Below are 576,716 nucleotides of genomic sequence, written 5' to 3'. Positions count from 1 at the left end.
GCATCGCTAGGAGCTTTCAAACACCCCTCTCCCCACTGTCCACACAAGACCCTTTATTTCAAAGTATCTAGCAGCAAATAATTCAGATAGATGTCAGAACTTAAAAGTAAACAACAAACCAATCTCTTCCCCTGCCCAACCCAACAACCCAGATTTCTCATCCCCCTAAATGGCAGATACAAAACACATTTCTTCTTTCCTTCTCCTAAAATTATTTATTTACTTATTTATTTGAGAGGGAGAAAGAAATAAAGAGTGAGTGTAGAGTATGCCAGGGCCTCCTACACTTTCAAAAAAAAAACTCCAGTCGCCTGTGCCACTTTGTGCACCTGGCTTTCCATGGGTAATGGGGAATCAGGCCATCAGCGCCTGTAACCACTGAACCATCTCCCCAGCTCCTTCTCTGTCCTTTAAAGAACGGGTTCCAGGCTATTCAGATCTGTCCCCTGGCTACTTTGTACGAGGGATCTCTCCTTTGTCCTTGAAACTTTCCCCTCCTGCAAGAGGACTTGAAAGATTGGAGGCCTCCCAAAGGGTGTCTGGGAGTGGAAATGAAGACAGCCAGAGAAGGAATAAGATCCAATCAATGAATGAGTTCCTTGCGCAGAGCACTTCACATTGTTTGATAAACCTGATGTTGGCTTTTGTTCTTGATAGCAAAGACACACCAGGAAGACACAGAAATGGTCTCACGCAGGCTCTACCTGTTCTCACAGGTCTGGTGACAATATAGTACCTGCGTTGCTCTCTGCTGCCGCCCACTGGCCATACTGAGAAAGGTCGGGTGAGAAGGTTGGTCAGAGGCTCTTTTCCCGGTGTCCAGACCAGAGTGGGAACCCAATTCCTCACTGTCCTGGGAGGTCTGAGTGTGAGGCCAGAGGGACGTCTTAATCCCTGACGGCTCTTTTGAGATGCATTCAGGTTTCAGAAGCACTGGCTGGACTAAGGCGTCTGTGTCCTGGGGTTGTCACTGCTCTTTCTCATCTGGGAAAAGCTAATCTCCTTACCAGTGATCAAGGGCCACATCTTTCAAAAGTGCTAAACTTGGGGCTGGAGAGATGGTTTAGCAATAAGGCCTATGCCTGCAAAGCCAAAGGATCCAGGTTCAACTCTCCAGGCCCCATGTAAACCAGATGCACAAGGGGGCACATGCATCTGGAGTTTGTTTGCACTGGCTGGAGGTCCTGACATGCCCATTCTCTCTCTCTCTCTCTCTCTCTCAAATAAATGAAATATATCTTTAAAAGTGCTAAATTTGGGGCTGGAGAGATTGGTTGGTGGTTAAGGCACTTGCCTACAAAGCCTAAGGACCCAGGTTTGATTCCCTAGTACCCACGTAAGCCAGATGCACAAGGTGGTACATGCATCTGGGATTTGTCTGCAATGGCTAGAGGCCCCGGCATGCCCACTTCCCACCCCCATTTCTGCCTCTCTCTCTCTCTCTCTCTCTCTCTCTCTCTCTCTCTCTCAAATAAATAAATAATAAAGAATAGACATTCTTCTATTTTTTTTAAAAAAAGTGCTAAACTTCGGTCATCTAAAAAAATTCATCTTCAGAGTTAGTGAGATGGCTCAGTGGGTAAAGGTGCTTGCTTGCAAAGCCTACCAGCCTGGGTTGAATTTCACAGCACCCACTTAAGGACTGTGGTGGTTTGATTCAGGTGTCTCCCATAAACTTAGATGTTCTGAATGCTAGGCTCCCTGATGATGGATATTTGGGAATTAACGCCTCCTGGGGGGATTGTATTGTTGGGGGCGGGCTTATGGGTGTTATAGCCAGTTTCCCCTTGCAAGTGTTTGGCACACTCTCCTGTTGCTGTTGTCCACCTTATGTTGGCCAGGGGGTGATGTCCACCCTCTGCTCATGCCATTATTTTCCCCTGCCATCATGGAGCTTCCCCTTGAGCCTGTAAGCCAAAATAAACCTCTTTTTCCCAGAAGCTGCTCTTGGTTGGGTGATTTCTACCAGCAATGCGAACCAGACTGCAACAAGGACTGATGCAAAGTGACCCATGCATCTGTTGTCCGAGCATGCCAACTCCAGTGGGAGATGGAGCTAGGAGAATCTGCAGCTCAAAGGTTATCTACTCGGACATTAGTTTTCAGCAGCAAGAAACCCTGTCTCTAGCATGTACACAAGGCACTTGCATCTGCACACACACATGCATACATCACATATACACATGTCAAAACATTACCGCTCTAAGTCTGCTAAGCTCATCTTCGATCATTTTTCTACTTCATTTTATCCTGGATGACAATGTGACTAATATTCTGAGTTCAACCTTCATCCCTGTGTTCACTTTGTTCTAAAAGTATGTCCATTGGTAAGAGGAAAATCTCAAAATAAAAAGCTCAGGTGCTGGGCAATGTAGCTCAGTGGGTAGAGTACTTGTCTGGCAAGCATGAGGCCCCTGAGTTCAGTCCCTAGCAACATACCAACTGGGCATGGTGGCACAGGCCTGTAATCATCACACTCAGGAGGATCACAAGTTCACGGTCATCCTTGGCTACATAGGGAGTCGGAGGCCAGTTTGAGATGTGTGAGGACCTGCCTCAAAAAGTCAAAGCATTCCAAACTATACCACCTATTCTCAGGTTCTCTCAAATACCATTTCTTCCAGGAAGCTTTTGCTAATTGCCTTAGCCAGTAATGACCATTCTTATCTCCTTTTTGCATGTGTATGTGTATTCATATGTGCACATATGTGTGGAGGCCAGAGATCAGTGTTGGGTGTTTCTTTTCCCCACTGACTTGGCTACATGAGCTGGCCAGTAAGCCTTAGGGATCACTTATCTTCACCTCCCCAGTGCTGAGACTATGAGATTACAGGCAAGTGCCACCCCACACAGTATTTTTTTGAAAATTTTTTCATTTTTTAATTTACTTATTTGAGAGCAACAGAGAGAGAGAGAGAGAGAGAGAGAGAGAGAGAGAGAGAGAGAGAGAGAATGGGCCCACCAGGGCCTCCAACCACTGCAAAGAAACTCCAGACGCATGTGCCCCCTTGTGCATCTGACTAACGTGGGTCCTGGGGAATCAAGCCTCGAACTGAAGTCCTTAGGCTTCACAGGCAAGTGCTTTAACTGCTAAGCCATCTCTCCAGCCCCCCACACAGTATTTTTTATGTGGGTACTGGGGATCTGAACTCAGGTCCTTGGGCTTGCATGACGAAGCGCGTTATCCACGGGGTCATCTCCCCACCCCTGCCATTCCCACCCAAACCTTACATCTCCCTTCATCTACACCTTGTTGTTGTTGTTGTTGTTGTTTGTTTGTTTGTTTCGAGATAGGGTCTCACTCTAGCCCAGGCTGACCTGCAGTTCACTGTGTAGTCTCAGGGTGGCCTCAAATTCATGGCAACCCTCCTACTTCTGCCTCCTGAGTGCTGGGATTAAAGGCGTGCGCCACCACACCTGGCTTACACCTATTTCTTGTGCTTAAATGTTGCTCCCTGTTGCAAGTTCTTCGTGGACATTTCCGATCCATTTGGGGCTAAGCCTGAGCCTTACTCATCTCAGCCCAGCCCAGTGCCAGATTGGTAGCCAGCAAATGCCTTGAAAGGGCTCTCAGAAAACAGAAGCTCACGACAAACACTGGAATTAAAATCGTTGCAACAGAGGGTCACGAGATGACCGCAATAAGACTGGAAAGCTGCCCCTTGGTGCTGCCCAAAGCCCTCTTTAGGATGCTGCCATGGATGGGCGGGTGGGTCCACTGTCAAACCCACTGTCTGCTGAGGCTCCATCTGACCATAAAAAGGGCAACACCGCCCCCTGCTGGTTACTGCCACTGCTACACCAGAGCTAGGTACAGTTAACCCTGAAAAGCGCCCATAGGGAACCCTATAGCCCTCAGAAAACTCCAGCCCTGGGGTTACCACCGGTACTTACGAATCATGCCTCCCACAGACCCTGGTACTTCCGATGTCACTGTAATCTCTCTCACCCCAAGGTGGTCACTTCAGTACTCACCCAGGCTTAAGGCCTTCCCAGGCTTGGTGTTTCGACCACTCATGGATGTGCTGGGGGAGAGACAGACAGCTGGGTTGGACGTGAGAGCCCCAACAGAGGGGTTTCTCAAGAGACCCCGAGAGGTGTGAGAAGTCGAGGATAAGTCAAGGATAAGGAGAAAAGGGAATGAGAAGCAGAAGAGCTCCTGGGAGGCAGTTGGGGAAGGACACCTCACCAGGTAGCTGGTAGCTGAGGCTGGGTCCTGGCACGGGTAGCCTGGGCTGCTTCAACCCTCCCCACCTCCAGGAGACTCCTTGTGCTGCTGGGACAGTCACTGGACAAAAACAAACCTGGTTGACAAGCTTCCTTCAGGGCAAGCGGGACAGCTGGAGAACCTTGTGAGGGACACCCAGGGGCAAAGCCAGCCTGAGATAGAGGGGTTCCAAGTTCTGGTAACCTTACTTTCTTCACCTGTGCCAATCTTCTCGAGTTGCTTTTTATTTTTATTTTTTTATTTTGAAAAAGGGTAACATACTGGCCCCGATTGGCCTCAGACTCATTACGTGGGCAGGATTAGCTTGAGCTCTTGGTCCTCCATACTCTATTTCCTGTGTGCTGAGGTTTCAGGTGGGCACCATCACAACTTGCCTCAAGTTATTATTCTTATGTCGTTTTCTATGACTGTCCAGTGGGCTGCCTATAAACTCTGGGGACTGGAAGAGATATTGAGAAGGTGGCTAGGAAGAAAGAGAAACTGAAAAATCTTTGGTGATGGGCAGAGGTCTTATCTCACTCTGTTTCACCTATTCGCACCTTAAAATAGTACATGCAACTTACAATCACATTAGGCGGGGCTGGGTTCTGTCCTCAGCACTGCATTGCATAAACCACGTGTGATGGTGCCTGCTGGACTCCCGACAGCCCAGAGGTGGAGTTCAAAGCCAGCCCGGACTGCAGAAAAGCCTAAAAACCTCCACCAGACTTACTTAATGTACAAAATCTATTTTATTTGAGAGAGAAAGAAAGGCAAAGAGAGAATGAGTGTGCCCCGCCTCCAGCTGCTGCAAACCAACTCCAGGTACCACCTTGTGCATCCGGTTTACCTGGGTCCTGGTGAATCAAACCTTGGTCCTTTGGCTTTGCAGGCAAGTGCCTTAACTGCTAAGCCATTGTTTCAGCCCTGCACAAAATTTAAAACAAGTCACAAAAGGTTGCTTTATGAAATATAGCTTAGTAACAATGTGGAAAGATGATCTCTACAAAAGAGCAGCTTGCCATTGAAACTGAGGGGTGGAGAGCAACAGAGAAATGTTGCCTTTATTTGTACATTGTTGGTATGCATATGGAGAGACTTTGGGTTTGGTTTTGTTTTGTTTTGTTTTGTTTTGTTTTGTTTTGTTTTGTTTTGTTTCTCTCAAGGTAGGATCTCTAGCCCAGGCTGACCTGGAATTCAATTCACTGTGTCGTCTCAGGATGGCCTTGAACTCATAGTGATTCCTCTACCTCTGCCTCCTGATTGCTGGGATTAAAGGCATGCACCAACACACCTGACTATGTAGACAGACTTTCTGGAGAGTAATTTGACAGTGTATACAAAGACACAAAGATTTTCTCTCTTCATGTGCTCACCCCCACCAAAGTCATTGCATAGTCCAATGTCCCTATGTTTTCTTCTGGTAGTTTCTGAGTTTAAGGTCTTGTTTGTAGGCCCTTGACCCATGTGAATTTTGTAAATGGTAAGTGTAGGAGTCTAGTTTCATTCTTCTGCATATGGACAACGAGTTGCCCCAGCACCATTCACCAAAGAGACTGCCTTTCCTTAGATTCAGTTTGCTAGTATTTCCTGGAGCATTTTTGTATTTATTGTACATATTAGTCTGTAGATCTTTTCTTTTGTGTTGTGCATATCTGGTTTTAAGATCAGAATAATCTTGGCTTCAAAGAATGGCAGAATTTGTTCCTTTTTAGTTTCTTGAATAGTTTGAGAAGAATTTGACATTTGGTCTTCAAGTATTTTATAGAATTCGTCAGTGAAGACATTGGGTCCCAGGATTTTGTTTGGTGGAAGACTTTTTCTTAGAAACTTTATTAAAGGGCTGGAGAGATGGCTTAGTGGTTAAAGTGCTTGCCTGAAAAACCTAAGGACTCATGTTCGACTCTCCAGATCCCACGAAAGCCAGACACACAAAGTGATGCAAGCATTCAAGGTCACACATGTGCACAAGGGGGTATAAGCTCTGGAGTTCAATTACAGTGAGGTCCTGGCATGCCAATTCTGTGTCTCACCCACTTTCGTTCTCTCCCTCTCTCACATTAAAAATAATGGTCAGTCTTTTAGGTTTGCCTCCCCCCCAAAAAGCTTGAATAAATAAGTTATGAGCCAGGCATGGTGACACACACCTTTAATTCCAGCACCTAGGAGGCAAAGGTAGGAGGATCACAATGAGTTTGAGGCCACCCTGAGACTACATAGTGAGTTGCAGGTCAGCCTGGGCTAGAGTGAGACCCTACCTTGAAAAAAAAAAAAAAATTTACATTAACCCCTTCTATCATTGTTTTTTGTCTCCTTTCTGCCACTCCACTGAACTTCCACATATTTCCTACTATTCCTTCCTCTATTTGGGGTTCCCCCCATAATTTGTGACATGTTAATGAGCCCAGTATATGCAGGTCTTGTGCAGGTAACAACAGCTGCTGTGAAGTCAGAAATAAAATGACCAGTTTGTGTTTGGAAGTTGGTGCTCCAAAGAACTTCTCTCCTTCCTTTGGCTCCTACATTCTTCCTCTTTAATAGTACATAATGGCCCCTGAGTCTTACAGAGTATTATAGAGATGAGTTAGCAGTTAAGGTGTTTGCCTGCAAAGCCTAGGGATGCAGGTTCGATTCCCCAGTACCCATGTAAGCCAGATGCACAGGGTGGTGCATGCATCTGAAGTTTGTTTGCAGTGGCTGGAAGCCCTGGCACACACACATTCATCCTCTCTCTTTCTTCTCTTTCTCTCTCTCTCTCTCTCAAATAAATAAATAAAAAGAATTACTGAGAGTATTACAGAGATTTCTCAGTGCAGAGCACTCCATTGTCACTTCTCAGCATTTGAAAGAGTTAAAAGGTCACCACCTCTGAAAAGAGAAGCTTCTCTCACCAAAAGCTTAAATATGTATAGGTCAACTGGTGGGCATAATATATCCATTCAGCAGAAAAACAGTAGTAGCTTCCCCGTAGGGCTTATGAGCTTCCCAGACACAGGCTTTAACTAGCTTTTCAGTGTCAGAGTGGTCCTCAAATCCAATCAAAGATCAGTTGGTCACCTTCGTAACAGACATGCCACTATTGAACTAGTGGGGACATCTTGTCGGGCTGGCCAGCTGTGCAGCTCGCAAGGGTCCACTGCTGCTGATGACATTTCTCCCCTCGCAGGCTACAGGTCGCTTCCTCACACTGTGACAGCTGGCCCACAGAAAGGAGGCTTCCACATCAGTTCTAGCTCGATTTCTCAGTGTCCTGAAACCAAAGCATGTATGGTCTTCAGCAATGGAATCTTAGGATCTAGGGTTGGAGAGATTTAGTGGTTAAGTGCTTGCTTGTGAAGTGTAAGGACCCCAGTTCGAGGCTCAATTCCCCAGTACCCACTTAAGCCAGATGCACAAGGTGGTGCATGCATTGGAGTTCATTTGCAGTGACTGGAGGCCCTGGTGCGCCCATTCTCTCTCCCTCTCTCTTTCTGTCTGTCCATCTCTCTCAAATAAATAAAAACAAAACAATTTTTTTTAAAAAAAGAATATTATAATCTAGTTCTGGTGGGGAACCAAGAGCCATGGCAATAGCCTGTATTGTTGGGGTGGGCGTTAAGGAGTCTTTTGGACCAGCAGCTCACTAGGAAACCTCCCACCTCTGGCACTGAGATTTCTCTGTAACAGCCCTTGGATTTGGGGTACAGCATTATTCACCTCTGTAGGGTGCTTCTGCCAAAAATTCCTTTGGAGGGAGGGAGGGAGGGAGGGAGGGAGGGAGGGAGGGAGGGAGGGAGGGAGGGCAGAAGGAAGGAAGGAAGGAAGGAAGGAAGGAAGGAAGGAAGGAAGGAAGGAAGGAAGGAAGGAAGGAAGGAGGGAGGGGCATGCATGTGACTGCAGTTCATTTGCAGTGGCAAGAGGTCCTGGTTCTTATTCTTCTCTCGCTCGCTCACTCGCTCTTGCTCTCTCTCAAAATAAGTATCCATCCTTTGTAAAACAGAGTAGCAGGGCTGGAGAGATGGCTGAGGGGTTGAAGGTGCTTGCTTGCAAGGCCTGACAGCCTGGGTTTGCTTCCCCAGCACCCATGTAAGCCAGATGTACAGAGTGGCACATGCATCTAAAGTTTGGTTGCAGTGGCAGGGAAGCCCTGGCTTACTCAGTTCTCTCTCTCTCTCTTCTCTTCCACTCTCTCTCTCTTACTCTGGTTGTAAATGATAAAAATTAAAGTAATAAAATAAAACGGAATGGTATGCAAGGCAAAATATATTTTAGAGGAATTGTTTAGCTGCTAAGCCATCTTTCCAGCCCACAAAAAAATTTAAATTCGACATTCCAGTACAATTTACTACAAGCAAAAATAAATAGCAAAGAACGAAATGAAATAAAACAGAGGAAATTAATAAACATCTGCATCAAATAGGCTTCTGGAAACATAATTTTAAATGTAAAAGGTCATATAAGATTTTCAAACAAAGCAATCCCCCACAGCGTTCATGAATGTGTGAGTGTAAATATGTTGAATGTCCATCGGATGGTCAATACAGGTTTCCTTGGCAAGGAGAGAAAGGAATGAGACCAAAAGTGAGCAAAAAAGGGAATCAACTTTAACTGTAGTAATAAAATAATAAAACAATTTCCTTTATTTTAAAATATGAAGTATGTATGAGAAACTAGGTTTTGTTTGCTTATTTTGTTTGTTGTTGTTTCTTTTCTTTGTGAGACAAGGTCTGAACTCATAGCCCAGGCTGCCCTGGAACTTACAATGTTCCTCCTGCTGGAGTCCTCCAAGTGCTGGGGTTACCAGTGTGCCCCATCACCCAGCTGACCAATTAAGCACCATTGTTTATTCTTGGTGGAGAGAACACAACAAAATAAGCAAAAAAAAAAAAAAATTTTTTTTTTAACTTGGAAACTCTCAAAGAGCAGCTCTAAGGCTGTTACCTTGCCTTTTTTGTTGCTATTTTTGTTTTGGTTTGAAGTAGGGTCTCACTAGCTCAGGCTGACCTGGAATTCACTATGGAGTCTCAGGGTGGCCTCGAACTCACGGCGATCTTCCTACCTCTGCCTCCCGAGCTCTGGGATGAAAGGCCTGCGCCACCACGCCCGGCCTACCTTGCCTATTTTTATCTTCCTCATATTTGCAGCTTCCTAAACGTCCTTGTTGCTGAGGTTGGAGCCAAGTCACAGGGACTCTTTCCCACGCGCAAAGCCAGCTCTGGATGCGGCTGGGCCCTCAGAACGCACTGCCGGGTGGGACAAGCGGGCGGAGGCACAAGGCTCCAGCCATCTCGGCTCTGAACCCCCCCCCCCCAAGTGGAGAACTACCCTGGCCCACTGGAAAGCCACTGGACCGCAGTGAGCCCCAAAGCACTCGGCACCCTTCGGAATTCAGCAGCCACAAGACACATAGCAAAAGAAAAGTAACTGGTAGGAGGTGGAGGGGACGGCGGAGTGAGCCCTTCCCCTAAAGCCCTGTTTGGGAGAATGAGGGGGGCTTAGAAAGTCATCAGGTATGATTTTGGGGGCTTTTATTTCTAAATCAGGAGCCAGGGCTTTGAGTACTAGAGTACCCCAGAGGAGGGCCCGCAGGCAATTGGAACGGAGAAGCACCGAGTTCCTCTCCAGGGAGAGCGCACGAGGACACAGGGGCCCCGAAGCCAGGAGGTCCAGAGGGAGCCTGGCTCCACGGATCCCTGGCCCAGCTCGTGCCTGTCTCCAAGGAGCTGCGGCTTGCACCCCACGATAGGCAGGGTCAGATGAAAGGCCAAGCCACACAAGCCAGACCCAGACTGGCAGGCTTATCACGGGCACTTTTAAACAGGAAAGCATTGGATCACTGCCCCTGCTTTACCCTTTACTTAAAAAAAAAACTTATTAACAAGTTCCATAATTACAGCCAAAAAGCCATGATAATTCCCTCCCCCTTCCTCTCCATAAAGCCACCCTCCATCATACTCCCTTCCCTCTCATCATTAGTCTCTCTCTCTCTTATTTTGATGTCGTCATCTTTTCCTCCTACAATGAGGGTCTTGTCGTGGATATCCAGGCCAATTCTGAAAGACTGCATTGTAAGCAGACCTATCCTTCCTTTGGCTCTTACATTCTTTCCACCACCTCTTCCTCAATGGACCCCGAGTCTTGGAAGATAGGATAGAGATATTTCAGTGCTGAATACGCCGCTGTCATTTCTTCTCAGCACCATCTTCTTTTTTTTTTTTTTTATTTGAGAGAGAGGGAAAAAATTGATGCACCAGGGCCCCCAGCCCTTGCAATCAAACTCCAGAGGCATGCAATCTTGCACGCTTGTGTCACTTTGTGTGTCTGGCTCACATCGGACCTGGAGAGTTGAACATGGGTCTTAGGCTTCACAGGCAAGTGCCGTAACTGCTAAGCCATCTCTCCAGGGGCCCCTATTTTATCTTAACCTCTAAGCACTTCTCTAGAAAACAAGTTAGTCCGAGAAGGGCCAGGCCACATCGAGCAAGGCAGCGTGCACACGACAGGGAGGCGGCTTGCTGAGAGGAGACATCCCCTCACAGGCTCCGCGAGCAAGCATGTGATTAGAGCCCAGGGCCCGGCATCTCAGGCGAACCACCCGGTCTCTGTGCCAGGTGCCTTCAGCTAGAGAAATCAGCAGTGTTTACTTTAGAGAGAGAGCAAAATGAGTACAGCCACAGTGCCGAGAAACTGTAGGCTGGTACGAGCCACAGACTTGGGACATTATTCCAGGTCCATGTTACTAATTGATGACCTTGGGCAAGTCATTTACCTTGTTTTAAATTTATTTTGTTTATTTGAGAAAGAGAGAGAGAGGCGGATAGAATGGGTGTGCCAGAGCCTTCAGCTGCTGCAAACAAACTCCAGAAGCAAGTGTCACCTTGTGCATCTGACTTACGTGGGTCCTGGAGAATCATACCTGGGCCCTTTGGCTTTACAGGCAAGTGCCTTAACTGCTAAGCCATCTCTCCAGTCCTAGCATTCTCTTCATGCTTCCACCAATGAAAGGAAGTAATACCACCCACAATTTCTGGATCTCTGAGTTATAAGGTTTGCCAATTGAAGATTCTGCCCTGTTAAGGGATTTTGGGTGTTTAATTAAAACAAAAAGGCCCTCATGGGCTTGGGGCATGTAGCACCTTTTAGTAAGGTACTTGCCTAGCATGCACGAGGCCTTCAGTTCAATAGCCAGCACTGCATGAAAACTGGACGTGGTGACACACACATCCATAAACCCCAGTACTTGAGAAGTGGAGGCAGGAGGACCAAGAGTTCTTGGCTTCATGGCAAGTTCAGAGGCAGCTTGGGAGGCATGAGACCCTGCATAAAACTTGGCTGGAGAGATTGCTCAGCGGTTAAGGTGCTTGCCTGCAATGCCTAATGACTAGAGTTCAATTCCCCAGTACTCTAGTAAAGCCAGATGTGTAAAGTGGTGCATGCATCTGGAGTTCTTTTTCAGTGGCTAGAGACCCTGACACACCCATCCTCATTCTCTCTGTCCTTGCAAATAAATAAATTATTGTGTTGTTTTAAAAATATTTTAAGAAGCCGGGCGTGGTGGCTCACACCTTTAATCCCAGCACTCGGGAGGCAGAGGTAGGAGGATTGCCGTGAATTCGAGGCCACCCTGAGACTACATAGTGAATTCCAGGTCAGCCTGGGCTAGAGTAAGACTCTACCTCGAAAAACCAAAATATATATATATATATATATTTAAGGGCTGGAGAGATGGCTTACTGGTTAAGGCCTTTGCCTACAAAGCCAAAGGACCCAGGTTCAATTCCTCAGGACCCACATAAGCCAGATGCACAAGGTGGCACATGCATCTAGAGTTCGTTTACAGTGAGTGAAGGCCCTGGTGCACCCATTCCCTGCCTGTTTCTCTTTCTCACTCAAATAAATAAAAAACAAAATATATATATATATTTTTTTTTAGTTTTCAAGGTAGGGTCTCACTCTCGCTCAGGCTGTCCTGGAATTCACTATGTAGTCTCAGGGTGGCCTCGAACTCCTGGCGATCCTCCTACCTCTGCCTCCCAAGTGCTGGGATTAAAGGCGTGCACCACCACACCTGGCTAACAAAATAATTTTTAAACTCTTTAAAAATAAATAATAAAAAAATACAATAAGTGCTGCAGAGAGGGCTTAGTGGTTCAGGCACTTGCCTGTTAAGCCTAAGGACCCAGGTTCAATTCCCCAGTACCCATGTAAGCCAGATGCACAAAGTGGCAGGTGCCTCTGAAGTTTATTTGCAGTGGCTGGAGTCCCTGCCACACCCATTCCATCTACCTCTCTCAAATAAACTGAGTAAATATATTTTTAAAACAATAAAATAATCGATATCCAAAACCTCACAGTGCCTAGCAATATCCACACAAGGTTCTCATAATAGGAGAAAAAGATTATGACATCAAATTAAAAGACAGACTAATGGAGAGAGGGAGGAGCTATGACGGAGAGCAGAGTTATGAAAGGGAAAATTGGGGAGGGGAGGGAAATATATGGTTTGTTGTCTGTTAAGTATAGAAGTTATATATATATGTATGTGTATATATATATGTACATGTATATATATGAATACATATACATATATAACTCACATTGCCCCAAAATGCCACTGGGGCAAAGTCTGTGTAGAGTTCAGAAGGTATGTCTTCCATTTTGTGGGTCAAGGGGGTGCTTATGACCTCCCCAGCCTGTGCACGTGACCCTCATTTCCCAGTGCGCAGCTTACCGCACTGAGGAGGCCAGAGTTGTTCCCATAGATGGAGACCCACTACCACTGGGAAAGGCGGGGGACAAAGATGTCTCTTTCAAAGATGGGGCGCCCCACCTAGTACTAAGGCCTTAAGTTTTCTGTGCTCTGTAAGGTTGGCCTTCCTGAGCACAAACCAGCCCCTGCCCACTCACAGAGAGCCAGAGCCCTCCCTATCCTGTCACTTGCTCATAGTTTAGAAGAGACGCTGCCACCACCTCCAGGAAGGCAACTTGGATTTCCACCTGTGCTACGTGGTGGAGGCAGTAGGTGGCCAAGTTGCATAAGCCCATAAGTAGGGCGAGGGGAGGCATGCTGGCGGAGCATGAGGCAGCCGGTCACATCACGCCCACAGCCAGGAAGCAGAGTGAAGGTGCCAAGCACACTGCTCCACAGTACCCTGGTGGGAGGAGAGGTCGGAGTCTGACCTCAGTCAAGAGTGACCTGATGGGGACAACATGATGGTTTCAGTGCACAAGTGAACGCGAGGCTGGGCGATAGATGCAGTATACAGCAAAGCTTACTAGTCCAACACGCTGGCGGATTTTCAGAAGCAATCCGGGGTTGGGGTTGGGAAGACAAGTTCTCCAAGAACCACCCAGACTCAGGGATTTGCTGCTGTTGTCCAAAGGCCACCACCAGTGACACAGTGAGGGATCCAGTGTCCACCACCCAGGGCAGCTGGACCAGGCCCAGAGAAGCCACGTTCCCTCTGCCACGGCGGGCATCAGGGATAGCGTGAGAGCTGCAAAGACCACAGCTGCCAGTGTCAGAAAGCAAAGTAAATAAAAAAGTAAAAACATCCATGAGGTCAGTGGCTTCGCTCTGGTTTCCATCCGTCTCTCACGATGGCCAGGTTGTACAAGTGCGCTGGTGCAGGGGCAATCTGAAATAGAGGTGGTTTGGAAGGTCCCAGGCGCCCCTCCTACAGGGATCAAATGAAAGGCACTGTTCCTTCCAGGTACGTAGACACGTGGGAGCAGCAGAGTGTGACTCCAGTCAGACCACCGGCATCAATCCCAGCTGTTCATGTCCTGTCCTGTGCCTTTGCCCAGGCTAGTGACTTCCCTCTGCCTGGGTCGCCTCTTTGTCCCAACAGGACACACTCTATAGACCGTCATAAGGATTGAGTCAGTACCCAACGCCTTGTATATGGAAAACACTTCACGCACTGGCCACTGGATGGCACACAGGCTTAGGGAAAACTGGACATTGTCCACTGAGCACTGGCAAAGCAAGAGGAAGGACAAATTGAGTGTGGCAAACCCACGAAGGCCTTCGCCGCCCTTCCTCACCGCCACCACCTCCACCTTTGGAACTATTCAGTGAGCTCCTCAAGGTTGAAGGCCGGCTCCTCAGTTTCAGCGCCTGTGTGAGTTGCTTTTCTCATTGCTGTGACAAAATGCCCAGCACAGGCAACTTAAGGAAGGAAGCATTGATTTCTGGGACACAGTCCATCGTGGTGGGGGGCATGGCAGCAGGCACTCGGGCAGCTGGCCACATGTGTCCACAGCCAGGCGGCAGGTGGAGGTGGATGCCGGCCCTCAGCTTGCCTTTGCTTTTCTATTTTTTAAAACTTTTATTTGGGCTGGAGAGATGGCTTGCTGGTTAAGCGCTTGCCTGTGAAGTCTAAGGACCCCGGTTCAAGGCTTGATTCCCCAGGACCCATGTTAGCCAGATGCACAAGGGGGTGCTCTCATCTGGAGTTCGTTTGCAGTGGCTGGAGGCCCTGGCTCACCCATTCTCCCTCTCTCTCTCTCTCTCTGTCACTCTCAAATAAATAAATAAAAATGCATTAAAAACTTTTATTTATTTTATTTGAGAAAGAGAGAGAATGAGTGGGCACGTCACTGCAAATGAACTCCAGACGCATGTACCACCTTGAGCGTCTGGCTTACGTGGTTCCTGGGGAATCAAACCTGGGTGCTTTGGCTTTGTAGGCAAACGCCTTAACTGCTGAGCCCCCTTTTTTTCAGTGTATGTGGGGTGGGGAGTATGAATGCATGTATGCAGATGCATGTGCCCCATGCACACCTGTGGAGAAGGATATAAGGTGTCTTCTCTAGCTCTTTTGCCTTACTGCCTTGAGGCAGTCTCTCAGCAGACCTGGAGCTTGCACCAGAATTTGGTTAGATTGGCTGCCAGGGAATCCCAGTGACATTCCTGTCTCTGCCCTCTGCAGCACTAGCATTCCAAGCATACTCGGACATACCCAACTTTTTATGTGGGTGCTAGGGCTTGAACTTAGGTCCTCATGCTTGCACAGAAAGTGCTCTTGTCCACCGAGCCCCTCTCCCCAGCCCCTTGTTCTTGCTCCTTTTTCTTCATTCCCGGACCCCATCCTATGGAGTGGTGTGGCCCACACTTAGGACATGTCTTTCCATCTCACTCACTTAACCTAACTAGAACCTAGATAACCTAGATTTCCCTCACACACAGGCCCAGAGATTTGTTTCCATGGTGATGCTAAATCCCATCAAGTTGACAATCAAGATTCATCATCACCATGCCTGACCCTTGCTGTCCGGTTCTACAAACATCACATGCACGCACACACACGCACACACACGCACACACCTTCCTCCATATGTGACCAGCAGCAAAACACACAACTTTCCCAAGACTTAGGTTTCTCTTGCACCAAAGTTTCTATCTTTCCCCCAAAAACTGTTGTTTCTTCAGCATGCCGCTGGAAGTTCTGGGGGTTGTTGACAATCTGTGGGGAGGCCACACGACAGAGACTCTGCCTGTGGGGACCGTGCTTCCTCCCACCACACAATAGCTTACTTAATAAAGTCAGCGGTGACACACGCCACTCTTTCTTCCTTGATGGAGACTTGGGTCAACACACTGTGTGCTTAGCAGGTTTTAGAACAGAACCAGGTGTGCAGACTGTTCTGGCAGGTCTGGCATTTCTGAAACTGGGGCTCCTTAAGTCCCTGATGCGGAAAACAACTCGATAGCAAGTTCCTATCACTTGGAAATTTAGAACAGAGAAATTCTGAAAGTCACTCTTAGTGTTAATGTCTATAAGGGCGGAATGTCAAGAATGTGGGGGAAGGGAAGGCAGCCCTGGGAGGACATTCTTTTAAAAAAAATATTTGAGAGAGTGTGTGGGAGAGAGAGAGAGAGGGAGGAAGGGAGAGAAGGAGGCAGTTAGAGAATGAATGTGCCAGGACTCTAGCCATTAAAAATGATCTTCAGATGCATGTGCCACCTTGTTCATCTGGCTTGTGTGGGTACTAAGGAATCGAACCTCAGTCCTTAGGCTTCATAGGCAAGCACCTTAACTGCTAAGCCATCTCTCTAGCCCCATTCTTTCTTTAAAAAAAAAAAATTGAAAAAGGGAGAATGGGTGTGCCAGGGTCTCTAGCTACTACAAACAAATTCCAGATGCAAGCACCACCTTGTGCACCTGGCTTACATGGGTACTGGGGAATCAAACCTGGGTCCTTAGGCTTTGCAGGCCTTAACCCAACATTTTCCTCGTGTTCCAGGCCTCCTGAGCACATTCCTTGTGGAAGCTCAGGTGTCACTCTGACCCTTTGTCCCATGGGTTCTCATTGAGGAGCTATTTACAGAGGCCTGCATGCAAACTGAGTGTAAAACACCACTGGAAAAGAGAGCTTTCTCTATAAATTGCTGTTATGCCTCAATAGATCTGACTTTAACCAAAGCAAATATAATTTCTGCAACGGCTTTGAGAACTTGCTGAGACGGGAAGACTTCGCCCACACTTGGGTCACTCCTGAGGATGAGGCTTATCAGGGGCTGCAGGAGAGCTGCAGCGGCAGCACGGGCTGGAACCGGCATCGGCCGCTCTTTCCGGGCTCACGGAAGGACAGTGTTGGGAAAGCCCACCAGAGATGCCAAGGGGCCCAGGCAGGAAAAACGGCAGCAAGTGTGGGTCCCTTTAGAACTGAAGGCAGGACAGGAGGTCACCCAAGTCCCAGGGGAACCCATCCCAACATGCTGCATAGAGCAGTAGAGGAAGGTCTGGGCGGATATGGAGCTGAGGAGCATCACCAGTATAGCTCCCTCCTGGGGAAGGGACACTCGGTGCTCCGTGAAATGGCAGCACGGACCCCATGGTGTGAGGCCCAGAGACCACACACACACACACTGCAGGACAGCCCACTCGAGTTCAGAAAAGGGGATAAATGGGGTGTCTGCTGATTCTATTTTCAACGTTTTGCATATGTGTGTGACATGCATGTGCATGATCTTGTGCATGTGCACATGGATGGATGTGCATGCTTGTGGAGTTGCCACCTTATCCTTTGAGATGCGGGTCTCTCGCTGAACTAGTTAGCCAGAAAGCCCCAGGGATCCTCCTGTCTCTGCCTCTAGCTCCCAAGCTCTGGGATTACAGGCATGCACTACTGAACCCATCTTTGATGTGAGTGAAGATCCAAATCAGGTCCTCATGCTTGCCTGGCAAGCAGTCCACCTGCTGACCCATCTTCTCAACCCCTCAGTTGTCAGCTCTGGACAACGCTTCCCCTTCACCATATTCTGGAAAGAGAAGCTCGGGTTTGTTAGAACATTACCCTAGTCCAGGGTGATCTGTCTCCTCAGCATTCACTGCTGAGCACTCCACACTCTTCTACTTGGAACTTGGTTGTGAGGCTGGAGAACCACCAGCACTTAACTTGGTAATTCATGTGTGTGTGTAAATTTATGGGCACCCAAGTGCCACAACATGCATGTGGAGGTCAGAGGACAACCTCTGGGTGTTTTCTTCTCCCTCCACCTTGTGTAAGACGAGTCTCTTGTCCCATGCTGCATGTGCCAGGCTAGCTGGCCCTCGAGCTCCTGGGATTCTCCTGGCTCCCACCTTGCCATAGGTGCCATAGGTGCCCTGTGATCATTGATGCCTGCACCACTGTGTCAGGCTTTTACATGGGTTCTGGGAATCCAAACTCTAGTTGACAGATTTGAACAGCAAGTGCTTTTAACCACTGAGCCGTCTTCTCGGCACCCCCTCCCCAACCTTGGTAGTTTCTTGGTGGGCATCAGAGGAATGAAAATAACAGAGGAGTCAAGATTCCTGTCAGGTGACAGTTTTATTGAAAGGAAATCTTGCTTTACATGGAGGTAGCCATAATAAGAATGTCTCTTCCCCATGGAGATGCATAGTAACCAAACCATGCCAGGCAGCAAAACTCAATAGAGTATGCCAGTGAGCATGGCAGGGTGGTGCCTGGAAGCAGGAAAATAATTATGAAAGATATATGGTGATTGTCTCCTCGGCACTGTATTTGGCCCCATATTTGTTTTAACATAAAATATTTTTGAAGCTAGCTAAAGAAAATACTCTTGAACAGGATTAAAGCAGTAAAGAGAAAAGAAACAGGCATATATAATAAACTCCAGCAATGACGGCATGGTTAAGTTGGGAAGGACCGGGGCCCTGGTCTTGACCTATCCCCAGACAGCAGCCATCAAGGTCCTGGGTAAAGTGACGAACCTGGCCTCGCAAACACCCCTCTCACGCGGGTGTCCCCCGCCCACTACGCCGCACTTCCGGCTCACCGCTGACCGTTAGGGCACAGGGGAGTGCCGTCCTCAGCCTGCCTACTGTTTCCAGTGATGGACTTTTCACAGGGACAACTGTTATTAACCAGCCTCATGGCTAATGGAAAGAACCAACTAGAATGATGGGCGACTGCTAACGTCTGTGGCTTGCAGACCTTTCTTGCCTAAATCTGGTTGTGAGTGGACTGAGGCACTTCTGGATGGGCTTATTGCAAATATTTCGTGATGGAATGGGAACATTCGAGGGGCCAGAGAATTCCTATGAGCTCCAGAGAGCCAACCTCAGGCTTGCTGTGTTCCCGAGGGGGCAGAGCGCTTCCTCTGAGGCTACTGACTTGTGGGACTGCTGCCTGCACTCCAATGGTAACAACAGCTCTTGCTACTTCTCACTGCTGGGTTTCTGGTGCCAAGGGCTGGTCTGGCACACTTTGGTACTCCATACGTATTTCCTAAATGGATGAGTGGCTAAAGGAGAAATCTCTCCACATCCAGCGAGGGAAGCAGAGGCAAGGGTGACAGTGACCCTGGGGATGTCGGAGGCAGACTTGGCCTTCAAAATCGGTCACTCTGGATCCATCTGGGGGGTGGGGGTGATCCATGAGGTAGGACCCCATGGCAATCGTCATGAATTCTCTGGGCCACTGCCTACCCAAGCCCTTGCTCTAAGACCTCACCCACGCCTAAGGCTGAGGCTGGAAACCCTATTTAGCTTGCAGACACCTCCAACTCTTTCCTTCCCCTCAACACCATTCTGAGCTCCAGCTTGCCCCCCCACCTTCTTCATCTTCCTCTGACCAGCCCCACACCTGCTTAGCCCCTCTCCCCACACCCCATTCCAGACACTACCAGTCTCCCCACTCCACCTATGTAAAAGAAATCAATTAAGTGGGAACTAGTCTTTGCATAGTTCAGAAATAATCCTAGGTAAAATAAGCAACCAAGGCGGCCGACGCAGCCTGTCCGTAAATGTGACTGCCAGCAAGCTGGTTCTCCAGCACTCATTTTATCATGGCGACCATTCCTTTGTCCCAAGTCTGATTTTTCCAGAGCGGTCTTTACTCTGCCTCTGCTTTTTAATACTTAAAATCTGGTATTTCTTAAAAGGAAGACTCAGTATAGATGTGCGAACTTTATGAAGATTCTGGAACATTCCAAAATGGAACAGCAGCAGTCTTGTGAGAAGGTCTGGTTTAAAATATGTACAGCCTATCTATATATATCGTGCCCTCCCTGCACAGTGGCTACTAGGTGAGAATTTGGGAGCCTTTCTCTTGTCTGGGGGAAGGAGGGGCAGCGATGCAAGAGGCGACCACAGACAGGCTTCATCCTACCAAATGGCATTTCCCAACATGCATCAGTAGGAGGTGATGTCCGTTGCTCATTTAACTGCAGCAGCTCTCTGGGCCATGCAACCCTGGAGAGGCCCACGAGGTGGTGGCCGTGGGTCTCGAGTCCACACATTCTTTGTCGCCTCTTGCTTTGGGTGATGGCGGAGTGCGAACGCAGACGCAGGAGTGGACTCAGACCTGGCTGGTGACGGTGCTGTCCTTTGCGAAGCTGTAGCTCAGCGGTGCCTCGTAGAGGCTGCCCCCGTCCGTGCTGAGGTCCGTGTCGTCATCCATGTCATCCAGCACTTTACTGGGGAACTTCTTAAGCCTGGGGAAGAAACAAGGGGCCCGTTTTTAGACCCTGGCTGGGGTGGGAGGAAGGGTCTCAGGCGCCAGGCTTCCATTTCCGGCGCATGCATAGAAAGCCCATCGACTCATCCACACCTATTGTTCCCTTTAGCACCACCCAGAAACGAGGGTTGAGAGCGCCGGCCAGCGTCAGTACTACCAACATTTCTCCTTTGGCCCAAACTCCTGTAGAGTTGGATGTGGTGTTGGCACTGATCGCATCTTGTCTTAGTCACCGTGGATTACATACAATATATATGTTTTTTTTAATGTGAGAGGGAGAATTGGCATACCAGGGCCTCTAGCCACTGAAATCAAACTCCAGATACGTGAGGCCTGGAGAGCCAAACATGAATAGTTAGTTAGGCTTTGCAGGCAAGTGCCTTAACCACTAAGCAATCTCTCCAGCCCCTACATACATATTTTTTAATGCTGGAATACATGTGCATGGAGGTCAGAGGACAACTTTGAATGTCTTTCCTCGAGACCTTCATCTACCTTTTTTAAAACAGGGTCTCTCATTGGCCTGGAACTTGTCAGCTGGGCTAGACTGTGGGGCCATCAAGCTCCAGGGATCTGCTTGTCCCCAGCCCTGGAATTACAAACATGCAGCGCACCATGCCCAGCATTTTTTTTCCTTTTTTTTTTTTTTTGTTTTTTTTTTTGTTTTTTTGAGGTAGGGTCTCACTCTGGCCCAGGCTGACCTAGAATTCACTATGTAGCCTCAGGGTGGCCTCGAACTCATGGTGGTCCTCCTAACTCTGCCTCCCGAGTACTGGGATTAAAGGTGTGCACCACCACACCCAACGCCAGCATTTAAAAAAAAAAAAACATGAGTCCTGGGGATTGAACTCAGGTCTTCATGCTTGCAAAGCAAGCACTTTACCAAATGAACCATTTTCCCAGCCATATATACAACAATTTAACAGTAGCAGACAGTAGATAACACTTTAGTGTGAGTCCTCCTTAAATGCTACACCCATCTTGAGGCCTGTGTGCAGGGTCTCAGTGAGCTGAAGCCTGCAGGAAAAGGCTGAGCACGGACTAGGCCCCACACGCAGCAGCCATCTAGCCTCCTCTACTGCCACATTTAGGCCTTCCACAGATGTGTGGGGCTCTCAGACTGGGACATCAGGGAGGCTCCCAAAGGAAACTTGAAGGAAACTTGACTTGAAGCAACAGGAGTAGGAACATTCTGAACGCATTTCAAGCACTTGGGGCCACCCCTCCCCCCGTTTCCCACCTCAGGTCCTTCTTCATCGAGTTGAGCTGTCCCTGCAGCTGCTCGTTCACATCCATCTGCTCCTCCAGCTCCCGCTGCAGCTTCTTCTTAGAACTTTCCAGTCTGTCGATTTCCTCCTCGGCCTCCTCCACCTGCCTCTTCATGGCTTTCAGACGTAAGCTCAGCTGCATTGGGAGGGAGGGAAGGGTGAGGGGGCAGCCGCAGCCTTTTTGAAAGTCAAGTTAGGGGGGTTGAAATGCCTCACTTCAGTAGTCTGGGAAGCCCTGGTGCACCCCACCTCCACTGGCTCCCTCACCTGGTCCTTCTGGTCAGTCAGTGACAGGTGCTCATCATCCACTTGCATCACCAGCTCCTTGACCTTCCGCTCCAGCCTGCGGTTGTTGAGCTGAAGGGTGGCTCGGTCCCTGAGGGGGGGTAGGGGGGGGAGCAGAATGAAGCATCCACTCAGCCCTGCAGGAGGCCGAGGCCGGGAGGAGGGGATAGGAGTGTCCCATCAGCTCATTCTACAGATGGAGAAGCAGGGCTCCAAGAAGGACATGTCCTGAGTTACATTTGGAAGGCCCAGGCTCCCAGCATTCGGGGTCTGATCCAGCCTGACTCTCTGGAAGTCCTTCTGAAGGCACGTGTGCATGACCAGTGTCATGCTGTTAGAAAAGGACCAGTCAGGTTTATCCTGGGACTGCAGTTAGCTCGGAGCATCATGACGTGGCGTGGGGAGGCAGTGTTGGGCCCTCTCTACTCCCACATCTTTCCTAGCCACCCTACCTCTGAGAGCCAGGTTCTGCTTGGAAGCGCCCAGCCCTCAGAGCGAGGTGGTATGCATGTTTAGGGGATGAAGAAAGCTGCAGCAAGCACAGCTTGGGAATCTACCAAGTTTCAGGCCACCACGGCCCCTGGCCCAGCAGGTCCTCTGCCCCACCCCAGCTGGACTCGCCTCTCCTCGTTCTCCAGCCGGTCCTCAAGCTCTGCGATCCTGGCCTCCATCTGCACCACCAGGCCCTCTTTGCTGGACCTGTAAGAACCTTCCAGGTGGATGATCCGACTCCTTAAGTCCTTGTTCTGAAATCAGACAGGGAGCTCGTGAGGGGCTGTGTCTCCCGGGCGCTTGAGGCCAAGCAGAATATGGGGTGGAACCAGAAATTTGGTTCATGCCTAGGCACCCAGGGAGCCCAGGTTATTGCAGAGAATGTTGAATGCAGGCCCTAGAGGGTCATAGGAAAAGATCTGAACATGTTCCCTATGGGCCTGAATGAAATGGTTACGGCAGTTCTTTTACACATGTGCAAGGGGAGGGGCAGCTTCTGTGCCTGCGCTCAAGGATTGACATGGATAGTATGTGACACAATTGAGTGATTCTCTCCTATTCCCTCCAGTGTCCCAGCCCAAAGCCGGCGCGCTTCACCTGTCTCTCCAGGGAGATCTTGTCACACTCCAGGTCTTGCTTCACAGCTCTCTCCTGAAGGAGCTCGCTCCTCATCTGCTCCATCTACAACAAGCAGAGCAAAGGCCTTTGACTGACTTGGTTCCCAGCTACTAAATTCTGGTCACTCTAGAGGGGACCTTCATGCTGCCTGCTCTTGGGCTTTGGATCAAGATGCATTCCTTTTTGATAATTCCAAAGACAGTCACTATTGCTAACCTTCACATATGTGTGTGTGTGTGTGTGTGTGTGTGAGAGAGAGAGAGGGGGGGGGGGAGTGTTTTGTATTTTTTTCGAGGTAGAGTCTCGCTTCTAGCCCAGGCTGACCTGGAATTCACTATGTAGTCTCAGGGTGGCCTCAAACTCACAGTGATCTTCTTACCTCTGCCACCCCAGTACTGGGATTAAAGACGTGCACTACCACACCTGGATTTACTATATTTTTAATTGCACCAAAAATAAATAAAATATTAAGAAGCCAGGCATGGCGGCACACATCTTTAATCCCAGCACTGGGGAGGCAGGGGTAGGAAGATCTGAATTCGAGGCTAGATGAGACCCTACCTCAAAAACTGTGTGTGTATGTGTGTGTGTGTGTGTGTGTGTGTGTGTGTGTGTGTGTATAATTTCTGCTGACATGACCTTGATTAGGAATAGGGTCCTTTAGAGAGACAATCAAGTTAAAAATAAAGCAATAATTAGGTGGGTTATAATCCAGTGACTGGTATCTTCATAAAAAAGGGGACAACCCACCATAAGACGACACCAGGAGGTTCTCTCAGGAGAGCCACATAGGAGAATGTATCTACAGCCAAGGAATGCTACAAAGTTTGCTGGCAAACCACCAGAGACTAGGAGATAGTAAGGATACCCCACCCCAAAAAATCTCAGCTGCTCTGCCCATCGGAACTGAGACAAGACAGCTTGTGAGCCAGTGCGTAGTTCAGCGACAGCAGCCCCAGGAAGCCGACACAGGATAGCATACTTAAGCTGAAGCAGATGTGGCATCCCTCCAGCCACCCTCAGAAATAGGTAATGTTATCTGCTGTGCCTGGGGACACGGGGATTTCAACGGTGAGCCTGGGAGAGTCTCAGGCAAAGCAGTGAGTCAGTCATCCTACTTGCCTGAGATGGACAGAATCGGGCCTGGGGGGACAATTGTTCACTTGAGCTCTTGCTGTTCTAGCACAGGTCCTGACAGAGAAAGCTCCCTTCCTCGTGCCACATGCAGAAGTCTGAACCCTGAGCAGCTCCAGGCTAAACGTTACTGATGGTGTCCTCTTTGTGGGTAGGAAAGGGCCTCTGAGCAGTATGGGAAGAAATCTGAGCATCATATGTTCTCACTTCCAGGGTCTGTCGTGAGAACATGGCTCCCACCTTATATCCAGCAGAGGGCAGCCTGGAGAATTCGGGTAGGCCAGAACATATGTCGGGGACCATGAGACATACACAGGGTCCTTGGACACCTGGACAAGGGAAGCACTTGGCACAGATTTGCCTGGCCTGAAGTTGAGTTTCTGTCACCTGTATCGGCACCTTAGTGAATAACAGATCAGCTCACTCCTGGAGCAAGAACTGTGTGTAACATGTAGCTTTTGTCAAGAGGCGCCCCCCCCCATTGGGTCAGGCTTGCGTCCCCCTTGACTCCAGCACGTCCACAGAGTAGCAGTAAGTGGGGGCTGGCTAAGCGCAGTGACACAGTGCAGTAAGGAATGCGACACGCCACAGGGCCTGAGACCCGAGAGACGGTAATAAAGCACACATGCACTTCTGGATTCCTAGCCGGTGTTCTGCGTCACAGGGGTTCAGAACTGGAGCCCAGGTCAAGCCGGTTCACTGCCCACTCCTCCCCTTGTTCTATCCCAGATAAGTGAAAAGGAGCCCAATAGGCCTAGAGTTCAAATGCAGCTACAACATAAAAACAGGAGGGGAGCCAAGAGAAAAGCACAAAGCCATTCACAACTGCTACCCCTGATCTTCAGCTGTGGGTGGGGAGTGCTACCAGCCAAAGGTAAAGTGTCGGAGGTCTAGGAAAAATCCATGGCACTTACTAGCGTTATGTCCTGTTTAGGGAGCTGGCCGGTCTAAATGTGCCTGCTCTGCTCCAGAGGAGGAACTCCCCCCAGGTCCTCCTCCAACCTCCCGAGCTCAGACTATTCCACCAGCTGGTGCTGACAGAAAACAATTGAGGGGGCTAGAAAGTTGACTTAGCAGTTAAGGCGCTTGCCTGCAAAGGACCCAAGTTCAATTCCCCAGAACCCACGTAAGCCAAGTGCACAAGGGGGCACATGCATCTGGAGTTCGTTTGCAGTGGCTAGAAGCCCTGTCACATCCTCTCTCTCTCTTGCAAATTAAGAAATAAAAACTATATTAAAAAGTTTCAGAAAACAATTTGACTAAAGCTTAACCACCAGAAGCTTTAGGTCAGGTGGTAGAAGATGTTCTTGGCATCTCACAGCTTCCATAGCCATCAGAACGAGACTCTCCTGCCTGTGGTAAGAAGGGAAGGTCTCCACTCTAGTCCACAACCTTGGTACTAGGGCCACTCTTGCAAAATCCCGATTTCACTCACACGTGTCCTTTAGCTCCAAGAATGTAACTGCCTTGACCCCATCAGAGTTGTCCCGGTGCGGCCTAGGGGCCTGGATGCCAGTGACCTAGATCTCGCCTGTGCAGGTCCTCCACAGGTCAGAACTGCTGGTGCCGCATGTTCCTTGGCTTGGACAAGGGAGCATCTGGGTCCCACACCTCCATCTCATGGGACCAAGGGAAGAGCCCTTCCGGCTTCCAGAACCTTGATTTCCTGGTTAGCAGTACCAACAGATCCTAGTATCACCTGTATTCATCCCAGGCTGTAGCTCCAGAAGTGTGGCTCCTGGTAACACAGGTCCAAGCAGGTCCCAGAGAGGGGAGACCTATGGCTCAAAACCATAATCTTTGGTGCTACTCCAGACCCCACAGGCTGTGGTAGCAGCTGTCACAAGCCCCAGTGCGCTAAGGGCTTACATCTGTGAGGCATGAACGCACGCACTTTTATAAGTCGACATCCACCACAGCCATACAACCACTTTCATGAGCTGCTGACGTCTACTGCAGCACTTGGAGGCCCTGTTGACAGTAAGCTTGGAGAAATCACACAGATTTTTTTTTTTGAGCTCCTCTAACCCTAACCAAAATTTTCCTAAGAAAACTTCTCCATAAACTTGGAAGAAATTAATGACACAAATGGAAACATGATCCCTCCAAAAGAAGAGGTGATGTCCAGGAATACATCCCAGGAAGGAAATTCCTGAGAAAGAATTTAAAGTGATTCTAAGGCACAATAGAAAATAATACAGGATGTGAATGAGGAATCCACAAGAGAGAGAGAGAGAGAGAAGGGGGGGGAGAGAGAAAATGAACCAATAAAAACTTCAGTGAATAGAAAATACAACATGAGGCCTCCACAAGAGACAAGAATGTGCAGAAGAAAAAAAAACTGAACTAAAAACCACCACCAGGCATATTATAATCTAAATGTCGAGTCACATATAAAGAAAGGCCCATTAGACTAATGCAACTTCTCAGCAGAAACCTTGTGGACCAGAAGAAAACACACATGTGCATCTGCTTTCAAAATTCTGAAAGGGAAAACTTGATAGCTGATACTCTATGTGCACAAGTAGCCCTTATATCTGAAGGAAGACCCTAACTCCCAGATAAGCAGAAACTGAGGCGAGCTATCCGGACCAAGCAAATCCTCGACTAGAAATGAAAGGAAGACAGCTTTCGTCGTGAACCTCCATGAATAAGCAGCCCCACGCAAATATGGCGCACTGCGTACGTGGCCTAAGTGACCACGACACTCAAAGGTACATTAAGACTCACTTAGCAGTCCAGTTCCCTTAGGGCGTCCTTGAACAGAGCGAGGGGGAAATGCCAGCGATGCAGAGGACCCCAGCCAGCACTCCACCCGGCAGCTCCCTTCCGCCTGCCTCAGAGCCCCGAGAGTCACATGCTGCGGCAAGGAGCCTGGGGTCATTCCGTGACCGTTGACAAGCACAAGATCCGTGGGTAACGAATGCAGGCTCACAGCCCGCTCTGAGCACGGGAGGGCAGGCATGCCTGCCGGGAGAAGCTGGCCCGTCCATGCCCTTGGGGCACAGGCCTTCCCTCCCGGGACACACTGTCTACATAGGCCTAGCTTCCCCTCCTACGTGTGTGATCTTGTTCATCTCGCAAGGAGCCCCCAAGGGTCCTTCCGGCTAGCTGGTCCAGGGTTGAATGCCTCTCCTACCATTCAGGATATTAGGGTGCCTATGTGGAAACCAGAGGACCCTGCCACCTGCACCCCAACCCTCATAAGCATGAGGACATGAGCTTCCTCAGAACTCATGTGAAAACGCCAGGCATGGTGGCTCACACTCGTGTTCTCAGTGCTGGGGAGGAAGAGACTGGGGGATCCCTGGGGCTCAGGGCCATCCAGACTAGCCCAGTTAGCAAGCTCAAGGCTAATGAGAGACCCTGTCTCAACACAGGTGGACAATGCGTCCTGAGGAACACCTGTGGTTGTCCTCTGGCCTCCGCATGCGCGCACACATATGTGCATAAAAATGGAATATGCAATTGTCTGAATACACACGTGGTGGTCTTAGAATGACTGCAGAGGAACCTTATTTACTCTATTGGACCTACCGCAGTTACTGACTGGAAGACCCACATTGTAGCAGCCCTCATGATTGGGACAACTGAATATGCCCTACGTCACAATTACTACACGGGCAAGAACAGCATGCGGGGTCGGGGTAGCAGCCTAAGTTGGAGGATCAGTAACAGCTTGAAAGAAAGGGATACTAGGCTTAGACCTCAGTGAGAGAACAGGGCTTGCCAGGGCAAGGGAGGCATGTTGGAGTGAGGGGACAGGTTGAGACATCAGTGTTAGAAGAGACAAGCCATAAGATCCTTGATAACACCAGGACAGTAGCGAAGACTTGCACTGTACTTACTGACATAAACATTAATTACTTTGTTTAACGTGCACCAGCGTGTGAGATGGGGGGGGTGCAGTTGGGTGGTGAGCTTACCAAGGAGAAACAGGAAATCAAGGGAGAGTCAGAATCATGTTCCGGGAGCCCGTTTCCACTGGAGAGGCAGGAGAGCACCGGAGGCTGACCAATCCCAAAGCTGGACAGGGCAGGGTGAAGGGTGGACTGCAGATAAGGTGACTGAGCTGGACCAACTCCAAGTTTGCTCTTACGCCTCAGCAGAGTGGACCCTGGCCATGGCTTGGAAGGAACTGGAGTGAGGAGATGGGTCAAAAGGCCACCTCTGTCCTCAAACACCAGCAGAATCAGAGGAGCAACTTTGGCCAGACCATAGAAGAACCTGTGAGAAGAGCTTGCCACAGAGATAACCCCTGCCTTTATCAGTTGTGAGAGCGATGTTGTGGAGAAGGGACCGTCAGAGAAGGGGATGCAAGGGCAGGGGTCAGCATGACCACAAAGAGAATCATTTTTCTGAGGCAGGGGAGGAAAAATACCAACCCAGGACACAGGCTGGAAAGGGAGAAAAGGGATGAGGAGACCCGGATGCTTGAAGAGGGATTAAATTTAGAAATCCAGGAGGTTGGGGCGATGGCTCAGCACGTAACAGTGCTTGCCGTGCAAGCAATGAGGGTCTGAGTTCAAAGTCCCAGCACCCATGTAGAACAGAAGAGCCTGGTCGTTCCTGCCTGTAACCCAAATCCTGTGGGAAGTGGACACGGGAGAATCTCTGGGGCTTGCTGGTTGGCCAGTCTGATGGAAAATGGCAGCTCCTGGTTCGGTGAGGGACTCCGATTCAAGGAAGCCAAGTGGAAGAGTGACAGAGGACACCCCAACGCTCTCCTCTGGCCTCTGCACGAGGGTGCCCAGGGCATGTGTTTGTGCACACACCTGTGCGTATACCACACCACACATACTCTCCCCCACCTCCAAAGGAAAAAGTCATTATGGGACGTGAAACAGAAGACAACAAAATCCGAGGAGGCGGAGGTGAGGCCCTCCATGCAGCTGTGTAGAGATCTAGATGGGAAATAAAGAGCCCCTTAATCCTCCCAGAAACATAGAGACAGACTCCTTGTCCTGCGCCTCCAGGAGGGTGGGTGGGTCAGAATATGCCTAAGGCACGGTTAGCTGGAAGAGGTTTGGGGCACTTAAACCCATGCGTTCTAACAAAACCTGTCTCCCTCCTCACTGTCTCTCAGCAGGACGCTGGTCTCCTGAGTGGAAACATCCTGGAGGAAGGAGAGTGCTGCAAGGGCCCCAAATAGGGGGTTCAGGATGGACTCTACAACCTACAGCCCTGGCCACAGTCTTGCTCCCCCATGTGGAGGAGCTCTCAAGAGGACAGCACACCCCTCCCACCCACACACACGCAGGGTCTCTGCAAGTTCATGTCTCCCAGGCAAACAGAGACTCAAAAGGAAAAGAGAAAACAAAACAGTAAGTATTCCTGCCATGCCCCCACAAAAGATGGCTATTAAAATAGGCGTGTACAATAAATCAGAGACGGGCAGAAAGGAATAAAAGTATGACTATAAAAACTTAACAACTGCCATGACCGGGCAGTTTCTCTTGGTTATTTGGCAAACATGATACGTTCCTCCCCTCAGTTCTTAAAAGGACAGCCTGACACTAAATTCTAAAATCAATTCACCATGAGGAGCCTCACACACAATTCTACATAGTGCTATGGATACAATGTCCCGAGAAGGATGGCTTCACTGTTTATACCCCGGAAGGGCTCCAAGAGCTGCTGATTTGGGGCTGGAACAATGGCTCAGTGGTTAAGACGTTTGCCTGCAAAGCCAAAGGACCCAGGTTTGATTCCCCAGGACCCACACAAGCCAGATGCACAAGGTGATGTATGCATCTGGAATTCATTTGTGGTGGCTGGAGGCCCTGGCACACCCATTCTTTCTATCTGCCTCTCTTTCTCTCAAATAAATAAACAACAAAAAAAAAAGAGTTGCTGATTTGGGCAGTATGACTATCACTGAAGTCAGTCGGCCCAGGGTCAAGGGCTGAGGTCAGGTTCCTACTATCTTCTTTCAGAGCATGGAGGTAAGTTCAAGGCTGGGGAACTATTTCTTCATATAAACTTAGTGTTTTACATGCTGTCTGCCCTTCGACTCCACTTAATAGACCAAACAGAAATGTTCCAGTCAGATGGAAACCACAACAGGAGCGGAAAGCAACAGCTTATCACAGCTGGATTGAAAGAATGCCAACGTCTGAGCATTCTGATTGGAAATTGTACTGGATTCCAGAGGGGGCTTTCCGACAGAGATGCACATGTCCTGAGCCAGCTCTGAGGAACAGAAGCAGCTGCCCATTGGGTTAATGAAAAAACAGAGATATTTATGATCACTAATAATAACATTTAACCTTTTCATCTGTGTTTATCAGTGGGCTATGAAGGTTGGCAAGCCTTCATGCCTGGGCTGGTATTAAAAATCCTATCATAAGAAAATATATAAACCAACATGTACATTGGAGTTTTGAGTAACTGATATACAATCAAAGGCAGTTCTGAGCCTGGGGTCAATCTAAGTAAAAGAAACCCACTTTGACCCGCTCTGCCTCCCGACAAAGAAGATACTTGAAATATCAGTGACTGGTGCTGACTGAGGAGCAGATGTGAGCCGGCCACTCAGCAGCACTTCCCAAAAGTGACTGTGGATGTCTACAACTCTGCACGGTGGGATTTGTCTTTCAGTTGCCCAGACAACCAGGCAGTCTTGCTCATCCTCTGCAGAGGTGAAGCTTCCCAAAGCTCTGAGTTGGTATTTTTCCCCTGCTTGCCAGCTGCCTGGGCCTGATGAGTCATCCTTCCATTGCCCTGGGTCATCCTGGCTTCTGTGGGCCAAGGGGAATGCCTCTGGGGTAGACCCAGCCCTGCCGTGTGCACTCAGAGTCCACTGAGCCAGGATGCCCGCCTGCCCAGTCACCAAACAGGCCCTCTCTTTGTCTATCTGAACCCAGTGCTCATACAAGTCAGAAGTGGGTCAGATGAACCCTCACCCATCTTAAAACACTGCAAGATTGTCATCATTATTTTGAGACAGGTTCTCATGTAGTGCAAATGGACTCTGAACTCACTACGTAGCCAAGGATGACAATGAATTTTCAATCCTCCTGCTTCTACCTCTCAAGGACTGGGACTATAGGCATGTCCTACAATGTTCAGTTTCTGTGGTTCTTGGGATAGAACCCAGGGCTTCCTGCATGTCAGGCAAGCACGGACCTACGCCCCCATTCCCGTGTGATAGAGCCGAGCAACTGGGGCTGGCCTGGGACTCCCACCAGTGCCCCTCTTTGCAGCCAGGGTCCTCAACCTCCTCCTGTATGCACTTCAAGTTCTTGGCTCAGTGGAAATATTTCAACCTTGGCCACATCCCTCATCGTGGAGAGCAGTCACAGTCCCATGACCTAATGCTCGATTAAGAGGAAAAGGAAGAGGCCATAGCCATTCTGTGATCAGATATCATGTGGCCCTGGGCCAAGGGAGGTTCAGTCTGTGTTTTGTTTCAGGTGTAAAGCAAAGAACCAAGAACCGAAAGCCTGGGTAATGATAAGATACAATCATTTGCACCACTCCTCCTGTCGTGCATAAATCACAAGAAAGGTTGGCAAAACAAACTCACGGTCACTTCGTCATGAATGGCTTAGCAGACCCTGGAACGCCCTGTGGTAATGCAGCTGCTTAGCCAAGCTGGCAAGAACTCAACAGAACAGCTTTGATTCCGGCAAGAACACAACAAGAGCCTTGGGGACCAAATGTCAAGGTTGAGCTGTCCAACTGAGCCTGGTTGTCAGGAAAGTCCTCTGCTGCTCAGGCTCCCAAACACTCCCAATCCAACAGCACAAGCTAGGAACCTGCCTCAGAAGGCCCTTCCCGGACAGAAGCACAGCAGCCTTGAGTGCCACATTCATGTGCAAAGAAACCAGTCAACGGGGGAGAAGGGTAGGTGGAAAAGCAGCCAGTCTCTCACCTCTGAGCAGGGGCTGCCAGCTCCCATACCTCAGTGTTGGTCACTGAATTGAACAGACAATTCTAAACACTTTGCCTATAGTAGGCTATAGCTAACAGATCGCTTTCTACAGACATTTTGGAAACTTCCCTTCATGGTAGGACTACCCTCCTCATTCCCAGTGGCACGATATGAAGACGAATGAGTCTTCCATCTCGTTCTCTAACTTGCTGCCCTGGCTCGAGCTGAATGCCCAGATACAAGTCCTCACACTCCCTTCCCTCCAGAGGCAACGCATTCGTGCGCCAGCTCCCACACACCTGCTCCCTGCTCCGAGCAATCCTCTCTGACAGCAAATCCGAGTTGTTCCTTTCTTCCTCCAGTTCGATCTCCAGTTGAGACACCTTGTCCTGAGGGAGGAAATGGACACACAAGCAGGTTACTTCATGGGCTCCTACCTGGATGGAGAGTGAGGGTTGTCCTGTGGAAGGAAAACTCAGTCAGCAAAGTAAAACTGAGAAGCATTGGGGCTTAGGAATGTGATAAAGCTATTCTCTTTCTTTTTTTTTTCTTTTTAATTATTTGTGTGTGTGTGTTTCTCTTGCCACTGCAAATAAATACCTGCCCAGCTTTATGTAGGTGGCTGCAGAACTGAACAGAGCCTGCATTGGCAGGCTTTGCATGCAAGTATCTTTCACCACTGAACCACCTCCCTATCCCTAGCATTTAGAGTTTTTCAATGTGAGTCTGCAGCATTTGTATGTAATGTGGTCTGTTCAAAGGCCGAAGTTGGTTGAGAAGCACAGATGTCTGTCAACATCAATAATTAAACCCTCAGAGCTCAGGTGAATGATGAGTTGTCTGTGAATGGACTTCTATGGTAGTGACCAAATCCTACAGCCATATGTACACATACTTTATATAAATGTCTTTAATGCTGTGCCTACAAATTACTACTTATTCCTTTATATCCTTTTTATTTTTTTGAAGCAGGGTCTCTAACCCAGGCTGGCTTCAGACTCCATAAGTAGCTGAGAATGACCTTGAACTCTAAGGTCAGAAAGTTCCAGAAACCAACTTGGGACAAAGTTGAGTCCTGTCCAAAGTTCCCTACTCCTCAAGTGCTCTCAAAAATCACAAAACTCCTGTGACCACAGAACTTGAAAGGTGGAAATAGGAGGCCCTGAAGTTCAAGGGAATCCTCGGTTGGTTACCTTGTGAAGTAAGTTTGAGGCCCGCCTGCACTACTCGGGACCCTTACTTAAAAAAAAAAAAAAAATCACAAAGCATCCTATAGAGTTGCAGCCTCCTAAGGCTGAGTTTACAGAAAATGCCTATGGTTGGAGAGCTCTTGAGTCCTGAGAGTTTAAGTCCCAGTGAAGAAACAGGCAAGGCATGAGTCAGTCACAGCAAGTGGCCGTGCCAGCCACCTCTTGGGGACAAGTTCCTCTCAAGTGCCTGTCATGGCGTCAGGACCTTGAGAGCCAGGCACGTGGTAGCTAGTGGACAAATACCTTCACTACTGCACAAGGGCTCACGAAGTGAGTCCGTGCTGTTGCTTCTAGTCAACCTGAGGAATATTTGCTCAGAATATTCTAGAAAGAGATCATCTGAAAAGCCAGTCCAATTTCAGCTAAATCACTTCTTAAGGGTGCTTCTTTTTCCCATCCCAAATCCCTACTGTCCAACTCCAACAGCAGCATTTGAGGTCCATGCAGGAATTACCAGGCTGCCACAGGGGGTTCCTCTTTCTGTAGCTAGATCATCTCACTGTCTTGGCCCTGGAACAATCAACCCAGTCAACTGGACTGACTTTAGCTCATCTGAATAATGACTTTTCTAAAGAGAGCTGCCCTAAGACATTAGCTAAGTACCACGAACAAAAAACAATAAAAGTGCAATCAGGTTATCGTGGCCCATGTAATAAAATCTTCATGGGGGAACTAGATATAAACTGCTAAGTCCCCTGGAGATTTTAAAAAGCTATTTCTGTTTCTTTGCAAAGCTGAATCAGGAATTCCACTGGATTTGAATTGATGCCCTCACTCCCTGGCCATGAGTGCGCCTGTGCCTGTCTTATATCAAAACGTTGACAATTTTAATTTCTCCCTCAAAGTCTGAAGGTCATTTTTCACTCTCTCTCTCCCCGCCTCTCTGAATTCCTCAGGGGAAGGGGAAAGTGTGTTTCTGGTTTAAGATCAGCTCCATTCTTGAGAACCATTCATTTTAAGAAGTCTAAGTTCCAACCAAAGTCTCGGGGGACTGTAGACACAGGGATTCTGTTACTTCACCTCTCTTTTCCTGGATTGTCCCTGTTTTGTTTGTGACTCCTCAGCCCCAGCTGGCAGCCAGCAAACAGACACAGGAATGGAGTGTTTTGGCCAGTGGGCCTCAATTCCTAGGGGATGGCTGTTTTGGGGTTCAAGGACCAGTGTTGCCCCTGACTGGACAGGCAACAATCTTGTAGCCTTTGTAGTTGGATGCATGGTCCAAAGGAACAGGCAGAGACTCCTGTCCCAAGGACTCAGTAACGCAGTCTCCCTGGGACTTGGTTCTATTTGCCCCTCAGGGCAGTGAGACATTAGACTCAATTATGCCCACTGCTGCCTCCAGTTGAGCCGTCCCAGCTTCTCCCCCAAACCACGAAATGACTTTCATCACACCGGGGTAGTGAGAATTCAAAACTCAAGCCTTCGCTGGTGGCTCACGCTGGCTTCTCTGCAGCCCCGCCTCGCAGTGCACCCACAGACCTCCATCTGCTTCACTAGTCGGCTGCGGTCATCTTTGAGGTGACTCTTGGCCTCGAGCTCATACTCCAGATCCTTCAGCGTCCGCTCCAGAAGCTGCCTTTTGGCGAGCGCCTCATCCTGCGCCCGCTGGTAGTCCCGCAGCTCTTCCTCCATCCGGCGCATCTGCAAGGAGAGGGAGGCAGATGTTTCCAAGGGTGCACCTCCAAGGGGCACCAGCAGGTGGCGCACCTGCGCGGCCCAGATCAAAGAGGATGGGGTGGACTCCCCACGCTGTGGGAGGTCAGAAGACCTCCTCCCTGGCGGCCTCAGCTTCCTCTTCTATAAAAAAAGAGGGCGCTTTTGGAGTAGTGGGACAATTAGACTATAGATTATCAATCTTAAATGGCAAGTGAGCCATTAGGTTACAAATTAACTCCATTAGATGTTAATTTTCTTTCCCCATGTGGGTGTGATTGTGCATGTGAATGGGGACATGTTGTTAAGTGTTGGTGCACCTGTGTGTGCATGCATGCACGGGCCAGACGTTAAGGTTAGCATCTTCCTCAATTGCTTTCCACCTTATTTACTGACATGGGGTCTCTCCTTTGAATCCAGAGTTCATCAATTTGGCTAGTCTATTTAGCTTGCCCCAGGACCCCCTGGTTCCATCTCCCATGTGCTGGGACTCAGGAGGGCGGCCACACATATCTGGCAATTGAGTGGGCACTCTGTATGCAAATTCAGCTATGCACACTTGTAGAATAAGTGCTCTCCACTGAGCCACCCACCCAGCACTTTGATCAGTATTTTAAACAATATATTATTTAGTTACAAGCAGAGAGAGAAAGACAGAGAGAGAAAACGAGAAGGAGAATGGGTATGGCAGAGTGCCCAGCCACTGCAAACGAACTTCAGATGCATGTGCTACTGTGCATCTGGCTTTACGTGGGTATTGGGGATCAAACCCGGGTAGTTTTGTAGGCAAGTGCCTTAAGTGCTGAACCATCTCACCAGGACTTAATCAGTATTTTTAATTAAAAAGCGCAGGGTAAAACAGTATAAGATAATATTGTGACTATTTTGTATTATATATTTATATGCACGCCTCTATTACCACATCATAACAAAAGATGTCATTCTGAATAAGGATCATGGTCAAAAACATGTGAAAGCTACTGAGTAAGTGAGTGCTTTCCAGAGGGTAATGTATTACCCACCTGCATCAGCATCACCTCAAAAAAGGTCAAGGTAAAATGAAAACCAAAGTAATGATCTCAAAGCAACCTGAGAACATAAAATGTATTAATAATCTACGTAAACCCGCCATCAAGCAACTTTGTAGATGATGATCAGCATCGTGACTGTGCCCTTTGCATCCACTAGGTGGCGCTAATCTAACAGCTTTGTACAATAGACGTTTGATTTGCAAGGTCCCGGTGAAGCTACACACCTCACAGGAGACTCCTTAACATCTGGGTGGGGCCTTGGGAGATTTCTCAGTGGGCAAGGGGCTTGCATGAGGACCTGAGTTCAGATCCCCGGAGCCCATGTAAGAATGCCCAGTATGGTATCAGGTGGCAGATGCCTGTAATCCCAGTACTGGGGAGACAGGAGACTCCCTGGGGTTCATTGGATAGCTAGTTCTGCCAAATCAGTAAGCTCTAGATTCAATGAGAGACCCTGTTTCAAAGAATAAAGTGGTGGGGCTGGAGGGATGCCTTAGTGGTTAAGGCACATGTCTGCAATGCCAAAGGACCCAGGTTCAATTCTCTAGGGCCCATGTAATCCACATGTACAAAAAAGTACACATGCCTGGAGGTCAGTTCCTGTGGCTGGAGGCCCTGGCACACCCATCCTCTCTCTCAATAAAAATGAAATATTAAAAAGAGAGAATAAAGTAGTAAGATAATAAGGACAAGCCCAATGTTGACCTCTGGCCTCCACATACGTGTGCGTAAATACACACACACAAAATATAGGTGGGCCAATCAAGTTAACGGCTGACTTAGTGAGGTTACCAATAACCTGTACTACTGAAGACGGGCAAGGGTACAGTCTTAGGAACAGGTTACCTCATGGCTTTATTCCTTCAGGAAATGGACGGAATTGAGTGCCAATTACCATTACAAAACGCTTCTCTTTGGGGGACATTGGTCACAGAAAAGCTGGGGGGGGGAGCTCCGATTACTGTAGGAAAAGCAGTGTGAAAACTTTAGGACCATGTTCTTCTCTAGGAAGGCTGAAAGAACAGCTGACATAGAATGGCCCCACACTGAAGAAAACATTCCCTGGCCTGCTGTGGGCAGTGATGGACAGAGAAACAGTGAAAGGTAGGTGATGATCAATCAGCCATGGACAAGGGCTGATGGGACATTCTCTGGACACACAGGATTTGACATACTCCAGAGCACTTCCTCTCACCATGGCTCAACTAATTCCTCATGTGGAAGATTGGAATGACGTTAAAACCTACTTTATGAAGCTGTTAGGAGAATTAAACGTGAAGACATCCAAAAGTAACAAAGGATGCCCAAATCTCCTGAGCGTCTCCCAATGCCCAGTGTGCCCCACCAGAGCACTGAATAAGGACTTGAGGGAGAGAAGAGAATAGCCAATTTAAAAATCCAAAAGGCTCTAAAACCTAAAACTAAAAAGAAGGTTAGGGTTTTGATTTCCCAGCACCCATATAAAACCAGATGTACAAAATGGTGCAAGCATCTGGAGTTTGTTGGCAGTATAGGAGGCTTTGGAGCACCCATTCTCATTCTCTCCTAGCAAATAAAAATATTTTTACAAGCCAGGTACACACCTTTAATCCTAGCACTAGGGAGGTAGAGGCAGAGGAGGATCACCATGAGTTTGAGACCACCCTGAGACTACATAGTGAATTCCAGATCAGCCTAAGCTAGAGTGAAACCATACCTTGAAATACCATATATATTTTTTTTTCACAGAAGATTGGTAGAGAGATGGCTCAACTGTTAAAAGAACTTGCTTGCAAAGCTTGACAACCCAGGTCTGATTCCCCAGGACCCATGTAAAGTTAGATGCACAAAGTGACACATGCATCTGGAGTTTGTTTGCAGTGACAGGAGGCCCTAGCACACCCATTCTGTTTGTTTGTCTAAAATAAATATTTTTTCTTTTTTTTTTTAATTTATTTGAGAGCGACAGACACAGAGAGAAAGACAGGTAGAGGGAGAGAGAGAGAATGGGCGCGCCAGGGCTTCCAGCCTCTGCAAACGAACTCCAGACACATGCGCCCCCTTGTGCATCTGGCTAACGTGGGACCTGGGGAACTGAGCCTCGAACCGGGGTCCTTAGGCTTCACAGGCAAGCGCTTAACCGCTAAGCCATCTCTCCAGCCCTAAAATAAATATTTAAAAAAAATTTTTTTTAAAAAAGAAAACTAGGGGCTGGCAAGATGGCTCAGTGATTAAGGTGCTTGCCTGCAAAGCCTAAGGACCTGGGTTTGATTCCCCAGTACTCAGATAAAGCCAGATGCACAAGGTGGCACATTCATCTAGAGTTCATTCATTGCGGTGACTCCAGACCCTAAGTGTGCCCATTCTCTCTCTCACTCAAATATTTTTAAAAAGAAAACTAAAAAGACCCTTTTCTGATTTCAGTTGTTCTTGGACTAGAAATGAGCTGGAAGAATTTATGCAACTATTCCAAAAACTAAAATGTGAAACACTTCTGGTCCCAAGCATTTCAGATAAGCAACACTCGCCCTGCTTAGTGTCGCAGAACAACTTGTCCTGAACCAAAGTAAGCAATTAACTTTGAACCACCAGTCCTACCTCTCTAAGCAAGCAGGATTTAGAAACTTGACTAAAGGTGGTGAACTCAGTCCATCTTAATCTCTAATGGCTGTATCCATCAGAACTTTCCGAACTCCCATCCCGGGCAGAAAGGCAATCTGCCTGCTTCTCTCAAGGCAAAGGCAGCCAGTTGTACACACCATGCAGCTGAAACTTTTGTCAACTACAAGCTCAGGGTGGAGAGCACTGAGCAGAGATGGGCAGAGATTTTCAAGGACCCAGGAAGACCTTGATGTATTAACTCTCTCCTGTTTTGAACACCTCCATGACTTCAGCATTGTAAAAGTAGCCATCTTCCTACTTTCCCTGCAGAGTGATGAGGTATCCTTCATGCCTGCTGTCCAAATGAAAATGGCATCTCTCAGGGCTTGGCCCCAAGAAAGTCAGGATCGGTCATCTTTTGGCTATAGTAATTGCTTTTGTGTGTGTGGGGAGAGGGAAGGGGGAGGGGGCGGTCCTCACTCTAGCCCAGGCTGGCCTCAAACCCACAATTATCCTCCTACCTCAGCCTCCCAAATTCTGGGATTAAAGGCATGTGCCACTATGTCTGGCTAGCAAATCCTCCTTTAAAAAAAAAACAAAAACAATCACTGCTCCTTTGTAAACAGCACTGGTCTCCATCTGGCTTTAGCTAATCTCTCTGAACCTCTGCTTCCCTATCTTTCTAGAGGATATGTAGGTTTCCCACCAAGCCAAGGAGTCTAGCCTACAACCTTTACATGGAAAACAAACAGCCAGGACCACTTGTTGTGGGGGGTCAGTGTGACACTGTAGTCTTTTGAACTCAAAACAGACTGGGTGTGTGTTCGTCTTCTGGCAAATATCTGAACCTCTCCACCCATTTGCTACAGAAATGGAAATGATTTTTTTTTTAAACTGGAAAAAAGAACTGTGATGTCAGCGGTGCTGATTTTGGTTTTCTTGGAGATGTATATTGTATGACCCTGAGGGAGACGGGGGTCAGTTATCAGGGTCCTTTCAGAAGTGCTCCAGAAATCCTTAATAAATATCATTGTTCTTTTGTAGTTTTAACACTGATTCATGGGTAGCTTCCCTTTGATCATCAAAGAAATAAAACTTGTTTCTTTTTTTTTAAGTTGTTTTCTTTGTGCTCTTGGCACTGTATGTGGAAAAAAAAAAAACTTTTGAATTAAAAGAGACATTTACTAACTGTCCAGATCTATAAACCCTCTGCTATATAGCATTACGTGTTATATCACTTAATTATTGAGTTATTAATGTTTTATTTATTTTAAAGAGGAAGAAATATGCTCAGAAAACAGGGTGATAGGCTCAAGGTTGTCCAACTGACAGAGATGCAGACAGAAATTGGCAATCACAGCTAGGTGTGGTGGCTCACACCTGCTGAGGCAGGAGGACTGCTAGGAGTTCTAGGTCAATCAGCATGGGCTACAGAGTAAGACCCTGTCTTAAAGAATGCGGGGCAGGAAGGAAAGAGAGGAGGAAGGAAGGAAGGACAAGGAAAAAAGGAAATAAACATTAAATAACTAGCCTTTCATGGTACTTTGGCACATGCATGGAAACAATTGAAAATACCCCCTTTTAAGTTTTATCTCAATTCCTTAGAAGTCAAGAATAAAGGGAGATAACATTTGAATCTTTGTTCTGTAATATTCTTAGGTATAAATCAAGTTTAATTTTAGTAGTCTTATAAACTCCTAAGACTCTTTTGGAAGGAGGAGAGCACTCTACCACTGAGCTGCATGCCTATCGCCTAACAACTTCCTCTATTCCTACTGCTCTGAATGATTTCTTTTATAATTTTTATTCATTTGCACATGTGTGCATGCATCTCTTGCTGCTGCAAGTGGATGCCCATCTGGTGGGGGAATGAACCTCAGCTGGCAGGCTATGCAAGTGCCTTTAAATGCTGAGCCATCTCCCCAGGCTCTGAAGTCTACCAGCCCAACCCAATAACACATCAGAACTGACTGTCAAGAAAACCAGACAGTAGCTTCAGGACAGGTGAAACATCTGGACTCAGCAGGCATGACATTCCTGCTCCATAAGTAGCAGCTCAACTTTTTAGGTAGAAATAGTTAGACTAATAAAGAAAATAGCCTAGTTAAAAGTGACTCCAAAAAAAATAAAAAAGAAAAAGAAATAAAAAAGTGAGTCCAGCTGGACGTGGTGGCACACGCCTTTAATCCCAGCACTCGAGAGGTAGAGGTAGGAGAATCACCATGAGTTCGAGGTCACCCTGACACTACATAGTGAATTCTAGGTCAGCCTGAGCTATAGTGAGACCCTACCTCCAAAAAAAAAAAAAAAAAAAAGTGTGTCCAGGGTGGCGAGATGGCTTAGCGGTTAAGGCACTTGCTTGCAAAGTCAAAGGACACAGGTTTGATTCCCCAGTACCCATGTAAAGCCAGATGCATAAGGTGGCATATGTGTCTGGAGTTCATTTGCAATGGCTATAGGCCATGGCATTCTCTTTTTCTGTTTGCCTATCTCAACTAAACAATTTTTTTTTAAAGTGAGTCCAAGGCTGGAGAGATGGCTTAGTGGTTGAGGCACTTGTCTGTGAAACCTAAGAACTCAGGTTCAGATCTCCAGGTCCCATGTAGCCAGACACATGACACAAGCATGCAATGTTGCACATGCTCCACTAGGGTGTGCATACATCTGGAGTTCGCAGCAGGCTAAAGGTCCTGGCATGGCCATTTTCTCTCTCTCAAAAATAAGTGGTGGGGGGGGGACAGGGATGAGGATAAGGATGGTACCAACTATTTACACACTGAGTATCTACATAACTAATAAATAACTAAATGTATGTTTGAGTCCAGGGATTAGAGAGATGACTTAGTGGTTAAGGTGCCTGCCTGCAAAGCCTAATGACCCCAGTTCAATTCCCCAGTACCCACATAAAGCCAGATGCACAATGGCACATGCATCTTGAGTTTGCAGCCTCTAGAGGCCCTGGCTCTCTCTCTGTGCTTGCAAATAAATGAAGGATTTTTTTTTTTTTAAACAACTGAGTCCATTTTGCTTCTGTGTCAGTGGGGGTTTGTGTTTTATGTGTAATAATGACCTGAGAGTGAGAATGAAGACTCTCAGAAGGTACCCAAGAATCTTCCCCCAAGCCCCTTAGGAGCCTTCCCAAGCGCTGGGAGGACATAGTGGTCAGGGACAAAGGCGACGGGGCCTGCCGCCACGCTGGGCATTACCTCATCCTGCATTTTCATGGCCGCCAGTCGCGACTCCTCTGCCTCCAGACTTTTCCCCTTCAGCTGCCTCTGCACCTCTGTGAGCTCCCTGCGGTTGTTTTCCTTGTACTCATCCAGCTGGTTCTGCAGCTCCAGGGTGGAGGTGCGGGAGGCCTCAACGATGTCGGCCATCTGGAAGAAGCGGCATGGCGTCAGCCCACCCTGCCACACTGCATCTGGGGCCAGGCAGCAGGGGGGGTCGCCTTTCAACACAGAAAGCCATCTCCTCTGCCCCCATCTTGGACATCCTTCTCCAAGCCTGCCAAGCACCTGGCCCTGGGCTGTCTGGGTTTTACCAGCACGGAGGAATGAATAAACACATCGTCTGGGGATGGACACGCCATCCCGGTTCACATCCTTGCTCTGTCCAGTAACCAGTATATAACATATGCACATTGCAGCCTCTCAGGGTCTCAGCAGTGTGCTCTTTGGAAATACGGAAACTGTAATGTCTACCTTCCAGAGTCATTGCCAGGGTTAAGGCAATACACAGACTTTAGATGAAGCAGCAGCTAGTGGGGCTTGGAAGGTGGCTCAAATGATAAAGTGGTTGTCACACAAGCATGAGGACCTGACTTCAATGCCCCAGAACCCAAGATATGGGGGGACTGGGGAGTTAAAGGTGGTGTTTGCTCAAAAAGCCTATTGGCTCAGGATCCAGTTCCCTAGCCACCCACAAAAAGCTTGCTGCAAAAAGTGGTGCAAGGGCCTCACATTTGTTCACAGTGGTAAGAGACTGGTGCGTGTGCATGCATGCACGCACATGCGCACACACACATAAATAAATTTAAAGACAAAAGTCCAACACCAGCCAGGCGTTGTGGTGCATCCCTTTAAGCCCAGCACTCTGGAGGCAGAGCTAGGAGGATTGCCATGAGTTTGAGGCCACCCTGAGATTACATAGTGAATTCCAGGACAGCCTGAGCTAGAGTGAGACCCTACCTCACAAAACCAAAATGTCCAACACAGTGGGATGAGCCTGTAATCCCAATTCTGAGAGGTGGAGACAGGAGGACACTTGGAACTGACTGGCCAGTCTAGCCTGACTGACAAGCTCTAGGCCAATAAGAGACCCTGTCTCCCCGCCCCTCCCCGCAAAAAAAGCCAGGCATGGTGGCACACACCTTTAATCCTGCACTCAGAAGGCAGAGGTAGGAGGATCACCATGACTTTGAGGCCACCCTGAGACTTCGTGAATTCCAGGTCAGCCTGGGCTAGAACAAAACACTACCTCGAAAAGCTAAAAAAGAAAAAAAGAAGGCTGGTACTCCTAAGTTAACATAGCTTCCTCACACACCCACATACACATTTGTGTGCACACAAATGCACATGAAAACCCAAAGAAGTAGCTAACAACATGACTGACGTGGAGAAGGTGCTGGAAAATATCAGCATCCTGCACTGCAAGGAGCCCATCAGACGTGTGCGCATTTGGGGCAGGTGATCAGGGAGTGCTATGTTGAATCAGAAAGCCGACTTTCGCACTACTGGACCTGTGAGAAAGAGGCGCCGTGCAGACTCAGCAGAGTTTTAAATTCCAGCTCAGAGAGCACAGGTAGTGTGTGTGCCACACCAGGCTGCCTCTGCTCTCTGGTGTCCAGATCCCAGTGGGGTTTGTCTTTTACTTTCTAGAGCAGTTTCCCTGCATCTGGGGTTCTCAACAAGTCCAAAGAATGGCATCAGACACCGCCCCGGGACAGATGTCTGGGCACCACCACAGACTTCCTGAGACTTACTCCACTGCAGGGGGCCCAGCACTCCGCTCCCCCCTTTCTGCTCCCTCCTCTCCTCCACTGCAGAGGGGCCCAGCGCTCCCCTCTCCCCTCCTGCTCCCTCCCAGCGCCCGCATGCCCCTCTGGCCTCGTCACCTCTTTCTGCAGCTTCTCAATGGTCTTGTCCAGGTGCCACCGCTCGTTCTCCATCTCGTTCTTCAGCTTTCTCAGCTGTTCCTTCTGCTCGCTCTCATCCCGCAGCTTCTCTGACAGCTGCTGCTGCTCCTGGGATGTCTGGCTGAGCTCTCTCTGCAGATGGCAGGGAAGGGACGGGTCACTCACCACAGCAGGTGGTGGCACAGGGCATTTTACGCCCACACCACCAAGCAGTAAAGCCTGTTACTTCGGTGAAAAGAGAAAAGATCAGAATAAAGCTACCACAGGTATGCTGTTGGTTCCGACACTCACGGACCGTAGCAGTCAGCTTCTTGTTGCTGTGACAAAACAACCAAACAGCACCTTATGGGAGGAGGGGTTTATCTCAGGCTTACTTTTGAGGGGAAGCTTCACCGCAGCAGAAGAAGCTGGCTCACAATAGCAGAGAAAGGGGGGGGGGCAGCAAGCCCAAGTTCTGAGCACACAACCCCCAGGTTCCACCCCCAGAAACACACCTCCTCCAGCAAGGCTCCACAGCCGGGGACTAGGTAAGAAGCTGAGCCACAGACACCTGAGACTGTGGGGCACCTTTCACACTTAGACCAGCACAAGGACCAAAAAGGCAAATTCGCTTAACCAACAACTTGCTCAGGAAGAAAAGCACGTGGCACGGACGACAGAAATGCATTGTATCAACTCTGCGCCCTGCTGCTGTGACAAAGTGCCTGACAAAAACAACCCATGGAAGGGAGGGCTTCCTTTGGCTCACTGTTTAAGGGGGCAGCCCAACATGGTGGGGAAGGCACGGTGGCATCAACTTGAGGCAGTAGGCCACAGTGTGTCCACAGTCCAGGAAGCACACTTGGGACCTTTGCAGATTTCAAAGTGGATAAAGTCTCTACAGCTTCAGTAGCTGTTTCCAAGACAAGTAATGCAAACGTACTGACGGTGTTCCTACTAATGGTGGAACAGACACGTGGGGGAAATTACCAGCTAGGAGATTCCAGGACACAGAGTGGAGGGATGGACAGTAAGTGCCTTTAAACTTGGGAACCACTGTCTGTCATTAGACGCAGAGCCTTTGACTGTGCGGCCAAGGTCCTGATTTGGACTTGTTAATCCTAGCAGAGGTACCCTGAGCTCCCGAGGCTAGAGGACCAAGTGGCTTCATCAGAAGGGCATTGACCTTCTCAGAGCCCTTGCCACACAGTAACTGTGGAGCACTGGGACAGTTCCCTTCCGATGTCTCCACACTCAAAAGCCCACGGGGGTGGTAGGTGAAGTCACACAGAATGGGTACGTAGCTCCCTGCTTGAAGGAAAGAGCCGTAGCCTGAAAACTCCGTGTCCACCTTAAACACTCTTCAAGGAGACAATAAACAGGATGAGGACCAGGGGTCAGGAGATGATGTCAAAAAAAATCATGACTCTGCATCCCTCTGCCACATCATGCCTGGGTCACAGTAACTCAGCCCCAAGTTCACCATGGTCTTCAGCTGCTATGAAATATATCGTCTACTGACCACATGCAAACATATGCAGTGGACAGCAGGAAGCACAAAGTCTTGAGATGTTCAGTGTTCAGGTGAGAAAACAGTTCATGACTTCTAAGTGTCTCTCCCTCTCTAGAAGTAAGCTTTCTTTGGTTTCAGTGTTCAAGATGAGAGGAGGCACAAACTCTCCCAGCACAAACTAAGCTATCTGGTTCTCAGTTGTGATCTGGGTACGGAGGGCCTCACCAAGGCCCCAACATGCTCCTGAGCCGGTGGCGCTATCCAGAAGTCACGGGATCGTGAGAATACTTACTTCACCAGTGGATTCTTGTAACGGATGAGTGCATAGGAAGATGCACTGCTTGCAAGTGGGCCTACTTAGAAGAAATTTGCCACAGGAACATGGCATATGGCTTTATCTTGTCCCCAGACTCCTCTCTCTCTGCTTCCTGGCAGCCAGGGGTGAGCAGCTCTTCTCTGCCACGTCCTGTCACTATGAGGCTCTGCTTCACCACGGGCCCAGAACCAATCGAGACAAATGACTGAGGACTGAAGCCTCTGGAACTGGGAGCCAGCATAAATCTTTCCTCTATGTTACCCCAGGTATTTTGTGACAATGATGTGACGTGACAAGCACACTCACTGTAGGAAAGCGAAGTATTTCAAGGGTAGCACACTGCCATGGCACACCAGGTAATTTAAGTGGAGATAGTGAAACCCACCAGGCCTGTTTTAAACTCTTGGCACATTATAACCCCCAGTGCCACCCACTTCATGAGGCATGCCACCATTACCAAGCTGGTGGGGAACGTGAGGCCCCAACAAAATGGCACGTCAGGGTGACCTTCCAAGGCCAGGCTCCTCGTCTAGAGGAGGAATGAGCAGCAATGACATGAGAAGTGGCAGACCCCGAGGCCATCCACGGAGCAACACAGGATGGACTCTGATCCCTGGCTGGTGATCGATTTCCACATGCAGGAAGCACTCTTGTTTTGTCAGAGGACGTCACCCTGAGAGGCTCTGAAAGGTGCACACTGGGCTGATGTGGGCATCACACAGCTGGGCAGACTTTTGTCCTTATCAAATGTAAATGTTTTTCCTCTCGTTTTGCTCCCAACTAGCTCATAAATTTTAGCAGCTCGTTGGATGACAGGAACCATCAGAATAACGGATGGCGCAGTGAAGTGGCCATCCTCTCGACATCAATCTAAGCATTTGTAACAAAAACAGACACAGAAGGAAAAGAAAAAGACAGAGAGAGAGATCCAAAGGAAACAGACACACAGTGGAGTCAGGCTGTCCTGTGGGTTCATGCTCTGCACCCAGGAGATAATGCTTAAGGGGAACATGCCAGGAGGCACACACATGTATATATACATATGGACGTATAAAGTCTGAATCATGACTCAGTGTTCAGCCAACCTTCCTGCTGGCTTCCCCTCCTCAGAATCTTGCCCAAAGGACACATGGTGGTATTTCGTTAAAAGGGAAGGGCAGGGAAGAGGAAGGGCATATCTGGACCGCACTGAGGTCCCTGTGCAAAATCGATCTGAAACGTTAACGCTGTCCTTTACTATGTACTTCAAATACTCCCTCAAATGGGAAAATCTTGTTTTCTCAGAACCCACTGGCTTTGGATAGAGATAGCTATCTGGTCTCAAGGAAGTGACTTCCTCCTGCTCCTTTTAATAGCCATCTTGAAGGGCGGCACCGTGTGGGATGCATTTGCCCAGAGGAGAAGGGGAGTTGGCTCCGTGCAGCGCTGACCACAAGCCACCGTGGGGGCCAATCCTGGCAGCCTTCTCACACTATGCCTATTTTATCTCCGGAAAGCCATGAAGCTCTTTCATGTCCACATCAAGGTTTTCAACCTTGGCATTCTTGACACTGGACTAGAAAAGTCATGGTTACTGGGCTGTCCTGGCCTTTCGAGTCTGCTGAGCAGCACCCCTGGCACCACCCACTAGATGCCAGCAGCATCTCCCAGTGTGGCAAACGACATGTCTCCTTGCATTGCCACGTGGCCCTGCCCCCCACCCCCAGCTAAGAATCACCAGGCTAGACGAGGCGTCCAAAGCTCAGGGTGACAATTATAGGTGTAAGGAGAGGTCAGTGACCTCTCCCCCATGTCCTGCCCCAAGCGACGAAGAAAAGACAAGGTGTTTACCTGGGCACGCTCCAGCTCTCTCTCCAGGGCCCTTCGGGCAGACGTGGCTTCTCTTTCTTCCTTTCTGGCACACGTGAGGGTTTCCTCTAGTTGCCGTACTTCACCCTGCAGGGAAACACTTGGTCAGGGTGTGCCCAGATGCTGCTGGGACAGTGGGCACAGGGTGGCTGTGGTGACAATGTGCCTGTCAAGGGCCCAAGATGGCATGGACCAGCTGGGTCCTCTCCACAGTTCCATTTCCAGCCACAGCTGAGCCTCCAGACTGCCCAGGTAATTTTTATTTATTTTTGTGAATGTATGGTGTGCACACATGCATGTTCACACATGTGGGCATGTGCACATGTATACGTAGAGGTTGATGTTAGGTCTCTTCCTCATTGCTTTTTCAAAAATATATATATTTAGCCAGGTATGGTGGTACACACCTTTAATCCCAGCACTCAGGAGGCAGAGGTAGAGGATCGCCATGAGTTCAAGGCCACCCTGAGACTACATAGTGAACTCCAGGTCAGCCTGGGCTAGAGTGAAACCCTACCTGGGGTCGGGGGGAGCCTATATATATAATTTGAGATAGAGAGAGAGAGAATATGAATGGGCACACCAGGGCCTCCAGCCATTGCAAATGAACTCCAGACACATGCGCCTCCTTGTGCATCTGGCTTATGTGGGTCCTGGGGAACCAAACCTGGGTCCTTGGGTCGTTTGTCTTTTCAGGCAAGTGCCTGGACCACTAAGCCACCTCCTCAGCCCCTCCCCCTTGTTTTTTGAGAAAGGGTCCCTCACTGAACCCACAGCTTGCCAGTTTGGCCAGACCAACTAGCCAACATGTCCAAGGGATCCTGCTGTCTGTGCCTGCCCGGCTGGGGGTCACAGGCATGCACCATCACACTTCACTTTTACACGGGTGCGGGGATCTGAACTCACATCCTCATGCTTACGTGGAAAGGACTTTAAACAACCTAGCCACCTGGGTGAATTACTTTTAGAACTCAAGCACCCAGCCTTATCCTTGGAGGCTCAGAGAACAGGCCCAGGCCCAGGCCCTTCTGTGACAGGTATACGAGCGCCCCAAGGGTGCCTACACGTGCCCCTCCATTACCGTCAGCTGCAATCTCTTACTGCCATCACGGTGAACACCTCTCACTAACAAGCTTCCCACTTCCAGGGCTCTAGCAAACTGGGAACCATTTTCAGTGAGAATCGATCTAATGGTGGTATGAAGATGGCCCCTGAGGGTGCTTGGAGGTCCCTGTGGAGCCTGGGAAGGGTGAGGGTGAGTGGGGAATCCCAGGCAGGCACCTGTGTTTCCATGCTGGCTTCACCCCTGTTCCCAGGCTCCTAGAGGAACTAAAGAAATAGCTTGCAGAGAGGAAACATGCCGATGAGACGGCCTTGACCTCGCCACTAAATCATGACAACACTCCCTTCCGCACCTCTGAAACCACTATTAGGAAAGACTGCAAGCTGTCAAAACAGGACCCCTGGGGCCCAGAGCGCCCACCTCGTACTTCCGGAGCGTCTCCTTTGTCTGAGCCTCATCTTCTCTCATGTCCTCGACCTGCCTGTGCAGCTGGGCGGCCCTGCGCTCCAGCTCGGCAAGCCTTTCTTGCAGCTTCTCGTTCTCCTCTTTCAGAACCTTCTCGCGCATGTCATCCTGTGCTTGGTTCTGCTCCGAGGCACTGTTCCGGCTGGCCAGGACCTCCACATTCTGTTCAAAACACAGAGCGGGGTTGGAGAGATGACGTAGCAGTTAAAGCACTTGCTGGCAAAGCCAAAGGACGGACCCAGGTTGAACTCCTCAGTACCCATGTAAAGCTGGATGCACAAGGTGGCTCATACATCTGGAGTTTGTTTGCAGGGCTAGGGATCCTGGCGCACCCATTCTTTCTCTCTCTTAAATAAATAGAGTATTTAAAAAGAGATGAAATATTGATATATAATACAATAGAGAAGAATCTTGAAAAAGGTGATACCCAGTAAAAGGCGCCAGTCACAAAAGATCCCATTCTGACATTGTAGAAAATGTCCAGATTAGCCAAACTAGAGAGCTGAAAAGCTTGGTGGTTGGACAGGCAAGAGGGAGGATATGCAGATGGTGGGTGGTGCATTTTCTTGGGGGAAGGGATGGATAATAAAAACATCCTGGCATTGACTGTGGTGATGGCTATCCAACACTGTAAACATGCTAAACCACTGAATTATACTTTATTTGTTAAATAGTCTGATTTATGAAGGAGGAGGGAGAGAGAGAGAAAAAATGAGTGCACCAGGGCCTCTTGCCACTGCAAATGAATTCCAGATGCATGCACCACTTTGTGCATTTGGCATTACATGGGTACTGGGGAATTGAACTCAGGCTGGCAGCCCTTCACAAACAAGCACCTTTGACCCCTGAGCCATCTATTCAGTCCTGAATTGTACATTTAAATTTTTTTCTGACTTATTTTTATTTATTTGAGATAGAGAGAGAGAGTGAGCATGCCAGAGCCTCTAGCCACTGCAAATGAACTTCAGACTCATGCTCCACCATGTACATCTGGCTTACATGGGACCTGGAGAATCAAACCTGGGTCCTTAGGCTTCACAGGCAAGCACCTTAACCGCTAAGCCATCTCTCCAGACCCTGAATTGTACTTTTAAATAGTTGAATATGTTATATGAATCATCATTTAATATAGTAGCTTTTTAATTTTTTAATTAATTTATTTGAGACAGAAGCAGAGAAAGAAAAAGAGAAAATGGATGCTCCAGGACTTCCAACCACTGCAAATGAACTCCAGATGCATATGCCACCCTGTGCATCTGGCTTACAAGGGTCCTGGTGAGTCAAACCTGAGGTCCTTTGGCTTTGCAAGCAAACGCCTTAATTGCTAAGCCATCTCTCCAGCCCTATAGCTGCTTTTTAAAAGGAGAAAGATGCTAGGGATGGTGAGAGAAATGAGGAGACTGGAGACCTGCCCAAACCTTTCAGCCAAGCAAGAAGCCTTCCACATGTGCCCAGTGTGCTTCGTTTCACCCAGAGGCCTCAGGAGGAGCATGGCTACTGAAAACCACATCTCTCTTAACCTGGGTTTGGGCCCAACTCACACCCTGGCATGGTGGATACAGGCACCTGCTTGTGTGCACGCTCCTGGCAGGCAGGGGTTGCCCCAGCCCCAGCTTCCACAGTGGCACATGCCGAGCTCAGCTCGTTAGTCCTGTTCTGATTCTTTGCAAAGTGATAATGTGCTTTTCTCCATGTCGTCACAGTACGGTTAGCCACAGTGTGTACAAATCACTTAACATAAGCCTCTTGTTGGCAAATCTTTCCAGAAACCCTCGCCTGTCCCCTGCCCTTCCCCAGTTCATTTTATTTTATATAAAAGCCCACAAAACAAACTTCCCTTTCCTGAAACCATGCCTAATTTGCCTGCAGAAGTCCTGACATCTAAACACAAAATGAAACAAAACCCAGATCCTTTTGTTTGAATCATGTACTATTTGCAAGTTTTTCTCCATGAAGTCCCAGCACGGAAAGACTGCTAAGGCCTCCCAACTCTGAAGTAGTCCAATTCATGCATCACCTTTCTAAATTATTCCTCTGTCTGTGCATGTGCGTGTGCATGCATGCACATGCATGTGGAAGCAGGAGGAGCATCTGTGGTGTCATGCCTCAGGAATGCACTCACCTTATTTTTCAGACAGAGTCTCTCATTGGCTTGGAGTTCGCAGCCTAGACTGGCTGGCCAGTGAGCCCCAGGGATTCGCCTGTCTCCACCTCCCCAGGGCTGAAATTACAAGGCACATCACACAACCAGAATTTTGACATGGGCTCTGGGGATCAAACTCGACCTCATGCTAGCAAGGTAAACATTCTCCCACTGAGCCATCTCCCCAGCCTCTTTTCCAAATTCTTTTATAAAAAATATTTTTATTTATTTTAGAGAAAGAGGCAGAGAGAAAGAGAATGGGTGTGCCAGGGCCTCTAGCCACTGCAAACGAACTCCAGACGCATGCACCACCTGTGCATCTGGCTTAAGTGGGTCCTGGGGAATCAAATCTGGGTTCTTAAGCTTTACCGGCCAGTGCCTTAACCTCTAAGCCACCTCTCCAGCCCCTCCAAATTCTTTTTTGTTGTTATTTTTTAAGAGGTAGGGTCTCACTCTAGCTCAAGCTGACCTGGAATTCCCTATGTAATCTCAGGGTGGCATCGAACTCATGGTGATCCTCCCACCTCTGCCTCTCCAAATTCTTAACAATTGAGTCTGGATGTCATGCATGTGGCAGAGGTGTCAAAGCCACATCCCCACCAGACCTACCACAGATCTGCTCTGACAGAAGGTCACCACACAGACTCTGTGGCCCCTCTTACAAGATGCTGTTTCTGTGAGTCTCTGATCTTAAGTCCTAGATGTCATAACAAGATCACAGAGGATGTTCCACCAGAAAGAAAACCAAAGAGCTCGCTTCTCCTTGGCTCAGCTATAGCTTGCCACTTACACAGAGCTGATTTTCACCAGGATTATATGGATCTGCTATTTAGTGCATTGCCTGTTGTCCCCCACGCAGGCAGTCCTAAACAGTTAATGAAAATCAACTCCAATTCCCCGCCACTCCAGCAGGCTGAAAACACCACACTAGACCATCACCACAAAGGCTCAAGCAAGTAGCAAATGTGATTTTTTTTCCTGTTTTTTTTTTAAGTTGTACTAACACTATTCCATTTATCAAGAACCAAGGTCAAAAGGTTTGGTAAGAGTTGGGCGTGGTGGCCAAGCCTTTAACCCCAGCACTCTGAGTTTGAGCCCAGCTTGAGACTTCAGGGTGAGTTCCAGGTAAGCCTGGGCTACAGTAAGACCCTATGCTGGGGATGGGGCAGGGAGGGGAGGTTTGGTAAGACAGTGCTTGAGTGGTGTGAGAAAACAGGCATTATCCTGTTTTCCGTCACTGGCTGGGCCAGAAGGAGAGTCTAAAAAGCTGTTTGGAAATATCTATTGAAGTTATATGGAAACTTCCCTTTGTTCCAGCAATTTCTCTTCTAGTGCTTTCACCTACATGTGTGCAAAAAGAAACAAAAATGAGACTTGACTATGGCACTGCATGCTAAAAGACTGTGTGGTGGCTTGAGAATAAAACGGCCCCTGTGGTCTCATGTGTTTGAATTGAGTACTTAATCTTCAGTGGTGTTGTTTGGGAAAGCTGTGGAACCTTCAGGAAGTGGAGCCTTGCCAGAGGAAGAGTGTCGCCAGGGGCGGGGCCTCGAGGTATCCACAGCATAGCCTCACTTCCGCTCTGTTCATCTCACTCTGCACTTCCCCCTGCTGTGGGACCCAGCTTCTTGGTCGGGTCATGCTTGCCCCCCACCAAGATGGCTCTACCCTCCGGAACTGAAAGCCCAAAATACATCCTTTTCCTCCTTAAGCTGCTGCTGATTGGGCATTTTGTGCCCACAATGAGAAAGTAAATGATATAGGTGGCAAACATATCAAATGCCAGTCCTTGGGCAGTAAACAAGTGGTGTCAGCTTCAGGGTACTTGATGCAGCTGGGGAATAAGAGCAACGAGGACGTGAAGAACAGGGCAGCGCAGTCCACGCTGGTCCTCCTGTGTAACAGCAGGGAACAGAGATGGGCAGGTGACTAGGTTTCTACTTGATTGGCTGTGTGGAAGGGAATTAGGGGATCTGGAGAGAAAAGGAGAGGGAAGTTGTCAATAGCAAACCATCTTATAATTTCCTTCCTTTGACATATGTGTATTATGTGGTATGCATCTGTGTTTGTATGTACATGGGCACACATGTATGTGAGGATGCAATGTACGCATGCATGTGGAAGCTACAAGTGGGTGTCAGAAATCCTCCTCAATCTCTCTCCACCTTATTGTGTTGAATTGAGGTCTGTCACTGAACCTACAGGTCACAAATTCAGCACAATTCAATAGCCAGCAAGTCCCAGGGTCCCTCCACCCCTTCACCCCCCACCCCCGGTTCTGGGATTGCAGGTGTGCACTGCCTCATGTGTGCTGGAGATCCAAACTTAGGTCCTTGTGCTTGAATGGCAAACACTTTTACCTCCAGAGCCATCTCCCCAGCCCACACGTTTTGAATGCTGACCTGGAAAAATTCAACATGTATTAAAATTTTTTAAGTAACTTCATTTTTTTTCCTTTAACTAAAAGATTGTCTCCCAGGTACCTGTGGCCATTAAAGGTCAATGTACTTCCTCAGTCAAGTTTCCCCTGCCCATTCACAGGCCCTCGTGGGCCATGAAGACAGCACAGCCCGAGCCCCACGGCAGCTGTACAAACACAGAGCAGCCAGCTCGCCCACGCTGGTCTACAGTTAAGCAATTCCTTTCTACCATGCTCAGTGGGAGAGGCCCAGCCGGCCCAGCACTTGAAATTACATGAGAGGCCCTCAAGCTTTCCCACCCACTTCACACTAAGGTGAAGTTCACAGTGGGATGATGAGAGGAAGTCTGGGGCTACAAGAAACAGCACGCGAGGTTCAGGTTTCCCACTACAAATGCACGTAGGTCTTCTTTCCCACCAGACATTTTTCATTCTGCACCGCGTCTCTTGCTTGGTATTCAGGGCAAGTGGAAGTAACCTGGTGATTTTTTTGCCAAGCACTCCTCTTCCCCAGCTACCAGCACCTATGCGGGCTTGAGTAACACAGACAGGAGACACCTGCAGGACGGAATTCCCACTCCTTGGAAGCAGGCCTGTGTGACAGGGCAGAGGAGAGAACAAGGACTCCGGAGCCTGCCACTTCCGGTCCAAGCCGCAACACTTCCTTGGGCTTCCACTCCTGCTGGCCCCTCAGAGCTGTCACCCCCTCATCTTATTTAAGGACAAGTCAGGTGTCACAGTTGACCCATTCATCAAAACTTGAGACCCTGGGACTGGAGGGATGGTTTAGCGGTTAAGGCGCTTGCCTATGAAGCCTAAGGACCCAGGTTCAATTCCCCAGTACCCACATAAGCCAGCTGTACATGGTGGCATATGTGTCTGGAGTTTGTTTGCAGTGGCTAGAGACCCTGGTGTGCCCATTCTCATATTCTCTTTCTCTCTCATACAATAAATAAAATAAAAAAATAACTTTAAAACCACAAAACTTTAGACTCTATTATTACATGTGTAAGACATTAACATTCTGTCCTGGAGGAAGGAGGGAGGGGCCCTCAAGATTAGAGATGGTTCAGGGCTTCTGGAGGGGGGGTAGAGAGACATTTTCTTTAGTGGTATAGTCAATGGCAAGCTGTTCATGCTGCCATCAATAACCCCTGGCCCTTGCTAATTAAACTTGTTGGGTCACCAAAAAAATAAAATAAAGAACATGAAAATGAAGGGGACTTGCAAAAAAGAAGGGGATCAGCAGAGTCAAGAAGAGGTAATGGGAGGGCTGGGGGATGGCTTAGCAGTTGAGACATTTGCCTGCAAAGCCAAAGGACCCAGGTTGCATTCCCCAGGACCCATGTTAGACAGATGCACAAGGGGGATGCATGCGTCTGTTGTTCATTTGCGGTGGCTGGAGGCCCTGGTGTGCCCATTCATATTCTCTCCCTCTCTCCCCTGCCCTTTCTCTGTCAAATAAAATATTTATTTATTTATTTGAGAGAGACAGACACAGAGAGAAAGAGACAGAGAGGATGGGTACATCAGGGCCTCCAGACACTGCAAACAAATTCCAGATGCGTGTGCCACCTTGTGCATCTGGCTAACGTAGGTCCTGGGGAATCGAGCCTCCAACCAGGCTCCTTAGGCTTCACAGGCAAGCGCTTAACCACTAAGCCATCTATCCAGCCCATAAAATATTTTAGAAAAATAGGTAATGAGGTGTGTGTGTGATCTTAGTATGTTATATACATGTAGTACAAAAATATAATGAAGCCTATTATGTATTGGTTAATATATGCTAATTTTAAAACTTAGGGGAAAAATGCAGGCTCCCTATCCAATTAGGATTGGTCTGGTAAACTGATAGCAACCGAGAATAAAATTCTCTGATGGGGAAACAGAATAGCTTAAGGTGCTGAATTGCTAAGCTTCGTTCTTGACTTTGAGGCTGGAGAGATGGCTCAGCAGTTAAGAGCACTTCCTAGGGAAGTGTGAGGGTCTGAGCGGGCCTGAGACCACTGGAGTTCAAATCTCCACATCGAGTAGCTGGGCGTGGCCACGTGTGCTGTAACCCCAGCTCCACAGGGGAGCAGAGACCTGAGAATCTCTGGAGCCACACAAGCTCCAGAAGAATGAGTAACGGGGGACTCAGGCTCAGAACAAGACCAGCCACTGCCATCGAGCATATGTGGTGCAGCAAAGGTATGTGCGTGCGTGCGGTGCGTGTACAAAATAAATAAGAAAATACTTGACTTCTAACCACATGTGCTCATATTGCTAATTTAAAAGGAGGGGGATAGGAATATGCAATTCCATGACACACAAAAAAAAACAACAAAAATTGGACTGGAAAGATGGCTCAGCAGCTAAAGGCACTTGCTTGCAAAGCCTGATAGTTTTAGTGCAATTCCTCAGTACCCATGTAAAGCCAGGTGCACAAAGTGGCACATGCATCTGAAGTTCATTTGCAATGGCAAGGGACCCTGGGGTGCCCATACATGCACATAAATAAATTTTTTTATTATTTATTTATTGCAAATAAATAATTTTTTTTTTTAAAGTAAAGTCGGGAAAGCCAGGCATGGTGGTGCAAACCTTTAATCCCAGCAATCAGGAGGCAGAGGTAGGAGGATTGCCATGAGTCTGAGGCCACCCTGAGACTACATAGTGAATTTCAGATCATCCTGGGCTAGAGTGAGACCCTACCTTAAAAAAACAACAATAAAAAAAAGTCAAAGCCAGAGAGATGCTTAAGGACCCAGGTTAGATTTCCCAAGACCCACATAAACCAGATGTGCAAGGTGGCACATGCATCTGGAGTTCTTTTGCAGTGGCTAGAAGCCCTGGAGTGCCAGTTCTCATTTTCTCTCTCGCCACTTACAAATAATTTATTTTTAACTTAAAACCAGATGTGGTGATATACACCTTTAATCCCAGCACTCAGGAGGCAGAGGTAGGAGGATTGCTGTGAGTTCGAGGCCAGCCTAGGACTACATAGTGCATTCCAAGTCAGCCTGGGCTAGAGTGAAACCGTACTTCAAAAAACGAAAACTATAAAAGAAATACAAAATCCCAGTTTTTGCCAATACCACAGAAATGAGTTGCTGGCAAGCTGACATACCTTCACAAGTTAATGCCCACATTTAGAAATGTCCCCTGAAACCAAAGAACATTTTTATCCCTGCCCACAGCCCTCAAATAGCAGTGCCAGGCTGAAGAGATGGCTTAGTGATTAAGCGCTTGTCTGTGAAGCCTAAGGGCCCCAGTTCAAGGCTCGATGCCCCAGGACCCATGTAAGCCAGATGCACAAGGTGGCACATGCATTTGCAGCTCATTTATGGTGGCTGGAGGCTCTGATGCCCCATTCTCATTCATTCTCTCTCTCTCTCTCTCTGCCTCTTTCTCTGTCTGTTGCTCTCAAATAAATAAAAATAAACAAAAAATTAAAAATAAATAGCAGTGCCGATGGCAGTTGTGGTGTCTTGCTTGGTCTAAGGGGCTGACCTCCCTTTCCTTGCAGGGCACAGGCCTGACACCTGCGACAACTCCCCAGCTCGCTGCAGCGCCAAACACACACACATCTCAGGCTCTCCTCACTAACCAGGCCTCTGCCACTGCTGGCCCGTCTCTCCTCCCTGTCTCCCGTTTCTGCTGAATGAGGGAAAACAGCTGAGGCATGGAGGCTGCGAGGCCAGGCCATGGAACAAGTGTTGGCTCATCTGTTCCACTCACTGGCCACTCCACGCTCCAGTGTGTTGTGGCCACAGGATCTCAGCTGAGGGGTACCCAAAAGTGTCCCCCACATTGGCTTAGCTGCTAGAAAGCTTTTTGGATCAAGGCTGCAGGTTCACTGTCTGGCCAGTGACAACCCAGATCACAAATAATAAGTGTCTCCCTCATTGTAAGGCACAGGAAACAGTATCCCTTATGTTGTCTTTGGAGCAACCCCCCACCCCACCCCAGTGACCCAATAAGCTCTCTGGTCTAGAAACAGCCTACACCATAGTCAGAAGGAGTCCCTCACCCCTTTTCCTAGATCTCGGTGGATTTCACTAGCATAGGGTCTCTGCTGTGGTTTTGTGAATTCTCATGAGCACAGGCGTCACCTGGGGAGCTCAGGAGGACGTTCACTCTCCACAAAAGCCCGGAGCAGGGCTGGAGGCTGCATTTCTAACAAGCCTCAGGTGACCCCATGAGAGTCCATCTCCCGTGCTCCAGCTGACCTGTGCACCCCACTTTGCAGTGTCCTGGGCAAATCCTTCATGCTTGTGGGTATGGTTTTTACATTGTTTTTGTTTCTTGCTCTCGCTCTAGGCCAAGCTGACTTCAAACTCACTGTGATCCTCCCACCCCAGCCTCTGGGGATGCTGGGATTAAAGGCATACACCACCACACCTGGCTGTGGGCATGGCTCTTAAGATGGTAATAAATACTGCAAAGGAAGCGGGGCCCACAAGCTACAGAATCAGTGAGGAGACTCCAGCACAAAGAGCAGTAGTGACAGAACCATCTGACATTCTGCTCTGGCCACCTTAGGGAGCAACTCCCCCAACACACAAATGAGGACATTAGGAATCACATGACCCAACGCATGCATGCATGCACACACACACACACACACACACACACAAACTGGTTTCCCTGACAGTGTCCTTGTGAAGTGAGTCGATGCACTTCACTTTAAGTGGTTAAGAAACCAGCCAGATTTGTTCTCTGAATGCTCCATTAAAAGCTATCTCAATAAGATCCCACGCTTGCTCACAGAATGCGTGGACACAGGTCTCATGTGAGCCACGTAATGAACCAACGGAGACACTCACCATAGAATGAAGCACCATGACACAAGCACTATGCACGGAGCTAGGGAAATGGTGATCTCCCAATGGCAACACGATCGGAAGCTCGCGCCTAGACATGCCATTCTGTTTATATCAAGCCTCCAGGGTCGGCCTATCCACAGACAGACAAAGTTGACTCATGACTGACAATGGCTAGCAAGCAGGTGGAACTTGGAAGAGAAGGGCTTCATTTTGGAACGATGGAAATGTTCTGGAATGAACCAGTGATATAGTTGCTTAAACTCTGAACAGATTAAAAACCTCTGAGCCATAGGCTTTAAATCTGTTAAAATGATGACTTTTGTGTTTTGTGAAGATTACCTCAATGAAAACAAAAGGGGTGTGGGGGGCGCTTGGAGCGAGCAGACATGAACTGGCCTTGCCCACTCCCCTGAACATGAACTGAGCCATTACTACCCAGAGCATATGGTACTGGCTCAGGCACACAGCAAGACCTCAGTTGATGACAGCTACATACTGAGGTCGGGGATCCCAGAGTCTCACAACTGGTACTGAACCAACTCTCAGCCAGAGGCCTCTGTAAGACCCTCTGCAAGAACAATAACCTTCAGGAGAAGTTTCCAGTCCACCAGAAGAGGGGGGAAGGGGATCCCCCCCCAGTCATCTGGGGCTTTAGCTCTCTCTCCAGATTATAAAACAAGGTTTCCCCCAAACACAGCCTTAAACGACACCCTGTCAAGTATACTGCAGATTTAGTGCTGTTTGAGGCTGGGCACTTCCTATGTGTACACATAACTAAGGAACTGCAGAGACCAAAGACAACTGTGGGTGGTGTTCCTCGGGTGCCACCCACCTGTTCTGGAGACAGGGTCTCTCACTAGCCTGGAGCTCATGGAGAAGGCTAGACTGAGTGGCCAGCGAGCCCCAGGAATGCTCCTGTTTCCGCCTCCCTACCCCTGAGATTACAGGCACATTCCACCATGCCCAGCTTTTTTTTTTTTTTTTCAATGTGGATTCTGGGGATTGAACTCAGGTCATTATGCTCATGAGGCAAGTGCATTACTGCCTGAGCGTTCTCCCCAGCTCTAGATTTGGGTTCATGATATCACTCCTTTTAAAATAAATTCTTACAGAATGTTCACAAGTTTCCCTGCATTCTCTCGCTGTTTCCAGGACATTAAAAGCCTCACATTGTATTTATTAGACACCATTGCCTCCACCACAAGGGCTGAGGTCTAAGCTAATCCTGTGACCAGCATGCGAGAGTTCTGTTTATAGAATCCACCATCCCCATGTGCCTGCAAGGAGCTGCGGAGAGCCTCCTCCCAGACAATGCCAGGCTCCTGAACTTGGCGTATTCAGGAAACAACCAGGGGTGGAGGCAGGAAAATCAAGCAAGGGCCAGCCTACCAGTTAAGATTAGCTTGGTCACAGACAGGCCACATGGCCGACTGCCCTCCAGGATGAGAGTGGATCTCTCACAAGATGTAGTCTTAGAATCCCCCCACGGCCTGCTTTAGCCCGAAGAAGCGAGACAGAGTTAAGGCCCATCTCCTAGATGATTTTAAGATCTTAACTCTTGATGGAGGGATGTTGTAGCCAGGTAGACAATTGGCTTAAAGGTCACTGGAGAAAAAACTTCCCTTCCTGTTTCCCTGGTAACATTAGGAAGGGAAGAGACACTTCCTTCCCACCAAAGGCACACAGTCCTGTGGTCCTGAGAACCTGATCATTCATCTGGTCAAGACCACCCGTCACCTACAGACAGGCTGAGGAGACCAGAGGAGTTATCCCATTAATGAGCTCATGTCTTAGACCACCAAGAAGCCCCTCACTTGGTACAGTTGCTCGCAGACCCTCACCTACCTGCTTTTCTTTCTTTTGGGGGGGACAGTTTTGAGGTAGGGTCTCATTTTAGCCCAGGCTGAAACTGGAATTCATTATGTAGTCTCAGGGTGGCCTTGAACTCATGGTGATCCTCCTACCTCTGCCTCCCGAGTGCTGGGATCAAAGGTGCGTACCACCACGCTCGGCTCCCTGCCTGCTTTTCTGAGTTCTAACTCCAAAAGGAAAACTTTTCCTTTATTTCTCTCTTTCTCTCCTTTAGTTGCTGTCAGGAATTCTAATCATGATTACCCTACATTTTGGTACTCCACCGCCTTTGTATTTTCAGCTCCTAGCCCCTGACCCAGCCCCCCTTTCCCCCTCTCGGGACTCTCTTTTTCCATACTTTCCTTAATAAAGCCACCTTTTGCCCTCCCCACCTACTTGTCTGCATTACTTAACTTTCCTTTGGCATGTGGCAAGAACTGTAGAACTTTAGCCACTTGAGTCCAGCCCAACTGGGCCAAGAAAGACCCCACCACTCTCAAAATCTGTAAGAAGATTAACCCCAAGTGGCAGAAATCATGCTACTTTTGGAGGCAAAGTCTCCCTCCAGCCCTGGCTGACCTGGATCTCACTCTGTAGTCCAGGCTAGCCTTGAACTCTCAGCAACCCTCCCATCTCAGCCTCCTGAGGGTTTGGTTCAGATTACAGGTGTGACCACCATGTCCAGCTTAAATCATGCTGCTTTCAATCCTGAGAACGCTTATGCCCAGAACCCTCAGTGCAATGGCCACCCCCACGAGTGCTTCTCTATACCTTCAAACTGGAACAAAGTACCACTTAAAAGTTACCAGCTTGTCCCTTTGTCCCTCTAGCTCTGTGACTACACAGGCAATGTGCTCTAGGACAGGGAAAGTAAAGGACTGGGCCACTGCTCTTGGCATGCTTGGAGACCAATTCCTGCAAACTCCCGGGTGAACACGCACGACAAGGCGGCCTTCATTTATGTCCTTCTTTAGAGGGGCTGTTCCCTGGGACTGACAGAGAGCAGCTCGGGCCACACCTACATTTGTTTCTTTGGGCCCCTCCTGACTGGATAGCCTTTGGGGGGGCAGGGGAGGGGGTACAGCAGCCAGCTCCCACTGGCCAGCTGGGAAAACAGGGCTGGCAACAAGACTGTCCTGATCCCAAGTGTGGTCACATGTCACTCTGAGGTTTTGTCCACATAACAATTCTCTGAACCACAATTTGGCTTTCTTAAAAACAGAAGTGACATTTACAGATCTAGTCACTGCACACATGAAGACAAATGAGAGGAAAGAGTGCTGAATGTCAGCTCACTGGTCACTATGTCAACAGCAAGCCATGACCAGGAAGGGATTAGGATGCACACCCAAAGCTACAAAGCATAAATCACAGACTTTCTTTTAAACAGGGGCCATGAAGGAGGCGTGGTGGCTCTCTGGATTCTGTCCATTTCAACAATTCATTCTCAGCCAGGCTGTGGCATGATTCCCACCCAGTCCCTCCTTTTCTGAATGGAAAACAAAATGTGGCCTTCTTCCTGCACCCCTCCACCCCCCAGAACTGGGAGAGAGGCAGAAGGGTGGTGCACGGAGTTCAGTTGCATCCAGGGTCACTCAAGAATGGATGTTGTAAGATTTTTCCAGGGAAAGTACACCAGGCTCACTCTCCAGGAAGGAGCCACCATGGGTGCTGGCCAGAGAGGTTCCTGGGGATGTGCCATTCCTCCAAGGAGTTGCAGTTCTTCTCCCTTCTGTCTTCCTGAAGGCAGGTGTGGCCATGTCACTAGCTTTGGCCCCATAGAATCTGAGAAGAGTCACCCAGGTCTAGACACTCGATGAGCCTGAAAAGTGTGTCCCTCTGCAGAGGAAATCAGACTCCTGAGTATCAGAACTCTGATGAGCAAAGGAGTCTGACCCATCCACCATGACCCACACTGGAATGTAGCATGAACAAGAAGGTTTGCTTTTTTGTTTAAACCACTGAGGCATGGGGCCATTGATCCCTACAATGATCCCTAAGCTCTACTTACCACGCGGAAAGACCTCCTTTTGCAGGTTCAGCTGGTCTACCTCAAGTCCACGAAGAACAAAACCCCAAGTACACTGTGAGCTTTGCCCCCAAGAGTCACTGGGATTGTAATAAGGAAAGAATGTCACCATCCTGGCAGGTTCCAGAGACGTTCGTGCCCTTGCCTTTGGAAACCACTGAAACAGTGGGGCTCAGGAAATGAGAGCGGCTCCAGGAACCCCCTGCTGGAAGGAGATGAAGCCTGTACCGGCCAGAGGAGGAACGTGCCCCCCAGGAAGAAGAGCCCTGACAATCCAACCACACTGCAGGAGAGACTGCAGCCGAGCAGTGAGGGGTCAGCGATGAGCAGGACTACTAAGAATGCATGTGTACCTCTCGCCCTCTATTTAAACCTCAATCTCATGAAGGACCCCAAAGATGGACTTGGAAGGTCACTAGACCTCTTTGTTCTTCTTCCCAAAGAGACCAAACTGAGTAATTCTCCTTTCCAACTTTGCACCGTTGCTTGCTTCTTTCTTTGGCTTAATGAAGAATTGCGGCTGAGCATAGCTTGTCAGGGCTGCCAGGGCCCAGGCTGTGACCCTAACAAGAGCAGGGACTCTGAGTCTGGCTCTGGTTCAAATCCTGGCTCCCAGCACACGTGGTACAATTTTTCAGTAAGCATGAATAACCCGCCTGCTCTACTGGAGCCCTCAGTAAGCGTGAATACCCCACCCCTTACTCAAGCCCTCGGGAAGTACCAATACCCCACCCTCTACTCAAGACCTTTGTTCAGCCTGGCCGGAGCAGACCTGGAACCCCCCAGGGGTGATGAGGCATGGAGGGCAAGTTGAGACTAACCTCTGCTTGCAGCTCCAGATGCCCTCCAGGCCCATCCGACAGGAGTCCTCTGCCCTGTGCCCCAAGCCACATCCCTGAACCATGTGTGCTATTTCTGCCGAGGAACTCTGACCTTGGGTGCTCTGTGCCCCAGCCTGACCTCAAAAATCCCCACAGCAGCCCAGGTGAGCCACTGTGTGAGAAGCCTTCTTGTTATTTAGAGGCCTGGCTTATCCCTGGAGCCAGTTCTGCAATACTTGGGGGAGGTCTTTGCCAAGCTTGTACTAACCCTTGGGGATCCAGGGAGCCTGCAGCCCCTCCTAGTCCTGGCTTTGACAATTATTACACTACAGTAGAGTCTGAGGAAAAAGAGACCAAACATCTAGAAAAATCTGTCCTTTGCTATAAAATCCCTGATCAAACAGTAAAAACATTATAAACTGCGTCCTGAGGTAGTGACGTAAGTGAGCGGTGGTCACTGTCATGAGGCCTCCCGAGTGTCCTCACTCCTCAAAGGAGGAACACTGCAGATGGAGTGGTAGTATTTGTCCTGGTCCCAAGGTGTGGGACGATTTGGAGGCAAGCACGGCCTCTCCAACCTCATTTCCACAACCATCAAAGGTCAGAGAAGGAGATCTAGACAAGGACTTAACTGCCGCCATTAAGCGCACTTGCTGAATACTGGAGCCAAACAAGCTACAGAGCGATGCTTGAGGACTGGCAAGCCCCACAAGCAAGTTAAACAGGCTCCCAAGGGAAACGGAAGGACTCACATCCCAAAGGGGCTCGTGAACACCAGTCTGATGGTCTCAAGGTCACGGCCATTTCTGTGACAAAGATGTCACTGGCATGGACGATAAAAAAATATCAAAATAAAAGAGACTGATTGAGAGGGGGAGGAAATATGATGGAGAATGGAGTTTCAAAAGGGAAAGAGGGGGGAGGGAGGGCATTACCATGGGATTTTTTTTTTTTATAATCATGGAAGTGTTAATAAAAAAAAAAAATTGAAAAGAAAATTATTTCCTCTCTCTGACCTGGACAAGCTAAACCGGCCATGAGATCCACTCATTCCTCTCACTCCAAGTCACAGAATGTCAGTGTTATTTGGGACACCAAATTTCTCAGCTTCAAAGCCCAGCTGGAATTTTTAGTGCACGCCTCCACTCTATCTCTGACAGATGAGCAATCAGCTGGTCTCTGCTTCTGGGGACTGGAGACACACACACCTTTCAGAAGCAGCTTTCTCAATTCCTGATTCCTTCAGCCACTGAAATCCTCCACACCGAGCCAACACTGCGTTTCTGCTATGCTGCTGGGAACCAGGAGGCACGCTGTAGACTGCCTTTCCTCCTCTCAAGCCCACGCTCAGACCCTCTCACACCACCCTACCTCATCTCCTTCAGGTTAAACTTCCCACAGACCTTTCTCCCTCTCTGCTCTGTGGCACCTAGGAAGGCTCAAGCCTGTGGATCTATAATCCCCAGCAATTTGGGAGGCTGAGGCAGGAGGATCACAAGTTCAAGGATAGTCTGAGCTACAGATATAGCTCAGTGGTTAGAATGCTTGCCTAGCATGCATAAGACCTGGGGTTCAATTCCCAGTACCAGTACCAAAAACAAAACAAACAACAGCACAGGACCCAAATCAAATCTCCCTGGAAGAACCTGACCTGCCCTGGATGACAACCCCCATCTTGCAGGACAACCTCCTGGTCCATGATCTGAATACTCCTCACAGGTGTGTGCAAGGCCAAAGGAAAACCTGGAGCTTAAACTGAAGTCCATGCAACGCCCTCCTTCCTTGGAGCAATGCTACAGGAGCCGTGGCGACAGCATCTGTGATGCACTTACCCATGCCCTTCCCCTTAATGCCAGGACTCGTCCTCTCCCAGCTCCCCAGCCCTCCAACATCTGTCCAGCTGTGTCTCCCCCACCCCACCTTATCCCAGGCACTTCTCAGTACCCGGACGTCATCTTTCATCCCAACACCAGCCTCTTTTCAGGTAAACTATGCTATACTCCCAGAGACTGCAAGATAACCTTCTTTCCTAAACTCTGATACACTTCTCCCCCTCCCCTTAATCTCTACCCCTGTCTCCTCATTATTAGTCTTGCCTCTTTTGTGTGTGTGTGTGTGTGTGTGTGTGTGTGTGTGTGTGTGTATATGCATACGTGTGTACATGTATTCATGTATGAAGGCACATGTGTATGTGTGTGCATGCGTGTGGAGGACAAAGGTTGACGTCAGTGTCTTCTTCAATTGCTTTCCACCTTAGTTTTTGAGACAGGGTCCCTCCCTGAAGCGAGAACTCACTGATTCAGCAAACCCCAGGGGCCCCTCTGGTCTCTTCCCCTCCAGTGCTGAATCACAAAGGACGTGCCACAATGCCTGGCTTTTATATGGACACTGGAGATTCAAACTCAGGTCTTCTTCCTTACAATGACAAGCACTTTATCAACTGAGCTATCTTTCCAGCCTTTGCTTTTAAGTAAAGATACAGATTCTGAGAGGTTAAGTCGCATGTTTAAACAGTCACTAAGCTGGTTAGCAAAGGTACCAAGAGGCAAACTCATGTGGCCTGACCAAAGAGCCAGCAGGATAGAAACCAGATAGCAAGTCCTTCTGAACAGGACTTGTACTTAACTCGCACCCAGCCTGGCACACTGCACACACAGCCCCGAAACCTAGCTCCCGGCACACTGTACACATAGCCCCGAAACCTAGCTCCTGGCACACTGCACACACAGCCCCGACACCTAGCTCCTGGCACACTGTACACATAGCCCCGAAACCTAGCTCCTGGCACACTGTACACACAATCCAGAGCCTACCTCCTGGAACACTGTACACAGTCCAGAATCAGTGAATTAATAGCTTAATAGAAATTTTAAGTGTGTGGGTCCCTGATCTTCACCAAGTACACATAGCCCCTTGACCATACTCCATTGGAAACTGAACCCTGATCATTAGGCTTTCCAGGCAAGTGCCTTAACAGCTAAGCCATTTCTCTAACCCTGCTGTTTATTTTTTGAGACAAGGTCTCATGGAGCCAAGGCTGGCTTTGAACCCCTGATCCTCCTTCCCCCACCTAAGTGCAAGTGGGCTTGAAATGTCTGTGTGTGTGTTTTCTCTATGAGAAAAGTCTTTCAACTTCCAAATGCCCTCCATAAAAGCAAATTTGGCTCTTCAATTAGCACATTCCCTCATCAGGGCTGTTTACCCTCACAGCTAAGCAGTCACCCCTAGCTGAAATGGGCCTCATTTTACCAGGCCTTCCCCTCAGAAAAGATGCCTGAATTCCAGAGGAATGTGTGAACTGAACACTCCATACATTTTCTTTTTTCCAAAGGCTTTATTTTCCATCCAACTTCTTCACACAATGTGTAGTTCTCTGGGAGGCACAAGGTCTTGCTTAACCTGAGACATGATTGCCCCAGTTAATGAATCTGTGGCTCTCTGTGATGGCCACAATTTCAGCTTGTGTGTGTGTTTGGGGTGGGAGGGGGGTGTTTGTTTTAGCCACATCTTTCAGATGAGCAAGCTGGGGCCTGGAACAAGGAAGCTTGTTCAATGTCACGTGGGGAGATTTCAACCACGGCAAGAACTTGGTGGCCTTACCTCCAAGCCAGTGGGGGCTCTCCTGCTCCGTGAGCCTGGCACCTACCTAAACATATATATCTTCTCTCCCATAGTCCTGGGGTCTGCTTACAAGAACCCCAAATCAGAGGGAAGAGCTTCTCTTTGCTTTCTGATGATGGTACAAAAAAGAACTGTTTCCTTCTCAACTTGAAAGAAGCTTTTCCCATTTTTCCCTGGGGCTTGGCTTCCCACATACTGGCTTCTGAAATGCTCGGTGACTAGACCCTAACAAGTACCTTACCACCCAACCCACTTATAGAATGTCTTCCAGAATGGTCTATCCAGGATGACATGTCCACCATGGCATGGATTAGCTCAAAGCACAGGACTGAGGCAAGATGGAAAGACAAGGAAAATTGGGGGCACATGAAAAGGGAGGGGAACCCCTCACCCTAGGATCAGGCTAGAGCCTTCCGCAGCAGAGAAGTGAGAGCTCAGCCAACTACAACTGCTTGCAGCCTTTCTCCCTTTCCCAGCTCTCATCAAAACTATCAGTCAAAAAGTCACATCATTAGGATGGCTCCAGAGGTGTCTTGGAAGGGTGTTGTGGTCCGGTTTGCATTGCTGGTAGAAGTCACCCAACCAAGAGAAGCTTCTAGGAAAAAGACATTTCTTTTGGCTTATAGACTCAAGGGGAAGCTCCATGATGGCAAGAGAAAATGATGGCATGAGCAGAGGGTGGACATCACCCCCTGGCCAACATCAGGTGGATGATAGTAACAGGAGAGTGTGCCAAACACTGGCATGGGGAAAGTAGCTATAACATCCTGCCCTCCAACAATATTCTCTCTCCAGGAGGCATAAATTCCCAAATCTCCATCTGCTGGGAACCTAGTATTCAGAACACTTAAGTTTATGGGGGACACCTGTATCAAACCACAATGGGGTTATTTTAAACGATAAGGTAAAACCAGCAGCCACTAGGGTTGCACAAGGGGTTGAGGGCATGTCCTTTCCCTGTAAATGGGGTTTCTGGTTTTAATTTTATGCATTTGTATGATTTTCCCCCCTTAGAGTCTTTCCCCAGTGGGCTGAAATCTTTCTGAGAACAGAGAGCACCTGTCCAGTTTTGCTCACTAGACAGTTAAAAAACATTTTATTTTTATTTGTTTATTTGACAGAGAAAGCAGGGAAGAGAGAGAGATTGGCAGGCCAGGGCCTTCAGCCACTGCAAATGAACTCCAGACACATGCATCCCCTTGTGCATCTGGCTAATGTGGGTCCTGGGGAATCGAACACGGGTCCTTTGGCTTTGTAGGCAAACACCTTATCTGCTAAGCCATCCCTCCAGCCCAAGACATGTTTTTTGTGTGTCTATGTTGAAGTATGTGTGTATGCGTGTGTGCGTGTGTATGTGTGTGTGTGTGTAGTCCAGTAATTGCTGCTGGGTGTCTGCCCTAGTTCTCCACTTTAATTTTAATTTTATTATTTTATTTTATTTTGATCTTTCACTGAACCCAGAGCTTATTGGTTTGGCTAGATTAGCAAGCCAGCAACTCCTGGGAACCCTGCTGTCGGTTCTCCTCCAGCGGTAGATTCACGTCTTTTACATGGGTGCTGGGGATCTGAAATCAGCTCCTCATGCTAACACAGCAAGGGCTTTACTGACTGAGCCATCTCCTTAGGCCCCTCTTCAGGCTTTAAATTCAGTGCATGGATACAGGTAAATATTCAAAGAACACTACCGCAACCATCAGTGTAAATAAAGCGTGTGCAACCAAGAGGGCATCCGCATTCTATCCACAGGGAGACAGCGCCCCCGCCCCCCCGCCCGCACTACGGGAATAGGTGAGTGCCACCTGTGCTGTTCTTTCAAGCACCCTGTACGCCTTTCTGTACAGCTATACTTCTTCATAACACAGACGCTGTAGGCCACCATGCCCCTGTGTGCCCAGACGCTCACTCTCACCTTCACCACCTGGCATGCATGCTCGGCCAGCTGTGTCCTGAAGCTTGAAAGCATCATGCAAGGGACTGTGGCCATAGCTCATTTGGTAGCATGCTCGCCAAGCATGCACGAAACCGAAGCCCTGGGTTTCGTCCCCCATGCCACATAAACCAGGTGTGGTGGTGCACGCCTTGCCTCCCAGGACTTGAGAGGGGGAGGCAGGAGGGCTGAAAGTTCAAGGTCAACTTTGAATATGTAGCTAGTGTGAGACCAGCTTGGATGACATGGGACCCTTTTGCAGAAAGAGAGAGACAACACAAGAAGATTCTGCAGGGCTGAGCCCTAACCCTAGCCCACCAGCGTGTCCACACCTGCAGAGCAGCCTCACTTCTGCAAACTGTAAGCCCTTCTCTAACCTCAACAGCTGTCCCTAATCATTTTCCCGCTCCTGACCAGCTGAGAGTTAAGAGGTCAGGTTGCTCGAGACACTTTTCTGTGGGCTTTTGTTTGCTGGATCAAAGTCTAAGCTCATGAGTGTGTCTTCTTTCTTTTTTCCCCCATCTCAAACAGGAAGACGCATGCCAGCGGCTTCTCTTGACAGTGCATTTTAACTGAGAAGCTCCATCGTGCCTCCCACCTCCACCCAGCCCAACTAGGCCTGTTCTTTGTTCCACTAAACAAACAGCTAGTTCCGCCTGCACACAGCAAACAAAGAGGCCTCCTGCCAAAGACATGCTTTCCTGTTGGGCCAAAGCGGTCACTAGTGCCCTTTGTTTGAAGTTGCCAGATTGATGCACTAGGCACCCATGGGGGCCTGCCAGGAGATCCCTGGGTCAGTACCCACCAGGAAAATCTCTCCCAGCCTTCTATTGCCATAACCACCCCATGCCAGCAAACAGTGGGACTCAAGGGGTAACAGAGGTCACGGGGTCTCTTCTGGGGGGTCTTCTGCTCTGTTTGCTGAATCCAGAGACACCCCCCCCCCCTTACTGTCTGGGCTGCACAGCATGGAGAACACAGAGCAGCCACTGTGCTGGGCCCTCCTGGCTTGCTCCCCCACTCCCTGACCTCAGGGCGTCTAGCTTTTGGCACCTTCAGGGTACCAGGCTCCATGTTGCCAACAATACTGAATGTGCCACCTCACCCCCACACAGCCCTGTTACTCTATTATTTTACGGATAAAGTACCTAAATGGCATAACATAAGTCATGATGCCAGGGTTTAAGCTGAGTCTATTGGGCCCCTGAGCCCTGCCTTTTATCCATCATGACAGGCTACGATGCCATAGTGTTCAGTTCCGAGCTGAGGAGTAGTCATGGGCCCACGGCTTCTTTCCTAAAGGCCTTCACCATTCCTTTCCAGAACAACTCGGATGTAGAAGACCACTCCGGCCCACAAACCAAACACAACTCTCCGTGTGTTCTGCATAGCAATCTGTCGATAATGACTTTCTTGGCAAGAGCCGCATTTGGGTTTCAAGACCCAACAAAGAGGAAGCTGTTTGGGTTTGTTTTTGGTTAACATGCTTGTTGCCTCTGTGATCCTATCCAGGGGCTCTAGAATCAGCCTGTGAACACTCTCCCAGCAGAGACGTGCGCGCCTCCTCTGCTCCCTCCCGCAGTTATCTTATCTCTGCTCGCAGAGTTCACAGAGCTATTCCACAGGTCCTGGTTATCGGCTTTGACTTCACAAGCAGCACTGCTGAGGCATTCTTGGCCTTCTGGAAGCACGCTTTCATTTTTTTTCTTGTCAATGAGTTGCTTCACATGCTCCCCAAATTACACTTTTGTGTGAAAATAGATGTCTTCCCTATTCCCTCACCCAGCTCCACTAATGATTTCTTTATTACAGGTCATTCACATTCCTGAAAACTGTGCTGGTCATAATCCGAATCACAGTAAATGCATCCCAAGACAAGTGGACACATCCAGTGTCCAGCGCCACTTCTTAGCAATTAGAAACACCTTCCTCATTCAGTGTTCAACATGTAAAACCTACCAAGGATAGGGTGGCTTTTAAATTTTCCCAGTGTCCCTGAGGTGACACCTCCTTCCTTTTTTTCCCTGCCTGGGTGAAAAGGGCAAAAGTGGGCTGTTTCTAAGAGTCATCACCGCTAAGAACCAGAAGTTCTGGTTTTACGAGAAGGTTGACTTTAATGAAGCAAGCAAGTATCAGACTTGAGGAATTCTCAACCCAGAGGGACAGGGAGGTCCTGAGCGGAGGTCTCCAGGTCTTGGTGGGGGGGAGGACAGTGATTTTGGAGTCACTGCAGCTCACAGGCAATGACACCAGCACCCACTGGCATGAAGGCCTGTGACAACACAGTAAGAGCAAGAAGTGTACTGAACCATATAATGCAAGCTGGCGCTGACTGCTGGCTCCTGGGTCACATGTGCACATGATTTCACCGATGCGCAGCAGAAAAAACTGCTTTTAGAAGCTACAGGACACAGCCCCACAGGGTACATGTAAGTTATAGGAAGCAAACAAAACAGGAGGAAGACCTGCCTTCAAGCAGTTGTTAGATGAGGCAATGACTACTGCATTCACGGTTCCTGTCGCACCAGAAATGGGCGAAAAGTCCAGAAGAAAGGAGCAAAGAAAAGTGCCACGGCATGCGGAGGAGGCAGAGCGCTACTTTCTGGCTTTACGTTTAGCATTTTACAAGAAGCACATGTAGCTATTCAAGGGGATGGCAAAGGCGCCAGGCTCTGAGCTCATGCCTAGACAACTCAAGTTTCCAGGGAACACCCTTGGACAAAATCTGTAGGGCACAGTGCCAGCCGAACACTGTGCACCATGGAGAGTGGCGGGCGGTCAGGAATCCAACACACCAGTTTGCAATTAGCTTAAAATGAAGACTCCCGGCCATTTAGCTCCAGAGAGGAAAGAACAGAAAGTTTGTAGGATTAGGTTCCCTCTCCCCCCCACCTCACCGATCAAATGCATCCTTCTCCCTGCCTTCACATGTTCTGTTCTAATCGTCGCCATAAGGAGGGGTTCATTACAAGGAAGATGGTGGTGAATGCCGGCCAAGTCCAGGTGCAGCGGAGAATAGAGAGGACTGAGAGAGGGGGAGGGTGGTGGCAGAGGTGGGCTCTCTCACACCCCGGACTCCAACAGAACCACAACAGGGACTAGAAGAAAGAGGATCCCACACCTCGGTGTTTCCATCCCACACCGGGCTGCTTGGCCTCCAGTGAGCGGCGCGGAGCCTCTGCAGCCCTCTTTTCGTGCTCACAGGTTACCAATGCTCAGTGGACAGCCAAGGCTCGAGAACAAGACGTCTCTAGATGAACCTGTAAGTGTGCAGTTTTGAAATGGCAAGAACACAGGCATGTGAAAATGATGGGCACTGGAGCCCCCATTCCTTGCCTTAGAGATTTATCTTAAAAGTGACTTGCAGTATTTCCCCATCTGTCAGAGACATTACAGTTCATTTCACCCTCTAAGCACTGTGGGCACATGACCCCATATCCTCCCACGCACACTGAGGAGAGAGAAGCCTGGGTCTCCTCTTCTTAGCTCTGGCGCCTGGATTGATGTCATGCATACAAGTGGAGTGCAATAAATAGTTGCTAGCTGTTTAATACCCCCGGAAAGTTTCCAAGCACTATTATAACCACAGTCGAAAGAAGGGCTAACACAGAGTTTAACAACATGTAATCTCACTAAAGCCACTAAATGGCATTTGAGAGGTTTCTAAAATCTGACGGCATGCTTGCTTGTGCATACAAGTATATCTATGTTTTGGTCAGAGAGTGAAGCTTACGATCAATCAAAAGTCCTGCAAGGCCATGGAATCTTAAGGCCTAAAAATGAGAAGAAAAAAAAAAGGGCGGGGGAGGAATAGTAGATGTCAGTGTGGCCTCAGTTCTGTTTAATTATGTAAATGTTTTTTAATCCTTCATTCTGCCCAGTGAGATCTTTCTGGGGTGTGTCACTTTGTACCTGAGCTCTCTCTGTCTACATTGGGTCATCTACAGCCTTGATGAGCACACTTTCTTGATATTTCTGTTGGGAAAAATGAGCCAATAAAACAGGAACAAGAGTCCTGTCACTCATCAATAGGAAACTACCTCCTCACATCTGTGCATGACCCCCAGATCTTCTTCCCCAGTAACCCTGTCAGGAAGGGAGGGAGCAAGAGACCATTGGTTCTGACAGTGACAGATCTACTGTTCTTTGGATCTTGACTTGTTAATATTTTCAGAAGGGATGGCATGATTGAACTTTATCACTGCCAACTACACTGCAAAATACCTGAGGCTGAGTACTTTGTAAAGGATTCAGGTCATTAGCTCATAGTTGTGTTGATCCAAGAGAGCCCTGCAAGTACTGGCTTCTGAAGAGGGTCTTGTGAACAGGATCACATGGAAAGAGAGAGAATAAAAAAGACTCCACTCACTCTGATAACCCACTCTCACAGGAAGGAATCCATGCCTATAAAACCTAACCCACCTCCCAGATCAGCATTAGGATCCAATCTCCTAGACCCCATTTATTAAGGCTCCCACCAACATCTTCCAATACAGTTAGACTGGGGTCATCCTCAGGCTACTTTAGGAGCTATGTGTTGATGGCAGAGAACCACAGAGACCCCAATCTCATGTGTCCTGGAGGCTCTTTACTCACCACTGCCTTCTGGTCAAGAGCAGCCACCTTGAACTATTACATGACACACAAAACAAACGGCATAAAATTAAAAAAAAAAAAAAAAACTTTTAAAAAGGTCTGGAAAGATGGCTTAGCAGTTAAGGCACTTGCCTGTGAAGCCTAAGGACCCAATTTTGATTCCCCAGGACCCATGTAAGGCAGATGCACAAGATGGCACATGCATCTGGAGTGTGTTTGCAGTGGTTGAAGGCCCTGGCATGCCAATTCTCTATCTTCTGTCTGCCTCTTTCTATCTGCCTCATTCTCTCTCTCAAATAATTTTAAAAAACAAGCTGCTATGTTTCATTCATTTAAAACATTAGATTGAGGGAGAGATAGTCTTGGGAACTGGCTTTGTGGGTAAAGTACTTGTGGTGTAAGCAGAAGGACCCAAGGTTGGATCCCCAGCACCCACAGAGGATACTGGCCACTGTGACCGGCACTTGTAATACCAGCCACCCCTGTGGGCAGATAGTGCAGGGGCCAGCTAGCCTATGGAAAGTTGCAATGAACAATGTGAGACCCTGCCTCAAAGGAGGTAGAAGATGAAGACCTCTGACTTCTGCATGCACTGGGAAACACACAGACACACACACACACACACACACACACACACACACACACAGAGAGAGAGAGAGAGAGAGAGAGAGAGAGAGAGAGAGAGAGAGAGAGAGACTGCAGACAAAGCTCCCAGCACAGGAACATCTGGGGAAACAAGCCACAGCACACCACTGTCCCATCTGCCTCTGAGCTACAATGGAAGCACTTGACCCCATGGGGACATAATAGCAAAAGGTGGTGCCTGTAGTGGTCATAAAACATGCCTTCTTATATGCACCCCTTCATTAACTCATTTAACAAATGTGAGCACCGCCCTGTGCCATAGGCTGTGCATAAAAACAATGTGGAACTCACATCATGCAAGGCAGGCAAGGGCATGAGGGGACAGAGGTAGAAATAGTGTCGTGGGGAAGTGAGTGGCACCACTGAAGGACAGTCACTCACAGATGGCCTCACAGAAGAGCTACCAAACTGGGTGTTTAAAAAAAAAAAAAGAGCTGGGCTAGAGAGATGGCTCTGTGGTTATGGCACTTGTTTGCAAAGCCTTTCAACCCGGGTTTGAGTCCCCAGTGCTCATGTAAATCCAGACATGCAAAGTGGCACATGCATCTGGAGTTCATCTACAGTGGCTAGAGGCCCTGGTGCACCCATTATCTGTACCTTTCTCTTTTCTGTCTCTGCTTGCAAACAAATTTTAAAAAATACTTTTTATAAACCACTTACCTAGCAGATTATTCTAACAAAAATTTATCTCTTGGAGTAATTTCAGATGATTTTTAAAAATTGGTAGAACACACAGTCCCCGTATAACCTATGCTGAGATTTCCTGATTACCACATCTTACATGAATATGGTACATTTGTCATAATTCATGACCAATACTGAAGTATGATTTTTAACTCAAACCCATATTTTATTCAGCTTTTGTTAGATTTTACCTTACATTAGTATTCTTTTGAGTATTTTGTCTCAGCAATAAGGACAGTTACAAACATACTTATTTTGTTTCTCAATTTCCAATGTAGGCCATGGAGAGCTCCTGGCCCTTTGCTGTGTTCCCAGAACTATGTGGGGTGGGATGCTTGCATCCCTTAGTGCACTTAGTTACATACTTGTACTCCTAGGAGGTCTTTTTTAAAATTTTTATTTATTTGCAAGCAGAGCGAGAGAGAGATAAGAGAAACAAGAGAATGGGCACACCAGGGCCTCCAGCTACTGCAAACAAACTCCAGACACATGTGCCCCCTGTGCTTCAGGCTTACATGGGTCCTGGGGAATTTAATCTGGGGCCTTTGTTTTTACAGGCAAATACCTTAACCACTAAACCATCTCTCCAGAATGGGCAAGCCAGGGCCTCCAGCTGCTGCAAACAAACTCTAGATGCATATGCCATTTTGTGCATCTGGCTTTACATGGGTACTGCAGAATCATTAGGCTTTGCAGGCAAGTGCCTTAATCACTGAGCCATCTCTCCAGCCCCTAAAAGGGATTTATAGCATGCTTCCAGAACATCAAGGCCTGACCACACTGATAATATCTTCAAACACACACACACACACACACACACACACACACACACACACCACTAGAGTCCTTCATTCTCTTTCATTCCCTATAATTAAACTATGACCAGGGCTGAAGAGATGGCTTAGCAGTTAAGGTGCTTGTCTGCAAAGCCAGAGGACCCACATTCAATTCCCCAGGACCCAAGTAAAGCCAGATGCACAAGGTGGCAAATGTGTCTGGAGTTTGTTTGCAGTGGCTAGAGTTCCTGGCATGCCACCTCCCATCCCACCCCACCCCACCCCCATGCCCTTTTCTCTCTCTCAAATAAATAATAAATAAAAAATGCTTAAATGATCATGTGCAGAGACTTCAGTTGAAATATTGCAGTGGTGGGGAATGAGACAGAGGAGTGTAGACGGGTATTCTGGAGAGGCAGAATTAACCAGGGTGCTCATAAGAGCTGTTTGTTTCTTGCAGAACCACCCAAGGTCTGTCTTATGTGTATAGTATCCATTCTCTCCCTCTCCCCTTCCTCCCACTCACCATCTATCTATTGTTCTCCCACTCTTTCCCCTTCACTACCTTCTCCCTAACTCTTTGCAGTGCTAGCATTCCCATTTTTTCAGAGATATGAAGTCACTGGGCCCCAAAATTGCTTTACATGTTTGTGTCAGGTAATCTCAACACAGTAGAGGTGGAGAACGTTAGCAAAGACCTGGGAATGTTCCTGCCCATGGCTCCAGCACAGCAGAGTCTGACCCTGTCTCAGAACAGCAGGAAGACTGCTCATTCCAGGTCACCTCAGTCCAGCTGAGTCAGCCAGGACCCTGGATCTGACGCAGCCTTACTTCCCATTCCAGTCCCCTGACTCAGCTGCTCAGGGGAGCCTGAGCGCCTGAACTCCTGGCCCTCCTCGCTCTGGCATGGTTGGCTGACTTACCTTGTCAGACCTTTGCTTTTTCTAGAGTGCGAAGCACAGACCACCAGGAGAGCTGTGTGTGACAGGGACGCAAGGAGCCGGCAGGCGGCTAAGCACCTTTTAGAATGATTGTCCAGTGGATGTGCTGCTCTTAGTGGCACAGGGATACTTTCCATGTTAATCTAGAAAAATCCTCTAGACACTGTAGGAGGGAGGGAAAATGTATTTTCCAGACATGTACTTATATTTTCCTGCCTTATGTGCTCATGCACAGTACAGTTTATTAAAGTAAGCTTTGGGGGCTGGAGAGGTGGCTCAGCAGATAATACTGCATGGTGTGTAAATATGGGGACTTAATCTTGACCCCTAGCACCCACGTAAAAAAGCCAGGTGTGGCCTGTAACCCTAGTGTTGAGGGAGGCAGAGACAGGAGAATTGCTGGAGCTTGCTGGTTGGCCAGTCTGACTTGAGAGAATGTCTCACGGAAACAAAGCAAGAGAGTGGCAGAGGACACACGGCGTCTATACGTGCACATGACACACACACGCATACACCATATATAAACATACACCAAAAATAAAACAAGCAAGCCTTTTCTATCTTTTTTAACTAAAGCAATTGTAAGACAAAAACTGCACAAAATTATAATCTGAATAGCAAGACTCAATGGTGAATGGAGACACCTCACATATCCTCAAACACTTTTTTAAAAATTTTATTTTCATTTGAGAGAGAGAGAATGGGTGCACCAGGGTCTCTAGCCACTGCAAATGAACTCCAGATGCAGGCACCACCATGTGCATCTGGATTACATGGGTTCTGGGGAATCAAACCTAGATCCTTAGGCTTCGTAGGCAAGTTCCTTAACCACTAAGTCTTTTCTCCAGCCCCACTTACTTTTTTGTATGTGTATGCATGTGATGTGTGTGCTTGTTCATATGTGTGCCTGCACACACGGAGGCCAGAAGCTGACAGAGTGTCTTCCTTGATCACTCTCTTCTACCTAAAGACAAGGTTTCTCACTTGAACTCAGAGCTCAGTGATTCAGCTAATCTAGCCAGCCAGCTTGCCCCAGGAATTCTCTGTCTCTGCCTTACAAGCCCTGGGGTGAGAGGCATGCTGTCTAAACTCAGGCCCTCATGCTTACACAGCACGCACGTTACTGACTGAGCCATCCCCCACCCCAGCCCTCAACCACCTAATTAAAAAAAAGAATTTATTTGAGAGACACAAAGAGAGAGAGTGAGAGAGAGAGAGAATGAATGCGCACTCCAGGGCCTCCAGCCATTGCAAATGAGCTCCAGATGCATGTATCACCTTGTGCATCTAGCTTACATGAGTCCTGGGGAATCGAACCTGGGTCCTTTGGCTTTGTAGGCAAGCGCCTTAAAATGCTAAGCCATCCCTTCAGCCCCCTCAACTACCTACTTTTAACATGAAGCTATAATTGAATTGTAAACCATCTATTCTTGTCTCATTTTTACACTGTGGCTGGGAATGGTTAAGGATGATGTGTGCAAGTAGTAACAATATTTCTACTGCCAAGGGAAGAAAGATACTTTTCTTCCTGGAGCAGACCGCATGCGCTACTTTTAAGTATTTCTAGAAAGCATGCAGTTTCTTCAAGATTCCAGGAAATATTCACCATGATAAACCAAATGCCAAGCCATAAGGGAAACGTCAACAAACGTATAAAATATTGACATCATGAGTGTATTCTCTGATTAAAATAGAAGCCAACTAGAAATCAACAAAATAAAGACAAAGGAGAGCCTGGGAGACATTCCATGGGTAAAATGCTGACCTTGAGGGCATGAGGAGCAAATTTGATTCTCAGACCACATAAAAAGGCAGGCATGGCTGCACACCCTGTAATTTTAAGACACGAGAGGGCAAAGACAGGAGGGTCCTTGGCACTCACTGGCCCACCTAGACTAATTGACAAGCTCCAGACCAATGTCACACAAAAAAATTTAATTTAAAAAAAAAGAGGGACTAGAGAGATGGCTCTGCAGTTAAAGGTGCTTACTTATAAAACCTGACAGCCTGGTTTCAATCTAGAGTCCCCACATAAAGGCAGATGCACAAGAGGTGCATGTATCTGGAGTTCATCTGCAGGAGCAGCAAGCCCTGGCATGCCCATACGAATTCTTGCTCTGTCTCTCTCCCAAGTTAACAAACTTGTTTTTTTAAAAAAGAATCCCAGCACTCTGGAGGCAGAGGTAAGAGGATCATCGTGAGTTCAAGGCCACACTGAAACTATATAGTGAATTCCAGGTCAGCCTGGACTAGAGTGAGACCCTACCTCAAAACAACAACAACAACAACAAAAAAAAAAGGTAGATCTAATTCCTGAGGAACAACACTCAAGGCTGTCCTCTGGCCTCTACATGGATGTGTGTGCTTACCCTTACACATGAACACACATAACATATATTTTAAGAAAATGGCAGAAGAACATCATAAACTAAGAAATTAAATAGCATACTTCTAAATAATCCATAGGTCACAGAGGTGCTTCAAGAAAAAAAAATGCATTTACGTGAGTGAAAATTAAGATGTATAGTACAATACACTTTCATCAGAAAAGAGGAAATGTCTGCATCTAGTCACCTCAGCTCTGACCTAATGAACCTGGGAAGGATGAGAAATAAGGACTGGGAGGAGTCAGGAGGAAGGAAATAATAAAGGCAGGGGCAGAAGCCAGTGAGATTGTACAGAACAGAAACAATAGGAGGAAAGCCAATGGGACAAAAAGGTGATTCTTTGAAGCATCAATATGACTGGCAGCCGCCTGGCAAGGGTAACAATGGGAAAATGATGGGATACAAATTATTAATATCAGGAGTGAAATTTATATCACCACAGTCAACTGGAGCACAGAGGAGGGCAGAGTGAAAACTCCACACATGAGCTTGATGACTCAGGGCATGTGGGTCCATCTCTACAACAGCAAAAACTACCATGATTCACATAATATAAAATAAACTGGATAATCCCATAAGTAGAAAGAACATTTAATTCATAATTTTAAATTTTAATTCGTAATTTTAAAATATGCCAAAAAGAAACTGTCAGGTCAAACAGTTTCACTAGGTATTTTAGTTTGTTATTTTAGTTTAGTTTAGTTCTTAGAGAGAGGCAGATAGAGAGGATGGGTGTGCCAGCGCCTCTAGCCACTGCAAAAGACTCCAGATGCATGCTCTACCTGTGCATCTGCTTTACGTGGGTACTGGGAAATCAAACCTGGGTCCTTAGGCTTCACACACAAGCACCTTAACTGCTAAGCATCTCTCCAGCCCTTAGTAAACGTTTAAGAAAAGAACAGACACTAACTCTACCCAGTCTCTTCTAGATTACAGAGTAAGTACTTCTCAGTTCACTTAATAAAGCCAATATTACCTGATATCAAAAACCAAATCAATAGCACCTCCCCAAAAGTAAAAAAGATGTATAGATGAATATGTCTCAGACAGAAACAAAAATCTTCATGATATTAGCAAATATAATTCAACAATCTATAAAAACAAATTATACAGTATGACCAAGTAAAGTTGATTTCAGGAATATTAGGCAGGCTTGGTATTTCAAAATCGGGGGGCGGGGAGGAAATCACATGATCATATAGATGCACAGAAAGCATTTGAAAAAATCTATGCTCATTTGTGTTTAAAAAAAAAAAAAAAGACTCCCAGAAAATTACAGAGGAAAATATCTTCATTTTGATAAGAATATCTACAAATGACCTATAATTAACATGATACTCATCAGAAGAGATTAAATGTTTTTCCTGGAGATTGAAACCAGACAAGGGCCTGCTCTGACCACTGTGATGTGTACAGTACTAGAAGCGCTAGCTTGTGTCATAAGGCAAGACAGAGAGACCACACAGAACAGGAAGGAAGAAACAAAGCGGTCCCCATCTGCAACACTAAGACTATGCAGAATACCCCAAGGAGACTACTGTCCTAATATGAAATAAAGATTAAGATATACAACTGTATTTCCTATATGTTGGCAAGGAACACATGGATACTGAAATTTTTAAATATCATTTATAGTCATCCAAAAATGAACATTTAGATATCAATGTAAGAAAACAAAACACAGACTTGTATGTTTAAAATACCAGATCTCGGCTAAAGGGATGGGTCATATAAATTATGCACATCTCAAGCCTGAATACCTAAGTTAGATCCTCAGACTCCATGTCACCAGGTGGAAGCCATTACAGGTTTCTGTAACTCCAGCATGGTGACAGTGAGGTGGGAGTCAGAGATGGGAGAATTTCCCAGAGCTCTATGGTGACCATTACAAATAGAACAGCAGCAGAGTGTGAGGTCCTGGGTTAAATCCTAATCCCTCAAGAATACTGAAGGAGAGGAGAGGAGAGGGGAGGGGAGGGGAGGGGAGGGGAGGGGAGGGGAGGGGAGGGAAAAGAGAAAAGAGAAAAGAGAAAAGAGAAAAGAGAAAAGAGAAAAGAGAAGAAAAGAAAAGAAAAGAAAAGAAAAGAAAAGAAAAGAAAAGAAAAGAAAAGAAAAGAAAAGAAAAGAAAAGAGGAAAGGAAGGAAGGAATAAGGGGAGGGGTAGGGAGAGAGGGAGGAAGAGAAGGAGGGAAGGGAGGAAGGGAAGAGAGGAGGGAGGGAAGAGAGAGAAAGAAAGGAGAAAAGAGAAAAAGAAGAAAGAAGAGAAAGAGAGAGGAAAAAGAAAGAAAATAGAAGAAAAGAAAAATAAAGAGGAGAGAAAGAAAGCAAGCAGAAAAGAGAAAGAAAGTATTTAAACTATCGTTCAACCCAGTAATTGTACTCCTAGATATTTATCACAGAAAAAAGTTAAAGCTTACAAAACCTAATAGCCCAGGTTCAATTCCCCAGTACCCACATAAAGGTAGATTCACCAAGTGGGGCATGCATCTGGTATGTGTTTGCAGTTTTCAGTGGCAGGAGGACCTGGCATATGCTCGCTTGCACGCTCTCTCTTTCTCTCTCTCTCTCTCTCTCAATATAAAATTTTAAGGCTGGAAAACATGTTTGTAGGTGGGATGAAGGGGAAACAAGGGACAGGAACAAAGGGGCATAGCTATAAAAAGGATGGCAATGAAAACTAGGCATGGTGGCTACACCTATAATCCCAGCACTTGGGCGTGATCCCTGGGAGTTCAAGGGCAGCCGAGACCACATAGTGAGTTCCAGGTCAGTCTGGGCTAGAGTAAGACCCTGCCTCAAAAGAACAAAGGATGCATAGGAGAGTCTTTGGGGAGATATAAGTGTTCTGTGTCGTTATTGTACTGATGTCACTACCATGAGCTGTTTCCTATCATTTTCAATGTGTTACATTTGGGAGGGACTGAAGAAGACATATCTATGTCATTTTGTAACAAGTGCATATGACTTTACAATTATCTTGTTAGAAACCGAGAGTATACCATCTCTTTACAAGAGTATAAATTTTTACCTAGAGCATGTGATCTAAAAAAAAATAATAAACATCGGACTGGGGAGATGGCTTAGTGGTTAAGGTGCTTGCCTACAAAGCCTAAGAACCCATGTTCGAGTCAGGTCTCATGTACGCCAGATGCACAAGGTGACACATGCGCATGGTCACACATGAGCACAAAGTGGCGCTCAACATCTGGAGCTCTATTACAGTGGCTGGAGGCTCTGGAGCGCCAATTCTCTCTCGCAGGAATGCACTCTCTCATAAAAAAAGTCCAGTCTGTTGGGCTTGCCATATTAATAATAATAATAAACATCAGTTTTGTTCTCAAGGGTGGGATCTGGCTCTCAGAAGCCTTTCTAGTGGCATCTCCTCAAACTCCTACCCAAAGGCCAGATGAGATACTTCAGTACATTGAAACAAGGTCCTTTTCTCCATAGACAAATAAAAACACCCAAAGTCCTCACACCCACCTTCAGTACTATGGATAGAGAGACCCCAGAAATATGAGGCACTGAGTTGACCCTCTCAGGTGACAGAGGGGTCATTTATTCAAGGTATGGTCTTGCTCTAGCTGAGGCAGACCTGGAATTCACTATGTAGTCTCAGGGTGGCCTCGAACTCATGGCAATCCCCCTACCTCTGCCTCCCAAGTGCTGGGATTAAAGGCGTGAGCCACCACGCCAGGCTCCTTCTACCAACTTCTGATAGTATTTCTGCGGCTCAGTCCCAAGCCTTCTCCCATCTAGTTCCAATCCTCCTTTTCCTCACTTCCCTCTTTCCAGCTTGCTTTCTTTTCCACTCCCTTCCTCAACACCCTCTCATCTTGGACCAACCACCTTCTCCAAAAATAGATGTGTGTTTACGGAATACACATATATGTTGGCTGGGTAAGCATGCCAGTCTCTTGGTGAAGGCATCCAGAAGGGCCCTTCTGGGAAAACTGGGGAAGGAGAGGGGCTGCTAGACTTCTACAGCGCTTGGCAGCCCCTGACAGAGAACTGAGTGTGCTCTGCTTCTGAGATAAGTAGGTAGAACTATGGCCTACCTAGCGCCCATTAGGAAAGATCATCAGGCGTCTCCTGGCAGTCTAAGGCTACCCAGCAGCAACCAGGATCTTAAGGCCAGCTTTTCACCCACACATGGGCAGTGTGGCCCTGGTGCTGACTGTGTGTTAGGAAAGGATGTCAGCACTATCTATGGTAACAAAAGAGGCAACGCACTATTAACTTGACAGCAGGAAGTGCTATCAATTCAACTCTTTCAAGGTTAAGATTCAGAACTGCTCAAGAAATAATGGATCGAGGGCTGGAGGGATGGCTTAACAGTTAAGGCACTTGCCTGCAAAGCCAAAAGACCCAGATCCGATTCCCCAGGACCCACGTTAGCCAGATGCACAAGGGAGCACACATATCTGGAGTTCATTTGCAGTGGCTGGAGGCCCTGGCATACCCATTCATTCTCTCTCTCTCTCTGTCAAATAAAAAAAATAAATATTTTAAAAAAATAAGTGGATTGAAGGCTGGTGAGATTGCTCAGTGGTTAAGACCACCTCCTGTATAAGCATGAGGATCTGAGAGACCCCTCCACCATGGATCCTCATACATATCTAAACAGTTGGGCAGAGCCACACACATTTGTAAACCTAGTCCCATAGGAGACCAGAGACCCAAGATTCACCAGGGTTTGTGGGGCAGGGAAGGCATACACAGCCAGCTCCAGGATCAGGAAGGGAATAGTTCAAAATAAGAACTGACCAGGCATGGTGGCACACTCCCAGCTCTCAGGAGGCAGAGGTTAGGAGGATCACTAGGTTAGAGGCCAGCCTGGGACTATAAAGTGAGTTCCAGGTCAGCCTGAGCTAGAGTGAGACCCTACCTCAAAAAAACAAACAGAAAGAAAGAGAGAAAAGGAAGGAAGGAAGGAAAGAAGGAAGAAAGGGAGGGAGGGAGGGAGAGAGGAAGGGAGGAAGGAAGGAAGGAAGGAAGGAAGGAAGGAAGGAAGGAAGGAAGGAAGGAAGGAAGGAAGGAAGGGACCAAATTAAATAAGAACAGGCTGAAGAGTCATGAAATTGTATACCCAATACTCCACTCCTGCCACAGCAGTGCATGGGCACATACATGCCCATACACCACACATATGGAGGGAAGGGAAATAAGAAAAGAGAGGGAGGGAGGGAGGGAGGGAGGGAGGGAGGGAAAGAAGAGAGAGAGAGACTTATGAGCAGAGGGTTTGGCTCAGTTGGTAGAGTCCTTGCCTAGCATGTACGACACCCTTGGTACAATCCCTAGGACCCTATAAACCATGTGAGGTTGTTCCGTACCTGGAATCCCAGCACTTGGGATATATGAGACTCGGCCTCCATCAAAAAAAAAAAAAGCAAGAAAGGAAGTAAGGAATATTTAAAGTAAAAGCATCATATCATGGGAGGAGAGGATGAGGAACCTTATTTCCTGGCACATCTTACCAACCCCAAATGCTATTCTGCCACCTCTCCTACAGGGCATCTTGATCATTGTGCCCTCTGTCCTGTCACCATGAGCAGTTCCGTGTCCTTGTGTGACATTGTCATCTCCGGGACACTGACACAGTTGAGCAAACCCTCCCGGCTTGCGGCCAAGGTGCAAACAAGACTGGATGTATATGAATGTCAGGCGTAAACTCAGAGACTGCGTTCACTTCAAAACAAAAAGTTCTTCCTGGGCTGTTATCCTGTTAGTTAAATGCCAGAACAGGTTGTCACCCATTTCTACCAGCGTTTGGTCAAGGTCATTACTGCTGGCTGCACACAAGCTGAGTCAATTATTAACCCTGAGTCTCTACCGCGTCTGAGTCAGCCACAGAGCTCTCTACCTGCCCTGCCCTGGCTTCTTCCAGATTTAGCTGCAGGAAGTGTGCGTACACAGCAGAGGCAGTCAATCCTGCCTTGAAAGTGACCGAGACAGATACAGGCAGTGGCATTGAGGAGGGCTTGTGAGGGGCACTTCGTGACAGTATGGGAGAACCGCAGACAGGGCAGGGGTTCAGAAACCAAGTATGGTAAGAGCTGTGAGAGTCCTCTCACACAAGGGCATGGGGTTAGAGAAACAAATAACCGTAAACCAATCAGAAAGCTCTCCGCAAACCAGGTAAAATCCAAACAGCATACTATTCTTTTGGGTTTGTCATATGCTGAACCCAAGTTTAAGGTCATGTTTATAAATTTAACTGCTTCAGAAGATTGCTCTGTATACACTATCCTGGACCATCTCACTGCCCATTTTCCAGAGCCTATTAATGTCTCCATTCTTGTTCGAAAGACATGAAGAGCTCAGTACTTCCCAATTAAATATCCCACTCTGCCTTCCCTATATCTCCCCAACAGGGCCTGGCCAAACAGACATCTTCAGATCCTTAGACAATTCAAGGATGGAAGAGGCAAGGCTTTTGTTTTCTTTTGTTTTGTTTTTATGAGAGAGAGAGAATTGGTAAGCCAGAGCCTGCAGCCACTGCAACTGAACTCCAGATGCGTGCGCCGCCTTGACCCACGTGCAACCTTATGTGCTTGCGTCACCTTGTGCATCTGACTTATGTGGGATCTGGAGAATCAAACATTGGTCCTTAGGCTTCACTGGCAAGAGCCATAAGTGCTAAGCCATCTCTCCAGCCCCAGACAAGATTTTCATCTCCTCCCACACATAATGTTCTCGGACCCTTCCCTAATGCCACCGTTTCTGGGCCCTGTCATTTATTTGCCCGATTTCTCAAGTCTTTGAAGCACACCCAGGCATCTCTCTCCCCACTCCCCTCCCAGCACACCAACTGTAAGTGGACTCAGAGTTTCCTTCCATCCAGACACTGCCAGTGTTTCTCCCCTCTGGACCACACACATGAGCAACATGTGCAGAAATTTAACCCATCAAACAAAAAGCAGGACAAAGGGGGAACGCTGAAAGGAGAAATCTGTGTGCTTGGCTCTCCTCTGCTGTTTTCATATCCCCAGGGGACAGGGCCATCCCACACCATTTCCTGAAGGGACACACCCCTCCCAAATGGACGCCTACTCACAACAGCATGCTCTTATTTTATTCCTGCCCAGGAAAACAGCTGCATTCTCCCTGGGAGACCCACACCTTGGCTTCCAGTTATCATTCATAAAACAACCTAACGACACTGGCCCAAACAAGTCCCCTTCTTCAGATGACAGCTACTGGGCAGAAGGACTTTTCCCATTGTGCCTGGCACTTACTTGTTCTTACATTTCCAAACTCCTGACATGTGGTCACCATGGACTCATGACTTACTCTCCGTTTCAAAACTCACTAAGCCACATCTAATTACCTCAGAGGCCACCTACTTACTACTGCAATGACTTCCATTGCAATCTGTCCACTACCAAATAATGCACCTAAATTCATGTCGGTCCAGTCCTCAGACTAGCCCTCAATGATACTTTGTGTGTGTGTATATCTATGTGTTTGTGTGTGCACGTGCATGCACGCACACATGTGCAGACAAGAGTTCAACACTGAGTGTCTTCCTCAGCTCTGCACCTCTCTCACTGAACCTGGCTGGAGCTCACAGACTTGGTAGGCAGCCCAGCCCTAAGAATCCTCCTGTCTGTCTATCCAGCACTGGGATTACAAGCATGTGTCCCCACACCCAGCTTTCACGTGGGTGCTGGAGATCTGAACTTGGGTCTTCATGCTTGTACAGCAAACTACTTTACTCACTGAGCCTTCTCCCAAGCCTTGCTCAAAGACACCTATTAAAACCGTCTAAGTCAAAATGTTGTGGGACTTACAAATTGCTTCAAAAATCAGCTGTCTGAAATAACATTTACTATCTCAGTTCCCGAGGATAAGGAGTCTAGATTCAACTCCAGCTGGAAGTTTCTAATGAGACCACAGCCAGAATGTTGGCCAATCTAGACCTACTGGCAGTAATGATCCCAGCTATTCAGGAGGCTGAGGCAGGAGGATCACAGGTTCAAGTCCTGCCTGGGCTATGGAGTAACTTCAAAGCTTGCCTATGTAATTTAGTGAGATGTGATCTCCTCTCCCCACCCCCACCCCACAAAAAAAAGTAAAAAGAGGGCTAGGAACATAGCTCAGAGGTAGAGGGTCTATCATGCATGAGGCTCTACATTAAATCCATAGTATCACCAAAAATAAAATAAAAAATTTTTTGACCAAAGCTGCAAGGTGGCTCAGTCACATGGCTACTGACAGGTGGCCTCAGTTTATCACAATATGTGCCTTCTTACAGGCTGAGTACCCCACTACACAGAATCTTGTTTTCCACACAGCAAGAGATTGGAGATAACACAAGGAAAAAAAGCACAATAACTTTCATGACCTAGCAATGGAAGACACAGGCTGTTGTGCCCATATTAACCCACTGGTGACATGAGCCAAGCCTATGCAATGTGGAAAGAGACTACAAAGACGCACCAAAGTGTGGCTCCCCAGGACCAGCTGAGGCTCCCGCCCCCCTCTGTGCTGTCTGCACACTGATCTCTTTGCCCCCATGAGCATTCCTGTGTCCACACTGCTTCTTACCTAATGGGTTTAGAGCTCATGACATTTTACATTTTCCACTCAAAATGATCAAAAAAAATGCCAGTTTTTTTTTTCCACCAAATAGAAATCTTTTAATGATATTGGCAAGTCTTTAGAAAAAAGACCAGGCAGAGCTGAGAGGGTCAGAGAGTGTATCACAGATGAAATAGGCTTTCTGATCATGAAGTCACTTCTTTTCAGATGTTAAGGATTCAACTGTCTGCAACATTATGGTAGCCATGGTCATGCCTGGATATTTAAATAGCTTCTCTCACTGCGTGGCCCAATTCCATGGTTTGACCATATCCACATGTGGGAGCACGTGGTCAGTGAGGGGCCAGAGCTCCTTCCTCACACAGCTGGGTGCCAAGCAGTGCCCATGACGAGATCTCAGAATATCCATCCCATTTAGGAAGGCTTTGAAGTGTTTAAAGGTATTTCCAATCCTGACTTAACTGGCAAGAAAAAGAAAATCTATCCTAAAACCAACATGCCCCGTCAACTCTCATCCACTTCTTAATCACAGTTTATTTTGTAAAGTCAGGGTGATGAATATTTAAAGAGCCAAGCCTCCCAAACCAAATGAGACCTTTCATGGTCCCCTTCCCCTTCTCCACTGGAACCACAAAGGGACAGGTATTAAAAACAAAATGGAATGGGCTGCAGAGATAGCTTAGTGGTTAAGGCACTTGCCTGTGAAGCCAAAGGACCCAGGTTCAATTCCCCAGTACCCACGTAAGCCAGATGGACAAGGGATCACATGCATCTGGAGTTCATTTGCAGTGGCTGGAGGCCCTGGCGTGCCCATTATCTCTCTGTCTTCTCCCTCTCTCCCTCTCCCCCCCCCCCACCGCTTGCAAATAAATAAATTAAATTAAAATTATTTTTAAAAACACAGAAGAGATCTCAGAGTGCAGGCTTCCCTCTTAAGGTGGGAATTTCATTTTATTTAGAGAAAGCAAAGCAGGATCCTATTCATGGAAGGAGTAAATACAAGTCAATCAGTGTTTGTCCCAGTCTCTAACTCTCTAACTCCCTTCCTTTACCTTTAAGAACAGAGCCCCTGAAGTGTTCCATGTGGCCTGCGTGAGCTGGTCTCCACTGGCTTCTACCTCATCTCATACTAGACTTCCCACTGCCCCGCACAGCCCAGCCTCTCTGGCTTTTCATGCTCTCTACCAAAGTGAGTCCTTTACACAGTTTCCTCTGCTTGCTTGCACAGGTGTGCATGTGTGTGTGTGTGTAGCCAGGAGCCAATCCCAACTGTTGTTCCTGGGGAACATCATCCCCCTTATTTTGAGACAGGGTCTCATTGGAGTTCACCTAATTAGTCTATACTGGCTGGCCAGAGCGCACCAGGGAGCCAGCTCTCCCTGCCTCCACCAGCCCTGAGATGACAAGCATGCGTCATCACACTGGGCATTTGATGTGGGTTCTGGAGACTCAACTCAGATTCTCATGTTTACAAGGCAAGTGTTCACCAGACTGAGCCCTCCCTCTCCCCTGCTTCTGTTTTTAATCCAGGTAATTCCTGTTAACCCTTAAAGATCTCCATCATTTTCCTTAAGAAACTTTCCCTCCTTCCTACCTCTCTTCCTTCTTTCTTCCCTTTCCCTCTCTCCCCCTCCCTCCTTTCCTTCCATCAACCACAAAGTACTTACTACAATGGAATTACATATACACACATGTAATTATCTGAATAGAGCTTGTCTTATCCCTTTGGTACCTTTGACCCTATAAACCAGTCAGTGACTGACACAAATGACTGCTCCACAGATGTTTGCTTATTAATTAATGACTATGAATGAACTATTTACTGAACAGGCTTCAAAAACTGTTTCATTGATCCTTTCCCAGTAATTAGAAATTGATATGGACTCCTTAGCACCAAGACTGGAGAGCTACTCAAATGTTCCCCTGGCCTCCCTCCATCACAGGCAAGAAGCAAGCAAGCCCTCTACCTCCCCCAACCTAGCCTGGCCAGTGTAAGGCTTGAGTGAAGAAAGGCACAGACCTCATGTCTTTGGGAACAGCTGGGGCTGCAGGTCTTCCCAAGGCCAGTGCATATGTCATACCTCCTTCTCCACCCAATTAAGTCTCAACACTTCCTCTTCACACTGCATGTGAATTTGCTGTGATTTTGTGACTTTCTGGGTCAACTGAGTGTTCTGGGTGTCCTGAAGCCCTGTCCCTAGGTACCCACTGGAACATGCCAGCCTGATAACTCATGGTCACTAAAACTCATCAAACATCTGTGCAAGGAGTCCTCCAGATGAAATTCCTCATCAGCTCTTCCCACATTGTAATATGAAAGCCAAAATCCTCCCAACACAATGGCATTAACTAAATCTCTGTACCCAAAGTCACAGCAGAACACCTACAAGGAGACCCCCCATTGTATCCTCCTAACCAGGTGTATTAGTGATTTTCCTTGTTTCTATGACCGGAAATAACTGAAGGGTTCATTCTGCCCGCAGTTTGAGAGTGCAGTCCACTGAGGCTGAGAAGGCACGGAGGCGGGAGGGCAAGGCATCTGCAGGTCAGGAAACCAAGAGAGATGAAGGCTGGCACTCAGCTTGCTCTGTTTTATTCAGTCCAGGACCCCAGCCCATGGAATGTTGCCACCCACAGTCAGGGCAGGTCTTCCCACCTGAACGAAAGCAAGCAAGAAACTCCCTCACAGACCTTCCCAAAAATGTGTTTCCTAAGTGATTCTAGGCCATGTCAGGGTGATGGTCAGCATACCCATCACGTCAGGAAAGTTAGAGGCCATCTTCATAAATATTGCATTGTATGAAGACCCACCCTCTGGAAATCTTAACAGGAAATGCAATCTAATTGATTTTTTTTTTTTTTTTTTTTTTTGCTTGTTTGCATTTTGAGATAAGGTCTCATGTGCCTCCGGCCCCTCACTATATAAGTGAGAATGGCCTTAAACTCCTAATCTCCGGCCTCTACCTCCTAAGTGCTAGGACACAGGCATGCCTCACCACCGCTGGTCCATGCTGTGCTAGGGTGGAGCCCCAGGCCTTGACATGAGAGGCACTCTATCAGCCCCTTAGTTGATTTTTTTTTTAATAAATGGATTTTAATTTCATTTCTATGGTCGATATTCTTTTTTAATCTTATTCTTAGAAAATTTAAACTTTGTAGCCACTTTCACTGTGAATCTGAGTTTTATAAAAAGCTGTTGAGAAGGTCAGATTCACAGTACATTAATGTCCAGGAGTTCTTAGAGAGATCAGAGAAAGGGAAATTTTGTTTTCATTTCTATTTTTTGAAGCATGTCAAGTCACAGAACCAATCAGCTATTTCTTCCCTCGATTTTGCCACCCAGAGCCATAAGCCTGGGTGATCACCCCCTCCCAGACCTCAGCCAGAGCACCTAGCACTTTACGATCATTTTATTTGCACATCCTTCTCGCCTCAAGACCACAGAGGACCCCCTAAATGCCACACCATAGCTTACCTGCCTTGAAGTCTCCGTGATTCACATGATGCCAACACACAAAACAACAGACACCTTCATGACACATCTCCCATCTGGGACTCCCTTACTGTCTTCTCAACCCACAGCAAGTGACCCTGAGCAGCTCAATTAAAGCACCTGAGAGGTTCCCAGGTATGATGTCTCCTATGATGCACCAGTGACCAGGCCCTGGGGCTTTCTCATGACAGGCATGTCCTTCAGGACGTATGGGATTGGAGCCACACAGCAGGGCGTTCAAACCCCATTCTAGACCTCTAATGTATGGGCTTTTAATCAACCAGGATATAGAAAAATGATGCAATTATTAAAAAAGCCATTGAGAGCCAGCTGTGGTGGTGGAAGCCTTTAATCCTAGCACTCGGGAGACAGAGGTAGGAGGACTGCCATGACTTTGAGGCTACCCTGAGACTACATAGTGAATTTTAGGTCAGCCTGGGCTAGAGTGAGACCCTACTTCAAAAAATGAAAAAAATTTTAAAAAGCCATTGAGAGGAGATAGAGCTAAGGAGAATGTTACAGGGTGAGAGACCTGTTTTTTATTCTTTTTTTTTTTTTGAGATAAGCCCAACAGAGTGGCCTTTTTTCAAAATATGTGTGTGTGTGTGTATGTGTGTGTGTGTGTGTGTGTGAGAGAGAGAGAGAGAGAGAGAGAATTGGTACACCAAGGCCTCCAACCACTGTAATCAAACTCCAGACACATGTGCCACCTTGTATGCATGTGCAACTTTGCACGCTTGCATCACCACTTGCAACTGGCTTATGTGGGATCTGAAGAGTCAAACATGGGCCCTTATGCTTCGCAGGCAAGTGCCTAAACTGCTAAGCCATCTCTCCAGCCCTGTCTTTTGCATGTATAGTTGTACGTGTATGTATGTGCTTATGTATGTATGTACATGTGCATGTGAAAGCCAGAAGCTGACATTGGGTATCTTCCTCAGCTGCTCTCCAACTTTCTTGTTGGCATGTGTGTATGCATATGGGTACACGTATGTGTACAGGTTTATGTGTGTGCACATGCATGTGGAGGCCAGATGTTAATGTCAGGTGTCTCCTCAGTTGCTCTCCACCTCATTTTTTGAGACAGGAGTTCACCAATTCAGATAGACTAGCCAACCAGCAAGCCCTAAAGACCCTCCTGTGTACGCCCTGCTAGGTCTAGGGTTACAGGCACTCAGCACCATACCAAGCATTTTATGCGAGTTCCGGGGATACCAGCCCAGGTTGTCATGCTCACACACACCTCAACTGAGCCTTCTCTCCAGCCCCCAAAAAATTTTTTGAGGTAGGGTCTCACTCTAGGCTCAGGCTGACCTAGAATTCACTGTGTAGCCTCAGGGTGTCCTCAAACTCAAGGCAGTCCTCCTATCTCTGCCTCCCAGACTGCTGGGATTAAAAGCGTGCATGACCACACCAGGCTTTAAATTTATATATATCATATATATATATATAGATTATAGATTATAGATATAGATATAGATATAGATAGATATTCTATTTATTTATTTCCAAGGAAAGAGAGAGAATGGGTATACCAGGACTTCCTGCCACTGCAAAAGAACTCCAGATGCATGCAACTCTTTGTGAATCTGACTTTACACAGCTCCTAGGGAATCAAATCCCAGTTGTTAGACTTTGCAGGCAAGTGCGTGAACCACTGAGTGATCACTCAAACCCCCAAAGCTCTTCTTTTAACCATGAATCTTACCCCTCTGCTTTTACCAATGAAAAGTCCTGTGTCCCTCTAGACAGCCTGAATCAACGAACACACATCTTCCTTTTCCTGGGCCCCTGACAGCAGACTCCATAGCTAGACCAGCTTTCAAGAGCTATCATTTGTGGTAAATGGATTATTTGAAGTTAAAATACTGAGAAAATGAATTTTTACAGTTTCCCTGGCTAACCTGGATCCCTTGGCAAGGACAGACATGAGATTTTTACACTGAATTAGCCATGTCAGGGAGGTGAGCCCACTGATCCTGAGATTAACACTGGTTTTCCCATGTAGCCCTTGGCTGACCTTACACTTGGAAAGAACCTGTTCAGAGACTGGTAAGAAAGTAGGAAGAGGGAAAAAAATATATCAAAGTCTTAAGGGAAATGGGTACCAAACTACAGGCTCATTTTTATAACAATGAGTGACATTTCTAAGTTGTAGAGTGAAAAACACCCTTATAGCTAACACTATGATGGGGATGGAGAGATGGCTCAGTGGTTAAAGGCACTTGCTTGCAAAGCCTACTGACCCATGTTTGATTTCCCAGCACCCACATAAATCAACATGCACAAAGTGGTATATGCATGCACCCAGATGTTTTTTTGTTTGTTTGTTTGTTTTAAGTAGCAAGAAACCCTGGTGTCCCATTCTCTCTCTGTGTAAATTTAAAAATATATTCAAAATTAAAAAATGATTTACAACATAAAGATCAGGCAATATAAAGTCATAGAGACTCAAAATATAAATACATAATGCAGGGGCTGGAGAGATGGTTCAGCGGTTAAAGCTGCTGATAAACTGTGACTGCTCAGGTTTGATTCCCCAGTCCCCATACAAAGTCAATTACACAGAGTGGCTCATACATCTGGAGTTTATTTGCAGTGGCAAGAGGCCCTGGTACACTCATGCATTCTTTCCCTCAACTCCATCATCAATTGTACCAAATAAAGCCCTCTTCCTATTCTACTCCATAAATGAATCTCATAACTCCTTTTCAGGTCTCTATGACGTTATTGTCTTACAGTGTCTTTCTGTTGGTGCATCATGGCCCCTAGGAGTGCCTTCCCGCCCTGGTCCACAGTTCTCCCAGTGAATGCCAGGTGGAAGTCCCGCCCTCACTAACTTTGGGCACATGCACACCTTCCCTACAGGACCTCAAAATGCTCACATCATCAGCTGCTCCATACCAAACAAGGCCCCATACAGGCAAGTAGAGTGGACAGACATTGTGGTGTTATCTGTTTTTTTTTTTTTGTTCCTCCCTTACCCCAAATAACACTACCCCTGGGATCTTTCCAGTCAGTCCAAGCTCTCCTCGGCCCCCATTTGCAGCTCACTCCTCTTCACTCATTCCTTCTGCCCATGGTCTAGCGTCCAGCCCCTCGTCTTCCAGCTCGCAGCAACATTATGACATCCCTATGAGGCCACTACTGACACTGCCCTGTCTGTGACATCTTGCCAGGCCACCAGACCACCTTCCGAGCACACACTCTGGTCCTTTCACAGTCTCCTTCAGCACTTTATCTCCACCTCATCCGGGCACTTAGTTTTCCTACAACCAGTGTTGAATATCTCACCATCCGCCTCCTGGGAGGGTAGACTGTCTGGTTTATCTTTGCAGCCCTCACCGAATTTAGCACCGACTCCCTCCCCTGGTGAGTGTGCAGCACATCAATGTGTGTATGCTATATTTAAAAATAATACATAGGGCCCACCGGCTCATGTCTGCAGTGCACAAATCATGTTTTGTGATGCAAAAATAAAAGTAACTAAAATACCTGAAGCTATTAGATGCTGGTGCAGTCAGGTTCGCATTGCTGGTAGAAATCACCCAACCAAGAGCAGCTTGTGGGAAAAGAGAGGTTTTGGTTGGCTTACTGGATCGAAGGGAAGCTCCATGAAGGCAGGGGAAAATGACAGCATGAGCACAGGGTGGACATCACCCCCTGGCCAATATAAAGTGGACCATAGCAACAGGAGAGTGTGCCACACACTGGCCAAGGACACTGGCTATAACACCCACAAGCCCACCCCCAACAATACACTCCCTCCAGAAGGTGTCAATTCCCAAATCTCTATCAGCTGGAAACCTAGCATTCAGAACACCTGAGTTTATGGGGGACACCTGAATCAAACCACCACAGATGCTAAATCTGCTTTTCTATGCTGAACATTAACATTATGATCTGGCTCCTAACGGACAAGATTTGCTCTTAGGAGAAACAATTTTACTCCATGAATGAGATCCCCAAAGTGGTCTGATGCTACCTTGGAATTGTCAGGGGCTCAGCTTTCCCTTGGTCTGTTTGCCCCCTCTAATCCACCACAATTAGCCCAACAAGGATGTCAGGTGAAAAATGAGAACAGGAAAGATAAAGCCAAGATCAACATTTCCAACAAATGCCAGGTTTCAGGAAGGTGTGAATATAGAAAAGCAACCCAGAAACTCTCTCTTAAGAGATGGGGAGATGGCTCAGTGGGTTAAGTGCTTCTTGTACAACTCTGAGTACCAAGTTCAAGTCCCCAGGCCCTACATTAAACAGTCAGACACTATGGTAGACATCTGTAATCCTAGTGCAACCACATCAAGAAGAGAGACAGAAGCCAGGCGTGGTGGCAAACGCCTTTAATCCCAGCCCTTGGGAGTTGGGAGGCAGAGGTGGGAGGATCACTGTGAGTTCGAGACCACCCTGAGACTCCATAGTGAATTCCAGGTGAGCCTGGGCTAGAGTGAGACCCTACCTCGAAAAACCAAAAAAAAAAAAAAGAAAAGAAAGGAGCATCGAACAAGAGAGAGGCTCTGCCTCAAAACAAGATGGAAAGCAAGTCTTCTGACCTCCATCCACATTCCATGGCGCACACATGCGTGCACACACACCAAATAAATAAAATCATACTCTTGTTGTTTACTTGAAGGAGAGTCTCACTGTAGCACAGGATGACCTAGAACTCACTCTGTAGCCCAGGCTGGCCTCACAATCATGCTGTTTCTTCTACCTCAGCTTCCCAAGTGCTGTGATTACAGGCACAGGCCACCACACCCAGCAAGAAATTAAATAAAAGAAACTTTCTCTTAAGGGTACTGGATTGGAGCCCAACATATGCTCCAAGAAATCAGAAGAGGATCTGGAGAGATGGCATAGCAGTTAAGGTGCTTGCCTGCAAAGCCAAAGGATCCAGGTTCCATTCCCCAGGACCCACGTAAGCCAGATGCACAAGGTGGTACATGCATCTGCAATTTGTTTGCAGCAGCCAGAGGTCCTGGGGCACCCATTCTTTCCCTCCCTCCCTCTCTCTCTCAAATAAATAAATATAAATAAAAAGAATCAGAAGGAACTACACTGACTACACTTCTGTTTTGCACAAAAGTTAGAGATGGGAAGGGCTAGGGCTGGGAAAGCAAAGCCAACACCTGCAGCAAGAGGACAACCTTCGTTTGCCTCCCAGGTGGTGATCATTCCCTGTCCCCACCCCCACCATCCAGTGACCCAACCACTGCCACAAAACCCAGGGAAAAAAAAGACATTTCTTCTCAAAACTGGAAAAAGCACAAAAAGCAGATATCAGTGCACAGGGAAGAAAAAAAAAAGCCTAGAGAAATGGGTTAAGATACTGGGCAGCTTTTTTTTTTAAAGGTTTAATAACAGAAAATCCTTTCTAACAGACAATGAAGGCCATTCCTCTATTCGAAGGGACATGGCACATCCACATACCAACCCAGCCCACCACATTCTGAGGGTGAGGTCGCATTCATTCTGCTGAAGCAGGAAGCCCCGCATTACTGAGGCCTGTGTGAATTCCTGTCGCTGACTCACCAGCCCTCTCTAAGAGGTGTGGGTCTATGAGAAACCAGCATGAAATATCTGTTTGGAATACCAGTAAAAGGTTCTTAATATAATTTGACAGTTTTCTCTGAATGTTTCAGTAATATAAGGCTTTTGTGCCCAAACTCGGGCTAGATGAGGTGCCTGTGACTTGACAATGACAAAATAGCATTTTTTAAAAGAGGGTTTTGGCTCCAGACTGAGGCAAAAGTTAGCAAAACTGATGAAAGGAGGTTGGACTGTCTCCTAAGACCTCGCAAGGAAATGAACTTCTTAACGTAATTCAATTCCTTATAGAAATGTCAGCTTTTAGTCAGTGTAGGATGAGTCCTTCCCCTGGGGCAGAGGAAAGGCTAAATGCTAGTGAACAAATTCAAGAAACAATTTATCAGATTTTTTCAAAAACTATTTAATACCTCTCCTCCAAAGGCTTAATGCCCTTAAAATCTATTCTGTAATACCATCCTATGAATAACATAGCAAAAAGACATCAACCAAGTTGACATTTTTCCCATTAAAAATTGGTTCTGTCACATTTGTTCAGCAGCCGCCTTCAGAAGCAAAAGTTTCCAAAGAATAAAAATACACTCATAATACTCTTTAAGAAACTGCACAGAGGGCTGGAGAGACAGCTCAACAGTTAAGGCACTCACCTATGAAGGCTAAGAATCCAGGTTTGATTCCCTAGGACCCACACAAGCCAGATGCACAAGGTGGTGCATGTGTCTGGAGTTCATTTGTAGTGCCTAGAGGCCCTGGCACACCCATTCTATCTACCCCTCTCTCCCTTCCCCCCCCCTCTTGTGTCTCTCTAATAAATAAAATTAAATTTAAAAAAATTTATATAAGGGCTGGAGACATGGCTTAGTGGTTAAAGCACTTGCCTGAAAAACATAAGAACTCATGTTCTACTCTCCAGGTCCCACGTGAGCCAGGCGCATGGTGACGTAAGCATGCAAAAGGTTGCACATGGGCATAAGGGGGCACACACACACACATCTGGATTTCGATTGTAGTGGCTAAGGTCCTGACCCGTCAGTTCCCCTCCCCCACATAAAAATTAAAAATTTTTAAGAACTGTATATAAACTCACTAGCAAGGCACAGAAATGAACAGAGGGATAGAATTCTCTAGAACTCCTGCACCACCATTGGAGAGCAGCAGAGACTCAAGCCCCAGCTGGGAAGGGGTTTGTCTCCCACTGCAAGACAATGCACTGGTGACTTGTGTGGGGCTAGGCTTGTGGGAAGAGTTTTAAAGGGAAGGATGCCAAGGTCAGTATTGAACAGGACCTGGGGCAGAGTGTGAGTACAGAGGGAAGGCCCATTGTGTTACCTTCCTACTGTTCCCTACATTCTCTGCCAGCGATAACATGTCCACTAACTTATCCATCCATCTTCCCTTTCCTTCCTCATTTCCTTCCTTCCCTCCATCTATCCAGATTGCTTTGAGTCTGCATGGCTACTCTCTTGAATTGGAATGGCAAAATTGTGAAACCACACACAACAGACTTCCCAAGGGGGTCTCGATGCGACAGCTTCAGTGCCCACTGGGGACCCCATTTCCACAATTCCTCTTCCGCCCACCATGCTTGTCTTCCCTGCTTACAAATCTTTGCCAGTGGAAGACCCAGAAGCTTACAATTAACTATCTTCCATTCTACATGTGGCACGGGTACGGTAATTCTTATAGTCCAATACAAACATAGGCCCAAACACCCCTAAGTGGGCCACCCAGAATATACCGTAACTCCCGCTTTGTTGCAGGTTCTAAGAGTGATGAAGAAATGATGAGTCCAAAGGTGAAGCCCTCTCCTGGGAGCCTACGGAGATGTACGCAGCCAAGCAACAGAAGGCCAACAGCAAGGGCACCGGGCAGTTCACAGAAAAGAAATGAGAGTCAAAAGCCAGACACTTCTGCAGGGTGTGGTGGTGCACGCCTTTAATCCCAGCACTGGGGAGGCAGAGGTAGGAGGATCACCATCAGTTTGAGGCCAGCCTGAGACTACATAGTGAATTCTAGGTCAGCCTGGGCTAGAGTGAGACCCTACCTCGGGGGGGGGGGGGGAGGCATTTCCTCTCAACACAATTGCAATTCAATGGTTCTGCTTGCCTCCCCTTCATTTAATCAAATCTCAAAATAAACAAAAAAGCAAAGATAAGTAAATCAACAAGAGGGAAGTCTTCTTTTTTTAAAGTGTCTCAAAGTGATAGTGACCCACACAGTCTTTCCCAGGCTTTCTGTTGTTATAACAAACAAACCTGTCTTTCACTTCTTGTCATTTGGAATTAGCGTGACATAATTGAAAAATCAGTGACTCGTTATGGGGCTTAGGGGAGAGGGCCAGGCTGCCCTGCAATCATTGCAGAATGAACAGTGTCAAGAATTCTTTCTGGGTGCAGGGGGAAGGGGGAAATGGCTCAGCAGTTCAAGGCACATGCTTGCAAAGCCTACCATCTCAGGTTCAATTCTCCAGTACCCACATAAAGCCAGAAGGAAAGTACTGTATGCATCTGGACTATGTCTACAGCCACAAGAAGCCCTGACCCTCCCTTCCTCTTTCTCTCTCTCTCTCTCTGCTTGCAAATTAATTAAAAAATAATTCTTAAGAATATAAGAGGGCTAGAGAGATGGCTTAGCAGTTAAGGCATTTGTCTGCAATGCCAATGGATCTCGGTTCAATTCCCCAGGACCCACATAAGCAAGATGCACAAGATGGTGCATGTATTTGGAGTTCATCTGAAGTGGCTGGAAGCCCTGGCATGCCCATATTCTCATTCTCTCTCCCTCCCTCCCTCCCTCTCTCTCTCTCTCTCTCTCTCTCTCTTTCTCTTTGCTTCTTTCTCTGACTCTCTCAAATAAATACATACATAAATAAAAGCTTTCTCTTTAAAAAGAATGGAAGAGCCAAAGGAAGGGTAGGACTCCTTACAATGTGCTCTTCCATACACAAAAGGGCCTGGATATTCATGACCTCATAGTGCCTGACACTGCCTACACAAGACCTTCATAGTAGGAGGAAAAGATGATACATCAAAGTAAAAGAGACTGAGACAGGGAAGAGATATTATGGAGAGTGGAGTTGTGAAGGGGAAAGTGAGGGGGGTGGGAATTACCATGGATTAATTGTCTATAATTATGAAAGTTGTCAAAAAGAAAGAAAAAAACTTTTTAAAAATAATTCTTCCTTCAGCATTTTTTCTGTGGATGTGTATATGGTATGTGCGTGTGTATATGTATGCATGTTCATATGTGACAACGTGTGTGTGTCGGCCAGCGGTTGAAATCAGGTGTCTTCCTCAATTGCTCTCCACCCTATTTCTTGAGACAGGGTCTCAACTGAACCCAGAACTCACTGATTCAGCTAATCTTGCTAGCCAGCTGGCCCCAGGGTTGGGGAAGAATCTTTGCCTTCTGAGCACTGGGATCATGGGCAGGCCACCACACTCACCCAGCATTTACCTGAGTGCTACAGATCCAAAGTGAGATCCTCACACTTGCCCGGAAGCACTGCACCCATTCAACCATCTCCGCAGCCCCTCCTTTACCTTTAATGTTTCAAAGACTGAAATCTTAGCTGAAGTGGTGGCACACACCTTTAATCCCAGCACTCAGGAGGCTGAGGTAAGAGGATCCCTGTGAGTTCAAGGCCACCCTGAGAATACAGAGTCAATTCCAAGTCAGCCTGAGCTAAAGTGAGACCCTACCTCAACCCCCCCAAAAAAGACTAAAATCTTTACACTCTAAGTCTTCTCTTTCCCTAAAAATGGCACAGTATTTTCAAAGTATTTTCTCATCTAAAATATTTTTCTCTTCTTTGACACCAACATGAGCCCTGCACCAAAGGATTTCAACATAATTTAGAATCTATTTGTAGGAGCCAAGAATTCAATTAAGTGGAAAAAAAAAATTATCTTGAAATGGTTCAGGCAATTGGCCCAATTAACCCCCTTGAGCCCTGCCAAGAAAAGAACCACACTGTCTAGCAGAAGGCCACAGAAAGACCAAAAGAATCAGATAGGATAGGGTGAAGGGCTCCCAGCTGTAATTCTGCCCGTGAGCAAAGCCGCCCAGTCGCACCCGGAGCCCTGGGCCTTGAAGACAGCTCTCAGCTCTCCACTCCCCAGAGGCTGCAAGACGCTAAAGCTTGCTCAAGGCCAGGAAATCTCATCACTTGCAAAAAAGCAATTTGTTGTTGTTTTTATTTTTTTTATTTATTTGAGGTAGGGTCTTGCTCTAGCCCAGGCTAACCTGGAATTCACTGTGGAGTCTCGGGGTGTCCTCAAACTCACGGCGATCCCCTACCTGTAGTCGGTACACTGGCTGACGTCCGAGTTAACGGACCCAAAAAGGCCGCGCGAGCAAATCCAGCCAGCAGCCCCGGCCCGCGCGCTCCGTCCGCGCGCGCCCGTGGCTCGGTGCGCAGCGGCGACTCACCCTGGTTGCTTCCTCCACGCTGTCCCGGAGGGCGCGCAGCTCGGCGTCGTACTGCTCCTTCAGCTTGTCCATCTCCCGGTCGTGGCCCGAGACCTCCTCCTTCAGGGCGCCCTTGAGCGCCGTCAGCTCGCGCTCGCGCTTCCGCAGCAGGTCCTCCAGCTCCTCCTTGGCGATCAGCAGCTCCTGCAGGTCCCGTTTCGCCTGGAGGAGCTCCTGCAGGGGCCACACGGGGAGCACGGACATGAAGAGCGCAAGTGCTCCCCTCTCCTCCCCACGCCACACGCCCACCCCTGCCCTTCTCACGCCCCCCCCCCCGCCCTTAGCCGCCCTCTTTGCCCTTTTACTTCGAGATGTGAGTGAATGGAAGAGTGATGTGCTTTGAGCTCATTCGGCACTGCGTTAAAAGAAAGGGTCCTCTTTTAATATTGTTTCCGTGAGAGAGAGAAAATGGGAGCACCTGGGCCTCTAGCCACGGCAAACAAATGCCCAGAGTGTGCCGATTTTTGAGTCTCATCTCCTCCTCTGCAGTCCTGGCTGGGGCCCTCGGGATGCTTTTGCTGCCGGGGAACCGTGCCAACTCGCCGGCCTCACAAAACTTCCTGCCCTCCAGGGTGCTCCACGTGGAAAACCCCTTCATCCCAGTTTAGCCCTCACGGTAATTTCATACTTTCTTACTTGCCCATCTAAACACAGCATAACATTCACTTTCTCCTCCTTCACTGCCAAGCCCTCATGAGCAAAGTCACAAAACTTGGGCCAAAAGTTCCACTTCAAATCACATTGCCCAACCCAAGCATGTCCAGCCAAACCCGAGCAGGGCCAGCCAAAGGCTTGGCCTTCCTTTTATTCCAATCTCTTGGTCTTGTGGGGAGCTGTACTCTGCACCCAGGCCTTACTCCACGCAAAACACTTCATGGAGAAGTTCTTTGTTTCCTTGGCCACCTACAACCCTTACCACCACCACCAGTTTCTGTTCACTGCCTCCACCTCATAATGCCTCATCACTCTTAATCTCTTGCTATGTGGCTTTTGTCCCTACCCTGCCAAGGCAAGGTCAGAGAGACCTAATCACCACAGCCAATGGCTTTCCCTGGTCCCATTTGCTAGTGTCTCTGCCTGTCTCATTAACAGTCTCTTCTTCCGTGTAGTGGAAGGATAGACACACCGCTGTGTCCTTCCCTCGGGGGAATATGGAGGGATGGCTCCGTGGTCAAAGGTGATTGCACGAAAAGTCTGATGGCTCGGCTTCTACTCTCCAGCATCCACTTAAGCCAAATGCATGCATCTGCAGTTTGTTTGCAGCAGAAGGAGGTCCTGGCATGCACATTGTCTCTTCTCTCATGCTTGAGGGCTTTCTCTCCTTCTCTCAAGTAACTTAAGAATTTGGGCAGGTATGGTAGTGCATGCCTTGAATCCTAGCCCTGGGAAAGCAGACCGCAGTAAGTTCGAGGCCAGCCTGGAGCTATAGAGTGAGACCCTGCCTCAAAAAAAAAAAATAATAGAAAATAATAATTGCATGTGTATTGGTGTGTAGTATGTGTTATGTAGTATGTGGGTGCATGTGGGGGGATATGGGGGGATGTGCACACACAGGTGAGGGTAGGGATCCATGTCTCCCTCAGTCACTCTCCATCTTATTTGTGACAAGGACTCTACCTGAACCTAGAGCTCATCAACTCAGCCAAACCAGCAAGCCCGCTAGACTGTCTGGGCGCTGCCTCCCCAGCGACACAGAACAGGCTAGCGCCACCAAACGTCAACCCGGGCCCTCACACTTGCACAGCAAATGTCTTATCCACTGAGCCATCTGCCCTGACCCTCTCTTGAGTCACTTTCACTGCGTAGATTTTCTGTCTCTCTTCCAAAAGTCGAGCAGTTACCAACGAATGCGACTTTGCATTCTCTTCTCTCCCTTGGCAAGTTCTTTGATTTTGTCTTCCAAATACTGATTCTACAGAAAGTGCCTCCTCATCTCTTACCAGCCCTCCTCTGAACTCACCTCGCCGCTAACATGTCCAGTGACCTGATGGCCACGTGCTTCAGATGGTGCGTGGGCACCTAGCTTACAAAGGGTTAGAGTTTTAGGTTAACTAGTCACATTCTTTTTCGCCTCTTCTCCTGTTATTTTGTGAATGGTACCAGGATAAGTTTCCTTAGCAACCAAGGGCATAAGATTGGTAGTACCTGTGACTTATCCTTGTCTTGTGGCCAAAACGTGAGTTCTGTAACAGCTCGGCTCCTTCTATGCTTCTCATGGGGGGTAATCCCAAATCTCCTGTGTACCGGTGGTTTTCAGAAGCCATCTGCCTGAGCCCATGTCCAATCTCTCCCTGCAGCAGCCTCTGGAGTACTCTCCTTCCCTCAGTTTCAACCTCTGCCTTTTGGAAAATTCTAGAAGACCCAGACCCAACATGACTTCCTCCACGAAGTCTTCCAGGAATATCATCCTGAACCTCTGTCACTTTTCCTCTGACACATTTGACATTCTACCTGAGAGTCTGAGTATTAAGATCTTTCCAATAACTCCTCTCAGCTTCTAGAAAGGAGGGTACATATAGACCTGCATTACAGTATTTTGACATGGAGATCAATAACACGGGGAGCACTCATCTGTTCTGGGTATACCTCATCAACCCTGGGGCACAGTGCGAGTCTAGAGAGGTCAGAACTCTAGGCAGGTCTCTTCCTTCACGTGCAGCTTCTGATGAACACACCCTATTCTGTTCTCACCAAGTTTCCAGGACTCACAGCGATGACTGCCACTGGGATCCAATGCCTCTAATGGGAGAGGCTCCTTCCCATTTAAGATGTTGAGGAGCAGAAACATTAATCAAGTTTAAAATACTATGTACATGGTGCACATGTATATGTGTGGTTGTGGTTGAGTGTAAACAGCCTCAGCGTGTTTGTGATTAAGCATCTGTGGTGGTTTGATTCAGGTGTCCCCCATAAACTCATGTGCTCTGACTGCTAGGTCCCCAGCTGGTGGCAATTTGGGAACTGGAGCCTCCTGAAGGCAGTGTATTGATGGGAGCAGGCTTATGTGTGTTACTGTCAGCTTCCCCCTGCCAGTGTTTGCCACCCTCTCCTGCTGCTGTTGTCCACCTGATGTTAGCCAAAAGGTGATGTCCAACCTTTTGTTCATGCCACATTTTTCCCTGCCATCATGGAGCTAACCCTGGAGTGTGTTAGCCAAAATAAATCCTTTCTTCCCACAAGCTGCTTTTGGTCGGGTCACATTCATAGTTATCCTGGGCTCTAGGCTGGACATGCCCAAAGGAACATGTCCTGTAGTATCCACTGGATTGAATCACTAAGGAAGGAGAGCACTGGACACACAAAGCAAGCCCCAGCCCATCCAGAATCAAACCAGCAGGCAGTGATCTGCTCCAAAGAAATTTAGAGAGGCAGCCAGGCTCAGACTCTCCCAAAGCACCAAACATCGAGCTTCTAAAAATTCACTGTGCTATGGCTGGGGAGATGGCTCAGTGGATAAAGTGCTCACGCCTAAAATCCCCACTGAGGAGGCAGAGACTGGTGGATTCCTAGTGGGTGCTGGCTAACTAGTCTAGCCTAGGTCTAGCTCTGGGTTCCGTGAGAAACCGTGTCTCAAAAATAAGATGGAGGGGGCTGGAGAGATGACAGCAGTTAGGGCGCTTGCCTGCAAAGCCAAAGGACCTCAGTTTGATTCCCCAGGACCCACGTAAGCCAGATGCACAAAGCGGCACATGCATCAGGAGTTCGTTTGCCGTGGCTGGGAGCCCTGGCATTCCCTATCTTTCTCTCTCTCTCTCCTTTCCCTCTCTCAAATAAATAAAAATAAAATATTTTTTAAAAATAAGATGGAAAGGTTGGAGAGCTGGCTCAGCAATGAAGGCACTTGCCTGCAAAGCCTAACAGCCCAGGTTCCATTCCCCAGTACCTGTGTATAGCCAGATGCACAAAGTGATGCACTCATCTGGAGTTTGTCTGCAGTGGCTAGAAGCCCTAAAGTGCCTATTTTCTCTCTAACTCTCTCTCCTTGCAAACAAATATATATATATAGGGCTGGAGAGATGGCTTAGCGGTTAAGCGCTTGCCTGTGAAGCCTAAGGACCCCGGTTCGAGGCTCGGTTTCCCAGGTCCCACATTAGCCAGATGCACAAGGGGGCGCACACGTCTGGAGTTCGTTTGCAGAGGCTGGAAGCCCTGGCATGCCCATTCTCTCTCTCTCCCTCTATCTGTCTTTCTCTCTGTGTCTGTCGCTCTCAAATAAATAAATAAATAAAATTTAAAATATATATATAAACATAAATATATATATATATTGTTAAAAATCATTATAAAAATAAGATGGGGATGGAGGGATTGCTTAGTGGTTAAGGCACTTGCCTGCAAAGCCAGAGGACCCAGGTTCGATTCCCCAGAACCCATGTAAGCCAGATGCACAAGGTGGCACATTTGTCTGTAGTTCATTTGCAGTGGCTAGAAGCCCTGGCATGCCCATTCATATTCTCATTCTCTCTCTCACTTTCTCACTCTCAAATAACTAAAAATAATTTTTAAAAATATGGAGGGTGGCTGAGGAAGACACCTAATGTGGACCTCCGGCCTACAAACATGCACACCACACACACATATACATACACATACATAGAAATTCACTGCCCCAACACTCTCCAAAGGATGCCTGGTTATTGCCACCCAGCCCCTTCTCAGGTAAAGTAGGGTATCCTCCTCATTGCTATTGGCAACTCTGCTAGGGCGTCCTAGAGGCCCCCGCCAGCTACTTCAGAGCAGCCCCACAGATGCTGACCGCTGCCTGCTTTTGCTCTCACACACTGCTCAATTGTTTGGACGATAAGGCAGTTCCTCTTCCCACACTTATCTCTTCCAGGATATATCTGTGTTTTTTGTGTTACCACTTGCACACTGTCGCCAAGGCATGTCAAGAACCTAGGTTTCATCGTCCATTCCACTCCGACAGGCTGTTATCTGCAGCTGGGGCTACTGCTTAAGTGGTCCATAGCGACCAAATCCAATCAGATTACACCTCGCCACGTCACTCACAAGCACTCACAGTGTTCCAGAGTGGAGTCCAAAAGATACCTAAGGTTTCAAAAACTTCAATGCAAGCCAGAGGGCTTACATGTACCAAGTCAAAGGAGTGAGAGGAAAAGAGAAAAACTTCAAAACCATAAGTAAGCATCCACAGGCATGAGCATGCCTCTCGGTAGAGGTCAAAGAAAAAAAGGGGAAATTGGCTATGGAGAATCAGTGCTTTCCTAACCCTGATGCATTCTCAACAGTTCCGTATGCATGAAGGAGCCTGCAGATTAAAACCCAGCATAGAGCAGGTCTTGGTATGCCCAGGCTTGAGACTCCTGGGGCTTTACCCAAAAGACTCCAAGGGAACATATTGCAGGATGCCCATGCCCATCCACCAGTGGTTCCAGTAGCACTATTTGCAACAGCCAAGCTATGGAGCCAGCCTAGCTGGCCATCAGAGGAATGGATAAGGAAAATGCGTTACATGCACAATGCAAAGCTTTTCAGCCATAAAGAACAAAGTCATGTCATTTGCTGGAAAATGAATGTGACTGGAGATAATCATATTAAGTGAATTAAGCCAGTCTCAGAACAACAAATACTTTTTTCTCTCGATTGTGGTTCCTAGATTTTGACACTATGTAAAATCACATGTGTATCCATATGTGACATGAAACATGTATAGGATATTAAAGGAGTAGTGAAATTGTCTAGGCAGCAAAGGGGAATAACAAAGGGAAGGAGGAAAGAGGGTAGGAGTGAGGAGGAGTGTGCTTAGTATACAACATACACATGTGCAAAAGCTTAAAGAAAAAAGCCTACAAAACTAGGTGGCTATAATTCTCTTTTAATACATTTATTTTATGTTGTCTACTCTTCAGCCAGTAAGATACTTAAAAGAACTAGTGCATATGTATGTGGAGAAGGGAAGGAAGTGAATACATTGAGTGTTTTTGGAACTTACTGTATAAGAATAGTGTTTGAGCTGGAGAGATGGCTTAGTAATTAAGGTGATTGCCTGAGAAGCCTAAGGATCCAGGTTCAATTCCTCAGTATCCATGTAAGCCAGATGCACGAGATGGCACATGCATATGGAGTTTGTTGGCCGTGGCTAGAGACTCTGGCATGACCTATTTCTCTCTATCTCTCAAATAAAATTAAGCTTTTTAAAAAAAAATGATGTTAAACATTTTCCAAGATTCAAAGTGGAGCAGTTATCTTCTCATTACTAGGACAAAAGATCCATCCAGGTTGGCCTCAAATTCACAGTGATCCTCCTACTTCAGTCTCCCAAGTGCTGGGATTAAAAGCTTGTCCTATCACACCTAACTGGAATCCTGTAACTTTTTTGCTCTAATGAAGGGCCTAGAAAATTTAACACAGCTGGTAAAAACTGTATCTCTCCGCTGCTCTTTCATTGACACCTACATAATGTCCAGTGACACAGGGTGTGGTTATTTCAGAGACTTCTGAGCAGAAACGATACCATATCAATGGAATTTTCATAAACAACTTTTTTCCTTATGTGTATGTATGCATGTGTGTGAGGGTGTGTGACCGTACACATGTGTACATGCATGTGGAGGTCAAAGGAAAACCTTGGGTATTATTCAAGAATGCTACCATCTCTCACTGGTCTGGTATTCGCCAATTAGGTTAGACTGGCTAATCAGCCAAGCCCTAGGGTCTCTGCCTCCCCAGCACCAGGATGATGAGCATATGCCACCTTGCCCAGGATTTGTATGGGGATTCTGGAGATGGAACCTAGGTCCTCATGCTATATAAGGCAAGCACTTTACCCACTGAAGAGTGCTTACCTAACATGCATGAGGGTCTGGGTTCCATCCCCAGTGCCACATAAACCAACTGTGGTAGTGCAGGACTATAATCCCAGCACTCAGGAGGTAGAGGCAGGAGGATCAGGAGTTCAAGGTCATTCTTGGCTCCTTAAACAGTAAGTTCAAGGCTAGCCTGAGATACATGAAACCCTGTCTCAAAAAAAAAAAAAAAAAGTCCCACACCCATCAATTCAACCAAGAATAACAGTTTTATGTTGTCAATTATATAGTTTACAAAAAGCTAAGTGTTTTCTACTGTGTCTTCCTTCTAACTAATTTTTTCCTAATGTTATTTTACAGATCCCACCACATAGAGGCCTGATGTCATTTAACAGAAAGTGACATGTTTCTTGGCTGAGTTCAGTAGCATACTTTGTGTTTAGCATAGGCAGAGCACTAGGTTCAATCCCCAATACCAGCGTGAAAAGGAAAAGCAGAGATTTCACGACAGATCTGGGATGTGATTCAACCTTAACCAAGTATAGAGCCATCAACACTTTTCAAACATTCAAAAGCTCAGGGCTTAAACATTCACTGTGTTGAAGTGTCTGTTCTGAGCCAAAAGTCATGGGAAACTTGGCCACAACTCTAATCTGTTATCAAATTCCCCCAGGCTACTTCTTATTAAGATATGAAGAATAAATTCAATGTAACCAGGAGATGGGATCTATTTTATGAGTGCTGTAGAAACCATAGATCATGCTTTAAATGTTGCCGAAAAGTCAAAGGACAACAATAAAAGTGGTGAGAGTGATTTTTCCAGAAAAGGAAAACTATCCCTTAGCCCAATGACGCTAACAGTACCTCCACACCTCTCTCTCCTGCTAATGACTTAAGCCATGTTGGGAACAGGGCCCACAGTGTGGACTCAGCAACTCCAGAGCCATGTTTAAGAAAAGATGTTACTCCACTGCCCATTCCAGACTCCGCCTGAACACAGTGTCATGATTGAGGCTCACATCCTCACCTTTTGTAAAGTTAATTTTAAAAGGGAATATGTTGTTTTGTCGAATTATGTTCAGTTCATAAGTACTCAGTAGGTTGTTTGAAGAGTTGAACATGGGTTGCAGAGGTGGCTTAACAGTCAGGGCGCTTGCTACAAAGCCAAAGGATGCAAGCTCAATTCTCCAGGACCCACGTAAGCCAGATGCATAAGGTGGCCTGTGCATCTGCAATTTGTTTGCAATAGCTGGAGGCCCTGATGCACCCATTCTCTTTCTCTCTCAAAAATAAAAATTAAGAGTTGAATACGTATGTAGTTCATCCTATAAGAGGTAGTTTTCAGAAGTAATTTAAATATGGGAATTTAAATTTCAGGCTACACATGAAATGAGGGAAGAAGCAAAGATTGGCATGCTCTCGAATGAGCTATAGAAGAGAGAGATGAACACAAAGAAGGATAAAGAAAGCGCAGCTAGTAACTGTAGACTTGAGAAATTAGGGAAGACCAGCAACTTTGGAGACTTTCCAAGAGCTAAGATAACATAGAATCAATGAAGTGTTGTCAGGAGGGATTAGAGAAAAAGCTTACCTCCTACTTGAATATTTGAATTTGTTGACAAAGCTTTACTTTCTAACAAAGCCAAAATCTCTTCCATGATATTTATGGGGATTTATCTTTAGGAATCTTTTTCTTTTGGCGGGGGCAGGGGTGGAGGGGGGTACTAGGGACTCATGTATGCCAGGCTGCTATGGAGCTTGCTAGGTAGGCAATAATAATCTTGAACTTCCTTTAAAAAAAAAAAAAGTTTTCTTTGGAGTTTTTTTTGTTTTTGTTTTTGTTTTTTGGTTTTTTTTGAGGCAGGGTCTTATTACTCCAGCCCAGACTGACCTGGAACTCACTCTGTAGCCTTGGGCTGGCCTTGAACTCAGAACAATTCTCCTACCCCAACCTGGGATCAAAGGCATATACCATCACACTTGCCTTTGAGCTTTTGTCATTGTTTTGTGTGTATGCGTATGAATGTATGTGCATGTGCGTGTGAATTAGGGTACATGAGTGGCAGGCACAGTGTGCATGTGGAGGTCAGAGGAAAATTTTTGGGTGTCAGACCTCAACTTCCATCTCTTTTAGGGCAGGGCCTCTCATTGTTCCCTCCTCTATTTGCCAGTTAGCTGGCCAGCAAGCTGTGAGTAAACCTCCTGTCTCCACCTCCTTTTCTTGCCTTGGGCTAGGATCAGAGAAGCCCTTGACAGCCTCAGATACTCTCACTTGTATGGTAAGCACTATATCCTCTGAGCCATCTCTGAGCCCCAAACTGAACTTCTGATCCTCAAGTCTCCTTATTGCTGGGATTACAGGCAGGCACCACCATTTGCTGTTTATGTGGCGCTGAGGACTGAACCCAGGGCTTCATGCATGCTACTACATAGGCAGTCTGATAACTGAGGTACATCCCCAGCGGTAAATTTAAAGTGGTAAATTCACACAATCTACAGACACAGATGGAGCAGAGGCACATGACTAGAAGGGGCCGTGGAGGCCAGCTTCCCCCCAAACTCCATCCTCCTCAGGTGGCCCCAGGCCACTCACCTCGATCAGAGCTGCCTTCTCCCTATCCTCGGATCGCTTGGCGCTGTCCAGCTCATCGTGCATCTCTGAGAGCTGGTCCTGCAGATCCCGGATCTCGGTCTGATGCTGCTCCCGCTCCATCTTCACCTGGAAGAGTCTGCAGGGGAGGAGGCCTGTCAGAGACACCCCAGGCCCCTTTCTCCATCCAATTTCACTGCAGGCCTTACCAAAGGGGCCTCCCGCTCTGTGCACATTTTCTTTAATTAATTTTTAATCCATTTTATCTTTATTTGAGAGAGAGAGAGAGAGAGGCCGATAAATAAAGGATGGGTGCGCCAGGGCCTCCAGCCACTGCAAATGAACTCCAGATGCATGTGCCACCGTGCGCATATGTTTTATATGGGTCATCTAGAATCAAACCTGGGTCCTTTGGCTTTACGGGCAAGTGCCTTAACCACTAAACCATCTCTCCAGCTCTTTTTATTTATTTATTTTTATTTTTTTGTTCATTTTTATTTATTTATTTGAGAGTGAAAGACGGACAAAGAGACAGATAGAATGGGCATACCAGGGCCTCCAGCCACTGCAAATGAACTCCAGACATATGCGCCCCCTTGTGCATCTGGCTAACATGGGTCCTGGGGAGTTGAGCCTCAAACCGGGGTCCTTAGGCTTCACAGGCAAGCGCTTAACCACTAAGCCATCTCTCCAGCCCCCCCCCCCTTTTTTTAAACTAAAGTCATCCTACCCAGCACTTCAGACCAGCAGACTCATGGACTCATCATGGGCCAATTCAGCCTGTGATTGTTAATCTTCAGTGTATCCCCTTGAGTGTATCCCCTTGATTTGATTGAGAAGCTCCCGGGAGATTAGTAAGGCATATTTCTGGTATGTCCATGAGGCTGTCTCCAGGGAGGATTAAACAAGCAGGGAAAGATCTACCCTAAAGGCAGACAGCGCTGTCCTACAGGCTAGGAGCTTGGACAGAATAGAGGAGAGTAAAGAAGAAAGTTTATAGTACATGCATTCTCTTGCTCCCTGCTTCCTGGTTTTCTTTTGGTTTTTCAAGGTGGGGGTCTCACTCTAGCCCAGGCTGACCTGGAATTCACTCTGTAGTCTCAGGGTGACCATGAACTCATGGTGATCCTCCTACCTCAGTGCTGGGATTAAAGGTGTGTGCCACCACACCTGACCTGCTCCCTGCATGTCATGATGTGAAGTGTTCCATCATACCCTCCCAGCCATAATGGTCTGAAGCTCTAAAACCATGAGCTAAGTGTCTTTCCTCCTTTGAGGTTCTCTGTTTTGTCACAGCAATGAGAAAGCTAACACACAACCCATGCTTGTTCTTTTAAAGAAAATATTTTATTATTTGAGACAGGGACAGAGAGAGAAAGAGGCAGACAGAATGAGTATGGGTGTGCCAGGGCCTCCTGTCACTGTAATGGAACTCCAAATGCATGTGCCACCTTGGGGCTTTACATAGCTACTGGGGAATTGAACCCAGGCTGTCAGGCTTTGCAAGGAAGCTCTTTTAACTGCTGAGCCATCTCCCCGGCCCACATGCTTCCTTTATAAATATAGTGTTAACTGCAACAGTCGTGCCCACTCACTGTGACACTGCCTGTGGCCATTCATGTTCAGAGCTGAGTGAATGCATGACTACATGGTCCAAAAATTTGAAATAATAACCAAGTGTCAAGAAAAACCTCCCATCCTCTACTTCTCTGAATGCATTTTTTCTTCTTTTTTCTTTTTTTGTTTTTGTATTTTTAAGGTAGGGTCTCCCTCTAGCCCAGGCTGACCTGGAACTCACTATGTAGTCTCAGGGTGGCCTTAAACTCAGTGATCCTCCTACCTCTGCCTCCCAAGTGTTGGGATCAAAGGAGTGTGCTACCACAACTGGCTATTTAGTTTGCGAGCACATTATACCCTCACCCAATTAACTACCTTTTTCCCCCCTGAAATTAACCTTTTATCAATTGTTTCATCAGACAGGCTCTCGTGTATCTCAGGCTGATAAGGATGACCTTGAATTCCTGATCCCTCTGCTTTCACCACTCAAGTACCAAAATTGGCATGTTCACCTACTCATGAGTTATACAATACTGGAGACCAAATCCAATTTCTGTCTATAATTGCACTCCAGCCTAACACTTACAGTTCTATCAGATCCACATAGCCCTGTGCATTTTCAAACCTTGATTTTCTGATATCTTGCCACGGACGTTAATAGGACACTATGGCAGACAGGACCGCCTTGAATTTGCGTTCCTTCTCTGCAGACTGAAGAGAGGTGAGAGCGCCCAGCACTGAGGCCAGCCCCCACTCAGGATACAGCTGGGGGAGTGTGAGCACCATGGGACATGGGCATTTTGGAGGCTGTGCCCAGGCTCCTGGAGACTGCCAGGGGATATCACCCCTCCGAGTTCTGATCCGCTACAAGCTCCACTTTCAGGCTAAAACTTGACTAGACACACTCAAGTGTACAAAGACTGTTAACAATCATTAACCTCCTTGCTTACTATCTCCCCATGTCACCATTTTATAAGCGGGAAGGGGGGAAGGAAAGGTGAAGACTGGGAGGCTGCGTGGAGTCCCAAGGACAGAGTTCTGCTGCCCAGGACGGGCGGAGGCCCGGGTACTCACTCCTCCAGGTTCTTCCGCAGCTCAGCTTCACTGTCCTCGAGCCGCCGCCGCAGGGCCGTGTTCTCGTCCGCTCTCCTGTCGTGCTGGCCCTGCAGCTCCTCTAAGGTCCCTCTCAGTCGGTCTCTCTCTTCTTTGATGTTCTGATGATTCTAGGAGTGACCAACGGGATTTTAAGGCACTGTACCATCCATCCACATAATCCTACTGGAGCCCACATTTTAAGGGAGTGAAGGGGGAAAACAAGGTCTCCTATAGCCCAAGCTGGCCATAGCTCCCCAGATAGCTCACTATGTCCTTGAACTCCAGATCCTCCCGCCTCCACCTCCTGAGTGCTGGGACTATAGATGCACACCACTACGCCTACTTGTGTGCTAGGGATTGAACCCAGGGATCCGTGCATGCCAGGCAAGCACTCTACCAACTGAGCTACAACCCCAGCCCGGAAACCTACTTCCAAACTCTATGAGCTCTATGTATTTGCTCTTATGTTATTCAACAATATAATCAAACCATATAATTAAAGCATAGGATTTCATAACTAGAAAGAATATTAAATATTTACATTGAATGGACTGTAATACTTCTGCAGTGAAAACCACCAAGCTGGCTACAGCTCCCATTGCTGCCCTCCTACTTAGCTCAAGTGTTTCACGTATCAACTCTACATTATGTATCCTGGTAGTCTGCCTGATCTCAGCAGCATTTCTTTAACTCTGTCAAAGCAAACAGTTTCTGCACGCTTTGGTTACTTTACAGAATTCTTTGGATAGCTCCCACCAAATACACAGGAATTTATTTAGTGACGAAAGGAATGTTTCTTTTTTTTGCGGGGGGGGGGGGGTTTGAGGTAGGGTCTCACTATGGTCCAGGCTGACCTGGAATTAACTCTGTCATCTCAGGGTGGCCTTGAACTCATGGCAATCCTCCTACCTCTGCCTCCCAAGTGCTGGGATTAAAGGCGTGCGCCACCACGCCCGGCATGAGGAATGTTTCTTGTATGGGAGAATAAAGTCGGCATTCACATCACCTGGACATCTCAATGTGTTTAAAATATTCTTCACCATCCAAGACAGAAATGGGAGAAATGAACCCCAGATACCTTTCCCTCAAGCTGCAGCTGCCTCTGAAGTTCCGCCACCTCCAAGGCCAGCTTGTCCTTCTGTTCCAACAGAGCCTTGACATCAGGCGAAGAGTTAGAAGCCTGCGGTTGATGACAAGCACGGGCCGATTTAAGTATGCGGGATGCTTTGTCCCCTAACACAACCATGACAGCCAAAGACGAGACACAACACTAACTTAGGACCCAATTCAGGTGTCATTCCTACAGAAACTCCCCTCTAAATCAATCATGGTGACCACCTTGAGCTGTAGTGATCTTTATTTTACATCATTCGTCCCAAAGCTATGGAAATTATTTAATCCATTTCTCAATATGGCCCAACATGACCAAAACATGCATAAGTGGTAGATATGTCCTTACAGTATCTGCATAGTGATTTGAAAGACTGAGATGCTATGTTTACAATGAGTGAAATTTAAAAAGCTTCTTCATAATATATTCAAGACTCTATGCAGATATCACTGGTTAAGGAAAAATTCATAACAAAATACAGTTTGGGGCCAGGCATGGTGGCACATGCCTTTAATACCATCACCTGGGGGGCAGAGGTAGGAGGATCATCATGAGTTCGAGACCATCCTAAGACTACATAGTAAATTCCAGGTCAGCCTGGGCTACAGCCAAGGCCCTACCCAAAAAAACAAAAAACAAACAACAACAACAAACAACCACTAAAACAAAAGTCTTCTGGGCTGGAAAGATGGCTTAGCAGTTAAGGTGCTTACTGGCAAAGCCAAAGGACCCAAGTTCAATTCCACAGGACCCACATAGAGCCAGATACACAAGGTGGCACATGAATCTAGAGTTCATTTACAGTGGTTAGAGGCCCTGGTGTGCCCATTCTCTCTCTGCCTCTTCTCAAATTAAGGACTGGAGAGATGGCTTAGCAGTTAAACGCTTGCCTGTGAAGCCTAAGGACCCCAGTTCAAGGCTCAATTCCCCAGGATCCACATTAGCCAGATGCACAAGGGGGCACACACATCTGGCATTCCTTTCCAGTGGCTGGAGGCCCTGGCGCGCCCATTCTCTCTGTCTCTCTGTCACTCTCAAATAAATAAATAAAAATAAACAAAAAAATAAAAATTAATTAATTAATTAAAATTAATGTATATTAATTCCATTTTCTACTTTTTTTGTAGTTTCAAGGTAGGGTCTCACTCTAACTCAGTAAATTCCGACCTGGAATTTACTATGTAGTCTCAGGGTGGCCTCAAACTCACAGCAATCCTCCCATCTCTACATCCGAAGTGCTGGGATTAAAGGCATGTGCTACCACGCTCAGCTTTTCCACTTTCTACTTTAATAAGCACTAGTCCACACCTATTAGGATGATCAAAATCCAAAAGATTGACAAGGGGGAGGAGTGGAAAGAACTCCCATTCACTCCTAGGAGAGATTCCAAATGGTACAGCCAGTCTGGAGGACAGGTTGGTGGCTGCTGTCAGAGCTATGCACATTCTTACTAGCTGAGGCAGCAGTGATAGCCCAGTCTTCCCCCAGATGACCTGAACACGACACCCACTAAGACCTGCACACAGATGCTTAAAACAGACATATGCATGCCTGGTGGGATTTGGAAGAAACCGTAGTGGCCTTGGCAGATGAAAAGATAAGCAGCAGCACAACAGGCAGTTGAGTGAGCTGTTTTTTGTTATTAAGACAAGGGGAGGGCTGGAGAGGTGGCTCAGAGGTTAAGGCGCTTGCCTGCAATGCCTAATGACCTGGGTTCGATTCCCCAGTACAGTCAAGTAAAGCCACATGCACAAAGTGGCACATGCACCTGGAGTTCATTTGCAGTGGCTAGAGGCCCTGGTGTGTCCATTCTCATTCTCATATTCTCTCCGCCCACCCCCTCATCTCAAATAAATAATAAATCTTAAAAAAAAAAAAAAAAGACAAGGGGGCCAGAGGGATAGCTTAGCTGACAAGGCACTCTCCTGCAAAACCAAAGGTTCGATTCCCCAAGGCCCACATAAGCCAGATGCACAAGGGGGCACATGCTTCTGGAGTTTGTTTGCAGCAACTCAAGGCCCTGGTGCACCCATTCTCTCCATCTGCCTCTCTGTCTCTCTCTCTCACTCTCTCAAATAAATAAATAAAGTTTAAAAATATATTTAAGAAAAAAAAGACAAGGGGAAAAACTAAGTTTGGGGGATGGAGAGATAGCTTATCAGTTAAGGCACTTTCTGGCAAAGCATAATGGCCCGAGTTCAATTTCCTAGTACCCAAGTACATGCACAAAGTGACATGCACCTGAAGTTCATTTGCAGTGACTAGAGGCCCTGGAACACCCATTCTTGTTCTCATTCTCTCTCTCTGCTTGAAAATAAACCAAAAATATTTTTTTCTTAAAATAAGTTCATATTATGAAGCGAAAAAAGCAAGTATGAGAAGCCTACATGCTACACAATTTAACTGTATGGCATTATAGGAAAGGCAAAGCTAAATAGTATAATGACTGCTGGTTGTTAGGGGAGAGAAAGAACACGTGGAACATGGAGGGGACTGACAGGACAACACTGTTGTGTGTACAACTGTGGACACGTCACTGTTCATTTGTTTCCGTGGTGCGGTGGTGACCACATTCACCTCACACAGCTGTCAAACCAATACAGTGGGCCGGGGGGACATGGCTCCATGGGCACAGAAGACCTGAGTTTAGGTCTCTGGACTCCACACAGGCACCAAGCAGTGCGCTCACACCTATCACCACAGTGCTTAGGAGACGGCAGAAGTACGGCGCCCACGGCAGACTGACGAGTTAGTGAGCGCAGGCTTCAGTAAGCGTCCCCGTGTCAACAAATAAGGTGTAGAGTGATTGAAGCAGACACCCACCATTGACTTCTGGCCTCTGCACACATGCATCTATGAACACACATACAAGTGTACAAAGACACACAGACAGAACAAAAGATATTACCATAAAGTCTAAAATACACAGAATTAGAATCTGAAGAGAGCTGAGAAAGAATGTGGACACACTATTCACCAACAAAAGAATTGTTCCAATCTGATCACCGCCAGCCACTTAAGTCAAGAACACAGAGAGCCCCGCGCAGGGCAGATCAAGAAAACCACAGCCAGGCAACTTAATCTCAGACTTCTAAAACTGGAAGGTAAGACCATCACAGCAGCAGGAGAGAAAAGATACCATCTGCAATAGAACAGTACTAAGAGTGATGCCTAGGGCTGGGGAGAGGGCTCAGCCATTCAAGGTGCTTATCTACAAACGCTGCCAGCCCGGATTCAATTCCCCAGTACCCACATGAAGCCAAATGAAAAAACAGTCACATCTGGGGCTGACGAGATGGCTCGGTGGTTAAGGCACTTGCCTGCAAAGCCTAAAGACCTGGGTTCAATTCCCCAGTACTCACATAAAGCCAGATGCACAAAATGGCACATGTGTCTGAAGTTCATTTGCAGTGGCTGGAGGCCCTAACAATTCTGTCTCTATCTAGCATCCACCTCTTATTCTCTTGCTCTCTCACAAATAAATATTTTATGTATTTATTTATTTGACAGAAAAAGAGAATGGGTGGACCAGAGCCTCCAGCTACTGCAAATGAACTCCAGATGTGTGCACCCCTTTGTGCATCTGGCTAATGGGGGTTCTGGTGAATTGAACCTGGGTACTTTGGCTTTACAGGCAAATGCCTTAACTGCTAAGCCATCCCTCCAGTCCACAAATAAATATTTTAAAAAGACTGACACATCTGCCTGACATTCATTTGCATTGGCAAGAAGCCCTGTATATCCACCCCCATGCCCCCAATACAAATAAATAATGTTTGTAATAAGAGAACAAAACCTGGCTTCCCAAGGGAGCCCAGGAAGTATCAAAAGGGAAGAATATCTTTGAAGTTATGAGATAAAACAGTAGGAGGTGGGGGCTGGAGAAATGGGTCAGTGGTTAAAAGTATTTGTTTGCAAAGTCTGAGTTCAGTTCCCCAGCTCCCATGTAAAGCCAGAAGCACAGAGTGCCACATGCGTCTGGAGTTATTTGCAATAGCAGGAGGCCTTGGCATGCCCATACTCCATCTGCCTCTCTCTAAAACACATTTTAAAAAAACCTATGGCTGGAGAGATGGCTTAGCAATTAAGCGCTTGCCTGAGAAGCCTAAGGACCCCAGTTCAAGGCTCAATTCCCTAGGACCCACGTTAGCCAGATGCACAAGGGGGCGCACGCATCCGGAGTTCGTTTAGAGGCTGGAAGCTCTGGCGCGCCCATTCTCTCTCTCTCTGTCTCCTTCTCTCTGTCACTCTCAAATAAATAAATAAACAAAAAAGTTAAAAAAAAAAAACAAAAACCTAGAGGTGGCTAAAGGACATTCTCAGACAAACAGCACTGAGGGCCCACGGCCAGCAGAAAAGTAAACAAGGTGGAGCGAGGCATTCCTCAAGCATGGAAGAAGAGTCCTAAACAGACACCCCGAAGTGCGGGGATGAAGGGTGCAGAAAAGTGGGTAGCACTAGAGAGCAAATAAACCAAACTGAAAGACCTACAAATCCGAGAGGAGCAAACACCTCTGGGAGAAGCTGACGGCATAGATGGGAAGAAAGATCACTTTTGTGAAGATCATCAATACATTAGGATGTCAATTTGAATTATACATCCCATGTGGTCCTAGTCAGAATTTCTACCTCTCTCCCCTTCCCCCAATTTCTCTCTCTCACTCCTGGCCTCTGAAAATTGGCAAGCTGATTCTAAAGTTTATAAGTAAAGGCAAAAGAGCAAAACAATCTTGAAGAAGAATGAAGTTGGGAGATAAACATGACTACATTTCAAGGCTCACTGTGAAGTGACAGTTCTTACATCTATCTGTCTGGGGTCACTGCAGAGATGCACAGGCCAGGATCAGAACAGAGTCTCCCTGCTGGGCCAGAACAAGTGGATCTAGTCAAGTGCTGCTGGTGGGATGCAAATTGTTTCAAACGCTTTCTGAAGTCACTTGGTATGTACAGTAAAACTTATGCCCACGTTATGACACAGCAATTTTATTCCTCCAGGAATGAGGATCTGATTACCAAACATGCTTGAACACTAATGTTCATAGTAGCTAGAGTCCCAATAGCCCCAAATGGAAATGTCCACCAAGAAATATGTGTGCATGTGTATGTGTGTGAGACACAGAACACTAAGTATAATTGAAAAGTTACTTATAAATGTAACACTAATGAATTTCACTGACTTAATGTTGAAGAAATGGAGCTTGACATACAAGTACATAAAACAAGTTTTTATTTATGTAAAATTTAAGAAAGGAAGAGCCAGGCATGGTGGCTCACGCCTTTAATCCCAGCACTCGGGAGACAGAGGTAGGAGGATCGCCACAAGTTTGAGGCCACCCTGAGACTCCATAGTGAATTCCAGGTCAGCTTGGGCTAGAATGAGACCCTACCTCAAAACAATTTTTAAGAAAGGAAAAAAATAATCTAAGCAATAGAAGTTTCAATGTGATGATCTGGAAAGGGAGGGGCATGTCTGAGTAGGAGGGCACACCCACAGGAAAACTTCTGGCTGGTGGGAACATCCCGTCGTTTGATCTAAGTAGAGCGTTCATGGACACAAACCCATGTTAAAAACTCAGTAAATGACAGTTAGGATTTGTGCACTGTGCTATAAGTTACCTTCCAGTAAACCAATACAAAACCTGAGTATTCATGGAAGAAACATCTGTTGTCTCGATGTTCCTGGACCCTCTGTCCCAGAGCTCTCCTCACCCCTCACTGTCTGCACACACCTGTAAGCAAGTATAAGTAAGTGTATTCCGTCCAGATTGGCTTACTTCTTTTAGACATTCTATTTCCGCCATGAAGACAGAGCAGATCAACTGGTCCATTAGAAAGCACCACCTCTGATCGAGTTTGACTATTAGGTCTCATTTCTCCCCTTCCGTGGAAGTAATAAGACGATGCTCTCAGAGGGACTTGGCTGAAATCCTACAGCTAAGTGGTTAGAGGATGACTCATAGGTGGAGGGAAGAGATAAAAGTGGGAACCAGAGCTACAAGAAGCAAGGGTTTGGCTCACGTGACACAGATGTAGGTGTGGGTCGTGTGTGATAAACCTGAAATGAGGTATGCCCCACTGATTTCAAGGAAGGGCCAAGAGCCCCACAGTAAAACCATGTGACTGCCAACTTCCTGAGATAAAATGACAGCAATCTATTTTAGTATCTAAATTCAACCTGGAGGGAGAAATCATATGCTGAGAGACAGAGAGAGAAACCAAAATAAAGCCCTATTTACTTTGCCATTTTCCATTTCAAGAAGAGCTTCAGCCTGTAACAGAAAGGGTTCTCTCTTGGGGAATCATTTAAGCTCAAGGATAAAACTCCAAAAGCTTTGGCCATGACACTCCAATTCAGAGCATGAGGGGGGAAGGGAGGAGAGCTGTGCATGCGGTGAGTCACCGTGGCTGGTGCCAGAAACCTCAGAGCCCCATTCATCTCCTCACCCACTCAGCCCAGCAGCAGCTCTGTAAGAGGTCTCTCTCTCTCTCTCTCTCATCTTGCCTCCCTCTAAAAGCTGCAAAAGGAACAAACTTTCAAAAATCCAGTGGTCTTCATGCCTGTGTCAAATCCATCGATGGTGTCCTGGGATAGAAACTTCCGTTCTGCTCTTCCGACATTCTGGCTCTATGTTGCATCCATGTCAAATGACTCAGAGTACCCTTCGCATTTGTTCCCATCATTCTCTCAGCCTTCCCTTCTCAGAGAATGCTTTGATCTCCTGAGACACACTGGTGTCACCATCTCTAGAAGGGCTGAAGTGACAGCCTCAATGTGAGCTGGCTACCCTGAGTCTATAGGTATGACAAGCCAAACATCAAGGCCACAGGCTGTGTTGTCCTTAAAATTGCAAGCAGATAAAAGAATTGTGGTTATAACTTGAATTTAAAAGCTTTATCAAAAAATTTGGGGGACTGAGGAGATGGTTCAGTGGGTAAGGGCACTTGCCATAGCATAAGGGCCTGAGATCACCTAAGTTCAATTCCCCAGCACCCATGTAAACACAGGGCATGGCCATACATGTACGTAATTCCTGGAACAGAGACTGGCGATTCACCAGGGCTCATGAAAACTGTGGCTGTGTTCAGAGACACTCCATCTTAAATAAATGTGGATAAGGGCTGGAGAGATAGCTTAGCGGTTAAGAGCTTGCCTGTGAAGCCTAAGGACCACAGTTCGAGGCTCAATTCCCCAGGACCCACGTTAGCCAGATGCACAAGGGGGTGCACGCGTCTGGAGTTCGTTTACAGTGGCTGGAAGCCCTGGCGCACCCATTCTCTGTCTCTCTACCTCCTTCTCTGTCTGTCACTCTCAAATAAATAAATAAACAAAAAAAATTAAAAAAAAAAAAAAGAAATGTGGATAAGCAATAGAGGAAGGATATGGGACCTTCCCCTCCGGCCTCCATGTGCCTCTGCGCACACCTGCTATGGACACTTACACACGTACATTGCACTAGAGGCAAGAATGATACATAACTCTTGAGAACTACATGTAAGGAAGGTTATCATTTTGTTAAATATTACTTGCAAGCAGAGAGAGGAGACAAAGAATGGGCACACCAGAGCCTCCAGCCACTGCAAACAAACCCCAGATGCATGTGCCACATTCTGCATCTGGCTTTACGTGGGTACTGAGGAATTGAACCCAGGTGGTTAGGCTTTGCAGGCGAGTGCCGTAATTGCTGAGCAATCTCTCCAGCCCCCAAGTTTATCATCTTGAAAATTATGGAGATGTGTGTGTGCACGCATGTGTGTATGTGTGTGTGTGTACACACACACACAGCCTCATCATGGGCTGACTGAGTGCTAGGGGAATACTTGAACAGAAGAGACTGGCAGCCGGCTGGTTTCCATAGTGTAATGGTTATCATGTTGGCCTCACAAAAGAGTAGCTGATACAGAAAAATATCATTTAAGCATGTTTCCAAAGCTAAAAAAAAAAAAAAAAATCAGCTACAAACATCTTCCTGTCATCTTCATATCTGCTCTCTCCCTTCCATGCAGAATTCTCCTGGGAGGGCAGAAGGTATACAGGCAAGAACTGTGCCCTAAATATAGGGCTGAGGAGCCGTTTCTGAATGGTCCTCTCTAAAGATCGCTTCCTGTCCAGGCAAAGGTGGTGTCTAACATATACTAGATGTTCACCAAATATGAGATGGTGACTCCCTTAACCAAAAGAGTCATAGTGATAATAAAAGAAAAACTTAGAAAAGTCCAACCTCAAATTCAGTGACATCAACTAAACAGGCTGCATTTTTAAAGAAGTCCACACTGCCAGGAGATAACCAGGGTCTCCAAGTGCAAGCTAGGAATTCTCTGATGGTTCTTTGACTCCCAGTAGCTCTTCTCTCCTGGTGTCTGAATTATCCAAGAAATCAGAGGGCAGATAAAAGCACAGGTTGTATCTATACCTCATCCAATGCGCTTGGCTCTGCAAGTATTCCAGATTGGGAATGTTGTTAGATTTTGGCTTATCTGTGCATACATAATAAGCAACTTTGTAGATCCAAGTAGTCATGCAAAATCCACTCACACTGGAATATATACCTGGTACACATAGCCCAAGGGTGATCTTACACAACGGCTTTAGTAACTTTGCACACGAACTAAGGTTTGCATTTGTGTTTGCATTTTGACTCTGACAAGCACACACACAGTCAGCCATAGAATCTCCCACATGTGTGAGAGCACCCAGAATGTTCCAGAGCTGGGCTTTCAGTCTTTTGGATCAGGGATGTTCAACCTATGTTTAAGACCCTCGCCTTAGGTACCGCTTCCTTCTGAGGGGACTTCCCACTTACTGCGGTGACAGCTGGACGGCTAAGACACTAGTCTTCTGGCACATTCCAAGATAAATACACTCGGCAAACTGCAAAAACATTGACTTACTTGACTGTTCCCTTGAGCGCTCCCTGCCGCGCGGGACTTCAAGGTCTGGATCTTCTCGAAGACCAGGTTAACTTTCCTCTTAGTGGTGTCCTCGTTGTCGGTGCTTCTGCAAAATGAATGGCGGAGAAAACACTGAGGGAGGGACCCCACCGCTGGTCTCTGGGTGACACTCACCTAACAAGCCCTTTCAGATAAAGCTGCAAGAGACCCAAGTTCAAGCAGTATCTGAAGAACGGATGGGTGGTGTGTCATTTTTCTCTAAGTAAATCGCTAGAAGTTACCATGCTATTTGCGACAAGGATTTTCATTTCAAATACATGGAAAGCACATGCACACATTCTAAGCCAAGGTTGGTGAAAAAGCATATGGAAAAATGTAACTGCAAATGCAAAATGTTCGTTTTCATTCCAAACTAATTCTTTCTTCTGGATATACATGCGTCTGTCTCTCCCTCTCTCACACTTCATTTCTAAATCTTTTTTTTAATAATTATTTATTTGAGAGAGAAAGAGGCAGATAGGGAGAACGGGCATGCCAGGGTCTCCTGCCACTACAAAGGAACTCCAGACACATGTACCACTTTGTACATCAGGCTTTACATGGGTATTGGGGAATCCAACTCGTATGGACAGGCTTTGCAAGCAAACACCTTTAAAAAATTTTTATTTTATTTATTTATTAATTCGAGAGCAACAGAGAGAAAGAGGCAGAGAGAGAGAGAGAGAGAATAAGTGCGGCAGGGCTTCCAGCCACTGCAAACGAATTCCAGACGTGTGCGCCCCCTTGTGCATCTGGCTAACATGGGTCCTGGGGAAATTGAACCTTGAAACCAGGGTCCTTAGACTTCACAGGCAAGCACTTAACCACTAAGCCATCTCTCCAGCTCGCAAACACCTTTAATAGCTAAGCCACCTCCCCAACCCAGGGCTCTGTTAAAATAAATAAATAATGATAACCTCTGAGATTCTTCTAGCCAGGAACTAGTTACTGGTACTTTCCTGCAAAGAGTTTTACCATGTTCAGATTAAGGTAGAATTTTTGGCTTTTAAAATTCTCTAAATTCCTTTTCCATTTTCTCCCCCTCTCTCACACTTGATTTATTGAGAGACTGGTGATACTAATTTTAATGGGAGGTACCTGCTTAAGAAACTATGTTTTAAATCATTTACTTGCCTAGGGTGTGGTGGAAGTTAGTAAAATGGTCTGATTAAACTATGGAAGTCAAGACAAAGGGCTGCTGTATAGACAGTCTGTAATGTAATCATTACAGACATATCTTAGTTTAAGATTTAGAAATGGGGCTGGAGAGATGGCTTAGTGGTTAAGGAACTTGCCTAGAAAGCCTAAGGATCCAGGTTTGATTCCCCAGTATCCACATGAAGCCAGATGCACAAAGCAGTACATGGTCTGAAGCTCTTTTGCAGTGGCAGAAGGCCCTGCTATTGTGCCCATCGCCGCCTCCCCCCTTCACAAATACAAATTTAAGTAATTTTTTTAAAGCCCCATGTTTTGTCTTGAACCTACTTTGTTAAGTCTATAACACTAATTAATAATCACACGGCAAAAATATTAAGTGCTTGATCACTGAGACTTAGGAGTCTGACTTAGGTTAGTTCAGAATACAAAGCCTCTCTCCTCTTCTTCCCAATCATCAGATGAGAGAATTGGAACAAACTCCTGGCCCAGACTCCCAGCAGTCAGTATGGAAGTAAGGAAAGCCGAGTACCAGACCTCCGTCTCCAAGGCAAGTAGGGAAAACAGTGCTTGCCAACAGCTCGAGTGTGCTGTAACGATCGTGGCAGCTGGGGCTCCTCTTGCACTGGGAGAAGAGGAGCTTCCTTTATCTATAGCTAAAGGGATGAATGTGGAAGACCTCAAGATGGGGGCAGACCCAGCTCAAAACTGCCCAGTAGATGGCCTCCACCCTTGAATTTTTTTGAATGTGTATGTGGTATGTGTGCACAGGTAAATGAATATTTACATGTCTATGGGCACACATGTGTTATCAAGAATGCCACCCACCTGTTTTGGAGACAGGGTCTCTCATTGACCTAGAGCTCACCAATTAAGTTAGACTAGCAGCTCCAGGGATCCTCCTGTCTCTGCCTCCCCAGTGCAGGGATTTCAGGCACATACTGCCACCCACAGCATTTTACATGGGTTCTGGGGATGAAACCCGAGAGCTCATGTTCACAAGGCAAGTGCTTTACCAACTCAGCTGTCTCCCTAACCCCTTGAATTGGCTTTTTAAAAATTTTTATTTATTTATGAAAGAGAAAGGATGGGCACACCAGGGCCTCCTGCCACTGCAAACATACTGTGGATGCATGCTCCACTCTGTGCATCTGGCTCTAAGTGGGTACTGAGGAATCAAACCTGGGTTGTTAGGCTTTGCAGATAAGTGCCTTAAACCATAGATCCATCTCTCCAGGCCCTGAATTGGTTTTTGAAGCAGTAAATACTTACTAAGCATGTCCTTTCTTGGCCCCTCCCAGCCAGGACCTAGATGCCAGTGTGAAAACCCCAGCCATTGAGCCTTAACCCTGGGATGGCTCCAACACAGCAGTAAAGGACACTATACAGCCTCCAGAAACAAATCAAGAGCCCCACAGGAAACGGCAACATCTGGCTCGTGAAGGACAATCACGCACCCTTCTTTGAGGTAATTATAAAGGATCTGCTTGGCCGTCTCCTCGTTGGTTTGTTGAGTAAGCTCCTGCTGACCCTTCAAGAGATCGGGTGTGGCCTGGAACACAGTAAGGTATGCTGTTAGATGTGGGGGTGACATTTCCAGGAGGGTAGCGACACCCTGAAGCGGAAGCTTCCGACACATTCCTCCCTTCCAAAAAGGGTTCCTCAGGTAAGCATCCCCCCTACAGCCAGTCTCAGCCCCAACGTGCTGTGTACTCTTGGGCAAGTGACTTCACTTCTCCCCTGGATTTTCTCACCTAGAAATTAAGACTACTACCACCTACCTGTATATAACTGGTATGATCCTATCACTTAATAATGCCTGGCATTTACTCACCCTGTTATCATTTTCTTTCTTACTGTTGCTATGCAAACACCACATGTGCCACTTAGACTCCATCACTTTGCAATTAACCTGAATTAGGATTGACCTAATTTCTCAGACTAGAAATTAGCCTTGTCATTCAATTTCATGAATAAAACCCTCACCACTGAACCTGCGCATACAAGCCACTTCTACACGCTTGAAGATCTCATGCTGTCACAGAGAAACTGGACCCTATATGGTTTGACAAGTATCAGAAAGACTACAGTGGGACTCTACCAATATTAAAAATAACCTGAAGGCTGGAGGGATGGTTTAGTGGTTAAGGCGTTTGCCTGCAAAGCCAAAGGACCTTGGTTCAATTCCCTAGGACCCACGTTAGCCAGATGCACAAGGGGGCACGTGCAACTGGAGTTCGTTTGCAGTGGCTGGAGGCCCTGGTGTGGCCATTCTCTTTCTTTCTCCCTCACTCTCTGTCAAATAAATATTTTCAAAAAATTAACCTGGGAAACTATATAATTGGCAGCTGGACATAACCTGATCCTTAAAAAGTCAAGCATGCAGTTACTGATTCAAGATTGGGAGAATGCATTCCTAGAGCATCCTGGAGACATGGCTCAGATGAGGAAAAAACAGAAATCAGACTAGTGTTACCTGGGTACTTGAGCTGGAAGGAAATGTCTTCACAGAAATTTTCTTGGCACCAGAATCAGGTGAGGTGGCCACAGCCCGGTTCTGTAACATCAGTGTGGCAGTGGCCGTTTTGATTTCTTCTTCCTTTCTGCCCTGTGCTGGAAGGGAGGAAGCACCAACCACTGTGCTTTCCTGTCCTGCTTTGTTTTCTGGAACTTTCCGATCTTTGTTCTGCTGGGGAGGCCTGGGGTGGGCTCCCTGAGTGGCACCCTGTAGTTTTGCAAACGTGCGGCCTGAATTCTGTTTGCTGCGGTGCTCCTGGGGCAGTGTCCTCTGTGGGCAGACCTGGGATGGCCGCAGAAGATGCTCGGTGGACTTGCCCAGGTTTCGGCTGAACTCCGTGAAGTACTCCGAGTTCCCCTGGAGGCCAAAAGGAAAGGCACTGTCCACGCTCCGAGACCTTTTCCTGTCATCTGGGTTGATTCTGTTTCTCTTCCCAGACCTCCCTCTTCTCTGAAGCCCAGGCTTCCGATCAAACTTTTCAATCAATTCATCCACACCAGGAATCGAACCTGTATCGATATCCCGTCCAGTTCCTGGCAAGAAAGGAATATACCTTCTGTTTTCATGACGATTGACACTGTCGGCCTGGATGGCCAACTCCTGGTCGTCCAGTAAGAATCTGTACAAGGAGTTGGCTGACGTGGGAGTGGTCGAGGATGAAGATGACCGCCGCGACCGAGCTCCATCCAAGACAGGGCCCGCTGAATCCTGTCTCCTGAAGGGAAGGACATCCGGCCTGGGTTTCTTGGTTTCAGGGTGGACATGTGGGCTGGGGACCACAGGAGATCTCTGTCTAGGGGAAGGGGCCTCCTCTCCTCCTCCCTCCTTGGTACAGCTCTGCACATTCACACATACTGAGGTCTGCTTTTTGGGGTCTTCTATGACCACGGAGCTGCAGAGACGAATAGCGGTCACGTTGGACTTGGACAGATCCTCTGAGGGAGGGCTGGTGGGCTGGGAAGAGCTGGGTTTGGCAAGGCAAGTCCAAGGCTTCTTAATGTCGGTCCCTTCTTCCCTGAAACTTTGGAGCCAGCTACTCTCAGGGGAGCGCTGCTTTTCCAGGTTCAGCTCATTCTTTTCAGGGTCGTAGGGCTGCAAGAGTTCTGGGTGCCTCTGAAAATTCAGCCCGTGGGGTGGTTTCACTGGCCCGTTGTCTCTACGCTCTAGAACTCCATTCTTGCCCTCATGGGCAGTGTGCTGTTTCAGGTTCCTCACGGAGCTGGGCTGAGCGTACGGGTTTTCTGGGAGGTGCAGTTCTTCTGGACTATTCACCTTCAACACAGACCCATTGCTGGAATACAAAGGTAGGTTATTGATCACTGGCGAGGGAAACGACGATCCATTTTCCGGAAAAGGTGTGCCGGCTAGACAGCGCTCCGTGTTATTCAGGACTATGTAGGGGTGGCCGTCAATGCCCTGGACCCTAATACTGACGCCATAGGAGCCTGCCTTCGAGTGCTGGGAATTCCTTGACTTCTTGGTGTCATCATTTGCTAGCCTCAGGTGGACGCCGTATTCCTGCTGCACATGCTGGTACTCACCAAAATACAGCTCCATGGTCACTCAGCCAGCTGGCAGGGAAAGGTGTGGAGGAGAGAGGACAGACATCACATTAGAATTCCACCCAGTTCAACGAGGACTTCAGTCCGGACGAGGAGAGCTTTCAAGTTCAAAGAAACACTTTAAACAGAACTGTACCTCAGAACCCAAGGCTGTGGCTGCCTGCCTTCACCCTGACCAGTCCAAACATGCCTTCCTGGATGCCCTTGAGCCCACGTGATGGCTAGTACTTGTCAACACTGGCTCCAGTCCTGGCCTGAGGGCAGTCACCAGTGTAATGACCTGGTGCCTTTGGCGTAACCTCCTCTTAGGTTTCTAGCTCACAGGCTATTCCAGCCACTCCCCCCCCCCCTTAGCTGGTTTCCTCACATTTTGAGCTATTTATTTTTAACCAATAGAGAGTTCCAGCTACCACCATTTGAGGACAAAGTACTTTTCCACGACAAGAATTAAGGCCTAAGAAGCCTTAATGCTCACCTTTTTTTTTTCTCTCCCTCCTGTTAATGTTCCTTTCAAAATGCCATCAGGCATTTTTATGCCCAACCTGACTTTGAAATCTCTAGCCCTGGGGGCTGGAGAGATGGTTCAGTGGTTAAAGGTGTTTGCTTGCAAAGCCTGATGGCCCAGGTTTGATTCCCCACTACCTACATGGGTCCAGATGCACTGAGTGGCACACACATCTGGAGTTTGAGATGGCAAGATGCCCTGGTATGCCTGTGGTCTGTTTGTCTCCCCCCTCTCTCCCTCCCTCCACACACCCCTCTCTCTCTCTCTCTCTCTCTCTCTCTCTCTCTCTCTCTCTCGGCAAAAAAAAATACTTAAAATAACTTTTTTTTAGTTGTGTGTGTACATGTATAAAATATAGGTGTGTCAGGGTCTCTTACCACTTTAAAAAAAAAAAAACACAGATGCTTGTGCCACTTCTTTCATCTGGCTTGACATGGGTGCTGGGAAGTTGAACCCAGGCCACACGCTATGCAAGCAAGCACCTTTAACACTGAGGAATCTCTCCAGCCCCTAAAACATTTTTCTTACCAAAAAGTTCAATTAGCATGTTTGCCTGGAAAAAAAAATGTGAATGGGAAAAATAAAAATGACTCCAACTCTTTACCTTGTTGTGGGTCTTGATGCCAACCCCCACTGCCTTCTCCTTCCCAGGTTGTACCCATGACCACCCTTGCCAGGTGCTTGCAGATCTGACACCAAGCAGGACTGGCATGCTGCCCCACACAGGATGCTAGCTCTCAGCAGAGCCCACCCCAAGGTGGCAGCAACACCGCACACCCCAGAAGAGCAACAACTGCCCCTCACAGGTCACAGCTGTCTTATCTGGCACTTTAAGGGTCTTCTAGAGTCCTCTTCTGTTCTGGATTCTAATCTGGTAGCATATTTACAGGGAGAGGGGGTGCAGGGAAGGAAGGCGAGAAAGCAATTTACAGCTGCTCTTTGGCGTGGCTTTCATATTCTGGGGTCACTCTGAACTGACTTGAGGGAACCTTGAACATAAGCCCTGGAAAACCAAAACAGACGCACAACTAGGTAACTAGTGGACGGTACTGCACACAATGTGGGTACACTAAACAGGAGGATGACACACATCCTGGGAACACCATGTAAAACTCTCATTTCTGGAATTTTCCAAGTAATTTTGTCAGGTCACAGTTGACTGCAGGTAACTGAAGTCGCAATTGCTCTCTAATTGATTTCACTGTCCTATTTATAAGTGCCAGACTTGTTTCATTTATTCTGTCTTCTAATTACTATAATATGTAATTAATTGTCACTCAGGAATTATGTCAGCTCCTCCCCATAACATAAATAAACCCACATCTTAGTCCAAGACTTAAATTGGTATTTCTTTGCTCCAGAGACAGGAATTCCAGGGTTAAAATAGACCCCAAGTGCTTATTAGGGCACTCTTTCATCTTTCCATTCCTCTGTCCCTAACAAGGGACACCTCATGACTGATGACAGGGCGATGACCCACCGCTCACAAGATGTAGGCTTAAGCCAGACAAGACAACCTTCTTTTAAACTTTCCTGGAAAACCCACCCATAATCCCTTAATCCCTTACTCTTCTTGGTGAGAGCCTAATCATGTGGCCACCCCAGCTATAAGGGAAGCTGAGAAATACAGTTTGTGGTTTTTGTTTTGTTTTGTTTTGAGCTGATCATTGACACTCTCAACAAAAATCAATGCTCTGTTAGTAAAAGAGAGGACGACAGGAAGACCGCCAGCTGTATGCCTCCCAGAAGCATTTCTATGACAGTCGTTGAATTGTAAATTCACTTTTTTTTTTTTTTTTTTTTTTTGAGGCGGGGTTCCACTCTGGTCCAGGATAACCTGGAATTTACTCAGTAGTCTCAGGGTGGCCTCGAACTCATGGTGATCCTCCTACCTCTGCCTCCTCAGTGCTGGGATTAAAGGCGTGAGCCACCATACCCGGCCTCAAATTCCTTAACCTGAGTTGTTTCTAAGAATTTTTTTTCTCTGTAGTATTGTTGCACTCTTCTGGCTTGGAATTATTTCTGAATGTTATTAACTTCTTGCACTGTGATCAGAAAACAGGGCTTCTGTGATTTCTTCCACTTTAAGTTACTGGGGCTACATTATAGATAATGTGTCACAGGTACCCAGGGGAGCTTCTTCCCAAGTATGGCATCCAAAAGATTCTGCCTTGATGCAACCTTAATTACTATTTGATCCAGCCATAGAACACCCGTATTGTGTGTCTCTGGCTTGTCATGGGGCCTTCTGGATATATCCAGTCTCCTATTATAGGCCAGCATGGCACTCCCTGGGTAGTTTGGTTGTTTTGTTTTGGCTGAAGCACTGGGGATTAAACCTAAGCCTTCACCAATGCTAGGCAAGCACTCAACCATTGAGCTGCATCTGCTGTCCAGTAATTTGTATTTGAAATGTAAAGCGCACCAGACATTATCACTTCCCATTTTACAGATGGGAATCACTCAGACACGTACATTCATCTGCAGTATTTATTTATCACCGTCATGCCAATTCTAATCATTTCACCATGTGTCCCTTCATGTTCAGTTATATTAAAGTTATTGACTCACTTTTTTTACTCTTTTTTTAATGAGAGAGAATTGACACACCAGAGCCTCCAGCCACTACAACTAAACTCAATATTTACATCACCTTTGTGTCTCTGGCTTACATAGGACCTGGGGAGTCAAACATGTGTTCTTAGGTTTTGCAAGCACCTTAACTGCTAAGCCATCTCTTCAGCCCTTGAATAATTTTCAATCAAAGTAACATAAAATATGAAAACCTTCATTGCCTAGCTTCCCTTCCTCAGTCTTGGACACATGATCCAGGGAAAACCAACAGAAAGTTTTAGCTATTCCTTCTAGAACTTACTCCATGTTGCTAAATAAAATTCCTAGCTACAAGTTCCTATCAGCCATATAAATTTCTCATTCTGCTAGCCTCCCAATTCCATCTGTTTTGCTTTGTTTTTTGGACAGGGTCTCATATATCCCAGGCTGGTCTTGAACTCAATATATAGCAGAGAATGACCTTTAACTTATAATCCTCTTGCCTCGGTCTCCCATGCTCTGGATTTAGCAGGGGGCACACCATGCCTGGTTTATGTGGAACTCAGGGATTTGTACCTGCTGGCCAACTAAGCCCCCACACTCCCAGCCTTGCTTTTCTTTTGATATAACCTCTCTACTATTTTCAAATTAAAGTATTTGTAATTCCCATAGCTTTACTTGTTCTCTAATTGTGTTTTTCCTAAGTGCTATCCTTGTCTTAGACATGAAATAGCTCCTCTCTCTCTCTCTCTCTCTCTCTCTCTCATGATAACTAACTTTTCTCAAAAAATAAATAAATAAATAAATAAATAAATAAAAATGTTTTGTCAGCTTCCTATAGCATCATCTTCCTCAAGGTTTCTCTATCTGGGATTGTTTTGGGACACGCCTGTCATCTTTTTCACATGAATGGCAATTCTGGGATACCAGATCCTCTGTAGGAGTGAAGAATCAAAGCAGATGGTGTTTGTAGGCAGAGGCCTTAGTGTCTGGTTCTCACTGATCAACACATACTTTTCAGGGCCTATGGCATTTCCTCCACCTCACCCCACCCCCACCTGGAACTGTTAAATTTCTCAGGGAAAAAAAAGAAAAAGGAAGCATCCTCCACTTCATTATCTGAGCCATGCAGACCTGTCTGCTAATGTCTGCAAGACAACCAGAGGGCCCACTGTCAGGGACTCCCACACCCAAGGCTTCACTACCCCCAGGCCTGTGTGTCCTTTGCACTACTGCTGGGGGGGAGGGAGAGGTAGGTACCCCCATATCAAGGGTATCCAGGACAATGTGGAGGTCTAATCCTTCCAGTCCTCCAAATTCATAGGTAGTTCCCTAGGTTTTAACCTTCTCCCCTGCCTCTTCCAGAAACTGATCCTCCACAGGCCAGTCACCTCAGAGGACCCTGTGAGCACACTAGGCAGGAGCTGCTCTCATTCTGAGATTCAGTTAACACCCCTCCACTGGCATCTGAGCCCTCCTCTCACACATTCTTTGGAGGTCTAAACAGGATTTATTCCTTAACTGTCACTTGAGGGGGAACTTGAAAAGGAGATAAATCTTTTAACTTCTCTAGCTTGACAAGGTTACTGATGGATGGAACCAAAATGGCCAGCTCTATCTTGACCCCTGTTCTGGCTAGCATTGGCCTATCATTCTGCATCTCTACAAGTGTTGCTATTTACATTTTAAAATTTCTTACAGCTGGGGAGATGGTTCAGCAGTTAAAAGGTGCTTGTTTGCAAAGTCTGGTGGCCTGGGTTCAGTTCCCCAGTACCCACTTAAAGCCAAACGGGCACTGGTTTGCAGTGGCAGGAGACCCTGGAGCATCCACACACACCCACACATATATATACATGGCAATAAAGTTTCTTACACATTATTGTGGGCAGCACAGAAATCAAAACCCAGGACCTCAGGCGTGGTAAGCAAGCATTCTGCCACTGACCTACACTCCAATCTCATGACTTTTTTTTTTAAGAGCTGATGTATGAATTAATTTATCCCCTGGGAAGCTTTTGGTGTGTGCTATTTACTAAGTGGGACTATTTTTATCCACCAATAATCTCTTCTTGCTGATGCTGAGTTTCCAGTGAACATATTTCTTTTAATGTTTATTAATAAAGGCTTGTCTAGGGTCTTAGGAGTTCTTTGGCATAGATGTCCGCACTACAGTCAATTACATGTCAGTCTCTGAATAAGCCCACCTTAGTTTATTACAATCCTGGCTCCCTGTTGGTAAATTAATCCACATATTTGAATTTCATGCAACTTCAGTCCACAATTTACAATCCCTTGACAACCAACCTCAATCTAATATTTTCACAAAATGACATTTCTCAGCTGGGCACTGTTGTCTTAAGCAAATTCAGATTTCATTCCCAAACAAAACATAAACACTGAATTAATTGATGAATTTAAGAGCAGCTGTCCTCCACTTCCAGGCACCAGGCCACAGTTAAGATCCCAACACACACCATAGACACACTTGCACTGTTGGGAACAGCCCAGCCAAGGGCTTACATAATTTGGCAGTGAACCCTGACCAGTTGCCAAGATGCAACATTGAGGCACTTGGCAAAGAAGAGTGGTGTTTTGGAGTGGAAATAATGAAAAGAACTGCTAAATGATGATAATTGCTTTAGTTAGTGAGATCCACGAGCGTGTTTGGAGGAACAAAAAGCTTCGCTCTTGGGAGAGCTGTGAACATAAGCCAAATGGAAACATTTCCTGTCTCTGGGCTGTCACACATGACCACAGAGCATGAGGATGGGTCACGTAAGGCCGGTGCCTGGGTCTCTGCCTCTCCCCTGTAACTCCAAGACCTGGAGATGCATCCATCCCCAGTCAGAGGCCCTCCTGGTTCCAGAGGACAGGCAGCCAGGCTATCTGAAACCTTCCCCACAAAGTGTGTCCATTCCGTCCCAAGGACAACAGTGCCCAAGCACGCAGCATGGTACCTGGTGTTGGGAGAGAAGGGATCCCCGTATGTCTGCCCTGAGTGGATACCACCATTTTGTCATCCATGTCATTCCAGACAGCACTTAACAGAGAGGTAGGAGGGTGACGAGCCTCGGCATCCTTGAACTTGATTCCAGGAAATGAGAAGTGAGCCACAAGCCTCAGGAGAGGGAGGCTGAGGCATATAGGGATGAACCCACAGCTCCAGGGGAGACATACGTAGGGCTGCTAAGACGACACTGGGGGAGACTTTCCATATGACAACCTTCACCAAGGGTGAGGGACGAAGGTCAGCTGGTAGAGTGCTCGCCTAGCATGCAGGAAATCCTGGGTTCAGGCGTCAGCACCGCATAAACAAGACATGGTGGTACATGTCTGTGATGCTCAGCACATGGAAGGCGGAGGCAGGAGAGCAGGAGTTCAAAGTCATTCTCAGCTATATAGGAAGTTGGAGACCTTGGATACATGAGACCCTGTCTATAAAAATTAAATTTAGGGCTGCAGAGATGACTTAGCTATTAAGGCATTTGCCTGCAAAGCCAAAGGACCCAGGTTTGATTTCCCAGGACCCACACTAGCCAGATGCATAAGGGGGGCACACACACCTGGAGTTCATTTACAGTGGCTAGAGGCCCTAGTAAACCCATATTCTCTCTCTCTCTCTCTAATAAATAAAAATAATTTTTTAAAATTAAGTTTAAATTAAAATATTCCACTAAAAGGGAAAATAAGAATGAAAGGCCAGAATGCAGAAGACCCAATAAAAGCAAATTGCAAAACCATGTCAATATATTCCCAAAGTGGGACAGAAAGAGGCAGCCTTACCTAATGTAAGTGCTAATTTCTATCTATGGTCTCCAATGGACCATATTTCCACAATTCAAAAGTAATTGTCACACCGTCAAGCTTTTAGAACTCCCTGGGGAAGCCATGTTAAAAATGAACTCAAAGCTGGGCGTGGTGGCGCACACCTTTAATCCCAGCACCCGGGAGGCAGAGGTAGGAGGATTGCTGAGTTCGAGGCCACCCTGAGACTACATAGTGAATATTAGATCAGCCTGGGTTACAGCGAGACCCTACCTCAAAAAAAAAAAAAAAATAGAACTAAGGCCATGGACTGTGATCTCTGTCTCAGAGAACCAACGGCAATGCTTCCGGTCTGTGTCCTCCTCACAGGAACAAGGGTCAGGGCATTGGCAGCAGGAACAAACTGGTCAAGTAACGACAAAATCTAGAGCTGCTGGAAGCATTCCTACAGTGCGGCCTCTCTGCCAGAGTCACAAATCCATCTAGTCTCCTGAATGTATGAATCCCAGACAGGCTCTGCTACAAATGACAAGTACCTGGATTTGTCCACAAAAACCTTCCAAATATCATGGATGTCTGTCAAAAACAAATAGGAGCTAGCTATGGTGGGCACTCGCCTTTCACCCAGAGCATGAGAAGAGGAGCAGGAATTCAGGGCCAGCCTGGGCCACATAGCAAGATACCGACTTCAAAGAAGGGGAAGGGGAAAAAGAGAAAAAAGGAAGAGAGGAGAAGGGGAAAGATGGAGAAGAGAAAGGAAAAGAGGGAGAGAGGAAGAGAAGGAGGAGGTGATATAACTAGAATACAGCAGTATGGAGTTGCCCTAAATATTTAAAATAAAAATCAACTTTCTAGGGCTGAAGAGATAGTCCAACATTGACAGCACTTGCCTGCAAAGCCTAATGACCCAGGTTGCATTCCACAGTACCCATTGTAAAGCCAGATGCATGTAGTGGTGCATGCTGGTGGAGTTCATTAGTGGCAGCTAGAGGCCCTGGCATACCCATTCATTTTCTTTCTCTCTCTCCTTGCAAATGAATAAAGTATTTTTAAAATTAATCTTCTAAAACATAAATTCAGGTTGCCTGTTATTCGGGATAATCATTACCTATATAGTTGATGAAGGTGGGGACCTCATTCCCTAGTAAAATCCCTAGGAGGATTAATAAGGGGTTAGCAAGATGAGATTACCCAAAGAGACCTAAGGTTGTCCCAAACATACTGTAACTTCTTTTCCATGGCTATTAAAGTCACTGAAGTACAGACCGTTCACTGAGCTGTTCTTAAGCCCTGCTGCCCAGCGCAGCCTCACGCTCTGCTCTTCTTCGGCTGCCCTAGGCTCCCTGGGTCTCAGTTTCATGTAACTAGGCCTCTATTAAATGATGCCTAGCAAATCAATGGGGGTAGAAATACGTGCTTATGTTGAAGTGAAGTGTATGAGACCACCCAAATCTTTCAAAGCCAGACCGTCTCCACTAGCCACAGAGTCCCTTTGTCTCTGGTCCTGCTCTGCAACCCTTCCTTACCGAGGCCCTGAAATTGCTTGAGATAAAGTCTTTAGCAAGGAAGGTCACAAGTTGGGATGGTTTCAAGAAGCAGAAATTTAATCAGTAATCCAAAATCAACGTTTCAATTCAGTAAAGAAACTTTCACGCGTGTGTGTGTGTGCGTGTGTGTGTGTGTGTGTATTTTTCTTCCCCAAGGTAGGGTCTCACTGTAGCTCAGGCTGATCTGGAACTCACTCTGCAATCCCAGTATGGTCTTGAACTCATAGGGATTCTCCTACCACTGCCTCCCAAGAGCTGGGATTAAAGGCCTATGCCACCATGCTCAGCTATTCTTTTGTGTTCATATGAATATGAATAGATTTAAATTTCATTTCTTTTTTTTTTTTTTTTTTTTTTTGGTGCCAAGGGTTGAGCCCACAGGTTCATGAATGCTAAGCATGTGTGCTCCCAGCAAGCTATGCATCCAAGGCTCAAAGGCATACTAAAATTTAAAAGCCTGTTCACTCTGTTGTATTTTTGTTGTTGTTAAAAATAGCTTTTCACAAACACCTTGGGAATTTAAGAACTTTCATTGAGTGTCCCTGTCCTCAGTCACACCTCTAATATTACTTAATTCCTATTTTAGATTTTCACAAGCTTGTATATACAGGTGCCTTAAAAAATTATTAGGGGCTTGAGAGATGGCTCAGCAGTTAAGACAATTGCCTGTGAAGCCTAAGGACCCAGGTTTGATTGCCCAGCACCCACATAAGCCAGATACACAAGGTGGCACATGCATTTGGAGTTCATTTGCAGGGGCTAGAGGCCCTGGCACACTCATTCTCTCAAAAAAAAAAAAATATTATTTTTAAACCTTGGGGCTGAAAAAAATGGCTCAGTGGTTTAAAGGCATTTGCTTGCAAATGCCTGCTGGCTTGGGTTCAGTTCACCAGCACTCAGGTAAAGCTAGATGGACAAAGTGGTACATGGGCCTTGAGTTCAAGCTAGTGCCTTTGACTATTGAGCCATTCCCCTAGCCTCATGCATCTGAGTTCATTTGAAAGAGACCCTGCCTACCCACTCTCTACTCTTTCTCTCTCAAAAAAATAACTATTATTAATAATCATCATCTCAGGGGCTAATTAGTTTAGCAGGTAAAGCATCTGCCACACATGAATGATGAGCCCTGTTCATATCCCTCACAGAAGCGGGCGTGCATATGTAAGCCCAGAGCTGAGAAGCAGAGATAGGAGGATCTCTGGCTTGTGGACTATCTTGTCTAGCTGATCAGTGAGCTCCAGTGGACAGCAACAGAGGACATCAGATGATTAACTTTGACCTCTGCACAAACACACACACAGCACATCTCAACACCTTTTAGTATCCACCTAATATTTCTCGTATATGAGCATAAAAAATTTTATGTTATTATAAAGCCAAAACTGTATTAAATGCAAATATAATTATAAAACCAACATAATTCAAATGCACACCATTCATATGGATAGCTCAGGCTGACATGGAATTCACTATGTAGTCTTAGGGTGGCCTTGAACTCACTGTGATCCTTCTACCTCTGCCTCCCAAGTGCTGGGATTAAAGGCATGTGCCACCACACTTGGCTGTAGCTGTGAGTATTTTCTTTTTCTTTCTTTTCTTTTCTTTTTTTTTCTTCTCTTCAAGGTAGGTCTCACTCTAGCTCAGGCTGACCTGAGATTCACTATATAGTTTCAGGTCAGCCTCAAACTCACAGCAATCCTCCTACCTCTGCCTCCCCAGTGCCGGGATTAAAGGCATGAGCCACCACACCTGACTCCAGCTGTGAGCATTTTGTTAGAACAGTCTCACTATCCAGGGTGTTATTAGGAATCACACATGCCAAGTCTTCATTATGTTTACACACATATTACTTTTCTACTCCATTTTTTATTTAATTTTATTTAATTTATTTAATTTAATTTATTTTATTTATTTGCATATGTTGAGTGAGGGCACACCACGGTCTCTCATTGCAGGCTTTAAGAGTGTGGCTGGGTAATTGAACCCAGCTGGCAGGCTTTGCAAGTAAGTGTCTTTTTACTGCTCAGCCATCTCCCAAGTCCCTTCCACTCCCTCTCATTTTAATTCTCAGTACTCCCCCCCCAAAAAAAAAAGCCAGTTTCTGGGCTGGAGAGATGGCTTAGTGGTCAAGCGCTTGCCTGTGAAGCCTAAGGACCCCAGTTTGAGGCTCAATTCCCCAGTAGCCACATTAGCCAGATGCACAAGGGGGCACATGCGTCTGGAGTTTGTTTGCAGTGGCTGGAAGCCCTGGCGTACCCACTCTCTCTCTCTCTCTTTCTCTGTCACTTTCAAATAAACAAACAAACATAAAAAAAAAAAATACAAAAACAAAGAAGCCAGTATCTTAGACCCAGCCCCGCTAAATTAGAATCTGCATGTCACGTGATCTGAGTAAGGACCTATGCTCTGTCCAGCACCTCAACACTGAGAATGGGAAAGAAAACTGAGAAGCAGCAGCCAGTGGGATGGAAGGAAGCCAGGAGAACCTAGTGTTTCTAGAAGGAAGCATAGGTATGCCAAATGCTCCTGATAAATACACGAAGAGTAGCAACAATCACCATCAGGAGATGAAGACCAAAGTGACGGGGGCAAGACCCCAGACTTGAACACTGGAGAGGAAGGCGTGAAGCCCAAGACGAAAGAGCTAACAAGCCAGGAGTGGTGGCATAGGTACCTTAATCCCGGCATTCGGAGGCAGAGGTAGGAGGATCCCTGTGAGTTCGAGGCCACCCTGAGACTACATAGTAATTCCAGGTCAGCCTGGACTAGAAAGCAAGACCCTACCTCAAAAAAAAAAAAAAAAAAAAAAAAAGACACCAAGAAGAGGAGAAGGGCTAAGACAGACAGAGAAGGGCTAAGAGAAGAATCAAGAGAGTCCTATGAAGGAATGGGAATTATCACAGGAATTCTAAGGCAAAAGTAAAACAATGCCCTATAAAGCAGCTGCCTTCCTTGCCCACTCTCTCTCTCCCCCACCCCTGATGAAATCTCCACTTCTGCTCCCCAGCCTGCAGGGTGCAAATACCAGACATGACCTGTTATTCATGCTCCAAGAATTCTGAGCGGGATGGCTACTTAATTTGATGGAATATTACTTATTTTCTCCCTCTGGTACATGCTTTTGTCCTGAATAGCTGCCAGATTTCTAGGGGTGTGGTAAGATCAGCAGAAGAGTATGTTCTAGGTTTAATAAAGACCCTTGTGATAGAGCCAGGCATGGTGGCACACACCTAGAATGCCAGCACAGGCGAGAAAGAGGTAGGAGAATCGTGAATTCAAGGCCAGCCTCAACTACATGGTGAGTTTAAGGCCAGCCTGGGATACAAAAAAAAAAAAAAAAAAAAAAAAACACGAAAAGAAAAGAAAAAACAAAGGCAGAAGCACAGGGAAATATTTTTCACCTTGAGAGTGCCAGAAAAGACACCAGCTAATCCAAACAAAACAAGGAAAGTCACTCTTTGTCCCACTCCCCCGCAGAACCCCTAAGCTATTACCCCCGCCCTCCGTTGCCTTCCTGCTCCCATGGGGGGAAATCCTACACTGTACAGGTAGAACTACATTCTACGGGTAGAAAGGTTTCAAGACGCTAACACACCTGAATTTTCCTTACATAAGCCCGTTTCGAGCTTCCATTTCCAAGTTTTTGGATCCAAACCTCTATTCTAAAACCCATTTTTCCCCCACCCCTGTCATGGTCTCTCATGTCCAAACCTACAGCAACTTCAATCCATCCACATGCCCCTACGCCCATCCTCAATGCGAGGCGCCCTCATTTCTGCCTGACAGCGCAACAGTCAACATGACAGCGAGTGAGTCTTTACTTCCACAGCAATAATGGATCTAACTTCAGTGTGCTCTCCAAGGAGCAAGTGCTCCCCTTAGGCCTTTGCAACAAGAACGTTAACATTAACGCACTCTGAACCATGACTCCAAAGCTGGCCTCGGCGCAGCACGTTAGCCCATCGCTGAACATTCATACACACTTCAGGGTGGGTGCCTGATCCACACAGGTCTGAAGGAAAGTCTTCCTTGGGACTAACTGACCAATGTCTTTGTGTCAGAAACCAGAGTGTCACCTCTTTCTCCAATCAGATTGATCCCCCAGCCTATCTTCTGGGAACCTTTGGCTCAAGGCAGGGGAAATTACAGTGTGGAGCCTTAGACAAGCGTTCCTATCCTGAGGGCGGCAGGAAGCAGGAATTCCTATCAAAACAGGTGTCAAATTGTGAAATAGAACAGGCAATAAAAGTTTTAAAAAAAAAATCACTGCAAAGAAAGTAGGAAAAAAAAACTGAAGAGGAAAAGGAAGAAACACAAAAGGGGGGCAAAGAAAGGAAAGACCAGCCTGAAGGCTGGTGAGAGGCAAGCCCAACAGACTGACCTTTTTTTATGAGCACAAGAGAGAGAATTGGCACACCAGGGCCTCTAGCCAGGCACGTGTGTCACCTTGTGCACATGTGCAACTTGTACATGCATCACCTTGTGAGTCTGGCTTACGTGGGATCTGGAGAGTGGAACATGGGTCTTCAGGCCTTGCAGGCAAGCACCTTAACTGCTAGACCATCTCCCCAGCCCTGTACATTTTTTTAGGTGAGCCATCTCCACAGTGGCAGGCCACAGTTTTCCCCAGAGCGCAGAGCTGTGGATTTCATCTGTCACCTATCCAGTTCTGCAGCTTCTCCCCGTGAGCAGAGAGCTGGAGGGAAGAGACATGGCCAGTCTACAGAAACTGAAGACACTGGACAGAAGGAGAAACATTTAAAATCCACAGTCGGGGCCGGGGAGATGGCTCAGTGGCAAAGCACTTGCCGCACAAGCACGAGGACCTGAGTTTGGCTCCCCAGCCCAGCAGGAAAGGCAGACATGGCGGCCTGCCTGCAGTCCCAGCACCTAGAGGTGGAGACAGGGACTCCCTTGGGGGAAGCTGGCTAGCTAGACTAGCTGAATGCTTGAGCCCTGGCTTCAAGGGCCAAATGCTGCCTTATTAATAAGGTGGAGAGTGATTGAGGAAGACACCCAAAGTCAACATCTTGCCTCCACACACGTACACCTGCACTTACCCGCACACTCACATCCATGTCAACCCACATACACAATCTGCCTCCAGGTAGGCCTTTGAACAACCCCTCACTCTGGGTTCTCTGCAGGCCCCTCCTGCACCCAGCCCTCACAGGAGCGGGCCATGCCGGGCAGCTGGACACACTGAAGGGCCAGCCTCAGTCCAGGTCCATGGCCATCCACATCTCTGCTCACAAGTGGGCCCCTCAGCAAGCCTCCTGCTTTGAAGCCAGGCCCTTCTGCTCCAAATCGGGCTCAGAGTACTTGGGGACTTGATCTTCAAGTGGGTGAGTATAATCTGTCCGCTGAGAGGCTTCAGCCTGCTGCTGGTGATTTCTTGAGCCCTAAGAGTCCCGTCAGACAGCTGCAGACACGCCCCCTGCAGCTCTCACCGCTAGATGTACCACCAGGGACTGGCCTTGGGCAGGTTTTCCATCCTAGAGCAGTGAAGGATAGCGATCTCTACATACAAGGTTTAAAGGTAGAAGGGGCATTGGAAATTTAAGGAAAAGCCTCAGACAGCCCAGGGCACCTGCCCTTTTCTATGTATAATGGCACCTGGCCCTGCCCAGCTGCCATCACAGTATCACAGACTGGGCAACTTAAAACAAATTTGTTCTGTGTTGTTCTGGAGGCTAGACGTCCAAGACTAAGGCGTTAGCTTAATCTGTCTGCTGGCTTGCAAGCAGCTACCTTCTCACTTGCATGGCCTTCTTGCCCTGTGTGGTGCCTCTTCCCTTCTTAGAAGTTCCCACCTTCATGATCCAAGCAACCCCGGTCTCTCAACACCACATCTCCATGCATGATGATTCTAGGAGAACCACAACCCCCAGTATGAAGTATGACATTATACAAAAACATTTATTTGGGGCTGGAGAGATGGCTTAGTGGTTAAGCACTTGCCTGTGAAGCCTAAGGACCTCGGTTTGAGGCTCGATTCTCCAGGACCCACGTTAGCCAAATGCACAAGGGGCACATGCATCTGGAGTCCATTTGCAGTGGCTGGAGGCCCTGGTGTGCCCATTCTCTCCCTCTCTCTCTTTCTCTATCTCTCTCCCTCTTTCTCTCTTTGTCACTCTCAAATAAATAAATGAAAATAAACAAAAAAAAAACATTTAGTTTGTAACACAAGGTGGGGGCACAGGTTTTTCTAGCTTAGTTCTTTAATGGTGCCTTTATGACCCCATTCATTTCTAGTTACTGCCCTACAGTCTCATGTAGCCCAGGATGGCCTCAAATTCCTGGTCCTCCTATCTCCACCTCCCAAGCTCTGGGTTTATAGGTATGAGCCACCATGCTTGGCTCCAGTTCATTTAAAGAGAGCCATCAGACCAAAAGAATGCATTACAAATACATGAAACATCCTCTCAGGAAGGTGGGTGGGGGGTACCCAGATAGATACATTAACTCTGGAATCTAAGAGGCCAGAGGCAAACAGCAATGCCTGAAAGTGGTACTGTCGCTGATAAGGTTGTTTCCCACAGAGGGATGGGTTGACAACTCTGAAACCACGTGTACTGCAGTTGAGAAAGAAATGAAGGGATGTCAGGTGACAGGAGCCTTGTTTGTCACCAGTGGAGTGGGAGGTAGCAGATGGGAAGGCAACAAGGCTGCACGTGGGGAAAAGTACCAAGCGGGGACATTAGCAGGAACGCGTGCTTTATCTGAAACACCGATGCGGTATGTGGAATAGTCATCGTGTCTGAATACGCAGGTTAGCACATGCATATGCTGCCTGGCTCCTTCAGCCAATGGTGCCAGCAAGCATCAACCTCCCAGGAACTACAAGCACCTTTAACCCAGGTATTGGTTAGGAAAGGAACCATGTGGGAATTCAATCTGGTCCAGCCATTGTGGAAATCCGTATGGAGGTTCCTGAGACCATATTACCCAGCTATAACACTCCTAGGTTTTTTTCCTAAGGACTCATCTCATTACCTTTGAGATACCTGCTCAACCATGTTTATTGTCACTCTATTCACAATAGCTAGGAAATGGAACCAGCCTAAATGTCCCTTAACTGATGAGTGGATAATGAAGATATGGCACATTAACACAATGGAGTTCTCCTCAGCGGTAAAGAAAAATGAAGTTATGAAATTTGTAAGAAAATGGATGGATCTGGAAAGGATTATACTAAGTGAGGTAACCCAGGCCCAGAAAGCCAAGTGTCATATGTTCTCTCTTATATGTGGATCCTATCTACTAATGATTGGACTTCTGTGTGAGTAGGAAGAAAACTCAGTAACAGAAGCCAGTAAGCTTGAAAGGAAGGGAGGGGACTTAATAGGATGGTATTGTATATATGTAAGTAGAAGAACAGATTAATGGGAGTGAAAAGGCCTAAATGAGGTTAGGGGAAGAGATTAAGTAAAGGAAAGATGGAGAGAGGGCTAATCAAAATCGAAGAGGATATAAATCAGTCATATAGAAATCTACTTTTTTGGACAATGGAACACTCAGGAGTCAGATTGTTACTAGAAAATCCAGGGATGGGATACCTTCCAGTGAGTTGTGGGCCAGGGAGGTCCCTGATGCCCCCAAAACATTACAGGCCATTGTCGAGGCCCTTGATTTCCCATCTAGAAATAGATGGTAAGACCCTATTGCTAAAGACTCCATATACTTAGACTTCAAGGTCACTGAGAAATCCTGCTGGAACTGAGCTGAAAACCTCCTCCATGTAGACTAGCTGACAGAAAGCTGGAAAAAGCCACACTGCATGCAGCTCAATGGGAAAGAGAGAAATCACCAGTGAAGATACTCCACAGTGGACACTGAAAGCCTTATATTAGGCCAGCCAAATGAGCCAACAGGTGCAATAGTGGCACATCTGTCAAGGTGAAAACCAACTGCCCTCTAATTGGACTGGAAGCCCACTCCCTGGGAGGGAATACATCCCTGATACTGAAAACCTACAAAAGGGGCAATTATGAACCCTAGGGTTCATAACGTCTGCTGCTATGTGGTTAAATGCATATACTATGCTCATCAAACTCATCAACTGCCCAGTAAGCACTTCTCTTAATGTTCATACCCATATATTAATGCTACTCTCACTTCTTTGTTAGAGAACTTTCTCTTTTCAAATGGCAGTGACCTTGGGATGACTCAGAAGGCACCATGGTGCTGAGAAGAAGTGACAGAGGAGTGCTTAGCACTGCAATATCTCTATCACACCTTCCAAGGCTCAAGGTCCATTTCAGAAGAGGTAGAAGAAAGAATGTAAGAGCCAAAGGAAGGGTAGGACTCCTTACAACGTGCTCCTCCAGATACAAAATGGCCTGGATATCCATGACCTCGTCCCTAACACTACCTACACAAGACCATCATTATAGGAAGAAAAAGATCATGACATTAAAAATAAAAGAGACTGATTAAGAGGGGGAGGGGATATGATGGAAAGTGGAGTTTCAAAGGGGAAAGTGAGGAGAGGGAGGGAATTAACATGGGATATTGTTGATAATCATAGAAGTTGTTTATTATGAAAATAAAAATAAAAAATAAAAGGAACCATGGCTTCTTGAAGTGGACTCTAAGACCTGGGGCAGGAAATACACTAGAGGATCCTAGGGGCACCTTTCAGTGTCAGAAATAAACAAGTACTTAAAGCTAATAACATCCATGATAATAGGGTCCTATCAATGGAGAGGTGGAGTGAACTCAGAGAGCCCAGTGGCCAAAGCAGGAAGTAGCATTGACCTGAAACCCAGGATAGAAATTTCTATAAGCTTGTACTTGGTGAGCAAAAGAATGAATACTGACAAATCTCCCATGGTGAATGCCAAAGGAAATATTCTGATACTCTGCCCTCTGAAGGGAGGGGATACAATTCCTTACCTGCTACATGCCACACAGTGATTCCTTCTAGAAATGACAGCTCAGAAAGAAGACAAAGAATAATTTAACAACTTACATAGATACACCTAACACGCATGACCTCAGCCAGGCCCTTACTTATCAAGATCAGCATCAACTGTGGTAAGTCATGTGGGTAACATGAGCTGTGATGAGACCTCTGTTGTCCTCCGCCCCTAATCCCAGTCTAACCATGAGAAAAACACAAGACCAATTCCAACAGGGTCATCCTGTAAAGTGCCTCAGTGGTACTCCTGAAATCAGTGAAGGTTCTCAAAAACAAGGATCATCTCAGAAATTGTCTCAGCCAAGAGTTATTTAAGATGAAGGTGTGACAGCCAAATCCTATACCCCCGGACAGGAACAGAATAGAATAGATTCAAACTAAAGCCAGGTGCAGTGGCACACACCTTTGATGCCAGCACTTGAGAGGCTGAGATAGGAGGATCACTGTGAATTTGAGGTCAACCTGGGCTAAAGTGAGATCCTGCCTCAAAATCACTCACACACACACACACAAAATAGCAACAGTAACATTGAGCCTAACACCTAGAGACCTGAGAAAGGCTCCAGCAAAATCCATGGCTCAGAGATGTGCCTATGGTGGTTACAAGCGTGATGGCATATGCCTTTAATGCCAGCTCTCGGGAGGCAAAGGGGGGAGGATCACAGTGAGTTTGAGACCACCCTGAGACTACATAGTAAATCCCAGGTCAGCCTGGGCTACAGTGAGACCCTACCTTAAAAAGAAAAGGTAGTATAGTGACTAGGTGTCTGTATAAACAAACTAGTAAACATTCCTGATTCATAGTGCAATATAAGGAGCACTGACCACTCATGACGTGTTAAGCATGATGCCAAATATTTGTGTTATTTCCCAACCATGCCATTTAGGTGTTGTGTAATTTACCACCATTTTCCAGGTGAAGTAAGTAGGCTCAGAGGGGTTAAGTCTCTTGTCCAAGGTCACCCAGACAGCTGCAGCAGAACCAGAAGTCACACATGCTCGTCTGACCCCAAAGCTCAGCTACACAACAGGCTAATATGTGTGGGTAAAGGGCCCAGAGCCTTCGCAGCCCTGCCTCCCAGCAGCCACACTCCAGCTCTGCACCATCAACCAACTGCAAAACAAGCTTTGGAAATTTGTCTGCATTGTGGGTTGGGACCCACCTGCAGAGAATAGGAGGAGTTAAGGATGTGGCTGCCTGGAAACCAGCCATGGGGCATGGACTAATTCGCTCAATAGTTGGGCCTAAGACAAGTCCTCAGGCCACCTAACACCACATCTCTTCTGGAAGCTGCGCCTCAACCTGTGAGTTCTTAAAGGTATCTCAAATGCACAGCAGATGGAGGAGTAAGCTGCAGGAGGAGGCTCCCACAAGAGAAGAGGCAGGCCTGACTTGATTAACAGGGACAGCAAGTTGCAAAGGGCTGTGCAGAATCCTGAGGGGAAAATGACAATGTTCTAACAAGTGGAGAGGTAGAGAGCCACCCAGCAACACTGGGAACTTGAACACAAAGACCTCCGGCAAGTCACCCCATAAGAAGGGGGTGATGGGTTTCCAGCCCAACATGGTAACTGTTTCAACATCATTAATCCTGCCCTCACAAACTGAAAAGAGGCTCACCACCTCAAGGGGCCATTATAGGATAAAAAGAGCTAACCACCTCATGGGGCCATTATGGGATAGAGAGATCATGAATACAGATGGCTTTTTCAACTGTAATACATTAGGGAAATAGAAGTTGTCAACCTGTGTTTTGGTGGTCTTTTCAAATCCAACCTCTGACTTTTTTTTTTTTTTTTTTTTTGAGGCAGGCTTTCCTATAACCCAGCTGACCTTGAACTCATTGTGTAGCTGAAAATTATCTGAAACTTCTGATGCTCCTGCCTCTACCTCCCAAGAGCTAGGATTACAGGCATGTGCCACCACACCTGGTCTATGCAGTGCTGGATATGGAATCCAGAGCCTTGTGCTAGGCAAGCGCTCTACCACCTGAGCTACACCCAGCTTCAACCTTGGATTTTTGAAGAATATATACGTACACTTGTAAAAATTAAAAAAAAAAAACAGCAATAATTTTGTCTCAGTGAAGAGGTAGACTCAACACAGTGGCTCCAGGGCAGGGATTCCCAAGTGGAGGACAGAGCCCAGCATGTGACGCCCCACTCAATGTCACGTAGACACATCCCTGAGTGACTAGCGTCAGTTCCCTTTCTCACAGGACTGCCAGACAAGGAAGCCTAAGACCCGAACTGTGTGCCTGGACTTGTAAAACACAGCAGGTTTCTTAGGACCTGGCCTCATGGGGAGACACTGCATGGAAACCCAGCCTAGGAGCACAGAGACACGGGGCCGGAGGAAGTGGGAAGGTAGGAATGCTAACAGTGCCTCTAAAGGGACCTTCCCCTTATAAAGCTCCTCGTGATTGCTTTGAGCTCACCTCGATAACCCAGGCTACTCTTCACAGCTCAAAGTTGTTCATGTAATCATACCGCCTTTGCAGGGCAAGGAATCTTTGCAGATCCCAAGGGTAAGATGTGGACATCTTTGAGGAGTTCTGATGGGAGAACAAGGAGAGCCTATCTCTGGAAAGGAAAAGAAAGAGAAGTGGGGATCTTATGTGGAGACTGGTCCAGGAGGTCTGGAGGGCCTTGTTCTGACTCCCTGGGGTGGCTGCAGCCTCGTCCTCCAGCAGCCCACAGGTACAGGACACAATGTTCAATCGCTCCAGCAACTTCCCTGGGAAATTCGCCCTGTGACTTTGCCCCAAACCACAAAACCAGAAAGCGGTAGGGCTGGATTTGTGCCCACAACATTCTCACCCCAAAGGCTGAGCCTTTAACCACTGGAACCTGGAAAGACAGCAATGCACTGAGAGTTGAAGAGCCAAATACTGGCAGACTAGAAGGATGGTTCACAAAATGAAGGGTTTTTTGTTTGGTGTTTGTTTGTTTAATGAAGTTTAATTGGGAGAATCTAAGATCCTAAACCTGGGTGTAGGGAGCAGCTAACTACCTCATCTCTACATGGTACAGCACAGGAACAACTGTTCTCCCACGGCTTTTCTTTCTAAGTGTGTTGGGGGGCGGGGGCAGCATGACCATGCACATCTGTAAACCCAAGACAAGATCCATGAATTCAAGACCTGCCTGGACTCAGTAAGAACGTGTCCAAGAAAAAAGGAAAAGGCATAAGGGCTACGTTTGACAGTGACCAGGTCGCTGTGAAATGATTGCCATTGGGATTTCTGAAAATAATTGTTGGTCCAGGCTTGGCAGGCAGGAAAATTAACCGCACAGCAGACTCCTCAAATCAAGACCAACGCCCCCCACCTGTGCGAGAGGCACATTCCTCCCCTCACGCACACAGCTTTGATAGAGGAAGAACCTCTACTCTGAGGCAAGCATCTGGCTTAAGAAAGGTTTCCCAGAGGTTAATAAAAGGCACTGGGCTCAGAAGGAAAGGAATGGGGCTAGGAGCAAGATAAACTCCCATCAAATATAAATACCAGAGGGGCTGTCATGTGAAAAGGAGATTAAACCTGCTCTGGGTGATTCCAAAGGTTAGAACGGGGACAGTGAGTGGATGTTGGAGGCACACACACAAACTCCAATTCCAGCTAAGAAGAACAAGAAAGTTGCTAATGAAATGCCTTAGAAGGAAGCAGGTTGTTTCGGGAGGCTGAACGCCAGCCCGTGGTGGGGCATACACAGGGCGCTCCTGTCCATTCACAGCACACTTGAGAAGAGTCTAATGTAAGCCCTCAGTGAGGGCAGGTTCTTTCCAACACTGAGAATCAATGATATCATATTCGTATCTGTGTGTGTGTGTATGTATATATGTATGTATGTATGTATGTTCATATATGCACACACACATACATCCCATATTTATGCATATATTCCTATTTAATATATATGTATACCAAAAACATTATTCATGGGCTAGAGGGATGGCTTAGCAGCTAAGGTGCTTGCCTGTGAAGCCTAAGAACCCAGGTTCAATTCCTCAGTAAGCCAACACCTACATAAGCCAGCACCCATGTAAGCCAGATGCACAAATCTTCTGAATTGGAGGGAATCAGGGCCACCTGCCAAATCTGGAAGGGACACGTCCTAAATACAAGACGTCGCACGGCAAAGGCGTTCTGCGAGAAATGCTCTGTTCGGAACTCCCTTCTAGTAGTCTGAGTTTTCAAACCAAACACAGTTTTTATTGGACTTACTTCTCTACATTCTTTTCTCACACAAGAAAAGCAACTCCCTGCTCAGGCTCAGCCCAGACCCTGCAGCCACACCTACTCTTGCATTAGCGGCTTTCCATTGCCCGAAAGCCCTCCTAGTCCAGGGCCCACCTCAAGCTTCCTTAACCCTCCCTCTCCTACCACAGGACGTGACACTAGTCTCGGTGACCTGGGCACATCTGGGCTTCCCTCCCTTCGCACACCTCAGAGGCAGTGACTGCTTTCATAGTCCTCTCAAATCTCTCAGAAGGGCTTCTCTACCCCGTTCCGGCACCCTAGTTCACCCCATTTATGTCCCATTTGGATTTCAACAGTGGCCTCCTAAATTAACTTCAGCCCACAGGCTTGTCTCCTCCTTCCCATTCTCCACCTGTCTGCTGTGATCATCTCAACTGTATCTCATCTGTTTGCACCTCATCTTGAGAATTACCTGTTCAGGGGCTGTGGAGATGGCTTAGTGGAGAAAGCACCTGCCACACAGTTCACTGGATGCATGACCAGGGCAGGAGGCTGAAAGCCAGCCTTGAGTGGGGTGTGTGGCATATGCCTCCTGTAATCCCATCATTTGGGAGGCTGAGGCAGGAGGATCTCGAGTTTGAGGTTAACAGCCTAGGCTACATACCATGAGTTCCAGGCCAGCCTGAGCTGCATAGTGAGATCCTGTCTTTAAAAAAAAAAAAAAAAAAAAAAAAAAAAGCTCCAGGGAGTCTAATAAAAGCCTCTAGCAATTCTCCTGCTGCTGTCTGAGAAAGTACACAAATATGCCATAAACTCCGCTCTGGGAAGATTGTCCCAACTATGCTAGAAGTCACATCCCTGAATCACTGAATCTGTGATTTCAAAGGAAACATGACATGTGGCGCATCTGAGACAAGATCCTCTGAGTGTGGCCTTCAGGACAAGGGTGTCTGTCAAAGGAAATGACCTCAGCTGGTGACTGTGTTCATCAGTCTGACATTTCAGCCTCAGGAAAACCAAACTGCATTTCCCTTCAGCAACATAAACGTAACAGGGTGTGGTCTGCCCTGGGTGCTTATGGGAAAGGCCTTCTCTCTGAGGACACTGCAGGACAGGGACACTGAGTTCACTGAAGCCCTTCATGCCCCCCCATCCTCCATGTCCTTTGAAGGCACCAAAGAGAATGTTTTAAAATACTTGCTGACATGAAACAAGCTGTCAGGCCCCCCTTTTTTTAACTTAAATTTAAATACCAAGAGGGTACATTCTGGCTTCAACAGCAAAAGGACTAACAGTTTCTTTCGTGAGTGCTCAGATAAGCAATCCCAGCCACGCCAACGCAGGCCTGTTTTTCTTGACTAGCTACACACATTTTCGATGCGGTCAGAATAGAAGCAATTCAGGAAACAAAGCAGTAGACTTTCTTTGCTCATTGTATTTGACACAAAGAAAAACAAACCAAACATCCGGTTGCCATAAGTTCTACAGGGTCAGGGTGCTAAATTCTCATCGCCTGAGCGCCACATCTGGCCATGCCTCATGGGCACAGGCAGCCTCCTGAGCAGGGGCAAGTGACTGGACTGCTGCGTGCACTCATCAGAAGATCCCAGGATGACCCACTCTGGCCCATCGGAAAGAAGGAAATGGGCCTGGAGGGATGGCTTAGTGGTTAAGACACTTGCCTGCAAAGCCTAAGGATCCAGGTTCGATTCTCCAGATCCCACGTAAGCCAGATGCACATGATGGTGCATGCATCTGGGGTTCGTTTGCAGTGGCCAGAGACCCTGGCACACCCATTCTCTCCCTCTCTTTCTCTCTCATTCTCTCTGTATTAAGTAAATAAAAGTAAAATAAAAAAATAAAGATAAGTTTTAAAAAAGAATGAAGGGAGGAAAGGGCCTGGACAGCTGGCTCAGCACTGAAAACGAGGTGGACAAAGTAGTGCATGCAGCTGGAGTTCATTGGCAGTGGCAAGAGGTTCTGGAGCACCCATACTCACTCATTCTCTCTCTCTCTCTTAAATAAATAATTGATAAATAAGGTATTTTTGGAGGGCTGGAGAGATGGCTTAGCGGTTAAGCGCTTGCCTGTGAAGCCTAAGAACCCCGGTTCGAGGCTCAGTTCCCCAGGTCCCACGTTAGCCAGATGCACAAGGGGGCACACGCGTCTGGAGTTACTTTGCAGAGGCTGGAAGCCCTGGCGCGCCCATTCTCTCTCTCCCTGTATCTGCCTTTCTCTCTGTGTCTGTCTATCTCAAATAAATTTTAAAAAAATAATAAGGTATTTTTGGAAAGAAAAAGAAAGGAAGGGGAGAAGGAAGGAAGAAAGAAGCAGCCAATATGGTGGCGCACACCTGTAATCCCAGAACTTGGGAAGCTGAGGTAAGTGGATCCCCATGATTCAAGACCAGCCTGAGTTAAGTGAGACCAGGCCTCAAAAATAAATCAACTAGGGCTGGAGAAATGGCTTAGTGGTTAAGCGCTTGCCTATGAAGCCTAAGGACCCCGGTTCAAGGATCAATTCCCCAGGACCCACATTAGCCAGATGCACAAGGGGGTGCACGTGTCTGGAGTTCATTTGCAGTGGCTGCAGGCCCTGGAGTACCCATTCTTTCTCTCTCTTTATCTGCCTCTTTCTCTCTCAAATAAATAACTAAAAATGAACAACAACAAAAATAAATCAACTAATAATAAAAGAAAAGTACAGGGCTGCGGAGATGACTCAATTGTTAAAGGTACTTACTTGCAAAGCCTACCAGCCTGGATTTGATTCCCCAGCACCCCTATAAAGCCAGATACAAACGTAATGGCAAGAGATCCTAACATGTCTGTGCACTCATGCACGCCCACACACACACATACCAATACATATTTAAATGACAATTTTTAAAATATTTTATTTTGTTTATTTGAGAGAGTAAAAGAGGGAAATAGAACGAGTGCACCAAGGCCTCCAGCCACTGCAACGAACTCTAGACGCATGTACCACCTTGTGCATCTGGTTTATGTGGGTCCTGGGGAATTGAACCTGAGTCCTTTGGCTTTGCAGGCAAATGACTTAACTGTTAAGCCATCTCTGCAGCCCAATATTTAAAAAAGAAATAAATAAATAAATAAAAGCAAAACTCTCACATGGTTTAACCCTCTACAGAAGGCCTGTACACAGACCAGGAGTAAAGCAAATCATAAACTTGATGCCCACTAGTCCAGAAAGCATTATGTTAGTATCGCGTAAGCATTCAATATTTTTACAAGAAAATGACTGAAAGAAAGAATTGTTTCAGAATGTACTCAAAGCCAAACAATTAATTCAGCACCCACAGTGGTAGGTTTTTGGACTTGCACAACACTCTCTCGACTTTGATTCCTATACTGTCTCACGTCAAACACCTTTAAACATGTTTTTCTGGTGTTGTTTGGGGGGGGGGTTGTTTGTTTGTTTTTCAAGGTAGGGTCTCGCTGTAGCCCCGGCTGACCTGGAATTCACTATGTAGTCTCAGGGTCGCCTCGAACTCACAGTGATCTTCCTATCTCTGCCTCCCAAGTGCTGAGATTAAAGGTGTGCGCCACCATTCCTGGCTTAATACGTTTTGTTTTGTTTAGTTTTGTTTTTAATTGCTTATTTATTTGAGAGCGAGACAGAGAGAATGGGCATGTCAGGGCCTCTAACCACCACAAACAAACTCCAGATGCACCACCTTGTGCATCTGGCTTACGTGGGTGCCGGGGAATCAAACCTGGCTTTTGCAGGCAAGCACCTTAACTGCTAAGCCATCTCTCCAGCCCTAAACACAGTTTTGAAGTGATGCCGTTCTAGACAGACAGTCACCTAGTTCCCTGAGATACTCCAGATGTTCAGTTCCCACCCTCGGGTCCAGTCATCACATTCTGTTCTCCCAGACACTAGGCCACACCACCCTGTAGTGGCTGAGCAAACAAATTCCACAGGAAGTCCTGGCTACTTTCCTGAATTCCTGACCTCTATCCCTCTCAAAGCTCTTTTTTTTTGTTTTGTTTTGTTTTTTTGGTTTTACGAGGCAGGGTCTCACTCTGGCTCAGGCTGACTTGGAATTCACTATATAGTCTCAGGGTGGCCTTGAACACACGGTGATCCTCCTACCTCTGCCTCCCAAGTGCTGGGATTAAAGGCGTGCACCACCATACCTGGCTTCAAAGCTCTTTTAATGAGGGCTGCTCAGTGGGTAAAGTTCTTACCATACAAGCAAGAAGACCTACAAGTGCCAGATGTTGGGACATATGCCTATAACCCCAGGGCTGGGGACGCAGAAACAGGCGGATCCCTGGGACTCACTGACCAGCTAGTCTAGCTGAACTGGCAAGCTTTCTAGTTTCAGTATATCAAATTGTAAGATTAAAGGCACTTGCTTATAAAGTCTGTTGGACCAGGTTCGATTCCCTAGTATCCAAGTAAAGCCAGATATACAAAGTGGTGCATAATTCTGGAGTTCCTTTGCAATAATAAGAGGCTCTGATGTGCCCATGTTCCTCTCTCCCCTACCTCTGGTCAGAAATAAGTAAAAAACAAATTGTGTTTTTGAGGCAAGCCCAACAGACTGGCCTTTTTTTTTTTTTTTTTTCCAATGTGAAAGCAAAAGTGAGAGAGTTGGCATGCCAGGGCTTCCGTCCACTGCAATCCAACTCCAGGCACGTGCGCCCCCTTGTGTGCATGTGCAACCTTGAGAGCTGGTGTCACTTTGTGCATCTGGCTTACGTGGGATCTGGAGAGTCAAACATGGGTCCTTAGGCTTGGTAGGCAAGTGCCTTAACTGCTAAGCCATCTCTCCAGCCCAAAAAAGACTTTTTAAAACTAAGTTTGTGAATGACTGTAGCAGACACCCAATGTATCCACCTTGGGCCTCCATACACACATGCACCCACACATGTATGGCTACACACATACAAACATTCAAAATAAATCCCCTCTTAACAGGCTTTTGCCTTCCATCAAAACAAACCTCTTAATGGGCTAGAGGGATGGCTTAGCAGTTAAGGCGTTGATCTGCGAAGCCAAAGGACCCAGGTATGATTTGCCAGGACCCAGATGCACAAGGAGGCACATGCATCTGGAATTCATTTGCAGTGGCTGGAAGCCCTGGTGTGTCCATTTTCTCCCTCTCTCTGCCTCTTTCTCTCTATCAAATAAATAAATTAAAAAAAAAAAAAAACCCTTAAGATGACCCGCAGGGTCCACAGTCTACCCTCCCAGCCCCGCCACCTCCTCTGACAGCATGTACCTCCCTCCCTCCCTCCCCCTCGTTCCAGCCACGCTATCTTCCTTGCCGCTCCCAGAGCACAGCATGCCCCTCCTGCCAGGTGGAATGTCCCAGTGCCTTTCATGTCCCCGTCTCCTCTCCCCTAGACCCTTCCCACAGCCAAAGAGTCAAGCTGGGGGCAAGTGTCACCTTCTTGCTTATCAGAGAAACTCTCCCCAAGTATCACAGTGGGAAGACCACGGGGATAAGGTAGGCCTGGTCCTCACAACCCACCAAATCTTGCCACCTTGTTCTTATCACCCACCCAGAGGCCTTCATCTGTTGGCTGATTATTGTCGTCCCTTGCAACCAGATAAGCTGCCCGATAAGCTTTAGGTGAACCAGATCCTGAGGGTTAAAGTGAGAGCTGGCACACGGGGGGCACGGGGAAGTATCTTGACTGCAGGAGTGAGCATCTGCATTGAAAGCGCAGGCTGGCGGAGCTAGAAGAGGCGCGTGCCGCCTGCGCTCGCTCCTGCAGCTCACCGCACGCTCGTAGGAAAGCGCAGCGCGCTGAAACGAGACGGGGACTGGGGAACCTAGAGAAATCCTACCTGACGGCAGGAACGGCAAAGGCCACACATAGCTCCCAGGTGAAGGGTAGGAGACCCAGAGCCAGTAGCTGCGACAGCCAGACATGAGAGGAAAAACAGTCCACTAGGGAGACAGGAAACCATGGCACTGATGTCACTGTTGACAATGGGGTGATGAATGGAGTGCAAAAAGGAGCACTATATCAGTGCCTAGTTGTGTACCGCCCTTAAGAGTGGACAGAGCGCTGACATGAATGTGACTTTACTAGTTCACATTAAGACAGTGAGAGGCCTGGGGTGCCGGACCAGTGGTTACAAGTACTTGTTAGCAAAACCCGACAGCCCAGGTTCGATTCCCCAGTACCCATGTAAAGCCAGAGGCACAAAGTGGGGCTTGTATCTGAAGCTCATTTGCAGTGAGTGGCAAGAGGCCCTGTCTCTCTCTCTCTCTTTCTCTCTCAATAGAATATTTTAAATACTACTAGTAAAAAAAGAAAAAAAGACTGTGGGGAGGGCTAACGGGAGGAGCTCAGCGGTAAAGTGCTACGTTACACGTGCAAGGCCCTGGGTTCATGCCCAGCACCATGAAAGAAAGAACAGGGAGCCGGGCATGGTGGTGCACGCCTTTAATCCCAGCTCTTGGGAGGCAGAGGTAGGAGAATCATCGTGAGTTCAAGGCCACCCTGAGAATACAGAGTGAATTCCAGGTCAGCCTGGGCTAGAGCGAGACCCTACCTTGGAAAAAAAAGAAAGAAAGAACAAGGACAGTGAGGAGGGTGAGGCTGAGACTAGGCAGGCAAGGAGTTAGAGACGAGGTAACCAAGGAAACCGCAGCTGTATCTTGGTAGCTGTGCCTCCCAACCATCAGCGACAGAGTACTCCTTGGTGGCTAACCAACCTTGAAGCTATCACTAGGTTGTTCCCTTTCCATCAGAAACTGAGGGGCCTGGGAACTTTCCCAAATGTCACATGTGCACTAATGAAAGGTATGCACCCTGCAAAGAAAGACGCCCCCAACTTCATTACATCATCACCTGCACCGTGGGTTACATCCCCCTTTTGTGGACTTTTCAAGGGGGTCATGACAAGAAATACTCTAAAAAACAGACCCAGCCCACTATAACTTGGGAAGGAAAAGAGTACTTTGGCCCATGACTACACCACCCACCTCATGAATACTCCTAAGAACTTTTTTTGTTTTGTTTTGTTTTTCTCTTTTTGAGGTAGGGTCTAGCTCTAGCTCAGACTGACCTGGAATTCACTATGTAGTTGCAGGGTGGCCTCAAACTCACAATGATCCTCCTACCTCTGCCTCCCGAGTGCTTGGATTAAAGGCGTAAGCCACCACGCCCAGCTCTCCTAAGAACTTCTTTAAAAATCCACAGTACAAAAATAAAAATATATTTTTGTTAGTTTGTTTGTTTTTTCAAGGTAGTGAATATATAGTTAATTCCAGGTCAGCCTGGCTAGAGTGAGACCCTACCTCAAAAAACCTTGGGGGTCCTGTGGCTCCCAGTCTCTCCCAGCCCTTCTGCCATCCCCATTCCAAATGAACCTGATTCTGAAGACCTCTAAGGATGGGATTTGTGGCACTTTATCCAGGCGGGTCTCATTTAAAAATATAAATATATTCTTTTTTAATTTAATTTAATTGCAAGCAGAGAGAGAGAGAAGAGAGACCGAATGAGTGTGCCAGGTCCTCCAGCCACTGCAGACAAACTCTAGATGTATGTACCTCTTTGTGCATCTGTCTTACATGGGTTCTAGGGAACCGAACCTGGGCCCTTGGGCTTTGCAGGCAGACACCTTAAGTGCAAAGCCATCTCTCCAGCCCTCTACAGCCTTTTTATTCAGAGTAAACAGGGTATTCTTTGCTGTGCCTTCCTAGGGTGCCTGGAAGTTGAACACACCAAAGAGAAGTCAAACCCAAGCCTTTAAAACCAACTGCCTCGGGGCTATGACAAACCACAGCCAAGGGTCGGCAGAACTGAACAAAACTGCAGCCAGTGTCATTTTATTTTTTATGAAAATGCATCCTTTGCAAAAACCTCTGCTGTAAGAGCCCATATTTTTCAATAAGTGCCCTCAGAATGTCATTACACAGCTTTTCATAGAAACTTGCTTTCAGAAAATCCGTAACAGGCTCACCAGATTTATTAGAATAGCATTCGTCACGAGAAATTGTCTTATATACTGTTAAAAAAAAAAAAAAGAAAAAAATCAGTATCCATAAATCTAAGATGCGGTATCATTCTTGTCGCCAGCAGGCAAGTGTGGAATCGAAGAGGGGGTGTGCTCCGGCATTTCCACACTTCTACACTTAGCAGGGAGAAAGGAGAGCAGGCGCTAAGTCACTTTCCTGGAAATAGCACAGAGCTTCCAGGTCGCTGGAAGTCTGGGCATAGTTAACAAGAACAAGCAAGCCCAGGGCTTCAGAAAGGGCTGTGGGGAGGCAGAGGCAGTTGTAACAGCCTAAACGAACACCTCAAATTGCAGGGGAAGCAGATGGGAAGCCAGAGCTGACCACGGAGCAATGGTCCAGGGCACTCCCTGGGCAGTAAGCATACTGTGGTATCTCTGAGCCCAGCCAGAGGTGGGGGAGGCTCCCTCTCCTCCATGGGAACCTGGAAGTGGGGAGGGAGGTCTTGCCAGTCTTCGACTCATACATATATGTCTCTTAAAGGCAGGGGCCACCCTCTATTCCAGGGTAGACGTCAACCAAGGTTAAGACAGGGCTGCCTCTCTAGACATGGGCAATGACACCCACCCACTGGTCACTCTCACAGGATGTTTCTGTCCTGTTTAGATTGAGTATTTGCCAGCCTGCCTCCAGCCAGCCAGATGTTGTCTTTCAAGGGCTGCGTATTTCTCTAATTACTTCCAGGAGAAGCAAATACTCAGGCCACTGAGGTTTGCCATGGAATTCACTTTTTCCCACAAAGGGCTGCAGCTCAGCCTCTGCCCATGACTCTTGGGGGAGACCTACAATGGTGTAGGCTGTCCCCATCCAATCCCTACAGTCAATGTAACCTGTTTCAAAATCAACACACCTTGACACCGGACTTCATTCATCTACCAGGTTTTGATTCCAGGAGATTACTTTTGTTTTTAATCCTTGATTTCTTTGAAAGTAACTTTACTATTAAGGAAGAGAGTGTTTTAAAGCATACTGCCAGGGACTAGGGGATGGATGGCTCAGTGGGTGAGAGCACTTGCTGCACAAGCATGTGCACCTGAGTTTCATCTTCAGCACTCACATGAACAAATAAAATAAAAAATAAAGTGGGGAGTGGCAACGTATGTCTGTAACCCCAGCACTGAGGGGGACAGAGAGAGGAGGATCATTGTAGTTAGTTAGTCAGCCAGTCTAACAGAAAAAAGGCAAGCTCTAGGTTCAGTAAGATGTTGTTTAAACAAGGCAGAGAAGTGGTAGAGAGAGCCTGGCTCAAGAAAATAGTGCAAGAGTGACATAAAAGGACAGCCCTCCTCCTCTGACCTCCACATGTATGTGCATAGGTCACGTGCATCTGCATACACCACACATATGCACAGTCTCAGACTTACGAAAACAGTGTCATTTCCTTAAAACCAGAGTCTTAGTCTAACTGTTCCCAGCAGGCTAGCACATTGTCTTGGGCTCCAGAGAAAGTGGTCCAGGACAGCTGAGGGAACTCAACATGAGGTCAGGGTGGACAGGTCTAAGCAAGACCACCATGGAGTCTGGTCCTGAGAAGGCGGACCTCGTCATCAACTAGCAACCAAAGCTCCTGAAGAGTCGCTTTCAAAAGACTCTCTGGCGTCCAGTTCCTGGCAGACACGGTGGAAAATGCAGCCTCAGCATGACAGCAAAGATCCACTGGTGAACTTCTCTGACATCACTGGAAACACTGCCCCGCCCCCATTTCTCCAAGAGACTCAGGAAAATGCCCACCTCTTCACTCATTTGCAATCAAGTGCGCATGGAGCTGGAGTCTCAAGTGACTGCTGCCTACTGCCCGATCGTAATGGGTCAACCTGAGCCCCGCAGTCCTACAGAGGACTGGGAAACACATTCCCGAGGCTCAGGATTCATAAATAAAGTGTCTCACTGCAATTTAACCTAAGACAGAAAGGACAGAGCTGACCACAGCTGAAGTCCATGAACTTTCCACCAATGCCAGTAGAAATTCACCTTGCAAGCACCTACTATGTGCAAATCAGGAATGCACTGAGATAGTAGGGAGTGGCTGGGGAGATGGCTCAGTGGGTAAGAGCACTCGCTGCCCAAGCACGAGGACCTGAGTTCAATCCCCCGCACCTATGTCCAAAGACTCAGTGTGGCCCTACATACCTGTAACTCCAGTACGGAGTGGGGGGGAGCCAATAAGATCACTGGGACAACCTGGTCAGCCAGTCTGAATGAAAAAATGACAGCTGCAGGTTCAGCAAAGAGAGCTTGTCTCAAGGAAAAAAGTGCAGGGCAATCCCTGATATCCCTCCTCTAGCCTCCACAAACATGAACATGGGGCACACACAGCTGCACATACATGTGAATATACCACACATACTACACACAACAAAACTCTGTAGAGCTGGAGAGATGGCTTACTGGTTAAGGTGTTTGCCTGCGAAGCCTAAAGACCCAAGTTCAATTCCCCAGTACCTATATTTGATTCCTCAGTACCCACATAAACCAGACACACAAGGTGGCACAACCATCCTGAGTTGGTTTGCAGTAGCTGGAGGTCCTGGCATGCCCATTCTCTCTATCTGTCTCTCTCTCTCTCTCTCAAAATAAAATATTTTTCAAAAATATTTGTAGATGCCGGGAGTGGTGATGCACGCCTTTAATCCCAGCACACAGGAGGCAAAGGTAGGAGGAGCGCCGTGAGTTCGAGGCCACCCTGGGACTATATAGTTAATTCCAGGTCAGCCTCAGCTAGAGTGAGACCCTACCTCGAAAAACCAAAAAAAGAAAAATATTTGTAGTTGCTGGGCGTGGTGGTGCACGCCTTTAATCCCAGTACGCAGGAGGCAGAGGTAGAAGGATTGCCATGAGTTCAAGGCCACCCTGAGACTACATAATTAATTCCAGGTCAGCCTGGACCAGAGTGAGACCCTACCTCGAGAAACAAAAACAAAAATAATATTTGTAGTCTTTACCATAGATACAGAATAAGACCAGCTGAGGATAGGAAATTAAGCAAAGAAGACTCAAATGACCTCATTATTCAGGGGCAACTAAACAGTTAAAGGTTAAGTTGAAGGTGCCTTGTGTACCTGGCTTATGTAGATGCTGGGGAATAGAACCTGGGTCCTTAGGCTTCACAGGCAAAGGCCTTAACCACTAAGCCATCTCTCCTTCCCTCACTGGGAACTTTCTAATATACTAATTTCTGACACGCAGGTCTTGGAAATAATGATAGATGGTTTGGGGTGAGGCCTAAAATTCTGCACTAAAAAGAAAGAAAACAAGCATTCTGGTTTAAAAACATGACTTCATCTGTTTCAAACACGAGGAGGTCATTAAAAGTCACAGGACTTGCCCAGGGTCCCTGTCAGTTGTCAGGAAGAGCCCAGGCCACAGGTAGCTGTCTTTCTCCACAATCTGGTCCTCTTTGTCAGGGCTTTCCCTCCACAATGCCAAACAAAGACAGACCATCAACAGCAGGACGTGGTGGCGCACGCCTTTAATCCCAGTCCTCAGGAGGCAGAGGTAGGAGATTGCTATGAGTTCACGGCCACCCTGAGACCAGGTCAGCCTGGGCTAGAGCGAGACCCTACCTTGGGGATAAAAAGAGACAGAGACACCATCAAACTGTCCAACCAGGGCTGTCAGCTGAAGGGTCTTATCTTCCAGGCTGGATCCAGACTCCAACTGAACTGTAGTCCAATTCCCTGGCCTCCAGGAATCTTGCCCGTCTACCTAAATCACAAGCCATGCAGCCAAATGCAACACCTCTGAGGGGTAATTTAACATGGGTCTGTATACATAACTATGCATGTGTACACTGACCTGTGCACCACATTCTCCTGAGATCACACAGAGCCTGAGGGGAAGGCAAGTGTGATTATTCAGGGGTAAGAGGACGAGGATAGAGATGATTACAAACATTAGAATGCTTTTGACAAAAATTCCTTCCCATGTTAAGGCATTCCCCACTGTCCATGAGGCTCAAGGCTGGCAGTAGTGAAAAGGCCAAACTCTTATCTCCACCTGCCAGCAGCCACAGGAAATTGGGGACAGAGGTAGGGAAACAAAGGTCCTTAGCAGTAATTTAACTTAAGGCAGACAGGACACAGATCATGGGGTGGGGGGGGGGGATTTGAACTCCACCAATGCCACTGGGTATTCATGGCATCAAACACTTGTACACACCTCCTACAAGCAAGTCGCTGCACTGTCCAAAGGTGGCATGGCCCCTGGGAGTCAGGTCCAATCAACGTAAGCCTTGGAGGGATCAGGCTGTGGTCCTGCCTATGTGGCTTCGCTTGACCACTGCCCATTTCCAGAGGCTGGTCCCAACCTTCCCCAGCAATTCTGTGAGCCTCAGAGCTCACAGGATATCCTCACATCATACTCCTTCTGCTTAGATGTACGTTTTGGTTTTCCTGTTTCTTTTTTCTTTTTTTTTTTTTTTTTCATTATTAGTACAAAATAATCATACAGAGTAATGAGTTTAATTTTGACAATTTTATACATGCATATTACATTCTTTGATCATGTCTGCTCTCTCCACTACCCACTCTTGCTCACTTCTTCCTCCCCCAACCCTTCCCTCTTCTGTAATAACCTCCATACACTTTCGTGTCACCTTCTGTCTTTTAAAGATTCAACCTACAAAGGCTGGGGAGATGACTGGATAGTGTTTGCTGCGCAACTCTGAGTTCCTAAGTTCGGATCCCCAGACCCCATTTGAGCTGTGGCAACTTTCTCTAATCCCAGTGTGCCTTTGGTGAGAAGGGAAGAGGGGAGAAGAGAATTCCTCAGAAGCTTGTGCAGGGCAGCTGTGAACAACTAGAGACCCTGCCTTGAACAAAATGGAAGGCGAGGACTGACCCTAAAGCTGTCCTGTGACCTCCACACGCACCTACGTACCTGCACCAGCACATGAACACACACCCCAAATCAGTAAGCTTCCATGTACCAAGGAAAGCATATTCTTGTCTTCCTGAATGCAGGAACTAACTCTGAATTCACACAATGGAGTATTATCCAGGGTTGGTTTCTGTTGCTAAAAGTTAAGAACCATGGTTGATGGGCTTGCAGAAATAGGAAGGTTTCCGGTTTCCCAGAGGTGAAACACAGGGAAGTCACAACCCCTAGCCCCGGACCTATTTACAGCCTCCCTGTTCAGCATCTATCTGCAGCAGATTCTAGGTTCCAGGACCCTAGGTCTGCAGGAGCCCAAGCCCCCTAGGAAGTGGTGTGGTCCGCACATGACCTGAGCACACCCTCCTCAGTGCTTCACATCACCTCTGCGCTATTCCTGCAGGGCCACTGTACATAAATGGCAAGCCATGTGTTTTGTTTTGTTTTGTTTTGTGTTTTTTGTTCTTTCGAGGTAGGGTCTCACTCTAGCCCAAGCTGACCTGGAATTCACTATGTAGTCTCAGGGTAGCCTGGAACTCACAGCAATCCTCCTACCTCTGCCTCCCGAGTGCTGGGTGGGATTAAAGGCATGCACCACCATGGCCAGCTCGATGCCATGTTCTTTAGGAAAGAATGATGAAGGAAAGCCTGCACATGTTCTGTACAGATGTAATCCCTCTCAACTATTTTTGATATATGTTGGCTGAATCCAAGGATGCCGAATGTGCCGTTTGGAGAGCTGACTACAGGTGCGACAAAACAGACTTGTGAGCCGTTGTAGAGCCAAATGAGTGCCAGTTACAGATGATGACAAGCTACAGAGCAGCCATGAGAATCAGAACCTTACTGTCTGCATATACGATTAGTGTAGGCACAAGGAGACTTACATACCTACAGCCACTGTGGACATCTCCAAGACACAAATGAGAATGAAAACGTCACATTTTATTCAGGGTCTAGGTTTTAATAATTCAAGGAAATGTGTCCCTAGTATGTTTTAAGACAAGGCCTCATTTAGCCTAAACTCATAGAGCTGAGGATGACTTTGAACTCCTGATCCTCCTACGTCTACCTCCTTAGTGCTGGGATTACAGGACTGTGCTACCACACCCAGTTTTCTGGGTTTTTGTTGTTGTTGTTGTTGTTTTTTCGAGGCAGGGTCTCACTCTAGCCCAGGCTGACCTGGAATTCACTATGCAGTCTCACGGTGGTCTTGAACTCACGGTGATCCTCCTACCTCTGCCTCCCAAGTATTGGGATTAAAGGCTTCTCACTGAAAAGCTCAATGCTGGGCTGGAGAGACGGCTCAGCAGTGAAGTGTACTTCCTGCACAAGCACAGGGCCGAGGGGCCTAAGATCACTGGAGTTCAAATTTCCAGATCACATGTAAAACAGACGGGCATGGCCACGTGTGCTTGTAACTCAAGTCCCACATGGGAGCAGAGACCAAAGAGTTGTCAGATTCTGCCCCCACCCCGTGAGCTCTGGAATCAGTAAAAGAAGAAAGAGGGATAGAGACGGACACCCAAAGTCCACACTGCCACCGCTGGCGAGCATGTGGAATGCCACAGGGTACATACATGTGCACATATGCCCACTCGCAAACATGCACACGCATGCGCACACACACACATGCACACACACACACACGCACGTGCACGCACATACACCCCTCACATAAAATCAATAATAAATAAGTGCAATGCTTAGTCTTAACGTTAAAGCAATATACTTTAGAAATTAGGAAAATGAACCAATATTACACCCAACATGCCCAACATGCTCTATAACTAAAATTCCTATTTTTCTTTAGGTTGTATTTACTGAATAAAGTTTTATGAATTCTGGTTTGTACTTATAAAGCTACTGGATTAGATATTCATGACACATAAATACACACACACACACATTTAACCTTTATTCTCTAGAGGGACTTTTATCATAGGTCAGTGGGTAATCCTCAATAGACAGACAATATACTCTGTGCCCTCAAGACACACAAGACCTCTATGACAGGTCACCTGAAGATGAAGAGTGACTTCAAAGTTCAAGGTTCAGCTGTTCAAATATCAACCAACTAGAATTCCTGCCAATAATGTGATTTCCTCAAATGTTACTATAATTGGGACTTTAAGATTAAATTCAATGTCAAACAACAGCAAAAGAAGAGTTTAATGCCTTTCAAGAGAAGGGAGGGCACCTTTTAGAAATAGGAGGCCTGTGTTCAGAGGAATAAAGTAATCTCCACTCCAAGTGCTGCTCCCTGGGTTAGCTTTCAGGTGGATTAAAACAATAGTGCATGTGCACCTTTGTAACTGGGTGAGCAACCTGCCAGTCTAGTCTGGGAAAACACAATTTACACCACAATGAAGACCTGGTTTTTCAACATATTTAGCTCTTAGGCCTGATACAAGACCATTTTTTTTGTCAAATACACTGTACATACTATGGCTGCACTTGCTCTGATCCATTCGGAGAGTGTGAAATGCAGCCCCACCCCAAGTGCCAGGTCCCAGGCAGACACAGAGCAAGTGCAGACTTCCTGTCCCTCTCCCTCTTCTTCAAAAAGATCACAAGATGGAAATACAAGGAAAACCTCTGATGTCACAAGTCTTTATTCCTGAACTTTCCATTCATTATATCTCATTATATGTGCATCCAAAATATTCCTTTAACAGTGTCTTGCTTGCATAAAACACCAATAACTTTGCATTAAAAAAAAAAAAAGCAACACCAAAAGGGCGGGAGAGATGGCTTAATGGTTAGGCACTTGCATGAAAAGTTTAAGGACCCAGGTTCAATTCCCCAGAGCCCATGTAAGACAGACGCACAAGGTGTTGGCACATGCATCTGGAGTTTGTGGTGGCTGGAGGCCCTGGTGTGCCCATTCTCTCTCTATCTGACTTTTTCTCTCTCTCTCTCTCGAATAAGACATTTTTTTAAAAAAAAAAACACACAAAAGAAGCAGAGCGTGGTGGCACACACCTTTAATCCCAGCACTCGTGAGGCAGAGGTAGGAGAATTCCCATAAGTTCGAGGCTATCCTGAGACTACATAGTAAATTCCAGATCAGCCTGGGCTAGAGTAAGACCCTGCCTCAAACAACAACAACAAAGGAAACAGAAGAGGAAGACAGACGTCTACATAAACAAATGCAGGCAGGGCGGGAGGAGGAGCACACCTACCAGCTGCTTATCTTAATGGTAAAATTGAAAACAGTTTTAAATTTCATCTTGTATATTTGTTGTTTCCAAAAAATTCTGCAATGAACATCTGCATGTATGTGTGTGGGAGGAAGTTACCTGTGTGTATGCACGAGGGCATTCATATGAGTATATGCATGTGTACAGAAGCCACTGGTCTCATGTTCAACGTCACCTTCCCTGAGGAGCCGTCCAGAAAAAGGCTTTCTACAGCATGGCGTCTCTCCATCCTTCCCAGCTCTTCACAGCCCTCCACGGGGACAGAATGCACAGCACTGACCTCTGACCTCCTCACTGTACCTCAATATGAACAGCACCCCCAGTTCTCTCTGGAAATGCCACTTTTCTTCTCATTGCCTGGGCACTGCTCATTCTAAGGCAGACTGCCTCTATAAGGTCTTAGTTGATTAACCCAAGGCTGTACACTAAGCTATGCCAGGCATTAACCACTTGACCTTAACTAGGTCTCTCAATGTGCCTGTACCTCAGTTTCCTTGTGAATTTAAATACTGAAGGCCTACCCCAGCTCTAACATTCCCATACTTTGTGATTTAGAAATATGACCGTCAAATTGTCTCTCTAGCATGCATTAAAGGACAGCCAGGTTGAAATCATAGCAAAATTAATGTCTTCTTATATAGCATGCTTAAACTTTGCTTAAACTTATAAAGCAATATTTAATAGGTATGTCATAGCCAGCAATGCCTTCTCCTTTTTCTATTTATTAACTTATTTATTTGGAGAGAAAAGGAGCAACAGAACTAGCCCCAGACACATGTCCCACTCTGTGCATCTGGCTTTACATGAGACTGGGGAATTGAACCCAGGCCTCCAGGCTTTGCAAGTAAGTATATTTAATCATTAATATATACCTCTGCAGTACTCATTCTCTCTTTTTCTTGATAATGCAGGGAAGAGGTATTCAAATGACTTACTTCAATGGCACAAATGTAAACACCAGATGGAGAGAAACCTTATAGCCAGAGCCAGGTGTGGTAATGCACACTGTAATTTCAGCACTTGAGTAGGGCAGGTAAGAGGATCAGAAGTTCAAAGCCAAATTCAGCCACATAGCAAGTTCAAAGCTATCTTGGGCTACATGAGACCCTGTCTCAAAAAGGGGTGGGAGGGGGACAATATTACAGGGATAAGTACCTAGATTGTCAGTAGATCCCCATGTAGGGAGGACTTTGTGCCTTGTTGTCTCTCTTCCCTCAAAGAAGCCACACTCCAGTGACAATCACTCCTTCCTTGAAGGAATGTCCATCTCTGCCAAGATGGACTGATGTCCTGCAGCCATTCTTGAGTCCATGCCCCAGAAACCTGACATGTTCCTAGACTTTGGAGAACCCTGCTCTGATAACACAAACTGAACTACAAACCCTCTTCAGGTTTTCAACAATGTGCCCTACGTATGACTTTTGCACTAGACTAAAATTCTGTCATTTCTGGCCCTTTTTCCACTGGACCAAAACTCCTTGACAGGAGAAAATCAAGTAGATTCATTCCGATACATCCACCATCTCCACACTGCTTACCATAAGGTGCACAATCAATGTTTGAGTGGATCCCAACAGAGATAAGTACATGGGAAATGGAGTCAAAACTGAGCTTGATACAATGCAATATTGCCACACACTCAGCAGAATGGCTGATGTGGAGGAAAACAATACTGAGTGCCAACAGTGGGGCACTGGCTCCATATACTGCTACACCATAGGGTGTACTGGCAGGGTCATTCTGTAAAACTGTTTCACTGGGGACTATTGTTCCAAAGCAACTCTAATGTTACACATGTCTAAAAAACTCTGTATGTATCTGAGGCGTGTACAAGAATGTAGCTAATAGTAATAGCCCAAACCACAAATAACCCAAACCCTCATGAGCAGTGGAATAGATCAATTCTTTAGGCATGTTCATACCATGAAGTAGACAGGGCTGAGAAGGGCTCAGTGAACAAAGCGCTTGCCATGCAAGAACCTGAGTTTAAATTACCAGAACGCATGTAAAGCCAGACATGATGGCATGAGCATCATTTTTTTTTTTAATATTGTATATTTATTTATTTATTTATTTATTTGAGAGAGAGAAAATGGGCTCACCAGGGTTTTCAGCCATTGCAAACGAACTCCAGATGCATGAAACCCCTTATGCATCTGGCTTACATGAATACTGGGGAATCAAACTGAAGTCCTTTGGCTTTGCAGGCAAGCACCTTTATCGCTAAGCCACCTCTCCAGCCCCGCATGAGCATCTTTAATCCCAGCATAACCACAGCAGGATGGGAGGCAGAGACAGGAGAATCTCGCAGAAGCTCACGGGCCAGCTCACCTGGTGAATGCCGTGCAAGGAACAGACAAGAGACCCTGCTCCAAACAAGGTGGAAGGCAAGGACCCAAACTCACGGTTGTCCCCGATCCTCTGACCTCCACATGTATACCATGTCATCGCATGCCTGTACTCACAAACCTGAACATACATATGCACATACATAAACATCACACACAAAAAATAAAAAAAGAAATATACAATAAGAAACGAAGCAGGGTTTATTTTTACAAATAAACTTTTTTCATATTTTATTCTTATTTCTTTATTTATTTGACAGAGAAAAGAGGAGAGAGAGGGAGACAATGGACACACCAGGGCCTTGAGCCACTGCAAACGAACTTCAGACACGTGCACCGCCTTGTGCATCTGGTTAACATGGGTCCTGAGGAATCAAACCTGGGTCCTTTGGTCTTGCAGGCAAACGCCTTAACCATTAAGCCATCCCTCCAGCCCACAAAGCACGGTTTTTAGCGAACAGAAAGAACAGATCATTTCTACATGTACGTCTATGGATGAATTTCACAAATGTAATATTAAGTAAAAATAAATAAATCAGGGCTGGGGAGATTGTTCAGTGGTCAAAGGCACTTGCCTACAAAACCTGCCAGACTAAGTTCAATTCCATAGCCACCCATGTAAAGCTGGATGCGCATTCATTTGTAGCAGCAAGAGACCCTAGTGCACTCAAACACAAACACACACACACACACACATATGCAAATAAATAATTTTTTGTTGTTTTTTGTTTTGTTTTTCAAGGTAGGGTCTCATTCTGACCTGGAATTCACTATGGAGTCTCAGGTTGGCCTCGAACTCACAGCAGTCCTCCTACCTCTGCCTCCCAAGTGCTGGGATTACAGGCGTGCACCACCACGCCTGGCTAATTTTTTTTAATTAAAAATAAATAAGCCGAGCGTGGTGGCACATGCCTATAATCCCAGCACTCAGGAAGTAGAGGTAGGAGGATCACCGAAAGTTCGAGGCTACCCTGAGAATATATAGTTAATTCTAGGTCAGCCTGGACCAGAGTGAGACTCTACCTCGAAAAACCAAAATGATAATAATAATAATAATAAATAAATAAATAAGTAGAGGTGGCCATGGTGGTGCATACCTTTAATCCCAACACTCGAGAAGCAGAGGTAGAATGACCACTGAGTTCAAGGCCACCCTGAGACTACATAGTGAATTCCAAGTCATCCTGGGCTAGAGTGAAACCCCATTTTGAAAAATCAAAATAATAATAATAATAATAATAATAATAAATTCAGACAAAAAATAGTTCAAATTGTGTGAATGGGTCCTTTTTTCATGAAGTTCACATATAGTCAAAACTTATCGGGCTGGAGAGATACCTTAGCGGTTCAGCGCTTGCCTGTGAAGCCTAAGGATCCCAGTTCAAGGCTCGATTCCCCAGGACCCACTTTAGCCAGATGCACAAGGGGGCGCACGCGTCTGGAGTTCATTTACAGTGGCTGGAAGCCCTGGCGCGCCCATTCTCTCCCCCACTCTCTCTCTCTCTCTGCCTCTTTCTCTCTGTCACTCTCAAATAAATAAATAAAAATGAACAAAAAATTTAAAAAAACTTATCTACAGGGACTGGAGAGATTGCTCAGTGGTTAAAGGCATTTGCTTGCAAAGCCTGCGGCCCAGGTTCCCTCGTATCTACATAAAATCCTACGCACAAAGTGATGCGTGTGTCTGGAGTTTATTTGCAGTAACAATTGGCCCTGGTATACCTATTCACTTTCTCTCTCTCTTCCCCTCTCTCTTTCTACCTCTGCTTGCAAATAAAAATAAAACAAGAGCTGAAGAGATGACTTAGCAGTTAAGGCACTTGCCTGCAAAGCCGAAGGACCCAGGTTCAATTCCCCAGGACCCACGTAAGCCAGATGCACAAGGGGGCGCATGCATCTGGAGTTTGTTTGCAGTGGCTTGAGGCCCTGACACGCCCATTCTCTCTCTCTTTTTTTTTTTTTTTTTGAGAGCGACAGACACAGAGAGAAAGACAGATAGAAGGAGAGAGAGAGAATGGGCGTGCCAGGGCCTCCAGCCTCTGCAAACGAACTTCAGACGCGTGCGCCCCCTTGTGCATCTGGCTAACGTGGGACCGGGGGAACCAAGCCTCGAACTGGGGTCCTTAGGCTTCACAGGCAAGTGTTTAACCGCTAAGCCATCTCTCCAGCCCCCATTCTCTCTCTTAAATAAATAAGTAAAATATATAAAATAAAATTAAATTAAAAACTTATCTATGATGGCAGAAACAGAGCAGCAGTTACCTTTGTTGAGGAAACTGAGGGAGTGCACACACCTGTAGAAGGTTCAGGTTACTTATGATCTGTGTACTGTTTATAAAAAAAGGAAAGAAAAAACTGGGCTCATGTCATAACTAGAAACGCTTTACAGCTGTATGGCCTTGGGCAAGCTTCTTAACCTAAGCTTCAGCTCCTACCCCTGAAAATGAGGACAAACACAAAAACATCACCTGTTCCAGGGGAATGGGATGAGAATTAAATTAGGCAACGCAGGTCAAGTGCTTCAAGCAGGTACTGTACCTGGAAGAGCCCAGTAAGCAGTAGTAATGGCCGCAGCCAACACCTCCTGATGTTCTAGCTGGTGCCAGGCGCTGCCCCATGCTTTAAGCTCTCGGTCGTGTTGCCATCCCTTATCTCTGGCTCCTGCTCTTATCTATCACCAAGGCCAGGTGCACAGGCTGTGACCTGGGCACTCGGGAGCTGTCAGTGTGTAACCCCAGCACTAACGGAGGCAGACGCTGCTGCGGGGTTACAGAGAAAGGAGGCTGGCAGGAATCACCCACAAGACTACTCACGGCCCTCTGCAGGGAGAAAAAAACAGCATGAGCTTCTGAAAGCGGTAGCAACTTTTTGCAGAAGGAGCAAGAATATTTTATTGTGGTGAAATAATTCACTTGAAACTGAGGAGTCATTTGGGAACCCAAAGGGCTCATCTTTTTTCCTTCAGGAGAGAGGAGATGGCAGAGCTCTGTTGAAAGGGTTTTGTGTTGACTGCCCAAATTTACTATCCTTTTAATGTATTTCAGATTTGCAACCCAAATAATTTTTGAAGCACATGTCTGCTGGGTACAATAACTTACAATGTTAGTCATGAAGGAAAGAGCATGGATTATAGAAGATCATTTTATTTCCATAAAACACCATAAACAAATGCAATATTTGCCAATATACAAGATTAACTTTTAGGTTAATCTTGTAAAAAAAAATTTTTTTTAACTTGCAGGGCTGGGAAGATGGCTCAGTGGGTAAGAATGCTTGCTGCTCAAGCTTGAGGTCATGCCAGCACCCATGCCAAAGGTCAGGCATGGCCGTGGACACTATGAGGAGAGGTGGAGACAAAAAGATCAATGGGGTTCCCTGTAGCATGAGCTCCAGGTTCAGGGAAAAATCCTGTCTACCAAAATAAGGTAAACAGTTATGGAAGGGGACGCCCGACATTTTCCTTTGGTCTCTGCTCACAGAGCACATGTATCTGCCCACACAACACTACTGACGCCAATGGAAGGAAGAAAGGGAGTAAAGGAAGGAGGAAGGACGGGAGGGAAGAAGGGACAGGCTTGCCTAGGTTTAAACACAGCCCAGTCATTTGCTGGTTCTAACCCCTTGGGCAAGTTACTCTCTCTGTACCTCAGTTTCCTCAGTAAAATGCAATAAAAATGTGAGCATTACAAGACCAAAGTAGAGATTTTTACAAGATCAAAATAAGTTCATATATCTTAAGTTTTATAGACATACTAAGCATTGCTAAGTGACTTAAAACTACTGGTATGGTTCATTTTCCTTTTTTTTCTTTTGAAAATTATTTATTCAGTTGCAAGCAGAGAGAGAGAGACAAGAGGAGAGAGAGAGAGAGATGCACACACTCAGAGAGACAGAAAGAGAATGGGAGTGCCAGGGCCACTAGCCACCCCAAGTGAACTCCAGATTTGTGCATTCAGATTTATGTGGGTACGGAGGAATCGAATCCGGATCTTTAGGCTTTGCACGCAAGTGCCTTAACCAGTGAGCCATCTCTCCAGCTCATGATTTGTAATGTTTTCTGATGTAGATGCAGAGTTCATCTAAAATTAAACAGTCTTTTAGGTGCAGTATAAACTAAAATCCAGAAGAAGAATTAAGTGAAGGGAGCATGACGTTTGATTGTTGTACTGTACACACGCCCACTCACGTTCCCACAAAACCACACTAGAAACTTAAGCCAACTCTAAGCATATACACCAACGATCTCGGGTTCTTTGGATGTCAAAACAACCCCCAAATGATGGGAAACAACATTCTTCTTCCAACTATCTCTAAGGACTCATTGAAATATAGATACATATATAATATGAAGATAGAAAGATACATATTTTTTGCATTTCAAAAGCAAACTGGAACTCTCCCTCAACACATATGAGAAGTTAGATATATGGGCTTCAAATATGGCTCTTTTCAGTCTGCGGCAGAGGATGCCTATTAAAACGGCACATTTTCCTCCCTTTGTGAATGCTGAGAGCTTTTCATTTTGTTCCAAAGGAAATGATCTTAACCATAGCTCCACGACACGATCATTGTCTGACCAGCTTGGGTATCCGGTGGCCATTACGGAGGGCTAAATACTAAAACCCAAAGGTATAAAAGCTGAAAGCAGCTTGATGGAAATGACACAACATTCTTCTTTTAATTTACAGTCAAACAGAAAGTTCGCAAGCAAGGGAATTAAGAAATCAGCACAAAAGAAAAGCAATACTCTACTTCCCTGACCTCCACCCTCACCAAGAAACAGGCTCTCATCACTTTTACACATTTGGTTTCTCTGGGGATGAGAATTATACTTCAAAATACTACTGCACACGCTCCTTTCTTCTCACCAACAGGCTCAGTCAAACTTTTCTACAACACAGGCAAATGAGATTGGCAATCCCTATCTCACAACTTATCAAAATAATACAGTAATTGTCAGCTATATTACTCCAGGGTGCCAAAAAATAGTTATTTAGCTTTAGAAAGAAAAGCAGGGTTGGGAAGATAACTCAATGGGTAAAGTGCCCGCTGCTCAAGCAAGAGGACCTGAGTTCAATCCCTGGCACCCACATAAAAAGCCAGCCTGGGCCACACACACCAGTGTGGAGGGAGGAAACGAGAGGAAACTTGTCAGCCAGTCTAACCTAAACATAGGTGAGGCCCGGTTCAATGAGAGACCCTGTTCAAGGAAATAAGACAGGAGAGCAACAGAGAGGAAACCTGGCATCCTCCTCTGGCATCCACGGCTGTGCACGTGGACACAATGTACATGCACACGCACATACACACACTGCAGAACCTGTGATTCTATGCTTAACAGACTCCTAGAACCCTCCCTAAAGAAGCCCCATCCTATAATACACCACACATCCCGAGAAACCAGCACCATGCAGAAGGGTTCCTGCTTTTTGCTCAGCCCTTCACTGTAAAGCCCTTCCACAGCCATGCCTTAGATCCTGAGAGCCACGTTCTGCGTGCAGGACAGATCTCCAACACAATCTACTCTCTTGAGAGCCGCATTCTGCATGCAGGACAGATCTCCAGCACAGTCTACTCTCTTGAGAGCCACGTTCTGCGTGCAGGACAGATCTCCAGCACAGTCTGCTCTCTTGAGAGCCACGTTCTGCGTGCAAGACAGATCTCCAACACAATCTACTCTCTTGAGAGCCACATTCTGCATGCAGGACAGATCTCTAGCACAGTCTACTCTCTTGAGAGCCACATTCTGTGTGCAGGACAGATCTCCAGCACAGTCTGCTCTCTTGAGAGCCACGTTCTGCGTGCAAGACAGATCTCCAGCACAATCTACTCTCTTGAGAGCCACGTTCTGCGTGCAGGACAGATCTCCAGCACAGTCTACTCTCTTGAGAGCCACGTTCTGCTTGCAGGACAGATCTCCAGCACAGTCTGCTCTCTTGAGAGCCGCAGGACAGATCTCCAGCACAATCTACTTTCTTGCTGACTTGGGCTGTTTGGTTATTTTGCACTTCACAAAGTTATGTTGGGTCCTGACCTAAACATCCACTCATTCTGCAAATGTATACCAGACTCTCCCAGGTGTAAGACACTGTGCCAGGCACCGGAAGAGATGTTTCACTGCTGAACTTCCTCCTTCCCCAGTCTACCTTCGCACCCCTCACACACTGCTAGAGGCACTGCTGCCCTCTCCTAACCAAGTTTCTAAAACCATCTGGCCAAGGCCTCCGTATTCTCTCCTTAAGCTTCTTACCTCTGTGGCTCCATGAATCCCAGACCCTTGGCTGCCCAGGGAGTTATTTAAAAGTATAATAGAGGGGCTGGCGAGATGGCTTAGCAGTTAAGGCACTTGCCTATGGAACCTAAAGATCCAGGTTCAATTCTCCAGGACCCATGTAAGCCAAATGCACAAGGGGGCGCATGCATCTGCAGTTCATTTGCAGTGGCTGGAGGCCCTAGCATGCCCATTCTCTCTATCTGCCTCTCTTTTCTCTCTCCAATAAATAACTAAATAAAATACTTAAAAGTATAATAGAATTCCACAAGTAGTATCCAAGAGTTAGATTTAAAGCATTAAGGAAAAAAGAATTTTCCTGATAGCTAACTCCAATATCTGTACCTTTTACTTTTAAGAATATGGGATTGAAGACATGGCTCAGTGGTTATAGGCGCTTGCTTGCGATTCTAGTACACACATAAAGCCAGAGACACAAAGTGGGGCATGCATCTGGAGTTCGTTTGCAGGGTCAAGGAGACCCTGGCCCACCCATACTTATTCTGTGTCTGCCTCTTTCTGTCTGTCTGCCTGTCTCTCTCTCTAATAAATAAATAAAAATTTTTAAATAATTTTGTTTTATCAGCAAAAATGAAGCTTTCTCCTTTGTCTCTAGAGGACAGTTCAGAAGCACTGTTTCAGCCCCGTTCCCCTTTAAAGCCTGTGGCAGACTCATTCATTTCTATCACCTTGGCCGTCAGAGGCTTTGTGCCCTTCTTCCCACACTGCTTTCTCCCTTGGGAACTTTTACAACTCAATCCGGCATAGCTTCCCTGCCTGCAAGTCATGTTTTCTTCAGGTTGGTGACACCCTGTCCCTTGGGTGGCACAAGCCTGCCAAGTGTGGAAGTATGAGCTCTGCAAACCAGAAGCTTTCCCAAGATTCTGACAGGGAACTCACACATACCCAGCTCCCTCTCCAGACATGGCTGCAAGTATCTCACACCCGTGGACTGATAGCACATGGGGAGGAGGCACCAGGACTCAGGCCTGGGCAGAATCAGCTCTTGCTAGAGGGGCCCTCCAGATTGTCAAACCCAGCCTGAACCAGTGACTCAGACTTCTCTCACCCTCCTGTCACCACCCAGCGCAAGGAGGGTCTGAAGAAGGCTAAGGTAGAACTTGCTCTATCTGAGGACACCACCTCTCCCCAGACACCCCTCTGCAGTAATGCCTCAATTTTCCCCACAGGTAAACCAGTGAGAATCCTGCTTGCTACACTCACCTCTCCACAATCAGAGCAAAGAGCAGACTCCCTGAGGCAGCCTCCAACCAGGTGGGGACTGAAAAGCCCAGAGCCTCAGGCGGACGGCCCTCCTTAACCTTCCTCTAAATCCCCAACTTGGGAACAGGTTGGAGGAGGAAGGGCTGTTCTTCCCAGGTGGAAGGCTTCCGGCTTTCAGCCCAGTCTCTAGTGAGCTACTTTTTACATGTCTATGCACTTCCACGCTTCTCTTAGGTACAGTCTTCTTCCAGAGGCTTCTGAGGGAGGAGCACACAGTCAACAGTGTGTTGACTAACCCTCCACTCTCTCCCTCCACCCCCATCCCTGTCCCTGGGTCAACGGCAAGCTGCAAACCTCGCCAGGCCTCCATCTGAAGCCTAAAAGAAAGGATATTATTAAAGTCACAGGTTAAAGATCACTCACTCCACAGCTCCTCATTTAGAAGCTCCAGTGGCGTTCAATGTAAACAGGTCCTAAGAATGCTTTAAAACGCAGGGAGGGGTTTTATTAAACGACTTAATTGAGGACCACTTCTCATGGCCCAGAGCTTTTAAACCAAGGAATAAAGGGGTCCCGGTGGGTGTTATCCAGACACTTGTTTTGAAAACCTGCCATGGTGTCCTGGGGAAGTGAACTGGGGTGGGGGTGGGGGCTGTCTCTGTGGGTGTTCCCAGGGCTGGTTCTCCAGCAGAAATAAAGCACCCTAGGAAGTCTCTTCCCCAGCAGGGTCTGGGGGAGGCTGGCAGGAGTTATCTGCCCCAGTATTACTGGTCGCTGCATTAGAAGAGTGGAAAACGTAAGGTGGGCCCAAAAGGACCAAAATAAATAATGAAAAGCAGACACTTTAAAACCCGAAAATGGGACACAACAGGTCTGATGAAACGTAATTTCTGGGTACCCTACAGAAAGACACTGGGGGAGGGGGTGCTGAATCGCTGGCACAAGTGAGGTTCCATTGTGGAGATGAGCTTGGAGAACATTAGACTCCAGACACAAATACCACATACTGGATGAAATACATTTTCCTGAAACTTCAGAATATTAGACAGAAGGGGTCAGTCACTACCTTCTCCCTTATCAGGAACAGGGGTTGTGTTTGGAGGTGGAAAAGTTTTAGAATTAGAGAGCAGGGATGCTGGCATGAAACTGTGAATAATGTCACTGAAATGCAATCTTCATGCTGTATGTATTTAACACCAAAATGACCCCAAATCAGAAGCAATCCCTTCCTTCCCTGGGCACCAGTAAACATGCTGCGAGCCAAGACAAAAGGAGTACACCGTTTGCTAACAACTCAGTTCCGCTTCCATCTTCGCGGTCACTTCGGGGCGACTTCACCCGCACACGGAGCTTCCGGTAGGGGCTGCCATCAGTAGGCTCTTCAGTTGTACAGTCCAGGACACTGAGGCACAAGGGGTCAGGTGGCTTGCTCAGGGGTAACTTGCACTCTCGCCTCACCTTCCTAACCACTGGGCCACACCACCTCCAAATTCATGCAGCTTTGGAGGCTGTTTCCAGAGCTGGTTTGACCACCCACAGTCCCACAGTCGTGCCTGTCGTTCTGAGATCACCTATGAACCACAGCTTCTGAAAACACTTGCCAAAGGCAGCTGGTGGTTGGGGGTGGAGCTCAGTGGTAGAGTGCGTGGCTCACACAGGCAAGACAGGTATGATCGCCAACAGCCCCAAGAAACGTTTTCCAAGGCTAATCTTTGAAATCATGCTAGGACCTTCCCTCCCAAAGAGCTACAGTATTTGCTAGCACCCTGGAACAACGGGAGATACGAGATACGATAGAACTCACGATCTGCTCTTTTCCAGAGAATAAATGTCCTTGGTCTGTAACCAGCCCCAGGCTACTCCACCTGGGGTCTTCCCCAAAGGCTGCTATTTAACTATGGAGACTTGAAGGTAGCAAGGTTATTTGTATGTAAATGAAGCAGCTATTACAAATAAAGGAAATGCTTAGTGCAGGGTAAAGTAGTTTTTCCCACTGGGGGAGAGGAGGCACCAGCATCGCAACCCACAAGCAGGATAAAAAGGTGAAGTGCTACACTTCCCGCCATACTTAGGAAAGCTTTCGGGCTGGAGAGATAGCTTAGCGGTTAAGCGCTTGCCTGTGAAGCCTAAGGACCCCAGTTCGAGACTCGATTCCCCAGGACCCACGTTAGCCAGATGCACAAGGGGACGCACGCATCTGGAGTTCGTTTGCAGTGGCTAGAAGCCCTGGCGTGCCCATTCTCTCTCTCTCTCTTCTCTCTGTCACTCTCAATAAATAAAAATGAACAACAACAAAAAAAAAAAAAGAAAGCTCTGGGATGAGAGAACTCCCATGGTTGGTGGGTCCACCTTGACAGGGTGTCCCAATTGGCATTTGGGACCAATCAAGCTTTTCTGTGTGGACTGTCCTAAAAACCCAATAGCATGCCCAGCCTCTGCCTCCTAGGTACCAAGAGCCACCCCTCCATTCTTTCTGTAGCAGTTCCTCTCCACCTCCTAAATCTCCCTCATCTCGACTCTAAGCAAACTTCCCAGGGCCTTGGCCACATGATTAGATCAGGGAGAGAGGCTCATCCACTTCTCAGCTGCCTCTCACACTGTTTTAAAAAGATTCAAAAGGGTTTTTTCCACCTTCCTTTAAAAGCTACCAATGCAAATAAATAACTTTTAAATGGCTGGGGAGATGGCTCAGAGGTTAAAGTGCTTGTTTGTAAAGTGTTCAGACCCACGTTCAATTCCCCAGTACACACTTAAAGCCAGATGCACAATGTGGCACATGTGTCTGGAGTTTGTTCACAGTAGCAAGAAACTCTGGTACACCCATTCTATCTGCCTCTCTCAAATAAATAAATAAAATTTTTAAAAATATATTTTACTTTTATTTATTTATTTAAGAGCGACAGACAGAGAGAGAAAGAGGCAGAGAGAGAGAGAGAATGGGTGCGCCAGGGCCTCCAGCCTCTGCAAACGAACTCCAGACACATGCGCCCCCTTGTGCATCTGGCTAATGTGGGTCCTGGGAATCGAGCCTTGAACTGGGGTCCTTAGGCTTCACAGGCAAGCGCTTAACCATTAAGCCATCTCTCCAGCCCTAAATAAATAAATTTTAAAGCTAGCAATGCCCCAACAATGAAGTTCAAGGGTATATATTACTTCATAGAACCTCTTCATGGCTAAGACATTTTTTTCCTTTGTAATCAAGTCATAAGAACCCCAGTGCTGTGATTCTGACAGTTCAAGTTGGACTCTTCAAACTGCCCCTGGGCACCTGGTGCCCAGATATCACAAGCCACCTTCCTCCCCTGGAAAACAGGATTCACAATGTTCTCACTGGGTCACAGGACCTCTTTATTATTATTGTTGTTGTTTTAGAAAGAGCAGGATAGAGAGAGACAGGGGTACTGAGGCTTAGCAGGCAAGCTCCTTAACCGCTAAGCCCTCTCTCCAGCTCTGAGTCACAGGACTTCTGAGAGGAGTCCCATCACAGTAGGCATATCCTGAGCAAGGGAAAGCAGAGTGTGTCCAAGTACAACAAAACACACGGACAGAAAACCTAGAGGTCAGAGCTGAGGTGGTGGCTCAGTGGGTAAAAAACACTGGCTGCACAATCATGAACAGCCCAATTTCGGATCCCCAGGACCCTCAAATAGCTGGACACTGGACACAGTAGCATGCATCTACAACCCCAGCATGCCCACAGGAAGGAAACTCTCCCCAGAAGCTTGTGGACCAGCTAGTCTGGTCAACGTGTTGGTGAGCAATGGCAGACCCTGCCTCAAACAAGGTAGAAGGCAAGAAGACACCTGAATTCATCTTCTGACTTCCACACCCACACTGTGTATGTGCCCCCCCACACACACAAACACACATTGTTCACACTGCATAAAGTGGGTATGGTGACACATACCTGTAATCTCAACACTGGAGAGATGGAGGCAGAAGAATCAAAAGTTCAAGGAAATCCTTGGTTACATATTGTATTACAGGTCAGCCTGGGATACACACAAGACCCTGTAACAATAGGACTGAGGAGATGTTAAAGGTATTTGCTTGCGAAGCCCACCAACCCAGGTTCAACTCCGCAATACCCACATAAATCCAGGTACACAAAGTAAGACATGCATCTGATCTGCAGCATGAGGCCTTGGAGTGCCCATTCTCTCTCTCTCCTCTCAAATAAAAATATTAAACATAATAATAATAAAGTGGTCTTACATATCTAAAAGCTACAAAATTATGCCCTGAAACACTTCAAACTTTACTGAATGCAAGCAGAAAACCCCGCAATTGGGCAGCAAGGAATAAACTCCACCCTGTAAACACAGTCTACCAGCCAGACTGGCAGAACTATTCTGTGTTCATACAACATGCCTTGTGCTATAATCCTGAACTCTAACACCATGGATACCCTCCTGACAGCCTTCCCTAGAGTTGAACCTGGGGTTGAAACACTGTGCAAGGACCCACAGTAGTGACAACCACTCATTCATGAACCCAGTTGTCACCTCCTCTCCACTAATCATAGTGCCACCTAGCCTCTAAGCCCTGACTACCTGCAATTTTAAGAGCTCAAAGTAATTACTATGCAGCCAGTTGTGTTTTGGTTGCAAGTATCACACAAGCAGGAATTGGATGTGCAAAGCTTCATTGTACCCCAGAAAGCCCAACACTGAGTTTTGTTTTTAATCTCTTACCCAACCACCAATTATTTCCAGAGCTCGGAGGTTCATGGAGCCTAAAGAAAGGTAGAGTGGATGTCTCTCTAACCTAGAACTCAGGGCCATACAGAACCTTTCTAAATATCTGAAGCTACCCTTCTCCTTTAAGAGGCTTAGAAAAGGAGCCCACAGAAGTTGCCAGGGGACCACAAGATGGCAAGGGTTTTAGTGTCTTTACTTCCAGGAAACAAGAAATCAATCCAGACCTAAGAAGACTGATATTAAAAAAAAAAAAAAAAATCAAGTCACTGAGAACAGAATTTCTGAATCAGCTCTACTTAAAAAGAACAACTGTGCCAAGAACTACCTGAAGAAAGGGTTTCTTTGTTTTATTATTTTTTTTACTGGGGGGGGGGGACACACACACACCAGAGTCTCATGCTACTGCAAACAAATGCCTGCCAGGCTAGAAAAGTGAACCCAGCCCATCAGGCTTTGCAAGCAAGAGCTTTTAACCACTGAGCCATCCCCCGAGCCCAGCCCCAGGAAAGTGTCTCTATGCTTGCTGTACCAAAGCACCAATGCACTGAAGGAAGACTCCACAGGTGCCCTATGGTGCCCGCCATCCTCTGTGCCCATCTTGATCATGAGTACTCGAGTAAGTCTATAGTGCCCCATAGTTTGACCACAGGCTTTTTAAGGTAGGGACTGTATTTTGTTAACAAAAAACTTGGCAGGGAAGACAGCTCTCCAATCATAGGAGCCTCTGAAATACTTAATGAGTAACAACAAACAAATGACATGCCTTCATGTGACAGGACATGTAGGTACCCACATTTGGGGACTGAGACAGGAGGATCTCAAGTTCAAGGTCAGACAGAGCTACAGAGACCTTGTGGTTGCCTGCCCACTCCACCCCCACAAAAGAAAATGATATTGGTATAGGGGACAGAGGGAAGGAGGGAGGAAGGGAGGAAGGGAAGAGGGAGGGAGGGAGAAAGGCACATGAAGAAACAAGGTAAAGCGGATTGACATGGGAGAATTTGAATATTCCTGCAAGCTTCCTGCCTCATGCAGGCCACTCAGCCCCTGGTGCTATCCCCCATCAAACTCCTTCCCTTTATTTATTTATTTATTTTTCTTTTTCAGGATTTTCATGCACAACTTTGTTTCACGATAACAGCCATGTCACATGACAGAATAAAGTAAGTGCTTGGTCATTCAGGGAAAATTACCCAATTTTCAATCCCCTTGAACTTTGTTTTTCTCCTCTGATGCCAACCTCTCGGCCATGGCTCTGCCCTTTGGCACAAGGACCAGGGAGGAGAAGGACAGAAAGACACAACTCAGCTGAGCCTTTTCAACAAGTTAACGGCATCTCTTAGATGAACGGGTTTCAGGGGACAAGAGTCAAGGAACACATTAAGTTTTGTTATCCCTCAGTCCACCAGTCTGAGCAAATTAACTTGAAGACACACACACAAGAAGATAGAAGCCATGCTAATAAATGACTCGGTATAGCACAACCAAAGGTCTCTCAAATGAGCCAAAGTTCTGGTCTGGATGCTGTATGCCCCTTCCCCAAGAAGAAGTCTACCCTGATTGCTCCTTCATATTTTTCTTCTCTTTCTTCTAGTCAGTTTAGAATATTATAGCTGTTATTGCAAAGCGAGAAATGCTTTTTTTGTTGTCTTTTGTTTATTTTTATTTTACTTATTTGAGAGAGACAGAGAGAGAAAATGGGCACACCAGGGCTTCTAGCCGCTGCAAATGAATTCCAGATGCATGTGCCACCTGTGCATCTGGCCTACATGGGTACTGGGGAATCAAGCCCCGAACCGGGGTCCTTAGGCTTCACAGGCAAGTGCCTAACCACTAAGCCATCTCTCTAGCCCCAAGAAATGCTTTAGTTTATCTTCTTAGGCCCACATTCTGATACCCACTGGGTGCGGGGGCAGAATGTATTACTGTATCACAGTATTCCTATTGCCATCCTGGCCCAACTGCTCAGACACCAAAAGTTCAAGAAGTCTTCATATAAACCCTCCCAAGATGGAAACATGGGTCACAAGTTAGCAAACTAGTCAACAGCTCACTTCGTTTTGTAGGCCTGGTACACATGTGTGTGCACGCACACACACACACACACACAAATGTTTTCCATATGGTCTTGTTCCCCAGAGGGTGAAGATTCAGGTCAGAGGCCACCCTGTGAGCCCATACACTCCACGTAACCTCCATCCCCCAGCCAGGGCCAAGATAATAAAGATGACTCCCCCACAGGTCACGCTTCCAGCAAGTGAACAGGAAAAGGCATGGTACTGGGAGACAGGAACAAGAGACCAAGAGGGCAAAACTACGTCACTTTTAATGTTCCAAAATGATTGTACTCACTCTAGCCCAGGCTGACCTGGAATTCACTATGTAGTCTCAGACTGGCCTCGAACTCACAGCAATCCTCTTTCCTCTGCTGCCCGAGGGCTGGGACTAAAGGTGTGCGCCACCACACCTACCATGGCCTTTCTTCTGAATCATGTTAGGAGCTTGAAATGAATTCAAACATTTCTCTACTTGTGGAAGGAATTCTTGAAAGACTGTCCTTCCGCTGCTGAGAGAATTGTACAGGGCCAGCACCTCTGATTTGTGGCCAGGTGAGAACTGAAGAAACACCACACACACTGGGAGAAAAGAAGAAAACTAACCTCCATCCCCAGACAATCCTCTGACAGCCAGGATGGACACTGGAACTCCTTTCTTCATAAAACACATATGATAACACTCAGTTAATATACACCATATGTTCAATGTTTCCTTAATCCTATCATTTTCCAGATCACTTGACAAGGTGCTGAGGTGTCCCTCAGATATGCCATGCTATGTAAGGTATACCCTAACTCAGATATTACTTTACAGTGTCACTCGTAAAGGACTTGAGTGAGAATCACTTTAACTCTCAAACATACGCGCATTAAACACAAATATCAACCACAAAACCAGAAAGGTCTCATCAGCTTTACTTCTTAAAGGAAAATTCCCCACATGTATGCAAAAGTCATTACCTTAGCCAGGTGTGGTGGTGCACGCCTTTAATCCCAGCACTCGGGAGGCTAAGGTAGGAGGCTGTGAGTTCGAGGCCACCCTGAGACTACATAGTGAATTCCAGGTCAGCCTAGGCTGGAGTGAGACCCTACCTCGGGGGGGAAAAAAAAAAGTCAGTACCTCTAATGACTTGTGTGGAGGGATGGAGTGTCTCCAAGAGCTCACTAATTCCTAAGCATTTTACCTCCTTTTGACTAAGATCCTTTCCAAATATGACAGGTAAAACTCACTTGATTTCTCCTAATAGAATAACCCTGTATTATAACCTTGACCCTGGCAAGGTACCTGAGGTCTTAAGGTCCACACTCCTACCTCCAAGGTAGAAAGTGCCTGGGAAATATTTACTGTCAACAGAGAGGTAGGAACAAAGGGACCTTTTTGGAAAAGGCACCATCTGCGGTCTGAGGTTGAGAAGCGTGGTTCACAGACTTCTAGGGTGAAGGGTGGGTGAGGCAGCCTCAGGCCTGGAGCACGTGGCCAGCTCATCTCCAACCCACTGCACTCACCAGGGGTGCTTTTAAAAGTCCCCATGGGATTGGAGAGATGGCTCAGTGGTTAAGGTGCATGTCTGCAAAGCCTAACCATCCCTGGTTAGATACCCCCGTACCCAGGTAAGCCAGATACACAATGACACATGCACTTGGAGTTCATTTGCAGCAGACTTCTTGCAAAGCCTGATGGCCCAGGTTGGATTCCCTAGTGCCCACTTGAAGCCAGGTGCACAAAGTGGCACATATGTCTGAAGTTCATTTGCAGTGGCAGAAGGCTCTGGCATATCCATTCATTCTCTCTCTCTCACATAAATATTTTTTAAAATATTTCTTAAAAATCCCACTGAGCCCAGAGTGGTGACACGCGCCTTTAATACCAGCACTGAAGAGGCAGAAATAGGAGGATCACTGTGAGTTCGAGGCAAGCATGGAGCTACAGTGTGACTGCCAGGTCAGCCTGGGCTAGCATGAGACCATACCTCAAAACAAAAAGTCACACCATAACCCCGGGTCCCCAGGACGCCTGCGGATGGGACAAAGGTGCCAATGTTCGTTTTTGTTTGAACTCTCCAGGTATGCAGCCCACTTTGAGAGCCAGTGACCCCCTTAAAGAACATCCACGTGTTTGGAGCAGATGTGCGGCGGAGTCAGCAAGGCACCAGGGGGTGAAGGGGCGCGCACAGACCAAATACACTAAGTTCTTAACATTCTGCGAAACTAACTCCAACACGAAAGCCAACACCTGTCTAGGGGCCAAATCGTGATGCAACTTGGAAAAATCCCTGGGAAGGAGAAGAAATGCGCTCCAAGGTGGCCAGAGCTGAGCTTTGGGGGTGGCCGGGACCAGGCATTGGTGCGCAGGGCCAGGGACACGGGGGCGACCGCAGGAATGGTTTGCAAGAGCATGGAAGGGTGAAGGCGACTGGGTGAGGCCCCGGACTGAGGGGCTCCGTGTGCATCGCGCGCAGCTGTCACCGGGAGCACGGGCGCTGCTGGGTCACCAGGAATCGCCACGGTGTCCCAGCAGGGCCGAGCGCAGCTCCAGCCCCGGCGGCGCCCAGGGCTCGGAGGACGGACTCCCAGGTTGAGCACTGCGCAAAGGGAGGATCTGGAGCCCCTGGGGTTCCCGGGCATCACTCCAGCTCGCCCCCCACCCCCGGCCCGGCTCCCCGCGCACACCCACCCCGCAGCCGCTCCGCGCTCACCTACGGCCGCCGCCTCCCGGGTCTCGCGCGCGCTGCAGCCTGCAGAGCCCAGCCAGAGTGCCGCGGCCGCCGCGCCGCCAGGAGACCGCCCCGGCCCGCGCCCCGCCCTCCCGGGAGGAGGAGCCGAACCGGGAACTCCAGGACCAGCCCGGGCACTCCTGCCCCACGACCAGCACGTCTGCACCCACCGCCGCCCACTTTGTCCTCTCCCTTCCCCACAAGCTCTCCGCCATCCCGGGCTATCTTCCGGATCCTGGCCTCTCCAAGTCCCCTCCTCCAGGAAGCATCCCCCAACCCTGATCTCAGTCCCCCTCCACTCTTCCCAGCAGCCTTGTTCGCCCCAGTTAGCAACTTCACACACACACACACACACACACACACACACACACACACACACACACACAGAGAGAGAGAGAGAGAGAGAGAGAGAGAGAGAGAGAGAGAGAGAGTTTATTAGAAGCTGATTTGTCTGCAGAGAGGCAGGAAAAGACCTCACTAAGGTCACCCAGCTAGTGGTGTCAGGAATGGGACTAAAATGCCAGGCCTCAGGCCCTAGTTTAGGTCCACTCCAGGAAATGGCCTTATGTTGCTAGCTGTGAGAGGGGAAGCAAAATGTTGTCATTTCTGAGCCTCAGTTTAGTTTTCTCGGGTATAAAATCAAGAGCAGGACACCCACTCCACCCCACTGTCACTCCCTGAAAAGAGAGATGGCTTAGCGGTTAAGGCATTTACCTGTGAAGCCTAAGAACATATGTTCAAACCTCCAGGTCCCACGAAGCCAGAAGCAGTGACACAAACATGCAATGTCACACATGCACACAAGGCGGTGTATGCATCTGCCATCCGTTCACAGTAGCTCTCTCTCTCTAAGATAATGAGATAATAATAAAATAAATTTTAAAAAACAGCTATGGAAATGTCACACAACTCATATTAAGTAAATGTTTGCAAGCATAGTGACTGACATCGACACTTGAACAATCAGTCAAGGTGGCAACATAAAAGGACAAGAGAAACAAGAAAAGAGAGGCCCTTGGCTTGTGCCCAACAGTCCGTCCACTTCCCCCACTGCTGCCAGCCTTTGTGGACATCGGAACCCAGTGTCTTCAGCCTTCTAACGAGGACAGAAGACCCACCGCTCTCCAGGAAACCTCCAGGCCTTTTGTGCCAGATTGGGTCAGGTGAGGCACCCAGCCTCGTAGGGTGAGCAGCTGCTGGGTTCTCAGCCTGTCTAACCTCCAAACATCTATTGTTGGACCACCCAGCCTGTGTCCTGTAAGCCAGTCTAATAAATCCCCTGTATAGTATTTTTGTTGTTGTTTTGAGGTAGGCTATTACTGGAGCCCAAGCTGAGCTGGAATTCACTGTCATCTCAGTGTGGCCTTGAACTCATGAGATCCCCCTACTTCTGGGATTAAAGGCATGAGCCACCACGCCTGGCTCCCCTTTATAATATTAAAGCAAACAACAAAAAGAGAGAGAGGGAGCAAAAGAGAAGCCAAATGAGGCAGCCAGTGACTCTGGAGTCCAAGTGGAGGACTTGATCCTCTGGCAGCAATCAGTCTGGACCATGTGTGAATGGCGCTCACCAACTGGGTCTGCTTGCCTGAGTAGGAGAGGTCTGGGTTCTGAGTACCTCTCAAGCGCGAAATCAGGCAGGCTAGCAAGGTTGATGGGCTGGGGGGTGGATATGCACGTCCCAAACAGGCTGCACCCCAGTGGCCCTGGATACCTGAGTCGGCCCAACCAGGAAAGGGGGGTGCACAAGAAGGATGAGGGAGAAAGACGTTTCCAGAGCTCCTAAGACTGAGGGGCTAGACATGGGTCATGAGGGGGTTTCCAGGCTGGAGGCTGTGGGAAGCAAAGTAGGTATGGCAAGGAGAGAGGCCATTTCCACGTGAGTGGCTGAGGGCTCTGTGGAACCTGAGGCCACGGGGGAGTTTACACCAGAAATGCACGGTGGCAAAGGGACATGCGGGCAGTGTCAGGGAGGAAGGTGAAGAGAAACAGAAGGAACGTGAGGTGCCCTCACTCAGTGCCAGGAAGTGGAAGGCTCACCCAATGGAGAAGGGGAAAAGGAGATGACGGGTGTCAGGAGGAGCCGGGGAGTCTCATGGGAGCCAAAGGGGGAGCTCTCCCTACAGGAGAGGTCCAGACCAAGTGTCGCTCATCTGCCTCCCAGGGAGGACTGTAGGAAGTACACACTCAGCAAACAGTTGCCAACCATGAGAAAAAGCATCAAACCAGGGTTGGCCCCTTTCACTTTCCAAACAGATGTTTTGTGGATGACAAAATAAGCCAGATGTGGTAGCTCACACCTATAACTCCAGCACTCAGGAGGCTAAAGTAGGAGGGTCACCATAAGTTCGAGGCCAGTCTGAGAAACAGCGTGAGTTCCAGGTCAGCCAGGGTTAGAGAGATCTTGCCTCAAAAATACATTGATAGGGGGCTAGAGAGATGGCTTAGTGGTTAAGGCATTTGCCTGCAAAGCCAAAGGATCCTGGCTCCATTCTCCAGAACCCATGTAAGCCAGACACACAAGGGGGTGCACACATCTGGAGTTCGTTTACAGTGGCTGGAAGCCCTGGCATGCCCATTCTCAATCTCTCTCTCTCTCTTTCCCTCTCTCTCTGTCTCTTTCTCTCTCTCAAATAAATAAAACTTTAGATAGATAGATAGATAGATAGATAGATAGATAGATTGCTGGGCATGGTGGGGCCTGCCTTTAATCCCAGCACTCAGGAGGCAGAGGTAGGATCACCATGAATTCAAGTCCACCCTGAGACTACATAGTGAATTCCAGTTCAGTCTGGGCTAGAGTGAAACCCTACCTCGAAAAAACCAACAACAATATACATATATATATAATATATATATATATATATATATATACATTATATTATATATATATATATATAGTTGGTTTTATATATATATGCATGTATGTATGTACATATGTTTATCTATACATAAATATATATATGTGTGTGTGTGTGTGTGTACAGATAGATAGACAGGATCCATGGCAGAAGAAATCCCTGCTTACACTCTGGAAGTGAAGAGATGCAGATAGCAGAGAACAGGGGACTGTGCTGGAGAAGGCTGGGGACACACACAGTCTTCAACATTGCTAGGTAAAGAGGAACATGACTGCAGTCCCAGCTACTTGGGAGGCTGAGGCAGAAGGATTGCTTGAGCCTAGGAGTTCAAAGCCAGCCTAGACAACAGAGCAAAACCTTGTCCCAAAACAAAACAAAAACAGAACAGAACAGAACCACTTCTAAGTCTTCCTTCCTGAGGGAAGTGCTAGGAGAAGGAACTTCATACGTCAAACAATGGTACTGTTTTTATTTGAATTTCTAGAATTCCAGAGTAGCTGAGGCAAGCCAGCTTGCTAGTCTCCCTTCTGCCTACAGCAAAAAAAAAAAACAGTCAAACCTTGGGCTGGAGAGATGGCTTAGTGGTTAAGGCACTTGCTTGAGAAGCCTAAGGACCCAAGTTCAATCCCCCAGTACCCACATAAGCCAGATGCACAAGGTAGCATATGCATCTGGAGTTCATTTGTAGTGGCTAGAGGCCCTGGTGCATATACTCCCCCCACCCTCTCTCTTGTAAATAAATAAATAAAGGAAAATGTGGGGTCACCACGAGAAGAATGACATTTCTCCATGGAGCAAAATCAAGGAAGATGTGGGTTTGGCTCCATGTTGCCCCTCGTTGCCCCTGGGGGGCCCGGCTCTGAAGAAGTCATGCAGTTTCCCCACAAGCGTTTCAACTTTCATTAGAAGAGAAATCAAGAGAGAGCAAAGGATGGCCTAAGGGCATCCAGCATCCTCCAAACCATATTTTTTGTAAGTCAGAGGGCCTGCCTTTCTGGAAGTTTGGCTGCCTGTCTTGGAGACAAATATAAGTATGAGGGGCTGGAGAGATGGCTTAGCTATTAAGGCACTTGGCTGCAAAGCCTAACAACCTGGGTTCGACTCCCCAGTACCCACATAAAGCTAGATGCACAAAGTAGCATATGCACCTAGAGTTCATTTGCAGCGGTCAGAAGCCATGGTGTACCCATTCTCTCTCAATCTCTCTCTCTGTCTCCCTCTACTTGAATGAATAAATAAATAAAAATACAGTATAAAAGTTTAGTCTGCTATTGCAGGAAAGAATTGATCTATAAACAATTTGACATTATCATAGCCATGGTCATCCCCACACCACCAACATATGCTAACTAATAAAGGCATATTATCCCAGCATTATTATTATTAGTAGTAGTAGTAGTATTATCCCAGCATGTCCTGACTATGTCAAAGCACACAAGGTTATGTAGCCTCTTTTCCACTGTGCTTTGCCCCAAATCAGAACAACTCAAATTGCAAGATTAAAAACAAAACCTTAAAGCATTCAAAAAATTTTGACACTCTAGGCCACATTTTATCTAAAACAAGTTAATTAGCAATTCTTTCAGTTGGATGATCTGGCCACAGAGGATCCCATCATGAAGGCTGTATTCTCAGACTGTATGCAGACCAACTGGGCCACGGGAGAGAACTGATGGCTCCAGGACAAATGCTTGGAATGTTTGTTTGCTGGCTTGAGTCATCTAGTCTGCCAAGGCCCGATAGTAAGGAACGTCTCATTCCAGAACACATTTTCCTCCAGTCTGGCTAAAGCAGAAGGAACAGGCTGGGGCTGTGTGGTGGGTGGACTTCCAATGAAAGCCAGAGTTGAGTTTACCCTGCAGCCATAGGTCCTGCTTATTTTCACAGAGCCCAAGTGTCAGGGCTGTATGTCTGTCTACTCCAAAGCAGGGTGCCCTTGACAGAAGGTGATTCCCACAGCTTACAACCATAGTACATCACAACAGGAAACTTGGATTTCTTGGGCAATTTGAGGGACTTGACATTCAATGCTTAAATTGTAGAACAAGGGCTGGAGAGATGGCTTAGCAGTTAAGCACTTGCCTGTGAAGCCTTAAGGACCCCGGTTCGAGGCTGAATTCCCCAGGACCCATGTTAGCCAGATGCACAAGGAGGTGCATGCATCTGGAATTCGTTTACAGTGGCTGGAGGCCCTGGTATGCCCATTCTCTCCCTCCCTCCCTCCCTCCCTCCCTCCTTCCCTCTCTCTCTCTCTCTCTCTCTCTCTCTCTCTCTCTCTCTCTCTCTCTTTCTCTGTCTGCCTCTTTCTGTCTGTCACTCTCAAATAAATAAATAAAAAGAAAAAGAAATTGTAGAACAAGGGGCTAGGGAGATGGCTCAGTGGGTAAAGTGCTTGTGTCAAAAGCATGAGGACCCAAGTTTAGATACACAGCACCCACATAAAATCCAGAGGTGGTGGCACATACCTGTAGTTCCCAGCACTGGGGAGGCAGAGACACAAGGATCCCCAGGACTTGCTGGATAGCTTACGTGGTGAGTCCCAATGTCAGTGACAGACTGTCTCAAAAAAAACAAAGAAGGGCTGAAAAGATGGCTTAGCAGTTAAGGCACTTGCCTGCAAAGCCAAAGGACCCAGGTTCAATTCCCCAGGACCCATGTAAAGCCAGATGCACATGGCAGTGCAGGCATCTAAGTTCATTTGCAATGGCTAGAGGCTCTGGCACGCCCATTCTCTTTCTATCTGCCTCTCTCTCTCTCTCAATCACAAATAAATAAATATTTTTTAAAGGCATGGTAGCGCATACCTTTACTCTCAGTCAGCACTCAGGAGGCAGAGGAAGGAGGGTTGCTGTGAGTTCAAGGCCAGCCTGAGACTACATAATGAAAAGTCATCCTGGGCTAGAGCAAGACCCTACCTGGAACAAAACAAAGACTAAATAAATAAAGTGGAAAAGCAATTGAGGAAGACACTCAACACAGACCTCTGGCCTCCATATGTGCCCCCCCAGCACATATATTCAAAAGAAAACAAAAACAAATCTGACTTAATTAACTGCAGGAGGAGAAGCTCCTTGGTTCTGTTTGGTGCTGTGCCATTTCATTTTGCAGTGCATGCTTGACAACCACTCTATCACTGAGCTAAGCCCCAGCCCACAAAATAGACACGCTCATCCCCACCTTACAGATGAAGCAGTCGAGGCTCAGAAAATTCGCAGAACTTACCCGTGATCCACATGCTTCCCAAGTGATGGCAGGAACAGAGATTGTTAGAAGCAGAACGTCTCCATCTGTGGACTCTGATCGCCATTTCGTTGTGACTCTGTTTCACAAGAGTGGCCCAGACCACCCCTCCCAACTGTCACTTCCCTGGAATGATCCAGACCACTCATCCCAAAGATCACTTCTCTGGAATGGCCAAGCCCCAAGGCAAGGTGGGCCGCCCTGAAACCAAGGCATTCCAGTGACCCGCACGGCCCCACCAGCATCCCCTAGTCTGTAAGGGAAGTGGCTTCTGAGCTCCCTGGCCAGAGCCCTCCTCAGGCTTCCCAGAATAAAGCTTGTCTCTCCACTGTTGAGTCAAATCTTCCCTCTCATTTCATTTCCCACTTTTTCTAATAATTGTGTGCCTGGTCTGCAGAGCCAGAAGAACTTTACCAAAGAATCCCAGCACTAGGCTTTCCTCTTTTCATACCACATTTGCCTTTCTCCTCCGTCGCTCCTGCTGGCAGCTTGAGGGGATCTCAGAGCCACAGGCAGCCCCAGGAGTTTCCTGATGGTGGGTTGTCGGCATCTCTGTGCTTCAGTCTTGTAACCAGCAAGCATGTCACTGCTTCCTCAGAGCCCTGCCCTGGGACATCAGAATGGAGAACTGATCTGTCCTTCTGTGTATCTGAGTCTCTCACAGACCAGAGCTCCCCCCACCATGAAGTTCAAGGACACAGACATTGACAACTGTATCCTTTCCTCCACCATGGAAATTCCAGCTCTTGTTCTGACATGACGGAGATGAAGCGAGGGAGGTGTCTGCAAAGAAGCTGGCAACAGTGGTGTCGTGTTTGAATGCAAACTAACTCCCCAAAGCCTCATGTAGTGAGGGATGATCTCCAGAAGGTGGAACCACTCACCCTTGAAAGGCACTTGGATGTCTTTCATACACGGTTGTGTTATAGTGTTCCATGTCTGAATCAAGAGAAGCACTTGGGAGGCAGAGATAGGAGGATCACTGTGAGTTCAAGGCCAGCCTGGAACTACAGAGTAAGATCCAGGTTAGCCTGGGCTACAGTGAGACCTTCCCTCCAAAAAGCCAAGAGAGAGAGAGAGACAGAAAGAGAGAGAGGGAGAATATGGATTAACCCATCATGATTCATAATTTGGTGGCATTATTGGGAAATGGTAGAAATTTCCAGACATGGGGTCTAGCTGGAGGAAGCAGGTCCCTGAGGGTGCATTCTTGGAGGCTGTATCTCTTCAAAGACCCCTTCCTGCCTCGCCCTTCCTCTGTTTCTCAAGGCCGGCCTGCAGTCTTAAGGGCTGGAGTCAGTAGCGACAGTCAAACATCAGGCAGGCAGCAGCTGATGCTCAGAACACCTTGTTATGGTTTGAACCCAGCATGTCCTCCAGAGGCCCATGGGTTTGAACACTTGGTCCCCAGCTGGTGCCGCTGTTTTGGAAAGTTGTGAAAACTTTAGGAGGTGGAGCCTTACTGGAGGAAGTGGGTCACGAGGGATAAGTCTTGAGGTTTTTTTGAAATTATTTATTGATTATTATTTAATAAGCAGAGAGAGAGAGATCGAATGGGTGCTCTCAGGGCCTCTTGCCACTGTAAATGGACTCTACGTGCATGCACCACTTTATGCATCTGGCTTTTATATGGGTAGTGGGGAATCAAACCTGGGCTGTCAGGCTTGCAATTGAGTGCCTTAACCACTAAGCCATCTCTCCAGCCTGGACCTTGAGGTTTTATAGTCCAGCCCCACTTTCAGTCTACTCTCTGCTTCCTGACTCTGGATGCAATGTGCCCAGCTACCTCACACACCCCTGTGACTGCACCTTTAATAATGGACCATGTGCCCTTGAACTGTAAGGACCCTTCCTTTCTGAAGCTTCATCTCTTAGGCTAACACTGGCAACACAGCAGAATTTACAAACAGCATGACTAGGGATGACGAGGGGAACTTTAGACAGCATGGTTACCAGGGCGAGGCATAGAGATCCCTGACCTATTCCAGCACATTCTATTTGAAGAAGTTATCTGGCACGGCTGGAGAGACCCCTGTTTGGAAGAACATCTTCCATGCACAGAGCCTGACTTGCTCTCTGTCAGAGACCAACTGCTTTTTTTTTTTCCAGGTAGGGTCTCACTCTAGCCCAGGCTGACCTAGAATTCACTATGTAGTCTCAGGGTGGCCTTGAACTCACAGCGATCCTCCTACCTCTGCCTCCTGAGTGCTGGGATTAAAGGCATGCGCCACCACACCCAGCTGCAAAGTGCTTCTTGATGTCCTGTCAGGTAGGACTTCCTTGAAATCTGGGATTACAGGCATGCACCATCATGCTCAGTGTATGTGGGAATCCAGCCCAGCACTTTGTGAACACTAAGCAAATGCTCAACCAACTGAGCTCCAATGTAGCATTTTTGCATCTGATTTTTTTTAAATTTATTTATTTTTGGTACGTGTGCCATGGCATGCATATGGAGGTCAGAGGATAACTTCAAGGTGCCTGTGCTCCACCTTCCTTGAGAAAAGGTTTCCTCCATTACAAACTGCCAGACTACAAAAGGACATCAAACTAGCTGACCTGCCAACTATGGATTCTCCTGGCTCCACTTCCCATTGTCACAGGCATATGGAAATGTCAGGTGCACGGGGCCACTTTCTGCATCTGGCTTGACATGGGTTCTGAATCATTAGGCTTCACAGGCAAGTTCCTTAACAGCTGAGCCATCTCCCCAGGCCTTTTTTTTTTTTGGCTTTTTAAAATCCTCCTATGTGCTTCCCATGTGTAACCAGACTTGTACTTGTACTCCTGACTTGGATAATATTCTCTAGGTAGGACCTTAAGTTTCTGAGTAGCACATTGCTTTAGCGCTTTTTAGGTTTTGTTGTTGTTTGTTTTTTCTTGAAGAGATTACCCTTAAGGCTGGAGAGAGACCGCTGTTCAGCAGACCAATTTTCCCAACCCAGAACCATGACTTACCTTCATCCGCAGGCAGCACACTCCTGTATGTCTCAGTAGGCCATTGTTTTCGGAATGTTAACCAAACATCCTCCACTTTCTGCTCTGTGCAGCTTCGCCTCACCTTCTCAAGTCTTTGTTCTTTTCCACTTAAGACCTGATGGTGTGAAAGTGGGAGATAAGAGCATCTGATAGTTTCCAAAAGCTTTGGGTTGGAGGTCTCTAGGCCTACACTGAAAGGTTGGGGAATGTGGGGCTTAAGTGTGGGGGCTGATTTGAGGAACTTGAATATTATTGTGGACTAGAGGGAGCGATGCTAGGATTAACTAGGTGCAGAAACCACTGGAACAAGAGTGAGGAGAGAGAAAACATGAAAGCCAGGCCTTGTGCACCAGCCTGCCCTTGGGTCCTTGTGGCCAAGCCACTAGCTGTTCCACCACAGGCAGCCCTTAGCCTGGTAACAGCCAGTCAGTAGGATGCCACCTGTCTCCAGAGACTGCACATCCTCCTCTTGCATCTGCGTGATCCATTCACACCTTCTTTAAAAAATATTTTTGTTTATTGGGGCTGGAGAGATGGCTTAGCTGTGAAGGCATTTGACTATGAAACCTAGGGACCCAGGTCCCATTCCCCAGGACCCATGTAAGTCAGATGCACAAGGTGGTGCGTGTGTCTGGAATTTGTTTACAGTGGCTGGACACCCTGGAGTACCCATATTCATTCTCTTTCTCTCTCTCCTCAAATAAAATAAAACATTTCAAAATATTTTTTTCTCATATGGCCCAGACTGACCTGAAACTCCCAATGTGGCTGAGGATGACCTTGAATGCCCGATCTTTCTGTGTCCACTGCCCAAGTGCTAGGAGTGCAGGCATGTGCCACCATGCCAGGTGTTATGTGGTGGGGGAGATTGAACTCATGGCTTCGTGTATGCTAGACAGGCACTCTACCCAGAGTCCATCCCTAGCCCCGAGGACATTTTTAAGCCCAGAGGTAAGATCGAACTCTGAATATTGCACTCTAATAAGGTTGCCTATTTTCAAACTATTACAATTTTTTTGAAAGTGTGAAAGTGAAATACATCTCCCAAAACCATAGTACAATTTATACTTTGGAGCTTTAATATTCATATTTACTAGCAGAAAAAGATCCAGCTACTCAATAGACATGTCAGAATTATAACTTCCTCAATGGCTATAACACTGTAGGAAACATTTTAGGAAGGAAATTGACCTGTATTTGATACTATGTAGACAACTAAGAAGTATGATACTTTGGGACACATAAAGGAACAGGACAGTTTAACAAACTGAATTTGGCCAGAGCGTTCTCTGTATGGGAGCCCGTAGGATCCCACACCATCCATCTTAATTACATACCTGTCCAAAAGATGGAATGCAACAGGAAGAAAGAGGTTTTAATGAGCCTGGAGAGCTATAAAATAGTTACCTTGCTACAAACTTTGGTTTTTATGTGTCAACAGGGGACAGAGTATTTGTTTTCTGTCCTAAATTTTGTTCTCATAAAATATTACTATGGAGTTGCAAGGAGTGATTAGATGGGAAGAGAGTTTTCACAAGGGGTTCTCTTGATTTCACATGTGCCAGAGGAGCCATCTGATGCCACCAAGGCCATTTTTCTCCCTTAGCTGTAACTCTTTGAATGAGAGGTACTTAATAAAATTGGTAGTTTTATTTTTATTTTAAAAATATTTTATTTAGGGCTGGAGAGATAGCTTAGCAATTAAGGCACTTGCCTGTGAAGCCAAAGGACCTAGGTTCAATTCCCAAGGACCCATGTCAGCCAGATGCACAAGGTGGCGTATTGCCAGGCTCCTCCACGGCGGGTAGGTAGTGCTGAGGAAGGACCAGGCCCGCTGGTTCCTCCCAAGGGGTTGAGGAAGAAGGGATGAACGTCGGACAACTCAGAACCTCTCCTAGTCACTGGAGAAAGACCACACTGAGTCTGGAGTCTTGTCAAAGCAGGAACTCGCTTTATTGTTACAAGCAGTTGCCTATATAATGTTGAGAACGAAGGCGGGAATTTTAGAATGGGTGTGGGGGGGAGGTAAGGGCCAATAGTAAACTATGACAATTGAAATGATAATTCCAACTCCTGTGCGGAAGTAGCAGGCAAGAAGCCATTAGGCATCTTGCTGAATCCGAGGCAGATCACCAAACTTTAGCTAGGCTCAGGAAGTTCCACTAGGCCTCACGCCCGGGCCTCTCAAGGCCCAACAGTGCATGCGTATGGAGTTGGTTTGCAGTGGCTGGAGGCCCTACCGTGCCCATTCTCTCTTTCTCTCTACCTGCCTCTTTCCCGATCTCTCTCTAATAAATAAATAAAAATAAAATATTTTTAAAAATATTTTATTTATTTACTTATTTGAGAGGCAGAGATAGAGAGGCAAATAGAGAGACAGAATGGGCACACCAGGGCCTCTAGCCACTGCAAACAAGCTTCAATGCATACGTCACCTTGTGAATCTGGCTTTATGTGGGTACTGGGGAATTGAACCGAGGTCCTTTGGCTTCACGGGCAAGTGCCTTAACTGCTAAGCCATCTCTCCAGCCCTATTTGTTTGCTTTTCCAAGGCAGGGTCTCACTCTACCCATGGCTGACCTAGAACTCATTCGGTAATCCCAGGCTGGCCTTTGAACTCACAGTGATCCTCCTACTCTGCCTCCTGCGTGTTGGGATTAAAAGTGTGTGCCACCATGCCTGGCCCTGTAAGATTTTTAGAACCTCTTTTGTTTCCCCCAAAGTAGGATCTCACTCTAGCCCAGGCTGAACTGAAATTCACTCTGTAGTTTTACGGTGGTCTTGAACTCATGGTGATCCTCCTACCTTGGTCTCCCAAGCGCTGGGATTAAAAGTGTGAGCCACCACTCCCAGCTAGAATTATTTTGAGACAGGGTCTCATGTTTCATAGACTGTTTTCAAACTCACCATGCAGCCAAGGATGACCTGGAACCTCTGATCCTTCTGTTTCCCCCTCCCAAGTGCTAGGCTGACAGATGTCCACCACCACACCTAGTTTATGCAATGCTGGGGATTGAACCTAGGTCTTTGTGCATGTAAGGCATACACTATGATCACTCAGCTCTATCTTCAGTCCCTCCCACCTTCATAAAACTTTTAATACCACTGGGCATGGTGGTACATGCCTTTAATCCCAGAATTTTGGAGGCATAGGTAGGAGGATCACCACGAGTTCAAGGCCAGCCTGAAACTACGTAGTGAATTCCAGGTCAGCCTGGGCTAGAGTGAGACCCTACCTCAGAAAAAAAAAATCAATTTTTTTTTTTTTTTTTTTTTGGTTTTTCGAGGTAGGGTCTCACTCTGGTCCAGGCTGACCTGGAATTAACTCTGTAGTCTCAGGGTGACCTCGAACTCATGGCGATCCTCCTACCTCTGCCTCCTGAGTGCTGGGATTAAAGGCGTGTGCCACCACGCCTGGCTTAACTTTTAATACCATATATGGTGGCCATAGTGGGAGATGGGCTGTGAGTATGGAAGCTCAGTGGGAACACTGTGAAGAAGAATCTGCATGAATCATAGTGCAGAGAAGCAAGGGCTGAGAGAGAGCAGGCTCCGGGTGCAGCTCCCTCCCCAAATGACATACAAGCCATTTCTCAGAAAGGCACCTGTCTGGAACAAGCCAGAATTTTAAAAGCTAACCTGTTAGGAAGTCAGCCAAGCACAGGAAGGATGAAGTTTCCCAGCCCTGCCCCTCCCTCCTCCTCTGCATAACTGAGTAACTGCAGTGGGTCAGACACTCCAGGTTCAGTGTGCAGGTGGACAGTCATGCAGCTTCCACCCGAGGACAGGTTACATTTGAGGTGGAAACAGTCTCTTGAATGGTATTTCTGTCTGAGCTTCCCCTGCACCTACCTCCTCCTGCTCCAGGGATCTTTCCAGAACAAAGTGGAGCACATGAGGCTTACCAGGGCCCTCCAGCAGCTCCTGGTATCTCTACACATTCCACAAAAAGGCTGACCAGGGCTCCTCAAGACCTGGGACTCGCCCTTTCATGTAAATGGTTCCCCTCTCAGAAAACAAAACCATCTTATAACATCCTGAAGCCATGGAAAACTACCAAGTCAACAGCCAGTTTTTCTAGAAAACCTCAAGACCAAACCTCCCTTCCCCAAGCTTCCCACTGGAACTCTGGGTCCGCTCCTCTCGCAGGTCACAGCCAGACTGTGCTGTAGTGCCAAGCCACTGGAGAACAAGATGAGTGCCATTTTCATATGGGACCCACAGCATAAGGGGTCTGGCATAGTGGGTGTCCCAGCAATGATTGGCACATGAAGGATTTTAGAAGGTTGACACACGGGATCCTGTTTTTCTAGTTCCCTAGGAATTTGGAATTTGGAATTTGGAAGTAGAATGAGCTTGAACTTCACAAATGTCTGAAATTGGACAAAGTCCACGAGTAAAAGAAAAAATCAGGTTGGCAAATATTCCAGTTTTTATGTCAAGGGGTTCCTACAGTCTCATGTGTAGACTACGTGATCTCCAGCAGGTGGCGCTGTTTTGAGAGGTCAAGGCGTTTGCCCACAAAGCCAATGGACCCAGGTTTGATTCCTCAGGACCCATGTAAGCCAGATGCACAAGGTGGAGCAGGCATTTGGAATTGGTTTCAGTGGCTGGAGGCCCTGTCATGCCCATATTTTCTCTCTCTCTCTCTCTCTCTCTCTCTCTCTCTCTCTCTCTCTCCAGTAAATATAATAATTTTTAAAAATTTAGGGCTGGAGAGATGGCTTAGAGGTTCAGGTGCTTGCCTGCAAAGCCAAAGGACTCATGTTCAATTCCCCAGGACCCATATAAGCCAGATGCACAAGGGGGCACACACATCTAGAGTTTGTTTGCAGTGGCTGGAGGCCCTGGCGTGCCTATTCTCTCCCTCTCCCTCTCCCTCTCCCTCTCTCTCTTTCTCCTTTTCTCTCTCTCCCTAGTTCTCTCTCGCTCTCAAATAAATCCATAAATATATTTTTTAAATTTTTTAATAAAAAATTAAAAGAAAATATTTTACATCTTATCCAGTATTTGGTCACAGCAATGAGAAAAGTGATTAATCCAGGTCTTGTGAACTGATTCATGATCTCTGTGAACGGTCCCTTACAGCCTGGAATCTTGACCTTAGAACTCTTGCTGTGAAGAGTTCCTCATCCCTAGTATCAGGGCAGGTGGGGGAGGGGCCAGGAGAGGAGCATGTCTTGCTTTGGTTGACTGAATACAGCAGAACTAGTGATGTGCCACTTCAAGTCTGGACCTCAGTGATCCTTGATGCTCTTCTCTTCCCTTGGGCCTCCAGATGACAAATCTGAGTCTAGCACATTGGGAGGCAGAGATACCAAGCATGGGCTAATTGTGGGCAGAGTGGACCAGCTTCCTACTCAATCCCCAGCTGACCCCGAGGAAACCCTTGAATTCAGTCCTTGGAGTCACCATCCCACCTGGAGACACATGAGTGATAATAAATGATTCTTCAAAGCTGCTAAGTTTGTGTTGGGGGGGTTGTTACTGATCCAGGACCCTTGATGGCTAAGTAACAAACAAGGATTGAGTGCTTAGCTCTCAGAGTGAGCGATGGGTGATGTGGTATCACAGTTCACGTTACTTAACCATGGGGTTATGTGACCAGAAGCTAGTTGTCACTGTATAAACATCAGAGTGTGCCGACACAAACTAAGACCACTGTGACATCACTGGGCAATATTTTTGGAAACCACTGCCATGCAATCCATTGTTGACTAAACTGTCCTGTGGGGCACACAACTGTATTTAATTGCTGAATTTCATTTGGGGGAAAACGAAGTCATTTCCTCCTTTGATCTACACACTCGAAGACCACTTTGCATTTCTTTCTTCCTGGAGTTCAGCTGAGGACTGGACTCCAACATGACACTTTCCTGAGTGGAAATAATTAAGTCAATGCTTCCTCAAATAAGGAAGCCATCAGAGACCTATTTTTTTGACCTGGTTAATGAGCCTGGAATTTCTGTCTTGGATACAGCTTTCAGGAAGGTGTTCTGAGTCTGGTGGAAGAGATCACTTAAAGAAGGTTGCCTGGAATATCAAAAATAAAACCACAAATAAGCCGGGCTGGGCCAACCATGATATTTTGGTGGAGGTGGAAGTCAGAGTGAACCCTGGGCCTGGCATCTCAGGGTGGGGTGGATAATGACAATCATCCAAAGACATCCTGAAGGCCTGCACACCTGAGTGTCAATTCCACACACCCTGAACACATCTCAGATGTAGCTGGGCATTCTCCTAACATCACCTCATCTCTCATGGGGACTCTTGGAGCTGGACTTGAGGCTAATTTGAGAATTGCCCCAAAGCAAATTTTAGAAATTTTTTCTTTACAAATTTTTTTTTGTGTGTGTATGTATATGTGAATGCTGGCACTTGTTTGCCACAGCCTGCATGCTTATGTTTAGGTCAGAGGACAACTGCTGGGTAGGTGCCTTTCTGCCTCACTGGAGGCAGGGGTTTTTGTTTTGTTTGGTTGTCACTCTAGCCCAGGCTGACCTGGACTTCACTCTGTATTCTCAGGGTGGCCTTGAACTCTTGGTGATCCTCCTACCTCTGCCTCCCAAGTGCTGGGATTAAAGGTGTGCACCACCACGCCCAGCTTGAGGCATGATTTCTTTATTTATCCTGATCTCACTCTACTCGTCGCAAGCTCTGGTAAACTCCCTTGTCTTCAACTCCGTCACCATGTGAGGACTAACCCATCTTACCACAGTCCCTGTCTGGTAGGAGATATGGGAGCCGAATTCAGGTACTCAGGCTTGAGTGGCAAGTACTTCATCCACTGAACCATCTCCCCAGCCCTAGAACATTGTCTTAACAAAGAGGAGAAACAGAAGTGTTGATCTCATCACTGAAACTTGTTTGGGCTCAGACCTCCTCCTTTCTAGGCTGCCTAGCTAGAAGGGTGCCCTCTCTTCTCTGAACCTCGCAGTTCCCAAGGTTGGAGGGGGTGGGATCACACATCCTGACTGGCCTGACAAGAAGTTTAACCTTCTCCAGCCTGCCTCTGGTGCAAACAAGCAGCATTTAAACCACAAAGGCATCTTAGGAGACTTTTACCTCCCAGTCATCACATGGAAGGTTACACGTGTGGGAAGTGTGGTCTCTGAAGCAGGCCCTCTGGCTGGGCTAGCAGCCAGTTCCACGTGGTCAGGATGGAGCAAGGGAGACACTCAATCTCCCCTGACTCCCATGAAGAAGCAGATCCAAAGTCGTTTCCCAGGATGCATCAGCCCCTCTATATCAGGACCAACTCCTTTGCTAGGCTTTCCCCTAGTCTTCATGCAGAAATAAGCTCTGCCTCCCTGGAATGCACTGGGTTCTGACCCAGAGGCATCCCAGCTCTTCCTCCTCCTCCTCCTCCTCACACTCCACCACTCCCCTCTTCTGAATAGCTCCAGCCTCCAAGTCAACAGTGTCCCACACGTGGTTCTCCATTCTTCCTGCCTTGGTCAGCCAGGTCAGCTCCCTCAACCCCCCGCCCCCACTGGAAACACTTGTGAAGCCAGACCCGGGTCATCACAGCCTCCAAGAGCATTGAGTTCTAGAGGGTTCCACTGCACGGCCACAGCAGGATGGAGATACTTGTGTGCAGAAAACTGTGGGCTGGGGTTAGGTCTGCCTGCCACTTTGCCCATATTTTCTCTAATTTAAAAGAAAAAAAAAAAGCTCTGTGTGTGTGTGTGATGTGTACACATTCATGTGTGTGACTGGGGGCATGTGTGCCACAGTGTGTGTGTGTGTGTGTGTGTGTGTAGGCCAGCCAGAGGACAATGATGGCTGTTGGTCCTTGCCTTCCACTTGGTTTGAGGCAGGGTCTCTCTTGTGACTCACCACTGCACATGTGTGTACCAGACCAGCTTGAGAATTCTGCTGTCTCTGCCTCCCTTCTTGCCATAGGTATGCTGTGATTACAGACAACCAGACTATGTATCTAGATGTATGTGGGGTCTTAGGAACTGAACTCAGCTATTCAGGCTTGCACAGGAAGCCTCCTGACTGAGCCATCTCCCCGGCACTCCCACTTAATTAATTTTTTTTGTTTTCTTTTGTTTGTTTTTCTACTTATTTATTTGAGAGTGACAGATAAAGGAGGTGGCAGATAGATAGATTGGGTGTGCTTACATGGGTCCTGGAGAATCGAGCCTTGAACCGGGGTCCTTAGGCTTCACAGGCAAGTGCTTAACCAATAAGCCATCCCTCCAGCCTGCACTTAATTTATTTTTAACTAGTAAGTCATTTCTATATGGAAATATGAAAACCTTCAAGTATATCCAAAAGGAGTCAGAATGTGTGATAAGTCTCCTTATACCTGTCACACTTCAACAGTCACCTCTGGGCAATGCCACCCTTTCTTTACCTCTTGGTTATTTAAGTCCTTGGTGTCTGTCATTTTTTCTGTTTCAGTAGTTGCTTTTTATCTTTCTTTCTTTTTTTGTGACAAGGTCTCGTGTAGCACAGGTTGGCCTTGAACTCACTATGTTGTGCCTCATGATGGATCTCACAATGAGACCACAGCAGGAACCATTCTCAGAATCAGGACCTTTTCTCTCTGCCCTACTCTGACTGCTCCATCTCCTGCCTGTGCTGACTGGTTTCTTGCAATCCCTGCCCCACTCCCTTCTCAATTTTGACTGACAAGTGTCTCCTGACTCCAAACAGCCTTTCTGTCCCCATCACCACCCTCCATGTCTCAGTCCCCATCCCTCCAGTCCACATTCTCTAGTGGACTCGTGTTTCCTCACTTACCCTTAAAAAGCCTATGTTGGCTGGGGTCCATCTGGTCCCCTTGGTCCAACCAGGGAGAGGAGCAGAGGCCTATTGTGTGGGTGAAAAGCTTCCATGTTCCGCAGTCAGGGCTGCCACAGCTGTTAGACGAGGGTGGGGTCTGGACCTGGATCCCACCCCAAGGAGCTCAGACAGAGGAAGGTGGGAAATGACAAGATGTTTCAGAGTTCAGTGAGTGGCGAGCACTGAAGTGGACGCGCAGCAGGGGAAATAGGTGACCTACGGGCAGTTGCTGCAGCCTTCATGGACAGCATGGGTGCTATCCCAGAATGCACTGGTTTCCAGCTTGTTTTTAACCTTTTGTTTCCACAACAAACATCCCCGGTTTCTGAATGAATCAGTGGGAAGCAGGGCAAGGCTGCACGAAGCAGAGGTGAGGGGTACAGTCATATATCCCTGTCCCCTCCACCTTACTTCCCATGACTACAAGCAAGATCCATCTGCCAACACCTGGGGTTCTAAGACCTCTCACGCCACACATTATCACCCGAGACAGCATGGGACAGAGGAGGTGTTTTCTGCCGGGAGCCAGTGTGCTTTGGGAAGAGAAGAGTGTTGAGCAGCACCTGGAGCACTCATAGGGGAGAAGAGGAGCAGGATTTGACTTCAGTCCCCAAGTGTTTCTGAGACTGGGTGCCCAGGGACCCGGTGGAAGACGAAGGCGGTACCTGCTGTTTAGATATATAGAATTAGACGTAGTGCCCAGTGACAACATAAGAAAAACACCTGGCCCTAGAGGCACAGCCCTGTAATCCCAGCTACTGCGGAAGTAGAAGGAGGGGGATGACAAGTGTAAAGAGAGATGGTACCATTTAGTGACATCTTGTCTCGAAATAAAAAATACAATGACCATTGGGGATATAGCTAGTGGTTGAGAGCTTATCCAGCATGTGAGAGGCCCTGGGTTCAATCCCCAGGGCCAGAGCAAGAGAGAGTAAAACAGGAGGAGGAGAAAGAAGTAGAAAGTTAGGTTATAACATGCATTATCTAGCAAAAGTGGGGACCCCTCTGCTGCCAGAATGGCCAAGTGAGGAGGCCTTTAGAGGGGGCTGCCATCCTGGGGAGTATGCCTGATGCTCAAGGATTTCTTTTTAAAAGATTTTATTTTTTATTTGTTTATTAGAGACAGAGAGAGGGAGAAAGAGGATGGGCATGCCAAGGCCTCCAGCCACTGCAAACAAACTCCAGATGCCTGCACCACCATGTGCATCTGGCTTACATGGGACCCGGAGAATCAAACCTAGGTCCTTAGGCTTCGCAGGCATGGGCCTTAATTGCTAAGCCATCTCTCCAGCTCTCAAGGATTTCTTGACTGGGGTGAAGAGGTTTTAAGGCCATGCACAAAGTTAGAGTTAATTAAATCATACCAAATCACAGTAAAACCTCATTATCCCAATGTCGGTTAATTAAAAAATAGTCACTATTTCCAGGCCACTGCTAGCTCCCAGCCAATGGGAACCCTTCTTACTGTTTAATAAAAGTGCTGAGATAAGCTGAAGGGAAAATGCAAAGTCAGGCGGGGGCAGGAGACTTTTGCCTTTTGTTCTTTAGATTTCAAATTAATAAGGTTTTATGGAAGTAAACATTCAGGTACATGCAGGCAGTGAGACTAGCAGAACACTGGCTGCCAAGGGATCTGGCTCCAAGGAAATTAATTTTTCCTTGGCCTGAGAACCTAATACATCCACAGTTATAAATTCTAGAGGGTTTCTTCTCCCCTGGAAAATTTCCTTTGTACATCAGGAGAAGCTAATTCATCCATGCAAAACCAATTATTGAAAAAGCATTATTTAGTCTATCAATTATTTATTTAAAAAAAAATTCGGGAGGGACTTCTGGCCAAGATGGCGACTGCCTAGCTGTGCTGCAAATACCGGGGAAAGAAAGATAGATGCAGATCCTAAGGAAAGAGCTGCCCCAACATACCTCAAAAGGGGCCCAACTGAAACTAAGGATAATTGGCTAAACAAGCAAGGGTGATGTTTTCCTGATGAACCGGACACCAGCACAAAGGGGAAGGAGACCAACACAGAGAAAAATCAACTCCTACCAAATCAGAGAGCCAGAGCCTCAGAGGCCCCCAACACCTCAGCACTGAAGCAGACCAAAAATGAACCCAACATGGCTCAGGGAAATTTTGCAGAAGAGGGGGCGGAAAGAATGTCAGAATCACATGTTGGGTCATGATATGCAGAGACATTTACCGTACCAATAACTGTGGGCTAACTCCACAATGCACGACCCATTTACATCAACAAGGAGGGTCCATTGGGAGGGGGTAGGTCATGGATGAGCCTAAACAATGGTACCAAACTGCCTGTATTTGCTGAAAAGAAAACTAATAAGTTAAATTTTTAAAAAATAGATAACATGAATAAAAAAGTAAAAATTAAAAAAAAAATAACCAATTTGGTGTAGGGAGATGGCTCAGTGAGTAAAACGCTTGTTGAGCAAGCAAGCGTGAGGACCTGAGTTCAGATCCCCAGCACCCACCCCAAAGCCAGTTGTGACAGGAGGTGACTGGAATCCCAGAACAGAATCTCTGGGGCTCACTGGCTAGCTCCTCTGACCAGATGGGGTGAGCTCCAGGGTCCACAAAGGAAAGTAAACAGGAAAGTGATTGAGGATGACACTTGATGTCCACCTGTGGCCTTCACATGCACCAATACACACATATGTGTGCACACATACAAACATGCATATGCATATGCACATATGCATGCGTAACACCTTCCCCCACACACACACAAAAAAAAACCCGTTAACGAATAGTGGGCTATTGTCTTCAGATTCATGCACTGGCCAAGAAAGGCCTCCATGCTCAGTTTGGTCATTGGTGGGAACCCAGGAAGAACCGGCATTCCTACTTGGTTTGTGATTAGCTTCAGTACTCCCCTCCCCCACTGAAGCCTGGCCCACAGGGGTCTTTGGAGCTCAGCTGCGGCTCAGAGGCCTGGCTGGTCTGTTCATTTATCTTCCCCAGCTGTGACTCCGCCTGGGCACGACTTGGTTAGCACAGGCTATTACTGTCTGGAAGATGGGAGGCACTCTGAATGACGAATGTCACTTTCAGGCCACATAGAGTTGCATAGAAACAAATGAATGTGTATGAAATTTGAACATTCCTTATCCTCTCTTTTGGTACTTTAAGGAGACAGGTACAAATTGTTCTGGGAAAAGGGATTTGTCATTGGAAGAAGCTGTCTTCGCTTCCTAAGTCATTCCTCTTCTCTGCTGGTCGGCATAACTCCTTGGCTTGGCTCATGAAGGACAGACACCATAACAAAGCTCCACAGTGCTTGAGGCTACACATCTGAGGTCCTGGGTCAGCGGAGATGGCTTTTTCTGAGATCCTGGCCTTCTTCTCACTGTCTTCCACACTCTTCTGTGTGTGTACATCCTCAACTCCTTTTTCTTTAGTTATTTTTAATTTTTTTCTTTTTTCGAAGTAGAGTCTCAAATTAGCCCAGGCCTAGGCTGGAACTCACTATGAAGTCCCACACCAGCCTCAAACTTACAGCGATCCTCCTACCTCTGCCTCCTGAGTGCTCAGATTAAAGGCGTGATGATCCACTGTGTCCAGCTTGATTGTGCATAATTACACAATTGCTCGTGCTACTTTATATGTCCGTGTTTTAAGATGTGACACAGAAAGGAAATTGTTCTGTTATAAAGCAATAATACTTTATTCAATCCTGTGATTAGCTTCTCATAACTATATGAAAATAAAATCTAGAAACAATTTTATAGAATTAAAAAATATTAATATGTGCTTTTTTTTTAAGGTAGGGTCTCAATCTAGCCCAGGTAGACATGGAATTCACTATGTAGTCTCAGGGTGGCCTGGAACTTAACAGTGATTCTCTTTCTTCTGCCTCTCTAGTGCTTGGGATTACAGGCATGTGCCACCACACCAAACTAAATACATTAATTCTTTCTTTTTCTTTTTTCCTTTTTTTGAGGTAGGGCCTCACTCTCGCCAAGGTGGACAAGGAATTCACTATGTAGTCTCAGGGTGGCCTTGAACTCATGATAATCCTCTTAGCTCTGCCTACCAAGTGCTAAAATTAAAGGCATGTGCCACCACAATGGGCTTAAATATTCATTGTTTAAAAAATATTTTATTTATTTACAAGTCGAGAGTGAGAGAGAAGGCCTATTACTGGTGCAAACAAACTGCCAGATGCATGCATGCAACTGGCATTATGTGAGCACTGGGGAATTGAACTCTAGGCCAAGTAAGTGCCTCCAAAAGTTAGGTTTCTAAAGGTATCTCTCCTCGATTCCATTTTTTCTTATTAGTGCTTTCTGAGATGGGTTTGCTCTACAGTCCAGACTGGCCTCAGAACTAGCCATATTCCTTATTAAGCCAGCAAGTGCTGGGATTTCAGGCGAATGTATTTAGATATTTTTTAAATTTTTATTCATTTATTTATATTTGCAAGCAGAGGGAAACAGAGGGCAAGAGAGAGGTAGGCAATAGGCACACACCACGGCCTCTGGCCATTGCAAATGAACTACAGACGCGCGCCATTTTGTGCATCTGTACATGTGCAGGTACTGAGAAACTGAATGCAGGTAGTCAAGCTGGGAAGGCTATTGAAAAAATGCCTGTAATTGATAAGTTATTTCCTTAGCTATTCAACACAGCTTTTAAGCACCTCAAATTCCTTCGAGAATGTCACTTCCCTGCCTCACATTCCTTGTAAAACCTCTCCTCAGCGCAACACATTCCTCCTAGAACCTACCGACTCAGCCTCAGCAGCTCACCTTCCTCCTGGGCTCTCTCCTCAGCCACCCACGGTCCCCCCGGAGCCTACCTCGGCGCCTCCCGTCCTCCCGGAGCCTCTCCTCGACCCTCCCGTCCCCCCGGAGCCTCTCCTCGACCCTCCCGTCCTCCCGGAGCCTCTCCTCGGCCCTCCCGTCCCCCCGGAGCCTCTCCTCGACCCTCCCGTCCCCCCGGAGCCTCTCCTCGACCCTCCCGTCCCCCCGGAGCCTCTCCTCGACCCTCCCGTCCTCCCGGAGCCTCTCCTCGGCCCTCCCGTCCCCCCGGAGCCTCTCCTCGACGCCTCCCGTCCCCCCGGAGCCTCTCCTCGGCGCCTCCCGTCCCCCCGGAGCCTCTCCTCGGCGCCTCCCGTCCCCCCGGAGCCTCTCCTCGGCGCCTCCCGTCCCCCCGGAGCCTCTCCTCGGCGCCTCCCGTCCCCCCGGAGCCTCTCCTCGGCGCCTCCCGTCCCCCCGGAGCCTCTCCTCGGCGCCTCCCGTCCCCCCGGAGCCTCTCCTCGACGCCTCCCGTCCCCCCGGAGCCTCTCCTCGGCGCCTCCCGTCCCCCCGGAGCCTCTCCTCGACCCCTCACGTCCCCCCGGAGCCTCTCCTCGACGCCTCCCGTCCCCCCGGAGCCTCTCCTCGGCGCCTCCCGTCCTCCCGGAGCCTCTCCTCGGCGCCTCCCGTCCCCCCGGAGCCTCTCCTCGACGCCTCCCGTCCCCCCGGAGCCTCTCCTCGACCCCTCCCGTCCCCCCGGAGCCTCTCCTCGACGCCTCCCGTCCCCCCGGAGCCTCTCCTCGGCGCCTCCCGTCCCCCCGGAGCCTCTCCTCGACCCTCCCGTCCCCCCGGAGCCTCTCCTCGACCCTCCCGTCCCCCCGGAGCCTCTCCTCGGCGCCTCCCGTCCCCCCGGAGCCTCTCCTCGACCCTCCCGTCCCCCCGGAGCCTCTCCTCGACCCTCCCGTCCTCCCGGAGCCTCTCCTCGGCCCTCCCGTCCTCCCGGAGCCTCTCCTCGACCCTCCCGTCCCCCCGGAGCCTCTCCTCGGCGCCTCCCGTCCCCCCGGAGCCTCTCCTCGACCCTCCCGTCCCCCCGGAGCCTCTCCTCGGCGCCTCCCGTCCCCCCGGAGCCTCTCCTCGACCCTCCCGTCCCCCCGGAGCCTCTCCTCGACCCTCCCGTCCTCCCGGAGCCTCTCCTCGGCCCTCCCGTCCTCCCGGAGCCTCTCCTCGGCCCCTCACGTCCCCCCGGAGCCTCTCCTCGGCCCCTCACGTCCCCCCGGAGCCTCTCCTCGGCCCCTCCCGTCCCCCCGGAGCCTCTCCTCGACGCCTCCCGTCCCCCCGGAGCCTCTCCTCGGCCCCTCACGTCCCCCCGGAGCCTCTCCTCGGCCCCTCCCGTCCCCCCGGAGCCTCTCCTCGGCGCCTCACGTCCCCCCGGAGCCTCTCCTCGACGCCTCCCGTCCCCCCGGAGCCTCTCCTCGGCGCCTCCCGTCCCCCCGGAGCCTCTCCTCGACGCCTCCCGTCCCCCCGGAGCCTCTCCTCGGCCCCTCACGTCCCCCCGGAGCCTCTCCTCGGCGCCTCCCGTCCCCCCGGAGCCTCTCCTCGACCCCTCACGTCCCCCCGGAGCCTCTCCTCGGCCCCTCACGTCCCCCCGGAGCCTCTCCTCGACCCCTCCCGTCCCCCCGGAGCCTCTCCTCGACGCCTCCCGTCCCCCCGGAGCCTCTCCTCGGCCCCTCCCGTCCCCCCGGAGCCTCTCCTCGGCGCCTCCCGTCCCCCCGGAGCCTCTCCTCGACGCCTCCCGTCCCCCCGGAGCCTCTCCTCGGCCCTCCCGTCCCCCCGGAGCCTCTCCTCGGCCCTCCCGTCCCCCCGGAGCCTCTCCTCGACGCCTCCCGTCCCCCCGGAGCCTCTCCTCGGCCCTCCCGTCCCCCCGGAGCCTCTCCTCGACGCCTCCCGTCCCCCCGGAGCCTCTCCTCGGCGCCTCCCGTCCCCCCGGAGCCTCTCCTCGACGCCTCACGTCCCCCCGGAGCCTCTCCTCGGCGCCTCCCGTCCCCCCGGAGCCTCTCCTCGACGCCTCCCGTCCCCCCGGAGCCTCTCCTCGGCCCTCCCGTCCCCCCGGAGCCTCTCCTCGACCCTCCCGTCCCCCCGGAGCCTCTCCTCGACGCCTCCCGTCCTCCCGGAGCCTCTCCTCGGCGCCTCCCGTCCCCCCGGAGCCTCTCCTCGACGCCTCCCGTCCCCCCGGAGCCTCTCCTCGGCCCTCCCGTCCCCCCGGAGCCTCTCCTCGACCCCTCCCGTCCTCCCGGAGCCTCTCCTCGGCGCCTCACGTCCCCCCGGAGCCTCTCCTCGACGCCTCCCGTCCCCCCGGAGCCTCTCCTCGGCGCCTCCCGTCCCCCCGGAGCCTCTCCTCGGCCCTCCCGTCCCCCCGGAGCCTCTCCTCGGCCCTCCCGTCCCCCCGGAGCCTCTCCTCGACGCCTCCCGTCCCCCCGGAGCCTCTCCTCGGCCCCTCACGTCCCCCCGGAGCCTCTCCTCGACGCCTCCCGTCCCCCCGGAGCCTCTCCTCGGCGCCTCCCGTCCCCCCGGAGCCTCTCCTCGACGCCTCCCGTCCCCCCGGAGCCTCTCCTCGGCCCCTCCCGTCCCCCCGGAGCCTCTCCTCGACCCTCCCGTCCCCCCGGAGCCTCTCCTCGGCCCTCCCGTCCCCCCGGAGCCTCTCCTCGACGCCTCCCGTCCCCCCGGAGCCTCTCCTCGGCGCCTCCCGTCCCCCCGGAGCCTCTCCTCGACGCCTCCCGTCCCCCCGGAGCCTCTCCTCGACCCCTCACGTCCCCCCGGAGCCTCTCCTCGGCGCCTCACGTCCTCCCGGAGCCTCTCCTCGACGCCTCCCGTCCCCCCGGAGCCTCTCCTCGACCCCTCACGTCCCCCCGGAGCCTCTCCTCGACCCCTCCCGTCCCCCCGGAGCCTCTCCTCGACCCTCCCGTCCTCCCGGAGCCTCTCCTCGGCCCTCCCGTCCTCCCGGAGCCTCTCCTCGGCCCCTCACGTCCCCCCGGAGCCTCTCCTCGGCCCCTCCCGTCCCCCCGGAGCCTCTCCTCGGCCCTCCCGTCCCCCCGGAGCCTCTCCTCGACGCCTCCCGTCCCCCCGGAGCCTCTCCTCGGCCCCTCACGTCCCCCCGGAGCCTCTCCTCGGCCCCTCCCGTCCCCCCGGAGCCTCTCCTCGGCCCCTCACGTCCCCCCGGAGCCTCTCCTCGGCGCCTCACGTCCCCCCGGAGCCTCTCCTCGACGCCTCCCGTCCCCCCGGAGCCTCTCCTCGGCGCCTCCCGTCCCCCCGGAGCCTCTCCTCGACGCCTCCCGTCCCCCCGGAGCCTCTCCTCGGCCCCTCACGTCCCCCCGGAGCCTCTCCTCGGCGCCTCCCGTCCCCCCGGAGCCTCTCCTCGACCCTCCCGTCCCCCCGGAGCCTCTCCTCGGCCCTCCCGTCCCCCCGGAGCCTCTCCTCGACCCTCCCGTCCCCCCGGAGCCTCTCCTCGACGCCTCCCGTCCCCCCGGAGCCTCTCCTCGGCCCCTCCCGTCCCCCCGGAGCCTCTCCTCGGCGCCTCCCGTCCCCCCGGAGCCTCTCCTCGACGCCTCCCGTCCCCCCGGAGCCTCTCCTCGGCCCTCCCGTCCCCCCGGAGCCTCTCCTCGGCCCTCCCGTCCCCCCGGAGCCTCTCCTCGACGCCTCCCGTCCCCCCGGAGCCTCTCCTCGACCCCTCCCGTCCCCCCGGAGCCTCTCCTCGACGCCTCCCGTCCCCCCGGAGCCTCTCCTCGGCCCCTCACGTCCCCCCGGAGCCTCTCCTCGGCCCCTCCCGTCCCCCCGGAGCCTCTCCTCGACGCCTCCCGTCCCCCCGGAGCCTCTCCTCGACGCCTCCCGTCCCCCCGGAGCCTCTCCTCGGCCCCTCACGTCCCCCCGGAGCCTCTCCTCGACCCCTCACGTCCTCCCGGAGCCTCTCCTCGGCGCCTCACGTCCCCCCGGAGCCTCTCCTCGACGCCTCCCGTCCCCCCGGAGCCTCTCCTCGGCGCCTCCCGTCCCCCCGGAGCCTCTCCTCGGCGCCTCCCGTCCCCCCGGAGCCTCTCCTCGGCCCTCCCGTCCCCCCGGAGCCTCTCCTCGACGCCTCCCGTCCCCCCGGAGCCTCTCCTCGGCCCCTCACGTCCCCCCGGAGCCTCTCCTCGACGCCTCCCGTCCCCCCGGAGCCTCTCCTCGGCGCCTCCCGTCCCCCCGGAGCCTCTCCTCGACGCCTCCCGTCCCCCCGGAGCCTCTCCTCGGCCCCTCCCGTCCCCCCGGAGCCTCTCCTCGACCCTCCCGTCCCCCCGGAGCCTCTCCTCGGCCCTCCCGTCCCCCCGGAGCCTCTCCTCGACGCCTCCCGTCCCCCCGGAGCCTCTCCTCGGCGCCTCCCGTCCCCCCGGAGCCTCTCCTCGACCCCTCACGTCCTCCCGGAGCCTCTCCTCGGCGCCTCCCGTCCCCCCGGAGCCTCTCCTCGGCGCCTCACGTCCTCCCGGAGCCTCTCCTCGACGCCTCCCGTCCCCCCGGAGCCTCTCCTCGACGCCTCCCGTCCCCCCGGAGCCTCTCCTCGACCCCTCCCGTCCCCCCGGAGCCTCTCCTCGACCCCTCCCGTCCTCCCGGAGCCTCTCCTCGACCCCTCCCGTCCTCCCGGAGCCTCTCCTCGGCGCCTCCCGTCCCCCCGGAGCCTCTCCTCGACGCCTCCCGTCCTCCCGGAGCCTCTCCTGAGCCCCTCACGTCCTCCTGGGAGGAGGAGGAGAAAGAACAAGTAGAAAGTTAGGTTACAACATGCATTATCTAGCAAAAGTGGGGACCCCTCTGCTGCCAGAATGGCCAAGTGAGGAGGCCTTTAGAGGGGTTGCCATCCTGGGGAGTATGCTGAATGCTCAAGGATATCTTTTTAAAAGGTTTTATTTTTTATTTATTTATTAGAGACAGAGAGAGGGAGAAAGAGGATGGGCACGCCAAGGCCTCCAGCCACTGCAAACAAACTCCAGATGCCTGCACCACCATGTGCATCTGGCTTACATGGGACCCTGAGAATCAAACCTATGTTCTTTTCTCTATTCACAACAACTTCTTGTACAAAGACCGGACTAAGCTTTTGGAGAGAATAAAAGCTACAAAGTGCTAGTGAAGGGCCAGGCCTCCTTTGCCAATATGGAGAGCAGAGGCTCACTCACTGAGGCCCCTGCACCTCATAATTCTATTACCCAGTAAGTAGATGGGAGTCCACTGAGATACGTGACACTGAGTCTCCTATTGGTACGTCAATTCCAGTCACATTAGGAAACAAGAGCATCATAAGCATGGCCCAAGCGGCGTGAACCCTAGGGATATTCAGCTGTTGTGTGATAGTGCCACCCTCTGGTAATATGTGGAATAACTACTAAAGCAGCTTTATGCCTCTGTCCCAAAGACATTGGAATATCAGAGTGTATCTCTTGAATAAACTGAGCGAGCATTGGGATTCACCTCTCTTGTATTTTTACCTGTGTAAAAATAAAACATTTCAGCAATTCATACTATAACATATTGTGGAAAGAACACGGGGCTCTTAAACAGGGAGATTGAGATCCAAATTCCATTTTGTCAACTCACTAGTTACAGGAGGAAAGTTAACTCAGTGTTTCAGCACTCAGTAGCTTGAATGGAAAAGGATGGTAGTAGTGCTTTGGTGAAATTCCACGAGGTGACACTTGCACCTTGCCTGGCTGTGACTACAGCTTGTGTGTTGTGGAGTTCTGAGTTCTGGTAATAGTAAACACATGGAGAGATGGCTTACCAGTTAAGGCGTGGCATGCAAAGCCAAAGGACCCAGGTTCGATTCCCCAGGATCTGCATAAGTCAGATGCACAAGTGGCACATGCATCTGGAGTTTGTGTGCAATGCCTGGAGGCCCTGTTGTACCAGTTCTCTCTCTCTCTCTCTCTCATAAAAGAATTACATGGGCTGGAGAGATGGCTTAGCGGTTAAGCGCTTGCCTTTGAAGCCTAAGGACCCCGGTTTGAGGCTCAATTCCCCAGGACCCATGTTAGCCAGATGCACAAGGGGGCGCACACGTCTGGAGTTCATTTGCAGTGGCTGGATGTTGGGAGCCCTAGAGCAAAAGCCTCTCCATTTTGCCTGGGCCTGCTCATAAGCTGACTCATTACTCAGAAAGCTGGTCCATACAGCTTTCTGTTAGGTACTTCTGGATCATTGGTCAGCCGACTGCTTACAGAATCTTATCTTTTGCAAAAGGCCAGTTTATGGTCAGGATGTGAAGCCTGGTGCAGTCAGTTTGCCTTTTCCCATTCAGGTTAGCTTCCCCTCGGGCCCTTGTTCAATTCCCCACTGGCCAGGGCAGCTGGAGGCCCTGGCGTGCCCATTCTCTCTCATTCTCTCTGTCTCTCTCCCTTTACTTCTTTCTGTCAGTTGCTCTCAAATAAATAAAAATAAACAAAAAATTTTTTAAAAAGAATTACAAAAAAATTTAAACAAGCAATTTTCTCCAGTTATGTCAGTCGGCTTTTTTTCCCCTTCAAATAACCACTGGATAGGGAGACTTGAGAGGCATGAGTGATCTCTTTGTGTAAGTGTGTTGTACATGTATGTGTGTGCACACATGCATGTGTATGGAAGCCAGAGGACAATCTCAGGTGTCAGTCCTCAGCCCATCTTTTGAGACAGGGCCTCTCATTGTTCCAGAGCTCACTGATTAGGCTAAACTGACTGGCCCCGGGGGTCCTTCTGTTTCTACCTCCCCAGTCTGATATTATAAGTACATGCCACCCTACCCAGCATTTGCACGTGGGTTTTGGACATGACACTCAGGAGGTCCTCATGCAAAGCCCTTTACCAATAGAGCTATCTCCCCAGGCCCCAGAGCATCTCTCTGTGACCAAGGAAAATAACACATCAGCTAGTGAGTTCATCACTGGTGTCCCTGGAGAAGGGTCCCATCACCGCAATGTGTGCATGATTGATGATTCCTTTGAGCCTGGGCTTTCCTTTCTCTGAAAACAATGGGACCAGGGCAGGCATGGTTAGAAAGATTCGGTAAATTTGTGCAAGTAAAAGTCAAAGGCATGGGCTGGAGAGATGGCTTAGCAGTTAAGGTACTTGCCTGCAAAGAGAAAGGACCTAGGTTTGATTTCCCAGGGCCCTGGTGTGCCCATTGCCCATTTTTCTCTCTCTCTCTCTCTCTCTCTCATAAATAAATAAAAATAAAAATAAAAAATTGTTTAAATAAAACTAAAAGCCAAGGGTACTGACCCATCAACAGATACTTCCTTTCCTCCCTCTCACTGACCCCTTCTTTACTGCTCAAGGCTGCTGAGAGTCTCAGGAGACATGGTGTCAGAGCACAGAAAACCTATGGGGCTGGGCCCCTCACCACTGTGCAATGGTGAGCCCGGGTCGGCTGACTGCTGCATCACAGATCCTGGCAGGTACCAGACACAGGGCAGGAGTGGGGCACAAACAGTGAATGGATGGGAGCCTGTGCAGTGGTCAGTGGTCAGTGCTTCCAAGGCTTCAGGGAGGCTCCTCCTATGGATGGACCAGCAGAGTAGCAGGAAAGACTGGTCCTTGTGCTCCACCACACCTGTGTCCCCAGACGTGGGCAGTCAGAGTTGTCTTGGGAACAGTGGTGTGGTCTTCAGCGGAATAGATCCCCCCTCCCAGGCGGAGCAAGACCTGGGGGTCCTGGTTGTTGGTCTTTGGAAGTGGGTAAATGGGAACGTCCAGAACAGCTTTCAAAGTGGACCTGGAACATGTTCAAGGAGAATTTATTTTTGCAAGTGAGCTTCTGCCACACAGAGATCTTATCTTCTGGGAAAATGCTAGGTCCTGGCTATTGAGGGAACAGAGGCATGAAGCAGGGCAGGCTGGTGCAGTTCAAGGATATTGCTAAGCAGCACTGGGGTCTTTGAGAGTGTCAGGAGGGCCAGGGAGGATTATGCTACTCAGGCCTATTGGAGGTGCAGAGATAAGGCCTGCACCATCTCAGTTTGATGACCAAACTACCTCAATGAGGTTCCCAGGTATACCTCCAGCCATACCAGGCAGTTCTGTAGCAAACAGAAACCCAATCACAGGCACAGAATGCTACTGTAAGTGCTCTGCAAACCTACCTTAGGGGTCCAAAAACGGACCTTGCTTTAAGGACTGTATTTTCCATAGATCAGGTTCTGCTAAGCCACAGAGTAGAAGGTGGATGCCTCAGGAGCCCTAAACTCACTCTTCCCACAAATGAAAGAGTATGTCAGGAGCCAGAGAGATGGCTCAGTGGTTAAAGGCACTGGCTTATAAAGCCTGCTGGCCTGTAGTGGCCTGGGTTACATTCCCCAGTACCCACATAAGGCCAAGGTGTACAGTGGTGCGTGCATCTGATGTGCCTTTGCAGCAGCAGGAAGAGTCCGTGGCACACCACTCATTCATAATTCCCTCTGTGTCCCCCCCCCCCTCTGCTTGCAGGTAAATCAGCAGATGTTTTTAAAAAAGGAAAGTAGCTGGGTGTGGAAACACACCTTTAATCCCAGCAGTTGAAAGGCAGAGGTAGGAGGATCACAGTGAGTTCAAGACCACCCTGAGACTACGTAGTGAATTCCAGATCAGCCTGGCCTAGAGCAAGACCCTACTTAGAAAAACAAACAAGAAAAGAAAAAAAAAAAAGAAGAAGAAGAAGAAGAAAGAAAAGAAAAAAGAAAGGAAGGAAGTTGTGGGGAGATGATCCCAGCCCAGGAGCCCTCCGGCTCTCTCAGGAGCTTGGGGGAAGGGTTGGGTGCAGTGTCACCAGCAGTGTCACCCAGGTGGCTAGCCACACAAAAAGGTGCATACACCTTTCACCAGCTATTACCAAAACTGAAGACCCTAACACAAAGATCCCTCCCTCCCAGTCTGCATAGTAACAGCTTAGCCCCTCCCCCCCCCCACTGCCCTGTGTCCTTATGGGGCCCCAATACCAGCTCTCTCCCTCCCCACCTGTGTGGGTCTGTTTCAGGTTTCTCCACTCAGCCATGCTTCCCACCTACCCCACACCCTGGGAAGGCAGCAAGGGGTAGGGAGTTCATGGGGGGTGGGGACCACAGCTATTTTCATGATTTCAAAAAGCCCGTTTACCTCAGTGAGGTTCCAAGACTAAATAAAACATTAAGTTTATTTGCTTTGGGTCCAAGTCATATCAACTCAGTGTGGTAACCACCATTATCTGCCAGGATCAGAAGCGCTAATTGGCAGTTAGATGTCTTTGATGAATAAGTCTCAGAAACAAATTATTATTCAATAAGTGTAGTTTGTTGGGTAGATAAAAGCTTTCAAAACATGGACTCCCTTGAGGAAAGAACTAAAAAGGACTCTTTTGTGGTGGAATCAGTGGGAATCTCTGATCTACACAAATGCCGTATTTTCATTACAGCCAAGCTTCACATTCTTCCACAGTCCCCCATGCCAGAGTTCTCATTAATGGATTTGACTTCCCAGCATTCCTACAAATAATGCAGTGTTCACACCAGCTTTTCCCAGAGTGACTCCCCAACTCTGCTGGAAGGAGTTCCTTAGGAGGTCCAAGGAAGGGAGCCATGATTAAAAAAAAATGCTTGGGGAAAACAAAGTAAAATAAAATGATTGCTTATATGATTTTTCAATCCTTTTTTTCCCCCCTTTCTTTTTCTTTTTCTTTTTTTGAGATAGGGTCCCAGGTACCTCAGGCTAGCCTCCAACTCTTGATATATAATCAAGGATGACCTTGAACTTCTGATCCTTCTGCCTCCACCTCCCCAGTGTGGTGATTATAGGTGTCCGCTCCAATGCTAAGTTTAGGTGGTGCTGGGGATTTGAACCCAGGACTTCATGTATGCTAGGCAAGTACTCTACCCACTGAGCATCTTGGGGCTGTTAATAGACACATGAATTAAGAACACCCCAAGAGGGAGATGGAGGGTGAAGGGCATTTCCTGTGCCTAGCCATGGGGATTGGTCTTCACATGCGACACATTCTCAGAGAGAAAAAGGGCTTTTTACAGAGCATACACGAGGACACGCAGGCTTAGGATGACCAAGGTGCCCTGAGGTCTCACAGACAGTCACAGATTCAGACAAAACAAAGAGGACAAAGAAGGAAGGAGAGATACCACAGCATTGGATGGGGTGCTCCTGAAATTGTCCAGAACTTTCCAGAAGCCACACTAGTCCCTTCCTGTGTCTGAAGAACATGGGGGCAATGCTGAGAGATTGAGGTGGACAGTGTCAGAGGGAAGCCAAGAGGTGGGTCCCCAGTGTTCAAGGCAGAGCCAGAAGCAACAGCAGAAGTGCCAAGAAGACACAGGCTGGGGGTCGGGAGATGCTCAGCTGGCAGTGCAAGCATGTTTGAGGACCTGAACCTGCATCCAGGGAGAAGCTGGGCATGACAGCCTGCACCTGGGATCCTAGTGCTGTTCAGTGAGAGACTCGGCCTCAAAGGAATAAATAAATACATAAATAATAAAGTGGAAGAGCCACTGAGAAAGACCCAAAGCTTCCACATGTGCACATCTGCACCTGCACACACAGATGCACACATGCATGCCCACCACACACATACAGGAAACTGACATAAGAGAATGGCCATGAGTTGCAGGTCAGCCAGGGCTAGATGAGACACTGCCTCAAAAAAAAAAAAAATTAAGTAAACTTTTTTTAAGTAGGTTGATTTCCTCCAGGGATCTGGACAGAAAAGAGGACACTGACCACTGGGTGCTGACCTGGGAAAAGTGACCGGTTGTGCTTGCTTAATCCCTGGTACTGTGATTGGAAATGATTGTACATCTTTGTCAGAAAGACTTTAGGAATGGGGCAATCTCCTATCTATATTCTCATTCACATTATCAATCATGGTGAGTGGGTAATTAATGTCCATTTGGAAAATAAAGAAAAAAAAAGACTCAGGAAAGTAGGGGGAAGGCGTTGTCACTTATGCTGGTGACTGGATGAATTCCTTACTTTTTCCATCTTCCGAAGCAGCAAAGTATCTAACTCTAAGGACACTTTCTTTCTTTTTTTGAGACAGGGTCTCATGTAGCCCAGGCTGGCCTTGAATTTACTATGTAGCTGAGGATAACCTTGAATTTCTTTTGTTTTTTGAGGAAGGGTCTCACTCTAGCCCAGGCTGACCTGGAATTTACTATGTAGTCTCAGGCTGGCCCCAAACTCACAGTGATCCTCCTACCTCTGCCTCTCAAGTGCTGGGATTATAGGCGTGTGCCACCTTACACAGTTTATATAGTGCTGGGGATTGAACCCAGGGCTTCCTGCATGATACACAAGTACCCTACCCACTGAGCTACAGCCCACTCCCAAGAACATCTTTAGGAAACCATTCAGGTACATGCAAAGCACACCCACAGTCAACATCTGTATCTGGCTGGAGAGATGGCTCAGCAGTTACAGGCACTTACTTGCTTACTTGCAAATGGCCTGATGGTCACCGAGGGCTAGGGAGATGGCTCAGTGCAAAGGTGTTTGCTTGCAAAGCCTGCTGACCTGCATTCAATCCCCCAGTACCCATGGAAAGCCAGGTACAAAAAGTGGTGCATGTGTCTGGAATTTGTTTGCAGTGGCAAGAGATCCTGGTACACCCATACACACATGTCTAAATAAATGTTTTGTTTTGTTTTTTAATTAAAGAACAAAGTGGAGTTAACATTTATGACCTCATAGCAGCTGATGCTATCTATGTAAGACCTGCCTAATAGGAGGGGAAAATGATGGCATTGAAGTAGAAGAGACAGTAGTTGGAAAGAAGAAGGAAGTCAGAGGAAGGGGGATTTGGGAGAGGGAAAGGAGAGTGTTAGGAGATTATAATCATGGTATATTGTCTATATTATTGAAATGGTCAATAAAAAGTTTTTAAAAAGCCAGGCGTGGTGGCTCACGCCTTTAATCCCAGCACTTGGGAGGCAGAGGTAGGAGGATCGCTGTGAGTTCAAGGCCACCCTGAGACTACAGAATGAATTCCAGGTCAGCCTAGGCTAGAGTGAGACCCTACCTCATAAAATAAAAAAATTTTAAAAAAAAGTTTAAAAAAGAAAGAAAGAAAGAAAAGAAATGGTCACCAAAAATCACCTTGAACAGCAGTCCCTGACTTGATACACAAGCTGTCTTCTGCCCAGGCAGTTTCTGGAATGTACCCTGACGTCTACTGTAACCACAAGCAGATGAGTGTTTAGTAAATTGACCCTGACATTGACGGTAAACTTACTGCCTGGGCTTCTTCCCAGTGACCTCATTTGTTGAGTCAGATTTAATTCTATCACAATCCTCGTGAGCTCAAGGGCCGAGTGTCTCCCAGGCATTCTCAGACTGGGTACTACCCTCTATCACCAGAAATGATGACAAAAAAAAAAAAAAAAAATCTGTCAATTAACACTGAATTCTACCACTGACTTTGGGAGGCAGACATGAATTCAATATTAAATTTCAGGAAATGTTACCATCAGAGTTTTGAGGTTGAGTGAAACTGAAGTGAATCTACCATCGCTGATACTGCCGCTGCATTTGAGGGCTGGGTCCTTTCTTTGTCATCCACCCTCCTTCCATTCCATGGGACTAGAAACAGGCTGTGATGAAGCTCATTGCGTTACTTCAGTGACAGAAACAACAGGCATTTAAGACAGGAGAAAAGAGAGCTATACAGTGATCCAGTCACTGGTGATGATAAGGGGAAAATAAAAACCAAAGAAGATAAATTAAAATAAATACGCACTTTGGAGCTCACATCAGGCAAACATGTCTTTTTAATTAAGAAAGAAATTTAAAGAATGGAACAAGAGCAAAGGGGCTTAAAGACAATTCTTACCCGTGTGAGGTATTTCCAGGAAAGAATTAGGGCAATGGAGGATTATCATTTTCTTAAGCTTTTGATTGAAATCTCAGACTTCCATCCCTTCTGCATTTAGAAAATCAAGAGGCCTGGTGGCTCAACTTCCAGTAAGAGGAAACGAACGACCGGCCTTTGAAGTTCCTGGGGCGGGGGAGGGAATCCTCTAGTGATAGAAAAAACGGCTTAGCCAATCCTCTGAGTGACCCCCATTTGCCCTGCTTAGCTTGTGGCTGGCCATCCAGCGCAGAGGATAACACCCCACCTCCATGCTCTCCCCGCTCTTGGCCATGGCTGCCGTCTCCACAGACACTGAGCTCAAGCTACATTCCATTGGGTCCACATTTGCATACCCACCTCCAGCAGCCGCGCTGTCTAAGGGCCACATTCGTCTCCACTGCCCAGCAAGAGATCACAGTGGCTGGGGCCCAGTCCATTTCTTTTTCCCTCCACATGTCCACATGCTGAACTGGGCATTTGAACTAATTGGGGAATTTAGTTCATGGCAAGATAAAAAAAAAATTCACAGAAGTTGAAAAAATTATTTGTTTTTAGTATTTTTATTTTCTTTTATCTTTTTAAAAATACTTTATTTATTTGAGAGAGAGAGAATGAATGACTGAATGAAAGAGAGAGAGAGACCTCCAGCCATTGTAAATGAACTCCAGATGCATGCACCACCTTATGCATTGGGCTTATGTGAGTCCTGGGGAGCCAAACCTGGGTCCTTTGGCTTTGCAGGCAAGCGCCTTAATGGCTAAGCCATCTTTCCAGCTCACCCCCAATTTTTTAAAATTCGTTTTTACTACTGGGGGAGAAATCTCTTTGGGGAGTAGGGAGATAGCTCAGTGGTTAAAGATGCTTGCTTACAAAGCCTGCCAGCCCAAGTTTGATTCCAAAGTATCCACATAAAGCCAGATGTGCAATGTGGTGCATGCATCTTGTATCTGCAGTTCATTTGGGACAGCAAGAGGCCCTGGTGTACACACTCTCTCTCTCCTCGTAAATAAATATATTTTTAAAAAATATTTGGCTGGGTTGGAGAGATTGCTCAGTGGTTAAGGCACTTGACTGCAAAACCTAATGTCCTGGGTTCAATTGCCCAGTACCCACATAAAGCCAGATGCGCAAAGTGGCACATGCATTTGGAGTTTGTTTGCAGTAGCTAGAAGCCCTGGTGTGCCCATTCTCAATCTCTCTCTGTGCTTAACAATAAATAAATAAAAATAGTTTTAAAAATCTCTGGCTCGGGCTGGAGAGATGGCTTAGCGGTTAAGCGCTTGCCTGTGAAGCCTAAGGACTCCAGTTCGAGGCTCGATTCCTCAGGACCCAAGTTAGCCAGATGCACAAGGGGGTACACACATGTGGAATTCGTCTGCAGTGGCTGGAAGCCCTGGCACGTCCATTCTCTCTCTCTCTCTCTCTCTCTGCCTCTTTGTCGCTCTCAAATAAATAAAAATAAACCAAAAAAAAAAAAAAATCTCTGGCTGTGCAGGAGTGCTATAAAATCTATACCATGAGTATTATACAACATTAAAAAAAAAAAAGATGTGGCTGGGCATGGTGGCACACTCCTTTAATCTCAGCACTCAGAAGGCAGAGGTAGGAGGATCACCCTGAGTTCGAGGCCACCCTGAGAATACATAGTGAATTCCAGGCCAGCCTGGGTTAGAGTAAGACCCTACCTTAAAAAATATAGAAGAAATATGCTCTGTAAACCAGGGCACAGGGACACGGAGAAGGAGTTCTGGGCTGAGGAGAGGTGGAAACAGTTCTACTCTTCCTCTCTCTCCCTCTGTTCCTCTTCACCTTTGTCCTCCTCACTCCTCTTTCTCCTCCCCCTTCTCCTTCAGGACACATTTCTGGGCTGGGCTCTGGCTTGTTCCTGGCTCATCCTCAGAGACCTGTGAGATCAGTCCTGGACCTCATCCTTCCTGTCCCCCTCCCAGGATCCCACAAGATGAGTGACTTAGCCAACCGTCACAAAATTGTCACCATCACTCCCCACATGGGCCTCGGTTAGCAAGTCTTGCAGTCTCTGAGGGCTCAGAACTCCCTGCCAGGAAGCCGCCTGGAAGCAGCTGACTGCCACATTGAGGTGCACTTCCCCAGGGGCTGCTCGATCCTCTGGCCATGATGGGCCCCAGAGGGCTGTGCGTCCCTTCTCTGGGCCATACCATACACTGGCTGCATGCAGCCACTTGGGTAGGAGGCATCTAGTGAGGGGGCTGCCTGGCAAAGCCTGCTCCCTCCTCTACCGTGAATACTCAAAGGAACTTCGGGAGTCCCTGAGAAAACCCCAACACCCCTTCTTCACCCATGCCCTGGTTCTTGCTTTATGTCCCTGTCTATTTATATAAACCACACAAGATCAACCTCACTTGTCCTTCCTGTTAGTTTTTTTTTTCTCAAGTTTTATTTATTTATTTGAGAGAGAGAGAGAGAATGGGCACACCAGGGTCTCCAGCCCCACTGCAAACAAACTCCAGATGCATGCGCCACCTTGCACATGTGGTTTACGTGGGTCCTGGAGAATCAAACTGAAGTCCTTTGGTTTTGCAGGCAAACACCTTAACTGCTAAGCCATCTCTCCAGAACCCTTCCTGTTAGTTTTAGAGCTTTCTGTCTATCTGGTCCCTCTCTTAATCACCTGGCCAGGCTAGGGTGGACTGACTACCTCCTGGTATGGTAGTTAAGGATACCTCTGTGCTGAGAGGAAGGAGGGCCACCTTGCCCCAGCCCACACCTCCCAAACAAGGCAGTAGTATCTCTCTTCTCCATAATTCCCCGCCCCCATCCTTACTCCCTCTTTTTGGCGATCTTGCTTCAGGTATGTGCAATCTCCCCTTTTCTCCACTCTCTATTCCTCCTTGCTCTCTCTGATACATGCATTCCCCCTTTTCTCTCTCTCTCTCAGCCCCCCTTTGCCCTCTCTCCCATTACAATAAAGTCTTAGATCCAAGAAACTGTCCCTCCTGGTTCTCCACTGTGAATCTCTGAAACCTAAGACTTCCCCTTGGTCTCCTGGGAGTGCCTGGGAAACCCTGTAGATTCCATCTCCTAAATGTCCTCCCAGCCCGTCCATGTCCCATGTTGCTGACCACAATCTTCTCCTCTCCTGGATGGCCCACAGCAAGGACTCAGGACTCAGGCTGCCCCCTTCCCCTGCCACTGGTCCTTCTCTGTGTCTGGAATGGGCCGTCTGGGGTCTATAGATGAGGCCAGGGGTGGTCCCGATGAAGCTGTGACTGAGAACTCCAGTCTCCACATCATAGCCGGTCCTCATTCTGAAACACAGATCTTGTTGGTGGCTGCCCTGTGAAGCTACCAGGTGCTCCAGAAACAGTGCCCCCACTTTGACCCCATCTCTCCTGGGTACATCTTTCTACCCTCTCCCTCATTTCCCAGTCTCTGGGTAAGCTCTCACAGAACAGAGTTATGCGCTCTTCCTTCCCCATGCTTCCCTGTAATTACATACTAATGCACCTGATTACTTGATTTACATTTTTTGTGACCTTGTACAGAGGACATCACTAGGTCTAAAATTTCTATCGCCCATGATACATCATTTAGGTTCACTGCAGATCAACTGGCTAATAACAGCAATTGCTCATGGGAAAGCAAAAATGGTGGATGTGGAACCAGTAAGATGGTGACCACAAACCCAAGACTTCCAGAAGCACCCTTAAAGGAGGCACTGTGAGGCACCTGCTGTGTGAGGAATGGGGGTGGGACTCTTACTATGAATCCCAGGCTGGTCTCAAACTTTCCATTCTCCTGCCTCAGTCTTTCTAGTGCTAGGATTACAGGCATGTACCACCATGCCTAGTGTGGGGGTTTGAATGTGACATGTCCCCCATAGCCTCAGGTGTTTTGAATACTTGGTCCCCAGCTGGTAGCAATTTGGGAGCTGTGAGCCTTGCTGGAGGAGGTGTGTCACTTGGGGCAGGCCTGAGGTTGATTAGCTCAGCTCCAAACCCAGCCTACTCAGGCTACTTCTCCTGACACGTATGACAGCTTCCAGCTCGTGCCGTACTTTCCTGCTGTGATGAAACTGCCCCTTGAGACGGTAAAGCTGAAGTAAAGCCCTTTCCTCCTCGAAGCTGCTTCTGGTCAGATGTTTTGTTCCAGCAATGAGAAAAAAACTACAATAGCCAGTGAGGAGGTGGTATTTTCATTGACAGCCAAAAAAAAAAAAAAAAAAAAAAAAAAGCTAGCAGGACTTTTTTTTTTTTCCCAGACATGGGCACTGGGAAAGAGGAGAAGAGGAGACATGCTTCACTTGTTACAGTGGGGAAAAGGTGTGGAGGCTGGATGACTACAGTATGAATCCAAGCAGCCCACAAGAAGCAGTGAGTGAGAGATAGGGCGGGAATGATGAGTTGTGACCAGGTCAAAGCCTCTTCAACTCTAAGCCCAGCAGTCAGGGCTTGATGTTGCAAGCCACACCCAGTCCTTGAAAGCTAGGTTTTGCATGGACTGGCCTTCAACAGTTCACACCATTGAACTTCCAGCGCCCGTGCAGTACGTGACTGTGCCAGTGACGAGAATGAGCCAAGCACATCTAGCTGATCACTCCATTTGCCAGTTAGGCCCAGAAGTAGCTACGAAGACCCAGTGGGAACTCTGACTGCAAACTCCTCAGGTGACCCCCCCCCCAACTGGATATTTTAAACATTTTTTAACACACACTTTCAGATGTAGCAAAGAGGCGAATGGTTGTGTTGGGCACTAACTATAGCTCAGTGTGTGGAATGAGGCTCTCAGGGAGTTCCTGGTGACTTCACTACACGAGATCAAAGGGAAAACACACAGACTAAACCAGCCACGTTACTCTAAACCTATTACATCATAGCATCCTGTGGGGCAGGCTCTGTTTCTCCCTGAAGAACTTATGAATCATTATTTTTCCTGAAAGTTTAACTCTGCAAATGAAGGCAGCCATGTCATGTCTTTGGAGCCTGAAGAAAGAAGTCCAGGCAAGAGCTTCCTAAGAAGTGAGGCCACCCAGTTATGAGCCACCAGGATTTTGGTCCAGGGTTGGTTTCAGCTGAGGTGGAAGCTAAGAGGCGCATGACCAGGAGATGAGAGATTCCAGAGCTGGTGGGGCTGAGCAGGAAGCAGAGCTCAGGAAGTCCCTGGGTTTGGCTGGGGCCCAGGCCTCCTGCTGTGTCGTCCCCCCCCACCCTCCGTCCTCAACAAAGTCACAAAGTATCTCCCTCTCTCCTGACTGGGAAGACTACCTGGGTCAGGATGGGTGTGGAGCAGACATCCTGCAGGAAGAGCCTGGCAGGGCGTGCGCCCCTCCCCGCAGACAGCAGAATGGAAGCAGGGAAGGAGGCACCAAAAAGAAAAGAAAAAAAGAAAAAGGAGGCATGCGCAGCTGTTTCCTTGCTGCCCTCACCCTCAAGATGCCTGCCCTGGGGAGCAGTCTGTCTTTACCACTTCCTACCGCACTTCTTCTCCTTTCCAGCCATAGCAGGATCCGCTAGAATGAACTTAGGTAAGGGGGTTCCTGGCCTTCACCTCCAGACATGGCTTGTCGACCCTTCCCCAAAGCACAGGCCTTCAAGACAACCCTCAGACAAGCAGAGGCCCAGCCCAGTTCTGCTCAGGTAGAGATGTGGGCACTTGGCCACCCCTGGGCCTCTTGCCAACTTCCCTGCTTGGGTCTTCTCTTTCTGAGCCCTAAGCCACTTGCCATGCCCACATATCTGCCTCGGTGTCCTTTCTAAGCCTGCCCAGGACTCATGATCGACTGTCCTCTCAAGAACCTCTTCAGCCCTTATTTTTCGTGTGTGTGTATGTGTGTGTGTGTGTGTGTGTGTGTGTGTGTGTGTGTGTGTGTACTTCACCCACTGAGCCAGCTCCCCAGCCCTTTGCTTTAGACTCAACCGAGTTTTTTCTTTATATTTTATTTATTTATATTATACACACAGAGAAAGAGAGAGAGAATGGGCATATCAGGACTTCTAGCCACTGCAGACAAACTCCAGACACATACACCACCTTGTGCATCTGGCTTATGTGAGTACTGGGGAATGAAACTTGGGTCCTTGGGCTTTGCAGGCAAATGCCTTAACCATGAAGCTATCTCTCCAGCCCTAGACTCGCCCTTTTGACATTGTGACAAGACACTCTCATCTACACAGTTCATTCTTTTTTAAAAAAAATTTTTTTTGTTTATTTATTTGACAGCAACAGACAGAGAGAGAAAAAGAGGCAGAGAGAGAGAGAGAGAGAGAGAGAGAGAATGGGTGCACCAGGGCTTCCAGCCACTGCAAACGAACTCCAGATGCATGCGCCCCCTTGTGCATTTGGCTAACGTGGGTCCTGGGGAATTGAGTCTCGAACTGGGGTCCTTAGGCTTCACAGGCATGTGCTTAACCACTAAATCATCTCTCCAGCCCTACACAGTTCATTCTTGACAAGCACGTGATTGTATTAAAGAAAAAAAAAAACACCACAACCCTATCATGATGTTTTAAGTAGGTTTACAATTTTCTGCTGGGCTGCATTCATAGCTATCCTTGCCCACAGGGACCCAAGGAGAAGGAAGTAAGCAGTTTGGCTCATGTCTCCCTGCAATGGCTGCCTCCCCAAGGCTAGCTATGTCCCACTTCCCTGACTCAGCCGTAGCAGAGGATCCAGTCTTGATGACAACTGAGGAAGGGGAAGCACAACACGGCCAGGGAGGAGTAAGAAACCAACAACCCCTTGGGCCTGGGTCCTGCCTGAGCCACCCAGCGCTCAGGGCAGCACAGCAAGACGAGCCCACACCTACTTCAGCCTGGGCCTGCCCGCCAGCATGGTGCCACTTGGCTTGTTTTGCAGCCACGCTAAGCACTGGCCACGTGTGCTTGCTCACTGAAGCGTGATCCTCCTGGCCTGCACAGTTCTCTGGGCCATCAGAAAGAGAATAGACCCTCACCCCTTATCCTTACTGTAAGGGAAGAGCTTTACAAAGAATTCGGCATATACTGTTTTTGAGCTACAAGGTCACTGGCAGGCATTCTCCAACATCCTCTGCTGTTCATTGCATATTTCCTTAGTGCCCACACTAGGCTGGGACGTTTCGGGGGCAGGGGCCTGCTGGGGAAAAGACAAGCACTGTTGGTCTCCGTCCTTAGGTCTGAGGAGCTGTTCCTGAGAAACATCTCACAGAGGGTGTCCAGCACCCCACGACAAGGGGTGACGGCCTGTGCCCAATCCCTCTTCCTTCCTTCACTGGGCCCTGCTTCGATTTTTAGAGTCAGATTCCTGTGTCTGTAGGGCTGCTCCAAAAATACCACAGATGAGGTCATGGCCCAAGAACAACAGAGGTTTACTGCTCACAGCTCTGGAGGCTGAGCCGTCCAAGATCAAGGTGTCTGGCTCATTGTGCAAGCGCACCTGGGAGAAGGGATCGGGGGTCTCTGAGGGCTCTTTGATGAGAGGCACATCTCATTCACACAGGTTCAGGTCACATAGATGGGTGATGGGGGCTGGCAAACAAATATTCACTACTTAGCAAACAGTCATGTTCTTTATTTCATTGGTGAATATTCTTTGGGTGACTGAGGTTAACCCTGGGGCTCTAAAATGAATAACCGTTCACATAGGTCACCCATAATTCCACAAGAATGGGGCTCTCTCCTCTGACTAAGGAGAGATCACCAGTAATGAAGCAGACTGCCTGGGGGGTCTGGTCTGCCTCCCCAGCTAGGTTGAAAGATGTTTGAAGAACCTCTCTCCAGCCCCTCCCCAACATCAGCCCTTGGTGACCTCAGTGACATAGAGAAGGTTCACAACACTGGGAAGTGACCAGTGCTATATCACACTTCATCAGGGAAAAGAAAACTGAAGCAAGAACACTGCACATTAAGAGGAAACCCCAAATCCCAGTCCTCACCAGCTTCTCGGGGCTGCTGGGAAGGTCACATGGCACAGCGGCCTCAGGAGAGACCCGCAGATCCTTCCTGTTGTGCGGATTTTATCTGTGGAGACCTGAACAAACATTTACTCAGCCCAGATAGGGCACCAACGACAGACCACAGTAGCAATTCCACCCAAGTCTGTCTTGGTGAACCAGTGAGTCCACTGGGGTTTCAGGGGCATTAGGATTACTTACAGGAGTGACCCCAAAACAGCTGCATCACCAAGAGGTCTCACCCCAGTATGGATGGAGTCTTGACTTCAGTAGCCCTTCCTCAATCTGTTACCTAGTAGATCCCGAGCCCACAGGCAGCTGGAGAAGAATCACGCACCGCTGGCGGGGAGGTAGTGTGGGAGTGGCTGGGAGGTCAGGCGAGGGTCCCACGGCCTTCCCACCTCTCCTTCTGTGGGGGAATGTGAACAGGTCAGCTCTTGACCCTCTCTGTTCAGTAGTCACAAGTGCACAAGATGACATATGCACCTAGACTTCGTTTGTAGTGGCTGGAGGTCCTGGCACACCCATTTTCTCCCTCTCAAATTATCTTTTTAAAAGTACAAGCTAGTGTCTATGGGCCCAGTGTCCTTCACTAGGTGAGTGCCTGGACTGCACAGGAGTGAACCATCCCCCAACACTTAGGACACATGAGCTGCCTGGTCATGAGAAGGTACAGAAGAAAGAGCTGGTTCTTTGAAAATATTGACAAGGCTGACAAGTCCCTAGTCAAACTAAGCTAGAGAGAGGGGGGAGGGGGCAGGGGGGCACAGATTAATAAAGAAGAAAAAAGAAAAGGCAAAAATAATATAAATGAGTAAGATTAAGGGAAAGAAGCTAGTCTGGGGTTGGGAAGAGTTTGCTCAGAGGTTAAGGTGCTCGCCTGTGATGCCTAATGATGGGGGTTCAATTCCCCAGTAGCCACATAAAGCCAGATGCACAAAGTGGCACATGCATCTGCAATTTGTTTGCAGAAGCTAGAGGCCTTGGCATGCTCATTCTCTCTCTAGCCTATATTCACTCTCTTTGACCCCCTACCTTGAAAAACCAAAAAAAAAAAAAAAAAAAAAATGCCAGGCATGGTGGCTCATACCTTTAATCCCAGCACTTGGAAGGAGGATCACTGTGATTTCAAGGCCACCCTGAAATTACATAGTGCTGGGCTCCCCCAGCGGGTAGTGCTGAGGAGGGACCAGGCCCGCTGGTTCCTCCCAAGGGGTTGAGGAGGAGGACGTCGGACGACTCAGACCCTCTCCTAGTCACCAGAGAAAAAACCACACTGAGTTGGGAGTCTTGTCGAAGCAGGAACTCATTTTATTGTTACAAGCAATTGCCTATATAATGTTGAGAACAAAGGCCGGGATTCTAGGATGGGGGGAGATAAGGGCCAATAGTAAACTGTGACTATTGAAATGATAATTCCAACTCCTAGCAGGCAAGAAGCCATTAGGTGTCTTGCTGAGTCCCAGCCGGCCAGAGACAGGTCGCCAAACTTTAGCTAGGCTCAGGAAGTTCCACTAGACTTCGTGTCCAGGCCTCTCAAGGCCCAACAACAGCCTGGACTAGAGCAAGACCCCATCTCAAAAAAAAATTTTTTTTCTATAAAAAGATGAAATCCTACACTCCAGAGGGCTATTAATTGATGAATAAAAAAGTCAAACTCTGTATTTCAGGGCAGGGAAAATGGCTCAGCAGTTAAAGATGTTTGCTTGCAAAGCCTACAGGCCCTGGGTTTGATTCTCTAGTTCCCATGTGAATCCAGATGCACAAAGTGGTGCATGTGTCCAGAGTTTGTTTGCAGCTCTGGTGCTTCTCTTGCTCTAATAAATTAAAATAATTTTTTAAAATTCTAAAATGGGCATGGTGGCACATGCCTTTAATCCCAGCACTCAGGAGGCATAGGTAGGAGGATTGCCATGAGTTCAAGGCCACCCTGAGACTACATAGTGAATTCCAGGTCAGCCTGAGCTAGAGTGAGATCCTACCTCAGAAAAAAAAAAAATTCTAAATCTCTGCTAGTGGAATGTAGAACAGCTGTAAACAGGAATGAATTGCAGATACATGTGACACATGAGCAGACCTGACAAACCTATGCTAAGTGACAGACATCTGACATGAAAGGCCACAGAGCATACAAATTCTACCTTCAGGACATGCTCAGGACCGGGAAAGGCGTTGAGATACAATGCAAAGCAGTATGTGTTGCGCTCTGGGGTAGGTACGGTGGGAGTGACTTCTGGGTAGGAATGGCATTTCCACTGGGTGGGCGAAAGCATCTGAAAGTTGATGTTGATTGCAGTTACACAACATAGCCAACATCATAGATGTTAGGTTGGGATAGGCTCCCAAAATGGAGTCACCATGTGACAGAGACATAGGAAGTAGGTTATCCACATTCCTCAAGAAACTGCCAGCCATTATCGCTGCCTTGCCTAACACTGCCCCCACCATCATGATTTCCTGCCCCTTATCTTATAAGGTCACTGTTCTGGTGTCACACCCTGGCTATCTTAATCGTCCTTTTTTTTTTTTCAACTTTTCCCTTCTTCACCTTCCCCCAACTGAAGAGCCTTACAAAGCCCACCATCTGGAATATTCTCAGGTTGGCTGAGCTCTGCTCTTGCGAGTCAGTCCTGGCAACTTGTGCTTTTCCTGAATAAAAGCTTCCATCTTTGCCTGTGTGGTTTTTGTGGTCTTGGTCACTCCCAAACCTTACAGTAGATGCCATGAGCCACCCTTTAAAATGGTTAGGGTAGTACTTGCCTTCTCATTGTTGGGACAGAACACCCGACTCCAAGCAGCGGAAACAATTTATGTGGTTTATAGTCACAAGAGGGTGCTTCATTAGGGCAGGGCAAGCAGGGCAGGGAAGTGGCCGAACATCACATCTTGTCACATCAGCTGGGAGGCAGCAGCAAGAGTGAGTGGGCTCTGAATACCCAGTGGACTAATAAACTTCAAGGTCCCCCCATGGTGACACACCTCCTCCAGCAAGGCTCCGCCTCCCAAAGGCTCTACCAGCTAGGGATTTAGTCACAAACACATGAGACTATGGAGGGAAACTACCACAGTAGGTTTAATGATTTGATGTGGTTTAATTTTCAGTTCTCTCTCTCTTTTTTCTTTTAAGTTTGCAGATTTAAGACAAAGAAGATGAAACGAAATAAAAGAAAGATGGAGGCTATGACACAGTTTAGGTTGTTCGCCTCAGGGAGGCAGGACCCACTCTTCTCCAGCTGCCGGATACTGCTCACAGGCCCTGAAGGGAACCAGACCCATATCTGACTGACATGGGCCTCTCTGGAGGTGCATGAGGTGAGTCACTGTGCTCAGGGTCCTGCTGAACTCTTGCTGGGCCACGAGGCCTGATGCCTCCCTCTGCCTATGCCTGCCTCCTTTCTTTCCCACTTCCTTCTTCCTTCCCTTCTGGTCCTTTCTCTTCTTCCCTTTTCTCTTGAAAATGGATACCAAGAAATCTCCCCAGCACACCCTTTTCCTGCGAACTTCCATCTCTGATGAAGTCCACACACAGCTGCAAAGCAGTGCCACTCTGATTCTGCCTGTGTGGGGACCTGAGTCGGGAGGTGCTCCGCTCCTCACGCAGGCCATGCTGTGACAACCCGAGCCTTCTGTCCTGCTGTCAGTCATCAGGCTTGCAGAGCCGGTCGTGGTGGCATCTGGGGTTCACAGTTGCTCTGGGGTTGCTGCCAGGATAGGGCCCCTGCCTGGGGAACATTGGAAGGCTCTTCACAGTCACTCTGATCCCCCAGGTGACACACTGCCAGAGCTTTTATAAATTTAGAAATGTGACAAACAATTTGTTGCCAAGAAACAACAAGGTTCTGGTGTCCAAAGCCAAGGGCACGCTGGAAAGGCAGCCTTGAAGATGCAGGAGGAAGACAAGCCAAGCAGATACTCTCAGAGAATGTCACTGTGTGCCAGGCTGAGAGTCATGTGCTGGGCAGTGGTCACTGTGGCAGAGGCCAGCTGTTTGTTCTATAGTTACACTGGGTGGCAGGGGGATCTGAAGCAGCCTTCCGGTCCATCCCTGAATAATATCAGCTCCCCTCCCCCATACCATGGAAGCGGTGATGGGGTTGAGCCTGGGGCTGGGAACTCAGTTTATAATACAATCAGAACCTCAACATCTGCACAGCTCATCTTTACCAGAAAGACTCCAGATGCCCTTTCCATAGGGCCCGGAAGGTTTCTTTAAAATGAATTCTTGGCAGGCTGGAGAAATGTCTAAGAAGTTGAGGCACTTGTTCTACAAAACCTAAGGACCCAGGTTTGACTCCTCAGAACCCATGTTAGCCACATACACAAGGTGGCCTGTGTCTCTGGAATTCGTCTGTAGTGGCTAGAGGCCCTGTCGTGCCCATTCTCCTTCTCTCATAAATAAATAAAAATAAAACACAAAAATGGTAAGAAGAAGGACAGCTGCAAAGACAGCTTAGCTATCATCACCTGAGATTGTGCTAGAGAACTTCCTGCTCTGTGGATGTCTCAGTCTGCATTTGGGGGGGGCTTGGGGGATACTTGTTCTGTGCCATTGTGTCAGGACTCAGCAGACACTCAGCTGGGGTGTCCTGTTCCTCTGAGCTGCTCTGTACCCATAGACTCAGGCAGTGGGTTGGCCTTGAAGAGAATGGTGCATCTGGCCGGGTAGGTCCACTGGAGCCCCCATCTCTCATCAGCAATACTCCCCACCCTCCACGTGTCCCCCCAATCCTGACCGGCACCCCTCGCCACACTGTCATCTGGGACTTGCACACGGTCACCTCCTACAAGTTTGCGACCTGCAGTTTGGACACTGTTCCAGTGTGTACAGGTGGTGGGTGTGTCGTGTGTGACATTGTAGACTGGATTTTTTTGTTCGATTGTTGTTTTTCTTTTCCTCCCTACAGGGAGAAAACCAGGCGCTCCTCACACATGCTGAGCAAGTGCTCCACTGCTGAGCTCCAGAGAGCGGTCTTTAAAGAGGCAAGTAAATAAAAACAATGTCACTGGGCTCCAATCCAGGATAACTGGTGTCCTCATTAAGAAGGGATTAGGGGCTGGACAGAGAGCTTAGCAGTTAAGGCACGTGCCTGTGAAGCCCAGGGACCCAGGTTCGATTCCTCAGTCTGCATGTAAAGCCAGCTATATAAGGCAGCACATGTGTCTGGAATCCATTTGCAGTGGCTAGAGGCCCTGGCATGTCATGTCCATTCTCTCTCTGTATCTGCCTCTTCCTTACTCTCTCTCTTCCTCTCTTTCATAAATAAATAAATAAGGCATTTATTTAAAAAAATTAAAAGAAGAGATTGGAGCTGGGCATGGTGGCACATGCCTTTAATCCCAGTACTCAGGAGGCAGAGGTAGGAGAATTGCTGTGAGCTCGAGGCCACCCTGAGACTACAGAGTGAATTCTAGGTCAGCCTAAGCTAGTGAGACCCTACCTCAAAAAACAAAAAAATAAGGATAAAAGAGAGAGAGATTGTGACAAAGGCTGGGAAGATAGTTCAGTGGGTAAAGTACTTGCCCATAAGCATGAGAACCTGAGTTTAGGGCCCACCGCCCACCTAACATGCAGGGTGCAGTGGCGTACGCCTGTAGTCCCAGTGCCGAGGAGGTGGGGAGAAGCAAGGCTCTGGGGCTGGCCGGCTGGCTTGTCTTGGCTAGCCTAATCAGTGAGTTCCAGGTTCATTGAGGGACTATGTCCCAAAAAACAAAAGCAGGCTGGAGAGATGGCTCAGTGGTTAAGGCACTTGCTTGTGAAGCCTAAGGACCCATGTTTGACTCTCCAAGTCCCATGTAAGCCAGATGCACAAGGTGACCCAAGCATGCAAGGTTGCACATGCACACAAGCTGGCACATGTGTCTGTAGTTTGATGGCAGCAGCTAGAGTCTCTGGCATGCCAATTCTCTTTTTCTCATTAAAAAAAAAAATTACAGAAGAAAAAGTAAAAATAAAAGTGATCAAGGGAGATACCCAATGTCGACCTCTGGCCTCCACACGTGCACATCACACACATCACACACATTCACACACATCACACATGCACACACATCACACACATTCATGCACATCACACACATGTACACATGCCAAAAAAAAAGTTATAAAAAAAGGAGATTAGGACCTAAGCCCATACAGAGGGAAGACCATGTGAAGACACCAGATGCTATCTACAAGCCTCAAACAGTCACATAAGGAACCAACCTGTAGTCACACACATCTTGGATTCAGTGCTTCCAGATTGGTGTGACCATTGATCCTGTCATTTGGTTGTTTGGTCGTGAGTCTGGGCACTTTGTTATGGCTGGGTCCACGTGAGAGGGGTGGCCTATAGGAAGAAAACATGCTGAGAGGGAGGCTCCAAACAGAGTCCCAACACTGATGTGGGAATGGGCTAAGAACAGAGGAATGTAAGTTAGGGTTCCAGAGAGAGAAACAACCCGCTAAGGTGGTGGCCACCAGAGGGTGAAGTCACCAGAGGTTGTGGGGTATATTACTACCTCACACATCCTGCACAGACAGCTACCCTAGCCCGCATTCATGTGGGGTCAAAAAACAGAAAGGAGGGGGGTATGGTGGCTCATACCTTTAGTACCAGCAATCAGAGGGCAGAGGTAGGAGGATCGCTATGAATTCAATGCCACCGTGAAACTACATAGTGAATTCCAGGTCAGCCTGAGCTACATTGAAACCCTACCTCGGAAACCAAAAAAGAAAAAAAGAAAAAAAAACCCGCCAAGAAACAGCCCAAAGTACATACATTGTGTAAGAAGTGAAGTACAGGCCATGGTTCTGTTGTTCTGTGGCAAAATAAACATCATATGCTTTTACTAAGGAAAAAGTGAGAGATCCTCCACCAGACTTCCTGAGAAGACCCGTAAATTGCTATTTTCATGCCAAGGAATCTGGATTTCACCAGCATCAGAGCCACCCACCAGGGTCATGTTAGAAATTTACTGGTCTCTTATCGTGTCAAAAGATTCGGTGTTCTATTTTATGAGTGTTAGTGTAAAAGTATGTGAAATCATGTTTTCTAATTGTAATTATAATTTGTTTCTTCTTATCTTAAAGGCAGTAGAACATTCTGGTAGGCTGAATCCTGCTTTGGACTGGAACATGGTGTCTCCAAGCCTCCTGGTGAGTTTGCTGTGGTCATTCAGTGAGGGACCCTGGCTTGCTGCCCCAAGATCACGCCCCCTTGAAGGGAAGGGCCTGCTTAGGGAATGGATGAAAAGCAGGCAGCCAGATTTGGTCTTCGTGGTAACAGATGGGGTGTAAGGCACAAGGATACCAGGCCAGGCCACAGTCGTGGCAGTGGCTTGGTCCCCATGGCAAATGGGGACTGGAGAAAGCGTCTGATGGGACCTACCACCCATGTGTCCATACTGCCTTTCTACTTTCTCACTTAGGGCTGGGTCCCCGTGATGACAGCAAGGCCTCCCCCTTGAGACCCAGAGGCTTGGAGGAAAGATGGGTCAGGTGCTGGGGTGCACAAGGCACGCTTATGGGTGGAACAGACAGGAAAATTGGGGGCTAATTCTGCCAGGCCAAGAAGAAGGCAGGATCTCATGTACCCTAGGTTGGCCTTGAACTCTATATGGCTGAAGATGACTTTGAACTTTTTATTTTTTTAAAATATTTATTTATTTGAGAGACATAGGAAGAGGCAGAGAGAAAGAGAGAATGGGCACACCAGGGCTTCCAGCCACTGCAAACGAAATCCAGACACATGCGACCCCTTGTGTATCTGGTTTATGTGGGTCCTAGGGAATCAAACCAGGGTCCTTAGGCTTTGCAGACAAATGCCTTAACCACTAAGCCATTTCTCTAGCCCCACTTCTTTTTTATTTGAGACAGAGAGAGGGGGAGAAAGAGAGAGAGAGAGAGAGAGAGAGAGAGAGAGTAAGAGAGAGAATGGGCGTGCCAGAGCCTCTAGCCATTGCAAACATACTCCAGACACATGTGCCACCTTGTGCATCTTTGCACGCAAGCACACCTTAACGGCTAAGCCATCTCTCCAGCCCGACCTTGAATTTCTGATCCACCTGCCTCTACTCCCAAGGGCTGGGATTACAGGTGCACACCACCACACTTGGTTTATAGTATGCTGGGGATTGAACCCAAGGCTTCGTGCATGCTAGACACTCATTCTACCAACTGAGCTGCCAGCCTGGAGAAGTTCTCTCGAATTGACCTTTTGTCCCCTGAGTTTGTAGGCCGGTGAGCCTGGACATTCCCCAATCTTGGCCTACAGTTTCTGGCAGCAGGGGGCGCCTTGGTGCCACAGGTCAAATGTGGTAGAAGGAAGCTAGAGAGCCCATGGACCCTTCAGAGAAGGGGTGGTGGCTGGCTGGGCCTCTGGGATCTGTGGGGATACCGAGCAGCACTCAACACAAGGCTTAGGTCTAGAGAGAGCCTACCTGGGAAAACAAATCCAATGTTAGTAATTCATCTTCCCTCACCCCAGAGTCCTGAAAAGCACCTCTGGCCTGAGGACTCCTTGTCTAGCCTGTGTTCTTCCTTCCTCCCTTCCAGACAGACAGACAAACAGATAGCTACTCTGGACTTGAGGGGCTGGGGTGACAGCCTGAGCACCCTTCCCTTCCAGGACTGGGGTCTCACAGAGCCACGGGTGTCTCTGGTCTTGGTCTAAAATCAAAGGAAGACTCCAATTTATTCTCTCAATGCCCAGGCTACTCCCAGCCTCACCCAGAAGCTCACTTGGTGGTGGTCTTATTTTTAATTTTTTGTTTATTATTTATTTATTTATTTGAGAGCGACAGATAGAGAAAGAGGCAGAGAGAGAATGGGTGTGCCAGGGCTTCCAGCCACTGCAAACGAATTCCAGATGCATGCATCCCCTTGTGCATCTGGCTAACGTGGGTCCTGGGGAACCGAGCCTCCAACCGGGGTCCTTAGGTTTCACAGGCAAGTGCTTAACCGCTAAGCCATCTCTCCAACCTGGTGGTCTTATTTTTATTGATACAAATGTGGCCTTTCCAGCAACTAAGGACCTCAAGATGAGTTCAGGGCGGATGGACAAGAGAAACAAAGGGCGCATGCGTAGGAAGCACAGGGGAGACAAGCAAAACAAATATTGCAACAGCCCACAGCACACAAAGAAAACTTTCTTACAATGGCAGGGCCCTGGATAAGTCTGAGCGGCTTGGCCTTTGATAGGGAGGGAAGGAGTTGGCTCTGTCCCCAGTCAAAGGGGGGCATCGGAGGGGGAGGCAGTCTGTGGCTCTCCTCTAGGGCCCGGATCCAGTCCTTTACCCAACAATTTACAAAGATGGAAAACAGAAGCCCAGTGAAGTTAAGTGACTTGTTTAAGGTCATTGGAAAACTGGCAATGCAACACACACACACATACACTCACACCTAACAACAAAAACCCAAATCTGGACTGCAAGACCCAGATAACTGGATTTCTAGAGCTCGTTGGTATTCACAGAGGCATTCAATTAAAAATAATTATTGCCGGGCGTGGTGGCACACACTTTTAATCCCAGCACCTGGGAAGCAGAGGTAGGAGGATCGCTGCGAGTCTGAGGCTAGCCTGGGACTATATAGTGAGATCCAGGTCAGCCTGGGCTAAAGTAAGACCCTACCTTGAAAAAACAACAAAAATTATTGACTTTATTCCTCATCTTTGTGGCTGCTACCATGGTGTGTGTGAATGTCCCTGCTGATACGCTCCAGAGCACCTTCATGCTGGAGAGCACCGGAAGCCAGGTCCTTATTATTTAGCCCATTCCCCAAGGCCATTGTCGGTTTGTAATTGGGAAGACACTGGTCAATATTACTGACGTCACAGTCACAGCTGGGGAAGTGGGGGTGAACCTCACGGTCAGGTTAGACAAGTGTGGAGTCATCAGCCGCAGGTTTGCTGTGCAGCTGGGGCAGAACACTAGCCTCCCTCCTACCAGCTTGGTTTTGTCTATAAAATATTCACCCAGTTCTTCCCAGGGGCAAACAGGGAAGGGCGGGCCCAAGCAAGCCTCTGGCTTGGTGGCAAATGTTCTTTCTGAAAAGTGGCTTTAAGGGATACTGAGCTTCCTCCGTTTTAGGAAGTGTGGTAAATGAGTGGGATCAAGTTTTATTGGGGGGCTTCAAAGCACTTGTAGCCGCCTGCCCCTGCGGGAACAGCCCTCCCCAACCCAGAGGCCTTTGGCCTGGCTCATCCCCATTGTATCTGCTGTCCTTTGATGTCAGGAGCAATCCATCTCTTTCATATCACTACAAAGGAGCCTTCTAATTGCTTTGTTTAGACAGTCTCTTCTCCAAATACTAAACATTTGGCCTTCCCAGGCCCCCCAAGCACTTTACATCATCTAAGTTGCTCTAGAATGCAGTCTGTCTCTCCCTCTCCTTCACTCTTACACACCACACACACATACACACACTGACATCCTCTGCCTCTAGAATGCAGTCTCTCCCCCTCTCTTACACAAATACATGCACACGTTGGCATCTTCTGCCTCCCTGGGCAGATCTGGACATACCACCCTATGGTCCTCCCCGAAGTCCACTATCTGGACACAGCCCTTCCTCTGCTGAGTGTTGGGACAGAAAGTGGCCTGAGCTTGTCCTCAGCCTCACCTCTTGGGACCTCTGGAGAGCCTCTAATGTTCTGCAAGATCTGGCCCTGGGTGAGCCATCTGCTCTCCCTGGGACTACAGTCCAGCTTCCCTCGTCCATCAGAAATCCCTGGAGCAGGTCACTTTAAGGAGAGAATGGGCTTCCATGTCCCCTCCAAGCCACTGCTGGGGCCATCCTCCTGGTCCCATGACCTTTCTCTAATTGATGTCACCTCTACCAACTGTGCTGTCTCTTCACTGTCACCTGTCTCTCAGGCACAGCTGGTGCTCAAGGGATGCTGCAGCCTGAGGCATGGGCGTTCCTTCAGTCTCTGCGCTCATTGCTCTGGTTGGGCAGAAATTAGCGATTCACCCATCAACGCAGTCCGGGAAGCATGGTGGAGGGACCCTCCCCCTGCCCTTCCCTTCCCTCTGCCACTTAGAAAGAAAGTCTGGAGCACTTTCAGAAGGCGAACATGAAGAACTCTCACCCACCACCCAACCAGTTCAACCATAACAGCATGAGGCCAATCTGGGTTCATCTATGTCCCATGCCCCCAGCTCCCCAACATTGTATTATACCCCAAGTCCCATGTAGCCCACCACAGGGTCTTCAAACCTGTGCAAGTCAGGACTTGTAGAGTGATGGCTCCAAATCACATCTTCTAGATGCAATGGTTGTGGACAACTTTAAGGGTCCACTTGGTCAGTGTCCATATGGCCCTGTTATTTCCTAGTTTAGATCAGGGGAGGGCCAGCTGGTTGGTGAGGGCTAGGGGCTGTCTCAGGAAGAGATGAGCTCTGGCACTAGGTTCCGAGGGCTGAATTTGACCAACCACAATGTTCAAATCCTACAAAAGACCTCTCTCTCAGGAGGGGTCCAGGTTGCTTGTGTCTCCAGGGAACCAGACAAAAGATAAGAAGCATCCTGTGCTTTTCACCTGCAGGGGTCCAGTTACTCTAAATGGCCCTCCCCACGTCTTCCTCCTGTGACTCACCTCAGAGATTCTAGGTCAGGCCTGCTGGTTTGCTCGGGAGGGGCTAACTCTACGCGCCACACACCCCAGACTCCTCAGTCAGTTCTCTCCCACAGGCATCAGGATGTGAGAATGCACACGTGAGCCATCCCTATTTCTTCCTCTGTCTGTGTGTGGTGTGCTTGACTTTGGTTCTACTGTGATCACTGTCCACGTTTTATTCTTTGAGGATAATTTACCTTTGGGACAGGATCCCTTGCTGAATGGATAGCTCACTGATTCAGTTGCACTAGCTAGTCAGTGAATCCCAGGTACTCTTCTTTCCACCTCCCACCATTGAACAACAGGGTTGTACTATGATGACTGGCATTTTATGTGCGTTTTGGGGATCCAAGGTCAGGTCCTCATGCTTATGGCAGCACTGAACCCACTGAGCTATCTCTCAGCCCAGTTACCCCCATTTCACAGAAGAGACATTGAAGCTCATAGCCACAGGTGTTTTCTACCTCCAGCTGAGCTCCCCATTGTGGCTGAAAAGTTCTAGAAAACATCTGAACTACAAGAAGGTAACTCCCCAGCTGTTTCTACTCAAGTCTCAGAGCAGCAACCTCCTCCCACCCTATCTTCACCCCAACACATCGCAGCTGAATTCTCCACCTGCATCCCCAGGCCTGGTGGCCATGCAAGCCCTAGAGCCAGTATGTCAAAGCTTCTTGCTTGCTCGGGACCCTCCCTGTGCACCGCGAGGAGGCAAACAGGAGATGCACACTCCCACAGGCTGGCCACAGCGTCTGTGGCACTGATGGGCGGGTTGCCCAGGTTTGGACTGAGCAGCGCATGTTCAGGTGCTGGCCAAGTAGACCGGCTCTTGCTGCAATTTCCTGCCCCTTCCTCCTCCACCCTGGACAGAAGGTTGGAGGCCCTTCAGGAAGAATCGTTCCTTTGTACTTCTCTTTCCTTTCTTCCTGTGCCTAATTGGGATTTATGCCTGGGAATCAAGCTAATTAATCTCTGCCGATTGGGTGAGATCAAGCTGCCGGCGTTATCAGCGAGGATCAACAGCTCAGTGCGGGAAGAACTGGAAAGCAGCCGCCCTTTCAGTCAGTCAGGCCTTAATGAGGGCGCGGTCCGCCCACCCGAGGCTTGGATGGAGGCGAGATAGGCCAATGGGCCGGGAGAGGAAGCCATCCTCAGAGGGACCTGCACACCTGCACTCCATCGCCTCCTTGCGCGTGTGAGGCAGAGCTGGCCGATACCCTGGCTTCATTACTGGAGGGCTGAGAATACTGCCCCAGAGGGTAGGAAAACTGAGACAAGTGACATACTTCAGGACTAGGCAGTCCTTGTTTGCTGACAGAGGCCTGGCAGGGACCAGGGCTCGTGGGGAGGGAATGGGAAGAGGGTTCTAAGGGACAGGGAAGGAAAGACCTCACCCAGAGAGCAGGAGGAAGATGGTCTGACTAAAGCTTCCAGAAAATTCCTGCTATCTCTAAAGGGGTCCTCAGGCTAAATCTTCAGAGATACAGAGGTGGCCCCTTAAGTCCAGAGGGAAAGTAAAATGGGATTTTCCCACCCAAAGAAACCATGAGAAAGTCAGAGAATTGAAGACAGTGGTAACAAAGTCTCCAATGGTTTAAGACTCAATCCTGTATTATCCTAAAAGTATTTCAAAAGTATTATGCTAGGTAAAAATTGTACATCTTTATTGCATTTACCATAACGTTTTAAAATATGTACACAAAATGGCTCAGTTGCGCTAATGAGTGTGTTACTTCATATTTTTTTTCCAATGAGAATACCTAGAAATCCATTTTCTTAGTGATTTTCAGGAACACAAGATGCTGTACCACAGAGACATTCACACATTCATGTTCACTCCATACTGTTCACATTGGCCACAATATGGAACCAGCCGAGGTGTCCATCAACAGACGCATGGAAAGCAGGGAGCAGCAGCCTGTAATCCCAGCACTCAGAAGCTGAGGCAGGAGAATCAGAAGTTCAAGGATATCCTCAAGTACATAGCAAGTTCACGACCAACCCAGGCCACATTACTTTCTATGTCCAAACGAGAAAACAATAAAACAGGTGAATGGATATGGAAAATGTAACATATATGGATAAAACATATATAAAATATTATAAATATATATAATATAAAAATAAAATTATATATATTTATATACATATATAGTGGAATTTTACCCATATATAAAGAATGAAAGGCTAATGTCATGGCTTAGTGGTTCAGGCACTTGTCTGAGAAGCCTAAGGATCCAGTTTCAATCCCCGAATATCCATATAAGCCAGATACACCAAGTGGTGCCTGTGTCTGGATTTCTTTTGCACTGGCTAGAGGCTCTGGTGCACCCATTCTCGCTCTGTCTCCCTATCTCTCTATCTGCCTCTTTCTCACTTTTTAAATTTTTATTTATTTGACAGGCAGAAAGAGAGAGAGAGAGGGGATGCACCAGGGCCTCCAGCCTCTGCAAAGGAATTGCGATGCACGTGCCCCCTTGTGCATCTGGCTTACATGGGTCCTGAGGAGTCAAACCTGGGTCATTATGCTTCAAAGGCAAGTGCCTTAACCACTAAGCCAGCCCTCTCTCTCTCTCTCTCTCTCTCTCTCTTTTTTTTTTTTTCCCGAGGTAGGGTCTCATTCTGTCTCAGGCTGACCTGGAATTCACTATGTAGTCTCAGGGTGGCCTCGAACTCTCGGAGATCTTCCTACCTCTGCCTCCCGAGTGCTGGGATTAAAGGCGTGCGCCACCACGCCCGGCTCATTCTCTCTCTCTTAAATAAATAAATAATTTTATTTTTTTTAAAGAATGAGCCGGGTGTGGTGGTGCACACCTTTAATCCCAGCAGTTGGGAGGCTGAGGGAGGAGGATTACTGTGAGTTGGAGGCCAGCCTAGGACTGAATATATAGAGTGAATTCCAGGTGAGCCTGGGCTAGAGCGAGACCCTACCTTGAAAAACATGTCTGTACGTGTGTTTGTAGGTCATGAACGTAGAAAGCAGACTACAAGAGGGAAGAGGTTTAAAAGATGGGGAAGGGGAAATGAGAGAGGGAAATGGAATCTATATGTTATGAAAACAGAAAGGAGGAGGATTCAGGGGAGTTAAGGGATAAGGTGGACTAAGAAATGACAAATATGATAAATATGTATGAATATTTCACAATGAAAACCAATTATTTGTATGTTAACCAAAAATTAATTTAAAAACACAATAGGCTGTTAGTAACTATAGTCAGCATTTTGTACAGTACATCTCTCTCAGACTTTTTCATCCAGTCTGAAATTTTTGGCCAACATCTCCCTGGTAACATCATGACATCCTTCTACTATCTACTTACAAGTTCAACCCTTTCAGATTCTACGTTAGCTCACTGTGAAGGGTGTGCACTTTGGTGCCTGGCTTATTTCATGTCACATAATGTCCTCCAGGCTCATCCATGTCACAAATGATGAGAATTCCTCTTGGGAGGCTGGCATAGGTGCATCTCACTGTTGATGGCTACCCAGGTGACTTCTGCATTTGGCTGTTGCGACCCTGCCACCACTACAACCACAAGGGTGTTGATTCTCTCCCATACATGAAATCCATTCTCTCTAGCTATCTACTCAGAAGTAGGGTTGTTGGATCAAACAGTGACATAATTCTGATCAGTTTTGTGGTCCTAAACTTGCAGTCCACTGTTGAACCTTCTGTTGTTTTGATGTCACTCAGGCCGGGTGCAAGCAAACCCCCTACTTTAACCTCCTGAGTGCCAGGACTACAGATACACACTCCCATGCCTGGCTGGCAGTTCAAGGACTTCATGCCAGTTATTATAGCTTCGTGGTATACCTGAAGAGTCAGAGCAATGCTTCTAGCTTAGTTCTTCCTGCTCAAAAGATTTGGGGATCTTTTGTGGTTCAATGCAAATTTTGAGGTTTCTTTAATTGATTTCTTTTTTAAAAAATTATTTATTTGAAAGAGACAAAGAGGGAGGGAGGGAGGCAGGAAAAGAGAAAGAATGGGTGTGTCAAGGCCTCCAGCCATTGTAAACGAACTCCAGAAGCATGCACCACCTTGTGCAACTGGCTTATGAGTCCTGGGGAATCGAACCTGCGCCCTTTGGCTTTGCAGGCAATTGCCTTATCTGCTAAGCCATCTCTCCAACCCTCTTTATTTCTAGAATTTTGATAGGAAATGCATTGATTCTATAGATTACTGTGAGTGAGTGGTATGGAATATTAGTTCTTCCAAACCACAAACATAGCATTACTTTTCCATTTACTTATATCTCTTTGATTTTCTTTTGTCAATGTTTTGCAGTTTTCAGAACATGGACCTTTTACCTCTTTGGCTTTTATTTCAGTTTTCTGGCTACTGCGAGGATTGTTTTCTTGACAGCTGCTAGTAGATACACATGACTGATGTTTGCATGTTGACTTTGGACCCTGAAGCTTTTCTGAGTTTGCTAGTTCTTTGTTTCTTTTTCTTTTCTTTTCTTTTTTTTTTTTTTTTTAAGAGAGAGAGTGAGAGAGAATACGAGAGAATTGGCACACCAGGGCCTCAGCCATTGTAATCAAACTCCAGACTCTTGAACCACCTAATGGGCACGTTTGACCTTGCACTTGCCTCACTTTTGTGCTTCTGGCTTACATGGGATGTGCAGAGTTGAACTTGGGACCTTAGGCTTCACAGACAAACGCCCTAACTGCTAAGCCATCTCTCCAGCCCCTGAATTTGCTAGTTCTCAGTTGTTTGTTCACTAGGGTTTCAACGTGTCATCTGAACGTGGACAACTGAACTCCTTTATCTCACTGGATTTGCTTTGGTTATGACTTCCAATACTGGTTTGAACAGCAGCAGCAAGAACAGGCCACGTTGTTTTGTTTCTGATCTTATTTTCTCACCACTAAGCATCCATCCCAGCAGCTCTGGGTTTGCCATTTAATCCTGGCTGTGCTGTGGTGTTATCTTCTGACACGGGTGAGGGGCAGGGTAACTTCTGTAGTCAGTCACGCGGGCCCCAGAGAACATGGACGCCACCTTGTCCTAGAGGACCAGAGCACCAGTCTGACACAAGAGCACAGATAAAGGGCAGCTTCCCGGTTCTTCCTCAACTTTTCCCAGGCTTGTCCCCACCCTTGTCAAGGCCCTCTGAGTCTGCATTCTCCACCTGACCCCACCAAATCAAGGTCCTTCACATATATTTGAACTTGACAGTGAGATTCATCATAATTGGATGCCTAATTTACACCAGGTGGAGTTTTCCAAGGGCCCTCTCTCTCCCAGTTATGAGTCCCTTCCTCAGCTTGAGAGCTTTTCTTCTCTTACCTCATCTCTTAAAATAAATCTTTCAGCCTGGTGTGGTGGCACATGCCTTTACTCCCAGCGCTTGGGAGGCAGAGATAGGAGGATCACCATAAGTTCAAGGCCACCCTGAGACTACATAAAGTCCAGGTCAGGCTGGGCTACAGCGAGACCTTGCCTTGAAAAACCAAAAATAATAATAAATGCAGACACAAAGAAGGGTAAGTGATGAAAGGTTTTTTTTTTCCAAGGTAGGGTCTCACTGTAGCCCAGGCTGACCTGGACTTTATGTAGTCTCAGGGTGGCCTTGAACTCCTGGTGATCCTCCTACATCTGCCTCCCAAGTGCTGGGATTAAAGACATGTGCCACCACATCCAGCTGTGTTTGCACTTTTAAATTTTTTGCTAATCATAGATTCAATGAGTTCAGAGGGTCTGAGGTATAAGTCAATTCTTCCCATGTTGTCCCCTGATAATAACAGAGAAATAAAAAACACAGGAAGCATATTTCTCTTCTTTGAATATACTCTAGAACATGGCAGAGGCAAGAGCTGTGGGTCTGAAGGCACTCACATGGAAAGACCAGAAGCAATGACATTGTGTGCTGAAGACAGGTGTCCAGAGAGATGCGTCCACCACCCAGCATGCAGGAAGTATCACCAAGTCAAAGACACCGGAGTACTGAACACAGCACTCAGAGAAACTTGTCCATGGATTTTATTTACCCAGGGGGTAGAAATAGGCTTCATTGTTCCAGACTTGTGTGTGTGTGTGTTGGGCAGGGGAGGGTCACTGACTATGGAATATTCCAGAAGGGAAAGGACTGCAGATTTTTAACACCCATCAGTCTGTTGATACCTACTTTATTCCCAGTGACTTCACAAGACCCTTGGTCTTTCTTTCCAGTTGGATAGGAAGTAGCAGGGAGAAACTGGTGGAAGACATGGAGGTGCACCTCGAAGGCTCCATTCAAGGCCAGCTAGTGAGGAAACTGCAGCTTGCCATGTCTCTGCTGCAGCTTTCTGCGATGTTAAACATAGGCTCCAGTTTCCCCCTGCAAGGCCTGACCACAGACAGCATTACTCTTGCCCAACATAAGTCTCTTCTGCAGTGGGCAGTCTTTGTGTTAACCCTCCACTGGGTCACTGGCCTTTCTTGGGATCTTTCTGCCTTCCCTTCTCCCATTTTTTTTCTTTCTTTTTTTTGAGGTAGGGTCTCACTCTAGCCCAGGCTGACCTGGAATTCACTATGTAGTCCCAGGCTGGCCTTGAACTCAACAGCGATCCTCCTACCTCGGCCTCCCAGGTGTTAGGATTAAAGGTGTGTTCTACCATGCCAGGCTCCTTTTCTTTTCAGATGTCACATCTACACCCTGGTCTGAAGGCCATCCCTGACTATTTGAGTCCTCTCCTTCTGTTTTCTTCTTTCGAGCAAGTCCGTTTGTACTCCTAACTCTCTCTGGGCATCTTTTTCTTAACAGTCCCGACTGACAAAGCTGCCTACCACAGTGCAGCTGGCAAAGCCTCTGGCCCGCTCTTCTGAAACATGCGCAGTAGACCACTGATGTAAACTGTGAAGAAATGCAACGCTTCACTGGACTGCTGCGAAAGAATTCAGGCCCCTGCCAGGGTGGTAGATGTCTTCTGGGGCTGACCATTCACCTCCCAGAAGCAAGAAGCTCATCCTGGGAGCTGGTTAGAATACAGTGTACTTATGTGCTTTGCATGCATTGAGTCATTCAGTACTCACATAGTTCTTATACACAGCCCTATTTTTCAGGTAAGAAAATGGGTTCAAGACTGGAGAGATGGCTCAGCAATTAAAGGCACTTGCTTACAAAACCTGATATCCTGGATTTGATTCCCTAGTACCCATGTAAAGCCAGATGCATGAAGTAATGCATGTGTCTGGAGTTCATTTGCAGCAGCAGGAGGCCCTGGCAAGGCCATACTTACTTTTTGCTGTCTCAAATAAAAAAATAAAATAAAAGGAAAGAGAAATGGGTTTAGATGTTGAACTTGGATTTGAATCAAGAACTGTCATATCAAAACTACACACAAACACACAGTCTCTTTCTCCTGCTCTCTCCTATGGTATAGACCTATTTAAAATACTGAGTTCCCAAGGAAGAAAAAAAAATGAACTAGATAACAATTCGTAGAGGCAGAAGAGTGAACGGAAGAGAAAGCAGAAGGCATTTTGTGGGAAGGTTTTACATGTGAGCACCTGTTCTGATGACGTGGTCTTGGAGCTGTGTTTTTTCTGGGATTCTGTTTCTATACCCCTGTCCGTCCCTGAGGTGGCTGATGTGATATCAAGATTGCATCATATATTTTCTTCTTGCAGGGAGCTTTTCAGTTATGGTGTGCAAGAGCAAAACTAAGTAAGTTTACTTTTACCAGATCCCACAAGTGAAATATTCCGCTGAGCCACACTGTGAACAGTGAATTTCAGAATTTACCCCAAGAAGCAACATGTGCAGATGAGGGGACCGATGACCTGACTTCTTGGGTAAAAGATAGCGTCTCGAGGGCCAGGCTTCATGCGATGTCCTCCTGCATCACCATCACGTGCATGTACATGTGTTCCTATGTGGTGCCAAAAGCAAACTGAAGAACTCTTAGTCTATAAAGAGCAAACGCTGCCTTTCCCAGATTACGGAAGGGTTAAAACCTTTCTGACTGCAGGGTCCATGTGCAAAAATAAAATGCTTTAAGGGATATTAGCTTAGAATGGTCTCATCTGAGTCTTCATTTTTCTCTAGATCTACAAGCACAGATTATCTATACTACTAATGACTGTGCGACCTTCAGAAAAGGCTTGAAAAGAAAGTAGAGAGCTCAGTGAGACATGTGCAGCCTGGATGTGTGTAATCTTAACTCTATGGCCCACCATCCTGCAGGGGCACATGGTGCAAAGTTAGTGCAGACAGGAAAAATAGTGCGAGCCTTTTTGGAGGAATGAAAACATATTATTTTGCAGGAAAAGGAGTGTAAAAAAACTCACTGGTTTACCGTGTTAGAAAAAAGATGGCACATTTATTGCTACATAAATGTTATATACACACTGTGTTTTCTGTGACCGTGACAGAAAAAGTTTGAACTTCTTGCTGCTGGTTGAAAAGGTTTATCAATAATACCTTGAATTTGACACAGGATACAAATCTGCAATAAACCAATAATGGAAACTGGAGAACAAGATGAGAAGCAATTCATCTCGAACAATGAGCTCCTACAAGACTCCATGGGTACTACACGGTATGCTAGAATCCTACGGTCTTAAATGCTATTGTAAATTTCTGATATTAATGAACAGGTTATGGTAAATAACCCTACATCTTTTACTACCTAATATAATAAAATAAAGTAAGAAACTTTTTACTGAAAATTTTTGATTTCAAAAATCTAGAAAGAGTAATATTTAGAATTCAAGAAATTTTCTTACAAGATTATTGTATAAAAGACTAACTACAGTGAAAAATAAGCCAAATGTTTTTTTTCTTTCTATTTTATGAAGGAAAGCTTCTGGGCATACTGCAAAGTCTAATATAGCGAAAAAGACGACAAGCTCTGAAGAAAGAGGCCAGGCAGTGGCTCGTGTCCACTCACACATCATAAGCAACGACACCTGATCTAGCTGATCAACACTGCAATGAAGAACAAGGCCACAGGTAGTCTGACGTAACTGGAGAATGGGTGTGAATCAAGGTGACCAAAATGCCCCTCAATGCACAAAGGACTGGTTTGCTAGGGGTCATCCCGATGGGACGGCGGGAAGACCTGGAGTTCCGTCTGAACTGTTTTGGTTCTTTCAGTTGACAGGAATCTTTAGTTCTTTCTGCTGTGTGCTAACTGCCGTTGCTGAGAGTGGTGACAAAGGAATTCCTAAGCCAAGACAACCTTGTTGAGCATGTTTTTTCTCCCAGGGTTGTGGTGGTGGAAGACAGATTGAATGGAAGTTCAAAGTGGATACTAAGGACTAGAGACAGACGTGCCTAGTGCGGTGTTCAGATGGACTGAGCACAAGCATGGCGTGATGCTAATCTGCCCCATCTTCTGGGAACAGGGCCGATGGTTTGCAGTTGATTAAATCACCCACTGAATTCCTCCCTACTGACCAGCCATCCACAGGACAGAGAAATAAAGGCTAGGATACAGAAACACGGTACCTTTGCTCTTGGATTCCATTAATTAATTAGCCTCAGGGTGGTGTGTTCATTTGTCACACTACCTGCCTTGGTGACTGCTAGGTTTGATTATGGTCGCCATAATTATAGCCTGAAAAATCATCTTGGTATTTCACCTGTATTTTGTGCTTACTTACAGCTAACACTTCACAAAGTACTGTATCATGTAGTGCTTACTGCTTGAAAACAGAGTGATTTCTAAAAGACTCTTCCCTGGTAAATTATACTTCTGGCTATTACAAGCTTTCCTATGAAACCTAGAAGCCGGAAAAGTCTTAGTTATTATTAGAAATAAAGTAATGTTTATTTGGGGGAAAATCTAGGGGACAAAACTCCCCTTTCAAAATCTTAGCTAGGCTATGGTCACAGATGGTATCTGCTTGCCATGTAAAGTTCACATGTAAAGCATACAGGGCTGTGCAGAGGAGTCTGGACTGTGACCATAAACTATTCAGATTCAGAGATCAAATGTAACATCTACAAAGACAAAATAAAAATGAATGAAAAAATGAGAAAATGCTATGCCAAGTACTATCTTCCTATTTCATGGAAAACACTCTTCATACGGCAAAGGGTAGGCGAGGGCAACAAAAGACTTCCCTTCCTTTAAGACACTCACAGGTGTGCTGGGAATGCTAAGGGCCAATGGTCGTCACTGCTTTGTTCTCTGCACGCGAACGGCTTTCACGAGTCAGCGTCAGCTGAGTGCACATCAGCTTTCCACAGTAACTTTTTCCCTTTATATGTAGACCTTACAGTTCCATAACAATAAATAAAATTTGTAGTTACAATGCATTTGTCAATTCAGTTTAGGCACAAGGCAACATCCACGGTGAGTGGAGAGATCAAGACAGTCTCTGATTGTGCAGAAGCCACGCAGGTCTGCAGCACCACGGTGTGCTGCGAGATCTCACGGGCTGACGAGCGATCGGATGCGCTTCCTATCTTCACTGCTGAGGAAGTGACCAGCTGCTTTGATCGTAGGATTACATTTGAGTTTCTTGCTTCAAGTGTTTTGCTTTTTCTTCTCCCTCCTATCAGGTTTATGTCTTCAGATAATCTGAGTTGTCCAAGTCCTCATGAGGAGAGGTCACCTTCTCTCTAGCCTGCTGCTACCTCTGGAACTGTGGCAGGGAAAGAACAGTTCCAGTCAGTATACAAAAGTGCAAGACACCACCTCCCCTCATATGTGCAAGACACCACCACCCCTAAAAATCCAAGTCGGTGTTTTTCGTTTACATGGGCATTCGCTCGCATAACCTCAGTGACTAGAAACAAGCGTCTTCCTTCGAGGCACTGAAGACGGCGGTTGTGCCTCAGTGGGTGCCTGAAACAGTGGACAGCACTGAATCTTACGTGTACTTTGTTTAAGATAAAGTTTGTAAGTTAGAAACAGTACAAAAACAATACCTAATGACAGAAAAGTTACCATAATACACTGTAATAAAACCTGTTTAGGTCATTAAATAAAGATAAGTATTGCTTGGACACAAGTACTGTAATACTGTGACAGTACATACGATATATACAAGATGGCTACTAAGCAATTAGTAGGTGTACAAAGATACATGACACAGAGGGGTGATTCCATCCTGGGCAGGAGGGAGTGAAATTTCATTGAAAATGGTTTACGTCTGAAATTTTCAACTGAATATTTTTGTACTGCTATTGACTATAGGTAACTGAAATGGAAAGTGATAAGGTGAGTCCTCCAATGAGAGTGCATAGTCTCTGACTAGAACACTTCTTTTGATATGTGTGTACAGGAAACCTTGTGATTAAGAATCACAGCTACAGGACTACAGAGCAGCTTGGCAACTAGGCAAACTTTAATGTTAGTGACACATAAACTGGTGATGCCTGACCTCTAGGGTCCTTGTCACTGAGCACTCACAGTGAGACAATGTCAAGCGTTCTCTGTACTTGCCCCACTGGACTGGGTGAGTAGTCTGTGTTTACCTTCTATATAAGCCAAGGCTCTGAACTTGGTGGTGGTTGTATTTATATTTATAGTGCTCCTACTTTCTGGCCCATACTAGGTCCTCACTTCTCTTTGTACAAATTCTACACATATTTATGTTTCTGATATTATATATAGGTAACCCTGAAAATTCCCATCATGACACTTAAAATGTAAATAGTTCTCATTTCCATATTTTTAAGATACAGTATTGTTTCATAACAGAATACTACTCAGGGATAGCAAACTAAAAAAATTAAAATCCACTTGGTTTTATATTGGTGGCAAATTCTTGTTTCTTTTAATGTAGTTTTACTCTGTAGCCCAGGCTGGTCTTGCCATCCTGGACTGAACTGATCCTCTCACCTCAGCCTAAAAGGTGATGCTGGGACTACAGGCAGCACCACCACACCCTGCAATCCTTGTATTTTATAGCTAGTCAGTTCCCTAGCTGTTCCAGTAGCAGTTCTGCTGCCCACAGCCTTGCTGGTTTCTAATATATTCTCCAGTTCTAAAGAGATCCAAATGCTATTAGACTACTATTTTTATGAAATCAGCAAGTATTGAGGTACATTGTGTGTTAAGCACAAGCCTATAAAATCTATAGAATGATGTGTATTCACATACTGTAATCTTGAAGTTTACTTTAAAGTAAACCTTAAGTGCTTACCAGAGAAATCTGGTCAGTGGTTCCAACCCAATCCCTTTCTTCTCAACCCTATGCTTACCTGGCTGACATTACATATGACCCATGGGGTTGGTAGTCTCACTAAGCCCAGGATGGGCTCCTGGCAGCGCAGTTGGTGGCTCTGCCGATGCGGCAGAGACTTTTTCTTCCTCCCGTCTCTTAAGGCAGGCTGCTTTGGGGTTGAGGTTCCTCTCTACAACAGAAGGAAAGAGCTGCTGTTACAATCAGAAGGCAGGATGGTTAGGACTTTTAGAAGCATGCGCTAGGAGGAGATATGTGGGGTGTCTTCAACTGTTCTCTACTTTATTTATTGAGCCAAGGTCTTTTGCTTGATTGCAGAGCTCACTGACTTGGCCAGTCTGGCTTGTGCTGACAATGACTGCTAGGAGCTGGAACCCAAGTCTTCCTTCACATTTGCATGGCACGTGCCTTATCTACTGAGCCATCTCTCCATCCCCTTCTCTTTTATGAATTTACTTTTTATATCTTCTTAGATGTACATATGGTATGTTAAGCATATTTCCCCTAATATTTCTCTTGTCCCTAACAGTTTTACTTATGTCTTGTCATATACACATACATGGTTTGACATGATGTATAAAATGAAGGAACCATAAAGGACACGTTATACAATTATTTTCTTTCTGAGATTGGCTTAATTCAGTTAATCTGACTGTCTCCAGTTAAGTACATTTTCCTAAAACCAACGTAACTTCATTCTTCTTTTTGGCTGAAAAACATTCCATTGTGTACATATCCCTTTTTCCTTACCCATTCTTCTGTTGACGGACACACAGGTGTACTGTGAATAGTGCTTCAATAAATAAGGATGTGCAGTACCTCTGTGACTTGTGACTTGCAGTCCTTTGGGTAAATGCCCAGGAGTGGCATAGCTAGGTCACATGAAAGATTTCTTTATAGTTTTTATTTTTGAGGTAGGGTCTCACTCTGGCCCAGTCTGACCTGGAATTCACTATTTAGTCTCAGGGTGACCTTGAACTCACGGCAATTCTCCTACCTCCGCCTCCTGAGTGCTTGGATTAAAGGCATGCGCCACCATACCTAAGTTTCACTTAAAAAATATTTTATTAACTTGTTTATTTGAGAGAGAGAGAAAGAGAATAGGTACACCAGGGTCTCTAGCCACTGTACCTGGCTTTTATGTGGGTAATGATGGAATCAAACCTGGGTCCTTTAGCTTTGTAGGCAAGCACCCTAACCACTAAACCATCTCTCCAGCCCCCGGAACGGATTTCTTAACAAGAAACTGTGCCTGTACCTGGTAAGAATTTGCTCTGTTAGGTGCCACACCCTTGTTGCAGTCGTAGCTTCAATGACCAGAGAGCTGAGGAAAGTGTAAGTTATCATGGGAAAAGGAAGAGGGAAAAGATGTGAGGGTGTTCAAGGGAAGCTGCCTCATAACTCTCTCACAGTGTAACACTGCTCTTAGCTAACTATGGCTCTCTTCCTACTGAGCTCTAGGAGGCACAGTTAGGATAGCTGAACAGAACCAGAACCAGGAACTCAGAATGTTAGACAAGATCTTGTAGCTTCCTAGAGTCAGACAAGAAGAGCCAGATTACTATAAGACTATCTTAAAGGACAAACAGCTTTGATCCAAAGAAGGCCAAGCCTTAGTGTGTTTCCCTTTTCTACCTTCTGGTGTTTTATGCCAACAGTGGGCCAAATAGCCACAAAGGTCTGGGAGGAATGCAGGGAGAAGCCAGACACCACTGCCTGCAGGGCCTGCTTGCTCGTGCTGCCGCTTGACTCCATCCCAGTCTGTAGCTGGAAGGCCTGGCTGGATGTGATACCACCTTTGCAACATGGTTACTCAACAGCCACTTCTTACATCATGACAAGAAGCCCATACTTAACCCCTATCCACTGTTCCAACACATTTCACAACTCACACTGAAATGACTATAAAATATTTTCCTAAAAGTTCAAATATCATCAGGTATTAATTCCATTTTATTTCTCTAGAAACTTTTGTGTAGAATAAGCATCATTTAGGTGTAGTCCTCCTGTCTGGGGATTTCCACCATCTACCCTCCTGTGAGAGCCTTTTCTTGTTCTCGCACCTTGGTCTTCGCTGGTCACGGCCTTACTTGACCAGTCTATATGTTCTAGGTGCTTTCTCTGAAAGTGTACATGGGAGAGAGAACTTTTCTTCAAAGAATTTTTCTTCCTGAGTAATTTTCTTTTTAAATGAGAGAGAGAGAGCAAGAGAATTGGCATGCCAGGGCCTCTAGCCACTGCAATCGAACTCCAGACGTGTGCACCACATTGTGCACCGAGGTGACCTTTGTGTGCTTGTTCACCTTGTGCGTCTGGCTTACATGGGGCTAACAAGGATCCTTAGGCTTCACGGGAAAGTGCCTTAACTGCTAAGCTATCTCTCCAGCCCCTGATTAAATTTTTTTGACAATTTTTATCCATATATATCATATCATTTTAAACATATTCCCTTCCCCATCCACCTTCCAACTCCTTCTTCCTAACTAATCCCTCTCCTACTTTCGTATCTTACCAGAGCATGAGCAACTTGCCAGTTGCTACATCACTGTACAAAATGTCTCCTGTTCCCCTTAGCAACAATTAACTGCCAATAACTCCTCAAGGAAGGAGTTCATGCCTTCCTCTGCCATTCACGATGGAATGATGATAGGAGCAGTATTGTGCAGATAGTGGAAGTCACTGTGAGGTATGAATGATAAAGCTGTCTCATTTAGCACCAAGCACCCCACAGTCACTCACTTAGCACTTGGACAAGTTTTTTTTTTTTTTTTGATTAAACATTTTATTTACTTATTTGAGAGAGAGAGAGAGAGAGAGAGAGAAGGAAAGAGGCAGGTAGAGAGAGAAAAAATGGGCGAGACAGGGCCTCCAGCCCTGTAAATGAATTCCAGATGCATGTGCCCCTTGTGCATCTGGCTTATGTGGGTTCTGGGGAATAAAACTGAGGTCCTTAGCCTTAATGGCTAAGCCATCTCGCCAGCCCTTGGACAAGTTTTGAGTATGCTCAGCAGTCATCGACAACTGCAAAAAGAAGCTTCTCTGACCAAAACTGAGAACTGCACTAATCTACGGTCATAAACTAAATAATTAAAGGATAATTTGATGAGCACAACATATCCACTAAGCCAAACAACAGTAGTAGTTTCCCTCATAGGGCCATAGGCTTTTGACTAGGTTTTCAGTACTAGGCATGAATTCACTTTTGTTGAGTGACCTGAAATCCAATCACAGAGCACTTGGTGATCCCCATAACAGTCATGCCACTGGTGCACTAGTGGGCACATCTTGCCTTATTGGTGGGTGATGTAGCTCACAGGTCACAGGGTCTACTGCTGGGTTAGACTGTTGATGTCTTTTCTCCACCAACAGACTGAACAGCACCACGACACCTAGTCATTAAGTAGGCAACTTCCAGTTCAGTTCCAGTTTGGTTTTCCAGTGTCAGTTTAAGGATCCAGTTAATCAAGGCAGGGAAAATATGATGGTAAGAGCTTGAGGCTGCTGGTCACACTCAGTCCCCAGTAAGGAAGCAGTGAATGATGAATTTTTACTTAAGTTGTCTGCCCCTCCCCCCGCACCAAGCTGACCTGGAATTCACGCTAGTCTCAGGGTGGCCTCAAACTCATGGTGGTAATCCTCCTACCTCTGCCTCCCAAGGGCTGGGGCTACAGGTGTACACCATTGCACCTGGTCTCCTTAAATTTTATTTTATTTTATTTTTTGAGATGGGGTCTCATTCTAGCCCAGGCTGACCTGGAATTCACTATTTAGTCTCAGCCTGGCCTTGAATCACGGCAATCCTCCTACCTCTGCTTCCTGGGTGCTGGGATTAAAGGTGTGTGCCATCATGCCTGGCTTTCAAGTTTTTAAAGGCACTGTTTTATTGTCTTGTGCAATATAGCAATGTAGTCCCAAACTGATAATTTTGATTGTCGTTTTGTCTATGAATCATTTCTTTACAGAAGTTTCAGCATGCCCCTCTTCTTCTTTTTTTTTTAACTTTATTTATTTGAGAGAGAGAGAGAATGGGCACGCCAGGGCCGTTAGCTGCTGTAAACAAACTCCAGATGCATGTGTCACCTTGTGCATCTGGCTTATGTGGGTCCTGGGGAATTGAACCTGGGTCCTTTGGCTTCACAGGCAAATGCCTTAACTGCTAAGCCATCTCTCCAGCTCCAGCATGCTCTTCTTAACCATGACACACACACTGTTAGTTCACAATGACAGACCTGATTTTCCACTATTTTTTAGGGTGTGTGTGCCACAGCACACCTGTGTAGAGAGGACAACTCTGGATTGTTCCTCATCTTCCCACTCATTTTGAAGCAGGGTCTCTTATTGTTGCTGCATTCTTGAGCTTCTGGGAAATACTGTCTCTACTTCCTTTCTTGCCAAAGGTATACTGAGATTACAGGTATCAGTCACAGATTCCAGCTTTTAGGTGTAACCTGGGGACCAGAACTCAGGTACTCAGAGGTGCACATGCACAGCAAGAACTTTATCTATTGAGCCATCTCACCAGTTCTCTTTATTTTATTTATTTACTTATTGTTGTTGTTTTTTTGAGGTAGGGTCTCATTCTAGCCCAGGCTGACATGGAATTCACTACGTGGCCTTAAGGTGGCCTTGATTCTCCTACCTCTGCCTCCTGAGTGCTGGGATTAAAGGCATGTGCCACCATGCCCAGCTCTTTAGTTCATTTTTAAACCATTTCTCTCCTTAGCAAGAATCAGCCCTTGACCTTGAGAGAAGTACTCTTTGGGACTTGGAAATAATTCTGTCACTTACCACTACTTCATGTAATTTTCCTACTTTTTTCTTTTTTTCCCGAGGTAGGGTCTCACTGTAGCCCAAGTCGACCTGGAGTTCACTATGTAGTCTCAGGGTGGCCTTGAACTCATGGCGATCCTCCGACCTCTGCCTCCCAAGTGCTATAATTAAAGGCGGGCGCCACCATGTCCAGCCATTTTTTGTTTTCTCATCTGCTGTTGTCTTCTCTCTTGCATGTCCTTTTGTGTCAATGCCATTTTAATTCATCTCAGAGGTACCCAGAGTAAGTACAGGGCAGGCACTGCATCTACCACCTCACTGCAAATAAAATTCCTCAGGGTGTCTGAGCAAGTGAAAGCCTTTGGTGACTCTGGGACCAGCTAGATTTAAGAACCACTGCTATAGCTCATTTTTTCTTCAGGCTCACTTAGAGACTAGGAACACAAAAACCCAGTTAACTCTCTTACCCACAAATTACCAGGAGAGCAGTGAGTGACTGTGCTGATGTGAGGATGAGTTTAGAGGTGTTTGATCACTGACAGAGGAAGGCTGAGTAAAGCTGTGAGTACAAATGGGAGGGTAGTAAGTGAAATCTGTCAGGGAACCCAAATGACAAAGCTTCTGGTGAAACTAACGGTGAGGACAGAAAGGCCAAGCTGACAGAAGTAGGGATCACATGGGATTTGCTATAGGGGATACCAAGGGACAAAAAGTGACCTGGGAAAACTGGAGGCTTGGAAGAGAAGCCACTTCCTAATTACTTAAGTCTGGTTACCTCAGCTGAATCCAGCTGGGACTGGTTAGGACTAGTCTGGGGCACCACTGTAAGACAGAAGGGAATCCAAGTAAACAATGTGTGTCTTTATTTACAGACTGACGGGGTGAAGACTGTAGCGTGTAGAGCCTCCCCATGTGAACACATTACCAAGTGGCTCAAAACTACCAGAGAAAGTCCAGGGAAGATGGTCTCTGAACCAAACTTAGAGGCTGTCAAGGATGAGGCACAGGCCCTGTGGGCTCATGAAAGCCCACATGGTAGTGGCAGAGTCCACTTTCAAGGAGGAGTAATGGTGGACAGCAGGACTGTAAGATAAAGGCTCTGGTCTTAAGGCCCACAGTCTGAAGTGGGCAAAAAGCAGCTTTTATGGAATCAATCAATCTTTAATGCAATGAAAGTTCAGTGTATGTGAAATTCATTCACAAGCTAGTCAGTGAAGGACTCTCGGTGCCAAAATCTGCACTTGTGGACACACTCCTGGAAAAACTTAGGTGAGAGGCCTTCTCTGGGAATCAGCTGTTCTGCTCCAGGTCCTGCCTAGGACCACAGCATAGTCAAGTGTTAGGAAGGATTAAGGTTCTACTACAAAAGGCATAGTTTATAACCTTTTGCAAACACTGAGAAATTTCTTAATTTACTAGCTTAGATCTGAAATGAGGTGTCTCATTCTAAAACACAAAGGAGTGTCTTCTGTAGCTCTGCTGCCAGTGGAAAGGAGGTGTGAACGATGGCAGGTTTTGGCACCCTGTTGCCCAGTCAGGCCGCTCCTCATACTCCCTATGGAGTGGCTTCCAGAAGAAATGGTTGTGTGAATCAGAGAAAGAACACACTAGCGGCACTTGAATCCAGTGCCTTGCTGCCGCACAGTGGGCAAGTGTTAAAAACATGGTAAAAACAAAAACAAAAACCTTTGGTCGATAATGGCAACCTCCCAGACACTGACCTGCTACAGATGAGTGGACAACAATTGGCTTCTTTATGTCAGAGGTGCTGTAACTTTCAGGATCAGCCCTTACTCACTCATACATGCCTTCCTCAAACACTAAGGTGAGCACCTGATCTCAGGTGTGCAGGATTATGGGCACACAAAGCATGATCACTATTACACATTTAATATACTGGAGGGATTACATGATAAACTAACTGCTACTATCATTATTTTTCCTGAAAATCTAAGAGTTTTCTATTGTTAACCAATGCTTAAATTCCACGACTGAGTTATTCAAGCATCTGACCACCCCTATTCTCTTTTTGACATTCTTTAAATAAAATCTAGCATAAACATTCAATAAATAAGAAAGGCAAATGCTCTCATAAAGAGGCCAGTGGCAGAGCCTGGAACCCAGAGCCACACTTATGAATTCCTTGCGAGGGGGAGGGGGAGGAAGGGAGAAAGAGAGGGAGGGAGGGAGAGAGAAAGAAAGGCTTGGGATGAAACAATACCACTGACAAGGAGATGTACATGGAATGGCTAAAGCACAGCTTTGGTGGAGCTTCTCAGGGCAGGTAGAACCCAAGGTCTGTAACACAGCTGGCTTGTACAGAGGTAGATGGTAAGTGCATATTAAACAAATGAGGTTTTAAAATTTCAAGATCCCAACACACTTCATGAAAAATCAAATAGGGCTGGTGATGCAGCTCAGTCGGTAGAGTGCTTGCCTAACCCTGGGTTCTGTCCCCAGCACCATATAAACCAGGCATGGTGGCATGTCTATAATCTCAGCACCTGGGAGGCAGAGACAGTACGATCATAAGTTCAAGGTCATCACTGGCAAAGCCAGGAGGTGCCATGCTTAGGTATCCTATTAACAAACAAGGGTTGGTAGATGCCCTAAGATAAAGCAAGCAAGCAAGAAACGTAATATTGCTGACAGAAAGCTGGAAGAAGCCATTCTAAATGTAGTTCAATGGGAGAAAGAGATAATATCAGTGAAGATACTCAACAGTGGACACTGCAGACATTGTAATTGGCCAACCAGGCCAAATGAGCCAATGGGCACAATAGTGGCATGTCTGTCATGGTGGAAACCAACTGCCTTCTAACTGGACTGGAGGACTGCTCCATGGGAGGGAATACATCCCTGATACTGAAAACTTAGAACAGGGGTGGGTAGTCATGAGCCCTAGGGGTGTAACATCTGCTGATGTCTGGATAAATGTATATACTATGCTTATCAAACTGCCCAGTAAGCACTTCTCTTAATATTGATACCCTTATATTAACGCTACTTTCCCTTTGGGTAGAAAATCTTCTTTTTTCAGATGGCAGTGACCTTGGGATGACTCAGAAGGTATCATAGTGCTAGAAAGAAGTAACTGGAGTACCGGACCCAAAGGAAGAAGGGTAGGACTCCTTACAACATGCTCCCTCCAGACATAAAATGGCCTGGATATCCATGACCTCATAGTGCCTGACACTACCTACACAAGACTATCGTAAGAGGAGGAAAAAGAGACATCAAAATAAAAGAGAGACTGATTGAGATGGGGAGGGGATATGATGAAGCATAGAATTTCAAAGGGGGAAATGGGGGGAGGGAGGGTATTACCATGGGATATTTTTTAGAATCATGGAAAATGTTAATAAAAATTGAGAAAACAAAAAAAAGAACCATAATATTGTGACGGAAGAAACAAGGGAGAGGCGGCAGTGAGAGCGAGAGTAATGCACAACAGCCAAGGGGTTCAAAGCTGCACACCTGGAAGCAGGCAAAGGCTGGGCTTCTGCTCTGCTGCACAGCACGGTCTCTATGGGTTTATAGGAATCACTCAGCCTATAGCTGTTAATCAATTATGTGAGTCAGAGAAAGAATCTTAGGAAAAAGTGAATCCTGATGGAAGAGAGGCAGAGTGCAGGGAGACCTTCCATCCAGGAGCAGCATAGCCATGCGTTCTGCTGAAACCACTTACCTCTGACTTGCTGCTCTAGACTAAGAATGACGGCCACTGCCTGATGAAGAATGAGGAGTTTTGTTTGGGGCTTCTCACTCTTCAAGTGGAGCTGACACATTCGGCCAAGCTCTTTGAAGGCCTCATTAATATCCCGCACTCGCAGGCGCTCTCTGGCGTTGTTAGCCATCCGCCTTTCCTTTTCCCGTTCAATTTTCTGTTCTGGATTCAGATCTTCATCTTCATTAGTACTACTGGAAAACAAAAGAGCCAGCACTGTGTTAGTGTGCCTGTAAGATGTGCTGACCACTGGGAAGATGGAAATGAGGATGATGCCCACTGTCTAGGTGAGTATGTTCTGTCAATGCACATCTACCATTTTGGGAAATCGTACTGTTTTAAATGCACCTTTCATTGCATATTTTAGCACAAAGATCTCTCCAAGATTCTAAATTATTTGTCAATGTGAAATAACTAAAATCCACCCCCTTGTTACACAACAAACTGGGCACACAGATCAGCAGCATCACCATTAGTAGGAGTCTACTAGAAAAGTCTCTCTAGTTCTTTCAACTCTAGTCACTTAGAAGCTTCATTAAAAAAATACATACATGTATATATATTGGCCTGCCTTCCACCCTGAGGAACTGTGACCTCCAACAAGTGGAAGTGAGGCTTTCCTCCCTTCCTTCCTTAAGTGCTTCTGGTCAGATATTTTGGTCCAGCAATGAGTGAAGTTAACTAATACATTAAGGAAAGGTGACCTGAGACAAAGGACACAAGCTGTAGGATTCTATTTGCATGAACTTCTAGAAAAGACAAACTATGTTAACAAACAGCAGAGACTAATTACAAATAGGGATGAGGAACATGTGTGGAATGTTCTAGATTATTAAAATGGTAGTGATTTTAACTTTTACATTTGACAAAAGGACAAAACATAAAAAATTGAATATATTTTTAATATACATTGTGCATGCATTTATAAAAGAAAAAGCTTTATACCTAAAATTGATGAAATTTATTATGTGTGAATCAAATCTTAATGCTGTCCCCCACATCCCCTCCAAAACAAGCAAAAAGCTGTATTTAGAACATACTCAGAAGAGTGAAAATGTTAAAAATGCACTGCTGAGGCTGAGCATAGTGGCTCATGTCTGTAATACTAGCACTAGGGAGGCTGAGGCAAGAGGATAACAGCGAGTCTAAAGCAAGTCAGGACTATAGAGTGAGTTCCAAGTCACAAAATAAAACAACAAAACAAAACATGCATCGTTGGGGCTGGAGAGATGGCTTAGCAGTTAAGCGCTTGCCTGTGAAGCCTAAGGACCCCGGTTCGAGGCTCAGTTCCCCAGGTCCCACGTTAGCCAGATGCACAAGGGGGCGCATGCGTCTGGAGTTCGATTGCAGAGGCTGGAAGCCCTGGCGTGCCCATTCTCTCTCTCTCCCTCTATCTGTCTTTCTCTCTGTGTCTGTCACTCTTAAATAAATAAATAAAAAATTTAAAAAAAAACATGCATTGTTGGAGGCTGGGGAGATGCTTGGATTAATTTCCCTAGTACCCATGTAAGCCACATGCACAAAGTCATACATACAGTGGAATTTGTTTGCAGTAACAGGAGGCTCTAGTGTGCTCATTCTCTTGCCTCATAAATAAATTATATTCAGTTTAATTCCAATTTGAAATATATTTATGGAAAAAGATATTCCTTAAAATATATATATTGGGTTAATTCTGGGAAGTGGAGTTTGTGTTTTGTGTGTGCTTTACTGCGTTTTCCAAATTTCTGTAGTAAAAACAGACTATATAATTATATTATATAATTTTATATAATTATAAAACCTACATTACAAGGAGATGATTTGGAGTAACTTTTAGGGAGTTCTATATATACTTCAGAACAAAGTTACTAAGTATAGCTTTTCAAAACCTTGAAATAATACACATAAAAATCAGTATGTTTAGCTTTTTTTCTAATACCAGTAGTATCCTAAGATAGCATTCAGTGCTAGTACTACACAATATATTCTTATAGATATGTATGCATGGATCTTTAATTTCCTTGGGGCATTAGTAATCATTTAGCTCAACAGTATACATCAATCAGAACCTGCAGGTCCATTCTAGAGTCAGCTTCCCAAGTCCCCGCCCCTCAAGATACTGATATACTAAGTCTGGGTCAGGACCCAGACACCAGCAGTCATGGCCTGTTCCAAGGCTCTGTGCAGCTGGTTTGAGAACCATGCAAAGCCCATAATCACTTAACTAGTTAGAGTCACATGCTAATAAAAACCAGGTCAACATCCCATGAAAGCAAACTTAAAATACATGTCTAAAACTACCACCATAATATTAACTATGAGTCCTTTACTGAATGCTAGACAAAATGGAAAAGACTTCAACATACATCACTAGGCTATTCCTACAGTAAAGTAAAATTTCTTTGGAGGGAGAAATAACTAGTCTCAAAAGCTTTGATAACTTGTCCAGTATGTGACAGAACTGTAATTCAAGCCTACATTAGTCTCCATTGTATAAAGGCCACCTATTAATTAGTATTAACTATTACTCTATTATACTGCCACTTAATTTCTGTTAACTTATAAATAATGGGCCAAAGCTCATTTGCTTATTAATCACCTCTGGATACTTTAAAAAAGTATTTTGTTGTTTATTTATCTGACAGAGAAAGAGGGAGACCGAGAGAGAGTAGGTGCGCCAGGGCCTCCAGCCACTGCAAACGAACTCCAGACATGTGCGCCCCTTTGTGCATCTGGCTAACGTGGGTCCTAGGGAATCAAATCTGGGTCTTTTGGCTTTGCAAGCAAATGCCTTAACTGTTAAGCCATCCCTCCAACCTGCTTAAGCTGTTTTGGTATGTAATAAATGAAATGAGTAGTTGTGACAGAAACATGATGAAATGTAAATATCGACTGTCTGATCCTTTACAGAGAAAGTTCATTAACTCCTGATAAAGAAGAGGAAATACAAGTAGATACAAATTAGTTCCGTTTTTTTTTTTTTTTTTTTTTTTGAGACAGGGGCTCATGAATCACAGGATAGCCTTGAACTCCTCACTACTTGGCTGAAAATGGTCTTGAACTTCTGGTCCTCTTGAGAGCCACGATTACAGACATGCCACCATGCCTGGTTCATGCATGCTAGGCAAGCCCTCTAATACTGAACTATATCCCCCAGCTCTATTTTTAAAAATTCTTTCAGAATAACAAAACTATGAATAAAGATGCCTGAAATTAAGTGTTCTCTAGACTGAGTTTTACTTTCTCACGTATATTCCTCTTTTGAGTAAGATATATATTAAAATAACAGCATTATACGAATCCATTTTTCTAAGAGAACTGTTTAGGTATTTAAAATAATGAGAATGTCAAAAGGCAAGTGAGGGCTGGAGAGATGGTTCAGTGGTTAAGGCCCTTGCCTGCAAAGCCAAAGGACCCAGATTCTATTTGCCAGTCCCCACATAAAGACAGATAAACAACAAAGTGGTACATACATCTCAAATTTGTTTGCAGTAGTTACAGGCCCTGTTGTACCTATTCTCTCTCTCTCTCTCTCCCCCCTTGCACATAAATAAAAACGTTTAAAAATGGGTGGGAAGGACCACACTGTTTCCTTTAGTTGTATCTACTATATTCATTTTAATCTCCTTTGTGTTATAATTTAACACAGAATGTTTTAAATAGATACCTGTATGTGACACATATTATTCTTTTTTCCCCCTTTATTTCAAGGTCTAGCCCAGGCTCACCTGGAACTCACAGCAATCCTTCTACCCCAGTTTCCTGAGTGCCAGGATTAAAGTCATGCACCACCACGCCTGGGTTGACAGATATATTATGGATAAATGAATAAATTTATCAAAAAACAGAATGCATAAATATACTAAATCACATCAGGTGTGTGCTTCATGCCTATAAACTCAGTATTTGGGAGGCTGAAGCAGGAGGATTGCTATGACTTTGAGACCAGCCTGGGCTTCAGAGTTCCAGGCTATCCTGGGTTACAAAGTAAGATTCTGTCTTAAAAAATACACACACACACACACACACGCCCTAATTCTAATGTAAACTGATATATGTGTCTATATTCATACTGGAAACTGAGTCAAGTTCAGTTTCTAGAAAATCTTTTCTATTTTTTGTTTGTTTGTACATTTGTTTTACAAAAGCACGGGTCTCACTCTAGTCCAGACTGATTGGGAACTCACTCTTCAGTCCCAGGCTGTCTGGAACTCACAGCGATCTTCCTACCTCTACCTACCGAGTGCTAGGATTAAAAGTGTGTACCACCATGCCTGGCTAGAAAACCTTTGTTGATAACATCAGTCTACCTGGTAGTATTTCCTGTTTTATACATATATTTTTTCAAATTATTGTTCAAGTCAGCAATTAACAAGTCTCTTCTATGAAGGGTCAGATGATAATATTCCTGCTTTGTGGGCCAGATGGTATCTATGACAATTATTCAAATATTCCAACATCAGCCACAGACAACATGAAACCTAATAGCATTGGTGGCATCTATAATCCTAACACTTAGGAGGTGGAAGCAGGAGGATCATTAGTTCAAAGCCATCCTTATCCTTCATCAATGTGAAGCCAGCCTGGGCTATATGAGACTCTGTCTCAAAAACAAACACATAGAAAACATATAGTATCCATACCAGACTCTTAACTTATAGTTCATATAGCATGTATTTACTGGCTGATATATCTAAGTATTTAAATAACTTGCTTTAGTTATTCTGTCCTCAACTGTCATAGAAACTGTAAACAACTTTGAGGTGACATATAGTTCGTTTTTATAGGTTCACATAAAATGGTATGATGTAGTGGAAAACATAATTTTAGAGTCAGTCTTTTTTTTTTTTTTAAATTGAGTGTGTGTGTGTGAGAGAGAGAGAGATAATGGGCTCGCCAGGGCCTTCAGCCACTACAAATGAACTCCAGACACATGTACCACCTTCTGCATCTGGTTTATGTGGGTACTGGGGAATCAAACCTGGGTGCTTAAGTTTTGCAGACAGGTCCCTTAAGTGATAAGCCATCTTTCCAGTCCCTCAAAGAGTCTTATCTACTCTTTAGGGATTCTGTGCAAATTATTTGGGTAAATATATATATATATAAATCACAGCATACTGTCTAGAACATAGCTGCTAGCTAGTTAACACATGACCTGTCAGAACTTCCTATAGTAAGTGGTAAAATACAATATCTGTTTACAACAAATACCTTGTTCTGCCTCTAGACGAGACCTTGATATCTTTTTGGGAGGATTCATCATCTGATTTCATGTCATCTGATGAAGGAGGTTCATGAAGGTTTTCATCTTTCTCTTTGCTTTCAGTCTTGATTTCTGTTGGAACAACATTTCCAGACTGACTCTGCAAGCCACCTGACACAGAGACAAAAGAAGCCAAATCAATCACCTGACTCATGTGTGCATTCCAACGACAGCAACAGGCTTTATAGATGGGGAACAACCTTAGCTGTTACAAGGATGGAGGGCTCTGGAGATGGAGGGAAGTATATTATTTAGAACTGGAATTATCTTGCCCCCAACCTGCAGTGGCTTTTTAGCATGTGTATTTGAAATAATAAACTTGACCCAAATGATTGGTACCTAGCTTTCAGGTACTAAGAAGTGAACAAGGTGTGAGAAACTAGATGAATTTTAGAAAATAACTTTGGGGCTGGGGTTATAATTCAGTGGTAGAACACTTGCCTAGTATGTACAAGGCCCTGGGTTCATTCCCCATTACTGCAAAAAGTAAAAAAAAAAAAAAAATTAGAAAGTAACTTCTAAGACGTTGCCAAGGCCAAGCAGGCAAGTCGAGTGTCTTCCAGATAAACAAGTCATACAGGCACCATGGCCAGGAATTGGAGACTTTTTTCTTTTTTTGGAGGCAGGGTCTTACTTTAGCCCAGACTGATCTGGAATTCACTCTGTAGCCTAGGCTGGTCTTGAACTCACAGTGAACCTCCTACCTCAGCCTCTTTAGTGCTGGGATTAAAGGCATGAGCCATGATGTCCAGCTAAAACTAGGAGACTTTATTTTAGTGGTCTTAATATTACCTGCATATTTGTATATATATGTAAGGCTACAGTGTAACACTAACCCAGTTTGCTTTTTAATCAACATTGTATGTCTCTCCAATTCAATTGAAATCTCCAAAACTATAATTCAGAGTTCTCAATACATTTAGAAATATCTTTCTTGGGCCTATAAGATGTTGAAGGCACTTGCTGGAAAATATCTTTCTTGCTGACTCTAGGGATCAATGGTATGGACTCACTTTGGAGGAAGTGACCAAGAAAGAGACAAGACAGAAACAGGAACACAGAATAAGATAACCAGTAAATACTATATGTAGATCTGCTCATAAATAAGTACTTATTATTGGCCCAGACAAGTAGCCAAATGGAACTGTAAATATCTACTCTCTATACTCACATAATCAGCATTACTGTCAGGAATTCCTCACCCAAGATAACACCTGATTCACAGATGTTAGTGTGGCTGTGAAAAAGATGACGTGTTTGATATCCCAACAGTGCAGTTACCTCTGTAGTTTTCTTGTGTTTTATGGTTCAGATCTGTGCTTGGAGCAGCAACAGTACTAGACAGGACTGAATGATTGCCATTGAGACTGACAGAATCTTCCCGGTGAGTTCCAACCTAAAGTAAAAATAGGAACAAGGAAAGTGGTCAAAAGCTGTCCATGCATGCCAGTTTACCCAATATAGAGAGAATACAGTACTATTCATGTGAATTTAGCAACTTGTTTTGGGTGTTCCTTTCCTGACTTTTGGTAAAAATTTCAAAATACTTGGTAGTATTTCTTTTTAATCAAAATGTTATTTTTAAAGAAAAGTTCAAAATTTAATTCCACAGAAGGTTGCTAAGAAAAGCCAAAAGAGCCACTACTCTTAGTGCCAAATCCTGACATTAGATCAGCAGAAATGTTGACATGAGTGACAGAGATTGTGTATGTGATGGAACAGTGGACAAAGACTGTACACACCTGAAACCCTGGGCCATAGGCCACCTAGACCATTACGAAAACATGTATGATATAGTCATTAATAAAATACTGTTACAGTATTATTAACTGTATTTACCTAACTTTGACACTTTAACACTACACAGTAGCTTGTTTATCCTTTCTCTAATTGCCTCGTCTCCCTTCAAAAATCTTCAAAGAACATCAAAAGCAATAAAAAATTAAAGTACCTAGAAGTTTTACATTTCCAGGCAGCAAAAGTGTTTATTCTACACCTTTAGTCAAACTGAATCCAAGCTATCAATGAATTAGGAATGAAAATAGCACTTAGCAAAAAAAAAAAAAAGGAGAAAAGTTAAATTAAAAAAAAAACACCACTTAGCTGTCACAGTATTTTAAAGAAAATGTGTTACAAATAAAGCTTTTTGCTAGAATAGCAGCAGACATTTCAGTTAGATGATTAAGCTTGTAATTAAACAGGTTATTGCCTGGAGTTATACCTGAGAATTGTTATTCAATAAATCCTTCAGTCTTCCTAACTTATCAAACTTTGAATCCCTTGAGTAATTAACACAACTTTTATCTTTTGATGATTGTGTGGATTTCATCAATACAAAGTATCCAAGGTGACTTTATCCTTTGGCTCCTTTGAGGAGCCAAAACACATTTTTAGGCCATCAGGCCCATAGATAGTGGTTTGCTTCGAATTTGTTGAGGTTCTCCACTATAGTTTAAAAGAAATAGTGTTTCTCATCTTTATTCTTTCCGTTAATGCAGTCTCTAAAATCCATTTAGGGCTGGAGAGATAGCTCAGTGGTTAAGGCACGCCTATAAAGCCTAAGGACCCAGGTAAAGCCAGACGCACAAGGTGGCACATGCATTTGGAGTTTGTATGCAGTGGCTACAGGCCCTGGGGCACCCATTCTCTCTCTGCCTCCTTTTCTCTCTCTCCCTTAAAAACAAAAAAATCCAGTTAATGTGCTCTATATCTACTTTAAAAATTACCTGATAATAAGTCATTGTTGAAAATTATTTGTGTCACTATTCTCCTTGGATATTCAAGAATTGACTATTACCTTTTTTTCTTCCCTAAATCATGCTGTTTCATCATGCATTAAAGAAATATGACCTGAAAGCTTGGAGGGAACTATAACAATGGCAGACTTCCAAGCCCTTTTCATCTCGGAAAGTTTCTGCCCTAGGTGTTCTCTGCCCCAAAAGAAATCTGAAGCATTTAGCCTAACCAACCAGCGAAGCACTTGCTGCACAAACATGAGGACCTGAGTTTGATCCCATCACTCATGTAAAAAGCTGGGTGTGTTTGTGTGTTTTGGGGGAGGGAGATCCCCAGCATCCAAATAAAAAGCTCAGCATGGTGGTGAATGCCTGTAAACTCTGTGAAGGCAATGGGGCAGAGACAGGAAGATCACTGAGGTTCCCTGGTCAGTAGGTCTGACTGAAAACAGCAGCTCCAGGTTCAGTGAGAGACTGTCTCAAGGAAACAAAGCAGGACAGTGATAACCTCTCATGCTCTCCTCTGGACTCCACACACATGTGGAGGGAGGGGTGTGTGTATCTCCACAAACATGCATACAACTATACACACACCCCACACAATACAACAAATTTTTTCTTTAATTTCTGTCATCAAGGGCATGCTGGTCATGTTCATTTGGAACACATCTATGTGACTTCTTCCTCATGGACTATGTCGTGATCTAAGAGGAAGGTCAGTTCAAAAGCCCACTCTATAACAAGAGATATGGTAAGCAGTCTGCAGCTGCAAGTTCTTTGGACTACAGCTACATTAAAGGTGAAGGTAACCCAACAATTCTGACTGGTTCAGGAAACTCTTGCCAGAATAAGCAAATGCTTCAGTTCTGTTTGAGTTTACAGCAGTCCAGAATAAGTCTCCCCATGATTTCTGTGCTAATTCTGTTCTTACCCAGCATTCTGAATTATCTTACAACACAGCCCTTTTAAAGTTTTTAAGCATGTGGATATTTACTGTATATTATATATGTGAAGTTTGCAGATATTTGCTGTATATTATTCATGTGATATGAATCTCATGTATATTCACTGTGTATCACACATGAAGCTCAGATATTGACTATATATCACACATGTGAATCTCTTGGACATTCACTATGTATCACACACATGAAGCTCACAGATATTTACTATATATCACACATGTGAATCGCATGAATACTGAGAAGCACACATACAAAATATCCTGGCTATTTACTATATATATCACACACATGAAACTTATTGTAAACAGTGATAATTTTCACTCATGTGTAGTACAGCTACTGAATTCCAATCTCCTTCATTTCATCTGCACCATTCTTTCGCTCTGTAAGTTAACTAATAAAAGTACTGTATTGTCTGTCTTCTTCCTAACAAGGGGCTTGGGAAGCTCCAAGCTGTGAGTGCTTTGCCTTTGCCTCGAGGACAAGCAGAAAGGGAGCTCTGTTTGTCCTGGAATGGAAATGGCAGCAAATAGTTTTGCCTCTGGAACAGTATGAGGTATTTTCTTACAGGAACTCATATTATTGGCTTCCAAAAGAAAAAAATTAACTGGCACACACAGTGAAAATATAAACTTTTAGAAATGGTTTGAGACTAGGAGAAAGCTTGAAGTCTGGAGTTTTTCATGGTCATGAAGCTAGCAGGAACTTTTTCTTTGTAACCTGATTCCCCTTGCAAATGGCCCTCATCTATTTTCTGAAGAATTTGACTTCCAGTTTTTCTATTCTCCTTCACCCTAGCTCACCCTGGCTCCCACACCCGCACCCCCCTTTAATCTGCTGCTGACATTCAAGCGCAGTCTACACGCACCACAGGTGTACAAACAGTTCTTTGTCTATACTCAGAGCCTGTGGGGCCAGCTAGATAGGACTCATGTTAATTGTTCACCTCGTTAGCATACAGCTGACAGGCTGCTGCTATGGGGGCCGTGGCAAGGAAGGCAAACCCCTCAACCTGCTATGCTCTAAATTTCAATTATTATAAGAATCCCATTTCAGAATAAAAGCCCACTCCTTAAATCACGCCAGCCTGCATACTGAATCCTCACAATCTGTGCCTAGCCTGGCGTCTGCAAGCACCCAACAAGGGGCTTGTCTCCATTTAATCTGGCCAATGGCTTTAGTAATCATGATGGAAATGTTAAATCTAATTAGTTGATGAATAAGAGGTCTTGTGAATTAAGGGACAGATTGAAAACTACTCAGTATGCATTCCTCTAATTTTGAATTCTATTCTAATAGTTTGCTTAGCTTGCATGACTCACTGAGCACTAATGATTCAATCATTATTAGCATACAGAACTGAATAAAGAATCTTTATATTCTGCCTACATCGTATCTTGTATGTGAGAAGCCTTTACAGAAACTTAGTAGCATTCCATTTGCTATACTTCCTTTTAAAGTAATACTTCCATATATGCATAACCTCTGTTTTCAACCTTCTAAAGACATGTTCTTTAAACACTACCAAAACCCTTTAAATGAGTCAAATGTGGTCTAAATGAAATTAAAGAACTGGAAGTTTCCATGCAGGAAACAAACAAACAAATCTGTGTTGAAATAGTAAAGAGTGGTCAAAAGTAAAATTCTATTCAGTTGAAATATCAACATATAATTTCTATAGATGGAAACTCATGTTACCAAAATCAACTACTGTCCAAATGGAATGCTAAAAAGCTTTAAAAATTTATTTGGGTGACAAAAAAAATATTAATTGTTTGATACTAAAAACCTCAAGCAATACCCCAAAAGAAAACTGCCTGGAATGCATTTCTTCAGGTCTTATAACAGTGGAAGGAAGCCCATGGATGGAATGTTCTGCTGTAGCATCAATAAAAATATCTCCTAATCTGCATTAAGCTTCATTAAGAACCACAGAAACCCCAATCTCAGTCTGGTCTGAGGTTGAGATTTGTTTATTAAAGACAAGGCTGAGCTATGATTCCACCGGTGGACAGAATATCTAGACATCACAGCAAGCAGAAGTGAGCACAGAAATGTATGCTGCAGGAATCTCTGTGTAACTCATCAATGCAAGTGAGAAACCATTCACTTTTGGTTTTCCACTTAAAAGATTGAAACAAGGTAACAATATCACACACTAATGAGAGAGCTTGTCAGAGACTACTGTTTTATTTATATTTGCTTTAGGCAAATATGGAGAAACAAACAAAAACATTAAAAGGAGTAGGAAATTAAGTAAATGAAAATATTAACCTCAAGTAAAAATTAAAGCAAATATTAAAGATGCCTGGCATGTTTATGCAAAGAGGAGAAGGAATTATTCTTTTCCCAGTTTCTTTCTGATACAATTATCTCTCAGGAAATTTAGTATTTAAAAATTTTTTTAATTTATTTGCAAGCATGGGAGGTGGGGGAGAAGGAGAGAGGAAGGAAGGGAGAATGGGAATGGGGTATCAGGGCCTCTAGCCACTGCAAACGAATTTCAGATGCATGAACCACTTTGCACATTTGGCTTTACGTGGGTACTGAGGAAATGAACCCAGGCCATTATGCTTTGTAAGCAAGCATCTTATCCATTGAACCATCTTTCTGGCCCCTATATATATAATATAATAATATATATACATTATGTAGCAAAAATAAATTTTTGTTGTTGTTTTTCTAGGTAAGAGTTTTACTCTAGTCCAGGCTGACCTGGAACTCACTATGTAGTCTCAGGGTGGCCTCTAACTCATGGCGATCCTCCTATCTCTGCCTCCCAAGTGTTGGTATTAAAGGTGTGCTCCACCACACCCGGTAAAAAATAAATTAATTTTTTTGAGGCAAGGTCTTACTCTAGCCCAGGCTGACCTGGAACTCACAGTGATACTCATCTTGTCTCACTTGGCTTCCTGGGTAGCAGATTTAATGGAGAGTTTGGTAGATGTTAAGTGGTTAAAGGTGCTTGCTTACAAAGCCTGCAGACCAGGGTTCAATTCCCTAGCCACCCATATAAAGTCAGAGGGGTGTTCATTTGCAAAAAGAGACCCTGTCATGCCGGCCCCCACTGCAACATGTATCTGCAAATAGAGAGAGGGAGAGGAAAATAATGAGAATGGGTGTTCCAGGGCTTCTAGCCATTGCAAAAGCACTCCTGAAATCTGGCTTTATGTGGGGGCATTGGGGAACTGAACCCAGGGTGGCAAGATTTTGCAAGCAAGCACCTTTAACAGCTGAGACAACACTCAAGTGTTTAAAAGCCATCAGTGTCTGAAACTTCATTTAATTCTGAACTCAGTGCTAGTCAAGTATGTCCAACCTAAGCATTCTGATATTGACTCCAATTAACATATATTTTGGCCAACAAAAATCTTCTGACCTTAGCATGAAACAAATTTTTCCTGAAGCAGTTTTAAACATACCAATTATTTCGTCTATGACAAGAAGATGGGTCTCCTACAAATCAAAGGCAACCTCTGGCATAGCCCTGCTATAACAGACTAATGAGAAGCAGGGGCGTGGTTTACTGGCTGCATCTAGTAGCACTGAAAAAAGTACATAAAAAGGAAAAAATGCTTAACAACAGGACCATTTCATTAGCCTAGGACACTGGCTCAGCTAATCTGTCATGCAGGAGGCAAGGTCACTTGACTAGCTGGCTTACAGGCTGGAAGCTGAGCTACTGAGATCACTTTGTTTTTGCGATGGGAACTTGTTCTGTTGTCCAGGCGGACTTGACACTGTTGAGCTCAGGCACCCTTCTGCCTCAGCCTCCTGGCACATCCTACAATGCCTGGTTAAGTGTTATCACTCTTATCCCGTCAGCAACTTCTTTTCTTATATTCTCAGTACATAATGGCTCACCTTAAATATTTCAACTACTTAAAAAAATAAAAGGCTGGTATATAGCTTAGCAGTTAAGGCACTTGCCTATGACGCCTAAGGACCCAGGTTCAATTCCCCAGTACCCATGTAAATCAGACGCACAAGGTGGCGCATGCATCTGGTGTTCATTTGCATTGGCTTGAGGCTCTGGTGTACCCATTCTCTATCTGCCTCTCTCTCTCTCTAAAGATTTTATTTTCATTTATTTATTAGAGACAGAGAGGAGAAAGAGAGAAAGAAAGATAGAATGGGCATGCCAGGGTCTCTAGCCACTGCAAACAAACTCCAGATGCATGTGCCACCATGAGCATCTGGCTTACAAGGGACCCAGAGAATCGAACAGGGGTGCTTAGGCTTCACAGGCATGTACCTTAACTGCTAAGCCATCTCTCCAGCCCCCTCTCTCTCTTAAATAAATAAGAAATTAAAAATTAAAAATTAAATAAATAAGAAATTAAAAAGTCATTAAAATAAAATAAGCAAAAGTTATAGGTTCCAGGCAGGAGAGTAGCTTAGTGGTTAAGACGTTTGCCTGCAAAGCCAAAAAACCAGGTTCCATTCCCCAGGACCCATGGAAGCCAGATGCACAAGGTGGTGTGCACATCTGGAGTTTGTTTACAGCAGCTGAAGGCCCTGGCATGCCCATTCTCTATTTGACTTTTTCCTCTCTCTCAAATAAATAAAAAACTTTTTAAAAAGTTATAGGTTACAAGAAAGAAAAAATAAAATCCAAACCATGCCAACTCTCATTATCTATGTGGAAATTTAGTTTTTTGGTCAGAAATTATGGCATGTATGGGCTGGAGAGATGGCTTAGCGGTTAAGCGCTTGCCTATGAAGCCTAAGGACCCCGGTTCGAGGCTCGGTTCCCCAGGTCCCACGTTAGCCAGATGCACAAGGGGGCGCACGCGTCTGGAGTTCGTTTGCAGTGGCTGGAAGCCCTGGCGCGCCCATCCTCTCTCTCCCTCTATCTGTCTTTCTCCCTGTGTCTGTCACTCTCAAATAAATAAATAAATAATGAACAAAAAAATTAAAAAAAAACAAAAAATAAATAAATTATGGCATGTGGCTAAATCTTGTCTTTTTAAAATTTAAATAAGAAAACTTCTACTTGTAAGTGACACTGGAATATAGCCATGCCCATTTGCTTTCACACTGTATACTGTAAGTGGCTGGTTTTATGTTACAATGTTAGAATTTAGTAACTATGAGTATGGGGGTGAAGCTCAGCATCAAGAGTGCCTTCCTAACATGTACGAGGTCCTGGGTTCAATCCTAAACAGCAAATATGCCCCCATGTATCCCCATTCCTGCTACATTGAAATAAGTAATTGTGAGAGATAATAAAGCAGTATCATATGTAAGTGATCCTATAACATACAAATGCGTACTTCTTTCCACAGTTAGAATTTAAAGTAATGGAGATGGAGAAAAGAGAGTAACTCTTCAAGATGGATAAAGCTGTCCCCCTTCCAAAACATACACCCCTGAGAGGCTAGGAAAGATGACAACACAGGTAGGTTTTGAGGCCTGCCTCGGCGGGTGGGGAAGGTGACAGTCATGCTAATTTTCATCTCACTCCACCTGTTGGTCCTGTTCCTAAAGCAGAAATTGGACACACAGCTTAAAAGGTTTCCTTGGATGGAGATGGACACTGATTCATGGAAGGGTTTCAGACTTGGTCACCTAGTCACTCTCTGAGTGTAAGGGTGGTCAAATCAAGGATCTCCTCTGCTAGAAGGAATACTGACTGTGACTGAGGACACAGCGACAACAGGAGCAGTGTGCAAGATTGTGAGCAGCTCTGTGGGGGACCAAGGACTGGGCAGAAGATGACCCCGGACCACCGAGCAGGGGCTTGGGCTTTCCTGCTGTGCTCTTGGCACTGCTCTCATCAGGCCAGATTCCCAGGAAATTTCAGACCCTTCTTTCCTGCTGAAGATTATGTCTGGCAGTCCCCTTGCTGCTGTTCTGGAGTAAGAAGTAGGCAGCCCAATCTCTGAGAGTGTAGCAGGAGCTATTTTCTTAGTTAAAAGTTTCAGGACAATATTAATAAAACAACCATTCCTCTCAACAGTCCTTCTCAAATGCACTGAGTCTCTTGTGGCTTTGGAGGGCTATGAAAATCTTCCCCTAAGACTGAATTACATTTTATACAAATCCCACATTTAGATGGAAGGAGACAGAGATATACCAAATAGTGTAGCAGATAAATTGGAATAGAGGCCATCAGCTAGTAACAGTGTAGAGGTGAGGAATATGAATTGTAGTGTTGCTGGGACTCAAGTAAATTGATATTCTTTTAAGTAAGGATAAAGCATCATCTTTCACAAACTATTGATGACTTGGTATTCTATATACATATTTGCAAAGTGCCATCCTATTAGCCTTACCATATAGTTACAATAATTTTACTACTAATACAGATAAAACCTTGTCATATTCCTATGTGTTTTCTCTCTCTCTTTTTTTTTTTTTTGAGGTAGGGTCTCACTCTGGTCCAGGCTAACCTGGAATTAACTCTGTAGTCTCAGGGTGGCCTTGAACTCACGGCGATCCTCCTATCTCTGCCTCCCAAGTGCTGGGATTAAAGGCGTGCGTTACCATGCCCGGCTGTGTTTTCTCTTTTATTAGCTTAGCAACAATAAAAACTAATTTAAAAGGAGCATGAATTCGAAGTTCCTCACACTGAAAACAAAAACACACCCAAAAAAGACAACAAAAAATCCTCAGCTTTTAAAATAATCAGATATCATGTCACCCATGCTATGGAAAACACTGCTCTCAGAAACCATGCAGCTATGGCTGATGTTGACTTTGGATGCTCTGAAGGGAGGAGGCATGGACTGGAGGGATGGCTTAGTGGCTAGGGCACTTTTCTGCAAAGCCAAAGGACTCCCCAGAACCCATGTAAGCCAGATGCACAAGGTGGCACATGAGTCTGGAGTTCGTTTGTAGTGGCTGAAGGCCTTGGCATGCCCATTCTCCCTTCCTATCTGCATATCTCTTTCCCTCTCTCTCAAATAAACAAATTTTAAAAAGAAAATAATCTAAAGGGAGGAGTTAGTCTGACAGAAGATCTGAACCAATCTTACTTTATGAAGCACAAGCATTCAGCATTAGGAGCACCTAGCTCTTCTGTGACATGAGACCTAAAAGCTGATAGCATGGCTCACAGCTGAAGTCTTTCACAGGAAACTTTGTGGTCATATGCACGGAGCTTTAAACATCACACAGTAAACATACACATGTGGCATCAGCTAAATAACAGGTTGAAGATCAATGCCACACCTTCAGAGACAGTGTGGGTAAAATAATGCGTAACACCCAACAGGGATATTTTGATGTGCATGGATATAGAAGTCTATTCTTTCCCCCTAAAGAATGAGGGGTGCTGGAGAGATGGCTTGGTGGTTAAGGTACAAGCCTATAAAGCCAAAGGACCCAGGTTTGATTCCCCAGGACTCATGTAAGACAGATGCACAAGGTGGTGCATGCATCTGGAGTTAGTTTGCAGTGGCTAAATGTCCTGGTGCACACATTCTCTATCTGCCTCTTTCTCACAAAAAAAAAAAAAAAAAAATTGAAAAAAAAAAAAAGAATGAGCACAGAGTTTAAAAGATGGACTTATCTTACTCTCTGTGGGGATGTATCTAAAATTGTTTCCTTTAAAAAAACAAAACCAAGCTGGGCGTGGTGGCACATGCCTTTAATCCCAGTACGGAAGGCAGAGGTAGGAGGATTGCTGTGAGTTTGAGGTCAGTCTGAGACTAGATAGTGAATTCCAGGTCAGCCTGGGCTAGAGTGAGACCCTAACTCAAAATCAACCCCCACCAAAAAAAACCTAATATCCATTCTTAACTTTCCCCATTTTCTCATTCATTTGGGAATAGAGTTTAAATTTGGGCATTTACAAATTAGAGCACATTTTTACATTAAATTTAGTTATGATAAATAATTTCCCTCTGTGGTCCTGGGAATTGAACTTGAACTCCCTCCTCTGTAGTATATAAGCACTCTACCACCTGAGCTCATCCCTAGCCTCTTTTTTACTTTTCATACCAAGACAGGTCTCACTAAATTACTCAGGCTGGCTATGGACTTGTGATCCTCCTGAATTAGACCCCTGAGTAACTGGGATTGCAGGCCTACATTACTGGGCCTGGCAATACTATATCTTTAAAATTCTCATGTGATTACAGATTTTGCTATTCACACTTCCTGCTCACTATTTCAAGGTACAAAATGTCGTGCCACTTAAAACACATCTGTAAAAAAGTCCAAGTCTAAGCTAAGCTATCTCTGTAAAGTTTCTTTTCATATGCAGCCACAGCAAGATTTTCTGAGCCAACAGTCAGTCAATACCCTTTCTCAAGACAATAAAGGTAATGCTTAGAAGTCTTCATTTACCTGCCTTCCAGGAAGAGAGACCTTCTTGCCCAGAAATTTCATGAAGAAAACATTTAGTGTAATAGGATTTAGGAATTACTGCTTATGAGATGGGTACTATATATTACCATCGAAGCTGATCGACTGTTTGTAACGAGGCTTGACCCTCCATAGTTTGAATTGAGGCTTCCAATTGATGCATTATGGGATGGTCCCAATAAGCTCTGTATGTCACTGTGGCCAGCAGGCAAACTGGTGGAAGGCCCCACAGCATGGTTCCGTAGCACATGGATGGCATCATCCAATCTGTCTAAACGGTCCTCCATTCGTGATTGCTGTAAGGATGGAAGAGAGCAGGGAGGTCACTGTTGGTGCTGTTCAGATAGAAAGCTGCTATGCTTCCTACTTGAGATACATGGATGACAGGGAGTGCAATGCTATCAGGAAGCTTCAAAGCCAGCTACCTGCACTACAGATCAACATCAACATGGAAAGGCTCTCTGAAGGCTATGGAGATTTACCAATATGCCATGAGGTTATCTCTTTTAGCTTCTACACAAGATGAAGGCTATGAAGGCTACTCTATCAATACTCAACTATAGCTGATGGAAAAGGATAAAGTGTACTTTAATAACGGTGTTTGAAAGATGTCAATTTGGGGAACAGTCTTCAAATCCATCAAGTTAAGTTGTAATTGTGTCTTGGGTGAGCAAACACACCTATCTTAAATGATGTATACATCCAGCTCTGAAACAAAACTGAAGAAATGGTGTTGGCTGGCTGTGGCTCACACATGCCTTATACACAAACATATTAGAATTTTAAAAATCAAAAGCACATGCCAATAGCTCATTTAAGAAAGAGTCACTGTCAACAACATGAGAAACAGAAGTATATTCTTACATACTACTGCAAAAACTGGAATGTTCAACTGTTTGATTTCAAGAACTATGGAGTCTGTACAGCTTGAGGATTTAAATGGATAATGGGTCATGAGTAATTGAAACACACACAAAAGGCACCATCTAAAAGAAGTAGTACCTCACAGACGTCCTTTAAGAAGGACATTGCATCCTGCAAATGCTCGTGAAGCTGCTGCTCAACTCGATTTTTCTGGCAAAGTCAAGACAGAACAGGAGGCAAAGCACAGGTTAAGATTAACTCCAAAAGAGGTGAGGGAACAGCTGATGTGCAGGTTGGCATAACATGTTAGTAAAGTTAAGCCTGCGAGATCTACTTGTATTAAAGAGTGAGGAAGCTGGGATTCAACGACGTTACAAGGTTAGCATCTAAACAGCAACACACTGCTTGTATTTACTTGCAAAATACTTGAGAAGAAAGCTTCCCTTCAACTTAAAATGTAGTTAACCATAAAAAAGAACATTTCTATTTGCAACCTGGAATTATGGAATAATAGCATGACTTAGCAGTCCATCTGATCATGCTTACTTACTCTGTAATTCTGGGCTATAAAAGTAAGCCGACAAAAGCAACAGCAGCTGACATTCCACCACAAGTGCCTCATGCTGAAGTACCTAAGGGCCCCTTATTGCCCTGTTTGTCTGGTAAGTAAGAGTTTGCTTATAGTATATTTTTTGTTATAAGAAAACAAAATGCTTGTGTAACAAATTTAACCGACATTAATGTAAACAACTTAAGGCAAATGTAGTAAACTATGAACAGTATTATCATGAGTTTGCAATGAGGGATTTGATTTCTTACTTGTGAGTTTCCTCTTATACGTACATAAATGTAACAGGAGAGAAATAGTACGCCCTGGATTCTTCCAAGAAACAAAAATCTTACAACACTCTTAATACCAGTTGTTTTGACACCAGAAGTCTGATGTCCCAGAGAACAGATGGCAGAAAAGACATACGAAGTGTCACAATGCTCAATAAAGTAGGCCACATGTCAGCAAAGAATTCCTGTGTAATGCTACCCTACTGTTTCTTCACTGTTAACACAAAATTTACTACAACAAGAGTACCACTAATCAAAAGAAAAAAACAAAAAAAAAGAAAAGAAAAAGAAAAAGCCTCCCACCCTCTGTGATATTCTGAGCTCTGTAAGCACCCATGAAGACCAGGAGCTCTTACCAAGGAGTGGAGTGAGTTTTCATAGCTTGGGGATGAAGGAGCTTGCCCTCCAGCTCTGGGCCATTGAGTGGCACCTGTTAAAACAAAAAACACCCACAGCTGGGTTAGTTCAGTGATCTTGATAATGTAAAGATGCTAAGTTGTTACAATTTACATGAAAATTTTTATTCAGCCCGCATCAGAGAGTTTGTTGCATATAAACCCAAGACATTAAAAAAAATCATGATGAACACAGCAATGTAGGGAGCTGGGAAAACAAACAAGCTATAGAATACATTATGTTTGAATATTCCTGAGACTTCATCCACATGCAGACATATCTTGAAAAAACATAATTCTAATGTACATCCTTTTTATTGTTTGCTTTGTCACCAGTTTTAGTCTTTGATAAGGTTATTAATGATGGCATTAATATTTACCTGGTTTTCCATACCATAAGTTGTTTACCTACCATGTCATTGCTGGACATTGTAGCTGCTGGTAAGTAGCTATAATGAATGCTGCTATAATATGCATGATTGTTTTTGTCTTGTGCATGTATGTTTGCAAGTTAAGCAGCACTTCTCAATTATATACACATATTCATTATGCTTAATTCACAAGGTTAAATTTCTCTAACAAAGAGTAATACTAATGGTGACTTTAACAATGCACATACAAACCAGTTCCCACTGACTGAAAAATGTACTGTTAAAAATTTCCCAACTTAACCAATATTAAAATGTATTATTTAATCTGGAAAACATGATTATAAAGACTCTGCTAAATGTTGCTTACTCTTTGATGTTACAAAAGTAGAAACATAACAAAGACAGAAAATAAAGGCTACATGTTCGTAAAGAATGAAGCTATGGTATAGCTATTGCTTACTATGTGCAAAGCACTGAGTTCCACTAAATAAGAGAGAAGGAGAAGGAAGAGGAGTCAGTAACAGCAGCAGCAGCTGACATCACACGCACAAAAATCACCACACATGTTGGGTAGAATGCAATGCTTTAGTGATCATGCCAAAACATCTTTAATCCCAGCATTCAGGAGGCTGAGGTAGAAGGATTGCTGAGAGTTTGAGGCCAGCCTGGAGCTATAGAGTGAGTTCTAGGTCACCTACAGAGTGAGGCCCTACCTTAAAAAAAAAAAAATTAAAATCTCCACTGTGTGGCTGAGGAGATGTCTCAGTTGGTAAAATGCCTGCCTTACAAGCATAAGGACCTAAGTCGGATCATCAGGACCTATTTAAATGATGGATACAATGGCATGTGCCTGTTATGGCTGCATGGGGAAAGAGGACACGGGAGAATTCCTGGGGCTCACTGGCCAGCCAGTCTATCTTAATTCATGAGTTCCAGGTCAAGGAGAGACCCTATCTCAAAACAAAAGGTGAAAGGGGGTCCCTGAGATTGACACTGAAGTTGTTTTCAGACATTCACAAGCATGTCTACATATGTGCATACAGATATATTTTAAAAGAAAAGAGAGCTTTACTATTTTCATTATGTTCATATGAAACTAAGTTATTTAGAGAGAAGACAAAGGCCATTTAATTACATGTACATATAGGTGTTAAAAGCTGCAGGGACAACCAGAATCACATGGGCAATGTGCATTTGGGAGGTGAAGAGTTGGCCTGTCTTTTTCTGGCTGAGTAGTTGTGTCTGTGCTCCAGGAGAGCCTGTGGTAAATCAGTACTGCACAGAGGACACCAAAGGCAGAAAAAAAGGCAGCTCACAGGAATGCCTGAGGAGGAACTGCTTATACACGTCTTAGCTGACCATGGTCTAGTGAACAACCTCGTAACTGCCTCATCAAGTTCATACACTCTGCAACTTGAAAAGTTGGAGACAGATCTTACTAATCTCTTCTGATTTCACAATTACATGCACAGTATTCTGATCATACAAATTTTCAATACTGAAACTGAGAGAGAAAAATTTATATTGTCATTTAGTTAACTTTTTTCTATTTATAAGTAAATTCTAAGCAAATTATTTTGAGGGGTATTCTTTAACTTCTGCTAGACAGTAACTGTAATCATAAATCAACCACGCTGATTATAGGTGATTTGAAATTGCTCATTTCAACAGAATCTTATAGACTAACTTTGTAATTTACAAGTAGAATTTAGCAAGTCACAAAATGTAGCAACTGACAATCTGCACACATATCTATGATATATACCTACACATATATAAAACCAACCATACTTGCATGCTTTCTTGCCATGTAGACACCTGTGCTACCAGAAGAATCATTTATGTCACTTTGCTCCACTCTTCCACCTATTCCCTCGCCACTGAAAACCCCGCAGAGACTTTGCAAACAGGTGCTTCTGTGGCTCCACACTAGCTCCATGCTGAGGAAGCAGACCCAGACAAAAGCACGCCACTCACATGAGAAATTATCTACACTTAAAATTAATATCCATCTCTTCTCCCTCTCATCCTCTCCTCTTTCTTGTGCTGAAGATTGAATCCAGGACATCACACAAGTTAGGCAAGTACCACTCACTGAGCTGCCTCAGCCCTACACTCATAATTTTTGATGGAGCTATGAAGCAAACATGTGTAGGTATACCTTAAAAACATTGTCTCTGTAACTGGGAAGATGATATATATTTCACCGTATTTAAAAAATATTTATTTATTTATTTATTTATTTATTTATGAGACAGTGGAGCAGGCAGATGGCTAATAGAGCGAATGGGCATGCCAGGGCCTCCAGCCACTGCAAACAAACTTCAGATGTGTGCACCACCTTATGCATCTGGCCTACATGGGTACTGGGGAACTGAACCTGGGTCCTTGGGCTTAGCAGGCAAGTGCCTTAAGTGCTAAGCCATCTCTCCAGCCCTTGACCATATATGTGTGTGTGTGTGTATACACATATATATACACACACACATATATATACATACATACATACACACACATACATACATACACAATTTTTTAAAAAACTATTATTATAGCTAGGCTTTCCATGGCTAAACATAGGGTTAAAGAATAAAGCTAGCAGGGCAAAATCAGTGTAAGACAAATTCCAAGCTATATTTCATGGACAACGTTCCTGAACATTGAGTCATTTCAATACTTCATGTTATTGGCTGAGTGTAGTTACATAAGACCTCAGTAGAGGTCAGCGCCATGGGATGGTAACACTAGGAGGCACAGAAATTTGGTGGAGGCTGCTCAGTGGTAAAGTGATTATCTAGTGTATGTTGAGCACCAGTACCACAAAACAACAAGGCTGACTAGAGAGATGGCTTAGTGTTTAAGGCGCTTGCCTACAAAGCCTAAGGACCCCAGTTCAACTCCTCAGTACCCATGTGTGGCGCAAGTGTCTGGAGTTTGTTTGCAGTGACTAGAAACCCTGCAGTGCCCATTCTCTATCTTCCTCTTTCTCTCTCAAATAAATGCAAACAAAACAAAATTAAAAAAAAAAAAAAAAGCCGAAGAGGAGGAGGAAGCAGCAGGAGGGAGGCAGAGGAAGGAAGAGGAGGAAGAAGACAGAGGAAGGAGGGGAAAGACAGAGGTGGCAGGATTCCATGTATCTTAATCTGACTGACCCATACCATCACAATCCTGTGAGTTGGGTATGAAATTAGATGTAGAGCTTGTTTTGAATCAGCCTTACAGAGATAATCTCAAGAGACATGAGAACACACATTTAAGTTCCACTAGTAACAGGAAACTAACCCATTTTTTCTGATTATAGATTTGTAATGCAGTAAGTAAAGAAAAAAAGTAAATATCCCAAGACTTTTGTAGTCTTGGAGCACTGGTGCCTTATTAGCTGTGCATGAGACCTATGGAATGTGCAGGGGATTCAAACTCTAGATACAGACCACAATACTGGCATGCATTTGACACTAGACAGGTTTTGGTTTCATCTCTGTGTAACTTGAGAGTGAATGAAACATATTAAGTAGAATCAGACTGGTGTCGATCTTGCGATCACCACCTGCAGCATTAATACATTAATATGGAAGAACAATGCAAACACTGGTGGTCTCATCACATATTTTCTTACTATGTTAATTGTTTCTTTTACTAATCATATCCTAGGTACAAACTTTCATGAGCTCCCCCATGCCTGGAAAAGTTAACCATGCTAATGCTAAAAGGAGCACTGAACGCTCTCCAATACACGGCCCCAGCCACGTGCTCCATCTGTGACACACACACACACACACACACACACACACACACACACACACACACTTCCACACCAGTCATCTCAGTTACTTTCTCACCATGGAATCTTTCCATCTTTATTGTGCTCTCCCTGCTTTATACTTCGATCATACCCTTCTTCATAAACCAATGCCCTATGCTGACACTACTTGAGTGAATCCTGTGCCTGTATTTCATCTCAGCTTCTCGGTAAGACTGGAAACCTGCTGAGATTGGGCAACAGACGACTGAAGAGAACTATCTTAATGCAGTGAGGTCAGAGCACAATTTCATTCTTACTGAAGGTGCTGAGGATTGCTGAGGGCACCACAACCACTCAGCATTACTGTTTACATCCCAGAAGATGGTGAAGAAGGGTAGTTCTGTTTGTCTGCCTTCCACCTCCTTACCAAACATGCTCTCCTAACACAAATGCTGTGTCATTTCCTCATGACAACTACAGTAGGTACAGCCCTGATTTTATTCCCAGTGGGGTGCAGGGTGGGCTCATTTTTTTCCTGGTATGAAACATGAGACAGTAATTCTATTCCCACCTCCTGGGAAATACGGGCTCTAATGCACGCAGGTAGCTGCATTAGGCCCACCACTGTACAACCAAACAAGAGGCTTCTTCTTCTTCTTTTTTAAAAATTTTTTCTGAGGTAGGGTCTCACTCTAGCTCAGGCTGACCTGGAATTCACTATGTAGTCTCAGGGTGGCCTCAAAATCACTCTGATCCCCCTACCTCTGCCTCCCGAGTGCTGGGATTAAAGGTGGGTGCCACCACACCTGGCACAGAGGCTTCTTAAAGAGACAAGAAAGGTCCTTTTGTTCTACTGGATATAGCCGTGTCCAGATATGACATTCAAAGCCAGCGTAACTGTGAGGAGGTAGAATACAACTCTGACAAGCAGGGAGGGCTATGCTACTACTGTTCAAACTAGTTTGGATCACAGCTTCTTTTCCTTCTGTCCTCAGGTACTCTAATTAGGACCATGTCTTGGAAAGTTCCTCAAAAGTACTTTTTAGGTAGAAACATTTGCTCTTAGCCTGGGAAGTTCCCAAGGAAAACGAATAGAGCCTTGCAACCTCTGGCTGTCTTGTATCTGTTCTCACAGACCTCATGCCAAGTCTGAGTGACACTCAGAAAGAAGGAATGGGTTAGCTGGAGAAGACTACTTTAACAGTGCAGGATTTTCCATCTTAAGTGGCACATCAATGGCACATTAAGAACAGAGTAAGTTCTACATACTTTTTTTTTTTTGGTTTTTCAAGGTAGGGTCTCACTCTGGTCCAGGCTGACCTGGAATTAACTCTGTAGTCTCAGGTGGCCTCGAACTCATGGCAGTCCTCCTACCTCTGCCTCCCGAGTGCTGGGATTAAAGGCGTGCACCACCACGCCCGGCTAGTTCTACATACTTATTCATACTTTCCCCTTTGATTAGGAATACTTTATCATATAGTGCTTTTCTTTCTTTCCATGCTGTGCACACACACACAGGCATGTACATGTGTGTGCAGGCTACTTGGAGGTAAGAAGCACTAGACAGAAGATGGTAGATACGAACCTCAGTAAAAGTTTGGGAAAGTGTTTACTCTACTACTAACACAGCCTTATACAGCTCAGCAGCTGCTTGTTGATTAGTCACCTGAGTTGTAAGGGAAAAAAAAACATTAAATAAGGATCAGACAGTGCTGTGTTTTGGGAAGCCATTGGATCTTGGTTATGCTCATGCCCCTTCTCCACTATGGCCTTCCTCTCCAATGTCAACTTAAACTAAAGGGACCCTTTGGCAGAAGAAGAGAGGGATAACAAAAAAATTTTTTTTAAAAAAGAGGACAGGGAGCAAGAATGTAGAGGGTAGATACAGACACCTCAGATGACAAAATAAAACAGAATGGGGTGGGGGGGAAGACACTGATAATCTTAGTAAAACTGTGCAACGAGGGTGAAGTATAGTTAGAGTGACATCACTTTTCCTGTAATTTCAGCTCTAAAAAGCAACAGTTCCAAGTCAATGGGTCTTTCATCGTCTTGTCTATGGGAACAGCTGTCCACCTTCACCAGACAGCTGGAGCCACAGCGTCTGAGAGTCACACAGCCTGCTCTAAGCTGATGCAGCTGCGGCAGCTTGTCATCTCCACACTGGAGCACTGTGGGCAGAGCTATGGGGGGGGGGGGCGCGGTGGACATCAGCACAGGTGACAGCAAGGGCCCTGAAGGAAACTCTGACCAATACAAAATGGCTCAATGCCAACAACAAAATACTTGAATCTAACCAGTGATTTGACTAGGAGAGCAGTTATTCCTGAGGTAAGCTGGTGATGGAAAAACATGGCAACTTTACTCAGTTGTCTGACAAAGCCTTTTCTTCACACTGATACATTTCAGTAAGGTTTTTCTTTAAATGTTGCATAGACAACATAGGTACATAGGTCAACTTTTAAAACAGTAGCTTAAAAGATAAGCTTAACACTTCCATGCAATTTTACTTAATCCTAGTAAGTAAAAAGAAAACATTTATAATAATAATGTTTTCAACAAATTCATAATATAGAATAGTATCTATAACTTATTGAAGTTAAAAATCAGAAGGACCCAGGCCAAAAGTGACAACTGGTGCAATTGTGCACATGTGCTATGGGGAAACCAACTGCACTGAAAATTACTGAGGCTGGCCCCATGGGAGGGAATTCATACCAGGGATTGAAAACCTAATCAAAAGCCTGTGGCTGAGGAGGTCATAAGCCCTAGGGGGAAAATACTATTGTTGTCTGACCAAGTCAGGCATGGTGGTGCACACTTTTAATCCCAGCACTTGGGAGGCAGAGGTAGGAGGAGCACAGTGATTCTGAGACCACCCTAAGACTACATAGTGAATTACAGGTCAGCCTGGGCTAGAGATCCTACCTCACATCAACAACAAAAACCTGCCCTCTACATACTTATGTTTATATCCATATATAATGTTACCCTTAATTTTGTTTAGAGAATCTTCCTTTTCAGATGGCAGTGACCACTGGAGTAACTCAAAACACATCAAAGTATTGAGAAATGACAGAGGAGTGGTCGTACTAAGTGAGACATCTCTATCACACCCTCCAAGGCTCAGGAACCATTGTGGAAGAGGTAGTGGAAAGAATACAAGAACCAAAGGAAAGCAAAGAGTGCTTAAAATGCTGTCTTCCAGACACAAAGTGGCTATGACCTTCATGACCTTACAGTGGCTGACCCGACCTACACAAGACACATATAATTGGAGGAAAAAAAAAATGATGACATCAAAATAGAAGAGAGACTAGTTGCAAAGGAGGCATTCAGTAGAGAGGGGGATTTGGGAAGGAGAAAAGAGGAGGATGGTGGGAGGGGACTGTGATCATGGTATATTGTCTATATGTATGGAAGCTGTCAATAAAGTTTAAAAAAAACAGAAGGAAGTGAAGAAAGCATGAGTCATTATTCAACTCCACTTACAGTACACCCCTCCCAGGCATCTCCTTCTATGGTACTCACCCCACCTAGGCTCCCCTCTTACGGCACTCACCCCACTCAAGGCATCCCCTCTTACAATACTCATCTACATTATTCCTTAGCAGAAAACCCACATAATCACTCAATTAATGTTATGTATAAGTGAAATAACATCTCAGAGGATTTAAAGAAGTCCCATATTATAAATGTTACTGGAAATTATCACAAATATCTTCAGAATCTAGGAAGGTATGAATAAATAATTCAAAATTAGCAAATATTTCAATATTCTCCAAATGGAACTCTAGATACAGCCTCAGATGTCTCATGTGAGTTTTTCATCATTTTAAAACTGAGTTTTGCTGAAATACTTTTGAATTAGAAATATTTCCAAGTAGACCTACACATGCTATAATGATAATGGAACCTACCTGTAAGTGGTGAAGGAGATCCAACAGGTGTTGATGGGTTTGATGGAAAACTACTGCTTGTATGATCAGGAGAATAAATCTAACCAGAAACAAGAGACATTCATGTTACCATGTGGCAGGGCAGAAATACAAATTCACTTACAAGAGCTGCTTTGTCATCTACATCAGTACCCTGAGGGAAGGTACACAGGGCAAAGGGTTTTCATCACACTTAAGAATGTTTATCCTGGGCGTGGTGGTGCACACTTTTAATCCCAGCACTTGGGAGGCAAAGGTAAGATGATCACCATGAGTTCAAGGTCACCCTGAGACTACATAGTTAATTCCAGGTCAGCCTGCATGAGAGTGAGACCCCACCTCGAAAAACCAGAAAAATAAAAATTAAAAAAAAAAAAGAGAGAGAGAGAATGTTTATAACTAAAGGCCAAAGCGGTTTTAGTCTTTAAACTACAACAAAAAGTATTACATAGATTCTAATACAAGGGGAATAAAATAGGTCCTTCTTTATTATTGTAGTTGGAAATCATTAAAGATTCTAATAGAATTGAGAAGTGAAAAGGTGTGCTGTCACATGCCTGTAATCCCGGGGCCTGGGTGGGGAACAGAGGCAATGTTACAAGTACAAAGGCAATGTGGTCTACATAAAGAACTCCATGAAAACCAGGACTAGTGAGCAAGACCTTGTTTCATCTGCGACCCCCCCGCCAAAAAAAAACCAAGAAGGCCAGGTATAGTGATACACACTTGTGATCATAGCACTTGGGAGATTGAGGTAGGAATACTGTGATATTAAGGCAAGTCTGGGATTCTCAATGGGTTTAAGGCTAGCTCAGATGTGTCTCAAAACAAAACAAATAAGACTATAAGGTTAAAAGATATGAAAAGTAAACAAACAATCTTTAAAGATTAACAGATATCCTTCAAAAATAATCACCTGACAAAACTACATTTTTTTTTTCTAAAGGTAGGGTGGTTTGTTAGTATTTTGGTATTTGAATCAGGGCTTCACTATGGAACTCATGATCCTACTTATCTAAGCCTCCCAAGTACTGGGATGGGGTCTTAGTATTTAGCTTAGACTGGCCTTGAATTTACAATCTTTCTGCATCAGCATGTAAATGCTGGGATTACTTGTGTTCTACCAAACTTGTTTGTCATGTTTTGTGATGTTTTTTAAAAGCCAGGTTAAGAAAAAAAAAAACGCAACCAAAGAAAATATATTTTATTACTTTACTTGAAGAGCTAGAAAAGCCAGGAGGAGGGAGAGAAGATATCTGTGTGATAGAGCCTCCTGCCATTGCAAACAAACTCAAGATGCACACATCAATTTGTGCATTAGGCTTTACAAGGTTACTGGGGAATCAAACCTGGGCAGGCAGGCTTTATAAGCAAGCACCACTCCAGACAATATTTTAAAAATAATTAGCTCTCCTTTAAAAAGTTACTAGTTTCATCAACCAAACTTGTCCATTGTAGCTTCAATGATTTTTAAGCACTGTGAAAATTAAAGTCCTTTTACGTGATATTTTTTCACCCTTGGAGAAAGCATAAAAACCTGAAGTGCTTCAGAAATTGTTCCCAGCATTATCTGAAGACTTCCAAACAATCTACTTCAAGAGAACTGCTTACTCAGATGCATAAATTTTGGTATTGTGATCCAACTAAAAACTTTATTGCTGTACTTTTTATACATATTTCATATTGCTAAACATAGTGATGGCGATTAATTCATTTACCTAACCAGTAGATATTTTAAAGTTTTTATTTACTTATTTGAGAGAGAGTGAGAGAGAAAGAATGAATATGAATATGGACGTGACAGCACCTTCAGTCACTGCAAGTGAACTCCAGATGTATGTGCTACCTTGTGCATCTGGCTTATGTGGGTACTGGGTAATTGAACCTGGGTCCTCAGGCTTTGCAGGCAAGCACCTTAACCACTAAGCAATCTCTCCAGCCCCCAAATGATATTTTAAAAGTCCCTAAGAGGTCTCTTCTACAACAACCTACTTTTAAAAAAATTTACTTTTTATTTGAGATGGGGGGAAGGAAAGGAGGGAGGACTGGGAGGGAGGTAATGGGCATACCAAGGTCTCTAGACACTGCAAACAAACTGCAAATACATGTGCCACCTTGTGCATCTGGTTTACGTGGGACCTGGAGAATCAAACCTGGGTCCTTAGGCTTCACAGGCAAGTGCCTTAATAGCTAAGCCATCTCTCCAGCCCTCAACCTACTTTTAGTAAAGGCATATCAACACTTAACTTAGGGAAGACAAGCTCTATGGCCACAATGTATGGAAGCTTCTGTCATTTGTCTGCCTATCATCAATGACAAGAGCCTCCCCGCCCTTAATTCTGTATTTCACACATAAAAGTTAGCATTAGTTGCTCATAAAAGGTATAATTATTTGCATCTTGAACATAAACAGTGATTCACAATAATAAAGAGGTATGTTGAGATGTGTGTTCTTAGGGTTTGGTGACCTTACATAATTTACTCACACAATGGAAATAAGTGAGCTTACATATGTGAACCACTGGAAACCAAAATGAGACCTGCAGCTAATGTTAATCTGTGTTTTATTTTTGGTTTGGTTGGCTGATTGTTTTGAGACAGTCTCACTAAGTCGGTTGGCCTTGAACTAGGCAGTCGTCCTGCCTCATCAACCCAGTTATAAGATGACAGATGTGCAGTAGTGTGCTAAAGTTTAACAGTATTTTGAAAGATAGATAACACATTTAAAAGGAACATGGGGCATGGCAGAATGGGTCTGGAGAAGAGCCATCAAGCTGTGCTTGTGTGCCTGCTCCTCACTGACCTCTGTGAGACAGCACTGTGGCTTCTGAGCTACTTTCCTGTAGCTAAGCTTTCCCTTGGGTCTTGAATTCTTTTCCATAGCTTAGCTTTTCCAAAATGGGTTTTATCTTGAATATACAACTTCCAGGTCTGGCTGTTGGCAAGCTACTGTTTAAAAATATGATGATTCTGTGCTGATGTTGAATCCTTACCAATCAGAACTGATAGCATGCAGCACTGAGGAGGACCCAGCTTTGGCCTGCGGCTCCTCCTGTCTTCCTAGCACTTACACACCTGACTTTGACTCACTCTCCAGCAGTGGAGCTCACGTGAGCGCCGAAGACATGGAAGTCTCATTCACTGCTGCAGCTTCTGATTCCACAGCAGTGCTGATAAATGAAAATGAATGACTTTTCACTCAGGGTTACCTGTTGTGATGGTTTATATTGATTGTCAACCTGACAGGATCACCTAGGAAACATTCCTCTGGGCCTGTCTAGGAGGGGTTGTCATGGTTAGGCTGAGTGAGGAAGACCCACCTGAAATGTGGGTAGTACCAGTCCACAGGCTGGGGTCTTGGACTGGATAGAAAGAGGAGAGCTCACTGAGCATCAGCATTCCTCACCACTCTCTACTTTCCTGACTATGGACATACATGATGAGCTGCTTCATATTCTGCTATCATGCCATCTTAACCATGAACTGTAACTTTGCATTGTAAGATGACATAAACCCTTCCTTCTTAAGTTGCTTTTGACAGGGAACAGCAATGAGAAAGTAACCAATACACCTGGGTTCCATCTCTCTTACTCTCCCAGTCCCCATGGATATAGTCTTCTGGCTACATCTTGTTCATGTCTTGGCAGTACTGCTGTCTGTCAAGTGTCTTTTGTCACACATCATGGTGGGTGAATAAATGGCCTCTTTCTGCTCACACTGGGTGCTGGACCTCCTTACTAGATAAGCTCTTCAGTCTTCTCATACTTTGTAGTACCATTCTCTGCTTCCATCCTGCCTACCTTTCTTCTGTTCTTCTGTTTCAGTTTAAAAAGCACTGTCATTTTCCTTTGTCCTTCCACTCTTCTCTCTGAAGACCTTATTCATAATTCTCAATTTCTGAAAAGATTCTCATAGCCATGAAGCCACTTTAAGTCTTTACTACAATTTAAGTCTATATATCTAGTTACTCTTTCTTTACACCATATATAATTGCCTGAGTTATTGTCTTTGAACAAAATATTCATTTATTTTTTTATGAGAAATAACAAGAGAGAGAGAGAGAGGGAGAGAACTGGCATGCCAGGACCTCCAGCCACTACAATTGAACTCCAGATATGTAAGCCATCTTGTGCATATGTGCACCCTTATGCATCTGGCTCAAGTGGGATCTGGAGAGTTGAACATGAGTCTTTGGGCTTTGCAGGCAAGCACCTTAACCACTAGACCATCTCTCCAGCCCCCTAAACACAATTTTACACAACCAACTCCCAGGCTTCCTGCCTACCATATAAAACAGAATGATGTTTGACATCTTTTATAATGTGGCTTTATAAATAATTTATAAATCTTGATTAGCTAAGCATGATTTTCATTTTCTGAGCACTGCTGCTTTCAAGATGCCTACTTCTAAATACCTCTCTGATGAAACTCTATAACATATCAAAGCCTAGTCCAACTGTCACCATTTACATGCCATTTCCCCCTTTATGCTTCTAGCAAAATCTCCAAACTTCTCTTGAGCCCTTTGTGTCAAATATTTAATGGTATTTGTGTACCTATCATATCATCACCCCTTGACTGTAAATTCTTTGAAGGTAAGAACTTGACAGAGCTCAATAATGAATCCGTAACTGGCTGCCATTGATTTTTTTGCATATAAGTAGGTTCTTGATATTTTCTCTAAAACTTCCGCTAGGTATGATGGTACACACCTTTAATTCCAACACTGGGTGAGGCAGGAGGACTGCCATAAGTTCAAGGCCAGCCTACAGCTGCAGAGTGAGTTCCAGGTCAGCATGGACTGAAACCCTCCCTTGGGGGAAAAAAAAAAATCAATATATTTTTGTATTTTCTGGCTTTAAAGGACTCTAACATTGATGTTTGAAGGAGGGGGGAGAAGTAAGTCACTTAAAAATGAGGGTGGGGGCTGGAGAGATGGCTTAGCGGTTAAGGGCTTGCCTATGAAGCCTAAGGACTCTGGTTCGAGGCTCAGTTCCCCAGGTCCCATGTTAGGCAGATGCACAAGGGGGCGCACGCGTCTGGAGTTCGTTTGCAGAGGCTGGAGGCCCTGGCGCGCCCATTCTCTCTCTCTCTCTCCCTCTATCTGTCTTTCTCTCTGTGCCTGTCGCTCTCAAATAAATAAATAAATAAATAAAAATGAGGGTGGGAGTGATTTAAAGTCTAAACCATCAATACAAAGTAAGAACTCATTCTGCATGCAGTCCATGGTCCTCCCACTGTTAAATGACCAATGATGAATAACTCCCAACACCTTCTGCCAGGCTTAAATGGCAATATTCCTCATTTGACTGCAACAAATGAGGCCCCTCCTCCTATCAGTCATGGTCCATCCCAATCAGCAGGGTGCCAATAAAGCCAGAGGCTAATGAAAAGGCCTCAGACAAAAAAGAACAATGGAGTGCTCCTAGGTCCAACCCTGGATTGTGAGGCCAATTTTTGAACACTACAGTGCACATTTCAGTTAATCTTTATTATGTTAATGTTATTGAGTCTAAGGAACAAAGAAACTTATTTTATGAATTACTTTTAAACGTCAACTTCCCTGGATTTTCTTTTCTTTTGTTAGAGACCACTGACCATTTACTATCAAGATTAAAACACACATACACACACACTCCTCTCTCTCTCTCTTTTCCTTCCCTCCCTCCTTTACTCTGAGGTAGAAATCAAAACATAAATTATCACAAAGAAGTCTGATATAATCAACAAAGTTAAACAGTCCTCTTGTTTGATCTCTTCTAAATTAAAGACTGAATGTTTTGATATGGTATTAGGCACTGAAATAAACCAGATGTTTCTTCCTCTGTGGAACTCTCCATGGGCACAATCTTAAAGGGTTATTGTCTGGCAAATGTTCAGGAAAACACATTAGAAATGGCAGAACACACAGATTTTCCTTTCCTTCTATCTACCCTAGTTTATTATCTAAACTAATGCATAATCCACAGGGCTTTGGGAACTTTGTGTAAATACTTTCATGTACAATTCTCTTTCTTCCTATCCTGAGATTAAGACCACAATTATCCAGGCTTAAACCTGAAATAAAGGAACCTTTGCAAATGCATTATCTGGCCTTACATGTTTAATCACACAGTATTCTGTGTGCTCTTTAATATCTAAACTGAAGAACAAAGGTTGTACCCTCTGGTGTTTCACACATGAAAGATCTTCTACGACATATATTAGGCAACTGGAGAACTAGACTTAACTTCTAATGACAACAGCACGGTGTTTTTCCATCTAAAAGTAGAGGCTATATTAAAGATGTCACATTCTAAAAACTTAAAATTTCAAAATAGCCATGATCACCATTTCCACAGATCTATAATAGTTAACATAAAACTCTAATATGCATGTCAGACTCTCCAATGTAATCCTCATTAAGTTTCTTTTTCTCATCTCTTCTAATCCTTCCAATCCCTACACAATGGGTTGTTTCGGTTTTTCGGCACATTTCAACCACGATGCATGTACTGATGTAAATGTGAGTCTGTAAGGAAAGTTCCAGGAACAATGCACTTAGAGGGGTGTGGGGACAGAAGGAGGACGCAGACCAGAGCATGCAGTGATGGAGCAGATGGAACACATCACCCGTCAGCTGTGACAGAAATGATTTATGGAATGACCTGGCTGTCCTGCCTAGTAACAACACAGGATGACAGAGCTGAATTTCCATGACAACCAAAGCCCACCCACTAACTAGATTAAACACCTCTTCCCTGGCTCCAATCAGAGTGAATTTGGGTATTTTTATTCCCAAAATATCAGCTTGCTGTGGCTAGTTTGCTGACTGCAGTATGGGAAGAAATTAAAAAGGAGCTTGCAGGGCAATTGGGAACATCTCACGTTCCTGTCTATATGCCAAGGTTTCTTTATACATGCTTTCCTTGAGTAAATAGGCAAACAAAATATCTGTAAGAAAAAGCCCTCAAAATATAGGTTATATTTTTTAAAGTTGCCTAATATTAAAAGTTCAAATTTTATTTGTCCTCTTACAAGTGGAATATCTGTGACTGGTCTTCTAGAATCAGCAGAAGGAATATGCCTTTTCTTTCTACACAAACAACTTTGTTCAGGTGGGAATAAATTCTAAGGTGGGACAAGTTTCTTTAATTCTCCCCACACCTTTGTAAAACACAGTCACCTTAGCGCTGCTTTTCCGTGATATGTAAAGTGGTACAGGCAATAGTCTGAGGCTCATTAGCTCAGGGTTCAATGCTATATACCAGCTCTGCCCTTACTAGCTGTGAAATCCCAAGGGCAAACTACTTAATCTTTCTGAGCTCAAGTTACTTAACCTTTTAAACCTTAGTTCCTCATCTGTAATATGGGGATAATAATGCCAACTTTACAGGGTTTTCTTGAGGATTAAACAAAATAGGCCATGTAAACGCTTAGTATGGTGCCAAGCAGCTCAAAAACAATCTCTTTAGCTGATCATTTCTTTGGGTCTTGTTAATATCACAACTGTTATACATATGTTTCAAGTCTGAATCCAGCAAACACTGAGGAAGCTCCATTTTGTACAGAGCCCCACTGTGTAGTAGATTTCTGACTTAGCTTTACTTCTCAAAGAAACGAATACTTAGCTACAGAGAAAGGTTTATTTACACAAACTATACATACAGAGGTTTATTCCTAAGTGTTTAACAATGGCTCAAAGAATAAAGTACTCTTCCCCATGAACAGCAACAGGGTCGACTACACTGCACTGCACAGAAAGCAGAAGGCAACCCTGGGGATTCTGTGGGGCTCACTGCTCCAGAAGGGAGGAAGAAACGGCAAGCATAAAGCAGAACCTTCAGTCGTTAGGGCTGAAGTCTTTGTAGATAACCGACAAATCCTCTCTCTCTCTCTCTCTTTTTTTCTTTTTTGTTTTTTTGAGGTAGGGTCTCACTCTAGCTCAGGCTGACTGGGAATTCACTAAATAGTCTCAGGGTGGCCTTGAACTCTTGGTGAGCCTCCTACCTCTGCCTCCCGAGTGCTGGGATTAAAGGCATGCACCACCACACCCGGGCAATCCTCTCTTTTCTTGTTTTAGCATTCCACATTAATTTTAAATTTTTAACAAGACTAAATAACAAGGCAATCATCTTTTTGTCCCTAATGTCTGGGTAGGACAATGTGGTGGCTTGATTCAGGAGTCCCTCATAAACTTAGGTGTTCTAAATGCTAGGTTCCCAGCTGATGAGAGATTTGGGAATTAATACCTCCTGGAGGCAGTGTATTGTTGGGGGCAGGTTTATGGGTATTATAGCCAGTTTTCCCAAGCCAGTGCCTGGCACATTCTCCTGTTGCTATTGTCCACCTTATTGGCCACCTTATGTTGGCCAGTGGATGATGTCCACCCTCTGCTTATGCCATCATTATCCCCTGCCACTGTGGAGCTTCCCCTCAAGTCTGTAAGCCAAAATAAACCCTTTTCTCCCACAGGCTACTCTTGGTCAGGTGATTTCTGCCAGCAATGTGAACCTGGTTGCAACAGACACAGACTAGATGCATAATATTATAAGATTTCTTCAAATCAGTCTTAAGTTTGCTCATTTTAAAATGAGTTGTGTTTTTTAAATATTTCTGACCTTACAATATTTTAATTTTTTAAATTTTTTTTTTTTTTTGTTTTGTTTTTCGAGGTAGGGTCTCACTCTGGTCCAGGCTGACCTGGAATTAACTCTGTCATCTCAGGGTGGCCTTGAACTCATGGCGATCCTCCTACCTCTGCCTCCCGAGTGCTGGGATTAAAGGCGTGCGCCACCACGCCCGGCCTAATTTTTAAAATATTATTTGAAGGAGAGAAAGAGAGAGAATGGGCGTGCCACAGCCTCCAGCTGCTGCAAATGAACTCCAGACGCATGCACCACCTTGTGTATCTGACTTGCATGGGTCCTGGGGAATCAAACCTGGGTCCTTTGGCTTTGCAGTTAAGTGCCTTAACCACTAAGTCATCTCTCCAGCACTGATCTTTTAAAAATTAAGATGCTAACATTGTTTTGTCCCTTAAAAATACAGATAAAACATCTATCTTTGAAGAGGTCTTATAAAGGCATTTTATTCTTTGGATCTAAAGAAATTACTTGAATTTCCTTTCTTGGTCCTACTTTTTTTTACTTTAATAGCCACTAGGGCTGTATTCAAAACACATACATGGGACTGGAAAGGTGGTTCAGTGCCTGAAAATGCTGGCTTGCAAAAGTCTGCTGGTCTGGACTTGAGTCCCCAGTGCCTACATAAAGCTAAATGTACAAAAGTGGCACATGCAGCTGGGCTTCATTTGCAATGGCAGGAGGCCCTGGTGTGCCTATACTCTCTCAAATAAACAAATAAAATTTCTAAAACAGTAATAAAACAAATACATGGACCTAACGATTCAACTCAGCAATTTCTGCTTTATATTTTAAAATGTCCAAATTCTTCTCCCAGAAACCTGTTCTACTCCTAAGAAGGCAGATGTCTGCGATGAAGCTTAGCAAAGCCATTCTCGTGGGCGTGGGTTAGCAAGACATTCTCAAGTACTACTTTGTAACATGCACAATATAAACTGAGAACAGCTCTGAAGTGAGTCCTAAAGGTAACAGTGTTATAACTACATTTTTACTACGACATTTATTGCCTGAACAATCTAATCACTGCACTCAACAGTGCAGGTTATTTGATGAAATGGTAAAGCAATACTCACAGATGCCAAAGCCTTTCCAAGGGCGTCTCCTGTTTGTGAGCTTCCGGCAGCATTCCCTCTGGTGCCTGAATGTTTTAAATAGAGAACCACACCAGAAGTTTAGCAGGAATGTATTTCTAAAGCACTTCCCCATTATTTCAAGAGCATTCCCTAGCACTATCTTGCTTCTATGCAGTACATGAGGAGCTAGTACTGCACTGTTCATTTTGCTCTCTCTTTAAATACTAAACAAATACTGAACTGGGATTCAGTGAAAACTCCCAAATGAGAGTGTAGGCAGTACTCACCCAGAATGCCATCCGACCCGTTGATGGGAGGAGTGTGCGAAGCGGCGACATACGGGGAGCTGCTAGTGCTGCCACGGTGGAAGCTGGACATTGGTGGGAGACTTGTGCCCATGTCTGCTGGCGAAACTGAGTGTGGAGGGTAGCTCTAGACACAGAGGGAAAGAAACATGATTAAATACATTTGCAGAGTGCTAGGCATATTGCTCAGTGGTACCACAGTTGCCTTAGTTTCAATCTCTTATCACACAATAATAATTACAAGTAAGTAACAATGAGATAAATAAAACACATTTTCTGAATAATATGTATGTACACTGGACAACTTTGGTAACAGCTCAAAAGGAACATTACAAGTTAGCATTTCAAAAGGGCTACAATTGTCACATGTTAAAAAGTGATGGTAAATACAGGAAGCCTAGAAGTACCCTTTAGTACACCTTGGAAACAGTGAGGTCAACTGCTCATGTATGGTACCTACCAGGCGGTCATGTGAGTGGAGGCTGCCATAACTACTGGACTGAGACATGTGGGAAGTGGAGGTCCCTAGAACTCCACCAAAGCCAGGCTGGCTCATCCCATTTGATGAACTCCAAAGGTCAGAAGAATTGTGGGTCCCATCTAAGAAAAAAACAAAATACACATTTTTCCTTTTGTTTTGATGATGCATATAAAAATCCAAAGGGTACTCCTCAGATATCCCCCACTTTCAACCTAATATTCTATCTAGGTTTCTCCTCCTCCAACTATTAAATTACTAATAAAAAAAAATAGGGCTTGTAGAAGGTTAAAAAAAAATCATTTCACCCTGGGTGTGGTGGCTCTTGCCTTTAATCCCAGCACTTGGGAAGCAGAGGTAGGAGGATTGCCATGAGTTCCAGGCCATCCTGAGACTACATAATGAGTTCCAGGTCAACCTGTGCTGGAGCAAGACCCTACCTCAAAAAAACAAAAAAAGAAATCAATCCAAACTGATATAGGTAAGTCATTTAAAAAAAATCCTCAGGTATAAATTTTATAGAGAGCTAATAAAAACTCCTCATTTGAGGACAAGTTGGATCTAGTTTTTGTTTCAATTTAATAGTAATAAATATATCAATAACAGCATGGCACATGTGATCAGAGAGTGGGAGGTGAAGTCTGTGTAGTAGTAAACATAAGCCCGTGGTGTCTCGTCACGCTGCAGGGAACTAAGCTTGCTCATAGAAGTAGTCAAGGAGCCTTTTATACAGTGACTGAGTGCTCCCACATATATAGGCTTCGCATAACTCCCGACCACAGAAGACCAAATAAAAATGATTTGCTAGCCATGAATTAAGGGAAACACCTTCTAAACGTATACTGGTAATTTTAGGTGTGATATGAATCTGTAATTCAAACAGAAACCAGAATTATCAGTACCTTTCATATTTTTAAACCCAGACCAGCTTGGCTTGCTTTTCTCAGTTTAAATCCTTCACAAATTCAATCAGTAGTGACTGATTAATTCACCTAAATGGCAATTGGAAATAAATACCACTAGAAAATTTATTCAGTCAAAAAAAAAACAGCAAGGTAAGTACTGTCTGAATTCCTAATAGAATTCTCTTTCCTCACTCTTTCAAAGACTAATAAATAGATGACTTTGGTTATAGGTGACAACCGATGTACTACTCACCTTGCATAAAGAAAGTGCTAGCAAACATACTGGTTGGTGGCTTAGGAGATGGATAACTAGGGGATTCACGGTTGAAATCATCAGAATTTGGGGACGGTGCATACACCTTAAAATGAAGTAGAAAATTCAATTAATACACCAATGACTATCATATTACTTATATAAAGTGAGTTCCAGATCCCATAAAGGGCCTTTAAAAAGGCTTATCACCTCGATAAGGGCCTGTCCTCAACACAAAGAATACTGCTTACATCTACATAATGTTAAATTTAGTTAACGAATGTTTCTTTTTTGCTGGTTATGAGAGAAAAATATTACCTCAAATACCTATGCAATCCATCTTGGTATTGAGGTAGTTGAAAGAAGTCTTAAGGGACTTGGATAGAGAAATACAATTTCATATTCAAAATATGATGGAGCAATGAAATTTGGGCTCATGAAGTAAGTTACATTCAGCATCCCTACCCTTTGTTTTTACTGAAGATAACTATGGTCATTAAAGAACTTTAACTCAGTTTTTTTGAGACGTGTCTTAGGTCATTAATTTCAAGTCTACTTTCAAGTCTGACAATATTTACTGTGTTAGAACAGTATTAATTTCCTTAATAAGTCTTTGCTTCAGATAAAGAAGCTATAAACAGTTTGAATTAGCAAGTGGCCATTTGCATTTCTTGGGAAAATTCAATGGTCAGTTTAATAACATCAATAATAAAACATGATCATACCATTCTTTTAACTACTGAAACAAAGAAGGAAGACTAAATAAATATCATTTAAAGCTATGTATAAAGACAGGCTTGGTGGCACATGTTTGTAATCCTACTAACTTTGGAGGCTGAGGCAGGACTTCTGAGTTTAAAGCCAGCTTGGGCTACCCTGTCCGCACCCCCAAAGACGCCATGTATATAGTTTGTAAAAGTAAGCCATCAGTAAGAAGGGAGAGAAAGAAAAGAAAGTTATTATAAGCAGCATATGAAATTTTTTGTTTTCAATAGTTAAGAAAGTATCTATTAAATTTCACTGTAAAATAAAAATTCAAAATTCTCAAAGTTCATGTAACTGGAAAAGGGTAGCATGAAAATTATTGGAACATATACAAAAATCATAACCATTAATTTTACCCCAAGCACACACGTTTAAACATTAGTAAAAAATAAAAGTAGGGGCTGGGGACATAGCTCAGTAGTAGCATGTACAATGCTCTGGGTTCTTCTAAGATTAAAATGGGAACTATTTTAGCATTTACATAAACTCTCAATTGTATATTCATATACTATCAGGAAGTTACTTTTCCTTTGGGGCACTAGACATAAAGACCTCAGGTAAACTCAATTTCCTCATTCATAAAATGGGGCTAAGCTGCACACCTGAGGGCTGTGGTAAGAGGAGACAGGACAACACACACAGAAGGGCTTAGCACAGTATGTCTGACGATGGTGGCACTTGGGAAGAAGCACCACTATAGCCATCTTCCTCCACTCTGACATTAGTCGTTACAATGCTAAATACTGTTCCTGTCCAGCTCTCAAACACCATCTTTCAGTTTCCATGTGTCTGGCTCTACTTACAATTTACTCTACATAAGAGGTCAGAAAATTGCTATGTATTTTTGCTAGTCCTGCTAACATGAGCATAGGTGTGTCTGTAACTTTTATGTCCCTGAAGGAAACACATGTACCTGTGATCCCTCAGATATATTCCTAAGAATCACATAGAAGGACCCCAGAAGGGGGAATAAGGCAGATAAATGCTTCACTAAGCAATATATTAAGCATAGTTTTCTAGCTTAAAGCTGGTTCATAAAAGACTGTGTTCAAATTAAATAACTGAGTACATATATGTGTGTTTGAAATGCATTGCACAAGCCAACAGGCCGGTAAACTGGTCAGGAAAGAAATTCTGGACTACATACTTCTAATCAAGTTTCAGTTTCTAGAGCCTAGGGTGGTAGCTCACACCTATAATCCCAGTACATGGGAGACTAATGCAGGAGCACTGCCTGCCTTGGGCTACAGTGAAAAGTTATCTCACAATAACAAAGTCTCAGTTTTGAATCTCAGCCACGGGTAGAGGTCCTCTCCTCTCCAGAGAGCTCACAACAAGCTAAACCATGAAGGACAGAAAACAGCATCAGCCTTGCTGGAAACAAAGTCAGGCCCATTTATAAGACAGTACCCAAACACATGCCCTTCACTGTAAATACATATTTACTGTACACGTCCTCCATCAGAGAGTAGGAAATGCAATTTTCTAATTTCTCTAACTCTATTCAGAGTCAAACAACACATGAATCTCACACTTCATCATTATTATGAAAATATTTCACTTAGGATGTGTCCCTTCATTCAAGAAAACAGACTATCTTAAATTTCTACCTAATTTGCTGATTTATATTTCTTTGTTCTTAAACCACTCAATTCATGTTCCAGAGATGGCATACTTAAAACTGTTTATAATTACAAAAGTCAAGGGATATACTTACTTTGCTGGTTTACAAAGTACTGTTACATAGAGAGCACACCGATCAGATGCTCATTAACTGATGGCTGTTATGAAGCAAGGAGATAAGTCAGAGTAAGATACTTGCTTACCCATCTTGAAAATTTTGAAGCTTGTATGGAAAACACAGGCCTTGTATGGGAGGTGGCATTTATTTTTAATAGTCTATATACACAGCCTTTGAAAAAAATAGGGTCTTTAAAAGACAGATCTTACAAATAATAATAGTAAATAAAATTCTAAACTATTATCATTAATAGCCCACGAGTCCCAATTTTTATCATAATAAAAATGCTTTGAAATACAAGGTTCTCAGGGGCCCATTTCACATAGTTCCTAACTCGACTTTTGGTATCCTCGCCAGCACTTACAAAAACACAGATGCTGTGTTACGAAGCAGTGGCTGTGCCAGTCTCAATTTTTCAGATCAAAGAGTTTTTGCTGCAAAGAGCAACTGATGTGGTCTCAATGAGTTTTATTAGCTCCAGATGTGGGGAAATAGTCAGCCAATTCCACAAAAAGAGCAAGTCTCTCCTAGTTACAATCAGTGCTGGCCACAAATTAAATCCAGATTGCTTATGTCATCTGATCACCTGTAAATAAGATGCCAATTTTTTCCTAGTTAATGATCTAATCATACTTTAAATCTCAAGGATGATTTTGTATCCCAAAAACCAACCTTATAATTAGGAGACAGACCTACATATGATTCAAGATGCTTAAAATCTATCAAACTATTTGAAAAATATTAGAAAAAGGGAAAATAAAACATTTTAAGATGCTCTATCAAGTGTAGTAAAAATTTGCTTTAGAATTCCAGCTTCTGTCTCAGCAACACAGGCTCAGGAAGCTAGAATGACACTGTCCATTTCCCATAAACACTCACATTTTCCTCTTCAAAAATGGTGATGAAGGATATTATTCGAGTGTCTGCTAAATAGACACTCCTAACTTAAAAGAACATAACTAAAAATATAACACATACTCCCCTCATTGTTATAAAGTCTGGCTGAAAAGAACACACCCACATCAGTATCTCAGATGTCCTTGTCCTACCCGCCCCAAAGACAGCACAGTGCAGTGTATTCACAGTCGCTGCTCACAGTAATTGTGCAATGATGCTCAGAATGTTTCAGTTCTTGCCATCAACTGCAACCAAATTGGCAAAGACATAATTTTTCCTTTGCTTGTTTTAGATATACGGATGACCCCAAAACCAGGCAGACTACTCTATTCAGAGCTCAGGGGCTGCTTTCAATGTATTCTTCCAGCAACTCCTACTGCAAGCAGCCGTGTGGGGCAAGGGAGCATAATGACTTTCTGAGAAAAGATGCAGGGAAGTAAAAACTTTAGCCAAAAAAAAAAAAACAAACAAACAAACAAACAAACAAAAAAAACCCATAGCTCGTGTGATGGCTGATAGTTCCAAGTAACCCAAATAACGACAAGGTGAGAATTTTCTGGAGTGAATGTAACTATACATCTTCCACAGAGAGCTTTGCTGTAGGTTTCAGGGAGAGTGCAAACATTCTTCATTTGTACTGCACAACAGAGCAGCCAGCAGCTGTTACAACTGAGAAAGAGAATATTATTTTATTTTATTTACTTATTTTTGGTTTTTGAAGGTAGGGCCATGCTCTAGCCCAGGCTGACCTGAGATTTACTATGTTTTCTCAGGATGGCCTTGAACTCACGGTGATCCTCCTACCACTGCCCCTGAGTGCTGGGATTAAAAGTGTGCACCACCACAACAGAATTTTAAATTTTACTTTCTTAACTTAAACAGACACACGTGGCTAACAGTCCCTATATTAGAAAAGACTTAGATCACTCCCCCTTATACAGAAATTTAGGATTACATAAAGTTTTTTGAGAGAAGTATTTTGAAATTTTTTTAAGTTCCAAGCCCTATGCAAACTCTAGCCTAAATTTTCAGATATTTTGGGAGCAGAGTCATCTAATATGGAATACACAATAAGGAAGGGCGTGGCTCTATGGCAGAGCACTTGCCTAGCACATTGGAGGCTCTGGGTTGGATCCCAGTCTGCTGGGGTGGGGGAGGGGCCTGGGGTAGACAAGCCTGCTCATTTCTCCGAACATTCAGTGTTTGGGCTTCTTTGTCAGGATGGTCTGAATAACCGTTCTCTTTAGGTTTCTGTAATGCTCAGTATCATGAAACACTTTGCCACATGCTCACACAGACCGTACACACTTTAACAGCCAGTGTTAGTCACTGCAACTATTTTCAGTACAGTTCTTATCAACCACCAGAACAATAAAACAAAACAAAATCATGTGGCACAAGTTTAAAGTGAAAATGAAGTACATTATGCAAAAATATTCATCTTTTATCTGATGTTTTTGGGTAATGAAACAATCTGTTAAACAATGCAAATTTACAGTATCTAGCTGACTACTTAAAACCTAAAAAAAAAAAAAAAAAAATCTAGGTCAAAGAAAAAAAGAAAATCCCAACCTAAGTCAAACCCTGTATTAAAAAAAAAACTGCAATTAAGCCTCTGGGTGTGCAATTTTAAAATACTTTTTATTTTATTTATTTATTTGACAGAGAAAGAGGGAGAGGGAAGAGGAGGAGGAAGAGGAAGGGAGAGACAAAGAGAGAGAGAGAGAGAGAGAGAGAGAGAGAGAGAGAGGGAGAGAGAGAGGGAGAGGGAGAGAATGGATGCACCAGGGCTTCCAGCCACTGCAAACAAATTCCAGACAGGTGCACCCCCTTGTGCATCTGGCTAATGAGGGTCCTCGGGAATCGAACCTGGGTCCTTTGGCTTTGCAGGCCTTAACCACTAAGCCATCCCTCTAGCCCTGGGTGTACAATTTTTAAAGAGGTATTTAAGAGTCAGAACTCCAGAAGTAAAGAAGGAAAATCTAAATATTTTTTTTTTAAAGCTTTCCAAGGTAGTGTCTCACTCTAGCTCAGGCTGACCTAGAATGCACTCTGCATTCTCAGGGTGGCCTCAAACTCTCGGCAATCCTATTTCTGCCTCTCAAGTGCTGGCAAATACTTCTTATACAAATTTACTTTTCAAATAAATTATTGCTAATTAATCTATGTGCATTCAGTACACAATAATACACAAAAGTTCCTTTCTATTTCTAAATTTTATTGAAAGAGGCTAGAAATATTTATTTATTTATTTGTTTTGGTTTTATGAGGTAGGATCTTGCTCTAGCCAGTAGTCTGAAGCTGGCCTCAAACTCACAGTGATCCTCCTACCTCTGCCTCCAAAGCACTGCAATTAAAGGTGTGTGCTACCATGCCTGGCTCAGAAAATAAAATTTTTACTTGAATAACCCATTCAGGTGAATGCTAGTGGGTAGAGAATTCTCACAATACAATTTCCTATTTCGAAGCTAAGTCTCAATATAGCCCAAGCTGACCTGGAACTCTCTCTAGTCCAAGAAAGCCTTGAACTCACAGCAATCCTATTTCAGCCTCCTGGATGATGGGATTAAAGGTATGTGCTACCACACTGGGCATTTCTTTTATATATATATATATACATACACATACATACATACATACACATATATATATATACACACACACACACATACATATACATATATATATATATGTATATGTATGTATGTATATAATTTATTTATTTATTTATGAGAGAGACAGAAAGAGAGAGAGAGAGAGAGGAAGAGGCAGAGAAAAAGTATGGGTGCACCCGGGTTTCCTGCTACTGCAAACAAACCCCGGATGCATGTGCTACTTAGTGCATCTGGCTTTGTGTGGGCACTGGGGAATTGAACCAGGGCTGTCAGGCCTGGAAAGCAAGTGCCTTTAACCAACCACTGACTGAGCCATCTCTCCAGCTCCATTTCCTATGTTTTTTTTTTTATGACTATTTTGAATCCTTTTTTTTTTTTGCATGAATGCAGATTTTATGCATACTCTAGAATCAAAAACATAGACCTTAAATGGTAAAATTTTGAAGTTATTGAAAATTAAAAGGGTTTTCTAATTTCCTTGTTTCCTCTCAAATCAAAATTTAAATATACCTTCAGAGAAAATGACATAAAATGTTAAAATAAATCTAAAAATGGCAGTTCGATTTAAGAATTCCCCAATATCTAAGACTATTTAAACAAATGACAGATTAGACAAATATTTTAATGCTCCCAGTATTTTAGTATTTGCCATAGCATCTATCTGTTAATAAGGTTTTATGGCAGTTCCAAGCCTAAAGAGTTTCAATAAAAGTCCAAGTGCTGACCCACAAGGAGGTCTGACTACAAGGACTGACTCAGGGTACACAAGGAACCTGTACCTGTGACTCTTTGGCTGAAAACACAACTGTAACCTCTGCTAGGAGAAAGAAAACTCAAGTGGAACTCCTGCAGGGATAAATTATTTACACTTATTTTTTAAAACAATAAAATATATTTATTTACAAGAAAGACAGAGAGAAAGGGCACACCAGGGCTTCTTTCTGCTGAAAATACACTCCAGACACATAAGTGACATTGTGCATCTGGCTTTATGTGGGTACTGGGGAATCAAACCTGGGCCAGTAGGTTTTGCAAGCAAGCATTTTTTAGCCACTGAGCCATCTCTCCATCCCATGTTTATACTTTTAACAGTCTCCTAAACAAAAGGACCTGTGTATCTTTCCCAAAAACTCCTTACAAACATGTTCAGGGTAAGATAAACTATCTCTAGGAACAATAAATACTTTTCCTTTATAGGATAAAACCCTTAAAATTAATGGTTGTGTTGTGCAACAAGCAAAGTTTACATTACTGATTTTTGATGGTAAGGAAATTTCCCAAGATAATCCAGGTACATTTTAAGAATCAATGTTGGGCTGGAGAGATGGCTTAGCGGTTAAGCGCTTGCCTATGAAGCCTAAGGACCCCAGTTCGAGGCTCGGTTCCCCAGGTCCCACGTTAGCCAGATGCACAAGGGGGCGCACGCATCTGGAGTTCGTTTGCAGAGGCTGGAAGCCCTGGCGCGCCCATTCTCTCTCCCTCCCTCTATCTGTCTTTCTCTCTGTGTCTGTCGCTCTCAAATAAATAAATAAATAAATAAATAAATAAATAAATAAATAAATAATTAAAAAAAAAAGAATCAATGTTATCATCACTGGATATACAATTCATTGGTTTAAATTGTTATTATCCCCAGACATATTTCATTAATTTAAATTAATTTAGTCACTGGACATGTTTCATTGGTTTTATGCTATAAATGCTACATAATCAGAATTTCCTTAAGAGGAGTTTCTAAGGACAGGGTATGAAACTTGTTTTCTAAGATGACATACTGAACAGAGCAATGTGTACCACCTCTTAGTTATCTCCATTAAAAAATTTATATCCAATAAAGAGTACCTGGTCGTTTTTCTTCAAGATGTTCATGAACATTTATTTCTGTCTGAAGCACGCATAAAGCTGACCAGAGACAACACACTCCTGGCAAGGCCCATGGCTTTAACTCCCTGGTGTGTGCACCCACTTGAGTCAAGAAAAGAACGTTCCTGAGCACATATACTGTCTCTTATATTTTTGGCAATGGAGGAGAGGCACCCAGAGTAGATTTATACCAAAGTCCTTATCATTTAATTTCTTTAGCATTGTTTGTTCAGGAGATTTTTGTGTGACTTCATGCTTCCCTGTCATAAACATGCTACATTAAAAATACTGGGTCCACAGACAGTCTGGAAATTTGAGTTAACTTAATTGTGTACTTTTTACTAAATCTTCCAACAGAACAAAAGCTTTAGCTGTAGATACTCTCATGTTAACTTGTGTATTTTTATTAACTCAGAAGATTCATTTGAAAAGTAAGCCTTTGAACAGTTTACAATGTAATTTCAGTTACTTGCTACTCTCATTCTTATGAAGAAACCAATTACACGGACAGACAGTTGCCAAACCATGGCTAACCTAATCTCCAGTATTATGAATTCTACTTGAAAAGGGGGCCTGTAGTCTAAATTTCCAAGCTTTAAAATAAAGCTTTAATAGTTTTTAGGTCTTCATCTTAAACAAAAACTGGAAAACACTGCTCGACTTGGCTAAGGATGTAGTTCAGTGGTAAAGTGCTTGCCAGCTGTACATGAGGCCCTGGGTTCAATCCCCATCCACTATCACCACCAAATAACATTTTAAAAACTTAAAAAAAAAAAATTACTCAAGTGCCCGGCATGGTGGAGTACACCTTTAATCACAGCACCAGGGAGGCCAAGGTAAGAGGATCGCTGTGAATTTGAGGCCAGCCTGAGATTACATAGTGAATTCCGGGTCAGCCTAGGCTAGAGTGAGACCCTATTTTGAAAAACCAAACAACAAAAAAACTAAAACGTTAATTAACCACACCAACTAGACCAACAATTGGCATCATGATCACCTAAGGAAAATCTATCTGTAAAACTAGTGTATGCTTTTGTCCAGTTACCTTTTTTTTCCCCAGCGCAGACTGTTGAATACAAAAGGTAGACCAGTTCAGTTTACTATGGGCACTTGTTTACCTGTATCCCGATGACAGAAAGGAAAAAACCTGATCTTGGGGATGGACTTGGAGTTTAAGTTCAGATCTTATTAACTAGGTGAGACTTGAGCAAATGAGTTCACGTCCCTGCATCTCCATTTTCCTTATTTATAAGACGAGGACAGCTTCCAACATGCATGGGTAACGCTCTCAGCAGAGTTCTCGGCAGCAAGCAGCCCTTGCAGACATGTTGGTTTCTGTCTCTTTCCTGAATGCCATTTAAAGAAGCTCAACTTTCACAATGTTTCTAGGCTGAGTTTAAGACTTGGATTTCTGCTCTGTCTCACACAAGATTAACTACACTGAAAAAGCAACTCCTATCTGTACTGGTCATAGTCCTTACACCTCAAACAGGCTGAAGCATCATCCCCAGTGCGAGGCCTAGGAAAGGAAGACTGCTAAAGGCAGAACAGATGGAAATCCCAGGCTTTAAAATAATAATAATAATAATAATAATAATAATAATAATAATAATAATAATATTACTAGTCATTCCCTTCCCTTCTCTCTCTATTCTTAACCTCTAAACTTCCTGTGTTTTTGCCTAAAAGATTTACGTCAACAAGAGGCTAAGCTCTTAAAATGGAACCTAAGAAATTCACTGTTCCTTGATACTTGTTTGAAATCTCAAAGGTATAAATGTTCAAAACTCTAATTGCCCTATGTCACATATATCAACACCCCACAACATCACTGTAATATAATCACACAAAAGTTACATATGACAAATGGCATTAATTCCTGGTTTCAAATAGTATGAAAAACAGAGCTAACATTTCTGGCTTTTCTCTTCTACACACAGCTACCTGTTCTATTTCCAATATAATATTTATTAGCAATACTGACCACATATTCAAGGGTCTTCCTCTCTGGTTAATCTGACTTTTCCTAGACTCTAACACTTTTATTTAAAAAAGAATACACAAAAGTTTTAAATATGTAAAACAAAAGTGAAAACTTAAAAACTGGGAAAAGGAAAGGCACTGTGTTGAGACCAGAACTGCTTGGGATTTCTCACTCGCACAGCACCTGTGAGGGCCTGTTATAAATGAGTAATTGTGAACTTACTAGCATTGAAAATACTAATCTGTTCTATCATCTTAATATCAATAAAAATGGGAGTAATAAGCATAAATTTAATCTGTTTACCATGAGAACTTAAGAAAAATTTGTAACTCAAGTAAAGTGCATTCCACTTTATCAGTGAGAAAGTAATTAAACTGCTACTTTTAGGAGTAAGGCATCGATAGGTAGATATTTTCTAATATATACTGAGGATGACCAATTTATAGTCTTTAGACACAAGTACATACCACATACTTTTCTTATTAAAGAAAACTGAGGTTAGAGAATGCTTCTCAGTTTTATTTGTAAAATTTCTCATAATTATTAGAATATATTTTAAAACTAGATGGGAAAAAAGATATATGTTTAGTCATGATTCAGAGGGCTTTATATATTTTTTAGGAACATGTCAGTCACCTTTGACCTACATCAGGCACAGGGTATCAATTTCCAGGCTGCAGTTCTCGACCATACCAGCTATGCCATCCACCATAAGCCTGGAAATACTTAATACTATCAAAGCTGCCCCGCCAGCACTTCAGTGTAGAACAAAGGGGAATGTTGTAATAGAGTGTTCTGTGTTCTGGAAATAAAATCTAAACCCAATCTGGGTTAGACTCACTGCTTTAGGGCTCCATATAATTAATTTTACTGAACTTATGCATATGTGCATTCTCACACATATCTACTTACCATCTTCAAATAACAGACTGCTTTACTTAGAAATGGACACAAAGAAAAAGATTTTCACATGTGAAAGGCAACTGGCAAGGAAATTACTAGAAATAAAGTAATTTTACTTACCTAAATCTACCTCTCAAATTTTCCAAAGCTTTTTAGTAAGGGCAACCTTAACATATACTTTTAATGAGTTTAAAGATATTTTGGTACCATCTACTATGAAAGTTAACTCCAAAGTTTACGATCAAACCCCTGGTCATATCCAAAGGGCCTTCCAGCCAGCAGTCCACAAATGAAAAAGATTATCAGCCCAGAACCCTGGCTGCTGCCATCTGCTACTTGAAAAGTTTCAAGGAGTCTGAAGTGAAAGGACAAATGTACTCAATTTTGTACTATTTTGGGAAATGTAATCATAATTTCTTGTAACTTCAAACGCTAACATTAAAAATGCCTCTCCCAGATAACTGAAGGTACATATGTATTTTTCATTGGATTTTGTAAGATGTAAGGGACTAGTTTAAGTACTGAGAAGGCAATTACTAAGTGTCCCATAGGTTCCAGGGCTGTTATTCTGTAGTGTTCAAATATTTCACAAAAGCAGCTTCTACTGAAACTCAGGAAAGCCTACTTTCCTACAGGAAAACACAAAACCCATGGCTTTTATAATACTTTCTGCAGAAATATGCTAATTAATTTAAAGAATAGAAAAGTTGCCCTTAACAGTACAGAAAAGTATTATTTAAAAATACCTAAGCATCCCCTATAAACTGACCGAGAACATATTCTTTTACAAACAGTGATTTATGTTATGAATCTGCACAGGGTCAAAATTCTTGTATGATTGGAAGCAGATGTGGTCCCAGAAAGTCAGTTCTGGACCTGGAACTCCAAACAGGAAACACGGCCCTCACTAGCCGACTGCTTCCCTAATCATTTCCAGAGCTGCATACTTTTTTATGAATCTCCAAGATGACTTTCATCTTTTCCTTCCATCTACAAAGCATCACATAATACTCTATATGTATATATGTCTTGTGTATAACTTACATATTTATAATATATAAAAATACAAAAACAAATGGCTTTAAAATTTATAACTTGTAAAAATATCAGGCTAAAAATAACTCACAAACTCAAGCTTATTTTCTATACTATTTAAAAATAAAAGCCAAACTACTGAGTAACTGAAGACATGACTTAACCAACATTACGTGAACATAAATACACAATCTACTTCACTATAGAAAGAACAAAACAGAACCTCATAGATTGTACTGAAAAGCTACTAATCCACACTGCTTCCCATTAAACAGGTTAGATGTTCCAGGAAGAAAAAAGCTTACCGTTTTTCCATTGTAGTAATACATCAAAGAACTGCTACCCACCCCAGGGACAGGATAAGCACAGTACATGTTGATTTTGAAGATGTTACTGTTTGCAGCTGATGCACACAGCTTCTCTCCGAGACATGCACCCACACAGTCAGTGAGTCCTCAGTACTATGCATCCACACATGGATCTACTCAAAAGGAACTTATGCAAAATAGGACTGAACCAACTCATGGAGCACAGGGGAGGCTTTATGCTTTAAGTAATGTCTTCCAAATTTCTACAACTCCTTTCATTGGTGGAGGATACCAAATAGGCAAAGTGGGATACTTAATAAATGAAATCTCAGCAACACACTTTAGATAAAGAAAATCAACACAGCATGTTAAAACTAAATATACCAAGGAAGAACTGATTTTGTCACTGTTTTACACACACACACACACACACACACACACACACACACACACACACACACACACACGGAGGAAGGAAGACAAACAGACAGACCTTCTGCTAATCTGCTGTTAGTTTTAACTCGATTAGAGCATGTGTGGTAGGAAATCTTGCTTGCTACACCTCCAGTAACATGACCATGTGATATGGTCTAAAGTTGCTTCCAACTTGATAAACACACGGTCAAGCAATCAGGAACTGAAAACACTGATTTGTGCCTAACAGAAGGATCTAGACAGTTCTGCCATGTATATACAGCTTCTCCTTAGAGTTAGAATGAGATAGAACAGATCAAGATTTCTTTCTTATTTTTTACATTACAAACATCATACTAGAAAAAAACATGAAAATTATCTTAACAACAAATAAACCATTATCTATAATTACCTATTTTAGAAACATAAATTTTAATAATATGTATTTTTGGTTATATAGTTTCTAGAATTTTCACTCACCGCATCAATGAAGGTTTATAATAGAATGCAGTCTTGCAGAACATCTAAGATGTATATCACATAGGTAAAACAGGGTTTAATATAAAGCATCAAAGACTGTCAGGCTAGTAAACAAAATAAGGTTTCCTAGAAATTGATCTATTCACATTTTATGTTGATGATCAAATTTTTCAGAAAAAAATGGTAATGTCTCAGATTTCTCTAGACCATTCTAATACTTAAGTCAAACTTTGTCTCTAAGTATGTTTACCTCACACAAACACATTCGTCTATCTAATAATTTTACACAATTTTCTTTTTGTATAGATTCTAGTCCAGAAAGCTGTAATAGCAACTTTCCTCTTTCTCATTTCCCTCCACCTAGACCTCTTTATACCACCTTTTTCTGTTCTTCATAGGTTCCAACAGAAAACGCAAATCACTTTGTTAAAGGCGCCTTTCATAAAACAGACAACTTCTAAGAAATACTTAGCCATAGTCTGTAAGACACAAAACAGACAAAAACCCAAACAAAGCCCACTCTTACTAAGCATATCGATCAAATCATACTAATACAACAGAATCGGGCAATAAGGCCACCTGACTTCCTAGCGTCTTAACCCTGATGGCATGGGGACAATACCCCTCACCCCGCCCCATGCTCCCGCCCCAGAAGAGCAGCTGCAAAAGCGCATCGCATCGCTGTGGAGACTGGTAAACCGGCCCAGGCCGCACACGGCAGCTTCCTCCCTCCTGGGACACCACAAAGGCCCATTTAAACCTCCCAGAACTGTGTAAAAAGCTTTGATTTGCAATTAACAATGCCAGGTCCTAAAACCTTCCAAGTAAATTTTAGTTTTTATTGACAGAACAGCTACTTTGAGAAAGAAAAATCAACCACCTAAGATAAAAAATTATGTTTTCTATTAATTATTAAAATAAGTTAATTTTCAATAGAAATTGAAGAATAAGAACAGCCAAGCTGTATGGATAATACTTCAACATTTTCTTTCTAAAATCATTAGTCTATACTGAGAAAACGTTTATATTGGTTAGGAAAAAAAAAATCAGCCTCTAATAGTTAAGCTTATTCCTCTTGTGCAACTTCAGCTACTAAAGCACAATGAAAAATTGTATTTTAAGGCCGTTTTGTGGTGGCGCATGCCTTTAATCCCAGCACTGGAGAGGCAGAGGTAGGAGGATCACCATGAATTTGAGGCTACCCTGAGACTACATAGTGAATTCCAGGTCAGCCTGAGCTAGAGTGAAACACTACCTCAAAAAAAAAAAAAAAAAAAATTATTTTAGGGTCAAGAGCATAACAATCAAAAGAGAATAAATGAACATTCTGGCAAACAGAAAGTAAAGAGTAAAGTCTACCAGTAATATCAAACTTCTTTTATGGTCCCCAAAATCAGTTTATTAAGCACGCATGTAAGATTTACCATTAAACCTGAATGTGAAGGGTAATTGCTTCTGAACTAAATTAGTTGAATAACTAATTAAATATTCCTGCCAGGCATGGTGGCGCACGCCTTTAATCCCAGCACTTGGGAAGCAGAGGTAGGTGGATCACTGTGAGTTCAAGGCCACCCTGAGTCTACATAGTGAGTTCCAGGTCGGCCTGGACTAGAGTGAGGCCCTACCACAAAAAAGCCAACAACAAAAATCTTGCCTCTACTTTTCATTCCTCCTGTCAAAAACAGATATAAAATCTATACAGGTATAGGTAGGAACTCCTCTCCAACAGAATGCCATGATCATCTGGTATACACTACTACCTAAACTGAGAATAGATACAGAAGCTTACATGGTATCTGGGCCTGTCTACATGCTATTAAAATCATCCTTAAAAATATAAAACCACTAAGAAATCAGATAACTTAAATGTTTCAAAATTCTACTTGCTTGCTATACCAAAGATTTTAAGTTTGTCATTATGAAATATCACCTTCTGGAAGTGTTCCTTAACCACGGAAAACTGAGACAGGAGGATGTGGTCAGACATTTGCTTGACTGCAATGATAAACTGTTGTCTATGATAAGGCCTTTTACTACTGCTCATAACTTTTTCTTTCTTTCTTTCTTTTTTTTTTAAACTAATCTGTGCAACAGCTGCAAGACACTTTTCCTACAGAGAGTCATGTTACAGGAAAAAGCACCCGGCTGGACCACGAGCTGCTGGGACTCACTGCACTTGTTTAAGCGTTGCCTTTTTTTTTTTTTTAAAAGAACCATGTCAAGGGTTAATCCTGCGACTCAGTCTGACAAAAATGAGTCAGCTGGAGACAGGGCCAAGTTTCAAACCTGATTTCAGACAGGCATGCAGCCTGCGCAGGAGCTCTTGAGCTGCTATGTACTTTGGACCCTGATGTTCTAAGATGATGAGATCCTGACTCAGTACTCACATTGAGCCCAACAACCTAAAATAAGCCACAAGCCTTATCACAAGATGGGCATTATGTACACACAAGCAGTATCAGCATGAAAAGCTATGACTTGTAGCTATTCATCTGCTAAGCAAATTGCTGGTTCCTGGTTAAGGAGTAATGCCTTCCACCAAGTTTTCACATATGCTTTTTCCTCGAATGTCCTAGGATGGAATATTCACTGCTATTACAATAGTTACCAGGCAAAGACTTACAATAGACAAGAAAAGGCTAGAATGTACACTTTCTTTTTTAAAGATATAGGAAAAATGTTTTCAAATGTCTAGAAGGATAAGAACTTTCTGGAAACCAGTTTAAATTCCAGGCTTCTCTGCCAAGACTTTTCATCTTCCTTCTTATGCTCTATTGACAGGGAAATGAATTTTCCTTGAAGATACAGGCAAAATTTCCTGGATTTATCTATGCTATATATTTTTTAAAGATCTGTTTTATTTGCTCATCTTTATCCCTTGAATTTGGATTAAGTAGGTCTTCTCTTGTTATTGACGTGCTTGTTAAACTACCCTTAAAAGGAAGAACGTCTCAAGTGATATAAAATTCTAAGCAATTTTCCAAAGAAAATGATATTTATGCTGATTTTCATAGGCTGAATTAATGAATTAAAGCTAGTTAGTAGTTAATACTACTATACATCCTGATAAATGCAAGGCACATTCCATTGCTCTTAAACCAGATGATCTGGCTGAAAAAGTCAACCTAAAACCTACACTTAGAATTCCTCATTAAAAATTTGAACATTACTTTTATGTAAATTAATTCATTGAAGATAGATTTTAAGAGTAATGAAGGAAGGGCTGGGGAGATAGCTCAGTGGTTAAAAATACTTACTTGCAAAGCCTGCCCACCTGGGTTTGACTGCCAAACACCCATGTAAAGCCAGATGCAAAATGTGACACAAACATCTGGCATTCATTTGCACTGACAAGAGACCCTGGTGTGTGTACACATACACAGACATACCAATAATTTTTTCTTTATTTTTTGGTTTTTTCAAAGTAGGGGTCTCATTCTAGCCTGGCTGACCTGGAATTCACTATGTAGTTTCAGGCTGGCCTCGAATTAACAGCAATCCTCTTACCTCTGCCTCTGGAGTACTGGGATTAAAAGGCATGTGCCACCCCCCCCCATCCTCTGTGTGTGTGTGTGTGTGTATACTTTTGGTTTTTCAAGGTAGGCTCTCACTCTAGCCCAAGCTGATCTAGAATTCACTATATAGCCTAAGCATGATCTCAAACTCACCTCCTACCTCTGCCTCTCGAGTGCTGGGATTAAAGGTGAGTACCACCACACCCAGCCTAAATAAATATTTTTAAGATTAATGAATGAAGCCAAACTTGAAAGTTCATATAAAATTAATTCCACAATCCCTGAAGGAGGAAATTCAGTAAATAAAATAATTATTGGGTGCAAAGGAAGTAGGGCTGAGACTAGACATAAGAGAGTAAGTAAAACAGCCCACCCAGCATTTAGAAGGATGAAGCAGGAGAACATTCACGAGTCTGAGGACAGCTTGTGCTACACTGTGAAACCCTGCCTCAAAAAGGGTGGGGATTAGAATCATCAAATGCTCAAATTCCTCTTTCTGATTTATCTTGGGTGGAAATGAATGATGGGGATGCAATCTCCCAAGTGTGCAGATTTTGGTTAGCACTAACTACATCAGACACCCAACAAAAAACCCAAACTTTCAGGTTTTGTACCTGATCATCATAATTGTAGCTTTCCCAGTATGTGCTACTTTATATATAAGGTAATTACTAAGTGTTGAAGAAGTGGCATTTTTCTAATAGCCTCACATTTTAGAAACTTTCTAACAAAGAAAGTAAAAATAAGGCAGCCCTCCCAAACCAATCCATGAACATTCAATGCATATGGAAGAAAATAGTCATTCACCTGAAATCACATAGTATGCCTTGTAAGTCAACAATAGTTCTCATCTTACTGATACTTAATTCATCAGTAAGAAGCCCTCCAAACTCTTGCCACTGTATGAATATCTGAAAAATCAGAAACCTGATTTTGTCACCTTTACTTAGGTGATTCTGTAGGGAAAAAAAATCAATTTAAGCTTTCATTATGAATTTCTAGATTTTAACCAATATCATCTATGGTAGTTTGAATAGATGGCCCCAATATATTCAGGATTTTATTTAAGTGTGTAATTTAGATCAGCAGCCACCTGGCTGGAGGAGGTGCCACTGGGCTGGACACTAGGGTGTGGGGATGGATTTGGAATTCCAGTCTAAAGATATGCAAAGTGCCTGAGCTTTGCCTGGAGTTCCTGAACGTGCTTGCTTGCTTGTGCTGGTGTGTTGGTGATGGCTTTTCTCTATTTATGCTTGGTCCTGTAAAAGGGGCCAAAGTTTTTGGTCATTATGGCATTTCCCCTAGATCTGTAAATTTCAAATAAATTTCCTTCCTCCCATAACTGTACCTGGTTTGGAAGTTCATCCCAGCGACATATGGCTGTCCACTACATCTTCCTTACACTGAATGCTGAATGCTAGGGTTGGACTAAGTGCTGCTGCATGCTATTTAGAAGCTGAATGAGAATGACAAGGCTGATCAGTGGTAAAGTGTGTGCTCAGCATGGGCACAGCCCCTCACTTCAACTCCAGAGCCATGGGGAAACAATGCAAAACAAACAGACCCCATCCCAAAAACAACTTTTCCAAACTAAACAAAGATACATCATAAAAATCACGCTGGGGACCATCAAGTTTTCTACTGTTTCTTTACAAATATTTTAGCAGTTTAACATGAATTTTAGAAATGCGAAGCAAAGCACAGGCTTCTCTGGACCCCATGCCCACAATGACAAAACAGTTTTCTTTAAAAGCAAGGAGTAATTCCCGCTTCTTTCTTGGCTGTCCATTCCTTCCCCTGTGAACTGTAGCTTGTCACTTCTCATTTATCACTGGAATAACACGATAAGAAAATCATCAACTTGACTGCAACTTGATCATTTTCCTGCAGATGGCTCTATAAGCACAGGACTGCCTCCTGGTGTGTGTGTGTGTGCACACATCCAAATACAAAACACCCATAGGTCCTGACCTCCTCAACAAACCAGAACTTCTGAGAGCTTTCAAGACTGGCACCAAGCTTTGAACTTGCTAAGCCAACTAAAAAGACTATAATATTTTTTTCATTTAAGCTATAAAGTGCTATATTCTTTCAATTCCAGACAAATAGAATAGCTCCAAGATACTCTATTCCATTTTAATATACATTTTAAATGTGTATTTTAGAGTCTAGAAGCAATATCTGCCCATTTGTTATCCATTCAAGTACCTGAAATCCAAAGTTCTATACAACTTATCTACAGTTATTTCTGTCTATAATCTATTTTTGTTTCAATAGGAATTCCTGCTTAGTGTAATGACTTTTAATGCTTATCTACTGAATAATATTGACAAACTTTTAACACATCTTGCTTCACATTTATAATGATCTAGTAACAAAGCAAATCAATTTTTGTCATACTTACTGGAAGAAACCATGCAGATCTAAGTTTATGAACAGACTCGTCATGGAAGAACTCTGGGCTGGGGAGATGGCTCAGTAGTTAAAGGCATTTGCTTGCAAAGACTGCTAGTCTGGGTTCAATTCCCCAGCCACCCATATAAAAACAGATGCACAAAGTGGTCCACGTTTCTGGAGTTTTTCTGCAGTGGCAAGAGACCCTAGTGCTCCCCCGCACACACAGAAAGAATTCTGCTGACCACCCTGAAAAAGCAAACTAGCATTTAACTTTGAAAACACATTCCAGAAACGTCTAATAAGCAGGGAAAATGGAAATTGTGTCAGAGGTGCCTTTTCCTCTTGGAAAAAGGCAAACAGACACTGACATATAGTCACTAATGAAAATGATATGTCACCCCAACAATGACAAATGTCCCCTCTCAGACAAACTGGAGAAAACACACAAAATGTAGCACAAATCTGTCAGGCTACTTGTACTAGGTGTCGGGCCAACACACATGCCCCAGAGCAAAAGCACTCTTCCTCCCATACACTACTAGTCTATGTGACATGTCCCAAGGGACTACGGAGTCATAACATGTATTGCAAAAGGAGTACAGAATGCAAGCTCCAGCTTGTCCCTAAGGAGAGATGGGTCTCAAGGTAGGGCCAACAACCACTCCTGTAAAACGCAGGCATTAAAATTATGCTGAAGGTTTTCTAGCATTTCACCACTAGTGAACAGACTTCTGTACATCAGGTGTGGTCACTCATGCCTGTAATCCCAGCACATGAGTGGCTTAGGCAAAAGGATGGTCATGAATTCAAGAGCAGTCTGGGATACATAATAAGTTCCAGATCAGCCTAGACTACAAATTGAGACCTTGTCTCAAAAAGCAACCAACAAACTAGCTTTTTATCTATTGTACCCCAAATCTCTGCATTCCTATTTTGAAAGATTTCTGTCTTCCATGCTCTATCTTCCTATTGAACTCAAAGCCATGGACCTGTTCCAGCTGCTGAGCTAAGCAACCACGAGTGAGTTGTGGAAGATTTTGTTTTGTTATCGTTAGCATAGTTTATTTTGGCAAGCTACGTAACTTGTTAGTTATTGTGAAATATTTTTTATTTATTTATTTGTCAGAGAAAGGGGGGGGGGGAGAGAAAATGGGTGTGTCAGGGCCTCCAGCCACTGCAGGCAAACTTCAGACACATGTGCCCCCTTGAGCATCTGGCTAATGTGGGTCCTGAGGAATCAAACCTGGGTCCTTTGGCTTTGCAGGCAAATGCCTTAACCATTAAACCATCCCTCTAGCCCCATGAAATATTTTAAATCTTGTCAAATATTGCTGAAGACCTAGAGCTGTCACCAACTGTCATCTATGCATCCAGTGTCCAAAATACAGTAAGTTGTACTTTTTACAATCATACTTACAAGTGCCACAATTGATAGCCTAAAGCTTCATGCGAAATGAAGGGATACAAGAAATTCCAAACCTAATTACAACTCCTCATTGTAAGCCAAGCATCCAAAAGCTTTATACTTTTGCTTGTGCCAGCATGGCATACAAAGTGAGAGGCTAGTGAGGTATTCCTACTGTTCATTTAAAACTATCTTTCTTAAAAGCTATGTACTATACTAGAACAAAATGATAAAAATAAGAGTTGTCATCTTAACAAGGTGAAAACTCTTAATTAATGGTAATCATTTTACTCAATAATTCTGGTGTCCTAGTAATGTGCAATTTGATGTACAGGTCAGATAGGTTGCTTAATACAGCATCATCTAGAAAACAGAGTATTTGTAGCCATGTACTCCAAATAAACACCAAGCTTCCACAGACAGTGACAACTGACATGAACACCAGGCTGTCCATTAATCAGGGTGCAGGCCCAGGATTTGCTTCTTTGTGCTTTTTGGTTGTGGAACTGAGAAGTGTATCAAAGGGAATGTGATGTGGATTATAGACACAGGTAGATGTAATGAACAGACTGGACTTTACAGGGTGCAAGGAGAGAGAGGACAGGATGAAAACAAGTCATCACAGCACAGTAACTTCATGGAGTGTGATGATATAAGAAAACTTGCACAAATCTAGACTTTCAGACTGAAATGACTGACATTATAAAGACCCAACAAAGGACATTAATGTTAAAACTGGAATAAAGATCTGTGAGCATAAAAACACAATTTGCTTTTTAAAATATATTTATTTGAGATATATACGTGTGTGTGTGTGTGTGTGTGTGTGTGTGTGTGTGTGTGTGTGTGTGTGTGTATGAAAAGAGTTGCAGAAAGAGAGAGAAAGAATGAGAATGAGAAAAATGAGCATGGGCATGTCAGGGCCTCCTGCCTCTACAAATGAACTCCAGATGCATGAGTCACTTTGTTCACCTGGCTTTATGTGGATACTAGTGACACAGATCTGAGCTGTCAGACTTTCTAAGCAAGGACTTTTAACCACTGAACCATTTCTCCAGTTCCCCCAAACTAATTTTATAATGCAGAGACTTCATGTTGGAAACCAAATGCATGACTTCCTAGCTCTTATGTATTTAAAGAGATAGAGTCTATGTTTGCATAAATGGGAATAACTTTAGTGATCTTTCCTTTCAAAAGGACTTACTTTTCTGGGGGAAAAGGGAGCCCTTTCCCCTTTATTTTGTCATGTTCTACAACATAAGGGAGACTATGACTACAGCCTTCCTTCTTCTGGAGCTACTTCAGATCACCCCCTATGTACTTCATACCTTCTCTGAGTCAAGTGAACATAGTCCAGGAGAAGAGTTAGAGCTGTAGGGCACATGACATAGATTTGCTGATGTCTTTAACAAAGTCACTGAATACCAGCCAGCTCTGGGATGGCAGACACAGGAGCTCAACATCAACTACTAGTGCTTCTTTAAGGGACATGGTGGAAGGATGCAGTCATGGTGCAGCGACAGCCTTGAGGGCTATGGAGTACAATACAGCAGAGGAGGAAGGGTCTTTTATAGAGGATGGTCATGATAATTCCCACTGATCACATCATTTGGTGATGAAAGAGAGAACTAGCCATGTGGTTGCAAAGAGAAGTGTGCTCCAGCAGAGAGAATAGTAAGTCAGCAGGCTGGACTGTGCTTGGTATCTTTAGGGGGTGGTAAAGAGCTCAGTGTGTGCTCAGAGCTCAGAGCAGGAGGGCAGGATTGGTGGAAGGACGCCTGAGAGGCAGCAGAGCATAGCCGTGAAGGGTATTACAAGCCATTTAAAAAACTTTGGTTTAAAGCTGCGCATGGTGGCGCACGCCTTTAATCCCAGCACTCAGGAGTCAGAGGTAGGAGGATCGCCGTGAGTTTGAGGCGACCCTGAGACTCCATAGTGAATTTCACGTCAGCATGGGCTAGAAAGTGAGACTCTACCTTAAAAACCAACGCCCCCATCTAAAAAAACCTCAAGAAAAACTATTAGATAATTTGGAGCAGAGGAATAGTATGATCTAAATTACATTTTTATTTATTTATTTTATTTCTTTTTTTTTTTTTTCCGAGGTAGGGTCTTACTTTAACTCAGGCTGACCTGGTATTCACGATGTAGTCTCAGGGTAGACTCAAACTCACGGCGATCCTCCTACCTCTGCCTCCTGAGTGCTGGGATTAAAGGTGTGTGCCACCATGCCCAGCTGAATTACATTTTTAAAAGGACCTTTCTGAATGGGGGAAAAAAAAAACTAATGAAAGAAAACTGGGAGATCAGCTGGGAAGCTATTCTGCAACCCCAGCAACAGAAAGAGGTGGCTTGGACAAGATGCCAGCAATACCATGTGGACAAGTGGCTAACTCCTGTCATGATCTTGGCATGAGAAAGTCAGTCTTGGAGGAGTTGCATCATTGACTCTATCTACCAGTGAATACCTAACCTGTTCTTCCTTCTTTAGGAAAATGTCTCTTGCATTCTAGTTTTCGTATTTGTCTGTGGGGTGAGGACCATGTCCTTACTTATTTCTCTCCTGAGAAATAAATAAGAAATAAATAAATTCTGGGGACGCAGAGCCAGAGCTAATGGCTGAGTTACATTTGGTGGCTGTTATAAGAACACTTTTCTCTTCATGGATAATGCCTTAGAAATTAATTGTATGATTAAGGGGAGGATTTTAAAAAAAAATGTTGTTTACTTTTATTTATTTATTTGAAAGTGAGAGAGGGAGAGGGAGAGGGAGAGGGAGAGAGGCAGATAGAGAATGGGCGCGCCAGGGACTTTAGCCATTGCAAATGAACTCCAGATGTGTGTGTCCCCTTGTGCATCTGGCTAACATGAGTCCTGGGGAATAGAACCTCGAACCGGGGTCCTTAGGCTTCATAGGCAAGCGCTTAACCACTAAGTCATTTCTCCAGCAAAGGGGGGGATTCTTAAAAATAAAGTATTATTTATTTATTTGCAAGGGAGGAGGCACATGAGGGCCCTTAGTCATCTCAAATCAACTCCAGATACATGCTCTACTTTGTGCATCTGTCTTTACGTGGGTACTGGGGAGACAAACCTGGGCTGTCAGGCTTTGCAAGCAAGCACCTTGAACAATTGAGCCATCTCTCCAGCCACCCCCCAAATTCTTTTTCTTGTTTTAGAAAGAGAGAGAGAGAGAGAGAGAGAGAGAGAGAGAGGGGGGGGGGGGGAGAAAGAATTGGTGTGCCAGGGCCTCAGCCACTGAAATTAAACTCCAGATGCTTGCACCACCTAGTGGGCATGTGCAACCTTGCACTTGTTTCACCTTTGTGCATCTGGCTAATGTGGTATCTGGAGAACAGAACATGGGTCCTTAGGCTTCACAGGCAAGCACCTTAATTGCTAAACCACCTCTCCAGCCCCAAAATTCTTTTTTTTCCCCTTTCTTTTTTTGTTTTGTTTTTGAGGTAGGGTCTCGCTGTAGCTCAGACTGACCTGCAATTCACTATGCAGTCTCAGGGTGCCCTCGAACTCTCTGCAATCCTCCTACCTCTGCCTCCCGAGTGCTGGGATTAAAAGCGTGCACCACCACACCTGGCCCCAAAATTTGCTTTTTAAAAATATTTTATATGGGCTGGAGAGATAGCTTAGTGGTTAAGGCACTTGCCTGCAAAGTCAAAGGACCTAGGTTCGATCCCTCAGGACCCATGTTGTTGCAGTCCGGTTCGCACTGCTGGTAAAAATCACCCAACCAAGAGCAGCTCATGGGTAAAAGAGATTTATCTTGGCTTACAGGCTCGAGGGGAAGCTCCACGATGGAAGGGAAAAACGATGGCATGAGCAGAGGGTAGACATCACCCCCTAGCCAACATAAGGTGGACCACAGCAACAGGAGGGTGTGCCAAACACTGGCATGGGGAAACTGGCTATAGGACCCATAAGCCTGCCCCCAACAATACACTCCCTCCAGGAGGCCTTAATTCCCAAATATCCATCAGCTGGGAACCTAGCATTCAGAACACCTAGGTTTATGGGGGACACCTGAATCAAACCACCACACATGTAAACTAGATGCATAAGGTGGTACATGTGTCTAGAGTTCGTTTGCAGTGCCTAGAGGCCATTCTCACACACTCTCCCTGTGTCTTTCTCTCTCTCAAATAAGTATTTAAAACTTTAAAACAGCCGGGCGTGGTGGCACACGCCTTTAATCCCAGCACTCGGGAGGCAGAGGTAGGAGGATCACCATGAGTTCAAGGCCACCCTGGACCAGAGTGAGACCCAACCTCAAAAAACCAAAAAAAAAAAAAAAAAAAAAAAAAAAAGCCTTTAAAACAAATTATTTTATTTTTGGAGAGAGGGAGAAAAAAAATAATGGTATGTCATAGCTTCTTGGTGCTGTCAAGAAACTCCAGACATATGTGCTACTTTGTGCATTTGGCTTTATATCAGTTCTGGTGAACTGAATTTGGGCTTGGAGGCTTTGTAAGCAGGCACCCTTGATCTCTAAATCATTTCTTATATAAAAAAAGCAAGTTAGCTTATTTTTGGTGGGTTGGACACCAGAGAAGGAAGTTGAAAACTAAAGTTTAAAGCAGATGATCTCTCCTATTCTAGATATTCTAAATAATATCCAGTCTCTATTTTTATTTATTTAAAATATTTGTTTATTAACAAAAGACAGAATTGGGTGCACCATCCTCCCATTGCTACAAACACAAATTCCAATCCCATTTGATACCTTGTGTGTCTGGCATTACATGGGTACTGGGGAACTGAACCTGGGATGCCAAGCTTTGCAACCAAGTGCCTGGAAGTGAATTATATGATTGAAAAATAAGTGGTCAGCAGAAAAAAGTTTCTTTTTTAATTTTTGAGAGAAAGGGAGAGAGAGAGAGAATAGGTATGCCAGGGCCTTTCAGCCACTGTAAATGAACTCCAGACCTGCGTGTTCCCCTTGTGTGCATGTGTGACAATACACGCTTGCATTAGTATACATCTGGCTATGTGGGACCTGGAGATTCAAACAGGCATGCTTAGGCTTCTCAGGAAAGTGCCTTAACTGCTAAGCCATCTTTTCTGCCTATAGTTATCTTTAAAAAAAATTACGAATGTGTATGTGTATAGGGGACATGACATGCATGAACTTCTTCATATCCAGTTTTATGTGGGTGCTGAAGAACTGAACCCAGGCCACAAGTCTTTGAAGCCAGCACCTTCAATGGCTGTAATGTCTTTTTAGCCCCCTAAATTACCTTTCTTAAAAAAACAAACAAACAAAAAAAACTTCAGTTTTATTTATTTATTTGAGAGACAGATAGAAAGAGGCAGAGAGAGGGAGATAACAGGCATGCCAGGGCCTCTAGCCACTGCAAAGAATTCCAGACACATGCGACCCCTTGTGCATCTGGCTAACATGGGTCCTGGAAAATCGAACCTAGGTCTTTTGGCTTTGCAGGCAAACGCCTTAACTGCTAAGCCATCTCTCCAGCCCTCCCCCCCTTTTTGAGGTAGGATCTTACTCTGGCCCAGGCTGACCTGGAATTAACTATGCAGTTTCAGGGTGGCCTCGAACTCACGGTGATCCTCCTACCTCTGCCTCCCGAGTTTTGAGATTAAAGGTGTATGCTATCATGCCCAGCCCTAAGTTGCCTTTTAACAACAAACATGTTGAAGTAAAGGTCCATGTTTTATTTATATAAGTCCCTAAGGCCTAACAAAGGTTTCTATTCACAGTAGGTACTTGCACTGTGCTTACTGACTTCAATAGAAGGAGCCATTCTGCTAGCAAAAGGTTTCTCATTCTCACATTACTTAGTTTTAATTTTTAAAATAATTCTGTTTATTGATATGTGCATTTGTGAATGTGTGCCAGGGTCTCTTGCTATTGCAATGAATACCATCCCAGATTTACTGAGTAACTGCAGAATGGAGCCTGGGCTAGCAAGCTTTGTAAGCAAACACCTTTAACTGCTGAGGCATCTCCTCAGCCTTTTATTTTACTTGAAGCGCTGGAGACTGAATATAGGGAGCACTCTACCAGTGAGCTATATTCCTAGTCCTATATTTTTTGTATTAATTATAGTTGGTAATGGGGGAAAATGACATCTTTTGATTTCAAACAGTGTCGAGTACAACATTATCAAGCACAAGTTAAAATGAAAATTTTACTTAATACCAAGTACATTATAAAACTTTTTTAAAAGGAACTATATAACAACTACCTAAACTTGCTCTAATTCACAGATTAACACTGAAATAAATACTTTTTTTTTTTTTTTTTGGTTTTTCGAGTTAGGGTCTCACTCTGGCTCAGGCTGACCTGGAATTCACTATGGAGTCTCAGGGTGGCCTCGAACTCTCGGCGATCCTCCTACCTCTGCCTCCCGAGTGCTGGGATTAAAGGCGTGCGCCACCACGCCCGGCGAAATAAATACTTTTTTAGGAAGGGGAAATTATCAGTTTTTGGATACTTATATTTGACTGAGAAGTCTGTTCCACCACTACACTTGGCTCTACATGCAGTCCAGGTGTAAGCAGACAGTGGGGCTATGACAAAGATGACAAAGCGTGGGCTGGAGAAGGCACTTATAGTTAAGGCACTTGCCTGCAAAGCCTAAGGACTCGGGTTCAATTCCCCAGTACCCAGGTAAACCAGATACACAAGGTGTCACATGTATCTGGAGTTCATTTGCAGCAGCTGGACGCCCTGGCATACTCATTCTCTCCTCTCTCTCTTTCTCTAATAAATAAGTAACATACACATGATGTAGTGCTACACACAGGCTAGGTGTTAGCAGACAGTAGGGCTGTGACAAAGATAGTGGCTGAGTACACACATATCTAAGGTTAGGCAAGGGTGACCAATGTGATACATGGGCCCTGAGAAATGCTGACCCTGCAGTGCTCATCTCACTGTATTCAGGGACATCCCACATATGGCCAGTGACTATATTCTGTTGACAAAAAAAGTCTGAGAATAAAAGGTTAAATTTTTTACATTAAAATTACATTGCCACGCCGGGCGTGGTGGCGCACGCCTTTAATCCCAGCACTCGGGAGGCAGAGGTAGGAGGATCGCCGTGAGTTCAAGGCCACCCTGAGACTACAGAGTTAATTCCAGGTCAGCCTGGACCAGAGTGAGACCCTACCTCGAAAAACCAAAAAAAAAATAAATAAATAAAATTACATTGCCTACATTAATATATGTAAGTACATGCTTGACACACAATGAATGCATGCTAAATTATAGTTGCTGTGTTGTTCAGAAAACATTCATTTACAGAAAAGGAACCTTCAAAAGTAAGAAAAACTTGGACTAGAAAGATGTCTTAGCAGTTGACATAAGAGAATATGACATTTGATTACGAAGCAGGTAATTATGTCATTGGTTTGTGCACTAAGCTTGCTTGCAAAGCAGTACACTCAAAACCAAGCAAGATACTTTGTAGGTATGTAGTGGTATGTGTGACAAATACATCTCATGTGCTCTAGGGTAGAAAGACAAGTTCAGGTATTTAGGACAACTAGAGGAAGGCATTCTGGAACTTATCTACATGGTCATTTTCTGAGAAAGACATGATAATCTCAATTTTTACGTATTTTGGAGTTCTGCATCCTCTGTACCATACTAAGGAAACTCTTTATGTTTGAAAATACAAACGAAAGAAATAAAGAACAAGGGATAGAGAGACGGCTCAGCAGTTAGGGCACTTGCCCGTGAAATCTAAGGACCCAGGTTTGATTTCCCAGAACCCATATAAGCCAGATGTACAAGGTGGCACATTCATCTGGAGTTTGTTTGCAGTGGCTGGAGACCCTGGCGCACACATTTTCTCTCTCTCTCTCACAAACAAATAAATAATTAAAAATAAGGGGCTAGAGAGATGGCTTAACAGTTAAGCGCTTGCCTGTGAAGCCTAAGGACCCTGGTTCGAGGCTCAATTCCTCAGGACCCACGTTAGCCAGCCGCACAAGGAGGTGCATGCATCTGGAATTTGTTTGCAGTGGTTGGAGGCCCTGATGTGCCCATTCTCTCTTATCTGCCTCTATCAAATAAACAAATAAATAAAAATAAAAACAACAAAAAAAATGGGAGGAAGACAAGTGTGGTGGCTGACTCCTTAAAAGAAAATATTAAAAAAAGAAATAAAGAACAAACAAACACCTACTTATCTGAGAATGCTCTAGCAGATCATAAAGATATATAACCAGGGCTGGAGAGATGGCTTAGCAGTTAAGGTGTCTGCTTGCAAGCCAAAGGACCCAGGTTAATTTTCCAGGACCCATGTAAGCCAGATACACAAAGTGGCACATGCATCTGAAGTTCGTCTGCAACAGCTGAAAGCCCTAGTGTGCCCATTTTCTCTTTCTCTCTTTCGTTCTCTCAAATAAGTAAATAAATAAATTCTATGAAAGAGGTATAAAAATATTTTTAAAAAGATGTTTAACCAAAGATAAAAATAAAGGAAGAAATATATCTCTGATACTCAAGAATCAATGAAAGACCATGACTATAAATAAAGTGGAAAGTGACTGAGGAAGATATCCAACATCAACTTGTCCTCCACATGCAAGTGCACACATGAGCCCACATGCACAAGCACACTTGTGTACACACACACATACCAGATAAACATGCAAATAAAAAGTTGAGAGCAGGTCTGCTATAGAACAACTACAAAAGTTGCACCTGGATAAAATCTAGTGATGCGATACTTGTAGATTTGGCCAGAGTGTGTTTGGCTCTTTTTATAACCTTTTCCTTTTCACCTGCAAGTCCATGTTCTCTTCTTCAAGGATGATCTGCTACTTGTCTGTCCAGATACAGCTTAAATGTCCCTTCTCCTGATGCCATCAGTCCTTCTGAAGAGGTTATATTCAACCCCCCCATTTACTGGAGCACTTGGTCCATACCTTTACTGGTCTCACTGAATGTTTACTCCTCAATATATAACCTCACTGAATTTGAATTCATGTTGAGCTCTTTTGGCATTCTGTCAAAGCCCCATTCTAGAGTTGTTGCTATGAAAGTCCAATTTGTCCACTATTTTAACCTACCTAGGAAGCCAGTGGAAAATGTCATGCTTAAAATGAAAAGCAAAAAACCACACCTCCCCCCACCATTTTAAGACAGGTATGTTGGCATAAGCCTTTAATCCCAGTATTTGAAAGGCTGAGGTAGGAGGATCTTTATGATTTCCAGGCCAGTCTGGGATAGAGTGAGACCTTACCTAGTCAAAACAAAAACAAAACAAACAAACAACAACAAAGAACCAAACCAAAGAAGTCCTAGGTTTACTTTAGTCTGTGCACTACAACAAAACCCTATTTCTTTATAGTGGGGAGGAACATGATGTGCACTGAGAGCATTGGTCAGTTGTTTAGTGAATTATTTTCTTGTGTTGCAGGGAATCAAACCCAGGGGTTCACACATGAGGCAAGCACTCGACAGTGAACATATCATGTTTCAAACACAAGAACACAGCATTTTAATCATTAAACAACCTTCGTACTTTCCACTCCAAACTTCCTAAGGGCTAACTCATAAGCCATTTGTCATACAAAACAATCAGTAACTGAGCCAGGCAGGTCTGAGTGGACTATTCCTTTATCTTCTTCGTCACGATATTCTGAGGATGTGCAACACACTCATTGGACCTTTGATCACAAACAGAAGCTACCATTGCAAGTCTGCAGAACATCTGCAGGAGCCAGATGTTCAGTGCCGTGCATGGAACTTCTGCCTCATGCTCTGCAGTGGCACCAAGGACTTGCTGCCTGTCAGTCATCACTTTATAAAGAGCGCTGAGACTGCCTACTAAGACCTTAATGTGTCTGTCCAATGTTCACTTTTGGAAGTTATCATGAAGTAGGACACTTATAGTCTGCCTTCACTGCTGTACCCTTTCTCTTCTTACAATCCACAACGTCAAAGATCTGTAAATAACAGTTTTCAGGGTAAACAGTCCAAAAGGAAATCACAACTTTATTTTTTAAAAGTTATGCTATCTAATTTAGGCCGAGATCAAACTCAAAGCAATCCTCATGCCTCAGCATCTCTAGTTATCAGATTACAAACTTGTGCCAACAGGCATTCCCTACTTATATATCTTTTTCAGGGGGTGAACGAAGCAGTTTGAGGTAGGATCTCACTCTAGCCCAGGCTATCCTGGAAACTCGCTCTGTAGTCCCAGGTTGGTCTCAAACTCACAGCAATCCTCCTACCTGCCAAGTGCTAGGATTAAAGGTGTGCATCACCATGCTTGGGTTACTTATATATTCTTTTTTCAAAAAATATATTTTATTTATTTATTTGTTTGACAGAGGAAAATAGGGGGAGAGAGAGAGAAAGAGAAAGAATGAGTGTGCCAGGGCTTCCAGCCACTGCAAACGAACCCCAGATGTATGCACCACCTTGTGCATCTGGCTTATGTGAATCCTGGGGAAATTGTACTGAGGTCCTTTGGCTTCACAGGCAAGTGCCTTAACCGCTCTAAGCCATCTCTTCAGCCCTAATTATATATTCTTAATAGCATATATTCTTAATTCTTGGTGTGTACTATGAGGGTAAGAAGAGGAACTATTTAAGCAGGCCTGACTTATAAAATTTCCTGATGGCTCCCAAAGTTCATCAAAATTCTGTGTTTTTTTTCTTCCCTGGATACCTGAAACAATCCAGAGAACCAAGTCCAAGTAATGAATGCTATTATAATTAGGGATGTAACCCCAGTGTCTCTTTCCAAGGTGTACTACCCATTGTGCTCATTTGTTTTAAAACTAAAATAATTATGAAACACCAACTATATCTCGCTTCTTAAAACAAATGTCAGATTAATAAGAAATAAGACTTTTTCCCAAATATTAATCTGTTTTTAAGAAATACTTTATTTTTATTTATTTATTTGAGAGAGAGAGAAAAAAAAAGAGAATGGGCACAACAGGGCCTCTAGCCACTGCAAACGAACTCCAGATGCATGTGCCACCTTGTACAGCTGGCTTATTTGTGTCCTGTGGAATCAAACCTGGGGCCTTTAACTTTACAGGCAAGCACCTTAACCACTAAGTCATTCCTCTAGTCCTTAATCTGTTTTATAATTTATATAGTTCTATTAATATTTATAATTTGTAATTTAACTTTGATTACTTTCATAAAATTATTGTAATAAAGAGCAACTAATTATACCAGTACATTTTTAGCAGTTGTCTGTTTTAATCCAATGCCTGTTAATCTAATGGAAATTATGTGTGATACTGTCAAGCCACATATCCTTGCATAGCACACAACTGTTAAAATGTAAATTGTGCACATATTTTTAGCTGCTGCTGAAAGCATACTCCTGTCTCTGCGGAGACTGATTTGAGCATGGTGTGCATTCTCAATTCAGCCTCCAGGGCCCAGGTGCTGAGGCAAGCAAAGCCTTAGGAATGAACACTGCAGCTGCATCACCTTGCAGGTAGGTTCAGAGGACAGCTGCCTAAGACTCACATCCATCTGGAACTGACCTTCAAATTCAACTTCTCATGTGTCTCATGCAAGGAGAGGCAGGAAAGAACAGGATGAACAGAAAGAGAAAGAAAGCAAAACAATAAAAAAGAAGATCTCTCTATGTTGGCTTTAGTGATAGTAAAAGAGCAAAAATCTCAGGCCCATGCTGCTCCTTCTAGTTACTAGTTGCCAAGCCAGATATTCCATTCAGTCTGTACTTCAGGAACAGGGACTCCTCTGCAGCACCTGCGCCCATGTGTTAAGTGCTGCCAAATAAAAGGGCCAAATCCATTTACACAACAAAGAGATGTACCCTGAATGGCATAGGGCCTCAGTCCAACACCTTTACTCTCAATTTGTCCTACGGAAAATGAGGGAGGAAGGAAAGGGGGGGATTCTTTCCTTACAAGTTTTTAAATAAATAGTAGGTGGGTTATGATGTAGGTCCATTTACAAATATCTTACTGCTTTAAAGAACACGTGTACTTAATAGCACAAACACCCCAACAGTATTAGATTATTACAGCCATTAATGATTGCTTCACAAACCTTCCCAACCTCCTGCATCAAAGCATTTTTATTCTCAAAGGATACAGTTTTGAGCAAAGAGGGATCAACAAACTAGTTGCTTGAGAGCTTTCCTGATGCTAAACTGAAGCCAGGAAAGGCTTAATGAAGGCTTTAAAACCCACAAGGGCTTCACAATGAACATCTGACTTGGTGATTTATGCATATTAATAACCTCAGTTCTACTGAGGCAAGCTGAGCCAAACATGTCCTCGAATCTTAATGTCTTTAGCTCCATTGGGATTATTACAAATGTAAATTTCTAAGATTCTCAGCTATTAATCTTTGTCTGTCCTCCTGCTCAGCAACATAATGACTAATTAAACATCAAAAGACCTGCAAAGGAGATCTTCTTTGACAGCTAGGGCCTCATTCACTTCCCAAGAGGGGAATTGAAATGACAGGGACACAGTAACAGCACATGAGTAAGCTACAAATCGTTGCAGAGAGATCTAAAAGCCGAACATTAAGAGAGGATTCATCTCAATCAATGACTTTGTTAAGCAGTGAACACTTACTATGTACAGTATGCCCACTGGCACCAACTGAATATACTTTTGCAGCAAGCAAATACCTAACACTTGATACCAATTTATTCAACATCAAGTCAAAAGAGGGAGTTACTTACAGAAGAAGGCAGACCAGGAGGCACCTTTCTGACTTTTTTTGCTTGCAAAGGATCTATACATGGAAAACAATGCATTTCATTAGAAAAAAAATAAAATATACATTAAAAAAATCAAACTTCAAATCAACAGGACATAAGTTTTCTCTTAGTGCCTTTCTTTTTTCTTTTTCTAATATTGAAAGCCTCATTCCTTTTGCTAGTTCCAGTACAAGACAGGTTCTTCTAATCAAGTGATATTTTCTGAAATGTATATCCTGTAAGTTTGGGAAGAAAACAGTAAGTAAGACAAGAAGAAAACAACCCAATAAGCATGGATAAGGAAGGAGAACTAACATTTCTTAAGAACCTACTATGGGCCAGATGCTATAATAGGTATTCTACACCATGTGTCTCAGTATCACTGGAGAGGGGCACCTGGTGCAACAGGTCACAATACACTTCCTTAACAAAGAGACAAAGGCATACTTAAAACTAAAGTAACTAAAAGCTAAAGCCAAATTGCAACTTATTGTGTAAAATTTAAGGAATGAAAAATTCTGGTCATAATATTATCAAGACATGCCACATAGACTATGAAATATGTCAACTTGATCAATGAGATCAGGAATCAAGAAGAGACATGCCTTTTGGCAGGTCTGTGAAGGTGCTTCCAGGAAGGATGAACAGAGGGAGGAAGACTTCCTAGTGGAATATACACAAAGAAACTCCAGGAAAATACAAGCCCTTCCCCAGGCTGGCTATGCTACTCACTGGTGAGTACATCCACCCCGTTGTTACCATTCTTTGCTGACACCAGAACACAGCATCTCCAGCTTTCAACTGGACAAAGACAGCCTCTCTGCAGGAATCCTGCAGGCCTTCAGTACCTCATTGGGGCTGCTGAGGCATCCAGCCTCACGGATTGAGCAGCTATGGGGTTCTCGATTCTCCAGCCTGCAGACAGCCATTGCTGGACTGCAACCTGTACTAAGTCAATCTAGTAAGTCCCTTTGAAATTGCTTATTCTTAATATTAGAAAAATACCTTCATCTTATTGGTCCTGTTCCTCTACAGAACCCTATCATGCACACCTACTATTAAGAACATTTCCTTTGTTTAGGGCTGGAATATGGCTCAGTAGTTAAAGGTGCTTGCCTGTCTGTCAGAATGGGTTTAATTCCATAGAATCCACACAAAGCCAGATTCACAAAGTGGAACATGCATCTAGAGTTTGTTTACAGTAGTAATAGATCCTGGTGTGACCATATTCTCTTTCAAATAAATAATTTTTTTAATTAAAAAAGAACATTTAATTTAGTAGCGTATGGCTAATTCTACATCAGCACTGAGTATATAATTCAGCTTTGAATGTTCATACTTCTTTCCAGGAAAGAACTAGACAGAGAAAGTGTGTCTCTTTCTGAGACATAAGTTTTCAATATAAATGAAAACATTGTATTTACATATGTCTAACTTTGTATTCTAATTTCACTCGTGTAAATTTTATAGTTTGTCCATCTTATTTGTTGAAAATCAAAGTGATAAGCATAGCTTTTCAATCACACACAAATGATTAAAACTGAAGATTCTCAGAGGTTCACTAGGAGAAAGAGAAGAAGACACATGAGATAAGGCATAAAGTCCAGTAGATTTTAAATTTTATTTATTTGTTTGTGTGTATAATATGCATCAGGGCATTTTGCTCCTGCTAACAAGCACCAATCACCTGTGTCACTTTTTGCATTTGGCTTAAGTGGGTGACTAGGGAATTGAAGCTGGGCTGCCAGGCTTTGCAAGCAAACATGTTTAACCATTAAGCATCTTCATAAAAATGAGAATTAAAAAAGACTGGTATTTTCCTGGGATATAAATGACATAAAATAAAGCATTCATTTTTGGAAAGCATGAATTTTTAAAATTTGAGCTGGGAATTCTCTAGAAGGAATATCCCAGGAGTCCATAAAGCTAAGAGAGCAACATTATCAATACCATAAGAGGGCTAAAAAGATGGCTCAGAGGTTAAGATGCTTGCCTGAAAAGCCTAATGACCAGGGTTCAATTCCCCAGAACCCACGTAAAGGCAGATACACAAAGTGGTATATGCATCTGGAATCATCTGCAGTAGGTAGAAGCCTTGGAGCACCCATTCATTCTCATTTATTCATATTCTCTCTCTTTCCTTGGAAATAAATAAAAGACACACTCACAGTGTCTCATTTAAAATCATGCACCTGATGGGTCACAATTCAGTTTTGGGAGGGTGTAAATTGGCTGGATCTGATTTTCAGCTTAGTCACAAAAGACAGGGTACTTCAAACCGCTTGGTGCTTCAGGTCCTTACTCTGCTTAAGGTGTGAGCCCCTTCTGCTGTGTATCTTGTGTACTGTGGTAACACATGAAATACACTACTTGCAGAGCCTACCAATAAGGGCACTAACACATTTTAGATCTTATCAGGTTTGTAAGAAAGTGTAGATTGAAATGATGACAAGTTAGATAATTTGCTAAAGCTGGTGCTGTTCTCTGCACTTCTTAAACACACCATGATCTTTCCAGAACTGTAATAGCAAAGAGTGACTGAGAGTGACATGGAAATGTAATAATAAACCTTCACTGATCCACACAAGAGATGTGTGGGTTTCCTCTGAATAAACATCCAGAGAACCGTCAATCTCCACTCAGGCTTGGCTCTTCATCTGGAACCTAAGGTTAATATTATAATCCCACAGAATTTCTCTCTCTTCTTTTCCTTCCTTCCCTTCTTTCTTTCTTTTTTTCCTCCTTCTTCTTTCTTTCTTTCGAGGTATGGTCACACTCTAGCTGGCCTCAAACTCTTAGCAATCCTCCTACCTTAGTTCCAAAGGGCTGGAACTAAAGATGTGTGTCCCCATGCCCAGCTCCCCATTTTAAAAAAAGATTAATATAGAGTACCACCTAGAAGGAGGAGATAATCAACAAGATTTATAACATAATCAAACTGAAAATGAAGCTTTAATTTATGGAAAATATGGGTTTTAAGTCTGGATTCTTATGAAATCTGGCCCTATTTCTTCTTAGTTATTTTAGTAGTTAATTTCTCTATGAGTTTTAGTAATAATATACACTAGCAGGTATCAGTACTGTTTGTGACAGTATGTGCTCACATGGCCTATGAGGAAGAAGATATTGTTCTAGCATAACACCAACATCTAGATCAAACTAATGCTGTTACTCTGATGTACTCATTAGTCTGGGAAGTAAGTGCAACAAAGAGAGGTGTTTACAATTTATCATTTCATTTTGTAACTTAAAACTTTTGTGTGTGTCTGTGTGTGGTGTATGTTTATGTATGCATGTGTGTGTGCATGGATATGTACATGTGTAGGTTAGAGGTTGACATCCAGTGCTAGGATTATAGGCACACTTCACAACACTTGAATTCTTCACATAGGTGCTGGGGGTTTGAACCCAGGTACTCATGCTTAGGTGGTAAGCACTTTACCCACTGAGCCATCTCCCCAGCCCTCTAATTTCTTCAGCAGGTGTCCTGGTCTAAATCATCAGGCCCACCCCAACAGTCCACACACATTAAATCACCACACTAATGAGAGGCAGACATGCCAACCAGAGTTCTCTGTAGATGTGATGAGCCAACACTGTGTTCCTTCTACAAACCTAGATACTACAAACATTCTGCTACAATATCAATAGGCTTAACATAGGCTACAGGCAGTCAGCAATGAATATGAGATGCTTTATTTTAATAGGTTATACTTATTTTAGAAGCTAGGCTAATATAAACATGCTTTACAACTCAATTTTCTTATATAAAAAACCCAAAACTTAGGACAGTCAACATAAATTGGATAAAGTGCAATAGAATAGCAAAAGCTTGCTCTAAGTAACATCATAAAATAGCCTGGCTCCTTAGGCGAGACAGAAATGTGTGAAGTGAAGTTAAAGGTGGGGGAATATGAGCACTTACTGTGTACAATGTTTCTTTCTGAATGATGTTTAGAACTAGTCAACACTGTGAAATGCTGTATAACGTAATCTGGATAAGAGTATGTTCTGTTAATTCTATATCAATTGAAGTAGAGAATAGAAGCCAACAATATATAAAAACTGGGACATAAGAGTCAGAAAATCTTGAAATTTTTCCCAGGCAAGCTACCTACAAATTGTATGTATGTATTCTTTTAAGCCTTAGTTTTTATGTTAAATTTGGGATTATACCTAATAATTATAGGCCCATTGCACACTTGAGGTAAGAAATACATAAAATGATTATGTAAACTATTCAGTATTATTATTTCACATTTATTTAAAAATAAGGTTAATAGGCTGGAGAGATGTGTTAGCAGTTAAGGCGCTTGTTTGTAAAGGCCATGCACAGAGGTTCACCTCCCCAAAGCCCACATAAGCCAGACACATAAGTTGATGCATGCACGCCAGGTGGTACACGTGTCTGGAGTTCAATTGTAGTGGCTAGAGGTCCTGGCATGCCAATTCTCATTAAAAAAAAGGGGGGGGGGGTTCATGCCCTCCCAAAAGGAATTGACTGGTGCATTTGTGACCCTACAGTGGTTACCAATTCCCCTTCTGAGGAGGACCCTCAGTGGAATGGTGGTGGAGAGGAGGGGAAAAAAAGACGATAACCTAATAGGAATATGACCAATTTGTAACATGTTTATATATCAAAACTTCCAATAAAAATTACTATAACTAGGTGTTAGTAAGAAAGCATTAGTTTTTTTATTTTGAGAAACACTTATTACATTTAAGAAAATTTGATTAATTCCTTATATGCAGGACCAAACAAAGAATTAGAATGGTTATTTAAAACCTGTTAAAATAACTTAGAAAATAGCAACTAAAATTATGCACAGCTAAACTTGAAGACTCTTCAGTCTCTCTCTGAATACTGGGACTGCAGGCATGTTCCACTGCACCTGGTCTGGGACTGACCCCAGGTCTGTATACTAGCTGGGCAAGCATTCTACCAATTACCTTCCCAGCCCAAAGCAAAAGTTCTGATAATTTTCACATATATGATGGACACAAGTAAAATATCCCTTTACCTGCAATTCTTGTGGCCAGAGTATCTTAGGTTTCAGATATTTTAGGTTTTGGAATATATGAATATACTTACTGAAGTTCAGTTTGGAGTAGAACTCAACCCTAAACACTAAATTCATTTATACTTCTATATACCTCACAGACATAGCCTGAAGGGTGGGTGAGTGTGAGTGAGTGAGTGTGTGTGTGTGTGTGTGTGTGTGTGTGTGTGTGTTGGGAGGGCATGCCAAGGTCTGTTGCCATCACAAGCACATGCACTACTATCTGATTCTGGGTTTATGTGGATTCTATGGAATTGAGTCTGGGGAACAGGCTTTGCAAGCAAGCACCTTTAACTGCTGAACCATATCCCTAGCCCCAAGGTAATTTTAAATATTTAGTATGACCATTTTGTGTTTGTGATGTAAGGTTGGTATGGATTTTCTATTTGTGGTATCATGTCGGCATTTACAAATTTTCCTATTTTACAGCATTCTGTGTCTTAGAATTTTGTATAAGGAATCTGAGATTGTGTATTACTACAAAATGATAAGAGACTAATATTTTTCTAATTAAGAGACAGCCAGAGAAGTACAAGCTAAGTAAAGGCGTGCATGTGGGAACAGGGTTTGCTGTGTGGTCCACTCACCTAGAGCTACAGAGTCATGGAGTGGTCTTCTCCTAGAACTTGTGGCAGAGAATGAGTAGTATGGTGTTCCAGGCTTTCCTGAAGAAGACAGCTGTGCTGGGCTCCCGAGTCCTAGATCTTGTCTCAGGAGACTAGACTATAAAACAAGGCCAAGGAAACAAGTCATCTTGCTGCTGCAGCTGCTGAACCAAACCTGAAAGTCCATCCACCACTTCTGAGTTATTTACAGTGTCTTTAACATGCTTTCAACATAAGAAGTACCCAATTATTACTCTCTGAATTCATTCTGACCAGTGGCTGCAGCATGTATTTTCTCTTTCTTCACCCTTGTTGTCTTCACCCTTGCTTTTTTGTTTTAATTAAAAAAAATTTTTTTGAGGCAAGCCCAACAGCCTGGTATTTTTTTTGAATGAGAAAGAGAGGGAGAGAAAGAGAGAGACAGACAGACAGAGAGTATATTGGAGCACCATGGCCTCCAGCCATTGTAACTAACTCCAGACACATGTGCCACCTTGTGCACATTTGTGACTTTGCACAGTTGCATCATTTTGTGCATCTGGCTTCTGTGGGACCTGGAAGAGTTGAACCTGGGCCCTTAGGATTCGCAGGCAAGTACCTACTTTAATCACTAAGCCATTTCTCCAATGCCCTTGCTTGCCTTCTAAAAAAGTACTTATGTAGATTCATTGATCCTAGGCTTAAGTATGTCTCAGTGACATGGTAAGATATTTTGAAAGTGCTCTTGGGTCTTAATTAGTCTGAAGGATTTCATGATCACAGATGAGAGTGGTGGTTTTCTTCTTCCCCCCTTTAGGCTTTGGACAATGCTCCCTGTTTGATGAGTCTCAATAATGAAGACTAGCCCCGCATGTTTCCTTCACTTGTCTCACAACATGGGTAGAAATGTCTCCTTCTTCATCCCTGATAAGGTCCTCAGCACTTACTTTCAGTTTGCAAAAACTCTTATAAAATGCAATGGTGGATTGGGGAAATGGCTTAGCAGTTAAAAGCATTTGCCTCCAAAGCCTAAGAACTCTGGTTCGATTCCCCAGGACCCTTGTAAGCCAAATGCACAAGGAGATGCACGCATCTGGAGTTCATTTTCAGTGGCTAGTAGCCCTGGGGTGCCCATTCTCTCTATATATATTTGCCTCCTCTCTCTCTCTCCCTCAATAAATAAATAAATAAAATCATAAAAAATAAATAAAATGCAGTGGAAGCCAGGAATGGCGGCACATGCCTTTAGTACCAGCACTTGGGAAGCAGAAATAGGAAGGTCATCATGAGTTTGAGGCCGCCCTGAGACTACATAGTGAATTCCAGGTCAGCCTGGGCTAGAGTGAGACTCTACCTTGAAACCAAAAAACAAAACAAAATGGAATGGAGGGCAAGGCTGCACATGTGACTTGATGAATGCAGGGACAGTCAAACACTGCGGTGTGAGCACATGCCGAAGCTAGGTAGTGCCTGCTTGGCAGCTCTCCATCCTCTGCGTGTGCTACTGCTTTGGCCCCTCAGGTCATGCTTGTGCATTCTGTGCTTCTTGGTCTCAAATAAAAGAATGAACATGCACCTGGTTCTCTAATTAAGTTCACGTTGCTCTATTTGTCCATAGTAAACACTCATTTCTACATTTTTCAGATTAACAAAAGTACTTGCTAGGCTTCCTAATGTGTAGGCATCAAGAATGTGATTAAGCCAGGCGTGGTGGCGCACGCCTTTAATCCCAGCATTCGGAAGGCAGAGGTAGGAGGATCGCCGTGAGTTCGAGGCCACCCTGAGACTACATAGTGAATTCCAGGTCAGCCTGAGCCAGAGTGAGACCCTACCTCGAAAAACCAAAAAAAAAAAAAAAAAAAAAAAAAAAAAAAAAAAAAAGTGATTAAAATATATCCACCAAGGGGAGGGAATGAAGAAGAGGAGGGAAGACAGTTAATCAAAATTTAAGATGTTATACATAAGCTATATAAAAACCTACCTCTTCACTAACTAATAATACTTATATTAAAAAAGAAAGGGCGAAATGAGCCAACAGGTGCAACAGTGGCACATCTGTCACGGTGGAAACCAACAGACAGCCCTCTAATTGGACTAGAGGCTTATGTGAGGGAGATACTGAAAACTTAAAATAGGGGTAGTCATGAGCCCTAGGGGTGTAACATCTGCTGCTGCCTGGCTAAATGTATATACTATGCTTATCAAACTGCCCAGTAAACACTTCTCTTAATGTTCATACCCATATATTAATGCTACTCTCACTTTTGGTAGAGAACCTTCTCTTTTCAGATGGCAGTGACCTTGGGATGATTCAGAAGGCATCATGGTGCTGGAAAGAAGTGATAGGAGTACTCAGTACTGCATTATCTCTATCACACCTTACAAGGCTCAGGGTCTATTATGGAATAGGTGGCAGAAAGAACGTAAGAGCCAAAGGAAGGGTAGGACTCCTTACAAAATGGTTCCCCAGATACAAAATGGCCTGGATATCCATGACCTCACAATGCCTGACATTACCTACATAAGACCATCATAATAGGAGGAAAAGATTATGACATCAAAATAATGAGATGGGGAGGGGATATGATGGAGAATGGAGTTTCAAAGGGGAAAGTGGGGGGAGGGATTATCATGAGATATTTTTTATAATCATGGAAGTTGTTAATAAGAAAAATCGAGAAGATTTTTTAAAAAGGGCTAAAGAGATGGCTTAGCAGTTAAGGTGCTTGCCTGCAAAGCCTAAGGGACCCATGTTAGACTTCCCAGATTCCACATAAACCAGACACACAAGATGATGTATGCGCAAGATTGCACATGTTTCTGGAGTTCGATTACAGTGGCTGAAAACCCTGGCACACCAATTCTCTCTCTCTCTAATAAGAAAAGGCCAGTCTGTTGGGCTTGCAAGATAGCAAGAGAAGGAGGGGAGGGAGGGAGGGAGGGAGACAGAGCATTTGGGCAGAAGTAGCCTGTGCAGATGAATAATGGCATGCTCCAAAGACATAGATTACTATTAGAAAAAAAAAAAAATTCAGTGCCAGGGGTAGGATACTATCCAGTGAGTTATTGGCCAGGAAGACCCCTTAAGCCCCCAAAACATTACAAGCTATAGCTAAATGCTGCCTTTTGGGAGAGAGAAGTCACCAGTGGGCTTAACTAGCAGTGGACCCTGCAAGTCTTACAAATGACTGGCCAGGCCAAATGTACCAACTGATACAATGGTGACATGTCTGTTATGTGGGAAACCAACAGCTCTCTGATTGGACTAGAGGCCCACTCCATGAATGGAATGCATGCCTGATACTGAAAATCTAGTAGCTCATGGCTGGGGAGGTCACAAGCCCTAGGGGCATAAACTACGTCAGGCTAAATGCATATATTATGTCACCAAACTACCCTTTTTAAGAACTTTTCTTAACATTAATACCCATATATTAATGCTACTCTCACTTTTGGTTAATGCAGCTTCTCTTTTCAGATGGTGGTGACCACTGGGGCTGCTTAAAACTTACTACAGTTCTCAGGATAAGTCAAGGTTTTGCATTCAACACTAGGTGAGACATCTTTGTCACACTCTCCAAGGCTTAGGAACCATTGGGAGAGGTGCAAAAAGGCTGGGTGTGGCGGTGCACACCTTTAATCCCAGCACTCAGGAGGCAGAGGTAGGAGGACTGCCATGAGTTTGAGGCCAACCTGAGACTACATAGTGAATTCTAGGTCAGCCTGAGCTAGACAGCAAGACCCTGCCTCGGAAAAAGAAGAAAGGTGTGGAAACAATGTAAGAGCCAAAGGAAGAGGAGGAGCGCTTACAATGCCGTCTTCCAGACACGAGTGGCCTTGAGACTCATGACCTCACAGTGGCTGTTGCTACCTACACAAAACTTGCATAAAAGGAAGAACAAAAAAAGGTAATATCTAAATAGACGAGAACCAAAATGGAATAAAGGGATTCAATGGAGAGCAAATTGGGAGGCGAGAATTGGGGATGGTGTGTATGAGGTTACAATCATGGAACATTGTCTATACTTATAGAAGTTTCAATTAAATATTTTTTATTTTTTGGTTTTTCGAGGTAGGGTTTCACTCTAGCCCAGGCTGACCTGGAACTCAGTATGGAGTCTCAGGGTGGCCTCGAACTCATGGCAATCCTCCTCTCTCTGCCTCCCAAGTGCTGGGATTAAAGGCGTGCACCGCCACGCCTGGCTCTAAATTTTTTTTTTTAACTTGACAAAAGTTAAAGAGAGAACTGTGAGGTGTACATGGGGACATCACAAGACTCTTCCAAATGCTCTAAAGAAATTCAGGGACTCAGCTGGGTGTGGTGGTACATGTCTTTAATTCCAGCAATTGGGAGGCAGAGGTAGGAGGATCACTGTGAGTTCAAGGCAACCCTGAGACTCCATAGAATTCACTATGTAGTGATTCTAGATCAGTCTGGGCTAGAGTATCTCTTACTCACCAACCAGTGACCCTGCTGTAAAGTAAATGAGGTTCACCAGCACAATTTGGCTCTGAGCTTTCTAAATATCTGTGTGAGACAGACAGATAGATGGATGGATGGGAGAGGGAGGGCAGGAAGAATGGGCACACCAGGGCCTCTAGAAACTGCAAATTCCAGACATATGCACCACCATGTACATCTGGCTTACATGGGTACTGGGGAATCGAACCTGGTTCCTTAGATTTCATCTTAACCACAAAGCCCCTGGCTCTGAGATTTATGGTAGCTTAGACGAAATGGGAACATATCAATTTGAGACAGAACAGAGAGACTTCACCTCAAAGAACACTCAGGGAAATATATAATTCCTCTAGTGTGCATCTACTGCTCCTCTCCTACTGCTGTCAACAGTACCTGACACTTCTCCCAGCTACTGAGCACTGCAAACACTGTGAAGTAAGCCTCGCTTCTGATCTGAAGGAACAGCAGGACCCTGGAACACTAGCCATAGTATCCTAGTTGCTGTCAACCCCCTTTTGTTAACCCAAGAAAACTAAATTATAGGACCTTATGTTCATATTTTAGCATTAAAAAAAACTGAGTTGAAGCGAGGCATGGTGGCACATACCTTTAATCCCAACACTTGGGAGGCAAAGGTAGGAGGATCACCATGAGTTCAAGACCACCCTGAGAATACATAGTAAATCCCAGGTTATCCTGGACTACAGAGAGGCCCTACCTTGAAAAACAAAAACAAAAACAAGAAAATTGAGGTGAAATTCATATAACATAAAATTAGCCAATTAAGTTTTTTCACTTTTAATGTTTTGACAGCCTCCATCCATATAGACAATAGACCATGATCCTACTTCCCTTCCTATTATTTTCCCCCCTAAACCCCTCCCTACTTCATGGACTCACTTCTTTCCAACTAGCCTCTCTTCTATTTTGGTGTTGTCATTTCCCTCCCCTCCTATTACGCAGGTCTTGTGTAGGTAGTGTCAGTCACTGTGAGGTCATGAGTATCAGGGCCACTTTGTGTCTGGCAGATGTTATTACAAAGAACTCCTCCCTCTTGGCTCTTACATTCTTTCTACCACCTCTTCTGAAATGACTGCTGAGCCTTGGAGACTGTCATCAGTTTTCAGTCAGTAGAATTTAAATACATTCATAATGCTGTACAACCATAATCATGATTGTTTCAGAACACAGTTTCGCCCCATAAGGAAACCCGATACACTTGTAAGCAGTCACCTCTATTTCTCTCCTCCTTTAGTTGCATACTTCCTAACCAGAAATTCCCTGTTTTGTTTTATTTTTATTTTTTTGGTGTGCCAGGGCCTCCAGCTACTGCAAACAAACTCCAGAAACATGCAGCACCTTGTGCATCTGGCTTTACATGGGTACTGGGGAATCGAACTTGGGTCCCTGGGCTTTACAGGCAAGTGCCTTAACTGCTAAGCCATCTCTCTAGCCCAGTAATTGCCCATTTAATAGTCTCTCCTAGCTCCCAGCAACCACCAATCTCCTTCCTGTCTATGTATATTTACCTATCCTGAATATTTTACATAATGCAACTAACTCCTCAAAGTGTTACCTTTTGTACCTTGCTTCTTTCACTTATTAGCAAGTGTTTCTGTAGTTCATCTCTTTTCTCGAATGTGTCAGTCTTCACTCAACAGGGCTCAATGTATTTCGGTGTATGAACATATCACAATTCATCTGATAGACATTTCAGGTGACTCCACCTTTGAACTACTGAGTATAGTACTGTAGTAAACATTCATGTGTAAGTATTTACTGAGTTTCACTTGTTTCTAATACTCTTGGGTGCCTTCCTAGGAGAATAATTCCAAGCATAACTTTTTAAAGAAATAGTTAACTATCTTCCACAGGGGCTGGACCATTTTCAATTCTTTGCAAGCAATGCACTGAGTTCTAATTTCTTCACATCACTTTCAGCATGTGCTTTCTTTATAACATTCTTCTGAGCTGAAATGAAGCTCATGGTGGTTTCAATTTGCATTTTCCTACTGACTACACTGAGCACATTTTCATAGGCTCAATGGCTATATAACACGTCCTGTTTGAAAACCTTCTATCTTTTGCCATGTTGTGAAAACGTGCTGTCCTCTCACAGCTGGCTTATATGAGCTCCTTTTTAATGTTCTGGATGTTGAACCATTAACAGACTTGAAAGCACTGTTTGTCATTCTGTAGATTTTCTTTTTCACCTCAGGGCATTCTGTGTGTTTCTGGGATTATAGGTAAAGGCCATCATGCCTTTTTTTCTTATGTGGAATTGTCACATGGGTTCTAGGAATCCAAATTCAGGTCTTGTCTTCAAACGTGTACAGCAAGAACTTTACTCACTGAACAACCTCCTCAGCCCCTAGTTTCTTAAACTGTAAATTAGCTAACTGACTTGAGAGCTTACTTTGCTGTTCTTGAGATGAGATATTGTCATATGCCAAGAGAAGCCTCAAACTTGTGATCCTTTTTCCTCCATTTGACCAGTGGCCATTACATGTACATGTACAAACCACCAAGCCAGCTAGTTTGTCTATTTTTCAAAGCAAGTAGTCAGAACTGTAAGCTCTCTCTTGCTCTAACTTCTGCTGTGCTGTCTTTCCACTTTTTCCTGCCATCTCGGCTTCTTAAAAGCTTACTCAGCAATATGAATCCTGTGCAGAGCCGTTCTATCATTCAAAAATACTTATAACTAAAAACACAGTATTTCTTAAAAGGAAAAATCTTCTTTGGACAAAGATGATCGATTTCTTTATTAAATAGAAAAGAATAAGAGGTTTTCAATTCTCAAATACTATACAGACATGAAAGACTATATAACATCAGTGTAAACAGTTAGCACTGATTATGAAATTCCAACAGATAAAATATATGCCAGATTTGGAGAGAAAAGTGTCAATCCCAGACATAAAGAAGAAATGATCTTTCTTATTATAAACTCCATAAGAAATGCTTAGAGGAAGAAAATGATCAATATAAATGTAGGCATATTTTTTCTTTGAAGAGTTATATATCAAACCCTCAACTATGGATCTTCTAGTGATGGTCTTTCTACTTGTGACAGAGTGGTAAGCTATGAATCACTATTAAGTCTCCTACAGATTTTATGCAGAAACCTTAATGGCCACATCTGTTTTCCATTTTTAAACTTTGTCTGTGATAATAGGCACACAAAACATTCCTGAAATAGCAAGATCACAGTATGTTATCTGGAAGTATTACTACCATGTGCTTGAGGGCATTAGGTGTCTTTCCAAAGTATATTCCTTCCTCACTGCCCAACTTATTTCCATTAATAATATTTTGAGGCACCTGCTGTATTTTTTACTTCACCTACATTTTCTCACATGGAAGACATATGGTGCTATTTGCTATATACATGTATATAAATATAGGAACAAAGAAAGACATTAACATTAATATCTCTCCCTCTCCTTTTTTTTGGGGGGGGGCGGGGTTCCAATGTAGGGTCTAACTCTAAGCTCAGGCTGACCTGGAATTCACTATGCGGTCTCAGGGTGGCCTTGAACTCATGGCAATCCTCCTACCTCTGCCTCCCGAGTGCTGGAATTAAAGGTGTGCACCACCACACCTGGCCCTAATATGTCTCTTATCAGTCAGTACCCTTTATGCTATTTCCTGGCATACAAATTATATAAGATAATAGTTTATATTAGGTGTCAACAAATGAGAGCCTGTACATTAAATCAGACTTGTTTCTGGAAATCCTGTTCTTGAAACAGTCTTTCTCATTCACTGATGTATGGGCTTGTGCTATTTTCATGCTACATGGGAGAGTTGAGCGTTATAGCAAATAATATGCAATCTCAAAATCTGGTCTCCTGCAGCTGAGGATGGCCTTGAACTTCTATCCTCCTGCATCCACCCCTAAAGTGCTAGGACTGAAGATGCACCCCACCATGCCTAGTTTGTGCAGTGCTAGGAACTGAATCCAGGGCTTAGTGCCTGCTAGGTGAGCACAAGCCACACCCCTAGCTCTGGAAAACTGAATCTGACTCTAATCGTATGGTGGGATAAAAGACTGAGTTCACAGCATTGTTTAGAGAAATCTGTTTATTTAGCTAATAAAGGTAAACATTCAGATGAATAGAATTTGGTCAGGTTCAAAGATGTCAAGAAATAACCAAAAAGAACAAAAGGGCAAGAAATAATCTCAGTGATGAGTAAGAAAGTGCAGACCTTTTATAATTCTAAAAATGAATTAAACAAAAAACAGATGCCCTAGAAAAAGTATGGGTTTTGTAATTAGGAGGCCTGTGTTCAAATCTCGACTGTGATCTTGGGCAAGAAAGTTAGCATTAATGAGTCTGTTTTCTCTTAATTAACTGTACACATTACTAATTAGCTCACACAGTTGCTGGGAACAGCAAAGCTTAAAATGAAGCATAACAGAATGAGTTTAGACTTAGTTATACAAAAAAACTCATTTCATTTCCTCTCTTCCCTATAGATACAACATTCTAAATACATTAAAATAGAATGAAGATAAATGGTATTTTTAATTTCTATTTCTTGGGTCAAAAGATTTTGGTCTTACATAAGTAGCCTGAGGTATCAGGAGAGTTTGCCTACCCCCACTTCAAGCTAGCTGGGTTACAACTCCCAATGGCTATGGGTAAAGTCGAATGCTGGAAACAGTCAAGAGAAAGAGGCAGAAGTGACAAAGCCCTGGAGATGGGTGACAATTAAGACACCAAACCTGAAGAGGCATAAACGTATAAAACAGGACTAGCATGTCAACTCTTCTCAGATGGTTCAGTGAAATGTGCTCTCTTGTGTGCACACAGTGCAATAGCATGCCTACATATATATATACACACATACTAAAAGCAAAGGAATATATATGTATACACAAATGTGAAATGTTATTTGGTGAATCTTTAAGACGAGTACATGGACAATTATTCTCTTTTCACAACTGTTCTGCGGTTTGTAATTTTCAAAATAAAACTCTTGGAGCTTATAAGGAACACTGAAGACTCAGTACATTTTCAAATATACATTCTCAGTAAAGGTTTACCCAAATCTTATATAAGTCTTCAAAAAGTCTTTTCCTTATTATAAGACTCTAGTGTCAGTCCAACAGTCTAAAAGTACAGTAATTGAGAAGTAACGGTGTAGATTGTAATCCTGTAGGTTTTACATGTGTGCATATGCCACAGGATTAAAATGACAACAAACTTGTTAGAAAAATTAAGTTTAATGTTAATATTTTTCTTCATTATAGACAAACCTAGATAGGAAATGCTCTATTCTGATTCAATGTGCGTATCAATGTGAGGTGGTATTTCCCTCAACTGTTCAAATCATAGTCATAAAAACTTTCCCTGTGTATATGACATTATGGGCCACAGGAAGAAAGAGCACAGTATACAGACAAGTACAGCAAAGTGAGACAGCAGACACCATCTTTTCTGTAATGACAGATTACAGTTTGTCCTGCAATGGAAACAAACTGTTTAGCACTTAAGGAAATAAAAATGAAGTTAGAGTATAGTTTTGTCTAAAAGGACTTGGGAATATATGGAATGTCCAATTAATCAGTGAAAATTATCACTAAAAATGAGGGAGAAATAATAAAAGCCTTGTATTTATATATAAAATATTCCAGTAATAAAATCATACCATTTTGCTGTTTCTTTAAACATTTAACCAACACCAAAATATAGATAATAAGCTATCTGATTTTTCTTTTCCTGAAATAAAATTAGATATCAGGCCTACTATTGATTTTTCTGTCTGCCTAAAACAAATGAGAGGCACTATTGATCACTGCTGATCTTGTCCTGGAGGGATCTCAACCAAAAGGAATACTAATGTCCCAGAGGACATACAACTAGACAAAGCAGTGTAAGTCTTCCAAGCAGTCTTGTTCAAGGTAGAATATTTGGAAATGATACAGTACTTATTTCATAATGTACTGTTAGACACTAATCTTTTCAGACTCATATAGAACTTTAGCTGTGAAAAATGTGTCTAATACTGAATACAAATCAATGAAAAGATTATTCCTTGAAACGCTAACCAAAACAGACTAAACTACTGGTCCAGATTATAGTAAAACTTACAGAGGTTAACACTTCTAATATATATGAGACATTCTGGCCAGTAAAGAAAAATACTCATGTATTTATAATTCTTTTCATGGGCAAGATTTTTCTTGGTTCTAAATGTGAACTTGAAAAATCCATTTAGTACAAGCATATCCCAAAAGCAAATTAAAGGATCTGAGTATTAGGTTTGCCAAACATCACTTGTTAAGGTGAATTCCTGTTAGTTATTGTGCATGGTACTCTAAAAGTAGTCTTATGGGAGAAATAGCCTCTGGAAAATGGTGCTGTTCAGAAGATAGAAAGAGTCAGAATCACACAAAGAGAAGGAACTTGCCTGCAGTGGTAAGAAATATGTTTGCTTTTTGAGAAATGCTTTTAAAAAAAAACATTAAATGGACTAATTCAAACACTTACTACATATACTTTGATAGCTATTTATAACATCACATTAAATAAGGGCCTAATTAACCTCATGTCAAAAATCGTAGGCATGGGCTGGGGAGATGGCTCAGCGGTTAATGCACTGGCCTGTAAAGCCTAATGACCTGGCGTGATTACCAAGTACCCATGTAAATTAGCCAGATGCACAAGGTGGTTCATGTGTCTGGAGTTTGTCTGCAGTGGCTAGAGGTCCTAGCATGCCCGTTCTCACTCTCTCTCCCCTGTGCAATTAAAGAAATAAAAATGTAGCCGGGTATGGCAGTGCATGCCTTTAATCCTAGCACTTGGAAGGCAGACGTAGGAGGATTGCCTTGAGTTCAAGACCACCCTGAGACTACATAGTGAATTCCAGGTCAGCCTGGACTAGAGTGAAACCCTACCTCAGAAAAAGAAAGAAAGAAAAATGTTTAAAAAACTGTAAGCATAAAGTTGGAGTGGTAGCTTAGAACTGAAATCCCAGTATTTGGTCAAACGAGATAAAAGGAATGCAGGAAGTTTGAGGCCAGCCTGGGCTACAGAGTGAGACCTTATCTTAAAAACAAACAAAAAAGTTAGCAACAGGATACAATTAAAAAAATTTGGACTATCGTGCTGGAGAAATGGCTTAGAAGTTAAGGCACTTGCCTTGGAAGCCTAAAAGGACCCAGATTTGACTCTCTAGAACCCACATAAAAGGCAAATACACATGGACAAGGTGACTTACATGCCTGGAATCTGACTGCAGTGGCTAGAGGCCCTGGCATACCAATTCTCTCTCATAAAACAAACAAAAAAAAAACTCTTTTTACTATTAAACCCTTATCCTTAATCTGTCTAATAAGTAATATTATATTTCAAAAATTAAAATATTTATTAGGGATTCATAGAATTTCTGCTGTGTATATATCTTGAAGAATTATTTTTTCATGACCATTTTCCATTCACGAAATGGTATGCTGTTTTATTATATACCCCAAAAAAGCTGTTCAAAAGGATTATTTTTTTCCCCCAAGGAATAAGTGTGCTGCAATTAAGGGGAAAGGAAGACATAAAGCAGTCATGACATGATGGGTGAAAAATCTCAAGATGTAAAAATTTTCAGTTCAATTCCTTATGTTCTAGTCTTCTGTCATTGACGAATGAAGATACAAAATTGTACTCAGAGCAAAATTAAGTGTTGTTTTTGTTATTTTTCTTTTATTTGCAATTATTTTACTTTCAGAAAAAAAGTAGGTCCATTTGAAGTTACAGAAGAAATAAAGAGTGACAAAGAACCTATCAGACCAAGTCATAATCACATCAAACTCCAAAAGCGCAGGAGACTCAGAGCAAACAATAAATGTTGGGGGCTTTAATGATATACATGATCACTAAACAGACTATAATAAACTTTAAATTTGGAAAACACTGACATTTGTGAAATAATTGTATTATGATGCTAATTCATTTACATTGAAATTTCAGGGATATGTTAGCAATTATGCACATGCTGTTAAAGATTCTACCCTGAGAATCTCATTAGATAAGGATGCAAACTACAGTTGTTATCATTCTGAGAACAAAGGGATCGTGAATGAGTAATCAATAGCAACTGGCAGAAAATGAGGCATTAATTATGATCCTCTCCAGTGTTTTGTCTAAGACAAGATTTCATTAAATGCTTTGTGCAACCTGAATAGTTCCAAGTCATTACCTACACTCAAGACAATGCATGAATTCAAGGATGGGGACTGGGAAAGGAGAATGTACAGGAAAACAAGGTTAAAAAAAACCTGAGATGCTCTTAATCCTTTCCTGGGCCAGTAACAACACACCAGCCACCATTGGCCAACTGTTAAACTGGCTCTTTCACATGTCCCAAATCTTATCATATCAACATGGATTCTTGAAAATTTAATTACTATCTACACTCAAAAGTGTCATGCAAGTTGGGGAAGATAATAGCAATCATCCATCACACCCATCCTGCCAACACCATCAACTCAATTTTTCTGGCTGAAAAAAGAAAGTAAACTACCTATGTGCCACCCCACTAATGAAACACAGCAACCCAGTAGTTTTAAGTTTTCCAACCTCTAAGTATCATAGCAAAAAGAAAATTTTATAGAAGGACTAGTTGGAAAGAAATGGCTCAGTGGAAAGAGAATGGAGGACAGGAATAAAAGAAGGCAATCAAATGGAATTATGATAAATATATGCTAAGTACATGTATGAAATTGTCAACAAAAATGTTTAAAAGGGACCAAAGAGATGGCTCAGCAGCTGAGAGCATTACTTGTACATTATGAAGGCCCAAGAGGCAGCTACAGTTCTATCCCCAGGACCCACATAAACAGCTGGGTTTGTAACCTCAGTCCCATAGTGGAGCAGAAACCTGAGAATCACTGGAATTCATGAAAAACAAGTGGGGGAGGGTGACAGAGTAAGACTCCAGCTCAAATAAGAATGGGTGGATGAGGGCTGGAGAGATGGCTTAGCGGTTAAGCGCTTGCCTGTGAAGCCTAAGGACCCCGGTTCGAGGCTCAGTTCCCCAGGTCCCACGTTAGCCAGATGCACAAGGGGGCGCACGTGTCTGGAGTTCGTTTGCAGAGGCTGGAAGCCCTGGCGCGCCCATTCTCCCTCTCTGCCTCTATCTGTCTTTCTCTCTGTCTGTCACTCTCAAGTAAATAAATAAATAAATAAATTAAAAAAAAAAAAAAGAATGGGTGGATGAGCAATGGAATGGGGCACCAACAATCCACTCTAGCCAGCGAAGGCAAGCACATGGGGTACCATATGGACACATACACACATGTGCACACATCACACAAGAGAACATGGAATAATATCTAGGACACCGATCAGCAAAGATTTCTTGGAAATAAAGCAATATTAGGACTAGCAAAATCCATTTGAATGTACACAGTATTTAAATAAGTACAAGCATAAGATAAAAATAACTTTCAGGGTCTTAAACGTTTGCTTAAGTGTTCGTCCCTCCACTTCACAGAAAGCTTTATAGGGGACTTCATAACAGCTGACTCCAATAGGATCAGCCATGAGCATATTAAAAACATGACTTCTGGTCATAGATGGCTCTTGGTCAACTCGGATCAACTTGAGTATATAGTGAGTTCCACATCAGCTTCAACTACATAGAGACCTTGTCTCACCACCTCCTACCCACAAACACACATCATCCCCAAAGTGAGTTTTCCTGAATACCTGAATCTAAAACTTTTTATTAAAAAAAAAAAAAAAAGAGTTCTGTGAATGCGTTCATGTAGTATGCTTTTGAGCTTTTTCTTTAATGAATACAAAGGGCCAGCCACTGGAGGGACTAAGATTAGAAAAAGACACACAGCAGTGTCATTGCTCTTTGCTTTTGTGGAACTATGTGAAATCATCTTAATACTTCTAAAAGAGCTCTAATGTTTAGAGCTATATCCTGTCTCTTTAAGGCTTCACAGGTAATGGACTTTCTCTATACATATGTAAGACTTAACAAATAACCCAATACCGCACTAGGCATGAGATACTTTATGAATTACACTATTTCAATTGGACCAACTTCATATCATTGAATTATTACTTTGAGAAATTTCATCTACAGACCACCATGAGCCTTCACGTACCCATGATTCCTTTCTCAAGCTAACAAACAAACACTGTGTTGTTGATGCCTGTGATAGTTGCTCTTCATTGTCAACTTGATTGGACTATGAGTCATCATGGGAACACCCCTGTGAGTGTACCTAGGAGGGTGTTTCTCGTAAGGTCTAACTCAGGGAGGACCCACCTGCATAAGACACACAATGGGGTCCCACACTGAAGCAAAAGGAGCAAGTGTGCTGAGCAATAGCACTCAATGTGGCCAGCTGCCACATGTGCTCTCCTCCATGCTGTCTACCAAAATGTGCCCTGTGCCCCCAAACTGTGAGCTTGGTAATTCTTCTTCCTGTAACTTGCTTCTTGTGAGATAACTGGCCATAGCAATGAGAAAGTCAGTAATACACTGCTTTATTTTGCCACTTCCCAGTGCTTCAAACCAACCTTAAAATATCAATAACCTCTTATTTTGAAATATTCATTATGTAGGCACATCTGTCTGATGATTAGCTTTCCAAAATTTTTCTGAATGCCTACTATGCTAGTCACAGTGCATGGCCCTTTCACATGCTACCACAGGACAGCATTGTCTGGGCACTTCAGCACTAATCTAAGAGCTGGTTTTGTCTATTCAAGCTTCCTAGTTCTAACAATTCCCTAAGCCACCATATAAAAGTCTACACTCCCAAAGAACAGGTGGCAGCCCTGGGAACCACTTGATGTCTGAAATTTTAAATCCAATATTATCCTCAACATATTCTTCTACTTAGACCATCACCCACATGATTTCTTCCTGGAACACCACCACACCCTTAGGACCTACAGCCCTACTGCCCTTGTTCTTTCTCTCATGACATGTTGACCTTTTGTGCAATCGCAAAGTTTGATAATGGTTTCATTCCCTTCCTTTGAACCCTAGAACAGGGTTTCAATCATTCCCTCATACATACTTTGATATACTAAGTACAATCATTCTCTCATACATAACTTTGATATCGCCTCTCCCTCTGAATTCACTGGCTGTGTGTATTGGGTAAATTGTAAGGCTCCTTTAAGCTTTGGGTCCCTCACTATGATATAGGAGCAGTAACACCAGCTACAGCAGGAACACCAGCAACACTTCTGTCACAGAGTATTGCAAGGGACCAAATGACAGAATGCTTGTAACATCAACTCTCTGATATACACTGGTCTACCAATAGACCTACAAACCTGATCACTGTATTAGTCCAACCATTTGTTGTTTTTTCGGCATTTCATCTTTTGGGTACTACTGGAATAAAGATTAAAATGTAAATATAATTTTGATTCAATAGTAATTCAGGTGTTCAGCCTCGGACTGATCACTCAGAAAGCCTCTTATGTGCCACAAAAAGGCTCATGAATTGAAGAGCATTTTAAGTCCTTTATTTCTATTAAGCAACATGTGCTCTAATCCCTTTATTATATCTCAGTTAGCTGGAGAGCCTCTGGCGGGAGAGGAGTAACTAAATGTCTACTTCACACTCGGAATAGCTCCCTACAAGAAGATCTTTCTCATATGAAGTGAGACTCAGGATGGCTTCTGCTTCTTCCTTCCATTTGATACTTTAACCCTGAATCACAGAAAAAGTCAAGGAACACTCGAAGACGGTTTTCATATTGCTTATTAAAACCATTCTCCATATAATAATAGTTTCAAGTTACTGTACTATCTGTATGTTCTCTGAGTTTTGGCTCACGTATGCCTGTTTCAAATTATTTTGACCCATAGCCGGGTGTGGTGGCGCACACCTTTAATCCCAGCACTCGGGAGGCAGAGGTAGGAGGAACGCATGAGTTCGAGGCTACCCTGAGGCTCCATAGTGAATCCCAGGTCAGCCTGGGCTAGAGTGAGACCCTACCTTGAAAAAATATATATATTTTGACCCAGAAACATAGATAGTATCAACTTTCCAATATTCTAATCATTCTAACAATATTCTAATAGTTCAGTCCATGGCTATGGTGCCGATATTAGGCTGTCTGTTACAAAAAGAAAAATACAAACTGCTCTTTAAAACCACTGTCTTTAATTAATTCTCTTGGGAAGCCACAGGCCCCCCCATATGAAAGCCTCTGATTATCTTAATTACCAGAAACACACCTGATGGGGAGGAGGACTAGCTCTGGACAGGCTGGACTGTCTCAGCTACAATCACACAACTGCAAATGTTGTTGTGAATGTGTGAATGCAAATGTTTTCTGAGTCTTGTCTGCACTGGTTTTAACAACCAATGTCTTCCTTGATGAGGTAAAATTATGTAACTTGACTTTCATCTACCTCTGGTCTTCACATGAATGAGCAAATACGGGTATGCACACTCATGCATACTCACATACAAACATGCATATACACACATGCAAAAAAAAAATAATTGCCTAATACCTATAGGGTGCTGTTCTGTAACTAAGTTGTCTCCACCTCATTGTTCTGTTCCATGGCAACACAAGCTCAAACACCTGCCACACTTCCAGTCAGTCTCGTATCTACAACTACAGCAGCACTATGCGGGGAGCTCTTAGTTTCATCATGCCACCTTCCTCGGCCAAACTTACAGGACAGGGTATAAACTCTGGCTAGGAACCAAAGCTCCTTCCTTAGACACCAAACATCTCATACTATTACGTAAGTATTCCATTAAAGCCAAATTAAAATATTATTGCTAGAGCATACATTCAGTTATTTTTTCCCATCAAATACTGATGTGTGGATATATATGAACAAGGTGGCAGAAAGACAACTGACAAGCATCAGCAAGCTGACGATAGATCTGGTGGGAGAGGCTTCAGGCAGCACAAGATGTTCAAGTCCTGCTGTCTCCCTTCGTTTAGCACATGCCTTCTCTCCCCAGGGAGGCCTCCTCTCCACTGTGTCAAGTTTAACCATTTCTATGGGCCTGGATTTTTATACATCCTCTTGTAAAATTTGCTCTACATTAAAATCATGATCATTTTTCTTTCTTCTGAGTGTCATATTATACCTTTGCTACTTGAGATTACATATCACTCAATAATTTTAATTAATCTTCTGTGTGCACAGCTTGTCTCTTCAGCAAGTATGCAAGCTTCATGAGAGGAGGCTGTCATGTAAATATGAAGACTTGAGCACCAATCCTTTTGTATCCTGTCACCTGGGCCCACATTTTTTAGACATACAGTAAAAGAAAATGATATTTATATTCAGTTCTTTCCATTTATTTATATAATTTTAGAGGAAGGAAGGGGGTGAGAGGATGAATAAGTGTGTGGGGGACAGTTGGGATGGACATATGGGTATGCCAGGGCATCTTGCTGCTACAAACAAACTCCTAATGTATGTACCACTTTGTGCATCTGGCTTTACAGGGGTGCTGGGGAATTAAACACAGGCTATCAGGCTTTCCAAGCCGGCACGGTTAACCATTGAGGCATCTCTTCAGTCTCAGATTCAGTTATTTTCTACGCAAATCTAATATACATGGAGCTTTTTTCTTGGCCTTTTTCACCAAATAAGGAAAAAAGGGTTAGAGAAAAGATAAATAATTAATAAAGAAAAATAATTTTGTATAATTATGAAGTAATTTATTTAAAATTTATAGAAATTTATAACAGAATAACCTCAAAGATACATGCAGAATTAAGCAATTACTTAAGTTACTGAAATAATGCACAGTATGCAACCATGTTCCCAATTAGAAATGACTCTGTTCTCAGATACCACAGAACACAATTATAGAAGGGACTGTAAACTTTTTGTTAATCCACTGCCTTTAAAACTCTTGTTAAGGCAAGTATGATGGCATATACCTTTAATCTCAGCACTGTGGAGACTAAGGTAGGAGGATCAACATGGGTTCAAAGTCAGTCTAGGCTAGAGGCGCTGCCTCAAGACCAAACAAACATACATCAATAACATACTCTACTGGTCAAACTGTAGAAGCCTTGGATGATTATAGGGAGTGGTATGCAGCCTTGGATGATTATAGGGAGTGGTATGAGTTTTTTCATACTATATTTTTTATATATTAGTCCTTATGGATGTATGGGGGAATCTTGACTTCGAGACTGGGATTTAGCCACTGCGTATGTAATTTTATCAGCAGAATCTTTTAATTTTGGCATTCTGCAACAGAATCATCTACTTACCTTCACATTGAGGAGACATTCTTCTCCGTTTCCCTTTTGAAGCCTTATGGTATTAGCATTTATGTTTACATATGAAGTAATGTGTTTAGTGTGAAAGTGGGTAACTACATGTCTTCTGTACCCATTAGAAAATAAGGAATTTAGCCAGCCATGGTGGTTCTTCCCTTTAATCTCAGCAAACATAGGAGGATCTCTTCCAGTTCCAAGCCAGCCTGGGCTACAGTGAGACAACTACCTTGGGTGGCTGGGGGAAGAACTCACCTGTGAAAATGTATGATACTAAAGCATTCTGTGTGGGAAGATCTGTGAGAGGAAATGACTTGCATTAATATACATATTCACTGAAATTTTATCTTGCCTCCATTTGAGGAATTTTAAAAAAAGATTTTGATTATCTAGTTGTCAAATGTAGTGAATTAAGTTATTATTTCCTTATTGTCTGTCTTGTTCTGTCCTCCCACCTTACTGGTGCTATACTTGAACCCGGGGCCTTGTTCTAAATGTAAGCAAGTGTTCTATTGCTGAAAGACAGCCCCAGTCCTGTTGTTAGTTTGAGACAAGATCTCACTAAGTTATACAGCCTGGGCTCAAATTTGAAATCCTCCTACCTCAGATGCTTCCTAAAAAGCTGTAAGTGCAGCCCTCTGTGACACCATGCCCAGGAGTCCCTCATTATCTAATGTAAGAAGTATTTATACTGACTCATTCATATTCTTTCATTCCTGATATTGGTAATTTCTGTTCTCTCTTATCCCCACTTTATAAAAATTTGGCTTAACACTTAAGGCACTTGCCTGCAAAGCCAAAGGACCTCAGTTTGATTCCCCAGGACCCACATAAGCCAGATGGACAAGTTGGCATATGCATCTGGAGTTTGTTTGTCATGGCAGGAAGCCCTGGCATTCCTATATTCATATTCCCCCCCTCACACACACACACAAATAAATAAATTAATAAATGAATAAATAGAAATTTAAAAAAAACTCACTTGGGGTTTTGTTATTTATTTATTTTAACCACACTGATGTGTTGTTTAGTGATGCCTTCTTTCCCCTGAATCAGAGCTTACTTTGTCTTTACAGTTTCTCAGGGAAGAATCTTTAGCATTCAAAGCCACAACTCTCTTGAAAGGCATCATTTCAGGGCAGCACTACAATTTATTAGGTCCTGTTTTTATTATCATTGAGTAAGAAACACTCTCTAAGTCCCTGAGTGATCTTTACAAAACCATGGTTTATGTAAACACATGCTGCTTATTTTCTTTTTTTTTAAATATATTTTTAAATTTTTTATTTATTTATTTGAGAGTGACAGACACAGAGAGAAAGACAGATAGAGGGAGAGAGAATGGGCGCGCCAGGGCTTCCAGCCTCTGCAAACGAACTCCAGACGCGTGCGCCCCCTTGTGCATCTGGCTAACGTGGGACCTGGGGAACCGAGCCTCGAACCGGGGTCCTTAGGCTTCACAGGCAAGCGCTTAACCGCTAAGCCATCTCTCCAGCCCCATGCTGCTTAATTTCAAATATCTACCTTTTCCAGGTTTCTGACTGACTTCTCTTGAACATACTCTGTGCATTGTCAAACTCTGCAATGTGATAACAGTGATTTTATGGTTTAGTGCATGATTCAGGCCTGTTGGATGTAAATAACATGTGCTCTTGGGAGAAATTTATATTCTTCAGTTGTTGTACATACAGTTCAGAAAATACCAAAGAAGTCAAGGTGATTGATACTTCCTTTTGTTGTGTGCCATTACTAAGGTTTTTGTTTAATAATTCTATTATGATCTTTGCCTCATTTATTGTAAAATTCTCAGTAGATGTACACACATTTATTACTTATGTTTTCCTGATGTAGTGATTCTTTTATCTTGGTAGCAATACAAATGCTTGTATATAAGGAAACTGAAAATAATGGCAACAGAACAAGTGACACAGGTATATTTCTGGGTAGCAGACTTAACTGTCTTTAAAGTTGCTGTTTTCTCAAGGGCATAATATCTGAGTTCAGATGGATGAAACTCTAAACTTCTAGAAAAACAGGACTCTATGCTCTTGGTTTGACTGTTTTGGGAAACTTACTCAAGCTACTTGAATGAATACCTGTGTAAGACAAATCAGTGAAAAACTCATCATGAAAAAATAATTTTTCACTTAAATGAGCAGTTTTTAAAGTACTGTCCCTATCATTAATAAAACAACTTGAACGCACTCTGTTGGGTCAACTTAAAAGATTCAAGGGGAGGACAGTGCCAGTACTTCCAGTAATACTGCTACATGTGTTTCCACTTCATGGACCATCAGTTATGTGACTGAAGGTAATATTAGAAAAGTGATTTAGCAATGGATTATATCTTCTAAACACAAAGTAAGGCTTGCTTTTCCTTCTAATTTATTAGCTGTTCTTGGTACTATTATCATTGCGATTGTGTCTCTCCAAGAAGCCCAGACGGGACTCGAACTTGAGCTCCTCCTGCTTTATTTAGCTTTCTAAGAGTTGGGATTACAAACTCAGCAGGGTGTTTTTTTTTATCTCTCTTTTATAAGTGAAGTGTATATAGGCATGCATGACAGATCTCCAGGAAAAAGTCAGGGGACAACTTCGAGTTACCCGTGCTCTACCCACTCTGGCACAGGATCGCTTGTCACTACCAGACTGAAAAGGAAGTAGCTAACCCATGAGCAATGGGCTCCCCTGGCCCCACCTCCCATCGCACACTGGGATTACCAGTGTATCCGGCTTTAGGTGGACACTGGAGAACTAATGGCTGATTTCACAAGAAATTGCTTGTAATCACTGACCAATATCCTAGCCTTCTTTACAGCTTTTCAAGTTTCTGAGTTTACTGACTCAGGCCCTGTGATGGGATTGTCAATTTGGCAAGACACAAAGCCACAGAGGAGACAAGTCTCTGGGAAGGACTGTGTGGGATGATCTTGATTAGGTTAACTGACGTCGGAAGATTCATCTTTTTTTTTAATTTTTATTTATTTATTTATTTGAGAGTGACAGACACAGAAAGAAGGACAGATTGAGGGAGAGAGAGAGAATGGGCGCGCCAGGGCTTCCAGCCTGTGCAAACGAACTCCAGATGCGTGCGCCCCCTTGTGCATCTGGCTAATGTGGGACCTGGGGAACCGAGCCTCGAACCGGGGTCCTTAGGCTTCACAGGCAAGCATTTAACCGCTAAGCCATCTCTCCAGCCCGGAAGATTCATCTTAACTGTGGGTCACACCATTACATGGGCTGGGGGCCCTGACTGTATAACAAGGAGAGAGCTGGCAGAGCACCAGCAAACTCACTCTCTGCTTCTTCACTCACTAGGGACTGAATGAGATCAAGTGCCTCAAACTTTTGCCATGCCTTCCTACAACGATGGGCTATAATGTCGAGAACAATCTAAAATAAACCTTTCCTCCTAAAGTTGCTTTTCCACTAAATTCAGGAATAAGACAAGGGAGTCCACTATCCCACTTTTATTTAATATAGTACTGGAAGTCTTAGCTATAGCAGTAAAGCAAGAGGCACGCATAAAATGGACACAAATTGGAAAGGAAGAGATCAAATTAACATTATTTGCAAATGATATGATTCTACACATGAAGGACCCTAAAGACTCTACCATCAAACTGTTAGAGCTGATAAACACTTTTAGCAATGTAGCAGGATACAAAATAAGCACACAGAAATCAGTAGCTTTCCTACTAACAATAATCATACAGAAGATAAACTCAGGGAATCTTTTCCATTCACAATTACCTTAAAAAAAAAAGTACCTTGGAATCTAACCAAGGAAGTCAAGGATCTCTGCAATGCGAACTTTAAAACACTCAAGCGAGAAATTACAGAAGACACTAGGAAATGGAAAATCATCCCATGTTCTTGGATTGGAAGAATCAATATTGTGAAAATGTCAACCTTCCCAAAAGCAATCTACACATTTAATGCAACCCCCATTAAAATTCCAATGGCATTCTTTACAGAAATAGAAACATCAATCTTTAGATTCATTTGGAAACACAAAAAAGCCTCAAATAGCTAAAACAATTTTGAGCAACAAAAATAAGGCTGATGGTATCACCATACCCGATTTTAAGCTATATTACAAGGCCATAGTAACAAAAATAGCTTGGTACTGGCACAAAGACAGACGTGTAAATCAATGGAACAGCATAGAGGACCCGCATGTTAATCCAGGCAGCTACAGCCATCTGATTTTTGACACAAAAAAATGCCAAAAATATTCACTAGAGAAAAGACAGCCTCCTCAACAAGTGGTGGTGGGAAAACTGGCTATCTGCATGTAGAAGGATGAAAATAGATTCTTGTCTGTCACCATGCACAAAAATCAAGTCCAAATGGATCAAGGACCTTAATATTAGAGCTGAAACTATGAAGCTGCTAGAAGAAAAGTTAGGGGAAACCCTTCCACATATTGGCACAGGCAATGACTTTTCGAATATAACTCCACTTGCACAGGAAATAAAACCACTAATCAACCACTGAAATCACAAAGATTTTGTACAGCAAAGGATACTGTGAATAGAGCAAAGAGGCAACCTGCAGAATGGGAGAAAATCTTTGCCAGCTATATGTCTGACAGAGGATTAATATCCAGAATATACAAAGAACTCAAAAAAACAAAACAAAAGATATCAAACAACCCAATTAAAAAATGGGCTATGGAACTAAATAGAAAGTTCTCAAAAGAAGAAATAAAGATGGCATATAAACATCTAAAATAATTCTACATCCTTAGCTATCAGCAAAATGCAAATTTAAACTACTTTGAGATTCCATCTCACTCCTGTCACAGAATGGTTATCATCAAGAAAACAAATGACGATAAATGTTGGCAAGGATGCAGAAAAAGAGAGGAACCCTTCTACACTGTTGGTGGGAATGTAGTCTGGTACAGCCATTGTGGAAATCAGTGTGGAGGTTCTTGACACAGCTAAAAGTAGATTTATCATATGATCCAGTTATAGCACTCCTAGGCATATTCCCTAATGACTCCTCTCACTACCTTAGAGATACTTGCACAAAGATGGTGGTGACTACTAGAATAACCCAAAAGGAAAAAAGTGCTGAGAAGTGACGAAGAATGTCCAGAACTGAAACATCTCTATCACACCCTACAAGGCTCAGGGTCCACTGCGGAAGAGCTGTTGGGAAGAATGTATGAGCCAAAGGAAGGGTACAACACCTTACAATGCAACTGTCCATGGAGAAATTAGCCTTGATGTCCACAACCTCACAGTCCTAGCAATACCTTCATAATAGGAGAAAAAGACGATGTTATCAAAATAAAAGAAAGACTGAGAGAGGGAGGGGATATGATGGAGAGTGGAGTTGTGAAGGGAAAGTGGGGAGGGAAAGGAATTATCACGGCTTATTGTCTGAAGTACAGAAGTTGTCAATAAAAAATTATACATTAAAAAAAAACTTTTAAGAAGTTATGCTACAGAGATGGTATAGCAGTAAAGGTCCCTACTAGCAAGCCTGACAATCCAGGTTGAAATCCCACATACCCACATAAAGCCAGACACACAAGTGAATCTTGCACCTCAAATTTGTTTGCAGTGTCAAAAGTCCTTGGAGTGCCATTCACTCTCATTCATATTCATATTCTCTCTCTCTCATTCTCTCCCTGCCACTTGTAAATAATAATAAACAACTGTTCTTATTTTTTTTTAATTTGAGAGAAAATGAGAATTGGCGCGACAGGGCCTCAACCACTGCAACTGAACTCCAGACACTTGCACCACCTAGTGGACATGTGCAACCTTCTGCTTGGTTCACCTTTGTGCATCTGGCTTATGGGGGATCCAGAGAGTGAAACATGCATCCTTTGTCTTCACAGGCAAGTGCCTTAACTACTAAACTATATCTCCAGCCCAATAATAACCTTTGCTAAATCACTTGGATGAGAACAAAGTATGGACTGGCTGGAGAGAAGCTCAGCTAGTCCAGTCACTGTCCATCAGATCAATGATATTCAAGACCTGCTCTGTCCAGAGAACATTCTAAAATCCCCAATGGAAACCTAAAATAACAAGTAGTACAGATGCCTGTACATACTGTGTTTTTCTCTATATAAAAACTTATGATAAAGCTTACTACAAGTCAGGTACCATAAGAGGCAAGCCATAACTAATAATAAACTAGAACAATATAAAAACATGCTGATGAACTTATGTGAATATAATCTTTCAAAATATTTCTAGGTACTATTTCACAATGTCACAATACAATATATTTTCCTTTAACACTTAAAGAAAGCATTTTATAGCATGTCTGGCATCTGCAGTTGGCAGCTTCACTATTCTTGCACTTGGAGGGTATTAATACATAAAACAAGAGCTTCTTGACCATAAATACTATGATGTCACAATATCCAAGTTGATGACTACTACGTGACTAATGGACAGGAAATGTATACAGTATGGATGGATACACTGAACAGAGGAGTGGCTCATACTCCAAGGAGGATAACCCATCACACTAATCAGATGGTATGCAATACAATCTAAATTATATCAATCACTTATTTTCCACTTCATATATTCAAAGAGTTAACACACGAAACTGAAAGCACAGAAAGTACAACTGTAATAAAGGAGGGTTTTTATTTTTTATTTTTATTTTTTAAACAGAGTCTCACTGTGCAGCCTAGGCTGGCCTCACAAGTATGTGCCATGCAACTGACTCAAGGGGGAATTATTACACTTAAGGGTCTGTTCATTCAGACCACGCTTATCTGTTTTCCAGTCAGGGTATGTGAATAAGTGATCTCATTTTTATAATATATTACTTTCTAATGGGACAGCACACAATAAAAGAGAATCTTAGGTGAAAGCCTCTTAGAGACACCTCCAGGCTTAGGAGGAAATGTATTACATGGAACATCATTAGTAGTATCAGAGGTAGGATGACTCATGTTCAGTCTGAAATTACAATAAGTCTAAAGAAAAGCTTTCAAATGGCAGAAAACAAATGTAATGTTCTGTATTTCCTTTGTATTCTTTTTGTTGTTTGTTTTTGTTTTTTCGTGAGGTAGGGTTTCACTCTAGCTCAGGCTGGCCTGGACCTCATTTTGTAGTCCCAGGCTGGCCTCAAACCATAGTGATTCTCCTACCTATACCTCCCAAATGCTGGGATTGAAGGTATGCACCCACATACATACAAACACACACACTCAAAAAAATCACATTGTTGTTTTCTTATTCACTAAACTTACTTGACAGCCTGGTAATCCGGAGTCTCTGCTATACAAGGAAAATGAGCCTCTTTCTGATGTTTTACCTATAAAATAAAAAAATATAACTATATTTAAAAACTTCATTTATTGATAGACATTCAAGTCAACCTCTAGATTGCTCATGCTAATTACATTGAGGTTTAGAAGTAGAAAGAAAAAATTACAAACAGGATAATAAAAGAGAATTAAAAGCCTGTTTTTATTCTAGTCTGAGTAAATTCTGATAACACTGTCAATGTGTCACAATGAAAATGTACTCCAGGAATCAACAATAAACATTTAGCTAGCAAATAAAATGATCCATGCACCCTGCAAGAGAGTGACATGTTCCATGTCAGCTTCAAATGGAACTCCTTTCCTTCCTCTGAGATAAACATTGCATATATAGCTTAACCCACACCGACATATAATGTACCATTACAGAGTTAGTGTATATTCTCTCATGTACATTCTGTAAATAAATATATAATATATTCAAATAAGATACATTATTGTTTGAATTTAGTACTTTGAAACAAATAATGTGATATCTACTTTCTTATGGAAATTTGCCTCTTTGGACTATAACATTGTATTTATAGACACAAGTTGAAAATAGATACCAGTTCATTTTTATTGCTATAAAATATCATACAAATGAAAGCTGTCTTCTACCCCCCGTGACATTTTACATTCTTGTTACCATAAATCAATCATACAAATATTATTGTGCAATTCTTGGTATGCAAATGTTTCTCTGGGATAGACACAAAGCAGAATGGTAGACAAAAAGATGCACTCAGCTCTTCAGGCTCTGTCTTATTCCTCTCTGAAGTTATTGCTGTGGTACATGTTCTTCTAGAAGTTCCTGATGGAGTCAGTTAGATGTCAGGGCAGGACAGAGGTCTCAAGGGAGAGCGGGACACACACCGCCCACAGCACTGATGACCATCACGGCAGTTCATTCATTTATTTGTAACAGTTCAAGCAGTTAGTAAAATGAATTTGCAAATACTCTTGTTATTTTTGAAACTTTTCATTGAAAACCTCTGTACATATCGACAATATACCATGATCATACTCCCCCTCCCATATCCCTTTTACCCTACTATTATATAGTTTTCACTAATCATTAATAAAACATGCTACTTAAAAGATGTCCTGCAAAGATAATAGAATTTGAGGATGATGTAAACAAAGGAAGCAAAATAATGTCAAGCTGTTTTTTTAATCCCAAGATTAAAATAATTATCATGTAAATGAGTCTGACAAAAATTTGCCCAAATGATTTAAATTTATTGATCCTATGTGAACTTCATCATGATTCCACACATTATACTACGTTATTAGCTTGTTGTTATACAAAATGGATAGTTTGCTAATTAAAACATGACACATGTCTAGGCGTGGTGTTGCACACCTTTAATTCCAGCACTTGGGAAGCAGAGGTAGGAAGATTGCTGTGAGTTCAAGGCCACCCTGGGACTATATAGTAAATTCCAGGTCAGCCTGGACTAGTGTGAGACCATACCTCAAAACAACAACAACAACAGAAACAAAGCAACAAAAGCCCCACCACACATGGATCAGAGAAACAAAGGACAGAATTTGACAACTCTAACCCTGGCATCTATTCACCTATCAGATGAGCAACAACCCTTATAGTAGAAAGCCTAATTATCACAAGGTAAAGAGACTGCTTTTCAGCTAAGGCTACAGCAGCATCACATGCTCTAAGGAAGGCCTCTTAGCTATTACGAGAAAGTACAGGTTTCTGGTGAAGTGATGCCAGCAGATAAAACTGTAACTTTACAAAAATGGTAATTAAGATGGGTACAGTTTTTAAAACAATTATTCAGGTCAAAGACATTATTTCCAAGTGTTTCTACAAGACACACAAAGAAGCAAAAGATACCCTTCAATACATAAAATTAAAAAACTAAGTTATCTTATTCTGCCAATGTACAGAATTAAGACCGCTAATATAATTTGAATTATTAACTTTCTACTGCTCAGATAAGTTCCAGAAATATAAACTCATTTCAGTATTATGAAGAACTATTCAAAAGATAATTTGAAAGCTGGGCATGGTGGCACACACCTTTAATCCCAGCACTCGGTAGGCAGAGGTAGGAGGATTGCTTGAGTCAGTTCAAGGCCAGCCTGAGACTACACTGTGAATTCCAGGTCAGCATTGGCTAGAGTGAGACCCTACCTTGAAAAACAAAACAAAAATGATAATTTGGGAACTGGGGAAATGGCTCAGCAGTTAAGGTACTTGCCTGCAAAGCCTGCCAGCCCAGGTTCAATTACCAGCATCCATGTAGAGCCAGATGCTGAGTGCTGCTTGTATCTGTGATACCACAGCAGGATAACAATGGGAGGTAGATACAAGAGAATATGAAGCATGGACCAGATTTATTACAGCAGGGAGAGAGCTTGTTTCAAAGAAGGTGGAGCACAGACAAACTCCTTTGATTTGCACATGAGCATCATGACATGTGAGCACCCATAGACACACACACACACACACACAAAATAAATTATTAAAAGGTAATTTGCCTGCGTTCTTTTGAAATAGGAAAGAAATGCAGTCAAAATGAAGCTAGGAGTAGTAGCATGTAGCTTTAGGCAAGTACTCTGCACCTGGCTAGAAGAACAGAAGGATCTGAGTTTAATACTATAGTTACTGTTTTCCTCTATGTGACCAAATACTAAATAGATCAGGTTAAAGAAGGAGAGGGTTATTTTGGCAGTTTCAAAGCATACAGCATATCATGGCTGGAAAGTTTTAAGGGCTGAAGATGGCTCTGTCAGTAAAGGCTGGTGTGGGAGGCAAAGCACCTCACAACTTAGTAGACCAGGAAGCAGGCAGAAGACTGGAACCCAGAATGGAATATCCTTCAAGGCTCTGCCTCCGGAGGCTTCCATCTTCCAACTAGGGTCCATGTCCCAAAAAGGTTCTATAGCCTCCCAAACACTGCCACCAGCTGAGCACCACATGTTCAAAACACATAAGTCTGTCGAGACATGTTACAACAGCAGATACCTTCCATCAAACATTTGTGAGCTACTCATTATGATAGGCTATGACATGAATAGGACATAAGTGAAAGCCCTCAATACCAACTTGTGGGAAAGGTTACACCCTACCGGAAAGCCAAGGTTTTCAAGTACTGCTGTGCTTGTTTGATATACAGCTGGCTCTTTCAGATAAAGATCATAGTCTATATAATTTTTTAAAATACACAAGTAAAACAGCTGCATGATCTTCAAGGGTGTCCAACCTTTTGACATTGCAACATGGCATTGTTTTCTAAAAATGTACTGGGCCATATTGGGGGATATGTGCAGTCCACAGGCTGGACACGTCTGACCTTAAAATGATGATCAGTTTTACCTTTACATGCAAATGTAGGCCAAAGTAGCTCTCTACAGCAAGGTCAGCAAGAGTGAGACCCTACCTCGAAAAGCAGAAGAAAAAAAATTAATTTGGGCCTGTCATGGTGGTACATGCCTTTAATCCCAGCACCTGGGATTATATACACACACATGGATAGATATACATACACAAATATATATATACACACACATATGAATTTGGTTTTTGTGTATTTTGGTAGAGGGGTCCTGGTATATTCTTTTTGGGGGGTGGGGTGTTGACATAGGGTCTTATTCTGGCTCAGGCTGACCTGGAACTCACTACATAGTCTCAGAGTGGCCTCAAACTCACAGTGATCCTCCTACCTCTATCTCCCAAGTGCTGGGATTGAAGGTGTGCGCCACCACGTCCGGCATTACTTTCTTTTTTACATGGATATCCAATTAACTTTAGCATTGTTTATTGAAAAGACAGCCTACATCTTTTGGGGGGTATTTTATTTATTTATTTATTTATTTGAGACTGACAGACAGTGAGTGAAAGAGAGGGAGAAGGAGAGAGAGAGAGAGAGAGAGAAAGAGAATGGGTGTGCCAGGGTTTCCAGCCACTGCAAATGAACTCCAGACACGTGCACCCCCTTGTTCATCTGGCTAACATGGGTCCTGGGGAATCGAGCCTCGAACCGGGGTCCTTAGGCTTCACAGGCAAGCACTTAACCGCTAAGCCATCTCTCCAGCCCAAGACAGCCTACATCTTTAAAATTATGTGGGTCATATATAGATAAGAAACAGGGAACAAATACACTTTGGCCAATTAGGAGGCTACTGAAATGAACTAGATGGAAGCATTGTGGAAGAGAGCCAGCCAACCCAGACTGACTAACATAGAGGCTACTCCGGTCACCAGCTATGCTAGGTTTGCCATGACACATAAGAATGTTACTCCTGCTTCAAAGACCTATTAAAAAGATACCACCCTGGGCTTGTCTCCCTATCTGCAATACTGCACTCTAATCAACAAGGTGAGAACTTGTATAATGGCATCTAAGGAGGGTTCATGTGACCAGGGCAGGAATTTGCTTCCTGTGTGTAAATGTGAAACAATTAAAGCCAGTGTGGTGGCCATGCATATAGTCCTAGCACCTGGAAAGTTTGAGTTCAAGGCCATCTGGTGCTATGTAGTGAGTCCTGTTTCCAGAAACAAAACTTAAAATAATTAATAAAATATTAGGACAGGATAGTCAATAGATGAGCATGTGCTTAACATGCAAGAGGCCCTATCTTCAATCTATAGGACAGAGGAAAAAAAAATCACTTTGGTAGCCATGAGAAGGCACTTTGTAGAATGCTTACTTCAGAAGTTATTACTGCTTTTGCAGTGCAGGTAAAAGGCCCTAGCTGGGGTAATGTTGGCACCAGGGAAAAATTGTCTCCTAAATATTTCTTTTCATACCCTAATAAGATCTCTCTCCTGTTTTGCTCTCAGCCCCAGTCAGAAAGGGTTTTTTTTTGGGGGGGGGGGGCGGGAGCAGCTAATGCAGAGAATCCTAAATGGTTAAGTGCTGAAAAAAAATGACTGATAGATGCTCTGGCCTAGACAGGATGTATACATCATCCCCTCAAGGGCTCTGAGAACAGGGTGGGAGATAGAAAGACTCTAAGAGCTTGAGGATGGAGAAAAGTACTGTGGAACCATCCGGACATGGAAAGGCCATTGCATTCATGAACTCACAGCAGCCGTGGGCATCTGCGTTAAGCCCTGTACATGATGGGCTCTATGTGTTCTGTCATGGAGAGGGGAGGGGCTTAGGGCACTAAGCCCTCCTTGATGTGCAACTGATAGCTAATGGTTGGGGGAGGAACAATCATTCTTTTCTATGGTATGATCACTGGTAAATGGGGTACATATGATCAAACTACATATGTATGAAAATGTCACAAAATATAGAAAAGTGAACACATGTAGCTCTGGGTATAACACAGCAGAAAACTAGTTTTTTTTGTCTTTTTGAGGTAGGCTTTCACTGTAGCACAGGCTGACCTGGAACTCACTCTGTAGTCCCAGGCTGACATTAAACTCACAGCAATCCTTCTACCTCTGCTGCGTGAGTGCTGGGATTAAGGTGTATGTTACCATGTCTGGCTTAGAAAGCTTTTTTAAAGGTGCTATTAATCTTTACATCTTGCTGGGGTTGAACTAAAGAATTTTAAACTGCTAGGCAAGTGCTGTACTACTGAGTCACACCCTATGCCCAAGACTGTGGAATACTGATTATTAAATTTATTTAATCTGACTTTTCCTTCTCACTCACTGAATGAACTAGACAAGTTGCACATCACTTAACATCACTGGCCCCATTCACTCTGTTGGGAAAATCACCTCAGTAACACATCTCACATAGACCAACACATTTTAATTAATATTTATAAAGTATTTGAAAATTCTTACTCAAAAGAACATAAAGCCAGTACTATAACTAGAATTATAGACTTCATTTGGGTAGTAAGTCGCTCAAACTTACAGAACAAGAATCTAAGGGTTTTACTCTAACAGATTTTCTTTAAAAAATAAAAAGCTGAGACGGTTTTAAAATAAATGCCTGCCTATTTTCTTCACAACAATTTGCTTAAGTATTATCGGCTAAGATTTGTGCCAAGCACGCTGCTGGCTACACTGAAGACATTTAAATATCTTGTGCCAACAAGTACAGCTGCTGGACTCAGTGCCCTCCTCTTGTTCACTTTGTGCCAAATTATTCACACAGTTCTCAGTAATGAGGCCACAGCCTTGGAAAATGCCAGTGTGAGTGAGATGAGTGATAGACCAGTGTGGATGAGATGAGTGATAGACCATTGGGTCCCTCAGAGGTCAGTAATTAGCAATTTCCCAGTTGTAACCACCTTTCTAACCCAGCCTTTATCTCATCACATATGCCATCTAACTTCCCATGACAGGCACCACAGCTATAAAGAACTTCATAGTCAATAGTTCCTGTAAAACTGCTCCTGACAGGAGTATACACTCAAGAGGATAATTTAAATGGACTTCAGAAATGACGTCTGGACACTAAAACCTGTGATGAAGCAGTCCAAGAAGCAAGCATTCATCAATTGAGCTTTACTTTGCCACATTTTCTACCCTTCTCATTACATCAAATATACAAGTGTAATCACTGGGCGTGGTGGTGCACGCCTTTAATCCCAGCACTTGGGAGGCAGAGGTAGGAGGATCGCCCTGAGACTCCATAGTGAATCCCAGGTCAGCCTGGGCTAGAGTGAAACCCTACCTCGAAAAACCAAAAAAAAAAAAAAAAAAAGAAATATACACACACACAAGTGTGATATCATTGAATATATATCAATATTGCATTGTTACTATACCATATACCAAAAGATTATAAGATTATACTTTAGATGTATTTTCTCACTTAAATCTCTATACTTCTCCAAACAGATTTTTAAAATTAAAAAACAAAAACATTTCCCTTTTTAGAGCAACCCAACAAATTTAAAAACTAGGAAGCATCTTTTTGGCTGCATGTCAGAAGAAAATTTCATGAATGTGCATTCTTTGAAATAATAAAGCAACTTTTGTACTTTAATGATTATGCTATTCCTTTTTATGAGACAGGCAGAATGCATTGGCATACCAGGGTCTCTAGCCACTACAACTGAACTCCAAACATATGTGCCGCCTTGTGCACGTATCAACTTGTGTGCCTGGCTTATGTGGAATCTGGAGATTCTATCTGGGTCCTTAGGCTTCTCAGTCTAATGCTGTAATCACTAAGCCATCTCTCCAGCCTATTTATGCTATTCTTAAATAACAAAGGATTTGGGATAATTTAATAATGGTTTTCAATTAGCTAAGGAATAAGTAAACAGAACCAGTTCTCAAAACCTTACCCAAATTCACAGGAAAAGAAAGAAAAAAGTTTGAGTGAGGCAGAGAGAGGAGCAAGTTACCAAATGCATCTACTTTTCGCACCTTTCTTTTCTGGTATGAGTATATCACAGCAATCACACACGAACAAGCTACTCCTCTGACTGGCTATTTGTATTCAAGTCGGTGTGATCAATGTTCCTCTCAGGATTTTCTTGTAACATTCGTTAAACTTGCTATTGCCAACTCAATGATTTCCTCATGTCTTTTTGTCACTTGACTGTTTGATTTGGATCATGACCTTAGCAGCAAAGTCAGCATCTAAGTCTGTTTATGGCCCAAGGACCAGAAGGCAGGTGCCCCTTGTTCAGAACACGGGCCTGCAATCCTAGACTTGCTTGTTCACATGCCAGGGACAGATTATCTTCCAAGGCTCTATCTAGGGCACTCGGCCTCCTGGAAGCAGAACAACTTAGAAGAAATGTGCTCAAAACTAGTGGATAATAAATGATTGTTAATTAGTGAGTTCCCTTGACAGCAAGCACTGGAAAGGAACCAGTCAATGGAACTGCTACCACTCATCCCGATCTGCCATAAACAGGGTCTACTTCATCTCTGCTGGGAGACAGCTATATGATGTGGCTGTTATTAAATTGTTCTGAGCTTCGATTTCATTTCCTGGAAAAAAAAGGACAAGTTTGGGCTGGATTTTTTTAAATTAAAATTTATTGTCATGTATTTATTTGTTTACTTATGAGAGAGAGAGAGAGAGAGAACAAGTATGCTAGGGCCTCTAGCTCCTGCAAAAGAACTCCAGAAGCATGTATCACCATGTGCCTCTAGCTTACATGGGATTTAGGGAATCAAACCTGTGTCCTTAGACTTCACAGACAAGCACCTTAACTGCTACGCCATCTCTCCAGCCCTGGTTGTATTTTTTTTTAAATGTCCTGCAAATTTGATAACCACATTTACATTGCTCGAATCAAACACCACACTTCTGATGGAACGTAAATTTGGGCACAGCAGGAAGTAAAAGGGAAGGACACATTGCTAAAGATGAAGAAATGTAGGAAAACCATGATGTGCAGTTATGAAAATGATGTGTGAACAGATGATCATGTGTTGACTCCATACACTGAGATGTTCAACTGTGAGCGAGGCATTCTGACAGTATATAGTAAAATCTAAGTCAGCATACTTAAAAATACCATGACTTCATTCTACTCACAAGGAAAACTCTAGATGCTAATAAAATTTCTCATATGGACTCAACACGAATCATGTAGAAATGTAGTATTTTCTTTCTACCCCAGAGACACACAGACCCAGAATCATCGCAGGGCTCTTCCACTTTTATTGAAACAGATGGAGAAGTCCAGAGAAAAGGGTTTGCTGAACTTGAAATAAGGGTGTTGTGTTGCTGCAGAACAAGAGCTCTGAGGGAAAACATGAGATGTGCAGTTTTTGTTGGGTGACAAGCACTCTGAGGGTAAGTATGAGACATGCAGCTCCAGTTGCATGATGAGTGCTCCAAAGGTAAGCGTGAGACGTGCGGTGCTCGTTGAGTTAAGAGTGCTCTGAGTACAAGCATGAGACCAAGCACTCCGAGGGAAAGCGTGAAATGCGTGGCTCTTGTTGAGGGGTGTCTAGCGCTACACCTTATTGCTGCCCTATCTGTGTAGTTTGAAAACAGAAAACTAGTCTTGATTTCTCACTGGGTCAAATTCAAAGTCCATTTTGTAAGGAGGCAAAGTAAGATTTATTTGATCTACTATCTGGGTCTCATTCTAGCCCAAGCTGACCTGGAACTCACAATGATCCTCCTGCCTCAGTTTCCTGGGTATTGGGATGACAGGCATAAGCCACCATGTCTGGCTTAAATAAGATTTTCATACCAAGTAAAATGGCTATATAAAGCCAGATATGGTATGGCAAGCCTGTAATCTCAGCACTGGGGAAGTTGAGGCCGAAGAGTCACAAATTTGAGACCAGCCTGGGTTACTCAGAGATTCCACCTCAAAATGGAGAGGAGGGCTGGAGAGATGGCTCCGTAGTTAAAGACACTTGCTTGCAAAGCCTAATGGCCTGAGTTTTATTCCACAGTACCCACATAAAACCAGATGCACAAAGTGGAGCATGCATCTGGAGTTTGCAGTGGTAAGAGGTCATAGTGTACCCACATTTCACACTTATAAGTGTGAGGAAAAATAAGTAATATAAACAGATACACAAATCAATCAAAACAACTTAGGAAATAGAATGGTTGAGTAGACTGTTGATGGAAGAGGAAGGAATAAACAGCATCTGCTAAAGAGAGTGACGAAGAGAGAGATGGGGGAGGGAGGGAGGGAGGGAGGGAGGGAAGGAGGCAGGGAGGAAGAGGAGGAGGTGGTAGAGGGACACAGATGTTCTGGGCAGACTGGGTGTGACTAGCTTGTCTACATTCCCAGTCTTCAGTTACCTAGCATCTCTCTCAGTTGCCTCAAATGTAAAATGGGGTTAAAAACTGATTTTGCCGGGCGTGGTGGCACACGCCTTTAATCCCAGCACTCAGGAGGCAGAGGTAGGAGCCTGGGCTAGAGTGAGACCCTACCTCAAAAAAACAAACAACAAACAAACAAACAAAATTATTTTGGCTGGGTATGGTGGTGCACGCCTTTAATCCCAGCACTTGGGAAGCAGAGGTAGGATGATCACCATTAGTTTGAAGCAACCCTGAGACTACATAGTGAATTCCAGGTCAGCTTGGACTAGAGTGAAATCCTCAAACAAAAAAAAAAAGGGAAAAGAAAACCACCTGATTTTGTAAAAGTAAAATGCAGTGACATATAAAATGCTTACAATAATGATAAACTAAAAAGGTTATGTAAATATTAATTATTTTAAAAATAAGGTCTCATGTATCCTAAGCTGGTCTCAAGCTCACTGTGTAGTTGGGGATGACCCTGGACTTTTAATACTTCTGCCTCTACTTTTTGAATACTGAGAGTAGACATGTACCACTGTGCCCAATTTATGCAATGTTGAGGACTGAACCCAGGACTCTGTGTACGCCAGACAAGCATTCCACCTACTGGAATATACATGCCAAGCACCATAATTACTTTTGAAATGAAATGCATTGACTAGGAAGTATAAAATGACAGGCAGTATACAGCCAGTTTTAAAGAGTTACAGATTGTGTAACATAAAGGAAACAGGACAGAAGGCATGGGTGTAAATCTGCTCATTCCCCTTTTCCAAATGTGCAGGAGAAGAGGTTATAGGAGAGCACAGGGGTCTTAGGGCTCCAAATCACTTGGCTTTGGCTGTGTTCTAGCTTAGTATAAAGGAATATGGAAATGTGATGATATTCTTAAAATACATACACAAACTTCATAAAACAATGGTTTATCTCTGGGCTTCATGTTGATAATGTACATTTAGTATGACATTACCAACACAGGTGGGTGGAAGACTGACATTTTGCTAGATATTTTGTTTTGCTCTTTCACCTGGTTTGTTTTTTATTTGGTTTGGTTTGGTGAACAAGTCTCACTTTGTAACAAAGGCTGGTATTCACTGTGTAGTACAGGCATCCTTTGAACTGTAGCAATCCTTTTTCAGCCTCCTGAGTTCTGGGATTACAGACATAAACTACTACACCCAGCTTTTCATGTGTTTAAAAACTTTTTTTCTATCTTTTTCTGCCTGCTTATGGACTGGATATCAGTCTACAATATTCATACTTTAAAATATTTATTTGTGGGCTGTAAAGGTGAATTAGCAGTTAAGGTGCTTGCCTGCAAAGTCTAAGGACCCAGATTCATTCCACAGTACCAACGTAAGCCAGATATACAAGGTGGGTGATGCATCTACAATTCATTTGCAGTGGCTAGAGGACCTGGCACACCCATTCTTTCTCTATCTGCCTTTTTTCCTTCCCTCTCTCAAATAAGTAAATAAATACAGCATTTGTGTGTATGTGTACACCAGGGTCTCTTGCAAATGAACATCAGAGGCTTGTGCCACTTTTTGCACCCGCCTTTATCTGGGTGCGGGGGAACTGAACACTGGGGCAGGCAGGCTAGCTTTGCAAAGAAGCATCTCTAACCATTGATCAACCTCCCCAGCACCTACATTATTCATCTTTAGCTTAGTCTATCCTTCAAAATTGTTTCTTCTCTCACCACCTACCATTACCGTAATTCACTTTTACATACTTTGTATATCCCATAGTGTAGTGACACTATTTTTGTTTTAGACATTTAGATTTTTCAAAGGCAGGAACACAAGCCTTTTGTATTTGCTCTCATTTTACCATTGCTACAGCTCCCATCTCTTTGTATGGAAAAAGAGTTGGTACACTCAGGGATGAAAGCTAGTCTGCTTCCTGTTTTTATAAGTACATTGTGACTGGAATGCAGCTGTGCCCACTACTGAGGTACCTTTAATGTTGCTCTTGTGCTGAAAGGGCAGAGGAGCTGTGACAGCGACTGACCCACAAAGCCTAAAATATGTCATGTCTGACTCTACAGAAAGCATGCAGAGTCTGGTGTGAGTCCAGGTTTCTATCTGGATCCCCATTCTCTCTGCCTGAAGAACGAACTTCCTCTAACAGTTACTGCAGCACACGTCAGCATGGAGTGCATTTTCTCAGCTTTCCACATATCTGAATGTTAGCCTGCTTTTTACAGAAATATTTTCAGTGGCTACATAATCCTGAGTTGACAGGTTTGGGATTTTTGAGATATGCATCTGTGCTTGTCCTTTGCTCAGAGGCCTATAAGGTAAAGTTACCAGAGTTCACTTCTGCTCAGCACCATAGCCTGTAGCTGTTTCTTGTCTGTTTGCCTTTGGTTTATGTTTAGTGATTCCTCTGCAGGTTTTAATTACATTTTTTAAAATAAATTTCATTTATTTAGTGTGTATGCATGTGTTCCAGTGCAGATGCATGCACACCATGGCACATGTGTGAGGTCAGATGACAACTTTCTGGTCAGTCCTCTCCTGGTACCTTGTTTGAGGCAGTCTCTCAAGGCTCACTGTTTCCATTCTTGCCAAAGATGCACAAGATTACAGAAGCCCATTACACCTTCCAGCTTCTACATGTGGTCTGGGGAATCAAACTCAGGCACTCAGAGTTGTATGGGAAAGTATATATTCCAGTGAGCCATCTCTAGCCTTGTGTATTGCTTTTAAAATCTTAAATCAATGGTTTGATGGTTTTCACTGGTTTTGGAACTGTATTATCTATTCATGTCCCCAAAGGTCTTAACTCACTTTTGATCTTTTCTCTTACTTCCATCATTGCCAGTTGACTCTGTTATTCCTATCTGTTAAGAACTGCTCCTGCATGATGTCTACCTTTGCCACTAGATCCTTAAATATGTTCCTCAGTTACTTTAAAATCCTTGTCTGGGGCTGGAGAGAAGGCTTAGCAGTTAAGGAGCTTGCCTGCAAAGCCTAAGGACCCATGCTCGACTCTCCAGATCCCTCGTTAGCAGATGCACAAAGGTGAGGCCATACAAGGTCATATGTGCCCACTAGGTAGCACAAGCATCTGGAGTTTGATTTCAGTGGCTGAGGCCCTGGTGCACCGATTTTCTCTCCCTCCCTCCCTCCCTCCCTCTCTCTCTCTCTCTCTCTCTCTCTCTCTAAAAATAAAATAAAAAATAAACAAAATCCTTGTCTGCCAATTCCAACATCTGGTCACAGTGAGCCTTATTCTGTTTTTCCTCTTTTGCCTTCTGACAATTATTTTCTTGCTTATGTGCCTATCCTGTAGATAGGACTGAAAGATCCATGTGCAGAACAGAATGTGTCATCCTAGAAGTGAACATGCTTCCTTCCATTCAGTGTGAGCATGGGAAACCATTCTCTCTCCTTCCTTTGCTACTGCCCCACAGGGAGAATTAGGATCTCATGGAGATAGTACTTCTCTGTTGTGGTTCAGGCTCAGCTCCTACAGAACCTGTGAGATTATTAAGTCTTTGCTTTCCTAGGCTTTTCATTCCATTGCATTAAACTTGAAGGTGACTCTGGGTTCAAGTTCTCACCCCTACCTTCCCTTAGAAAGAACTGCTCAGTATGTCAGTCAAAGACAAAATGAGCCCCTGTTTTTCCCAGTTCCTGTGCCCTGTGGTCTTGAAATGGTGGTGTTCTGCCCACCCAATGTAACAGCTAAGAAGCACCTTACCCAAGCACCAGTGGGAACTCTGTCTCTTCCTCTATCTATAATCTTTCTTAGAACCTCCCAGTCGAGACTTGATGGGAAAAGCTTGAGTAATGATGAAATCCCCTCTTGAATTTTGTTTATATTAGACTGCCCCAGCTCTTTCCCACCAATGCACTGCCAATTCATGCATAGTCTTCTGCAAAACTTACCTCTTTTTGCTTTTGTTAAGCCTGGTATTGCAGTCAGCTTCACATTGCTGACAGAAGATACCCAACCAAGAGCAGCTTGTGGGAGGGAAGGGTTTAGTTTGGCTGACAGACTTAAGGGGAAGCTTCATGATGTCAGGGTAAAAGAATGGCATAAGCAGAGGGTGGACATCACTTCCTGGCCAACATCAGGTGGACAATAGCAACAGAAGAGTGCACCAAACACTGACAAGAGGAAGCTCGCTATAATGCCCATAAACCACCCCCAACAAAACATCATTTCCAGGGAGCTCCAATTCCAAAACTGCCACCAGCTGGGGACCTAGCATTCAGACACATATGTTTATTGGGGACACCTGAATCAAACCACCACAACTGGTATGAAGCTGGTTCCTTCCATGCTACTCTGCCCCAAGTAAAATACCTCATCCAACCCATCTGCTGCCTTTCCTTTTTTTTTTTTTTTTTTTTTTTAATTGTCTATACACCAGCATGGCTTAGAACTCACTATGTAGCACAGGCTGACCTATCACCAACAACATTTCTTTTTCTTGAGTGCTGGAGTACCAACTAGTCACTGTGCCTGGCTTCTCTTTGGAGTTGTGGTTACAGGGCCATTTTGCTATCTCAGCTCTCTATGATAGCTCAAAAGCTTCTTCTGCTGTTAATAATCCATAGTTACTCTCAGTCTGTACATGTTCATCCCAGATCATGTATTTTTTCCACTTGCAGAAAATCTGTTTGCTTGTTCTTTTGCATAGCATTTGTTTCTTCCTGTAATACTCATGTACTCTTCTACATACTTCAGCTGGACAGCATATTTGTTTTTTAAAGACTATTTTATTTATTTGTAAGTAGACAGAGGGAGAGAAGGAGACACACAAAAGGGGAAAGGAGGAAGATAGGGAAGACACCAAGATAGGGAGAGAATGGGTGTGCTGGGGCCTCTTGCCACTGCAAATGAAATACAATTGCATGTATCACTTTGTGCACCAGGCTTTATGTGAGTACTGGGGAATTAAACCCAGGCCTTCAGGCTTTGCAAGCAAGTACTTTCAATCACTGAACCATTTCCTAAGCCTTGGAGAGCATATTTGTAACAGCTGTGGTAGCATCCTTCCCTGCTGATTCCATCACCTCTATCATTTCCTGCTTTACTGTTTCTACTGGTCAGTTTCTTTCCCAGTTACTACTACTATGGGGTAGTTTTCCTATTCCTCTTTATGTCTAGTAATTTTTAACTAAATGCCAGATCTTGCAAAGTATCTTGTATTTAAAGGGGCTAGGTTTGCTATAATTCTCTCTCTATATATATTTGTTTGGTTGTTTTTGCAAGCAGAGAGAGAAGACAGACAGAATGGGTGTGCCAGTTCCTCTAGCTGCTACAAATGAACAGAGGCATGTGCACTTTGTGCATCTGGCTTATGGGGTTACTGGGGAATTGAACCTTGGGTCCTTAGGCTTCAGAGGCAAGCACCTTAACAACTGAGCCTTCTCTCCAGCCCCCATCTTATTATATTTCTTTTAAATTATCAAACTTTGTTCCAGCAAGCAGTGAATTACTTGGAAGCATTTTGATCATCCCAGGCCTTGACTCTTCACTGTGGGTGCTCACAGCACCCATAAGCACATGTGCACTAACAACTCAGTCCTTCTGAGGACTCCACATTGACCTGTGTACCATGAGCCCTTAACTTGGGGTGGCTAGAACTATTCTCAGTTTTGTGTGCCTCAAGAACTGTTCTTACTCCTTCTAGGAGATTCTATATCTGGTCTCAAGTTATCTTTTCTTCTGTGCACACATACACAGGCACTAAGCCAAAGACTCCAGGGAGCAGACTTGCAGACCCAGAGCACTGCCTTGCTGGCTCTAAATCCCTCTCTTCTCTCTGCTTTGCAAATTCTAGCTATATTGACTTGCTTGAATTCTGACCTCTGATTCTTTAACTCAGGAAGCCTGGGCTCCATGGGAGTTTTCCCTTTCCCTAGGAAGTCAGCGCAGACAGTTGCAGACTCCCCTGGTTTGTTTCCCTCCTCTCAGTTTATCAATTTTTTGTTAATATCTCCATTTTAAAACATTACAAACTAAAACCATTCTACTTCACTACACATCATAGATAGTGGAACCAATAAACTATACAAAATCTACACTGGGGCTTCCCACCTGTCTCATCCTGGGCAGGAGCTCTTCAGGCTCTCTCCTCATCGAGTTAAATCTATCTCAAAAAGCTGAACATGGGCTGGAGAGATGGCTTAGCAGTTAAGGTGCTTGCTAATAAAGCAAAGGACACAAGCACGATTCTGCAGTACCAGCGTAAAGCCAGATTCACAAAAGGACATGTGTCTGGAGTTTGTTTGCCATGGCTAGAGAGGCCCTGGTGTGTCCATCTTTCTCTCCTCCACACCCCCACCCTCTGTTACTGTTGTTCTCTCCCTCTCTCTATCTGATAATTTTTTTAAAAAAAATCTAAACAATGTACTTAGCTGCTTCTCTTTGTGCATTATTATAATAAAAAGATTCTCTATTTCCAACATCAGATTTTTTATTTCTGATACCATGAATCCACTGAATAGCTGACATAAGTGAACTTGGAACAAACTGATGTATGAATACTCTATCTCCTGCATGAACTGCACAAGTACTTCTCAAAGGTAACACAACTGGCAACCATCCAGTCCTCTCACATCATTTCAGTTATGGAATACATTGTCTAGTTGTCAGGTCTCTACTATTAGCTTTTGGCATGTTAGCTAGCTCAAAACTTCAATCTCAAGTAGCTGTAAAGGTCTTAAAAATTCTTTTTTTGGTCTGTGATATGATGAATGTATAATATGTACATATGTGCATGGTACACTCTTATTTATGCTATAAATTCGCTATTTTGTATAGGCATTTGTATAAATTGGTATTGAATTATATTATTTTAAAAGTCATTACTTCTTACAGCATACCACTCTGATGTTAGACCATAATTACACATGACATGTTTTCTGAATTGCTTCTTACCTACACCAGATTATAGTCAATTAAACCCACTAATCCTTTTAAAGTATTCTGAAAAAGTAACATAAAAGCTTATATTTAAGAATAAATTTTAGAATGTGGTAGTAACATAGCTCTGATCCTAACATTCAGAAGACTAAAGCAGGATGATCCAAGGTTGAAGCTAGTTTGAGCTACTTAACAGAACCTTGTCTTAAAAATAATATTAAGCCAATCCTAGTTTTTTTTTTGAGGACTTTCTGTAGCTTGGCAAGATCCAGGACTTTTAATCCTAGATCCACGTAATATCAGAAAATCATTTTATTTTGTTTTATTTGGTTTGGTTAGGTTTTTCAAGATAGGGTCTCACTGTAACTCAGGCTGACTTGGAATTCACTATGTAATCCCAGTCTGGCCCTGAACTCACGGTCATCCACCTACCTTTGCCTCCCCAGTGTTGGATTCAGCTTTTAAAGTGTATTTTTACAACATAAACTCAATTTCTTCCTACTGAAAGGCTGCTGCGGTCACCCAGACCTCTGCACTCAGATCTCTGCTAATGTTACTTACTTCTTTAGAAGGCCGTGTGAGTATCCTGCTTAAAACACTGCCAACTCTAACCTTCCTTTTCTCTATCATCCTTTATGATGTTAAAATATTGCCTTGTTTTTCTTTCAGAGAAAAAAATGTGGCCAGTAACTTTTTGGAAACTATCATAGCATAATTATTCACTTTTCTTAATGTGAAGTTTGGGGATTGTTTTAAAATATATTGTCACATTACCTACATCTTATTATCAATTACTAACATTCGTATTTTGCTATGTCGCCTTTATGATGGCAAAACTCAGTACTCCTTTGTGCCACACAGAAGATGTTCCTGTGACTTTCTAATCACAACTTTATAAACAGGGTTTACTACATCTTTATACTTGTTAATTCTGTACTTTCTTTCATTCCCACACCATACTATGACTTCATATTGTTCTTCAGTAGTAGTTCTTCATTTTGGGTGAAGTGGTCTTTGTTGTTGTTGTTTGCAAATTATGAAATACCTAAAAATACTGAATGAAGATTTTAACAGATAAATAGTATGAACTGAAAAACAACTGGGGATTATAAGCAACTGTTTTATAAGACATAGGTTTACACTTTCCAACACATATCTTAAGATCACAAAGATAATACAAAGATAGCTCCTAATGTGTGGGGTGACTATCACATTGATGTTAACAAAGTCCACACTCACTGGAATTCTACTTTCTATGGGAAAGCAATAACCTTAATAAGTCAGCTGAACTATTTTACTGTGAAGTAATAAAGAAATGATCAATTATTCTACTTTTGCTTCTTCAACTTTCAGGTTACCTTCGGGTAGTGTCTATTTTAGGAACTGCTCGGGAAGCCCGATGTTTTATGTAAGGGCCTGCTATTTCCCCAGATGAATAGACTATCCATTCTCCAGCTCCAAGTTTCCATGACAATAAGAACAAAATAGTCATCAGCACCAGCTTGGAGTGTGATGGAGAATGCAGCTGCAACTTACACATTCAGTCTACAACCAGCCCTTATCTACAGAAAAGGCAACCAAGCCTTTTTTATGGAATCTTTCCCAATCATAACTCTAAACACCAATGACTATGTTAACCATTTCCAATCTTAAAATCATCTGCTCTTCTCAACTCCATGCCAAACACAATGAAAACTCTTGCTTCCTGATAAAGGTACATTAAAATAGGTAACTAGAGAAGTTTGGTTGATTTAGGCACATTAGACAACTAGAAAATATTTTAGCTTGTGTAACTACAGAGAAAACAGATTTGGGGAGAGAATGACATTCACAGGAGACAAAAAGCTAGGTAAGTTCCAGTGCATCCATTCACTCTCTCTGCTTCTCTCTCTCTCTCTCTCTCTCTCTCTCTCAAATAAAGCTAAATAAAATGCAATAAGATAATGGGAAGACAGTGCCCCCTTGTGTCTTGATATTCGGTCTAGACTAAAGTTGATATTATTTCCTTATATGGATTAAAATATTTTATAGCACAGAAACTAAGAGTTTGATAATTAGTTCTTCTAAGAGAAAATACCAATTTATTATAAATATATTAGCTGTATTTGTGATTTTAAAATGAATTCTCTGCAATGAGCAAACAAAATAGCTTTACAGGTATAATAGTTAATTTTATGTAAATGTCACACCTAGCATTAAGACATGTTGAGAGGCTTAAAAATGAAGAAGAACTTGCTATCAGGAGAAAGTTTTCTGCTTTAATTGGTGCTGGTTTCCCTCTGACCTTTGACACTAATAGCACTGGTCACTTACAGATGTTTAATGAACTCCCAGCTTACTCACATGGGCAACAGGGAGAGAAAAGAAACGTAAAGTCTTAAAAGGTATCTTTAATAATGACATGAGTAACTTTCTAAATTAAAATAGTTTGAGAATTACAGGAAAGATATCCATGTTTCAACTCTACTCAATATGTAACACTCAGACTAGAGTGTGAAAGAATAACAGAAGCTCAGGTCGATTCACAGGATCTGAATGAGAATCTGCATTTTAGCAAGATTGCCAGTTCGTTCTATGAGCATGAAAGAAGCTCTGCTCCCAACACAGTACACCCACCCCACCTTCCACACAGAAGCTGTAAGACAAGACCAAGAGAAGTCTGACCTGCCTTTCTGGCACAGAATTTGTCTGCTGGCTTGCTGGCTCCTTTGCTCACTCATATTCACTCACTCATTTCTGCAGTACAGTACATTAAACCCAGGGCCTTGTACTTACTAGCCAAGTGTTCTCACTGAATTGTTTCTCCCTAGCCTTGTTTTTTTTTTTTTTTTTTTTTTTTTTGGTTTTTTCAAGATAGGGTCTCATACTAGCCCACCACGTCTAGCTCTTATTTGCATTTTTAAAAGTTTCTCCGTCACTCAAATTATTCTGTAATTGGCAGAATTTTAGTTATTTGTTTTAAAAACATTATTTCAGCAAGTGAAAAACAGTTGAAATAGGTAGAAGTCACTTAGGATACTTAGCTTCTCCTGGTCCTCTTCTTTGTAACTCCACCTAGTCTCTAAGGCAGTTTTCTACTTGGAAGGCTGAGACAGAGGATCATAAATTCAAGGCCTGTCTGACCTACAGAGTGAGTTCCTCTAGACAACTCAGTAAGACTTTGTCCCCCCACACCAAAGGGAGGGAAAAGTGGCCTGGCATGGTTGCCATATGAGACTACAGAGTGAGTTTCAAGTAATCCTGGGCTGGAGTGAGACCCTACATCAATTAAAAAGAAAAATAAAAAGTTTTAGGTGGGTGTGGTGATGCACGCCTTTACTCCAGCACTTGGCAGGCAGAGGTAGAAGTTTGAGGCCACCCTGAGACTACATAGTGAATTCCAGGTCAGCCTGGGCTAGAATGAGACCTTACTCTGAAAACCAAAAAAAAAAAAAAAAAAAAAAGCAAATAAAAAATAATTAAGTTTAACTACCAATGATATTTACACAATACATTTTTTTCCCCCAGGTCACAAACCACACTTAGTATATATTAACACACTTGACACCAGTTTCTTTGCTCCCATTGAAATCAGTTAAATTACAAAAAGTAACACAGGCAGCAAAGGTCAGCAGAGTGCTAAGGCTGGGGTCCCCTGAACTACTCCACACGGCCACTACTCACGCACATGTAATGGCTCTTGACATCAGCTGGGTAACATACACATGTGGAGAACAGAGGGGCTATGCCAGAGCACCAGAGCAGCATGACAGTGCAGAGCATCTGGAAACCTGGACTGAGGGATGCTGGGAGGAGGGAAGGGGCTGTAGGCACAAAGAAAGATCATGCTGAAGTTTATATGTACTCCTGACCCTGTTGGGCAAAAGAAAAAAAAAAAAAAAGAACTCTTTCTTCTAGATACTCCTTTGACTTTTCACCCTGTATTACAACAATCCTCTTTCTGAATTTAAGTTTAGCTTAATATTATGGGTCACTTTTTAAAGACTGGGTAGCAGTAGTTACTCCTACTACCTTCCACAGCTCAGTCCTTGAGGAAAGAAGTACAAAATTCCCAGCCTGGCAAACTAGCTTACACAATGCACATGCTTACACCTCATTCAAGCGTCATGCCTACCTTGCCAATCAGACAGAAATGTACTAATGAGAAGTGGGTAATATAATGTAATTAAAACTTAAATGGGAGCCGGGTGTGGTGGCACACGCCTTTAATCCCAGCACTTGGGAGGCAGAGGTAGGATTGCCATGAGTTCAAGACCACCCTGAGACTACATGGTGAATTCCAGGTCATCCTGGGCTAGAGTAAGACCCTACCTTGAAAAACCAAACAAATTAAAATAAGAAAATAAAAATTAAATGGGTAGATTTTCAAAATAGATTCAGAATTAAACAGCTTGGCAGGGGCGCGGTGGGGAGGTTAAGACTCACTCCAACAGTTAGTACCACAATCTTGGATTTAAGAAGTAAGAAACAGTGTATCTCTGGAGATACTACAGAGATGTTCTTGTTTCCTTTTGACTTATGTGTAACTTTTGACTTTCTACAATAAAACTTATTAATGTAGAAAAAGCAATTTAAAATGAACATAATATATTCCTTATAGATATGCTATGTCAAGATCTTTAAAACAATGCAGAGTATTAAACATACTGTGTGAAAGCAAAAGATAGGTTATGTAACCAATCATCATACAGAACAGACAACATGAACACAAGTGCGGGAAACCAGAGCATGTGAGGTATAGCGAACCCTGAGCTACTTAGGCTGTTACTGATAATGCTGTCTGTTTAGAGAATACACATTTATATTAAGTCACCATTAAAGCAGCCAAGAGGGACTAGAGGTGCAGCTCCGTAAGAGGGCCATGCTTAGCATATGTGAGGCCCTTGGGTTCAATCCTTGTCATCCAAAGTGTAATGTGACGCAAAATAAAACAAAACATCAAGTAGAACTATGTCATCAAATGACTGTCAAAACTCAAGTACATAAACCTTTGGGCATACTTTATAGTCCATCTTTTTCTTGCCACCAACACCTACGCCAGCCAGCTCTTTGGTTTCTACCAACACGTAAGCAGTTTCCAACTGACATCTAATCTCTCTTTGATCCCAATAAATTCATATTCTAAGAGTACTTTCATCATCACAATCCCCTGTTCAGAAACAGACAAAAGCTTCCCAGTGCATACAAAGGGGTCAGCATATGGCACTCCAAGGTAGGTTATCTTGGCAGAAGAATAATTTGTATTGGGTATGGGAGGGGTTATACTCATGCAATCCTGGAACTTGGCAGGCTAAGGAAGGAACACTCAGAGTTTGAGGAGAGTCTGGGTTACAAAGTAAGACCCCACCACAAACAAACAAACAACGTTCTGTGAAGGTGTCAGGTTCTTGGAACTCTTCATCTGCCTAAATGCTCCCCAACAACAACACTTAGCTGTCTCTTGGAGACAGAAGGTGGCACCACAGCCAGATGGAAACTGGTACACACAATCATACCTCAGGTACCCTACAAAGCACACATTCATCTTTCCTCTACCGAATCAGGCACACTGGATCCCAGTTCTAGCTACATCTTTGAGCTAATCATCTCTGGGTAACCCTCTGGTGTATGGGAATGAGTGCAGCCACAAGCATGTCAAGGCTGGATAACAGCCTCTGGAGTTGATCCTCATACTCTACTATGTTTTCAGACAGGTTCTTATTCACCATTGAATGTGCCAGGCTGGCTGACCAGCTTCCAGGGATTCTTCGTCTTCACCTCGCACTTCGATGTAGTGCTGGGATTATGGATGCTCGCAGCCAGCCTTACACAGGCTCTGAGGATCTGAACTAGGGTCACCATGCTTGCAGGGCATATGTATCATGCACCCCTAGTCCCATTAGCCTATCCTTTTGTCCATCTACAGGGCCCTGGCAGGAGAACCTAAGATAGATGGAAAAGAAAACAATTTTTGCCTTCCCTATACATAGAAAACAAAATCTAGGCTAAAAGTCCTGATAGTCTAAGGTTTTCACATTTGAGTTCTAATCAATTTTTTTGGCTGCTGTTTTAATCTTGAAAAAAGCCCTAAGCTAACAAAATGTTTTCAGTAGCGACTGCAGTGCAGGTAATGGGATATAGCTCAATGGATAAAGCACATGCACATACTCTGCATGCCCAAGTTCAGATGCCCAGATCCCATATAAAAGGCAGAAGCCACATGCTCACACTCATACACATGGACACACACAGTTTCTTCCTGCAGATTTCTGGCTGTAAGTTGTGGACAACATTCTACTACCACGATACTTCCAGGGTGCATGTGCTGATGCTTACTGCACAACTTACAACTCAGCCTGAAAAGTAACTTAAGCCTTCTGACGTCACCTGCAGGGTCTCAACAATGCTCTATAGCAAACAGACCAAGGTGAGAACCACACAATGCCTTCCTTTAGCTATCTCACCCTTTTTAAAGCCCTGTATCCTTGATACTGTAGATCAAGATATCCCTCAGGGTTTTTTGTTTTTTTTTTTCAGATGGCCCCTCACAATGAGTTCAGATCATGCATCTTTGGCAGGTATGCACGGAAGTGATGCTGCTTTCCCTGTGCACCTGTCAGGTAGTGCCCAAATCATAATGACCTCACCAGCAACTCCATTCACTTTGTGCACAGCATCAAGGTGGGATATGTGGATGCCTCCCAACCAAGAAGTTACCATGTCCTGCTGCAATCAGTAAATGTTTTGTGGGAGGGTTTCCTCACAAAGCTTTCAATTTACTTGTATCAGCACAGATGTGTGGCTTTGCCATTACCATTAGTAAATTTTTCTTAAAATGTATCAGATTAGGCCACCCACTCTGTGACCTTCTAACAAGCTGTCCTGCTCTTGAGCACATTCCCACTTTGCACCATGTTATGATACTCCTACCTGTCTTGTGCATTTCTGAGGAGCACTGCTTCCTTTTAGAGAAGGGGGTGCAATGCTGAAATCTGGACACCAGGAATGCACACAGGCAGTGAGGTTCTCTACATAGACAAAACTGAGGAAATCTATGTGTACATATGCACACATGCCACAGTTATCTCTGTGTCTCTTACTATGAATTGTGAATTATGATTTCAAACTGATCTCCAACTCCCATCCAACACTAGATGATGCATTCTAGTTTTCCTCCTTCCCAAACATGGTTTCCTTCTCCAACGTAAGGACACCAAACATCCTTCAGCAATATCACTTACTTGACTCTACTGCCAGCTAGGGCTGTGTGCCCCACTGTCTCTACTAATACCCTCCTGCACAAGGCTTGTGATGATGGCTTTCAGACAGCGCCATATAAACCAAGTAGGACTAAAGATTCTCTGACTTCTCCTACATACTACTTAATAACTAACTAGTTTTCCTTCTGGTTTGTGTTTCTTCTCTTGACGATTTTGAAGCTTGAGTCATTCTTTAAACTGGAGTTGCTACATTTTTAAAAATATTTATAGCCGGGTATGGTGGTTCACGCCTTTAATCCCAGCACTTGGGAAGCAGAGGTAGGAGGTTCACCATGAATTCAAGTCCACCCTAAGACTACAGAGTGAATTCCAGGTCAGCCTGAACTACAATGAGACCCTTCCTTGAAAAACCTATATTTATTTATTTATTTATTTAACAGAGAGATCACCACAAGTTTGAGGCCATCCTGAGAAGACATAGTGAATTCCAGGTCAGCCTAGTACAGGTGTAGATCAATCAAAAAAAGCAATCTAGAACCCAAACTGCCTCATACATTAAAGGCAGTCCTTGATCCTAATTTGTAGGCTACTCTCTTTGCCTCAATGGAATTTTTCGGTATGTGCAGAATGCACATAGTAAAGTACTTATGACTTTAACCCATTGTGAGGGTTATAACCAATCCCTAGAGTTCTCTCATCTTGAAAAATTAACTTGCAAGCAACTCCATTTTTCCCTCCTTTGGCTTATAATAACCACACTCCACTTTCCATTTCTGGGAATCCGAGCTCTCTAAGCACTTCATAATGGAACTATCCAGCATTTGTCGTCTTATGTTGGGTTTATTTCAAGCATACTCACTCAATAAGGGCCTACACAAGACCTGTCCAAATTCTGTATGTGGCAAAATATCTGCCTGCCTTCCTTCCTTCACTTTTTTATTCTTTTGGCAGGGTCTTACTGTAGCACAGTGTGGTCTCAACTCACTGTGATCCTGCTACAGAGTACTGGGAGGTATGAACGAGGCACCATACATGGTTTAGCCTTTCTTTTTAAGGCTTAATGATATTTTACTGTATGCATCTTCCACATTGTTTGCCTCTAAGTAACAAACTATCTGTTGTATTGCTGTAGAAGAGAGGCTTCTTTTATGCAGGTGTCCATAGTGTCCACAAGGGATTGGCTCCAGGACTCCCTCACCCCAGGGATACTAAACTGATCAAGCACCTTGCAGAATACAGCACAGTATGTATAGAAAACATACTCAGCCAGGCATGGTGGCGCACACCTTTAATGCCAGCATTTGGGAGGCAGAGGAAGGAGGATCACTGTGAGTCCGAGGCCACCCTGAGACTACATAGTGAATTCCAGGTCAGCCTGGGCTAGAGTGAGACCCTATCTCAAAAAAAAAAAAAAAAAAAATCTCAGCCTACTGTCTATTTTACTAATTTCTGTATTACTTATAATGCTGAACACAATGTAAATACTAGAGAAGTAGTTACAATTTACCTATATTATTTTGCTTTCTTATTTTTTTCTGAGCATTTTTAATCTGTAGTTGGTTGAACAGCCCTCCAGAATGTTAGTACTGACCATGACTCACTAGTAAGATGGAATGAAAAATGTTCACTGTTTTCATTCTCCCTTACTGCAGTTGCAGATTTCCTACATTATGCATTATGACAAACACGAAAATTTGGTGCCATAACTGTGTGTCTCACAAAGGCTCTATATTCCTGGCCTTTCAATATAAGGGCAAGCATATTTCCGCTACAATGCAGCTCACTGTATTCCTTTTTTAGTTGTTTAAATGTTTTATTTATTTGTAAGCAGATAGGAGGGCAAATAAGAGGACAAGAGGCTGAAAGAGAGACCGGAAATGGGAGAACCAGGACTTCCTGCCACTACAAACCAACTCCACATGTATGCACCACTTTGTGCATCTGGCTTTACAAGGGTACTGGGGATTTGAACCCGAGCTGCAAGGCTATGTAAGAAAGTGCCTTTAAATGCTGAGCCATCTCTCTAGCCCTATTTTCTTTTTTTTAAGAAAAGACATTTCTTTAAGAAATAGACATTAGAGTATTTTAGTGTTTGTAAACAAGGAGGATGGCTAGATACACAGAAGATGTCCTTCACGATCATGTAATGATGCAGGAGGAACACTTTAGAGCTGAATCTGAACTCCAATTCTTTCTTTCTTCCCTCCTTCCTTCTTTCCTTTCTTCCTTCCTTCCTTCCTTCCTTCCTTCCTTCCTTCCTTCCTTCCTTCCTTCCTTCCTTCATTTATTTATTTGAGAACGACAGACACAGAGAGAAAGACAGATAGAGGAAGAGAGAGAGAGAATGGGCACGCCAGGGCTTCCAGCCTCTGCAAACGAACTCCAGACGCGTGCGCCCCCTTGTGCATCTGGCTAACGTGGGTCCTGGGGAACCAAGCCTCAAACCGGGGTCCTTAGGCTTCACAGGCAAGCGCTTAACCGCTAAGCCATCTCTCCAGCCCTGAACTCCAATTCTTAATAGACATGAGGAAAGTGAGCTAAGCTGCTAGTTAATATAGTGAATTCACTACCTAAGACTTGCCCAATTTCAAAGATACTATTCTTAGCCTAAAATTCTGGCCCCCTAAATTATGGCCCAACTCCTAGAAATCTAAGGCATCTGCTAATATACACCTGAAAAATAATTTCCTTATAGCTTATAATTTGTTTACATGGAACTGAAACACTTGGCCATTGCTTTTTATCATTAGCCCCAGGAAACCTACTTGGGTAGCTTCCTGTAGTCCACTTCTGCCTACAAGGCCCTCATCCCAGCTATGGAGATGAACTGTACAGCGAGTGGTTATTTCTAAAACAAGCCGCCCTTTTCGCACAACTAACTGCTAGAGCGGCTTGTCAGTCGACGGAGATGAGCAACACCACCTCCCTATGCTTTGGATCTACGAAGAACACAGAACTGACTGGCCAGAGTAAGAGCAACAGTTGGCTAGATTGGACTCAGTAGAAGACTCCACAAGCAATCAATCCTCATGGATCACCTCCCAAAGATTTGTGTGGGAGAAGAATGGCTAGTGAATAGAAGGCCTATTCCAAGAACAGTTCTTGCCAGAACTGATTTAAACACTGCCAGCCAGTTCAAAATGCAGAGAAACAATGTTAAGGAAAAACAATATGAAAACTAGAAACTCTCAGAGAATGCTGATAAATCATCTAAACACACGCATCACACACTGACAACAACAGTAAAGGGAAAATGGAAAAATCAGAAATTCAGCTCCTCTCTCTGTCTCTTTGATGGAGTGCTACTGACAACTGACTGAGGCCTGATAAAAAGACAGGAAAAAATAGAACTGGTGGTAGTAACCTTCAAAAATTCAATGTTTCTCATCATGAACACTGTGTGATTCTTGGAGAAGACAGTGCTTCAGAATTGCAAATAATACAAGCCCTTTATACCTAAGCATCAAATATTATATCATTATTCAGACATACATCCTTTGTAAATTACATTATTTAAAAAAGGTGAGGTGCCTGGGGGATATGCCTTTGCAGGTCAAGTGATTACAATATAACGGGGGTGGGGAGGCCCCCAACAATCACAAAAATGCTGGGTGTGGTGGTATGCACATACAATCCTACCTCTGGCAGAGCTAGAAGGTGGTAGTAAGGTCAGGAGGATCCCTGGAGATCACAGGCCAGCTTACTTAGTGGAATCTGTAAGCTCTGGGTTTAATAAATCTGCCTGAAAATAAGAGGGAAAGAGACAGAAGAAAACTCCTGGTGTTAATATCTGGCCTCTACACATGTGCACACACAGACACACACATACACCTACACATATATTTGCACCCACTTGCATGTAAATAAGCATACACATATACATGCGCCACACACACACAAATACAAAGGGTCTGGTGAGATGGCTGTGTTGGTAAGGGCACTTGTGCAAGCATGAGGGCCTGAGTTCAATTCACGGTACCTTTGTTTATTAAAAAAAGAAAAAGAAAAGGCAGAGCCAGGCGTGATAGCTCAGACCTTTAATCGCATCACTTGGGAGGCTGAGGATGGCAGATCACCACAAGTCTGAGGGTAGCCTGGGCTATGGGGAAACCTTTTCTCAAAACATAATAAAGGAAAGAAAAAAAGCAAGACATGGTAGCATGTTCCTATATCATCAGCTCTGAAGGGGGCTAGACAAGAGGATTAATAGGATCTCACTTGTCAGCCACTGTAGCCAAAGCATGGTAGGCTCTAGGTTCAGTGAGAAATTCTGTCTCAGGGAAATAAGGAAGAAGGATAAAAAAGGAATATGCCCAATGTTCTCCTCTGGCCTCTGAACATGGCCCATAGGTGCATATATCTGTGCACACATATGCTTATACTACAGGTACACACACACACACACACAACATGGAAACCACATTAAGCATATGCTAGGAATCTCACTATATTAAGAAAATTCTACTATAAAATGAAGGAGGAGGGCTAGAGAGATGGCTTAGAGGAACAGGTGCTTGGCTACAATGCCTAAGGATCCAGGTTCCATTCCCCAGGACCCATGTAAGCCAGGTGCACAAGATGGCACATGCATCTGGAGCCCATTTGCAATGTCTAGAGACCCTGGCATGCCCATATTCATATTCTTTCATTCTCCCTCCTTCCCTCCCTTCCTATATTTCCCCCCTTCCTTACTCTCTCAAATAAATAAATAAAATATATTAAAATGAAGGAGGAGAGCCCTCAGAAGTGAAATAAATTGTTTTGATGCCTGAAACTTTTACTTCTTTGAGGACAAATTTTCTATTTCCTTTGTATGTGTTAAACATTTAGATTTATCTTGTATACTCTTGGATGTAGTGATAAAAAGTACCTACTGACCTGTTAAAAGCTGTGACTTATACTTTGCCATAAGGACATTATTGTCTTTATATTCTAATCTTTAATCCATAGTCAAGTAATGATGGCCTACTATGACTTCTGAAAAGGCATAAAGAGAGGAGAAAAAAGGGAAGGAGCATGGTTTTCCACATGGCCTCACAAACCAGCAAAGATGGATTTAAAAACCTGGCCTTTTATTTTTGGATATGTTCCAGATACTCAAAATGAACTTTCAAAGACACCAGCAGCTGGCAGGTGAGTTTGAATGATGCCCACTATGGTCAGAAGATTCTGGATCAGCTGTCACACTGACACACAGCTGTGATCCTAGCGCTTTGGAGGCTGAAGCAGGAGGATGTGAGCTTATTTATGGCCAGCTTGGACTACGCAGTGAGACTGTTTCAAAAAAACCAATAGGTAGGGCTCAATAGTACAACACATGTTTCGCATGTGCAAGGCCCCACATTGAGCTTCAGCACTGAAAAAGTATCTACACACTTACATATAATCAAAATTATATTTACGTATGAGATCAAAATATTTATGTATGATCAAAAAAGTGTAGAAGTCTATATAATTTAATTGATGAAGAAAGTTCTCTATAACATTCCCTATCTCCCCTAAATCTTAAAGAGTGGAAAACAACAATCAATCCAGTTTCTCAAAGGAAGAATATGTTGTAAAGAAAATATTCTATGTGTTTTCCCTTCAGAGCTATGTTATATATGAATTCTTTCTTTCTTTCTTTCTTTCTTTCTTTCTTTCTTTCTTTCTTTCTTTTTTTTGGTTTGTTTTTTTGGTTTTTGAGGTAGGGTCTCACTCTGGCTCAGGCTGACCTGGAATTAACTATGTAATCTCAGAGTGGCCTCAAACTCACAGTTATCCTCCTATCTCTGCCTCCTTAGCGCTAGGATTAAAGGCTTGCGCACCCACGCCCTGCTATATGTGAATTCTTAACAACAATGTTGTGAAGCACTCTCTAGGTTAACTATCCTTTGGTTACACTGTGTCAGAGTGGCTTTTGGTTTTCCCATTCTCTCTAGATAAATTAAAGTAACTCTCCTTAGGAATACATAATTAATCAAGGAGCTAACAGCAATTTTGTTTCATTACTGTTTTAAAAACAACAAACCTTCTATTATTTGTGTGTAGCTGACAAAGGGAGCACATTTTTAACTTTTCTACCTCGAGTCTTATAGACCCTGCCCACCTCAAGGAGGACGATGGTAACAGCAAAGCACGAGTGAATGTCAGGGATGATACTGCTGGAGTCCTCCTGCCCACAAAACTCAAGCACCTGCACGTGAGAAGGCTGATGACAGACACCCTTCATCTTAACAGAACAAAAAATTATTTCAGACACCGCTTTAAAAGATAAAAAGCTTATGTTAACCCAAATTTTAAAGTAATGCATTAAATATATTAAATGTCTCTTTCAAAGTATTTTATAAAAAGATTACACAGAATCCATGTTTCCTTTTTTTGAACAATCTTTTCCTTGTTTACTTTTAAATATTTTACTTCTTTACAAATGGTCTTTTTCCAATTACAGGGAGGAAATAAAAAGAAATGCAACTCTTTTATGTAAAGTAAATCCATCTGGGTGTTTGCTCCATCCGATACTATAAACCTGTGATCCCAACCAGAATGAGTTATAGGAAAGCTGCAGGCAAAATGGTCTCCATATACCACAATCCATTATCCCTGTCAAGTTAATGTTCCATGTTGAGCCATATGGCACGGGTACATATTCAACAAAGGAAATTCCTTAAACTTGTTATAATCAGCACTTGCAGTCATCCAAAAAACTGACATAAACAGCTTTATTGTGTTTAGTGCATTTCAGTTAATATCCATGGCAGAAACAGGAAGCAGGACAGGAAAAGGAGGAGGAGGAATGTGGGGAGCTGGGTTATTAAAAATCAACACACACACCCTCAAACTGTACATCTCATGTTTAGGAGATCTCAGCTTTTTGTTTGGTTTGTTTTGTTTGGGGCCCCGAGCAAGGGGTTTTCAATTACTGTGAGCACACCAACCTTTCCACAGTGACCTACTGGGCCAGATTTAAGAGAAAAATTTAATGACATCAATTTTCCATGGGATGAGCAAATCTAACCCTTGAAATTTTAATAGAATCTGATTCAGATAAACCAGCTCAGGAAAAATAGTGAATGATTTGAATGTTTGTTTTCTTTTATAGTTGTCTCATAATTGCCAAAATCTAACAGTGCTTTATTAAAAAAAAAAGCAATTTAAATGAAGTATCTTCATATGCATTAAGTATAGGTCATAGATGAATCAAGGGCTCCCAGAAGCCTTTGGTACCTGGCACAACCCAGCACATCAAACTCCAGTCAAGGTACAAGTAGAGCAGAACTTCATTTCAGCCCCCGCAGTGACAACAATAAAATGCTGAGAAAACACACTATCAAATACTGAACTCAGCATCAATTTCTGTTAATTACAGCCTTGTCAGCAACGTGATTATTCAAACAACTCATGCAAATGTTAATGAGGCCTTATTTGCATATTTATTTTTTCCTTTGTTGAAATGTCATTGATTATTACATTCTACTATGATGAATGTGGCTGATGATGTGCTCTGATATGTAATTAGTCATTAGGTGGAATGAATAGATCAATTATGAAAAAGGACTAAGATTAAGAAATATCAAACAAGAACGCCCAATACAACTATAGAATCTTTTAAAAAAGGAACTTAATAAATAATTCCTTGACATTTAAACTGCAACATCAGTAGTTTTCAATAAATAAACCACTACTTTTGTGAGGTTAAATAAAGGCTTAAAAATACATCAGTGCCTTGATAATCCAATTATGATCAGAGACCATCTTTTTAAAAAACATTGCAAGCCACTACAAGTGGCAATGTCAGAAAAACAACCAGCAAGGAGAACAGCGTCTGTTTTAAAACTGCACAAATTTGAAATATACAAAATATCTTAATCCACTACGAAGAGGGAGTAGTAGGATGGGTTAAAAGAAAGAGTCACACAAATCTACCCTAGGGAGAGGGAGCAGAAGCCTGATGGAAAATGACTATCTTCACAAAAACAAACTTCTTCCCATTCTGATCTGTGCTTGGAGGAAAAGGTTATTCAGCCCCTGAAACAGTTTGATGTAACTATCCAGCCAGTACTTGCTATTCACAGTTAAAAAAAAAAAAAAAAAACACATTACTGCAGACCAGATGGGAACATTCCACATGACCAAACCAATCAATCACCTCGGTGGGGCGCAGGTGCAACACAGCCGTGTAGCAACACACCATTTCACAGTCTATCGGGCACAAACACATGGCCACCAATCAATGGCACCCCAAGGACCTCAGAGGGGGTAGGCTCTCTGGAGTCTTACTGGTCCATGCCTGATGACTTCATAATCACACATCATTTCATTCACTAGAGGATACAAACTAGCATTCTAATAACCTTCTACTGAAAATGGCCATGTTGTGCATATTAATACAGAGCTGTTTGAGAGAGGCAGCTAGGTGCACGCAGACAAGCAAGGTGTGCAGACGCCACAACCTGAAACTCCCAACTTCCTAGTTAAAAGACGGCTATTTTATTCAGGCTAAGATCAACAGCAACATGATTCATCCTGCCACGTCTAAGGTGGCATGCAAGGCTTGTATCTTACATAGTATTGTTGAACAACAGTGTGCTTACAGAGATAAAGGACAAAGGAGAAAGGCAGTGAAGAGGGTAGTCTGCATGAAGGGCAAAAGGCTCATACAACCTCACCAGAAGTGAAATGCAAATAAAACCTCAGAACCCCCAAAAATAAAAAAGGAAAACATACATGAGCTGTATTAATTTCCCTTTATTTTTCCAGTGCTGAGAGGTGACTGTATAGTACATATATCAGATGATAAATAGAGTAATTTTTAGCACTGTGGTAACTTTACAAGGACTAGCTCCATGGCCTGGTAGGTAGTACACAGGGAGCTCCAGCTACTTCTTTTTACTCAAAGTGGCTATTGGATGGGCTGAGATGACTGAGTACTATGAATAACTGAATCACTGTATACCATAAACAAAAGACCTAATTTAGGAAGAAAAAACAGAAAATACATGTTTTACTTTTTAGGGAAAAAAAAAAAAAGCTAGCCAGTTCAAATCCTTGGTGGGACAAAACTGGGTATACAACTGTTTTTAAACAGCCATTTCTTTGCTAATTCAGAGGGAAATTTAGAACTGTATGGGTCCTTAGAAGCCATTAGGAGTATTAATCACCAACGCTGGGGTCCATGAATCAGTACAAGGCATGTAGCTGAGCCTACACTACCCTCTAACAACTTTAAAAGTTGACCTAGGTGATTAACTTTTAAAAAAAAATATTTTATTTGTTTATTTGAGAGAGAGAGAATGACAATGGGCATGCCAAGGCCTCTAGCCACTGAAAACAAACTCCAGACACGTGCCACCTTGTGCATCTGGCTTTACGCGGGTCCTGGGGAATCAAACTCAGGTCCTTAGGCTTTACAGGCAAGCGCCTTAACCACTGACCCATCTGTCCAGCCCAATGTATTGAACGTTTGACACTAACATAGCAGCTATTTTGACTCTCATAAAAGCAGGCCACAGAAAATCCAGTTTATATTTTAGATTTGAATTTTGAACACATAAGCATTTAGTTATTTATTGATACATATACCATATTTTGTCTGTATAAGGCAAAAAACCTTAAATATATTGTATAGTCCAAAGGCAAACAATACACATATCCAATAAAAATATATTTACCAGAATTTCCCTTTGGGAAATGAATCTGGTAATTAGTCAAATAAAGACAATATGATGATTATTCTATAAAAAGATAACCAGGGGCTGGAGAGATGGCTTAGCAATTAAGGTATTTGCCTGCAAAGCTAAAGGACCCAGGTTCAATTCCCCAGGACCCACGTTAGCCAGATGCACAAGGGGGTGCACGAATCTGGAGTTTGTTTGCAATGGCTGGAGGCCCTGGCATGCCCATCTCTCCCTGTCAAAGAAATAAATAAATAAAAATAAAATATTTAAAAAGGATAACTAGGAAAATAATCTCACTGGTAGATTGTTGCCTGTTATTTATATGTTTTAAAAGTGTTATCTAATGTCTTTGAAGTGGAGATATCTTAGACTAGAAAAAATTGGAAGACTCAAGTCTGTATACTTAAGACTTTCTATGTTGTGCTTAATAACTACAGGTGCTTGGTTTATGATGAGGTTACATCCTGATAAACCCATCAAAAATCAAATGGCCGGGCATGGTGGCACACACCTTTAATCCCAGCACTCAGGAGGGCAGAGGTAGGAGGATCACTGTGAGTCCGAGGCCACCCTGAGACTCCATAGTGAATTCCAGGTCAGCCTGGGCTAGAGTGAGACCCTACCTCGAAAAAAAAAATTATCAAAATATTGTAAGATAAAAATGCACTAACATGTCTAACTTACTAAACATAATTCAGCCTATCTACCTTAAATGTGCTCACAGCACTTACATTAGCCTGTCACTGGAAACAGTCATTTATCACAAAGCCCATTTTATAATAAAAACACTGATTATGTCACAGTATTTACTGTTATCAAAAACCCACCAAGACAGTAAGACTTAAGAGTACTAAATGTTTACCCTTGTGATCTTGCAGCCCCTGCTCAGCACTACTGGAGGGTAATCCCACCACGTAGCACAAGCCTAGAAAACATCAACTAGAATTTCAAAGCACAGTTCCTCCTGAACCAGCTTATACCATCCTATAGTCAAAAAAATCATAAGCCAAACTACCTCAAAGGTCAGGGATGGTAACTGTGTAACTTTCATTATATTAGATGAAGCCAATCACTTCTACTTATGAATCTGTTAAATGACTGTGCATCGGACAGGACCTAGGAGTCTCTTTCACTCCCATCTTCTCTCATAAATAAATAAATAAATAAATAGCATTTAAAAGAATTTATTTGAGGGGAGGCAGATAGACAACGGGCATGCCAGGGCCTTCAGCCACTGTAAACAAACTCCAGATGCATGCACCACCTTGTGCATTTGGCTTACATGGGTCCTGGCAGTCCTTTGGCTTTGCAGGCAAGAGCCTTAAACCACTAAGCCATCTCTCCAGCCCCAAATAATAATTTTTTTAAAGGCAAGACAGAATTCTCCTTGACGCCAATTCAAACCTAATGATGGCATTCATGTTTGAATCCCAATGTTACAGGACATACATTATTTACACACGAATGGGGACTGTTTTAAGCAGCTCAGTTGTTAAAATACTTTTGTTGCAAGCATGAGGACCTAAATTTGATCCCCAGAAGCCATGTAAAAATACCAAGGTGTGGGGCTATACTTGTAATCTAATCCCAGTGCTGGGCAGGAAGAAACAGGAGGATTCAAAGGGCTCAAAAGCTAGTCAGGTAGTTCACTCCTTTTCTCAAAACAGGTAGATGGTGTTCCTGAGGATGATTCCTGAAGTTGTCCTTCAGCCTCCACATGCATGTGTGCAGCATGTCTGCAAGCCTAATAATGCTTTGAAAAGTTAATGCAAAGCTGAACTTTTACTTTTTAACCAAGATGGATGTAAAATGCTATTCAAAGGCAGTACAGAAAGAATGCAACAGAAGAACTCTGGAGTCAGAAAATCACTTCATTAACTTACTAATTTTGTGACTTTCTAACCAACTACTTAAGCTTTCTAAGCTACTAATTTTTTGACTTTCAGATCAACTACTTAAGCTTTCTAAGCTTCCATATCTTGATCTGAAAAACACAAATAACTGAGCTGGAGAGATGGCTTAGCACTTAGTGCACATGCCTGTGAAGCCTAAGGACCCAGGTTCAATTCTTCAGTTCCCACATAAGCCAGATGCACATGGTGGCACATGCATCTGGAATTCATTTGCAGTGGCTGGAGGCCCTGGTGTACCCATTCTCCCTCCCTCCCTCCCATAAATAAATAAACACAAATAATAATTCAGACAGCCAACACAGGTCAGGAGTTGAGGAGTGCAGCAAGCACCTCACAGTAAACACTATTGTTTTCACTGTCATTTAGCATTAACCAGAGGAATCTCTTGAATTCATAACAGTGCCAATCTCAATACAGTAGCAATACACAATGAAATCGATGGCTCTCTTATGGTTACCAACAATTAACTGCAGATGCTGGGCAATCAACTCTTCAATAAGGCCTTGGTAACACACCCTAGAGAGCCAGAATTGGTAAAATCCTAGGAAAACAGCCTAAGTTCCTGTTGTCTAGATAGCTTTTCATGTTTTCTTTTTCTACAGTTGTGCAAAGTTCAAAATACAAGTAAGTTAATCTATATGTAGTGTATAGATGCCATTTCTCTAAACTCCACAAAGAATCAAACTGACAAATGAAACATGTCAGCTATTCAGCTTACCATGAACTACAAGTTCACACAGGCTGATTTAAAGTTGCAGCCTCATCTGGACACCAGAGCTCCTCAGTCACTCGAAATGAAGCAGCCCCAGTAGACCTGAGGAGCTCGGTCCACACTGAGCCTCCCCTCTGATGCAGACATTCCATCCAGGTTGGAAGTATATGAGAAGAAGGTCTAAGTTACTTAAGTTCATGTTATTCCAAAGAGTTAGTAAACTCAGCTCTGAAGTCTTACACCACCAGTTACATTTGCTTTTACTGCAAAGATAGAAAAGATAAGCCTGAGATGACAGCAGCCACTGCACAACAGAGGAGAGTTGTGAGCACAGGCAAAGGGGGTGCTCTGGCAAGGAGAGCAGTGCTGGATCTAGAAGCAATGTGAGAGGTGTGGTGGATTTGAATGCAGTACTCAGACACCATCACACAAACACTAATGAACTACACAGCCCCTCCCCCCATATCAGGCTGGTTTCATCTTAGAAAGTGCGGGTGGAATGCGAAAGAAGTAAAAGTGAATCTTCCAAGTGTCAGAACCCAGTGCTAAGCATCAGACACACTGCCTCATTGCATCCTTCTCAGGACAGTCACGTCAGAATGCCCAAATCAGTTCAGAGTGAAAGATAGGCTCTGGAATAGACATTTCTTCAAACTAGAAATGCAAGTAGCCAACAAGCACATGAAATGTTACTCACATCACTAACCATCAGGGACACAGATCACCACCTCAGTGAGGTTTGCACACTGAGGACGAGAGATAAAATAAGAGACAAATTTTGGCAAAGATGTGAAGAACTGGAACCTATTTTGGAAAACAGTATGGCAGTTCCTCAACTAGCTAAGTAGTTCCCTTAGGTGCAGTCCAGAGCAACAGAGTACGTTTCACATGTACTGCAGGCTTCATAAGGTTTCAGTGAAGGGGACAACTTCCCACCCTCAATGGGGCCAAGGCCCTCCTAATACTGTCATGCAGTGCAGTACTCGTGTGTTTAATTAAATCTACTGTGCTGCCAGTCATATAAAAGCATAGCATGCAAAATTATGGGCAGCCCATAATACTTAGTAATGATAATAAACTATGTTACGTGTTCATGTTTTCTAATCTAAACTTCTCCTTTGCAAATGTCATTGTGCTGTCCAGGATGGGAGCCTCAGCCTTCCAAGTGCTATGACCAGAGGTCTGATACATGCCTCTACACCCAGTTTCCTACATCTAGAGTACATTCCTTCTACTGTGACCCCCAGTCAGTTCTGGATCACTTTTGGCACTGTTATAGGTGTTCTTACTAATTAATACTTTCTTCATAGTTTTTTCCTTCCTAATCAATTCACTGAAAAAAAGTTAAGTCTGCATGGAAAAAAGTAGGAACAGAAACATGGAAACTGGAGTACTTGAGAAGCTTCAATAGAATGTAATGGAAAGTCAGCTTCCTAGGCCATAAATAGAAGCTTCCTGCTCTACAGCATGAGGCCTGCTTCTCTCTCCTGCACATAAAAGGCTCCAACAGTAAGCAAAGTGGGACGTTTCATTACCAGCAAATGGAGACCATGGAATCAGAAGGAAGGAGAGGTTAAAAAGAGACTACAAAAGAATCTTGCTATGGTATTCAGAACATTATTTATCTATGGGTCAGTATCCCAAGTAGATCATTTTAAGAGTTAAGAAATTAAAAATCTTTAGCACTAGTTTCAGCGTCAAAGGGAATTTCATTTCCAAAAATGCTGCAGCAAAAGCCTTGGCCTTGTATTCACTGAAGAAGTTCCTTAATGGGGCTGGGATGCTAGTTGCCTGTCTAGCATGCATAAGGCTCCATCCTGCAAAATCGACTCAACAATCATTCATTCCTTCATTTGACTTGCCAAAGCCATGTATTTCAAAACTTTTCTGACATAGCAAGGTATGAAAGTTAAATTTAGCAGGGACAAGTGTTGGTAGAAGCAGGCTTTATAGCATGTACAGGGTCCAGTATTTCTTCTGGCAGGTGTCTATAATATTGCCATTTTGTTAGTTTTTAAGATCAAATGTTTGATTTTCTCCTCTGCCCAATGCCTCTCTAAAAAACTGAGATCCTTGTCCTGTCCATTCAATCATTCCTTTTTCTTTTAAGGAGGGGTGGCTGATTGATTTAAAAAAAAAAATTAAAGACAGGTTTCTGCAGCCCAGGCTACCCTGGAACTCACTACTGACATCTAGGCTAGTATCAAACTAGCAGCAAAACTCTTGGCTCAACTTTCTGAATGCTAGCTAAGTTTACCACCTGGCTCCATTAAATCATTACTTAGTTTTTTTTTAAGTGACTCTGACTTGCTTAAATTTATACAATAATATTCCACTAGTATTGCTTTTATTCAGTTGGAAATTCTTCCAAACAGACATTTTTATTTATGTAGTCTCTAGGTTTACCAGACTAATAAATATCCTCAAATTTATAAGCATTACTTTCACAAAGCTGAGTTTATGAATGGCTTGTAAGAGACCTGCGAAATACCGTTTTTTCTGAAAATTGCATTCTAAATTTAATTTCAGTAATTAACAGTTTTCAAAAGCACTACTCTAGGGCCGGAGAGATTGCTTAGTGGATAAGGTACTTGCCTCCAAAGCCAAAGGACCCAGGTTCAATTAGTACCCACATGAGCCAGATGCATAAGGTGGTACATGTATCTGGAGTTCATTTGTAGTGGCTAGAGGTCCTGGCACATCCATTCTGTTTGCTCCCCCCCCCCCCTTAAACAAGTAAGTAAATATTTGATGTTTTTTGTTTGGTTGGTTGGTTGGGTTGGGTTGGTTTGGTTTTTCAAGGTAGGGTCTCGCTCTAGCCCCAGGCTGACCTGGAATTCACTATGTAGTCTCAGGGTGGCCTCGAACTCATGGTGATCCTCCTACCTCTGCCTCCCAAGTACTAGGATATAAGGTGTAATTATTTTTTTTCCTAAAAGTATACTTGAGACAGGAAATGTTAAAGCACACTAGCTGTGGGGGAAGCTGGACAGCAGCACAAACAGGTACCTAAAACTGTGGATTCTGAAGACAGACAGCAGAGCTCTAACACCTGGCTGTCAACTTAGTAACTACACAGGCAGCCTGTGTTAGTTACTCAAAGCTTATTCTTTTATGCATGAACTAGTGAGTCTATACTTATCACTGCACCTGGCACACAGGCATGTGGGAGATAAGCTACATTGCATGTCATCATGCTCATGAGTGTTTCTTTCTCATTACTCTTTCCATCAGAAACAAGACAAAAGTCTGGTGGTAAGTTAGAAAACTAACATGCATCTCCTTTTCAGATGGCTTAAGATGTCACAAAAAGGACTCAAAGCTACACTGCAAAACAACTGCACATTTCCTTCAAGATGCTGTCACAGGAACAAAAAAAAACAAGTCAGGAAAAAATGAAGCAAGGCATTTTAAAATAAGTGATACTTGAACAGGACTATGAAACATGACTAGTTTATTTTTTGCTAAGGAAACAGAAATGAGAAGCAGAAAATATGTAACATCTTAAACAAAATAACATGTACTAGACTTTAAGTGTTGGCTAAGTATGTAATACACGAATATAAATTTCTGCTTTACTCTGAACTCACCCATGGACATAGTGTGTCCATTTATTATGATGAAAATATACTGAAAACAATCTGGTTAGTTACAGTAACTCCATAAAATTCCAACAGTTCCTCAAGAATCACTCTAGGAATGATGGAGCTTTATCTATGGACATTATTGTTTATTTTTAAAAAAAGCAAAACTAGGGGGTAGAGAGATGGCTTAGCGGTTAAGGGGCTTCCCTCCAAAGCCAAAGGACCTTAGTTTGATTCCCCAGTACCCATGTGAGCCAGATGCACAAGGAGCTCGTTTGCAGTGGCCTATTCTCATTCATTCTCTCTCTCTCAAGTAAATAAATAATAAAAGTAAAGTATACTAAACTTAAAAAAAAAAAAACACCTTAGTTCCAGCAGAAGTAGGAGGATCATCATTAGTTCAAGGCCACCCTGAGACTACATAGTGAATTCCAGGTCAGCCTGGAGTAGATCAAGACCTTACCTTGAAAAATCCAAACACACACATATACAACTGTCTTGGATTGAGGCTGTAGATCATTACCTAGCCCATACGTGGCCCTCTTACTCTGTTTGTGCTGTTCTAACAAACTAACACAGGCTGTATGACTTATGCTCATATGTCCAAGACTAAGGTGATAGCAGAATTGGTATCAGGTGAAGGCTGCGCTCTGTTTCCAAGAGGACTGAATCCTCTGAATGGGAACACTATGCCCTCACAGCAGGGGAAAACATTCTCCCAGGGTGGAAAAGCAGAAAAGCCAAGGAGTTCTTCCTTCAATCTCAAGTCCTTTTGCAAGGGTACTTGATCCACTTATGAGGGTAGGGCCTTCTTGACAATTCATCTTCCAAGGATACACCTCCTAACACTGCTACCCTTGGGGATTGTTTCTCATGAATCTTGGATAAGACAGCATTCAAACCATAACAAAAAATACTGTTCAGATGAATTTGGTAAGCTGTAATTTCAGAATGAAATAAATTCATATTTAGTTAACAGAAATGCATTCAATAAGTAATGGCAGATTCTGGCTCTACCCATCAGTGAAGTCAAAATCCTTACCCTAAACTAACAATAGGACTTCAGTGTCTCTGAGAGTCACACAACCTCAGTGGTAGATGCCATCACAGACTCTGGGCTGCTAGTGACCTGCAGACCATGTCTTGAACAATGTAACTGTTGGTAATTTCAAAGATTGAAACCCACAAAACTCCTGTTCAGAATTATTGCACAATGATCAGCACATCAGTAGATCAGAGACAACAGACATTTTCTGAACCCACTTAATAACCAGATTAAAAGTCCATACGCTAGCCAGGCATAGTGGTGCACGCCTTTAATCCCAGCACTTGGGAGGCAGAGGCAGAAGGATCGCCAAGAGTTCTAGGCTACCCTGAGACTACATAGTGAATTTCAGGTCAGCCTGAGCTAGAGCAAGACCCTGTCTCTGAAAACCAAAAAAAAAGGGTCCATACACTAATTGTTCACTTAGGTGACAAAAGAAAATGGTCAGTCTCGCAGTTTCTATGTCTAGGTTTTATGTAGAATGGAGCATAGTAATCCAGATATAATAAAACAGTGATTCTTCAAGAAGCTGGCCTTCTAATAAACAGGCAGCCACAGAGGCAAATAATTATAACAAATCAAAATTCATACAACAGAGAACCTACATTTGCAATATAGTCTGACATAAGCACTTGCTGTACATCAAATATTAGAAACAAGAAAAGAAAATCTATTTCTGATTTTATGTCCAAATACTACAAATAAGGAACTTACACTGGACTAGTTTATAGTAAAACATGATTATGCGGTGTCACAGACAGCCACGAGTCTAGTACACTGAAGAGGATGTAAAACCTATGAAGGTGTGTGTGCAGTAACAGCCCTCCACTAAGTGCACATTCATGATGAACCCATGCATGAATGCATGGATTAAACAAATGAGTCATTCTGAGAAAAAGTAAGCCACAATTTTACTAATGAAGAAGCTACCAGCTTTGAAAAGCTATATCATTTTTTAAAAATATATATTTATTTATTTGAGAGAGAGAGAATGAGGTAGAGAGAGAGAGGATGAAAGAATGGGCCTCCAGGTACTGCAAATGAACTCCAGACACGTGCGTCCCCTTGTGCATCTGGCTAACGTGGGTCCTGGAGAGGCGAACGGGGATCCTTTGGCTTTGTAGGCAAGCACCTTAACCGCTAAGCCATCTCTCCAGCCCCAGCTGCATCATCTTTTAAGTGTATGTTAAAGAAAATATTTTCAAGACAATATGTGCATGCACAAAATAGTTAAATTCAAGTTTTGGCAAGTAAATGAAAAATTACTTTCCAGAAAGACAGCAGCACTTAAGGCTAGGCAGAATGCTTTTGCGCTGGTTAAGAGAAGTACAACTGGAAATGACATAGAAAACACAACAGATACAAAAAACAAATACACTGGCTGCTTGTTCACCTGAGAACATGGAGGTCTAAGAAGTTAACACACGTGTACTATGTGACAATGAGTGAAAAACCTAGAATAAACATTTCTCCACAGATTTTCATGAAAGGGAAGAGAGAACCTTTATCTACAGTGTCTACTTCAACACATCCAAGACTCAAGAGACAGCCTACTATTGTGTAACATGGGTTAAAGGGAATAGGAGTTAATTTGCTGAGACAATTTTTTTTTTTTTCCTAATGAATCACTGCCCTTCAATTTGCTCTTTTATTTAACATTGACTGAGGTTGTTCTTTATGTTTGCTGGATGTCACTGCCAGGGGATCAAGCTGTGTCTGTCTGTGCTTTGAAAAAACATAATGGAGACAAGGCAGAGCCTTGTCAACACTGAAGCGTGCCTTCTCCATGCCAAAATGTACCCTGGCCAAGCAACCTCACATCAAATACCACAGCCAAACACATTGATCACTGTACCCAATACTCAATAAACTTAATCAGGAATAGAACCTGTCTATTCAGAACAAACAATGTGCCAGGCATACATTAAGCTCTATGTATGGAATGTGCTTTATTCTCAAAACAATCCTGTATTAGAAATAAAATTATTAGCCAGATGGGGTGGCGCACGCCTTTAACTGCAGCACTTGGGAGGCAGAGATAAGAGGATCGCTGTGAGTTTGAGTCCACCCTGAGACTACATATAGTGAATTCCAGGTCAGCCTGAGCTAGAGTGAGACCCTACCTTGAAAAACAAACAAACAAACAAACAAAATAAGAAATAAAATTATATACTTATATATTTATATATATATGAAATATATATATTTATATATATATATATGTGAATTTTTTGAGCAATCTTTGTTTACTTTTAAATATTTTACTTCTTTACAAATGGTCTTTTTCCAATTACAGGGAGGAAATAAAAAGAAATGCGTATGTATGTATGTATGTAGAGAGAGAAAGAGCAACCAGCCTTAAGATTAGAGCTAGATTTTGAACCCTGGGTCATGAGAAAGCAACTCTTACCTATAATGAGCTCTGTTTATCCATGGCAAATCTTAAAATTTTAGTAATATAAAGGCCATTTTCTAATAGAAGGACTTATATGTAATTATACATTTGATTTTTACTAGTAAAGTAGAAGTGACTTAAGATTTTTTAAAAACTGTTGTAAAGAACTTTTTTCTTTTTACTTGTGTTTCCTCATCAAGAAAATGATCATTAAAAGAACAAACCATATGACACTGTTAGTGGTGTGACCCTGGAATCATATAATGATGAACCTGGAAAGGTGTGTGCTCAGGTCAACTGACCTAGGAAAGAAAGTCAATGCAGGTCATTAACAGATCTGCCCTAAGGCTCTTTCCAACCAGCCTATGAATCAACAAAGGATCGTGTAAGAGCAAAAGAAAACACTGCAACACTCTAATTTAAATGAGAGATCTTGGATTTCTCATATTATTAAACTTTTAAGAGGAAATTCACACTTAGAAAATATCTACAATATCTACCAGAGGAAAATGTATTTATTATCTAACTTTACCACTGAATTCTGTAATAGCATGTGAGTCAACTATACTAGGAAAATGAAGTTTATGGTAGAAGAAAACACCAATATACTGTGGTTGCTAAAATAAGCAATAGAGTCAATGACACTAACACTTCCCTATCACTAATAATAGTGGTAAGGGAAAAAAAAATTAACTTTGCTGACTATTTCCTTATCTGTCAATTTTAAATAAAAACACCAATACCCTATGTTTTTTGTAAGGATGAAATGAGGCAAGTTTGTAGAAGCAATCAGAACAGAAACCATCATAGTATCTACTATGTAAATAGTAGCCTGGGAATTCAACAGAAAAGCAAAAAGAAACACCATTTTCTTTGAGTTCATGTCTGAACGAGTATGGTTTGCTTTGCTATTCTCTCTCTTAATACCTAGCATCACCACTGATCACTCGGTGCCCAAGACATTCAACCTTAGTGACCACCCCCACAGTGACACCCATCCATGGTACACTACTCTACAAATGACAGAGGAACTCCTACCTGTAGTCAAAACTTTCCTGCTACAATTAATCTAACTTGACTAATTTATAAAACATGTTCATGTTCTGACAGATTATGTTTATTAACCCCAATCAATTACTGGAAAAAAAAAGTTAAGAAAAAAACAGCATTTTCTAAAATTCTGGCTACTTCATGAAGGAAGAAGTCAGCTTCTTCTAATACAATACTCATCTCAATCAGGTTCAGAGTGTGTTCACAGAGAGCTTCCAAGGCAGCAAGCACAAGATGACAGTATCATGTAGCTCAAGATTTGTCACCAATGCCAATGGGAATTTCAAACTTGTCAAAAAAGTTTAGTAAGAGCCGGGCGTGGTGGCGCATGCCTTTAATTGCAGCACTTGGGAGGCAAAGGTAGGAGGATTGCTGTGAGTTTGAGGCCACCCTGAGACTCCATGGTGAATTCCAGGTCAGCCTGGGCTAGAGTGACCCCTACCTCGAAAAAAAAAAAAAAAGTTTAGTAAGGGCTGGTGTGATGGCTTATCAGTTAAAGCTCTTGACTGCAAAGCCAAAGCACCTGGGTTCGATTCCCCAGGACCCATGTAAGCCAGATGCACAAGGTGGCAAATGCATCTGGAGTTTGTTTGCAGCGGCTAGAGATCCTGGCATGCCCATTCATATTCTCTCTCACAAATTACTGTAACACATATTTAATGTTAAAATCTTATAAAATCAGTTTTTAGTACATTTTATTTATTTATTTGAGAGGGAGAGAATGGATGTGCCAGGGCCTCCAGCCACTGCAAACGAACTCCAGACACATGTGCCCCCTTGTGCATCTGGCAAGCATCTGGCTTACGTCGTGGGTCCTGGAGAATCAAACCAGGATCCTTTGCTTTGCAGGCAAACGCCTGAACCACTAAGCGATCTCTCCAGCCCCATAAAATGTAAGTTTTTGTTTACCTTGACCAGAAGCTAACTAATATTTTGACAATGTTACCCCTAAGTTTCATGTATCATGTATTTCACACTAGAAGCTAATTATTAAATGCATTCCAAAGTGGCTAGGTGACAACAGGCACCAAGTTGTAGTGTTTAACAGGACCTTTGGTCACCTCAAACATTACCTTATCAGTAAACAGAACCCAGCCCCAAAAGTCTTTATTTGCAAATCCACAGAAATAGAAATAAATTAAAAGTTCTGATCTTAGAAGATGGATCAGCAGTTAAAGGCACTTGTCTACAGAGCCTATTATCCTAGGTTCAATTTCCAAGCCAGATGCAGAAACAGTAACCCAAGTGTCAGGTGTTCATTTGTAGTAGTAAGAGGCTGTGGTGCATTAGACACACACGCATACACAATAAATAAATAAATAAATAAATAAAGCCGGGTGGCACATGCCTTTAGTCACAGCACTCAGGAGGCAGAGGTAGGAGAATTGCAGGGAGCTCGAGGCCAGCCTGAGACTGCAAAGTGCATACCAGGTCAGCCTAGGCTAAAATGAGACCCTACCTCAGGGGAAAAAATAAAGTCCAAAATAGAGGCAGAGACATGGGTAAGCAGTTAACGAAAATGTCTCTCTTACATAAGCATGAGGACCTGAGAGTGATAAAGACCAAACCTCCAGATCCCATGTAAACAGCTAAGTGTGGTCACATACATCTGTAACACCAGTGACACAGGGGAGCAGAAACCCATCTGAGTCCTGCAAGCCCCAGAATCAGTCAAGAGACTCTGGCTCAAAACAAGACTGGGAAGAAAAGCAATGTAGCAGGACGTCCAACTCTCTGCTCTTGTCACAGTAGGTGAGTGACCCCCCCACACACTGTGTAGCACAACTCTCCCCACATACATACATACATACTCACAAGCCAAAATAAAGTTTAAAACACTGTTGGCCTAAAATGAAGCTCAATCTGACATTTAATTCTGAGGGCTGCTTAGTAATGGTAGTCATTATGTAAGAAGAGACCAGAAACAAAGGAGTCTCATAAAACCTTCATTTTGAACTGAACAAGGTTGTTCCTTACATTTATTTATTCAAAATATAGATTAATGCCTGCTTTATAAGAAGTATTAGGCTAGTTATCAAAGATAAAAAACAATTTAGTCAACCAACTGTACTATGAAGCTACTAATGCCTATTTGGAAAGTGGGAAATATAAGCTTTGGCATTTTGTCAAATTAGAACCAAGTTTTAGAGTCCATGAACTCTGTAAACACTCACAGAGACTATTTTCACACCACCCATCCTGCCACCAATTCCACTACAAACTGTAGCAACAGAAGAAGCAATAAATAGTCACTCATTACTAGAGTAAAAACATTTTCAAGACATCACAAAACAGAATTTCTCATAAGCTAAACTCAGGTTCTTAATTTATCAGCCACTACCTGAAATCTGATGTCATTATCAATGAAGCCAAAGACTGCTTCAGGGCTGGGAACACAGGCAGCCAGGTTCTCCTCTAGATTCACTTTTCAAAGGTAATTCTGTCTTTTAGTGGACAAGAAGCTTTCTTTAGAGGTAAGCGAGGCCACTCAAAGTGCCACTAACTATTATTTCGTGAGCACCACTCAATCCCAGGCATATGCAAAAGGACACGTATGCCAGCAAATAACAAGGATACTCAAGGTCTTTATGTACAGTCACAGGTGTCAAGTGTGAGCTCATCTTTTTGGCTAACTAAAAACAGGTGATGTCAGCAAACAAAAGCAAAAACTTGTAGAAATGAGTGATAGTCTAGAGACAGGGAATCATCAGAATATGACTGAAGAACTCACGACAGATGGGGTGGGAAAATGTTGGTGTCTCAGTCAGAAAACGAGCATCCTTAACTGTCAAGCTAAGCACCTCAGACTGTCCTGCTGATCTAGGGTGGCTACTTGCTATGAAAAGTGAAATATAGTACTGAAAACTCCATTTTTAAAAGAAAACACTGCTAACTTCAACAAGTTTACATTTTATCTTTTCAAATTAAATATATTCCTACAAGATGAACAGGGACACAAACACTCGACAGTATGGTGTTTTATGTACACCATAAGCTTACTAGGCACAGTGTTAAGCTTTAGTAATTAGTTTTTGCTTTCCCACATTTGAACAGTGTTTACCACATAGAAAGCACTCAATAAATATGGAGAGGCAGGGGGCATATTTAAACCCATACTGGAAAAGTTACTGCAACTTATACTACAGCAGATCAATTTCATAAAAATGAACCTCCTGCCTACTGGTAAGAAAATCAAAGCCACCTAGAACTTTATGACCAAATGGAACTTCAAGTGTTACATTCCTAAAGGACAGCAATCTCAGCTGCCAGTCTGACCAGAGCTCCTCCATCCAGACAGCTGTGAAGATCAAGTTGCAGCTTGGCGAAGATGTCAGCAGACAGCTGATAGCATTCCATGTGGTCACATTCATTCCTCCAAGTTATCTGCTAAAGTACCCATTCACCTGCAGGCAGAGCTGACTTAGGGCTTGGTCCCTGAAAATGCCACCTGAGGGATGGCTCCTTCACTTCCAGAGTTCACACCATGGGGCTAGTAAGGAACTGAGCATACTTCCAGCCCTGGGGCTCCCTCTTCCCAGTCTAAAGAGCTAATCACCAGCTGTCAGAGGCTCATGTTTCTACACTCAGAACTTCAGAACAATTCTCATTGTTATAGTTTTAAGGGTTGGGGGGAGTCAGAGGATTTCCTTTCTTTCTAAACCCCATTATGGAAAATATAAGCCATATTCTCTAGGTATCTTATCGTTATTAGTCTGTCAATCGCAGGGAAAGAACGTGGAATGGGAGGGTTGACCACTTCTCCTTTGGCCTCTCCCATTTACTGCTTATTCTTCTCAAGGTACACAAACCATAGGTATCTAACCCTGCCTCCATACAGGCAAAATAAGAAACTACCCAAGTCTGTTGATAATATCTCTATTCCCTTCATCCTAAAGGAGAACACACTCAAGAGCACTACCACTTCTCAAAAACCTAAGACAGAAGGACAACAGGGGGCATGCTGGCAAGCTAGTCTAGCCAGTGGATGAGGGCCTCCACTTCAGTGAGAGGCCCTATGGGAGGAAGGGAGGAAGGAAGGAAGGGGGGAAGGGGAAGGTGGAGATTAACAGAGGAAAACAAACAGAATTGATCTCTGACCTCTACACACAGATGCATGCGCGCACACACCCCAGAATAGAAAAGGAAAAATTCATCCCAATTCATAAGAATTTAGTACTAGAAGAAATTAAGCTACTATGAAAAGAGAACTTGGGCTTAGGTAGGAAAGCATTTGTTTAGTTTTTGTATTAAAAGTAAAAGTGTGGACTGGAGAGATGGCTTAGTGGCTAAGGTGCTTGTTCAAATCTCTAGGTCCCATGTAGCCACATACACGGTGACACAAGCATGCAACATTGCACATGTGCAGAATAAGGCATACATATCTGGAGATTGTTCACAGCAGCTGAAAGGCCCTGGCATGCCCATTCTCTCTGTCTCTCTCTCTGTCTGTCTCTCTGTCTCTCTCTCTCTCTCAAAAATAAATAAATAAATAAACTAAATAACTAACTAAACATGCGATGCACATGGAGCCAGAACCTGTCAACATAACCAGGAGGGGTCTGTGTCTCAGACTCTCACAACTGGAACATGCCAGTGCTTCAGCTCTGGAAGACAATACAATGTTACAAAACAGGATTCTTTAAAATAAAAATATCTTAAGAATCAACTAAACAAAACAAAACAAAAACTCACTGATGTTAAGGCAAGGGAAGTCTCTTTGTTATAAACCAAAGTGCAAAGAAGGACCAACTTTTTGTTGTTGTTGTTTTCTTTTTTATTTTTTTGTTATTTTTATTTACTTATTTGAGAACAAGAGAAAGAGGCAGATAGAAAGAGGGAGAGAGAATGGGCGCGCCAGGGCCTCCAGCCACTGCAACGAACTCCAGGCGCGTGCGCCTCCTTGTGCATCTGTCTAACATGGGTTCTGGGGAATTAAGCCTTGAACCGGGGTCCTCAGGCTTCACAGGCAAGTGCTTAGCCGCTAAGCCATCTCTCCAGCCCTGTTGTTGTTTTTCGAGGTGACGTCTCCTAGCCCAGGCTGACCTGGAATTCACTATGCAGTCTCAGGGTGGCCTTGAACTCATGGCGATCCTTCTACCTCTGCCTCCCAAGTACTGGGATTAAAGGTGTGTCCCACCAGCCACCACACCCAGTTAAGAATGACAACTTTTTAATGTGAAGTTCACAGAACGTAATATATTTTCTTGTACACAATATAAACAAACGATTGTGCATTCTGCCAACTGCCTTATAGCACACAAAAATGTTTGGGTGTATATAAAGTTCAATATCCCATTCCTTCCCAAAAAAAGCATTTTAGTTCCTCTGTAATAGCTGACATCTTAGCCCTTCTACCTTCTCCCCACTCACCCCCACAGTGCAACACAGTGACAGATATCCAGGGAAGCAGACCCACTGGGAAACTTAATATTGCTTGGCTGTGCATTTATCAGTGGACATTGCAACAGATAATAAACCCCACAGCCAGATCACTGATGCATGGAAGCCAGGCAGGAAAGCAAAGTCACAGGCCTTCATCCTCACCCTCTGTGTAAGTAAGGGTGACCTGCTTTCACAAGTCTACCCAAGGACTCATTCATACTCATATCATTTGAACATGTTTGAAAGAATCCTGAACTTGTAACTTGTAATATATCACAGTATATGTATATGTATGTGTATGTAAAATGCATACACACACACACACACACACACACACACATATCCATATCCATAATTAGTCTTCATTCTTCCTAAAGACAAAAATATTGGCATCACAAAGCATGTTTTAATTATTGGCTCCTTATATTCAACAGTACTACTAACCAAGTTTAGGACATTTTTGACCAATTCAGCAGAACCCTTAAACATCCAAGGGAAATTATTAATTAGCTTACTGATGTTTTTCTCAACTCAACTTCCAAGAACTCATCCTGTTTTTTCCCCAGTTGCCTCAAGAGGCTCCAAGCCAGAACTCTGAGGAGTTGTTTGCCTAAAATGCCTAACCCTGGGGACAACCAGAACAGCCTCGCCTTTCTGAGGAGCCAGCTCTGACCACAGAAGAGATTCCTGGTGTAGGAACAGTATGAGAGGGAGGGAGGTCTTTACAGGGCACCTAGTATTCAAACTTAATTTCTCACCCAAGTAAAAGTACTGACAATCCAGACAAAAACTATTTTTGTATTTTTCTGTTCTGTGGGGCAGGGAGGTCCAACAGGGATCAAGTAAAGTTCACTACTAAACTGACATCAGGACCTACAGATAGTTTTCTCCTATGCATCCTTCCCTCTTCCCCAGCAGTACTAATATTTTTCATTGTAAATTCTCAGTTCTTAAAACACAGGTCATCTAGCTCTCTGAGCACATTACTAACTAAGGAGCACACAGAAGGCATCTGGTCTTGGATGCTTTCAACTCTTTTTATTTTGGTTTAGTTTTCCGAGGTAGGGTCTCGCTCTCTAGGTCAGGCTGACCTGGAATTCACTATGTAGTCTCAGGGTGGCCTCGTACTCATGGCAATCCAACTACCTCTGCCTCCCAATGCTGGGATTAAAGGTGTGCGCCACCACACCCAGCTCAACTCTTTACCGTGTAAAGATAGGACAATCTGATGTCCTCAAAGGAAAGAAGAAATGTTTGCCAAAAAGACTCTTATTTCTGGGCTAGAGACATGGCTTAGCAGTTAAGGCGCTTGCCTGTGAAGCCTAAAAACCCATGTTCGACTCTCCAGTTCCCACATAAGCCAGATGCGCAAAGGTGAGGCAAGCTCAAGGTCACACATGCCCACTACATGGCACAAGAGTCTGGAGTTCGACTGCAGGACTGAGGCCCTGGGCTGCAAATTCTCTCTCTCCCTCTGTTTGTCTGTCTCTCTCTCTCAATCTAAAATTTTTAAAAAAGAAGAAAAGAAAAGAAGACTTCTGGTAACACCTAGTAGAAGAATGTTTATAAAAATATTTTTATTACTTATTAGAGAATGAACGAACGAATATGGCCATGGCAGGGCCTCTTGCCACTGCAAACAAACCCCAGATGCATGCACCACAATACACATCTGGCTTTATGTGGATACTGGGAAATTTGAAACCAGACTGGTAGGCTTTGCAAGCAAGTACCTTTAACCACTGAGCTTCCCCAGCCCCCTGGCCCTTTTAAAAAAAACTTATCAACAACTTTCATGAATATTCATAATATACTTCAATCATAATCACCTCTCATTATTTGCTTTTAACCTCTATCCTCTTTCCTTCCCCTATCCATCTAGTCCTTCTTCTAGCTTGTAAGCACCTTTAACTGTTGAGTCATCTCCTCAGCCCCCCCTTCTATTTTGATGTCTTAATAATGTTAACATCTCTGTAGATCTGTCAGCCTCTGTAATCCCTCCCCCACCTCCTCCTCTGTCATCCATGATGAGGAACCCATTGCTATGCAGGTAACAACAGCCACTGTGAGATCCTGCAGCTGCTACTTGCTGTCCAGAAGACAGTGTTCCAAAGCACTGCTCCCCATCCTCTGCTCTTACACTCTTTCCACCCTCTTCTGCAATGTTCCCTGAGCCTAGCAGGTATGAAAGACACATCTCATTTGTAACTCAGAACTTAACTATGCCTTCTTCTCCATACTCTGATGAGTTTTGAGTGCCCCAGCAGTGATCACCATCTGTTGCACTGATCTACAGGCATAAACAGAAATATTTAGAGGCAGTTTGATAAGCACAGCATATCCATTTAGCCAAGCAACAGTAGCTTCCCCCACGACCTTCCCAGCACTAGACTTCTGTCTAGATTTTCAGTATCAAGCATGAATTCCCCCTATGGAGTAGAACTCAAATCACAGAACAGTTGGGTATCCCCATAACAGTCTTGTCATTATTGCCCAGTTATACAGTTCATCAGGCCCACAACTGGTTTAGGCTGTTGATTTTTCTCCTGGAGCAGTATGCCTAGCACTTTCCAGTGCTATCACAGCTAGCCACCAGGGAGGTCCAGCTCAGTTCCAGCTTAATTTCTCAGAGTCCTGCAACCAAACGCAGGTGGTGTCTTCAGCAAAAGGATCTCACATCTAGCTCTGGTGGGCAACCAAGAACACTGGTAATAGCCTGTAGCATCTCCTAACCAATAACTTACTTGAATGCATACCATCCCTGGCACCGGGATTTTCCTTTAATAACCTATGGGAGTTCTCCCCACCCTCCCCTAACCTTTTCTCCCACAATTATTCATAGCATATATTTATATATTCAGCTATCCATTCATTTATTTACTGTATAATTAAACTTTTGTTTTTAATGAGGTAGTCCTACTCTAGCCCAGACTGACTTAGAACTCATTCTTACAGCCCAAGCTGGCTACAAACTCATGCTAATCTTACACCAGCCTTCTGAGTGCTGGGATTATAGGTGTGAGCTACCATGTCCAACTTCTCTGAAATAAACTTTTTTTGGGGGGAGAAGGGTTTAGAGGTAGGCTCTCACTCTAGCCCAGGCTGACTTAGAACTCACTCTATATTTTCAGGATGGCCTTGAAATCACAGAAATCCTCTTATCTGTGGAGCAGTGAGATTAAAGGCATGCACCACTACACCAGGATTAAATAAACTTTTGATTTACATGCAAATGTAAGAAATCATGGAGAGAATGGGAAAATCTTGCATAGCCTTTACTAGGGCTCTCATACCTTCTTACAGCAAGAATATCAACAATGATGTAATCCACCAGACTTACATTACACGGATGTTTGCACTTACATGCCTGTGTATATTTAGTTCAAGAGAGTTTTATCAAGGGTATGTCCATGCATCCACCACCATCGCTATACCTAAACTGTTCTACCATCAACAGTAACTCTCATGTTGCCCTTTTCTAATTACATAAATCCCTGACAACCAACAATCTGCGCACTTCTATTATTTTGTTAATTCAAGAATGACAACTAAACAGCATTATACAACAAACACTTTCGAGTATGACATTTTTAGTCAGCTTAATTCACTTGAAATGAACCCTACCAACTGCACTGATTAAGAATTGATACCTAAGCCGGAAGTGGTGGCGCACACCATTGATCCCAGCACTCAGGAGGCAGAGGTAAAAGTATCGCCATGAGTTCAAGGCCACCCTGAGACTTCATCGTGAATTCCAGGTGAGCCTGAGCTACAGTGAGACCCTACCTCGAACCCCCCCCCCCCAAAAAAAAATAGATTCCTGCATTTCTGAATAGTATGCCATGGTATAAGAGCTCCACAGCTTGTGCAACCATTGATCTAATGAAGAACATTTTGGCTGTTTAAAGAATTGGCTATAATGAAGGCATTATAAACATCTATATTGAAAATTTGGGGGCTGGAGAGATGGCTCAGTGGTTAAAGGCACATGTTTTCAAAGCCTGACAGCCTGGGTTCAAATCCCTAGCACCCACACACAAAGTGGTAAACGTATCCGGAATTCATGTGCAATGGCAGAAGACCCCCACCCCACCCCACTCTCATATTCTCTCTCTCCTCAAGTAAGTTTATTTTTTAAATCTTGGGAAAATTCTAAAATTTCATTACTCAGAAACAAATGCCCAAGAGTGGAACTGCTGACATAAATGGTATCTGAATGCTTAGTTTTATAATAAACTGCTAACCTCCTTCCCACAATAGGTGCACCATTTTATATTCACAGTAGATGTAAGTAATTGGGGCCCGACACTTCTTTGCCGGATTTGGGATTTAGGCTATTTAATACCTGAGACATTCTGGGGTTATGTAGCCATGTACCACTGATTTGACTTACATTCCGTTAATGACAAATGACATTAAGCATTTTTTTCCTGTCCTCGCCTGCCATCTGCAATCCCTCTTTAGGGAACTGTGTGTGTGAACCTTGCCCATTGTCCACCTATCCTCAGAGCTGAGTATGCTGAGATGTTAGGTGTTTGAGATGTGATCCCCTGTCAGATATATACAGGACATTTCATCCAAGTGCTACAGAACACACATTCTTTTCGGCAGCACATGGAACATTCTCCAAAAATCTATATATTGGGACAAAAAGCAAATCTTAACAAATACAAGAAAACTGAAATAATTCCTTGCATTCTATCTGACCACAATGGAATCAAACTACAAATCAATAGCAAGAAAAGCTATAGAGCATACACAAAATCATGGAAACTAAACAATACACTACTAAACGATGAATGGGTCAATGAAGAAATCAAGAAGGAAATAAAAAAATTAAAAGAGTCAAATGATAATGAGAACATAACATACCAAAACCTTTGGTCTTAATGAAGGCACTCCTAGAAGGGAAATTTATAGCTTTAAGTGCCTATGTTAAGAAATTAGAAAGTTCTCAAGTAAACAACCTAATGCTTCACCTTAAAGGCTTCGAAAAAGAAGAACAAGGCAAACTGAAAATCAGTAGACAGGAAGACATAATAAAGATTAGCAGAAATTAATGAAATAGAAACCAAAAAAACAATCCAAAGAATCAATGAAACAAAGACTTGGTTCACTAAAAGGATAAACAAGATTGATAAACCCTTAGCAAATCTGACCAAAAGAAGGAGAGAAGAGATACAAATTAATAAAATTAGAGAGGAAAAAGGTACCATCACAACAGATACCAGAGAAATTTTAAAAATCATAGGGACATACTATAAAAACACATACTCCACTAAGTATGAAAACCTGAAAGAAATAGATGATTTCCTTGATTTATATGACCTACCTAAATTAATTCAAGATGAGATTAATCACTTAAATATATAGACCTATAACAAGGATGGAGATACAAGCCGTTATCAAAAATCTCCCAACTAAAAAAAGTCCAGGCCCAGATGGATTCACTGCTGAATTTTACCAGACCTTCGGGAAAGAACTAACACCATTGCTTCTTAAACCTTTCCATAAAATAGAAAAAGAAGTAATCCTACTAAAACTCCCTCTATGAAACTAGCATCACCCTGATAACAAAACCAGGCAAAGATAGAACAAAAAAGAAAGAAAATTATAGACCAATCTCCCTCATGAACATAGATGTAAAAATTCTCAACAAAATGTTGACAAACAGAATACAAGATTATTCACCCCAAGCAAACAGGCTTTATCCCAGAGATTCAGGGATGGTTAAATACACGCAAATCAATAAATGTAGTACATTATAATGGAATGAAAGACAAAAATCACATGATCATCTCATTAGATGCAAAGAAAGCATTTGACAAAATCCAACATCCCTTCATGATAAAAGTGCTACAGAGACTAGGAATAGAAAGAACATATATCAATATAATAAAGGCTATTTATGACAAGCTGACAGCCAACATATTTCTAAATGGGGAAAAACTGGAAGCTTTTCCACTAAAATCAGGAACAAGACAAGGGTGTCCATGTCCCCAGTTTAATATAGTACTGGAAGTCTTAGCCATAGCAATAAGGCAAGAGACGCATATAAAAGGGATACAAATTGGAAAGGAAGAGATCAAGTTATCACTATTAGATGACATGATTTTATACATAAAGGACCCTAAAGGCTCCACCAGCAGACACTTAGAGCTGATAAACACCTATAGCCATGTACAGGATACAAAATAAACAGGCCAGGAATGGTGGCACACACTTGAGAAGGCAAAGGTAGGGGGACAGCATGAGTTCACTCTGAAACTACAGAGTGAATTCCAGGTCAGCCTGAGCTTGAGTGAGACCCTATAGGGGTGGGGGTGGGGGGGAAAGAAACATACATAAATCAGTAGTCTTCTATATGCTAACAACAAACACCCAGAGGATGAAACCAGAGAATCACTCCCATTCACAACTACATCAAATAAATAAATAAATAAAGTACCTTGGAATAAACCTAACTAAGGAAGTGAAGGATTTCTACAATTCAAACTTTAAAGCACTCAAGCAAGAAATTGCAGAAGACACTAGGAAATGGAAAAAAATCCCTTGTTCTTGGATCAGAAGAATCAATATTGTGAAAATGGCAACCTTAACAAAAGCAATCTGTACATTCAATGTAATCCCCATCAAAATTCTAATGGCATTATTCATGGAAATAGAAAAAACAATTCAAAAATTCATTTGGAAGCACAAAAAAAATCTCCAATATCTAAAACAATACTGAGCAACAAAAATAAGGCTGGTGATATAACCATACCTGATTTTAATCTATACTACAGAGCCATCGTAACAAAAACAGCATGGTACTCGCACAAAAGGAGACATGTAGATCAATGGAACAGAATAGAGGACCCAGATGTAAAATCTGGGTAGCTATAGCCACCTAATATTCAATAAAAATGCCAAAAATACTCAATAGAGAAAAGACAACCTCTTCAGCAAATGATGCTGGAAAACTGGATATGTATCTGTAGAAGGATGAAAATAGATTGATTCTTTTTTCTCTCCATACACAAGAATGAAGTCAAAATGGATTAAGGAGCTTAACATCAGACCTGAAACTCTGAAACTGCTAGAGGAGAAACCTTTCAACAAGTTGGTCTTGGCAAAGACTTTCTGAATATAACCCCAATTGCTCAGGCAATAAAATCACAGATTAACCTCATGAAATTACAAAGATTTTGCATGGCAAAGGACACTGAAGACTCCACATACTTGGGCTGCAAGGTCACTGAGAAATCCTGCTGGAACTAAGCTGATAACCTCCTCCATGCAGAGCAGCTGACAGAAAGCTGGAAGAAGCCATTCTGCATGCAGCTCAATGGGAGAGAGAAAAATCACCAGTGAAGATATGCAACAGTGGACACTGCAAGCTTTATATTTGGCCAGCCAGGCCAAATGAGCCAAAAGGTGCAATAGTGGCACATCTGTCATGGTGGAAACCAACTGCTCTCTAATGGGACTGGAGGTCCACTCCATGGGAGGGAATACATCCCTGATACCAAAAACCTAAAACAGGAGTAGTCATGTGCCTTAGGGGTGTAATGTCTGCTGCTGTCTGGTTACATGTATATACTATGCTCATCAAACTGCTCAGTAAGCACTTCTCTTAATGTTCGTACCCATATATTAATGCCACTCTCACTTTTGGTAGAGAACCTTCTCTTTTCAGATGGCAGTGACCTTGGGATGACTCAGAAGGCATCATGGTGCTGGGAAGAAGTGACAGGAGTGCTCAGCACTGCAATATCTCTATCACACCTTCCAAGGCTCAAGGTCCATTGCAGAAGAAGTGGCAGAAAGAATGTAAGAGCCAAAGGAAGGGTAGGACTCCATATAGAGTGCTCTTCCAGACACAAAATTGTCTGGATATCCATGACCTCACAGTGCCTGACACTACCTACATAAGACCATCATAATAGGATGAAGAGATCATGACATCAAAATAAAAGAGGAACTGATTGACGGGAGGAGGAGATATGATGGAGAAGGGAGTTTTGAAGGGGATAGTAGGGGGAGGGAGGGCATTACCATGGGATATTGTTTACATGGAAGTTGTTAATAAAATAAATAAAAATATTTTTAGAAAATGTGATTTGTAACTATTTGATCCCGTTCAGTGCTTTTCATTTTGTCCTCTTAAAAGGATCTTTAACACAACAAAAAGCTTTTAATTTTTATTCATTTTGATTAAGTCTAATTCATCTAAATTTCTTGTTATGAATTTCTTTTGTGGTATCACGTCTAAGCATGTATCTCTAAGATTTTCTCCTATGTTTTCTTCTAAAGGTTTATATTTAAGGTCATGATTTGTCTAGAGTTATTTGCATAAGATATGAAGTTTAAACTGAAACACTTAAAAAACAAACAAACAAAAAACAAAGTCCCATACTTCATAGTATATACAGCAAATATTTGTTCTAGTGCACAGACTTACTTAAGTACTATTCAGTCTACACTAGATTGCTACAATCAATATGCCTCAGCTTGTTATTATACAACTGTCTCCAGTTCAAAAACCATGCGTGCATGTACATTATGAATTGGAGCACTGTTTTCAACTTCTTCCAGTATGCATGCATAAGCAGAGCAGAGCTGCATGGTGAAAGCATCCTCACTTAGGTAGGAATTTTTCACTGTCTCACAAAGCAGTCGTGAAATTCTGCAGCACAATAAGCACGAAATCACAGTTTCTGTTAATTAACACCCTTGCCATCATTTAATGCTGTATTTTGGATTTTGGCTCTTCTGATAAGTGTGTAGTAGTATCCTACTGTCATTTTTTAATCCATAGTAACATGGCGCAGCAGAAAGGAGCTTTCCTGAAAAAGCCTGTATACCCAGGTTGATTCCCCACTACCCACATAAAGCCATATGCACAAAGTGGCACATGCATATGGAGTTCATTTGCAGCAGTAAGAGACCCTGGTGCACCCATAAATTTTTTTTCTTTCTCATTCTCTCTTTCTTCTTCGCTCACCTACCTCCCCCTCTCCTGTTGATAAATAAAAATTAAAAATGATCCAAGGGCTCTGGAGAGATGGCTTAGTGGTTAAGCGCTTGCCTGTGAAGCTTAAAGACCCTGGTTCGGTTCCAGGCTCGATCACCTACCCAGGACCCACATAAGCCAGATACCGAGGTGGCGCATGCGTCTGGAGTTCATTTGCAGTAGCTGGAGGCCCTGGTGTGCCCATTCTCTCTTTCTTCTGCCTCTTTCTCTGTCTGTTGCTATCAAATAAATAAATATTTTTAAATGATAAATAAATAAATATTTTTAAAAAGTGACCCAAGCCAATCACCTCTCTGTATTTAGATAATATTTCTAAACATAAACCAGAACAAACTTTGTGTACTTCTCTGGATGCTTTCTATACAGGTTTTCTTTGTTTCTACCACCTTCCTATCTGCGCCTAAAGATATGATTCTGGTGCCTGCCCAATGTAGTCTCCAAAGATGTTGACATTCTTCTTTTTTTTTTTTTTTAACTATTTTTACTTATTTATATATTTGAGAGAGACAAAGAAGTAGGGCAGGAGTGAGGGATGGGTATGCCAGGGCCTCCAACCACTTCAAATGAACTTAGATGCATGCCCTATCGTGTACATCTAGCTTACGTGGGCATTGGGGAATCGAACATGAGTCCTTAGGCTTTGCAGGCAAGCACCTTAACCACTAAGCAATCTCTCCAGCCCTAGATGTTATTATTCACATAACCAGACCTCTGACTGCTAGCAGATTTGGCCCTAATCAGGAACCAGTTTTAAACGGTTATTATATTATCATTGATTTTAGCTATTGATCACAATACCTATAATATTTATTGTCCCGCTCTTTGTCAAGGTTTGCCGACAGCTGATCTCAGGGATAAGACAGTATGTAAAAGATACTAAAATTTATAATTAACTGTAAAAAAAATAACTAATTTGCTATGAAATGTCCTTGTATTCTAACTTCCATTTAATTGTGACTCCCCAGATATTTTTAGAACCTGAAGAGTCTGACAATCCTCCAGAGGTATTCTCAAAGTGAAAAACAAGTATGTAACACAAGAAAGACAGGAAAAATTCGCCACACCACACAAGGCAGTAGCCCCTCCCCAGCCACTTTCCAAAAGGAAATGACTATATATAAACTCAATCCCAAATATATGTATAATACATGTCCATACATATGTGTATATATGTATGTGCAAATATATGTATGTATCTGCTTTAAATATAGGTAGAATGGCAACTTCTAGTATACATAAAAACCTAAAATCACAAATAACCCAGGAAGTTACAAAACATAAAAAGAGTTATGAGAAACAAAGGATGAATTTTCTGACAAAAAGAATTACTGAAGTGGTGAAGTGACACTTCACAGAAAGCAGAAGTCACTGGAAGGACTTCACTTGTAACAGAGACCAAAACCTACCCAACTGAAAGGTAAGAGTACAATACTTTCAAATAACACTGTGTAACTAAAATAAAATCAATTCAGCATATCATTTCAAATTTTTAAAATTTGTATACATAAAGACTGTGGCCACTAATTAAGCTAGTCTAACTTTGCACTTGGAAACAGCACGGGAGAATGCCAGGGACACTCCCCTATCTCTCGACTTAGTGATAACCATTTTATTTCTCAACATTCGCAGCTGAGTTCCCACCTCTTAGGCCTATTCTACTTCCAACACCAAGGAGTATCTGGTATGAAAGCATTTGTTTTTAATAAAGCACTCAGAAAAACCTTTATTCTCATCACTATAACTACAAGCAATGAATTATGCTAAAATATTACTATGTAGGAGGTGTGATCTAATAATTATGCTCTAGTTCCCAAACTCCAAACTGCATGCAAAGGTACACTTCTTGAATTATATGCATTTAGTTTACAAAAAGTCCTTAGTTTAATTCTCCAAATATCTTGTAACCAAATATCCTCAGCCACCGTCACTTATCCTATTATATAGAGTATAGAGAACCAAGAACAGCCTCAATGTAGAGTTGGCTAGACCCAAGCAATGTGAAAACTCATGAAGAACCACTTCTCAGACTGATGCCTATAGACCACTAGAAAAGCATAAACATTAAAAAGTCATTAAGCTAGAAACTTAAAAAATGGGATAAAAGTGTGAAATGTAAAAACTCATTTCCCAGTATATATGATATTTAATACACATGCCTATGTTTCTTCCACCCACTTTCCCCCTTGCATCTTACATGAGCAGACACACAAGCACATAAAATGTCATTCAGAACACTGTGACTGACTTCAGCCAGAGCCAACATTATTACTATTAAGTATCTCTTTTTTTGTAATGCAAAAGAGCAAGAGTGAGAGAGAATTGGTGTGCCAGGGCCTTCAGCCACTGCAACTGAACTCTACATTGTGTGTTCGTGCAAGTTTGCACACTTGCATCACTTGGTGTGTCAGGCTTATGTGGGACCTGGAGAGTTGAACGTGAGTCCTTAGGCTTCGCAGGCAAGCACCTTAACTGCTAAGCCATCTCTCCAGCCCATTAAATATCTCTTAATACAAAGGAAATATCAAAAATACACTGTAGTTGGTAAAGCTAAATTATTATCCAAGAGATTCAAATTTACATGAAGCCCATGAATATGATGTTAAAGAACCAATTAATCAAGTACACAGCCACTTGACAATTTAAGATCTAAACCAGTCCACTAATAACTGAGGAGAAAAATCAGGAGGATTCAAATGTGAACTGATGGACATATTTAAACCATATATTTTTCTGAGATGAAAATAAAAAGGAGAAACAAAGAATGAGGCTGAGCATAGGTCAGTGGTATAGTGCTTGCCTTGTCTGAGACAAGGCTATGGGATCCATTCTAGGAAGAAATGAGAAAGGGGAAGTGGAGAGAGAAAAGAGAGGGGGGAAGGATAGGGGAAAGAAAGTTAAGAGGAATGAAGGATAGGAAGGAGAAAAGAAAAGAGGGGAGAGGAACCAAGATCAGGGCACTATACTCCTACTCTTCCCAATTTTTCAAAATCCTTTCTCTGTGGCCCACTTTACCTTGCTATAGTTTCAATTCACTCAATGAACACAGGTCAAGAAACCTAACAGTGTTTTGACTCCTGGGTCCTCCACACCCAAATCAGTCTACTTCTAGCCGTCTTTGAACATAGAAGTTAGTAAGTAACAACTATTGCTTCACCTAGCTTTTGTCGCTTGTAATAAAAACACTGAGCAATTCAGCGCATTATCCACCTTTAAAGGTTCCTGACTTTTGGTTATACTTAATCTTCATCTCTAATGTCTTTAAGAATTTCTGTGTGTCAATCACATTGTCCCATGTACAGTAATTATTGAAATTCTGAATTTACCTCCTTTACTACATTAAAGGAACCAAATCTTAAAAAAAAAAAAAAAGGAACCAAATCTTAAAGACAACTTATTATTTTAGATTCCTCTCCTCCCCAGCTGAATGGCAGCATAAACTGATTATTAGGTCCATGAAAATATGGATATAGGCAATAAGTTGAACTCATTAACCAGGGTCTAGACAATAGCAGCAGGAAGAAAGAGTTAAAATTAGGAAAAAGGTATCAAAGGCATCACATAAACACACAGACAGTGGGGTTGGGGGCAGTATAGTTGAAAGGAACTGTGAGCTAAATTAGAAACAAGGGGGTCATGGCTGTATTTGCTGAAAAGTCATTCTGGTTTTCATGGCTTCTATTGCAACTAGGTCTCTCTCAGTTAAGTTTCTCTTGAAACTGACATTTCATATTTATAAGCAGCCAAACTCCAAGGATCAATGAAGATTATATCCTTTTATGAGATATGGGGTTAATGGAACATGGAGAAAATATGAAAGACTCATCCTTATACAATACTGTCAAAGTCAGACTTTAAACCAAACTGGTTCCCGCAAGCATAATTGTTATCACATTCATTATCTCATCCAGCAGAAGGAACTTCACAAAAATCAAAGTTAGATGGCATATGTCAAAGTTAGATGTCATTAAGGGCAGAGGTTTGTTGGGCAGGGGACTTCTGGGTTTGACACAAAGTATAGTACAGGCAATAAACTGTACAAAAGGGTGTACCTTGAAATCTGGTTGTTTGAATACTTAATGCATTGGGGGGGGGGGGGTAGAATGAACCAGGGTTTAAACTCCCAAAAGAACTCACAGAAACCTCTGCTGCAATGGAGCAGAAATAACATATAGTTATTCGTACCAGAAGAGTCCTTTAAATCCTGGGGTAGAGAAGGGTGCAGCTAGGCAAAAAGATAACAGCAGCAATAGAAGAACAGCGGGTTCACCTACAGGTCAATGTATAAGCACAGTATATTAGTTACTTTCTTGCTGCTGGGACAAAATATACAAACAGAAGCAGCTTAAGGAAGGAAAGGGTTTATCTTTGGCTTAACAGTTTCTAGGGGAAGTTCCATCATGGCAGGAGAAGAAAGGCAATTCACATCATCACAGCAACAGGGAGGAAATAGAGAGAAAATGAATGTAAGTGGGGCTGGGCTGTAACTCCTCAAGACCCATCCTCAGTGACACATTTCCTCCAACAGGCCCTACCTCCTAAAGGTTCCACAAACGTCCCAAACAGAGCCACCAACTGGGGTTAAGTATTTAAACACATGAGTCTGCAGGGGACATTTTACATTTAAGCCAACACACATGGGCTCAACACAATGTACTTAAACTAGAAATTAACTATGTTGTCTACTATGAGTAGTAAAAATTTATAGCAAGATTACTTTTCACTTATATGGAAAGCACTTTCCAGCATGTGTCTCATGCAAAACTAGTTTCCCAGGAGCTAATGGTATTTTCTATAAAAAGTCTTGAATATAGCCTATGAATCTGAGATATATTAGGATAAACAAGGTTTCCTGAAAATCTTTAACATACATAATTATAAGCTGTTCCTCTAAGGGGAACAATGGATCTACAATACTGACTAAAGTTTCTTCATTATGAAACCTTCCCTAGTGGCCATCTCTCTAGACTAGATGTCCATAATTGTGGCTAGGAAAAGGCTAGTCTGATTAAAAAAAAAAAAAACAACCTAGAAGTACTACACAGGTAGAATGATTATTTTATATGAATGAAAAAGCACTGACCCAAGAAACAAGAGACAAAGGTTTCTCTACATTCAGTTGTATGACTTATTGGCTCTGTGACTTCAGAAAAACACATATTTTTCCTCTGCCTTTGTTTACAAAAACTGCAAGATAGCAATTGTAACTCTTTTTCCAAGGTTAAATAAAAGATACTTTGTGACATTATAGTTATAAAAGTCTAGAGCTACCAAATACCTTTAGTATAGCCAGTATTACCAGTCAGAAAGGCAAAGATTACTTTCTAGTCCTCTCAGCCTCCACTTCCCCCATTACACCACATGCTATTGTCATTCAAGAGTTATTCACAGAATAGCTCTAGAGGCAAAATGGGCTCTCAGAAAGATAGTAATTAGGAGTCTCAGAGAAAAGAAAAATTCAAGATGATGTAATGTTTTATTTCCTCTGTATTTAACCCTTTCCAACAATGAATACAAGCAGTAACAAGTAAAGAGTAGGAATTGTTTGAGGAATGAGAAGTCTGTACTTCCATGCAATAATTCGTTTCTATGGTCAGTTAATAAGCTAGTCCTGTCATCACCAAAAATATGACCAATTACCAATAAGTAAAGAAAAATAAGTTACTGAAATTAACAAGGGACCCAAGAGTGGAAAAATGAGCCAAAACAGGGAGGCCTGAAAACAGCCAAAGCTGTATGTTACCCTACTACAGTTCACTATGGACAAAGTTTTGTTCAAAGCTTTAAAAGAATACAGAGGTGTTTGAAGCTAATTATTTAGTTATGTGCCCCCAAAGATGTATGTATTTCACTTGAAACTGACAAATCAATAGGATAATTCTGAAATTCATAAAAAGAAACACTGACACAGAATAACTGCTTTACTTACTATATAAAATAGTTCAAATATACAGAACTGAACTTTCTGTGACAAACTGCTCATTATTGAGTCATTATCTGCCCTTGTTAGACAAAATTTTCTATTTTTGCAAGCATTAAAGTGTTTGAAAGCTACATCACAAACAGTGGTGCTTTATAATCCACTATTTCTTCAGGCAAATGTGCTTATGGCTGAATACTCAGAACAACAACATTCCCTAGATGTACTATCCCTCCCCTGTTTAATGGTGTTCTGAAATGCTGACAGCAATGACTAAATGTTTGGTATCACTCTCCTATTAGCCTTACTGCTTTTGAGCACTCGCCACTCCTGGCATCAACCCATGTGTACCTACTCTGGTGGGTAGTTAGGTAGGTACTAATGGTTCAAATGCTTCTAAAATTTCCAAATGCTATCCAGCAGAGCTTTAACAGTTTCAGTTCCCCAAATGAAACACCCTTAAAGGAGTTTAAGCTAGAAAAGCAAATTCTCCACTGCAACTCCATCTAGTGCTATAAAAATCCATATATTTGGGCATCTAACAGCAGAAACATTTTCTCTCACATCAAGTTGAGCTTGCCTGTTGCTCTATGAAACTGCACTACAATTTTAGAGACATTCATTTCCAAAAGAAAGCCATTGTCATGCACATTATTTAGAGAAAGTTACCATATGGAGATGCCTCATTTAATCATTTTTACTGACAATAAAGGGCAGTATGGTAAATCACATACTGCCAAAGGTTTTTAAATCCCTTTTGAACATAATGATCTCTAGGGCATTTCTCCTCCTTTAAATTAGGTGATTAAAAATTCAATGACTAGGACTGAAGACTGAACTCAGTTGATCAATGCTTGAAGCATGCATGAAGCCCAAAGTCTGATCCTAAGCACCTTATGGTACAGCTTTCCTATAATGCCAGCACTTGAGAGGATGGAGACAGGAAGACTGAAATTCAAGATCATCCATTAGCTTCATAGGGAGTTTGAGGACAGCCTGGACTACATGACACTGTCTCAAATTTTTTTATTATTTTATTTTTGAGAGAGAGAATGAGGCAAAGAAAGAGAGGGTTGGGGGAAAATGGGGTGCCTGGGCCTTTAACCCAATGTGACCAAACTCCAGACACGGGCACCCCCTTGTGGTGCATGTGCAACACTGCACATTTGTGTCACTTTTTGTCTGGCTTATGTGGGACCTGGAGTTTTGAACATAGTGTCCTTAGGCATCACAGGCAAGTGCCTTAATCATTAAGCCATCTCTCTAGCCCTCTAATTTTTTTAAAATCACTTCTTGGCCTTTTGGCTAAGATCAAATGTAAAAATAAAATAAAATAAAAACAATTTAATTAAGAACATATGGACTATGTAGCTCTCCTGACTCATTACACAAGGTAGTTCAGATGAATATAATCTCTTTCATTTACCAGTGAAGAAATGTTTACAAATCATCATATTTAAAGGTTAGATATGGGTTTTACAGAATATGGATGCTTATAAAAGTATTCCAATAATTCTCTGAAAACTAAGAGTCCAGCAAGCACATGCTCATGACTGCTTCTACCTCAAACTGAATCACAGAAACCTTTTTAGTTAACAGCTGCTCAGAACAAGTGACTAACATGCATATCTCCTAGACATCAAGTAATTCTTGATCTGTCTCCCACAACTTTAATGGTCATCCTGGCTCAAAGCAGTAGTAAGGATGCAGTTCCACTGAGCTTGAGTCACCATGTAAGCTAAGACCACAGGTAAGAACAGAAATACCAAACAGGCAGCTTCAGATACTTCAGAGTTTAGAATGACAGTTTCAAGTAACAAGCCTGAGCTCCACCCAAAGCTACAAAGCACCGACTCTCACTGCCCGATTATTCTTGTATATAAATTAAATGCTACTTGGGAAAGTTATAATGAAAAAGGAATTTATATGGCTTAATTTCAATAACTTATGTATTTCATGAGAGAGAGACAGAGACAGAGACAGAGAGTCGGGGGGGGGGAGAAGAGGCAGACAGAGAGAATGGGTGTCTCTAGCCATTGCAAATGAACTCCAGAAGCATACGCCATCATATGCATCTGGCTTACATGAGTATTACAGAATCAAATATGAGTCCTTAGGCTTAGCAGGCAAGCATCTTAACTGCTAAGCCATATAGGCGTATTTAGTCAATTTTACATGGATGGTAAATTAAACAGAAAAAATTTTTAAATCAATTAACAAATTTTCCTTGGCCAAATAACTTCTTCATTCTAAATTAAATTCCAAGTTTTACTGGATTAACATATTTCAAACCGTGTAAGTTGTTTGCACCTCTTCTAATGATAAATGCAATGTTTACTACTGATTAGCTATTTTCCCCTCTGGCCGTAAACTGTCCAATACCATACATAAAATCCATACCAGAATATTAAACTCTGACTCCTCAAAACTATAGAAGAAAAGAGAAAGAACAAAAACTATGGAAAGTCCATTATAAAAATCTGGCCACCAGGAGTTTGGATTTGGGTAACCCACTGAAGTTAGCATGACTGTGTCTCAAAGGAACAATTCTAAGGTCACAATACAAATGACCTTGAGAAACAGAGTAATGAAATCAATGTTAATGACACAAACCTATGTTTAAAGAACATAATGGCAATTATACAACAGATTAAATAAAGCTTTGTACAAGGTGCTTAACTTTAGAATAAAAAAGAAAAATGTTACTTACAAAGGAAAGATTCTTTACAATCAGATTTTGTAAGAGCCTAAGTGAGAGTGAGTGAGTATGTGTGTGTGTTCTGTATATAAAAAGTGGGGCTGGGAAGATGGCACCACGGTTAAAGAAGCCTGTTTGCAAAGGCTGCTGAGCCATGAAAGCTAGATGCAAAAGGCAGTCCAATTACCTGGCATTTGTTTGCAGCAGAAAGAGACTGGGGAGGGGCGAGGGATGTATGCACACATACACATGCATAGGTAAAAATTTTAATTTTTAAAAATAAATATGAATGACATCTAAACTGGGAGAAATTTTAAAAAATAAAACATGGGCTTATTTCAGACTGAAGTACTTTTCAACTTGAGAAAGATAGGAAGACGCTTCTTCATGTAGTTAAGAGAAAAAAAAATGGGGCTGGAGAGATGGCTTAGAGGTTAAGGCACTTGCCTGCAAAGACTAAGGGCCCAAGTTCAATTCCCCAGTACCCACAAGGTAGCACATGTGTCTGAAGTTCATTTACAGTGTGGCAGGAGGCCCTGGTGTGCCCATTCTCATTCATTCATTCATTCATTCATTCATTAAATAAATAAATAAATAAATAAATAAATAAATAAATAAATGGGCTGAATACACAGGACTGTCTTCACAAAACGTACAGATCAGGTTTAGGTGAGGGCTTCCCCTCTGAATTACATTTCACTAAACAAACCACAGCTTTCAAACACCTTTAATAGGAACCCACGTGTTTAAAATAAATTCTATACAGGATCAAATAGTAGTAGTGTTTGTATTAAATAGGGTCAAAAGAAGTATGGTCCAATGCAAGTAAAAGTTGCCTAAATTTACTGTCCTGTATTTTTGAATGCCATATACATACACCTGTGAAACAAATAGTGAATCACAACCACCTCTGAAGAAGGCTCTCAGGCTCAGCAAACAGAATGCTGTGCGTGATCACAAACACTGCCAAAGCAGAGTTAGATGCTGAAACTTCCTCCCAACAGCAAGAACACTGCTCCAAAAAAAAAGCCCCATTTAAGATCGTCACTCAAGATGAGGGAGCAAGAACAGTCGGAATACCTCTAGCAACTCCAGAGCCACTTTCCTGATACTTATGTGTCCTTCTTGGACAAAGGGATAAACAAAGGTATCAGAGAACAGAATCACCAACTTACCCATCAGATTTGAGTTCATGAAAGGCGTTGGGGACAAGCCTTCATGGGCCCCTAATCGGCTGTCGTTCAGGTGGTCACTGTAATGAGGGCTGTCTGTAAAACCCTGGGGAAAGGGGACAGAGCAGAGCATTAGAGAGGTTATTCAAAAGTCCTGCTAACCAAACACAAGTAGATGGTCATTCCTGACCAGTTCTTTCATCATTACTTCTAATGACTGAACATCAGAGTGTTCTGTTTATTCTTTTAAAGGTTTTAAATTTAAAAAAAGGATTCAGGTTAGATGGCTCAGCAGTTAAGGTACCTGCCTGCAAAGCCTAATGAACAAAATTCAATTCCCTAACACCAGATAAAGCCAGATGTACAAAGTGGTGCATGCATCTGGAGTTCATCTGTAGCAGCTAGAGGCCCTGTCCCACCCATCTTTCTATCTCTCTTCTCTCTCTCTCTCTCTCTCTCTCTCTGCTTGCAAATAAATACAAATTTTTTTTTTAATTCATGATAAAGCCAAGCGCAGTGACATGCACCTTTAATCCCAGCACTCTGGAGACTGAGGAAGGAGGATTGCTCTGAAGCCAGTCTAGGCTACAGAGTGAGTTCCATGTCAGCCTGGGCAAGAATGAGTGCTGGTCTCAAAAAAATTCTCATAATAATAATATTTATGACTACTATTATTAGCCACAATCAATATACTGGAAACAAATCCTTTGACAACTGGCAAACAAATATTTAACAAAAAAAAAACTATTTACATTTCTGTTAGAACTGGTAGAAACCAAGCCACATGAAAAGTAAATCAATGAAATAGTTCATTTAAATCTTTAAGTATGAAAAATGAAAATAACAAAGCTAACGATTTTTCAAAATAGCTCTTCATGTATTTCTCCTTACAGCTTAACAGAAGAAAGAGGAAAGGGGAGGAGTATAAACTTTACAAAAGATGTTAAAAACTGTTTGGTTTCTCAGCTTCTTACACACAGTACTGCATTGCCTCCAAAATCACACTGCTTCAAAACAAGACATTCAATCTTAGTTAATTAAAATTCCATGTGATACCTAGTACTCTGCTAATTTAAAACCATCACAGTAAAGATGAAGAATTAAGAAGCCCAATAAGAAAACTGTCCTTCCTCAGAGAAACCAGAAACCACCCAGAATCCCCTGAGACTATAAATCATTAACCACTGAACATTTATCATTATCCAGGCTTTGGGGTACCATTCAAGGAGAGTAATGGGTCTAAACCAGGCCTTACTCTCTTCGTAGACAGGCTGTCACTTCAACTAAAGGACTAGCAACCAAGCTAAATAGTTGCCCAAACCCTGCAACTGCTTCCGTTGTAAAAGGAACTTCCATGAAGTTTACTTGTATTCTTAAGAGTGATACTGGAAAGAGCTATGGGACATACCTATCTCATATACATCTGGATACTGTTTCTGCCAATCCTTCCCACTGCCATTCTTAGCATAGGGTCAAACAAAGTATTACAGCCTAAAAGCAGTCATTGAAATATTTTTGATCATGAAGCAGTATTAGTCTGGAGAAATATTAACTGAAATGTGTTTGCAGGTTAGCCATATTGTTTACACAATACACAACAGCGGAATGAATAAATAAACATGAAGATATGTGAGAAATACATGAAGATTAGGGCAAATTCCATGCAATTAGAGTAAAAAAAATTTTCTCTGCACACATTCACCTATATGATTAGTGGGAGGTGTGTGTCACAGCACTGATGAAAGAAACAGTGTGATTCATAAGAGGTTTCAAAGCAGACTCCTAAACTATACACAGAATTTGGCGCTGAGTATAGAAAAGGACAAAGAGAATGATAACAGCAAGGAACAAAGAGCAGAAGAATGCAGTAACCTCCAAAGGGTTGAGGAACAGATGCACAAGGATACTGGCTTAAAAGAGTGGTTACATAGAGAAGAAAGAAATATCACCAAGCAAGCAATGGTTAACATGGATCTCATCAAATAGGATGGTAATAAAAGTTGTTTCAAGTTTGTAATATAAGGGAAATAAACCAGTAAGATCATCAAATATAAAACTATCACTCTGAATATTTAAGATGTATTCTTTTGATTTTATTTACTTATTAGAGAGAGAGAAAAAATGGGCATGTCAGGGCCTCTAGCCACTGCAAACAAACTCTAGACGCATGCATCACCATGTACAACTGGCTTACATGGGACCTGGAGAATCGAATCTGGGTCTTTAGGCTTCGCAGGCAAGCACCTTAACTGCTAAGCCATCTCTCTAGCCCTTACTCTGAATATTTAAATTAACATTAAGTTATTATAACAGGACCTGAGGGTGTGACTCAATGGTGCAGCACTTGCCAGTATGCAGGCCTCTGGGTTTAATTCCTTACACCAGGAAGTAATAAATAAAAAGAATTACTCTGGAGCTTTGCAAGCACCAGTGAAAGTGGAACTCTGAGCTGGAAGGGTGTGGGTATGGGGAGGAGAAGCATGAGTTGGGGGGGGAACCTCTCATCAGTTGGGAAGAACAAATAACAGAATATAGTGACACACATGAACAAAGACGCCATGAAAACATCTGTTATTTTGTATGGCTGGAGAGATTGCTCAGTGGTTAAGAGCACCTAATGGCCCAGGTTCAATCCCCAGTACCACATAAAGCCATATGCATAAAGAGACACATGTTTCTGGAGTTTGTTGGCGGTAGCAAGAGGACCTGTTGTGCCCATTCTCTCTCATTCTTTCATTAAAATTCATTCATATTCTCTCTCTCTCTCTCTTCCTCCTTGCAAATAAATACCAATTTTTAACTCTGGATAGGCAATGAGAGCTGTTTCAGTAAAATTTTACTTTCTTGGAATCACTTTTACCGACCCTACCATGACCAAGCCAGTAGGCATTCTGTGCTCCCATGGAAGTGAGCATTTTCATCTTTGACTCTCCAAATCCCATGTAAGCCAGACACAGAAAGGTAAGACAAGCACAAAGTCACGGTGGTCCAAGCATCTGGAGTTTAACTGCAATGGTTTAAGCCCTGGCCAATTTTCTCTCCCTCTCTAAAATAAATTTCAGATATTTTTATTTTACTTGTATTTTCCAAAATGTCCCTCATTCTCTCATACAATTGCTACTATATGATAGAATTTGAACAGAAGATATTACTCAAAACATAAAACCCCATGAATTAGTTATTATTCCCATTCCACAGATGAGGGAAAAGCACAGAATGCTTCTAGCTCAAAGAAACAGCAAGGTGGGGATTTGAATCCATATAGTTAACTCTAGAACCCACCATGCAATGTGGTGGTGACTGCATCTCTCTAAAATTACCTTAACTTGAAATGATCAATGAAAGATCTATACAAAGTGAAGAACATATGTCCTGAGACAGAATTGCCCAGGAGATGAGACAGAAGGGCTGGAAAGGGCAACAAAAAACAACTCCAGGTGTTAAGACTACACACTTTGGAACATAGCGACTGAAAGAGCAGACAGTCAACAAGTGTTTAGATGTTCTTGGACAGGTAGCCTCAGGGGGACAGTAAGTAAACACAATTCAAGGGGAGAATCTTTTTAGTAGTAAATGAACATCAAGTACAGTTAACAGTGTACCCTTAAAACTCCTTCCAGCCAGACATTTTGGCACACACCTTTAATTCCAGCACTTGAGAGGCAGAGGTAGGAGGGTCACTGTGAGTTCATGGCTACCTGGAGACTACAGAGTGAATTGCAGGTCAGCCTGAGCTACAGTGAGACCATAACTGAGGGGGGAGTGGGGATCTTCTTCCTGTTGGGAGGTGGCAGCAAACTGAAGCAGTCTTGTACGATACCTCCTGCAGAGAAGACTGCAGCCCAAGAAACCTGAAACCAAATGTCCTCACACCTCCAGAACTACTCACTGTGTCTTCATGTCATACAAAGTCTACAATATGGACTTGGGAATTAAAAATAGTACCACTGGGCTGGAGAGATGTCTTAGTGGTTAAGGTGTGTGCCTACGAAGCCTAAGTACCCAGGTTCGATTCCCCAGGACCCATGTAAGATACATGCACAAGGTGGCACATGCATCTGTACTTCGTTTGCAGTAGCTGGAGGCCCTGGCACACCCATTCTCACTGACTATCTCCCCCCGCCGCCCCCCATCGCAAATAAATAAATAAGATAAAGCAGATAAATAAAATACTTTAAAAAATAGTATCACTGAAATGGAAATAGCTACATGACTCCATTCCAATACAAAACATACAACAACCTTGTAATGTACTGCAAACTGAAGCATACACCCAGATAGCAAAATGCTGAGGGTCAAAGGAAACTGCTTGTATTTAAAAGAAACTTTTCCAGGGCTGAAAAGATGGCTTAGCAGTTAAAAGAAACTTTTCCAGTTACTCTGTATTATTACAAAGATCAAAGGAACTGAGTTAAAAATGCACTCCTCTCCCATGTTCTCAGCACTTAGCTTTCTTCTAGATGTGTCATTAAGGGAAGATGTTTCTTTCTTTATCTGGGGCAGAGGACAAAACAACAGTTACAAACAGAACGGCAGGATGTGACTACCAAGGGCTCACATTCACCAAGACGAAGAATACAGACTAGAATAGAATGTGAACTTAAAAATCAGGTTTTAATCTCCCAACTAAAAAAAAAGTCCTGGCCCAGATGTATTCACTGGTGAATTTTACCAGACCTTCATTGAAGAACTAACACCAATGCCTCTCAAGCTTTTCCATAAAACAGGAAATGAAAAGGATTGGAGAGATGACTCAGCAGTTAAGGTGCATGCCTGCAAAGCCTAAATTCAATTACCCAGTACCCACATAAAGCCAGATGCACAAAGTGGCCCATGCATATGGATTTGTGAAGAGGAAAGTGGGGGAGTAAAGGAAATTATCATGGTTTATTGTCTGTAACAATGGAAATTATCAATAAAAGTAAGTTTAATATAATGATTAAAAAAATCAGGTTTTAGAAAGGCATTTGTGAGTTAGGATTATACTTCACTTAATCATACATTTATCTAATCAATTATGTCAATTCATAAAAATTAAAACAGAAAGAGAAAGTTACAATCAAGTCATTCTACTCTTCTAGTAGCATGTCCCCTAGAATGCATAAGAGCTAGACTTGTAATCTACAGTTCTCTCAGGAAGGACTTCTCCATGATTCTCAATGATTTACTACCCTCCATGACCTTGGTTCTAGTGTTTAAACATAGTATTCTTCAGACAACAAGGCGATAAAACTCAATCCAGCAATCCTTCCTTAGATGTAAACTGCTCTACAGGGTATGTATCTGAACTGTCTGGGAAAGTGAAAGTGTCCAACAAGTTTAAGTGGCAATACTTTACAAAAACCACACAGACCTTTGAATGTTTATGAAGAAAATATCCACTGATATTTACAATCAGAAATTTAGCCTGAAAAATTCAAAATCACAGAAACACAAGTGAGCATATTCCATAGACCCCTTGACAGCTCCACAGTACAGGTAAGAAAGAAGGTTGAAATTGAAAAATAAAGTTTTAGCAGTGATGAAGAATTTGGGGGTTCAGTGAAGGCCTGTGAACCCCAAATGTGGGGTCTTTATCTTCTAGCGAAGAATTGATAAAACAGACTCTGAGAGAGGTAAATTATGAATTATGAGGTTTATTATAGGGGGAATTAACATCTAGGGAGGAGTTCAAGCCAAAGAATTCTCCTCATTGCCAGGCTGGAAAGGGAGAGGGTAGACAGAATCTCCTTCACAGAGAAATCTCTCAGTAACAGGACTCTGCAGGAGACACATACACCCACACGTGGAAGACACGAATAAGAACCAAAAAACCCCCTTCACGGAAAGACCAGAGGATTAAGAGGGGATGATGGACACAGAGAACAAATAAAGTTCATACATGTAACAAAGCATGAGGGCTCCTCCAAGCAGGACACATGTAGGAAGCAAGCAGAAAATACCCAGGCAGAAGTGTCACCCCACCCCTCTACCTTCGAGCCAGGCTAGAAGGAGGAGGGAAAGACCTACACACTGGTTAGGTTCTTTATATGGATGAGACTTCCAATTAGGATGAGACTCATCATCAGACTCAAGTGTGAAAGGGAGAGAGCCCTGCCTGGTTGGTAGACTCAAAATGCTGACTCAGAAGGGGCCAGCCCAGCAGGTGTGCTGAGATGAGGAAGCAGCACTGAGTTGCTGCAAGGGAGTGTTGCTTGCAGCCATGTTGGATGAGACTGCATCAGATGCAAGTTCTAATTCTACCAGGGCAGACAAGGTAGCATCTCCTTGGGTAGCTCTGTCCCTGTCTGACTACCTATGAGAAGCTATCTTTTTCCTGTGTCACCTTCAGTAGTATCATGAAAGTTACGTTAACCTGTGAATACTCTCAGAGGATCACAGGGACACCCACAAGTCTCTGGACAAGGCAAAGTGCTGACTGAGATGATCAGTTATACTTCATGAAACCTCAAAACCACTACTTTGGCAGAATCTGGATTCTGGCTGGAAAACTATTATCCTTATTTCAGAAGTCAGGGAAGAACTTGCCCAATCTAGAAGGCATGTTGGAAGTAACACCTCATGAGTGGAAGTTACCTACTTTCATCATGCTAAAGAACATGTTTTGGGCTACTATTACAAAATGTCCACATCTAAAAATCTGGAGGCAGCTTGGATATTGCACGATAGCAAAAAATTATGAGAATCCCAACGATCTATTGAGTAAACGAAATTTATAGTCTGGCACAAAACAGAACAAGTCCTGGAAGCGAATTTCAGTTCAACAAGTCAAAAGGAAATGAAACCTGTCAGCAACACTGTGAGTTCCACAGCCCTTCAAATGAAACCCCAGTCTACAGTACTATGCAACATCTTGAAGCAGGTTAAGCTATGCCAAATTCCTCACTCACAGAAATGGTAGAAACAAATGTGGAATTTTAAACTGCTAGGTTTGGGGCACTGTAACACAAATAACTAATGAAAATATTGAAAAGGAAAAAAATATATATATATTGAAAAGGTTGTATTATGAACAAAGGCATAAAAAAACTGAATGCAACGGACAAATTATGTAAAACTTAAATCACACAAGACAACTAGTCTAGTTAAAAAAAAATTACTTGGGGCTGGAGAGAAGGCTTAGCAGTTAAGGCGTTTGCCTGCAGAGCCAAAGGATCCTGGTTCTCTAGGACCCATGTAAGCCAGATGCACAAGGGAGCACAAGCATCTGGAATTCGTGTGCAGTGGCTAGAGGTCCTGGCATGCTTAGTCTCTTCCTCTCTTCTTCTCTCTGCCTTTTTCTTTCTCTCATATATTTAAAAAAAAAAATTACTTGAGGGGATGGAAAGATAGCTTAGTAGTTATAGCATTTGCCTGCAAAGCCAAAGGACCCAGGTGTGATTCCCAGGACACAGGTTAGCCAGATGCACACTGTGGTACATGCGTCCGGAGTCTGTTTGAAGTGGTTGGAAGACCTGGTGTACCTATTCTCTCACTCTCTTTCCTCCTTCTCTCAAATAAATTTTAGAAAAAATAATAAAAATACAGAAATGTTTTGGAGCACAGAACATATTGTTCATTAAGCTTTTGCAGAATCCCTAAGTTCTAAAAATGTTTGAAAGCATGGACTGCAACACCAACAGTTTTTTGCTGAAAGGAATGTATATCCCAGTGTATTGTGGGCTTAGGAGTTGTAGCAGACAGCTTCAGGCTCACTGAGATAAACTTCCAGACCAGGCACAGTTATGGAGGAAGGGATATTTATTGAAGCTTACAGATACAGGGGAAGTTCCCTAATGGCAGAAGAAGCTGGCCTGCCTTCACAGGACCAAGCAGAGAAGGGGGGGGGGGGGGAGTATAAGCCGAAAGCCACCCAGAACAGCACACTTCAAGAACTCCAGCTAGGCACCTCCCACATGTGTCCTGCTTGGAGGAGCCCTCATGCTTTGTTACATGTATGAACTTTATTTTGTTCTCTGCATATCTTTATATGTTCTCAGCCTATCTTTAGATTGAAATCTGAAACTCACCACCACACCTTAAGATCCACCCAGTGACACTGCCTCCAGCCAGGTGGCTGCAGACTCAAACTACAAACAAATAAAAAACTGAATATATTGGGGGCCATCTATTCAAACCACCACAGGAGTGAAAACTGCAAGGAAGGAACCATCAAGTATATAACTTCTCAGTAAAAGCCTCTGCCAGGTCCTTAGGAGGGTCCAGAATGTAGCCTCTACTCCAAAGGAGAAGAAAAGCCTATGCATGCTACTTCCTTGATACCTTCCAGTAGACCAGGACAGAAATGGAAGACAGTGACACTGACAATCTGGCCCCTAAGGAGGCCTTGGGTAAGGCGTTATGTCTGTCTTATGTTTTAAATATATATACATCGATTGTTAAAACACAAAAAAATACAGAATAAAACTATAAAGACAACATTTTGTATAGTTGCATAGCAACTTTGTTTTGACCTAAGCATTATGAAAGTCAAGAAGATAAAGAATGTTTTAAATTTAAAAAAAAATGCTTGCAGTAAGCAAAGGAAAAATATTTTAGGGGCTGGAGAGATGATTTAGCGGTTAAGGCCTTGGTCTGCAAAGTCAAAAGACCAAGGTTCAATTTCCCCAGGACCCACATAAAGCCAGATGCACATGGTAGCATATGCATCTGGAGCTCCTTTGCACAGCTTAAGGCCCTGGCACACCCATTCTCTGCCTCTCTCACATAAATAAATAAAAATGTTTTTTTTTTAAAAATTAAGTCAATTTGCTACAGTCTAAGTATATTATAAAAACTACAGTACTGCATGATAAAGCCCTAGGCCTTCATGATTACTCACTCTTCATTGATTCACTCCAAGCAACTTCTAACCCTATGAGCTCCAATCACAATGCCTAAGCAGATGTACCATTTTTGTCTTTTACATGTATTTTTGTTGTACCTATTTTATGTTTAGACATGTGTAAATACACAATTTTGACCATCATGCTAAATTTGCCTACAGTTCTGATGTAGTAATATGCTGTTTAGGCTTGAAGCCTATAAGCACAATAGGGCTTATCACTTAGTTATGTAGTCGGCTATAACGTAAGGTTCGTGTAAATACATTCTGTGATGCTGGCACAAGGATGAAATCACCTAATGACACAGTCCTGAGAAATACACCACCAGGACAGCTGATATTTTATTGCTTTGCAACAAAATAAGTTCTTAAACAGCAAGAACACACTCTGCTCTATGTATGGAATATCACACAGATGCCTTATTATGTTACACAACTAAGGGGTCAGCAAAGGCTGACCAGTACATGGACACAGTAAGGTAACTACTTCCTCTGATGAGAGGAAGGCTGAAGCATCATTGGTTTAATATGTTGAAGGGAAATACTTGAAGCTGTTATTCTCAGAATAACCACAAGAATGTGTGACAACATAAGTAGATCACAAAGGAAAGTGACACGAATAGGTCAGACATGAATAAGTCTTTGACATTAGACTCATTTAGGTCTCCTAACTACTCTGCTAAGTATATAAGACTTTTAAATAGATCTGGAGAACTAAGGCTTCTTGTTTGCTAAGAGTTAGGAATCTATAGTCTGTCAAAAGATGTATACTCCACACACTTGTTTGGTGCCATTTTTTTTCCCTTTAATATTTCGAGGTAGGGTCTCATTCTAGCTCAGGTTGACCTGAAACTCTGCCTTTTGAGTCCTGGGATTAAAGGCACGTACCACCACGCCTGGCTTGGTACCATGTTTTTTTATGGTGATACTGAGGGACTGAAGCTAGGTCTTTGAGCATGTTAGGCTCTACTACGGGGCTATGTCCTTAGCCCTGTACTTGATAATATTAAAGGAAATAAGGGGTAGAGTTGTGAAGGTCAGGTCAGCCCTGACAAAGATGTAATAGACATGGGCTGGAGAGATGGCTTAGCGGTTAAGCGCTTGCCTGTGAAGCCTAAGGACCCCGGTTCGAGGCTCAGTTCCCCCAGGTCCCACGTTAGCCAGATGCACAAGGGGGCGCACGCATCTGGAGCTCGTTTGCAGAGGCTGAAAGCCCTGGCGCGCCCATTCTCTCTCTCTCCCTCTATCTGTCTTTCTCTCTGTGTCTGTAGCTCTCAAATAAATAAATAAATAATTTTTTTAAAAGACCCAAAAGGGGCTGGAGAGATGGCTTAGCGGTTAAGCGCTTGCCTGTGAAGCCTAAGGACCCTGGTTCGAGGCTCGGTTCCCCAGGTCCCACGTTAGCCAGATGCACAAGGGGGTGCACGCGTCTGGAGTTCGTTTGCAGAGGCTGGAAGCCCTGGCGCGCCCATTCTTTCTCTCTCCCTCTATCTGTCTTTCTCTGTGTGTCTGTCGCTCTCAAATAAATAAATAAATAAATAAATAAATAAATAAATAAACAAACAAACAAACAAACAAACAGAAAAAAAAAGATTAAAAAAACCCAAAAGCCGGGGGGGGGGGGAGATGTAATAGACATGAGAGATGAAGTGAGACCCAAAGTGAGGTGAGAGACGGACCTATGGTAGAATATCTCAGCCGCCTATCTTCAGGAAGAGTGGCTAGACTGAAAAACAGAAATGGCCTTAAAGCAATGGACAGTTAATCAGTGTGATCTCTTTCACCTTACAGACCTGCTGGCAGATATTTAAAGGCACTTACATCACCACATTCTGTTTTATCTTACTCTAGAACATATAGATACAGTTTTATAGGTAGGCACTGTTTTTGAATACCACTAAAAGTAACAAGTCACATTTGTTCTCAAGATTTATTTAAACCTAACTTTAAAATACACCCTTTTCTCACTCATGGTATTTTTCACATTTAGAACATTCTGAAGGAGCAGTTGCATAACAAAACAGAGGTCAATGGGAACATAATCAATATACAGAAAACACTTACTTTAATGCTCTGCCCTTCTGTCTTGCTTTGCTATTTAACTGCTTCATCTCGTGTTTTGTACCTGAGATCAAGAGGCATAAAATACTATTTCAAAATTTGTGTGTCCTTTCTAATTTGTGCATTAGAACTCCTAGCGACTAATACCCTTTACCCCCTCTCAAAAATAAAAACAACAAATAACAAACAAGTGTGCTACAGGAGAGAAAGCACAATGAACTAGCTACCCAGGAGCACTGACAAGTCAAAGCTGTTTTAGCTTTTCACTTACACACTTCAATTTTCAAGCAAACCACCACAGCTAGCCTACTGCTGACTAAAAATCTCACAGAAGCCCGCACCTCTGGGAGAAGTGAAACTGTAGGACTTTGCTTCTCCCCCAGCCACTCGCCTATGGTGCCAGCTTGCTCTCTGTCTTACCACCACACTTCTTGAAAGTTCTCTGCTTTCCATTACTTTGCAATCTGGCTCCTCTTGCCCTAATCCAAGCCCAATTTCATCGTAAGTGGATCTATATAGTTTATCTTCCTAGAACATTCTAGTTCCTGTCACTCTTACACTATAAATCCATCCTTCATATCACAATGAATTAATCTTTATAAAGCAATGTATCATCCCTGTATAAAAGTCTATTTTTAATTGGCTTTCTAGTCCAAGAGAGATAGGATACATTTCCCCTAGAGAAACATTGCCCATCTCACCTCATAGTATTCACCTACAATATAAAATGCTTTACTTACTATCTGCTGAATTTAGTGATCTTGGGCTGAGGGAGACTTGGTCCTTATGTTCCTATTATTCTGTATTTCAAGAAAGTTGTTTCTTTTTCAACTCATCGTGTAAGTACTTGCTGGTTAGTATATCCACCCAAAGGCAATTCTCCCTCCCTTGAGTAGCCAATGCAACTATTTTGTCAATTAATTATTTGATAGCTAATTATAGTTCCTACATTGCTGTCTAAGGTCAACTTTTGGGCAGGTCTTCACCTTCCACACAGCTTGGGGGGACAGGGTTCACTTTTACTCACCACTCCCTTTGGAGCTTCCAGCTAAGTCTTCTGTCTACACTCTCCTCCTTGATACAGGTACAATGGGATTATACAAACCTAACCATAGCTTCTGGTTTTTCATGTGGGGTCTGAGAATTTGAATAGGATACTTGAGAGTTTCTCAGCAAGTGTTTTTATCCACTGAGCCATTGACCCAACTCTAAAATGTAACTTTTCAATTTTCTTAACTCTAAAATGCTCATGTATTAAACTTATAAACTTATTTCAGACAAATAGACCTACTATTATCAATCTCAGAATTTTTAGGTTGTGTTACTATAATAAGCAAAAATTTCTCAAAAGCAGTCAAGCGAAGTGAGGCCTGGTGGGCACAAGTCTGTAATCCCAGCTGCTGGGGGTGGGGGAGTGCTGAGGCAAGAAGACTGCCAAGTTGGGCATTTAATAAGCCTCTTCTAAAATAAAAACTAAGAAAAGAGAGCTGGGATAGAGCATGTACCTAGTGTTATGTGAAACCCTAGGTTCAGTACATCACGGCAGGGAGTGAGGGAGCCGACTCCATTAGCATCCTTATTTACCAGATCTCTCTTCATGCTACTGGGCTTCCAGTAGGAGAGGAAAGCATGGTCCCACCTGCCTGGCAGCAACCAGGACTTTGCTGTCAAATGTAAACGAGCTACCCAAACAAATCCATCCAAAACTGCACCCAGTATAAAGCCTCAATGAGGTCAGAATGCGCTCTGTGTTTAGTACACACAGCACACGAAGGAAACTGAAGCTCACATCTGACTCACTATCTACAAAGTGGCACTTAGCCAAACTTTTCCACATGAATGAAAAGATATTCAATACCTCCTAAAAATGGGGTTGGGAGCCTGGAGAGACAGCTTAGTGGGTAAGGTGCTTGCCTGAGAAGCCTACGGACCCATGTTCAACTCTCCAGGCCCTACATAAGCCAGGTGCACATGGTGATACAAGCGCGCAAGGTTGCACATGCAAAGAAGGTGCAGCATGTGTCTGGAGTTCAATTGCACTGGCTGGAGGCCCTGGCGTGCCAATTCTCCCTCCCTCCCTCCCACCTTTCCTCCCTCCCTCTCTCTCTGACACACAAAAATGACTAAATGTTTAAATTTTTTTAAGTTAAAAAAAAAGAACAGAGAGAGCACCAAACTAAATTAAAGTTCCCTTTAAGCCATATTTGGCAGCAATGGTCCAGGAGGAGAGAGAGAAAATGACAGAAGTCTTACCCCGGAAACCTTATAGATGGATTGTAGTTTTCACACACAAAAAAGTGAAAATTATATTCTTACTTTGAGCTCTTATCATTTTATACCAATTTTATAATATATTAATTTTGTACATAAAATTAAGAACATTGTACAATTCAAAAGTCCTTATACCCTCAAGTTTAGGCTTTTGTCCTCTTTTTCCTTTTTTTTTTTTTTTTTTTTAAGTTTTTTGAGGTAGGGTCTCACTCTAGCCCAGGCTGACCTGGAATTCACTACAGAGTCTCAGGGTGGCCTTGAACTCACAGCAATCTTCCTACCTCTGCCTCCCGAGTGCTGGGATTAAAGGCGTGCGCCACCACGCCCAGCTGTCCTCTTTTTCTTTATGTGGTTTGTGAGTATTATATGTGGTTTGGGGAAGGGTTGTGCATGAGTACAGAGGCTGGAGGAGGAGGAGACAGAGTCTCTTGTTGAACCTGGAACTCACCATTTTTGGGTAAGACTGACAAACCAGGGAGGCCCCAGCAACCCTCCTGTTTCCATCCCCAGTGAGTGCTAGGGTTATAGGGATGTGAGGCCATCATACATGGGTACTGGAGATAAGACTCAGGTCTTCATGCTTGTCCAACAAGCCTGCTTATCATCTGAGCCATCTCCCTAGACCCCAGATGATCATGTTCTCCCTGACCTAGTTTATAAGGTTACTATCCATGCATATTCTTGACAAATGTTCTGTGAAATAACACTGCTGGTCCTTTTTAAATGAATTGAACCTTCTCCTCATGCACTGTGTATAGGCAAGCAATTGTGGCAAAGTCTCATGTGCCCTATCACTTATCCCTTCCTGAAAAGTCCCTCAAGTCAATTTGTGCTGAGTCAGACACAGCAGCTAAAATGTCTGTTAAACATCAACTTGTCACCACATAACAGCTTTCCTCTTCTCCACAATCAGCCAAAGTATGGAACTTTACCAAAGAAGAAACGAAGGTGGGGGCTGGGGGAGATAAGTATGAAGAAAAATAACTCACTCAGATGTGCAGACAGAGAAATCAAGAGTGCCAGAGACAGACCTGACACTGCATCAGCCAGCTGGATGGACTTTGAGGCTCAGCAAGCCATGGTGCAGGGCTCTACTACACAACCCACTCAACTTCCTCAGTCAATGTTTCTCTCTTATCATGTATCATGTTCTCTTAAATCACCCGCAACCTGCTCTCTCTTTTTTTTGTACATCCGTGCTTCTTCTGAAGTTAGAATAGTTTTTCTGAGAGTCAGGAAATTTTATGGTAAGGGGATTAGTATGCACAAGCATCATATTCAGAATGCCTGAAATCCAGGCTGATATTACCATTAGTTAGCCATACAGACTAGGAAGAGCTCAAGGGCATTCTGTGGAGATAGTACAAAGCTAAACCTGGCCAAATTTTAAACTCTTCAATTCTGTTTCCTCATCCATGAAACAAAAGAACTGGAGGCAAGTGACAACTGAAATATCTTTCAGCTGTGAAAAGTCCATGATTCACAGAATGCAGAAGAAAGGAAGAGAAAAACTTAGCTGGGTAAGATACTCAAGCCTGAAGTTGAAGTCTGAAGTTTGGACATCACCTACAGGTCAAAATCTATGCATAATAGTGTCAGAGTTCCAAGCCAGGACTCAGGTGACCCAGCCTCTAACCTTAATACCTAGCATGAGAAGATGAGGGGAGACAAATGACTATTTCATTCTGCAAATCTCATTACAAAAAGAAAAGAAATCATAGTGGAAATAGCTTTTTTAAAAAAAGTTTTGTTCATTTATTTATTTACTTATTTGAGAGCAACAGAAAGAGAAAGAGGAAGGGGCTGAGAGAGAGAGAGGGAGAAGGAAAGAGAGGGAGAGGGAGAGAGAAGAGACTATAGGTGCGTGAGGACTTCCAGCCATTGCAAACGAACTTCAGATGCATGCGGCCCCCTTGTGCATCTGCCTAACGTGGGTCCTGGGGAAATTGAGCCTCGAACTGGGGTGCTTAGGCTTCACAGGCAAGTGTTTAACCATTAAGCCATCTCTCCAGCCCAGAAATAGCTTTTGTTTTAAAGCAGCACACAAACTCTTCTCAACTGCATGCTACTTCTTACTGAAAAATAACCGCCAACAGTCACATGTAAACTGAAAAATGACCAGCCTAGTCACCATAATGCCTTCCTTACTAGTTGTTTGCTACTAGTGAGCTCACATTTACTTTTAAAACAAAGGGGGGAAAAACTTTGTTATCTTGAAAGAGTGTCAACAAAGTTCTCCTGTCTCTTGTGAGCTCTGTCAGGAGCAATCCTCAGGTGTACCTTAGTAGCTCACCTCAGAGCTAGGTCTAGAGTAAGTAACAAATCTCAAAAGAACAGGAAAAATCCAAGACAACATGCATACTTGAGATATGCAAACCAGGATGATCAGGTATCTGCAGAGAACAGAATGTGTGTATCAAGAAATACGCCCATTATTAGACATGTGGAGATAATGGGGGCAATAACAGTAATAGCTTTCACTTGTATCAATAAGTGAAATAAAATTATTTCACAGCTTCTATATTTATCTTCTACTAAGTCCTGTAAGATATGTGTTAAACCAACATAATTTTGGAGGTAAAATAACTTGTCTAAGATCACAGAGGTCAACTTTCCAAAGCCAATGTATGACCTTAAGTAAAATATCTAAGTAGACTCCCCCCTCCATCAGGAAAACACATGTGTAAGCACAAAAGAAACTTTTTTACCATCAATACCACTACCATCTACCCTAAGTCTCAGCCATAAATCAATGCTCTTTTCTTCTGCAACCACTAAGTCCCAGTAACCTAATAAATCTAGTGATTATTCCCAACAAAACCAGAGCACCCATTATGTAGAAAGCATTGTATAATGCAAACAAAAACATTTTAAAATCATCAAGTGACAGGAAGAGAATTTTGCTTTCCCATGGGTGGTGGTGGGGGGGAATAAAAGAACAATTGAAAAGGAAGGGAAAATGATAATTCTTCTAACTATTCATGACCATATATGAGTGCTGTTCTCAGCTTTGATCAGAGAAGCTTCAACTCCTGCAAGTGCTGAGAGTAAGTTAAGTGCTTAGCTCTGAGACATCTTTAGCACCCTCCAAGGCCCAGAGAGCTCTGCTGAGAAGTGGGGAGAGGAGTGCTATGGAACACAGTCTTAAACACATAACACAGCTGTCACACTCATGAACTCAAAGCAGCTGTGACTACCTCAACAACAGCTGCCTACAATTGCACCAATAAATATTCCATCATGGGTGCTGGAGAGGCTCATGAGGACCTGCCCTACCCTGAAGGGTACACATTTTCTGGGAGAGGGAAATGAATATTTTCATTAGTTTAGCCACTGGTAAACTACCCATGTAATGCTAAATAACTCCCAACTCATGCTACTACAAGCAATCCTAATTAAATTCAGTGGGTTACATTTAAAAAAAAAAAAAAGATGTGAGGGGCTAGAGTGATGGCCCAATAGTTACAGGAGGTTGCATATAAAGCTTACATTCAATTCCTCAGTACCCACGTAACCCAGATACACAAAGTGGCGCACATATCTGTACTTTCTTTGTAGTCACAGGAGGCCCTGATACACCCATTCTCTGGCCCCCTCTATTCCTCTCTCTTAGTTTGCAATTAAATAAACAAACAAAAAAATTTTTTTTTAAAATTTTTCCAAGGTGGGGTTTCACTCTAGTCCAGGCTGACCTGGAATTCACTATGTACTCTCATGGTGGCCTCACACTCACTGTGATCCTCCTACCTCTGCCTCCCAAGTGCTGGGATTAAAGGCATGCACCACCACACCCAGCTACAAAAATATATTTTTAAAAAGATGTACAAGGGGCTGGAGAGATGGCTTAGCAGTTAAGCGCTTGCCTGTGAAGCCTAAGGACCCCGGTTCGAGGCTTGATTCTCCAGGACCCACGTTAGCCAGATAACCAAGGGGACGCATGCGTCTGGAGTTCATTTGCAGTGGCTGGAAGCCCTGGCGCGCCCATTCTCTCTCATCCCCCCCCCCCCGCTCTCAAATAAATAAAAATGAACAAAAAAATTTTTTAAAAAGATGTACAAATAGAAATGGTGGACTAGCTGGATTGAAGGGTTCAGCAGGAAAGGAAGAGAGACAACCGAGGGTAATCAGGTGAATATAATCAAAATACATTATATATATGCATATAAACTGGCAAATGGGGGTGAAAGGATGGATCAGCTGCAAAGACTAACAACCAGAGTTTGATTCTCCAGTACCCACATAACCCCAAATGCACAAGGTGATGCATGTGTTTAGCGTTTGTTTGCAATGGCTAGGGGCCCTGGCATGCCCATCCTTATTACTCTCCTCAACAAATAAAAAGAAATTATTAATGACTGTCTCAGCAAATAATTCTCAGTTGTTACATCTACTATACATCACATTTGAAAATGTATGTTTATACTTAGGTAACTGTTGTATAAGATCTGATAAATGAACTCTGAGAAATGGTTAAAAGTCTACACACACATATTACTGTGTACCAGATCCTGATCCAATGCACTGTACTTATATTGTCACCTTTAATCCTCATGACAACTTTATGAAGTAGCTATGAAGTAAAGCATTAATTTTACAGTTTTCCAATACCAACTTTTTGTGACATGTTAGTATTTTCAAGTTTTATAAAAAGTAAAACAGAGGTAGGAGGATCACCATGAGTTCAAGGCCAGCCTGAGAATACACAATGAATTCCAGGTCAACCTGAGTTAGAGTAATGCCCTAATTCAAAAAAAAAAAAATCCAAAAACAAAAACAAAAAAAAAAGTTCCACTGAAAATAAAACTATTTTTAAGTAATGCAACTCACTAAAATGAAAAGATAAAATTTATACAATTGGTAAAGTATAAATAAACTCAATTTGCATAATTTCTACAGAAGTTATCTGCAATTTCATTAACGTTTAAATTGACTCATTTGATTTCAAAGATGTCAAGACTGGTTTTTATCCAACTTCAGTATTTACTTCTGAAGTCAAGATTTCAGTGACCTATAACAGGAATTTGAGAACTTCAATACACTAACATAGGAGAATGAAGTACTTTAGCCAAATAAGACTCTTATTAATATGATTATGACCATTTACACTTATGATTATGGGAAAATGGTCAAAACAATAAATAGACTTAAGCAATTAAATCCTTAAGAGTCAACAATCTTCCTATAGAAAAGATCCTGTGGGTAACCATAATTGTCTCCCTGGTCAGGAGGATTTAAGGCAAGAAAGTTTAAAATCAGACCCATATTTGAAACAAAAACCCTAGGGCTGGAGAGATACTTTAGCAGTTAGGCCCTGCAAAGCCAAAGGACCCAGGTTTGATTCCCAAGGAACCACATTAGCCAGATGCACAAGGGGTGCATGCATCTGGAGTTCATTTGCAGCAGCTGGAGGCCCTGGTGCACCCATTCTTTCTCTCTCGATAGATAGATAGATAGATAGATAGATAGATAGATAGATAGATAGATAGATAGATAGATACATACATACATACATACATACATACATACATACATACATACATACATACAAAATCTCCCCCTTTCTCTGTCAAATAAATAACTAAATAATAAAATATTGAAACAAAAACCCTAACCAATTACGTAACTTCTGACCCAGTCCACTAAACCATTTTCCATTCCACCGTGACTAGGACACAAGGAGATAATGGCAGCGTGGGTGGGAGTATGACACAAGGAGGAGGAACAGCATCATCTCTCTGACCTCTGGGTGGGTAGGCAGGAATGTGCTTATGCTTCTGATAAGCTAGAAGCATCTAGAAATTTATCTGGGTTTTTAAAACTGAAAACAATTTTACCACAGAATCAACTTAATTTTTATATGATTACAATGTATAGTCAAAAAATATAAAGTTGAGCTGGAGATAGGGATTAGCACTTATGGCGCTTGCCTACAAAGCCTAAGAACCTAAGTTCAATTTCCCAGGATCCACGTAAGCCAGATGCACAAGGTGGCCCATGTGTCTGGAATTCATCAGCAGCAACTAGAGGCTCTGGTGTGCTCACTTTCCCTCTCCCTTTGCCCAATAAATAAATAAATATTTTAATAAAGTATTTTAATAAAGTAAGAATAAAAGAATCTTTCACTTCTGGTCTATAAGATCAAACATTAGGAAGAAAAGCAGGATTTTCTTTATATTCCATCTCTGGGGGCAAACTTAACTTCAGGGTCAAAAATGTATCTGGGTACATATTTTTGTTTTTCACTCCTAAAGAAGAATGTTTTTTTACTCCTAAAATCCTACATGATATGCTAATAGAAAAAGCTCAAAAGCTTGAAAATGAAGTAAACATGAACACGAAAGTCCTATTTAATTCCTATTTAATTCAAGTAACAACATTCTCCCACATAGTAACCCAAGTCTGCAAAGAAGACACTTAATACTAAAGCACAGGATACTATAAGTCTCTAATACATAACTCTAACCAGGAAAGATACCTTTCCTACTTACATTATTATACAAAGAACCATGAACTTTAAATGTTAGGGGGAAAATCTCAAACTCTGATCACTAACCAGTTTAAACATCCCCAAAATAAAATGTCAGGAGTAAGTGGTACATTATCAATAACAAGATGCCCATGAAGGGCTCCGTAAACCACTATATAGTTTGCTCCATCACTGATTCCTGCTAGATTAACAGTGCCTCTCTATCTCTATCAGTCTATCTGTCCCATCCTCTCTCCCTTTCTCTACCCCTCCCTCCATCTGCACCTCCCTCCCTCTCTTCCTATGATAATCCTAGTACCTTCCCAAAAGATTTTTTTAAAAACTAAACATAGGTTATGGCTACATATACAGCAGAACCTCCTATTTTCCAAAGTTTTTTAATTCAGCATTTTGATGTAAAAGAATGCAAACTATACTGAAACTATGAGCTATAATCTCATGTTTTCCCTTTTTAAACCAATGTGCTTCCAGAATCCATAAATTTTATATTTGTCTATCTTCTCTTGGTTTACTCTCAGAAAAATAAGAAAAAGCTCATTACTCATTCAATGTTTACTGGTATAGTTAAGAAAATGAGGTTGGAGAGATGGCTTAGCAGTTAAGGTGCATGCGTGCAAAGCCTAAGGACCCGAGTTCGATTCCCCAGATCCCACATAAGCCAGATGCACAAGGTGGCACAGGCATCTGTAGTTTGTTTGCAGTGGCTAGAGGCCCTGGCGCACCCATTCTTTCTCTTTGTCTCTCTCCCTCCCTCCCTGTCTCTAATAAATGAAGGAAGAGGAGGAAGAGGAGGAGGAGGAGGGAGGAAGAGGAAGAAGAAGAAGAAGGAAGGAGGAGGAAGAAAGAAGAAAAAGAAGAAGTAAGAAGAGGGGAAAAATGGGAGGGAAGAAGGGAGAGAAGGAGAAGAATGTGAAATGTCCCATGGGCTCATGCTTTTGACCATTCCAGTAGGTATCACTGGATTTGGAGGCTGTGGACCCTCTAGGAGATAGGGACTAGCTGGAGAGGGTGGGTTCCTGGGAGGTAAGTCTTATGTGTTACAGTCCAGCTGCAGTTGCTGCCCAGGTTTTCTGCTTAAGGTCTGCTGAGATGTATGCTAGCTGCCTAACACTCCCATTACTGACATGAATGCTGCCAGGCATGCCCTATCAGGAAAGTGGGAACCAAAGTAAATCCTTCATGTCCCTGAGTTGCTTCTGTCGCATATTTTACCACAGTAATGAGGAAAGCAACTCAGAACATATGGTCTTTCAGAGAAGCATCTATCAACCCCATTAGGCTACTAACGTTTGATTTTATTATAATTCTTTAATTTTCTATTTCCTGGTCTCATCTTTAAAAAGTTATGGGGGGCTGGAAAGATGGCTCAGTGGTTAAGGTGCTTGCCTGCAAATGCTAACAACCTGAGTTCAAATTCCCAGTACCCATGTAAAGCCAGATGCACAAAGTGGCACATGCATCTAGAGTTCATTTGCAGCAGCAGCTAGAGGCCCTGGTGTACTCATACTTGCATGTAGGTGCGTTCTGTCTGTGTGTGCAAACAAATAAATGAAAAAAAATTTTTAAGTTATCAGGAATTTCTGTCTACTTTGGTGGGGGGGGGGGGAGTAGAAAGGCCTGACCCTTTAGCTCTATCAGTGTATCCGGCACAAGCCTGCTCCTACTTCCTATGTCAACCCAGAAACAGCACCTCTTATACTCAATTTAACATGCTTTCAAGAGATGATGCTACAGAGTTCCTACTGATGACCACTGGAGCACAGCTGGAGGGGAAAGGCTGAGGCCAGGACTCTGAAAGTCACTGTTGTCTCTGAAAGCAAGTAACACACAAACAGCTATGGACATCATAGTACCTAATGTGGTACTGTGAGTGTGTCCTGCCTCAGAGGTAGGGCTGAAGGTGGTCCAGGTGCACAAGTGACACCAGGAATATTTTAATGCACTATGATGATACTGTGGGCATGTCATACCTTAGAAAGAACACTGAAGGCAGTCCAGGTGTGGAAGTGACACCAGGAGTAATTAAGTGTAGGAAATCCCCAAGTTATAAAGAGAATTAAATGGGCTAAGAAGGTATGTTATATTACATTTTCATGAAAACAAATTTATTTTCCTTTTTCTTATGAAACAGTTCATATATGCAAGAAACTATTTAGCCAAATTAACTTCATGGGTATAAGTACTAAGACTTACTCTAGATGAATCATAGGATGGACTTGGTTGGCCACTTGTTCCCCAAGATGTTGCACTGCCCCGTTCATCCATACCTACAGAAATTAGACAGTGAAGAACATACAATATATTAAAAAAATACTTTTGGTAAACATTTTCAGTGTGACACAGCAGAGTGCAATTCATAAATGGTACTTGCATTTGTGGAAGCGACTTCCATCACCCTTGTTCAGACATAGGTAAAAACTAAGTCACCTCAAAGTACCTTCATCCCTTTCTACTAGGTCCCCAAACAATGTCCTTCAGTCACTCTAATTCTGTTCTCATTCACTGCTGTCTGAATAGATGAAACCTAAAACCTCTTCTTTAGTAGTACACTTCTGAAACCAGCAAGGCTTCAGCTCCAAAACTATCCCAAAGGAGGCCAAACAATTATTCAACTTAAATGTTTCTTAAGTGAATATACCAAACCAACTTAGTTATACTAAAATGGCAAGACAATTCACTCTAGTAATTTGAAAACAACACTTCAAACTCTTCTGAAATTGTTACCCATGTTTTACTACAAATTACCTGGATGCACCCTTATCAAAGTTGCAAAGGAAAGTCAAAGAACAGTAACCATCAGTACCAGAGCACTCTGCTGTTGGCCACATGAGCTTCCTACAGCTTTCACCATTACTCTCTTCTCCTATCAGCCCCAGGAAAGGCTGGGAATCTCTCAATCATTTATTCTGCCTCAATCCAATTTTTCAACTTTTCTCTTTTAAAGATTCCAGATTTTATTTTCACCCTTGGTTCTGAGGAAGGTATATTTTCCAAAGCTTTCTGAGCCAATTCCCATGATAAATGAGAAATGTTAGCTTCCTTCATTTGTGCATGAGAAGAACCTAGCTGCTATGACAACTACTTGGCTAAGTTTAAAAATTCTTTCAGCTTGAGATGAGAAATGATAAATAATATGTTGACATTCTGCAGTCACTTGCCATGATTCCCAAGGCTTGCAGAAGAGATGGGAGACGTATCAAGAAAAAGATGTATTAGTTTCCAGGTCAGAATGTTCTACACAGTTACTAGGGCCTAGCGTTATTTTGATGAATCTGGCCTTCTTCTCAAGTGTTGAGTGTATATTTTACTAGGTTTCATAAAACTGGGAGAAGATAGTATTCAGCAGTCTTCCTTGTCTGCTGTTTCATTTACTCATCATCAGATACAGTGGAAGATTTTTAATAGGATAGTCTACAAATAATGCAAACATTTCAAATATCTCTTACTACAGCATGCTGTCATAACCATTTGCTTTTAACTATTAGTTATTATTGATTTATAACTCTGTCTTATTTGTAAATACAAATTTATCACAGGTATGTGTATACACAGCAGATGGCTAAAACTAAGGACAGTACCTAAACATATAGAACTAAGCTATATAGGTTTAAGTACTGTCATTAATTTTAGGCATTTGTAGTATACCTTGAAAGATATCCCCAGAAGACAAGAAGAAATCACTATAAGAGGGTATTCCAGGCATAATTAAATGAACCAACTTCAGAAATACATAGATTGAGCCAGGCATGGTGGCACGCCTTTAATCCCAGCACTCAGGAGGCAGAGGTAGGAGGATTGTTGTGTGTTGGAGGCCACCCTGAAACTACATAGTGAATTCCAGGTCAGCCTGAGCTAAAGTGAGGCCCTACCGCGAAACAACAACAAAACAAAAACAAAAATACATAGATGGTATATAAAACATAAAATATCATATTCATTTAGAGATAACTATCATTAAAATTCCAGATTTAGTAAAGATTCTACAAGTGTGGGGACATGTTATGTAAAAGCCATACTTTAAGACTGGGCATGGTGGTACACGCCTTTAATTCCAGCACTCAGGAGGCAGAGGTAGGAGGACTGCTGTGAGTTCGAGGTCATCCTGAGAGTACATAGTGTATTTCAGGTCAGCCAGTGAGACCCTACCTCAAAAAGGGAAAGAAAAAAAAAAAACCCATACTTTTTTGTAATCTCTGCAATGTCACTAGTTACCTGTGAGCTATTTTCTTTAACCATTACTGTAGAACAATAGAAAGAATTTCTAAAACCATCCCATAAAACCAACTATGAGACATATAAAACTGCAAAAAATATTATAAACGATTATATGCAAAAAATAAAATTTTCATCGATCAAATAATGAAACTTTTATTTAAATATTTTATTTATTATTTATTTAAGAGAAAGAGAATGGGCATGCCAGGGCCTCTAGCCACTGTAAACAAACTCCAAACACGTGCGCCACCTTGTGCATTTGGCTTTACATGGGTACTGGGGAATTGAACCTGGAGCCTTAGGTTTCATATGGAAGCACCTTAACCACTAACCCATATTCCCCAACCCTAGAACCTTATTTTGATAAATAACTTGTTTTAATGATTAAATTTTTATACCAAATGATTAATAATTATGAAGCTTCTATATTATTTCAAATTCATGTGGGGGTGGGGGAAACAGGCTAGGTGCTTATTACAAATAACATCTCAGGTAGTAGAAACTACATGCTCAGTTTTTCATCTAGTGACTCTTAATTCCTTTTGAAAGATGAAGAGAAGGCAAAGATTGATTAAATAAGATGACAGTCATGTGACTGAGGCAGTAACTAAATACCAAGACCACTGCTATAGAATCAGAAAGTTGGTGAGAGGATGTTACGGAGCAACAAGAATCTGCCTAGGTTTAAACTCCAAGCTCTGTAGTGTGATTGTCACCATATCCAGACTCTGACTAAAGGTCGTGGCTGGCACTGACAAAGGCAAAGTCATCTTTTTGTATCAATGACTCCTTTCTGCTACAGACAATGGCTGTATAAACAGAAATATGACAGTGGTATTAAAACATCCAAAGCTTCAGCCATTAAGACAAAGTAAGCAAGAAGAGAAATTGTACCAGAAGATAGACTTAAGAGAGGTACTAAACAGATTTTAAAAGTAGAAAAGAAAATAACATGAAGTACAATAAATATATCATTCAATATACTTTCTTTCATTCCCAGTTTTAGTATATACATGGGCAATTCAACAATCTTGAAGAGTTACTTCCTTGATCCACAGATTTAAACACAGATTTCAACAAAAAGCTTAACACTAACCCAAGGGTAGAAATACTATAAATTGTTTCAATTCCTAAAGATAAATAATAATACAATTTACATTAATACATATGCTGTTCTCACTTCTGGTTAGAAAAGCTTCATTTTACAGATGGTGATAAATTCTGCAAAGACCCTATGGTGTTTGATTCAGGTGTTCCCTATAAACTTAGGTTGTTTTGAATGCTAGGTTCCCAAATGATGGAGATTTGGGAATTAATGCCTCCTGGAGGGAGTGTATTGATGGGGGTGGGCTTATGGGTATTATAGCCAGTTTCTCCTTGCCAGTGTTTGGCACACTCTCCTGTTGCTATGGTCCACCTTATGGTGGCCAGAGGATAATGTCCACCCTCTGCTCAGGACATTGTTTTTCCCTGCCATTATGGAGCGTCCCCTCGAGCCTATAAGCCAAAATAAATCTCTTTTTCCCAAAAGCTGCTCTTGGTTGGGTGATTTCTACCAGCAATGTGAACTGGACTCCAAAAGACCCAAACTTAGCAAGGTGACTCAGGAAGAAGACAAAGTCCAGACCTCAGCACTCCACGAATCATCTCTACCACACCCATCAGGGCTCAGGGAAGGAACAGTGAATATTAAAGCTGCTCTTATTCTGCACTAGAAAAGTTTTCTGTGAAGACAGTGGTAGACACCGAGGACACTCAAAAACTTAGCAAAGCTGAAAGTTAGAAGCTGTTGAGAGTTCAACACTAAATGAGTCATCTCTGTCACATCCTCCAAGACCGAACACTGAAGAGTAGGGGATGGAAAGAATTTAAGAGCCATGGGGTGGGAAGAAATACTTTGGAACACTGTCCCAGGACAGCACTAGCACATTCATGATCTCACAGTGCTTGCTGTTACCCCCACAACACCTGTACATTTCTGAGCCCACCAGCATTTTAACACAGAGGACAGAGAAGAACAAAAAGAATGAGACATCAGTGGACTGGAAAATGGCTCAGCAGTTAAAAGCGCTAGTTTGCAAAGCCTGCTGACCAGGGTTCAATTCCCTAGTACCAATGTAAACTTAGATGCACAAAGTGGTACATGCATCTGGAGTTTGTTTGCAAAGGTCTTGGTTTGTCCATACTCTGTCTCTACTCTCAAATAAATATTTTTTTAAATGAATGAGACATCAGAACAGAAAGACTATGGAAAAGAAGAGGAGGGCACTCATTGGAACAGTTGTAGGGATGGTGCAAGAGAGGGTAATAGGATGGGGAATGGGTCAAATTATAATATGTTTAGATATTAAATCTCAATAAAAATATAAAGTAAAAAATTTCATTAAAACAAATGTTTGCCAGCCATGATGGCAAACATCTTTAATCCTAGCACTTGAGAGGCAGAGGTAGGAGGATCACCATGAGTTTGAGGTCACCCTGGGATTACATAATGAATTTCATGTCAGCCTGGATTAGCCTGAGACCATACCCTAAAAAAAGGGGGGGAGTCTGGAGAGATGGCTCAGCAATTACAGTACTTGCCTACAAAGCCTCAGGCCCCAAGTTTGATTCCTCAGTACCCACATAAAGCCGGATGCACAGTGGCATATGCATCTGGAGTCCACCTGCAGTGGTTAAAGGCCCTGATGTGCCCATTTTTCCTGTCTGTCTCTCTTCTATGTCTCTCTGCTTGCATATATATGTGTATTTATTTGTTTCAAATGCAGGGCTGGGAAGATGGCTCAGAAGATAAAGCTGCTTGCTTGCAAATCCCGCCTGCCCAGTTTTGACTCCCCAGCACCTACATAAAGCCAGATGCACAGTAACACATGCACCTGGCACACCCATTCATATTAATTCATGTTCATTTCTCTCTTCTTTATCCTCCCTTCCCCTCCCTCTGTCTGTCTGTCTGTCTCTCTCTCTCTCTGCTTGCAAATTAAAAAAATTAATAATAAATAACAGGCCTTGGGGCATGGTGGTGCGTGGCTTTAATACCAGCACTTGGGAGGCATCCTTAGGAGGACTGCTGTGAGTTCAAGGCCATCCTGAGAGAACATAGTGAATTCCAGGTCAGCATGGGCCAGAGTAAGACCATACCTCAAAAAACAAAAATGATAATAACAACAATAATAAATAACAGGGCTGCATACCTCAAAAAAACAAAATTGATAATAACAACAACAATAATAAATAACAGGGCTGCAGAGTTGGCTTAGCAGTTAAGGCTCTTACTTGAGAAGCCTAAAGACCTAGATTCGACTCCCCAGAACCCAAATTAAGGCAGGTGCACATGTGGCTAGAGGCCCTGGTGTGCCCATTCTTTCTCTCATAAATAAATAAACAAACAAATAAAGCAGTTAAAGCACTTGCTGGTGAAGCATAAGGACCCAGGTTCAATTCCCCACTACCCATGTAAGCCATACATACAAGGTGGCGCATGCATCTGGAGTTCATGGCTTGAGGCCCTGGCGTTCTCATTCCCTCCTTCCCTCTTTCCCTCCCTCCCTCCCTCTCTCTCTCTTTCCACCTCTTTCTTCTTCTCTCTTAAATAAATAAACAAACATTTAAAAATAGAGTTTGTGGGGTAATGAGCAAGAGGTGCTTTCTCGGTGAACCTGGTATCAGCACAAGAGTGAAGGAGACAGGCACAGAGAACATACAACTCCTACCAAATCATATATCCAGAGACACAGAGGCTCCCAAGACCTCCCCTGTCACTGAAATAGACCTAAAATGTACCCAACATGGCTCAGGGAAATTCACAGAAGAGGGGGCAGAAAGATTGTTAAAGCCTTAAGTTGGGTCATTATGCACAGAAACATTGCCTCTCCCCCATAACTGAAGGCCATCCCCACGACGCAACGCCCATGATCCTCAGTGGGGGACAACAGGAAGAAGGCTAACAATGGTAGCATCATGGCTGTATACACACTGTATACATAACCATTTTTAAAAGAATTTAAAATAAAAAATAAATGAAGGAATGAATAACATATTTAAAATACATTTAAAGTAAACAAATAAATAGCAAAAACCAGCCAGGTGTGGTAGCACATGCCTTTAATCCCTGCCATCGAGAGACTGAAGTATGGGGATTGCTATGAGTTCGAGTCCAACCCTAAGACTACATAGTGAATTCCAGGTCAGTCTGGGCTATAAGACGACCCTACCTTGAAAACCAAAAAAGTAGTTTCCCTGCTGCTTCACTATGTGTATTGAGCACCCTCTAGATTCCATCTTAAAACCACCACAGCTTCTATTCACTCCTCGCCTTTATCTTGCTAACAGTCCTGTGGGTGCCCAGAGGTTTTCCTCCACTAGCAAATACTGCAAGCATTCATTTTGAAGAGAGTGACCTTTTTATGCTCTAGAAAGGCCAGAATCTGAGTGTCTAAGGTGTTTTAAGACTTGGTAAGGCTCAGGCAAGATTTACCTGAGATAAAGGTTGACCAAGTTAAGACACTGAAGACAAATTTCTTCTCCCTTCACTACGTGAACTCACCTACCACCAAAAACCTTGCCTTCCTAAACTAAGCCTGGGTAGGTAAATCGTGAAGTAGGTCTGAATCCATAAAAATATTTCAAGTAGCAGGGGCTGGAGAGATAGTTTAGCAGTTAAGGTGTTTGCCTGCAAAGCCAAAGGACCCAACTTTGATTCCCCACAACCCATGTTAGCCAGATGCACAAGGGAGTGCACGCGTCTGGAATCTGTTTGCAGTGGCTGGAGGCCCTGGCGTGCCCATTGTCTGTCTGTCTGTCTCTCCCGCCCCCTTTCTCTGTCAAATAAATAAATACAAAAAAAATTTTTTTTTAATTTGAGGTAGTAGCAAAGTCTCAAAAGGGAGAATGAAAAGTAGAAAGGACTAGTGGATATATCCCAATAGCACAGGCAGTGAGAATACCAAGTTAATGTGGTTATCTGAGCAGGTATCACACTAGAGAGTACATTCCTACAGGAAGAGACTTACTTAGAGTGAGAGAGGCTAAACACTCCAGTCCCCACACAGAACCTTTCTAAACAATAAAAGGAGTCCTATCTGTCATCAAAAACAGAAGATAATATAACTTGCAGCCAGGCATGGTGGCACACACTTTTAATCCCAGTACTTGGGAGGCAGACGTAGATGGATTGCCGTGAGTTCAAGGCCACCCTGAGAGTACATAGTGAATTCCAGGTCAGCCTCAGCTAAAGTGAGACCCTACCTCGGAAAACCAAAATAAGTAAATAAATATAAAATATTTTTAAAATTAAAAACATAATATACCTTGCAGGATTGCCATATGCTATAGGGAGATTCAATAAATGATTTTGTGAAGAAATCTAATTGGAAATAAGTATATCAAATAAAAAAAGCTATGAATGTATGGCACTTCAATAGTTTCTTCATCCAATTTTATTTGCGGAGTAACAATATTCTTTTAGATAAAACTCCAAGGCTAAAATCAATTCTAAGTTAATATGCAACTAAAAACCTACCAACATTTTTCATTGTATTTTCAGAGTTTACATACATATAAAATCTACTAATGAATTTTTATTATACATATTAATGTAAAAACAAAGGGGGAAAGTTAGTGATACACTAATATCACCTGGGAATTTAAGATGTTAAAATATGCTTCTTCATATGAAATATGTAAAATTAGTTATAAGGTTTTAGACTTTGTTTTATTTTACTTATAATGAATCTTATGCAATTACTTGTTAAATAAAAGTCTAATTTTCAAAACATATAAAAATTAAGCCTTTTACAAAAATAGAGTTAACATCTTCTCGGGTCATCTTTTAAATTTCAAATACAATTTTCGTTTGAATTGTTAAGAAAAGGATTTTTTTTTTTTGACCTGTACTTGAATCTGGGGTCAGTTTATTATGAAGTACAAGTAAGACAAGATACTAGAGACTGAAAAACAAAGGCTGACTGGAGGAGTTTCTCTCCTGAATATCTTTCTGGGACCAGCACACAATTATGTTCAACTTAAAAAGTTTGTCCAGCAGGCAGGCATCCATATAATGTGAGCAAGGAAAATCCCAACAGAAAACCTGCTGTCATTCTGACCTGAAGAAAAAGACAGTCAGGACAACCAGTCACCAAAATGTAACTGGCGCTGGTATTGTAGGCATGAACTACCACACCCAGCTTCGAAGTAGTTCTTCATGCTCAAGGAATATGTCATCAAAGGGAAACTTGGACCCTAAAGAAGGAGAGAAGAGCCTCACATCAACAGAAAAGGATTTTCACCTTTTAATGTTTTTAAAATGCAGCTATTTAAAGCAAAAGCAGCCTCTCCTGGAGGCAGCACAATGCATTTGGGTGTAATACACAAGAAAACTACAGCATAAAAAGCGGTCAACAGACCCTTAAGGTCTTAAGGTTGCTGCGTTGTACATGAAATGGTACTATAAGAAGTCTAAATAGCCTGTAAGAAGTTAATGATGTATTCTAATTTCCCTAGAGAAGCTACAAGGGAAAGAAGCAAAAGTGCCTGCTAGTAAGTGAAGACTCGGCCCTAAGAAAATAAAGATTCCCAACAAAGAATGGAAGCACATCTGAACAAAATATAAATAAAGCAAACAGAAAAGACAGAAGACCTAAGTCCAGCCCAAGCACACACTGCACCGTGTAGGACAAAAGGGAAGACACATGATGTGCCGCTCAGTTAGGGAGAGCACTAATTGCTCTGTGAGCTCAGGAGGTTCCTGCTGCTCTTGAGGACAGTACATTTGGGTTTGGTGGTGAGAAGATGTAAACATAACAATAAAACAGTAGTTGAGAAACTGCATACAAAGGTTTTAGTCTGCCTGTTTTTATAGTGCCCCTTAGGATCATAAGTCAGTAAGGATAAAGCAGTTTCTGCAGAACTATCCAGTACATTTTCATGGATGTTTTGCTGATTACCTAACATAATTTGCTATTTAAAAACAGCTGTGTGAGCAATTACTATTCTTAACTTAATTCCACAAACAATTCTATTCATTTCCTGTATTGAGACCCATGTACTCCCTGTGTTCAAGTCGTGACCATTAATTCCTATAATTGCAACACACATTGCCTCTCCAAAAGAATTCTGTAAAAATTTTCCCTTTCATATTCTTCCTATACTAAAAGAAAAAAAAAAATCTCCCTTTAAACTGCCACACTCTCCATACTCACAAAAGATATTTTTATAGAAACCAATAATCCCACTGAGGAAGGCCCTCAGTGGAGTGGAGGCAGGAAAGGAATGGGTCCAACATATGATTTATCCATACAACAAAGTTTCTAATTAATAAAAAATAATAATTAAAAAAAAAAGAAACCACTTTCATTCAGGCTGGAGAGATGGCTTAATGGTTAATACACTTGCCTGCAAGGCTTAAGGACCCGAGTTCAATTCCCCAGTAACCACCTAAAAAGCCAGAGTGGTGCATGCATTTAGAGTTTGTTTATAGTGGCTGGAGGTCCTGGTGCACCCATTCTGTCACTATTCTCTCTACACCTCTCTGCTTATAAGTAAATAAATAAAAATTTTAAAACTTAAGAAAAAAAAAAAAGAAACCACTTTCATTCCTGACAATTTACTACTTAATCCCATGCTACCCAGCCTCTTCCTAGACCACACCAAAGAAGTGAATGCAAACACACAGCAAGCAGGCTGTTGCCATTCATTCACAGAATAAAGATTATCACTTTCAGGACATCGATGGCATTGTGGTCATAAAACACACCAGGTAGCCTCCTGGTCTTCTTGGCTTAGGTCTCCTCAGCACAACACAGCAACTTTCACTACAAAAGGCCAATATTAAAAATTTTGGTGATGGGGAGAAATCTCAATATTAAACACTCAACTAGACTATTAAGCACAAAAGCAGTCGTGAGCACTGTGTAAAATTACAAATTAGGGATGCTCAAAAAAACAAAAACAAAAACAAAAACCAGGTCTTACAAAAGCAAAGGGATTAACCATAGGCTGCAGTCTGTCCTCTTCTGTTCTATAGTACCAAACCTCATCAGCCACAGTGGCCTCTGTAAGGTTTGCTGACCTAACCTCGGGCCTCTCTTTCTTTTCTGTCTCTTACCACGGTTTCTGTTGAGAAGAAATGTGAAGCACTTCTCTGGTCGGCCTTGAACTGACTGCTCTTTTGACTTTATCATTTTTGCTCCTTATGAATGATCAGCCCTGAAATCCAGTTCTGTGCTTTGGATCTGCACTCTCCATATTCCTGAAGAAAGGTTTCACCTGACTGGCACCTTGTCATGTAAAATCCATCATGTTTAAGAAAAATTCTTCAAATATTTTTGCCTCTTCCTCTATGACTCTATTTTGAGTCTTTTTGTTTGTTTGTTTGTTTGTTTTTGGAGGTAGAGTCTTGCTATAGCCCAGGCCTGACTTGGATTTCACTATGTAGTCTCAGGTTGGCCTTGAACTTATAGAAACTCCTATCTCTGCCTCTCAAGTGTTGGGATTAAAGGCATGTACCAACATGCCCGGAAATATTTCTTTTTATTACATTTTTTATTTTTTATGAGAGAGAAGCACATGTACCACCTGTGTGTCTGGCTTACATGGGTTCTAGGGAGTTGAACCTGGGTCCTTAGACTTTGCAGGCAAATATCTGAACTGCTAAGCCATCTCTCCAGCCCAGCCCTATAGTGACTATTTCTAATACCATACACAATGTTATAATAGTCAAAGTCAATCAGATTTTCACACTGGCAGCATCTTTATCTTCCCATCCCCTTGCTCTACCCTCCCCCTCCCGACAAGGAGTTTTTCTTACTAATGCCTCCTTCTATGCATTTAGACTCTAAGGCCCTTCTTGAGCATACTAAAACAGTATTTCATAATACAATACCTGCTTACAAAGTGCTGCTAGTGTAATCTTCCTAAAATACTCTTCCAAAACCTATTACCCTAAGATTTAAAAGTAAGCATTTTCAAGCACCTCATTGTCAAGAGAGTAAATCTCTAACGGCTGAATGTTTAACCTGGTGTCCGTATTGTCACGGGTAAGTTATTTATGGAGTGTGAAGAAAATGTGACATAGTACTATTTAATATATTCACTCTAGTGAATGATTCACAGTTACAATACTTGACTATAATACTTATTAGCTATGTGAAGACCCTATTTCTTCCTCTATAAACTGGGGTTCAACTATATGTAGTATGCAGCTTGAAGAGTGAGATTGGAAATTAAATTTGTAAAGCACTTATATAGTACATGTCCAACAGCAAATGCTCAATAAATGTAGTCCATGTGAAACTGCATGGAAAGCCCTTTTCATTCCTGTCATGACAACTCATCCAATGAGGAAAATGATAGAAGGTGGCCACCTGCTGCTTAATGAAGTGTCAGGGGCTAAGATGGATCCCCATCTGTGGTCATGTCTCTTCCAATATCAGCTCCTTTCTGACTTTACAGTCAGTAGACTGCTGGAGAAAATTTATTTGTGTAAATAATACACTGGATTGTTGTCCCTCAAAGTTCCTAGAGTACAACACTGACAATCCTAGGCCCATGATTCTTCAGACACTCAGTCAGACTCTGAGAAGATACTCATGTTTGTCTCAAATCAAGTTACCAATTTATAAGAGAACTGAAACCTAGCAAAGACAATTTAGAGTAAGGAATTCAAAATAGTCTAGATACTTTAAATCATATGGTGTCAATGCTACATTGTTTTTGCTTCATTCTCCTCATTCATCAAAAGCAGATGACAGTAGGCTACAGAGATGACTTAGTGGTTAAGGTGATTGCCTACAAAGCCTAAGTACCCCGGTTCAATTCCCTAGTACCATTAAAGCAGATGCACAATATGACACATGCATCTGTAGTTCATTTGCATTGGCTAGAGACCCTGACACAACCATTCTCTCTTTGCCCCACCTCAAATAAAATACTTTTAATATTTTTATTTATTTACTTGACAGAGAAAGAGGGAGAGAGAGTGACAGAATAGGTGCACCAGGGCCTCCAGCCACTACAAAAGAACTCCAGACATATGTGCTCCCTTGTGCAGCTGCTTTACATGGGTCCTGGGGAATCGAACCTGGGTCCTTTGGCTTTGCAGGCAAACAACGCCTTAACCATTAAGCCATCCCTCCAGCCCAAATAAAACAGTTTTTAAAAAGCAGATGACAGTGTCAGGCGTGGTGGCACACACCTTTAATCCCAGCACTCGGGAGGCAGAGGTAGGAGGATCGCCGTTGAGTTCAAGGCCACCCTGAGACTACAGAGTTAATTCCAGGTCAGCCTGGACCAGAGTGAGACCATAGCTCGGGGGAAGAAAAAAAAAAGCAGATGACACCGGAAATGCCTACTCCAAAATGGGACAGCATATAAAGTATCTGGAAAGGATTGTTTAAGTAGTTATTTCTATATATAATTCCTCATCTTCATAAAACTGTTATCTGTACTGTTTCAAAGAAATCACTTAATAAGAGTAAAGCAAAACATGAAAAAAGCCATCATTTTGTCACCATTGTCTACAACTTAATTTCCATTCGGTAAGTATTATTAAAGACCCGATCAGAGCACTTTAAGTCGGAATGTTTTTGTCATTTTTGCCCCAACAATAAACATATCTCCTTTATTTTATTTTTATTGAGAGAAAGAGAGAGAAAGAGAGTGTGTGAATGTGTGTGTGTGAGTTACCATGACAGCCAGGGCCTCAGCCACTGCAATAGAACTCCAGACATTTGTGCCACCACTGGGCATGTGCGACCTTGCACTTGCCTCACCTTTGTGTGTCTGACTCACGTGGGATCTGGAGAGTCAAACATGTGTCCTTAGGCTTCTCAGGCAATCACCTTAACCACTAAGCCATCTCTAGCCCAAATATCTCTGTTTTAATTTTTTTTCCTTTTTACATGTTCTATATGGTATTTCATCAGCACCACAAAGATTAAGCAAAAAATTAAAGTGGATAAAACAGATGAAATTTTCTCACAATATGACCCCTTCCACTTTATATGAAGCCTCACATATACAAGAGTTAGATATTTGATCTGGAAATTCAAAATACCTGAAATCTGAAACAGAACATCAAAAGATTTGGGGTATTAGATTAAGGATATCCAACTAGTAAAATCTATCAAATATTTAAATTTTTTTTAAAAAATTCCAAAATCTGAACCACTTTATTGTCCCAAAATTTTCAGGCAAAAGATGTCCAACCTATGTTTGTGTTGAAAACATTAAGAAATCTATTAGCCTTTTAAAATAGTAACTTGGGGATGGAGAAATGGCTTAGTGGTTAAGGCATTTGCCTGAAAAGCCAAGAGACCCAGGTTTTATTCCCCAGGACCCACACAAGCCAGATGCACAGGTGGCACATGTGTCTGGAGTTCGTTAGCAGTGGCTACAGGCCCTGGCATGATCATTCTCTCTCTTTCTGTCTCCTATCTTTCTCTCTCTCTGCTTGCAAATAAATAAATCAAAATTTAAAAAATATGTTTAAAAATAGTAAGTTGTTCCAGGTATGGTGTGGCATGGCAGTACACACCTTTAATCCCAGCACTTGGAAAGACAGAGAGGTAGGAGGACTGCCTTGAGTTCAAGGATGCCACCAAGAGACTACACAGTGAATTCCAGGTGATCAAGTAGAGCAAAACCGTACCTCTAAAACCCAAGAAACAAAACAGGCACCAAAAAAAAAAAAAAGAAAAGGTACTTCTAAGCAAAAGATATGATCCTGAAAACAGTCCTATAAGAAATTAACCTGAAAAATCACACAAGCCTTAGAGTTAAGAGTAAAATTTTCCTTTCAACTGCTACAGGCTAGAGAGATGGCTTAGCAGTTAAGGTGCTTGCCTGCAAATCCTAAGGACTCATGCTCAATTCTTCAGGTCTCACATAAGCCAGACACACAGTGACACAAGCACACAAGGTCACACATGCATACAAGGAGACACACGTGTCTAGAGTTCAAGCACAGGTGGCTGGATGGCCTAGCACACCCAATTCTCCTTCCCCCACCCTCGCACATGCACAAAAAAAAAAAAAGGCCACTCTGTTGGGCTTGCCTCAAAAAAGAAAAAAAACAGAACCACCACAACTGTAGAAAATTAGGAACAATAACAGAAAGAAAGAAAGAAAAAAAAACCACAGGACAAAACAGAAAAAACTACTGCAGTAAATGAGGCACAAATCTGGCCGCTCTCTGAAAAGGAGCAATCAGTCCACAAGAGAACACATGCCCTGTAAGAACTCTGGTAAATTTATTTTCACACAATAACTGAGACAATGTAGGTAGTACTAAACTTAAAGAATCCACAGGTAAATTCTTTTTTTTTTTATCAAGGTAGGGTCTTGCTCTAGCCCAGGCTGACCTGGAATTTACTATGGAGTCTCAGGGTAGCCTCAAACTCACAGCGATCCTCCTACCTCTGCCTCACAGGTAAATTCTTAAGAAGGTTTTAGATTAAAACAGTAGAGTGCACAATAAAGCCCTGAGCATGCTATGGTATAGATCCACTGTGCTCTAATACCACGTTTACATGTGTACAATAGCATCTGGCACTCCTGTTATTTACACTTTTAACTTAAATCTTTTTCTTTGCTTTAAATTTGAAATTTTAAAGTCTGAATATACAAAATCATTCTTAATTTTCTCTTGTCTATTAGGCTTCTTTAAAAAAAAAAAAAGCCTTTCTCTCAGGTTGGAAAGATGGGTTAGAGGTTAAGGTGTTTGCCTTTAAAGCCTAAGGACCCAGGTTCACTTCCCCAGTATCCACATAAGCTATATGCACAAAGTGGCACATGCACCTGGAGTTCCTTTGCAGTGGCTAGGCGCACTGACATGCCCATTCTCTCCCTCCCTTCCCCCCCTCCCCTCCCCCGTCAAGTAAATAAAAATAAACTTAAAAGAAACTTTGTATCAATATTTTAATTTAAAAAGCAAAAAAGGACCCATGAAGGACAGAGGAGAAGGGAGAGCTTAAGGAGAAGATACCATACATACTTAAGTAGAAGAGCAGAATACTGATGACAAAATTGTCTAAGTGGGGTCTGAAGTAGAGGAAGAGGTGGTAGAAGGATTATTCAAAAATTTTAAATTGGGCTGAAGAGATGGCTTAGTGGGGAAGGCGCTTGCCTATGAAGCCTAAAGATTCATGTCCAACTCTTCAGATCCCATGTAAGCCAGACACACAAGGTGATACAAGTGCACAAGGTTGCACATATGTTCAAGGTGGCACACACATCTGGATTTTGAGTATAGTGACTGAAGGCTCTGACACATCAATTTCCTGGCCCCTTAGCATTAAAAAAAAAAAAAAATCCAGTCTGTTGGGCTTGCCTCAAAAAGAAATTTTTTAATGTTATGAATAAGCCATATGGAAGCCTACTTCCTCTTGCTAGTTAAATGACATGTATGTTAAAAGAGAGAGTGAGAGAGACAGAGTGTGGCTGTGTGTGTGTGTGCGCGCGCGCAGAAGTAGCCCATGGGTGTAGATAATGCTGTACCCAGAAGCCATAGACTGTTACAAGAAAACTTCAGTGTTAGGGGAGGGGTACCTTCCAAATAGTTGTTGGTCAAGAAGGCTACTGATGCCAAAAACATGACAGACAGGCTATTGCCAAGGCTCTTGGTTTCACACCAGAACAAGATAGGAAGATCTTATTGCTAAGTACTCCACATGGTTGGTCTGCAGGTCACTGAGAAATCAAGCTGGAACTGAGCTACAAACCTCCTCCCTGCTGACTGTCAGGATGCTAAATGAAAAGAGTTATGCAGCCTGTTGGGGAGACAGACATCATCAACATTCTTAACCAGTAGTGGAGGATGTAAGACTTATAGCTGTTTCAACTGGAAGTCTGGGGAGACTGAAAACTCATCAAGGTGCTGAGAAGAAATGACAGTGTTATACTCAGCACTAAAGTGAACATCTCTATACCACCCTCCAAGGCTCAGAACCATTGCAAAAGAGGCCAAAGAAGGGGAGGAATGCTTTGCAATACTGTCTTTCAAACAAAAAGGCAGGGTATTCATGATCTCACAGTGGCTGATGCTACCAAAACAAGACCTGCATACTAGGAGGGAGGGGGCTTTTGACATCAGAACAGGAGACTTGTTGGCAAGAAGAAGGGATTCAGGGGCTGGAGAGATGGCTTAGTGGTTAAGGGCTTGCCTGTGAAGCCTAAGGACCCTGGTTCAAGGGTTCCCCAGGACCCACGTTAGCCAGATGCATAAGGGGGTGCACATGTCTGGAGTTCGTTTGCAGTGGCTGGAAGCCCTGGCGCGCCCATTCTCTCTCTCTCTCTGACTCTTTCTCTCTCTGTCACTCTCAAATAAATAAATAAATAAAAATGAACAAAAAAAATTTAGAAGGGATTCAGTGGAGCAGGGATTGTAGGGGGTAGAGTAGTGGAAGCAGAATATGATTATGATATAGTGTCTGCTTCTAAGTTCAGTCATCTTGGACTGATGTCCACACATAACTTTGTCTATCATATTGTAGTTCTGATCTTAAGTGTTTAAGGAACTTCTATTATTTTCTGTGAAGGCTGTCTTTTGACTGTGGCTCAAAGGTAGAATTAATGGTGAAAAAGAAAGGGTTCCACTTCTCTAAATCTTGCCAACACTTTTTTTTGGGGGGGGGGTTTCAAGGTAGGGTCCTGCTCTAGCCCAGACTAACCTGTAATTATTGAAATCAAAAGCAATCATTGGACAAATATAGAACTAAATCTAACTTAGCACTGCCTACATTATTTCACTGAAATGTTTATTCTCAATAATTCACAATCATAAAAACTTTAGAAAGTTAGTAATTTCACCTCTTTTGAATGATTTAGATATCACTTTAAATGAATTAAGGACACCTAATTTCTACAAGTAAGACAAATAGCCAAGAGTTATATGACAACATCTCAACATCAATATTCACCACGGGAATACAAATTAAAAACACATAGATATAGCCTCATGTCTGTTTTTTTTTTCTTACATCGTGTGTGGTATGATGTATGTATGCATGTGTGTGCAAATGTGTACATGAGAAGAATATTGAATAACGTAACTTCCTGCATAGTTCAGGATGACTATTATTTTAAAAATAATAAGTCAAAAGTATTTGGATATGATACCATTTAAAATGTCCATACAAGAAAGAATGAGGGGCTGGAGAGAGAGCGTAGCAGTTAAGGCAATTGCCTGTGAGGCCTAAGGATCTATATTTGACTCTTCAGATCCCACATAAGCCAGATGCACAAGGTGACACACATGCACAAGTTCACACATGCACACAAGGTGGTGCACACATCTGGAGTTTGATTAAAGTGGCTGGAGGCCCTGGTGTACCAATTCTCATATTCTCTCTCATAACAAAAAGCCAGTCTGTTAGGCTTGCCAAAAAAAAGAGAAGGGATGCCAATTGTCAATTACAGTCACAATGTGAAAGAAACTGCAAGTATACCAAGAAAGGATTCTAACTTTGGGCCCCAAGCCAAGGCCTGGACAAGAATATATTCAGTAAGCTCTTGATGTAATGGTGAGGTGTTATGCCACCAAAAAAAAACTGCCATGAATATGAGGAAAGACAGACACTAGTAATGGGATTAAGTAAACAATAAATGAAATTTAACAAAAGCAAGAGACAGCATTCTTCATGCAAACTAAGTGGCTACTATAAATTTCATGACCATTTTCTTTAATAAAAAAAGTTCAATTACTTTTGCTTTGTATAAGTGATGTCTTTTGTATTTTTAACTCTGAGACTTGCCAAAATAAGTCCATTTACATGTGATGCCTCTCACCCAGCAAATTTATTTTGAATTTTGTTGGCTTTGGACCTGCATTCTGCTAAATACTCTAAGCCATTGTTGTTTTTAGGTTTGGCAGCAGCTCTAGATCTTTGTTTAACTCGGTTCCTTTGTCTAACTTCTGCAGTATATACACATTACAAAATTAGCATGCAACAACACTTTAGCTTCTCTCACCACAATTAGTTCACACTGGTAAAAGCTTGTGAAATATGCTCAGGTGATGCACAAGGTAAAAACACAGAGAGACACAAAAATCTGCTTTTCTACCTTAATAGGTAGACAAGTGACTCCTAGACTGTTCTGCTTCAGTGTACACACAAAGGTTCATCACACAAATTATACTTAGTATCAATGTATTAAGAGCTTAACTAATTAGAAATATAACATTCCTCCAAGAGTCACGATTAAATTTGTTTGGCTCACAGAATGTCCATCCTTCTTATGTGCTATACTCTTCTATTTTCCAGTATGTCTACCTGGGTATTTTCAGTTTTATGTTCAGTTAGTACATTCTTTCTCAAATTCTTCATGCTATTATGGAAATATAGCTTAACTTCTTAATGTCAGAAGCTTGTTACACACCCACAGAAGGAGATCACATAATGGGTCAGTAATGAGAAAGGAAGGCATACAGGACTTGATCTGCAGCATCCTGTCCTAGGGTGAACATTTACAGACTTTTGAGAGCACCAGGGCCCTTCTTGCCCTAGATAGGCTGCACTCAAAAGGCTATGGCTCTTGAGTCCATGTTGCATGCCAAAGAGAAAGAGAGAAATGCAGACAAGGAGATGAGGAGGTCAAAAGTAGATATTATTGAAGACAGTATAGAAAAAGACTCCTGATAGAGTCTCCCTAAAAGAGACAGGGGAATGCCAGATCAGGAGCTTGGAACTGGGAATATAAAGGTGGAAAAAACACAAAGTATCAGGCAAACATGCTTTGGATTTTCACTGATATCCAAAGAGAAAGAAAGGGGAGGGTGAGTTACACCTTTAGAAGGAGCTCAGAAAAGCAGGTAAGGGTCTGTAGTGAGGGTCTGCGAGTACTGTCCAGAGGGAAAGGCTTCTTGATAGGTACAGTACATAATCACATTAAGGGCACAGCTATTCCTCCCACTCGGAAGAGTGTGAGAAATGGTCTCTTGACCAGGTCACTGACTGACACGTGACAGACTGAGGAAGTAGCTCTTCCCTTTCTAATGTTACCAGGGAAACTGTGGTCCTTCCTTCATTGACCTCTAAGCCTAACAACAAAAAAATTAAAATATACATGAACAACCTGTGTGCATATAAGCAAAGATTTTGGACTCTACAAACCTTCACAATACCAGCTCTATAGTCAGGAATAAACCTAGTTCCTTAACTCTCAAAAGTTAGCTGCATTTTTTTCACCCTAATCAAGGCAGCAATATCATTCGGAAAACTTCAAGGAAATTATCATAATGGTTTGAACTATTTTTTTGTACTTATATCTGACCACAAAATCTTAATGTTCTGAAAACTCCTGGCTCTTCAAAACTCATTAGGACACTGTTTGAAAGGGTGTTTATCATCTGATGAGTATCACTTTAAAAACAGGTATTTCTTCACTAGCAAGTTGAGCTCTCCTCAGATTCCTTCCAGAAGAAAAAAAAATAAGAAGGGGGAAATTATGACTTCAGGTGAGACATTTTTAGGTGCCTATGAAACACACAAGAAAACGTAACCTATAGACTCCTGGACATAGGTTATTCAAAAAGAGAAAAGAGAAGTACTGAGTTTATGAGGACAGGCATGGAAACTCAGTCCCTTTTATAGCTTTGAGAACATTATAGTTCTCAAAGATGTCAGATGGACACACTAAGGATTGGAGGGAGTCTGGGTGGAGGAGCAGAATCTGGAAGTCGGACAGCTCTCTAGAGCTGCTGAAACAATGACACCCTCTCTATTCAATGAGAAGTGAAAAGAGGTGGTCAAAGGTAGACAGTTGGACTGACTTGAAAATGAAAGTATGGGTCCTGGCCAGAAGTGTCCCCTGGCTCTACCTGGCCAATGGAGACAATGGCTTACTCAACAGAAAATACCTGCAAAACTTGCAGCAAATGAAAAGAATTTCTCAGTCAAGGAGAAAGTGCTAGGGAAAAATCTGTCACTTGAACTAAGCATTGCTCTGTGTGTTTGCCCTTTCACAGGAACTGACCTGTCTATAGCATATGAATACCTCTGCTGTCCTAGCACAGTAGCCCTGCCCTGAGGCATCAAAGCTACTGGAAGCCCTGTCTGTAGCTCAAAGAAGACATTAAAGAAAGATTTTCCAGGCTGGAGGGATGCCTTAGCAGTTAAGCCATTTGCCTGCAAAGCCAAAGGACCCAGGATGGATTGACTTCCCCAGGACCCACATTAGCCAGATGCATAAGGGGGGAGGCACATGCGTCTGGAGTTCATTTACAGTGGCTGGAGGCCCTGGCACGCCCATTCTCTCTCAAAATGCAGGCTCTATGAATGTCCTGTGTTCTTCAGCTCTCACTCATCCCCAACATGGCAGTGGCCGTCCTTCCTTCAGTGTTCGTTTATAGTCAGCACCTTGTTTAAACTATGTACTTCAGATAGGAATGACAATCCAACTGCCACTCCCCGCTGAAGATGAAGAGAACATCACATGGAGAGAAAGGAAGAGCTCATTAACTCCTCTAGCACTGGAGTAGTCACTGCTAACTTCAGGTAGCATTCTCTCTAACAAGGCCAGGAGGAATGGCACACTGTGTATGGGCAGTCTGTAACTGTAGCACAGTGTCCATACATCTTGACAACAATGACATGGTCATTTTAAAGAGACTTCTCTTTGTAGAACCAGGAAGAGCCTAATGCCCATTTTTTCATCCCAAGTTGAAGTACAAACTTTAGAACTGTAAAACAGACTTAAGTTGTTTATTTCAAAAGATACAATTCAATTTAAACTTATTTTTTCCTACATATTAAGCTAAAATTGAGTTTTGTGCTCATTAAGATTATCATTCCTCAACTCAATCCCATTAACTTCTATAGACAAGGTGTTTTGGTGTTTTCTTTAGTGAGTCAAAGGATTTGGGCAATTGCACAGAACTGTAAGGGGAAAGGTGAGTCATTTTCCCCTGGATAAAGGAGTTTTAAATAGCATCTTTTTGTTACAATTTTGTCAAATGATAAAATGTAAAGCAGTAAAACCAGAATTGACTGGAAAATAAATTTTTTTTTCTCAATTTTTATTAACATTTTCCATGATTATAAAAAATATCCCATGGTAATACCCTCCCCACCCCCACTTTCCCCTTTGAAATTCCATTCTTTATAGGTTTTAAAAATAGTATATAAATACATGCACATAATCCCAGCACTGGGGACCTGAGGTAGGAGAATCACAAAACTGAGTTACTTTACTCTAGAGGGACAGAAAAAGGGCCTGGAGACCCAGTGAGCATGGGTGGAGGAAGAGTGTCAGAGGTGAATCCAGATTGTATTCTTTTTTTTTTTTTTTTTCCAGATTGTATTCTTATGATCTTGTTAGGTGTTGTGGTGGTTTGATTCAGGTGTCCCCCATAAACTTCGGTGCCCTGACTGCTGGGTCCCCAGCTGATGGCAGTTTGGAGGCAGTGTATTGTTGGGGGTGGGCTCATGGGTATTACAGGCAGTTTCCTCTCTCTAGTGTTTGTCACAATCTCCTGCTGATGTTGTCTGCCTGATGTTGCCCAGGAGACCATGTCCACCCTCTGCTCATGCCATTGTTTTCCCGTCATCATGGAGCTTCCCCTTGAGTCTGTAAGCCAAAATAAACCTTTTTCCCCCACAAGCTGCTCTTGGTTGGGTAACTTCTGTCAGCAATGTGAATCTGACTGCAACAGATCTTGATAGCAGTCCTCAGTGTCTTGGAAAATTAATATAAACACATGGTCCATTTCTTTGAATCACTAATGCTTTAAGAAGTGTTTCAGAAGTGCTGTTTCAAAACATGTTAATTCAAAAGTGGTATCTATTTTAACACCCATATGGCTATTAGTATTTAATATTAAATTCACTGTATTATGAACTTGAAGTGAAGCACACCTACATGAAAACAGGCTTGGTGAACTACACATGTACCTCTATAAATTCATATACATTTACTGTCAAATTAGCTGTCACTATTTATGAGCCTACTCCCAACCACAGAAACAAAGCTGAAAGATGAAACCATAACTGATCTTCAATTACACATTGTCACCTTACTTCTGCTTCAACATACAATATTGCAATCCCTTCCATGAAGGCAACAACATATTCAATTCAACTCAAAAAGCAAGCTTTCCTAACTTAAAGAAATGTTAAATAATAACAGAAACTATGACAAAGAAAGAAAAATAAGCAATCAACTAGCCAGAAAAGAAAAAAAACAGCCTCTGATTCTTCTCTTCATAGTATAATTTATAACAACAAACAACAACAACAGAAATTCCTCAGAGACTTGCGGAAAATCCAAAATTATAGAGCCGGACACATGTGGTAGCACACACCTTTAATTCCAGCCAGCACTATGGAAATAGCTCAGTTCATAAAGTACATTCACTGTCCAACCAACCTAGTCTAATTTTTAAGCTTCAGGCCAATAAGAGACTGTCTCAAAAAGTAGTTGGCAGGGGCTAGAGAGATGGCTTAGCGGTTAAGCACTTGCCTGTGAAGCCTAAGGACCCTGGTTCGAGGCTCAATTCCCCAGGACCCATGTTAGCCAGATGCACAAGGGGGCGGCGCACACATCTGGAGTTCATTTGCAGTGGCTGGAAGCCCTGGCATGCCCATTCTCTTTCTATCTGTCTCTTTCTCTCACCGTCTCTCTGTCACTCTCAAATAAATAAATAAAAATGAACAACAACAAAAAAAAGTAGTTGACAGCATTCCTCAGGAATAACACCCAAGGTTGTCCTCTGGCCTGTATACACATGTACTCATGCAAACAGGAACACGCACACACAAATAAAAAACGTTAAAATTACACACACCAACCCAAATATAAACTACCAAAATGCATGTGCAGATCAATGATTCAAAATAGCAAGTTGGAATATAATCCTATTTACACCTGAAGTTCACCACTGTACTACATTTCTCCAAAGTAACTTGGTAAGATGAATAACCCAGGTAAACATTCTTTGTCAGAGTAAATAGCATTTACATTAATTACTATGAGTCAGTTCATGACTTTCTCTTGTAAACCATGCATTTCTTTCTTTTTCATATCTACTCTGGCATATATTTTCCTTGTGAGCCTATACAATTCCTGCTAACTCAAGAAATTAGGGAGTCTTTAGTTAACAGAACAGCAATGGAATTAAATAAACACAACTGTCAAATTTTATTTCTGAAACATATAAGTCTTTAAGAAACCATTCTCAGGAATGTTCATGTCCAGCCAATTCCTTTCAAATAGGAAGTTGTATAGTTTAGAAAGTAACAAATGTGCCGGGCATGGTGGTGCATGCCTTTAATCCTAGCACTCGGGAGGCAGAGGTAGGAGGATTGCCGTGAGTTCAAGGCCACCCTGAAACTCCATAGTGAATTCCAGGTCAGCCTGGGCTAGAGTGAGACCCTACCTCGAAAAACAAAACAAAAAAAAAAAGAAAGAAAGAAAGTAACAAATGTAACAAGCCACACTACTACACATAGCAAAGATCTCTCCACTACTGTGAGCAAATTAGTAACTTATTAAGGTAATAATGTCAGGAAAAACTAAAAGAATAATTCTCAAGATTGAAAGACTCCAGAAATTACTACTATGAAATGGAAATTCTGTTACTATCTCAATGTAATACCAATGTTTTTTAAATATTGTACTTATTAAACTTTCATACACTAAAACTTCCACTTTGGTATGTATTCCTATGAATATTAACAGTTTTCAGCTATCATTTCTTCAATTCTTTTTTTTTTTTTTTTTTTTTTTTTTACTTTACATTTCACTACTACCACTGACGTTTTAGATAGAAATTGAAGGATACAAATGTATCCTGCAAGCCGTGACCCAGAGACCAGGCAGGAAATTTTCTTCCATTCTGTTACCGAGTCTATCCAGTGAGCTTATTAAATTGATTGCATTTTTCAGTTTCAAAATTCCACATATTTCTTCTTTCTCTTTTATGTTTTTGCTGGTACTTTTAGCGTAACGTTTATTTCTGGTGTGTTTGCAATTGCTTCTTTAAGCAATTTTCTAATGGCAGGTGTAGTCTGTCAGATAATTCCAGCATCAATGTTATCTTGTCACAGGTGTCTGTTACTGTATTCCCTAATGTGAGTTATTGGTGATTTATGGCACAGCAGAAAATTTTGGATAAAATCATTAAGATCTTTATGACACATTATGAAAAACAGGCTCTTCTTAAATACCATGTAATAAACTCACATTTTTATTTAGCAGGTAGTCAACCTGGTTAGATCCAAACTTCCTTACATTTTAGTGTCAGTATAAACTGAGTTTTGCAAGCCTTAACTTAGGATTAATGAAATTTATTTGGATTGCTTAAAGCCTTTAGATGATTCCTGCAGGTGTACCAACCATGATCAGTCTGCATTTTAAGTGTTCGATCCCATAACCACATTTGTAAGGTCACTGGTATAATTATCTCAGATCCATAAACCCAGCACAAACATGTTAACCTAAGATCTCTGTTCCAAGCTATTTCATCTCCCCTCACCCCCAACACCATTTTCCTGAAGATATATTTTTTTCTGTCCTGCAACCTAGTACAGTCCACTTCTATAACTACAGCCTTTGCTTGGTGTTGGAAGTTGAGAGAACAAATGGAAAAAAAGCAACTGGATTTGCTCTGCCTTCTGGAAAGCCAGCTGATCAGGAAAAAGGTTCTCTCCCTCTAAGTTTGGCTCCCACATAAAGCCATTGAAGCTGATGTCATCACCAGGTCTCCTGCTTGGAGGTGAGAAATGAGGGACAAGGGGAACAAGGAATTAGGTCTACTCTCTTTCAGCCATACGTTTACTCACATTAGAACCATAGTCTTACTATGTTAATACCACAGTGCCTGCTTCCTGATTTCTTGCTGCCCTGAGTTTCAACCAGGGAATTCTGGAGATCTGATGGTATTTTGAAATGTGATATACTCCAATCTACCTGTTACCCTTTGCCATGGTTTCTGTCCAAGTTTATAGTTACATTCAGTTTAAAAAAAGAAAAGTGTGTTCATACTATACTACTCAGAAACAAAGAACATTACCCCTTTTAATTAAGTAAAAAGCTACTTTCCCTCATTTCTAAATCCTGAATTACAGGATCCTGAGTTAAGGTATCTGACTATTAGCTTAATGATATTCTATCATTTCCAAACATGGTAAGAAGCCAGATAAGAAAGACCCATAAAAATGTATCTGATTCCAAACTGGAGAGATGGCTTAATGGTTAAGGCGCTTCCCTGTGAAGCCTATGAATCTCAGTTCAACTCTCCAGGACTCACATAAGCAAAATGCACAAGGCAACACATGCATCTGGAGTTCATTTGCACTGATTAGAGGACCTGGCACACCCGTTCTCTCTTTCTACCTGCCTGCCCCTCCCGCCCTCTCTCTCAAAAAGATATAGATACATGATAGATATCTGAAAAATTGAAAAACCAAAAAAATAAAATAAAAACTTTTTAAAATACCTTGATTCCCCTAAACACAAAGCCAAAGAATCCTTTAGCAAGTCCTAGCTCAGACATGAAAGACACTGTAAAGAACTTCAGCCAACTGCAGAGAGGAAAGGGGCTAATATACATTCCTCAAGGCACTACCAAGGCCTTGGCAAGAGAAACAGTATTTAAAAATAAAGGTAAAAAGTATGATGGGATACGTTCCATTGAGAGGTCCCTGTTGACTTCAAAACATTACAGGCTATTGCCAAGGCCGTTTGTTTCCCTTTAGAAACAGATGGCAAGACCCTACTGCCTGGACAGCAAAGTCACGGAGAAATCAAGCCTTGGGACACAAGGAAGGCAGTACTAAGAGGAAAATTTACAGCTTTAAGTGCCTATATTATGAAATTAGAAAGGCCTCAAGTAAATAACTCAATGGCTTCACCTTAAAGCCGTGGGGGGATAAAAGAACAAACAAACCAAAACTCAGTAGACAGGAAGAAATAATGATTAGGGCAGAAATCAATGAAATAGAAACAAACAAAAAAAAAAAAATCCAAAGAATCAATGAAACAAAGACTTGGTTCTTTGAAAGGATAAACAAGATTGATAAACCCTTAGCATATCTTAGCAAAAGGAAAGAGAGGAGAGACACAAATTAATAAAATTAAAGATGAAAAAGGCAACATTACCACAGATACCAGAGAAATTCAAAAAAAATCATACAAACATACTATAAAAACATATATTCTACTAAGTATGAAAATCAGAAAGAAATGGATGAATTCCTTGATTTATATGACCTACCTTAAAAAAATCAAGATGAGCCGGGTGTGGTGGCACTCGCCTTTAATCCCAGCACTTGGGAGGCAGAGGTAGGAGGATTGCTGAGTGTTTGAGGCCACCCTGAGACTACATAATTAATTCCAGCTTAGCCTGGACCAGACTGAGACCCTAACTCGAAAAAACAAAAACAAACAAACAAAAAAAAAAACAAGATGAGATTAATCACTTAAATAGACCTGTAACAAAGATGGAGATCCAAGCAGTTATCAAAAATCTTCCAACTAAAAAATGTCCAGGCCCAGATGGATTCACTGCTGAATTTTTCCAGACCTACAGAGAACACCATTGCTTCTTAAGCTTTTCCATAAAATAGAAAGAATCCTACCAAGCACCTTCTACGAAGCCAGCCTCACCCTGATACCAAAACCAAGCAAAGATAGAACAAAAAAAGAAAATGACAGACCAATCTCCCTCGTGAACATAGATGCAAAAATTCTCAACAAAATATTGACAAACAGAATAAAAGAATATATTAGAAAGATCATTCACCCTGACCAAGCAGGCTTTATCCCAGAGATGTAGGGATGGTTCAACATAAACAAAATGATAAATGTAATACATTATATAAATGGACTGAAGAACAAAAATCACATGATCATCTCAGTAGATGCAAAGAAAGCACTTGACAAAATCCAACATATACGTTCATGATAAAAGTCCTACAGAGACTGGGAACAGAAGGAACATATCTCAACATAATAAAGGCTATTTATGACAAGCCGGCAGCCAACATACTACTAAATGGGGAAAAACTGGAAGCTTTTCCACTAAAATCAGGAACAAGAAAAGGAACAAGACTGTCCCCAATTTTATTTAATATACTACTGGAAGTCTTAGCCATAGCAATAAGGCAAGAGACACACATAAAAGGGATACAAATTGGAAAGGAAGAGATCAAGTTATCATTATTTGCAGATGACATGGTTCTATACATAAAGGTCCCTAAAGACTCTACCAGCAAACTGTTAGACCTGATGAACAACTATAGCCATGTAGCAGGATATAAAATAAATACACAGAAATCAGTAGCCTTCCTATATGCTAACAACAAACACACAGAGGATGAAATCAGAGAATCACTCCCATTCACAACTGCATCAAAGAAAATAAAGTACCTATACCTCTAATAGAGGATTAATATCTAGGATATACAAAGAACTCAAAAAATTAAATAAGAAATCAAACAAGCCTGTTAAAAATGGGCTATGGAACTAAATAGAGTTCTCAAAAGAAGAAATACAGATTGCATATGAGTATCAAAAAAAATGTTCTACATCCCTAGTCATCAGAGAAATGCAAATTAAAACTATGTTGAGATTCCATCTCACTCCCGAAAGATTGGCTACCATCATGAAAACAAATGGTTGCAGACACAGCTCAGCCATTAAAAGCACTTACTTGCAAAGCTGCCCACCTGGGTTTAGTTCACCAGTACCCACACAAAGCAAGATGCACAAAGTGGTGCATGCACGTGGAGCTCATTTGCAGTGACAGGAGGCCCTGGCACACCCATATTCATTCTTTCCTCTCCCCCACACACACAAATATTATTTAATTAGGCAATAAAACATAAAAAAAAAAATTTCAGCCGGGCGTGGTGGCACATGCCTTTAATACCAGCACTTGGGAGGCAGAGGTAGGAGGATCGCCGTGAGTTCAAGGACACCCTGAGACTACATAATGAATTCCAGGTCAGCCTGAGCTAGAGTGAGACCCTACCTTGAAAAACCAAAAAAAAAAGGTAATTTGAACAGGAAAAGATGGTCAGCACCAGCAGTCCCCAGAACACAAGTTAAAACTACAAGTACATATACACACATTAACAGAAGGACATCATGCACCATTTTTTTGGAACACAAGACTATAGCATCTCTTGCCTCTTGCAGCGTGCCCATTCTCTCTCTCCGCCCCCTTTCTCTGTCAAATAAATATATACATACATACAAAAAAAAAAAACTGACCTTTAAAAAAAAAAAAGAACTGTGATTCAGCAATAAAGACAAATGATTTCTGGGCTTTCCAGTACACACTGAGCCAAAGAAGCCAGATAAAAGGTTTGTTCTACATGACTTTTCACTATGAAACTACTTCCAGGACAGGCTAAAGCTCAGTGTCAATGAATGAAATTAGACAAGTGGTTTCAATAGAGGTTCATTAAGTAAAACTGACTGAAAGTATTTAAGGAAGCTTTACAGAGGAATGGATATCTTCTGTATCCTGATTAGGGAATGGCACATGGATGCACAAAGCTCTCAAAATCAGTCTCAAAACTAACTTAATCAGGGCTGGACAGATGGCTTAGTGGTTAAGCGCTTGCCTGTGAAGCCTAAGGACCCTGGTTCGAGGCTCAGTTCCCCAGGTCCCACGTTAGCCAGATGCACAAGGGGGTGCACGCGTCTGGAGTCCGTTTGCAGTGGCTGGAAGCCCTGGCACGCCCATTCTTTCTCTCTCCCTCTATCTGTCTTTCTCTCTGTGTCTGTCGCTCTCAAATAAATAAATAAAAAATAGACAAAAAAAAATTTTTTAAAAAAAACTAACTGAATCATACATTTACAACTTGTATGTTATTATAAATGTGAATAGTGTATTTTTAGAACAAAATGCATGTTTTTATACCACATAGAAATGCAAACATACTATGAAGCCTATACTATATACAATAAAATATTCAATGAAATTGATAAAACTGGGTTGAATTTTTTCCCATTACTCTTTACTTAATTGGTAGACTGGATTAACTGTTTTGTTTTGTTTTGTTTTTGTTTTTCAAAGTAGGGTTTCCTTCTAGTTCAGGCTGACCTGGAATTCACTCTCTAGTCTCAGGGTGGCCTTGAACATACCAAGATCCTCCTATCTCTGCCTCCTGAGTGCTGGGATTAAAGTAAAGGCGTGTGCCACCACACCCAGCCGAGACTGGATAACTTTCATCAGTTAGGGAATGCTGTGGTTTGAATGCAAAATGGCCATCCTAGGCTCTTACACTTGTGTGAATACTTTGTGCCCTACTTAGCTTGAGGTGGAACTTAGCTTGAGAAAGTACGTCACTAGGGAAGGGTCTCAGACTTCTTAAAACAGCCCTACTTTCTATCTATGCTTTGCTTTCTGACTAGGAATGCAATGTGACCAATGGCCTCAAGCTCCTCATACCATACCTTCCCTACCATGATGAGCCTTATGCCCTAAGACTCCAGCCCAAGTAAACCCCTCCTCCCTCGACAGGGCACAACAATAAGAAAACTAAACACTACAGGAAACATGAAAAAGGTGGTGAGGAGATAGCATGGATATCAGGAGTTGTTGGTCCCATTTTCTAGTAGGTCAAGACTTCTACCAACAACGGGCTATTCAGGTATTTATAATATCAGCAACAGGGCACTGTGCCTCTAGAGTCAAGCTCTTCTACCACAGAAACTTGTCCTCTTCTGCTCTCTCTAAAACTGAGATAAAAACTGTACTATTACAGAACAGAGGTTGGCGTGTTGTCACCTCTGGGTGACATGCTACTTACTGCCTGTCTTTACAAATAAGGTTTCCTGGGAATGAAGCCATATACATTTATTTGCCATGTTTCTTTGTATACACTACAATGATGACATGGTTCAATCACTACAACACACAACTAATAGTGTTTATCTGGTCCTTTACACAGAAAAGGTTTTCCTGCCTGAATTCCAGAGGAATGCCAGAGAAATTTACATCCTCTTTTAAAGGATTACATTCAAAGACCTAGATATTCCCATTCATCTTTCACCTTTCCATCCCTATTTCTTAACTATTCCTTTTACAAAATGACTTTCAATAGCTCCAGTCCTAGACATGCCCCAGCTCTGGGCACTAGATTTGACAAGTGGTCTCCATGTGTGGAAGTGAGAGCATCATCCCAGCTAAGAGCTTAATGGAAGGTTGGTGTGTTTGGCTCTGGCGCCATGCTCCCATTGACTCAGGAGAAGGTCTCACTAACCTCTTGCATGCTCTACCATCTTAATACACAAAAGGAATACGGTAGCATTTTTTTTTTTTTTTCGAGGTAGGGTCTCACTCCTCACTCATGCTCAGGCTGACCTGGAATTCACTATGTAGTGGCCTCGAACTCATGGCAATCCTCCTACCTTCACCTCCCAGGTTCTGGGATTAAAGGTGTGTGCCACCACACCCAGCTTAAGGTAGCTTTTTTCATAGGCAGTAAGCCAGGCACCAAGGCCCAAGGAGAACATGGATGTCACATGACCCTGCCTGCCATGGCAAGACTAGAACCTGGGTCTGAGCCAGTCTCTTTCAAACTGGTGCAAGCAACAACTCAGCAGATCTTCGTTCTTTTTCTTCAAATTTTCCCAGGTTTAGCAAAACTATGTATTGGCCTCTCTAGAGTCAGTTTCTTAAACCCACCAACCAATCAGATTTCTCCCTTACACGTCTGTGACTTATGATGAGGCTCATCGTAACTGGATGTTTGATTGGTAAATGAACCTGTGTGAAATGTGTAAAGATCATTCTCTGGTTCCTTCTTGTTACACGTGTATATATCTCTCTGTCTCCTCTCCCCCCTCCTAACTAGGAAGAATTTCCTTTGGCTTGGGCCCAGTTTGGCTGCAAAAGTTCTAAAACCAATCATTTTATCATTAATAAAAATGACATTTGCCAGGTGTGGTGGCACACAACTTTAATCCCAGCACTTGGGAGGCAGAGGTAGGAGGAGCTCTGTGAGTTCAAAGCCACCCTGAGGCTACACAGTGAATTCCAGGTCAGCCTGGGCAACACTCTGCGTCGAGAAAAGAAAAAAAAAGTGACATTTTATCTTCATATGTCACTCTCTGGTGTCTTCCTATTATGGCATCTAATTCCAATTCTCTGCTCCTGTTTGGAAAAGCATTCTCAAAACCGCTTCTTCATGACCAGGGATACCCAGAATCTACTCCTGGAAGCTAAGCCATTGCTTAAGTAATTAGCCTCCTGCCACAGATCAAGAGCTTATAGAGGTCTCTCATTTCAGCATGACACACTCCCCTCAAAAGCTAAGAGAACTGTCTAAGTTCTACCCAAATTCTGGATTCCAAGCCCTCCTTCTTCTTCCATGTCTGAATTTTTTTTTTCTCCTGTTAGCTGATATTTTGTTAGTGCTATCATTTTCTATCTGGGGCATCAAAAAAAGTAAATGAAGAAATTAATGTAATACACATTAAACTCTAAAAACTACTAAGTGATGTCTGACACTCCCCATCTACTTTATGTATTAAAGAGTTAAAACTTATTAATCTTAATTTCAAGCATATGGTGCTACCTTTATTTTGAAACTCTTAATAAAGATAAATACACCCTTGCCGGGTGTGGTGGCGCACGCCTTTAATCCCAGCACTCGGGAGGCAGAGGTAAGAGGATCGCCATGAGTTCAAGGCCACCCTGAGACTACAGAGTTAATTCCAGGTCAGCCTGGACCAGAGTGAGACCCTACCTCAAAAAACAAACAAACAAAAAAAAAAAAGATAAATACACCATCCTCAGCTGCTTATCCACTTACTCAGCCTCTTCCATGAAGTCTTCCATGACTAACAAAAGAAAGTTTAGCTTTGTCCAACCTACATATACGCCCAAAGTCTTCCACCTGAACTAACATGCTCACCTGACTATGCAGGTAGAAAAACAAACTATTTTAACAATGTGTTTATTTAGTTGAACAAATTTTCCAAGTGCTATTATACACGCAGCTGCTGGTATTGGCTACTGGGAGAACACAATGGTTCTCTACACTGCTGATTAACTTAGATAGCCTAAACAGTCACAGAACTTAATGTGTAAGACCAATTATAATATGTGGATCAGGCAACAAGTTTCAAAAAAAAAAAAGTGTCCTCACTACTTCAACATGTTTACAAAGAAAAAATAAAGTAGCTTTTTAAAAAGGTATTCCTACCAACAATGTCAGGTGTTGCCACAGAAGACACTGCTTTTCTAGCTCCTCCAAGGAAACAACACGGAATCTCTGAAACTGGATCTCAAGATGAACTCTACGCATCAGCCTTGGCTCCTGTGATCAGTCTCCCACTCCACAGCACATGTGCTAATGCTATGCTTGTTAAATAGAGTTCTCACATTTCTCAAAACTTCTCTCAAATACGCTTTTGTATGAGGTTATCAAATGTATACTTAGACATGACTGCATTCTTATACATCTAAACATGTGGTAATGAAAAATGTGTAACTCATTTGCCTAAAGGAATTAAATAACATTAATTTGCTGTTTAAAAAACACAGGCACAACTTTTATCCTATAAGACAATAAACAAAATAATTCTAAAACACCTTCTATGCTGCCTGGTCAGTGCTGGCTATCGTAATGTTGGACCTTTGCCTTACTTCTCAGACAGATTCTTTGGTTGGTTGGTTGGTTGGTTGGTTGGTTGGTTGGTTGGTTGGTTGGTTTTTTGAGGTAGGGTCTCACTCTAGCCCAGGCTCAACTGGCATTCATTATGTAGTTTCAGGGTGGCTTGGAATTCATGGTGATCCTCCTATCTCTGCTGGAGTGTTACAATTAAAGGCTTGCGCCACCAGGCCTGACTCTCAGGAAGATTCTTAAAGCTCAATTTCCTACTTATCCATCAACTCCTCCCCTACATAGGCAGATAAATTTTAAAACAGTATGATCTTGAGTTCTTCGCCAACTCATTAAAATTAGCTTCTCATTAAATTTAATTCTCTGCTAAGTCAGGTTAGACCTTCCACCACTTTCCAACCTCACACAGGAGCAGAAAGAACTTCCCCAGACTCTAAGTATGGTCTATTAAAATCAAAAGCAATTTCTTCTATTGTTGCTACAATCTCTCCCCTTTGATTTTGTTTTGTTTTGTTTTTCAAGATTTTGGGCTAATATAAAATTTAACAATACTTCAAATATTCACTGGATTTTTCTCCTGCTTGCTAGAGTTTCAGTTTTACAGAGGCCTGTCAAATTGATCTGCTATCCATTACTTTATCTCTGAAATTCTATGACCAGCCCTTGTTTTCAACTAAAACTGGTTGAAGGGTATTCCTGTGTATTTAAGTCCTGGTGTATAATGTTTTACCGCAGTTTTGCCAGTTCAGTCTAAAGGATGACCTGTGGCAACATTAAGTGTGGGGGGGACGACCCCAGATCTCACACTTCCTAAGGTTTCTGCCAACTTTTGATTGCTGGTTACTTTTTGACTATTTCCAACAATTCTAAATTGAACATTCTCTATGGGTCTATCTTGACACACTTGCAAATATATTTTCTGGAAACAATGCTGGGTAGAGCAAGGCTCTATAAACCTCTCTCTTCAAGGAACATCTAATAATAATCATTAAGTGTCTCTGCCACAGCTACTCAACTCTACCTTTTCAGCCCTGCTTGACAATAATTAGAAGAGATGACTTGGAATGTTCTTATCACAAAGTAATGACAAAGGTTTAAAGTGACAAACATTACCCTCATTTGGTTACTGCACAATTTCTAAGTGTATTAAAACTTCACATTTTATCACAAAAATGTGCAGAATTCTGTGTTAAGCATAAAAGTAAAAAGCTATTGAGTAAAGGAAAGGTGGAGTGAGGGCTAATCAAAATATAAGAGAATATAAATATATCGTATGGAAACCTATTTTTTTGGACAATGAAACACTCAGGAGCTACAGATTGTTACTAGAAAATTTTCAGTGACAGGGATAGGATACCTTTCAGTGACTTGTTGGCCAGGGAGGTCCCTGATGCCCCCAAAACATTACAGGCCATTGCCAAGGCCCTTGGTTTCCCACCAAAAATAAATGGTAAGACCCTATTGCTGAAGACTCCATATATTTGGGCTGAGAAGCCACTGAGAAATCCTGCTGGAACTGAGCTGATAACCTCCTCCATGTAGACCAACTGACAGAAAGCTGGAAGAAGCCATTCTGCATGCAGTTCAATGGAAGAGAGAGAAAGCACCAGTAAAGACACTCAACAGTGGACACTACAAGCCTTATATTTGGCCAGCCAGGCCAAATGAGCCAACTGGTGCAATAGTGGCACGTCTGTTATGGGGAAGCTGACCTCCCTCTAATTGGACTGGAGGCCTGCCCCATGGTAGGGAATACGTCCCTGATACTGAAAGCCTACGACAGGAATAGTCATGTGCTGTAGGGGTGTAACATCTGCTGGTGTCTGGCTAAATATATATACTATTCTGCCCAGTAAGCACTTCTCTTACTGTTCAACCAATATGTTAATGCTACTCTCACTTTTGGTTAGAGAAGATTCTCTTTTCAGATGGCAGTGACCTTGGGATAACTCAGAAGGCACCATGGTGCTGAGAAGAAGTGACAGAGGAGTGCTTAGCACTGCAACATCTCTATCACACCTTCCAAAGCTCAGGGTCCATTGCAGAAGAGGTGTTAGAAAGAATGTAAGGATATTGTATATATGTAATTACAATGATTGTAATGGGGAGGGAATAAGATGGAGAATGGAATTTCAAATGGGAAAGTGTGGGGGTGGGGAGGGAGGGAATTACCATGGAATACATTTTATAATCATGGACAATGTTAATAAAAATTAAAAAAAAAACAAAAAAAAGAATCTAAGACGCAAATGGCCTGGATATTCATGACCTCACTGTACCTGACACTACCTGCTCAAGACCATCATAACAGGAAGATCATGACATCAAAATAAAAGAGACTGATTGAGAGGGGGAGGAGATATGAGGGAGAGTGGAGTTTCAAAGGGAAAAGTGGGGGGGGATTGCCATGAGATATTATTTACAATTATGGAAGTTGTCAAAAAAAAAGCTTTATGTTTTAGTTTATGTTTAGTTACAAAGGAAAACAAACAAAACAGATACTAACTGCACCTTATGGTAAAAAAGCAAGCAGACAAAGAAAACAAACTAGGATAATATAAAACTTTATTTACAAATAACAACCAGAGCACCAGACTTCATTATAGGGCAGTAGCCCTGGTTTGAGGCTCAATTCCTCAGGACCCACGTTAGCCAGATGCACAAGGGGGCGCACATGTCTGAAGTTCATATGCAGTGGCTGGAGGCCCTGGCGCACCCACTCTCTCCCTCTCCCTCTCTCTGTCTCTGTCTCTTTCTCTCTCTGTGTCTGTCACTCTCAAATAAATAAATAAAAATAAACGTGTGTGTGTGTGTGTGTGTGTGTGTGTGTGTGTGTGTATGACAATCTAGTAGCGTAAACACTTCCAACCTACAGGGATACTTTTTCAAGACATTCTACATATGCCTAAAATTGTGACTACAACTATACTATGTTTGCTATCTCTTTTTTTCCTAAACATGCATCACTGATGAAACTAATATACAAAGCATATTAAGAGAATAAGAAAAATATGATAATAAAGTAGAACTATGCAAAACCTGCAATAATAAAGTTAATTAAAACTTACGAATGGTTTATTTCTGGAATTTTCCATTTACTACTTTTGGATTGCATGTGAAACTGCAAATGGAAAGTAAAATCATGTATAAGGAATAATACTGTACATATATTTAAATTTTTTATTCAGTCTCCTCAAATAGATGCTTATTTTTAACCTGGAAATATAGGATATCCTCCACCATGGACATTACAGTAATCTATGTCAAACACTAAGAAAGGTCCTAGATTAGGCCCAATCTGTAAACTAACAAAGGAGACGGCCACTCGTCCGTGGATGGAGGCAAAAGACATGAGACTGCTGAGTCAGAGTGCAGTGCCCCCTCCCTCCAGCAGGTAGCAAGAGCACCAGCACATGCACATCAGCTCCCCTTTTCCCATGGGCCAGGGCAAGAAGTGGATGTCTGTCACTCAGGTCACAGGCAAGGAAGCCCCGTCTTCTATAATACAGGTACACCTCTTATTCTTCTAGGGGTGACAATGAACAGTAAAGATTTCTGGCCTTTGATTGGGAAAGAGATAGCATTCTGTTTCAAAGACTGCTCAGTACACAAGCATCCTTGAAAAAGTAATCCAAACCATCAACAATACCTCTGCTAATAAAACAAGTAGAAAAATAAGAGGCTCAAGGAAAATTACATCCAGTAATATGTATCCTTTGGATCTGCATAGTTTTAGGCTCTGGTAAATTTTCCCATATATTTTTCAATTAAAGTGATTAATCTGACAAACAAAAAAGATTAAATGTATGCCTATCAAGTATGAAGATTACTGTGAATGAGGAAGGGGGAATCAAAGGTGTTTATCATATAATAAGTACTATTACAAACAGGACTCCAAGCACCAAAACTACTGACTTCTACCAGGACCTTCAGGGTCTCACACCAACTCGGTGACCAAATACCATAAATCATGAGGGCCTACCACCTGAGAAGCCTGGGTGGCTTTCTCCTTACACATTCCCTCGGAGAACAAAGCACTCATCCAGGAATTGCAGCATGTTGTAGCAATATACTGAATCTACTCTACAGTCTGCCTGGCCCATAAAAAAGTCTAAAAGAATTCTACTTGCCGTAACAACTACAGTCAGTAGAACTGACGGGTCTGAACACCTTTTAGGGGTCAAGTGGCACCACCAATCACTTCAGCCACAGTCTGGGCCTAATTTCATAATATTCATCTTAAGTGGATGAGCCCATCCTAGAGGATGAATGGAAAACATAAAATTGGTCTTCTAAGATCTTTTAAAGATCTTTTTTAAGCCACCCCCAATTATGGTGCAAGTCACTATGTTTCTGGAAAAGAATAAAGTTAATGTCTGGCTCCCATGCAAGCAGTAACAGGAGTGTGTGAAGCACCTCTGGAATGATGGCACTCTTTTTACAACAACTAGTTCTCCACAAAAGGGACCCAGAGCAAGGAGGCTGTTTTAAAAGTCGCCTTCCAACAGGATGAGTGCCTAAGGATTACTATTTTGTTCAAATAATGTACTCTACATCCATGTTTTTTGAAGAGACTGCCTAAGAAAAGTAAGTCCAACTTGTTCTGTTTATCCACACACAGCCAAGTGGCATCCAGCTACTTCGAGATGACTGAGCAGTACCTAAAGGAATGGGAAGGAAAGACATCTGGAGGTGTTGGCAGGTGTTCTGCATGGGAGGCACACAAACTGAGACCTGTTTCCAGGAGACATGAAATGTTAAGTTAGGGATTGGCAACCTTTTAGGTACTTTACCACCTGGTAGATGCACTGAGCAGGCTGACCTGGAGCTACCATGAGGGTAAATTTTTAAAAGAAAAGTAGGTGCTAGAGATGGCTCAGTGGCTAACTCTTCAACATTGCCCACCAGAATTCAGAGCCCTAGCACTGATGCAATACACAATTGCTCATAGGTATATAATCCCAACATTCTTGTGGCAATGAAAGGTAAGAGTCAGAAAAATCCCAAAGCTCTTGGGCAAATAAGACCATGACTCAAACAAAGTGGAAGGACAGGACCAAAACCTCAAGGTTGTCCTCTGACCTCCACACATACATGGTAGCACATATGCATCCATCCATACATGCATGTATGCATACTCATACACATACAAATACATTCTGTAGAAAAGAAAACTAGAAAGAAAGGAGAAAAGTCATGTCTAGAAGTGTTCAAAGTAAGTCTGTTGGCCTGAAGCCTTTTGTTTTATCAATACCCAGGAGCAATGAGATGTCCCCTTTCTAGGGATCTCTACTTACTGCTTACAGCTTATCAGGAAGAAGTGAGAAGGTCAGATTTTATTGTTGTTGTTAGTAGTGAATGGACTAACAAAAAAAAGAAAAAAGAATGTGGTTGCCAAGTGGTTTCTGGAACCAAAGGAGTAACACCATCATGAAGCAAATGGTTCTATAAACTGAACACATGCACAGATTACTTTCCAGGTCACAGTGGTGTAGGTGGGACTGATGGAACCAGAGCAATAACACTATAGCCTTTGCAGGTGTGGCATTGCTGATAGCTCCAAGGTGTCAAAAGTGGGTGAGAACAGCAACCTATGCTAAATAATCTTTATCGAAGGAAAACAAAAATGCCTATCATTTCTGGCAGAATCCCAACACCAGCACCCTGCACACTGCTTTAGAGGGATGATGGCAGGAGTCAAACTATTATAGAACTGAGATCCACTGGAGTGATTTTATTTTTAAATGTCAGTATCAAAAACCCAAATCATACCCTTTGTATTACTGACACACAATAACGTACAAGTTTAAAAAGATACAAGTTCCAGCCGGGCGTGGTGGTGCACGCCTTTAATCCCAGCACTCGGGAGGCAGAGGTAGGAGGATTGCCATGAGTTCAAGGCCACCCTGAGATGACAGAGTTAATTCCAGGTCAGCCTGGACCAGAGTGAGACCCTACCTTGAAAAACCAAAAAAAAAAAAAGATACAAGTTCCTTCAGATTAAAAAAAAAGCATGAAGGGGCTGGAGAGAGAGCTCACCAATTAAGATGATTGCCTGCAAAGCATAACAACCTGGTTCGATGCCCCCGTAACCCATGTAAAGCCAGATGCACAAAATGACATATGCATCTAGAGTGTGTTTGCAGTGGCTGGAAGCCCTGGCACGCTCATCTTCTCTGTCTCTCTTCTCCTCTTCTTCTCTCTCTGCTTGCAAATAAATAAAAATTTATTTTTAAAAGGGTATGAAGAACTATTCTATACAACAACATCCTTATGCCCTATGGAAGAAAATCCTGTCATTTCAGTAATTTCACAGAAATGATTATGGATGTGGGGATTTACCATCCAATTCCTCTTAGGAAGGATCCATTGCCCTGACTGTGGGAGTGCCTAGATATATTTGTCCAAGATTATAGTTCCTCCAACTGCAACCCACACCCAAATACAGATCCATTAGGAGTTACACTGTCCTAAAGATCTCAGTCCAACTCAGGAAAACTATGAAGGAAATTCTAGCTCCTTGGGTCAGTTAAAGATGTCACTGGGCTTCAACAACCAAACTTTCGCATCTGCTCAATTCTGCCTCCTTCCTCCTCTCAGGTTCAGATGCAGATCTCAAGAGCACTCAGTGACCATCTCTAGCTCAGACTCCCTATGAAAATCCAATCCATAACAATTTTTTTTTTGGTAGGGTTTCGCTCTAGTTCAGGCTGACTTGGAATTCATTATGTAGTTTCAAGCGTGGCCTTGAAATCACAGCAATCCTCCTACCACTGCCTCCCCAGTGCTGGGATTAAAGGTGTGAGCATGCCTGGCTATAACAATTCTTGAGTCGTAAAGCATGCAACATTACAAAACCTGTATCAGAGTCTACTTGTATATTCTAATCATGAGGAAATATCACTGCAAAATGAATAAGCCATCAGTCTCCCACTTCTCTGATAGTTGTCAAATCAATACATGGAAATAGTTAACAAGTTGTAAACATACTAGAGATCTCAGTATAGAGGAGTTAGCATACCACTTTTTTTTTCTTCTAAATCCAAATAAAAGTTATTTGACATATTAAATGTACAAAAGTTTAGGTTATCTGCTGGGCATGGTGGCACATGCCTTTAATCCCAGGAGGCAGAGGTAGGAGAATCGCCATGTGCTTGAGACCCAGAGACTACATAGTGAACTCCGGGTCAGCCTGGGCTAGAATGAAAACCTACATCAAAAGCGGGGAGAAGGGCTGGAGAGATGGCTTAGCAGTTAAGGTGTGTTTGCCTATAAAGCCAAAGGATCCCGGTTTGATGCTCCAGGACCCACATAAGCCAGATGCACATGGGGGTGCATGCATCTGGAGTTCATTTGCAGTGTCTGGAAGCCCTGGTGTGCCCATTCTCTCTCTCTCTCAAATAAATAAAATATATTTTTAAGTTAAGTTATACATGGGATTATGTTTGTGTGGTTTTCCTGTTTTAATTTCTAATCATAATAAACTTTTCTCATGGAATTATTTCATTTTCTCTAAGCAAATTAAAACTAGAAAGAAAAGTAAATTTTTAACAAATTTATTAATATACTCTTCTAGCTAAGGTTCCTGTTTAAGAATAAAGAAGTTTCCAGAAAAGCAACAGCAGACTACATACAGTTAGAAATCATTTAGCATACTAACAGCAAGGCCTGGCTTCACATGGACTTCATCTCATGCTGTAACATTAGACCACCAGTTAATTACATAGAGAGCTCAGGACACAACCCAATTCGTCCATGTCCATAGCCAGTGATGGTTTTTATACCAACAGCCCGGGGAGCTCTCAACCCTTCCACGCCCATGTCTGGAGGTGGCTGTCAACTTGTAACCCCTTCTCTTACAGATCCTTCTTTTAAATTTTGTAGCAAATTCCCAGACTCTTAGTAAATAGAACTACAAATTCATTTCTGTCAATACAAGAAATAAGAAAATGCAGTTCATACTGAAGGATATTATACTTTGGGAAAACAAAGATGGTGTGTTTCTTTAACATTTAATCATTTCAGAAAGTTAAAATGAATGAATACCCACAGTGAACATAAACAATTATTGGCCATCTAATACAGGGTCTAAATTAATAGTATTCCACTCAGTTAAGAAGAAAGCTAGTGCAGACTCTAAAGGCCTACTCCCTTAACCAGAGATAACCATGCATTTGCAACTCCTATCATCTTTAAAATGCAGCTGGAGTCTCTACCTGCTCAGCTTGCTAACATACAGAGCTGACAAAACCTTTAAGGAATACAAGGCTGTGGCAGTTTGAATGGATGCCCCCAATAGATTCAGGGGTTTGTTTTTGTTTTTCTTTTTTTTTTTTTTTTTTTTGTTTTTGTTTTTTGAGGTAGGGTCTCACTCACTCTGGCTCAGGCTGACCTGGAATTCACTATGTAGTCTCAGGGTGGCCTCGAACTCTCAGCGATCCTCCTACCTCTGCCTCCCGAGTGCTGGGGATTAAAGGCGTGCGCCACCACGCCCAGCAGGGGGTTTGTTGAAGCTTGTAACTTGGTTCTTCAACAACCTGGCTGAGGTGTCACTGTGGGTAGATCCTGGGGTCCAGCCCTCAGTTGTTACTGGAGCCCAATCTGAAAGTCCAGCCTGAGGTATGCTGAGAGCAATCTGACTTCTGCCTGGGTTCCCTGATGTTCAGTTGCTGGTTGCTCTTGCTTTTGGTGGTAGGTTTTCTTTTTTTCACCATTATGGAACTTCCCCTGGATCTATAAGACTGAAATAAATGTCATTCCTACCATAAACTATGTCTGATTTAGAGGTTCATCTCAGCAGCATGAAGCTGACTATAGCAAATGCTATGAACACCTGGTGACTTATACAGAAAAATGGTTGTTACATCCTCTGAGATGAAGGCAGCTCCACACTCATCTTAACCTACAAGACTATGTCAGCCCTGCTGCAAACAATCTTAGTGTTTCAGTGCCTGTGTGTTTCTGACCTACTCAAGCTGTTTGTGAACAGAAAATCCAGAAATACTTTTTTCCTAGTTTTTGCTTTAAGGAGATAAAAAAGATTTCCTATCATAAAAAGGGTAAACTCTGACCAACTCTGTGTTGGGAATGTCTCCTCCTACAGCCGGCAGAGTTGACTCGGTCATGGAGAATTACTTTAAAATCTTGCTTTGTACAGAATTTGTTGAAACTTTTTGTTTTCACTAAAAAGTTAGCTATTTAAAATCTCAGATTTTACTAACTATGCTGGGTCCTGTTACCACACTTCTGCTTCTCTGCCAGCAAATTAAACGATTTTAAAAATTAAACAATGTTTCTGCTTGAATCCAAATTTTAGCCGTTGAGACTTTCCTCATTTTTGCTTATTGTCAAGCAATCTAAAAAGAAGATGGAGGAGTTGAGATGGGAGAACTGACTACAACGACAGTGTATGTTAAAGGAAATAAAATACAATGGACAAATGATGGGAACTTGTTAATAAATGTATGTTAAGTATACACCAACCACATTGAATAAAGCACCTCAAACCTGTACTTCCCTACTTAGGAATTCTCTGGTTTTCCCTGTCATTACCTGTATCTACTCTCAAATGGATATGTCCACATACTTAATTTATCCTAATTAAGAATGGATATTTCTCTATTTCTAAGAAATTAGTCCATTTCACCCAAAGTGTCAAACTTATACACAGAGTTTCTGATGTTGTTTTTATACTTTGTTGCTTTTTGTGTTCCTGGAGGTTGTAATATGATCCCTCTGTCACTGCTGCACTGTGCAGCAAAAACCTTTTTTTACCTTTAAAAAAATTTTTTTTTTTTTTTTTTTTTTTTTTTTGCAGCTTTACTGGCTCAGTGGGCATGTTTGCTTACTATGCTCAAGGTCCTGGGTTCAGTCCCCAATGTCGAACAAAACCACTAAAATAAGAAGGTTTTGATGACACATTTGTAATTCATGTATCTACAGAAACTATTCATTGCTTTTCTTTCCTTTTTCCTGTTTTTATTGTTTGTTTTTCATGGTAGGGTCTTGCTCTAGCCCAAGCTGACCTGGAATTCACTATGCTGTGTTAGGGTGGCCTCAAAATCATGGGAATCCTCCTTTAAAGTGCTGGGATTGATGTGATGACCCACCAAAGGTCAGTGGTAAGATCCTATTGCTGAAGACTCCATCCGCAGCTGACACGTGAAATGGAACAGCATGGCTGGAGGCCAGGAGAGTCAGTCCCCAGACAGTCAGCATGTCTAGTGCCAGAGGATGCTACATGGGTGACTGGGGGAAATGACCAATATCTGTCCAAGCAACTCATGGTCTAACCTACTTAGCAACAAATAACCTGGTGTGATGCCCACACAAGTGCAATAGTGGCACACAGCCATGGAAACCAACTGCTCTCGATTTGGCTAACTGATCCCCTCAGTGGTGCAGAACCTGTAGCTGGAGCTGAGAAACAAGTCAGAACCATATCCAAACAAAAGCCCACTCTCCAATATCAAGCTACCATCAATCATGGGGTACGAGAGGGCCTACACCTATTAAACTCTCTACTAAAAAATAAGGGTTATCTCATTTGTCTTGGTGCTAACTCACTCTCCATGGGAGATTCTGCTTCTCTTTTTCAGCTAGATGCAGATCCTAAGGAGAGAGCCACCCCATCATACCTCAAAAAGGCCCCGACTGAAACTAAGGAAAATTGGCAAAACAAGCAAGGGTGCTGTTTTCCTGATGAACCAGATACCAGCACAAGGGGGAAGGAGACCAACACAGAGAAAAATCAACTCCTACCAAATCAGAGAGCCAGAGTCTTAGAGACCCCCAACACCTCATCACTGAAGCAGACCAAAAATGAACCCAACATGGCTCAGGGAAATTTTGCAGAAGAGGGGGCGGAAAGAATGTCAGAGGAACATGTTGGGTCATGATATGCAGAGACATTTATCGTACCAATAACTATGGGCTAACTCCACAATGCACGACCCATATACATCAACAAGGAGGGGCCATTGGGGAGGGAGTAGGTCACAAATGAGCCTAATAATGGTACCTAACTGCCTGTATTTGCTGAATACAAAAATTTTTAATTTAAAAAAATTTAAAAAAAAGAAAAACCAAAAAAAAAAAAAAAAGGAAAGGAAGAAAGTGCTGGGATTAAAGGTGTGCGCCACCATGCCCTGCCTTCATTATTTTTCAAATAAAGATTGAGACTTAAAATAGCATTTTAAGTCCTTTTTGGTTAGTGACTTTTTAAATGTACACATGAAGATAAGAATAAATAGCAATATTACCAGAAAAAAAAATTAATTTCTCACTGGGCATGGTGGCCATGTCTTTAATCCCAATCCCAGCAATGCAGAGGTAAATTCTGTGAGTTTTGACATCAGTTTGGGACTGAATAGTAATTCCCAGGTCAGCCTGGGCTAGAGTAAGGTGTGACTTGAAGAAAAGAAATTTTTCACTTTCCCTATAAGCTTTCCTATTACCAAATGGATTATTTAAAAATCTGCTGTTGGAAGCCATGCATGATGGTGCCCATTTTAATCCCAGCATTTGGGAGGCAGAGGCAGGAGGGTCGCTGTGAGTTTTATAGGAGTTGAATTATTTTAAATTTGTAGAGGTTTATATTAAAATCAAGCTACATATGGTTTACCTTAATAAATATTCAACACATAATTACAAAAACACTGCATAAAATATTTTTACAACATAGGGATGGGGATGAGATGGTTCAGTGGATATACCACTTGCTGTTCAAGCTGGAATATCCAAATTTCATCCACAGGCTCCTCAGAAAAACCAGAAAACCCTGGCAGGCTTCTGTAATCCCTGAGCACTGATACTGGGGGCAAGACAGCAGGAAACTCATGGGAAGCACAGCAAAGACAAGCGCTTGCTGGAACCTAGAGCAAGAACCCTACTTCAGCCAGGCACGGTGGTGTACACCTTTATTCTCAGCACTCGCAAAGGTCAGAGAACAGTCTGAGTCTATATAGTGAATTCCAGGCCAGCCTGGGCTAGAGTGAAACTCTACCTCTGAAAGAAAAAATTAAAAAAAAAAAGAAAGAAAGAAAGAAAGAAAAAGAGGAGCTGGAGAGATGACTTAGAGGTTAAGGTGCTTGCCTGTGAAGCCTATAAGGACCCAGGTTCAATTCCCCAGTACCCACATAAGCCAGACACACAAGATGGTGCTTGCCTCTGGAATTTGTTTGATGTGGCTAGAGGGTCTGGTGTGCCCATATTCACCTTCCTCCCCCCAATCCCCATTGATCAATCTCTCTCTCTCTCTCATAAATAAATAAATAAGTAAATAAATAATAGTTTTGAAAAGAAAAGAAAAAGAAGAAAATAAGGAAAGACTACTTCAAATGAAATAGACAGGTGAGGACAGAACCAAAAGTGGTCCTCTGACCTACATTTGTACATTGTGGCACATATGCATTCACATTTACACGTGAATAAGTAGTTTTTTAAAACTACAATGTCAGCTGGGCATGGTGGTACACGTCTTTAACCCCAGCACTCAGGAAGCAGAAGTAGGAGGACTGCCATGAGTTCAAGGCCATCCTGAGACTCCATAGTGAATTCCAAGTCAGCCTGGGCTAGAGTGAGAAAAAAAAAAAAACCTACAATGTCTCCTCTCACACTTCAGCCAAGCCACAGGTGAAATCACAGAGGAATTGGGGAGACAAGCCTGAGTGCTGCTTCCATGCTGAACTTGATAATTAGCACCAGGGTGAAGGAGACAGACCCTGAGGGCACTCAACACCTACCAAAGTAGAGATCCAGAGGCTCCTAAGAGCCCATCACTAAAGTAGACTTAAAAGTCACCCACCATGACTCAGGGAATTTTGCAGAAGTAGGGGCAGAAAGATTCTAAGAGCCACAGGTTGAGATATCATGCCCAGAGTATCGCCTCCCCCCCAAAATAACTGCTGCTCCCATAACGCATAACCTACAACCCCATAGGGAATACCTGCAACCCCACTGACGCGCATCCCCAATGGAATGGGGGCAAGAACAAAGGAAAAGAGGTACCACAACATGATGTATCCAAAAAAGAAACTACAATGTGAATTAAATAGTTGTTGTATTGTCCATGAATTCCATACACTTCACTAGTTCTGTCTATTCCTAAGGAAAGTGTTGAAGTCTCCAACTTAACTATTTCTATTTTTCCTTTAGGGGGTTGTCAATTTCTGCTTCCAGCATTTTTCAATTCTGTTGTCTGGCAATGTTACTCATTATCCAGAGTATCACAAGCCTACTCTGATTTGATATTTTATTAAGAAAAAAAAACTTACTCATTGGTTTCATTTCATATATATATATAATATACATATGCTTATTTATTTGCAAGGAGCAAGGGGGGGATGGGTGCACCTGGGCCTCCTACCATTGCAAATAAGCTCCAGATGCATGTGCTATTTTTTGCACATCTAGCTTTACATGGGTCCTGGGGAATGAACCCAGGCCTAGGTTTCACTACCAAGCACCTTTACTCACTCAGGCACCTCTCCAGCCCTGGTTTCATTTCTTTAAAAAAAAAAAAAAAATCAGATCAGGAGCTGGGTGTGGTAGCGCACGCCTTTAATCCCAGCACTCAGAAGGCAGAGGTAGGAGGATTGCTGTGAGTTCGAGGCCAGCCTGAGAGTACACAGTGAATTCCAGGTCAACCTGGGCTAGAGTGAGACCCTACCTTAAAAAACAAAAAAAAAAAAACAAAAAAGAAAGACAGAAAATATCAAATCAGGGCTGCAGAGATGGCTCATGAGTTAAAGGTATTTGCTTTCAAAGCCTGAAGGTCTGGACTCAATTCCCCAGTACCCATATAAAGCCAGATGCAAAAAGAGGCACAAGTGTCTGGAGTTGGTTTGCAGTGGCACTAGGCCCTGGTGTACACATACTCACCTTTTATTTCTCCCTCTACCTCTCCTTGCAAACAAATAATTTTTTTTTTTTTTGGTGTTTCGAAGTAAGGTCTCACTCTGGTCCAGGCTGACCTGGAATTAACTCTGCATTCTCAGGGTGGCCTCGAACTCATGCCGATCCTCCTACCTCTGCCTCCCGAGTGCTGGGATTAAAGGCGTGCGCCACCACGCCCGGCTTACAAACAAATAATTTTTTAAAATACATAACAAAAAATTTTAAATGAAAAATACTTTGACATTAAAAAAACTAATCCTGAATGTCTTTACAACCAGATTAAAAATAGTTTTCAAGCCTTTAATCCCAGCATTCGGGAGTCAGAGTTAAAAGGATCACATGAGTTCGATGCCACCTTGAGACTACATAGTGTATTCCAGGTCAGCCTGGACTAAAGTGAAACCCTACTTTGGAAAAAAATATATATAATTTACATACTGCATACTGATGAAATTATATCTCCTCCAGATTTATTTCATGGGTCCATAATTGTTAACCAATTAAAGTCTGAACTGAGTAAGTTAATTAAGACACTACAGTGTGTCAATAAGAACTATACAGGAGAGGGGACTAGAGAAAGCTCAGCAGTCAGAGTGCTTCCCATATAAACACGAGGGCCAGATTCTACAGAGATTGATTCTCTCAGCACCCACGTAAATAGCTGGGTGTGTCCATGAACATCTGTTACCCCAGTCCTGTAGAAAGCTGAGAGCAAATTCCCCAACCTCTAGAGTCAGTGCACAGACACTGCCTCAAGGAAGTAAGTGGATGAACAACAGAGGGGGATACCGGACATCCTCCTTTGGCCTTCATGCAGGAGCATGAAGGACAAATTCCTTATCATCAGTGGGAAAACATCTCAGTGAATGAAATGATGATCAAGGAATACTAACTTTCATTCTAAGATGTTCCCAAACAAGGGACCTGGGAAATTCAAGCAAACATCTGGGAATAAGTTTAAAATATGAAGAATTTATAAGGGTGTTAAATTGAGGTGCTCTGATAAAACTGACAGCAAACAAAGTTTTGCTGTTCTGCTTTTAGGTTTTTAGAGAAAAGGTCTTGCTCTAGCCCAGGCTGACCTGGAACACATTATGTACTCTCAGAGTGACCTCAAATTCAAGGTAGTCCTCCTACCTCTGCCTCCCAAGTGCCCCACCATACCCAGCCACAAAGTTTTGGAAGTACACCACACTTCAGAACCATACTTGAAGGACAATGACCTACCAAGATTCATACTGAAGAAGAAGATACAAGCCAACAGACACACACATCAGTGTTAACAAAACAAGTCTATGGACTTCCTGACGTAAGTACTTACAATAGGAAAGACAGTACACTCTGTGACAGACAAGGTAGAATTTAACACTTAAACCTGTGTGTCTAATATCTAATCTGCTGATGCTGAAATCAAAGAAAACACAAGCACTCTATTCCTTGAAATTTTCCTATGAAATTTAAGCAGAATGGAAAACCACCTTAGACAGCTATATGAGGAATGAGATCTGCCCAGTAACAAAAAAAGAGAAAAAAAAAAATCACAAAACATGTTTGCCAATGTCTTCAAACAGGAGTCAAGCATGACTTAAAAGTAACTGTGTTATCTTATGTTATTCTGCTATTGCTGTTTCAAATGCACTTCTTCCAAGGTTAACTAGAAAAGCTTTGAACTTAAGTTGAAAATGAGAATTATAGTATTTACACACATACACATATCTCTTCTCTCTTTCCTTCCCTCTGTCTCTCTCTCTTTTACACAAACACATAAAACTCCATCTCCACAATATGCTCATTACCAACATCAGGAAAACAGGTTCCTGACTCCTATGAAAGCTGAGTGAAAGGTACTTCCAAACTCAGTGTGCATCTCTAGTTGGGGGGACTGCAAGTACCACAGGTTACTAAGTGAAGGTCAGCCCTCCCTTTGAGGAGCCAACAAATGGATTCCTGCTAAGACTGGAATCACAGTAAGGGTCACTGAGTTTTAAAACACAGGCCGGCTCAATGCCTCTGAGGTAATCTGTCAAGAAGTGTTAAAGATTATGGCACATACATGCACACATACTACAATGTTGAAACATAAATGAAAGATATGCAAATAATCTTCCAAAGCAGGAGTTAATTAATGAAAGCCATGGGGCAAATCCAGCTAGAGCCCTTTTTTTTGGTTTTGTTTTAGAATGGCTGACATATTTTGGTTGTTGTTTGGTTGGTTTTGTTGTTGTTGTTGTTTTGTTTTGGGTGGGTTTTTTTTGTTTGGTTGGTTGTTTCTTTTTCTTTTCTTTTCTTTTCCTTTTTTCTTTTTTTTTTTTTTTTTTGGTTTTTCGAGGTAGGGTCTCACTCTGGTCCAGGCTGACCTGGAATTAACTCTGTCATCTCAGAGTGGCCTTGAACTCATGGCAATCCTCCTACCTCTGCCTCCCAAGTGCTGGGATTAAAGACGTGCGCCACCACACCCGGCCCTTTTTTTCGTTTTTTGAGGTAGGGCCTTGCTCTGGGCCAGGCTGAACTAGAGGTCACTATGTAGTCTCACTGTGGCCTCAAACTCACAGTGATCCTCATACATTGGCCTCCACAGATTAAAGGCAAGCACCACCATGCCTAGCTAGTTTTCTTATTTAGCTATGGTTTAAATGTATGAAAACTTACACTCTACCTTCATTTTCTCTCTTGGCCTGAAAAGATATGGAACTTTCACACAAAATTATTGTACTCTCTCTGAAGCACAAAATATGTCCCTTACAAATTCTAGCAATGTGACTATGAACAAAAGGAATATTTTTTAATATTAACATCCAATCCTACTATAGATGCAGCAGGATCCAAAGCTAAATACTGGTGCATAACATAAGAACCAGGAAGGAAGGAAGTCAACATGTACATGTCAATCAATTCAAAAAAAAAAACAAACAGCCAGGCGTGGTGGTGCACGCCTTTAATCCCAGCACTCGGAAGGCAGAGGTAGGAGGATCACCATAACTGCGAGGGCACCCTGAGACTACATAGTGAATTCCGGGTCAGCCTGGGCAAGAGAGACGTGCCTCAAAACACCAAAAAGAGATAGATTGACAGATTGACTGATTGACTGGTTATATAGATAGAAACAAAGAAACATACATACATACATTTATCCAGAAGATACATATCACACTCCACCATTAGTAACATATAAAGGTAAAGAATTAACCTCACTTAATACTGAATTACCACAGTCTGCAATAGATATCACGATTCAAGTACTAATTATAGCCTCAAATTTTGAACAAATACCTTCAATAAAACCAAAAGTGAATTCCTTATTCAACAGTAAATGCATTTCAATGACATTTTATTTTATCTGAAATAACTATATCCTGCTAAAGTATTAGATATAAATAAGTGTCATCAGAATTACACCATATAGCCTAATTTTCAGGCTACTGCACCTTATACTTCTGACAAAAAGGCTGAGACAGGATAACTGGATCGTGAGCACAAAGCCAGGTGAGGCTCCATACTAAGCCTGTGACCCCAAGTGCTAAGGAGGACAGAGACAAGAGGATCACTGGAACAACCTGGTCACCCAGTCTAACTAAAATATGGCATGAGCTCTGAGACAAGGAGAGACTTTATCTCAAGGAAAAAAAGCAAAGGAACAATACAGGGAGCCCGAGGTTCCCTCTGATCTGTACACACATGCTTGCTTCTGCTCATGGGTACGTGGGGTACGCACATCTGCACACACACCTGCATATCATATACATACACACACACACACACACAGAGCCTCTGGCAGACATGAATTGAGTATATCAAGCAGTAAAGACTCTTTATACAAAGAAATATATAAAGTACTTAGTTTTATAGTCAACTTACTTTAAGAAACTTCAATTAACTTACTGCAAAAGATATTCAGTAAATTTACTCAAAAAGGAATTCTGTCATTACAAACTCTTAGTAGGTTTCTATTTCTGGTTTCTACCATAATAAATAGTAGAGGGTTAAGCTTGAGCTGTTTGTTACCTTAAAAGATTGTTACATAGTCAGCAAGTTGCAACTGAACACACTGTAATACCAAAATGGAAACTACTTAATCAACATTTCCTTATGGAAACACAAACCCTACATAACAGTCTATAAGGGTAAAGTTTCATTTTTAAAAGTGGGTCTTAAAATTTTTATCTAGCAACACAAGCGTTTTTTTTTTTTTTTCCTGGCCTGCAAACAAGCACAGTATATTTAGTCAAAAATAATATGCACTCCAAAAACAGAATGTAAGCAGCAATATGCCAACGTACTTATAATGTTAAATAAAACCATACCTTTGTGTTTTTGAAAATATACATTGCTAGCCAGGCATGGTGGCACACGCCTTTAATTCCAGCACTCGGGAGGCAGAGGTAGGAGGATCGCCGTGAGTTCAAGGCCACCCTGAGACTACAGTTAATTCCAGGTCAGCCTGGATCACAGTGAGACCCTACCTCAAAAAAAAACAAAAAACAAAATATATGTATATACACATTGCTGGGCTGGAGAGATGGCTTAGTGATTAAGGCACTTGCCTGGAAGCCTAAGGATCCAGTTCTGATTCCCCAAGTACATAAGGCAGATGCACAAGGTGGCAAACACATTCTCATTCTTATTCTCTCTCTCACCCTTCTCTCTTGATTGATAGATAGATGGATGGACGGATGGATGGTTGAGGCACTTGCCTGCAAAGCCTAAGAACCTGGGTTTGATTCCCCAGTACCCACGTAAGCCAAGTGCACAAGGTGGCAAAACTAAATAAATAAGAAAAAAATCATTAATAGATAGGAGATAGAGAAAGAGAGAGAGGGAGATGCAGTTTTTTTCCAAGCCCTGTAGACTGCTTTTCAGAAATTTCCTCAGCTTCACTCTTGTTCCTACTGGCTTTATCACATATAACTTCCAAATCTCATCACTATAGGAGGTAGTTATTTACATACTGAGTTCCTATTTAACTAGAAAAAAAATTTACTCAGAATTAAGCAGGTTAGTGTGGCAGTGTTCAAAAACATTAAACTGAAAAAAAAATCTATTACTTTAGAATTAAGCAGATTATAGCAGTGTTCATAAGCACTGGTGTCTTGAAAGAGAGCGCTAGGGGTGGAGAGATGGCTTAGCAGTTAAGGTGCTTACCTGAGAAGCCTAAGGACCTATGTTCAAATCTCCAGGTCCCACGTAAGCTAGATGCACAATATGACACAAGCATGCAAGACTGTACATGTACACAGGGTGACACACCTGTCGAGTTCAATTACAGTGGTGGAGGGCCTGGCATGCCAATCTCTCTCCCCCCCTCTCTCTTCTCTATCATTCTCTTACATTAAAGGGAAGGAGGGAGGGAGGGAAGAAAGGGAGGGAGGGAGGGAGGGAAGAAAGGGAGGGAGGGAGGGAGGGAAGAAGGGAGGGAGGGAGGGAGGGGAGGGAGGGAGGGAGGGAGGGAGGGAGAAAAAGGCCAGTCTGTGGGACTTGCCACAAAAACAAAAAATGAAAGGCAACAAAGTGATGTCACCAAGGAGGGTACAAAGGTAAGTAAAGATGTACAGCCCATCAGTCCTTCCTGCTGCCATCTATTATATGACCTCAAGTGCCATGGTTCAAATTTATTAGTGCCTATTGTAAAAAGGACAAAAACTATTGCTATAGCCATATTCATATTTATTATGTTTTTGGCAAGATAAAAGGTAATGTGATGGGATAGAGAGATGGCTTAGCAGTTAAGGCACTTGCCAGGAAAGCAAAAGGACCCAGGTTCAATTCTCCAGGATATACATAAGCCAGGTGCACAAAGTGGTACAAGTGTCAGGAGTTCATTTTAGGCTCTGGCACACCCATCCCCCTTCTCCCCCCCCCTTTTCTCTCTCTCGCAATAATTTTTTTTAATCTTTAAAAAAAAAAAAGAGAGGGCTTAGGGAGATAGATGGCTTAGCAGTTAAGTGCTTACCTGTGAAGCCTAAGGACCCCGGTTCAAGGCTTGATTCCCCAGAACCTACATTAGCCAGATGAACAAGGGGGCACACATGTCTGGAGTTTGTAGTAGTGGCTGCTCTGGCGTGCCCATATATTCTCTCTCTCTCTCTCTCTCTCTCTCTCTCTCTCTCTGCCTCTTTCTGTCTGTCTCTCTCAAATAACCAAATAAAAATTAACAAAAAAAAAAGATAATGTAATGTGATAATGCCAACTTGTTTCCACCCATCTACATGAATAAATCAGCAAAAGTAACATAAACTATGGTATAAATATGAAGGCTGGAAATCTGTGGGAGGCCACATTAATTTGCCTCTTACTTGCACTTTTTGACAGCACTTGCAATGTTCATTCAGCTGCCTTAAGCGTTGTGCTTTCCTCTGCCAGGGTCTATGGTCTCTTCCTAGGTTCCTTCCTGCAAGCGCTAGCTTTCACTTAAGACTTCACAGAAAGTTCTGAGGAAGGATGGAAAGATGCTTCTTCTCATGCATCAGACTTTCAGCAGATCCAGAAAATACCGACCTTTTCCATATTTAAAATAAATACACATGCATTCCAATGCATGAGTTCATTTCATCTGACTGATTCAGGACTGATTAAACCTTTACCAAAATTGGGTAAAAACTTCAGATAGTAGCTTCTTTGATAATTATAATCAGTAGCTAAGCAATACTAGAGCCCCAGTGATTTTCATAATGTCTATCACAACATAGTCTGAGGTTCTTGACAAACAAAAGTACAAGACTCTTAAGGTCATGTGAGATCCTATGGGACTTTCATAATGGTGGGGGATAAATTCCATGTGGACTGGTCTTTTTCCAATTTGGATCATTAGCGTCTGCTCTCCCAAGTTCCTACTGTCTATTCAATTGACTCAAAGAAATTCTTCCATTCCTTGTCTTGAAGCACAGTCCTACTTATTAATCAGATAAAGTGAAATGGCTTCTTTGGGTGCCTACATAAGACAGCAAACATTGCTCTTATTTCAAAACTAGAAAGAGGTAGTTTAAACTACATTCTATGGGGAGGATTACTTCACACAACACACAGACAATTCTGCTTGCTTATGACCTTCCACAGACCTGGAATGTCCAAGTTTGATCTCCATCAAGAGAAGTGGTCAGTGATCAGCTACAGTGCAATTATAGCTGTGAAGATGCCATTACGGTTTTCTTTCATACTGCTTAGTGAGCAACCCTCACCTAGCACAGAATCCCCACATGGCAAAAGGGCCACAGACAAAGGGGCCAAACTCACCCTTTTATAATGACATTGATGGCATCAATGTCCTAATTCCTCCAAATTTCACATTCACCATTGTAGTGGCAATTAAATTTTAACTCTGAAAGCCTATCTCAAAGAATAACGGGGAAAGTGATAAGGAAAGACACAGACATTGACCTCTGGCCTGCACACATATATGAACATGCAGACACTCAGACATACCACATGTACATATACACACAAAAAAGTTTCACATCCTTTAAGACAAACTAAATAGCATTCTCTTAAGCAACTGAATAATCTAGAATGTAAAATTTACAAGTGCTCACTCTGCTGTGTAAGAGCAAATCTGACATCATTTTCCTTGAAGCTTCAACTAAAAATTACAAGAGTATTTGCTTCAAATTCTTCTCCTTTTTAGCACATTTATGACCCTTTCATCAGTCACTCTCAAACTCCAGAATTTTAATCTTTTCATGGTTGTTAATCTTGTCTCTCCAAGGTGGAACACAGTATCTCAAGGGCAAACAACTCCAATGTTCATGTTGTCTGCACACAGATTAGAAAGATAATACATTTTCAACTGAATATGCACTGACTAATTACTTGAGTTTAGGGATCTTCCTACTCAGAACACATGGCAGACAGGCAGGCACGTAGGTAGACAGTTTGCAGTATTTCATTCTACCTGATCAAAAAATAGAACATAGGTCAAAACTAGACTCTTGAAGAATTTTTTTATTTATTTGATAGGAAGGGGGGGGGGAAGGAAGGAAGAGAAAATGGGTGCATCAGGGCCTCCAACCACTGCAAATGAACTTCACATGCATGTACTACCTTATGCATCTGGCTTACATGGGTTCTGGGGCATCTAACCTGGGTTCATTGGCTTTGCAGGCAAGTGTCTTAACTGCTAAGCCATCTCTCCAGCCCTCTTGAAAAATTTTTGTAACACTAAGGAGGTAGAGACAGGAGGATCAGAAGTTCAAGGTCATCCTCAGCTACACAGTGAGGCCAGCCACTACACAAGCCCCCATCTCAAAAAAAATTACTTTTAATTAATCTGCACCTTGTCGTCGTGCTCTAGCATTAAGTCTATCTACACCCTTACCCTTCCAGGATAATGATAAATTTTCTCAATCAACTCATTCACTGCAACTATGGAAGGGTATCTGCAAACCCAAGTACACACATTAAGCAAACATTTTAAACTACATCATGAAAAATCTCAAGTTTAGACATATTTATACTTCATAATTCTACTATCATAAAACTAAAGAAATGTAGAGATGAGGGAGGGGGCTGGGGAGATGGCTCAGGTAAGAGCACCTGAGTTTGATCCCCAACACCCATATAAAAAGCCAATCATGGGGCTGGAGAAATGGCTTTGCGGTAAAGGTGCTTGCCTGTGAAGCCTATAAGGACCCATGTTTCACTCTCCAAATCCCATGTATACCAGACACACAAAGGTGAGGCAAGGACAAGGTGATAAAACCATTTCTTGAGATAAACAAATCTAGACTATTTGGGAGTATCCTAAACGAAGCTATCTACAAGTAACTCCTAAAAATATACTTTTCTTCCAAATTTTCTTTCAAATTAAAAGATGAGGACTAAAATCATCTAATATTTGCAACTCCATAGTAATTAGGTTGATATTAATGGAGTAGGGTGAGCATTTATATTTAACTGTATTCATTGCTTACTAAAAATAAAAGGTATTATACAGAGACATGAGCAAGATGGCACCATTAGGAAGAAACTAGACAAACCTGCTCCACCCATACCTCTGAAACAGACAGGAAACCAAAGGCAGAACCAAATTGTTTTATTATTTTTATTTATTTATTTGCAAGAAGGGAGAGATAAAGAGAAGAGAGACAAACAGAATGGGCATACCAGGCCCTCCAGATACATGCGTCACTTTGCGCATCTCTGGCCTTACGTGGGTACTGGAGAATTAAACCCAGATCATTAGGTTTTGCATGCAAGCACCTTAACTGATGAGCCATCTCTCCAGCCCAGGATTTAATTTTTAAAAACAGTATCATAGCTGGGTGTGGTGGCACATGCCTTTAATCCCAGCACTTGGGAGGCAGACATAGGAGGATGCTGTGAGTTCAAGGCCACCCTGAGCTAGAGTGAGAACCTACATCAAAAAGCCAAAAAAAAAAAATCATGAGAAAAAATAGAGGATACTATGCCAGACTTACAAGAGAGAGGGTAGGGCTTCATGTATCCTGGCCTTGAACTCACTATGTAGTTGAAGATGACCATGAACTTCTTGCTGATTGATCCTCCTGTGTTGCCTAGTTTTGTGCTGGAGATTGAAACCAAGGTTTACTGACTCTAGGAAAGATTTCAACTAAGCTTCCTCCTTAGCCCCAGAGGCAATATTAAATACAATGAGGCATTCTGGAGCGGATCTAGTGTAAACAGCACAATTGCAAATACTGTTTCTTAGCACACAGAAGATGTGTCATGGCTTGACTATGAACTACCACCTAAGGCTCATTGTTTGAATACTTGATTTGCAGCTGGTGACAGTACTTGAGGAAGACTGCAGGATCTTTAGAAGGTGTAGCCTTTATGGGGTATGTGGACTACTGGAAGGCAGACTTTGAGGATTACATAGCCCAACTAGCTTTAGGTCAGACTTCCTCTGTTTCCTAGTTTTCCAATATGTAAGGAGTCCTAGCTACCATCAACTTCAAAAGGCTTCCCCTACCATTCTGGACTGCACCTTCTCAAATCATTAACCGACGTAAATCGTTCTTCCCTTAATTGGTTTCTGCTGGGTATTGTATCACAGCAATGAGAAAAATAACACAACACCTAAGTTTGAAAGAGGTATTATCTAAGATGAAAGTCTGGTACATAGAAACACAGAAAATGATAACATAAACTCCAACTGGGGTGGTGCACACCATTAATCCCAACACTGGCAGATATAAGAGAATCACCTTGAATTTGAAGCCACCCTGAGAACTACATAGTGAATTCCTGGTCAGCCTGGACTAGAAGGAAACCCTACCTTGAAAAAGAATAGGAAAAACAAACCCTCCAAGTACTAAAACTTGTACAATAGTATAATTCTGGTAAGGAAAGTTAATATATGTAAATACAAATACATCAAGAAAGATCTAAGATATGCACTAAAGTAATAATGGTTCATAGTGTATTTTTATGTTTGCCAACTCATGCTAATTTTAGTATGTTTGTGGCTGTTGTCAGTGCATTTTATACTTTTTTGAGATTTCTTTCTTATTTTCCTCCTCCTTCCATTTCTCCTTTCTTTGATCCTTTTTTCCTTTTTTTTTTTTTAATTAATTTGAGAGAGAGAATAAGAATGAATGGGCACACGGGGACCCTCAGTCACTGCAAATGAACTCCAGACACATGTGTGTCCCTTGGTGCATCTGGCTTACATGGGTCCTAGAGAACTGAACTTGGGTCCTTTGGCTTTGCAGGCAAGTGTCTTAATTTCTAAGCCATCTCTCCAGCCCTATACTGCTTTTATAATAATGAAAATAAAATCTGAAAAAATAAACATGCTTTCTTCTAAATAATTGAAAGGAATGTCATTTTGGCACACACTCATACATGTGGTATGGGTAGTGAATACATAGAGTACATACATGTGTGCAGATACACATACAGAGAACAGAGGGAAACAGCAGGTGCCTTCCTCTATCACTCTCGCATATTATTTCCGTGAGACTGGAATGGTCATTTTTCTCCAAACTAGCGAAGCAGTGAATCCCAGAGATTCTCTTGCCTCTATCCCTCCTTAATGACTGGGGTTATAGGCATGAGTGGCTTTTCACATGGATGCTGGGGCTAAAACTCAGGTTCAATGCTTGAGCAGCAAGCACTCTTACTTCACTGAGGCACCTATCTCAACAGCCCAGGAATGTTAGTTTTTAAATACTAGATCCATAACTACACTTTCAGCCATGATATAAGACATATATTAATAAGTATTTGCCAGCCACCTTTCTGAAGAGCTGACTTGGATAATGGCACTCACTCATCCATGTCATCCCAATGTGAGTGACTACCTGACAGCACATTACTCACTGGTCAAAGGCATGCATCTGCTTAAGGTAGGAAGCAAAATAAACCTCATGTTTGTTTACCAAGAATATTAACTTCAAGGAAGCAAAGTAACTTTAAAGTTCTTAAACTCTGCACCTGAGATAGGAAAAGTAATAGCTATTTACTCATGATCACATAAGGGACAGGTACTTATACAACAGATAATCATTTAAATGGCATTAGAGCTGCTAAGATGGCTTACTGGTAAAGGTGTTTGGCCTGCAAAGCCAAAAGGATCCAGAGGTGAAAGGTGTCACATGGATCTGGCATTCACTTGCAGCAGCTGGAGGCCTTTGCACACCCATTCTCTCTCCCTCCTTCCTTCTCCCTCCCCTCCCATAAACACATATAGATAGATAGATACATAGATACATAGATACATAGATAGATAGATAGATAGATAGATAGATAGATAGATAGATAGATAGATAGACAGACAGACAGACAGACAGACAGACAGACAGACAGACAGACAGATAGATAAATATCTAGGCTGTAGAGAAAACTGCCAATAAAGTGCTAGCCTCACAAACCTGAGGGCCTAACTTTGATCCCCATACACATATAAAAGTATCTATGGTACATGCCATAGATCCAACACTGGAGACGCAAAGACAAGGATCTGTGGCACTCACTGACAAGTAAATCTAGCCTAACTGGTGAGCTACAGACCAATCAGAGACCCTGACCAAAAGGGGGTAGACCATTAATCTGAGGAACCACAGCTGAAGCTGGACTCTGGTCTTCTCATGCATGCATAAACAACGCCACACATACATGCACACCACACACATACACATAAAAAAAATTGATACATAATAACATTAGCAATATAATGCTAATACAAAATACCATCAACAAAATAGATTTTTTTAAAAAAACAACTTGGAGCTGGAGAGACAGCTTAGTGGTTAAGGCGCTTGCCTGTGAAGACCAAAGTCCCAGGTTCTATTCTCCAGGTCCCAGATGCACAAGGTGGCACAGAGGCTAGAGGCCCTGGTGTCCCCATTTTCTCTCTCCTGCTGTCCCTCTGTATCTAATTTAATAAATAAATAAAATGATTTTTAAAAATTTTTAAAAAGCACTTTGGTACAAAAATAAGACACATATATAGAGATTGATCCAAATATAGAAGAAAATTCCATTTTTATATAAATTCCAAGAGAAAATAAAAATACAAAAAGGGAAGAGAATAATTAAAGAATGACATAAAATGTCAACAATCTGGGCTGGAGAGAAGGCTTAGCGGTTAAGGCGCATGCCTGCCAAGCCTAAAGATACAGGTTTTATTCCAAGTCCCACATCCCGCTTGGAGTGATATATTCCAAGTTCTGAAAGATAACAACTGTCAACCAAGGTTACTTTATCCTGCAAAGCTATCAATTCAAATAGACAGAGAAATAAAGGCATTACATGACAAAAGAGGGCTAAAGGAGTATTTGAAGACAAAACCAGCTCTATAGAAAATATTTGATAGAATCCTCCATGCTGAAGAAAAGGAAAAGCACACATATAAGGAACCTAGAAAAAACAAGCAATACTCACTAGTTAACACAAGAGAGCACAAGTAGAACCGGAACCACAAAAAAGAAAAAAATGGCAAACATAAATACACACCTTTTAATAATATCTCTCACTATCAATGGCCTCAATGCCCCAACGAAAAGACATAGGTTTGCAGACTGGGTTAAAATCAGGATCCTACAATTTGTTGTCTCAAAGAAACTCACCTTTCTACAAAAGATAGACATTATCTTAGGGTGAAAGGTTGGAAAACGGTGTTTCAAGCAAATAGGACTAGGAAACAAGCAGGTGTTGCTGTCCTAATATCTGACAAGGTAGACTTCAGTCCAACGTTAGTCAAGAAAGATAAGGAAGGTCACTTTATATTGATAAAGGGCACACTCCAACAGGAGGACATTACAATCCTAAACATATATGTACCTAACATGAGGGCTCCCAAATTCGTCAAACAAACACTATTAGAACTAAGGTCACAGATAACACCAAACACAGTGCTGGTGGTGGGTGACTTTAACACCCCACACTCATCAATTGACAGGTCATCCCAGGAAAAAATAAACAGAGAGGCATCTGGACTAAATGAGGTCATAGAAGGAATGGACCTAAAAGATATATACAGGACATTTCATCCAAAGGCTGCAGAATATACATTCTTTTCAGCAGCACATGGAACATTCTCTAAAATAGACCATATATTAGGACACAAAGCAAATCTTAACAAATTCAGGAAAATGGAAATAATTCCTTGCATTCTATCTGACCACAATGGAATTAAACTACAAATCAGTAGCAAGAAAGGCTACAGAGCATACACAAAATCATGGAAACTAAACAATACACTACTAAATGATGAATGGGTCAATAAAGAAATCAAGAAGGAAATCAAAAAATTTATAGAATCAAACGATAATGAGAACACAACATATCAAAATCTCTGGGACACAATGAAGGCAGTTCTAAGAGGTAAATTTATAGCCTTAAGTGCCTATATTAAGAAATTAGAAAGGTCACAAGTAAATGACCTAATGCTTCACCTTAAAGCCTTGGAAAAAGAAGAACAAGGCAAACCAAAAATCAGTAGACTGGAAGAAATAATAAAGATTAGGGCAGAAATTAATGAAATAGAAACAAAAAAAAAAAAAAAAACAATCCAAAGAATTAATGAAACAAAGAGTTGGTTCTTTGAAAGGATAAACAAGATTGATAAACCCCTAGCAAATATGACCAAAAGAAAGAGAGAAGAGACATAAATTAATAAAATCAGAGATGAAAAAGGTAACATCACAACATATTCCAGAGAAATTCAAAAAATCATACGGACATACTATAAAAGCATATACTCCGCAAAGTATGAAAATCTGAAAGAAATGGATGATTTCCTTAATTTATATGACCTACCTAAATTAAATCAAAATGAGATTAATCACTTAAATAGACCTATAACAAGTACGGAGATCCGAATAGTTATCAATAATCTTCCAACTAAAAAAAGCCCAGGCCCTGATGGATTCACTGCTGAATTTTACCAGACCTTTAAGGAAGAGCTAACACCATTGCTTCTTAAGCTTTTCCAGGAAATAGGAAAAGAAGGAATTCTACCAAACTCCTTCTATGAGGCCAGTATCACCATGATACCAAAACCAGGCAAAGATAGAATAAAAAAAGAAAATTATAGACCAATCTCCCTCATGAACATAGACGCAAAAATTCTCAACAAAATATTGGCAAACAGAATCCAAGAGTATATCAAAAAGATCATTCACCCTGACCAAGTGGGCTTTATCCCAGAGATGCAAGGATGGTTCAACATACGCAAATCTATAAATGTAATACATTATATAAACGGGTTGAAGGACAAAAATCACATGATCATCTCATTAGACGCACAGAAATCATTTGACAAAATCAAACATCCCTTCATGATAAAAGTCCTACAGAGACTGGGAATAGAAGGAACATATCTCAATATAATAAAGGCTACTTATGACAAGCCTACAGCCAACATATTACTAAATGGGGAAAAACTGGAAGCTTTTCCACTAAAATCAGGAACAAGACAAGGGTGTCCACTGTCCCCACTTTTATTTAATATAGTTTTGGAAGTCTTAGCCATAGCAATAAGGCAAGAGACACACATAAAAGGGATATAAATTGGAAAGGAAGAGATCAAGTTATCATTATTTGCAGATGACATGATTCTATACATAAAGGACCCTAAAGACTCTACTAGCAAACTGTTAGAGCTGATCAAAATCTACAGCCATGTAGCAGGATACAAAATAAATACACAGAAATCAGTAGCCTTCATATATGCTAACAACAAACACACAGAGGATGAAATCAGAGAATCACTCCCATCCACAATTGCATCAAAAATAAATAAATAAATAAAGTACCTTGGAATAAACCTAACCAAGGAAATAAAGAATCTCTACAATGAGTACTTTAAAACACTCAAGCGAGAAATTGCAGAAGACACTAGAAAGTGGAAAAACATCCCTTGTTCCTGGATTGAAAGAATCAATATTGTGAAAATGGCAATATTACCTAAAGCAATCTACACATTTAATGCAATCCCCATAAAAATTCCAAAGGCATTCTTCATAGAAATAGAAAAAAACAATCCAAAAATGCATTTGGAATCACAAAAAACCTCGAATATCTAAAATAATACTGAGCAACAAAAATAAGGCTGGTGGTATCACCATACCTGATTTTAACCTATACTACAGAGCCATAGTAACAAAAACAGCGTGGTACTGGCACAAAAACAGACATGTATATCAGTGGAACAGAATAAAGGACCCAGATGTAAACCCAAGTAGCTACAGCCACCTGATATTGGATAAAAATGCCAAAAATACTCACTGGAGAAAAGACAGCCTCTTCAGCAAATGGTGTTGGGAAAACTGGATATATATCTGCAGAAGGATGAAAATAGATTCTTCTCTCTCGCCATGCACAAGTATTAAGTCCAAATGGATTAAAGACCTTAACAACAGACCGGAAACTCTGAAACTGCTAGAGGAAAAAGTAGGGGAAACCCTTCAACATATTGGTCTTGGCAAAGACTTTCTGAACACAACCCCAATTGCTCAGGCAATAAAGCCAAAGATTAATCACTGGGACCTCATGAAATTACAAAGATTTTGCAATGCAAAGGACACAGTGAAAAAAGCAAAGAGGCAACCTACAGAATGGGAAAAAATCTTCGCCAGCTATATATCTGATAGAGGATTAATATCTAGGATATACAAAGAAATCAAAAAGTTAAATAATAAGGAATCAAACAAGCCAATCAAAAAATGGGCTATGGAGCTAAATAGAGCATTCTCAGAGGAAGAATTACGAATGGCATATAAGCATCTAAAAAAATGTTCTACATCACTAGTCATCAGGGAAATGCAGATTAAAACTACATTGAGATTCCAAGTCCCACGTCCCAAGTCAGATGTGCATGGTGGCACATGCGTCTGGAGTTCCTTTGCAGTGGCTAGTAGCCCTGGCACACCCATTCATATTTTTTCTCTCTCCCTCCTTCCCCCATCCCGTCACTGTAATGCATAAATAAAAATAAAATCTTCTTTAAAAATGTCAAGTGGGGCCTGGAGAGATGGCTTAGCTTAAGCGCTTGCCTGTGAAGCCTAAGGACCCCGGTTCGAGGCTCGGTTCCCCAGGTCCCACGTTAGCCACATGCACAAGGGGGCACACCCATCTGGAGTTCGTTTGCAGTGGCTGGAGGCCCTGGCGCACCTATTCTCCCTCTCTCTCTCTCTCTCTCTCTGTCACTCTCAAATAAATAAATAAATGTTTAAAAAATGTCAACAGGGCTGGAGAGATGGCTTAGCAGTTAAGGGCTTGCCTGTGAAGCCTAAGGACCCCGGTTCAAGGCTCAATTCCCCAGCACCCATGTTAGCCAGAATCACTAGGGAGTGTACACGTCTGGAATTTGTTTGCAGTGGCTGGAGGCCCTGGCACAACCATCCTCCTTCCCTCCCTCCCTCCCTCCTTTTCTCTCTCTCTCTCTCTCTCTCTCTCTCTCTCTCTCTCTCTCTCTCTCTTTTCCTCTCTGTGTCTGTCACTCTCAAATAAATAAAAATAAGAATAATTTTAAAATGCCAACAATCCTATTACAAGAACTAAGAAAGCAGAAATATTTAGAAAGAAAAATACAGTAGAAAAAAATCAAAACAAAATCAGTGTGTACATGAAAAGAAAACAAAGTTCAGGTCTTAGGAAGAGCTGATAGAGTCTCCTAGGCAGCAAGAAGAAAACAATCTGATTACAATAAAGCTGCACGAAAATTGAAAGGCAATGAAATTGGCAACTGTAATACAGAAACTGGTATTTCAGTTATACTTAACATTTTCATACAAGGCAATTTTCATGTACATTATATAGGGTTATACAATATAGTTGCATCCCACCCTCCTTTTAAAATATTGGTATTGTGAGGGCTAGAGAGAGAGCTTAGCAGTTAGGGCACTTGACCATAGGGTCTAAGGACCCAGGTTTAAATGACATTAGAGCTGAAAGTATAGCCCAATGGTAGAACATTTGCCTAGTTGTATGAGATTCTTAGTATAACCCCTGATACAAAGAGAATAGTATTAATACTTATAACAAATTCAAACAGAAATGTAAGAGAATACACAAAAAAGAATCTGAGAATTTCAAAAGACATTATGAGTAAAATATCAGGGCTGCTGTTAATAAACTTTAATCAAGTATCACATGATTATAAAGAGTCAATTTCAGCAACATAAAGTACAAGCAAGCAATATGAACTGCTATCATTGAACAAAAGGAGCATAAGTGGTATCACAGCAATAAGACAGCAATCATAAATGACTAACCTAAGCTAAATGTCAGCAAACCAAGCACTGCATATTCTACAACAGAATTACAACATATACAGAATGCCCAGAGCGGTACTATGCACTGAGGTGCCTCCAGACCAGTGCTATTCAAACATAAATCTTAAATGACTAAAATTAAAATTTAGATGCTCAGTCACACTGATGACATTTTATGTGCTCAACACCCACATTAATTTGACAGCACAGATTTAAAACAAACAAACAAACAAACTTTTCATCCCTGCAGAAAGTCTACCCACAGTGCACTCCATGTACTCAGCAACTGAAAAGCCAAAGGAAATTTCATCTTCATAGGATTTTGTTTTTCTTCCAAGAGTATTTTGTCCTAGTATCTAACCAGTGTTACTGGATGTTATAAAGAATTACTTATATAAGTGAAACAAATAATAGAATATAAATACTCCTTAAACAGGGAACCACAGTGTTGAATTTAGTGTCTTCATTTATTTGCTTCTTAAAATAATAATAACCAAATAATGTATTACCCAAAAATTTTTAATTGAGCTTAATTTTATATCAGTAAAATCAGCTTTTCTTTGCATTATTTTTATTACTCTGGTCTATTTTTATCCATATAGGTAATATTATAGCCAGGTGTGGTGGCCCAAGCCTTTAATCCCAGCACTCAGGAGGCAGACTTGGAGGATATCCATGAGTTCGAGGCCATCCTGAGACTACAGTGTGAATTCCAGGTCAGGCTGAGCTTGAGTGAGATTCTACCTCAAAAAAACAAAAAATAAAAATAAATTATACTACAAAGAATCCAGTTTTATTAGGAAAAAGGAAAATCACTGCCAAAGCTGTATAGGCTACAAATAAAACAAATGCCATCTTTTAAATTCACATTGGGCTCATCGTCAGCCAAATGAGGAGTGCTCGTTTGGGCACAAAAGACAGATCTGCACCACTGCATATACATGTGACTTTTATGTTTTCTCTTTATACTGTTCAACAGTGATGGTCAAAGTATGGTCCCTCGAGCGGCAGCTCACAGGGGCACTTGTCAGAAAATATCAATTCTACTTCCCTGCCCCATCTCAAACCCAATGAACCAGAAGCCCTCGGGAAGAGAGGTGCAGGAGACCTGCAGGTGGTTCTGGTGCACGCTAGCATGTGAAGACTTCTGCAGAATGATGCAGCAGCCGTGTGTCAGAGATGACGTGCACAGCACAAACCTCAGCCATGTAACCAGCACACGTGATTACCCTTTGACCTTTTGTTCAGCTTTACTAATTTCAGAGTCAATTACTCCAGACAACTTCATCAGGCAAATGGCACAGAGCAGTGGACTACACCTCTACAGTCATCAAGTGTTTAACCTTTTTAAAAATATTTTATTTATTTATGAGAGAGAAAGAGGCAGACAAAGGGAGAATGGGCATGTCAGGACCTCCAACTACTGCAAATGAACACCAAACACATGCATTACCTTGTGCATCGGGCTTTACATGGGTACTGGGGGATCAAACATGGGTAATTAGGCTTTGTAGACAGACAAGTGCCTTAGCCAACTGCTAAACCATCTCTTCAGCCCTGAATTAACTTCTCTTCTTTTTTTGTTTTTTTGTTTTGTTTTGTTTTGTTTTGTTTTTCGAGATAAGGTCTCACTCTGTTCCAGGCTGACCTGGAATTCACTATGTAGTCTCAGGGTGGCCTTGAACTCTCAGTGATCCTCCTACATCTGCCTCCCAAGTGCTATGCACCACCATGCCCAGCAACCATTTTTAAATTATGATAAATTTTTAGTTTTGTCCCTATTTGTACCTTTGCCAGTTGTCTATCAAAATGCCGTGCATCTCTTCCCAATTTTTCAAAGGTAATAGTTCTGATGATTCATGGAGGCTTCTTACATGCTATTTTTTTTTTTTTTTTTTTAGTTTTTCCCGGTAGGGTTTCACTGTAGTCTAGGGTGACCTGGAATTCAGGCTGTATTCTCAGGATGGCCTCCAAATACTGCAATTCTACCACATCTGCATCCCCAGTGCTGGGATTAAAGGCGTGTGCCACCATGCCCCACTTTGATTTAATTATTTACTCGTTTGTTTGCAACAGAGAGAGAAAAAAAGATCAACACACAGAATGGGCAAACCAAGGCCTCCACTTGCTTGCTACAAGCAAACTCCAGATGCATATGCAACACCGTGCATGTGGCTTTACACGGGTACTGGGGAATTAAACCTGGGTCATTAGGCTTTGGAGGCAAGTGCCTTAACCACTGAGCCATTTCTCCAGCCCCCACATGCTCACTATTAAGGCTTTCAATCTACTTCACAGATTACAAACATTATTAGCCTTTAAAAACTAAAAACGTGGTGGTGGAGGTCTATCTGCAACGCCACAGTATTCGCAGCACACTCGTAACCAGGGCTGCTTGGCCCATCGCGGGCGGCCCCTTTAACTGTGAGCCACATTGCTGTTCCTGGGCTTGGAGGGAGCCAGGCATTGTTCACTCAAGCTGAAGTGCCCCAAAGCATGCGCGGAAGGCCCAGCGCATCCACAGGCTTTTCCCTTCCACAGCATGTCCGCTGCCCTTGGTGATTTTCAACCCAACTCTGGGATGTGCAATCAGGTTGTCAGTTGGAATGGACAGGAGCTGGCCTGGACTTGAAGCTGCATACACTTATTCGAAAGACAAAGAAAGAGGCACATGGAGAATGGACGCACCAGGGCCTCAGGTCTACAAACTCACTCCAGATACATTTGCCACCTTGTCTGTCTGGCTTTACATGGGTACTGGGGAATCGAACCTAGGTCCCTTGGCTCTGCCGGCAAGCACCTTAACTTTTAAGCCACCTCTCCAGCACAAAATAACTTTAAAGCAAATATATAGGCAGTTACTCGGGTCCTTGGCAGGCAGTTTGTGGAAAAGAAGGGGAAAGGCTGACCGTGTGCTCAGCAGTTGAGTGATGCCCTGATGAGTTTCCATCACCAGTACATCTACGAAATCCATTTGGATAAGCTACCTAAATTAGTGTTTGATTAACTGTAGGTTGTTAAACATTACATTAGAATTCAAAATACAGGTTTTTAGCTTAAAAAAAAAAAGGATATTTTTTAAGAAGTTGGTACAAAATAATGGTATTGATAAATCCATCACCCAAATTATTAACAATTGTTAACATCTTACCGTATTAACATCAGACCTTTTAAAAACACAAGTATACTGATAATGAAACTTTTTATACAGGAATTTGTTTCTATTTCACTAAGGTTTTTCTTTCCTTTTAGATGTTTCCTAGTTTTGTCTATATCCAAAAATATAATTATATTTTAGAAACATTAAAGCTGAAATGAAAAAAATTAACATTTTTATTTGTGAATATTGAGAGGAAGTTAAGAAATGGTGTACCTCTTGCCACTGCAAAGGAATTCCAGACACATGTGCCACTTTGTACATATGATTTTACATAGGTAGTCAGCAACTAAATCCAGGCTGTTAGAAATCTTTTAAAGACATGGCTTATTGTCCACACACAGTCTACCCTGCTTCATATATATCAAGGGGAAGCAAACTTTCTGCAAAGAGCTAGAAAGCATTAGTTTTAGTCTTTATAAGACCCAACTGACTTCTGTTCATTACTCATTTTTGTCTTTGTATTGCCAAAGTACTCACAAGCCATATATATAAATAAATAGTTATGACCATGTTTCAATATAACTACAAAAACACACTGCAAACTCAATGGTCACAGATAACACCAAACACAGTGGTAGTGGGGGACTTCAACACACCACATCAATTGACAAGTCAGTCTGGCAAATAATAAACAGAGAGGCATCTGGATTAAATGACATCATAAAAGAAATGGACCAGGACTGGAGAGATGGCTTAGCAGTTAAGTGCTTGCCTGTGAAGCCTAAGGACCCCAGTTCGAGACTCGATTCCCCAGGATCCACGTTAGTCAGATGCACAAGGGGACACATGCATCTGGAGTTCGTTTGCAGTGGCTGGAAGCCCTGGCATGCCCATTCTTTCTCTCTCTCCCTCCCCCCCCCCCCTTCTTCCTCCTCCTCTCTGTCACTCTCAAATAAATATAAATAAAAATTAAAAAAAGAAGAAATGGCCCTAACAGATATATACAAGACATTTCATCCAAATGCTGAATATACATTCTTTTCAGCAGCACATGGAATATTCTCTAAATTAGACCATATATTAGGACATAATGCAAATCTCAACAAATGCAGGAAAATTGAAATAATTCCTTGCATTCTATCTGACCACAATGTAAGCAAACTACCAATCAATAGCAAGAAAAGCTATAGAGCGTACACAAAATCATGGAAACTAATTAACACACTACTAAATGATGAATGGGTCAATGAAGAAATCAAGAAGGAAATAAAAAAAATCATAGAGTCAAATGATAATGAGAACATACCAAAACCTTTAGGACACAATGAAGGCAGTCCTAAGAGGGAAATTTATAGCTTTAAGTACCTATATTAAGAAATTATAAAGGCATTAAGTAAATGTTTCACCTTAAAGCCTTGGAAAAAGAAGAACAAGGCAAACCTAAAATCAACAGACAGGAAGACATAATAAAGATTAGTGCAGAAATTAATGAAATAGAAACCAAAAAAAGCAATCCAAAGAATCAATGAAACGAAGAGTTGGTCTTGGCAAAGACTTTCTGAATATAACCCCAACTGCTCAGGCAATAAAGCCACAGATTAACCACTGGGACCTCATGAAATTATAAAGATTTGTATGGCAAAGGACTCTGTGAATAAAGCAAAGAGGCAACCTAAAGAATGGGAGAAAATCTTTGCCAGCTATTCATCTGATAGAGGATTAATATCTAGGATATACAAAGAACTCAAAAAATTAAATAATAAATCAAACAAGCCAATTAAAAAATGGGCTATGGAACTTTCAAAAGAAGAAATACAGATGGCATATAAAAAAAAATGTTCTACATCCTTAGTCATAAGGGAAATGCAGATTAAAAGTACACTGAGATTCCATCTCACTCCTGTCAGATTGGCTACCATCATGATAACAAATATGCTGGTGAGGATGTAGAAAAGGAGGAACACTTCTACACTGTTGTTGGGAATGCAATCTGGTCCATCCAATGTGGAAATCATTGTGGAGGTTCCTAAGACAGCTAAAAATAGATCTACCATATGACCCAGCTATAGCACTCCTAGACATATATCCTAAGGATTCATCTCATTACCTTAGAGATACTTGCTCAACCATGTTTATTGCCACTCAATTCACAATAGCTAGGAAATGGAACTAGCCTAGATGTCCCTCAACTGATGAGTGATAATGAAAATATGGCACACTTACACAATGGAGTACTACACAGCAGTAAAGAAAAATGAAGTTATGAAATTTGCAGGAAAATGGATGGAATTGGAAAGGATTATACTAAGTGAGGTAACCCAGGTCCAGAAAGCTAAATGTCACATGTTCTCACTCATATGTGGATCCTAGCTGCAGATGATTGGACTTCTATGTGAATAGGAAGAAAACTCAGTAAAAAGAGGCTAGTAAGCTATAAAGGAAATATAAAGGGAATAGAAAGGGAGAGATGTACTTAATAGGATGGTATTGTATATATATAAGTAGAATAATACACACACATGTGCTCACGTATCAAATTTTTAAAACCCAGAACATTCATTAATTTATTTACATTACAGCACTTTTATTCTGAAGAGCCCCTACATTTTTATCTTTCAAGGTATTTACAGATCTTAAGTCCTACCATCACTATTTAGTAAAATTGTCCATTACCATGAGTTTGATTTGTTTCAAATTCTATATTTTTAGAAGGAATAACACAGACGGATGGTGTATTCTCAGTATTGGATGCCAGCTGTCGCTGTCCTGGTGGTAGAACTTTAATCACATGGCCTATGGTGTTGCAACAGTATTTTTTTCTCTGTAATTAGTATCTACTGAGAGGATAATCTGAACCTGCATAAGTCATCTTATTACTCATCACCCTTTCAGTTTGCTGTGTTTAAAGATCTATTAATGACTCTTGCTTGATCAATTATTACCATGGTTACAAAATGGGTGATTTTTCTAAATCACTCTACATCCAGTAGTTAACACTCTTTACCTAATTACCTCTATCTACACATATGCATGGATCCTTCCTATGAGTTATAAGCCATTACTACCATGGATTTTGATGCTTAGCACTATGAAAGATTAGGCAGTTAAGAGCCTTAAAGTTTGTCTATCCTGTGTCCTACTGCTGGCCCTACTATTCTCTGGGCACTTCCTGACTAACTCACAACCATGCTTTAAGGACTTATTACAAGACAAAGCTGGGAAATAAACTGTTGTATATACATGCAGTCAAACAAATTCATCCATATGAACACAACTGTCTCATGTATAACTTTTTAATAAAAAGACCACTGGGTGGGAGGTAGGTCAGACAAACAGATGGGTGGAGGTGATTTAAAACTGTTGTTAAATTGCAGACATGTTACCTTCCCACTTTCCATACTTAAAACTCCCTCTTCAAAATATAAGCCTGGCTCAAAAAAATATATTTACTTATTTGCTAAATCCTAGTATACACACAAAGTAGCTTTGGATTTGCTAACTTATACCTCTGCAGGAACAGTAATGCCTGAAAACTAGAGGTCAGCATTGTGAAGAGCTGGCTTTGTCTGCAGGCTTGAGACTATCACAAACAATCAAGTACTTCTCAAATCAGGGTATTAATATGCCCTTCCCTCCCCTTATAACTAGCATTCATTTGAAATACAAGTGACATATTATTGTTTGGACTTGTTCTGATGTGTCTTTTTCTAATTTTAAAAATTACTTTAATATAAGTGACATATTAGCATGTTTCTGAAAACCAGAACTATAGAAAAAGTCAGTCAGGAGACTCAAAACTGTACTTTCCCATCCCCTCCAATCCACTGTGTCCATGCTGCCTGTTTTGCTCTCCTCTGTCTCAGCTGCATCTATGGGTGCATTAGCTTTGTCACCATTTTTCCCACATAAAGGACTATGCTATAAATATCATTTTGTACTTTGCTGGAACTTAACCATATGATCCTAACAGTCACGTTATGGCAATTCATACAGGTTTCTCCTTATTTCCACACCTGCATCATGTGTTGTGTCATAGTTTGTGTGACCTCCTCTGTATGCCGTCAGAAGTTTGCAGATACATTTAGGTTAGGGGTAGATAACTAGGGTAAATTCCCAGAAGCAGAACTGTGGACACTGCCAACATCTTCTCTCAAAGAGGCACACCACTTCACACTGTAGGCAGCCATCACAGTGAGTCACACAATCTAGTGAATGGAGAAAACCATGTATCACTACCACTAAGCTTAACTTACGTCCTTCATAACATAACACATAATCCACTTATTTAAAGTGTGTCATTCAGGGATTTATTTTAGTGTATTCATGGACTTGTACACAATCATCAAAACTCCATAGTCCACTTTAGAACATTTTATACCTCTATTTAAAAATAATAAATATTGGGCTGGAGAGATGGCTTACCGGTTAAGTGGCTGGCTGTGAAGCCTAAGGACCCCGGTTCGAGGCTCAATTCCCCAAGACCCATTTAAGCCAGATGCACAAGGAGGCATACGCATCTGGAGTTCATTTGTAGTAGCTGGAGGCCCTGGTGTGCCCATTGTCTATCTACCTCTTTCTCTCTCTGTCACTCTCAAATTAGAAAAAAAAATTAAAAATAACAATAAATATTAGAGGTCAGGAAATTAATGGACTAGCCCTAAGCAACCACTAACCTAAGTTAGTTCCTCTATAGATTCTTATCACTGGGACATTTCAAATGAATGCAATCATACAAAATGTGGTCCTTTGTGACAGCTTCTTCCACATGGTATAGTCTCAAGGATCATCCCCATTCTCTCCTTCTATAAGGCTAACACTCAACTGCACAGCTAGAGACTTTATAGTCATATGTTCAACAGTTTATGAACATTTGAGTGGGAAATTTGGGCGTATTTCTGGCCATTATGAGTAAGGCTACCATAACTATTTGTTTATTTTGTTTTATTTTTATTTACTTAAAAGCAGAGAGAAAGAATGGGTACACTAGGGCCCAATGCAAATAAACTCCATACACATGTGCTACTTTGTGCATCTGGATTTATGTGAGAACTGAGGAAATGAACCCAGGCCATCAGGCTTTGCAAGCAAGTGCCTTGAACCACTGAGCCATCTCTCCAACCCCACTCTCATGTTTTTAAGTGAACATGCTTTCACACTCTCTTGGGTGTATGCTTAGTAGAACTGCAAGGTCACATGACAACTCTCTAAATAACCTTTCAAGAAACAGTTACACTGTTTTTCAAAGTACCAATACCATTTTACATGCCCATCAATGAGCTAACTCGCCTTCTCACTTGACTTAATGTTACTAGACACTCACACATCACGTTCTACTGCAGTTCTAAGAGCCTGCACATCTTAAGTATTTGATGAGTAATCAGAGCAACACAGAGAATCCTTGCAGTAATCTATCAACCACCAGTGCTTATGCATAAGAGTGCTGCTATAACAGCAGCCAGGGTGGGTTAAGGTGGAAGCTTTGTGAGCTTGTAATCACTCTAAGTCATACTCTTTTCAACAGCCTGCATAGAATAAATACCTGTCAAAGCATGTCTCTTCTCTCATGTATGAAATGCACGTTTTAGCAAAGCCCTAGTGCAGATGATTTCATTTAATTACTAAAATCATTTTGGACTTTCCAGTCACCTGATCTTCACTCCTACCCTCTCCCCATGAATCCATGTACCTCCAGAGAGATTGGCTCCATGCCAAAAGAACCGAAGAAGACAGAGCCCCTGGGTATCCAATTTCCTAACATGAAAAACAAGAATTTTCACATTGCACTCTTGCTGCTGTCTGGAAATAGGATTGTTAAGAATCTCAGAGGACAGCCTTGATTAAGGGGACCAAAAAAGAAAAAGAGGGAACAGAAAATCACCAGTTTTTTTCTTGACCCCTTGGATTTGTGAGCAAAGGGAACAAATGAAGCAGTAAGGGATTTGCCTAGAAGGCGTCGGATGGTCAATGTGATATTCCATTTCATGCTCAGAGGCCACCAGTCAAGTGATGCCACTTTCATCTGGGGATGGATGTACCCAACTTTAATGTGTACTGCTATCTCACAATATAATATTTAGCTATACTTATAAATTACTACCAAATTGATAAATGAAATCAGGTATCTTGCTACAGTCCTGATTTGGATTTCTCCTGTTATGAATAAAAAAGTATCTTCACTGGTATAAGAGCATGCTTGTGTGGTCTTTTTGTTTTATTTCGTTTTTTGTTTTCCAAGGTAGGGTCTTGCCCAGGCTGACCTGGAATTCACTATGTAGTCTCAGGCTGGCCTCACACTCACAGCAATCCTACCTTAGCTTCCCAGCAGGTTCCATGGGTTTTGTTTGTTTGTTTTATCTTGTTTTATAAGCTTTACGTTTTTTATAACAATTACTTGTGTCTCTTTCTATTTGGTCTTTTTTACTCCCAATTTAAAAGATTTTTTTTTATACAAGAGGATTTTAGCACTCTGTCTGCAGTTTTCCACCAGTTTTTCAATCTGCCTTTTGACATTATCATACATGGGGTTTTTGCATACAAAATTTTTTATTGTTTTTTTTTCCTTCAGTTGCATCTGGAATCCTAAGAGAGAATACTCTTTACAATCTGATGACAGAAAAAACTCATCCATGCCTCCTCATTTTTGTTTACTTTTGCACTTTATAGTAAGATTTCTGGTCCACTTAGTTTATTTTCCTGTTTATGAAAGGCATAATTTTTTGGGGGGGAGTGGGCGTTTCGAGGTACAGTCTCACTCTAGTCCAGGGTGACCTGGAATTCACTATGTAGTCTCAGGGTAGCACCAAACTTGTGGCTATCCTCCTACTTCTGTCTCCCCAGTGCTGGGCGTGCACCACCATGCCCAGATTAATTTTTATTTTTTAATCTTAATGGTTAGCCACTTACTAAGTTCTCTGGAATGTCAGATTTGCTATACACTAAACTTCTATATGCTTCTGAGTGTGTGTATATATATATATATATATATATATATATATATATATATATATATATATATATATATATATATAAATTTTTCATTTCATATTTGTAGACATTTTCAGAAACACTAATTTGCAAAATGAGATATAGACCAGACAGAGTTTGAGATCCACTCTGTATCTACTGCTAAAAAAATAAATAATAACAAAACATGTGCATACACACACACATATACATATCCATGAGCAGCATTAAGTGACCGATGTTTCTCAATATACCTTTGAAGACAAGTCTCTTCTCATCATCACTGTGATCTTTACTTCTGGAAGGTCATGACTTTTTTGTCTTTCCTCCATCTACAATTATTCCAATCTCATGTCTCTAGACTCCTTGTGCACTCAGATTGTGCCCAGGTGGATCATCTCTACTGGTGGCACAGACAAGAATATCCAATCCCTGACTGGTATGCCCAGCTGACTAAGTAAGGGTGAGAAGTGTATTCTGCTTCTTCTTATTGAAAACACTAAATAAATTTATTCCCTCTTCAGTTTTCCCTATTCTCAATTAACAATAAATTCATTATTTATGCTGCATAAGCCCAAAACCTACAAGTTCTACCTCCAGTATATGTCCAAAATTTAACTACATTTTCCATAGCCTCTTCAAAGATCTTCCTCTACCCTCTTCTCTATTCAGAGAGCCAGGGTGACCTTATTAAGATGTCAGTTGGGAATTGGAGAGATGGCTTAGTGGTAAGGCCCTTGCCTGAAATGCCTAAGGAACCATGTTCAACTCTCTAGGTCCAACGTAAGCCAGATGAACAAGTGCGCAAGGTCCCACATGCACACAAGGTGGCACGTGTTTGGAGTACGACTACAGTGTCTGGAGTTCGACTACAGTGTCTGGGGGCCCTTGCAAGTCAACATTCTCTCTCTCTCATAAAAAAATAGATGTAAGTTGGATGTTATTCCAGCCAATATCTTTACATTTCACTCAGAGTAAAAGGCAAATTCACTGCACATGGTGGCTCACACCTGTGTAATTCCAGCACTCAGGAGGCTAAGGCAAATCACTACAAAGTGGAGGCCAGCCTGGGATGCAAAATGAGTTCCGGGCCAGCCAGGGCATTTTGCAGCAAAGATTTTGTCTCAAAACCACAACAAGGGCTAGAGAGATGGCTCAGCGGTTAAGCAGGTTTGATTCCCCAGTACCCACATGAGCCAGGTCACAACATGGCACATTCAGAACACATACGTTTATGGGGGAACACCTGAATCAAACCACCACACATGCCCAAGGCTCTGGGTGCAAGCACCAGTACCATAAAAAAGGAGGGGAAGGTTAGGGATATAGCTATATTGGTAGCATACTTGCCTGACATGCACAAGGCATTGAGTTCAATCCCCAGTAATCACCACCCCCACGGGGGGGGGGGGGGGCACTCCAACTTTCCAAGTTACTCCAGTGAAAATAACCTAGGTCAGCCAACTCCACCATGTCTTCAGCACTGCTCATACTCTTTGGTAATTTTTCATGAGTCTAAAGCAGGTCCTCATCAGCTAATTCCCTCCGTTTCCTTTGAATCTGCTCTCGGGCTAGAGAGATGGCTCAGCATTACAGACACTTGCTTGAATTTGTTCCATGTACAAGTAAAAAGCCAAGAGTTGCTGTGTTACCTTTTGACACTGTGACAAAAACCCCAGACAAGAAAAAATAAAATAGAATTTAAAAGAATACCAGACAGGAACAACTTAAAGATGGATGTCTTTTGGCTCACTGTTTCAGAGGAAATACAATTCACCACAGTAGGGAAAGACACAATGAGCTCAAGGCAATGAAAGCACTAGAGCAGGGGTCCTTACATCACAGGTGATCAGGAACAAGGCAAGAAACAGAAATAACCTTCATAAGCCCACCCCTGGTGTCTTACTTCTACCAGCCACTTCCTAAATGCAACAACCTACCAAAACAGGGCCACTATGCAAGCACCAAGTTTTCAAATTAGATGCCTGCAGAGAACATTTCACAGTCAAACCTAATCAGAGCTACAGCAAAGAAAGTAGCTCATCTGGCCCTCAGCAGACACAGCTGTATTTGGCTACTTCACTACATAAACTAGACAGAAATCCAAACATAGAAGAATGAGCGAGCAGCTCATTAAGGAAAGATGCATACAAGAGCCAAGAATCTGAGGAACTACATCAAACTCATTTATTAGAAAGTTGGCCTCTATCCAGTATCAAAAAATGTCTGGCCATGGTGGTGCACACCTTGAATCCCAGCACTTGGGAAGCAGAGATTGGAAGATCGCTATGAGTTCAAGGCCATCCTTAGACTACACAGAGAATTTCAGGTCTGCCTGGACTAGAGCAGAACCTACCTTGACAAAAAACAAAAGAGAAACAAACAAAAAAAAAAGTCTTGACTATTTTTCTTCACTGATCAATAGTGTCTCAACTTTCAATACTCAAATAAGATGATTTAAAGATTGCCTTTCTATTTTTATATGTAGTATTTTCATAACAGTATAAGCTGGAGGGTATTCAATAGAATATTACCAGAGTATATTAATTGAGTTTACTGAAATACTTATAATCAGGATCAAATTTGAAACCAAATTAACTTAAGTCATTTTACACCAAAGAAGTCCACTATTAGTTAATTACTTGATATCCCTTTAAGTCACAATTATGACATTCAAGTTCATTCTCAAGGGCAATATACACATATATATGCACATACTTGTATAACTACTCAAATGAACACTGCTAATACAAAGAGAATCTGAAAATACAAATGCACACATACATACTATACACACACCAAAATTTTTAAAAATAATTTTAAAGTTGTAAGAAAAAATAACCAATAAATATATGGGGGAAAAAAATGTTCAACAACCTTACCCATCAGGAAAATACAAATCAAAATTATGTTGCGAATCCATTCATCCCAGTCAGACTGGTTATAAAAAGAAAACAACAGTAAATGGTGAGGAGGATGCATAGTAGTCTCAGAACCTTGAAGCAGAACAACTCTCAAGACCCAGCTCTCCTGCTCCTTGGTAGAAGACCTGAAAGAATCTAGGTGAACACACACACAGAGATGGCCTGCACGGACACTACACACAATAGCCAAGATGCAAAATCAGCTCAACCAACAAGCCAATAAAGAAAAGATAGCATGTACATACATATGCACACAAGAGTTTTTTTAGTATTTTTAGTTCATTATTTGCAAGCAGAGAGAGGAGAAAGACAGAGAATGGGCAGGCCAGGCCTCCAGTTGCTGCAAACGAAATCCAGATGCATGTACCACCTTATGCATATGGCTTTTTACTTGGGTAATGGGGAATCGAACCCGAGTAGTTAGGCTTTGCAACAGGCAAGTGCCTTTGCCACTGATCTGTATCTCCAGCCCCACAATAAAATTGTATTTAGTCATAAGGAACAAAATTATTTCATTTTCAGGGAAATAGGTGGAATAAGGTATCATGTTATGCAAAATAAGCTAGACTCAGAAAGGCAAATATCTCATGTTTTCTCTAATATATAGAAACTAGAATTTAAAAAAAAAAAAAGATTTTAGGGAAGGAAGGCGACTACACAGGAGAGGGTTAAACAAGAGCAATAATGGGGGGAGATAAATATTGCACGCTTTCACATTTTCATATGCAGAAACCAGACTTAAATATACCATGAACACAGTTTGGGACTATCAGTTGCAGGGTTAGGGACAAGAGGCAAGAGTACAGATGAGAAATGGAATGAGAAAGGATAATGATATATGCCTTGTGAAAATGCCTTAATGAAATCCATTCTTTGCTTGGACAGAAAGGTAGTTTGCAGGAAGGGTTTCATTTTAGCCCATGATAACCTACATCTTACTCTGTAGCTCCAGGTTGGCTTCCAACTCACAGAAAGCCTCCTACCTCTGCCTCCTGAGTGCTAGGATTAAAGCATGCACTACCACACCCAGGATTAAATCCATTCTTTCATATACTAATTTTTAAAAAATTAAATGGAAGGGCTGGAGAGATGGCTTAGCGGTTAAGCGCTTGCCTGTGAAGCCTAAGGACCCCGGTTCGAGGCTCGGTTCCCCAAGACCCACGTTAGCCAGATGCACAAGGGGGCGCACACGTCTGGAATTCATTTGCAGAGGCTGGAAGCCCTGGCACGCCCATTCTCTCTCTCTCCCTCTGTCTTTCTCTCTGTGTCTGTCACTCTCAAATAAATAAATAAAAAATTTTTTTAAAAATTAAATGGAAAATTAATAAAGTTTATAGGTTTAAAAAAACTGACAAAATTGGCATCAACTTTAATGCCAATTAAATTTCTTGAAAATGAAAGACTGGGAGATGACTCAATGGATTTTCAAGTACCTGCAAGAGTGAGGACTAGAGTTCAAATCCCCAGCATCCATGTAAACAGGGGTGAGTATGGTGAACTGCCTGGAATGCCAAAACTCAATAAGTAAAGACAAGGAAACCCTAGGGCAAGCTGGCTACCTAGATTAGCTATATAGTGAACTCTAGGTTTTAATAAGTGGAGAACAATCAAGCAAGACACACCAACAACTACCTCTGACCTCCATACACATGTGCCTACACACATGCAATCACATACACATGCAATCACACACATATGCAATAACATTTTTCAAGATTTTACAGTATTAATTTCTTAGAAAAACAGTAGAAGAGAATAAACTTGGGTATTCAAAGAGTCAAGTGAGCCACTTAAATATGAGGAAACTGAACAAGATAAAGAACATATGGGGGGAAAAAAACACGGTAAGGAGAATGACAGTAAATGCCAAAGTATCAATTGTGGGTTCACAAGGATTCAGCACTCACTACTGCCCAGCCTGAGTCTTCCATTGTACTAGTGCTCTACATTGACTTCCCACCTAAGCACTAGGAATGCTACAAGCTATGTATGGCTCTCAGATTGTTCCCTTTAGATGAGGAACCACAGTTTAGATGAGAAACTCAAGTTCTATTCAAATGACCATCGATCAGCCCAGGAATACAGCATTATGAATATACTCAATTCAGAACACCATCTATGAAATGAGCCAACGGGTACAATAGTGGCATGTCCGTCATGGTGGAAACCAACTGCCCTCCAATTGGACTGGAGGCCCACTTCATGGGGGCAACACATCCCTGATACTGAAAACTAAAAACAGGGATAGTCATGAGCCCTAGGGGTGTAACATCTGTTGATGTCTGGAAACATATATATACTATGCTTATCAAACTGCCCAGTAAGCACTTCTCTTAATATTTATACCCTTATATTAATGCTACTCTCACTTTGGGTAGAGAATCTTCTCTTTTCAGATGGCAGTGACTTTGGGATGACTCAGAAGGTATCATAGTGCTGGAAAGTGACTGGAGTACTTAGTAACATCTTGATCATACCTTCCAAGGCTCAGGGTCTAATGCAGAAGAGGTGGCGGAAAGAATGTAAGAGCCAAAGGAAGGGTAGGACTTCTTACAACGTGCTCCCTCCAGACATAAAATGGCCTGAATATCCATGACTTCATAGTGCCTGACACTACTTACATAAGACCAACGTAAGAGGAGGAAAAGACCATGACATCAAAATAAAAGAGAGACTGAGATGGGGAGGAGATATGATGGAGAATGGAATTTCAAAGGGGAAAGTGGGGGGGGGGGGATGAGGGTATTACCATGAGATACTTTTTATAATCATGGAAAATGTTAATAAAAATTGAGGAAAAAAAAGAATACCATCTATGGAGACTACAATGTAATTTATTAAAAAGCTGAATAATCTATTACTTCAATATGATTGCTTTATCATTATATATTTACTTAAATGAAATCACTGAGAAACTAGCTTTACTAAATACTAGCTATGTACCTGTTCCTTTATCACAAGACAGAAGAGTAAGGAATGCAATTGCTAACCTTGGAAGGCTTATTCATAAGGAACTGATTCCAATACACAACACATAAAAAATCTGCAAATACTATAATTTGCTAAATGATTTTGCATTTAAATTTGAATCAAGAATTTGGGGCCAGGCGTGGTGGTGCCTTTAATCCCAGCACTCAGGAGGCAGAGGTAGGAGGATCTCCATGAGTTCAAGGTTACCCTGAGACTCCATAGCGAATTTCAGGTCAGCCTGGGCCAGAGTGAGACACTACCTCGAAAAACCAAAAAAAAAAAAAAAAAAAAAAAAAAAAAGAATTTGGGAAGGTAGGCTGGAGAGATGGCTTAGTGGTTAAAGTGCTTGCCTGCAAAGCCTAAAGACTCAGGTTCAATTCCCCACGACTCATATAAAAAAGATGCACAAGGTGGCACATAAGTCTAAAGTTTGCTTGCAGCGGGTAGAGTCCTTGGCGGGCCCATTCTTTCTCTCCTTCTCACCTCCCTCTTATTCCTTCACTTCTTGCCTTCTCAAAATAATTTTTTAAAAATTTTTTAAATAATTTAGGAAGGAGAGATTCCCTGGATGTTATAAGAATGACTGAAAGTTTAACAATAAAGGTGAAACCTCAGTCATGTTTGTAGAAGCAGAAGAAAAAAAAAAATGCTAGGCAAGAGGTTTACTTGAGTGATGGCCCAGAAACAGGCATGTACAAAGCAAAACCATAATGCAGGCTAAAATCCATTGTGGTGAGAGAGGGTTACTACCATAATACAAGGATCATGAAACAGCAAGCATTTCACAAGATTTGGGAATAGATTTCTGTTTATCACTAGGTTTTAATAATATCAAATTCTAGACTTAATTAATTTATAATGCTCTTTTCTGTTCTCTTAATATCAGGATGCATACTACATTAATTTTACAAAAACTCCAGCCAACTTTAATCCAGCCAAAACATTACACCACACATATTTAGAAACTTGTTCTTGAAACAGCATGTATGTGAAGGAAAAATCTTATATAAATATTTGTTTTGAAGGAAAACCAGAACTAAGAGGAAAAAGACACTTGTCCTCGAGTTAGAGCTAAAAACCAAATGCTTGTTTTCCTTGACTGCTGGCCTATACTTCTGTGCTTATTGCTGTCTGGATCCTTTCCTATCAACACCAACACTTCAAAAGACCCAACCACTCTGCCAGGATTTTTCCTTCAAAGAGCCTATGTTGCCATGGCAATCTCATGTTCTCCTGGGAACCAAGTCAGCAGCACCCTATGATAACATATATGAATGCTGTCCAAATTGCAATTTTGCTTAGACATAGAGGTCATATCCTGTCATAACCATACCAAATTTTATTGCTGTAATACAAGATATCAAACTGAATGATTATAAAATAATCAGCTACATCCAGAAAAAGTGAGGGGTGGTTTTGGGTGGAGGTTCCTTTCACATCACAAAGCAGACATCCTGAAGCATGAAGGCCAATGACATAAAACATTGAGATCAACAAGTCTGAGCCCTTCTCAGATATCTCACCATACCTGGTTGCTTAATCAAGAATGTTTCTGACCCTATTATTTTCATAAAGATTTAATTTAACACCCTAATCAGAATCAACAAAGCTAAATTCTACCTAGAACTAAAGATTTCATAGAAAGAAGATAGTGAGACTATGAAGCCACTTCTATACATTATTAAGTTTTGTGAGAATATATGAGCACGCCAGGCCTAGTGATGCATATCCAGAGTCACAGCTACACCATGAGACTAAAGGAGGAGGATTCAAAGCTCAAGGCATGCCAGGGCTACACTGAGATCAAGGTTGGCTTCAGAGTGGGGGTGCCTGGAGCTACAGCTCAATGGCTTTGATCCCCATAACCAGAAAAGGAGGGGGTTGTAAGCACATAATTGGCACATGTAAAAAAACAAGAACCAGAGATCAAGAGTATGTTATCAGATAAAAATTACTTTGACCTGAAAAAAAATGCCTTTCATCAAACAACAAAACTTCAACTCTCCCACACTCTGAAAACAAATAAGGTATGTTTTCAGTATGTTCAAGTCCATAGTTAACAGCAAATATCATGACAATAAAATTCAAAACACCATTTAGGAGCTAGAGAGAAGGCTTAGTGGTTAAAGTTCTTGCCTGCAAAGCCAAAGGACCCAGGTTCAATTTCCCAGGACCAACATAAGCCAGGTGCACAAGGTGGTGCAGGCGTCTGAAGTTCCTTTACAATGGTTAGAGGCCCTCTCAAAGAAATAAACAGAAATATTTTTTTAAATTAAAAAGCAAGATTAACCAGGCATGGTGGCATACGCCTTTAATCCAACCACTCGGGAGGCAGAGACAGAAGGATCACTGAGAGTTCAAGGCTACCCTGAGACTACATAGTGAATTCTAGGTCAGCCTGGGCTAAAGTGAGACCTTACCTCGAAAAATCAAAAAAAAAATTAAAAAGCTAAAATAAAAAAGTATTTAGGGCTGAAGAGATGGTTCAGTGTTAAAGGTATTTGTCTGTAAAGCCTGCCAACCATATCAGGCCACATGCACAAAGTGGTGTATGCCTCTGGGATGTGTTTCTAGCAATAGGAGGTCCTGGCACAAGCTCATATTCATATTCTCTCTCCCTCTCTCTCTCTCCTGCCTCCCTCCCTACCCCCCTATTTCTCTCTACCCCAAATAAATATTTTTAAGTACTTAAGTATTCTTTAAAGTATTGTTTTCTTGCTGGATGTGGTAGTGCATGCCTTTAATCCCAGCACATGGGAGGCAGAGGTAGGAGGATCACTGTGAATTTGAGGCCAGCCTGAGACTGCATAGTGAGTGAATTCCAGGTTATCCTGAGCTAGAGTGAGACCCTACCTCAAAGAACAACAACAGAAAGTATTATTCTTTTGTAATTAATATTCATTTCAATTTCAGACAAGCAATCCAGAAAGAGTGAAAAATGACCATGAAACAACAGTGTGTACACACACACACACACACACACACACACACACACACACTTTTTATTTAGAAACAGAGAAAGAGTATGGACACACTAGGGCCTCTTGCCACTGCCAACAAAACATAAATGCCGGGCTGGAGAGATGGCTTAGCAGTTAAGGCTCTTGCCTGCAAAGCCAAAGGACTTAGGTTTGATTCCCCAGGACCCACATAAGCCACAAGGTACAGCATGTATCTGGGGTTTGTTTGCAGCAGCCAGAGGCCCTAGATCACCCATTCTCTCTCTCCCTCCCACCCTCCCTCCCTTTCTCTCCCTCTCTCTCCCCTTCTTCACTCCTTTCCTTTCCCTCACTCTCAAATAAATAAAATACAGGAAAAAAAATCCAAAAGCATGCACCACTTTGTGTGCATTTGGCTTCATTTGGGTACTGGGGAAAGGCTATAAAAGACCTAAATAATATTATGAACTGAAGTGTCTTGATATTTAGTAAGCATTCAGCCACACCACCTCAGAATAGAAAACACTTTCCAGTTCCCATGGAACATATCAATACAAATCATATTCCAGGCTATATAGCAAGACTCTACATTTAACATGACTCATTCCATACAATATTCTTACCACACTCCAACTGCACTAATAGTCAACAACAAATATCTCAAAAATAACACCCCTAAAATAATTGGAACCTGTGTAATAAATGCACTAGGAAATAGCCCACAAATTATTCCTCAAAGGGAAAAAAAACTAAACATTTCACACTAAGTGTCAGTGAATTACCAACATATCAATATCTGTGTGATGACACTTAAGCACAACATAAGAGAAAATTAGTATTATTTAAAGAACTATATCAGAAAACTCAAATTGATAAATTCATAATCAACCATAAACTAGAAAAAGCCAAAACCAAAAGAAGGGAGAAAAAACAAGTAATAAAGTCACAGAAGACAATCACAAGGAAAAGGCCCTATCTACTTCCTATATCCTCTGTGCTGATTGGAACAGTATGACTACGGTTCCCTGCTTCTGCCATGCCCCCCACACACGACAGACTCCTGCCCATGTCCTCAGAACTTGGGTGAAACTGAATTTAAAAGTAATGGACTAGAACTGGACATGGTAGCACACACCTTTAATCCCAGCTCTTAGGAGGCAGAGGTAGGAGGATCGCCATGAACTTGGGCAGCTTGAGATTACACAGCGAATTCCAGGTCAGCCTGAGCTAGAGTGACACCCTACCTGGGGAGTAGGGAGGAGTAATGAACTAGAAAGAAGAGAGTGGGAACTAGAGGAGAGAGGGTTAATCAAAAGATCTTATGAACAAGCCATATGGAAACCTACTTTGCTAGGTAAATAACGTATGTTAAAAAACAGAAAGTTTGGGCAGAAATACTCTATGGAAGTGAATAATGCTGTGCCCAGAACCATAGATTTTTACAAGAAAATTTCAGTGCCAGGAGTAGGAACCCTTCCAGAAAGTTGTTAGTCTAAGAGGCCCCTGATGTCTCCAAAACACTACAGGCTATTGCCAAGGATCTTGGTTTCCTACCAGAACCTTAACCTTACTGCTAAAGACTCCACATGTTTGGGATGCAGGTCACTGAGAAATCAAGCTGGAGGTGAGGTGGAAACCTCCTCCATGTTGACTAGACACCTGAGAGCTATGCAGCCTGTTTGGGAAGACAAGTCGTCATCAGTCTTAACCAGCAGTGGACACAAGCTGGCTACCCAGCTGCTGGCTGTGCCAAATTGGTGCAATGGTGACATGTCTGTTATGGGGGAATCTCAGCCTGGACTTGAGACCCACTACACAAGAGGGAATTTATACCTGGTACAAAACATAACCAAAAGCCTATGGCTGGGGAGATCATTAAGCCCTAAGGGAAAACTACTACTGTTGTCTGGATAAATGGATATTCTGCTAAAACTGCCCTCTAAATACTTCTGTTTGTGCCTATATACTAATGCTACTCTCACTTTTGGTTAGAGAAACTTCTCTTTTCAGTTGGCAGTAACCACTGGGGTGACTCAAAACTCATCCACATGCTGAGAAGTGACAGTCCAGTGCTTAGACTAAGTGAGGCATCTCTATCACATCCTCTTAAGATCTAGGGTCCACTGCAGAAGAGGTGGCAGAAAGAATGTAGGAGCCAAAGGAAGAGGAAGAGTGCTCACAATACTGTCTTCCAGACAGAAAGTGGCCATGACACTCATGATCTCACAGTAGCTGATGTTACCTACACAAAACCTGCATAAATAGATTTTTTAAAAACCTGACATCAGAGCTGGAGAGATAGCTTAGCAGTTAATTGAATTTAAAAGTAATGGGCTAGAGGTGGGAGTGGAAACAGGGTTAATCAAAAGTTCTTATCAATAAGCCATATGGAAACCTACTTCTTTGCTAACTAAATAATATATGATTTAAAGAGAGAGAGAGAGAGAGAAAGTTAAGCCGGGCATGGTGGTGTACGCTTTTAATCCCAGCACTCAGGAGGTGCCACCCTGAGACTACATAGTGAATTCCAGGTCAGCCTGGGCTAGAGTGAAACCCTACCTCAGGGGGAAAAAAAACAGAGAGAGAGAAAAAAGTTTGCCTGGGAAGTCTAAGGACCCAGATAAGATTCCCCAGATGCACATGGTGGCACAAGTGTCTAGAGTTCATGTGCAGTGTCTAGAGGCCCTAGCACACCATTCTCCCTCTCACAAATAAATAAGAAGAAAAAAGGGAGGGAGGGAGAAAGGGAAGAAGGGAAAGAAGGAAGGAAGGTAGGTTGGTTTTTTTTGTTTTGTTTATTTTTATTTATTTATTTGAGACTGTCAGACAGGGAGAGAAAGAGACAGAGAGAGAATGGACGCACCAGGGCCTCCAGCCACTGCAAACGAACTCCAGATGCATGTGCCACCTTGTGCATCTGGCTTACATGGGTACTGGGGAATAGAGCCTCAATCTGGGGTCCTTAGGTTTCATAGGCAAGCACTTAACCGCTAAGCCATCTCTACAGGTCCCTCGGTTGGTTTTAAGAAAGAAATACTTTAAAGAAAAAAGTGACATCAAAATAGAGGAGACCTGGGCTGGAGAGACGGCTTAGCAGTTAAGGCACTTAACTACAAAGCCAAAGAACCCAGGTTCAATTCCCCAGTGCCCACGTAAGATAAACATGGCACATGCATCTGGCAGCAGCTAGATGTACCGGTGTGCCCATTCTCTCTCTCTTTCTTTCTCTCTCTCCTCTCTCTGTCTCAAATAAATAAATACTTTTCTATTAAAAAAAATTGTTTAAAAAAAATAGAGGAGACTAGTTAAAAGGGGGAGATTCACTGATTTCAGAGGGGAAAAAGAGGATGCGTAAGGAGGATATTATGATCCTGGTATATTGTCTATAGCTACAGAAGTTGTCAATAAAAAGTTAAAAAAGGAAATCATAAAAATTACATATTTTCTCTTTAAAAACATGGCTCTTTGAACTTTATTTTCTTTCCATGGTTTTCTCAAGCCCTCCACATGGATCTCTAGTCATATGGGTGTCTTTCCTAGGCTCTGTACTTCCCGCAATAAATAGAATGATTTAATCTTTTAAAAAATCAATTAAAATTAATCTGGAGGTTGGAGAGATGACCCAATGGTTAAGGAGAACCCCAGGCAAGCTGGCCAGCTAAACTGAACCAGTCAACTCTGTGTTGAAGACCCTGTCTCGCAAAAATAATGTAGGAGCTGGGGAGATGACTAACTGGTTAAGGTACTTGCCTACAAAGCCTAAGGACCCAGGTTCATTTCCCCAGTACACACATAAGCATGCACAAGGTGGCTCAAGCATCTCGAGTTTGTTGGCAGTGGCTGGGAGCCCAAGCATGCCCATCCATTCATCCATTTATTCATTCATTCATTCATTCCCCCCCTCTCCCTCCTTCCCTCCCTCTCTCTCTCTCTCTCTCTCTCTCTCTCAATTCTTTCTTTCTCTCAAATAAATATATTTTAAATTTTAAAAATACAAAAATAAAAATAAATAATGTAAAAATCAATTAAGAAGCCAACATCAACCTCTGACCTGTGTACACACATGTGAACCCACATACATATACACCTATATATCTATAGGTGTATGTATATGTGTGTACATGTACACACAAAAAAAAAAATCCAAAGCTTGAGTAGTCTTGTATCAATGAAAGAAACTGAATCAACAATTTATAACCTCCCAAAGAAAGTAGCCACAGAAAGCCTCTCTAGTGAATTCTATGATTGAGGTAATATGCTCTATGTCCCCAGAAGGCATGTGTTGGAATCAACCCTCACTGCCAAAAGTGCTGGGTGCTTGGGGCCCAAGGAGAAATGTTCAAATCATCAAGGCTCCACTCCCATGACAAGATTAATGCCCAGTATGAAGCCCAAGTCGGATCTCTTGGTCTTTCCAGGCCCCCAATGCTGCAGCAAGAAAACTCTAGCCAAATCAGCACTGACCCTGGTCTTCTCGACCTCCAGATCTAGGAGACAATAAACTTCTTTAATTAAACGTTAGTTGTACTAGCAAATAAGCAACACAGGAAGAGCTACAACAGAAGAAGCTGGCAGCAGAGGGTGGGTATTTGCTGGAAATGTAGAAGCAGCTTTGGAACTGGGTGATGAATGATGGCTGAAACAGTTTTTAAAAATATGCCGAGGAGCCAGGCGTGTTGGCGCACACCTTTAATCCCAGCACTCAGGAGGAAGAGGTAGGAGGATTGCCATGAGTTAGAGGCCAACCTGAGACTACATGGTGAATTCCAGGTCAGCCTGAGCTAGAGTGAGACCCTACCTTGGGGGAAAAAAAAAAATGCTGGGAAAAGCTTACCCTGCCATAAACAGACCATGAGGGCAACTATGGTGAAGGGCAGAAAATGAAGAGGGCTATGAGGAAAGTCTAATGTCCTAAAGATTATGTAAGTGACTGTGTTCAGAAAGCTGGTAAAAACAGGGACAGGAAAACCCATTCTGATGAGGTCTCCAAGAGGAGATAAGGGTCAAGGCTGCCTGAACTGTGCTCCCCACACTCCAGTGCAACAATCCTCTTCTCTCCAGGCAAGGTGCAAGGACCCAACTATGGCCACTTGGGACATGAGAGCAACAAATACTGGATGCATCAGCCCAGTGTGAAGTGTGCAAGCACACATAAGAGCTGCTGAGGGCCCAGTTTCTCATGCCCACCTAAATTTAAAGGACGCTGCAGACAGCCTGAGGTTCTAGACATATGTTGCAAGGGCAAAACTAATGCAGAGTCCTAAAACTGAGGAGCAGGGAACCTAGGTGGCATCACTCTAGGAAAATTGCAGGCACTAAATTCCAACCCGGGAGAGCCAAGGCATGTGCTGGGCTAGCATGGCCATAGAAAAGGACTGAGTGAGCCAGGCATGGTGGTGTACACTTTTAATCCCAGCACTTGGGAGGCAAAGGTAGGAGGATTGCCATGAGTTCAAGGCCATCCTGAGAATACAGAGTGAATTTCAGGTCAGCCTGGGCTAGAATGAGACCCTATCTCGAAAAAAAAAAAAAAAAAAAAAAAAAAAAGAAAAAGGACTGAGTGTTCCCAGAGAGCAAAAGAACTCAGAATATAGATACAGATATAAACAGTTCTCCATCTTTAAGAATTAATGCTATTTACAAAAAGGCTTAAGTGGAAGGGGAAGACCCATCCTGAATGTAGGTCAGATCTCATTCCATGATCTGGGACCCTAGAGTGAATAAAATGCAGATAAGAGAGCTGAGCACCTGTGTTCATCTTTCTCTGCTTTCCAAGTATAGATGTCACCACCTGCCTCATACAATGCCTTCCCCACCATGATGCACCATCAAACTGTGAGCCAAATTAAACCCTGCCTCATTAAGTTGTTTTGTGAGGTACTTGATCATAGATACCAACAAGTAATGAACACACTATGTCTGTCCCACAATAAGACTTTGGGTATGTATAATCTGTTTTTATTTCAAAGGCTTACAAGTGAGGGGAAACTTGCCTCAGAGTGAATCTACTGTGAGTAGAATTAAATGATATTTAAATGAGACTGGACTTAGACTAAGACTTTAAGGTTGATGGGACTACTAGAATGAAATGAATATATTTTATATGTGAGAAAGACAGGGATTTGTGGGCTATGAACAGACTGTGGTAGTTGGAGTAGGTCCTCCAGAAACATGTCTTAGAAACTTAATCCTCAATGTTGGGAGATAGGGCATGACTTCCTAGTGCTTAGCTCATGGACGAATTAATGCTTATTATTTAAAAAAACAAGCCAGGGGTTGGAGAGATGGCTTAACAGTTAAGACACTTAGCTACAAAGTCAAAGTTCCCAGGTTTGACTCCCCAGGACCCATGTAAGCCAGATGCACAAGGGGGTACACACATCTGGAGCTCGTTTGCAGTGGCTGGAGGCCCTGGTGTGCCCATTTTCTCTCTCTCTCTCTCTCTTTTTCTGTATCTCTCAAATAATTTGTTTTTTAAAGGAAGCCAGGAGAAGTGGTACACACCATTAAACCAAGCACTTGGGGGGCAGAGGTAGGAGGATCACTGAGTTCAAGGCCACCCTGAGACTACATGGTGAATTACAGGTCAGTCTGAGCTACAGTGAGAGCCTACCTCAACAAAAAAAGGGGAGGAATAAGGATCCAAGTCTCTCATCACTTACCTTATACCTTGTGATGACATAACAAGACCTTTGCCATATGCTAGCACCTTGAAAATGGACTTTGCAACTTTGAAAAGTGGCCCAATAAGTTTCAGTTCATTATAAAGTACCCAATTAGAATACCTGGAAATGAAAACCAGAACATGCATTTGCTACAAGTTTCCCACTGATGCCCATGCACTGCTGGTTTCCAATCAGGCAGGGTCACTCTCCCTCTCTAGAATCAGGAGGGGTCAGGTCTCTCTCAGTATCTCTCTCTCTCTTTCTTTCTCTCTCTCTCCAATCAGGCAGGCTCAGCTCTCTCTCTTTCTCTAGAATCAGTCAGGCTCAGCTCTCTCTCTAGAATCAGGAGTAGTTAGCTCTTTCTCTCTAAAAATCAGGCAGGCTCAGCTCTCTTTTTGGAGAATCAGGAATTCTCATCTCTCTCTCGCTCTCTCGCTCTCTCTCTCTCGCTCTCTCTCTCTCTCTCTCGAATCAGGAGAGGTCAGCTTTCTGTCTTCCTTTCCCTCTTCCCCACCCTCTCTCTCTAGAATCAAGAGGTGTCAACACCCTAGAATCAAATACTGCAACAAACACATAATAAGGTCTTCAGCAAATTTTCGTATTAAATAACTGAAATATTTTGTAGGAAGACACAGAAAAGAGCCCATGAAACTTTGGAAAAGGGATGAGACAAAGCCTCATGTAGCTTACAGTGGGCTAAATCTATGTAGCTGAGGATGGCCTTGGACTTCTAATTCTTCTTGCCTCCACCTCCCAAATACTGACTCTGCGGGTATATGTTACCATACCTGCAGAAACTTATTTCTCTTACAAAATGAATTACCTATTGCTACCTAATTGTTCCTGTTTCTGCCACTGAGTAGCTGTCACTCATCCTCCTAAATTCTATTTCCTCATCTGCATAAACAGGAATAAAACTGAATCAGCTTCAAAGGATTAGATGAAGACTACTGATTCAAGTGAGGAAGCTCAGAAGGTAGGACACCAAAAGTCTAGGAGACCCTATCTCAAAACACAAGGGGGCTGAAGAGATGGCTTAGTGGTTAAGACACTTGCCTGTGAAGCCTAAGGACCTACGTTCAACTCTCCAGGTCCCACATAAACCAGATGCACAATAATGCAAGTTAATACATATGCACAAGGAGGTGCATATGTCTGGAGTTCAACTGCAGTGGCTAGAGGCCCTGGAATGCCAATTCGCTCACGCACCCTCTCGCTCGCGCTCTCTCTCTCATTCTCTTCTCTCACAGAAAGAAAAGACCAGTCTGTTGGACTTGCCTCAAAAAAAAAAAGAAAAAAATTTAAGAAAAATAAAGAACTAGAGATTGAGCTCAGCTACAAAGTATTTGCCTGAAGCCCTGGGTTCAGCCCTAGCACCACAAAAAGAGGTAGTATGTTAAATAACTCTCATAAAAGCATGTCCTGTAAATAAGACATACATTCTTAAAAAGAAAATATCAGAGTAAGACTTGTTTGCTTCTTTTCTAAACAAGAGAGATAATTGTTGGTGAAACTAAAATCCTAAAATCACCAAGAAATGCTAATGCTTTCATGTTTCAGGTTTTGATTTTAGTTTGTATTATATAATTGTATCACTTTCTATGTTGAAATACATTTTTCTATTGGAATGTAATACATATGGCATATTCTTCTAAACAAAACAATGATTTTTAATACAACAAATTCATTTTAAAAAAAAGCATTTGATGCCAGAAAATATTCTACCACAACACAGTCTGAGTATTTTCAATACAAAAGGTCTAAAAATCAGGTATTCTTTAATCATCAATGAGATAGCTGATGAAAACAGTTAGGTTATTATTAAATGTTAACAACGATCCCTTTTCTGAACTTTCTTGCTATTCAGTGAAAATCTTCACCAAAAAGTGTCATTTATATTTTTTGAAATGTGTTTATAAATACAGCTTTGTTTCACAAACTTCAAAGACACAAAGCTTCCATTCATATCATAAAAATACCAATTATCTCATCGTAGAGTCACTGAATAAATACAAACCTGCTCCTTTCACAAGGAGCAAATGGGCACTTCCAGAACACCAAAATCAACACTGAGGCTACTTAGGTGGTTCTCAGAAATGTATAGTTTTTGCAAAGAAATCAATGAAAAAAAATAATAAACTGGAATTAAAAACAACCATACTGAAGTCTTCATGACCCCACAGTAAATCCCATAACCCCACAGAGGAGGGCCACAGGAGAAACAGAAACAGGAGAGGGAATAAAAGAGTATATTTTGTTAAAAATAATAATAATTCAATAAATTAGGCCAGGCATGGTAGTGTGTGCCTTTAATCCCAGCACTCTGGAGGCAAAGGTAGGAGGACAGCTGAGTCTGAAGCTAGTTTGAGACTACAAAGTGAATGCCAGATCAGTGGGGGGGGGGGGGGTGTACTCTATCATACTACCTAAGAAAACATATTTGTATAAGAAATCTGTATGAAAATTGAAACACAAAAGACTATTCTAACAGCCAGTATCACAGATTATGTGGCCTTGAATCAGCAAACAGTTTCCAGTAGAGAACATAAGGAAGGTCACAGAGATGAGAACTTTTACTATCTTATGACATCTCCAGATTGATAGAGCCCAAGAATTCTCCTGAAAAAAAAACTACTTAACTTTCAATGGAGGTTTCCCCAAAACAGTAGTTTTTCCAAATTACAAATACACAGGTCATACTTTTAGCTTCAAATTATACCACAGTGGTCAACCTAATACCTAATTTAAAAAAAAATAAAGAAAATCAAAGATAAAATTGCTCAAAACATGTCTTGATCTACAATCTAACTTGGACTACTCAGTGGTAGAGCAATTGCCTACCATCAAGAGGTCCTGAGTTCAATCCCACATCTGAACAAAATAACATAATACACACACACAAACAAAGAAAACATGCTTTCTACAATCAACAAAAGCTGCCTTGGCCCGAAAAAAAATGAAAGCAGTACACAAAAGGCTTATTTTTCTATTCCAAAGCAAACAAAGGAATCGATCCATAGTTCTATAAAACAAGACTCTCACTGCTCTTAGAAGGCATCGCCACATCTACCACAAAGCAGGATCATGCAACCTCTCCTCCTGTGTCCCAGTGCCCAAATTAATTGGCAAAACTCAAGAACATTTTAGGGAAAGTATAACTTCCTAAGTTCTGCCCATCTAACAGCATGTGAAGAAATATTTCCTACAGCTTTCATTAGCACTGCTCCTCTGCCCCAATCTGACATTACCAAGAAGTGTGCCATACAGCCATGCAGGGAGGGTAGGGGCAAAGCATGTGCACACATGTGCACACCACCACAACTAGAAAAGTAACACTTCCTTTACTTTTCAGAGCCAGAGCTGGCTGGGGTTCTGAAGAACCAGCTGTAGTCACATAAAACTTCAATGGCTTTACCACTTGGCCACTTCCTGTTCATCCCTGATGTTTAAATGGAAAGTCCAAAATAGGCTGAGATCTTTGTAGAAAAAAAAAAAAAAATCCAAAGAAATTGTATAAAACTCAAATCTCCAGCCAGCTATTCTACATGTATTTGGGGGCTTCCTATAAGCCTTACCATGCAGAATGTGCTAGGGAAAAAATACAAGTTGAAGAGTTTAATCTTCCTTTCCAACTTATTACATATTCAACTAAATCAGATATGTATTAACCCTATAATAGAACATTTTAGCCAGGCATGGTGGCACACACCTTTAATCCCAGCACTTAATAGGCAGAACTAGAAGTAGGAGGACTGCCGTGAGTTCGAGGCCACCCTGAGACTTCATAGTGAATTCCAGGTCAGCATGGGCTAGAGCGAGACCCTTCCTCAAAAAAAAAAAAAAAAAAAATTGCAGAAATAAAAATTCAAGACACTATATTTGCTTTCAGGAGTTTCAATCAATAACAATAAAAACTAAACAAAATAAACAGAGAGTACTCTACAGAATACCTCAGTGGTCTGAGTTTAGAACTCTCACCGTACATTCCCAAAGTCTTTAGTTCTGAACTTCACCTACCACCTACACTCATCATCACCATTTACAACAAATCATCCAAAGACTTAGGAATTGATTTCAATGGAAAATGATGCAGTCCCTTCTATGGGCTCAGCTAAATAGCAGCTGTAAGTATTACATTATCTAACACCTATCAAATTTTAACATCTTCCCAAAGAGGCCACATACAAAAGTAATGACAGTTATCCAAAGACATTACAGGTTGTCGCTGTTTCTAGTTAATATCCTGAAACACATTTTTAAATGTTTAGTATATTAGAGAAGCTTTTGACTATAGTTTCATTTTAATAAAAATAAATCTGGGGGCTGGAGAGATGGTTTAGCGGTTAAAGTGCTTGCCTGTGAAACCTAAGGAGCTATGTACAACTCTCCAGGTACTACATAAGCTAGACATGCAAGGTAACACAAGCACACAAGGTCACACATGCACACAAGGTGACACGCACATATGGAATTCAATTGTGGTGGCTGGAAACCCTGTGCACCAATTCTCTCCCTCTCTTTCTCTCTCAAAAAAAAAAAAAAAATACATGTGGGGAGGGAGGGAATTACCATGGGATATATTTTATAATCATGGAAAATGTTAATAAAAATTTTTAAAAAAATACAAAAATACAAAAAATAAATCTGGAACTACTTTCTTTTGGAGGGTATCAACATTACCCTACCTCAGATTCCTTGTTACAACAAATGTTAAAGATTTCTGGAGACATCAAGTTCCTCCTGCAGACAAACCATGCTTAGTATAGACTGCTATCAGTGCAGATACAACTAACTACAAGCCATCAGCCTGCTACTTCTGAGGGCAGTAAGAGACCACAGCAGATGTGCACCGCTGCTGGTTTCAGTTTCCTCTGTGCAGTGAGCAGTTACCACCTCCCTACAAGAATCATGCAATAAGCAGCATGAGTAAATATTTATGAAGTACTTTTATCATTATTGACTTTTTTTAAACAGTAATGACTTCTCCCCTTCCTCCAATCATTCACCGGGCAAAGTCCTACTGCTATTACAACTTGCTGAGCAAGTCTCTAGAGTCTAACTCCATGTGAATGGAGTGTACTCACTGCAGTTCTGCTCCTAGGCCGGACAAGAAGGGTTATATAAATACAGTGCGAGAGAGATCTCAGGTGTGTGGTCTGATTGGTGTTTCTATAGGACAGTAATAAGCCTTAACTGGATTTAATTATCCAACTCTGTTTCATGGTTCTTGGGACAAAGACACTGAAACACTAGCTGGAATAGGTTTGCAAAACAAATAGAGATATCAGAATGGGCTACTGGTCTTTGTTTCAAAACAGACTCTACAAAAGATCTGTTTACTACACATCTCACTACTTCTACTACTGTGTTAACAGTAGCAAGACTGAGTTAGTGAAGGTTCCTGAGGAAAATTTCACACTAATTAGAATCACAACAGTTTTTTCATTGCCTGTGTGTGTTATGTGGTGTGTGTGTCCCTGCACACATGTGTACATGCATGCATGTTATGTGGTATATATGTGTGTGACATATAGACATGCAGCTCCCCAATTTACTCGCCTACAGTAGCCATTCCATTGCTCTTCCACTGGTTTGTTTTTGAGCCGTTCTTGTTTTATGAGCTGCTTGGAGCCTCTTACTGACCCCAAAGTTTGACTATTTTTTTCAAGAACATAAATTATGTGTTGCAGATCACCTCCAGCACCTGATCATATACAGAAACTAGGAAAACAGACTGTCAATGGTCTGCCTGCAGGCTAAACCACATATTGCAACCAAAACAACTTATGCAAAATTTATATGGACAATATTTCATTTATCTCCAACAACCTCAATAACAGGTATGCCTACAGGACTGAGAAGCTAAGTAACCGGGAGGTTCCCTCCCAGCAGATTCTGCCATGACCCACAGCCTAGCCCTTCTTGAGTACAGCAGCACATCAGCTCATTGCCTAGCACAGCCATCAACATATTCGGTCCAACCTGCTCTCATTCTATTTGCAGCCAACGGAAAGGTGGAACAGTAGTTATTAGGTAACCTATTCAAAGCAGGTCACTAGCTAACCACCAAAACCAAACACAACAACTTTCAAGGAGCTGCCTTCTACTTAGTGACTAATATGTTCCATCATTACTACAAACCTGGAGAAATTCAGACTCCGCTGAAACTGAGGAGATGATAGCATATCATATTGAACCAATTTTCACTAATTGTTGCTTCTTTGGCTTTTTTTTAAGACAGTCTCCCTAGGTAGCGCTGTCTGGCTTGGAGATCATTATATACAGACTAACCTTAAACTCAGTCCTCCAGACTCAGCCTCACAAGTGCTGGGATTGTAGGTTTGCACCATCATGCCCATTTAATTCCAATTTTAATAACCAATGCAATTAAAGCATGATAATAAAGTTTTTAATGGGAATATTTTTATTCTGTAAGTTATCTGAAATTATTTTACTGCATTATTTTAAAGAGTTTGTCTCTGATTCACCATTGGATTCAATAAAAAAAACAGTAGCCAATCCTACTCTATTTTCATCTCTGTGTGATCTTTAAGTACCCAAACAGCTTACAATAGCTTAGATGACTCAACATGGTCTTTACAAGAGCACACTGCTTCAACAATGGAACAAAAATTAAACTGTCTATAAAAACAGACTTTTTCTTCCCTTGTCAAGGGTATATTTAAAAGTTACATAATGATCTGATCAGAAACAGAAAACAAGTTCAAATGATAGTCACACTATTAACAAGTCTATCTCTGCTTAGTTAATGAAACAGTTTTCTGCCTATAAAACTATCCTTTCCCCATACAAGACTTGCAGGGAACAAGAAGAGGTCCAGAAATAAAACAGCTAGAGCATGCGCTATAGCTGGGCTTCATGCTGACTGGCAGCATAGGCCAGTCTCCCCATCCATCCTGGCCCTATCTCCACATAGAAAGCTAAGCGAGAGAAAAGCAATACCACATGCTAAATACGGTACATCTTTAGAACTACACTTTTACTCAATAATTAATGAAAACAAGTATGTTTGTGGCAGGAAGTAGAGAGTAAAATGTTCATGCATTTTAGATTAAGTCTTCTGCTAACTTGGAACATGTTACTTCAGGCTGCCAGCGCAGTTTACGTTCTCTCTCTACTCTTGAGCAAAGTAGAAAAATGCTACCCTAAAGACTCTTACACCTGCCTCCGAACCACTCTACTGTCTCAGGTCATGTAATTTATGTTTTTGTTTTCATTTGTTTTGAGGTAAAGATGGAGCCAAGATTGACCTGGAACTCACTCTGCAGTCCTGGCTGGCCTTGAACTCAAAGCAATCCTACTCCATACTCCTGAGTGCTAAGATTATAAACACAATGCGCAGCTTCCAGATCGCATTACTTTTACATTATTACTTAATAGCAGTACACCTCATTCCAGAAAGAATTCAGAGTGGAGCTGAGTGTGGTGGTACATGTCTTTAATCCCAGCACTCATGAGAATGAGGTAAAAGACTGCAATGAGTTCAAGGCCACCCTGAGACTACAGAGTGAATTTCAGGTCAGCCTGCGCTAGAAAGAGATCCTACCTCAAAAAAACAAAGATAATAGTAAGTAATTCAGAGTGAGGGGAGAACATGCAGACCCTTCATCTAAATGACATGATGCACAAGAAGGAACGAGAGCGTCAAAAGGTGTGTTAACCCTGTCTACTCTCTGTTCTCTGTAATATTTGCTCTACAAAGTAACAGGAGTAGAAAAAAAGCACTTAGGAAAAAGGGAGAAAAGAGAAGGTTCTTAGTTACCATATGATCTTTCAAAGCTACTTTTATGGATATTTTCTTATTTACTTTCTCAACATGTGTGTAGAACCTGTAACATGTACATCTTTACGGCATTTAAAAATACCTTTGTTATATTTCCTTTGTGGGACATCCTTCACCCCCTCCCCATCATAGGCAATACAATTTCATTTTACCCAACATGAACACTGTAAAGTACTTAGCACAATGCCTACAGTATAACAGCAATTCAGTAAACACTGGCTATACAATAGTTATCATCATCAATATTATCATAAATACTAAAGACAGTGCCACGTAGGCATGGTGGTTCATGCTTACAATACCAGCATTTGGGAGGCTGAGATGGGAGCACTGCCTTGAGCTTGAGGCTAGCCTGGGCTACAGAATGCGACTATTTGAAAAAGGAGCCACAATAATAACAACAATGACTACTTTGAATAACCTGTGTGGCAAGATTCTAAAAGCAAGTATTACCTACTTTTCACAAATTAAAGGTATGGTTCAGATGATTTCAAGGTCTCAACTGGAGCCACTCAACTATTAAATTGCCAAGCACTGATTCCAGCCCAGTTGGGTGGCTCTGAAGGCTAACACTTGCTACTACTCTACACAGTCACTCTCCTAAAAGTGGGAATTCAAGGACTCTGACAAGACTACAGTTAGATTCCTCTTCATTTCTATAAGCTTCAGTTACAGACTGACTGAAATTCTCTCTAGCCACAGCATAAGCTACTTATATACAAGTAACAACTTGTGCCAAATGTGACCACCACTCATTTTTAATAAGCTTTTATAATTTTACCTTAAGTAATATACCTAAGTCAGCAGGACACGGTGGCACATGCCTTTAATCCCAGCACTCAGAAGGCAGAGGTAGGAGGATTGCTGTGAGTTCCAGGCCACCCTGAGACTCCACAGTGAATTCCAAGTCAGCCTCGACTAGAATGAGACCCTATGCTGAAAAACCAAAAAATAAATAATAATAATAATATACCTAAGTTAGATTTTACACATCTAACTCCATCATTAACATTAGTTCTTAGCCACATCATTATCTCAGAGCTCACTTCCCTAAGGAATTCACTCACTCACTTAGCTTTAATTATAACTTGCAAGCACAAAAATAAAATTTTAATCTTCTATCCAAAAGAAATCCAAATGTATATTAAAAAAAATCAAAAAGTGTTCATGACCACATTAATTACAGTATCAAAAAAGTTAACAAAATCCCAAAACTAAGCAGTAAGAGAACTGATTTAAGTTATGCCATACCTACTCCATGAAGAGCATGCAACCATTTCAAGCGACATTTATTAAGTGCCTTTAACAGCATGAGCCAAGTTCAACTCTCTCTAATAAATAAAAACTTTAAAAAAAAATTAAGCCAAGTGTGGTGGCACACGCCTTTAATCCCAACACTCAGGAGGCAGAAGTAGGAGGATAGCCATGAGTTCAAGGCCACCCTGACACTACATAGTGAATTCCGGGTCAGCCTAAACTAGAGTGAGACCTTACCTTGAAAAACAAAAACAAAAAAAAAATAAATAATTTTTTTTAAGGGGCTGGAGACAGGGCTTAGCGGTTAAGGCACTTCTCTGCAAAGTCAAAGGACCCAAGTTCAATTCTTTAGGACCCACGTAAGCCAGATGTACAAGGAGGCACAAGCACTTGGAATTCATTAGCAGTGGCTAGAAACCCTGGCATGCCCATTCTCTCCCTCTCCCCCCCCCCTCTTTTTCTCCCCTCACTCTCAAATAAATAAATAAAAATAATTTAAAAAGAATACTAAATGCAGGGGAAAACAGGACAGAAAACTATCATTACATTTACAACTTAGCAAATATCACTATATGAAGAAAAAGACCAAAGGAAATAAATCAAACCATAACTGCTTTCTCTGAAAAGTAACTATGTATTTTCTTTTCCTTTGTTTTCTTCTGTTTTCAAATTTTCTCGCCCCCCCCCCCCACTCCATAGGGTCTCACTGTAGCCCAGGCTGACCTGGAATTCACTATGTAGTCCCAGGCTGGCCTCAAACTCACAGCAATCTTCCTACCTTAGCCTCCTAAGTGCTGAAATTAAAGGTATGTGCCACTATACCCAGCTAAAAATATACATATATATATTGTTGTTGTTGTTGTTGTTTTTCGAGGAAAGGGCTCACTCTAGCTCAGGCTGACCTTGAATTCACTATGTATTCACTATGTAGTCTCAGGGTGGCCTCGAACTCCTACCTCTGCCTCCCAAGTGCTGGGATTAAAGGCATGCACCACCACGACCGGCGTTAAATTTTTATTTTTTAACTCCAAGTGCCTGGCATGGTAGTTGCATGCCTTTACTCTCAGCCAAATATAATACTTATTATGTTTTTAATGTTCATTTATTTGCCAGCAGAAAGAAAATGAGGGCCTCTTACCACTGCAAACAAACTCTAGATGCACACACTGTATTTTACATTTGGCTTTTACCTGGGTACTGGGGAATCAAACCTTAGGCATTGCAAATAAGTGCCTTTAACCACTAAACCATCTCTCAAGCCCCTTTGTTTTTAAATATTTTATTTATTTGAGAGAAAGAGGCAGACAGAAAGAAAATGGACAAGGTCTCTAGCCACAGCAAAAGAACTCCAGAGACATGCGCCACCACCTTGTGCATCTGGCTTATGTGGGTACTGGGGAATCAAACCTGGGTCCTCTGGCATCACAGGCAAGCACCTTAATCACTAAACCATCTCTCCAGTCCAAGCCCCTTACTTTTTTATTTTAAATCACCAATCTTGTTTCTACTATAGTTCAGGTTCAAAAATATTTGTAAAATCTTGCCTTGTAAGGTGTTTTAAGGTTATGAATGGTGTGTGAATCACACTGTGTAACAGCTGATACTGAAATTTATAATGGTAAATAGTAATAACTAGTTTTTAGGCTTCATAAGCAAGTGCCTTAACTGCTAAGCCATCTCTCAGCCCAACCTCCGTACTTTCTATTTTGTATCACTATTCTTGTTTCTACTATAGTTCAGGTTCAAAGATATTGGTAAAATTCTGGTTTTTCTTAATTATTTTTTCCTGATGAATTTAAATAGCACTACAGCAGTTTGGATTAGGATAAGTAGTCATGTAATGATCTTACAGATTCTTTTTTTTTTTTTTTTTTTTTTTGACTACTTGAAAAGTGAATGCAATCGTAAAAGGGCAGCTAACTTAGTTGTGGTGCTGTAGACAGCTTAGCAATGTTACCACTGGAGAAAGCTAGGGCAAGGTACCTGGGATCTGTACATAGTCATTTGGTTGGCTGGCTGGTTGGTTGTTTTTGTTTGTTTTTTCTTTTATCTTGGGTGGGTTTTGTTGTTTTGTTTTGAGACAGGGTCTCTTATAGCACAAGCTGATCTCAAACTCAAATATTACTGAACTCCTAATATTCCTGCCTGTACCTCCTCCCAACTGCTAGGATTACACACCCAGCTGTGTATATTGTTTCTTATAATTATATACAAACTTACAACTACCTCCAAAAAAAGATTTAATTAAAAAAAAAAACTGATGAGAATTCATTTTGCTCATCTCTATTCTGACCGATCCAGTTAACTAATGAGTGATGAGCTACATCCCTGTTATCTGCAGTGGGAGAGGAGGAACTGCTCTCCACTCCCAATTCTCCTAGCTGGACATCCAGAGTTCTGGGACTTCAGGTGTGCACTTACCACCACATCTAGCCTTTCTAAAATGCTACTAGAAAAAACTGCCTAAAAATCTTTCCAAAAAAAAATCTTGAGCAAGAATGTATACTTGTGTAAGTCTGCTCTGGATAAATAAAACTTTACCTCCTAGTTAAAATAATATAAACAAAAGCACCAGAGACACTCTTAGTAAATACTGACAGCAATATACCACTCCTTTCCAACATCTCTTATCACCTGGAACACTTTAGTCACCATACAAATACTTCATCTTCTAAAATGGAAACACAATATACAATTTAGATCTACACACTGAAAACCTGAAAGTAAGGGGTACTGGACTTAAAAACCTAAATAAATCACTGCAGTTTCACAATCCTTTCAAATAAGCTTTCCTTCTAGATACCTCCCTTCCCCTCCACAGAAAAACCCCCTCACCTATGGTCACCACAGAGCACCTACTGAACCTACCACACCAACTAGACCAATCTACAGTCTATCATTCAAAGAAAATAAAACCTTGATGATGAAAGTACATTATACAGACTCCGAAAGATAAGCAACAAATCCATGCTCATTTTTTGATGGTGTCAAAAACAAGTTGTTTTACTTCAGAAATAAGATAAACATAAAATTACATTCTGTAACACCTATTATATGCTTTCATCTAAAACAAATTCTAAAAGCATTATACATTATTTTGACTGTATTTCAAAATCAATCCACTGTAAGATTGTGTCATCTTCTGACAGGACAAATAAGGCAGAGAAACAATACTGCATACTAGAAACCAGACAAAAGGCTAAGGTTCTTATTCCTAAAGCAAAACATTCTAATCTTTACAAGCAGCTCTTCAAAAGGAAAGTGAGAGCTTTAGATCCTTATGTGCTGCAAATGGGCATAAGGGTGTATTACATTGCATCCTTTAAAATCAGCCAATATCAAAATGTCATTAAGATGCATATAGTACATAACTAAAAATACTACTGTGCTAATTTAGACATTCCTTTATAATGAACAGTTACAGGGAAGCCATATCTACCGGAATATTGTTATAAAATATGCCACCAGGCATAGTGGCACACGCATTTAATCCCAGCTCTTGGGAGGCAGAGGTAGGAGGATCATGGAGAGTTTGAGGCCACCCTGAGACGACATAGTTAATTCCAGGTCAGCCTGGACCAGAGTGAGACCCTACCTCAAAAAATCAAAAATAATAATAACAATCACATGCCATTTTCTCTTCCCAAAACTGACTCTCACTAATTACTGAGGGTCATGGCTTTTTCTTAATTCTAATTCTTTCAAAACAATCCATATAGCTAAATTTTGCTATGTCCTTGGAATACAAACATTCAAGTTCAAGTTTTCCACTGGCAAATAACGAATCCAACTAAAACTAAAAATTCCTTATTCCAAAAAGAGTTCAAGTGTGGCTCTTCTGCTACACAGAAAACTAGTTCGATGTGATACAACCTGCTGAAAGAAGGCTGACAGTCCAATGCCAGGTCTGCAACCCACATTCCACTTTATAACTTCACAGACCTTTCATATCATAAACCACTCTAATTTTTAAAAGAAGGCATAACTGCTCTTAAAATAAGTTTCTAAAGTTCTTGTCATTATTAATCAATGTCTAATTAAATATATTTTCCACAACTTAAGTTGGAATTCACAGTATAAAACAGTAATCGGTACTCATTCAAGGAACTATACTGAGTACCTACCATGTCTTAGACAAATTTGAAAATTCATAAGGAATATTTAACAGCAAAAAAATGGAAAAGCATTCAAAATACTAGCAAAGTAACAGAAATCCAGCTCTTCCTCTGCTAATAATTTTCTTCACTTACCCCAAAAATTGAAAAATTTCCAATGATTACCAGTAAGGAGTAAGGAAATGCAAAAAGAAACGGCATTTGACGAACATTCCAGGTATCTTTTGATCAAGAATGTTACTAGCCATTAGGTTAATATAAAGTTCAAAGATGCTCTTCTTGTTTGCGATGTTAAACAACACATTTTAGCTTCCCCACAAGTGTAACTGCTTAATTAAAAATGAATTTTAATAAACTGGTATGTGATTTTTTAAAATGTGAAGTGGAACAATTTGTTGTAAAATTAATCTAATTTGAGCCAGGTGTGGTGGTGCATGCCTTTAATCTCAGCACTAGAGAGGCAGAGGTAGGAGGATCGCTGTGAGTTAGATGCCATCCTGAGACTCCATAGTGAATTCCAGGTCAGCGGGCTAGAGTGAGACCCTACCTGGGGGGGGGGGGTGAATCTAATTTCCAGGTGTCCTACTCTCAAAGTTTTTTTTTTGTTGTTGTTGTTGTTATTGTTTGTTCAAGGTAGGGTCTCACTGTAGCCCAGGCTGAGTTGGAACTCACTCTACAGTCCCAGGCTGGCCTTGAACTCACAGCAATCCTCCTTCCACTGCTTCCCAAGTGCTGGGATTAAAAGCATGTGCCACCACGCCCAGCAAGGTCTCAGTTTTTTTTTAAGTCAACAATATTTTGCTAGGGTAAATAAAAAACACTGGTCAAAGAGGAGTTACTGAGTTTCAACCAAGAGATTTGACACCTAGTTTTCTTAAGAGGTTGCTCTTAACTGCTTTTTTTTCCCTCCCCCATTTCTTTGGACATTAAAGAATAAATTTAAGTTAAGCAGATATTATAGCTTCTGTACTAGAATATGCCTGGCTCCTAAAATTCTTATTTTTAAATTTTAAGTTTTTTTAAAAAAAAAGAAAAAAAATTAATAATGGAACAAAATAGTTGTGACTGTATATTCCAAAGCAAACCACCTTAAAGTAAACAGCAGATATAGAAACCTTACTCTGAATATTATCCTAATGTAATTTGATTACAAAACAAAATTCAGTCATCTAATAGGTGCCATTTAAATAATCCAAGTTTCTATTCATTTCTAACATTAAATTAACTAACATACTAACATTTCAAATTACAATCCACACAAATTATTGCTTTCCTATAGATTTCCATTGTACAAGCCATTTTTTAAAGTAAGCAAGTCTCACTAATTATTGCCTAACTCAATTCTACCTTTTATGCATATACATTCAATATTCATCCATTTTTTAGATCCTAGGGTTTAATAATACTAATGAGCTAAAAATGCAGCAAGATCTAGTAGTTATAGTCAGTAAGGACTTTCCTTTTCTAAAGGGACCACCCAAACTACATACATTTTCTTCTGGCACACTTCTCATATAGAGACACAATATAATCCCTCGTCCTCAAGACAATATTCAGTTTCAAAATTCAAAGAAAAGAGAACAAATTTAAACACACATTGAAATTCTTAATTCTTAGTTGAATCATTTGAATCCTTAGTGCAACTGCGTGAGTTTGAGTCTTTTCTCAACTTATGGTTTTAACTTGACACGTAAAGAATAGTATGCAATATATTCAAATGCTTCACACACTCTAAGACTATGGATCTAAAAAGGAGCTTGTCATTTCCATCTTACCTGACCCGCTGAACTGACTGCTCCCCAGTGTGGTTGGTCTGGTTTTCCCACTATTAACAGGTGGAGAAAACATCTGCAGAACAACAAAATGTCCCTGTTAATCTTGAAATTCTTCGATGGTCTTCGCAAACCAAGTGTCATCATCAGTCAGTTTCTTAATTTTCATAGGGGATTTAAAATAAAACTGAACATAACGTTCAGACAGAAGATGGCAAATATTATTAACACTCCTCCAAAAACCCAGTCACATGCAAGACTCCATGACAATTAAATAGTGAGGTTTTACTCATGACCTTCACTTTGGAATTAAGTGAATCTCTTTGCATTAACATTACTTAACACGGGTTTGCAATCAGAACCGAATGGCATGACTATACAGGATAAACGTAATACAGTTCTACACATCAGGCACTGGTTCCACATAGCCATAGTTCATGATGGAATTCAACTAGAAAGCAGTGAGGGCAGTGGGCTCTGAGGTTTCACCTTGTTATGTTTAAGTCATTTGCCACGTTAGGCTTATGTACACTGTAGACACACGGATACTGGCTATGTATAGAAAATAAAACTTGGGATCAGAAGCTGGGAAATTCTAGCACGGTCTACTAACTGACATCTTCCAGGTTACCACAAGCCACATGAGGTCTTGGGGTAGAAAACGGTGAGAAGTGTTCAAGGAGGAGGAAAAAAAAAAAAAAAAACACCTTTTTTTTCATATAAAGTCTAAAATTCCTAATAACCATCAGGGTTATTAGCCCAAGCTCACTGTTCTGCTTTTTAACTGGTTAAATCAAATAACCACCCTCTGGCATTAAAAGTTTCAAATGTGCAAGTCTAGACATTACATCAAAGTTCAGGTGTCCAACTCGGAGGAGCTGGACTCCAGCTTCCCAGAAGCACCGCTTGCTGCAAGCAGACGGGAGTTAGTTCGCCCGGGCCGGCCGCAGCCATGCCGCTCCCCCCCGCACACACACACACCTCCCCCGGTCTAGCCGGCCAGCCGGGCGGTAAAGCTCGGGAGAAACGACCCCCAGAGATGCCGAGGAAAGCTCTCCTACCGCGCTGAAGTCCAGCAGGTCGCTCAGCTCCTTGTCGGTCCCTATCGCGGCCATGCGTTGCTGCTGGGGATTCATCTTGAGCCGCTTCTAGCCGGTCCTGGGGGCAGAGGGGGGCGGACAGAGGCAACGGCGCTGAGCGGCAGACCACCGAGGCCGGAGGAGGAGCGGCGGCGGGGTGGGCTGGCGGGGGGGTAGACACAGGTCCCGGAATGCACGCGCAAGTTTCCCAGCCGGGGTCCCGGGAGAGGTGCTGGGGCGCGGGGAGCCCCCCGGGCCGGGGCCGAGCGCGCGGCGCCCAGGCGAGACGAGCCGCGACTCCCTCACGCTCACTCCGCGGCAACAATGGGAGCCGACAAGTTGCAGCGAGCGAGCGAGCGCGCCGCCCCCAGGCCCGCCGCCGCCGCCGCCGCCCGGACGGGCCCCTCGCAGCGCCCCGGGGGAGGCTCGGACCCGGCGTCCCGGCCGGGGGACCGCGAGCGACGGGGGACGCGGCCGGGGAAAGGAACGCGAGACGCGGCCGAACGCTCGGCGGCGCGCGGCCCGCCCCGGCCTCCGCCTTCCCCCGGCGCACACCCCACCCCCGGCCCGCAGGGCCCCCCGCGGAACAATGAGGCTCGGCGCCGAAGCCCGCCCGCCTCCCGCGCGCCGCCCGCGCCGGGCCGAGCCGAGCCGAGCGCCCGAGCGAGCCCCGAGCCGGCCTGGCCCGCGGCGGACTCGCGCCCCTCTCTGCCCTCGCGGCGCTCGCTCCTCAACTTGACGGGGGCCGCGGGGGCGCTCGGCGCGGAGTTCCGGCGCGGGGCCGGGCGGCGTCCCGCCAGCCCCCGGCGCCCCGCCGCGCCGCGCCCGCCGCCCGCCGCCCGCCGCCCGCCACCCCGCCCGCCGTTACCTGCCGCCCGGTCTCCGCATCCGACGCGCCCGAGGAAAGTTCGCTCGGGCCGCGAGAGCGGGCTCCGCGCTTCCCCGCCGGCGGCGCCGGGCTGCTCGCTGCACTCGCGGCCCGCGACGGAGACGGCTGTCGGGCTCGGCCGGCCCGTCGCTCCCGGGGCGGGTTCTCGGTGTCCTCCCCCCCGCCCCTGCCACCACCCCTGAATGGAACTTGTAGGTCTCCTCAGGCGGACATTTTTTTTTTTCTTCTTTTTCTTTTTTTTTTTTTTTTCTTCTTTTTTTTTTTCCGCTGAGGAGGCCTCAGCACCGCGCTCGGCTGCACCGCGGATCCCTCCGCGCCGGGAAGAGCGTCGGCTTAACCCGTGCGTCCCCGGGCCCGCCGCGCGCCCGCCGCGGAGGAAGTGGGGCCGGCCGGCGAGGGGCGGGGAGCGGGGAGCCGCGCGGGACGGGGCGGGGCGGGGCGGGGCGGGGCGGCCGGACAAAGCCCCGGGGGCGGCCGCCCAGGGCCGGAGCCCGGGCCCGGAGAGGGCGAGCGCGAGAGCGAGCGGCCGGGAAGGCGGGGCCGGGGGCGCCGCAGTCGGGGGTCCCCCCCGCGCCCCGTAAGCGGGGCGCCCAGAGCCGGACCGTCCTCAGCAGGTCGCGTGGTGCTCGGGCCCCCGCCCACGCATGCACACCCCCATGCCGCCCCCGGCGTCACGGCCCCGCCGCCTCCGCGCCCGGTGTCTTCCGGGGACCCTGGACACTGGAAGCCGGGAAGAGCACCGAGCCTGACCCCCTCGTGCCACCGACGCACCCCCGGGGAAGTTGTGTGCCTCAGTGTCCCCTCCCCGCTCTGATGCCCGGGCTGAAGTTGGCCTGAAGAAAACCAAAGGGAGAAAGACAGAGAAACCCTAGATTCTTTCCATCCGGGCTTGTAAAAATCAGGTTTTCTTGAATGGTAGCCAGGGTTCGGGTTCTGATGGGATCAGGTAGCGGGAGACCTTGCGAGGCCCGGGCTGGAGGGAACGAAGACGTCCAAAGTAACAAAGTGAAGAGGGGCCAGCTCCGGAGATCAGCATTGTAACGGGGAGCCCCTGGACCGTGGGCCTGGTGGAAACAGAGCAGGGAAATTCGCCACAAATGTGCATTTTCTGTGCAACTGTAGACGCTAGCGAGTGGAGTTTGGATGGGGGGATGGGCTCCACCAGAACTTACTTAGGAGACATCTGATGATGCCGCCCTCCAGTACTCTCTCCCCTTTATCTTGATTTAAAAAAAAAAAAAAAAAAACTTAGCCCCATCCCTGCCCACAGTACTCTTGGAGGATGTGTTTCCAGATAAATGTTTAATGCCAACCTAAAAAAAAAAAAAAAAACACGCATAATCCCACTCTCTGCCACAGTTGTTGGTTGGCAAGTGGCATGAAAAGAGAGGAGCAGCTTGCTGGGTTCTTTCTGGAAGTTTTTCTTTTATATTTTGAGAGGCGACCAATTTTTTTTTTTTTTTTTGCATGTCCTCAAAAACAAGCGGAAAGAAAAACAGCCACCTTCCGAATGCAAGGTCTAGCGAGGTGAAAATAAGCAGACAAGAAGAAAACCTTCCCAGAGAGAGATCTGATCTTTGGTACTGTTTCTGAGTCTCTGAATGAAATAGTTCTGAACCCAGGTCTATTGATTAAGGCAATAGGATTTGGATTTCTGCTCTTTGTAACCTATCCTATTCTAAGTGATACAAAGTGAATGCCTCCCCCCCCACACACACACACAAACACAACAAAGACCTGAAAACCAAATAGAAACTCTGATGAGGACTGGAGAAATGACTCAGCAGTTAAGGTACTTGCCTGCAAAGCCTGATGACGTGGGTTCAATTCCCCAGTACCCACATGAAAGATGCACAAAGTGGCACAAGTGTCTGGAGTCTGTGTGCAGTGGCAAGAGTCCCTGACTCACCCATTCTCTCCCTCCCTCCCTCTCCCTCTCACTCCCTCCCCCCCCCCTTCTCTGTCTCTCTCTCTCCTTGCAAATAAATAAAATATTTTTTAAAAAGAAACTGTGAAAAAAGGCCTTATTCATGTGGCAAGATCCTATGGCTTTGTGGTAAAACTGGAATGAAATCTTAGAAGGAGAAGGCATTAAACTGTGAGGGATGTATGTTGTTTTCCAGCGAAAAGGACAGCCAGCTTCTCACAGAACTATTTCTGAGGAAGCAACAGCTGCTTGCCCAAGTGTGCATTCATTGGGGCTCCCTCCTTTAGAAAACTAAGTGAAGTTTTCCTATCTATCTAGTACAGCAAATACATTCTCTTTTTTAGTTTTTTTTTTTTTATTTTTACTTATTTATTAAAGAGAATGGGCATGCCAGGGCCTCTAGACACTGTAAATGAACTCCAGACACATGTGCCACCATGGGCATCTGGCTTACTTGAGTTCTGGGGAGTGCATCCTAGGTCCTTAGGCTGTGAAGGCAAACTCTTTAACCGCTAAGCCATCTCTCCAGCCCCAAATACATATTGTCTTCCTCATTAGATTGTGAGCTCCTTGGAAGTTAGAACTGACATGCATCTAACGTAGAATAAGAGAGGAGTTTAGATATGATTCTTCATGATTAATGTTTCTCGCCCCCCCCACCTTGTGTGTGTGTATGTGTGCTTATTTTTTATTTTTGGTTTTTTAATTTTTTTTTAATTTTTTATTTATTTGAGAGCGACAGACACAGAGAGAAAGACAGATAGAGGGAGAGAGAGAGAATGGGCACGCCAGGGCTTCCAGCCTCTGCAAACGAACTCCAGACGCGTGCGCCCCCTTGTGCATCTGGCTAACGTGGGACCTGGGGAACCGAGCCTCGAACCGGGGTCCTTAGGCTTCACAGGCAAGCGCTTAACCACTAAGCCATCTCTCCAGCCCATTTTTTGGTTTTTTAAAGTAAGGTTTCCTCCTCTATTGCTCTTCCACATTACTACTCTGGGACAGAATTTCTCACTGAACCTGCAGCTCCTCCTTTTGGTTAGACGAACCATCCAGAGATTCTCTTGTCTCCACCCCCTGTGCTCAGCACTGGGGTTATAAGCAAATGTAGCCACACCTCATTGCAGCCCAAGATAACTTTAAACCCCCATTCCTCCTGTCTCAACGCCCCACCTAACACTGCAAGGATACATGCCAGTGCCCAGCTACACTACAGGTTTTGGGTCTTCACCTCGCACCTTGTTTTGAGACAGTGTCTCTCACTGTTCACTTCTTGGCTCCACCTGAGAATTTCCAGGGAAATAATGCTGTCTCAACCCTAGGCACACTGGGATTACAGAAGCACACAACAGATTCCAGCTTTTACGGGGGTGCTGGGGATCTGAGCTTGGGTACTCATGCTTGCGTGGCAAGTACTTTATCCAGAGCCATCTCCCTCTCCCCCAACCACCTTCTTTTGCTTTTAACTTTTTATTGACAACCTCCATACATATTCACAATGTACCTGGATTATAATCTCCACCCAACACTCTCCTCCCCCCTTCCCCATCCCTGCTCCACTGAATCTTCTTTCCAAGTAGTCTGATTTGAATGTCATCATGTTTTGTTTTTTGTCTTTGGTTTTGTGCCTTCATATTATGCAGGTCTTGTGTAGGTAGTATTAGCTACTGTGAGATCACAAATGCAATGGCCACTTGTGTGGAAGACAGTGTGGGAAGGACTCCTCCCCTTCCTTTGGTTCATCCATTTTTCCTGCCACCTCTTCCACAATATACCCTGAGCTTTGGATTGTGTGATAGAGACGTTTCAGTGATGAACACTCCACTGTCATTTCTTCTCAGCGCTTTGATGAACTTCAAGTCTCCCCTGGGGTCACCACCATATAAGAAGAGAAAGTTCTCTAATTAAAAGTGAGAATAGAGCCTGGAGAGATGACTTCGTGGGGCACACAAGGTGGCACAGTGTCTGGAGTTCATTTGCAGTGGCTAGAGGCCCTGGCACACCTGTTCTCTTTCTCCGTGCCTCCCTCTTTCTCTCAAATAAAATATTTTAAAAAGTAAGAATAGGGGCTGGAATGATGGTTTACTGGTTAAGGTGCTTACTTATGAAGCCAAAGGACCCAGGTTTGATTCCCCAGCGCCCATGTAAGCCAGATGCACAAGATGGCGCATGAATCTAGAGTTTGTCTGCAGTGGCTGGAGGCCCTGATGCACCCATTCTCTTCCCTCCCCCTTCTTCCTCTCTCTCTCTCTCTCTCTCAAATATAGATTAAAATTTATTTTTAAAAAGCAAGAATAGCATTAACACATGGGCATAAACGAGTACTTAGAGGGCAACCTGGTTGGCATAATATACCCATTTAGCCAAAGAACAATAGTAGTTCCTCCCTAAAGCTTATGACTTCCCCAGGTACAAACTTTTGATTAGGTTTTCAGTACCAGGCAGGAACTTACTCCATAAAGAGGCCACAAATCCAATCAGAGAACAGCTGGTTTCCCCCATAACAGACATGCCACCATTGTACCAGATGATACATTTAGCCTGGCTGCCCAGCAGTAAAACTTACAGGGTCCACTGATGGTTAAGACTATTGATGACTTTTTTTCCCCCAGTAGGCTTAATAGAGGTCTTTCTAGCACCATGGCAGCTACTCAACAGGGAGTCAACTCAGACCAGATTCAGATTGATTTCTCAATGTCTCTGTTTCTTTTTGGGGGTTTTTTGTTTGTCTGTTTTGTTTGTTTGTTTGTTTTCCATGTAGGGTCTCAGTCTAGCCTAGGCTGACCTGGAATTCACTATGTAGTCTCAGGTTAGCCTCAAATTCACGGCGATCCTCCTACCTCAGCCTCCTGAGTGCTGGAATTAAAGGTGTGCACCACCACACCCAACCACCTCTGTTTCTTACAACCCTATCTTCTTTCTAATGCAACAATCCTCAGGCTTATTTATTTATTATTTTTAATTATTTATGAGATAAAGAGAAAATGGGTATGCCAAAGCCACTGCAAGCAAACTCCAAATGTAATGTGCATCTGGCTTACATGGGTACTGGAAATTGAACCTGGGTCCTTAGGCTTCAAAGGCAAGCACCTTAGCCACTAACCCATCTCTCCAGCCCAGAATTATTAATTGGAGCTGGAGAGATGGCTCAGCAGTTAAGGTGCTTGCCCTTAAAACCTAACGACCTAAATTCCCATGTAAAACCAGAGGCACAATGTGGCGCATGTGCCTGAGGTTCCTTTGCAGTGACTGGAGGCCCTGGTGCGCCCATTCTCTCTCTCTTTCTCTTTCTCTTTCTCTCTCTCTGCTGGCCATGGTGGCTCATGCCTTTAATCCCAGCACTGAGGTTGAGGTAGGGGGAATCACTGTGAGTTTGAGGCCAGCCTGAAACTACATAGTGAATTCCAGGTCAGTCTGGGCTACAGCAAGACCCTTCCTTGGAAAACCAGTCAGGTACTTCGTATTGAAGTTCGTTCCCCTGAATGATCTGATAAAATGAGTTGATTGAATTGGATTAGATTATTTAAATTGCACCTAATTATTCACACTTTTATTTGAGGAGTTGAGGAACAATTGTTCCAATACACTATAGAAATATGTCATTTTGGAACCATTTGTTGGATTTCTAATTTCACTACACCAGCATTTTTATGCAATTATATATTAAGTTTTGGTGATTGGCACATTCCTAAGTCCAAAATATCTTACTATATTTTTTTTTCTGTTTCATTTGCATGATAAGCCTAAAGGATTGTTTTGTTTTTCAAGGTAGGGTCTCACCGTGTCTGGTTTCTGTAACCCTAGTGGGCCTATGGAGAGAAGGGACAGGAGTTGGAAGGCATAACACTGAGAGACTGCTAGCATTAAAGAGAAGGTATGGTTATTAGTAGGAAAAAAGACAGTTAAAGTGATGGTTCAGTGAATAAAGTGTTTGGCCCAAGCATGAGTAACTGATTTCAGATCCCCAGAATCCACGAAAAACTGGAAGCTATGATGGGCTTTTGCAATCCAGTGTGCCTCAGGCCAAAAGGTGGGGTCAGGGACTGGAGAGATGGCTTAGCAATTAAGGCACTTACCTGTGAAGCCTAAGTACCCAGGTTCAATTCCCCAAGACCCATGTAAGCCAGATGCACAAGGTAAAACATGTGTCTGGAATTCATTTGTAGTGGTTAGAGGACCTGGTGTACCCATCCTCTCTCTCTCTCTCTCACTTTTTCTCTTAAGAAATAAATATATATATATTTCTTTTTTAAAAGCTTAAAAAAAAGGAAGGTGGAGTCAGGAGAGATAAACACCGAGAGACCCTGCCTCAAAACAAGGTGGAAGGTGAGGACTGACCCAAAGTTGTCATCTGAGCTCCACACACAAACTGTGGCCCGGCTACACCCACACTAACACACCAACATCCACACCACACACACCCTAAATAAAAGTGTCTAGAATGTGTTTTCATTTCCTTCAATAATGTTTTATTGATCAATTAACTTAGTATTTTATTGTTCTTCTTGTCAAATACTAGTTTTCTTAGGAAGGTAGCTTCATTACACTCATTTGTTAAATGAAAAGGGCTCTGAGCACAGTCACCACCTGGAAGACAAAACTGAAATGGGGCTCTCCGCCGGATGTTCTTGGCATTGACTCCTGGAACTGTCAGTCACACTTCACTGGAGATAGTGATGCTAATGAGAAATCAGCATCATGGGCATATCCCCAGCGGATCCGTTAACTTCGCTTCTCCTCGCCACACATCAGTCTTCTAGACCTGATCATCTCAAACAGCATTCGTCCCAGAAGGACGTACAGCACAGGAATGCAGCCAGCCCATCAATAAGATTATTGATGCTGTTTTCCTTCCGTCTGTAGAATTGACCTGATTTATAGGTGGGTACACGCAGAGAATGACAGGAAATATTTGAACATTTGGTATGATTAGCATGAACTAATAGGCAAGACATAAGTCTCTGGGGGTGGGTGGAGCCCAGGTGTTTAAGGAAGAACTGCAAAAGGAACCAGAGTTCTGAAAGCCTGACTCAACTATGATCTCTGTTGATTCTTTTTTTTTTTCTTTTGGTTTTTCGAGGTAGGGTCTCACTCAAGCTCAGGCTGATCTGGAATTCACTATGTAGTCTCAGTGTGGCCTTGAACTCACAGTGATCCTCCTATCTCTGCCTCCCAAATGCGTGGATTAAAAGCGTGCGCCACCATGCCTGGCTTGATGTTGATTCTTAATTAAATAGGTAAAGATTCAGACATAGGAGACACTACAAAAGATTCACTTTTTTTTTTTTTTTTTTTTTTGGCTTTTTGAGGAAGGGTCTCATTCTAGCCCAGGCTGACCTAGAATGCACTATGCACTATGCAGCCTCAGGATAGACTCAAACTCACAGTGATCCTCCTACCTCTGCCTCCCAAGTGCTGTGGATAAAGGTATGCACCACCATGCCCCACCAATTTAAGATAAAGTAGATCACAGGATAATCACAAAAAAGGAACTTGAAATGGATAATATGCATATTTACCTACCAAAGACACAAAAGTAAAATGAGAACCCATGTTAACAAGAAGTTTTGAAAAATATATTTACTTGAAAGAGAAACAGAGAGAATGGATGCTCCAGGGCCTCCAGCCATGGCAAACAAATGAAATATGTGCCACTTTGTGCATCTGGCTTTATGTGGGTCCTGGGGTATCAAACTATGGTCCTTAGGCTTTGCAAGAAAGTGTTTAACTGTTGAGCCATCTCTCTAGCCCAAATTATTTTTTTGTTTCTGTTTTTAGGGGTTTTTTTGAGGTAGGATCTCTCTCTCTAGCCCAGGTTTTCCTAGAATTCACTATGTAGTCTCAGGGTGGCCTCGAACTCACAGCCATCCACCTACCTCTGCCTCCCAGTGCTGAGATTAAAAGCGTGCATCACCACACCCAGCAAGATTATCTTTAAAATGGTGGATGTGAGAGTGATCTGGCTGTGACATCTGTTATCCCATTGATCACCAGGCTTGATTAGGCTGATCTGGCTCATTAAGTGGGTGTCCTCTTCCTCTGTCATGGCTCCATGTGAGTCCTTCCTAAAGCTGTGTGGCCAAAGAAAATGATCTTCCCACAGTGGAGGAGAGTCAGCCTTTGGTCAAGGTATACAGGTAGCTGCACTCCCCTGCTAGAATCTCCAAACCAGTTCTCAAGATTTTTAAAATATGATGATAGGGGCTTGGGGGATGGCTCTGCCCTTAAAGGTGCTTACTTGCAAAGGCCACAGGTGCAAATTTGATTCCTAAACCACACACATATAGACAGATTAAAAATGTGGTGCAGGGCTGGAGAGATGGCTTAGCAGTTAAGGCACATGCCTGGGAAACCTAAGGACGCAGGTTCGATTATCCAGATCCCATGTAAGCCCCCAGATGCACACGGTGGGGCATGCATCTGAAGTTCATTTGCAGTGCTGAAGGCCCTGCTGTTGTGCCCATTCTCTCCCTCCCTCTCTCTCCCTCTCTCTCTCTCTCTCTCTCTCTCTCTCTCTCTCTCTGTCTAATAAATAAATAAATAAATCTTGGAGCTAGAGGGATGGCTTAGCAGTTAAGGCGCTGTTGTGCCCATTCTCTCTCTATCTGCCTCTCTGTGTCATAAAATAAATTTTAAAAAATAATTATGGCAGTGGAAGTGTAATTCAGTGATAGAGCACTTGTCTGGCAAGTAAAGGCCCTGAGTCAAATTCCTGGAGCTATACAAAATAGCAGTCGTAGTAGTGATAGTAGTAGTAGTAGCGGTGGTGGTAGTAAAACAGCCATAATAGAATTAATTAAAACAAGCCTGGCGTGGTGGTGCACACCTTTAATCCCAGCAGTCAGGAGGCAGAGGTAGGAGGATTGCCATGAGTTTGAGGCCAACCTGAGACTACATAGTGAATTCCAGGTCATCCTAAGCTAGAGTGAGACCCTACCTTGAAAAACCAAAAAAAAAAAAAAAAAAAAAAAAAAATCCTGCTGTTTCTCTGTTTTGTAAAGTTAGCCATCACTGATTTTTTTCCTAAGTACATTATTTTCTTAAAATACTTTTTCATTTCCCTATCAATTATCAATGGAATATTTCATAAAGAGAAACCTCCTCTTATCACCATGAGATACAATTTGTAGATGGGAAATGAACTAGTTTTTTTGTTTGTTTGTTTAGTTTTTGGTTTTTCCAGATAGGATCTCACTCTGACCCACGCTGACCTGGAATTCACTATGTAGTCTCAGGCTACCCTTGAACTCACAGTGATCCTCCTACCTCAGCCTCTCGAGTGCTGGGATTAAAGGCATGCACCCCCATGCCCGGCGTGAACTAGATATTTGACTCATTCTTTTTCTTTCCTTTAATGTGTGGCTATGTCTGTGTCATGTGTGTGAGAGCATACATGTGTGTGCATGTGGAGGCCAGAGAACCAGCAGTTGTAAAGTAGGATGGACTGGTTGGCCAGCAAACCTCAGGGGTCCACTTGTCTCCACCGCCCAGTGCTGGGGTTACAGGTGCATCCCACCATTCCTGGCATTTTCGTGGGCACTGAAGATCAAACTTGAGTTTTCATGCTTGTGAAGCAAGCACTTACTGACTAAACTCACTAGCTCCTTGAATCATTCATTTTTTTTAACCAGCATTCAAAAATAATAAATCCATTTCCTTACATTGTCCAAAAGTATCAGTGGTGGTTTCTTATTTTAAAACATTTAATAGGCTGACACATCTTACTATGGATCCATCCATCACAGTTGCCCTAGTTCATGACCAAATACTATCTCACCTCTTTGACCAGTGGGAGCATCTTCAAATTCATCCCCAAGTCCCTTTTGATAAGACTCAGAACTTTTTGTTTTTTTGTTTGTTTTTCGAAGTAGGGGCTTGCTCTAGCCCAGGCTGACCTGGAATTCACTATGTAGTCTCAGGGTGGCCTTGAACTCATGGTGATCCTCCTACCTCTGCCTCCCAAGTGCTGGGATTAAAGGCATAGGCCACCATGCCTGGCTTGTTGTTTTATTTTCTTTTCAAGGCAGGGTCTCTATCTACCCCAAACTGACCTGGGGTAGATAGAGACCAATGCTCATCTTGAACTCACAGTGATACTCCTACCTCAACCTCCTAAATGAGGTATTGAAGGTGTGCACCATCATGCCTAGCAATATATAGCTTCTATTTTATAAATTAAATGCTTAGCTATTTTATAGATACAGCATTTATAATTGACTGTTAATATGCTTATAAATATTTCTCCAATACTGAAGGGAGAAGCTAATGAATTGGCTTTTTTATGTTCTAACCTTAAATTTGGATACATCCTTTACCTCTCACAGACATCTGCCTTTAATATGAAGCTTGCAAATAATGGTGGCAAGCATGGTATAAAACCTCCAGGCTGGCAGCAAGGAGAAAGGTCTGTGTATTTAGTCAGTAACACTTGTCAGCCCCTAAGGACATTGTGCTTCTTGTAATTCTAATTCTTCATACAGGAGGACATTTCATCACCAGCCAACAGGATAGGGTAAGCCTTGGTGGGAGTATGTTAAAAGGAAGATTTCTATTAGTGAAGTGTGTCAGATGTGACTTTTACAACTACACAAAAGGCTATAAAATGCAGGCTGGAGAGATGGTTCAGCTGTTAAAGACACTTATTTGCAAAGCCTACTAGCCAGCATTCTATTCCCTAGTACCCACATAAAGCCAGACACAGAAAGTGACACACACATCTGGAGTTCATTTGCAGTGGCAAGAGGCCCTGGTGATTCTCTTTGTCTCTTCTTAAGTAAGTAATTTTATTTTTGGTTGTTTTTTTGAGGTAGGGTCTCACACTAGCCCAGACTGACCTAGAATTTAGTATGTAGTCTTAGGGTGGCCTTGAACTCACAGTCATCCTCTCACCTTTGCCTCCTGATGGCTGGGATTAAAAGATGCCACCACGCCTGGCAAAAATATTTTTTAAAGTTATAAAAGGAGAGCCACTCTCATACCCACTCCAAATCACCTATTCAGATGGTTGAAATAAAAGACTGCTAAATGTCAAAGTAAATCAAGCCTCCCTAAGCATAATTATACTTAGGTAGGTATGGTGGCGCACACCTTTAATCCCAGCATTTGGGAGGCAGAGGTAAGAGGATTGACATGAATTCGAGGCCACTCTGAGACTACATAGTGAATTCCAGGTCAGCCTGGACTAGAACGAGACTCTACCTCGAAAAATCAACTACAACAACAACAAAAAAAAAAAAAAAAAAGAAGAAGAGAGACTAGCTGGTTTGGAGTAGAAATTAGAAGGGATTTATGATCATGGAATATTGTCTATCAAATATTTTAACTGTACCACTAACTAGTTTTGTGACTCTGGGCTATTAGCCTCTATGAGCTGCATTTCCTTGGCTTCCAAAGGGAATTAAGACTGTATTTCTGGTGAACGTGATGGTGTATCCTAGCACTCAGGAGGCCGAGGTAGGAGGTCTGCCATGAGCCCAAGGCCAGCTGAGTGAGAGTGAGTTCCAGGTTAACCTGGGCTACAGTGAGACCCTGTATTAAAAAAACAGAGCTGGGAAGATTTCTCAGTGGTTAATGGTGCTTGCTTGTAAAGCCTGCTGGCCCAGGTTTGATATCCCAGTACACATGTAAGGCCAGATGCACAAAGTGGTCCATGTACCTGGAGTTCATTTGCAGTTGGCAGGAGGCCCTGGCATGCTTATTCTCTCTCTCCCCTCATAAATATATATATTTGTTAAATACAGAGGCTGGGGAGATGGTTCAGTGGTTAAAGGCACTTGCTTGCAAAGCCTAACAACCCTGGTTCAATTCCCCAGTACCCTCATAAAGCCAGATGCACAGTTGCACATACATTTGGAGTTTGTTCATACTGGCAAGAGACCCTTAGTACATCCATACTCTCTCTCTTTCTCCGTATGAGGAAAAATACATAGTTTTAAAAATAAAACCAAGGGGCTAGAGGTGGCTTAGTGGTTAAGGCACTATCCTGTGAAGCCTAAGAATCCAGGTTCAATTCCCCGGTACACACATAAGCTAGATGCACAAAGTGGTTCATTTGCAGTGGCTAGAGGCCCTGGTGTGCTCATTCCCCCTCTCTCAAATAAATAAATAATAAAATAAAACAAAGAATACCATGCTTCTATTATTGCATTTGTCCATGTTACCTCATAAATATTGGGATATAGTTTACATATCATAAAATCTGCCCATTTTCATTAATTTTAGTAAGGTTATTGAGATGTGCAGTTATTATCATAATCCACTTTTAAATATTTTCATTATTCCAATAGGACACTTCATGACATATTCCTGTTCCAATCCCTAGCCCAGGCAACCTATAACCTAATTTCTATCATGATAGGTTTACCTTTTTTTGATATTTAATATAAATAGAATCATATTGTTGCAGTCAGGTTTGCATTGCTGGCAGTAATCACCCGACCAAGAGCAGCTTTTGGGGGAAAATGGGTTTATTTTGGCTTACAGACTTGAGGGGAAGCTCCATCATGGCAGGAAAAATGATGGCATAAGCAGAGGGTGGACATCACCCCCTGGCCAACATAAAGTAGACAACAGCAACAGGAGAATGTGTCAGACACTAGCAAGGTGAAACTGGCTATAACACCTATAAGCCCATCCCCAACAATACACTGCCCTCAGGAAGTGTTAATTCTCAAATCTCCATCAGCTGGGAACCTAGCATTCAGAACACCCAAGTTTATGGGGGAAATCTGAATCAAATCACCACACATACAATCATCACTATATGTTAAGCCAGGTTTTTCTGTTACTGTTTCCAAATGGGCTGGATTTACAAAGTGTAGCACAATGGTGTTTTAAAAAATATTTTATTTATTTCTTTATTTGAGAGAGAAAGGAAGAGGGAGGATAGAGAAAATGAGCCAGGCATGGTGGCACATGCCTTTAATCCCATCACTCGGGAGGCAGAGATAGGAGGCTCCCCATGAGTTTGAGGTCACCCTGAGACTACATAGTGAATTCCAAGTTAGTTTGGGCCACAGTGAGACCATACCTCAAAACACCAAAAAAAGAGAGAGAGAGAGAAAGAGAGAGAGAAAACGAATGTGTCAGGATCTCTAGCCACTACAAATGAACTCCAGGCTCTGGCTTATGTGGGTACTGGGGAATTGAACTTGGGCCCTTAGGCTTCTCAGGTAAATGCCTTAACTGCTAAAGCCATCTTTCCAGCCCGTGCAATGTTTTGCACATAGTAGGTGCAGGGAAAGCAAACAGCAGGCTGGAAAGATGTCTCTGAGGTTAAGGTGCTTGCCAGCTAGGCCTAATGGCCCAGTTTGATTCCCTAGCACCCACATAAAGCCAGATACACAAAGTGGCACCTGCATTTGGAGCTTGTTTGCAGCAGCTGGAAGCCCTGGTGCTCCCATATTCTCATTCTCTCTCCTCTCTCTATCTCTCTGTCTTACTCTCCTTGCAAATAAATAAAATATTTTTAAAAAATGAAAAGCAAACATCAAACCATCGATACCTATGAGATGAATGAAATAAATCTAAGAGAGTGAAATATATCTGTTTTGGATCCTTTTTACCCAAAGTGTGGACCCAAGACCACCACCAGCCTCATCTCTTCATGTTCACAAAGTCCTCAGGAATTCCACTGTCTCATTAAACTCTGAGACGAATTGCTGTGGACCGTGTCATAAGGGCAGGGATCCGCAGCACATGGCAGTCGCACAAGAGCACTTGTGTGAATAGATGAAAGGTGACACATAGGAGAGCACAGGTATATACGCAGGATTGTCAAAGAACATGAGTGGGTATTTCTTTTTCTTAACTATAATATAAATCTCTGAGAGAAACAGCTCAGACTGACATTTTTCTAATGCCAGCATATATAATGAGACACATATTTATTTTGCTTATAGCTAAGTGACAAATCCACAAGGAAACTCACTTTTATATTAAAAATATAATGGTCCCTTAAATGAAATGGACTTGCTAGTGCATTTATTAGCATTAGAGTTGATTATAGAACTTCCTACTTCTAAAGATTGACAAGTTATTGCAGTTCCATTTTCCATAAGAGATAAAGCCAGATCACCGCTGAGATGCCCATGTCAGACTTTAAGAGATGGGGCTCACAGAGGCTGTGTAGTTAGCTTCAGTATCAAACCAGGAAAACCCAACTAGTTTTCTCCTTATAGTCTGGCTTGAAATATTTTAATTAATTCATTCAATCATTCTGCAAGTCATCAAACATTTATCAAATTTGTCACCATTTGACAAGCACTGCGCTAGGACTTTCTGATGGATTGCCAGGTGGAAGCATCTTGAGTTTTGTATCAATACAGAGAAGATAGCTTTTTAACCACATGGGATTTCCAAAGACTCTCTGACTTGTGAATTCATGAAAGTTAAGATCTTAGAATGCTAATAAAATTAAACCACATTAATTATATATTTAACAAGTTTGTTAAAAAAAAAAAAGGTAAAACTATATTCCAGATAAAAACCATTCTATATCATAAACACAAAACAGGGATTGTTTTTACTTAGAGTTGCTCTATAAAATATGATAGGACCACATTTGGCAGTGGCTGCATTTCTCTATTTATAGTCACAGCCTTTGTCAGGCATTCCCTTCCAAGGGACAACTCCTAGTGGGTTCTCTCACAGCTCCCCTCCCCATCGTTGCCAGTTTGTGTGTGCACAGCCATTTCTTGTTCATTCCGTTGGCTCTTTCCACACATCCATAAACTGTCCCTTTACTAGGCTAGCTTTATCCTCAAGTCTGTAATAATGTAAGAAGAGGCCATCAATCAGCCAGTGTCTAAGGACTGCCTGCTGGGGTGACATGGTTAAGACTCAGAATTCATAACCTTGCTCCTGAGACACTTACAGTCCAATGCAGGAAATAAAATCAACATGTTAGGGAACATTGTGCACTGGTTTCTAATGAGACACATTTACTTTTATTTTATTTATTTATCCACAAGGAGACATGGAGTGGAGGGAGGAGAAAATGAGAATAGGCACATTAGGGTTTCTTGCTGCTGCAAATGAACTCCAGATGCATCCATCACTTTATCTTGCTTTACATGTGTAGTGGGGACTCAAACCTGGACCTTCAGCCTTTGCATGCAAACACCTTTAAGCACTGAGCCATCTCACCAGCCTGAGATACATTTTTTGTTTGCTTGTTTTTGCTACTCAATCTCTGTTCACTGTTTTCCGATCATAATCTGACTTCCCTCTTTTATTATTGCCAGAGTCTTCTAGGTGTTTATTCCTCTCATACAACATAAGTAACCATGTTAGTCAGGACTAAGCTACTTGATTTCCTGGCCATGTGTCCTACTCAGAGCCCACAGCGTACAAGGAGACTGTTGCTGGCACATGGGGAAAGAGGCATGCTGTCTTCCACAGAGACTGCTGACATTGAGGATTATGTGAACTGGAGCTGCCAGAAGCCACCATATGGAGCCCAAGAGTGAAGCCAACTCGGCAGAAAGAGCCAAGGGATGAAGAGGAATAAGATTCTAATGACATTGCTTAAGCCCTTGGAACAAGCGATGCCTTAAGCTAAATATATCACTGTTTTTTTGTTTTGTTATATGAGCCAACTGCCTCCCTATCTCTTTCTCTCTCTTTCTGCCAATAAGCCAGTTTTCATTACTTTTTAAATGTTGCCACTTGTAACTAAAATAGCCATTCATAAATTAGTACCAGGAGTGGGGACTGATAAGTAAAAGATATGAAATTCTAGAAGCAGTTGCTTCAGACAAGACCTATTTATCTGGATGGGACTTCAATAGTAATGCAGTTAAAACACTATCTTCTGCATACTGGGATTCAGAACATTTGCCTATCAAAAATAAAATGTGAGCTGAGCATGGCGGCGCATGCCTTTAATCCCAGCACTCAGGAGGGAGGTAGAAGGATCACTGTGAGTTCGAGGCCACCCTGAGACTACAGATGAATTCCAGGTCAGCCTGAGCTAGAGTGAGGCCCTACCTCAAAAAAAAAGAAAATAAATAAATAAATAAAATGTGAAAGAGCTCATTTTTCAAAAATGGCTAGATTCTAAAAGGCATCAATTATTACTTGTTAGCTTTTCTTTTCTTTTCTTTTTTTTTAATTTTTTTATCTTTATTTATTTATTTATTTATTTTTTTGAGGTAGGGTTTCCCTTT

The 576,716-nt window shown here is 43.3% G+C and overlaps 2 protein-coding genes and 1 pseudogene across 6 annotated transcripts; 1 reads left to right on the top strand and 2 right to left on the bottom strand.

The window, feature by feature from the left end:
- Positions 1–19,284: 19,284 nt before the first annotated feature.
- Cgnl1 (cingulin like 1) lies at positions 19,285–184,567 on the bottom strand. Its single transcript, XM_004662497.2, has 19 exons — positions 184,514–184,567; positions 126,042–127,654; positions 125,023–125,117; positions 122,372–122,477; positions 113,450–113,551; positions 112,351–112,499; positions 109,723–109,858; positions 100,324–100,536; positions 48,616–48,822; positions 47,115–47,219; positions 43,456–43,608; positions 41,549–41,719; positions 34,558–34,719; positions 32,128–32,217; positions 22,798–22,881; positions 22,330–22,454; positions 21,691–21,799; positions 21,396–21,559; positions 19,285–20,132 (listed from the first exon to the last, which is right to left on the bottom strand). Exons 2-19 carry the CDS (start codon positions 127,638–127,640, stop codon positions 19,997–19,999), a joined length of 3,906 nt encoding a protein of 1,301 aa, XP_004662554.2. The 5' UTR covers positions 127,641–127,654; positions 184,514–184,567; the 3' UTR covers positions 19,285–19,996.
- Positions 184,568–247,802: 63,235 nt separating this feature from the next.
- Positions 247,803–560,701, bottom strand: Tcf12 (transcription factor 12). Of its 5 annotated transcripts, XM_045160124.1 has the most exons (21): positions 560,604–560,701; positions 559,718–559,814; positions 558,660–558,732; positions 453,983–454,056; positions 432,150–432,252; positions 363,786–363,850; positions 337,850–337,985; positions 332,185–332,237; positions 299,183–299,288; positions 298,007–298,146; positions 297,529–297,673; positions 297,242–297,306; positions 287,527–287,605; positions 279,455–279,528; positions 278,397–278,468; positions 277,484–277,690; positions 266,663–266,777; positions 265,330–265,492; positions 260,098–260,330; positions 251,659–251,811; positions 247,803–250,094 (listed from the first exon to the last, which is right to left on the bottom strand). In XM_045160124.1, exons 2-20 carry the CDS (start codon positions 559,790–559,792, stop codon positions 251,669–251,671), a joined length of 2,121 nt encoding a protein of 706 aa, XP_045016059.1. In that variant the 5' UTR covers positions 559,793–559,814; positions 560,604–560,701; the 3' UTR covers positions 247,803–250,094; positions 251,659–251,668. The 5 variants fall into 5 exon arrangements, with proteins under 5 accessions (XP_045016059.1, XP_045016060.1, XP_045016061.1 ...); XM_045160125.1 differs by lacking the exon at positions 278,397–278,468; XM_045160126.1 differs by lacking the exons at positions 559,718–559,814; positions 560,604–560,701 and adding an exon at positions 443,035–443,095 and having other exon boundaries at positions 558,660–558,726.
- On the top strand, positions 520,479–520,584 carry LOC123464303 (annotated as a pseudogene).
- Positions 560,702–576,716: the final 16,015 nt, after the last annotated feature.

Source organism: Jaculus jaculus, chromosome 10 (genome assembly GCF_020740685.1).
Source record: "Jaculus jaculus isolate mJacJac1 chromosome 10, mJacJac1.mat.Y.cur, whole genome shotgun sequence".
Lineage (NCBI taxonomy): Eukaryota > Metazoa > Chordata > Mammalia > Rodentia > Dipodidae > Jaculus > Jaculus jaculus.
The sequence above is the reverse complement of the archived record's forward strand: the minus strand, read 5'-3'. Positions and strand labels throughout refer to the sequence as shown.

Bases quoted from the DNA above. Each gene is read 5' to 3' on its own strand.
- Cgnl1 (XM_004662497.2), bottom strand. From the start codon at position 127,640: ATGGAGCTGTATTTTGGTGAGTACCAGCATGTGCAGCAGGAATACGGC. The intron at 109,859-112,350 runs GTGAGTACCCGG...CCTCCCCTGCAG, and splicing joins CTGCGGAAGAACCTGGAGGA to ACTCTTCCAGGTGAAGATGG. The intron at 34,720-41,548 runs GTAATGCCCAGC...CTCTCCTTGCAG, and splicing joins CCATGAAAATGCAGGATGAG to ATGCGCCGGATGGAGGAAGA.
- Tcf12 (XM_045160124.1), bottom strand. From the start codon at position 559,792: ATGAATCCCCAGCAGCAACGCATGGCCGCGATAGGGACCGACAAGGAG. The intron at 297,674-298,006 runs GTAGGTACCATA...CTCTGTGTCTAG, and splicing joins TCCACTCACATGACCGCCTG to AGCTACCCTCCACACTCAGT. The intron at 297,307-297,528 runs GTGAGTACTGCC...TAAAACATTCAG, and splicing joins CGGGTCGGATGGCATTCTGG to GCACCAGAGGGAATGCTGCC.